Consider the following 576,716-nt stretch of genomic DNA (forward strand, 5'->3'; position numbering starts at 1 on the left):
TGGTTTTATTTAACGTAACAAAAAAATAATTATTTACTTGTTGGTAATATGTTAAATATTCATTTTTTTAATATGTCTAACTCTCAAGCTGGGAATCTGTGGAAACTCTTTTCAATTTTACTGTTCTACAAACAGCACAACTGCTGTAAATTTGCACAGCTTTTCTTCCTTTCCGCTGCTTTTTGGAACCCGGCCAGTGGGTACACCTCTGCTGTGTGTCCTCTACCAGAGGCTATGTAATATTCTTTTGTGCATCGTACAGATTATGAGAACTGGATTTCCTTAAGAGAAAGGAACATATATCATTCTATTAAAAAATATCAATGCTGGAGAACTACACTTACAGGTTGGTACATTTTTACTATCCAGTGTATAATGTTTAAGAGATGTGCATGTCTTTTAGAACACATTGGGGCCTATTACCTAGAAGTGCGTTAGAAAACGCACAATGCACATTCCCATATCGCCGGCTATCGCCGGATTCCATCGCCGTGATAGCGCGCAATTATCTATGCGCATCACGTAGGCAAAATGAAATCCTGCGATAGTCGGCGATATGGCACATTAGCGCATGAAAACAAACGTTGTTTTCATGCGCTAATGTGGGCCTTGATAATATGGGGGGGGTGGATTCAGCTTTATGATCCACTCACCCATGTTATCAATGCCCTAACGCCTGGTCAGAGCAGGTGTTGGGAGACCTGAGATAAACAAGTTTACCGCAGGTCTCCCTCTCCCAACGCCTGCCTTGGTAAAAGGGTGTTCCCACCTCCAACCACATTTCACATGTGGTTGGACGTGGGAACGCCCACTTTGCATGTCATTAGCGATGTTTGTCGCCGACATGCAAAGTGGGCTTGAGCCAGGCGTTGAAATGCCCTTGTGGATAGGACTCTAGAAGTATCGCCGCTTTCTCGGCACAAATCGCCGAAAGAGCGGCAATACTTCCCCTTGCTAATATGCCCCATTATTATTTGTGATCATTTCTTAACTACAACTGGGAGAGAAAGACACACGCCAAAAAGCATAAAGATGGTTACAGCTTGGGAGAGGGACATTGTCCTTACCTCCCAAAAATGTAGATGTTCTGGCCCCAAATCAGTGGCGGCTTAAAAATGTATTATCGTACAATATTTGACATTAAATTACCTGGGAAGGAGTGTGAGGCGGTATTCTAAATTAACTCATTATTATCTAGCCAAATTTTAAATGAGCATTAGTGTCCCAGCACTGTTTCATGATGGTCTGAAAACCTTTCCATATTGTAGCTTTACAGAGCTCATAAAGGCACGCATTGACAAATGGAGCAGTCATAGGTTGTTGTGACCTTTTTGAACATGAATTAACTCTGCATACTGATAGAAGAATTTTACACAGCCTGTCACTCGTTGGCCTCGTTTACAAATTACCTGTCCTTCATTACATTCACAAAGGACACAAAATACTTTTTAGAAAAGCTGTGTTGGCATTCAATGTAGTTTGCTGTTAACTCTTAGTTGTGGACAAAACTGGAAATTGAACAATTTAGTTAATGTGAATGAGGCTGTCCAGCCACTCTTTTGTATTGTATGTTGCTACCCCTGCCTAATACATACATTGATGCATGCTCAAGATCCAATATTGCTATCACTAAGAGGTATGACATTAGGTCCTCCATTTGAAAACCGACTGGATCTATGAGTGGAACAACGCCAAATATAGAAAGACTCACACTTATTTTTCCTAGCAATTTCTGGTGGAAAATAACAATTGAATGCCTGCCTACCAAAGTCCATGCAAACATTTGACTGGCCAAGATGTTCGAGTTTTAGGTCTCCTCCCTCCCTCCCTCCTGCGCATTAAGCCACTATGTGCTCATAACAAAAACATACTCCTCTGGGCTAGTGAAATATAGATCTCTATGTATGCTCTATGTGGATGTCCACAATATCAAGGCCGACCTCAATGGCATCCGACAAAGCCACAAAGTCAGACTTTTGCTAATTTAGGATTATTCTTGTCGTAAGAGCAAATTTCTGAAGTTATTACAATTCATTAAGAATTTACGGACTACTGGGAAGCTGTGGCTTTTGCAGCTTCTCAGGCATATTCATATGTGTAAACACACAATCAAATGGAAAAAGTAAGTGCATTTGCTAACTTTCTACTCCATGGAGGCATTTTTCCATATAAAAACCCTTTTCCTTCCACCCCAACAAAAATATTGTGTTTTTTTGTAGGTGGGAAATTAACTGCAAATGTTTTATAATTGTCCACAAGTGAAGGTTTGTGGGTGTTTACTAACTTTTTGCAAGTACCTCCCCCTCAAACACCAACAACTAGTTGCTGTGAGGAGATATCCTTGCACATAAACTTACACCAAACTGGAGACATTTTATCTGTGAGTATATTTAATACATTTGCATGTACAAACTAACATTTTTTCCATTCATAAATGTTGCTACTAGTGCATCAGCTGTCACTTAGGTACAAAAACTGCTGCATAGAAGAGGATAGAGCATTTTTTTTTCCCACTAACTTGTCTGAGAACATGTCTCTTGTACTTCATGTTGCAAGTTTCTCATGTGTTATGAAAAGTTTAGTATTAGTCTATTGAAAGTCAATAATAGGTATGATAAAGCTGTGTAATGGCTCACCATTCACTTACCAACTAGAGATGGGTCTGTAAATTGCACGGTCTCTGCTTCACTGGCCTTGCTATTGTCGAGCAGAAACTAATTTCAACTCCTAGGAATTGGATGACCTTTGTTACAAATGGAATTGCTTTTTTCACATTGTCCATGTGAAGTTCTGGGAGGGATCGTAGCTATAATTGCATCCCTTTCAAATAAAAGTGTTCTTCTGTTGCTTTTAATCATTTAAATCATCAGTGCTTTGGTTTAATTTGAATGCCAAAATATACATACTGGAGGCCTAGTATGTAAAGGTGTGCTTATTCTTCTGAAACTCTAACATGATCACTATGAGGGACGTTTGCTGAAAATTTGCTTGAAGAAATAATTTTTGGGAATCCTGAGACTTCTTCACAGCGAAGAGCATCTGGACTAGGCCCCTTAGCTCCTTTTATTTATGTGGTACTCTTGGTACGGTGACATTAGTCTTTGTGGTAAACAGAAGCCTTAGATGTTGAAGTAGCCACCATTGATTTGGTTTCAGAACAGTTATACATTTTTGGGAGGTGAGAATGGGGTCCCTCTCCCAAGCCATTGCCATTTTGAAGCTTTTTGGAGTGTGACTTCCAAACTCAAAACTTTGCTTTCTCTCCTGGTTGGTGATAAGAAATTATCACGAATTATAATGTCATCTGGATAAGGATAATAAATGTAGTTATCATGAAGGTCTCCCTGCACCATGTTTTTCTGCCTGCAAAACTTGGATTCCCTACAAAAAGAGTTTTATCTTGGTTGTCTTTGGCATAGTGAAAGAAAATAATTTTAATATAGAGCTCATTGCACAAACTGTCTGGCTTTTTGATTTCAATTATGTTAGTGCTGATTAAACAAAAAGCCGCTAATGAGTCGAACATAACAGTAAAAGGCTTTTGTTCAAGGCATCCATTCTATTAGTTGATAGTACATAACTCACTGCAATGGTATCATTCTCTTGAATGACGAAAAACCATTCATGAGTATGACATCATTCCCATGAAACATAGGGGCATATTATCAAGGGGGGCGATAGGCACTTTTCGCCGGTTTAGCGGCCGTTTTCGGCTAAGCGGCGAAAATTCTATCCCCCTATAATCAACGACAGCTTGAAGGCGATAGCGAGCGGTTTGGGGCCCGCTTTGCATGTCAGCGATATTTATCGCTAATGACATGCAAAGTGGGCGTACCCAACCCGTTAGCGACTGAAAGCAGTCGATAACGTCGCTATCACCTATTCACAAGGCTGGCGTAGCGATGGAAATATTCCCGCTATCGCCAAAAACTAACGCCTGCTCAGACCAGTTCTTAGCCATGTTATCCAATGGGAGGTGGATAACATGGCTAAGAGCATTTCGTCGCTAATGCGAGAATATCGTTATATTCTCAGCGATATTCTCGCATTATGCCGCTACCGCTGGATATTTTAGCGCTATGGAGAAAAACGTTGCTAATAGCATGTTTTCTCCGCTAAAATATCCAGCGATAGGCAGCGATAAAAAAAAAGTCGCTAAGCGCATTTAGCGATACATTTCGCTAGTTGTTGGTAATATGCCCCATAGTTTATAAAACCGCTGCTGTCTGCACAATAACAATAGCCAAACATTGTCATTGTATATAATAACTGAGAATCATGATTCCTGTTAAAGATTAAAAAAAGGTAAAAAAAGTGTTTTTTGAAGTAATGTCAAAAAACACTTAGAAGCTGTCTTTTGTAAATCGTGCTACTGATATGTTATTGAAATTGTGAGTAATGTTGAGAATGTCCCAAATAGCAGCAATCATAATGGCTTCCAACCACTCTGGGAGATTCCCAACCTGGACTATATTCATAGATGTAACTGCATGCATACAATTTTGTATTTTGTTTCAAAATCATTGACACGGACAAACACACAAATCACAATAGCAAAAAGTGCTCCTTTTGGCATTACTACGTAAGCAGGAAGTACAGAACTTCTTTCACAGAAAGAAAACAATTGATCAAACAGCTCTATTTAGTTGTTCCTGCCACTGGCAAAGTACTTCTTAAAATGAAGAATATAGCTGAGAAAACAAAAGCACAGTGACAAGAGCAACATCAAACCAAAGATTCAATGTGGCAAACAATTGGCACACAAATTTAGCTGAACATTTTCAGCTAATGCAAAAGCTAAATACGTGTTAAATGAAAGACTAAAAAGAAACGGTTTTCATCAATCACACAAGAACACTTAGAAGTTTGGTACAGACCCACTTCACAGTGCTAAACTCATGAAGTCTTCCAATCCCAAAAACCTGTCAAGGGTAGTGTTTTTTCATTGACTGTCATCATTTTTGGCAGCTTTTGAGTTACACACATTGGTGGAAAATTCCAAATGACCAGACTGAAAATGTTTTTGGGGGATATAGTTGCTGGTTGTTAGACATCTGAGATTTAATAATCTGCCATGGAGAACATTCCCAAAAAAGTTATTGGCATTGTCTATTGGCTTAGGTTGCTATTTTTCTTAACTTGTACATTTTCTGTTTATTTTCTGTTACATATATCTAGTTCTAGGTCCTGATATAAATATGTCGCAACTGGATCCAGGAAAGCCATTTGTAAGGCATCAAATGGAATTTCCACCAAAGAAATGTGTTGATCTGCTAGTTTCGGACGCATAAGGCAGCAGGATTCCGTCCCCTGTCCCTCAGCCCTGAACACAAAATGGTGATTTGATTAAAGGCATCATGTCAAACCACAGGCCGGTAACAAAATAGATAAGGCTTATATGCAGACAATGCAGCTCTACGCTGCATGCATCAAAGGCATATAGCAAAGTCATATAAATAACATAAACAGCGATGAAATGGTGATACAAAAATATTCTCTTAAATTAAAATATTACTCTCAGCAACACACTGCCTCACAGCAGAGAGTACAGGTAGAACACTGTCTTCTTCAGAAAAGTCTGTAGCGACAGTCCACCTTGCATACAACCGTAGCAACAGTCTTTGTCACCAGAAAGTTCAAATAAAGCACTTCACATGATCACTTCTAGTGATGGGGCTTTCACAGCCTAAGTCACACAATGAAACAGCATGTAAAAATAGAAAGAAATAATGGGTGACAGAGTCCAAGATACTGACATCGTGAAGAAACCCATACCTCCTCAAAAGAGCAGCCATTTTAGACTCAGACTGGAAGTCAGACTGAGTAAAACATACTTACTATAAGATGGCCCCATGTGGTCTTCGGGGAGTTGCCATTCTAGACTAGTAATAGAAGACAGACTGAGTCCATCATACAGTGTGATGACCCCTAAATGACCTCACATGAGCGGTCCTCTTAGACCAGGAAGTCCTGACCAAGATGTGAAAATGCTTTTGAAGTAGCGCGACTCCCTGTTATTATCATTTGTACATAGCTTCAAGTGGGGAAATGCCTCTCTAGAGTATAACTCATATCCCAAGGCTTAGATTGAAGCACAATATAAAAAAATACGTAAAATAAAATCACACCTCAATTTCTCGATGAGTTTTAACTCAAGACTCAGCAAGCACCTTGCCGCTTACCCATAACTTTCCTCCTTTTAAAAATCATTTGCTAAGCTGTAGTTTTTCTCCTTAAAAAAGGCCTGGCAGTTCCGTGGCCTACTCCCATCATGAGCATCTGCCTAAACTTCATCTATCCTAATCGCCAATAAAATTTATCTCTTACTTACAGTTGGCCTGCATCTAGTCTCTTGCAGTATAGAAATTTAATATTCGAGCTCTGTTGTTGCATTACAGCATTATATGTGTGACTCATAGAGCCACTACACGCAGCAAAAGGGAAAATTCTCACCAAAAGGGAAAATGTTTAAAAGTCAAATCTAGCATTGCACCACAAGACCATCTGACATTTTGCATCAACCTTATTTGAAAATCTGCCTAAACAGCTCTTTGAGTAAATCTTTTTTTCACATTTTGTGAAGAACACACGAACAGCATTGTGACTAGATGCCAGTTACACACTCATTAATTGAGGCACAGAATTGTGAAGTGACAAGTCTGAAATCATATGGCATCTCAGTAAAAAGCTGAGTCTATTAACAAGTAACCAAGCTCCAAACTTAGTTATTGCAAGAAAAAGAAACCCTTTAAGTTACATGGCCTTCTAAGAATAAACAAAGCTTGTGAAACTAGTAATACTATTACTACTAAGTGCCTGAGCGTTTTCCCAGGGGCACTTTTAGTGCTTTATCACTGCAGTTAATCAATCACTTTATGTCCTTCCACTTTACATTTTAAAAAGCACCAGAAGAAGGTTAGGGTGACCACTGTAAAATAAATGTTAACAGTACCATTCTTTTGAAATATTCTTAGTCGCACATTTATGTCACAATCCTGCTGACACAGCACTGAGGCAGATTTCCATGACAGAACATAGTCCTTGAGATACCACCATGTTCAAGCTTCTCCTGCCATTGCCAAACCAGTGTATTACTCGACATGATTAATGTGCTTCTAGATGCCGTCAATAAATAAATAACTTCATGGTATAAAAACAAAGTCAGCTGGTGAGCTCCACTGTACCAGCAGAGAGGCACAGCAGTATCGCCTGCGTCTTTGGGTGACATGTAGTCCTTCGACGATGGTCCAAGTATCCTTAAGTGCCCTTAAGTAGAGTCTGGGTGGATATCTGGGTTCTCGAAGGGTCGCAGAGGCTCCCTCCAGTAGGTAAACTGGCTGAAGTTGTCGGAGCATGGGAAGCCAGAGGTACAGCTTCTATTCAGGAACGGAAACACGTGGTCGACCACTTCACAGAGTCTCACGTACCTGTAGGGACAGAAGAAGGACACTGTGTCTACAACCAAAGAGACAAAATGGCTCTGTGTGAAAGAGAAATAAACACCGTCAACACACCCTCAACAACACAACCCACAAATATTATCTGGTTCTATGTGAAGATGTTATCAGACGAATAAGAATCTTCTTGGGGGAAATAATACTGCTATTCAGGGACCTCCAAAGAGCGCTGCGCAAATCTGTGACTTGGACAACTCCCATATGCGTTGAATTCAGGAAACAAAATAAACAGTAAACCAGAGTTTACAGTATAGGGGCGCAGTCACCAAAAGGATTGTAGTGGGGGTGGGGGGTGCATTGCTGTGGAGTCTTTGGCAAACATAATGCAAGCAGGAGTTATACAGGTGCAGGATCATAGTTGGTTTAGTCTGGTAATGATCATTAGGGAAATCACTAGAGAAGTGTTTATTTATTCAGACCCTTATTGTTTTTTTCTCAATCATTTGTAATTTTAAGATTGTAAAGAAGGGTTTCTTTGGGAATTGATAGTCATGTTAGTACAGACAACCACAATCTCTGTGGCACATTTTATATCCTGACTTTGTTTCTCCTGGCCATTCACTCCTAACATACAGGGCCTCATTATGATGGTTGTGGCACTGCCACCAACAGAACGTCGGTGGGGGCCTTGCCGCCAACCACCCTTCGGTCTGACCGTTGCATTACAATGCTGCGGTCGACCCTATTCTGTCAGGGAACAGATGCCCGCCTCCACTCGGATCTCACACCCTGGTGGGGTGGCAGTCAGAATCGGAGTCCCGAAGGGAGGCGATGCCTAGCCAGTCCCGCCATCTGGATTAAAATATCCCTTTCAGACAGCTTGGTCGTGGCAGGAACAGCGCCATGTGGAGGGCGTCAGAAACTGTATTTAGGGGCCCAAACAGGGCCCTCATCCCTCGTGGCCCACTGCACAGTTGCTCTGGGGCACATGTAGTGCCCCCCACTCACATACATGCACTGAGTGCCATGCACCACATGGTGCATTGCACATGGTCCATGGATGTGCAGGAAGTGCTCCGGTTCACTGCAGCTTGTGCTGCGGCCCTTTTCCTGGGCCACAGCAGAAGCCACTATGAAAATAAGCACTTTGTGACTGCCAGCCTGTATCGTAATTTGGCGTTTGGACCACCACGTGCTTGTCAGACGGTCTCCTGACTGTGTTGACAGAGTGCGGCGGTCTGACCGTCGCTATCGGAATAAGGCCCTTAAAGTCTAAAAGTATGAATATGTGATTCCTACACCTTATAACCCTAATTCTCTTATGTAACATTTCCTGTACATAGATTTACACACGTGTACGATTTATAGTGTTTCTGTCTTTGATGTAAAACGCTGTGACACCCTACACTGGGATGGGTATCAATATAAAATAATTAAATGAAAACAAGTAGCAGGTGGCATTTAAATCAATATTTGAATAATTACTCATACAGACTGTCAACGAGAATAAGGACAGTGTTTAAAATGTATGGTCCTGATTGAGATAGGACCAACCCTCACACAACCACAGTGGTGTGGCTTTTCCCATCTAAGGTTAGAGACGTCATCAGTCACCGATACCTTACCTAAAGAATAGGATACCAACTCTGTACTACCACTGTATCGACACTGCTAAGCCTCCCTGCTCATATCAATGGACAAGTAATGAATCATGTGCATGGATGTGAATGACAGTATGGAGTATTTTGATTTAAATTCATGATGGAATCTACTGGAAGTCTTTGTGAATTGAAGTGAGATAGTGTTAATCTATTGTCAAAGGATGTTAGGGTTGGAATGGGGGTGAGTGGACAATCACATCTATTCTGAACCACCCTCATCGGTGTAACTTATATTTAGTTTCCCTGCCAAAACTTTCCCAAAAAAAGGGGAGACGGATGTAATCGTCCCAGTCCACAGAAATCACACAATGTCCTTATTGTGAAGTCTCAAATCACTATTTATACATTGGTCTCACTCTCACAATAATAGCCATACTGCATGTTCGCAAACAAAACCATCACTTCTTCTGTGGTTTTCGGTCAGAGAAGGTCTGCGCGTGGTGAGCAAGGTCAGAAAAGAGGTACGTTTCAAAAACAAAACTCATGTAAGGTTTACACACATCATCACCAGAAGAAGAGAAATCTGAGGGACTGTGAATGAAAATACTTGCATTTTGTTGGTTTCGAAGTGATTCACTACACACGGGAGAAGCCTGGACTTTTCTTAAGACGTGAACAAAGGACTTACTTTTATTATGATAACATTTTCAAGGTGAAATACCTTGCACGTGTGATTTACCCATTAATCAAAAGCCCAGGCTAGAAGGCGTTATTTATTGTGTGTTTTTGTTTTCTGGAGTTGCGGGTTTCATTTCAAAACACGTTGTTATGAACTGTGCCAGTGCTTTAATGAAAAGAGTGTAACGGTTGTTGTAAAAAAAAAAAAAAAAAGGGGGGTATTGATTGTGTGTCTGAATTCTTAAAAATTGATGGGTAGAGTATTTCATTTCAGACTCCCTTTCAGGATTTAACGGGTGCCAAAGGAATCTCTCAAGTGAGAAGGTTGGGTCAAATTCCTGCTCATTACCAATATAGTCTACGCCTTCAGGGCAGAAAAGGGAAGGGTCTTGCACTATTTCTGAAGGTAACAGAAAATCACAATGCATTGCCTTAAGTTAAAACCATCTTCTGTTTTAAAACCTCTATCGAGCATAAACAAGAGGCACATTAAAAATGTTGTGGCCTTGCGAATATTTTTCGCAGTGCCACCACCACAATGGTTTTGCTGTACAGCTGTCAGACTCAGTTGTCTGCTGTTGTGACAGACATTTTCCCCATGAAAGCGCTCCCACATGCATTGTGGGAAGGAGCTGCTTAGGGAGAATAACATGGCAGAAGGTCTGTTAACCTATAGCGGCATGGAAGAACCTCCAGCGCCTATGCGTGTCTAGGTTTCATGTCGTACACAGTTGTGGACAGTCTCTCAGAAACGGACCAGGTGGGGAGACACTTAGAAATGCTTGGTCCCAGGCCTTAATAGATTCACAATATATGGAAAAAAGTTCCTACTTGGCCACATTTCCTAAGACACTGCTCGTCTATCTGTCTGCCCATTTTTACCCTCATAGTGCAGGAGGCGTAAACTCTGTGTAGAATTTTTTGTTGCACTAGTCAGTCGTTAACATAGTCTTACAGCATCTTCCCTCAGTGAAGCCAGGGCTTCTGCCCAGTCTTCGTATTGCAATTCTTCCAAATCTATTTCCCAACATTTTCGAAGGTGGGAGAGAGTGCCTGGGGTGTTATTTATAAGTTTACGGTATGTGAGTGAAATCACCTTGTTGGAGAGGTGTTCCTCCAGCAGTCTGTCCCTCCAGTGGAGTGATTCTGGTAGGGTTTACCTGGAGGTCATGTTGAATTTGTAAATAGCGGAAGGTCTCTGAGGGGGCTAATTCATATATTTTTTGTAACTCAACAAATGGACTCACTCACCCCTCTGGCTGTTCACAAGTCCCCCACAGAAGGGATCGCTATCAAGTCCCATTTATCGAATCCCTGCCTTTTTGCCATAATGCCTAGAAGTTCAGCCTCCTATAAGGGTGTGGTCAACGTAATCATCTTTTCCTACCCCAGTTTTCGCAGGATCGTGTGCCAGAGGGTGACTGTTAAAGCTATCGGCCCCTCCAGTGAAAGATGGCATGGATCAGTGTAAAGCGCACAGTGAAATCCTCCCGTCCGGAGAACTAGGTGATCCTTGCGACAGGCAGGTTCCTCAAGGGGCTGGTGAGCCCAGTAACTTTCTATTTCTAAAAGGGACCCAGTTCTACAATTTGTCCCTGAAAGACCATGTCTGGCACTGATGGCAAGTTTTAAAATATACCTGGTATGCACTGAATACGTGGGGCATAACTTTTATTACAGTGCAAGGTTTTGTGTTTTAATCTAACCAGTAGCAGTATGCAAGCATGGGTACGTAAAGGGAGCCTTACTTTCTTTGAACGACTGGTTTCCTTTAAAAAATAGGAGGCGCAAAAGACTGCTGAAGCAGATGAAAAGAACGTATTTTTAGACACAACTACCGCCAGTGAGTTCTTACATCTACACAGACACACAAGCAATGAGGCACTGCTGCCTTCCTACATGCTGCAAGTTAAGTTTGTATGGCAGCTTTTCACAATGAACACATTCTGCTTCTGACCGACCTATACATTGCAATAACTGCACTAAAAACCACCTCAAATAATTACATAGGTAAATACTGTGATGCTCGGCTGGACAATCCTTCCCATCACGACTACTACAGCACTCAGGACCCCACAATCAAAGTGTATGGAGAATTCTAGGGTATCCTTGTGTATTCATCTGTGTAGCCTCGTGTTTTCTCCATTCTAGAATACCCATTTAACCTAAGGTAGGACCTTGACATGTAAGACTGCAGCAAGAGGCCTATATGTCCTATTCACTGTTACTCTTATGTTGTTTTCATCAGCTGAATTAGAAAGCCGAAGTTAGGCATGCAGCCTAGTGGTGTGGACATGTACCTAAGGGGAAATTCAATGCCTCTCAAACACAAGCGCTACTAAAATAATCAGTGCTGGGGTGGGAAAAGTATCAATGGCTAGAAAAACTTTCTTATCCAGAGTGTAATCTCCGATTTTAATTGAAGCTTTAACAAAAGTATTCTAAAAGAAGATATAGAATATACATCGAAACATTTTTTATCAGCCTCCAGACTGTTGAATTATTTGACAGTGTCAAAGTGGCAATGTCAAGCTGGGAGGGCCAGCCTTAGTTTCAGCAGGAGGCATAAGAAATACTACATGTGGTTTCCTTACTCAGTAAGTAAGTTATTGAACGTATAATAATTTAAAATACATAATTTACTCTTCAGGAGTCATAACTCTAAGTGGGGCAGAGAAATCACTGGCCAATAGGAATGATGTCTTCATTAGAAGGGGTGGGAGAAATAAAGATTCAGATCAGCAGGCTGGCAGAAAAACAATAAAGGACACCACTAATTTAAGGGAGGCAATATTCATAAATACACTAGCTTTCCCACTACTTACCTTGGGTTGGTCCATTTCAACCTTCAAGTGTTTACCACCACACTAACCTCAGCATTGCATCAACCAAGGTCATTACCTGAACATGCTGTTACCAAGACTAGGTTTTAGCACCCACATTGCTAGGCCCCGAGTTAATAAATATGCCCCACTGAAACAAGGACAGGCGACGGTAATGTTAATGCAATAACCAGGTCCAGGTAGTGGTACTCACTGTCATGGGGTTGGGGTGGTGGCATACATCAATTTGATGCACTCATTGCTTGCATATACTAGATAAAAATACTTTAAAAGTGTGTCAGGTGCCGTCTACGAATTAGAAATTACTATGGCCGAGTCTTCACCTTCAGCTGAAATCTTTTCTTAAGATTCACTGCTATCCTAAAGAATAACTGTTCCAGACAAGAACAAATACCGGATAGGGTGGTTTTATCAACTCATGAGGTGACCAGTAACATTGGAAAGCATTGTGCGGTAACAATGCAGTGAGTGTGGCCAATGGAAGCGGAGTGCCTACCCTGAAAAGCAGTGACTTCGCCTGTGTGGTAGCTCAGTCGCTCTGGTCAAGTAGGTGTACAAACAATGTCACTACGCACACTAGTTTAAAGGCAGTTTACATCTGTCCTCACAACCCTCAAAGCACTGTGCCTAGTTACTAAAAATAGGAATATTGAGAGAAGGGCATGTTGGACCAACCACTGCTGGCCCTAACATCTGTATTGTGGAGTTGTTGCATGGTGTGGCAGTCTATACTTAAATGATTAGGTAAACATGGGCACTTTGCCTCACGCATTACCTTCTGAGGTAGAATGAGGAAGGGATCTAGTTGCCGGCATCTTGGAGAAAAGATACACAATAATTTGCATAAAATACCACGTAAGAAAAACATAACTGCAAGAAAAGTGAGGGCAGCTGGACAGCACCTTAAGGAGCCCGGCAAGACACTAAAAGTAGAACTAGAATAACAAGTACTTTAAGCTAAAAAAAGAATTATTTTCCAAGACAAAGACAAGTTTACCAGTAAGTATTTCCAAGTAGGGCAAGCCTATACACTATGTTGGCTGATATAGCCACCAAGCAGGAAAAATGACTGGATTTAGTGCTCCCGGAAAAATAGCATTTTACGAACTGAAACACCGTGCCTGCAATGACAAATGGCCATTTTCTAAGCCATTTTCAGGCATTTGATACCCTCAGGTTGCTGCCTTTACTTGCCTTATGTGAGCGTTGCCCACGCCTGTAGGCCCAGGTCAGTCCTAAAGCCTTGCTTCTACATAGAGTGCATATTTCTTGAACATGTATTCCTAGCTAGTATGACCACACAGGAGACATCCTCAGCCGGTTAAGTAGTGTAACTAGTAGTACGTTCTAACTGCAGGTAAAAGCGCCATCGACGACTGTCTGCTGTGTCATTCTCAGAAACAAAGGGGACACTGAACCCTGCCGAACGCACTAAGAGAGGGGGTCAAACACACTTTGAGGCCACATTGTACAAGTATGGAACAGCACCCAGAGATTGCATATACAAATAGCTTAGGTGGAGGGTCACAAGGTGATATAATTACTTCGACTCGGCCTGGGGGGATGTAGCATCACCTTCTCTAAAAATAGGGAAGGGACTTAAATCTATTCCTAAGTTGTTCTCAGAGTAGGTTCACATTATGTTGCACTTGTGAAGAAAACCTGCGTTCTAAGGCTGTTGCCTAACATCTATACATAATTATGTAAATACAATATTTGCGGAAGCCAAATACAACTTTAGTGATCAGAACACATGCAGTTCTTTTCTGTGACTGTGAAATTCGCTTGCTCCTGCTCAGCTCTGCTGTTTCTTGCGCAACCCATTTTTGTTATTGTTGTTGCCATACTTCGTTTATACAGTGTGCAAATATGGTGGCTGTCCTGTAACCTGAAGATAGTCTACCCCTCAGCATGCATCCTCTGCTGCCTACTGCTCACACCTTTCAGTTCACCCAAGAGAATAGTGTCATTTCTTTGAGCATAAAAAGTTTACTCACGATGAGATGTTGGTCTTTGCATGTTCTTGAATGAGTTCTCCTTTAGGATTGACAGTAAATATCCGGTTTAAGGAAACCCCCACTTCCTTATAGGAGTACACATCCTGTATAAAACAGAAACATACTTGTCAAAGTTGTGAATCATGCATCCTCCCCCTCCAAACAATGCTCCCAGCAGCAAAAAAACATGGTACTAATTTGTATCGTTTGATTTCCTAGCACTGCGTTGAGCTTAATTCACTGTCAAAGGATCACTGAAGCACCCATGCACATCTCAGAATAAAACCATTAGAGTCCAAGATAACTCTATGGCTTTGGGCATTTCATCTTCCAAAGGAAATTTGAACTGATTTTGAAACCAGAAGGAGCGCTGTGTTTGCCTGTGAAGGAGAGGGGATGTTTTGCCTTGATGTCCAAAGGTTCAGTATATAAAGTTTTTATAGTTTATCAGCAAATCTTTAAGCATGCTCAACTTTGTCAGAAAGCGGACTGAGCTCCAGGGAGAATAAAGGATTTTGCCTAGACTTTCACAATATTGGAAAGTGGTGTGAAAACTTAAAGCTTGCCTAGATCATGTTCATATGCTCCTACGTAATACAATATACTAATCACATATATGCCCAGAATGTATCAATATTTCTAACAAATATGGATGTTGTTTTCTAGTAGTTTGAAGCTTCTTGTGGCACTGAAAATGCTTGCTGACAGCCATTGCTTTAGTAAGGCTCACGGTTGCATATTTCCTAGCAGCAAGACCTCGCTATCAAACCTGGCAAGTGGAAGCAGGCTTTCCGAAAAATAATGAGCCTAGTATTGTATTTCCGAATAATATCTTCTCAAGGATGTCCAGCACATTCACGGGGAGAATATCCTGCCACCTGATCAATAGATAAGGTTTCACTGAGAGTAACAAGTTTATGTAATGTGATTAGGCTCCTTTGACATGTATTGCAAAAACACATAGATATTAGTCTAATTTACTTTTAATTTGAGTTCTATCCTCCGACTGACCATCTTCAAGCAAGAGGCCTGGTCAGTGGCCTCAGGTCTTGGGCCACATTGATAAGTAAGGGCATATTCTAGATTGCTCATGCCATACAATAACTTGCCAGTTAAGATCTATATTTAAGAAACTGCCTGGAAAGATCATGCAAGGTTCTAAAGCAAGGATGAAAGAAATTGGGTTGTTGGTTGACTGCGATGTGAGCCCTGGTCAAGAAGCAACCACAATCCTTGTCAGGGAGAGGCACAAGCCAACCCTAAATTCTCCTCAGATCCAATCAGTAAAATGAGATATGCAATTTTAAAGATTTTTGTGAAAAGAGTGCCAAAAAACACAAAGAGCCAACTGTGGATATCTGGTTGCGCCAGGCCAGGATAAAGTCACAACTTCAAGCTGACCTTGATGGAGCGCGCGCCTGCTCCAGGGACCCAGCTAGTCTTGGTGAACAAAGTACCTTAAATGCTAGTTTGAGTAGAATTGCGAGGATCCACATCATCGATAGTAGCTGAGTTGAGGCGATGTGTCTGAGATGAGTTGAGGCTGCGGTGCGAGGTCATAGGTAGCGCCTAGGATCCTGCCACTGAATGCTAGCGGTGCTGTGATGCGAGTCTGTCGTCGAGGCTGTCGTTGACGAGGGATGCGAGGGCCAGCATCATGCAGCGGCGGTTCCGATAGGCTGCGATGCGGGTCTTTGCAACAGGTCTAAACCACGCAGGAGCAGTGATGCATTGGTTCTGCTCAGGTTTGCACCATCAGCACAGGAGATGTGTCAGTTTTGCTGAATCCACAGAGGCTACAGAGCACCATAAACCCACAGGGGTGGCACCACTTGGAAGGGTCGACTCACTGATGGCAGAGTACAGGTGCAGCTGCAGGGTTGTTGGAAGCCTGTTGTTTCCCTGATGTCAGGCAAGGAGGACAGCCAACTGGCCCATGGAGTCACTCTGGGATTCTGGGTGCCAGAGATGTCCCTCTCACACAGGCAAGAGGGTAGCAGGCAAGCAGTCCTTCAGAGCAGCAGTCCAGCAGGGTGGCATTGCTTTCAAAGGCACAGCAGTCCTTCGCCCTGGCAGAGTATCCACAGGTCAAGAAGTATACTGACGAGTTGGTGTCTGAGGTCCAGTATTTAAACCCTGCTGTGCCTTTGAAATGGAGAGAAGCTTCTACAGGCATGCATGTGAAGTACACAGGTGCCCTGCCCTCCCTGGCCTGGCTCCAGACTAACTACAGGGGGTATGCAGCCCTCTGTGTGGAGGCAGGACACTGCCTTTTCAAGTGTAAGTGAGGCTGTACCCAGCTCTTTCCTATCATATCGCAAGTAATGGCCCATCCAGACACACCTAAGTTCCCTGAGTCTGTCTAGGAGGAATACACAAAGCCCAACTGTCAACCATACCCAAATATGTGACCAGAGACAAGCTGCAGGGACCAAATGGCTAAGGCAGGAAAATTACAACTTCCTAAAAGTGGCATTTTAAAAATTGTAATTTAAAATCTGACTTCACCATAAGTTGGGATGTTTCGTTATAATTCCAGAGACACCACACATGAACTGGTTACCTGGTCCCATTCGGAAATGACAGCTTATAAAATGTAATAAGGTAACTCCAGTGTTAACCTATGGGAGAGGTAGGCCTTGCAGTAGTGAAAAACTAATTTAAGAGTTATTCACTACTAGGACATGTTCAACTAAAAATGGCATGTCCTACTTTTTTAAATACATTGCACCCTGCCATCTGGCATGTCCAGGGCCTACCCTAGAGGTGGCATACATGTATTGAAAGGGAAGGTTTTGGGCCTGGCAAAAGGTGTATTTTGCTAGGTCACAATGGTAGTGAAAAAGCACACGCACAGACTGCAGTGGCAGGCCTTAAGCATGTTTAAAGTGCTACTTAAGAGAGCGGTACAATCAGTACTGCAAGCCCACTAATATTATTTAAATTACAGGCTCTGGACACAGGTATTGCCACCTTACTAATGCTTTACAAGTAAATTAAATATGCCAATTGGGTATAAGCCAATCTTACCATGTTTTAAGGAGACAGCACAAGCACTTTCGCACTGGTTAGCAGTGGTAAAGTGCGCAGAGTGCTAAGACCAGCAAAAACAAAGTCAGCAAAACAGGAGGTCTAAAGGCAAAACGTTAGGGGGAAAACAACATCAAGGATGGCAGGTCGGACACCCAAGCAAAATTAAAGTTTTCGATTTGTGCATGTTTTCTTTCTCCTCATTTTTTGGGGCCAATTCTTGCAACCTAGTGCCATCTTGTGCAATGTGTAGTAGTGCTGAAATGCAGCTGCTTGTATTGATCTTAATGTAGAGCTGGCCCTGTGGCTACCAGGTATGAACATTTATCTACCAAGCAGATCAACATAATCTATTAGACATCAAGACATTAGATATCAAAAGAAGAGTGTCATTTTATTGTCTTACGACATCTTTCCTTCCTGTGGTACATGTCAGCTGAAAAGAGCTAGAATGAAGAGAGCATTAGAAGCAAGATTATTTGTGTTTCAGGCTACTAAGGCTCAGACGTTTCCCATTTAGGGCTGATGATGACGATCATGGAAGGGTGGGAGGGGAGGGCAGCAGTAAGCGGTACCCTATATGTACGGTGTCCCGGCTTTCTGGGAGAGGGGAGCTGCCTACCTTTAATTTAGCTTAGATAAAATACTTCAAACATGGTCTTTAGGATGTGCCATCAGCCCCCTTGATGGTGTGTTCTAAAGAATGACATTTCTTGTGATGTCACAATCACTTCAATTTCTGCGCCCCTAACTGGGTCAAAGGTTGTTTCTTTATGTGTATCCCAAATCCACCCGACAATGGATCATTTAGATGCGACACCCACACCTAATAATGTTCACAATTTGAGAAACCAAGTGGATTCATTTGTCCTGCTTTTCTTAATAAGTTATGGCTTCCCTTAACCTTCAAATACGTAGCCGAACCTGTTAGTATTGTGGTTACAATGCCCAATATGGGTATGCTCTGAAACTCGGCTGGTCATCTTACAAATGTAATGAATGGACATGCACATTAAAGAACTGTCATGCCCATGGCCCATGGGGAAAGAATAATATGATCATGAAGGCCATCACTATCTTGTTACACCTGTGCAGTACACAATGTATCCTCAAATAGTATACCTGGTGATAGACTTTGTTTTACATGGCTCAATCTTGTCATGAACTGTCTCTTAGAAGACATAATGGAAGCAGAAATGCTAGACCTACTAAATGCTTATATAATAGCCCTCTTTTGGAGTTAAATTATAAAACTGCTCCTCCACTCTAATGCACAGGTTTGCAGAGATGTATGGAATTCTGAGAATATGTTTTTGAAAACAACTGCAGATTGAACATGAAATGCTGAATATATATGTACTTAAATTTATAGAATGTGATGGGTACTTAGAATAGAAACTTCCAAGTCTGACACTGCAGATCATAGTGATTCATAAGCTCAAACCAATCTTCTATCACAATAGTTCTAAGTAGGTACGCAGTGCTGCTCTAAAGTACCGTAACCAATAACTGCAAAAAGCAGAGAAATAATTAACCATTAAGGCAGGATGACTACCAACAATAGGTCTGGGATGAGGAATAATGTTTGATCCGGCTAACTTTCACTGTAACTATAAAAGAGGGCAAAAAATTAATATTTTCAGATGAAAATCGATGAGACTTAAGCTTAAATTTAGGATTTGAGATATGCAGAATACATACTTATAAAGGGTTTGTATGTAAATATTTCTACTGGTGAAATGACCAGTAAAAAAACAATTTAGCACATGATGCGCTTCTAAAGTAATAAATGATTTATAAACCGACATTTTAATGGAGTCAAATGAGTTGCTCACAAGAGCATCTGTCTACCCTACCAAGATAGAAAGTAATACCTTCCTGGCATCTACTTCATGTACCATTATTTCCCAATATGGATTGGTGAAGACCACAGTTAAAAATATCTATTGATTCAGCTACCACCTACTGCTAATGGAAGAAACCTAGGATGTGGGCATGAAACCACATTGAAAAGGGATGTACTATCGAAAGGATCTACAGAGAGATGTAGAACAACATTTTACTGTCTAAAAGAGTATATATGAATTTATAATATACTTTTCTGCCCAGAACAGTAGAGGGCTAAGATGCCCATTACAGATGTTTGCTACTGAATGGAGTGCACCTACATTTTCTCTGAGTTAGTTACAATTTGCAAAATTCTTGAGTGACAGAAACTAGAAACCAGTAATAGAAATCGAAAAGGGAACCTTTAAAATCTGTTATTAGATCCATCAAGTTTTATCTACTTTGGGGCTTTTTGGGCACACACGAGTTGCTGCAGCGATAAGCAACCTCCAGATCAGTAGCCTGTCTGTCCCAAAGAGGTATTAGTAAAAGATGACTGTTTACCACGTGTGCGCCGCTGCCTAAACGAGCTGACTGGTTTACTGTCTGGTAAAAACATCCACGAGCAAAGGAATCGTTTCTAATCCGGCTTTATACTACTGTGTACAGCACAACAAATGAGTGGCGACCACAGATACAGAATCAAAGCAGATAAAAAAAAAAACTCTACCTAACACTGAAGTGCCATAAAACAATATTTATATAATATGCATGATAAGATGGGTTCAAAACAGGAGGAATATAACTATTACTTACCGATAAAGAATGAAAAAGAGCTTAAGTGGATTACAAGCATGACAATAGAAGTAGAAAGGTACATGAGAAATAGAGCTACATTAACAATTCAGTCAGCAAGCAGTAGAGTCAACATTGCACGGGCAAATCAATGACGAGAGCGTTTCCACAATTATATAACATTGTTTATGTTTATTTTATATATTTTATATTCATTTATTGTTGATTTTTTTTTCCGAGAGGGCTCTGATTCTACTAGCTGACACATTTGACACCTTGAAGAAGTACCCGCTGGAACTTTCTAAAACTGCTCTGAGAATTTAATGAAAAAATTAAGCCTCCTAACCTTCTACAGCGATTGGCAGTTGAAGATGACAGTAACCGAATATTGTGGCAAAATGTGGAGACTGGTGACAGAAAGGGTGTGCAGCATTGCAATGGTTGCTCGAGTTCATTTCCTTGGAATCGAACCCACAGTTTGTGCCTCCCTGCTGTCAGGGAGACACTATCTACCCATCACGGTTTTTATCGTGATGGAAGGAGGGAACTGTTTGCCAATCTATATTATATATCCTTCTTTAATAAATATTAATATTTAATTAGATAATGGATATTCTTGTGCAATATTTCTATGATCGTGTAGTACCAGAAAAGGAAGGTGACAGGATAAACATTATTCCTCAAATATATATCCCTAAATGCCCTTTTGCATCGACCTTAAACGTCATTATAAGCAGGGACATACACACATCTTTGATTGTGACAAACCAAAATAACCAAATCTTAACAAGAAACAAAGGTCCCAAGTCATACTTACGGTTGGTCGGTTTCCAAAAGCAGCATAAAAGGGCTCCAAATTTGGATAGAAGAGATTTTTAATATCTGTCAAACACTGAATTTTAAACGTTTCTGGCTTTTTTTCTATCACTTCCCTGAAATAAGAAAAATACCAATGAAACCTGGAAATTAGAATCGCATAATCTCTACTTTTACTTAATGATATAAATGGGTGTTTTCGAAGGAATATTGACAAATAACATGACACTAATACACAATGATTTTCATCCCCATATTTTACTGCATCTTATACATCACTTTATACTTGCTTGTAGCTATCAGGGGGCATGTGACTGAACGTCCTTGTGCTCAATATAAGTGTTGTAAGGTTATTTCTTCTCTTCATTCTGTACACCAATACTCTCCCTTCTGTTCAGCCTGAATGACTGGAGAATGTTGTATGATGTCACGGAATGTTGGTGTGTGGGCTTGGTGAGAGTGGCAGTTGAAGATTAGATGCTGAACAGACAGGGAGTCTGCTGCTGGTGGGGCTACACTACTATCTTACTTCCATCTTATTTACCATCCTACTATCATCTTACTACATCTATAATTGAAACTTAATAAAGGAACTACTTGGAACCTACAACATGTCTGCATATGGATTTTCATACTACAACAATAAGCTTGACTGCTCCGCGAAGAACTGTCCTCAGGGTGCAACAATGGGCTTAGAACGACACCAAGTATGGAAGTCATGGTTGAGAGCTTGAACAAGTGTTTGGAAGTCTAGAGATTGGAATACCATCTTAGATGTGTTTAACTTTAAGAAGACCTAATTCTACTACCACTTGAACGAAAGGAGTCAGGACCAGATGTACGACCATTCACTATAGAGAGTCACAAATTGGTCGAATTGCGACTCGCTAAAGTGAATGTACAACAATGCTCAGATATTGCTTGAAATTCCCAATGGGGTCACAAATTGCATGTCTCTTCAATATTCATGAGGAAAGCACAATTTGCGACCCCATTTGGAATGGCTAACACTCCCAGGGATGGTGGTTTGCTGAGGTCAGCAGACCACCATGTCTGCGAATGCTTTTTAAATAACGCATTTTTTTTAATGCAGCCCATTTTCCTGAAAGGAAAACGGTATGCATTTAAAAAAGAAAAATTAAACATTTCAGTTTCATTTTATTTCGGGCAGGCAGGGGTCCCTGGGACCACTGCCTGATTTAAAAAAAATATTTTCGCAAACACTCACAATGGGTAAAGTGATCCCCTGGGACCCCTTCTCATTTACGAGTGGTTTACCACCTACTTGAAGTAGGTGGCAAACTGCAAGGGTTTTGCGACTGCAAATGCGATCGCAAAACAATAGTACAAGCCATTTGGACTCACTATTAGGAAAGGATGCCCTTGGCACACCCCTTCCTAATAGCGAGTCGCAAACGCTATTTACCGAGTCAGGGACTCGCAAAATAACGTTCGTACATACCACCACCGTTTTTTGTGGTCGCAAACAGGTTGATTTCCCTTTTGCAACTGCAAAAAACGGTCGTACATCTGGCCCTCAGTCTTTCATTTCTGCCTACTTAATTAGCCCTTCAACTAGAAGTTGGTAAAGGCCTCACAAGTATTCTCGATTTTGTATGAATGATTGGCAGTCTATGGTTTTGGTAAACATACAATGGTCTGTAATCCCAAAAGAGCATTTACTTCCCAGAATAGTCCCACTCCCCCAATTTGAGATTAAGTGTGTCATACCTGTGCAAAGCGGAGAACAAACTGCTCGGGCTCAGCAGCACCGGGCCTTGTGGTAATACTGTGCCTCGCTCATTCACCCAGTGCAGATAGCCTCTGGTCATGTCTGCCATTCCGATGGCACGTGCTGAGCAGTATAAAAACTTATAGCCATTTCTAAGCAAAGGAAACAGAGAGAGCGTATATTTATTGTGCCTAACACCTTCTTGTATGAAAAGCTTATTGTGACTGTATAACAGAGATGTTATAAAGACAAGATAAAATAATCTAGGTAAGATGGCAGATTTGCTAAGAGTGTGAGAAGCTAAAAATTCCTCAAACGAGCTTAAATCTTAAATAGAAAATAAACAAGCAATACCCCAGACTGCGAGGCTTTCTTTCATTCAAGATTCTCTAAGTGTATGGTACCATACACTAAACAATAACTGAATTAAAGGATGTTTAACAGAGACACCGTGAGCTAAATTGTCGCAAATCGCAATTGAAGAGTAACTGTTCCAAATCAAAAATGCTTGCCAAAAGCCATTGTCTTGACTGACTGGCTAATTATTGTGGTGTTTCTTTAACGGCACATATTTATTTAACTATTATTATATGAGATTAGTAGTAAGACCCAATCAGCTTGAATAGGTAAAGCCCCAAGCACACTTAAGCAAAGCAAAGTTGTTGGAATATTTCTACATGGCCTTAGAATGCATTTGATTGTTTACCCCATTTTTCGAAGAGGAAAGAATAACACAAGGTTTCAATTCCCTATGAAATGTAGTTATTTGCAGTGCATACAGACGGACCGAATGTATTAACTCACAAAATGATGTGAAGCCCTAATTGAATGTGCCTCCCCCCTTTCAAGCAACTTTCAGTTCGTCCTTAAGGTTATTACAGAATTTACCTTCACTTCCCTAGGAATAGGGGGCACATGATTCAAGAAGAACTGAAGAGTACAAATAAGAAAATGCACAAAGGATTCTACCTATGTAGTGCAGGCCAGGATTTGCTAGGTACTTACTCGCTGACTTTGTGGTACAATTTAGCAATTCCTTGGTGGGTCCAGTCCTTGCCAAGAGTTGGAAGAATATGGCCTAGGGTATCCGACCTGAGGGGAAAGTGCATAATACAAATATCAAAATGAGCAGTAACAGCTACGGTAATGTAGTAACAGAAAAGGTATTATTCAAATATTACAACGGTACTACCATTATTAAATGTTATAATGCAACATACTTATACAACTATTACTAGTAAAACCAATAAATACGTGTGTTATTATTATTGTACTAAATTAGTATTATCATTATTGGGATTTCCATGATCAAAAGAATGATGCTAAATGCCTCTAATAATAATAACAATCATTTTGTTTTGTCATTGGATTCCCATGCAGTTATTTCAAATATTTCCACAAAGAATTTTTTTAGGTGTACGTGTAATGTAGAGCACAACTTTATTGAGCATGCAAAAAATGTATTGCAGTGGAAAAACAGGAAAACGGTTTATTATGTTTAAAAACAAAAAAGCAGACCAATGGGAATACAGGCCAGCTGTATCGCTCTGGTGTCACAACACAGTCACTATTTCAGCACAGCAACTGGATTGCGACCAGATAATATTTTGTGCAACGATAAATGCACCAATCCTAGTGGAAGCCGCCACAAACAAAGGGTGGTGGCGGGTGGAGGGAACGTGGGAGGAGTTGCGGGGCGTGGTAATGATATATTTAAAAAAATAACTTATCTTAAATCTCTTCTCCTGTTCCTAGCAGCCCCTGGGACAGACCCCCATCCAATCCCAAACTGCAGAGCAGCACGGGGATTGGCCTAAGCGGGCTGGAAAGATGCTCCACTCAGACCAGGGAGTCTGTGCGGTTTCTCCAGCCCAGCTGTTCAATGTAGCCGGGATGGAGAAACCTTAGTACGCATGTGTGTTTTGGCCGGCCTGAGACCGCCGGACAAACATATATGCACACTTAGGGAGTGCACATGACACTCCTCCTCCCCCCTCCCATACCTCGGCCCCGCCCCTATCTAGAGCACTGGCTCAGAGTTGACAAATGAAAAATAAAACGATGCTAGAACATGGTTTTATTTTTCAGTTGCTGGCTCTGAACCAGGCAGTGGGGGACATACCTCCGCCATTGCAGAGGAGCCGCCGCTGACTAATCCGACACACTGCAAAAGAGTCCATTCAGAAGGGTTTGTAGAATTCAGACGATTAATAACTATAAGGCAAGATCCGGTTTGTTTATCCTAGGAAAAGGACTTCGAACTCAGAGTTCCCTTTCCCCCATTCACATCTGCAGACTTGAATTTATCCCGGCCAAGGTCTGTCAAAAGGGCAAGGGCTTCCTTGTAAAAATTGAACTAATTTGAGAAAATCTGGAGGCCCTTACTGTAATGCCCCTCAACTGACCTCCCAAGAGCACATGATTCCCGAGGATTAAAGTGTTAGACTTGTTTTCCCACTAGAGATACAAAAGAGGTCTGGATGGCTAAAAGGATGAGTGGTTAAGACTACTGTTCAGTTTGTGTTATGCAGATTTGAAGATTTGTCAAGGCCACAGGGAAGAGGAAGGTGGAGGTCGAGGGACCTGGGTTTTCCACATTTTTAGATTTAGACAATAGTAGTGAGGTATCGATGGCAATGCTCACCTTGCATTATTCGTTATTTTGCCTATAACTGTCTACTTTAAATCATATAAACTTCAATAAAAACTTCTGCTTGAAAAAAAAACCTGGCATGATGCAAAGGGCATTGTGGGGAACATGCAGTGGTGCCCTGGGCCGCTGCATGCTCCATCAACGCCCAGAGCCCACATTCCCAGAGTGGAATCGGTCTCTCATGAACAGTTGCACTTTGGGAATGGATACCACCCCTTTCTGGGATCTTTATACAAGCAATGGATTGCAACCACAAAGACATTTGTGAACAGTAATCTGTCTTTAGTACACTGCTACTTTGTGATACACAAACTTCATGGCCGCAAAACTCTCTAGTGCATCAAGCCCTAAGTGCTTCAGTTGTACCTCTGTTTTGATTTTGCATTCGGCCTTGTCCATCCCAAAACCAGCTAACAAATGATAAGCAGTTTTTGTTGTGAAATCATTATTGGATTTCAGATTGTTTACCAGATTGTGACAAAAGTAAATGTGTCCTACCTCAAGGTTAGAAAGCATTTCAGAGGGACATATCAAAAAGCGAGAATTCAGAACCTACTTTTCAAATAAAAGGTGAAGGTGGAATTTTGTTACTATCCAGCAAGAAAATTTCCTAAGGTCTGAGTGGTATATGTTATTTGGCTTGCACTATCAACTCAATCCTTTCACTTGAAGCTACCCTTACGATGATAAAGAGACGCTAGGTCAGTGAGACCATTATTACAATGTTTAATTTTTACTGAGATAAAAATTAATTACGCTTTGCATTTTTATGTTAAATCTAGCATTTGTTTAATCAGTAAATTAAAAAACTAAAATTTCAAAAGAACAGATTCCTTTTTAACATAAACTTAACACAGCTAGAAAAAACAATTGGGGCTGGATTACACAAAAAAATCAAGGAGTTCAAAACCCATACAGTTTTACATTAGAAGAGGTCTAATATGCTATAATAATAGTGCATACAGCCATTATGCCTGCAGGTATGAGAATATATCAACTGTGTTACATTGGATTTCCAGAGCAAAATTGCTGGGTAAAATTCTGAGAATAGGGCCATTTGCTCTACATGGATATTTGTGAAATCAGATCCACAGCAGGGCACCCTGCCCACTATAATTTACTCTAATGTGAAGTACAGTATTGGAAGTAAAATGCAGCTCCTTGGATCTCAGTAATGATCACTTGCAAAAGAGAATGTGATCGGCACAAACGACAAAGCAATCACAGAACATTGCGGCGACCGTACCGGGTGATTGTTCCATCAATATCTGAAATGACAATCTTATCATCCCAGTTCCATAAGTATATTGTACCCTCGCAGCGGCACGTCCCTTGGTATTGTGTGGTGACACTGAAGACCACATCATTGGGACCGTTCTTCAGCTTCAGACTTTTCTGAAAATAAAAAAAAAACATACAAACACAGAGGCATTAGTATTGAGCAGGCATTGAAAATCTGAAAACGAAGGATTTATGTAATAATGACAGCCAACTTCATCACTTCTTTCAAATAAAGCAGCGTTTAAACTCTGCTATATTTAAAAAGCTTTAGTTAAGAACCACAAAGTGTAATGTATATGCTGTTTTTAATGCTTTTTTATGTACTTTGCACATGAGGCCCAATTCACAAAGATTAGTGCTTGAGTAGCTTGGTTCACACTTTCATTACTCGTGGCACACTCATGAATTTCAGGAGTAAGCCAGGAGTACTCTTGGCTTTTTCCAGGCTACCTGCCGGAATTCAGAAGTAAGCTACAAGTATGTCGCAACAAAATCTTTGTGAATTGGGCCCATATTTTGGAACATCAGACTTCTGGGGTGTCTTCGAGTTATTTAGAACTTTAATCAAGGAACTATGCTTTCTGAAACTTTGGAGACTAAACACTACTAGACTTTTCTTGTTTACCACCTAAATGCAAGCGTACTGGAAATACAGAGATTGAGCTTTAACACTTTTTACGCCCTATATTCTGATTTGTGTGCTATTAACGCACTCCTTCAAATATTCTCTGCAAAATTAAGTTCAAGAATTAGATGGAGGAGTTGCTCTTGAAAAAGAGGTTTAAAAAGAGGGACATTTTGTGGTAATCAGGTCCAACTCCGTAGACCCCGGCTATCCCTCATTTCAACCTTAGAAACACTGAATTTGGCACTAATTTAACCATCGAGTAAAACCACAAGGTTCAGTATCAGATTCAACCTAAGGCAATATTATTGCACAGTAATTCCCAAGATTGCAATAAGGACCTAATGCTTCGTGTACAAGGGGTCGAATCTGACCTAGTTTTATATCGGTTCTTTGTAAATAAGTAAAACGAGTGAAGTTGTCTCAGCCTAACTCTCATTGAGTGGGCTATGCCTCTCTTGGGATTGGTGTAACCTCTTTCCACATATCAAACACACAACACTTTCTGCACTTCCTGCAGTCCATACACTGTGGCATCCTCTTAGCCCCTCAGCATTAACTAGGAGGTGGCTGGTGGGTTAAGGATAGGACCAGTGGTCCGCCCTGTGTTATCATCTTGGGTGACAGGATGCATGACGTCAAATCTGATACCCCTGGCATTTTGGGGAATCGACATTCATGCTATCTGTGCTGTGCTGTGTTTCCTAGATCTCGCTCATTAGCAGCCTGGGAGCAATGTTGCCATCCCACTGTCCAAGAGTACCCCAAAAAAACTGCTTCATCCATTTGTACCACCACACTGGTCAGCACTATAGCACTCCCAGTCTAGTTCACTAAAACCTATTCTCTTGCGTTTCTAGCAGAAACCTACAAAAACTGAAGAGGGACACAAAAAAGTACACATGGGATTTGGGTGTAGAAATGGGCACGGACAGTCAAATTTGCAAAGTAATATGTATTTGTCCAACCAAGATCACTGCACAGCGCAAAGATTGAAACCAGAGATACTGACCTCAAGTCCATTAAGTGAAACAAGTGGTCAGACCTGCGTCAATTTACATAAGTAGCTGGGCTCACTATAATATGGTGTCCATCAGCGTAGTTAAACAATACATCGTCTTCACTCTAGGCATGAGTTACACAAACATGCGCTCCCTCAGCTTCACGCAGTGTATGAATCTGTTCTCTTTTGAGTAGGCACCTGAGACTAGTACTGAAGATTTTATTAATATTTGTATAGCGCTTGCCATGCCCCTTACAAGTACTAAAGCACTTTTGCATGGACATAGTTCATGGCAATGTGTGTGTGTGTATTACCTACTGGCGGTTGCCAGTAGGTATATATAGTTAGGATTTTTTCTCTATGGGATTTTTGAAAATTCTATGTCTAATAACTTTGGCGTTTGTGGACGGAATTGGCTGAAATTTTCAGGAAAATGGCACATTTTGTTTCTGAGCAGCCCTTGAAAATTTGGGGGGGGGTTCGTCAAGGGGGGGACGAGAAAAAAGGGGGGTCCCAAAACGTGTTTTTAACATTGAGTTTTCCATAGGGCGGTTGGCCTCACTTTTAGCCCGAACGGCTGAATGGATTTGCACGAAACTTGGCAAAATTGTAGGGACTGGTAGCCCGATGTGCCTTTTGTAGGTCTCAATATATGTGCTCCAGTGGATTTTGAGAAATTAACGTTTAAAAAAAGATATATATCTGTAACAGCGGACCGGGCAGCGCTCCAGTACGCGTACTTTTCGCGCAACGGAGCTTTGTGAAGCGAAGCTGATTGGTTCTCCGGCGTCTGTAAACATTCCAAACAGTCCGTAGCGGCCGCCATCTTGTCTCTCGGTAGGATCGAGAGACAAGCGGAGGCCAAACCGAAGGGGCAAATGACCATAAGGGGGCATAGTAGATCCTCCCTGACCGTTTAGGTTTGATGTGGAGGTTTTAAAAGGGCCCCGCGGGGCAAAAAAAAAAAATAATAATAATAATCGAACAGCTGAATGGATTTGCACGAAACTTGGCAAAATTGTAGAGACTGGTAGCCCGATGTGCCTTTGCTAGATCTCAATATATGTGCTCCAGTGGATTTTGAGAAATTAACGTTCAAAAAAAGATATATATCTGTAACAGCGCACCGCTTCGCGTACTTTTCGCGTTACGGAGCTTTGCGAAGCGAAGCTGATTGGCTCTCCGGTGTCTGTAAACATTCCAAACAGTCCGTAGCGGCCGCCATCTTGTCTCTCGGTAGGATCGAGAGACAAGAGGAGGCCAAAGCGAAGGGGCAAATGACCATAAGGGGGCATAGTAGATCCTCCCTGACCGTTTAGGTTTGATGTGGAGGTTTTAAAAGGGCCCCGCGGGGCAAAAAAAAAAAATAATAAAAATATTCGAACAGCTGAATGGATTTGCACGAAACTTGGCAAAATTGTAGGGACTGGTAGCCCGATGTGCCTTTGCTAGATCTCAATATATGTGCTCCAGTGGATTTTGAGAAATTAACGTTCAAAAAAAGATATATATCTGTAACAGCGCACCGCTTCGCGTACTTTTCGCGTTACGGAGCTTTGCGAAGCGAAGCTGATTGGCTCTCCGGTGTCTGTAAACATTCCAAACAGTCCGTAGCGGCCGCCATCTTGTCTCTCGGTAGGATCGAGAGACAAGAGGAGGCCAAAGCGAAGGGGCAAATGACCATAAGGGGGCATAGTAGATCTTCCCTGACCGTTTAGGTTTGATGTGGAGGTTTTAAAAGGGCCCCGCGGGGCAAAAAAAAAAAATAATAATAATAATCGAACGGCTGAATGGATTTGCACGAAACTTGGTAAAATATTAGGGACTGGTAGCCCGATGTGCCTTTGCTAGGTCTCAATATATGTGCTTCAGTGCATTTTGAGAAATTAACGTCCAAAAACAAGATATATATCTGTAACAGCGCTCCGCTTCGCGGAGATAAAATTATATCTGTATTACCTAGCTGTTGCTAACACCAGTTAGCGACGGCTAGTAGGAGATAGCGACCATCTTGGGCCCCACTTTGCATGTGAGTGATATTTATCACTAATGACATGCAAAGTGGGCATGCCAAGATGTTAGCGACTGGAAACAGTCGCTAACATCGCTATCTCCTATTATCAACTTTTGGAAATATTCGAGATAAGCGCGAATATCTCCAAAAGCTAGCACCTGCCCTGAGCAGTTCTAAGCCATGTTATCCAATGGGAGGTGGATAACATGGCTAAGAGCATTAGCTCGGTAATGCATGAATATCGCTGAGTTTTCAGCGATATTAATGCATTGCGGTCGTTTTTTATCGTATTTGCGATAAACCTTGATAATAGCAAGGTTTATCTGCGATAATTTCTGACGGTAAAAAAATCGTTGCTAAGCATCGTAAGGGATAAATATCGCTTAACTTTGGTAATATGCCCCAACGTCTGTTAACGTTCGATTCGAAGGAAATCAGGAAGTGTTGAAAAACATTGTCTGCGCCATCTTGTCTTTTTTCAAATGCCACACTTTTGTCGTGCACGGCAGCCATTTTAGATGCCTTGACCAGACCCACTCTGTGCACGCTGTCGATCCTTAGCATGGCTCCCCACCCTCGCAAGCATCTCCCCCAGGCAGTGGTCACCCCCGCTCTCTGTCTTATGCATGGGTAATAAACCTCCCCCCATCTGCGCTGCTCTTTCCTGAGAATCACACCCTGTGCCCGCCCGACACCTCCCTTTCGCCCTATTCACTACCGCACCCTCTGACACTCCTTTTCCTCTGTGTCCGATTGTCCAGGCTGGTCCTAGGGTATCAGCTAGCCCTGCAGATGTAGTTTATGGCCACAGCTGTAAAGAATCACCCCTCTTCAAAGGAGTTATAGTAGATCAAGGCCCACACTCGATGAGATCCGTCACAGCAGAAGCGTTGCTATTATCTGAAAACCATCCTGTATTGTGATTGGGGAGGGGACCGAGCCTGAAGCGGAAGATTCCAGGGATGACTCTTTGTACATCAAAGTTTTTACAATTATGTGTCACATTAAAAATATATAGCACTCCGACAAAGTAGTAAGATTATAAAACTTTAATAATTTATAAATATATACAAGAAAACAAAAATAGTAATAACATATAAACATTTTTAGGGAAAAACAACGAAGTAGCGGTCGGCTGTGCGAATAGTCCCAACGCAGCACAACGTCCAGATTTCCGGCGTGGGGCGTCGCGGGGGGTGGGTCATCAGTAGCAAACTGTTGTGCGAATAGTTCCAAGGCAGCAGAACGCGTTGAAATCTAGATGACACGAAAGTGATCTCTAGTAAGTTGCCACCCAGCAAATAACGGCGTGGGGCGTCGCGGGGGGTGGGTCATCAGTAGCAAACTGTTGTGCGAATAGTTCCAAGGCAGCAGAACGATGGCACCAAGGTGATGTCCAGTAAGTTGCCGCACTGGTTTTGGTATCCTACAATGCTGCTCCGAATAACGGCGTGGGGCGCCCCGGGGGAGGCGGCGTGAACGGGCCTCTCCAGGTGGAGTGTCATCTGTTGTAGTGGGGCGCCCCTTTACCGTTTCAGTTGCCATTCCGTCCGTTTTTGGTCCACTGTGTCAAAAGCCGCAATTCAGCTGAGTTGCGCCCACTCTTGCGGTGCAGCGATAGGCGGCTGTCACAGGACTCTCAAAATGGCGGCAGGCTGTTTCCTTTTTGGGCCTGGTCCACTGAAATGGCCCTGGGACACCTTGGAAATCGGACGCTTGTCTGCTAGGTCTTGGACCCCATTCTCGAAAGCGTCCCCTCCGCCTTGAGAATTCATCAAAAGTTTTGGGAGCCCCGACTCCCGCAGGCTTCCGGTGGGGAGCGGCTGCCATGATTGCTCGCGGAATGACCACGACGGAGCCACGAGATGGTGGTGCTCTCATGCTGACGCCAGCTTCAGTCTGAAACATCCAGAAACAAGGTGGGGCTTTCATCGTTTGGGAAAAAAAAAAAGTTTTCATCCAATGAAAAGTGTTGTTTTTAGGTCATATGATCAAGCCTTCCATCATTAGGAAACCAAAAGTAAAATGAACCAATGAAAAGTTTTATAAACAAGTCACATGACCTGTTATGCGGCATAGGGTATAAAATGCGGAGAAAATACGTTGGCACGTGAGGCGGCGTCAGTAGCGGACCGATGTGCGAATAGGCCGAAGGCAACACAACGCGCCAAGATCCGGATGGCACCGAGGTGGTGTCCAGCAAGTTGCAGCACTGGTGTGGCCATCCTACAATGCTGAAAGTCGGCATGGGGCGCCCCGTTGGCCTGTGAGTTTGCGTCAGTAGCGGACCGATGTGCGAATAGGCCGAAGGCAGCACAACGCGCCAAGATCCGGATGGCACCGAGGTGGTGTCTAGTAAGTTGCCGCACTGGTGTGGCCATCCAACAATGCTGAAAGTCGGCGTGGTGCGCCCCGTTGGCCTGTGAGTTTGCGTCAGTAGCGGACCGATGTGCGAATAGGCCGAAGGCAGCACAACGCGCCAAGATCCGGATGGCACTGAGGTGGTGTCTAGTAAGTTGCCGCACTGGTGTGGCCATCCTACAATGCTGAAAGTCGGCGTGGGGCGCCCCGTTGGCCTGTGAGATGGCGTCAGTAGCGGACCGATGTGTGAATGGGGCCGAAGGCAGCGCAACAATATTTTCGGAATAGAAGACACCACTAGGCGCTGAGATGCCAAGATCCGGATGGCACCGAGGTGGTGTGTAGCAAGTTGCCGCACTGGTGTGGCCATCCTACAATGCTGAAAGTCGGCGTGGGGCGCCCCGTTGGCCTGTGAGTTTGCGTCAGTAGCGGACCGATGTGCGAATGGGGCCAAAGGCAGCGCAACAATAGTTTCTGACTGACACCACAAGGCGCTGAGATGCCAAGATCCGGATGGCACCGAGGTGGTGTCATAGTTGAGAGTTCTGAGCAGCGGTTGTAACACTGTCTGAAGCTTATTTGCAGCTGCTGCAGCTTCACTACGCGTCAAGATCCGGATGGCACCGAGGTGGTGTCTAGTAAGGTGCACTGGTGTGGCCATCCTACAATGCTGAAAGTCGGCGTGGGGCGCCCCGTTGGCCTGTGAGTTTGCGTCAGTAGCGGACCGATGTGCGAATAGGCCGAAGGCAGCACAACGCGCCAAGATCCGGATGGCACCGAGGTGGTGTCTAGTAAGTTTTCGCACTTCTGTGGCCATCCTACAATGTTGAAAGTCGGCGTGGGGCGCCCCGTTGGCCTGTGAGATGGCGTCAGTAGCGGACCGATGTGCGAATGGGGCCAAAGGCAGCGCAACAATATTTTCTGATTTGAAGACACCACAAGGCGCTGAGATGCCAAGATCCGGATGGCACCGAGGTGGTGTCTAGCAAGTTGTGGCACTGGTGTGGCCATCGTACAATGGTAAAAGTCGGCGTGGGGCGCCCTGTTGGCCTGTGAGATGGTGTCAGTAGCGGACTGATGTGCGAATGGGGCCAAAGGCAGCGCAACAATATTTTCTGACTGACACCACAAGGCGCTGAGATGCCAAGATCCGGATGGCACCGAGGTGATGTCTAAGTTGCGGACTGATGTGCGAATGGGGCCAAAGGCAGCGCAACAACATTTTCTGTATGGAAGATACCACTAGGCGTTGAGATGCCAAGATTCGGATGGCACCGAGGTGATGTCTAGCAAGTTGCTGTACTGGTGTGGTCATCCTACAATGCTGAAACTCGGCGTGGGTCGCCCCATTAGCCTGTGAGATGGCGTCAGTAGCGGACCGATGTGCGAATAGGCCGAAGGCAGCACAACGCGCCAAGATCCGGATGTCACCGTGGTGGTTTCATAGTTGAGAGGCACTTCATCTGCAGTGGGGCGCCGAGATCCGGATGGCACCGAGGTGATGTCTAGCAAGTTGCTGTACTGGTGTGGTCATCCTACAATGCTGAAAGTCGGCGTGGGGCGCCCCATTAGCCTGTGAGATGGCGTCAGTAGCGGACTGATGTGCGAATGGGGCCAAAGGCAGCGCAACAATATTTTCTGAAGAGAAGACACCAAAAGGCGCTGACATTCCAAGATCCGGATGGCACCGAGGTGGTGTCTAGCAAGCTATGCAGTTGAGTTGTGTGCGCACTTGCGGCGAATAGGTCGAAGGCAGCATAACAATGTTTTCTGAATAGAAGACACCACAAGGCGTTGAGATTCGGTTACCACCGAGGTGATGTCTAGCAAGTTGCCGCACTGGTGTGGCCATCCTACAATACTGCTCCGAATAACGGCGTGGGGTGCCCGAAGGGGGGGGGGGGGGAGCCGGCGTGAATGGGCCTTCCTAGGTGGAGGCTCGTCTGCTGTAGTGGGGCGCCCCTTTACCATTTCAGTTGCCATTAAGCTGAGTTTCGGCTGCTCTTGATGCTACAGCGACAGGCGGCTGCAAGAGGACTCTCAAAATGGCGGCCTGTTCTTTGGATTTGGGCCTGGTCCACTAAAATGGCCCTGGGACACCTTAGAACTCGGACGCTCGATTTTTTTTTCCTTTCCTGTACATGCAAAAAAAGGTAAATGCCCGGTACGTTACACGCTTCATCTGCCACGATGAACTCTCCAGAGGAACCGAAAAAAAATATAGTTGTGGTAACTATACCATGCATCGTCATATGGAGAGGTGGCACCAATTAATTATAGTGCTGCATAAAAGAGAGATTTGGAGGAGAACCCCTGACCTGCTAGTACATTCATCAAAGAAGTGGCACTGAGAGCTTCAGAGGCAAGGGAAACGGTCCCAAATATTTAGAAGAACTTTGGAAAGATTAAAATGACATGTTTAGATTGTGGCAAATTAATTTCATGTGGACAGATGAGTGTTACTCTAATAAATACAGCATATGAACATCATCATAGTCGATGGTTGGTAGAGACATTTTGACTATATCCTGGACCTGCCCGTCCTCGCCCAAAATGGCGCCGGAATAAATGGGACTCGTAACTCCTTGTTGTGTACTGGTTGCAGAACCTTGAAATCACGAGATACGTATGCAGTTTTGAAGCACATGGCGGGCGGGGACGAGAATTGATTGAATATTTCGACATCCCTATTGATATTAAGTTCTGATGTGTTATTGATTACTGTACTGTTGAAAGTTCGAATTAACGTCACCCATGGTACTTGCCCGCAAATTTATATCTAGATAATTTTATTGTAACTGGCCCTGTCGTATTTTAATTATAAAATGTACGTCCACCGATTCCGTAACTGTTAGACACCTTAGTTCTTGCAACCTAATGGCCCGCCCGTTATGTTCCTCTACAGTGTAAATGTCTATTCATCATATACGATTACAGTTTGCTCCGTGGCAGGCCCACGTGGTTATAGGCTCGTATTTGTATAATGAAATTTTCACAATAAAGGTTTTTAAAAGAAAACATGGTAGTAGTATATACATTGGTAAAGTTTTTAATAATAGTCACTGTTTTAGAATCATTAAAAGGAAAGTGAAATAAAGCAGACCAATTACATGAAGGGTAAAAGGTATAATACGAAGGAACGCAGTAAAGATAAATGGTCAAGGGCTGTTGTGTTTTCTATTCCTGCAACATAAAGTGATCGATAAGAATCTCATATTCAGGCGTATCGGCGACTAAGACAGCAGGTCGACCCTCTTTTGCTCAACGGCTCCGTCATGGGACGAAGAAACGCTCTTTTTCTCGAAAAAAGAATATATTTTACTTGCAGGACAGTTGTAAAATTTCCGGGAAAGTACATTAGCCTGGAACATTATAACATATATTTAAGAAAAAATAATGTTCGGAAGTAATGAAAAGCGTAATTTTTAGGTCATATGACCAAGCCTTTCATCATTACAATAAGAAAAGTAAAATGAACCAATGAAAAGTTTTATTAACAAGTCACATGACTTGTTATGCTTACGTTACGCGCTGCGCGCCCCGGATGACTTCCGGATGCGCTAACGCGGCGCGTCATATGACGCATTACGCGACAACGCAGGTCCAGAATATAGTCAAAATGTCTCCACCAACCAGCGGTCGGAACACAACCCCTTTCAGCAGGCTAAATAGTTCTGTTAAATGACAACAGAAGGGACAGGCAACAAGAACCATCAGTCAAAGAGGGGAGGGCTAGTTCTTCTCTACCGGGTTACATTGGGGCGCTACCGGAACTGATCGAATTGGTAGTCTACAGTGTTTCTGGATGTTTCAGACTGAAGCTGGGGTTAGCATGAGAGCAGCACCATTTCGTAGCTCCGTCGTGGCCATTCCGCAACCAATCATGGCAGCCGCTCTTTATCGTTATTTTGGGCGGGGTGGGTGGCGGAGCCGAGCTGTTTTGCAGCCATCATTGTGTGGAGTTCAGTTCATCTCACTAGTTTTGTATTTGTCATGAGGGGTTGTTCCTAATGTTTCTATTTTAGCGAGGTCAAAAAGAGATCCCATTAGTGGCCTACTGATTTTGCTCGATTCCTTTTCTTTTTTTTTACACGATTTTTCGTTATCTGCAAAGACTAAACAGAGTATTGCGACTCTGTGTTTGTTTGTAAATAGAGAATGAACCAAAGAGAACTAATTCTAAAACAGTAAATACTTGGATAACAATCAATCAAATGGAGAGAGAAGCAGGCACGACGGATTACAACGGGGGCAAAGGCCTGCGTTAACTACCTTTCACTATCTGCAAAGAGAGAGTACTCCTAATAGAAATGAGGGGGGGGGGCACCATTCAAAGCAGATCAGTGTGCATAAACACGAAAATGTTTTCACTTACCACGTACTTGACATTCGACAGCTTATGATATTTGCTATTAAAAAACCATTGAAATTCACTGAAAAAACCATAGGTTATAGACCATATATAGTTAGGAATTAGCATTTACAAAACCTTGAAAATTCACTGAAAAAACCATAGGTTATAGACCATATATAGTTAGGAATTAGCATTTACAAAACCTTGAAAATTCACTGCAAAAACCATAGGTTAGAGACCATATATAGTTAGCTGGACATTTTATTGACATAAAACCAATGAAATTCCATATATAGTTAGTTGCACTAACTATATATCGCGCACCCGCAATCCACTGCTGATGATGTCACATATTACATCATTCATGACATGGTCAGTGACATCACTGATGACATCACTGATGACATCTCAAATGACATCACTGATGACATCACTGATGACATCTCATTTGACATCAATGACCACATCACTGATGATATCATTCATGTGACAATACAATGCATCTCCTCACATTTTAATATAACCTCTGTTTCACCCAGTGTTAAAAAGAGAGTATAATTTTTGAAACCATTGACACACCAATACTAGTTACTACATATGCACTCACTGATTGCTACGTCTACACACACCTTCACTCATTCACCCATACAATCATTCATACATACAATCACTCATCTTTACAACACTATCATATGCACTCATACACCTATACAGACACTCACAGTCTGCCACTCATCCATGGAGTTACTCACACACCTAGTCAGTCCTGTAAAGAATCAATGACACTTCCATTTTCTTGTCTATACAGTTAAACATAGAGCACCTTACATTTTCAAACATATACTAACACATACTTACCTTCTTATACAATCATTGATACAAGTACAGATTGATCTGCACAGAGTCACACACCTCCCAGCTAGCCACACACACACTCAGTCTCCCATACAAATACTTGGGCAATCAATCAATAACCCATATAGTTACTCATATAGCTACTGATCAACACATGCAGCAGTTTACAGAACAACAGACATAATGATGCACAAATTAAGACAGTTTAGACACTAACCCATGCACTCAGTGAGACACATTTAATCACTCACTCATACAGTCAGTCATGTACCTACTAAATCCTTCGTCCAGACACTTACACATCCACTCATTCTTCAATATGTAAGACATATTTAAACTTTATAGAAACAAAAAATCACTGGATGTTGTTATCAGTGATGTCATCAGTGATGTCATTTGAGATGTCATCAGTGATGTCATCAGTGATGTCACTGACCATGTCATGAATGATGTAATATGTGACATCATCAGCAGTGGATTGCGGGTGCGCGATATATAGTTAGTGCAACTAACTATATATGGAATTTCATTGGTTTTATGTCAATAAAATGTCCAGCTAACTATATATGGTCTCTAACCTATGGTTTTTGCAGTGAATTTTCAAGGTTTTGTAAATGCTAATTCCTAACTATATATGGTCTATAACCTATGGTTTTTTCAGTGAATATATATATATATACGATCTGACTTGCATTATTTATGTAGCTTAAGCATGCACACTTTACTTGTGTACCTAAGATTCATTTCTTAGCTTCACAAAACTCATTTTATTGCATATGTTTCTATATGGACTGGACAGTGTTCTATGTAAGGCACTTCAACTTGGTACGTGCTCGACAAAGATTGTAAATACAACAGACTTACTCCTGCAATCAGAAAGGTTAACAATAAGCAGTAAATGGAACAAGGGAGGTGTCCTAAACAGTTGGTGCTTGCTATGGCCACCAACTGTGCACCACACCATTCACTAGCGAGGAAGTAGTGCAGACAGACTCACGAGCTGGTCCGAGGTGAGCCGTAGGGTCTTTTTGTACGTGACCCCCGAGGATGCCGCGAGGTGGTTCTGGCTGGACGGCATAGGGCCCCCGCTCTGATTGGCTGCCCGGCCCTCTTCGTCGCTGGAGGAAGATTCATCTTTTATCCTGGAACAGCAACACAAGAAAATGCGCGCGCGGTGAGTGCATTTTGCCATCCATTAAAAACACATTACTATTGCACTGAATCACGCGGCTGCTAATTGAATCCAAGTGCGATCTCGGGGGAGGCTCTTTAAAAAGCAGGGCCTGGCGCGAGTCAATGAACTCGCGCCGCCAGCCTCTCATTCATGCAGGCCTCGCCATCATTCACCTTGCTCCAGCAGTCAGTCACCAGCCCATGCGCACTCGTAATCACTGCACACCGAGCTCGCCTGGGTGAACGCAGCGCGCTGACGCACGGCCAGGGGGATCAAGTGATACGGCCGTCTATTGATTAATGTGCCACGGTGCATTATGGGCGCGGCGAGCCTCATTGAGAGCGAGATGGCGCCGCATCCTTTAAAGATGCCCCCCTTCGCCGCATTATGGAAAGCAACGCTGCAGGATGACTCACGCTCCACGCCTGGAGGGGACCGCGCGCGCAGCCGGCGGCCGCACTGCAGCTTTAAAAGCATTTCCAAATAGCAGTTCATCTCCGATTGTATTTAGGACATGTCAGGAAGCATTATCCGCGGGAGGCATCATGTCACACGAAAATCAAACCGTCACAGAAAATAACAGCTAATGGCCTCAGGCATAAAATGGGAACAGATACTATCTATCTTGGTGTTCAAGTAAATGCCACGTTAGCAGGCATTCCTAGCAAAACAGGCGAAAACATATGACAATCTATTGGAATCGAAGATATTATAGCAAGAAAATTCGGTCACCAGTTACAAAGCCATTTCCACACCTATGTTCAGTTTAGGAGCAATTCTCAGTACAAAAGAAGTTCTGTAATTTGATGAAGTTGCATTTGCACTTAGATAGTATACCACATGCACATAATAAGACTGGAGGCTCAAAGATGTGGTTACGGTGGAAAGAGGATGCCACCTTAGGCAGGAACTTAGGGTAGGTTCTGAGTACTGCCTTGCCTTGTGTACTTGAATGAAGGGTTTCTGTAATGTAAGTGCTTGTAATTGGCTAATGCCTCTAAGAGAGGTAATTGCCACTAGAAAATCCACTTTCCAGGAGAGGTTCTGGAGAAGGCAATAGTGGAAGAGCTTAAAAGGGGTCTGCTGAGGACGACACTGAGGTTTCACACCGAGAGCAGGAGATCTCTGGGAGGGTTACCTGTTTGAGACCTTCCATAAAGGCCTTAACCACTGGTATGTGGTAGAAGGAGGGCCCCCTCTTTATCTGGAGGTGGAGCATCGCCCATGCCCTGGGAGTAAGTGCACTTATATGCAGTGTGGACCACCAACTTATCTGGAGTGATCTGTCCCCCTGATGTATGGGGGGTATATTTATTTATCTACCCTAAGTGTGACCACCCTGGCCTTGACTGGCTCTTTGATTGTGTCTGTGGGCGCCTTCAGCATCTCCTTGAGCATGAGCAGAAAATGCACTTTCCGTTTCGATATATAGATAAGGTTTCCACTACAAAATGATCGCTGTCATGGAGAAATTGCACATCTAGTTTGGATGACCTTATGATATGTGGTTGTTTCATCCAGAGGTGACAACCTAGCTGGGTAGTGATCCAAGTCTGAGTCCCCTATGGAATCTACATCATAGTCATCTCATGGATCATTAGTGGCGACCAGATTGGTGTATTAATCGGGGTCACCCGAGTGAAAGGTCAGGCCTATCTCTCTGAGGAGTGAGGGTATCCACCCCCATGAATATAGCAGTAGTGAAGTGTGGGAAGCTGGAGGAGGAGGAAGAGGTGCAGGAGGAGGAGGAGGAGGTGCAGGATGTGAAGAGGAGGAAATGGAGGAGGGGAAAAACGGAATGGGGCTGGTGTCCTTGCACTTCTTGCTTTTGGGCAACGGGGAGGTTCCAAGGCAAGTTTCTAATTTGGAAAAAAGTTTGCACTGGGCAGAAGTGCAACTAATACAATAGTGCTAATAACTATATCATAGGTATGCAAAACAAATAACTTATCTGGACACACAAGGTATACAAAAATATATTCTGTTTATTATTCTTATATTTGTCTCTTTTTTATTTCTTTGGTTTATAGTTGTTATTAAAAAGATTTTTTTGTTTTATATATAAGTAGCAATACATTTGATCAAACAACAATAAAATTGATCAACAAGAAGAGATTTTTTCCAATTGATATATCTATGATATTGATGATGTATAATCATACAAAAGACAACTTAACAATAATTAAAGAGAAAAAAAACAAGGGAAAAACTGTTTGTTGACAATAACACAAATAAATCAGTAGATCCTGGTATGTAAAGTTGTCAATAGTTGTTAATGTTCAAATTTAAATGGGAACACTGGTTGAAAGACAACAATGTCACCAACGCGTTTCAGTCTTGGACCTTCCTCAGGGTGAATCTACCAGTGGCATACTAACAATTCTTGTGTATAGGACACTATCATGCAAAGAATCCCGTAGGTTTAATATTTGTCATCCACTTTCTCAGTTTCGTGTATGCTCAAGGATAAGTGACCTTCATGGTTGTTTGTTGTAATGCTGAAAGTTCAGGCGCAACAGTATTATGTCTGGTAAAAATGCATACAAGCATGAAATGAGAAGAACCTATTATGTTTATTTATTGGATCACCTATTGATGACCGGTGAACTTCAATAATCAAGAAACTCTGGGCAAAAGGAGCTTAGATTGAAGCCAAACGATACATGGAGAGCAGGATAATGCCGATTCCATAGAAGATTAGGACTCTGCCCCTGCGACCCGTGTGGGTGATGCACCAAACGATATGCCACGGCAAGTTTCTCCACAAAGGTAGGCTTTTGCTTGCGAGGCAAAGTCTCTTCGGACGTTGGAGGCAGTCTTGTGGAACTCATGCTGGTATGAGGATGAATAAAGATATGTTTTTTGTCTTGCATAAAGCTGTTGGAGGATAGGTTTCTCTGAATCGTTGGAGCTCTGCACCAAGGGCGTCTTCGATGCCAATAGCTTGAGTACGATGCAGGTCTCAGATCCGGTGGTGCCTTTAACCCCGATGGCATGGGCAACCTTTGTGTTTTTAGATGCTGATATCAGTTTTGAAGTGGAGGTTGGCTTTGGCGCCGGTGTTGAGACGATCTTAAGACTCTGAAGTGATTTTGGGCTTGACTGGGTAGCACCCATATTCAGGGAGCTCCAAGGTTTTTGGTTGATGCCGACTGGTGCAAGAGAGCACTGGGGCCCCAGAGAATGAAGTCTTTGTTGAAAGGCTGGGTGCATGGACCATCTCAAGGACAGTGCTCTGCGTAGACTCAAGGCTTTTTGGTAGGCCTGGTGTGTGATTCAACTTCAGCCATACTCACAATCTGTGTAATGTTCTTGATTCAGGGTCCCGAAGGCTTGGAGCCACTGGGAGACTGGAGGTTTAAAGGCTCAAAGTCTAAGCCTGAACAGAAGATGGCCTTTTGGGTAGGTGATGGTTGGTGGGGCGGAAGGCCCAAGGGCCTGGCCTTTTCAGCTTTTTCAATGCCAGGGGAGGGCTGTTTCCCGAAGATGTCGTTTTGCAGAGTTTTATATAGCGCAAACTAGACCCGAACTGAATCAGGTATTAGAGCGCTTTACAAAGCACCAGTTACGTTACATGAGGACATGCATTAATTTTAGGCACAGGGAGATTAAGTGATTTGCCCAGAATCACAGGAGTTTTTTGGCGTCGTTACCGAGACTCGAACCCAGATCCCCAGGTCCGAGGTCGAGCGCCCTAGCCGTTAGGCCAGCTCCTCTCCCCTAAGTCTTGAGTGTCGTCGTAAGCCTGTCTCTGCATCTTGTGCTGTGCCCACCTTCCTTTCTGCCAATATAAAAGTGTATGCTTCGAACATAAGTACAGCCAGGTCTCTCATGAATTGTTGTCATGGACAGGAGACAGACCAAGTTTATACACATGGTGGTTAACGGTCCAGGGGAACTTCGGATGACACTCAGGATAGATCTGAAAGAGCATCTGTTCCATCACCCTGTGTACATTCTTTGTTGAAAAAGATGCTGAACGTCATTGAGGTCAAGAAGCACGAGGCCCAAGGCTCCTCAGTACACAGTGTCGATGCATGTCAGTCTCTGGAAGTCTTTACGAAATTGGATTCTTTCACGTCGAGGGCCATAGCTCCCACGGCTATTACGACTTAGATTCTACTATCAGGTATAATGTTGCACTCATTATTCTTTTTGCCTCCATATTTGTCTTAAAAGTAGTCTGAGATTTCGAGTGCAGCAAGGTATATACTGCTTTGTTTTTCTCTTATCCTCTTGTTTGTTTTCAACAATAAACGACGTTGTGTCCGGGGGGTTTTAGAATTGATTTGCCTTTTCGAATAAACGACGTTAACAGAATCCATTTAGGTAGAGTGTGGTTTTTTGGGATTTTAAAGGGATGTTTTGGCCGTGTAGGCTATCATTAGACATTAAAGTATGCTTTTTATGTGTCCTTACTCTCTATAGGAGATATTATCTGTCTAGGGAGGACGTTTACACCCCCACTTCGGAATTAAAATTGTGGCTAACCTGAGTAGGAAGCTGCCATCGGGGAAGAGATAAAAACCCTCCCTTGAATATCAAGTTTCTGGTGGGTAATACCCTGGAATTTATTGGCATGAATGACATGCTGGGAGAGTGAAGTGGTATGAATAGGGTTGTTTGAAAGTGTGTGTGAATCACTGTGTATGGACCAATGATGGAACCAAGGGTGTAATATATATATGTAAAATATGTTTAATAAAGTTGGTGGAAATATTTTCTTACACAATAACGAAGTGAAACTGAAACCTAATATGAAATAGAACTGTACATTTTGCATTGAGTCTTTTTTATAATTGTTTTAATTGATTTCTATATTAATGTTTTTTAGATGAATGTATTGGGAGACATTGATCAGTAGTTTTTAAGCCTGAAGAAGGCGGTGAACCCAATCATACCATCGAAACACGTCGCTTTGGTTAAGAATGCACCCAAATAACACCTGGTTATAACGAGAAAAAGAACGTAATTTAACATCAAACCAAGAGCATTAACATCGCTGTATATTTTATTTGGAGTGGCTAGGAAATTCATTCGTTTTATTAGGTTCTTTGATGATTGTATAATCAGATGTATTATCTCATTTGATTGTGTATTAATTGTTTTTAACACTGTGGTTTGACAATACAACTGTTTTTTAATCCTTTTATATATATTTTTGAATTTATGAGAATCCTTTAACAATAAAAATATATAATAGAATTTATATTACGTTTTTGGTTTCAATTGGATGCAGTGATTGGGCCTTGAGTGGATGGTAGCAAGGAGTTTTTGTATGCTTAAAAAAAAAGAGCCCAAATGGATCTTGTCTTTGACAGAAGTCTCTGGAAGTGAACAGTGCTAAAATAAAGCAGCACAGATGTTTTCCTGATATCAGAGTCTGGGAATATACCAGCTGTGCACTGATTCCCCGGCGGGAGCGTCTTCTAGGAGGTTGGCCCAGCTCCTTAAACGGAGAGGACTTCAACAACGTGGTGTCTTAGCGCCGAGGGCAATCGTAACAGCATTCGCTCCAGGAATAGGTGGGTTTCTACATGGCGGAACCAGGCACACATTAGACTGGATGAACATATGAATATCAAGTAGTGTAGATAGTTTTCCCCATTTTGGTCCTGAGGAATTGCTGAGTATCATTTTGAACTAATAAAGCATGAAACATGTCGACCATATAGTTAGAGTAGGTTCTTGCTTCCACGGACTTTAGAGCCTGACTAAGCAACCACTCTCTCTTTAGTTTTGAATTAAGGTGGGTTACTACTTCATTAAAGGTTTTTGTGGACTACCCAATCTTTTTTAATATCACTTTAACACATCTACACCACTCACTTCCACCCCATTGGGCCCTCACCCCCACAGCACCATACGGCAGGAATAAAAGATCCCCGTCAAAGAGAACCTTTATGGGTGCCCTTAGGGTATTGCACCGCCGACCCGACGAGGGGCAAGGCCATATGATGAAGCATGACATGTAGCTTGCTGGGTCTGTGAGGCTTTTAGTTCCGAAGAGGAGGATCCCCCTCCGGTGTGCCTTCACTTATTTTTTGGTTGTCAACTGTCTCATCCAAGTGTTTGGATCCAGGGGAACTGTGCATTCCTTTTTTGATATTAATATACCAGCTGGGCCCAAGCAGAGATTAAGACTCTTGTCGAACTCAGCCCCCCAGTCATGCATATCCGAACCAGATGGAGGAAACAAACAATCTAACATGCAGTCAGTGCTCATGCGTATTGCCAGCTAAGGAAGGAATCACAATATACCTTGTGATTCCAAAGACTTCTTTGAAGAAAAACATCTTGCAAGTGTCCAAGCCCAACACTAGATGACAGGAATATGTAGAGCATGTGTATCTACAGCAACACATGCTACCAACATAAATATTGCCTTCATTCATATACACATGATGCAACAGAGCCACCTGTAAAAGCTCCCAACTGAGCCAGTGAAGTTCAAAATGATCTGCTCCACGCACCGAGCTATGGAACCAGCATTTAGTAGGTCTATAGAAGCTGGCCTTATACTATACACTAATATGCTGCTTTCGGTCAGCCACTTCATGAAGGGTGACAGATAGGCAGAGATATGGAGGTGGGTTCCTTAGAGTCCAAAGCCCTGGAGCCTAGAATGATTTCAAACTAACATTGAGAGCAGAATTTAGTTACGTATTCTTCAGAAAGCACTTGACAGCTGAACAGTGTAAGCAATTGTTCGGGAAGCACAATAATTGGGACCAACAATTCCAAAGTGGGGTTGAAATGATTTCGCTCATCTGTCAATCAACAAAAGCCTACCACCTCCCGCAAAATTCAATTTATAACTGGTTACCCACTGCTAACAAAACTTCAATAACACAGAATCATCAATCTATTTCTAGATTCTGTAAAATGCAATCAAGGAAAAGTTCGACCCTCACAATCTTGCTGGACTGCAACGGCAACTGAGAAGTTGGACAGTGAATGAGAAGGCAGAAACAGCCCTCTAAAAAAGCTGAAAAGAATCAGAATCTTTTATACCCTCTCCCATCTACCTAAACTAACATTTTTGCATCTCGGATCCGACAACAGAAGCCACAAGGGAGTGACCGATTCGAGGACTACATCTTACTGAAAATAAAGTCAGTTTGCTAGTTATTTTTTAATTCACCGCAAACACATTTTACAAGATATACAGCAAACTAAGGGGTAGAAGTGATATGTCATTGCACACACAATACCTAAAATAAATAGATTATATTTATTTATGAAATTCAGTTGAGCCATAATATGGTAGCTTTCTATTCATAGTAGACTGATCACTAATCTCACCTGCCATAAGCACCGGCCTCATATATTCTCTTTTGATCATTTAGGAATGGAACAACTGATGCAAAACTTTATTCAGGTGTAACAATTGAGAGTCTAGTCCATGCTTCATACCTGCTTCCAAGGTCCCTCTGTGACGACGGCTCGCCTGCAGCTGGCCCAATGCCGGGTAATCCCTGTACTGGTTTGGCTTCCTGTACAAGTGGAACGAATAGAATGTTCATAAAAATATAAGACGAACAGACCACGCCCCTCAGAGAATATTTCCGTGTGTTCATAATATATGTGGAGTGCATATGCTCTCCTCATCATCCTTCTGCTGCATTAGATTAGAACTCAGCTGAACACTTGGAAGCGTATCAACACGAGGACAGAACAAATTTGATCTGATTTGGCAAGGGCGCGTAGATAAGTGATTTCAAATGGCAGGATGTAGCACATTGTAAGCTTATAATAAAAGGAAATGAAAAACTCATAAATAACGGGGATCTTTAAACAAAGCCATCCTATGGGAAATGATATTCTACTGAAAAACAGTTCCATGACTTAGTTGATTTACACATTCTAAAAAAGTGGGAGTTAGAAGCAGGTCACACGGTGAGAGAGGACTTAAAAACTGAATGTGGAGCAACATTTGGAAAAATTAAATTCGTAATTAAAACCTGATTTGCCTAATCATTATATATGAGCAGTTTTAGCACAACAACTTGTACTATTTATTGTATCGATAACGAAGGACAAACTAAGAAAACACCAAAAAATCTAAACGGACATAGCTTTCCAGATATCTACTCTGCTAACTATGACAAACAATGAAAACGGGGGTGTTAGCTGTTTAAATAGCAATTTAGTGCTAATTTCTGGGTATTTAAGACAATCGTGGGCTCTTTCTCCGTTTGTTCCATTCCACAGGCACATTTTAAAAATTAAAAACATACACATAAATTACATTTACAATTTGGCAAAAACCACAGAAGAACCAAAACACTAAACTAGATGCCAACACCGCCAGCTATGCCTGACAGAATTTCTGCTTGACCAGTTTCAAATGGTTTCTACTGGGTCCATTCTCTGGGATTTGTGATATCTTCTGGAATGCTCTGGGGAACAGTAATCTTGACTAGGTGCATCTTGACCAGTTGGCCTGGTTATTGTGATATTGGTCTTTCACAGCTAGAATATAACTATTTCTTCTGCTGAACATGTACACGCCAACCTCCAAATACAAACATACTGCAACTAGATTCAAGAGTAACCATTTGCTAGTGGTCAACTGGAAGTTCTACCAGGGAAACAGGGGCCGGGCATTCTCACACAGGTAACAACATTTACATAGACACTAAGGCTGAACAACAGATGATTTGAGCAACTGTGCGCTCATAAAGGCACATGTCACAGGCCCGTCAAGCAATCACTGCATGACGTAACGTCCCAAGCCATTCATCAGAGTATGACTTCGGTTGTCATTAGATGCAAAGGCACAGATTGGACACCGATCCAGCACCCTGAGACACTTGAAGCAAAACCAAATCCTGCTCCTTTTTGCAGACTTACCACTTTGTTAGTGGTGTTCCTTCCTCGCCATGAAAACCACCATCTCCCTCCCTTTTTGGGCATCTTGTCCCTCATTAGCGTTTCCACAGTGACCTGTGACAAATGCATGGTGACATAAATAACATAACTAAAAAAAAAACGAAAGAAACCAAAGTGGTACCTCAAGCATGCAAAACATAAATAGGTAAGCGAGCAAAGGAACGAAAACTCAACGTACGGTCTGTTGGCCATATATCTTAGAAAAACAAAGCATAATGGCATCCAATGCTGCACAGAAATAACTGAAGCATGAATACTTGAAAATATTTTAAGAAAAAGAAAATTAAGGAAAAAAAAGCATAAATATGAGTTAGTATTAATTCTGTAGACTACACACAGTATTAAATAGCGTTAGTTTATATTGTGTTGTTTAATCAATAACATCTTGCCACTTGTGTCTTTTTCACATGTTCGCCACCTGACCTGAGTTGGCTGTTGGTTGCACACTCTGACGCAGTGGTTAATTTGTAAAATAATAAGTGTTGGGGCTCTCAACAGGAGGCAGCTTGCACCAGCCTATTTCTCCTGTTAGCGCCGCCTAAAACCGAGCCAACTACTAACCAAGAAAGTGGGGAGAGGATGTGGCGTAATGGCCAGAGCTGCAGACTTCAGAGCTGGGGGACAAAGTTTGAGTCTCGGCGTCAGCTCAACATCCTGTGATTCTGTGCGAATCACTTAATCTCCCAGCAAATTAATGTGTCCTTAGCTAGTGCTCATGAAAAGCGCCGGAGTTGATGATTAAGTGCTGGTGCTGAGTACCATAATCCACCGGCTCAAATTTAGCACTGCTTTGACGGGTAATCTCACTCTTGACCAGTATCCCCAGTACCATTCATTTCACAGGAATCTCACATTCGAAAACTGTTCTTTTTCTTGATAGCTTACTGTCTAAAATTCTCAAACCCGACTCCCATCAACTCATGGACCATGAGATCTCTCATAACACAAGATATTTTGGCACACTCTTCCGCATAAAACAATTATGCTGGTTCATTGCCAGCATGCTGTTAGCAGTGCCCATTCATGCGAAAGGGTACGACCCATTTTAAGGTTTTTTATTAAACACTCAAGGGGATCTGTAATTAGGGAAATGTTGCAAAATGTCAGGTTGCTCTGCCACAAGTCGTCTAATTGTGTTGATCTTAAATGTAACAAATCAAATGAAAACGTTTATAGTAGGAAACACATTTTTAGACAAAGAAAACACATCTCAAAGATATTAAGTTGTTCTATCGTACAATGACAGAAAGAGATTCTATTAACTATAAATCAAGAGAAAAGAGCTAAAGCTCTTACTTAAGTCACTTACTGTGGGTGGATAACCTTTGCCCACAAAATTGCAGCCATATACAGATGTGACCCTAGGCAGGTGGGTTAAGCAGAGCAAGGAAAGAGAGAAGCCATACACCCGCCCTAGTAGCTCACAAATGCCACAACTTCCATTCAATTGATATAGAAGCTATGGGACAAGATACTGGATCACAAGGTGTACTGGAGTGAATTTTAACCTGGGGTCTCTCCTGTGCATCTCAAAAACATTTTTTAATCACGTTTACAAAAAATGTTAGGAAAGAAAATAAGTATTCGTTTTTAATGAATCTTCACTACTAACCAACATTTAATGTTTGGATCCTGCCTTTTCTGTATTGATGACGTTTCATTTGCTAAATTCTAAGCCCCCTGGTAGGTTCTGTACGCTACTGAAAATTGGTTCTGGTTCTCCTAAGGTCTCTGGTGTCTGCCCTAGGATGATCCACCTATATTTCTAATATATCTGAAATGATTCTCAGGTTCATTTAAATACAAATAATTTCGAACAGCTTCCCATTTTTATGTGCAAAGACACGGCTGCATTTAGAGAAAGAAGACAAGATTTTGTAACTAATTATAATTCATACCTAACTCAAAATTGACATCAAGCATTCTTCCGCATTTTATAAACAGGCCGTTCCACGCGCTTGCTGCCACAAAACTCTATTTCAGAGTGTTCCCTAGATTTTCTTTGAATGTATCTGTGATACGGTTGGCCTTTGCGGTTGAAAGTTGAATGACAAAATTTAGCATTTAGCGCTGGCTGTTGAACAGCTGGGGTGGTAGAGGCATCATTTCCGCCCCACAGGCTGCCCTCTGTTGGGATCTCTTGCGAATGTATGACGTTACAACGCATACATTTACAAATTCAAATTTTTAACGCATACATTTACAACGCATGCCTTTACAATGCAGTTTTTACATCGTAACATCCTTCACAACGCACTCCATTACATTGCATGACACTACATCGCATTTTTAGAAACTACCTTTACAACGCATTCCATTACATCGCATTATACCTTTACAACGCATACCATTACACCACATACCAATACATTGCATTTAAGGTAAGTATTGGATAGTATAGGGCTTATAATCACAGTTCTAACTCCAGGAGGTGCAACAGTAGGGTAAGTGTTGGATTGTGTAGGGGTAAAAATTACTATTCTAATTCCAGGGGGTGAAACAGGAGGGTAAGTGTAGGATAGTGTAGGGGTAAAAATTACTATTCTAACTCCAGGGGGTGCAACAGTAGGGTAAGTTTTGGATAGTGTAGGGGTACTATGTGTTGTAATGGTATGTGTTGTAATGGTATGGGTTGTAATGCCTGCGTTGTAGTGACATGCGATGTAGTGTTATGCAATGTAGTGTCATGCGTTGTAAGTGTAGTGCGATGTAACGGTTGCGTTGTAAAGGATGTTTCCCATCTCTGCCACAGAGGCATGGCACTTTGTGGAATGAACATAGTGACGGAAGGGCGACGACAATGTCCTTTACAGAAGTCAGGCCTCATGGCCAGACAACCATGCCACACACCAGGAAATCTGGTGAAAGCCCACAACTGTCACTTTCTTCACCACCCGAAATTGCTAATGTTCATTAAAGCACATCGCAGTCTTGTCCTTTCTTGGGGACCCCTGCCTGGATGGCAGTGATCCTCTGCCCCTTGGAGAGTGGGGGTGAAGAACCCGCTGCCTCAGTCAGTATGTCAGACTCTCTGCTGATGCCTGTTGCTACGCGAGTTATCAATGCAGCAGTATTATCACAGGGACTGGGCTGCAGGCAGCCTAGTGTATGGACTGCCTACCCGCAGAACCTTTGTAGACATTTGTAAAATGCAGAATTAGAGTGATCTCAGGGCGCGCAGCGTTGACGTCACTGACTCCAGCCCTTCGGCATGCAGGCCGACTGGTAACCTCCACCACAGCACTACCAGTAGCGCATACTCTGGTTTTCTCACAATGATAGTGAGAAATCCCAAATGCATTGACAAGCAGGGTCAGCAGCACACTGGCCCTATTCTCCCCCAGCTCTCTGGGCCCCGCTCGTTAGTATTGCCGGCCAGCAGAGCTCATCAAACAACCACCCAGAAAAAAGCTAGAGAATAAAAAGGTGAGGTAATTAAAAAAAAACTAAGATGAGTTGTAGGAATTGTAAGTAAAGCAACATTAAAGCTAGAGACAGGCTATGCTCTGATTGGGCAGAAATTGGGAGCTTGGACATGTCTGAAAGTCCACACGTGGTCAAATGCACACAGCCTACATGCTGGATTTGCATTTACAAGTTGTTACTTATGTGTGTACACTTATGTGGCGAGCAGATAACACTCTGTCTCATTTCTGTAAACGTGCACTGTTTAGGACATCAATTGGCTGCAGAAATATCTGCATCAGCTCAGTGTACATTTGCAGCCAAGAAACTCCAGTATCTTGCGATAGCTGCTGTCTTACACATGCGAGTCCTGATGAGGTGTGGTCTGTGCCTGAGCTGGATACCTACCAGTGCAGACTTGGTAGAGCCATAAGATTTATCTCACTTAGACTACCAAACCAATCACCAGATGGCAATGGGCCTGAATTAAGGGCATTTCACTTTCCTGGACGTCAAGGACCACGAATGCTCTGTCAATGTCTAGTCTGTGCGGTACTACCACTGCTCCTAGCCACATCAGCATAGATCCCATGCAGCTTGTATCAGAGGTGCAGTTTGATTGAAGATTGGCTCATGCTCATCCTGAAGGACAGACAACCACAGCCTGCATTGTAGCAAAACAAGACAGTGCTTACCTTTGGTAGAGGTTTTTGAAAAGCCTGCATCGCCAGAAGGAGAGGAGCTGCCGTTGGCCAATTATAGTATCTACGAATCAGGAAAAGAAAAAAACAACTCAATTTACAAAGGAAATGGAAAAAGATACTTTTTGGACGGATGTACGACATTACAACGCATGCTTTTACATCGCATGCTTTTACAACGCGAGTTTTACAACGCATACCATTACAACGCATAGCGCTTTGGGGTGCTGGATAGTGAATAGTTTAATTTACTATTCCATCTTCAGTCCCCGTGGACACTAGGGAAGGTGTTGGACAGTAAATTAACTTATTCCCTATCCTAGAGCGCCCCCCAGGGCAATGCATTGTAATGGTTTGCGTTGTAAAAGCTGCGATGTAAAAGCATTGCGTGGTAAAAGTTGCGTTGTAAGTGATGTTTCCCTTTTTGGACTTGTGGTAGTTAACATTTTTCCTATTCAGATCAGACAGATATTTTCAAGATCATTTGGTGGTCATTTGAACCAAGGAAGACTATGCCTCTTCTGTAGACCGTGGCTGTATATTGGCATGCAAGGGCCTACACGAGGCCTCAAACGATGAATTATCGCCTAAACATGCATTGACACGAAGGAGAAACTAGGAAGCATGTTCACACCAGCTACGTGTGCAGCTCTCTTTGCATCCTTGCTTTGATAAGGCAACTTCCTGAGCAGCCCTCGCCACCAAAGCAGTGTAAAATGTCTAAATGATGCAGAAGGCGGGTATGTGGGCAAAGATTACTATTCATTAGTGGTTTTTTGTGAATGCATTAAGTTTGTTTCTGAACTGCAAGTGAATCATCTGGCATTTTGGGAGGCTGGTACATCATGCTATTCTGAGACAAATATAGGTCAACAAAAAACTCAAGATTACGAAAACAAAAATTCACATTCTTTTCCAAATTTCCATGCTGGAAATCCAGCTGCTACATTGACAGCTAATGTATAGCCACGAGAGTCACTTTAACTGCTAGGGTGGCCAGTAATTTTTCAAACTGCTCTCGCCACATACCAGGCCCCATAGCAACCAAGCAAAAGAACTGGGATTTAATGTTTTATTTAGCTAACACAGATGAATTGGTAACAAGACAATTCCAAACGACTGACTTAGTACCACTTTCATTAGAATCCAAAACCTCATCTCCCAAATCTTACAAAGTGAGCAACCCACAAAACATTACTTTGAGCGGTACATACTTGTTTCCAATCTTCACAACAAGGTTGGGGTCATCGATGACAGCTGGGTTGTCCACAAACTGCTGGTATGTTATTATGTGTTCTGCAAATTTCTCTGAGGAAACAAAAAAAAGCACAATATTGTTAGGAAAGTCTCTTCTTGGTCTTAAAATATGTGGTATCAGTTTATTGGTATTATTTTAATTGACCAACTGTGAAGTTTAATGTATGAAGCACTAGGCGGAATAAGTCAAGCAAAGTTTCTCATGCTCAGAGGTACAAATCAGCGCCTGGATACCTTCACAGGTGATTAGCCACGCTCTACAAATTCACATAACATAAAAGAATATAACATAACAATCACTACAGCAAACCTTGATGCTATGTACTAGGAAAAAATCTGACTTCTCAGTATATCAAGCAAATGAGTGAATAACCGAGTCAGAGTGTGCAAGCAAATTTGTGTGTGCACTACAAAATGGGCACTTACATTGCAAACATATATTTAAAAATGTTCAGATGGATGGTAAGAACAAGTCTTAGAAAAAAAGGATTTGAAAGTACCCTTTTTTCAAAGCAAAAAATCAACATGTGCTTATAGAGCATAACTAAAACTGACAAATACTTTAAGGGGAAGGACTGGCTAATTGTAGGTTCTCTTGTGTGATTTACAATGCAAGATTGGCATACAGTGGAAATGATAACACCTATTCTGTTATTTTTTTTCCAGTGGTCATTCGGGTCAGTTGCCTAAAAGAAAACAAGCATTGACAAAGCCAATAGGTCTCATCTATGCAAGAGCTATGGGCTTTGCCAATGTGTGTTATTAATGTTGTACACCAGCGGGGATGCTGTTAAGCATGACTAAAGGTCACTGGCGTTACAGAGAGTGGAGTGGAGTGTCGTAGAGTAGAATGGTGAAAAGTGGAGTACAATGGCATGTATTGGAATGGCATAGAGTGCAGTGACAGTTTGGTGTACAGTAGAATGGCGTAGAGTGGACTGGTGTAGAGTGTATTGACATAGAGTATTCCAGAGTACAATGGCGTAGAATTCAGTGGCGTTTAATGCAGAGTTGTGGAATGCAGTGGCGTAGATTAGAGTGTGCATAGTAAAGTGTAGTGGCATAGAGTGGTGTAGTGCAGGGTGGAATGGTGCAGAGTAGAGTACAGTGACGTAAAGTACAGTGGGGTAGAGTGTAGTCATGCAGAGTAAAGTAGAATAGGGTTTAGTGGCGTAGAGTTGTGCAGAGTAGAGTGGCATAGAGTGGTGCAGAGTAGAATATAGTGCAGTGGTTTAGAGTGGAGTGCTGAAGAGTGCAGTGGCGTAGTGTGGTGTTATGCAGAGTAGAGTGGAGTAGAGTTCAGTGGCACAGAGTGCTGTGTTACAGAGTAGAGTGGAGTAGAGTGCATTGGTGTAGATTGGCGTAGAGTGTCTTGGGGTAGAGTGTAGTGACATAGAGTAAAGTGGTGCAGCGTAGAGTGCAGTGGCATGGAGTGCAGTTGTGTAGAGTGCACTGACATAGAATTCAGTCGTGCAGAGTAGAGTGGCTTAGAGTCCAGCGTTGCAGAGTAGAGTATCGCAGAGTGCAGTGGTGTAGAGTGGTGTTGAGTAGAGTGGCATACAGTAGATTGGCGTAGAGTACAGTGGTGTACAGTACAGTGCAGTGGCATAGAGTAGAGTGCTGCAGAGTAGATTAGCGTAGAGTGTTGCAGAGTATTGTGATATTGAGTACAGTGGTATAGAATTTGGCTGCTTATAATGAAGTAACGTAAAATGCAGTGACGTAGATCAGAGTGGTGGATAGTAGAGTGCAATGATGCAGAGTGGAGGGGTGAAGAGTAGAGTGGCATAGAATGCAGTGGCACACAGTAAAGTGGAGTAGAGCGCAGTGGTGCAGAGTAGAGTGGACCAGAGTTAAGTGGTGGAAAATGCAGTGTTGCAGAGTAGAGTGTTGTAGAGTGCCATAGTGTAGAGTGGTGTAGAGTGCAGTGGCATAGAGAGCAGTGGTTTAGAGTAGAGTGCAGTTGTGTAGAGTGCAGTGGTGAAGAGTGCAGTGTTTTGCATGAGAGTGCAGTGGCATAGAGTGAGGTGACGCAGAGTGGAGTAGCACAGAGTAGATTGTTTCAGAGTACAGTGAAGTGGCGCAGAGTGGAGAGGTGCAGCGTAGAGAGGTGTAGAGCCTAATGGCATAGAGTAAAGTGGTGTGGAGTGCAGTGACAGAGTGCAGTGGTGCAGAGTAGATTCGAGTGGCGTACAGTGGATTGGTGTGGCGTGCAGGGGCATAGTATTGAGAGTTACAGAGTAGAATGCATTGGTGTAGAGTGCATTGGCATAGAGTACACTATTGTAGAGTGGAATTGTGCAGTGTAGACTGTTGTGGTGTGAAGTGCAGCTGAGAAGAGAGCAGTGGTGTTGAGCAGAGTAGAGAAGCGTAGAGCAATGTGCCGTTGAGTGCATTGTGAAGGAGAGTGCAGCTGCGCAGAGTGCAGCAGAGTGGTGTAAAGTGGAGTAGTGAAGAGTAGAGTGCAGTGGTGTGGAGGGGTGCAGAGTGGAGTATGCATGTTTTGTTAGAACACTGCCATTACAGAAAGTGAAATCACCATAACATTTGCACAGACATACAGTTTTACTAATAAAACTATGCAGTGCACAAACGATAATGTGTGAAAATTGCACCACCTAGTGTACTGATTGTTTTGATCATATTAAAGTATTTGTTTCCAACACACTTCAGAATTAACAAAAAATTTGCTTCATTTGTGCGTTCGTAAGTGTGATATATTCTGAAATACCGGTATATTCAATTAAATATGTTGTGTGCTAGAAAACAGTCCATTCATACCCTCAGTATCCAAGATGGTTGTCACATAAATCGTCGCTGTTTGAAGCCAGAGAAAGAAAGATAAGCACCAAGCTCCTTCAAAAGACAGAGCCTAGCATCTGAAATCTGTTTTTGAATGAACAGTAAATTTGGCAACATAAGAACAAGATTTACAAGCCTCTTTCATGAAAGGGGCACTCGTCAAAGGGAAGCATACAAGGGGAGTTACTGTGAAAAGGCTTTGCTCCTTGGGAAGGACAAACTCAACCTGAACAACCTAAAACAAATAAAGTCAGCCTATAGAAAGCCATAAAATGTGAGTTACAAACCACAAAGCCAATAGTAAGCAACGCGTCGAATGCATTCACAGGGAAGCTTTCCGAATGTCCCCAAGATATTGTTAGCAAACCAGACAACTGAGCTGTCTGGTAGGCTTCGACCTAAAAGTATCTAAACTATGTACTACGAGGTAATCTTTTACATTATTACTGACAAGACTGTCTTCAAAGTTGAGGGAACACCAGGCTTACTGCTGTTTGGGAACAAATGTAGTTTGTGGTCCATTTCATTTCTGATTGTTTGAAGGTTGTGATATGTAGGAGACATAGTGGGTAACATTTAGCATGGGACATTTTCCATCAGTACCTACATCCTTATATAAACATATGTTCTCATGTCACTCTGTGTTTCAACAATCCACTCGTATAGACGTCCGCTATCGCAGTCTATATATCTCCGTACTCGGGAATTACACAGGATATGAGGTCCGCAGACCAGTGACTACGGATAACGAGTCTCACGACAAGCCAGAACTCAATGGGAGACATATAGAGTGCGTTAGCGGACGTCTATGAAAACAGAACCCTACTGTGGGTTGGAATTATCATCACGGAAAACGAATAGACATACAGAGAAGAAAGCCTTGATAAAGTCGCGGGACGATTTCCCATGTTAGCGGCGAAACACGTGTCGGCTGTTGGAAGATCCGAGGAATAAAAGAAAAAAGAACAAGAACTGATTTATCTATGTTAAATTTGTGCTCACACTTCGCACTGTGATAATTCTGTTACAACACTATCGTGTGCTGGGGATTTTTCTTCTGTTTATTCAAGTGGCTTTGACCACTGGTTTTGGGGAGATTAGTGGTTCTCCTTACCTTGCAGCACCGAGATCAAGATAGTATTCAAATATTGATTCTAGTGCTACTCTACTGAGTGGCGCCATTTGCCCTAATAACAATACCACTGGTCTTTAGCATTTGCAAAGATGTAGGACATTTCACAGCTGTGGTCCTTGCACGATGGGTCTTAGTAGCATAAATGTGACGCCACTCGGAACAGGGTTTTAAAATGCCCTCCTCTCTAAGAGAGAATAATAGACATGAAAGTAGTAAAGGACACTGCAGAGGACCATGGAGCTACTGTGGGACAGAAAGCACTGTATAGTCTACTGTATATAGCTTATGTATAAAACCATATGCTATTACATTTCCAACCACATTACATCATAGCTTGTTTTCTTTATGCATTAATATATCTTTACATAGTGTAAAGCTCACTATTAAGCAGCACAACACTACAGAGTGAAGTGTAGAAGGGGTGCCGTACTTCGCAGGAGAGTTGAGCTTTTATGGTAAGTAACAGGATAAGGGAGAAGGTAGAAGGAATAGGGGGATCCCAGTTGAGCTTGGAGAGGACGGTAAGGTGTACAGTACTAGTAGCAGTCTAGGGTGGGAGAAAGGTTTCAGCAGTTGAGAAGATAAAGGATGATGTGAAGGAGGATGGGGGCAGCAGTGCAGGTGGAGGGGAGGCAAAGACAGACATTTTTTACATACCGCAGCAATAGGAAGGGTATCTTGTGATGAGATGTTGCTGGTAGAAATGAGTATAGAGTTGTTTCCAGCATGGATAAGGAACGGTGTCCAAGGGATCCGTACCAGGATGGAGTCCCACATTGCAGGTGTGATAGGTGATATAGGGACAGAGGCTACTGTACACTCTGGACTAAGCTGTTAAAGTATCTCAATCAAAAGATAAAGTCAAGTGATTTGCACCATAACCAGTACTGTACCATTGGATTCATGAAAATCACAGATGGAAGAAAAGCATAAATGCTGCCTAAGGGCAACAGGCACTTTGATGGATATGACAGATGAATGGAAGAAAAGAAAGAATTACTTTCTGGGAAATGTTTGGATCAAAACTGAAGCACAATTATTTACATTGCAAATGTTGTGTACCACCACACTGAGTTTGTAGTTTCTGTGTCTAATTCTTGCCAAAGAAGTGAGCATTTCCGACCTTATTCTTAGATGTGTGTAGTTAGGTGAAGTCCACAGTGTGTGGTATATAAATGTTGACCCTCACTCACTTATAATTATAAGGCAAATTATAAGAAACTGAATACACCACAGATGCATTCTAGGATTGTAACTATGGAACAATAGAAGTAGATTAGGAAAGTAGGAGTTACACACAGAGTCATTCAGCTTACAATACACTGATGATGCTTAGAATAGGATGCCCAGCCCCCAAAGTAAAAAGAGAAACAATAGATGATCATTACTCAAAGGATAACCCACAATTTCAAAATATTTCTGAATTACTCATCTTTAAGTCAGGCTAGAGACATATTTAGATGGTCAACTCTTTAAAAAAAAGTATTGTAAAATGTAAAGAGGAAGCGTAGGATTTGGGTCATTCAGAACTGACTTTTATGTTTTTTGTGGTTAACAGCTGCTAGGATGAGCTGTCTAACAAGGCCAGGGCATTTTGAGGCAGTTTACATTGATTCATCTGTTTTTCCCCTACATTTTGGTTATATGCCATCACGTATCCATTTTGTTAGACTGCAGATACAACTTGTAATTGAGACCCAGTGTGAAATTCAAAACCATCGACAGTGTTGTCAAAGTCTGGGGAAAGGTTAAAAAACTACTTGGTCTTGGGCGATTTTCACATTACACACCGGTTTTTCAGAATTCAGATCTCCCAGAAATATTTCATGACTCCTATGTACGGAGCTGGTGTACATTAGGGATAGAGCAACTCGGTTGTTTTTTCTCTACTCAGGGAATGAAATCATTTGATGAATTAAAAAAAGATTATAACATCCCCAACAGGGATTTTTTTAAATTCCTTCAAGTGAGACACTTCCTACTAAAAAAGGGGGGTGGCTGTATTAAATTTCAAAAATGCCAAATCATAGAAAATATACGCAACAATACGCCCCCAAGAATTGGTGAGATCTATGAAAGCTTTAACACCTTACTCCCAGATGATATGGACAAACATGGGGTGGCATGGCAAATTAAACTAGAAGTTCCACCCAGCATTCCCCTTATTGCATATGATTTGTCACTTACTTACTTAATGTCCATTAAACTACAGGCACAGTTCTATAAAACATATTTTTCGCTGTATTATACACCGTATAAAATTGCTAAATGGGGGACAGGTAAGGGCACTACTTGCCCGCGATGTGCACTTCCCGCTGCAGACAGTGTGCATATGTTCGCCACATGTAATACCCTAACAAACGTTAGAAATGAAATATCTAGGTTTCTTTCGGACATTACCTGTGCTGGGATTAACATAACAACTGAAGAGATTATGCTGGGCATCACTAATAAAGAACGTCCTAGACAGGTTCAAGGGGTAATCTTCGTGGCAATGGCAATCTTTCGACTATGTGTCGCATCAGCCTGGCTCGATCCCACTCCACCATCCTTCACCAAATGGAAGGGTAGATTACTTGCGACATGTAGTGTCGAGGTAGCCATTTATAAACAAAAGGGGCGTAATATTCGGCAGAGAGGCATGAAAATTTGGGCACCTTTGCTAGATTGGATACAGGCGCATGGAATATAGGAATTGAAAAAGCCTTGGATAAATGCTAAATCTTCTAATCACCAAATAACGCAACTTAACCTTATTGATAATACTAAATTTTGTCTCATTAAATCATCACAGAAGGAAATGTATGATTAAGAGTGTATTGAGTTTTGATGCTAATTTGTTTTCTTTCTGTTCTCCTTTATTCCCTCCTTAAGGAATTTTCATTTGTGTAATGTAAATATCTATGTATGTAATAATAGAAATACCTGTCCTCATGGGGGGTGGGGGGTGGGAACCAGGGGATATATAAATAATATGCTGTAAAAATCTGAATAAAAAATTGGTTAAAAAAAAAAAAGAGACCCAGTGTGTGTTCTTTGATGTATTTACTTTGCTGATACAATCACATTTTAATTGCTGATTCATGAGTTTCTTGTTTAGGAAATGCAAGCTGTTTGGATGCCTTAGCCAGTCAAAAGGACAGTGCTATTCACTAATCGCCTTTGCATATTCATTTGTTTCACTTTGTTGTCACAATAACATGTTGGTGGATGTATGGCTTTTTCTTTATAAAGTAGTGACATGCATATATGTAGGCATTCCCAAACATGGAAGAAAAATACAGACCATTTGTCAAGTGTATCCGCAAGGTAACAGTTTCCTGTGTATGCGTTTTAAAAATTAACACCGTAGAATGCAGCCTTCATCATCTCAATCTTCTCCATAATACTGTTTTTGAGGGTAGCATTAAACTCTGCGAATGCAGTTGTTCAGAAATGTGGCTCTAAATCAGATAACCTGGATTCAATATTGCTGTAGCCAAGTTGTTATTTTAATATGGCTTTCGTGTTTAGGACAACACAGAGAAACCTGCATAAAGTTGCCCTACTATTACCAAAGCCTTCTCCTAACAAAAAGCCGGATCTATTTGCTTTGCAAATTCCTTTTTCTATGCGAGGATGTTTATACACATACAAAATAAATCAGGAAGGATTATAAAGTGTGCTTTTTAGGTTGAGCCTAGAGTCAGCCTGCATGCGCTGCTCTGCGAGGCATGCTGTATTCTCTCTGTGGAGATAGAACACACCCATCACACGCCCATCGCTTTTCATTGGTTGATTGGACCGCCTTATAAATTCCACAGTTTTCGTTTGTGAATACAGGACATTTGTCCCGCCTTGTGGCTGTTTTGTTCCTGCCCTGACAACTGACCCTGCTACATTGATACTTTTGACGGGGGCCATATGTTTTGTTTGCGTGGACTACTTTCTCTTTCATAACTCTCCTCTCTGTGTGCCCGCTGGCACACGGCGCTGCTTGCAGTTCTCTTGGAGAGATACCCCACTCATTCATTGAGTAATAATCAGTGACCTTAACAAGTCGACAGCAATCCAGCTATATAAATGCCTCCATATCTATTTACCCCCTTCATCACAGCAAATTGATGGAGGGTGGTGCTAATCATGCTGACGCTCTGCCGTCTTAAAAGTAATGGGTGAAGTTATGGGAAGGTCACCTCTGGTGCAGCCAAAGTGACAATGCCTTCAGTCACAACAACAGTCCTACACGCAGGACCACCTTGTCTAGTGGGTATCCTCTGTTTGCTGTGGGTAATTATCCCAGAAGTGGATCGAGCCAGAATAGAATTGCGGCTGGCGAGAAATTCAAGAAGCTGCCTTACTTCAAGGGCAGAAAGCCACACTCTCGGTTTATTCATGCTAGAAGTGCAGAAACTAGAAATATTCACACAGCATTTTCTGTTGCGTTGTTGTATAACAGCACGATAGACGCGGGTGAGCTTTTCAAAGCTTGTCCAGGCTCGCGCCAGATGCCTGACTCAGCTCGGGGTCCTCTGGGACCATCCAGCCCCAAACCAAGCGAGCTCTCCTGTGGCCTCTGCCTGCCACCCACACTATAACCGCAGGTGCTGAGAATTATACAAAACTTTTTAACCTATGATGTACACAGGAAAGCAAAAGATACACTGATCTAGCGGCTGAACGGCACAATATGAAACCAATAAATCTGGGATTTAAACCGGCTTTTCCGATTGACCAAATTATGGGATTTTATGAAACTCATTTATTTCACTGTACTTCCGTTTTCCTCATTTTTGCACTTGAAAGCCGGTAGCAGTATGTGAGTTCATAATGTGTGCTACAAACACTCACTCCCCTTGTGTCTACACTACAATGTTGTTTCATGAAATAATCTCGACCACATATAAAACGCATATAAAACGCACAGACTAACTGACTTGCCTCAATTCAGTAACAGCATTGTCATTTTGGCTCTGTGGGGAGGCAGGGATCTTTTTAAGTTCATAATTAAAAACTGCCACTTCTAGTAAATGCCTCTCGATGCAAGTTCAAGATATTTGCTTTTTTGAATTTTGAACAGTCTTTTCATATTTTGACATGGTTTTTGTTACACCATTTACCTGCCAAACATTTTGAGGTCTAGCTCTTACAGCTCAGCCAGACCCTCGTCGCTCTCTGTTATGCTGTGGCTCGCTCCACTAAAGCACGATGGATAAGGCACTGGTATTGCTGATAATGATTAGCATTACCATGTGTATCAAAGAATGGAACTCTCATGTGCAGTACTCCATAAAATTGTTGATGCCACATTTATTGTTTAGAAAGTAAAAGAATACACATTTTTTAAAACCTGTATATTTCTTGCAACACCATCGTCTTTTGAAAGTTATGTTTTTTTAAATTATTTATGTAAACCGATATAGTACATAATTAAGTGCATATTATCTGTGATCAAAAGAGCCTGCTGCAAAAGGGAGGGGTTGATTCCAAGAGGGCTGGAAAAAGCAGACCCTTGTATAGGTTCGGAATTATAAATTGGGTCGACTTTATTACACCTGGTAATTACCAGATATGAAAAAATCCACAGTCCCTATTAAATGATGGCAGGTCAGAGCTGCAGGAATTACCATAAGAAAAATGCATGGTAACTATCGAACCATATGGAATATGGTCCGGAATGTACTAAAATCTGTGCGTTATGCCCTATGTTTAGGGCAAAATGTCTAACATACACAATAAATCCTTAACTCTATGGTGTCAGATTGTATTGAGTGCGATAAATAGTGAATAACCCTGAGAAGCACTCGTACTACGAGCATAACTAGGGCCTTCTCTTGCTCACTACAGCCAGCTGTAGGCACTACCACTTAAAGTACGACTGGATACGTATCTATAATGCACATTAACATGTTAAATTTATTATGTGTCTGTTTTCAGTATATGCATGCTTTCTTTAGCTTTCTTTAGTGGAACACATTGTTTGGATTTTTTGTTTTAATTTTAATTTAATTTAGCTTTGTTCACCTTATATCATTTCACACATATTTTTGCTCGCCCCCCAAAATACTCAATACAAACGGGCCATTTTCACAACTGATTTTAGTCTCTTTTACAAATTTTCCGACACTCAGCTACTGCCATACATATGTGGCTTTGCAAAGCAGTAAAACTTTGCTTGTTTTAAAAAAAAATGTGGTAGGAGATAAATGTTTACTGTTTTTCTAATTTTCTTAGCCTTCTGCCTACTTTGGTTACATTATATGCACATTTTGTTCAAGGTGAAGCATTGCTTTTAGCCTCCTTTACCAAAAGCAAATTACATACTTTGTTGCAATTCTCGTGTCAAACACAAAGCCCTATCTTCAGAGCTGGATTTTGTTATGTGTTACCAATTTACCCATTAACAGCAGATGCCATGAAACTGCATCTTGGCCCATAATAAGCTGACAATAGAAGCTTGGGCAGCACTTTTACGCCTTTCTGTTGCTTCATGGCTCCGAAGTGACACAGAGGAGGGAAGGTACATGATTTTATATGTTAGCTCATAGTACTTTGCAGTCGCACACAAATATTATAGTGCTGTTCAGGTGCGCTTCTTTCTGTATGTGCATTAAAAACGCCTAGGAATGTGTCTATAAATGTTTCCTAAGGCTAGCATGTATTCCTGAATCACACTGCATGACCCAGTGTGTAGTAATTGTATAGCTCTCCAATAATAGGCAGCACAGCACCCAGGATAAAGTGCTGCATAGCTAAACACTTATAAGGTCCCAAAGGCCAGCCCAATTGCATTGCATATGCTTGTTTAACTGATGGGGGGACTTTAGAATTTAATTTACAGTTAATTTAATTATTAGCAGTTAATTACATATTATCATCAATTTCCACTCTGCAAATACATCTAAGGCAGACTACAGTTTCAAATTTGTTTCTAGGATTTACCTTTTGTTATTTCTTTGTTGTCAATGAGACCTCCACAGAGCGAAATGGCGATGGACGGCAGGTCTCTTATTCCATCCGAGATGCTTTCCACACCGCTGTCGGCCCCTGAACTTCCGACAGACTGGGGAGACTGGTTATTTGATCGGGCTCCATTTTCAGTCCCAATCTTTCCGGGTACAAGATGTTCACCACTGGAAAATAGATTTTCGAAGGTTGCTTTATTCCTTTAACCAATGTGTAGAGATTCAGACATACGAGGAACCATTAAGCTATTTGTTAAAATGTGTCTCAACTGTATAACGTTATTTTAAAATACCTTCTTCAGACACAAATTGACTTAATTTATTTTAGAAGCAATACCCAGCATTGTGCTGGACCTATGAAAGAAGATTCTGCGGAAGTAGCAATTTTCCTATTTCACCAGAGCAACCATTATGGTGAGTGAGTAAGGACTCTTCTTTTGTGCATGAACTTCAGCATCACTCTGTCGTTTATGTGCTATAAATGCACGCTTACAAATCCCTGTGCTCTATTAAGGATTGGTCGTCAATGATCCTCAAGGCTCATGTATTTGAGGTGCCAGGTTTATACATGTCGAGGGATGCAATTCTGACACATCATTCCTTGTCAGTGCTTTTTCACAATGTGTTTTATTTTGACCAATCCCGTTTTTCAAACTGACCCGTATGAAAGTAGGTGATCATTTCGCAGACAGCATGACAACACCCAGAAACACACTCTCAGCTACAATCCCACGGATGTGAAAGAATCCAAAGGCTACAACAGAAATACAGATAAACCAAAATCTGGGGACTCAGCGCCAACGAGTAGGTTTATTTTTATTTTCCTGTCCACTACTTTTTTTTAATAGGAGTATCAGTGTCCAAGGAAGGGCGCTTCCCACTAGTCAAGGGAAAGGGGAGGGTGTGTAGTCATGCATGAATGCATGTTTCAGTGCTTTTCAGTAGTCTGGGGAGACCAGTGCCGGATTAAACCCTGTGCAGTGCCTCCCTTGCAAATTATCTCCTAATACCCAATGCACCGGATATTTTTTTTTCAAACTGACAGCTGCCAGAAGATGAGCTTTTAAGAGACAGTTATGGGAATCTGATGTCTCTGGTTGATGTACTTTAAGTTGTTAATGGGTACATTACATTAATATAGTATTCTCTCTGTAGAGTATTTAATGTAAAGACTTTGGGCCAGATGTAGGTAATCCCAGATTACCGATTCTTAAATACCGAATCATACCGATTCAGTATTTAAGAACAGGCAAATGGGATGTAGGTAATTTTTCTTTAAAAATTACCGAATCGGTAAGTTTCGGTAATTACCGAATCGGTATTTACCGATTCGATAATTGCCATTCATTCCTATGGGCCTGGAGGCCCATAGGAATGAATGTCAATTACCGAATCGGTAAATACCGATTCGGTAATTGGGGGAAACATTGAAGGGTGGCAGGGTGTCACTTTGACACCCTGTTGCACCCCTCAATTCTGTATGGGTGCACATGTTGCAGACATGTATGTCTACAACATGGCACTGTTGGAAAGGCAAAAAAAAATGCTTTTTCAAGGGTTTTCATTATTTACCACCAACTTCTAGTTGGTGGTAAATAACAAATCCTTAACTGAGGAATGCACTAACTTGAGTGCTTCCTACATTCTGGATTCGGTAATTTACCGAATCGGTATGTTAAGAATTCGGTATTTTACCAAATCCTTCAATTACTGATTCCTTAAAAAATGCCACCTACATCTCAAAAACCCAATACCGGTCGGTAGCGGACGAAATTCGGTAATTTCGGCCGTTACCGACCGGTATTGGGCGACCTACATCTGGCCCTTTTTTCTTTGAGTTGATTCATTTTTTTCTATCCTTTGGAAATAATGTTTAAGAAAGCTTGATTGTAATTTTCTTTCAGGATCAAATCAATATTTTTTTGATCTGTTGTCGAGGGGCCCCTAAAAGGAGTGGGGTCCATAGGCCAGTGCCTACTTTGCCTATTTGCTAATCCAGAAATGGGGGAGACCCATGTTAGCCAGTAGCTTTCTCCTCTTTCTACCGTTACCCGCTTCCTTTGCCCATGGCGGGAATTTTAAATTTGAGTGGGAATCTTGTGTCCTACCATACCACCTTCTCCTGGTATCTCTCCTCTCTGTCTCAAGCGTAAAACCCCTGACAATGAAATGATGAATCTGAGACTTGAACGAAGGTTCAGGTCATGACGCGTGATCCAGAAGACAGAGCCTGGGAGTAACACTTTTTTAAAGGTGGCGCGTCCGGGTCCCACAAGTATTAAGCGACTTAGAGGTATCGTTGGGCATCATAGGTATGCTTGAGGCATCTTAGTGTGAAATTTAGGATAACACACAAGTTTAAGAAAAATGCTACATCTCACGACAGACCGTAGGGCAGAATGCCCCACCTTCAGCGGGGGGGGGGGTTGCATCAGGCTCCACTTGACGCAAGGATGAAAAAGCAGAGCTATTTCATAATTGTGCTGCAAAGCTGAAACCTCAAATGTGAAATGCATCGAACTGTTGCTTGGACCCCAAAGGTTCCAGTGCAGCCTGTTAATATTAATGAAACTTCTAAATCACTAATACAGGCATTCCAAAATACAGAGGGTTGATGAATTACGTCAAGATACTCAAAATATGTATTTATTGCCTTTAAAACAATCCACACAGGGCTCCAGCAGCTTACTCGATATCCAGAAATATGCATGCCTGTTATCCATTTCTTCCACTGCTCAGAAAGACATTGTAATGCCCTCTGAGTGTGTCAGAGCCAGCTTCATAATATTTTGCTTATGGGTATATTATGGCTGTATTACTCTGGCTCTGCCGCTGATTTATCACTAATGCACTTCAGAATACTGAGGCGTTTTTAGCATGGATCTGCTCTTATAACATTCGGACATGGGGTGTCACTGTTGTGCAAATTAAAAGTGTCCAGCTAGTGTACTGAAAGGAGAGCCTATGCTTTGGTCAAATCCGATATTGCATTAGAATGTATCCGCACAAGGTTGAGAAAAACTCACAAAACGCATTTATTAAGTCTTTAGTTGCTACTATTTATACTGCGAAAACGAAACAATCGCATCAATATTACAAACACTGGTACATCACAATTCTACATGCAAGAGTGGGGAATGTTTCAGATCCCTTCAGATGGGAAAAATCATGGAACACAGCTAACGGTTTAATAATTTGACAACAGCGCCACCGAGTGTCAGAACTTTATACAAGTAAAAATTACTGATGAGGAAGAACTAGCAAAAGCATTTCCACAAAAAAATCGAATTTGAAGTTCATAGGGCCTAATGTACAAAGAATTCAGTGGTGGTCGCAAATTGCATACTTACTTTTTGCGAATGGAATCGGACTTTCCGAACCGACTTATGTAGTAATAGGTTGATTCGTAAAATAAGGAATCATAGGGGGATATGTTCAATAGAAGTGGCGGAGCGCGGCGTTAGCCGTCCTGGCTTAACGCCTCACTCCGCCACTTCTGAAACGCAAGGCTGCACCATATTTACAACGATATGGTGCAGCCTTGTGTTTCCCCCGCGATGGCGCTACACTTAGCAGTGTACTGCCAAAGCAGGCTCCGTTGTTAATGTGTAGGAAGGTGTCCCTTCCTGCACATACACAATTCTAAAATGCAATTTTGTCCATTTCATGTGTGCTGCTTCATGTAGCATACATGAAAGTGACAAAATTGCCTTTTTTTAAAGTTTTTTTTATGTACAGGAAGGTACACCTTCCTGTACATAAATAAAGCATGGCATTTTGCTTTTTCCATGTGTGCTGCACAAGGCAACACACATGCAAAAAGCAAAAATGAGGATAAATAATGCATTTCTCCTCGTTTTGCCAACTTAAGACCAGGTTTTCCCTGGTCTTAATTTTGGCGCTGCTTCCTATGTACGATGCCCTTGTACATAGGGGGCAGTTTCAAAATCAATGGGTGTTGCGGTGGAGCTCCCACCGCAACACCCACTGCCCACCCCTTTCACGCTACTCATAGCGTAAAAGGGGGCCTTATTTACAAGGCAGCGTTAAGCCACGTTAAGTGGCTTAACGCTGCCTTGTAAATAAGGCGCAGCTCCTATCGCCACCACAATGTTGATAAAAGTGACGCTGTGGTGGCGATAGAGGCTTGTACATATGCTTATAGTGAGTTGCAGACTGTCCTGCCTAATTAATATTTATAAGGAAGGTCACACGTACAACGTTTGGTTACAAGCATAGGGATAGTGGCATGCTAGGGTGAACAGATCACCATTTTCGTGATTGCCTTTAAATAAAATAAACTTTTTAAACTTTGTCTTTAACAGAGCCTGTTTTCCCTAAAAGAAGGGATGCATTTAAAAAGGAGTTAACTTTTTCTTTAATATTGCTTTGAGAGTTGGCAGTGGTTCCCTGGACCTCTGCCTACTCCCCAATAAACGTTTGGGTTACATTCATAAAGGAAGAGTCCCAAATGGTTTCCTTCCCTTATGAGAATGGGTTACCACACCAACTCTGGAGTGGGTACTTTTTCAATGTTCTGTGGTCAGACTAAGGACGCAAAATACTGATACATTACATACCAATTCAAAATTTGGCAGGGATGCCTACAACACACCTTTTCAAAGTTGCAAATGGGATGCATTCGAATCCCATGTTAGGGAGTCAGTAAATGTTTGCAGATTTTCTAAAATGGAATTATTGCATAGTAAAAACTTATTTTGAGCTTACAGCGCATCTATTTTGTGAATCATAGAATTTACGATTGTAAAATAAACTAGTACATCAGGCCCATAGTGCCAAATGCAGAATACACATATAAGTCTCTGGATACATGCACTGGGATTTGAGAGGCTGTATGCAATTTCCAATTCACCATGGGATTTGCCATTATCCTGATTTCCACACATGGTAGTGGAACGTATTCACATAAATCCCTAAAAAACGTCTATTCCCAAACTCTGTTCGTGGAGGAGCAACACTCCAGAAAATATATATGTGTAAGATTAGGAAATATGTAAAATGTTACAAAACCTCTTTGTTAGGTCCGGCTTTAGCCAAAGGCATTTGATTTTCATAATATATATATGTCTATAGATAAAACATACTGGGGCTTTCTCTTCATTAATTTCTTGGCAGTAGTGTTTTACTTCTGCCCACCACAGCATACAGCATGGCTATGGGGCAATAGGTATTCTTACTTTGCAAATTTGCTAAGGGCTTTGCGATTGGCAGCATTCCACTTACTATACAATGTACACATGTACACATCCACAAGCAAAGTAGTCCAATTCAGATCCAGGAACTCCTGGCCTAGAATGTGCATTTCAGTTTGAGAATCAAGGGGCATATTACCAACCAATAGAGATAATTTTTGTCTCTAACTTATTTAGAGACAAAAATTATCGCCGCAAATCGGCGATTTTTATCGCAGATAAACCTTGCTATTAGCAAGGTTTATCGCAAATGCGATAAAAAACGGCCGCAATGCATGAATATCGCTGAAAAGTCAGCGATATTCATGCATTATCGAGCAAATGCTCTTAGCCATGTTATCCACCTCCCATTGGATAACATGGCTAAGAACTGCTCCTGGGCAAGTGTTAGCTTTTGGAGATATTCGCGCTTAGCGCGAATATCTCCAAAAGTTGGTAATAGGAGATAGCGATGTTAGCGACTGTTTTCAGTCGCTAACATCTTGGCACGCCCACTTTGCATGTCATTAGTGATAAATATCACTGACATGCAAAGCGGGGCCCAAGATGGTCACTATCTCCTATTAGCTGTCGCTAACTGGTGTTAGCGACAGCTTGGTAATAGGGAGATAATTTTATCTCCGCTTTCTTGGCTTTTAAAGCCAAAAAAGCAGAGATAAAGCCCCTTGATAATATGCCCCCAAGTTTTTCTCCATTTGTAACGCACAAAATATTTTTTTACGTGGGCCGTCTTTGCCGTTTGCGTACAGCCCACGAACTGATAGTGGCTGCCAGCTTTGAAAATGGCTTCCTAAACCATTCCACGACAACTGCCTGTGTGCGCACTTACAGGTGACCATCTAGGAAGGATTTTAGTTTGACTTTTATTACAAAAATAATTCCAAAATATTAGCCATACGTATGCATGCACACATGTTTTTGATCGCATGAACACCAATCTTTAAATGGCAAAGCAGGAGATCTGGTGTTGGCTGCCGACGTATTCTCTTTACCAATGTTGTTTGTTATGGAAATGTTTTTACAAAACCTTTGCGCACACGTGTGTGTGTGTGTGTGTGTGTGTGTGTGTGTGTGTGTGTATGTGGTCTCCCCTTCTTTCTTACACCAAGTGAAAATGGAGGATTTTAATGCCCATTCTAACACTATCTGCATCAATTACAACTGAGTAAAGTAGGCATCCCTTAGCTGTGAATTCATAAATTGCATCAACTATTTTCCAAAAGTTCCCTAAATTATGGTAGTCTGGTTGTAATCTCCTCATTTGTATTTCAGTTTTCAGTGCACAACACTCCCTAGGGAATGCATGCAGCTACATTTTAGATGTGACTTATGAATGTTGAAAATCTGCAGGTGTAGTGGATTGTATGCCTGCATGGAACTCTTGTCTCTCACCTGCCAGGTTTGTATGCAGTTTCTTTTATCACGTGCAAGTTGTTGTGAATTAGGCCCGTGGCATCTGGAATCTTACAGATTGAAGGAAGCTGCCAGTTCACAACTCTATTTATGTTTTTATTTTAGGAAGATTTTTGTGGTGCTAGATTTTTTTCTGCATTTGTTTCAGAATTTAAACAAATCCTATGGGAGAAAAAGTTGATAACTCTGGGGAAGTAGAATAAAGTTGGACAGAACAGCCATCACGCAAGACTGTGTGCTAGCACACAAGCTGCAAGACTATTCTTCACCACACACCATGACGTGCATTACTGTTATCATGTAATAACAGAGACATAACTGGTCCATTATTTGGAAGTGGTGACTGGGTACACAGAAGACTCTTCATACAAGATTTAACGCTTTTTTTGTGGTGAAGTGCTTGGGAATCAAGGGGCATATTATCAAGGACCGGTGTTAAAATTATCGCCGTTTTATCGGCAGGAAACTGCCGATAAAACGGCGATAATGGGCTTGATAATACGCCCTTGTTAATTCCCATAGAAGCCCATGTTTTGGTGTTAACATGGGAATTAACAAGGGCGTATTATCAAGCCCATTATCGCAGTTTTATCGGCAATTTCCTGACGATAAAACGGCGATAATTTTAACACCGGTCCTTGATAATATGCCCCTTGATTCCCAAGCACTTCACCACAAAAAAAGCGTTAATGATAATTGATAATATGCCCCCAAGTTTATATTTGGTCGATATTAGACTTAGAAAGCCCTGTGACCAAGTCCACCAAGTACCACCACACCTATCAACAGGATGCTTAACAAACCTCAGTGTCTCGCTTCCAACGCCTCCTGTCCAAATTATGGCTGAGTTTTCTAAAGCAGTACTCACTCACACCTGTTGCAAGGAAGGGGGACCATTCTCTTAATTTGTATGGGTCCTGATGAGCTGCTCCATTATATCAGAAACCTCGAATGGCAGGGAGTGGGGCACAATACAAAGGAAATGGCTGCAGCATGATATTGAGGAACTTTTGGTACGTGTAGCCTGTAGCCGACACTGAAATTTTTAGGCACATGCCTCTATGGGTTTTTAGGAAAAGGGGCTCCTGGTCTTTAAATGGAGTCAGAGTACCTCAATGATCCAATACAGGGCTGGCTTTAACACTGGTGAAACTCAGAGCGACAATCAGTTATGCACACTCCCCTATAATCTCCTCCTCGGATTCCTTCTCTACCACTGGGCAAAGGCGCCCATCATCTTTCTATAGCCCCTCTCTCACATACTTTTCATTTGTTTTAAAACACTGGTAAAGCCTGGCTTTACTGATAAGATTGTATATCCACCCAAACAAACCCTCTTAGGCAACATTAGGAATAGATAATGAAGGACTGGGAGGAAAAACATAACGTCCTAACTGTTTTATGCAGTTTGCATGCAGCTCTTTGATGACAGTACGTACCAGTCACTGTTCTATATTAGGGTTGTATCTTATGAATTGCGATAACACAAGGATCTCTGTGACAAAAGCAGTCGTCCACTCAGCTATCCACATAAAATACAGATCTGTGATCTGCACGGTACGCGTTCTTTGCAGCAGGCATATTATCCCTGTGCGCTACTTTATGCCACTAGACAAAACTCCCATCTTTCTCTCTAACAGGAACATTAATCACAAGAGTTATCTTGACATTTGTATTGCTGCCTGAAAGCTGGATGCACAAGGAAATCTGCAGGTATTTTGAAAACATAAGTTACTGCTAAGATCAGCGTCCAGTGCAGCTGCACCAGTCGCACTGCCCTAAAGCCGGCCCTGGTTCAACATCAAGTGAAATGCTACTGTGCTGATCACTCATAAAACTGAGCGAGTCATGCAATCAAATCTCCTTTTAAACAACTACATCTGTCCAAATCTGCCTCCCCAGGAGAACTGTATGTACGTGTTCCCATGCCTTTGTGATGACATGTAGCCTTGTCAAGCATGTACATTGCTCATTCATAATGAGTGTAAAGTGGTGATGCCCTTTCTGCCCATTTAATAGCAATGACCGAGGCACTACTTTAGAATTCAGTGATAAATAACCCATGCCTGCTCCTCATCAGCACATCTTCTGCTGTGGAACACATTTCCATAATACACCATATTAACGCTTACATCAAATCGCGAGGAAGATGCAGAAATGAATAAAATAGCTAAAAGAAAGAAACCCCATAGCTCGAGGCCATCATTTACAGTAATAGAATGTGGAACTGTTGATATTTAGACTGCCAGTAAAACGCAACCTAATGACTAACTGAAATGCACTGAAGCAACAAGAAATCTACCTCTTGGGGAAATAGAGGGCAGCCACTTCTGGGTCCATGGCGGTGAGGTCATCTAAATAGACACCGTCAGCTCCAAGATGTCTGCTCCGTTTGTCTACAAACCGAAATACAGAGGGAATGATCAAAACAAGGCTTTATATAGAACAAAATCAATAGGAACTGGCAGGAAAACGATTTTTGAAGTTATGTTAAGAAGGGGGGGTTTAACTGAATAGTATGACTGATGTTTTATAAAAAGATAAGCATTATATGGCAACTCAAAAGAAATCACTAACAGTAAATTTCCCATTTCTGTTTTCTTGTATAGAGTTAACATTCTTAACTTCACATACTTTTGAAGATATCTTCAGTGTCACAGTACATATATGTGGAGGTAAGTTTAGTAAACCTATACTTATCTATATATGCTTACCTTTAAAATATTTTTGTAGTTATTCTGATTACCACATTTTTGTAGCACGAGATTTAAAACTCGATATGCTGGTGGTAAATAATAATATGTCGGACTTAACATTATGGATTGTACTTTCTTTACTAAACAAACCACACCAAAGTAGATGCCAAAATGTAAAGAGGAGGAGGAGCCCTTTCGGGACTAAACACCAATCAAGGAGCACGAGTGGTCCACCAATAAAGGCAGAGTACGTTGCACGAGACATGCTGGCCATACCAGATATTTCTCTTGCATTACAGCTTACCAAATGACTAGTTGCAAGCAATAACATCTTGTTTCTAACTAATGTTAGATTTACTTAGCCAAATAATCATTCATAGACAAAGAGCTCAATCAGTGACAGGCACTTGTGCTTTTGTAGGGCACGGCCTGTGTCAAGGTTCTTTCATGCTCAAGCCCAGAGGCACGACTAGACCCCAACTTCAGGGGGGGCTAAGCCTCCCAGCCTGGGCTGGCCCTAGCACTGGCGCGCACGGTGCAAGTCTTTTTTTACGCCCCCTCCCCCATTTCCTCCTTCTCCATGAATTCCCTCACTACCACCCGCCAACAATGCACCTCAACTCTCTATAGCCCCTTTCAGACAAACATTTACATTTTTTATAGGGCTACTCGTTGTTTACTTGCACTAAGTTCTGTGATCTGCATGGTACACATTCTTTGTAGCAGGCACATTAACCCTCTGTGCTGTGTGGCTGACAGGAGTGCCCATGTGAGTGCACAGTGAGCGATGCAACAGTGTGAGAGTAGGGTGAGAGGAGTGACAGCAGGGTGAGTGAGGTGGCCATATGAATTTGGGTGCGGATGTAAGTAGAGTGGGACGAATGAATGTATGGTTACTGATGGGCTTGTTTGAGTGAGCAGTAAGGAGGAGGGGTGAGTGAAGTGTCCCATGAGTGCAGGGTGGGTAGTGTGCTCGTGTGCCTGCAGGGTGAGGTACAGGGTGCACAGTGCAAGTGCATTGTGAGTGCAGAGTGATCACTGTAAGTGCAGAGTGAGTGGTGTGCTCATGTGGAAGGAGAACGGTGTGAGTTCATGGCGAGTGGCATAAGTGCAGTGTGGTCATTGTGAGTGCAGGATGAATGGTGTGAGTGCATGGTGATCAGTGTGAGTGCATTGTGATCACTGTGAGTGCAGGGTGAGTGTGAAAGTGAAGGGCAAGAATGAGGAGTGAATTATCTAAATGCAGGGTGCATTGCCAGACACTTGAAGTAACTCAGCATGTTATTGAGGACTGGGGTAGGGTTTCAGATGTAAGTTAAACTATTGCTATTACGGCATTATTCAGGGGTAGGGCCGGGCTGCCCATTGTGGGCCCGGGCATTTTCTCGGTGGGCCTGAAGAGTGGGGGCCAGTTTTGGACTGGTAGGGGCCGTTTTTGGTACTGGGGCAATATCGGCCCCCTGTACCAAAAGCAGATGCAGTGTTTTTCAAGCACACTCCCCTTCCCCACGGCTGGTCCAACTCAATTTCCAAGGCTGGTTTGCGTTCCCAGTCCAGCCCTGTTCAGGGATCGAGGGTGGAGGAAATAAATATTGTGCTCATCCTGCAACAAACTTCCAGTCTTGTGATTAGGGTTGCAAGCTCATTATATTGATGTCCATGACGGTACAAAAATAAGCAGTGACCTAAAGCCTATTTTCAGCACTTATCTGTGCATACTTGGAACAGCAAATATAAATAGAAAGCATTTTTAATTGTGTTCTAGGGCAGCCTGAATGATCCATGACTGATAATTAAAGGGAACAAAGACAGAAAAGTCACATTACAAATAAATACATACTTTTTTATTTATAACCCTATTTAGTCTCAAGACAAGGTATTTGCAGGCTCTTTAAACAACACATGGCTGGTGTTTTTCTTTTGGCAACCCTACTTTATATTCCTTTTCATGAACTGCATTCTCACACTACAGCAGTAAATGTAAAATCCAAATGTAAGGAATAAGCAGAGTGAGGGCCTGGGGGTACTGAAACCCGAAAAAAACTAATCATCGGTAACCAGTTTACAAAGGTATGTAAATATGCAAATGGTCTTTAAAGACCTGTAGAAAAGTCAGGCTCGCTGGAGATAAGACTCCAAACACTACCCAGCTGATCCCACAGCAGCTCGAGCTGCAGCAGCCCGGCCTGAAACACACGACGGGAGGGGTGGGGGGGGGCTGATTCTAGCAGCAAGCACATTTGCAGTTACAGTACTGTGGCAGTTTTCAGATGCAGACGACAGCCATTTTGGCTCGTCACATGCTTCTGCGTCTATTCCACTCATCTTCACGCTTTGTCTAAAGTTATGTTATTTATTAAGTAATAAAAACACTCTATAACCGGTCTAGCAACTCAGACAATTTGTGCTTCTCATTTACCCGCAACAGATGCCCCCTCAATAGAAAACTCAAAATGGCTTCTCAAAGATCGACTTGATGCACACGTGGGCAGTTCTCCTACAATGGACCACGTGCCAAACCTACTACAGATGTTCACTACTGCAGTTTTGGCAGCATCCACACTCTGACAGGGAAAAACCACATACTCCCAGTTCCCCACCTCGTAATGTGTAAACAAATTGTTTCTGGTCACTGAGGATACAGACAGGGCACACCTTGAACAGAACCTGGATAACGTCATAGTTTAGGCAGCCTATCACAAATGAAAGTAGAAGACATTCTTTACTTCCATCTCTTCTGGAATTCTCCTCAATCAATGGTGCCCCATATGATCAGGACACAAAGGTACTCCCATCCCTGAGTCCAGCTTGTCATGGGTCCACAGGGATAATAGCGGGCTCGCAATGACAACCTCTGAGGTAATTTTGTTTTTAAAAGCGGTCATCCTGTTTAAAGTGATCATTGTAATTAGTTTCTTTTAACCATTGATTTTACACCCTTCCCTTAATCATTTGTCCAGCCAAAAAGTGTCTTGAGGCAATTGAGTTCACTGAGCTGCACTATACAAGAATCTTCATTTATTCGTTCATTTCATCAAGGGAAGTTTAATATTCACTAATCTGTCATCTCGCCTCGATAATAGTATGTTTAGCTTGAAGAGCCACTGTTCACTCACTCCAGTCCTCAGACACTGCCATAGCCATATGTTAATCATTTACACTAATATGCTGTGACTATGTTCTTCCATGGTTTATTACTCCAGCTTCCTTCTACCCTTATATATTCGGCACAGAACAGACATTTTAGGAAATATAGCTACTTGGCTAATTTTGCAGAGAAAAAACAGTATTATTCACTCAATATAGCTAGTCCTTTTAGTTTGCTGTATAAAATTATTCCCAGATCCAATGTAATTCCTACTTTTACATGCCCAGAACATATATAAGTAAAGGGGATTGTGTAACTTAGAAGTACAAAGTTCAGCACACAGATTTACCTTTCTTTTTGGAAGGAGAATCTGTTTTGCTCACAGGCTGGTTGATGCAGACCGTGGTGTGGTTCTTCTCTTCCTCCGTGCCCAGCGGGGGTGCGGCCGCTCCTTGAGAGTCGATGTCCGGCACAGTTATAGTTATGGATGTGGATTCAGGTCCCTGATGAACCTCGTGTTCCGGCTCAAGATCATGGACTGTCTCTTCAAGGGCTCTAGCATCCATGTGGTCCTCTGCAGAAAGGGCGGCAAAGCTTCGTGGGAGGTCAGAAGTAGGGGAGTCTTCTTGAATAACCCGGAAGTGGGTGCTTTCAGAAAGATTTACATTTAGGAGATTGGATTCACGCGGCTTGTGCGTGGACATCTATAAAAATATACAGAAAATTAAAACAAATGGAAAATATTAAACCGCCATTGAGAAACTCCTGTTCTTCTTATAGAGCCTTCAAGTAAAATATTTCAATAAAATATGTTGCTGACACATTTACTTCTCCTTCTACTAGAAAGTGAGAAATGATGTGACACTGTATAGATGTCTAAGGTCTCCCTGAAAAGGTGCGACAGGTATTTTAGCTAAATATTGTATTACAATATACTGAGCGCTTTGAACAGTGGCCACATAATCAGTGATTGCTAGCCCCTTGACTACCAGTTCCCACAAAAAAGGAAGAGGAAAAACACAACTGGATGTGGTACTAGGTAATTTCTAAATGCAGAGAAAGAGTAAACACAATCTAGGAGAGCAGGGATATCATTACAGAGATGCTGAAGATACGCCATATAACTCTTACGACATTGTATGATATAGCCGAACTTGACACGTCACTGTGGCACTATTTTTGCAGAGAAAATCTTCAAACCTAGCAGGTCACCCTGTTGCCAAAAGGTGCTGAACCTGATAAATAGCCGTGAGATCCTAAACGTGGCCCATACTTGCCTGCACAGGGACTCTATGAATGTAGTCACCGCTGGGACAACTCTTCGCAGTATCCAGGAGAAGCACCACCCAGCAAGCCTCTCAATGGCATGCAAGACAAAATTCATCTTCAGCAATGATCTCAAGTGAGCAGTCATACCCAGGCTAGCATCCATCAAATCTCCTACCATGGTCACTTCCTTAAAGGGGATCAGCTGATCACAAAAGGTGGAGGCTGTACTACACTTGGAAGAGGCGGAGGAGCAAAGTTGTGCAACTTATGGATCTTTTTTTCTATCTTGGCATCAAGATTCTCTGGCACATAATGTGCAGCTGATCTCGATGTCAACTTGAACAAAAAAAAAGAGTAAAAATGAGAGCTGCAGTGTCATAGAAGTGACTCCAAACATTCACTGTACATGTACAAGAGAAAGAAAGGAAGAACTCTGAGGAACTGTACAGCAAACTGGTACAACATGAAAAACATTTTGTGCAAACTACACTGTTTTCTGAAAGAAAGTAGTAAAGTGGCCCAGCCAAGTCAGGGTTCCCACATGCTCAACATGCATGCTGAAAGTGCCACAGGAGATTGTAATATTCCATCATTTTACAAACAAAGCCAGCAGATCCAGAAAGAAACATGGCGTTATCCAACCAATGAGACGGAGTTCGTCCCGGGCACGACCGTCTGGTGATCTGTGTCCCAGTTTTAAAATATAAACCAGATAATATGGCATGGAAGAGGGCAACCCACTTTTCCGTCATTTGTAATTTCAGTGCCCCTGTTTTTTCAGAGACCTCTAGGGGTCCAGGACTGTGAACTACTATTGCAAAAGGGACATATCTGAAACATAGTATTCATGTTAAAGTGATTAGTTATGGTGGTGAATATATGGAAGGGCAAATAGGGCTCAATAACACGCAGGTCAAACACAAATGCTTGGGGCCAGATTTATCAAGATATGTGCCGCCCAAAAGTCATGCAAAGTTATGCAAAACAACACAAATTCTTAATAAAGTAATTACGGACTGGCAACTGGAACATTTATTTGGAGGTCTTAACAACGGAGGGTTTTCTAGCAATTTTTGCAAGATCACCTTCGTTCAAAAGCTCAACAGACAACCATCAGGCAGTAGTTGAAAGCAGCAACAATATTGTGTGCATGGCCATCCATGGGAAGTGTTGAATCTAACCACACTCCCAAAGTCTAAATCTTCTCCTTATCTAAGTGGCATGCCAATTTCTAGAATTGATTATATATTTACTGTAGTTTAGTTCTGAGTAGCATTACAAATCAAACTGACTTGTTTTGACATGTCAATTTAACTAACAGTGAGATATACACCTCCTAGAGGGGAGTGGTGAGTGAAAGATCCACAGCTGAGGATGGACGTTATCTAAATCCAGGTTTTAATGACAACATATCAGACAGATAGCATGGTCGTGCAGCTCATGGTTATGTGAGCTATATATGCACACTGCTTACATAAAAGAACAAAATATACATTTGCCACAGCTTTCTCATTTTCTCACATAATAGCTACAAAGTTGAAGCTCTTTTATGTAATTAGTTGACTGTTTACAAGCATATCACCTAAATAAAACAAATAGGTGCTCAATTTATATGGATCAGTTTTACAGATTTCCTATAATTAATAAATTAATGTGTTACAAAGACTCAGTATTTTGTACCTCAACTCTATAATCTAGATAAAAATATATGTTCAGTTAATTGTATGACATTTAATGCATTTCTTTATTATTGAAAGTCTCTTGTAAAGGAATTTGAAACGAGAGAAGGTAAAACAATACCTTAATTGACAATAACATTTTAATGAAATGTCTAAACTTGATGCCTTATGTCTCTATACGAGTCATATGGCATACTGCATGCAATGCGCTCGGGAGGGCTCTTCTGGTGAGTGCATGTGTCAGTGACTGGGGAAGTACACCTTTAAAGCACACAAGTCACAGTTATATCTTCTTTGACATATAACACGTTCTAGGTACTAGGTCCAAATGCACGGTGCCTTACACTGAAGAGGGACCTCAGGTGTGAAAGGAGTACATGCACTCTCCTAGGATGTGCTAAAGCCCTCCAATTCTTAATGCTCACCAGACTGTTTGTATATCCTACATCAATAACTAGGACTATTAGCATCTAATTCAAGGTGTGAGACTAAACAAGATCCAGCTGCTATAACTGCGTGTCTGCGCATTAAGCACATAAATACTCTCTTGCGTTAATATCCCTGTAAGAGCAATGAAACATCCTTAAATACACATTGTCAAATTTAATATAAAGGTGACCCAAAAGGAAATTGTAGATATAATAGTATTGTCCAAGAATTCAAGAGCTCCAGGCCATAATGGTAATTCAGTAGAAATTATGAAGCACAGCCCTAGATTCTGGCCAGACAAAACAATCTACTACCCTGCTTTCAGGATATTGTTGACTCAAGGATGATCCCAACATCTGGATGTGGGAGTAGTTTGGACCCAATGTTAAAAAAGATCTAAGAACGAGCAAATACAAATACAGGATGACTGCAAAGAATTTTTTTTATTTTAAGATATTAATGAGGTGCATTAGAAACTGGATTCTTGATAACTCTATCCTTTCCATATGGTAGTTAGTATTCAGATAGCAGGTGTGCACTACTGACAATATCATTACAGTTTCCTGTTTAGCTGCTAAAAACAACTACATTAAAATTGTATTTCCATTTAGTCAGTTATTCAAAAACTTTGATAAAAATCAGTAGAGCAGGATTGTGGGAAAACACACATTGCACTTTGCAAGAAATCAGGTATTTTAGAATTGGTTCAACACATTAGTTTTGGTTGGCTAGTAATGGTGGAGCAGCACCAAAATAGTAAAAACAGCAAATGGCCTTCAACAGGGCTTTATGCTTGCACTGACTCCACCTAATCTAAACCGGGCAGATTTGTCATTATCTCAGAAATCAATAAAGTCCTTCTCTGCAGTCGTTAGTGGTTATCATTTATCATTACTAATGTAAGCTGATTAACTAGTTTTGGCTCAGCAAAGGCCCAAAGGCTTTTAGAGGCTACTAAATAGGCTATTGACCAACATTACTTACTGAATACCTTAAATAAACATAAGGTGTTAAAATATGGCCATAAGAAATCTAATTTCAGAAGGAATATAACTAACACGCACAATTGCTCATGTCGTCCAGGTATTTAGGAATTTTATGGACACCCACACTTAGATTGGAGGGTCATTTAAATATGAATGATGTAAAGGTAGAATCTATAGTAGTAGGACAAAAATTCTTCAACAGCCAAATTGGGGAAACATTCTCTATACCCTGTCTTAAAGGCATGGTGGTGCCCAGTGCGACAATTATTTTTGGCGTCCCCACACCCCATGATCACCTCCTAGGATTCTCTCACTACAACCGGACAAAAGTGCCCCTCATGTCTCCAATCATAAGTTATTGCTAAACACAGTGCCCCCTCCACCCAGCTCCCCAGGTCAGCGCCCAGTGTGGCCACACCAGTCGCACTTCCCTAAAGCCGGCTCTGCTTAAAGGCATTTGACACGAAATTCATTACAATTCTTTCTTATTCAGCAGCAGCATTCATGGGATCTGTGGACACCAGGCTGGATTTAATCGGTTGCAATGCACCAAAGCAATTACTGGGCATATGGAAATCAACTCCACAAGTGCTACTTAAATTAAGATTTATTAAGATATCGATAAGTCCAAATTTCTGCAATGGTAGTAACCACCTATTGACACAAATCGAAATGTGCTAATCCACAAAGATGGGGCATAAAGCCAGATTAAAACACAGGAGGAAATTCTAAGGGCATGTCTGCTTAGTAATAACAAATAAGCTACAAACTTTTCTTTAAAAATCAAACTAAAACTGAAGAAATATGAATTAAGCTTGTTTGATTGTTTCACAAAGATATGAGTAGTTCAAAATAGCCAGATAGTTAACGGAGCCTCTAGTCCTGACAATAAGGTTGGGTTTTTTGAGGTTACGCTTAAATACAATTGTGCTTGTTGTCTTTATAGACACGGTTAAGAATGAATGGTTCATGCTCTTGACACAGAAACTGTTCAACACATTTTATGTATTTGTCCAGGGCTTAGGGATATCAGAGGCAAATATTTAAAGCATACACTTTTTAGGTGTAGGCTAAACAATATGGTGGATGCACTATCTTTCTTTGAAATGGGTGCTAGGAATTTAGAATATGTGCTATTGGCTAGCTATCTTGAAACCCCAATCAAACGTTTAAGTACTCTTCTATAACAAGATCAAGCCCGGAGTGTGTTTGTTTGTTAAAGCTCTTTTTAATTATGACTTACACAGCAGATGCTGGTGACTAACAGTTGGTATATTTGTTTTTTGTATACACGGGCCCAGCATTTCATCCTATTTAAAATATTTACTTAATGTAAATGTAAGCTTTAAAAGTCTCTATTTTCTTTGTACTGCTATAGTAAGTTGTTTTACCCAGCAAAAAAAATACGTTTTTATAAAAATAGAGATAGAATTGTATAAATCTTAAAAAATATTTATTGATAACGCTTGCATCAGTAAATCGTTTTCCTTTCACAGAAATGTGTTCCCATCATTTTTTAATGTATGTCTATTCAGCGTTTCACAGAGCCGTAAATATATCATCTTACGGCATGCAAAACACCTTTTATTTAGAACAGGAAAAACAAATGTAGAGAAAGTTAATAAGACTGAGACATTCAACCAGTGGGGTTGATACTGTGGTCATGAGGTTTTGGGAACTAGGTCACCCCTTGGGGTTAACACAACTGTGGTCCCAGGTGCTGGGAGTTAAGGGATGGAGTGGTTACTATTGAGAGTCGGGAGCTGGATTTTGTGCTGTAGATCTGGGGCTGTTAGAATTCAGCCTGAGTAGTACAAAAAGTTGTTTGTGAGTATCTGGCTGACAAAGTGCTGTTTCTCCACTTAAACAACATTTTCAAAATTATTTCGGAGAACATTTTCAACTACACAGTAAACTCCTGGTGGAAACAGACACTGGTGTTCACAGGAAGAGTAAGGTATGCAATTATTTTTTGTGGCGGTATTTCATTTGAAACTTAGGAGCATATTTACAAGTAAACTATTGGTGCACGGTGTTAAGCCAAAGTTGTTACCACCACGCTACGACAATTTCAAAATGCAGGGATGCGCCTTATTTACAAGAATGCGACGCCTCCCTGCGTTTCCCCTAGCGCTGGTGCTAAATTTAGCACCAATGCAGTAAACCTTACACCATAGTGCAAGGGAACCAGTGTTGAAGGGAATGATTGTTCATGTGTAGGAAGGTGCACCTTCCTGCACATAAGCAATCAATAATGGCGATTTTTAACTTCTATGTGTGCTGCAGAATATAGTACATATAGAAGTTGCAAAACTTCATTTTTTAATGATTGTTTATGTGCAGGAAGGACACCTTCCTGCACATGAACAATCACTAATGGCGATTTGCTGTTTCTAAGTGTGCTACAGAATGCATGACACATAACAACAGCTAAAAAGAGAAGAAATTATTAATTTCCCCTCATTGCGCTTGTTTAAGACAAGGTTTTACTTGGTCTTATTGTTGGCGCTGCCCCATATGTACGTCACCCTTGTAAATAGGTGGCAGCGTCAAAAAGCAATGGGTTATGGGGTGGAACACCCACAGCAACACACCGTGGACTGCTGCGGTAAGGGGAATATTTGCAAGGTGGTGTAAATATCAAGAAGGGCATTGCCCCACGGGAACGTTAATAAAAGTGACGTTCCTGTGGAGCAATTCCCTTGTAAATATGCCCCTTAATTTGGTATCAGTGATAATCACCTTTACACACAGCATTTTTCCAAAATGCATATGACGTAATGATTCACAACATTAAACAGTTCTCACTGTGTCTACATACCCTTGCAGCTTGTGGTAGTTCTCCCCATGCCCAGTGCATCTGTGGGTTATTCTTCAGCATTCCTCTATCCAGGGGTTTACTGACCAACTCCGAGTCACTCTTTGGAGTGGAAGAGCGAGAACCTGGAGGACTGAAGACGAAAGTGTGTATTAGGCTACAACATAAAGTATGCTCAAATCATCAAGATTTCACTGTGTTCTGGAAATCATTCTAGAAGAGCTCTTAATAATACACAGCCTTGGTTGTCACTGCATTCTCATTCTGCATTCCACAATACATTTCAAATTGAGCTCCAAAGTTTATTTTACATGGTTTAAAATCCCAGGTTCTACGCAAGTTGTCCTCAAACCTGGGCTTTTGTTAGACATATGCATGGTGTTTATTACACTTAGGCAAAGTAAGGCAAATTTGGAAGATTTTGACTTACGGTTAGTATATCAAAGTTTTACAATTTTTAGCGACCTTGGGCGTAGTGAAAAACTACAAACCTACCTGGAGATGACCATTTCCTGGCCCAGGATATCTCAGGGACAGACACTCTGACCAGGAAATGGTGTATTACGAGGATGCACCTTCTCATGAATTCATGCACGAGCTGAGGGGTCAGAAGCAGGGAATGAAGCAGCAGGATGTTGATGGGCAGGAAGGTGCTCGTAAATGTCCAGGTGTGGGTGGGGTGGGTGCTGGTGGGCTCAACTAACTGGGAATCTTTGTGCAGTGACCAAGACCAGGGAAAGGGGTGGTTGGCTGATGATGGGTACCGATCTCCCCAGTGTCCGCGAGCAGCTCCCCATAAAGCATTTTATGGAGATACCTTTGTGAAAGATTTAGCCCAAATTTGGGAAACACGGGGAACCATGGTAATATTAAGGTACGTAAATTTTCATTTAAAAGTGGTGCTCTTAGATAGGGTTAACAAAGATAAGGGTCACTAAAAAAAGTTTTTAACTGTATCTGAAAGTAATAAAAAAAGAAAGGGAAGGGAGTAGGGAGGAAACAGGAGGTAAACGTGGGAAGGACTGCAATACATCAATGTTAAAACAGCCTTCATAGTTCAATGTACAGCACTAGATAAAAAGTAAACTGTTTACCATAATCCTACTTACAAATTCGGGAAATGTAGTGAGAGCAAAGGGAGTGGCTGAGTTATTAACCTGAAATCAGCTCAATGCTTCGCCAATGAGTTTAACCCCTCCCATGCTCGTGACGGAACCGTTCTGTCACGAGCCTCGGGTGGGCTGTTCTGGTGACGGAACCGTTCCATCACGGCCCGCTCGCTGCGCTTGCGCGGAGCGAATTCCGCGCCTGCGCTGACATTCTGAAGAGCGGGCGGGGCCGTGACGGAACCGATCCGTCACAAGCACAGCTCACCCGAGGGCCGTGACGGAGCGGTTCTGTCACGAGTACGGGAGCGCCGCGCGGCCCCGCCTCCCCCTTAGCGCTGCGGCGGAATAGCCGCCGCAGCAAAGGGGTTAAGGAAGATTTCCATTTCTGCACGTAGCAATTATTCAGGCCCTCTTTGAGGCACACTCTGGGCTCAAAACTGTTTTTTAAATTTTGAAACATTTTTTGCAATCATGTGCATTCTTGATTACAAATCTACTTATAAAAACTGTTTAGATTCACAAAAACGATGATTTATGAGGGCAAAATACCCATAACTATGAGTAGTGGATCAAGACTTCGCAAACGGGATCTGCTCACATGAATATTCCACTAGTATAGTAAAATGTCTAAGAGAGGAAATTTGCTCCCAGGCGTCAGATTGTGTATGCTTCTGGATAGGTAAACTAGGAGAAGACAGTGTACCACAACAAGCTTACACATCTCATTCAACAACATGTTGCAGTTACTTTATTGCCTGAAATACATTAGTACATTTCAAGCCTGTTACTAGTAAATGCATTTGAGAGGAAATTGGGATAAATCGCCCCAAAAAACTGAAGGCGGTGTTGGGGAATGAAATTCCATACATTTAGAAATCTAGAGGGGTAAAAAGAAAATGTTTCCACATGTAAATACACTTTCCCATCTTCTAGTCCCCGAAATCTGTGACAGTCGCAGAATAACAGGAGTAACTTTTATTGCTTTTTAACACTTCTAAAAAGTTGGAAATACGCTTCAAATATACTTCAAATACGGGTGTAAGTGGTTGTGAATACATTTTTTAACTTTTAAAAGAAACCTTTGTAAATCAGACCATAAGATGGTCCAAGTTAAGATGGTCCACGTGTTTTAAAGTAGATATTTATGTGGAAACCCATCAAAGGAGATGGGTGACATATCATTATGTGTGCAAAATCTGAAAGCTTCCGTGTGGGAGGGCCCAAGCATGGTAGCCTTCACTTTGTCCGCACGCTCCAAGCTCACACAGGGAGGCGGCCATGCGCACAGCCACTCCCACGTATAAGAAGCGCGCGGAGCAGTTCATTGACACTTTTAGCCTACAGATTGCGTGAACAACATACACAAATGCAACTCAATAACTATGTGACAAATTACACTGGACAATGTGGACTAAATATAAGAGAACATTGCTAGTAGAAGTTTCAAGGTTCTATTTATTTGCTGTCTCAGAAGACGTCTGTGATGTTTAAGGATTGGCAGTGGAAAAATATATTAGGAAAATAAATCGATGAGGATGCATTGATGTCAGCCGTAGGCAGAACACTTCACAACATTATTAACAGAGATTTCAGACTGAGAAATGACAAACGCCTCAAGAAACTGAAATTGATTTCTCCCCCACAAAAGCCATCTAATTGTAAAAACATAAGACCAGAAAATATAAATCGGCCATTTGCAAACCGGAAGCTACAATAATCATTGGTTTGTCTGAGATGAAGGACAATAATGTATTTATTAAGAATGTGTGAAGAAATTCACATCTGAGTGCGGCTCGGACGACTTCTAAGACATCACATCCGACCTGTGCTTGAAATGCCTTTAAACAGAGGTGATCAGAAATGAATGTGTTTTATTAAATTAATCCTGTTTTGTGGTTGTTGAGAGGTCGTTTAATGAAAAATTATTGGACATTCCTCCCACCTCTGGTGGCACTACCGACAAAATGGTCTCTGCAGATTATGCCTTAGGTGAGACGGCGGGGTCAAAGGGCACTGACCCTGCACGCGTGTGCCAATCACTGCGTTTAGATGGGGGGAAAACCACGTTTCTTCCTTGCGCGGCCAGTACACTCACGTCAGACTTAAGAGCAATGAAAACATCAAAAAGACAGATTAGCATTAAATATTAAAACCATCGATCGGGCAGTGTTCTGAAACAGTCTCAAGGGATGACTTGAGAATCCTTCTGAAATGTTCCCGCTGCGCCCAGGCATAAATGTACCATTTGCTCAAATGTATTCAAGTTTCCAACTTCATAATCAACTGTGGTGTGGATGCAGGAAGCCAGATGATGAGGGTGTTTATGCAAAGTAGGGTTAAGCTTTGGAGACAACAATTTCTAAGAAGCGGCGACCAAATTGAAATCTGGAACAGGAGAGGTGGGAGAAAAAAGGATTGAATGTCCTGATTAAGGCACACCGACTTGTAATTCAGAGTGTGAAGTCAATGAAACAAGAGGTTTTTTTTTTGTGTTGAAATTTTTTATTGAATGAAACACGAGTTTTCAATATTGCTTTTCTCAAAGTGTTGCTGCATAAGTAGGTGCTCCGATATTATACACCATTTACCTATTCACACATACCTTCTCAATGGAGCCCACCGTCACTCAGTACCACAATGGCTAGAAATGGGCATTTCCCGATTATAGATATGTATACGTGTGTGTAATAATATTCATAATTTCCTTTTGCAACATTACGTAAAATTTCGGAACAATTATGCACAATTAGGTGAACTACAAATCTGGCATTTAGCGCCATATTTTTGCACATATTGCATCCTCATGTTCTGTTCATTCACATTGTTCACATGCTCCCCTTATTAGGAATTTTACCTGAATGGACTTGAAACTACATGACCCGCCTCGTTAGTCTTCCTCGCCACATGACTAACAAAGTGAGCTTCAGCTCCACACCAGAACCCTCCAAAGCAAAAAGTCAGCCTCCCATGCCTCCCATCTCTTCCCAATATGGCCAACCCATTACACACTACACCTCTATAAGAGGAGGGCCGGCCCAACCCTTCAGCCTGTTTTTTTAGTTCTGCGCACGTCTCTCCAGATGCGTCAGGTAAGTGGTGCCTGCTGTAGCGGGTCCGTGGGTCTCGGGTGGAGGTCCTGCTCTAATGGACCCTTGGATCTTAGACTCTTTCTCCCCTCCCCCACCCACCCCTTCCCCCCGGTTTTGAGCGGATTAGGCTCTGCTCTAGCAGGCCAAGGGTTTCCTGGGGGAAGTGGTTGGGTTGCTGTTTGGGTTGGGGGCCGGCGCTGCTTGCCTCCTCTGTTTTTCAGTCCCTTTACTCTGTGCCTGGTTTTCACCACCCGCCTGCCCCTCGTGGTTCTGCGGCGGCTCGGCCTCGTTTTCCCTTGCAATGTGGGGTATGGCCGTCAGCTGCATACATGCTGACTGAGGGCCCATTGCGGCCCGCACCTTGATGCTACTTGTTTGACGGGCTCGCCGCCCGCCTTCCCTTCGGACCACAGCGGGCGGCAGCAGTTGTGCTCAGTTTCAGTATTCCCCGCGTGCACCGCCTGCCCTTAATGCACTGTGGCGGGTGGTGGCTCGGTTTTCTTTTCCCTTCCGATGAGATTGCGACCGTTATGCATATGGGTGTTTTGTGAGGGTACTACTGTTATACAGCGCTCGCCGTTCGCCTTCCTTGCCGCGGGCGGCGGCGGTTGTGCTTTTCATTGTTCCCCACTAGCCTCGATCAGGGACGGCCACGCCGCCCGCCTTCACTTCACTGCTCTCCAGTGAGCGGCGGCGGTTCTCCGAGGTGTGTTCCTCGCTTGCGCTGGACTGCCACTCACTTCCTGCCGGCTAGCTGTATTAGGGGTTGTTCTACTCTTATAACTGCCAGCCTGCCCCTCGGGCGCTGTGGCGGGAGGCAGCTGTGCTGCGCGGCATTCTCCCAGCGCCCTTTGGTTTTCTTTCCCGCCTGCGCCTCGTGGCGGTGCTGTGGGCGGCGTGGCAGGTTCTGAGCTGGGATGGTGCAGTGAGCTAAAAAACGGTGATGGATCAAGCCCTGATCTTTTGACTGGGTAGGAGTGTTCTGCTTAATTCAGATACTCTGTCCATCACCACCCCCTTTATGAATCGTTTTGGCCACCACAAGTGTGGAAGGGTATGCTCAGATGTGAGTCCCTTGCTCACTGCACCATCAGGATTCAAGCAAGCCGGGCCGAAGACGGCTGTAATGCCAGAAACCGGTCCCCGGAAGCTTGTTTCCTTTCCAGTAAAGAATTGGCTTGGTAGTTTGGTCTGCCCTGTTCCCATGATGCACTGGGCCAGGGTCAGACTAATTTGCATGTAGCCAGGTTCTGAGCTGGGATGGTGCAGTGAGCTAAAAAACGGTGATGGGTCAAGCCCTGATCTTTTGACTGGGTAGGAGTGTTCTGCTTAATTCAGATACTCTGTCCATCACCACCCCCTTTATGAATCGTTTTGGCCACCACAAGTGTGGAAGGGTATGCTCAGATGTGAGTCCCTTGCTCACTGCACCATCAGGATTCAAGCAAGCCGGGCCGAAGACGGCTGTAATGCCAGAAACCGGTCCCCGGAAGCTTGTTTCCTTTCCAGTAAAGAATTGGCTTGGTAGTTTGGTCTGTCCTGTTCCCATGATGCACTGGGCCAGGGTCAGACTAATTTGCATGTAGCCAGGTTCTGAGCTGGGATGGTGTAGTGAGCTAAAAAACGGTGATGGATCAAGCCCTGATCTTTTGACAGGGTAGGAGTGTTCTGCTTAATTCAGATACTCTGTCCATCACCACCCCCTTTATGAATCGTTTTGGCCACCACAAGTGTGGAAGGGTATGCTCAGATGTGAGTCCCTTGCTCACTGCACCATCAGGATTCAAGCAAGCCGGGCCGAAGACGGCTGTAATGCCAGAAACCGGTCCCCGGAAGCTTGTTTCCTTTCCAGTAAAGAATTGGCTTGGTAGTTTGGTCTGCCCTGTTCCAATGATGCACTGGGCCAGGGTCAGACTAATTTGCATATAGCCAGGTTCTGAGCTGGGATGGTGCAGTGAGCTAAAAAACGGTGATGGATCAAGCCCTGATCTTTTGACTGGGTAGGAGTGTTCTGCTTAATTCAGATACTCTGTCCATCACCACCCCCTTTATGAATCGTTTTGGCCACCACAAGTGTGGAAGGGTATGCTCAGATGTGAGTCCCTTGCTCACTGTACCATCAGGATTCAAGCAAGCCGGGCCGAAGACGGCTGTAATGCCAGAAACCGGTCCCCGGAAGCTTGTTTCCTTTCCAGTAAAGAATTGGCTTGGTAGTTTGGTCTGCCCTGTTCCCATGATGCACTGGGCCAGGGTCAGACTAATTTGCATGTAGCCAGGTTCTGAGCTGGGATGGTGCAGTGAGCTAAAAAACGGTGATGGATCAAGCCCTGATCTTTTGACTGGGTAGGAGTGTTCTGCTTAATTCAGATACTCTGTCCATCACCACCCCCTTTATGAATCGTTTTGGCCACCACAAGTGTGGAAGGGTATGCTCAGATGTGAGTCCCTTGCTCACTGCACCATCAGGATTCAAGCAAGCCGGGCCGAAGACGGCTGTAATGCCAGAAACCGGTCCCCGGAAGCTTGTTTCCTTTCCAGTAAAGAATTGGCTTGGTAGTTTGGTCTGCCCTGTTCCCATGATGCACTGGGCCAGGGTCAGACTAATTTGCATGTATCCAGGTTCTGAGCTGGGATGGTGCAGTGAGCTAAAAAACGGTGATGGATCAAGCCCTGATCTTTTGACTGGGTAGGAGTGTTCTGCTTAATTCAGATACTCTGTCCATCACCACCCCCTTTATGAATCGTGGGCGGCGGCTGGGCGCCCTTCTGTACACAGCCCGCCTGTCCATCGAACCGCGGCGGCGGTGCTGCGCGGCTGTGTTGGACTTCTGGCTTACCGGGTCTCCACGGAGTACGCGGTCCAGGAGTGTGTGAGGCCTGTTGTCGGACTCGTACTCCTGGGGCGGGGTCGATTGCGCGTTCCCGCGCTGTGAGTGTTTGCAGGTTATTTTTTTCGGCTGCATGGGATTGTGTGTCTGGGTAGGGTTTCTGCGACATGGGGTACAGCCCTCTGTGCTACCTGCATGTTTTCACTTCTATGTTTCTCCTATGTGCTGTGCTTTGCCGCGGGATTTCTTTATGGGGATGTGGCTCATCTTTATGGGGATGTGGCTCAGTGGTAGTGCGCATGCTTTGCATGTATGAGGCCCCGAGTTCGATCCCCGGCTTCTCTGCCGTTTGTCATGTCTGGCATCTGGGATACGTACCCCGTTTTAAACTGTGAGTCGTTTGCCTCGATAAATCCCATGAGATGGGGCTATCTCATTTTATATCCCCTTTCTGCCTGCCCGATTAATCCCATGACCCGTTGCTCCTGGCTGTTGAGTTTGGCTTCGGTTTTTGGCTTTGCAGCTTTCCTCTTATTCTTGCTGTCTTCATGCTGTTCGCGGATCCGGGCTATTTGTTGGCTTCTCCGTGTCTTGTTGTCTTGCAACTGTGTGTACTTACGTTCCTCACGCTGTCCTCTTATGTTTTTGCGGGTGTTCGTGGTATAGGTTCTTTGTTGCTTTGTCCCGCACATCTGCGCTCCATGTTTTCCTCATGCCTTGCTGCCTGCTCTGCTGGTTCCAGCCTCCGCACGGTGTGTGGTATGGTTTTGCTTTGGGCCAGCGGTCCTTCCGTCCTCTGGACTCCGGTTCCTGCCTGCTCTCCGTTGTTAGCGGGGTCTGCCCCGGTCGGTTTCCGTGGGCTGTGGCGTGTCTGCTGGGGCGTGCTGCGGTTGGCGCCTGTCGTTCCGTCACTGGGCTGCGGTGAGGCTTACCATGCTTCTCCTCGCCTCCTGGGGTTCGGGTCTTTGTTGGGGTCTTTTCTGTTACCTCTCTTTTCGCCCTAGTTGGCTCCTTTCCTTGGGTCCTGCCCTCTTCCAGGCCGCTCCGGTTGTCAGTTGTTGGGCTCCCTTGCTCCTGTCCATGGAGCTGTGGCTCTTTGATTGTTCTGCTGCCTTTGGGTGGTGCATTCTTGGTCTGGCCGGGGGTTCGGCGCCCGCCTCTACTGGGGTGTGCGTTCTGGATTTTTATTGCAGGGTCGCTTTTTGGTGGTCTCGCTGGTCCTTCTTGGGCGGGTCCTGTTCTTCGGGTTTCATCTGGCTCCCCAGCTGTTCCAGTTGGAGTTGTCTGCCTTGTTAGGGGCCTTCCACGGGACGTGTTTTGGGTGTTGTTGTCTGGTGGTGTTTCCCCTGTCTGTCTTTTTGCGGATCCTCTGGTTCCTGTTGGTCTCAGATCCTCTGGCCTTTTCCTTGGTTCATTTCTATTGCCCCGTTGACTCCTTTCCCGCCCTGTCTCCTGGTGCGGCCGGTGGTCTGGTGCCTCCTTTCCGGTGTTGGCGGCTTTTGCCGTCCTGGGGGGCGTGCTTGGGTTCCCGTTTTGTGCTGCTTTAGTGGGTTCCCATGATGGCGTGTTTCCCTTCTGGCTTCTGTCTACCGGGGTTTTCCCCTGCTTTGCTGGGTCTTCTTTGTTCCTGTTCTGGGTGGTTTGTCCCCTGCCTCGTGCTCCGGGGTGTTTGTGGGGTTCGCACCTGTGTTTTTTTGACGCTGTGGTGCTGTCCTTGCTGGAGTCACTTGGCTTTGGCCGTCCCGCTCTGCATGCTCATGTTCTCTTCTGGATGGGTCCTGTGGCTCTGTGGGCTGGAAGTTGGCTGCTGGGGCCTGTGTTTGGCCTCGTGGTCACCGGTTGGATTCCCAGTGGGTCCGCTCCGTTTTTCCTCCTGTGGTCTGTGATGGGGTTCCCATTGAGTTGGTTGGTGTCTTACGTCTGTTGTTCTGCTCCAGGATGCCCATGGTGGTACACTTGCACTTTCCAGGTACATGTTTTGTTATATTCTCTCATGCAGTGTTTGTGGGTCGGTCCTTTTTAGTGCCTGGTTGGGAGTTCTCCTGGGTGCATCTGGTCCTGTCCGTTTCCTTTGGCTCCCCGGTATTGGCTCTTTGGCCTTCTCTTCCGGGCTCCCGCTTTACGCTTTCCTGGAGCTTCTGGGCTTGTTTCGCCTGGCCAGGGTTTTTGTCCTGTTGGTGATGCTCGCATGGGTGCGTCTCTGTTGGCGTCTGCTGCTGTGGTGGTTGACTTGGGGACCGTTGCTCTTTGGAACCGGGTCTGGTGGCTTAGTGGACTGATGCATCCACTGCAGGGGCATGTGTTTGGCCTCGTGGTCACAGGTTCAGTTCCCTGTGGGTCCGATCAGTTTTTCTTCCATCTGTGGTCGATATGTTGAGTGCCGTTGGGTGTCTGTATACTTCTGTTGTTCAGCGCCTTGAGACCCACGGGTGATTAGTGTGCTTGCATTTTCACGTGTTATGTTTCATAGCAGAAGTGTGGCATGCGCTTTTTTCCCTTGCTGGTTTTTTGTTTCCAGCGGTGCTGGTGGGTGTCCGTAGTTGCTGGTGCTCCCGGTTCTTGTCGCCCTGGCAGGGACCTGCGCTTCCAGTGTGGTTTTGTATCCTTGGTTTTTGTCCCTGGTCTTGGGGTCCCGGGGCCTGATGGCTCTGGTGGCTTCCTGGGAGTCTTGCCATGGCTCGGGCTCTTTTCGCCCTGCCCTCTGTCCTTCTTGCCATTGGTGTGTTTCTGCCTGTGGTTTTTTCTCCCTGTGCACTTCTGTTGCTGTCGGTTCTTCCTCGTTGGGCCGTGCAGGGCCTGTTTTGTTGGCTTGCTGGCTGTGTGGCCGCCTGGGTGCTCGTTTCGGCGGCTCGCTTCCTCCTTATGGTACTCCCTGGGTGGGTTTGCTTGGTCCCTGTGCGATCCCGGGTCGCCGCGCTGCGTTTCCCTTGGCCAGCTGGGTTCCCTTGTTGGCCGGGTATCTTCAGGGTTGTTTTTGGTGCCTTTTTTTCCTGGGTCCGTTTTGCCTTATGCCTCCCTGGGTTTTCTCCCCTTGGTGTCGCGATCCCTTCCGGGGGGGTCCCTTGTGTGCCTGGGCTCTTGCCAGCCTGTTTAATTGCGTCTGATTCCACTGCCCCGGTTCCTCTGGTGGCTCTGGCTCTCTCGCATTTGGTGGTCCGCCGTGCGGTGTTGCTGTGTTTGTCGGACTGCATCTCTCTGCTGTGGTGGGAATGCCCTCTGTTCCTTCGGTTCCTCTCTCTGGGTTTTTGATCCCCTCTCACTTTTGGCTGTCCCTTGGGCAGTCATGGTGTGTTTGGTCCGGCTTGCTGTTTTCTGTTCTGGGCCCTGTTTGCTGTTGGTTTTGGCTCCGTGCAGTTTGGTTTCCTTGCCTTCTCTGTCCTCCTGAGGCTTTGCTTGGGGCCGATTTTCTGGTTGCGCTTCGTGGCTCTGGGGTCCGGGTTTTTCGGCCTTTTCCCGGTGTCTTTCTGTCCCGGGCGGGTTCTTCCTGCTCATGGTTGCCTCTCTTGGGTGGTCCTTCCGCTCGTCCTGGGCTGTTGGGTTTGCCCTCTTTCGTGGGCGTCCCCTTCTTGTCTGTTGGTTTCTTGTGAGTTTCCATGAAGCCGCTTGGCTTTGGTATGTGCTCACTTTGTTAGTCATGTGGCGAGGAAGACTAACGAGGAGGTAATGCCCTGGTTACTTACCGGTAATCTTCATTACTCCGAGTATAGTCTTCCTCGCCACATGAGTTCCCATCCCTCCCTCCCTGTCTGGCTATCGGCTTTATGTTTGTGCTCGGTAGTTTCAGGCTGATGGGTTGGGCCGGCCCTCCTCTTATAGAGATGTAGTGTGTAATGGGTCGGCAATATTGGGAAGGGATGGGAGGCATGGGAGGCTGACTTTTTGCTTTGGAGGGTTCTGGTGTGGAGCTGAAGCTCACTTTGTTAGTCATGTGGCGAGGAAGACTATACTCGGAGTAATGAAGATTACCGGTAAGTAACGGGGCATGATGTGGCGTACTGGCTTAATTTCAGGAATTATGTGTAAGAAGCATAATGCACATTATCAGAAACTGCACGAGATTATGCCAGCATGACAAACATGTCGGCCGGGCCTAGTCGTGTAATTGCTGAGGAAGGGGGGACCTTTCACATGCCTCCTCTACGACCGAGGGAGCACAGGGAAGGATCATATCACCTGCATCAAGTCAGGCCAGACAAATAGGATGGAGGGAGCTCCTCAAAGATGGGGCCGATTGTATTTCTTCTTCTGAACAAAACTGCATGTTCGCGGTAGAATGCAGAAGGGCACGTTTGCTGGGTGGAAAGAAAGAGCACACCACCTAGAATTAGGTTTTATGAAAAAAGATGGCTGCCTGTACGTGGATATGTTGTCCTATTTTCGTACAGAACATTCGGCCTATTCCTAGGACCTTATGTCAAAGCTAGCATAAGAGATGATTGAGCGTGCAGTCCTTTCATGTACATTTTCCAAAGGGTGGAGTTGCAGTGTCTGTGTGGCCTAATTAGGCTTCTATTGCTGAGATTAGCTGACAGGGAATCCTTAAAATACATTGACATAAATTAAACTTTAAAGACTATAAAAAAACATCTGAAAGTTGTGCAGTTAGGACTGTACGTCCAAATAATTTCTTTTGGTCTTCTCTAAGCACATGCAAATCCGGCAATGAAACTGCCTTTTAGGTTCTGCTTGCCATCGACTGAAAAAAAATGTGACAAGTATGCACTATCCAGCAGTGGTCCACAGACCACCAAGAGATGACCGGCACACATCCTAAGGAGATTATGTGTGGATGCCAGAAATCAATCAGAATGGTGCTACAAATGGAAAGGGAGGAAATTGGGGTCTTTCTGACAGCGGAAACAACGGAGATCGGGATTGGTCAGCATTTTAACCAATCACAAAAGGTTACAGATTTAGGGCCGCTAGAGTCAATCATAATTATTGTGGGTATCCAACGCCACCTGAGTATGCGTTGCGTCGTCCTGCAAGCTTGCTACATATGGGCACCCTGAAGAAAGGCAGTTTCCTATATTCAGGCAGGAAATCTGCCCTATTCTGTAGTTAGACTGTGCAGCGGATCTTTTCACATTTATAAACCAGAGTTCACCTGCAGGTGTACTGAAATAAAAAACTTAAAAATGGATTTTGCCTATTCCACTTTTTGTTTATATATATTTAATTAAGTATTAGCATAAACATGACATTTTGAAAAAAAGCATGATGAAAGTAACATGTAAGAAGATCTCAGGTCTCTTCATTTCTCCCACGTCTTCATCTAGGGCTCAGTGCAACACACTGCAGGTGTGTTTTTCTTCAGCATCTAGTTAGTCAGTATGTGATGTGCAATACTCAGAAACTATTAGTCACCAATTTTACATGTTATCTCCGTGGTCTAATTTTTGCCTTGTTGAGAATAAATACAGCCGGTAGTAATCAACTATGCCATCGAAAATATCAATGCACATGGTAGTACAGCAATTATGTATTACCAAGGGTGGTGTTTCATACTAGTAGGAAAACTACACATCAGCTATTCTCAGTGACATTACTTCTGAAAGCTAAACACAGTACTGTGGCTGCTGGCAGCGTATGCAAGGCGCCCTACAGAGGACAGCCCGTTAGTGCTCCACCGAGGCACTCTCACTATCGCGCCCATCTTTGGGACCACTGTGGAAGTCTCTCCCTTCCGGCGCTCTTCTGCCTCATTTTAGGATTCTGGGGGGGGGGGGGGGGGGGGTGGGGGTCCGAGGTCATGTACTTATACCACCGAACCCTGGTGCAGGCCTCTTTGTTCCCCAGCTGGACACGCTGTTGTGTCGTGGTGTGTCCCAGAAGCCTGTGTCGGGTGTAGGTGATTTTCTGTGGTGAGTACAAGGCCCTCCTTTTTTTGTGGTTTCTCTTGCCTTCCTGCGATGCACTTTAGGGCTGGTTGCTCCAGCCTCCTGGCTGTTCGGGGTCCTTGATTTGGCCATTAGGTCAAGAATTAGTGTAGTGGGGGGGGGGGGCTGTTGCCGTTTGGTGATGCACCATTCCATATCACTGAGCCCTGTGGGGCTTTGTAGTGTGGATGTTTCAGCCCCTAGCTCGGCCCGTGGTAAGCGCATTGGTTTCCGGCACTCCAGAATGGATGATTCGCTTGGCTGATGCGAGGCGGGAAGTCTGTTACAGAAATTGCTTTCCACTGCCCACTCTTTCTAATATGATGATATTGAGTGGGCTATTTGCCATGTCAGGGATCGTACAGGATGAGCGTTGCTTGACTTTTACTCATGCACCAAGCCATTTTCTTGTCGATTTCTGCTAGGAGGAACAATTGAGCGGTCTGGGGATTGTATGTAGGTAGTGTGTGGTACTCGGAGAATTGGCCTTCTGTTGGTATTGTCTTTTCTACAGAAGCTCTTGTGTTTGCTGGTTTAATTTCAAGCTTGCTTACAAGAAGAAACTAATGTAAAGACATACCTTTAGTTCCAGATTCGTAGTGCGCACCATGCTTAACCCGCCATAAGGAAGTGTGTATGGCATGTTGGGTATTTCTGGGCGTAAGGAATCCGGAAAAGAATACATGGGGCTATAGAAAGTGGATGTCAATAGCTTTTCCTTTAACAAAGCTATGCTGCTCATGTTAACTACTGCATAAACGAAACTGCACCGCAGCATAGCATTTGACTATGCCTGACTCCTTCCAAAATGTACGTCCAAAAAGACACCATTGTCAGATAGCCTCAGCTGGGGACTGTCCGTTCTCGGCTACACCAGCCGCACGACATGACTTCTTATATCAAGCAAACTCCAGGGTTATAACTGTTGTTACCAATGACATATGTTTTTGGCCAAAGTTCTCTTTCCCGCTAAGAACACCAGCTGTTGTACCACTGGGCCGGGCTGGCATCCCGCTTATGACAGTGCTTTAAATGGGCCAGTACTCGCCGGTACTGAGTACCGGCACTTTTTATTTTTACCAAGCCGAGTGCCGGGACTTCTCCACTGTCAAGGAGAGTACCGGTACTCAGCTTCTGAATGATAACATGGGCACTGACTGGTGCCCGAGGGCCAGCTGAGTGATGGTTTTTGGCAGCATATTGGCCGTGAAGTCTGTATTATTGTGTTGTGACATCTAGCAGGCTGCCTGGTGGCGCCTTAACAGCCAATTGGAGGCCTGCCGCTGGGTCGTATTGTTAGTGCCTTAGAAGAACGCTGGTACAAAAGGCCATTTTCACCAATTGCCCTCCCAGTGGGGTCTGATTGTCTTTCTCCTCTCTCAGTTTCCCCTGCAAATCCACCTCACCCAGCCCACCTGCTGGGACTTTGAGTCCATAATGGTTGGAGATGTGGAGTTAGGCCACCTGGCGCCCAGGTGAGGTGGGAGGTCAAATGACTTCCCCATGGGAGTCCAGTATTGTTCTTCTCCCTGACCTCTACCCTGCTGGACTCACACGCTCGGGACCCTGCAGTGTTAACTGTCTGCCACTGCAAGCTCTCCGGCCCTGGGGCTTTCTGCCGAGGAAAGAGGAGGGAACATGGGGGTGAGTGAAGGTGAAGAGTGAGGCGGGGAAAGAGCAGAGAGTTTAAAGTAGGAAAAGGTAGAGTGGCGAAGGGGCAAGCGCAGACAGAGATATGTAAGAGATCCAGACCGTTATGGAAAGATGTAGAGAGGAGTAGAGAGGGCAGATTAGAAATAGAAGGAGTAAAATATTTTGAACACGAAAAAAAAGAAATAGAAGGAGTGATGGTAGAGAGTGATAGGATACAATAGGGGACAGAATTAGAGAGGTGAGTGTGGGAGGGATCCCTAGGTTTGAGATGTGAAGACAGATAGTGTGTGTTTGAGAGGAACAGATGTATTTGAAAAGAAATGCGAGGAATGCTTGTTTGTGTGTGTGCACTCTTGTATATATAAGGAGTATGCCAGATGCAAGCAAGTAGGAACATTAGGATTATTATTTAAAGAAGCTGCAAATATTACAAAACAAGGAAATATGAACATTTGGCGTTTGGCCTTCATTTTGTGAAATGAGTTAACACATTTTGTTTAGATTGATATATTTCTCATGTTTTGCTCCGTCCCACAACCAATGTAAGTGCCAGAGTCTCTGTCGCCCTAGAGCACATTGATTATTAGCCTGAAAGTGCTAAAAGTAGTGTTGATGGCTTGGCACATTAAGGGTTTTAGCTATTAATCTGCACATATAGAAAGTTTGAGACCACTATCCAGGAATTGAAAGGGCAAAATGAATACACAATAGAAGTTTTTTTGTATCATGTCTCTCTCCGCCTCCAACCCCACCCAGTAGCCACGCCCCTAGCTCAGTTTAATGAGTACCTGCACTTATTTTTCCCATTTAAAGCACTGGCTTATGACATCTTTCACTGCAATGTAATGTTTCCACTTGCATTCCTCTCATGCACAAAAAAATCAATATAACAAAAAATAAATAAAAAAAACAATGGTGCTTTATTGTCACAAAGCAATAGTAAGTGTCCACGAGGAGCCAACACTATAATCACTCCGCAATGTGAAGGGTGAAGTGTATCTACATTTGAAGAGATAGGCATATTGCTAATTTTGCATTTTAAAATACAAGAGGTGAAATGGTAAGGCTGGTACATTGAATCCCTACAGTGAAGGTTTAGGAGTATCCTTTTGCAGAACTTTAATGTATCAGGATTTGGCGTCAGTCTTAGAAGAGCCCAAAAATAACAAATGGCCAATACCGTACTGATATTCTTACAAGAGGCAGGGACCAGGGGCACTTGAAGGTCTAGTATCAAGCTCCTAAAATTACTTTAATGTACGGAGTAGGGAATGCAGTTCCTTTTTATTTTTTTTAATTTTTTTTTTTTTTATCTAGTCTAACCCCCCCCACCGGTCCAAGATTACGAAAACAAAGAGAAATCATATATTTGCATATGGTTACAGGCTGTACACCAATTACACTTTCAAGTTGCATATTCAAAGTTACATTCTGACTTCAACAGCCAATATAATTTCAGGCAAGAAAAAAAAGATCCTAAAAGTGAGTCCAATCTAACAAAACAGAAGTAGTGTTGATCGGGCTGGTACGCCAGGAAAGATTTGGGGAGCGGAATACAGAGGAAACAGAGGCGGAGCGGAGAACTGAAAATTAATAGAGTGTGGTACCCAGGTCAGTCAAGTCCCAAAGATGCACTGGGGAGCGAGACTCTTTAGGAGCGAGTGCACTCACACACCCAGAAGGGTGTCATCTTTCATCACTAGGCGAGCTCCACGTCCGGAGGCGTTGCAATGCCTGACTGGCCCCCACAAGGCGGCTCTTTACCAGATATCTCTCAAATATGTCATTTTGAACTGTATGAAGCATGGGTGTGGGGTTGCGAGGTGTAGATTGGTGTGAAGTGATTCAGTCAGCTGGGACTATTAGAGAAGTGCAGGTAAAAATTGGTCAGAAGGTCCTCAAAAAAGATATTAATGAGTAAGTCACCAAACCTATATTAAAACAAGGTGTGTGCTAGCACCTGAAATTATGATCTATGATAGCTGGTGGGTCGACATGTTTCTTGCCCTGGTCATTCCACAAGGGATCTGGTGGCATTTTTTCAGGACCAATAAATCCTAATCTACACGAGTGGTTGGAATCGGTAATTATTAAATTACCCGATTTCCAATCACCAGGCAATTGCCTACATCCATATCAATACCTTAAAATTGATGTAAAAAAACGACCTGTAATCAAAAAATGAGAAACATAAATTGTGGCAAATCTTAAGTGTGGCATGCGTGACACTGCAAACCATGCCATTAGGTTGTGTTCATTACACACGATAATGCACATGTATTCCTTTAAAAAAGACAAAACTTGACATACACCATATACAGACTCCAATCACTGGCCCCCCAAAGAGGTTGACAAAGCACCATGCTGTGGTGCGTTGGGGCTTCCTCAAGTTGGCGCTAAGCTACACGCTAATTACGCATGCTGAAAGAAAGATCCCCAAGAATTAAGGATGGCCGAGCCGTTTACCCTCCATCTCATGTGATGCGCACCCATATGTAATGCCTTGGGGGCACCAGTAGACTTGCAGGATCCACAACAAAGGTGTGCGGTACAACCTACCCGGGCTCAGCTCCCTCGGAAGTGAGGGAATTGTACGGGTGACCGTCATTAAGTACCGCGTCCATCATATTGTGATAGGTGAAGCGGATCCGTCCTGCTGAACTTCTCACTGCCATCTGACAAAGCTCTGTTGCGGGTGCCATCTTACTAGTACAGCCTGCACAACTAGAACACTCCTTTCCCCAGTAGGGGACTCCTTACGAGTGCCATTGTAGAGTAATTTTGTATTTGAAATTCGTCTCAGCCTCGGGAGTAAGGGAGCTGGCAGGGGACTCATTGTGGGCGTCATTATTGAGCTGTGATACCGCCACGGATGGGGAGGCATTCTTGGTTGGCAATTCATTTTTATCAAAGGTTTCCTTTCAAGGACCTCAGCCGAGAGTCATCTCAAGTGGGAAAAAAAACTTTTTTAGAAAAACAGTAAAACAAAAAGGTAAATTTCTATGGAACTCTGCACAGACTGATCAGTCAGTGTGAAGGAATGTGCTAGCGTATACAAAAAGTGTACTTCCACAAGAACATTCATATCAGGTGGTTGTCAATCTTTTTGCCTTCCTGATGTCGGTAACAGTATGTCATCCAAGAGACTAGTGGCGTCTCCCACATTAGAGTTGTGTAGTTGGAGTCGGTACGCCAAAACCAGGCATTTGATCTCATGTAGAACAATTAGTGTGTGATCTTACTCCATGGGATCTCACCGTTTAATCCCCTGTAAATGTGTTACCAAGTGGAAAATCCATTTCTATACCCTCCTGAATAGTGTCTTTATGTTCATGTTAAGGTGTGCCTCAAGTATCGTCCAACTTATGTCATCTGGTGTGTGGCCCATGTTGAGATAATGTGTGCTCATTGTGGTACTTACTGCAGCGTATATTGCTACAGTGTTCCTTTATCCTCAATGTGACTGGCCGGGTGGTCAAGCCCACATATCTCAATCCACAAGGGCAGGTAACCATGTAGACACAGTGTTTTGAATTGCAGTTTGTATGTGTCATTTGTGTCCAGATAAAATATGTATCTATCTGGATCTCTTTGGTGATCGTGGTGACTTTGCATACAGAACATGTTCCACAAGGGAAATGACCGCTAACGGGGTAGGTCCCATAAAGATCACTGTTCTGGTTGTTTGAGACCTCGTGTTCTTGTATGGATTAAAATGTCTTTGAGGTGCGCATGAATGCAAATCGGGAGAGTTTGAAAGATAGGTCACCCGCTTGTGAAATGGACCAACTCTTTTTGATGATGTTTCTTATTTTGTTAGATTTAGGAGTATAGGAGTTCACGCATGTCAGTAAGTCCTCCGGTTGTCTACTGCAAGGTTCTAATAGTGCTACTCTGTTTTAGTTTCTCACAAGATTTTGGGCTCTCCTCACACTGTGTGGGGGATACTCTTGTGCCTTGAGATTGGCCGCCAGGGATTTTGACTGAGTGTCATGATCATGTAGTGAGCTGCTGTTGCGGAGCATCCATAAAAATTGCCCAAAGGGTAAGTTAGCCCTAAGGTCCTTCAGATGGTGACTCCCATAAAACAACAGACTATTTCTGTCCATATGTTTTCTGTATGTATTGGTTTGTAGTGTGTCTCCAGTCCATCTGATCATGAGATCAAGGAAAGGGTGCTCCTCTTCAGAAATGTTGTGTGAGAAGCATAGGTAAGGATTTAATGTGTTGACCCACTAGTCAAAGTCCTCGCAAACTGCCCTTTCCAAAATATGAGAATATCATCTATAAATCTGCACCACTGGATGATGTTGGTATTGAAGGGGTTGCTAGTGCTCAGGATGTGTTGACCTTCAAAGTTGGCCATATACAGACATGCCACACTAGGAGCAAATGTACTCACTCCCCATGGAAGTACCCTGGGTTTGATGATATAGCTATTCGGTCCACATTGAAAACCTTTTTCTGTTACGGCTATGGTGGCACATTCCATAATGAACCTGATTGGAGTTGGTAATGTCCATGTCTCTGTACAGAGGGTATTCTTCATAACCTCTAGGGTGGCTTTCTGGGCGATGTTGGTATAAAGAGATTCCACATCCAAGTTCACCAGTAGGTCTATCTGGGAACCATCGGGCATTGCAGCGCCGGCCCAACGTGGAGCTCGCTCGTGTTAGGGCACTTACTACTAAAGAGTCACGCTCCTCAGTGACTCTTTGGGACTTGACTGACCTGGTCACCACACTGTTAATTTTCAGTATAGGAACTGCATACCCTACTTAGTACACAATACCGTACTGAGCAAACGATTAAAGTGCGAATAGTGAAAACATCTGATAAATAACAATAACTGTGCAAAAAATCTCTACTTACTGTGTTTCCATCCAGACATATTTTTATTGATAAGTTTTAAATATATATATTATATTTAATACATATAAATGTGTGTATACATATATATACACACACAGATACACATATATATAAATATATATCTATATTTATATATTAACAGCACAGTGAGTAAAACGTCCTCCTGAATGCTACTTCTCTATGTAAAGGTTAAAATGAAAAAGAGACGCAGACTTTAAATACTGAATATCGTTTTTTACTAACTGGGACGTATGCAAAAAGGGGCACAACTCAATGGACGGAGGAGTCTTCTAGCCTCACTTCAAACACAAAAAACACAACGAAATAAAACACCACAAAACCACAGAAATGTAATAGTGATGACTCTAAAAAGATATTTCTGAGAATGATGTCAGAGCAGGTTAGTATATAGCTTAAAACGTTACACAAAGTTAACATTTCGAGGAGATAGTACAAGTCCAAGAAGGGAAAACAAGGCCTCTACCTGTCTGTAGCGGGGAAGAAAGATGAAGGCTGCGGGCAAGAGTTAGATAGCCCTCCATCAGCTGGGCCAGTCAGATGAGAGAAGGGCCCTTTGCAGTACATAGGTTTACTAGACATAGGGGTACATTTAAAAAGCAAAACAAACGTTACTTGCCATTAATTAAATCACTAAGTGAGCACTTCAATGAGACACACTACATTTGGCACTCATCTTTAGAAATATAAGGACAAAACTGAATAGAGTTAGCAGAAACAGATCACTGACTTTAATGCTAAATGTTGTGTACAAAATGTAGTAAATGCCTTTTAACCCCTCGAAAAGTGAATGATCAAATTGTTCTAAGGTTTAGTCGTCCATATTTCTACATCACCATATGCAAATCTATCAAATTGATTTTTTAACCCCTTGCATGCGGCCGCGATTCTGCGCCTGTGCGGCAAAATCGCAAGTGGGCGGGTTCATGACGACCCCCAGCCGTCATCAGCACACGAGCGCCGTAGTGCATGATGGCTTGGGGCCGTCATCAGCATGCAAGGGGTTAGTATAATAAAAATATGAGTAAAGATTGTCCACGAAAATGTATATAGGTTGTCATAAAACCAAGACTTGTGTACTATCAATCTTTTTACACAAACGCTCCAACTAATATCACAGCACTATTTCTCAATGCTCTTGTCTGAGACACACGTGTGTTTCCACTAAGATGTTATGGCCATGGGGCAATTGTTCATCATATTACACATGCTTCACACTCTTCAAGATACCGCACATACTAGGAAAGGAAAAGGGGGACAAATAAGAATTTGCTCATACAGGAGTATTAACGCTGAAAGGTGGCAGCAGCGCCCGGTGGGCTCCCATGTATAACATCACCACCACTGCAATCGCGGCTCATGGCCAATGCTTAATTTTCTCTACTACTAGTCGCTTGGCAACACGATATTAAATGATTATAGCAAGGAAAAAGTGAGGGGTTACAAACCGGTGGTAACTCTGCACAAGTGAAGTAAAACTTAAGGTAACTATATTACCCAAAGTTATTCCACTCTAATGAGAGGAAGGAACAAGGAAGGCCACACTGGGAAGTTAGAATCAGGGATGCATTTTTGTGCTTCCAGAGCTTCAGTTTTCCCCATCTTGTTGAGTATCTATTAGGGATCCATCACTTTTGTTGGCGACTATATCAACACATCCAGAGTTTGCTGAATCTATTGAAAGAAGTTCGTTTAGTTCCTATTTATTTATTTCTTCATTTTGCAAAGCACCAGCGTGGTATTTTATGTTTACCATAGCGAATAATTATCGCACATATGTCTTTCTACAGCCCTTTCTGTCATCCTTCTAACAAAATACGTACACAAACCTTGCATACGACAGAGTGTTGAGCTTGGCTCGCTCGAGCATCGGATCTCCACTTCACATAGTGCGACTGTCAAGAACGCCTTTCCTTATGGAATCTGTAGAGTCCTCTCAGCTCAGTGAAAAGTAAAGGAATGACCATCAGTGAGTTGGCACTTTCCAATCATTGTCCATGGAGTTCCACAGGTGACTTCTTAGAGGTCCTAGCTTTATGTCACTTGAAATCTCCCCAGCAGACTGATCTCAAGCTACTGGATCCGCTGCTGACTAGCACGGTTTTCTCTACAGAAATACCATATACACACAAGCATATAGATAGTGGTTCAAAAGAGAGCGGGGATTTTTTTTTTTTGCGGTTTTATATAGTGTGAACTTGACCCAAAGGTATTGGAGCACTTTACAAGAGCACCAGTTATTTTCCACAAGGACACGTGCATTTCTGTTAGGCACAGGGAGATTACGTGATTTGCCCAGAATCATAGGATGCTGAACCAACGCCGAGGCTCAAACCTGGTTCCCCAGCTCCAAAGTCAGCAGCTCTGGCCATTAGTCCACTTCCTTCTTTTTCATAGGCACTCTTATCCTGTAATCCCATAAGATTTGTACATAGCGCTAAGAGCCTCATTACCAGTTCCCTGGTTTTCCTTTAATACCCCTCCAACCACCCTGAGTTACTGATACCCAGGTTACTGGTAACTCTGCCCAAAGAACTCTGAATTGACATTAAGTTTTTGCTTAAGTTCTGTCTCGATTACACTGTACATGCTGTCAGATGATGTTGAAAATACACGTGAATTTGCCCTGTGGCCTGAGAGTGTCCAGTTTTACACCTTATCTGTGTGAATCTGCACAACTTCGCATCATTTGGCAATTTTGGAGTGACCTAAGTATCACTACTTTGCTAGGTTTCTGCAATCTATGAATAATCGATCCACTCTTTTTAAAAGCAGTTTTCCTAGCAGACGAGCCAGCAAAGTAGTGCCAACCATTGCTCCTTCCTTGTTACACAAACAGATGCCTGAAATTGAAACTGAAGAGGTTGAAGCCAAAAAGATACATCAAGACCTACTGATTACAGAATTGGTGTAGATGATGCAAAGGGATGAGTGCCAATACCATATGGATCGCAAAGTTATACAAACCACACTGATTTGTCCCTTTACACAATGGAGGAAGAGCAACCAGGCAAGTGTGAACTGACACACTCAATCATCCAGGCACCCAAACATTCCATTCAAGACCATCACACCAACATTCCATGCATCACATTCACACTGGCTGAGCAGCTAGGGAATAGGTAACCAGATATATACAACACAGGTTACTACATTATGTTTAAACTAATTATATGAATATATTTGAGTGCGTCCTGTACATGAGTTCATGGTCTGTTTTTGTCTTGTAAACTGTTTTTGAATTCCTGGAGTACTGAACCAGATGGCCAGTCTAGATCACCTATAATTTAAATTACATCAGCAATGGCCTGACGAATGGCAGTCCTTAAATTCCGACTCGTTATCATAAAATAAGTCCCATGGGGCCATCGTCCTCTATGTCTTACATTGCCCAGGGTGCACGTAGGAAAAATGGGCTGCTGTCTAAAGAATGATAAAGAGAAGCAGGACTCTGCTCAGGGAGGCCCTAGAAGTTCACATAGATCTCAACATACCTCTGATGAGGAGACCATTCTCCATCTGAGTGATGTGGGAAGGCGGGCTGAACAAACGGACCCTCGTGAGAATTGTTTCTTTCCAGTACTTCACCTGCATAGATACCATGCAGAGGCGACCTAAGTGAAAAAAATGATACTTTAAAAAGCAAGGAGAGACATTTCTCTCAATATTCACTCTATATCTAGAAGAAAGCAAGGGAAAGTTAAAGCAAAACAAAAAGAACAGCAACATCAGATCCCAAAATGTCCTGGGTTGATTTATCGTGCCAAGCCGTAAACCTCAGATGAGGAGTACCCCTATTTGACTTCCCTCATCAGTTTAACGGGACCGAGTCTTTCTTCAACTGAAGGGCAGACAGACAGCTGTGTTGCTTAGGGCCACAACCAAAGTCCTGCTCCACAGGCTTACTGTGTTTTCCATATAAGGTGCTCTCTCTCTCTTGGCCAGGATTTGCCAGTGGACCTGATGTGTCCAGCATCTCTGACCCTTTCTAACACAGTTGCAAAGTTTGAATACTAGAGAAGGCAGGAAAGCCTCTGCCTTTTACCGGGCAACAAGCAGTAAACAGGCCTTCTTGTCTTCTCTTGCACTTTCCAACTCCAGTGACATTCTTATTTCTCGCCGGTGGGTGCCATCGGTTTTAGGAGAAACTCAGCAGTGGGTATTGATGCTTCTGAAAACCTATTAATTGCCCTTCGGATTTTATTCCCCATCCTCTTCACACATTGAGCACAAGAAATAGAGTTCTGGTGAAATATTTCGTTCCGAGGGCCTGGTCCCTGGAATGTGCGGGGGTGCAGGATCGTCCTGCTTGCCAGGGGATGAAGTTCCCTGGTAAGTCTTTGTTCTTCTGTGCCTTCTACAGTCCTAATTCAATCTTCTCGAGCCCAGAGCTGTGCATGAAGAGGAACACTACACAGTATTCCTGCAGCCATGTGCCTAGTTGCTTTACCTAGTGAAGCAAGAAAGCACCTTTGAATGATGTTACTGCCGGGGCATGCCAGCCTCATATTTAGCCTATCTCCCTTCTAAACATTAGGGGGCAGATTTACAATAACTGGCGCATCCCCAGGGATGCGCCAGTTATTGTGCGCCGCAGCTACGCCACCCACGGTGCGCCGCATTTACAATGCGGCGCACCATGGGGCAAAAACGGCACAGATGCGTGACGCATCTGTGCTGTAAAGGCGGCGCATTGCTGGAGTTGCGACGCAGCTCCAGCAAGGCTCTGGGGTGCCATATCTGTCCAATGCTGCGTCAAGCCTTACGCCTGCTTCAAGCAGGCGCAGGGTTTTGACGCAGCATTGGCCTAAGAGTGACTGAGTGAAATCTTGTAGATTTCACTCAGCCACTTTTAGGAGGCGTTCCTGCACAGGAACGCCCCCCTGCGCCGGAACGCCTCCTTATGGCGCAGGGCTTTACAACATAACGCATCTCCCAGATGCGTCACGTTGTAAATACCCCGCACCATAGCGCATCTTTTGCGCCGCCGTTGCGCCACAAAAGTGACGCAACGGCGGCGTAAAAAAGGCGCAAGGGGCTTGTAAATCTGCCCCTTGGTATCCAGACCTTGTGCGATGTCAAACATAATGCACAGTGACATAGGAAGTTTTTTTAAGTTTGGCGGTGGCAGGGCATTCTCCAAGAATTGTCGGACGTCCCATCCATCCTATGTAGACGTATACATGGGGAGGGGTGCGGGTTGAGTGTGTGTATAAGTATATACATACATACATACATATAGACACACTTTACTTCGCTTTCACTTGCAGCCACTCAACCCGACAAATAGGATCAGCAGTTCTGTCCACGTCGAATCAGATTCCTCTATTTTTAAAATGTTTGGGTTTGCAAATATCCACAAATCCTCTGCAATTAAAACAGCCATGATATATATAAGTGCAAACCTTTTAAACGGCATCTTTAAACACTTATATCTCAAAACCACTGAGCCGATACACACCAAACCAAGGAAAGCACACTTTATGAGTAAAGTTCTAATGTTATGTCAAGATTAAGCGGTTTTGCCTGTAGGCACAAAGGGCCCGATTCACAGAACTAACTTAAGACAAAATCCTAAACTTACTACTATTTTGGTATTTACAGAAGGCACTTACTCATTTTGGTATTTACAGAAGGCACTTACTCATTTCGGTATTCACAGAAGTTAGGAGTCCTAACTTTAGGACTCTTAAATGCCTTCTGTGAATACCGAAAGTCTTAAAGTTAGGATTTTTCTCAATTTAGTAGTAGTAAAGTTAGGACTCCTAACTTTAGGACTCCTAAATGCCTTCTGTGAATGCCGAAAGTCTTAAAATTAGGATTTCTCTCAATTTAGTAGTAGTAAAGTTAGGACCCCTAACATTTAGACTCCTAAATGCCTTCTGTGAATACCAAAAGTCTTAAAATTAGGGTTTTTCTTAGTTTAGTAGTAGTAAAGTTAGGACTCCTTACTTTAGAACTCCTAAATGGCTGCTGTGAATACCGTCTTAAAATTAGGATTTTTCTCAACTTTACTACTACTAAACTGAGAAAATTCCTAATTTTAAGACTTTCGGTATTCACAGAAGGCATTTAGGAGTCCTAAAGTTAGCAGTCTTAACTTTACTACTCCTAAACTGAGAAAAATCCTAACTTTAGGACTTTCGGTATATAAAGTTAGGACTCCTAACTTCTGTGAATACCAAAATGAGTAAGTGCCTTCTGTGAATACGAAAATGGTAGTAAGTTTAGGATTTTGTCTTAAGTTAGTTCTGTGAATCGGGCCCAAAGAACATGTCCTATTGCTGCTAATATGGGGAGCACATCTTTTTCACCTGCCCCTTAACTTATTTTCCCCTGCACAGAAATCCACAACATTTGGAACCTTAGCTTAGCTATGGACATTTTGTTTCCCAAATTCGTTGAGATCAAAGGTTATATATTTAAAAAGAAATTAAATGCACGGTAGGTGTGAATGCGCTTACTGAATTGTTTCATGAGATTTTTTTCTCCTGTTCGGTGATGATGGTGTAAACTATTGATGTAGGCTAGTGGTCTATTTCTGTTAGCTCCTTCCTCTTTACTCCCCCAACCCAAAAACCAACCACTGCCCTTAAGGGCACCTTGAACTCTTATACTTATTAAAGATGCTTCCTTAAAACGTCACCTTGACATAAAATATTTATAATGTGAGACATATAAAAATATGAGTTGAGCTGCATCATTTCGCGACTAGGCTGGCACCTTGAATTACTACGTGAATAAAGCTGAAAATACTAATCTTTCCATGTGTACTATTTCTGCCTCTACTAAATTTGCCAGCTTCCGCTGTCTAAGGCAAGTCCCGCTCACGCCTGGCCCTCATTGGCATTATGCCTTACTGTTAAAAGATCAATACCCTTGGCAGTCTTCAGCCCCGTGACAATCTCGCCCAGAGCTGCCTAACAGGCCATGAAAGAGAACACCCTTTGGTCCCAACCAGATTGCGGTTGGCAACTGGTTATCCCTGGTTGCCTTCCCTGTTATGAATAATTGTCCTACAAGTATGACCCCCTGTCCCTGTGATGGTGTATCGACATAAAGCACGCAGCACTTTATCTTGTTTTGTGTTTTTTTTTATGAGGGTTTGGGAAAATGATTATTTAAAACCAATGTTTCTCACACAAAATATCAAGGATTTTGTGGAACGTCATATATTTGCAGTTGAGTATCCGTTTGCATATTTTAGTACTGCACTTTATATCTGGGGTGCTATAAATCTTAGGAAAAGCCCTGTATTGTAACATACATTTTTAGGAATGATTTGACTGTTTTAATTTTTGTTATATTTATTGGTGATATATTGTATGATCTTTTGTGCCACCAGTATTTGTGTTGAATAAGGAATATGATTGATTGAATGCCAGGTATGTTAACCTATTCTGTGCGAGAAGAACCACAGTGAGCCACTCCAGTAAATGCACATAGGCTAGATAGAACAAATGCCTTTGGTCAGGTTGTCATCAATATTAGACAAGGAGGTAGGTCCCTTGGGGAGGGAGGGCCTGACTTTAATTTCTTCTTTGGAAATAGCATAGTTTGTGTTTTCTAAAAGTCTTCACACAAATCATTAGGGAGATTGTCAGGCCTCTGTTTAACTGCCCCCACTTTGGGATGGCAGTCATGAAGTCTCCCTGTCATCTGGGTCCACTAGTGTTTTATGCATTCTGCAGCATGATGGTGTAGTAAGAGAGGCACAAGTTTGATGCCCAGTAGCATTTTACAACAATGGACTAAATAGAATGCATTTGTGCCTCTGCATGGGGCCAATTTATAAAGGAAAGATCAACTTACAAGTCATTGGTTTTACCATACAAGCTTTTATCTTTCAGCTCCTATTTTGGTGGGAATACGCAAAATCCCACTGCTTAAGCATTGCCATATGCACAAGATGGGCATTTACAAGTGTGTGATAAATCCTAAAGAGGAAGATTTTCAGCAGTTAAATCCGATAGCTGATGCGTGCCTATGAGGTGGAAATGCAGTGTAATTTCTTTCCATCTGATAAAAAATATCCAGGTTGAGAACAATGGCAGCCGCCACTAACAAAGGGGGGTAGGGCTCGTGGCGGGAGCGCAGGGGGATACGGATAAATAATCATTTGAAAAAACATACCTGATGCCGCCAGCCGCCTTCCCCGTCGTGTCACTCCTGCTGGCCTCTTCCTGGGTCCCAGCAGCCCCTGTTATAGACTTCCAGCCAATCCCTGTGCTACAGAGCAGCGCAGGGATTGGTCTGAGCAGGCTGAAAAGATACCCCACTGACACCACTCCCCTCTTCTGAAATACTTCTTCAAAGTACAGCACTATTCCACTCTTTTGGAATGCCTCAGGGCTGGAGAAACCTAAGTGCGCATGTGTGTTTTGGTCGGCTTCAGACAGCCAGCCAAACACACATGCGCACTTAGGGAGTGCACAAGCACTCCTCCTCCACCCGCCCATGACCCGCCCATCCCTGCACAAGCTGGCAAACAAAAAATAAAACGATGCTAGAGCATTGTTTTATTTTTCCTTTGCTGGCTCTGCGCCAGGCAGTGCGATGACGCTCCTCCGCCATTTGCGGAGGAGCCGCCACTGCATTCCATGTAGAGAGAGGAAACATGGTGGTCCATATAATTTCCAACATGGAAACCCAATTTCTATTTTTAGGAGATAAAGTACAAATGTTTCCCAAGTGGCAATGATTCTGCTAGAGCCGGAGTAGCTGTTGGCCAGTTTTGGCGGTCCAGGGCTGTTGCTGGTGCCGGTCATTTTCTCCAGATGCGAGAGAAAGAGAAAGAATAGAGGGGTGCAAGGGAGACCAAGGGCTAGGAGAGGAAAGGATGTGGCTGGATGAGTATTTTTTCCAGGGCTGCTTTGGTTCCCCAGTCCAGAACTGAGTTCTGCAAGCATTTGGTAATACATAGAAACTTCCTACTTTGTGGAAGTTAAAAGCATTTTGCAGGGTTATTTCTCTCCCTTTCATCAACACTCTCCCGACCTACGCTTTATCCCGGTCCTATCATACAACTGCATAAAACCAAAACCTAATTTGCAAATTGTCGCTACTCACGTATGGTATTTGCAACCAGAACAATCTGCAAATTCTGCTACTGTCAATCCAGATTTGAGATTTCTGGAGAAAAACTCTAGTTTTGAACATCCAACTAACACATATGTGCACACATTTTTTGTTAACCTGGTGCCTTATCCCAAGCACTGCGTGCCTAAGTAGCTCTCAGGGTACAGTTTGCAGTATCCTGTTGAAGCCAAAATGGTTTACACAAAAAACATACACTAGTGGGTCAGGGTGGACTGGCATCATACACTGTGCATAACTCTTTAGGGGCAGCCTAGGGTAACTTGACATGTTGGCCTTGACTTTATTAACAGATAAGAATCCCCTGGCCAGTCTGGCCTGGTGGTGATCATTGCCTATGTTTAATACTACAACTTGGATATCCTCTCTGACAAAAAATGCATAAATGCATAGTGCACAAGTCTAGTCACCGGTATTAAAGATGGCCACCAAGAACCAAAACAAAAATACAGCTTTACAAACAGAGCTGAGCACAGTGCAAACAAGGAAATTTGCGACTGTCTGTGAACATTATTTCCCAATAATGTCATATAAAAGTGCTGTAAAAAAGATCTAGTTGTGGTAATTGCGTCCTGATTTTAAGCCAACAGGACGGCTCCCCACAAATAAAGGGCCAACTTGCTGATAGGAGGTCCTACGTGTTCTCTGCTCTGGGCCAGACTCTCAGCCTCACATTTTATCAGCAGTATCAGCAGTATCAGCAGCATCCCCCTCCTAAACAAACCGGCGGAAAGCGACATTCAAAATCAGACAACACAATAACCTATATTTGCTCTTATTAATGTTCGCTCTTTGGCTAAACATAGGCAAGAAATTGCTGATCTACTTCTAGACAGGAACATTGATATAATGTTCCTGACAGAGACCTGGATGGATAAAACATTGGATCCAGATCTTGTGATAGCCGTTCCAAATGGATTTAAAGCCTATAGACAGGACAGAACAGGCAAAAGAGGAGGTGGGATAGCTATAATAGCCCGGGATACCTTCAAAATTCGCATTACGACAGTACCTACCACGACATGTGAGGCGTTCCAGTTTGATATTTACCTGTCTCCTTCCTATAATTTTAGAGGCATTTTATCATACAGACGACCTGAGATTCGGTTGGGATTTCTTACAGAAATTGCCACCATTTTAGAATCCCTTGCAACCGAGAAGTCGATAACACTGTTAGGAGACTTCAATTTCCATCTAGACTGTAATGGAGATAAAGACACCATGACCCTACAGTCAGAAATGGAGGTCTGCGGCCTATCACAGTTGGTGATGGGACCTACCCATAATGCAGGGCATACTTTAGATGGTATATTTACCAATCTAGAAAATCTGCTAATCACTGACGTCCTCCCAATGACTTGGACTGATCATTACTTAATACTAGGTACTATAAAAATTAGCGAAGCACCCTGTCTTAAAACACCCCCTCCCAGACAGGAACCTTTTAAGGTATGGAAAGATATCAACATTCCTAACCTCAAGGTATCACTAGACAACTCTAAGCCTACCGTGTCTACTGATCCAGAAATAGCTACAAAGCAATACCAAGCTTGGCTGGCCCATGCTACTAATAAATTAGTTCCAGTTAAACGAATTTCCAGGAATAGAAGTTCTCCTTCAGCACCCTGGTATACAGAGGAACTCAGAAAACATAAACAACTTTGTAGAAATAAAGAAAGGCACTGGAGGATAAACTATGATGATGAAAGCAAATATAAGTATAAGGAGCTTCTAACTCAGTACAAACTCTTGATCATGGAGGCCAAAAAAAAGTACTACAGGGAGCAAATTGAGAGTGCAAAAAACTCTAATAAAAAGCTCTATGACATAACCAAACAACTTGCAGGAGGTGCTCCTGACTTGAATCCCCCATTTTCACAAAGTTTCTGTGACTCATTAGCATCCTTCTTTTTCACTAAAGTGAATGATATTTTCTCAGCATTTACCTCCTCTGATAATCAAAGCATTGATGATATAATAACGCCACATACTGACAATATCTTTTCGCAGTTTGTGGAAATTTCAGAAAATCAAACCCAGGATATCATCAAATCCATTAAGTCTGGCTCAGCATTGGATCCTTGCCCCTTGAAAACTCTCCGCCCATTAATGGACACCTTGGTCCCAGTTATAACCCAAATTTGCAATTCAATGTTCCGCACAGGAATCTTCCCCACCCCATTAAAAAAAACCTTACTGAAGCCACTCTTGAAAAAATCCGGCCTAGATAAAACGGAGTTAAAAAACTACAGGCCTATAGCCAACCTCCCGTTTCTAGCCAAAGTAGCAGAAAAAGCCATGAACATTCAACTTGCGGAATTTATCGAGCAACACCATCTGCTCGATGAAACCCAATTTGGATTCCGCAAGTTTCATGGAACAGAAACGGCGCTTATCAAAGCGGCGGATGACATCCGATTAATCAGAGATCAAGGAGGCTCAGCACTGCTGGTGCTTCTAGACCTATCGGCCGCCTTCGACACGGTCGACCACAAGATTTTGGTTGACCGTGTTGAAAGGATGGGCGTGCTAGGCCTAGCTAAGAATCTACTGGCATCTTTTCTGGCGGATAGATCCCAGGCAGTCGTCCTGGGACAATTCGAGTCAGCAGAGTTGTTCTTGCCATGTGGGGTACCTCAAGGTTCATCCCTTAGTCCGACACTATTTAACATCTATGTGTCGGACCTTGCTAAAACCATCAAAGCGCATGGGATGAACCTTACCTCATATGCGGATGACACCCAGTTGATTCTGACCATCAGAAATGATGGGGAAACAGTAGCGGAGAGTTTTAAAGCAGGTATGCTGGCCATCGGACGGTGGATGTCAGCAAACTGCCTAAAACTGAACTCTGAAAAAACCGAGGTGGTAACTTTTGGTCACCTTAGCCCTAGTTGGTCCTCTGTATGGTGGCCTTCATCCTTTGGAGCCTTGCCTATACCTACTCCGAAGGTGAGAAACTTAGGCGTCATCTTCGACGACAACTTGAACTTTGTGGCTCATGCCAACCAGACGGCCTCTACGGCGTTTTACAAACTACGCCTGGTAAAAAAGATCCTTCCATTTCTCCCCAAAACCGTAGGTAAGACATTAGTTAGCGCCCTTGTCCTGTCTGCATTAGACTATTGCAATGGCTTGTTTGCCAATGCCCAAATTAGGGTCATCAAGAAAATGCAGACAGTACAGAACGCAGCGGCCAGACTTCTCTCGGGTGTCCCTAAATTTAAACCTATAACTGATACCTTGAGAAACTTTCACTGGCTCCCTATCAGGAATAGAATTAAATTCAAGACCTTGTGTATCGTTTACAAATCACTGCACCAACAAGCCCCTCAATTCCTGAGAGATCACCTTACGCCATATTATCCTCCTCGGCCACTCCGTTCAGCCAAGCTGAACGATCTGGTAGTACCACGGACTAAACTAGTCAACTGGGGAGACAGACGTTTCCTGGTTGCTGCCCCGAAATTATGGAACATGCTTCCTCAATCCATTAGATCCAGCCCAAATCTCCTGTCATTCAGAAAGCAGCTGAAAACATGGTTGTTTAACCTCTAAGAGCCAGAAGCCAACTATGGGAGAGTGCACAATAGTACAGCGCCGAGACGCCTGCGGGCATTTGTTCGCGCTCTATTAAATGTTAAAAAATAAATAAATAAATAAAGTATCAGGGCTATATCCAGATGCCCCAAGGGCTCCCTCCAAGACCGGTCTGTGTTGATAAAAGCAATAGGAGGTCCCACCCACCCAGTGTAGGCTGGATTGTGCAAACCAATATGTTGCTGTGTGCATACTTTATGTTTAGAGTGGAATAATAACTAACATCAAGCAAGGGCTTTCACGAATATTCAAATATGGGAAAAGGCCGGCTGAACAGTTCCCTGCACATAAAGAGCAAAACGGGCACATTATCATGTGACAAAAGCCTTTCTATAAATACACGTAGGCTTCAGGCAGATCTATTATTAAACCCATTTCACGTTTCAGCATGATGGGGATCGAGTTCAGGCGTACAGCTATATGAGCAAGAGGGGAAACAAAATGTCACCATCCCCACCCCCTTCTGCTGTACCTCTTCAGAATCTCAGCACATTCTGCTTCCCTGGTAACTTCTCCTATTCCTCAAAGTACCACACCATTCCCCTATTCTGGAATAATTCTTCAAAGTACGGCACCATTCCCCTCTTCTGGAATACGTCTTCAAAGTATGGGATAACTCCCCTCTTTTGGAACACCTTTTCAAAGTTCGGCACAATTCCCCTTTTCTGGAATACCTTTTCAAAGTACGGCACCCTTCCCCTTGTCTGGAATACCTTTTCAAAGTACAACACTCCCCTCTTCTTGAATACTTCTTCAAAGTACGGCACCATTCCCCTCTTCTAGAATACTTCTTCAAAGTACGCCACCATTCCCCTCTTCTGGAATACCTCTTCAAACTACGGCACCATTCCCCTCTTCTGGAATACCTCTTCAAAGTACACCACTAGCCTCTTCTGGAATACTTCTTCAAAGTACGGCACCATTCCCCACTTCTGGAATACCTCTTCAAAGTACACCATTCTGCTCTTCTAGAAAACCTCTTCAACGTACACCATTATTTTCTTCTGGAATACCTCTTCAAAGTACACCATTCCGCACTTCTGGAATACCTTTTCAAATTATGGCACTATTCCCCTCTTCTGGAATACCTTTTCAAAGTACAGCACCATTACCCTCTTCTGGAATACCTTTTCAAAGTACAGCACCCTTTCCCTCTTCTGGAATACCTCTTCAAAGTACACCATTCCCCTCTTCTGGAATACCTCTTCAAAGTACAGCACCCTTCCCCTCTTCTGGAATACCTCTTCAAAGTACACCATTTCCCTCTTCTGGGATACCCCTTCAAAGTACGACACCATTCCCCTCTTCTGGAATACCTCTTCAAAGTCCACCATTTCCCTCTTCTGGAATACCTCTTCAAAGTACACCATTTCCTTCTTCTGGAATACTTCTTAAAAGTACACAATTCCCCTCTTCTGGAATACCTTTTCAAATTATGGCACAATTCCCTTCTTCTGGAATACCTTTTCAATGCATGGCACCATTCCCCTCTTCTAGAATACCTTTTCAATGTACAGCACCCTTCCCCTCTTCTGGAATACCTCTTCAAAGTACGCCATTCCCCTCTTCTGGAATACTTTTTCAAAGTACACCATTTCCTTCTTCTGGATTACCTCTTCAAATTACAACACCATTCCCCTCTTCTGGAATACCTTTCAGAGTACAGCACCCGTCCCCTCTTCTGGAATACCTCTTCAAAGTCCACCATTTCCCTCTTCTGGAATACCTCTTCAAAGTACACCATTTCCTTCTTCTGGAATACTTCTTAAAAGTACACAATTCCCCTCTTCTGGAATACCTTTTCAAATTATGGCACAATTCCCTTCTTCTGGAATACCTTTTCAATGCATGGCACCATTCCCCTCTTCTAGAATACCTTTTCAATGTACAGCACCCTTCCCCTCTTCTGGAATACCTCTTCAAAGTACGCCATTCCCCTCTTCTGGAATACTTTTTCAAAGTACACCATTTCCTTCTTCTGGATTACCTCTTCAAATTACAACACCATTCCCCTCTTCTGGAATACCTTTCAGAGTACAGCACCCGTCCCCTCTTCTGGAATACCTCTTCAAAGTACACCATTCTACTCTTCTAGAAAACCTCTTCAACGTACACCATTATTTTCTTCTGGAATACCTCTTCAAAGTACACCATTCCGCACTTCTGGAATACCTTTTCAAATTATGGCACTATTCCCCTCTTCTGGAATACCTTTTCAAAGTACCGCACCATTCCCCTCTTCTGGAATACCTTTTCAAAGTACAGCACCCTTTCCCTCTTCTGGAATACCTCTTCAAAGTACACCATTCCCCTCTTCTGGAATACCTCTTCAAAGTACAGCACCCTTCCCCTCTTCTGGAATACCTCTTCAAAGTACACCATTTCCTTCTTCTGGAATACTTCTTCAAAGTACACAATTCCCCTCTTCTGGAATACCTTTTCAAATGATGGCACAATTTCCTTCTTCTGGAATACCTTTTCAATGCATGGCACCATTCCCCTCTTCTGGAATACCTCTTTAAAGTACACCGTTCCTCTCTTCTGGAATACCTCTTCAAAGTACACCCTTTCCTTCTTCTGGAATACCTCTTCAAAGTACACCATTCCCCTCTTCTGGAATACCTCTTCAAAGTACACCATTTCCTTCTTCTGGATTACCTCTTCAAATTACAACACCATTCCCCTCTTCTGGAATACCTTTCAGAGTACAGCACCCGTCCCCTCTTCTGGAATACCTGTTCAAAGTACACTATTTCCTTCTCTGGATTACCTCTTCATATTACGACACCATTCCCCTCTTCTGGAATACATTTTCAAAGTACAGCACCCTTCCCCTCTTCTGGAATACCTCTTCAAAGTACAGCACCCTTCCCCTCTTCTGGAATACCTCTTCAAAGTACACTATTTCCTTCTTCTGGATTACCTCTTCATATTACAACACCATTCCCCTCTTCTGGAATACCTCATCAAAGTACAGCACTATTTCCGTTTCCAATATACCACTTCAAAGAACGACACCATTCCCCCTTCTTGATGTTCTTCTTCTAAGGCCGGTGCTATTACCTTTTTGCAGCCCACCTCTTCAAAGTAAAGCACCATTTCCCTGTCCTGGCATACCTCTTCAAAGTAAAGCACCATTCCTTCTCCTGGCATACCTCTTCAAACAAGGCACAATTCTTCTGTCCTGGAGCACCTCTTCTAAGTAAAGCACCATTCCCCTTTCCCTGCATACTTCTTTAAATTAGATTTCATAAAATATTTAGCCCACCTAGAATAACTGCTTTGTCATCTACCAAGCTAGAGCGTGTGTCAGCTAAGGCCGAAATTCAGCACCAAGCCTTAAAGGTAGTAGACAGGCTTTCAGCATATTCCACGCTGGACCTTCCCACCCCATGTCAATCCACCCTTTGCCTATGATACATCCGAGCAGCCAGGACACATTACAATCCCTTGAAGACAGAACATCCAATCAGACCTGGACCAGGCAAGTGAAGGCAGACCACAGCACAGACTCGTTGACAAACATTAAAGAGGAACATTGATAAAAAACAGCAGCTGATAGGTCGCTATTTACAAGATCTCCGGGCTATTTATATTTTAAAGGCACTTCTGTGTCTTAGATTTTTACAGTTATCGGAGCTGGCTGTTTGTGCATGTTCTTGTTAATATGGAAAACTATAGTGTAAATATGGGAAACGATACATTCATTGATCAAAACGACATCACGTCCCTATTGATAAAATCGCCTGTTGTGAACCCCACATCAACCATGATTTGCGAATACATAGTCAAGCAAAGTATGAGACCCTGGCCGGGGCTTTTGATTCATTGGTCACAGGTGGGATGGCACATAGGTAGCAAACAACAGCACGCGCAAGAAACCCTAGATCAATCCCAAGAAAAGGCGCAGCGACATTACAATGGCCAAGTATTATACGGCCCCAATAAAGCACACATGGCCAGAGGTGGTATGCACGCTCCTAAAACACCATAAAGTCAGATGCCACATGAGTTAGGAACACATAGCCCATTTTAACACAGTTAAACAAAAAGTGGTTCTGTTGGGTAAGACCACAATCTTTCTTTATTAGTAAACTGTGCGATTACTTAACCCGTTGGCTGCTGCCGTCGGCCATTGGCCGACGGCAGCACTACCTCGCTGGTGCTGCCGTCGGCCAATGGCCGACGCGACCGCACCCGTTTTTTAAAACGGCCGCACTGCCGCAAAAAAGCAGAAGCAGCCAACGGGTTAAAATCATTACAGTATACAATACAATGAACTTCAATAAAATACAGTAAAATACCCCCCCCCCCCGCCTTCTCGGCGAAAACCAGGTAAAACCATTGGTGCAGCAATATTGTCCCAAGACTAACTGTGTTCACTACTATTATACATTATTAAAAGAATAAGGGTTTTGAATTCACCATGAGAGCACGCTTACTAGAGTCTGAGAGACGTATAAAAGTTCAACATCATCAGTCGCACTGCGGACTTCATCAGACCCTTAGTCGACCCGGGTTAAATACCTCAGACCGATGGTACCAGTTTCTTTTCGGCGTCTCCCTGAGTTACCTGTGGGCTGCCAACTTTGGGGCGACGGGGAAAGCGCTAAGCCCACTATCGGGGCCCATCGGAATAGTAGCCTTTAGTTGGGAGTCGAGTGCCATTTTAACTTGGTGGATGAACTTGCCTACCCTGGCTAATGAGCAGGTCGTGGATTCTGAGAAACACCAGTGCATGTTCTATGGCCCAGAATCCGTAATGCCGGACGCAACAATCGCTGTCAGTCACTGGCCAACTTTGTGCAGCAACAAAGCAGGTGTAGCCAGGATTCTCTGCGATAGTTTCAAAGTCGGCAGGCAGTGCCCCGTCCGTGCCCAAATTGGATTGAAGTCCGCAATCCTGAGGGCCAAAAGGCGCATATACAGAATTTTCTGTCTTGCTTCGATTGTTAATGAATCTTGCAGGTATGGTTGGGGTTTACCGGGGATGTAGGACTTGTCCAGGGCCAGCGTTAGTGGATTATGCCGGAGCGAGGAAAGGTCAAACTCAAAGGAAATGGACTGGACTTGGCGCTTAACAGCTTGGGCCCAAGCCGAATATGGAATTTCGTGAAGATGCAGGCTCCTTCCCTCAATCTTCAGAACTTCAATGGCTAGTTCCACCTTGGAGTGCCATGGGGAGCCTGCTTCGCAAAAGATGGTTTTTAGCGAGTGCTTTAAGGTGTTTTCGGGTGCTTTCAGAACTCTAATGTAATATTTTAGCAAGTCCCCCAGTAGTGCCAGCTCAGGACGTTTCAGGCCTATTTCTAGTCTGAGCCTGTTGTTCCGTGCCTGTCTAGGGGCCCGTAGCACAATCTTATATGCTTTCACCTGGGCTGCTTGGACCACTTTCTCAAAAGACCAATTGTTTTGAAAAATGCTTATTAATGCAATCAACAAGCGCTCTATGGTACACATCAAACTTTGAGAAATGAATGCTCAAAATACAAAGTTGTGCGATCAAGAGATTATATTGTATAATGTACAACAGAATTCATTCATTTAATATCTGAATTAGAATTATTCAAGGATAACATTCAATGCATGATATGACCGTCAGGAAAAGTGCAATAGCGTGACTTTTTGGTGAATAGTGCTCAGTGAGTGAAAGAATATACAGTGTAACAAGAATTCCTATGTACAAATATATACAAGTGTTTCATTGGCCAGATGCCGATTTTCAACCAAGGATTCCTAGTGTTCCTATCAGGATCCTGGTGGTTCTGGACCTATGATATGCATCGACATTTCGACCCTCATGCGCCCCAGTAGGTGGTCGCGGCGGGTATTTCTCAAGACAAGGGGATGACAGTTTGAGTTTCAGACCAGCGAGTCTCAGTCTGAATCAAAGCGGCGCAATGGCCAGTCGTATCTGGCTTAGCGAGATCAATCTGCGGATAAGGAGGTGCTTAGTCCCTCCAGTCAGCTGCAAAAGTCCGTAGCTGGCAGCTCGCGGTTATAAGCAGTACGGCTGTGGCGTTGTTGTTGATTGCATTTTTCAAAACAATTGGTCTTACCCAACTGAACCACTTTTTGTTTAACTATAAATACCCAGGTTCTGAGGGACACAGGGTTACCCCTTTTTCTTTAATTACTATCTTAACACAGCACATGCAGTGATCATGTGGTCCCCCATACTGGACATTTGGACATGTTACCCACTGGTCACGTGTACCCACAAGGTCGAGGCCCATCTGTAGTAACCATTTGACCACTAATTTATGACCAGAAGGCATCAAACATTCCTCACAATAAATGGCTCACCAGAGGACTTTACAACCTTATGGGAACTGGATTTAAGAAGAATGCCAGCTGAATATAAATTGAGACAATTGTCAGACCCTGTAACTGTTCTCCGGGCCGCTATGTTTAATTAAACAAACTGTTTCTGTTTTGCCACACGCCTCTTGTTTCTTGTTTTTTAAAGGCATTTCAAATTCAATTAACATTCTCAATTATTAATACTTAGCATGCTACAGCATTCACCTTTCAGTAGAGTTACAGGTCATGTGATGTCACTTCCTGTGATGTCCCTGGAAACACATGCATGTGATGTCAAAGCAGCTAGCACTATGATGTTGGTGAAACCAAGCCACATGATTTATTAAAAGGAAAGAAAAGCATACCAGACATAGTAAATAGGTATTCCCTGAATAGAGGCACTGTTGTTTACCTAGTGCAGTAGATCTACGGTTCTGGTTGTGAATCCTCTGGTATACAAACACACTGAACGCTAATCACCCTTGCCTGAAACAGATGTGCTTTGAGTGGGCTCTGAAAAGCAGTGAAAGGCCACTTTCAGCTGTGCTCCTTGGACAGACTACTTCATAGTTTAAATACCCTGAACTGATGTGTTTTTTGGAACTGAGAAATGACTACAAATATGCAGCATGAATGAAGCATATTTTTTACAAAAGACCGGCACAGTTTTTTTTAACGTTGGGAGAAGAGTGTTGAAGAACTCGCGCATCTTCCAAGCTTCTTTCAGTTTTCTCTGTCAATCCATTAAGAGCCAATTCACTCATTTGGGGACTAGTACAAGTGCAGTGTGTTTTCTTTGTGAATGTTTTGGACGCTCCCTTATTAGATTTGATTTTAATCTGATGTGTAACTTGATTGATTGGTCAAGAAAAAAAGCTATGACTACTAAAGCACTGTGGTGACTAATATAGTATCATCTTATCAACCAGGGCCGAACTGGGAACTAAAACCGGCCCTGGCAAAGTGCTCGGCCGGCCCCTCCTCCCCACTCGGGGGGGGTTGGAGGTGCCGCCGAGCGCTTCGCTAGGGCCGGTTTTTCGGCCGATTTTGTTGCAGGGCCGATTTTGCAGCTATGCTGCAAAAACGGCCCTGTAACAATATCGGCCCCCAGGGGCTCAAAACCAGCCCCCACCCTTGCCGCGCACCGGGGGATTGCCCGGTGCCCGCTATGGCCAGTCCGGGACTGTTATCAAACGAAATAGACAGACAGCTCCTATGGCAAATAGAGAGAGAGAGAGAGAGCGAGAGAGAGAAGAAAGAGAGAAGAGAGAGAGCAAGAGAAGACAGAGAGACAGAGACAGAGACAGAGAGAGAGAGAGAGAGAGAGAGAGAGAGAGAAAGAAACACTGAGCGATCTGAATGCAGGCTCTACAAATACCATTGCCTCAAAGGACATTCCACTCTGCCCTTTTAGACACCAACCAAACACACAAGCAGGAGGGGGAGACGATCATCGTGGACTTAGGATGAGGTGGAACTCATATGCAGCGCATATACACCATCTCCTAATAATGCACTTAAGTAATTATTCATCTGTGGGTTTCTACTGTGCGTACGAGTTGCCAAAGCTTCACAAATGATTGAATAGGATAAGAACTTTAAATAATGTGTAAGACTGTGCATTGGTGACGTTTGCACACAGCTCTAGAACTATAACCACTCAGCCCGTTCTTTGAAGTCTGGAGGAGGGGCAGTCAAGCGGCCAGGATCACAAGCCCCAGCAGCCCTCGCAGCCGTTGCTGTGTCCTCCCTGCACCCGGAGGCGCATAAAGGCAGCAGCTGAGCCCCGCAGCGCGGGAGCCCGTTCTTTGAACTCCGGAGGAAGGGGCAGTCAAGCGGCCAGTACCAGGACCACAAGCCCCAGCAGCCCTCGCGGCTGTTGCCGCATCACCCCTGAGTCCGGAGGCGCATAAAGGCAGCGACTGGGCCCTGTAGAGCAGGACACACAAGGGCGTTCCCAGGCAAAGCGACAGGAAGAGGCGGGCAGGGCCATCCCTCTTGGCCCTTTTAGATGCTGCCGCCAAATTTGTAAGTGACTGCTTCCAACTTTTTGGGGGAATGTCCTTTATATTGACTTTATATCGACTGTAATAGCGACCATGTGTTTTTAAAAATCATCTTGGGCCATCTCCGACCTATAACTGTGAGTTAACAGTACCTCTTCAGCAACTCTGTGGAGGGGGGTGCTCCACTTGGATTTTGAATTAACGTCTCTGGTGCCACTGGTGTCATTGAAAGCGATTAGATACACGCCCAGAGATGGGTAAAAGAAAAGCCTAGGGCCCGGTATCGCACAATAAGAGGCCCTCTAGTGTGGTCTGTCATGAGACAATGGATAAGACTGTAACTATCCTATCCAAATGCCACAACATACCCTGTGCTGCTCCTCCATGCTCCACCTCTCCGTTTGGCAAGTGCCATTAGTCCCACAAGCCCTCCGAATGGCTGAGGCTCTATGATAGGCACCTCTCCCGAACCACCCCCAGCAAAACAATTGGCCAAACTGATACATTTAATGTTCAAAAAGCACAACAAAAGATGCAGTAAGGCTCCAGCCATTGGACCCTCTGAAGCGGAGCCCAGTGTATCTATTATCCCACCCTGTAATGTCTTAAAAAGAGTGTCTAGTATAATACTGTCTGTACATATTGAGTGCCATAATAGATTTGATGCATTTGAAATTGTGGAAACTGGGCTGGCGGTGGTTGGTAGGTACCCCGATGAGTCATGGACAATCCCTGTTGGTGAAATCCGGATACTAAAAGATCAAATTGAGTCTTTATAAGATAAAGTAATTACTCTAAGAAGGAAGGTAGCGAGCTTGCTAGAGGGGGTAAATGGTGAGAACTTGGCCCGGTCAGAAATCACGATATCACCAACTAGCTTGGCCACCAGGGGGATTGAAATAGGTAGCCTGGCCAATGCAAGCCAAACCCAAGATTTCATGCAAACTAGGAGTACTCTTTCATTGACACATACTACTGAGTACGGTAGCACAAAAGATATATTCAGCTCAATAACGAGGAATGCACTAGGATTTGTCCAAAGCAGCAGGATAGACAGAGGAGAGGTAGTTCTAGATGAAAGGAACTTGTCTAAGCGAGACCACGAAAAGGCACTAGATAAGTGAATGGTAAGGGATGGTGTTTACATGGACCAGAGCCCGTGGTGAACAGTGAGCCCTTGCGCCGAGCAGTGAGAGAACCGAAGCAACATAAAGGCCTAACACGGGACAGTCGGCCTGGTGGGGAGAGGGCATCAACGCTGTTCCCAGGGGCCACCTGAACGTGGTGGTGAAGATGGTGCACATAATAGACTACACATGATGTGCTGATCTGGGGGCCGCAATTTTATGCCGAGGTTGCTGTGACTCTTACTCTGGCCCCACCATCTTGTTGGCCTCAACCGTTTCATGCGTGTACAACTAGCCTTCTTTCATTAGTCCGCCAAACCTGCCAATGTTTGCCATCAATGCTGCGGCAGTCCTGGAGAAATGTGTCATGGGAGTTCTTTTGTGTGTGCGTCGTGCGTGTATGAGGAGGTATGTGCGGATGCATGTGTGTGTATGTGCGCCTGTGCGAGTATGAAAGACTATGCTCACATTTCTGTGTGCTTGTGCATGTCTGTGCGTGTGATGGTGTGGACATGTATTTGGGTGTTTTTGTATTAGAGCATGTGATTCTATGGGTGCTTGTGTTTGTGCGAGCAGATGTTTCTGTTTGTGTGCTTATGTCTGTGCGTATGATGGTGTGTGCATATATTTGAGTGTCTTTGTATTAGAACATGGGATTGTATGTGTGCTTGTGTGTGTGTGGATGTTTCTGTATGCGTACTTGTATGCGCCCTCTGTTCACGTATGAGAGTGTGTCCGCACATTTGTGTGTGCTTGTGCATGTCTGTGCATGTGATGGTATGTGTGTGTGCATGTATTTTGCGTGTACATCCTTGGATATTTTTGTTCTGGAGAATGTGATTGCATGTGAGCCTGTGTTTTTGATAGTATCTGTATGTGTGCTTGTGTGTGTGTGCGTGTCCGCGTGTATGTGAATGTGAGCACATTTGTGTGTGATTGTGCATGTCTGTGCATGTGATGATGTTTGCGTGTGAATGTATTTGGGTGTTTTTGTATTAGACCATGGGATTTTATGTGTGCTTGTGTTCTTGGATGTTTTCTGTCTATGTGCTTGTGTGTGTGTGTCTGTGCGCATATGAGTGTTTGCTCACATTTGTGTGTGCTTGTGCATGTCTGTGCATGTGATGGTGTGTGCACTCTGGATTTGTTATTCTCTGGCGGCCGCTGTCCTGGATATTGACTTTAACTGCCAGATGCCTGACCTTGAGATGGCCACCAGTGAACCAGTGTACAGTACAGTCCCTTGCCTGACCCCAAGATGGCTTCCTTAATAGCCCCCTACATGTTGTTTTACTTCCCCGGGACAACAATTGGACATTGACCAGACCTTGAACCTATCCCCTAACCTGCCTACACATCAGTACTTGGAACCTGCGGAACTTACCCCAGACTGTGGAGACCTAGCGATTTGGCTGATGCCTGGTGGAGCTACCATTTTGCTAAAGAGGAGATGGGTTGTGGACTACCCCCTCTTCCCCCCCCCTGCCGTCACCTACCCAGCCGGACCTTGGGCAGATTTTCCCCTCGTCTCTACGTCCTATCTTCCTCCTACCCCTTTACCCTATCCCCCTACCCTTCCTTGCTCCATTCACCTTGTCCCCCTATGTTCTTTAAATGCTTTTCTTGATACTTATGTAACTTTAAACTGATGTAAATTGCAACATTATTGTTCCTCATGTAAGGCGCTCTGATTCCCTCGGATCTAGCCAGCGCTAGATAATACCTCATTAATTAAATTTGTTCCCATTTAGTACTCTTTCTCTCTTTGTCTATCTCCCTAGCTCCTAGCTCCTATCCCCTCTCCCCTGAATCTCGCATCTTGCTTGATAGTCTGCCTAGCCCCCTGTCCTTTGTGCCCTTTGACTAAGCACTCCTTCTCCCCTTGTTGGGGAAAGATCCAAAATGTATACTCTGGAGTCTCAGGGAACCCGCTGAGAGAGTCCACTGCGCCAAGGGAGCCACTCACAGCTGAGGTACGGTATGGCACCCCTTGCCAAAGCACTCCCTCTCCCCTTTTTGGGGAAGGATAAAGAATGTGGGCCTTGGAGTCTCAGAGACCCCTCTGAAAGAGTCCACTGCGTAAAGGGAGCCTCCCGCAACTGAGATAGGGAAGTGATACCACTTCCCCTGTGATCACAGCTTACTGGACGTTGGACGTTGCTGTGACTCGTCTACCGGTTTGTGTTCCCCGTCGCCCTTCCCCTCCTCTTCCCATGTGGTGTCCTTCACCCTCCCCTCCTCTTTCCTGCCTTCATTACCTGTCTACTTCCCCAGCTCCTTCCTCCTCCCCTGAATCTTCCCCCTGCCTGCTTTTCCACTTACGTATTTGTGCTTATTGTTTATCTCGACCATCCAAGTAACTATGTTGCCATGCTCTAATAACTGTGTAACCTTTGTAACGATGTAACCTGTAACTATGATCTGATGCTCACGTAAAGAGCTCTGATACCTCCGGGTCTAGCCAGCGCTATATAAAACCTTTAAAATAAATAAATAACATTTAAAAAAAGACTCACTCAAGAACAAGGTCATCTTCTGGTTCAGGCCTACTTGACACTGCTACTCAATCATCAGATCTTACATAACTCTTTTGACTATCTCAATCTTAGCGCGTATTCCTATTCCTTCCTCTTGGCAAATTGCAGAAGTTGTCCCTATTTATAAAAAGGGGGACAGAGCGAAGCAAGCCAGCTATAGGCCAATAAGCCTTATCAACCTCATATAGAAGATTTTCTGTAAGCAAATCCTAGGGCGAATACAGGATTGGATTCTTGAACCCCGCATTTTAAGTGATTTTCAAGCGGGCTTTCGAGCAAAGATAAGCACCTTGGATCAAGCTTTCTGCCTTCTCTACATATATTGGAAGGGAGTGGCAGCTAAGGGAGGTAAACTTTTTGTGGCATTTGTTGACCTACGCTCTGCTTTTGAACTAGTCCCGCGTGCAAGGCTTTGGAGAATTTTAAAGGAACAGGGTATTCTGATTAATCTTTTAGATGTTTTAATTAGATTACGTTCATCCAACACAGCACAGTTCAGGATGGGGGAGAACAATAAAGTCGCAGATCCCTTGCAGTTTGTTGTGGAGTAAGGCAGGGATGTGTTCTAGCCCCCACACTTTTTACTCTTCATCTGGGTCTTAGGGACCGGGACAGGGCCCATGCAAGCTGGCCATAAAACATCTGCCTTGAAGAGAGATGGATTACCAAGAATCATCAACTCGGTCTTGTCACTGTTTAGTTTTAAGTATGATTGATTCGTCCATTTGACTACCTCTTCTAGGCAGGGACAGAGGCCAATAGAGGCATTATCCGAATGTTTCAGAGCTACGACCAGCTGCAAGATGGCATGCATTATACAATGACGCAATGTAATTATAAAAGTTTTGTTTTCAATTTCTATGCACCTTTGTGTCATGGCTTTTCTTTTCAAATACGTGTAACGTTATTTATTGGCATTGTTGAGTGTAGGCAGGGCCCATGCCTCGTGAGAGGTGAAGTCTGGAAAGGGTCATGATGCCAGTGCTCTCCATCAACAATCATAATAAATATCATACTATATTCTGCACATTTGGGTCATGGCACAGCCTTTTTTACGGTTTTACACAAAAAGATATTTAACCAAAACAAGGATGTAAGGGTTTAAATGTGTGCAGTAGCATAAAATCATCTTTAAAGGCTTGCGATCATTAGAGTAATTGTTGTGTAAAGTAATCGGAATATAAAATGTGTGAATCGGTAAACAGTGTTCATCTTATATCAAGTTCGATCTACTGTCGTAATAAGTTGCAATATGACATTAGTACTGTAGATACAAATGTGTGACCGCCATTTTTAGTAGATTTGCTCCAAATAACGTGTTATTTAACATTTACTTCCATTGTAGCGGCATAAACATACCCGTGTGTGTGCTTGGGTGTGCGTGAGTTTATTTTTATGAACTCATGAGGCTGGATCTTGGCCTGACCAAACGAGATAATGTGCTGTGCTTCTCTTTCTACGTGATTTCTTACTGAAATCGTGTTGTAGATGTGCTTTTTTCCACAAGATGGCACTAAACGACTTCTTGTAAAAGGTACGCACCGTTGGAACTATCTAAATGTAGCTTTCTTATGGGAAACCTTCGGATTTTGTGGAATTCTGATACCATTTTTATGGTACATACAGAATACAGCGATATGGAGAACACATTGTTTCACAATACTCTTCAAATACTGAGCATTCTCGAATTATAAGCAAAACTCCGAGTATGTGAAGGAGAACTGGAAATGTTTGTGAGTTTGAAACAACTGCTAGTTGCAAAACGTTTTCTGCATGTGTTCAAAGCAATTTCAACAAATTGGTGGGCAAGAATTGGAGGTTCGGGCGACTGAATGCGCTGTTCTAAGTCACCTTGCGGGAGCTCACGCAGCTACTTTAGAAGTCAAATGTCACACAAAGGTGCTCTACCTTTATGGTGGCCTGAACTAAACAAAGGCTTACAGCGGGAAAATATACACATAATTTTACTCATGAAAATGAAAAGCTGCAAATAAATCATATTTACAGAAAGAGATACTCAAGATTCACCATTAAAATATATTTAACCTAAGGTTGTCCAAAATTGTAAAAAATGTTCTCACATAATATTTCGAAAACGCATGAAAATTACGCTTTTGAAGTAAAATGTGATTTTCCACTATCTTGTATACTTTAAAAAAATATTTAGCAGGAGACTGGTTTGAGCAGAAAATATCTCTAGGCAAGACATTTTCTATGTGGACCAGTCTCCCGCTGGTATTTCATGTTTTTTTTTTCCCCAAGAGGTGCAAGGTCGGGTAATACAAGTTACACAAAATCCTGTAATGCAAAATGTTGAGAAATGTCATGATTTTCCTGCATTTTGCATGTTTCGTTAACATTTCACTCTGCCTATCTATAACATATGAGTAAGTGTCTCTTTTTGCATGATCGCTCACATTTTTTAAGGAATGATGTTGCTAGATTTTGAACTCTGCACATTGGAATTCAGCTGCCCTATCACTGATGTATGTGCTCTGAACCCTATAACATGGTAAAACTGGCTAATCCCCAAACTGGGCTGTAGGCCGTAGTATATGGAGTAAGAAAATACACTACTGGCATAGAAAGTTAAATGTCACCTATAGACTGCAACGCCTATTGTGCCATCCACGAGGCTGTCAAGGAAAATATAGCTTCAGACCAACATGGGAAGACTGACTCCTAAAGCGTTTAAACCTGCAAGAAGGCTTGTCAAAATAAACCTCTTGACGGAGGGAACCCCTACTTTTAAATATTAAGTAAGTCACCTCTAGGTAAGCCTTGCAGACTAGAAGCTAGAATGCCTGGCATTTTAGTGTGTCACAAATAAAAATGAATTGTTTGCACGTTCCTACACCGATCAGCCTCCAAAACCTATTTTCACTGTTAGGGATGTAGCTGGTTTGATGGAAAAAAAGCTAAAGTACAATTAATGGGTCGATTCTGAATCTTTAGATTGAAGTATGCTACATAGATGTTTTTTGATGTTTTTTCATGTAAATACAAAAAAACACGTTTTTTGATTTTGATTAAAAATCTATGTCAATGGTGAAGTTGGAGTTTTGATAAATATATAGGAAAACTAACTTTTCAAAAGTTATACTTTCCCTGCCTTACGGGCTGGCTCGGGAGGGGAAAGTGACCTATTTTGAAACTAAGCAGGGAAGTTTAGAAGTTTCTAGCAACTTAGCCAACGTAAAAGAGACCAGAGGGAGACTAGTACTCTTATACTTAAGTGATAAGGAAAGTCTAGAGAAGAGGGGTCTTTTGATCCCACAGCATACTTTAGTCGCTTGGCTGTAGTCTCAGTGGAGGCAAAAGCTGGCCCCAGAACCAGTTTAGAGTGGCTGAGTGGGAAGTGACTGCTCATTACCTTACATACACACCGCTAGGTACTCTACAAGCTCTCTCCTGGGAAAGAAAGATTTTGCAATGTTGGGTTTCACTGAGAATGGTGCACTGTGGAACAGTGTGCAGTGAGGCAAACAGGATGTGCTGCAAACGTGGGAAGGTCTGCCCTTAGGAGCTCTTTACCCGTTGGTCAGGGAGTGCACAGGAGTCACCCTCATCCACTAGCTAGTTAATTGAACAAAGGTAGCACCACATTACCAGCTCATCAGCACACTTTCTGGTCTTGTGGAAAAACATAAGACTAGACCTACTGTCTGTAAATTTTGTGGAGACCTGAAACGTAGGCCTTGATTTTTAAAAATTGTATTTATGTTTATGTAAAATAAAAATTTTGAATCAGCTAACATTCCACATCAAAACTTTGCCTGGAGTCGAGATAATATAATATATAATATACCAATGGTGTGCGTTAGAGATATGGCATACAAATCTGAAGTAAGTGCATTTCACAAATTAACTTTTATTTTATCACATGCATGTCAACAGAAGAATAAAACCTCCATTATCCTTCAGGAGCTCTATCTACTGTTCCAGCAAGATGGCTCAGCTATTCAAACGTTTGCTGCTTTACGTCTGATTTGACCTGCATGTCGACAGTTTGTATCCCAGCAAGGACGCGTGGGTCAAACATTGTTACAAAGTAACTAAACTGAGTCCCATTAAAATAGCACTGACCATTAAGAGTGGTGACAGATGAGATGGCAATACTGGTATGAATCACTCTATAAAATACACAATTATTATATGTAGACTAATAAGTGGCGACTCAGGGCCTCATCGTGGTTGGTTCCATTCTGACATCTGTGCCGCCCCTTCCTCCCTTTATTTCCTACCGAGTCAATAAATGTGGCACCTAAAATAACCTCAAAAGAAAGCTGTGCAGTCTTCCAGGCCAAACATGAACAACCCTGCTTTGCCTGACTTTTCATAATCGTTAGGTAAGTAAACAAACAGATTTAGTCCTACTTTCCCACCATTTGAATTCCTAGAGTGGCCTTAAAGTCAAGTCAACCCAGCCGGGGTAACTTATTAATTTTTATAGTTTCTTCTCTAGTGTCAATTTTTCTGCGGAACAAAACAGTTCCCTATATTACAAAAGATGTCTAGCCGCAGTTGTACTCAAGGCTGCCACTCTGTGGAAATCTGGTAATGTCTCTTGCAAAATATTTCCTTTTGGCTGAAACAAACAATATTGTTTCACATGCCTTGGTGCCTCTCACACAATAAATGACATCTGGTGAGTGGTAACTGGATTATGGATATAATACAAGCCTCTTTGCATTATATATTTATGCAATAGAGAGCATAACTCTAAGTGGAGTGGTGTGGCTCACTGGTTAGAGGCGGCAGACCCAGAAGCAGAGAACGGCCCGGGACCAGGGTTCAATTCCCGACGTGGCAGGGTCGTGGACCAGGGTCAGCGGACTCGACAATTCTCACCTCGGTGCCTACTCTAACCAGGGATCACACTTGGCAACTCTGGGCATTAAGCTTGCCTCATCTCTACAACGGCCCCCCACAGATGCCGGGGATGCCTGGTTTCACCTTGGAGACACCCAGAAGGGACCATCTCACAGGGAAAGCCAGGACAGGTTCCCCAGCGGTCTCCAGCGCCGGGACGCTTACGGGCAGCTGTGTGCTTTACAAGTCCAACACATTTACATTTACAGAACATCCTGCATCAAAACAAACATGTTGTACCTTCCATGGTCCAGTGGCTCGTTTTCCTCGTCCGAACTCATCTCGATAGGAAACATATCTTCTTCCTCAGTGGTGTCTCGGTTATCGTCTCTCTTTATATTGTCTAGTTTGGATTTGCGCCGCTTCCGCCGTCTTTTCTTCACAGAGCCACACAGGGCTGAATTCTCTGTTCCGCTCTGGGACATGTATGTGGTGGTGGAGGCTTGCGCAGTCCCAGCAGCATCCAAGTTTCTCACTCTGTCTATGGAGTTCCTTTTCAACTGGGCTTCAATTAAAGTCAGTCCCTCTAAGAGAATGGGGGATGTAGCCAGATGAGAAGGAATGATTTCCTGAGGAAAAACATGAAAAGCACATCAATTAGACTGACATATGCGTATTGATATCCATATTAAAAAATTGAAAAATATCAACTATAAGAGTAACACCTTGAGGACTTCGTATTAGCCAAAGACAAAAAGATAGCAGCCAACCTCGGCCACCAACTCTCTCCAACTCCCAAGATTTGCTTTTCTATCAGGGCCTTGGAAATGTGCGATACTTTAAAAAGGATCATAAACCACTGTTTTTTGCATCGAGACAGAGATGCAATTCCACGAAAGGCTTCCTATTCTGGATCTGGTTTTATAAATATTTTCCAGTGAGTAGCTGTGTCTTACCTCCAGGAATATCTTACTTCTGGAAAGACATGATTAAGCCACACCTATTCCTGAAGTAAGAAATAACTACTCAAATTAGTACATTGGTTATCTATCCTGAAAAATAAGTAACTCACTCCTAAAACAGGACTATGACTCAACTGACAGAGAAAGATTTGTGAATTAGGTCCATGGTTGTTCCTGGTATGCCGCTAGTTGATTTTGCCTTTCCCTGGTGTAGTACTTTCCACAGTGCTGCCGCCATCTATAAAATCACTACTACTTGGTCCTCACCTCTTGCACTCTAGAACATTTCCTTTTTCACTTGTTCTAATCGGCAATATCTGAACAATATCAAACAATGCTCTGACAATTATTGTCTCTACATTTCAGCAACATGTAATTATTTTGTGCACAACCAGTAGTTTTAATAATAAAGAAATGTGCGAGACTGCATGTTTAAGCAAAGCACTACTAGCAGAAATTCCAAAATTGTAAGTCCTAATTCCTACCAATGAGTGCACTGGCACGGCAAAAGGATATGGTCAGATGACCTTGACATGAACTACCCATTATCAGCATTTGTATATGTCGGAATTGCCATGCAGAAAAACAAAAAAGATAAACACAAAAACTAAAAGCAATACATGTGATGCTTAAATAATTCTCCGCCACTTGCTCTTTGGAGTGTTCCATTCCATCATTTTTTGCTCACTGTGCCAACCTATGGGTTTTTGCCCTATTTCCAAAGAGACAGTCCAGGTTGACCTGCTTTGAAACAGAAGCAGTACCAGACATGTTTACGCTTAGTTGTGCCTGATCAGTCAAGTGCTGCTTGTGTCCTACAGCACAGCAAGCTACCAAACCAAGATGTGGACATACCCATCGGTGGACATACCCATAGCACTTGGATCATCTAACGAGAAGAGAAAAATTACCATCCATAACCCTTGCAACTTTATCTCTCTGTCTTTGTCAAACAGAGTGTCTGCTGCTGGTTTTAACGTTTAAAGTGCCCTTTCCTACCCGAAACCTCCAACTCTATCAGCACAGTTCTCATCTGTACAAGAATAAACAATGTCTGCAGCTGCCTTAAAATGTATGGGTCCGGATCTTTTGCTGAACTAATCTCAAACCTGGAAATAATGAGAATTCAGAAAATACTGTGATGCAAGTGTATGTCTCTTTGTGACCAGTATCACAAAGGGACAGACATGAGGTTTGATGAGGTGGGGGGTGGTCTTCATTGAGAAACAGACCCTGCATGCTCAATATGACTTTAGTACATCTGAATAATAGTTTTACCCAGAAAAGTACCAGAAAAGTACCAACAGCACCAAATATTAGATTATTAGATTTGAGCTGGTAGTTATGTTCCCCTTATTAAAGACTGTGACTCGCAGGGCACATCTTGAAGTTTTTAAAGAAAAGATGGTCTGAGTGGCCCAGCACCCAACTACTGTTGACTGCTTCTACTGTTGACTGCATATTTTACCAAACTTTCTCCTTTTCCTTTCAAATTTCCCACATCGCACTTGATAGACAACCCCAACACCGACAAAATAAAAGACTCTTCATAATGAAAACAGCAAGATGAGTATATTCAGGACGTAGAGCCAAAGCTTGTCGCTTGCTTATCAGAGGTGGTGAAATGTGACATTTAGCTGAGCCAGTATAGTCCTGCTCATGGTTTCCCCTACACCAACATCTGGCCTGGAGTTCTTCACTTTCGTCCTGTATGCCTTAGCTCATCGTCAGTGCTTAATTTGTAAAAAAAGAAAGTAAGTGCCAGGGATCTGGTCAGGAGGCCATTGCAGCGTGCACCACGCATTGCCCCTGCCATGCTGCCAATGATGGTAACAGCACTACTACTAACCATCACACTCCTGTAAGTGTGACAATTCGGACTATTTCAGGCATCCAAAGCTATAAGTATGGCTTAGGTGGCAGGTATCTGTAATTTTTAGTGTATATTGAATCAATAATTCTCTGTTGCTGTGGCCATCTGTACAGTTTCCACACAGCGCCACCTTGTGGCAGACTGTCAGAAGCATCAGTGTTGACAATTAAGTGCCGGTGCCAAGCACCGGAAACCCCCAGCTTCAAAAGGTGAAATGAAAAGGTAAGCACTGGCTCAGCTTCAAAAGGTGAAATGAATGTGGCATTTGATTTCCGCATCAGGGACTCAAGTAAATGCCAGGCCACAGACACAATGATCATCAAATGCCAGCATTCTCCTTTGACTGTTCTGTTCAAACCCGTCTTTAGGATAACAAAACATTACCATACATGGCAGCCAGTATTATCTTAAAGACAAAGTAAAGAGATTGGGCGTGCCCTCACAAGAGTAAACAGAGGAAAAGGCAACGTGTTTACAAAGAGCGGAAGAAGCAGGGTCTATATGTGACGAACACATTTTCCGATAGGCCCAGAATGGGAAAAAATTAAATACATCAGACCCCAAGTTCGCAGCCAGCCGCGTCTGTCGGTGTAAATGTGTTCACGACATCCAGCACACGAACCAGTAACACAGACTCCACTGGGATTTGCCTGGATGGAGTTTGAACGAATACGGTCATTTGGGGGTTTGTAGAGCTAACAACATCCAGGTGCTTAAGAACAGAGATCTAAGTACCCAGCACAAAGGAAGGCAGTGTCTTATGGCTGCGGATTACATGAAGCGTAAACCTTGTGCTCTTGGCATGGTTCACGAGCACGTCAATAGGCTCAATTGCATACCGTTGTCACTTAGTTCAGGAAAAAACAGGTTGTCTCAGTATGATGTACATTATTTACTGCATTTGGTAATAATAATTATCCAAACAAACATTGCTGACACAGCAGTTACAGAGTATAATACTGGAAGAAATCTAATTGTTTAATAATATTGCAGTGTGTCACCATTTTTATTTGACATGCAGCCAAACCTGCTACAGGCAGTAATCATGATATACATCATTTAAATAACACGTTTACATGTGCATGTGATTTTTGTTTGTATCATAAGACTAGGTGGGAACACATTGTCTTAGGAGAGCTTGACTCTCTTGGTTAATTAATGCGACTTGGCTATCATGCTCGGTCGGAGCCATGCTTCAGCATGATCTTGCTCAGACTTAGGGAATGTGGAACATATAAGTGTAGAAAGGTATATCTAAAGAGAACAAGAACGCAACTCACACAGTTTGACTCTTAGAACTGTAGAAGGTTTCAATAACGATTTCAATCAGGTTTTCATACTTACCAACACAATAGAGAAAGCAAGCATTGCCAATTATAATCTAAGAACGTACATTAATTTACCTATATACCTACAGACTGATTGTGTACTATGCAAATGCAAATTCACAAATGTGCCTTAGCATGTGCTGCTATATTTTATTAATAAATTATGATTTTGTGTTTTTGCCCGCTTGTAGCCCCCTGAAGCCTTAGCTTTATTCCACACATGCTTGCATGTTAAATGAGTTCTTCTATTGTTATTCCACGTTATTTACCTTACATTTTAGCGGAACCATTCTAGTAAGCTTAGCCTAGTTTTTAAGTTAGCACATCGAAGCGAGGATTTCAAAAAGTAGTAATGTCAGCTCTTACTGGCAATACAGGTTTCTTTTATTTCAATCTTCTGCCATTCTGCCCACTAGAACAGACTGGCAGTTACTCATTAGTGTCTATGGATTGGTTTTGATTCTATCACGTGCTCTTGCTTCCATTCACTTGCATTGAGATTTTTTTTTATAAATGTAGCATCAAAATGTATGTATTTTGGCATCACATGCTCCAATTGATTGAGGGCGAAGCTCTGTTCCAATGAAAAGGAAATTGGCTTGCCTATTTTGAATGCATGCTGGCTATTTTTGCATTAAACACATTTGATTCTACGCGCTATCCCGAATGTCTGTGCTTTCATTTACAAGTCATAATTACAAATATGGAAGGAAGTAATCCAGGATAGAGGTTTGCACATTGCGTACATCCTTGTTGATCGGCATTCATTACAAACCACTTGCATTTCACATGATCAGGCGTACCTCTGGGCTTATTGCCAGCATAGGTACAAAAAAGTAGTGCATGTTGCTGTAATTGGTAAAACATGGGCCTACTTGAACAAAGAAGGGTAACCAAGCAAGAGGCGGAGGCTCCAAAACATAAATTGTATTGCTAACAGAAGGTAAAACAAAACTGTAAATTACACTCCCAGAAAGGGACTGGGGCAGGGATATTTCAAATTGTTTTTGATTGCAATGTACCCCAAATGTAACCAAAAAGAGAAACACAAAAAGAAGTAGAAGTTTTGCAAGAAAATATAGGAATGCATGGTGGCTTTGTTACAAGGGAGCTTGATCAGTTTGCATATGAACCATCTAGCAAATGATGGGTATGACTTTATGGGCCCTTTTCAATGCATGGTAATCTGTCCACAAGATCCTATTTTCTGTCACATTCCTGAAATCCAACTTTACATTAAATGTGAGTCATAGCCCCCACAGATCCAGCAGACATACATGGGAGCCTTTAGTGAGATAGGTTATGGAAATGAAGCTTCCACTAGGTGGAGAGAACCATAGAGCCACCTCAAGAAATGTTGCAATTATTGATAAAAAACCACACTCTCAGAGTTTGGATGTGACTTTTCCTTTAGGATGATAATGTCTCTCTTCAGACATGCCGTGCTCAGGCTGAAGCTGATCACCTCTGCTTTAATTATGGAGAATCACTCTTTTCCTCTAGGCACTTTCGCATTTCTTAGGGGGTTATTGAGATAGAGGCAGAGCAGCGGCACCACTGTATATCAGTGGTGTTCCTGCCCCACAAAACTCATAGTTCTCAACTCCACTCAGAGTTGACGGTGGTGCTGGATTTCCAAAAACTGCCATCAGAAACCTCTGACCAGGCGGCCAACAGGTCATAGAGATGGGTATGTGTCTCTAGCTTGGGCAGAACGGCCATCACTAGATTTGCACTTAGTGCCACAGCAGCAGCTTTAGTGAAGGCAGAGAGATCCCTGCCTGTATGGCAGCTATATCCATCCTAACACAACGAAACAAAGATGCGCCTCTAAAGTGGGCCACAAACTACTGGCCAAATCGACTATCACTGAATATTCAACCTCCAATTTTTCAATCGGTTACACCTGCTCTAAGCATCCCCATATTTTGTAATGGTTACATGGTGTTGGACTTTGCACAGAGAAGTGTAATACGCCTGCCATATTTTGACCACGTATATTACCAGTTCTGATTATGATATCATTCGAGCACAGAGGACCTCGAAGGACCTCCTAGTCAGAATCCTTATCAAAGTGCACGTGATGGAACATACAATTCACACTGAGATGTCTGTGGCTGTGACGAACACCTACCATTTATAGCAGGGTTTGTTGTTTTAGTTGTAGTTTTCTATAATGCGGACTTTGTCGCTGTCAGTGATTTACATTTTTTAACAACTGTGATGCATTTATCTCCAGATGTAAATTTTTACATCTGGAATAATGGTGTGCTGCTTCCTTACTTAGATTCAGAACAGTCAGGGCAACCGAGCTGAGATGATGTAAAAGTTTCCCCTGATTTGGAAGGTAACTCAAGAACTGGAGTGCATTTCCTCTGTCTATCAAGTATGACAGCTACTCCCCCAAGTCTCTTTTCTATGAATAAACTGAATACCTGCCACTAATTAGTGTCTATTGGTGTGTAACTATAATATACTGTGGATGTGGCAACCTTCAATACTGCCCTGAACTTAAGCAGAAGTACGAGTTGGTCTTGTTGTATTTAGTGCATTAATTATTTTATAATAGACGAAACTTTATGTAGTCGAACTTGGGCCTCTAATCACAGCAATCTATGGCTCATTTGGTCTGTATGTCTGCATCGTCTTTTAAATCACCAGTGTAAGCCTAAAGGGTTAATTTAGTAAGTACCCTTTCACCCCTTATTTGAATGCCCACTAAGGTGGGGACCTTGGAAGAATGTTGTAGTATATTCCTGTTCAGATGGTAAAGGAGAAAATATACAAAACGTCCAGTGCATATATCCTTACGGTTTCAAGTCTACAAGACCACCCCTACTTTTTACACTATTTTCCATTAAGACACAGTAAATGCTTTTTTGTTTCATCTACCTCAAATTCAGAGATAATGCCCAACTCTCTGTATTCACTTAATTTCTGAACGTAAGTAAAAGCTACATATGCAAGCTACAGAGGTTCACACGTTACATATGTATTGTAGCTCAACATGAAATGTCCTAGGCAAGACAATGGACCGACATACAGTAAAGAATTATGGTGGCACAAAATCAGCTTTAAATAATCCAGCATGCCGAATTAGACAAAAAAATGCTCTTGTCTAATTGCCAGGTATGTTGCCAGCATTTCAACCCTATATTATCTGCATGGTCATCATCAGGATAGTTGAGAGTGTAAGCATGGAATTTACAAGGGAAAGAAATCTGCATAAATGATGCGGCAAATTGGTGCCTGGTTGCAGGGGCGAGTTGTGTTCCACTCAAGTGCTGGTTATTGGGAATTAGGAATGATGCACAAGCAGCATTCTCTCGGATGATAGGCCAAAAGGAGTTCAGTGAGCCAAAGATGAGATTTGAGCTGATGACACCACCACAACCATCGGTGCCCATGCAGACTGCCATCTGAATGCAAACACCCTCCCAGCTTCCATAATGTTCTAAGTCTTGATGCCACATCTTCTTTTTCACCAATCAGAAACTTGCTTTTCAAGACACATCTTTCATCACGATGTTGGCAAGAGCCCTGCACGCCCGGTCCGTCTCAATACTGTAAGCGTTGTCTCGCCCAGACCATTGCACAATGTGTGAATCACTGGCTTCCCAGTCTCCTATTTGGATGCTCTCCAATCAGTACTTAAACTTCCATCACAAACACAATTATTAAACACCTTTCTCCCACACAATGTCTGCACCCTTCAGTCTGTGCACTACCATTCACTTCCACTTCACCTGCGCACAACTCACATACACTGCAGACGTTCTTAAAGCTTTGTGTGGCAAGTTTGCATCAACTTTGGAAATTACCTATTACCTGCCATGACCCACAGCCAGCTGGTTCTGAATCACTATAATTACTCCATCAGTAGAAACCCTGGAGGGTACAGGAACCGCCTCCACTGCGCCTTTATTATTCCATACGTGTAAAGTGATTCTTCTCCCGCACTGAACCTGAATGTCTTGTGCTGAAAAGTCTCTGAACTGACAGTTAAACTCTCCATTACTTTTGCTGTGACACAATAGCAGCCTTATTCACAGATCCATTTACAACCAAAGCATTGCCTTACTTGGTCATTCTCCGTTTCCTGGACAAAAAAAGCTTCTCCGTTGTCTCCCAGTTTCATGTGCAGATCCACACATTCGCCATTAATCTCGATATCCACCTAAAACGCATACAATTTGAAGAGTAAAAAACAAGTCATTATGTCGGTGTACACGCTCCTTTTGTATTAAAGACATATGGTAATTAATTGAGACCTCGCATGTAGTTTTTTGGCGGTGGCATGCTTTATCATACAGCCTCTCCTTACACTGGTGGCAATGACCACCAATGTGGGCTTCTACACTGAACAAGCAGAGAGGCTCTTGAGCTTGGGAAAGAAGGAGTCTACTTCTGTGGATGTGGCGGCCTCGATATTCTGTGTGGGAGTAATGTGTGGATAGAAATATTAGACATTCAATAGCAAGGTCGCTGGTATCGTTTAGACACTATGGGCCGATTCACAAAGGTTAACGTAAACATTTGGTCTAAACTTAGGCCGTATGTCCAAGCTTACAACTTTGGGAAATCACAAAGTGCATTTACGAGTACTATCCTTATGTCCACACTTACAGCGGAGATGCGCCCCGAGTGCGGACATAAAGATAGTATAATATGTGAAGGCGCTGTGTCACTACACAGGATCAATTTCCCTGCGTTTTTTGGGAAGATAAGTCAATACGTTTACTGTGATTCAGTAGAGGTGTTTGCCCTGCAAAGGCTAGTCGTTGCTTCTTGGTTAAGTCAGAGAATGGATCTGGACTGTGAAGTCAATGGATTCATTTCATCAGGGGTATCCATGATTGTGCTTGGGTAGGAGGACAGTGTTCTTCGTATGGACCACTTACATTCAGAAATCCTTCACATTTTGCCTAGTTCCAACCATTTTCCCTGCAAACATTTCTGCCTGGAGACATTTGAGCTAGGAAAAACCCAAGGCATGCAGACTTTTCCTGCAACTCGAGTCCCAGTTTTTGGACAACACTCAAAATGAGGATCAGCACTGTTGCCTCGCACCCCAATAGATAACATGTCTGTGTCATCAGTATATACACCTAGTTGACACCCACACAAGTGGAAAATCAAATTGGTAAAGGTGACTACGTAGTTTTCATCTTATGAATGTTCCTGTAAACTCTTGGAGTAGAAAAATAGGCTCATTGCACCTGGGTGAGACATAGATTAAATCAGAGGTAAGAATCTTTCTGAGAGACAGGGGCCGGTCTCGAACCAAAGCAGTGTTGATTTGCTGCATCCTGAAGGGATATTGGTGAAAAGGCTTCATATTCTACACTACCTCAAACAAATGAAAGATGGCAAACATCTTCCAACCAAATAAAATTTAGTGGAGTACACAAGTAACACAATATAGAACACATTACAGTAAATATAACAGTTTGGCTTTTGTTTACTTACCACTTTCTCCCTAGAACGTAGAACCCCCATTTTCCCAAAGCGCACATGGAATGGGGAGCACTGCAGATTGCCATTTGGCTGGCGTACGACAATGACATCAATACATCCAGACAAGGTGGCAGGATTCAGTCCTCTGTAAAGTTCTTTTACCGTAACAAATACTTGTCCCGCTAACTGGCCCACGTAATTCATGGTCTGCGTCTGGAAACAAAAGTAAAAGAAAGCGATGAATGCTTACGTCTGATTCAGAGAAGGTGAAGAGCAAAACATATCTCCAGGGTCACCCCCTAACCTTGTGCCTTCACTATCCAGTTTTCTGAACCCGTTTTTGTTGGCTTAAAGACTAAGCACGCTTTACCACCGTTAACCCGTGCGGGAGTGCTTGTGCTCTCTCCTTTAAACATGGTAAAATGGCTTATTCCCAATTGACACATTTAATTTACTTGGAAGTCCCTAGTAAAGTGATACTTCATGTACCCAGGGCCTATAAACTAAATGCTACTAGGGGGCCTGCAGAACTTGTTGTGCCACCTATATATGTAGCCTTTTTCGATATGCCTCAGGCCTGCCATTGGACCCTGTGTGTGCACATTTAAACTGCAATTTCGACCTGGAAAAAAACATTTTGTCAAGCTTAAACCTCCCTTTTTAAAACATACAGGCCCCACCCCTAGGGTAGGTCCCAAACAGCTATTAGTGCAGGGTAATGAGTATTTAAAAAATTGGACATGTAACATTAGGTTACCTTGTTATGTTTAGTAAATGATAACTCTTGATTGGGAGCAGGTAGAAAAGTGATGTTTGGTGGCTGAGGAATTGAAATGTAAAACTCTCTTTAATAGTAAAGTCGGACTTGAAGTCACAATTCTGAATGTGCCACTTTTAGAAAGTTAGTAAACAACAAGTTTGCCTATACCACAATAGTATTTTAAGCCCTCATTATTCTTGCTTATTGGTCAAACACAAACCCTTTTTGTTTGCACCGGTATTTTATTTATACCTTCACGCTGCAAGGACAACCATCTGTGACGCCCAGCCTGCTCTGCGTGCTACAGCGGCACCCATCCGTAACACTTTCCCTGTTCTTTGGGAAGATGCAGTAATTTCTTACTACAAATCTGACCCTTGGTCTCAACTGAAATGTCCCCAGTCACCACAGTGACCATTTGTAGGTTAAGGAGTCATTCTACACACAAGCTCTGTGCTACAGTACCCTCAGTCCTGAGGAACATCAGAAGGCAAGGTTACAAGAAATACTCCACTTAGAATTAACTACTGATGCTGGTGGGATACAAGCTGTTTACTAGGGTTTGCCAAACAGATCAGCCACTGATATTCAAGCTACAACAAACACACCATGAATAAAGGAAAACACTGACCTCGCCCGCTACACAGAAGCTTGCAATATGCAACCAAGCAAACTTCTTCCACCAGAGACTATGTTTTTACCCCGAAAAGTCCTACATCATCTAGGACATGATGCTGCATTAGAGAACACTTTGTTGTCCGCTACACACTGCATGTTGGATGATTTTTGGGATTACCTTAGGTGGCCTCACGCTGCCTTGGAGGCTTCCTTGTTCTAATTTACATAAATCAGTATCATTGCCAAGCTCATTATTGACACACTGCTTACCATGCATTCAAAATACCAACATGCAGATCTTCAATCAGAATAAAGTCTGAAGATGCAACATCACAGTCAAGCTATTTACACAGAAGCGATGGTAACCCTCTGTCTCTGGCTGCCTTAAATCTCCAGCTCCTATCACAGTCTCACAGTATGCCCCAGACTAAGAATCAAGTACATGATGCAAGCTTCTTTCTATATCGCATATGGTGGACAAAGGAAAATAAAGACAAGTGATATATTGTACGATTGAGATTCACAAAGTGTGAGGCAGTGCAGTGGACAAATCCTTGGGATTCAGAGAGGCACAGAAAAAAAAGTTGACATTTGTCTTACAGGGAACAGTACCTAAGTGACCCTTCAGTGGTGGAGAACGCACACTTAAAATAGTGCCCTTATGCAAACGGTTAAATATTGTATGTGAAGTAAAAACAAAAGTATTTCTCCTGTGCCTCTCTTCATCTCACTCATATCTGATGGAATCCTGTCTGTCTTGTATTTCTACTGCTGGCATCTTTCTCTCTCTTACCTCGGTATCCAATGGTTAGGTTGTCGGCTCAACTTTTCTTTCAATTTTCAAGCGCACTTCAATAAACTAGTAGAATCCTGCTCTTTCCAGATCCCCTCACTGAGTATTACAGCATTCCATTCTTCACACAGACCTCCCTTCAACTATGCAAGCTCCGGTGTGGCCAAACGGAATAATGTAGATTCACTACAGGACTCTGTTTAAGCCCTCCTCATCCCCAACTGTGTATCTGATAAGAATAGCTCCAGGACACATCACATTCTAGGGTTATCTGGAGGGTGGATCTACCCTGTTTGTATACTCCAAGGTTCCCAGAACAGATTTTCTCTCTGGAATTATCTATCTATCTCTACTCTGGTTTCTTTTAGGTAAGGATTCTTCCATCTGAATGCTATATTTATCTTCTTATGCGTGAGACTATCTTATCTCTTTTTCCTCTTTATTAGTTTCGTTTATATTGCATTTGTTGTCCTTCTTTGACCTGCTCCTTCACTCGTGCTCACTCCGAAAGCATTCTCAATTTTTTTAATCTGTTAAAATGTATGTTTTATTGTCAATTTATGAAAGAGGCCAATTTAGGTACTTTTTTAGAGTTTGGTGGGCAGAGTACACAGCCAAAAATGTGGTAGACTACCACATTTACCCTTCTATTTAAAGTTGGAGTACCAACATGTTTTCCATGGCAGAATGTATACTGGTTCTACTAGAAGAAAGCATTGGCTGATGGCCCAACTTGCATCGGGTTGTTGGTCTATGGACAGACTGTCCAATCTTTTGTGAAAAGACATTACATCATTGTTTCCTTTCAGGGCTGCCAGGGAAAGCCTGGTGGCCCCACAAAGAAAAGGGTTAACAACACCCTCTCCCTCACCCACAGATTCTCAGAAAAAACTCCCAGCTTGTCAGGGACATTATTTGTTGTTGTTCCCACTCTGGGAATTTGTTGTTGAAATATTAACCGCTTCGCAGCAGCGGACAGTCCGCTGGGTTGCGGAAAAAAATTACGCATGCGCAGTTTGGACGGCCAGCGGCCATCCTCCGCACACGCCCACCATGACGCTGGAGGCCGTGTGACGCATGGAAAAGGTTAACAATTTCACTGTGGTACTGCACTGAACATGGCTCCCACAGCAAAGTTTCAGTGCCTTTAGAGAAGTTACTGGGGTGTCTTCTGAAACACCAGAGCATTCCTCTGCAGGACTGGCAGAATACAGTACAGCCATCCATAATTTAAATATTGCCCTGTGACCCATGCATGATCTGTATGAAATGTGTTTGGCTGTCTCTAACATATGAAACAATAGGTTCACTCAGAGGAAGAAAAAAGAAAAGAAAAAGGCAAGCTAAGATTGCAAAAAGTACAAATGATAAAATAAGCCAATGCCCACAACAAAGAGAATTAATAAATAACTTGAACTTTGTGAGTCAGAATCACAAAGTTGAGTAAATAAATTGAGACTTTGGGACCAGTCAGAATGAATTGCAGCAGCACAGTGCAAAAAGTGTGATGACAGTGAAAAACAGGTGACACTCTGGTCCAAAAACAATAATTAAGAAAAACATGATTACAAAAATATTAGGCTGCATTTAAGGAACAGTAAATGTGAAAGATCTCTCAATCTCCTGTAGCTTTTCAAATAGGTGTTCAATCAACTGAGGCAGTCCATACTAAGAAATACATTGACGTTTCGACCCCAATGGTTTACTTGACCAGGGCCATCGTCAGGACAGATTGGCAAAAGACATTTAGGGGAAAGCACCCTAAAGACTTCTGCTAAAGTGCACAAAACTAAATATAGAGAGATACGTACCGGCCAAAGGCATCGATGAAACCTATTAAAATTAGGACAACGAAGGAGTGATTGAGAATAGGCGAGCCAAAAGGCACACTCAAACCCAAACAGGCAAACAGACCAGGTCTGAAAATAAGCTAACTGAAAACATAGGCAAAGAAATTCATACAAATGACCCTCCGTCAAAGACAGGAAGGTTTATCTAATCAAACAACACAACGTAGAGCAATAGGACAAAGAGAAATCAACAATGCCAAATGAATTAGCTTACACAAAATGGGGGGAAAGGAAAAGGGGGTACAAAAATGGGGAGGGGAAAACTTAGCTCAGCTGAAGAAACTAGCAAGCCATCAGCAATGTTGAGTTTCAGCACAAGAGCAAATCAGTTTGGAGGTGGGGGAATAAATCCACTAGTAACGGACCGCATATAAGGGTATGAAGATCAGGGAGACCGCTAAATGGTCAAATCATTCAAGCGACATGGGGGCATAGAAAAACGCTGCATCCCTAGTAGTTTAAGTCATGCACTGGAGCTGAACCCATCACCACGCTGATAACTCACAAAATGCAGAATCGTAGGAGGGGTCTACAAAAATATGTGCACATGTAATATCACGCATAGCAAGGGGGACTGGGAAATGAAGTCCACTACTTTCAAGGCAACTCTTCGAATGGAGAAGAAATATATTAATCACAAGAGTAGGAAAATGTTTAGTGCAAAAGCAACAATACGACTGCTTATCACACAAAATAATAAGTGTCAACCCATTTCAAAGGGGCTAAATAAAGTAAACCCACATGCAAGCTGAAAAGGCCAAGACAGTGGTGTGTAATCCCCATTAATTGAGGAAGTCAGAAAAACGATTAAATGCAGTGAAGCTCCCTAATGTCAAAACTTACAGCCAGATTCATCAAACTAAAATCGGCTCGCAAAGGGCCAGATTCTGGGAATCTGGCCCTTTGCGAGCGCTATTTTTGCATTTGGGATTCATCATCTCAAATGCAAAAATCGCAATTCTAGAAATCGCTAAATTGCGATTAATTGCATTTAAGGAATCTCAATTTGAGATTCCTTAAATGCAATTCATGAATCATTTTGAAACTGCGAATTCGCAATCTGGGGCCGCTATTTACCACGAAGTCTAACTACGTGGTAAATAGCAAAAACTTTGAAAAATGCACTAAAGTGCATTTTTCAAAGTTTCATGTTGCGCACACACATGCCCTGAGGGGGAGTGTGTGTGCGCAACATATGTGCACACATCAATTTCAGGGGTGCAACAGGGAGTCCTTTGGACACCCCTGCACTCTTGAAATCGCAATCTCAATTTGCGAATCGCTAATTGCGATTAGCAAATTGAGATTGTCTTCCCATTCATTCCTATGGGCCTAGAGGCCCATAGGAATGAATGGGGAGATATTTCTTAATTGCGACTCGCAATTTGCGAGTTGCAATTAAGGAATTATTAGAAATCGCTATTTTGTAAGTGATTTCTTGATGAATAGCATTTTGCTATTCCTTAATAGCGATTCGGTATTTTTCGCTATTAAGGAATAGCAAAATGTGTTCTTGATGAATCTGGGGGTTAGTCTGAATAAGTACCACCACTAACAAAGAGTGCAGTGCACTAAAGGCGACATACAGAGTGAGCAAAGAATTAGCAGTGATATGAAAACATTTAATAAGTACAAACATATCAATGTCTGACTTTAACTACCAGTGACCTGAAGTAGGTTTACTACTTGCTTTTAAAAGGCAGCAGACAGTAATGCAATTATGAAACCAAGGTATATGACAAAGAGTGGTTCAGGAATTTTGTTCTCGTGCAGTGTGGTCGCCTTGTGAAGGCTAGTCCCAATTGGTGATGAATGTACTGAGCGCGCGCGCGCGTGTCACTAATTAGGCAAAGTCCTTTTAGCAACGCATCTTATCTCGTGAGATGAGGACTGTTGCTAAGGAACACTATATATACAAGCCAGTGCTCAGCCTGGCGTCTTAGCAGCCATAATGGAATCTGGGAAGTGTGCAGAGGAAAAGAAAGAATAGCCCTGAAGAAATGCCTACTATCTCCTAGCCTCAGCTGGAAGTCTTTATTAAGGATGCAGTAAATACTGTCATGAAAGAGCCTTAAGACAAAAGGCAGAGGAAATACATGAATTCTCATAAGACTATGGATGAAGGAAATCGGAAAAAGCATGTACAATGTCGCCAATTGCAGACATGTTGTAGGATATCAGAGAAGTGCTGCACTTTCAACAAAAACAAGGGCAGCAATGCCAAGAATTCTATGCTCAGTACACATTGTTACAGATTCAAGCATTACCTTTCCACAATATAATTAACAATATCATACTAAAAGAATGGGAAGACTTAGAGGACGGCGTTTTCCAGGATTGTATCTAAAAGATATTAGTTGCAGGGATTTGAGAAGGAATTCTATTCTAGAAAGTATGGCGTCATCCTAGCATCAGAGGAAGTATCTCAGCCTGATGCAGTGAAGAAAAAGGTGACATCAACTTTTAAAAGGACATATGCATCAGCACAATTTCTTTAAAGACCAGCACTTGAGCTACTTACGTTGCACAAACCTTTTCTTTTTTTTGTGTTAACATTTTTTATTGAGTATTATAATGAATTACATAAAATACACAATAAATGCAAAAGCAATATAACAAGAAAGGGTAAAATTGAAATACAAATGAAAAGTAAATATGCACATAAGAATGAGGTAAAATAAGAAAGCATTTCATGTGTATAAATATGAAGTGAATAAATAGAGTGCAAAATAGATATTAGAACTATTATGTATAAAAAATACATTGTAACTATTCTAATATATGAGTGGATCTAAAGGTGAATAAAATAAAAATAAAAGACAATACCTATACAGAATACATTGATAGTAATAATATTAGAATGGGGAAAACGGAAAGAAAAGAAAAAATGAAGAAAAAAATAAGTACATTTTGAAGAATTAAAGAAGAAAAGAGTGAGAAGAGAGTAGAGCCAGAGTAAAGAATGGGAAGAAGGAAAGGGAAGGGTAAGGAAGAAAGGATAAGAATAAAATAAAAAGGGGGGAAAGGGGAAAGAAAGTAAGAGAAAGTACAGAAAGCTGAATATATAAAGAATAGTAATAAATAATTAGGTGGTTCAGACATTAGTATTAGGAGAAAAAGTGGAAGTGTCAGGCTAATCAATGTCAATTTTTTAAAAAGGGCGACCAACCTTGTAATAAGATATCTACTTGATCCTGAAGATTGTAGATTGTGCGTTCATATAAGGCTGTCTGCATCATTTCCACCAACCATTCTTCTTGAGAAGGTGGAGAGGGAGATTTCCAATGACGTAGAATACAAATTTTGGCTGTGGCTAGTGCTATATGCAAAAGACGAGTTTGTGGTTTTGAGAGTTTGGGAAAAGGGCGGAAGTCATGTAGAAGAATGGTGGCAGATGTAAATGGTAGAGAAAGTGACATTGTAGATTGTAAAGTTTTACCTATAAAGGTCCAATAGGACTTAGTATGTCGACAGTCGCAAATAATATGAGCAATACCGCAACCAGGGATAGAACACCTCCAACAATTAGAGTGTGGGAGTAGTCCAGCTTTATGTAATTTAATCGGTGACCAATGAAGAATTTTAAATATACAAAATGTCAGTCTTGCTTCACGAACTCCTTTATGCAATCCATCTAACGTCTGATCCCACTCGGATGAGGTAGAAGACACAGATAGATGGGATTGACATTTAATTTGAAGGGCATTAGAAAGTGATTGTGAGAACAACGGAGACATAAAGGTTTTATAGAGACCTGAATCACGCCTTTAAATTTCCCCCACAAAGTTAAATAAGACAATATTGGAGATATCTGGGGTAGCAAAGGGGGGAAACCTAAGTCTTTCCTCAAAACATTGTTGAAGTTGAAGAGGTTTGGAAGCGTGTTGAGGAGGAATATTAAACTCTTCACAAAGTTGAGTTTTAAATGTTCCATCATGAAAAAGTTGATCTAGAGAGTGAATGCCAGCGTCATGCCATAAAGGCCAAAAAAGAGCACGACCATTTATTCGAAAAGCCAAATTGTCCCAAAGTGGAGCTTTAACATGAATACGAGCATTCGATGCTAATAAACGATGTCCTCATGGCCAAGATTTGTGCATGGCTGATAAAATTGGGTTTTTGGAATCAAAAGGAATAGTACCACTACCACATAAAAGGGAGAGGCCTGAAGCGTCAGATAAAAGATGACGCTCAATGGAAACCCATTGTGGAATATCCCTAGTGTCTGGTAAGAAATAAGAGGGTTGGGATATGTGTAAAGAAAGGGAATAATGTTCGATGGACGGAAGGCCCATACCACCATATATCTGATGGGCCTTTAATTTTGCCATAGCAAGATGAGGTCTCGCTGAACCCCATATAAAAGCTTTGATTTTATGAATCTATTGATCTAAGGGTGGCTAAAAGAATTTGAAGGGGAAGCATACCTAAAACATAAATAAAACGTGGAAGAGTAACCATTTTGATAGCTCGTATTCTACCCCAAAGAGATAATCCTATAGTTTTCCATTTGTCAAAATCCCTCTGCATTTGGGACAATAAGGGAGGGTATCTCTGGCAAGGTGTAGATTGTAGGTAACCTGGGATTCTTCTGGTTGAGGTATTGGAATTGGAGTTCAGAGAGGAAACCCTGATTGAGGCCATCTTGAGAGAGTTGTCATATTTCAGATGCAGGATATATTTTCTGACGTTGATGACTTTTCATTAGAGACAGGCGTCCCGGTCGAGTCTTCTTAAACAGCGCCTGCTTATCGGGTCCCCTGCTTGAATGCTGACAGCCCTGGCCTTGACAGAGTGATTCCCTATTTTCAGGTATTGCCTCGCTAAATCAGTTTTTATTCCGTTTTGACTGTTGTTACTGCACACATCCAAACTATCACTGTTTGGAGTGTAACTCGTGGCCTATTTTCTTTCAGAGACCGCGGCATCCCTGGCGGCTCTTCATTTTTAAACCGAGAACAATGCCCGTGATCTATTCTACTTTGTAGGTCTGAACCACTTTGTTAACGTGTCCTATTGATTTTTTGAGTAAGTTCTTCAGCCCGTTCTGACACCGTGCCCTTTATTTATTTTTTTCACAGATGAGATTCTGTCTCTTACTCGATGTCATTAACATGGTTCCCATGTAAGTTTCGATTCGTATTGTTCTTGCTGCATTAGTTTACACATCCTTCCGTTTAGTTATACGGTGTACATTATTTGTTCACAGATGACCACCTGGCTGCATGCACTGCCCTGATCTCCGTGTGTGATCACTCCCGCATGGTATTTATTTAATTAATTATCTAGTACATCAATCCTCCTCTTTCCACCTTTTTAGTTCACTATTGACCCCCTAGGGACCGCCATGACTGTGTGTGTTTTTTTATGTCTCTGCTCCAGGAAGCTTGCCCACCACCCCTCCCCGTCCTGATGAAGATCCATCTGTAAGGGCCAACTTGACCTACGCACATCTGGGTCGAAACGTAGACAACCGTCTCTCTTGCCAACTTCTACCCCTAGCACGATTTTTACTGCTTATTCTAGAAGTCTGGTTGTTAGAACTACATGATCATTTAATGTACCTATGTCTGGCTCTCGCTTGAAGCCATTTCTGAAGTGTTTTATTGCTTTTGAATAAGTATGCTTGACTTGTTTCACATTCCTCACCTTGCACTACCTCCTACCACTTTCACTTCCCTCCCCACTACTCGTTGGGCACTGCTATTTGTGAACTTATGAACTCATGCATTGTCCTTGAATATGTGTGTTAGTACTTTGTGATTAAATAACAATGTACTCCTAAGTTGAATACTTCTGTCCTTTATTGTTGATGATTAGTGATTCCTATTGTGCTTTCCCTTTGTTCTGGAACCCCTCTGTCTGTACTGCTACATACCCAGGTCCCAGTGACTTCCTTATGGGTTTACCCTTCTTTTTGTAACGTTATTATAAGGTAGGGTAGCAATAGCTTTAGAAATCTCATCTTTTGTTATTTCTGATTCAAGCAACGCTCTGCCACTGTCAGAAAGACAAGGGAGATTAACCATCGCCAGAAAGGAAGACACCTTATCTCTATCAACTTGATCACTGGGAGTGTATAAGGATTGATAGAAGGAAGCAAATTCATTAACTATCTCTTGAGGCTTTGTGAATAAGTCACCTTGGGTAGAATGGATGGCTGGAATGGCCATTGCAGCTTCTCTCTGACGCAATTGTACAGCCAATAATCTTCCTGCCTTTTCGCCTTGCTCATAGTGCCTTCCTTTCTTTTTTTGAAGAGCATATTCAGCTTTAGACGTAAAAAGATTATTAAGAGGCATGCGTGCTTGTTCCAGAAGTTTCCGATTATGCAGCGTAGGATTTAATGTGTATAAACGAGAGTAGGATTGAATGTCACTTCCTAATTCTGCTTGCTTTGTGGCATTATTCTTATTAGCAAGTGCTGCATCACGCATTAGCTGACCTCTGATAGTGGCCTTAGCTGTCGCCCATCCAGTTCTGTTGGAAGCAACCGAATCTTGATTAAAAGAGAGATAATCCTGAATATGGGACTGTAATTGAAGTTTGCCTTTGGGCGTCCTGTGAAGCTGAATACTCATTCGCCATGGCTTATGTCCTGGTTGAGACAAACCTAGGTCCAGAGAGAGTGGAACAGGGGAATGATCAGACAAAGCAGCTTCTAGAATATGAGATTATGTGACTAGTTGTATTGCCTTGTGCGAAAGCTGAAAATAATCTAATCGGGAAAATGTGCCATGTGATGGAGAGAAGAACGCATATTCTTTGTCCTGCGGAAGGCTAAGACGCCAATTATCAATCAGACCATGGTCGGCTAGTATATCATGAAAAATAGCTCTAGCTGCTGTGTTTGCTTTATCGAGCTGACCTGTTTTGTCAAGATGGGATCCTGCACCAGATTCCAATCTCAGCCAATAAGATATTGCGAGGCGTCAATCTCTGTGAGAAGACAGTTCAATTGTAGGAAAAGGGACTTTTTAGCACCAACTGGGGCATAAACGGATCCTAGGCAAATGGAAGGTTGTCCAATATGCAATTTAGTAAAGACATATCTGCCATTGGGATCCGTCCAAGTCTTGGAAACCGTGACTGGGAGTGATATACGAATGAGAATTGCCACCCCACATTTACGAACAGGAGTATCATCCATAGAGTCATTTTTACGGATGATACTGTGAATAACCTTCCTTGCCTAGTCACTGCAAAGTTTTTCAGATTCTATTTCATCAAGGTGTGTTTCTTGCAATAGAGCTACGTCAACATGCTTGGACTGTAAATATGAAAGTACTTTTTTCCTTTTGATATAATGAGTGAGGCCATGAACATTCCACGTAATAGTGGATAAAGAATGAATATGAGCCATACCTAAGATAAAAAATTTAAATAAATTGGGGTTAAGAAATTAACAGAAGAAGTGACAGCAAGAGAGAAAAGTATGAGATATTAGGGGGAATGCAACAAGAGGAGGGAGGACAAAACAATAGAGAGGGGAAAAGGGGGGGAGAGGTACTCTGGCTAATATGTAGAAAGAAAAATGAAAGAGAATAAAAATGAATGGAAATATTGAGCACTCAAAGCAAAATTGGAAGACTTGCGAACTATATTAGATACGCAATATGTCTCTGACTGTTAACCGCATGTCTGGGTGCACTGGAGTTCCATCTCAGGTAGGAAATCCGCCAAGAGAGAACAATTGTGACCACGGAAAGGGAAAAGTAAGAGAAATTGAAAGGAAGCTGGTTCCAAGACCCAAGGGTACATGAGTGGCATTGAAACTAATGTTGTAGCGATGACATATTTGCATAGTCTCATAAGATAAAATACATTAAGATAAATATATAAATATGTAAATATAAACTCTATATAAAAAGAGATATAACAGTTAAGATAATAGATATAAATACATATTATATAAATTAGTAAAATTTTATATGGAAAATAGTGAACTAAACATTTGATATAAAGTACACTAGTAATTATGAAATATGTATCCACCAAGAATAGATGGGAGTATAAATATAGATGATTTCTAAACAGAAGCAAATAAATATGATACCTACAAGAACAACATTAGTTAGAATCTCGTAATGTTACAAAACTTTAGTTAAACTAAGTGTAAATCTGATATTTCAAACACAATTATTTAAGAAGATATAATAGTAATAAAAGAGAATATATGGATATAGTCAGAAGTAAAATATCAATATATAATAATATGAAAAGGAGTCACTTGAATAATACTTACCTAAACCAGGACCTGAAAATTTTATAAATTACACCAATAAATTGAAACCATCGTACAATACACATCATAGACAAATAAGAAACACTAACCACAATAGAAGTTATGAAATGGTGACAGAAAGTGATAAAAACTTTAAGAGGTGCTTGGCCATCTCAAACCTAGAAAATTCATAAAATTACAATAAAATAAGATAAAACCTTTAATGTATAGGAAAATAACATTATGAAGACCTATTCCCATTCCAAGGTGGACTTTAGAGGAGATCTGGATTTGTCTCTATGATGTTCTTGCGTTATGGTGGATACTGCTTGTAAAGCTGAAGCTTTATTGTAATGTGCCCGGCTCCATCTCGTAAGGTCTCTCCCTCGATGAAGAAATTCACTGAAACTACGGTGGGAATCATCAGAATGCCGTTGGGAAGGTGTATAGTGTGAAGTAGGCTGGTCATGGGAAGTATGCTGCACATCCATATCTTGAAGTGATATGCCCTCCAGAAAGTGTTGCAAATACTCAGGATTGTAAAAATCCTTTGATACTCCATCTTTAGTAACACGAAAACGAGAAGGGTCAAATAAGCAGTATTTTATGTCCATCTGTCTGAGTTTTGGCCTCATTGAAAGAAATGATTTTTGTCTTTCATTGGTTTCTTTTGAAAAGTCAGCAGCCATGTGTATTTCCTGACCATCATAGATGTAGGAGCCCTGCTTGCGGGCCTCAATCAGTATTTGTCTTACTTGATCATGTCGTAAGAAACAAGCAATCAAAGGCCTTGGACGAGTACGCGATCCTTGACATAGTGGACCAATTCTATGGGCACGTTGTATTTCCAGCAGTGGTTCAAAGGTGATACCAAGAAGCTTGGGAAGGACAGTACATAAAAATAGTAGAGCATTGTGTCCTTCAATTTGTTCGGGAAAACCAAAAAATCTTTTATTATTTCTTCTATTTCGGTCTTCCAAATCGATAAGCTTACTGTGGAGAAATGATAAATCTTGATCTTTACATTGCACTGAGTCAAGACATTTTTCAACCACTGTTAATCATTGGTTTAAGTCCTCAACTTTGGAATGTAATTACGTAATTTCTGCCCTCATGGATTTAGTCTCTCACGTGATGGAAATGATGTTGGCACCCATGTCTGTTAGACGGGTATTTATTAATGAGACCTCTTGCAAGATACGACTCAAGGTATTCTCAGAGTCAGTTGAGACGGACAATGAAGGACTAGAAGTGGGTGAGGTTGAACCCTTCATAGGTACATTGCGTGGCTGCTTGAGCATCTCTGCGAAAGTGGGTTGTTTAGAAGTCGTTACCATTTTTTTGTGAAGACATTGTAGTTGAACTAACAGCTGAAAGACTCTATGAATTGTTTGTAACGTTAATATTATTTGAGAGATTCGCTGTAGGGGATATATTATGTGCGTCCCTCTTTGAAATAAAGAGGACATCAGTATATCATGAAGAAAAAATGTCGAATCCTGTCAGAATAGTCAGAACAGCTGGGTTTAGAGTAAAATATACCATAAAAAGGTTTGACTTGTTTCCAATATACAGATGCAGATTAACGCTTTTTTCCCCTCCCGCCACAAAACTCGGAAACGCGATGTCCAAGTCTGAGTATATGAGCAAGAGAGGGGGCGTTATATCTGTACAAGAGGCGATGTTTCACTGCGTCACTGAGGACAAAAGTCAATGCCAGGTGCAACAGGCGTACAAAACAAAAGGAGCTTTAAGATATCTTGAGGAACCTCTCCTCCTTTTATTATAAGATGCCACGCGGTAATACCAAAAGTTATAGCGACTGCATATCAAGGAGGAATGACAATGTCTATCAGCATGGGGCTTCAGTCATGTAGAGAACTAAGGCATTAAAATTGTTGTGGACTGTCAATATGCTTCACAAAATCTCCATTAATAAGATTGGAAAGAGACGTATCGTGGCCAACATTTCCTTACCACAGAAGCAAAGTAATGCGTATTTTCTCCACATAACGCTGAGATGCGCTGCCAAGGTCCGCGCATATGAGCGGGGAAAAGCGGCGTTGTGATTACGCAATAGCCGGTGCTCCTCTGCGCCGCAAAGGCCAATACTCTAGTCTCTCAGTCAGATACTTCGTGGAGATGACAAAGCCCTAAAAGTATCCATTTGGCCCCGAAAAACGGACCATATGAAGTCTCTATATCCTGGAATTCAAATTTTCCACTTTCGTAGTCACATTGGCGCTGAGGGATGTGCCACCTCTGACAGGAGTTCCTCCCGAAGCGGAGCACTCCGATCAGGCGGCCATCTTCCTGCTTGTCCAGACCATGCCCCCCTCCCACAAGCCTTTTCTGAAAGATTTCTAATTGTTAAATGACTGCTTACAGGAACAAAAGGATTTCACAGAGCTATTGAGAAATATGGAGCCTCTGTTTGATTAATTGTGGTCCTCGGCTTCTGCTACTGTTGCAGCAATAGTTGGAAGGATGTTCCTATGGTAAAAACTATGGAAAACAGACCAAGCCCAGAAGTCATTAATACATAAGCTTCCCCTCTTAGGTCCTCAACTCTTTGGTCTACACATGGATGACTTGATGAAAAAATAATCAGAGGAGGAAAATATTTTATATCCTTTTCGAAGACTGTTGGCAAAATTACCATTTATTCAGAAGAAACCAAAGCAAAATGTCCAAGACATATAATGTCCATTTAAAGGCCGGGCTCGGGCCGTGGAGCCACACTGTTTGATAAATCCTGGTCACAAAACGCAACCCAGTAAAATCTGGAGGAGCAGGTGGGAGGCAGAATATCGAACTTCTTCCCACAATGGAAAGAGATAGTCCAAGGCGATTGTGTTTGAAGATAGTGGAAGAAGGATATGCTATATATTTCAAGGTTTTGCTTAGGAAGAATCATTTCATAATGACCCAAATTCCCAAAATGGAATGAAAGTGACAAGCACTGTTCAGGACTTGATTTGCAAGGGAGCAATTATCCTAGTACCTTACTCACAGATAAGATTTTGGTTTTAGTCAATAATCTTCTTTGTTCCAAAACTACAAGGAAAGTTTAGTCAAGTCCTAGACTTAAAAAGACTGAACAAATATGTCTGCTACATTTAATTCATAATGCTATTGCTTCAAATGTTGCCCAAAGGAGATTTTTTGGCAACGTTGGACCTGCAGGATGCCTATTTTCATGTACCAGTCCATCCAGCACCTGAGAACTACCTCAGGTTTGCAGAGGAGAGGATCACTTCCAGTACAAGGCACTGCTGTTCATCCTCTCATCTTCTCAGAGAATTTTTACAAAGGTACTAGTCCCGGTTGTTACCAACCTCCATTTTCAAGATATTCAAATATTTCCAGATTTGGACTCTGGCTTATCTCTGGGTCTTCTTTTTTGAAGCTGCAAACGAAGGAGGAACAAGTGTGTGCAGATTCTATCAGGCTATCCTTTGATGTTGGAAATCTTGCCACGTTGGTTTTGCTCAATTTCTCAGTGGCGTTCGATACCAGCTCTGATTCTGTTCCAATACATCTTCAGCAGATTGGTAACCAGGGTGCTGCATTTGACTGGGGACAAGTGGGTCCCTTAAGGCTCCTCCTTGAGCCCCACACTCTTTAACATCTATGTGTCCCCCCCCCACCAGCTCAATTGATAGAGTCCTGTGGGTTTGAAATACTCTCCTATACTGACGACACTCAACTGGTTATCTCATTTGGGCACGACGTGGAGAAAGTCAAACAGCGATTTGTCGCTTGCATGAGGAAAATAGCCATTTGGATGTCCCGCAACTGTCTTCAATTAAATGTGAGCAGAACTGAGATTCTTTTGTTTGGTAAAGCCCTGATCTATTGGTTGAATGACTGGTGGCCAGCCAAACATGGTCCATCCCCTGTGCCCAGCAGAAGAGCTAGGAATTGGGTATACTTCTGGACGACATTCTGTCCAGGAACCATTAAAGACCAGCTCGCTTCCATCTGCGGTACTTGCTTTGGCATAGATAGGAAAGTCTTCCAGTGGCTCTCTTTGAGTTCCTGGAAGAGACTAATCCAGGCATTAATCATTAACCGCCTGAATTACAGCAATGCTCTGTTCCTTGCCATAAATGAATCTCTGGTAGCCAAAATGTGATTTGTTTAAAACACCGCTGCCAGAATGGTTAACAACCTGCCTCCACATACTCTGTCACCCCCCATACTTAGAGCACTCCATTGGCTCCCCATTAAAAAGAGAGCCCTGTTTAAACTCCTTTGCCTCAGTTATAAATCTAGGTCAGGACTAGGCCTAAAATATCTCCAGGGCAGACTTACCCCATATATTCCTGACAGGAATCTAAGATCAAAAAATCAACTTCTGCTACATCCTCGACGTAGTCGCATGTCTAAATATAGAGGCCAGGCATTTTCTTATCTCGCCACACTTCACCGGAATAAGCTCCCTCTGTTTATTCATGCATGTCCTAGTTTTTCAGGTTTTAAAAACATGGCAAAATGTGTCTGTTTTAACTAGCTGCTCTCTCGATACCCTCTCATCTCCTGCCTGCTAAAGCACCGAGATGTCCCTTTGGGGTCAAGTCGCGCGCTATATCAAAACACAATCAACATAACATAACATATGCATTCAGCAGTTAGGAAAGCTAAAATGAAGCCCATTTGTTTTTCAAATTCTCACGTGTGATGGAAACAAAGATATTAATAGGTCAGAACAAATCATGACACTTTACTTGGTGATGGACAAATAATAAATGTTCACAGAAACCCTATTTCCACACATTACGATTTGCAAATCCTATTATAATCTATAAACTAATGTTTATGTTTAGTGATGACTACTGATGTCTACTAGTATTATTTAACCAGTCAGTTCAGTTCAAAAGCTTTATTCGGTTTGTGAAACAGACCATACAAGCGGAACACACATAAATGGCATATAAACTAACACAACAAAGTCACAAAAAAGGCAACAAGAACACGAGAGTTAAAAGTGATCAGAAGGAAGTCATGGCATATATAATGGGATGGGAATACTTAGAAAGCATGGTTAAACAAATATGGGGATTCAGCAGTACAAAGACATAGATTAAAAGGGGCCCAATTCATTTATAATACATGATATGTGCTTAAACATTCAATGTATGGCACAAGAGTTAGTAGGTAAACTAGCAAAGCTAGATTAATGTACAGGCAGGAAACCATAGTAAGGGGAGCGAGACGCAATCCAGGGTGTCATAACTATGGTTATCCTGGCAGCTGTGCATGATTAAAATGTACAGACAGGGAGCCACGGTGAAAGCGAAACACTATCTCAATTATCAAGAACCATGGCTCTCCTGGCAGCTGTACATTTTAATATAAATGTGGCAACAAAGAAGCAGATATTCATGTCTTCTAGGGAACTAAGTAGCCGTAATGCATTCCTCGTTGAGCAAACCTTATGATTTAAAAAGATGGGCTTCAAATATAACGCCCTGAGGAAATGGTAAAATTTACAAAACAGTAAAAAATGACAGCAGCTTTGGCGGGAGACATTGTCACAAGGGCATACTAAATCCGATCTACGGTTCATCATAGGAAATGCAACAAGATGATGAACGATACCCAGACGTAAGCGTGTCAGGACAAACCGGTGAGAATTTCGGGTGACACCCGAGAGATAAGGTTGGAAGCCATCAAAAAGATTAAAATCCCGGTAGGATATCACGGTTTAACCAGTCAAATTCACTTTGTTTACTTACACTGAAAACAATGTCTCACACCTGAAATTAAACCAGCACAAATAATTTGCAAATAGTTACATCGAATTGTGAGTAGGTGTTTAAATAACAGACAGGACAGTTCAGAAAACAGTACTGCCTTAATTAATCCATATATGCCTTGGTGTTCAGTTCATATTACATCTACTACAGCAGAGCCCTAAAAATACAGCTTACCTTATATATAACAAGACCAGCATCATAACACAAAACAAGTATTTACAAAGTCAAAAGATTTGTGTTTTACATGGTAACAGATTCAGCTTTAGTGCAAGATAGACAGGAGGGAGCCAGCAGGGGAGGACAGGAAGTACTAAAGTTGTAAAGCAGTCCCTCCTGGAATTCAAAGCTAAAACTCGAGTGGGAGCAGAATGATACACCTGAACAGCCAATAGTATTAGGGGCGAGTTAAATCTACTCTAATCGGCTGATCCAATAAGTAATTGACAATGTATCAAGCCACTGGTCAAATAAAGCCAGTGGTTGAACAGAGAAGACTCAAAGCCCACTCACTGTATATTATTAGCAATGTTTCATTGACAGATGCTTTGCCAAAACCCAAGACCTAATGATGCCATCCTCCTCCCACCTCCATAAATTCTGGTCGGAGGCTAAAAGATTCCTGATAGGCAGCCAGCAGCACCAATTATTTGCCCTTATAGTGTTAACAGTAAAACTGTAGATCTGTGCAAAGTTAGTGCTCATTTCAATGGAAAGTGTGATGTCTGTAAATGACAATGCGCTACTAAACAATGTTTAGTTACAATAACAAAATCGCCCTCCTCAAGTCCATTGGAGGTAAGTGGGGCGCGAATTCTTGTTGTTCTAACAAGTGGGTTATGGTTCTAAAAGGTTTGGTAACAGCTAAACTTAATTGATGTAGATAACTTCATGGACAACTCGAGCTTCACTCTCGTTTATCTGCTGTCTTGGTAAAAAAAACAACCCCGCATTCACGGTAACTGTCTATAATTCATAGTGATAAATCACTGAAATGCACAGCTGTGGAATGTGGTCTGTGATACAATTCAAGATGACTCTTCTTACATTGTTGCAGGATTTTCAGAATACATCCAAAACATTATTGAAATGATTGAACACGAAGTAGAATCAAATGAATGTGCTAAAAAGCAGAAATCAAGGCATCATGTCAGACATACTGTAGGTGTTTTTTCTCTTATAGACAGTAAATGAAGCCATCACGTGCTCAAGCTTCTGATTGTGTGCGTCACCCATAACTCATTACAGGAAATAAGGGCACGCAATGAGGTCACCTGCGAGGTTCACCTACAAACTCAGAGGCAACGGGGCTCGTTGCCAAGATGAGCAACATGGCGTATGAAGGTGGAAAAAAACACCATGAGGGTGACTCTGGGGCGACCGGAAGCGATACAACCGTAGCAGTACCTGTGAATCATTAAGCCTTAGGCAACACTGATAAACTCACGTGCCGTGCCAATACGGCATAATTGCATATTGTACTGCTGCCAGGTCCACACCTCCTTGCTCACTACAATGTTATGGAATACATGACGCAGATCTTCACCCCGCCAGACTCTGGCTGACCGAGCCTCGTTCCCGTCAAGCATGAATGAGAGACTAGCATGCACCCAAGTGAACATGTGACAAGGGCACAGATGTACAGACATCTTTGTAAATTAACCCCTTGGGCTCTGTGCCGTGATGTGCCCATCTAACCTCCGGCTCTTTTACAAACCCGGATCACTGTGCTGATGCTTGGAACGTAAATAAACACACAATAGGGATACACAAATAAACAGAGGTGGGCAAGCCACTGAAATCTGGAGCTTGAGGCCTGGCTCTGGCTCACCTGGAGGTCCTGTTGAAACCTCGAACCCATGACGAGCCGAGCTTTCATGTGGAGGCGTCTCCCTGCCTCCCTCTATCTATGATGTGGGGTTAAGACCCAACCTGCCGACCAGGTTCGCGTATCACCTCGGGCTCAACTTCCTCTGTTTCTTGGCATATCACTTTAACCCCCCCTGCCTATAAACAACGAATTTGACCTTGTGTGATGTAACTAACGCTCATGTAAAGCGCCCCAATACCGTCGGGTCGAGTCCCCACTATATCAAAACCACAGAAAAATGCACAGAGGTAAAAAGTAAAGCCTTATCATAAGAAAAAGCAAATGGAAACCCATTTCCTGCCTGATTTGCACAAAGTGAAAGCAGAAACCCGGATACATTGCGACTTCCTGCTTAAATTGTGTGATTTTAGGCAAATATTTTAATTCACCAAAACGATTTCTTCTTTATTATCGCATTTAATAGCCCTTCCAACTATGTGAGTTCAGAATACCAGATGTACAAAGACTATTGTGCTTGGAAATAGACTGTAATGTTGCTTTATAATAATCTGGTTCACCATAGTGTTTATATGACAATGATCTTGCCTCTTAGTGCACTACAGGTTCATGTATAAAACTATCACTTCTCAGTGCGGTGCTGTAATGTGATTTATTAATGTCAAACCTTCACATGCGAGTACGCTTTCTCGAATTTTGAAGCAGCTTTATCACATTTCATGTGATGTCTGTAGTGTGATTTACATAATAAACATTTTCAATGCTCGATACGTGCACCGGCTCTAAGATCGGAGCCAGACCCTCAGCGTGGCTCTCTCTGAAAATGTTTGCTCGCCCACCTCTACAAATAAAGCATGCATGACAAAAATCACATGACAATGATTTTATTATACATATATATATATATATATATATATATATATATATATATATATATATATATATATATATATATATATATATATATATATATATATATATATATATAATTATTATTATTATTATTATTATATATTTTTCTTACAGCAGTAGTTCGGGAGAGACTGACTGCCTGCCCTTCCGCTGCAGCTGAGGTTGAAACACACCTGCACTGGTATCTCGTGATTGCATTTGCATGCCCTTGAAACGCACTATCTCTCACATGATGCCAGCCTTAAGTGCTAAATAGCCCTCCGACGGCTGGGGAGGGTGTATCATCTTGTTCCTTAAAGTGACACTCCCCACACAAGGCGCTGGTGCTCGGCACAGAGCAGCTATCAGTCTTAAGTTTCAGCAGCATCGCCTGCCCCCACGAGCGTGCACTGAAGCACTGTGAGAAAGCCAATGAATCATTCGCAGAAAACACCGTTTACCGGTACTTACAAGAAGAGTTTACTATTTTAACGACAAAAGGTCTCGTGCCCCGCCGCCCGAGTTGACAAGTCAGTCAGGTGTGGAGTAGGAGTCAGCATCCCCAAGCCGAGGCTGCCCCCGGTCCGGCCGCTGGTGCCCTCGCCTCTACATCCTGAGCCAGGGGTGCAGGAGTCCTTCCTCCACATGCAAAGACCCGCACGAGCCCTGCCACTGCCCTCCGCGAGCCCTGCCTCTGCCAGCCAATCAAACCCTGGCCAGGGACACCGCGGCGTCCCCGAAGCCTGCCATTGGACAGTTCTGCATTCTGCGCCCGCCACCTCCCCCGGTAATTACTATAGGGCCGGGAGTCGGGAAACACCGCCAGGGTCCTAACGCCGTTGGCATCAGTGGCAATAAACCTTCCTCAATAGACAGACACCATGGGGCCCTGGTACCTTGTGTGCGTCCCGCGCTTGCGGCACGCAGGATGTGCTGTCAACTAGCAGTGCTGCTACTTCTGCAAAGTGTAACAGTATCCTTTATGGGTTAGGGCTATTTAAAAAAAATTGATATTTAAGGGCACGTGACGTTTCTTCTAAAATTGGCAAGTACTTGAGGAAGCTCTGCTGGAAATTCTAGTTGGCCTCTTACACATGGCTATTCGCAAGCTCCAGTAGCTGGCATTGCGATTTTAGAACACATGGTAATTGCTGGGGAAGCAATCTTATTACCACCCTTAAACTATGCGTCAGGTTTACAAACCCCTTGCACCACTTTTACGCTGCCGTTGCGTCACTTTTGTAACGCAGCGGCGGTGCAAAACCAGCGCCATGCTGTGGGGTATTTACAACGTGACGCATCTGGGGGATGCGTCACATTGTAAAGCCCTGCGCCAGAAGTAAGCGTTCCTGCGCGGGGGGGGCGTTCCGGTGCAGGAACGCCTCTTACAAGTGGCTGAGTGAAATCTACAAGATTTCACTCAGTCACTTTTGAGCACATACTGCATCAAAACCATGTGCCTGCTTGAAGCAGGCGTAAGGATTGACACAGCATTGTATAGATAGGGCACCCCAGAGCCTTGCTGGAGCTGCGTCGCGCTTGTGACGCAACTCCAGCAATGCGCCGCCTTTACGGCACAGATGTGTCACGCATCTGTCCGTTTTTGCCCCATGGTGCGCTGCATTGTAAATGCGGCTCATCCATGGTGGGGGAGCCGTGACGCACAATAACTGGCGCATCTTTGCTGACACACAGGGATGCGCCAGTTATTGTAAATCTGCCCCTATATATTTATGTCTAGTCAGAACAAGCCCTAAATCGGATTGGCCGGGTCAGGGGCCTAGGCGGAAAGAAAATATGATGTTTGTTGTGGGGGCGGGGGTCGTTGCGTTGTGAAGGCAGGAGGTGTGAGGAAGATGGGAAGAGAGGCACTTAGGTACATTAAGGGCTGATTACAAAGTCTTTAACGGTTCCGATTGAGACCAAGTGGAGTGGATGAACTGCTGTGTGCATGACTAAGTCAGGGAGCTCCAACTGCGCCCCTCGGAATATTGCCACCCCGCGGAATATTGCCACCCCGGGCCTGGACCCAGCTGCCCATGCCGAAGGCCCTGTGTCTAGTGATGAGTACTGGCGTTATTTAACCAGTACAATTTCCATAGTTTATTTACACTGGACACAATGTCTCACACCTGAACTGAAACGAGCACATGCTATTTGTAAATAGTTACATTGAATTGTGTGTAGGTGTTTACATAACCGAAAGGACAGTTAAGAAAACAATATGATGCTTAGGAGTTCCGTGGTGTGGTTGGCGCATGTTTCAATGCGGTTTGCCAGGGCGTTTTTTTTTGCGTCTTTGAGTCAGTGGTGGTATTTGTTAAGGACTGACTTAAAGGTAGCTCAGTCTGTTGTGTCTCTGCTGGCGCCCCACCTTCTCTCCAGTTGTTTGCAGCTGTGTTTCAACAGTGTAAGTTACTACAAAAGTGTAAGTTATGACAAAGGTGAAGTTTGTGAATCAGTCCAAGAGAGCTTAATTGAGGAAAGCAGAACTATATCGTATCACATCTATTTTTTTCTATCCGGCGTAATACATTCAAAGGACAAGGTGCAAAACTAACTAACCCTCATTGGAGATAGTGTTTCAGATGGAGCATAATGCCTGTAGGTGCATTTATGAGCAGGTGTTGTGGCCTTAGTGTGGTTATGCATTGTGGCAAGGTCAGCCACGGCCCGTGGAAGGAGTGGGGCAGAAAGGCGGGGCGGGGGAGGGGCAGGGTGGGGGATGCAAAAAACTGGATTATGGATAATTGGAGGTAAGTAAACAATTTAATTAATAAAGCGAATTTCGTAGCGCGAGCTGCATCGCATTTTGCAATGAAGGGCGCACTACGAAATTTGTTTTATTTATTAAATTGTTTACTTACCTCCAATTATCCATATTCCGGTTTTTAGCACCCCCCGCCCCGCCTTTCTGTCCCACCGGAACTCCCTCCACGGGCCGCGGCTGGACAAGGTTAGTCTGGCAGGAGGTATATTTGGAACGTTGTGTTATCACCCTACACATCACAAGAAAGGCCTCATCTGGAGTATAGTGTCCAGTTGAGAGGCCACATTTCCTGAAGGATAAAGACAGGATGTAAACAGATCAGAAAGGAGCTATGAGCCCTATGAAAGCCACATTTTTACAAATATGCAGCACAACTGGAGGAAACGAAAGTGATAACGCAGTGATATTCAAATCCTGAGCCAAAGTAAATATAGCACAAAGCATATTCAGCAGATTATAACTGAACACGTAGGGCCTTGACGTGACTGGAGAGGACGAACGTGACTGCTGTGCAAGCTACACATTTATGGATTTGTTCCTTCAGCCTTAATGATGGATCAGTGACCACCTCCACATAATAAACACTAAAGATAAAGAAGGTGGCTCATAATGTGGGAAAAGGATTATCCTACGCTACTAGCCAAGAAACCTATTAAAGAAACTTTTAGCACATTGTTTCATAATGTATTAAAATGTCAGTGTGGCACTGTACTGAGTTCATCGTTGCTGTAGATCATACTACGGCGCAACACTGCCCTCCCATACAAAGGCAGGGGCGTACAACATTGTTTTGGGAACTATGGGCCACATGCATCAACCTTTTTGCCGGTCGTAAATGGACCGATTCGCAGACTCGGCCCTTTTGCGAATGGAAAAAGGCCTTTTCTGATGCATGAACCCATTCCCATTTGCAAATTATGTAATCACAATTTTTTGCGATTACCTAAATTGCAAATGCATTTAGGGAATCGCAATTTGCCATTCCCTAAAGGCAATGCATCACGCCTTTCCTAAATGTAAACTGTGCATTTAGGAAATGCTAATTATCATCAACTTCAAGTTGATGGGAATTTGCGCATTCTTTTTTTGAAAAATGCACAAAAGTGCATTTTTCAAAGTGATATGTGGCTTACACGCCACATGTGCACACTTACCTTTTTAGGGGTGCATCAGGAGGTGCCTTAGGCCCCTTGGCACTCTTGGAATTGTATTCGCAATTTGCGATTACCAATTTGGTAATCGAAATTTGCAAATACATTTCCATTCATCCCTATGGGCCTGTAGGCCCATAGGGATGATAATAGCGATTCGCAATTGCCGAATCGCTATTAGCTAATGTTTAGGAATCGCAACATTTAATGCGATTCCTACATGCATACGGATTTGCAATTACCAAATAGCGATTCCTTAAAAATCTCTATTTGGTAATCGCAAATCCTGCTTTTGATGCATGTGGCAGTATGACGCATGATGACAACTTGCCCCAAAACAAAAGGAAGAGATGAATATTCGTGAGATAATGCTCTCAATCAACAAAAGCTAATTGGAAGACTAAACTATGAGCTGATAAAAGAAAAATGGTATTCATTACATGCAGTGCCTCTCTGAAGAAAAGACAAACCAGGAAACTGAATGAAAGAAGTCCTGGGACAGAAGCGGAAGGACACTAATATTGGAGGTGTATCAAGAGTAAGCAGACTATAGGGAGAGAGGACTGGCTCAGTACTTCTTATACTGCTATCAAACTATATGCACAGTGTATATTGTAATCAAACACCCTGGGCAAAAAGAGAGAGGGTAAGGCTCTTCACATATGTTTTTTAAGATGAATAAATAACAAACATTGGCAAAACTAATAGGTCTGGCGCTGGCTGTCAGCCATCTTGGTTTTATCAATGAACGTTTTTTCATGTTTTTGTAACACTTGATTATTGGGAGAGCTGCAGGGCCCTCCTAATATTAAACACATTGTCTAAAAACTAAAATATTTCTTGGGTCCCCAAAACACACATTTCCATAATAGGCCCTGGAACTGAAGAGAATTGCTTTGAGTGAGCATGAGGTAATCAAGAAAGAGCAGAATGCCATCAGTCAAGTAACTCAAAGGCTGAAGCGGGATGACCTACTGTCCCATGCAGCTTGGTGGAAGAAAAATGTGAATGGCACAACACAGTCAAATGGATGAAGGGGGCTTGCTGAAAGCCCCTGCAAGTAAGGATATCATATCATTTTAGTAAAACTCGAAAGATCTCAGCTAATATCATACATACGAATGCGACTGGATATGCATGTTTTAAAAGCAGGTGCATGATATCAAACATGGATGGTGGCAACATACACCGTAATGGTGGTGCTCAGAGAACCGACTGGTGGGAAACTAGAGAGAGTAAGACCTTGGTTATGCTCAAATGTACATAGCGTAAACAATGCACCACCAGTTCCTGGTTGGCTGAACACAGTAGGCTGAGCAGCCAATCAGGATCTTCACATAGGAGGACGGGCCCACTGGGGTCGACTCTGCAATAACTGTGCATATTGATGTAAGAGGAAGTTGTGCTTGATGACTGTTTATACATACCATGCAGGGATGATGTTATCCAGGGGCAGATGAGAAGACATTTGAGCGGAACAATAATAGGAGAGAGGAAAATGTTAATCTAGAGGGAACGCGGGGGGATTATGGGTGATATGACATTGTTGGTATTAAGACAACTAGAGGTGAAGATGTAGAGGGTATGGGTCATGTAAGGAGGTCTGAACTGAATACTCAAGGGCTGTGAACCAACCTGCTTGAATAGGGTGAACAGAGTGCAGAAGCGTACCCTATGTACTTTATTCAGTCATGTTAAAACGTACTGTTCCGTGCCAGTCTGAAAAACAACCTAGGTGCCGGCAAATAATGTTAAAACCTGCCCCGCGTTTTACTGGGCAAGTGGTCAAAGTGAGCGAGGCTTCTCTTCTGTAGGTTGTCTTGAGAGGGGGGCTTTCACACCAAAGCACGTTAGAAAAATGGCTCTAAATGGGTCATATTGCACCACCTTTCTTTAGAAAATATAGGCTAAGGACTTTCAGGACTGCTTCATGGCAGACCATCAGCCCTAAAAGCATTTCCAGGGATGGCAGCCTACCAGGAAATTACAGCAGTCCCAAAGTTCCAGCCCAGCCACTGGCACTGTGGGAGCCTGATAAGGCGGCTGCTACAATAATTTTTTGTCGGTAAGTATGCTGAGGTTGTTCAAGGCGAGATGATGTGGCCGAACAGCTAGAGCGGTTGAGCTCTAAGCTGGGGAATAGGATTCGAGCTTCGACAGGGACGCTCAACAGCCTGCGATTCTGGGCAAATCACTTAGGGTCAGATGTACAACCCTTTCATTTAGCACCTCGCAATTTGCGATTCATTGCGAGTCGCAAATTGCGAGGCACTAAATGAAATGTACAACAATGTTATTACACGGTTTTGCGATTCCCAATGGGGTCACAAATTGTGATTCTCATTCATATTAATGAGCCTCTCGCAATTTGCGAGCCCATTGGGAATGCTAGCCCACCCAAGGATGGTGGCAGACCACCATGCCTGGGACTGCTTTTTTAATAAAGCAGTTTTTTTTCCAATGTAGCCCGTTTTCCTTAAAGGAAAACGGGATGCATTTAGTTTTATTTTTTTAAGGGCAGGCAGTGGTCTGTGGGACCACTGCCTGCTCTTAAAAAGTATTTTTCCACACACTCACCAAGGGGAAGGGGTCACCTGGGGACCCCTTCCCCTTTGCGAGTGGTTTACCACCTACTTGAAGTAGGTGGTAAGGGAGGGAGAACCAAAAAGCTGTTGAAAGATAATACATAGAATTGATGTAATAGATGGCTCGAGTTTGTACCTTGTTGTTTATGACTTACAAAACCAATAACAAATATATTTAAAAATAACAAAAACAAAAAACTTCTTTAGTCCTGATCCTCACCACCCCCACACTAACACAGTTCTGGCTAGAGTACATGGCTGGGCAACCAGCCAGCTGAGTTGGGTATGGAGTTGCCTCTAGAAATGTTTTTGGTGTTGAGTTTGTGGCATGAATTCATTTATGCAGTACGATTGTTCCCGATGCAGTTTTGATTATGAAATCGTGTGATCTGATTTTTGTTTAACAGAAACCTCATCTTTCCTGGAGTCTCCTTCCTTCACCAAGGTGTTAGTACTGTATGATTTTTTTCAAAACATTCCTTCCTGCTCCTGCGCAAGCGGTTGGTGGCAAGACAACAACTCTATAATCACTGACACCTCCCCATAGTTTCCAAACTTCAAAGCCCCGCCCTGGCAATGTCTTTGTGATCTTGAGCAAAGATCATTCAGTGTACCTGATTTTGACTAGCCACTCCTGACTCCTCCCTTTCCGATGTTCCCAGGCACAGTGAGAGGCGGCAAACATTACAATAACTGATGCCAGGAAACAAACACTTAGACGCTGCATCACAAATGTGTTGACATCATTTGATTTTAGACACAAATCCGACACCTCCTATTTCTCCAATCACCAAGGAAACTGACAGAAAAACAAACACAACAAAAAAAAGCACCCGCCATTCTTTTAATATGTGGAAACTACCAATGTAATTGTTTTGGTGGCAAATGTAGTTGATCGGATATAAATGGGTTTCACTGGTACATGAAGCATTTTATGTAACGAGCAGCTGAATCCAGTTGTATCTCGAAACTGGTCATTTGTGCCTAATTGTGTCTGGCGACTTCAGTTAGCATATTTATGACCAGTAAACATTTCTATTGTTTTTCACTACAGGACTAATAGCCTAATACCCCAAAAAACTGCATTCCTGACCTGCATCTGCTATGACCCATGTGTCAATTTATCAGCAGGGAAATGAAATCCCAAAGGATATATTTTCAAGCAATGCTATATCTTCTGGCATGCCCACATCAGCCATGCTGTTCCGCATTACATCTTTATACTATATTGCCTTTCTGTAGCATATTATGCAACACTGATAAGGGTCTTTATATCGAAAAGAGTGATCTGCAGCGCAAAGCACAAGCAGTCACCCCATTACGCATCAGAAGAAAAATAAATAGGTCCAGCTTGTACATAGCCTATAGTACATAGTGTGGCTATAATGAAACTATTTTACTAAGTATAACTGGATAGGTATGCGTTGATGGAGTTTATAATGATCGCATGCATATTTATCCAAATACCTCACACGTTGGCACTTCTAGTGTGTACGTGTAGACCACAGACACCCCCCAAACAGCAGATGAATGAAACCTTCTCGGGAGTGCGTTACCCCGCCCCCTTGACAGGCAATTCAGATTTATTGAACAACAGAGATAAGAAATAAAATGCGTCCATATGATGGGCATGTACTCACGTATGTAATGCTCGCCGCACAGGCACGCGCCAGCAGCACACGCAATTCTGTCAGTTCAAGTCAAACACAGGCAGCCTTAATCAAGCAGCCCTGGAGAACTATCCTTGCAGCAGCGGCATCAAGGGGCGGCTTTAGGGCATCTGTAGAATACAATGATGGCCACTGCAGGGGACGCGGGGAGGTTGTTCCGACAAAGTACCAGCGACCGTTCCTCCGAGACGCCCCTGCGGAACCCCATGCTGTCATACAACGAGATGTGCCTTTCGATAGGCGAGGAGGCCGCTCTTACTGTTGTGACATGCCGGGAAGGAGGAGACCTGAGGTGATCCGGCCGTCCAATCAGGAGGCCGCGACGGCTCAACCCAGCCATCAGCTGCCTCGGGAGGAAAGCCCAAAACTGCGTTACTCACAACGTACTCACACCATTGAATGAGGTGGCTCTGTCACATGCTTTATGCTGTCCCTTTTTGTGTTTTTTAAAATATTTTTTACGGTGTCTTTGTTTGGGAGGTTTTTTTTGCAGAACGCAGTGTGGTCAAAGTAAACACACTTCCACTTTTTTTTAAATGTGTATCAGGATGGGGTGGTGGTATTAAGCGATCTGCAACCTGAATCTCCCCTCATTTCGAAACGCGACACAAGCCTTGGGGACTTGACTTAATGTGTACGTAAGTCTTGCTTGCCTTCGTTTCACCACTCTATTACACTTGACAATGATGCCAGACAAGGAAGGTTGCACCATACCGTACCGAGAGAACACTGAATTTTCCAAGGACAAATGTAATTTGATCACACAGCCTATTTATTGGCAAGTGCGAGACGGTATCCAAAAATACATGGTTCCAAGCAATTTACACAACTAAAGAACACGCTGTTTTAAACTGCACATCCCAGATAAGTGTTTATTGGATTTATTTTCAGATTTTAATAACCTGTGTTTATTAATTTACTCCGACAGCCAGGATGCGCAGTGAGTGGGTTCCAATTGCTGAGCAGACTTATCTGAGTTTTCTGACAAACAAGGGTAATGCTTATGGCCTTCAGACGGAACACCAACATTCTAAAGTTTAAGAAGGATTACACAGAGGAAACCAAACCTCTTCCTTCAACGTTTCTTGCCATTTCTGCTGCTATCACACAGATTTGTTGCTATTTTTATTTGGCACTTTCAAATAACACTCTGCTATTAGTACAGCTTCAAAGCACTGTGAAACTCAGAGAATACATTTTTCTTTCAGTTTATTGAAACGGGTGGTCAGTCGAGTAAGGTCGTCTCTCTGTTGGGTAGATTATATGTGTTACTGAGGGCAGTCAGGTAAGATGCAAGATTTATTTATTTATTTATTTATAACACTTATAAAGCGCACTGTTACCAACCGGTGTCCTGGCGCTAAAGTGATAACTCCCTGAAGTACAAGCCTCCCCAATTAAAGAGTAAAAAGCCATGTTTTCAAATTTTTTCTAAATGCCAACAAGTTCATGTTTTGTTTGAGGGCCAAAGGAAGGGAATTCCAGGCCTTCGCTGCTCCCGTGACAAAGCTTCTGCCCCCCCAGTGCACCTTCCTGATACGGGCTGTTTTGACCAGCCCCATACTGGCCGACCTGAGTTGTCTACCAGGTCTGTACCATTGGAAGAGCTCTTCGAGAAACACCGGGCCTTGACCGTGCAGTGCCTTGAAGACAATGCACATGGATTTAAACAAAATCCGCTTCCGCACCGGGAGCCAGTGCAGCTTCTCCAGTTCCCTGGTGACCGATGAGAACTTGGGCAAACCCCCTATAAGGCGGGCAGCCGCATTTTGCAGAACCTGAAGTTTGTTAAGCAAACCCTTTTGGGCCTCGAGCAGAAGGCTGTTACAATAATCGAGGCGGGAAAGCACCAGTGCAGTCACCACCGTCTTTCTGCTTCCGACCAGTAAAAAGGGAAGAACCTTCCTAATGATTTTTAAAGTGCAGTGTATGGAGGAGGTAATCGCCTTAACTTGGGGTTTAAAGGAGAGTTGGTTATCTATAATAACCCCTAAATTCTTCGCCTTCGAAGCAGGAGATGGCGAGGATCCCATGTCCGCCGGCCACCACTTAGAGCTCCAGAGATTTGTATTCGACCCGACGATTAACACCTCGGTCTTGGAAGAATTCAATTTTAGGCAACTCTTTGCCATCCATGAACTAACTGCTGACATGCAGTCCTGAAACCTAGCCGCCACACCTAATTCTTTCCCAGGGAGTACTGAGACCACGATCTGGGTATCGTCTGCATATGATGTTAACTCGAACCCAAAAGATCGATCACCGGGGCAAGAGAGGATACATAGATGTTAAATAAAGTGGGGCTTAGGGAGGATCCCTGAGGCCCCCCCCCCCTGGGAGTTCGAAGGGTCTTGACACGAAGTCTCCCATTGCCACCACTTGAACCCGGTCTTTAAGGAAGGCTTTCAGGATACTTAGTGCTAGTCCCTGGACCCCGCAGTCCTCCAACCGGTCCACCAAGGCAGCATGGTGGACCGTGTCGAAGGCCGCCGACAGATCCAAAAGGACCAGCACCGCCTGGCCCCCAACATCCAGTGCCTTCCTGACCTCCTCTGTGGACTTAATTGGGCGGTCTCAGTGCTGTGTCCTTCCCTGAATCCGTGCTGGGCTAGGTCCAGACCTTTTGAAGTACGCAAAAATGCACACAGCTGGAGGTTCATGGCCTTCTCGAGAAGTTTTGCCGGCAGTGGTAGTCTGGCAATGGGCCTATAACTGTTGTGATCAGTAATATCCAAAGAAGGTTTCTTAAGCAGTGGAGAGGTGGAAGCCCGCTTCCAAGCAGTGGGAAAGTCACCCTTTTCAAACATCAAGTTGAAGAGGTTGGCTAAAGTGTCGGCTATTGTGAAGGCTGCCAATTTTGCCACCGACGTAGGGCAGGGATCGTGGGGAGATCCCGACTTAGTTGCCATCAGCAGTTTTAAAATATCATCGGAGCGTACTGGCTCAAATGCCGAGAATTTAGTCCCCGATAAATTAGCCAGGGGAGCCCTGTGAGACCCCTCCGAGAGGCTCTGAGCCACCTCCGGTTCGAGTGAGGTAAAGATAGCTTGTACCTTGCTCAGGAAGAAATTGGCCAGAGACTCACAGAGTTCGATACTGGGTGGCACAATCACCGGTTTGGGAGTAGTCAGGCTCACCACTGTGTCAAAGAGTTCCCTTGCAGAATTCTTAGCCTTCTCAATGCGGTCCGTAAAATAAGCGCTCTTGGCCTTCCTAATGCTGTCTTTGAAAGCCCTTTGGCTGATTTTCAGTCTCTCTTTATCCAGATCATTGTACTTGCTGCTTTAGCTTCTCTAATCTCGTCCGAGTACCACTGGGCAGATGGAGCCGACCTAATAGGCCGGCATATCTTAGGTGGAGCTAATATGTGACAGGCCCGATCAATCCAGTCCGTAAACTCGGTAGTAGCTCTGTTCACATCTGCTGGCAGAGCTGTCCTCGAGGCCAACAGCAATTCCTTGAAGGCCATACCGTCGAGGTTTTTCCATGCCCTACACGTCCTAGTTATTTTCCCATCATGCCCTGCCTTCTTCACTGGGGGGCTAGAGATGGTAAACCGCAATGCCCAATGATCTGTCCAGGCCACGGGTTCGGCTTTGATGAACTCAAGGTCAGGATTGTTCGAGAATATCCCGTCTAGAGTGTGCCCGGCAAGGTGCGTTGCCCCTGTGACCACCTGAGTCAGTCCTACCCCGTGCATCACCTCAGCTAGGGCCAGTGTGTCCGTGTCAGTTTCACCCTCTAAATAAAAGTTAAAGTCCCCCAAGATCGTAAAGGAGTTTACACACAAGGCTTCCTCTATGATACTGCCCACTGTTTCGAGGAAACAGGACTTCGTCCCGGGAGGTCGGTACTGGAGGCAGCCCTTGAATGATTGATGGTTAGAGAGCAGCAGCTTAAACCCCAAGGCTTCACAGGTCTCAGAGGTCACCGGCTGAAATATTCTTTGGATGTCGGACACAGGCATTATGTAACATAAACCCTGGCCTGGTGCGGCTACAGAGGACAATATCTGGCGATTTTGCATGTAGTTTGTGAGTTGTGAGTCAGTGATGTGCGACAGCATGCGCCCCTCGGGCCGACCAGCAATGAGAGAAGCAGCTTGCGTGGGAAAGGCCCAAGATTGAACAAGTGGGTTTACTGCTTTCCCTCCTTTACGCCTCACCTCCAAATAAGTAATAACTAATTGTCTGTCATATGACTAGATGACTCTGAATGCCCCTCTCGTCAATCATGCTCATTGCATCTCAGACTGAGGTTGTCTATTTTCCAGCAGTAACGACTCCTATAATAGTCACATCAGGGCCACAGGAAGTCCCCCGCCCCCACATGTCCCAAACATGCAAAATAATACACAGACATCGTATTAGTTTGGGAAAAATTTGCTGCAGGTTTATTACATACAACATATGTAATGATGGTGGGTAAACATTACGGGCGATCCCGGGCAGGCTGCATTCTCGCCACCTGCCCGCCTGTTGAGCCAAACAGCACAGTGGCGAACCACCCAACAGCTGTACAATTAAAATATAAATACTGACACGCCCCTTGTGGGGCGTGACTAGGCAAACCCCCGGTTGCACAGGCCCACAAACGCCCGAAGGACTACTGGGGCGCCGACACAAATTCCTGCACCTCCCATGAGGTTACAGGTTAGGCTCTGGCACCCTTATGTGCCCGCTGAAGTACATCGTTTGCACCTCTCTTCTTCCGGATCGCCCAGTAACTCCGCCTGCAACGATAAATGAACACATTAAAACCCTACAACACCCTCATCCATACACTCTGGGATAGAGGAAAGGGAGGGAAAAGAGTGTCCCGAAGACTCGTGACGGCGTCCGGAGCGGCAAAGAGGCCCTCCAACGGGGTGCTGGAACTTATGTACCCCTGGAGGCCCCTCCCCGCCGCCCCGGAAGAGAAACACCGCCAGCCGCCTCCTCCAACCAGTGAGGAGGGGAAGCTGAACATCCTGCTGGGGGCGGGGCAGCCCTCCGCGACTAGTGGCCCGCCCTCTCTATGGCCCCTGCGTGGCCTCGGGCAGGCGCATAGTCACATCAGGGCCACAGGAAGTCCCCCGCCCCCACATGTCCCAAACATGCAAAATAATACACAGACATCGTATTAGTTTGGGAAAAATTTGCTGCAGGTTTATTACATACAACATATGTAATGATGGTGGGTAAACATTACGGGCGATCCCGGGCAGGCTGCATTCTCGCCACCTGCCCGGCTCTTGAGCCAAACAGCACAGTGGCGAACCACCCAACAGCTGTACAATTAAAATATAAATACTGACACGCCCCTTGTGGGGCGTGACTAGGCAAACCCCCGGTTGCACAGGCCCACAAACGCCCGAAGGACTACTGGGGCGCCGACACAAATTCCTGCACCTCCCATGAGGTTACAGGTTAGGCTCTGGCACCCTTATGTGCCCGCTGAAGTACATCGTTTGCACCTCTCTTCTTCCGGATCGCCCAGTAACTCCGCCTGCAACGATAAATGAACACATTAAAACCCTACAACACCCTCATCCATACACTCTGGGATAGAGGAAAGGGAGGGAAAAGAGTGTCCCGAAGACTCGTGACGGCGTCCGGAGCGGCAAAGAGGCCCTCCAACGGGGTGCTGGAACTTATGTACCCCTGGAGGCCCCTCCCCGCCGCCCCGGAAGAGAAAAACCGCCAGCCGCCTCCTCCAACCAGTGAGGAGGGGAAGCTGAACATCCTGCTGGGGGCGGGGCAGCCCTCCGCGACTAGTGGCCCGCCCTCTCTATGGCCCCTGCGTGGCCTCGGGCAGGCGCATAGTCACATCAGGGCCACAGGAAGTCCCCCGCCCCCACATGTCCCAAACATGCAAAATAATACACAGACATCGTATTAGTTTGGGAAAAATTTGCTGCAGGTTTATTACATACAACATATGTAATGATGGTGGGTAAACATTACGGGCGATCCCGGGCAGGCTGCATTCTCGCCACCTGCCCGCCTGTTGAGCCAAACAGCACAGTGGCGAACCACCCAACAGCTGTACAATTAAAATATAAATACTGACTCGCCCCTTGTGGGGCGTGACTAGGCAAACCCCCGGTTGCACAGGCCCACAACCGCCCGAAGGACTACTGGGGCGCCGACACGAATTCCTGCACCTCCCATGAGGTTACAGGTTAGGCTCTGGCACCCTTATGTGCCCGCTGAAGTACATCGTTTGCACCTCTCTTCTTCCGGATCGCCCAGTAACTCCGCCACAGCCTGTGCGGTGGTACCCGCTGCCGCACAGGCCCCCCCACCACTAGAACCTTTACTACCTGCAACCTTTGCTCATGAGTGCTTCTTTCAAGTCCAGCAGGAAGAGGTCTAAGCCTACGGGCGTGAGCTGCACACCATCCTCCTCAAAATAACCCTTCACCTTGTCCTGGATCATGTCATGTTTGATAAAGCCTAGGCCTCTGCGCTGGGTGAACTTTTTCATAGCCGCATTGATCCGCCTCCTAGACCTCTCGATTGCCTCGCAGGACTTAGCACCCCGCCAGGATCTCCTGGGCACTATTTCGGACCACCAGACCTCGCATTCCCGCAAAAGGCCACTGATGATGCCCAAGTCAGTCTTCATTTTAAGTAGGAGGGTGGATTTCCCCAAGTATGTAATGTCATTGCCACCCAGGTGGATTATCAAGTGGAGGGGAGGTGGACCACCCAAGGCCAAGGCCTCCCGGAGCCGGAAGAGTAAGCTATGCCAGCGCATGCCCGGGAAACCCCACCACACACAGTCAATACTTGTGAAGGAGCTGGTCCACTGCCTGACCGCTGCCCAGCGGGCCAATCTGTCGACCATGGAATGCCCCATGACCCATACTCGCGAACCTGTCAAAGAAAGACGCAATATGTTCAAGGGTCTTTATTGAGTAAATCACAAGTAAAACAAATAACGCCACACCAAAACACAGCAAACGAATTACAAAATTGTACCTCCATATAGAGCGTAATCAAGGCCTAATGTAACGTTTATAGCAAGACGATTCCCAGCGCCCTACTGACTGAACTTGAACTGGCTGCATACCAGCGCGGAAGGCCGATGTGGCCGCACCTATGCGGAAGGAATGGCTAGAAAACTTCTTCCCCTGTACTAACAAACCAGCCCTGTCCAGGCAGGCCAGCATGATTTTGTCCATCTGGTATTTAGTCAAGGGGCTGCGGTCAGCATGGACAAAAAGGTAACCCGGCCCCGCAGGCCGCATAGCCAAGAAGGCCCGTAGGACCGACACCGGGCAGAAGCGGGGATCCCCAAGGGGGGAGAGCCTGATAACCGACCCCCTACCCGCCTGATCAGTCTTGGACCGCCTGAGCGTGATGGACAACACATCCCCAGAAGCTATATCCCCCACTCCCAACGCATCCCCAGAGACATCTGTCTTAGAGCAGGCAACCAACTCGCAACTCCGGAAGGCCCCAAAGAATGCTAGAATGAAGGCTGCAGAAAACAAGGCCGCTTCATACTGCGAATGCACAACTGCGCGCAACACTTGTAACATAGCCTGGAGCGATGGAAAATCAATGGGGGACCTGGCGTCAGGGACCCTTGGATCCTCCCGAGCCCAACCTTTCAAAGCGGCCCTAATCACAAAGGATTTGGCTGGATCTCTCCCTCCACACAACCTAGCCTCATGACTAATGGCCGCTAAATGGCCGCAAACCCATGAGTGGGACTTCTTCTGCTTTTTCGCCCACACAACGAATGCCTGAACTCTCTCCTCCAGCGCCAAAGCCGGCAAGCCTAAGTCAGAGATTACTTTCAGGAAGGTAGCACGTTGACTCGCATAGCGTTTCCTTGTACCCAGCGCTAGAGATTTCTCTCCTAATTCTCTCAATTGCTGCTCCACTCCAAGATGTGCCAAAGCCTTGGTGCAAAGGGGGTCATCTCCTCTCTCGCCTGGGGGCAAGCCGCCCGAAAACGGTCCAGCTGTAAACGAGAAAGAGCGTCAGCTGCGACATTAGTGACCCCCGCAATGTGCCTAGCTCTAAACTCCACATTGCAGCGCAAACACCTGCTAGCCAATTCCCTGAGTAGAGACAGCACTAGCGGACAGCTGGCAGATAGACCATTGATTGCCTGCACAACTGCCATATTGTCCGACCAGAACAAAACCTTCCTGTTAGTCAGGGTATCCGGCCAAAGGTGTAGAGAAATCACAATGGGAAAGAGTTCCAGGACAGTAATGTTAGCAGTAATACCACGCCTGCGCCAAGCATTGGGCCATCCCTGCGCGCACCACAGCTCTCCCAAAATGGCACCAAATCCCTCACGACCAGAAGCGTCCGTGTACATGTTCAACTCTGGGCTCTCCACCCACGGGGACCTCCATATCACTGTACCATTAAAATCAGAGAGAAAGTCATCCCACATAAGCAAATCTTTCTTGAGTCCAGAGGTCAACCTAACAAAGTGATACTGTTTGTGGACCTTGGCCGTAGCCCTGGCGAGGCGCCTCGCAAAAACTCTCCCCACCGGAATAACCCTGGCAGCGAAGTTCAACTTTCCCAGAAGGCTCTGAATGACCCCCAGAGGTGCCTTATCCCTACCCAGTAACGCATGGATATCGTTCTTCAGACCCGCAACCTTTTCTGCCGGGAGACGAGACACTCCCCGAACCGTGTCGAGCTCAATCCCCAGGAAGGTCAGCACTTGGGCAGGGCCCTCCGTCTTACCTGGCGCCAGCGGCACACCTAAGCGACTAGCTAGGTCTATAAAACAGTCCAGGCCCTCCTGACACTCCTGCGTGCCCTCCCTCCCAATAAAGAGGAAGTCGTCCAGGTAATGTGACACTGCTGACACTTTGTATTCTTCTGTGAGGGCCCACTGGAGGAAGGTGCTAAAAGCCTCAAAGAAGGCACAAGAGACAGCGCAACCCATTGGCATGCACTTATCAAAGTAGAACCCCCCTTTCCACTTGAAACCCAGCAAATGCTGGCTGTCTGGGTGTACTGGTAACAAGCGGAAGGCTGCCTCAATGTCCGCCTTTGCTAGCCAGGCCCCCTCCCCAGCTCTCCTCACTAAATCGATGGCCATATCTAGGGAACAGTATGAGACAGAACAGGCCGCTTCTGGAAGCCAGGAGTTGACGGAGTTCCCCTCTGGAAAAGACAAGTTATGAATCAGCCTGAAGGCCCCAGGTTCTTTCTTGGGGACTACGCCCAAAGGGCACACCACAAAGTCAGGAAGGGGGGAGGGGAAGGAAAAGGGCCCGCCACCCTCCCTAAGGCCACTTCCTTTCTAATCTTCTTGTCAACCACCTCAGGGAGCTCCCTGACAGATTTCTGGTTCTCTGCATCCCTGCTGACCCGAGGACCCTGATATGGAATTTTGAAACCGTCCAGGAAACCAGAAGTCAGGATCTCCCTATCTTTTTCATTGGGATAAGCTCGCAAAAGGGGCAACAGGCTGTGGATGATGACTGGAGACGGGCCTTTAGAGCTAAGGGGGTGGAGGGCCCCACAGGGCAGTACAGTGAAAGAACCCCCCGCTAGGGCAGTAGAAGCGGAAGGCAAAGCTGAGGGAGGGGACGCAGCAGGGAGGGCAGAGAGGTGGGGTGGGATATCGGGGTCATTATTTATCCTTATTGGCAGCGCTGGCAGAGAAAGATCGCTTCTCGCAGGAGGACTCCGGGTGGGAACCACCGCATTTGTTGCAAGCGTGGGAGAATCTACATGCTTTCCCCCAGGTGCAATTACCTGCATTGAACAACCTGCAAGTGGAAGAGACATTCTTCTTGGCGTACTGTCTGTTGAAACTGTCCTCCCTCACGCCCTCCTCGAAAGGGCTGCCTGAAATTATTTTTCTTCTGAGAGAACAACTTATCATTTTCAGACTTCTTAACATGGACAACACTATCGGTACCACTCTCAGCTTTACCTTTACCCATGTGTACGATCCACAGTCTAACCTCAATCTGGTCCCACTCAAGTTCTGGGCAGACAGACATTTTTTTGCGGAACTCACAATCATATGAGTACCACCCCATCCCGGAAGATGCTTCAGCTTCATTGGTTATGATACTATTATACTGGAATAGACCTTGCGCCTGATCAGGGAAGCGCTCTGTGACCACCGCTGCCAGAATGGCAAATGCCTGACGCCAGTTTTTTATTGTCTTTTCTGGCCATGACTGAAATCGCGCCTTCTTCACCTCATCCTTGGAGCCCATTCTTGTCACATCCGACCCCTGCGCCCCCAACATCAACAGGGAAAAAATGTCTATGAACTCTCTACGCCATATGCCCTCCTTCGCTGCCTGCGGGACCAGCCAGGCTAGGGAACATTTGCCCGACAAGAGGGGCGCCATGGTCATCAATACTGTGGGCGCAGGTAGGGCCACCCCCAAAGTCGAGGAGGCCGCAGAAGTACTGGGTGCCACAGTGGGAGGAACGGCCGGGGAAACAGCCTGTGACAGGGACGTGGGCGCAGCGGGTGTGAGTGTATCCTGGGACACACTTGGGGCCAACGGCAACACTTGGGTAGGAGGCACTGAGGAAACAATCGTTTGGGGCGTACTGACAGGCAGGGAGACAACACCTGACAAGGGACTGGCAATGTCCCCCCCTGGAGCTGAAAGCCCACCCCACACTCGAGCCACGTCCGCCTCCCCAGCGGCAAGAAGTGGCGTCGCAACTGACGGTACAACAGTCTATGAGTGCATTGTATCAGGGGACTGCACAGGGGGAGCGCGCAGACCGGCTCTGATTTCCGACATGAACAAAGCCAGCGAGTCTGTAATCTTACCCAGATCTTCCCGGGTAGCAAATTCCACACTAGGCACCGCCGAGCGAGGGGGCGACGGAGGGCACACCCGGATCGCCGCCGGGCGGGATGCCGGGGCGTGCACAATGACATTCCTGACTGGGTCCGCCGCCCTGATCTTAGTGGGGGGTTCTGCAGGGAAGTCCTTCACTGTCGGCTTCCTAGTGCGCTTAGGCCTCCCTGTGGCCGGGTCCTCTGCCACTTCTATTTCAGTTATCTGAGGGGCGGGGGCCGGCCCGGGGGCTTTAGGGGGGTTGGCCAACAACAGTTCACTGGCCCACGCCACCCCATTAGCTTTTATCATATCCAACAAAACTTTCATCTGTGGGTCCTGGGAAGGTCCTAGACCCGAGTCATCAACCTGGGACGTCTGCGTAAAGAGGGATGGGGACCCCTGACTCTCCATGGTGCCTTCGAGTGTATCCTGAAAAAGAGATAACCATGAGCCACCATTTCCAACATCTTTGTCAAGCAAGCACGCACGCCCCACCCACTGACTGGCCGCCCCCCAGATACACGAGGTACTCTCCAACCGAGGCTTTTAAGGAGAGTGCGGGGGGTTAGGATGGACACTCGGTACCTGTAGAAAACGAGAACGGATATTTGCAAATATCTTAGTACCTCCTTAGTACAGGCCCACTCTTATGCGTACATACCTCTTCTGCTATTCCAACAGAAAGCTAACGAGGTCCGAAACTACGAGGGTGCCCCCGGAATCTGCTCCAACGACTGAGTGCACTTGCGCTAACTCTAGATGCAGTGAGCGAATGCGAGACTGAATCTGCAAAACAAAGTACGACAATGTTACAAAACACCCGCGCCATAGCATTATGGCCTTACACCCCTAAAGAAAAGGATCGTTAGGACAGCGCTGTGCACAACCTGGGAGGTAACCACTCCTCACACTGAAGACAAAATGAGGTCCCGCCTGAGCTTGGACCCACGCACAGTCGATGAGTGGGGCAGGGCTGGCAACTTACCACGCTACCTAAGGCATGTGTCAAGTCAGTGCCTAACCCAGGCGACCGAAGGCGCCCCGAAGCGGTTCCTGAAGGAAAAACGAAACTTTCATAATAAACGTAATTAATTGCATACGCCGCTGACCTTGCGCAGGGGCAGGCGGCAGCCGGACGCAGGAAAAACCATGTGTTAGTCAGAGTGGGGCATTCTCTCCCCTAGTTAGCGGCCACCTCGCCCCAAGCACGGTACCCTTGTGTGGACCCCCGGTGCCTAAACGATGGGGCCACCCCCCCAAGCCCGATCCACCTGCATCGTGCTCGTTGGTTGGCCTCCCAACTCTTACCCTGTGTGTGGATAAGTCCGAGATGGATCGCCCTACAATCCAGGATGCCCGTGGCGGTCGGGGGGGTGGGGCTGGAAGCAAGCGGGTTAGGTTAGCAATAAACCGTTAGCAACAACATTACATCCCGGGCATACCCATAATTGCCAGCATACATCGTTAGGCAGCCGCAGATTATGCCCGGGCACACACCATACTTGCCAGACTACATCGTTAGGCAGCAGCAGCCTATGCGCAACCGCCACCTTGGTAAGCACTACCTGAAGCGCTCGTCGGGTACCTTACCCACATGGACCGGAGATCGCAAATGGACAGGCAAAACTGTAAACATGACTAGGCAACCGCAAACTGAACAGAAAATTATGCACGCACCAAACATAAACTTTCACGTGTTGGAAGTTAGGGGCGATCGCCCAAGCCTGCCCGACCACAAATTTGCAGAAATTGCCGCTCGAAAATCCCCCGCCCGCAATGGCCGCTGGGAGAGCCGGGGGGGGGGGGCTGGGGGTTTGTGGTGAATGAAGATATGTGAATATTCGGCAGCCAGTGCTACGGGGACACAACCCATATTCTAAAACGTGCACCTGGACCCCGCCACCAAGGGATTGCCCCCCTCCCCACCGAAACTAGTTTAAAAAAGCAAGCGTCGTCACTGCGCCGCCATGTGGGAAACCGCGGTAAGATCAGTGATACATGTCGAAAAAGGTAGGACAGAGATAGGCAAAGCTCAGGGTCGCACGGCAAGGGTACACGGCATGGGCACACTCTACAAGCATGGATACACTCTACAAGCACGGCCGCGATAACCGCGGCGGGGCCGACTGATTACAGGCCGGCCCGCTAAACCCCACCCGCCGGCAAGCGGGCGAGGAAACGGAGACCACATCGGGGACCGGACGTCCCCCCCCACAGCAGCCCACGCTAATGGGCCGCCTCGCCAGGTTCACGACTCCGGGGAGGGAGCAGGCGGCGGAAAAAGGGGGGGGAAATAGGCCACGGCCAAGGCCTTGCTCACCTCAAGAGAGTGTCCCGAAAAGAGTGTCCCGAAGACTCGCGACGGCGTCCGGAGCGGCACAGAGGCCTTCCAACGGGGTGCTGGAACTTATGTCCCCCCGGAGGCCCCTCCCCGCCGCCCCGGAAGAGAAACACCGCCAGCCGCCTCCTCCAACCAGTGAGGAGGGGAAGCTGAACATCCTGCTGGGGGCGGGGCAGCCCTCCGCGACTAGTGGCCCGCCCTCTCTATGGCCCCTGCGTGGCCTCGGGCAGGCGCAGAGTTCCACTTCCTCTCCCACCTCTCCCCCAACGCATCTGTCCTATTTCATCAGCATGGAAAGTCCCGATGCTGCGCAGTTCGTCCACGAAGTTGGAATCCTTGATCTCATATACCCCTTCAATAGACAGACCAATTACTGAACACTAAAAAGATCTGTCATTCTCCATTGTGCCTGTCCACACTAGAAAGCCTCTAACAATTGTGTGATGAGCAAACGTGACTCCTGCACATGGTGGGTGTGGTGGCTAAATGGAATAATGTGTCCACTGTAGGGGATTCTGTTTGACTTCAAGGTCACAGGTTTAAATCTCGATGTATCCACTCAGCCTTTCATCCTTCTGAGGTCGATAAAATGAGTACCATAGAGTTGGATAACAATAAACATCTGTTACTCAGTGCCATTATACCGTTGGGTGAACCCAGACCCGTTATATTATGTTATGTTATAGTCTGCATATCAGACACCCCCATTCTACTTTTCCAAATTAAATAAGAGGTAACTTTTACAACTGAGGTCCAATTCATTTTCTAAAGAAACACACCTACCTCCCTTACAGACACCGCACCAGCTACATTTCAGCAAGATACAGAGGCCATTTTAAACTCTTCGCCCTCATCTTCAATGCACTACAAGGGGCCTGAGTTCAATACACTACAGGGGACGTGTATTTCAAGCATTATAACAGCAATTGTTAAAGCTTATGTATGTGTAGATTTACGTTCTTCAGTGTCTTCAGTTAATTTATGGTTGACTTCCTGTGTGGTGTTTTTACTCCTGTTCTCTGGTCCATCACTCTGAAATCTGGTTAGGTGGAGTTTGTTTTTTGTAAGAAGACAAACAAATAAACACAATAAAACAAAATACCTGAGAAACCATGACTCTTTAAAAAGCCCTCTAAAGCTCTAGTCCATGGAATAGATTAAGGCTGGCTATACATATTGTGCAAGGTGGGGGTGTGATGTCTGACCACCTGGATGAAGTAGATGATCAGACTTCTTGAGTGCCAGGATACGTCTTGCCTGGAAGATGGACACATTCATTGAGCAGAGTTAGCATGAGCAGAAAATATGGCACTTAACGTGTTACTGTAGCCAAGCTTCAATAGGTTTAATGTTATATTTCTTCATATTGCCTTCAAAAAGAGCACACTCCGCCCAATTGGTTAGAAGCGAGTTGCATTTAGAACAGCACCCTAGATAGAACATTGCACAGCAGGCGGCACTGAGGAAAGTGCTGCTTGAAAGTGGAATTAGGCAGGTGTTCCTTAGGAGCAGGCTCCTGTAGAGGGTATTGAAGCTTTTCAAAGAGGGGCATTTCCCTGTGAAGATGGAGGACATCGTCTAAGGAATCGCCTGCCTGCCTATATTAGGCTACATGGTCCCCCGACATGCCCCAACGATCACCAGTTACAGCAAGTAGACGAAGGCGTACCTGATATGCCACCACCAATAAAAGTTCTCAATCAATGGTATTCATATATTGTTTATTTCAAACACTGTTTTAAGAAACGCCTTACATTCTATATCCATCTGATGATGTACACTAATTATCTGATTAATGCATCAATTCCGTTCTCAACTTATGTATTCTGTAAATATTAATTATTTCAATTAAAAATCTTTATTTCGATACAAGGTATCATAAAAGATGCAATAAAAAAACTTTTCATACATTAAGACGGAGGAATAAAAAAGTATTAACATTTCATCATTATTACCATTATTACGACCTCCAAGGATATATAACCACTAGGTTTTATCGACACGGATTAGGGCATTAATCATTACTAAAACCATATAAATAATTTAAAAGGCATGTCATTATATAATAAAAATTGGGTTCCCATTGAACTAATATACATCATGTTCCACATAATACAAGTTGAGCAGTACATTTTGTCTCTTCTTAACCTTGCTGTGTTGGATTTTACACCGTTTATACCCCTGACAGTTATAAACAACATATCAATTCTCTGTACAATCCTAAAGCTTCTCACCAGCCTTAGTTCTAATGTAACTTACAGCCAGCAAAAACCGGCTAACTCCGAAAACAATAACCTGGCGGGTATCAGTTTTGAAGATCCTTACGGCTTCTTTATAAGATTTCACGCCCAAGTTTACACATAGAGGTTTAATCCATCTCTTCCTAACAATCGAGTAAGCTGGGCAGAAAAATAAAACATGCGTTAGATCTTCCTTAGCTTCCCCTGTGCACAACGTACATAAGTCGGTACAGGAGTGGTCCCAACTTTTTGTACTTGATTTTAACATCAGAACTCCATATCTGAAATAGTGTATTGTCGCTCCCCTGAGGCGGAAAGCCGGAGGTTCTAGGTTGCTATTGCATTTTTAAAGTTGTTACTTTTAATCTTTTAAATTTGGGTGCATTCTGAAAATGTTGTTGTTTTTTAAATCAATTTCGCCGGCACTGCACCGCGAACCCTGCTCCCCACTTTGAGAAACAGGCGCTGATGCGCTTTCACAGAGGGTAACCGCCATCTTGGGCGGATTACCGGGTAGCGCTCTAGTTGGTCGCTGCCTCCCACCCTCCTCATTCACTATAAAATGAGCATTCGACCTAGGCAGCGCAGCGGACGGGCGCAGCGGGCGCGCCAAAGGCAAGCCCGTCTGCGCCCGTCCGCGCTAAGTCCGCGATAGGCGCAGGACACGCCGCATATTCTGGGCCTACCACCTTAACTTATACGGGAAACGACTTGTATAAGCTTAACACTATTGGTAAGTGTCCTTGCTGTTTTCCTATGGTGCAGATTTGGGGTCCTTTCACCTGTAGAATCTGCAGATGGACCACACCTTGGCCCACCCTTGAGTTCGCTTCCGGGAAAGATACTATTGGAATAGGCTCCACTCAATTTAAGGGAGGGCTGATCAACGCGCGTTTGATGGGCTGCCACAGTCAGGATATTGGGGACTTAATCCTAGGTCGAAACCTGGATGCTCTTTTCATAACAGAAACGTGGCTAAATGACACTAGCACCCAGACTTAGTATCTTCCCTTCTTTCGGGTTTTTCCATTCTGAGGCAGGATAGACAGAGTGGAAGAGGTGGAGGGGTGGCTCTAATCCTTAAAAGCTCTTTGAAGTGCCACACATTTGACCTATGGCCCCTAAAGGAAGCGGAAGGAATGGGTTTTTCCATTATGTTAAACTCATCCTCTTCTTTTTCGGGGGGTCTGGTCTACCGCCCTCCGGGTAAAGTAAAGTCCACATTTGTAAAGCGCACAATCACCCGTAAGGGTCTCTAGGCGCTGGGGGCCTTCGGGAAGATTAAGCGAGCTATTGCCCAGAGTCACATGGTGCTGGGCTAACCTGCCGCCGGAGCCGGGGATCGAACCGTGGTCCCCAGATTCCAGCGTCAGTCGCCCTGGCCGCGGCGCCACACCTCTCCACACCTCTCCCAGGGTAGTGCTTCCACATTCCTAGATTCCCTCAGTGAAAGTTTGGGACAGCTTCTGTTGCGATATCCACAGTTTACACTCCTGGGTGATTTCAACCTTCAGTTGGAATCTAAAACGGACACATTTGCGATCAATTTCCACCAGACTCTGGATATTTTTGGTTTGCATCAACATGTGACGCAACCTACTCACTCTGCTGGGCATACCCTGGATGGGATATGTTCCAATTTTTCTCCATTGAAAACGTATTTCCCTGTACCGCAAATTTGGACAGATCACTGTTTGATCCCTTTCAATGTCTGTGTCTCTTGTCCAGGGAAAAGAACTAGGGTCAGTCAGCAGTCTGTAACCAACCCAAATTGGAGAGGTGTTGCTGATAATATCAAGCTTAATCCACCGCGGCACTCACAGGCGCCTAGTTTGTCCGGTGATGTGTCCCAGGACTCTATAGATTTCCGTTCCTGGATGCAACAAGTCATCACGGATTGCGCCCCTCCCAAACGTCCCCCGAGTAAGGGTAAAAGGGGGGAAAAATGAATGCCCCCTGGTACTCACCAACGCTGGCTGATAAGCATTTATTATGCAAAAAGAGTGAACGTAAATGGAGGAAATCTTATGATCAAACAGCTAAAACTCTGTACATACAGCATAGGAAATCCTATCTTGCCAGTATTAAAATGGCTAAGAAGGATAACTATGTGAACGCTATTAATGAGGCTCAGCAAAAGCAGAGAATGGTATTCTCCATAGTGAAGTCCTTCACCCACCCTAAAATGCTCCAGCAAGAAATCCCACCATCCTTAGGTTTCTGCAATCAAATTGCCGATTTCTTTGAAGAGAAAATCGAGCTTTTACAGAAGGAGTTCCCAACTCCCTCTTTCTCTTCTCTATTTAGTCATCAGGAATGGCTGGAGACTAAGGGTCATACCTTAAGTGCCTTCCAACCTGTCTCCCTCTCTCAAACTCGGGAGGTCACCTTGGCCTGTAAATCAGGAGCACCTACGGATTCCTGTCCTCCCCAAATACTACATCTGATAATCGATGTAGCCAACCCCCTCATCAATGCGATGGTCAATGCTTCACTTAGTCAGGGGGTAGTGCCTCTTGACTGGAAAAAAGCAACTGTTAAACCCTTAATGAAAAAAACTAATAAATCCCCCACCGATCTTTCCAATCTCCGGCCAATTTCTCTTCTTCCGGTTTTGGGGAAGATAACGGAACAGATGGTATATGTAGAATTAAAAAATGTTGTTGAAACTTATAACATCCTTCACCCTCAGCAGTCAGGCTTCCGGCCCAGACACTCAACCGAAACGGCCCTTATGGAACTTACTGACTCCATCAAATTCTTGCAGGATGAGGGTAGGAACGCTGTTTTGATTTTATTGGACCTCACAGCAGCGTTCGATACCATCCCGCATGAAATCTTGATTGAAAGGCTGAGACACATAGGCATGACAGGAACTGCCTTGGCCTGGATAATGTCATTCTTGTTAGACAGATCCCAAACAATTTCACTGGGCCCTTTTCGTTCTAGGGAAAAAAGGGTGTCATCTGGAGTCCCTCAAGGCTCTATTCTGAGTCCATTATTGTTTAACATTTATATGGTCCCCCTTATTGCATTAATAGAGTCATACTGCATACTTGTGACATCGTATGCCGATGACACTCAATTGATTGTCTCCATGGATAAGAACTCCACCAACGCAGAACAAAACTTAAAGAGTTGTTTGACAGAAGTCTTTAAATGAATGGACAATAACCATCTAAAGTGCAATGCCAATAAGACAGAGATCCTACCCCTGGGTAAAGATGTTCATTTTTGCCCTAAGGATTGGTGGCCGGAGGACTCGCCTGTGCCTCCTCACTCAGTGGAAACAGCTAGAAACCTGGGAGTCCTGTTTGACTCCGCTCTTTCTTTTGACCAACATGTAAGGAATGTGGCAGGAAGTTGCTTTAGTATCATTAAATCCCTAAAGAAATTTTTCGATTTCCTGCCCACTGATTCGAGAAAGACGGTGGCAGTGGCTCTCATTCGTTCACATTTGGATTATTGTAACGGCCTTATTGCCGGGATTAAAAAATCCACGATGAAAAAATTGCAGAGTGTGCAACATGCAGCGGCCAGATTGGTACTTAAATTACCAAGAAGGTCCTCTGCCTCGGCTGCACTTAAGATTCTACATTGGCTGCCTTTGCACAAGAGGATTTTATTCAAAATCCTTCTGACAACTTTCAGAGCCCTTAATAAGACAGGACCAAAGTACCTCTCAAGACGCTACACCCGTTATGATCCCCCTAGAAGTCTGAGCTCCTCAGGCGGAAATCTGATTACCATCCCTAGATTCCATTATAAAACGAAGGGGGGAAAGACTCTCTCTGTGTTGGCATCAAAGGCTTGGAATGCCATGCCCAAAGAACTCTGACTCTTAGCCCATGAGAATGCTTTTAGGAAACAACTGAAAACATGGATTTTTAATCTATCCGATGTCTTTGTAATGGCCTCTATCTAGTTTCCATCACTGTATGATACATTATCTCAGCGCCAGGATGCTCCTTTCGGAGCGACAGTATGCGCTTTACAAATACCCAATACAAATACAAATACAAATACTTCAAGTACAGTGATTTCGCCAAGGGAGGGTTCACTTCATTGATAAAGGTTTCAAAACAAGGATAAAGGTTTCAAAACTTATTAATTATTTACAACACTTCTGATAGAAAGGCTAAACGAGGGAAAATAAATAGGAATACATCATATTAAACTGCAAGAGGGTGTTCTCTTGGGCATTCTGGTCACAACATCAATCAGAGGACAGAGTGGGTCGGTACTACTGGCAGCACCTCTGGAGTAAGCACGCTGAGTCATAACTTTAGGTCATGAACGCTATGGGTTGTTCTTTTCACTGGATTACACTCTAGCTGTGTACTTTTGGTAGGTGCTTGGTCTAGGTCTGGCAGCCGACCGGGCACTGGGCCATGATCCTGGCGTAGCAGTCATGGCATTCTGTTCTGTTGTTGACCCATGATCCCATTAGCATGTTCCGCTCTTCCACACAAGGCACAAGAATACAATTAATATTTAGTTACCAAACATACGTTAACTAACATCCAGCCAGGAAATGTCAGGGAATGCCACAAACATATGGCATTATACTGTTGCTCTTGTTGCTGTTAGAACTTATCACATTTTTTCTCCCTCAAAACGTCCCTTCCCTCACAGCGAAAAACAGTACATCAGGTGCTGCAATTCATTCGCTGGTTTCCCATAGAATTCTAAAAGAATCTCTGTATTATTTGTCAGTGGGTGTTAGACCCGTCAGTCTTAGGGTGGCTTTCCCCAAAACCTTTTACCATACTCCTCCATTTTTTGCTTATCTCGTTTTTGCTGGCCATAGGATAGGGCTCTGTGCCACTTTACCACTGCTAACCTGTGCTAGAGTGCGCATGCTCACTCCCTAGACCATGGTAACTTTGGCTTACATCCAATTGGCTAATTTAATTTACTTGTAAGTCCCTAGTAAGGTGGCACTATTTGTGCCCAGCACCTGTAAATAAATGATACTAGTGGGCCTGCAGCACTGGTTGTGCCGCCACTCACTTAAGTGCCACTTTAAACATGTCTCAGGCTTGCCATTGCAGCCTGTGAGTGCAGTTTTCCACTGCTACTTCATCCTGACAAAATCAACATTTATGCTAGGCCCAAACCTTCCTTTTTTATACACATAAGTCCCCCCTAGTGTAGGCCCTGGACAGCCCAAAGGGCAGGCTGCAGTCAATTTTAAAAGTTTTATATGTCCTGGTAGTGAAAAATGCCTACATTTGTTTTTCACTACTGCAAGGCCTACCTCTCCCATAGAATAGCGCTGAAGTTACCTTATTACATTTAATAAGCTGTAATTTTCAAATGGGAGCAGGTAACCAGTTCATGTTTGGTGTTTTTGAAATTGTAATGAAAAATCCTAACTTATGGTGAAGTCTGATTTTAAATAACAATTTTGAAAATGCCACTTTTAAAATGTTTGCATTTTCCTGCCTTAGCTATTTGGTGACTGCAGCCTGTCTCTGGGTCACATGACTGGGTGTAGTTGAAAGTTGGGCTTTGCGTATTGCTCCTGGACAGCCAAAGAGCTTAGGTGTCCCTGGATGGGCCGTCACTGGCAGGATGGGATGGAGGAGTTGGGCCCAGCCCTAGTAACACTTGAATAGGCTGTGTCCTGCCTGCACAGAAAGTGTTGCAAACCTCCAGTAGTTATTCTGGAGGCAAGGCCAACAAGCCAGGGCACATGTGCACCTAAAAGGCCTGCCCCTAGAAGCTCCTCCTCACTTCAAAGGCACAACTGGGTATACATATTGGACCCTTCAGTACACTTATGGACCTGTGGATACTCTGCCAAGAAGGACTACTGTGGTGCTGCTGAAAGGCTGTCACTCTATTGGACTGCTAACTGAAGGACTGCTGTCCTGTTGTGCTGATCTGCTGCCTGCTGCTCTCTTGCTTGGGTGAGAAGGACTAGACCTGAATCTCTTGAACCCAGAACCCCAGGGTGACTCCAAGGGCTAGCTGACTGGCCTGCAGATTGAAAGCCTCAGGGACACAACAGACTTTCAAAAACATGGTGCCTGGACTCTGCCATCTGTGAGTCTACCCTGCCGAGGGGTGCCACCCCAGTCCTGGACCCTTTGAAGTGGGCTCAAGGTGCTCTGGCAGCCTCTGTGGAACCAGCGGAACCGACACATTTCCTCTACTGCGCAGCGCAACTCTGAGCAGAAGTGACACATCCCACTGCTGTCTGGATCGGGCCCATTACGACACCCCGCATCACCTCCGCAGCCTCTTTGGAAATGCTGCTGTGCAGCGCATCCTCAGCGCAGGCCCTTGCATCCCTCATTGACAGCAGCCTTGTCGACAACGCTGGTCTCCGCTTTGCAGCCTAGCAGCTCCTCGGAACCTCGTCTCAACTGCGTGACATATCTTTGACGCTGAATTTCACTTTGCCAGCCCTCATTGATGAGATCTTTGCGGACAACGGAGGACCCCGCATCGCAGCCTCGCTGCACCTAGGAACCGACGCATCACTTCAGCTGTGTGACACATCTCCGACTTGGATCCTCGCAACACTCCTCAAACCAGGATTTAAAGTACTTTGTTCAGCGGGCCTAACTGGGTCCCTGCAGTCGGCCCGTGCTCCATCGAGGGTGGCCTGAACCCGTGAGTTTGTCCCGGTCCAGCGTGACCAGATATCCATAGCTGGCGCATTGTGGTTTTTGGTGCTGTTTTTACTGGAATCTTGATTATATCATGTTCTACTGATTGAATTTCTGTTATTTTAGTCTTGTTTTATTTATTAAAGAAATCTCTATTTTGCTAACTTCATGTTGGATCCTTTTGTGTGTGGTGTTTTCCCCTTTATTACTGCTTGAAGTGTTGCACAAATACTTTACACATCACCTCTAAGCCTCACTGCTCTATGCCAAGCTACCATAGGGTTGAGCACAGGTTAATTTAGGATTGGCTTATGCTTCACCCTGACAAGGATTGTGCTTGCTGCTTAACCAGGGTTTACACCTGTAGGAAGGTGGCTCTGTATATACTATACCAAAAGTTTAGGGTACACAGAGTCCAGTGGAACCCAAAGGTAGGCAGAGGTAAAAGTAGATAGCACCTAATATTCTATTTGTGGTAGTGTGGCGAGCAGTAAGGCTTTAGCAGAGGGTAGTGTTAAGCATTTGTTGTACACACTTAGGCAAGAAATGATGTCACACAATCAAAGACTGAACTCAGACCATTTTCTTTGTATCAAAAATATTATTTAGTTATTTTATTGCTAGAACCAAGCCTGGTGCAGATAACTAAAATAATGCTTTCCATACTCTTATGCAGTGATTTACAATTGAATGCAAGTTCAAATGCAGTTGGTTGAATTACAGGTAAGTCAACAGTTCAAAATTACTTTTCAGTTACTTTACACGTTACTGTGCTCGTTACTTTTTAGATTACTTTTTAAGTTACTTTTTCGAATCAGTGTGTTATGCCTAGATATCAGACTGAGACATTTCTTAGACAAAAGGTAAGTAATTTACTTTTTGTACAGTTGCAGATTTTCAATGTTTCATACAAACCAACTCCACACTTACAAGAGTTTTGAAGGAAAAACAGTCAATACAATCCTATGGAAGGAAGTGAAGTTAACAGTTTGCAGGTAAGTACTTATTGATGGGAGTTGTTACTCTGGGGTTAGAACCAGGGTTCCGCCAAGGTTGAGGATGCACTCACAGAACACCCTCAGCGGCACTAGGGCGGCCAGGTGCAGAGTGCTGAGGCCCAATGTTATCTAATGAAGGACAGAGGGCCTCCGGTTGGTGACTACTCACGAGCAGGCCTCAGGGTTGTGGGAGCAAAGCTCCTGGTGTTAGGCTCAGGGCAAAAGGTGGATCCGAGTTAGCACACAAGGTGGACCCACAGCAGCATGGGGCGGCTGCTTTAAGGGTGCTGTTTTGGCGTCAGGTGCACTGTTGTTTTCAATGGGAGTTGAAGGTTTTGGATTTTGGCTGCAGGCTCGGTCCAGGAAGACTTCCGTGAGGAACCAACAGCTGTGCAGTTAAGTTAGAGGGCTCGGGGACGTAGATGCACCTCAGCTTCTTTTCTTCAGGGCACAGGGTGGCTGGATGCAGGGGTGTCTTTTGATGTCAGATTTCCACCTTACCAGGCCACTGGCGGTTGGGGGGGGGTCTCCGTGTAGAGGCTGCAGGTGACGTCGGGGAGTCCTAGAGGGATCAACCCATGGTGGTCTTGGATTCTTGAGCGCTGTGGGACCTCGCTTGAACCAGTGGGCCACCTGGATTCGGGCCGTAGGCGTCGGGTGCAGTGGTGGTTCCAGTTCTTTGTCATCAGCAGGCTCTGAGTCTTTCTTGGCTGTTTCTTGTGAACAAAGCTGCTGTTCACAGGAGATCCAGTCTTTGTTGAAGGTAGTCAATCCTCCCAAGGGTTCTGGAGATCGCTGGTTGCAGGACAAGGCGACTTTTGGCGCAGGATCTTTGGATACTGCAGACGTGCCGGTAGGGCTGGGGCCAGGTCAGTTGTTCTCTGAAGTCCCCTCTGGGGAGTGTCTTCTTATTTCTGGCTTCTTCTTAAGCTGCTGGAATCTCTCTTCCTGTTTCAGGGCTGTCCCCTAAACACTGTATTTAGTGGGTGTTTTAGGGGTCTCAAGGTAGCCTCAATGGGCTACTGACCTTAGGGTGACTACACCCTTTGGAGTGCTCACCCCACGTGGGGGAGTGGGCACAATCCCTAATCTTGATTGGAGAGTGCCTGCCATCTGCATGAAAAGGGGGCTTCACCACACCTCCCCCCCTGAGGGCTGGGGGTGGCAGAGGTGGGCACACTTTCTGCCTGTCTTCCTGCTGAAAAGGAGGGGAGACAGCAGGGAGGACTGCTCCTGATAGCAGGAGAGGTTCATGTTACAAAGGCAGCAAGTCCTTTGAAGCTCCCTGCCACCGATAGCTCGACCTGGCCTGGGTGAGGTGTGACCACCTATGCCCAGGGAAGGCTTTGTTTCTGGGCTCAGGGAGGGAAGGCTCCCACCCCAGGGGTTCAGAAACATGTCTCATGGTGGCAGGCTGGTGTGTACCAGTCAGGGAACCCACCAGAAGCTGGTCATTTTTCAGGGGCATCTCTAAAATGCCCTCTAAGTGCATTTTTCATTAAATCCCACACTGGCATCAGTATGGGTTTAACGTGAAGTTTGATACAAAACATACCAGTTTTCAGTAAAGCCAATATGGTGCTGTGGAGTTCGTAATGACAACCTCCCAGCACCATATACTCTTAATGTCATTACTGCACTTACAATGTCTAAGAATTGGTATAGACACTGTAGGGGTACAGGGCTCATGCACCTGTACCCTCAACACTAGTATAGTGCACCCAGCTAGAGGGGTGGCTGACCTATGCCAGAGAAGTGGGTTGTAGGCATGGCACACAGGGATGTGTGTCATGTTGACTCTTCACTTTGTTCTGCGCCAAAACACGCGCCCTGCAATTGAAGTGTGTGTGTGTGTAAAGGTACAGGGCCTTTAAGGGAGGCACACTAAGTGCTGCAGTCCTTAGAGGCCTTCCCTGTCCACTGTGCCCTTGGTACCCATGGTACCTTTTACAAGGGATTGAAATGTGGCCAGAGAGGTGCCAATTGGAGGTACAAGGTACAGTTTTGGGAAAGAACACACACAGGGCCATTGAACCTGATTGGCAGGGACCCAGGGCAAATCAGGTGAAAGTGCATCAGTAGTCTGGCAAACAGTGGGGGTGTTACTGCAACAGAAACCCAGCTTCCTACAACACCCCAGTCAACCAACAACCCAATTTCTTTCAAAATCGTTACATGTGTAATTACATATACAGGGAGATACATCTGACATCCTTACAATGCATGCATATCTCTTATATAAAGGAGTGGAACAAAGTTAAAGATCTGCCTCCAAATCAAAGTTTTTCTTAGGTACTTGTGAAATGAAAACAAGCTCTGCACCTTTATTTCCTCCATTGCATTGACATTTATGTGTTAGGCTGCAGATAGATCCCTTTAACAGCACAAGTGCTAATGGCTCTTTAAATCAGACCTTTGTGTTGAGCCCAGCTGGAAGTGAAAATAAGAAAGCCACCTCAATGCCTGCAGGTTGCTGCTCCCAACCAGAAGCCGACAACATGTGGACACTGCTGAATGTGTTCCAGTGTCTGGAAATTACACCATGACAAATTCAGCAAATTTTATTAAGACCAGCTGAGTTCTGGATCCGGATATGGGATACAGCTGGATTCCCCTCATTTACTGCACTGGCTAGGAGAAAACTCAAATTTCCTCCTTCTTTAAAATATCCACTAATGACTTAACTTCTCACATTCCCAGAGCATTTTGAACAGATTCCAAGGTGACTAAAAGCCCCAACTCTGCTTCCAGTATACCAGCATCCAGTTGCCTCAGTCAACACACCAGTAACACAAAGTGGGTGGGGCTGCCAACCCTCTCATAATCCTACTTGAGGGCACATTTTGTGTTCTTCACCACCAGCAATACCAACTGCAATGGGCTCTGCAGTTCTCCAGCCATACATAAGGTGGAAAGTCTCATGGGAGGACACAACCACTGGGACCTCTCTTCTAACCATCCAGATCGGTCACCCCTCCCTTGATTTAGACCAGTATGCAGGACATTGCAATAGTTGACCACAGCGAGTTTGCAGGTCCGACAACCATGGCATGGCATGATCAAGCACAAGCTCACGGATTGGTGTATTTAGACAATATCTCAGCAAAATGGTATAGGTTTACCAGGATCATACCCTTGCCCAGTTACATGCCCGGATCCACCCAAGAACCCGCAGTACTGTGGCACCATCAAGTCAGCAACCTAACTCTATGGACTGGTTGCAGTGCACCAACAGCAGGGAGTGACCCATGATCCCCTAATCAGCACTCATTCAAGTCAAGGCCTGCATTCTTGTCTGATGACGGTACAGCTTCTGCAGAACACCTATACCTGCACTCACCTCCCAAGCTCTACAACTGCCACAACTCAGCCACTGATACCTTCACAGTCCTTACTAGAGATTAACTAAGCAATGCCGACCAATCATTTGCAGTCAGTGACTTTGATGTGATCATTACCAACATCTAGATAAACGGTTTAACTGCTGGGAATGTGGGCATTGCTCTTAGATGTCTCTGCTCCTTTTTTGGAGAATGAACCCCATGTTTTCACTCTTTACCCCGCTTATTAAAATAAAATTCTGCTAGAACCGAGGGGGAAGGTGGGGCACAGCAACATTCATCTAATTGGCCACCAGCATTAGGAATCCTCAGTCTATAGTGGGAACAAAGACCTTTCTCTGTCCCGCGAATGAATTCCACTGTGATTGAAATATAATGCAAAATACCTCAATTAAACAAGCAGTTTTCCTGGATGTACACGTTTATTGTCTTGAACGGCCCACCCAGGATAGATGTATGGTTTGATCAGTTCACTAATTTGCCTTAGCAGCCTGTCTTTATGCTTCTTCATCTGGAGATCTAGCCTCCAGTACTTAGAAAGGTAATCACGGTTGGGGCTGCCTAGCGATGAGGACATTTGTCACTCAAGGGCTGTTTCACAAAAAGAGGCCAGATCCATGTTGGCGTAGGAATACGCCTCCGGTTTACATACATTAATTCATATTATATGCAGCTCTCAAATGTGACAGCAGTACTCCAGAGGAAGTAACTTTTGTAGCTCCCCTGGTGAATGCATGTCAAGCTTGACCTTATGATAGTGGTTATTCACTGAGCTGTAAAGCTGTTGTTGTAGGGTTAGGATGAACACTTTTCCCTCTGTTTTTCGTGACAGGGAGACCAGTTTCTATGTGTATAAAGCCAGTCCCCTTCAGCCTCTGAAGCAATGGTGGTGCTAGTGTAAGTTTCAAACGCTATCATTGCACCACCTTGACTATGAGAGGGGGCAAAGGCATTTCATCTGTTTGTGAATATCTTCTAAATTTCAACATTGCGAATACTCTTTTTCCCACCACCAACTGTACTTTATGACTGTGGATAATCTAACAACCTTGCCAAATTTCTGCACTGCACGTGAGTGACCATAAAAATCCAGACAGGATATTTGAACTTATTGTCCAGGTAGATTTGAAATATATGTGAAAAATATTGAGCAACATGGAAGCAGTGCAAAATGAACGTGGTGCTTCTGTACAACACACAAAGACAAGACGTATTTTGGCGCTGCTCTTTGTAATAATGTAGAAATAATTATTAACAAGGTAACAATCCTTGGCCCATTATAAATGTGTTTACATATGACAGTTACAGTTTCAGGCCAAGGACTTGAGCTAAAAATAAAGACTAGCCAATACAGAAATACCACAGCCGCTTGTACAATGCTGACATTTCGAGCCCTGAGAAGTTCAAATACTCATGATTAGGGACTGTTCATGAGGATCTAAAGCAAAGAAGAACAAGACAGAGGATGTAATTGTGGACTGTGCCAGAAATCACTATTTGACAACTTGAAAAAAATGGAGTGCAGAAGCAGGATTTGGAATTAGGAGAGTGAATGAAAAGCTCACTGTATGCGTCGGGCCAGAAAAGCGGCAAGGTCATCCAGAGGTCAAGCAGAAGGACTGCAGCGACCATCACTGTCAACCCGTACAGCATCAATACACATGGATTTTATCCATAACTTTTGTAGCTTGCCCGGATATGGATTCCATACCTAGAGAATTCCAATAGAAGCCCATGTTCACACCAGAACATGGACTTCTATTGGAATTCTCAAGGGCATATTATCAAGCCCATTATCGCCGCTTTAGCTGCAGTTTTCTGCCGCTAAACCAGCGATAATTTGTAACGCTGTTCTTGATAATATGCCCCTTAGGGTACAATGACAACAATCAATTCTGACAACGTCAAAATTCAAATTCCCTTTGGATTTACAGCTTTCTATAGAACTCACCATTCACACACTTCTATTATTCAAAATATATTCAAGCTAGGAACACCCTCATAGGAATACACAACCACAAATTTAACAAAAAAATACAAAATCTATTTAATATGACAACAAGAAATAAGTGCATTTAGAAATACATCATATGGTTAAAAACAATTCACATAATAAAAAACATTACATATATTCTAGAGGGGAACCAATATTCTAGAGGAGGATTCTGGAGTATTATGCTTCTGGAGCTACTCCTCCTTTTGATATCATATCATAACCAGGAAGTAATCCAGCCCATGCGTCATTCAGTGCCTGAGGAGTTCAAAGGAGGAGGTAGAGCACAGGAGCTGAGCTGAGAGACTTCACCCTCACAATCTAGCCACACCACAGCTATCCAGGATGGACAAGAATGCATCCCAGCCCTCAGACACGCCCAGAAAGAGGAAGAGAAAGTTCTCTGATAGGGAACCGGAGCATTTGATAGAGGGGGTGAGAAGCAAGCATGACAAACTTTTTGGAAAGCTGTCACTCAAGGTGCCCGAAGCAGAGAAGCGCAAGATCTGGCTCTGCATCAAGGAGAGGGTAAATGCGGTAGGAGTCACGCACCGCAGCATTGACGATCTAAAAAAGAGGTGGTATGACCTCAGGAAAAGGGCAAAGGAGCACATTGCGAAAAGGGTGGAGGAAGCAGCTGGCACGGGAGGGGGACCAGCCAGAGTACCTGCCAACACAACCATGGAGGACCTCATTGAGGACACTATTTAGCTAGAGGCAGTCGTGGGAGTCACCCAAATGGCCACTTCCGGCGCAGCGACCATAGAACAAGGTAAAATGCATGCCTGTGCTGATTAGCTGCGTATTCTTTACCTATGCCCATCCCCCCAGGCTAATCACAGTGTTCAGGAAGAAGTACATAACACATACACCCTCACAGAAGTGTTGCATCATGGGAGTTGTAGTCATGTCAGCCAAGTGTGCATGTATGATCACCAATGCGCAAGAAATTAAACCAGCAGCACAGGTCTAACAGTCTCTCGAAATATGTCATTTATCATGTTCAAAATATGTAAAATGCTAAACAGATAAAGTTAAAAATAAAATAACAATGCACTGTTTCACACACAGATGCATCTCCGGTGGACTATGATGACAGCGAACACCTCATCATATCCGAAATACCGGCAGACACCACGCCAGCTCCAACACCAGCACGTGGTCGAGTCAGACAGCGGCGCAGGCCCATGGGTAGACTTGCTGAGGGATCCGAACAGCCTGCACACGTCTACGGTGGGGTAGAGTCCCAGATGCTGCGTGTTCAGCGCCTGCAGGGGAGACATATGGGAACAATGAACCTGAACATCTCTAAATTGGCAAAAAAACATGTGCACAATGACAGACGCTGTGCGTCAACTGACCACAGTTGTAGCAGAGGGGAATCGTGACATCAAGAAGTGCCTACAGGAGCTTACCCGTGCCGTTCTAGCAGGACAACACATCGAGCGCAGGAGGCATCGTAAGAACTTGCTCCGTTCTTCTGCATCGACTAGGGCCATCACCAAGCTCTGCAACGGCACTGCTGTATTGTCACGCAGATCAGTGTCACTGCAGCTAGACCAAGTCATTACTGCGGTGATGGAGCGAAGGCCTTAGGCCAGGTGACCACAGCAGTAGAACATCTGCAGTCTGGCACATTTAGTGCCAGCAACTTGGGATGGGAGGAGGGAAGTAAGGTGGCCTCGAGCGTGAGCAGCGTCTCTGTGCCGGAGACCAGTAACAGGAGGCGCAGTTGCGCAGCTCTACAGCCACGACACACATCAAGGTGATGTAGAGGAGCCACGCGACAGGAGGCTGGGGGTACGTGGAAAGTGCAAATAGACATGTACTACCGGCTATTTGGCCATGGTGATGTAACCATGGCCCACTTACATATCGTGGTCGTACTCCCGTGATGCCAACGGATATGTATCATTCACAATGTGGTGAGTCACCGTCATGTTGACGTATTATTTATATTTACCTTGACAAGTGCTCATGTGAATTCAACATTTCCACTCCAGAATATATTGTGATGGCTCATTCTTACCTGCCTCTGAAATGATGTTGTGTGATGTATGTCCGCCTCCTTTGACCTTCAGCTGTGTTTGGCACGTGTGCCTGTCGGTGTTGTGAGGTTGGTTGTTCATCACGAAAGTTATCATCTCCGTTCACCTCTATTGGTATTCCCCTTCTTGTTGCAATGTTGTGCAGCATGGCACACACTGCTATTATCCTGCAGCAGGTTACAGGGTTATACTGCAATGCACCTCCCGTCTTGTGTAGAATCCTGAAGCAACTTTTAAGGATACCAAATGTTCGCTCTACCACATTCCTGGTACTGATATGTGCTGCGTTGTAGAACTGCTCCAGGGGTGTTGCTGGGTTGAGGTAGGGAGTGAGGGGATATTCACGCAAGGCGTATGCGCTGTCACCTACAGGTGGGAAGGAACGGGTTAGCCTCATAAATACAATTACATATGTGATGATGGCGTAACGAATAGGTATATGTATGTACCAAGTAGGTGTCCCTCTCTGAATTCACCGCTGAGCAGACACCTGTGGATGCCACTGTGTCTGAATATGTAGGAATCGTGTGTGCTCCTGGGAAATTGCGCTACAATGTCCATAAAGATGTGCTTGGCATTGCATACGACCTGCACGTTTATCGAGTAATAGGACTTCCGGTTGCGGAATATGTACTAGTTGGCTAAGGGGGAACAGATGGGGACATGCGTGCAGTCAATGCATCCTATGACATGAGGAAATTGTGCCACCTGGTAGAAGTCCTGTTTGGTCCGGTTCAACTGCTGTGGGGTTGTGGGGAAGGTGATGTGGGTATGTATCATTGTCAGCATGGCATCAATGAATTAGCTGAAGAAGCGTGAAAGTGCGCTTTGTGATACGCCTCCGGCAACCGCTACGACCCCCTGGAAACTTCCAGACGCCAGCAGGTGCAGGCTGCATAGGACCTGTACGTGCGCTGGGATGGCATTGGTCCTACGGGTCTGGTGCTGCAGTAGTGGTTCCAGGTCAGCAATTAGGTGCATGATCATGGTACAATTCAGTCTGTACTTGTCATAGATTTCGTCCTCATTTTGGCCCAGCAATGTGCTGCGCACCCTGAATACCCTCTCCTGGACCCTCCTCCTGCGCTGTGCTGCTGCATTATTTCTCATCCACCTTGCAAGTGCGTAGAGGGCAGCTATTTTGGTTAACATAGGGGGTCTCCAGTGGCATTTTTGAAGGGTTTCTGATTGTATCCACCTGTTTTAATTATTTTTTTTTCCTCTCATCAACTTTACCTCCTGGTTGAGATTCCCCATATTCTGCTCCTGCTAAATAGCGAATTTGGGGATTTTCGGTATTTGCGAAGTTTGATGCATTCCGTTGCGATTATTTAATTGCGATTCGCTATTTCCGGGAGCAATTGCATTTATCGGTATTTTCAAATCGCTATTGGTTGATTTGCGATTCTTTAGTTTATTCGGTAATGGGGTTGGTGCATTGGGAAATGATTTTTTGAGTATGGTAACAGCCTGTTTTACAGATTCACTATTTTACCAAGGGCAATATTGGTTGATGCATGTGCCAGCTACTTAATAGGGGATCATCGGATGACAAAAGGGCGATAGAATCTAACATAGCGGAGAATGAATGGAAGGCATATTTTGAATCCTTATATGTGAGAGAGGGAGATGATGGTGAGCCAGGAGGGATTATATTTTCGCATTATGAGATAATTGCTCCACCTATAGGATCTCACTCTCCAAGGCACCAGGGCTCGACAAGATCCCTGGTGATCTTTTTCGTTCCAACCCCACCATCTGGAACCCCTATTTGTGCTCCCTGTTTAACGCAATTCTATGTGGAAAGTCGATCCCTACCACATGGGCTGGGACCAAAATTATACCCATTTTTAAAAAGGGATCGCCACTTCTCCCTGTCTACTATTGTCCAATTAGCCTTATTGACGTAAGTCAAAAAATATTTGCCTGGGTTCTCCTTGGACGGTTACAAAGCTGGATGGATTAACATAACGTACTTACAGCCTGATTCATCATTCTCCCGTTTTGCGAGCCCCTAATAGCGATTCATAACGAATCGCTATTAAGGACTTGCAAAACGGGATTCATGTAGAAATTGCATAAAGAAATGCGATTCCTACACATTCCTAATCGCAAATAAGGAATAACTCCCCATTCATTCCTATGGGCCAAAAGGCCCATAGGAATGAATGGGGAGTATGGGCCAAAAGGCCCAAAGGAATGAATGGGGAGTATTCCTTATTTGCGATTAGCAATTTGCTAATCGCAAATTAGATAGCGATTTAAAGGGTGCCAGGGGTATCCTACGGACACCCTGTAGCACCCCTTAAATGCAAATTGAAACAGGTGTTGCGCACACACATGTCCAAAGGACATGTGTGTGTGCAACATGCAACTTAGAAAAAAGCTTTTAAAAGCATTTTTCTAAGTTTTCGCTATTTACCACGAGGTTTGACCTCGCGGTAAATAGCGGGCCGAAATTGCGAATTCGCAATTTTTAAATGGATGATGAATTGCATTTAAGGAATCTCAAATAGAGATTCCTTAAATGTAATTCCTCGCAAAATAGCGAAATCGCTATTACCGATTTTTGCATTTGGGATGATGAATCCCAAATGCAAAAATAGCGCTCGCAAAGGGCCAGATTCTGAGAATCTGGCCCTTTGCGAGCCGATTTCGGCTTGATGAATCAGGCTGTTAGTCCCCTCTGAGCTGGGTTTAGAGCTGACCAAATCTTTAGGCTCCAAATGTTATACCGGAAGTCTGTACTTTTAGAGGGTGGCATCCTCTACTAGATCTTTGTGGATCTTAAGTCAGCATTTGATTTGGTCCCGAGGAGGAAATTATGGGCACTGCTATTGGACATGGGTGTACCACCATATCTTTGCCATCAGTTGGAACTTCTCAATCAGGGAAACTACGCCCAAATTCGGCATAGGAAAAATGGCGCACTAACTGCCCCATTGTCAATAGAAAGAGGCGTTCGCGAAGGTTGTGTCCTGGCCCCGACACTTTTTTGTCTCTTTATTAATGGTTTGGTTGAGTCTTTGAACATGGAGATGGATATTGACGCTCCACAACTTGACGGTCGCAAAATTCCTGCGATGATGTTTGCGGATGACATCCTCCTTCTGTCCAAATCACCAATGGGAATACAAAAGGTTCTTAACAGCTTTAGTTTTTTGTAGGAGCTGAGGCTTAGAGATTAATCACCAAAAAACGAAATATATGATTTTTATTGCAATGACTAGCACTAGGCCTAATCCCTGCTTGGATGGTAATCTGTTAGAGAGGGTCTCTATCTTTGAATATCCCGGCATCACTCTTACAGAAAAACTGGACTGGGGTGCCGAAATCTAGAAAGCAAGCCTAAAGATGGTACAATTGATGGGGGCCTAACAAAGGTATACAGGAGATGCACACATAAATCCATAAATCCGGCACTTGAAATTTATAAAGCACAAGTCAGGGGTGCTGCATTATATGGTGCTGAAATTTGGGGCCATTACCCCCTAGGCCTCTTAGCAAACATTGACAATTCTTTTGCAAAGCAACTTTTTGGTCTTCCCCCCAGCTCCACACTCATACAACTTAGAATGGATCTGGGGATTAGGCCAATTTCCGATGAGGCCACTCTTAGACCCCTTCTATTCTGGCGCCGTTTGTGGAGTACCCCTGAACTATCGGCCTATAAACTGAGGGATGTGCTGAGGCAACAGGGTACGGGTAAACTTCCGTGGTTGCCACACATTAAGAACACCTGTGCTGCAATAGGGAGAGGCAGTCTCTGGACTAATGCAGAAGAAATTTGTCCCATTACTTCTAGGAAAGCACTAGTGGAAAGCTACAAGGAATACAAAAGATTCCAGGTTACAGGGAATCCACTAGCTGGTCGTCTATCCCTCGAGTACCTACAAGTTAAAGACCACTATAGGCTAGAATTGGTTTTGGGTGATATCCAACCACTTTTGGCCAAGAAATGATATCTCCAGTTTAGACATGGGGTCCTCCCACTGCGTGCTTTCACCAGGAAATGGGGGACCAATTCGATCGGGGTTGTACAGCCTGTAGTAACTCAGAGGAGACAAACATTCATGTAATTTTTATCTTTCTAGGATACAAAAGGATAAGGATTCGTTGGATTAGCCCGATATGCAGAAATGTGGGCTTTAGACAATGCAGAGAGGCATACAGGTTATTGAAATATGACACCCACCCACCCACTGTGTTTGCCATCTCAAGTTTTTTAGTCTCAATGTGGTGTGCTCGTAGTGCCATTTTAAAGATAATTTGCTAGTATGAGAGAACACATTGTATCATATTGTATCATATTGTCCTGAACGGGCTCTGTTTTTAGTATACATATCCCTTTTAAAACTGAAAGAAGTAAAGTTGGAATTGTTCTATAAACGTTTTCCAACTATAATGTTCAATTAGCAAGTGTTTTCAGTTATTTATCAATGGGCCTTCTATTAATGCAATTTCAAAGATAAGAGACAATGGATCTTGTATAATGCACAAGCACTTTATTATCTGGAAGATTGCTCGTATGATGTATAAGATCTATTTGCTGCTGTCCCCACTGAGGTAACGGCCCATGACAATGCTTGAATTTAAAGACATCGATTTTAGCTGTTTTTAACAATGTGATGTTGTTTCATATTCATGATTTTATGGCCATATTTGGCCGAAATAAAGTTTTTATGATGATGATGATGATGATTTATGTATCAATCAACCATACAAAAGGTTAAGTCCTATAGATATCATCTAGCGTCTACTTGGATGCCCTAACCCTCTTCATAAATTAAAACTTTCATTGTCCTCGAAGCCTCTACAGGAGAATGGCGAATGAGAGGGGTTGGGAGCAGACACAAATTAAGAGTACAGAAGCACCTACGTTAAGAGCCAAAGGACAACAATGTTTAAAAACATAGACAGACTTACAAAGCTCTTAAGGTTTACGACTAGCCGTGTGGGATCATATCAGGTCCTCCAACAATCTTATGTAACCCTCTGGGAGAAATGTGAGATTTGAATCGGGCCTATAACTTTTGACAAATATTAGTGAATTAAGGGGCATATTACCAACAACTAGCGATATTTATCGCTAAATGCGCTTAGCGACTTTTTTTATCGCTGCCTATCGCTGGATATTTTAGCGGGGAAACATGCTATTAGCAACGTTTTTCTCCATAGCGCTAAAATATCCAGCGATAGCGGCGTAATGCGAGAATATCTCTGAGAATATAGCGATATTCTCGCATTAGCGACGAAATGCTCTTAGCCATGTTATCCACCTCCCATTGAATAACATGGCTAAGAACTGGTCAGAGCAGGCGTTAGTTTTTGGCGATAGCGGGAATATTTCCATCGCTACGCCAGCCTTGTGAATAGGCGAATACAACGTTATCGACTGCTTTCAGTCGCTAACGGGTTGGGTAAGCCCACTTTGCATGTCATTAGTAATAAATATCGCTGACATGCAAAGCGGGCCCCAAACCGCTCGCTATCGCCTTCAATCTGTCGCTAACTGCTGTTAGAGACAGCTTGATAATAGGGCGATAAAATTTTCGCCGCTTAGCAGCCGTTATCGCCCCCCTTGATAATATGCCCCTAAGTTCCCTGTGCACTCCATTGCAACCGAGGGTGAATGAACCCTCAAGGATTTTAAAGATAATTTGACGGTCTGATGTAAATTTAAAGCAGTAATTATTGGAACCGTACCACATTCTGCAATCTTTGTTTACGGTTTAACCATTCATAGTATTCAAAACATACCATTTGTATCGGAACTCTGCTTGGTCAAGAACTGAAATCCAACTCGTTGATTTGACTGGTCCGTTATTTCAAGGCTCTGACCCACATTTTTTTAAAATAAAGGCAATTGTTACTCCATTTTGAAAGTCTCTCTTTCAGAGGTGGCCACGTTGGACTTCTGTGAAATGTGGGACTTTTCATGATTCTGTGTATTCTGGGTATTTTTCACCATGTTAGGTACATGGACTATTAAGGGTAGAGTTAAACTGAGTCCCATAAGCATAATTCGTAGTGTCTGCTAAGAAATAGAAGCTGCCATTGAGGGACTCAAGACCAGGCTGTTCCTCAACACCTGGATACCTTTACAAGTGATTAGCCGCGCTTTGCAAGTCATGATTAACTGGCTGATTGATTGAGCCACTGTTCAGGCTTCACATGGGCAGTCTCCTATTGGGCGTACTGTAGTCCAAAAACACCATATTTCTACCTTTTTTCAACCCCATACATTTAAAGATACACATTCAGTCACCTGCCTCAAACCAATATTATGATCTAAGATCCTGACCACAAAATTGATTTTCTCAATTAAACACACTTAAATAACAACAGGTTTTGTTTTTACCAATAACGTCTCAGTACTCGTACATTTATTTTTTATGTATTTATTAAGAGAGCGCAGCGTTTTTTTTATCCAGTAAAGAAAAGTATGATGTAGATCCATAGGGGCATATTACCAAGCAATAGCGATAATTATCGCTATTGCTTGGTTAGAGACAAAACTTTACCGCTGAGCTGCGGTGATTTTTATCGCAAATAAACCTTGGTATTACCAAGGTTTATCGCAAATGCGATAAAAATCGGCCGCGGTGCATGATTATCGCTGAAAAGTCAGCGATATTTAGGAAATACCGAGCTAATGCTCTTAGCCATGTTATCCACCTCCCATTGGATAACATGGCTAAGAACTGCTCAGGGCAGGTGTTAGCTTTTGGAGATATTCGCGCTTAGCGCGAATATCTCCATAAGTTGGTAATAGGAGATAGAGATGTTAGCGACTGTTTCCAGTCGCTAACATCTTGGCACGCCCACTTTGCATGTCATTAGTGATAAATATCACTGACATGCAAAGTGGGGCCCAAGATGGTCGCTATCTCCTACTAGCTGTCGCTAACTGGTGTTAGCGACAGCTAGGTAATAGGGAGATAATTTTATCTCCGCTTTCTTGGCTTTTAAAGAAAAAAAGTGGAGATAAACCCCCTTGATAATATGCCCCATAGTTCGCAGATCTTCATACGTTTATACCCTATGTAGTTTCCCCCAGAAAGTGGCATTATTTCCTCGCTAGTGCTAGTTTGCACTGAAATTGATTTAACCCTTAGAGTTAAAGGAAAGCACCTTCTATTGGTTCTGACCCCACCTCCAAAACGAAACACGTGTAAATTCCCAAAGAGGTAACACGATTTGCTTGCCCGTTGATTGTTATTATTAATCTGTGCATTTGCTCCAGAAAGAAATACGGTTTATGTAAAATTCTATCAACATCCGAACATTTGTAAATGACTCTAGTTACGCAACACTATGAAACTGAGCTGCCTTTGCTATCGAACAGTCCCTGCAGAATATTACCCACCATGCCATTCGTCACGGTGGGGGGCACCTCTGACTTTGGCAGAAGGCGTGAGTCTTCAAAGAGCGTAGCGCCTGTTTAACTCTTCCCATGCTGCAAGGCACCTGCTGCGTTCTTGCAAGGGTTTGAAAGGCTTCCCCGGCTCCGGGCTAAACCGGTTTTTTCAGTCCTCTAATGGTGCACAGCCTCTGTATACTGATCTGTTGTGACTGCCCAGCTCCCCTGACAACATTACCGAACTGCCACTGTTTACCTCACATTGTGAAAGAGACTGGCAGGAGATTCTGGCCTTTGCATGCTGGCTGCTTACACTGCAGTTTGCACACTGACATGCAAATAACCCTTCTGTCAAAGAGCATAGTTTGGACACATCTGCAGTAATGATTGTGCGTGGATTGGAGCTCCCACTGACTTTTGGAAAATTGTGGATTCATAGTTTGAGGTTTCCACGTGTTGAAATAGGTTAACACACTTTGCCTTTCTGTTGCTGTGATTGTTTGAAAGGACACACCAGTGCCACATCAATGAGGCCTGGTGAGAGTTATTGTTGCTACTAAAATTACAATTAAAGCAGCACAATAGTTGGAGAGTTGTTACTGCATAACTGTCTAATTATGAGGTATGAAGCATCGTTATAGGAGAACTATCATTGGAGACGTGTCACCTCAAAACTGTCCAAATATGATGTATGCAACAACAAAGGTGCAAGAAATTGTTATTTTTCCATGTGTAGGAAGGGTAATTCTTGAAAAAATCCTGCATTTTGCATGTATTACTTTTACGTGGACATCTGCATGAGAATCCTAAATGAGGTATGTCTTGTGTACAAGAGCCGCTTGATATGGAAGCTTAAGTATTGTCCGTGCATTTTCAGAGACATTTTAAGGCATGGATCAATCAATCAATCAATCAGGGGTTTATAAAGCGCACTACTCACCCATGAGGGTCTCAAGGCGCTAGGGGGGTAGCAGCTCTGGATCAGTCGAAGAGCTAGCTCTTGAGGTATTTCCTGAACGTGTGCGGGCCAGGGAGCGTCTGATGTTCACAGGGAGCTTGTACCAGGTCTTGGCTGCGATGTAGGAGAAGGCTCTCCCTCCTGTTCAGTTTCTGTGGATGCAGGGGACCTCTGCCAAGGCGAGATCGGAGGAGCGGAGGTTCCTCTTGGGTACGTTGAAGGATACTCTCTTGTTGAGGTATTTGGGTCCGATGTTGTTGAGGGATTTGTAGGCGTGGGTGAGGAGTTTGAAGTTGACCCTCTTCTCGACGGGGAGCCAATGGAGGTCTTGTAGGTGTTGGGTCATGTGTTCGTGACGCAGAGTCCCGAGGACGAGCTGGCAGCAGCGTTCTGGATGGTCTGGAGTTCGTGTAGTAGAGCTCTGTTGATTACGGCAAAAAGGGCCTTGCCGTAGTCCAGTCTGATGGTTATGAGCGCGTGGGTGACGGTCTTTCTGCAGTCGGGGGGGATCCATTTGAAGGTCTTGCAGAGGATGCGCAGGCAGTTGAAACTGGTGGAAGCAACGGCGTTGATCTGGCGGTTCATGGCGAGGGAGGAGTCGAGGATGATGCCCAGGTTTCGTGCATGGTCTGTAGGAGTGGGTGGATTCCCGAGGGCGGAGGGCCACCAGGTGTCGTCCCAGGCGGAGGTGCAAGATCCGAGGATGAGGACCTCGGTCTTCTCTGAGTTGAACTTCAAACAACTGTCCTTCATCCAGGCTGCCACGTTCTTCATTCCTCCCTGGAAGCAGAGTCTGGTGTCTTCGGGATTCTTCATGAGTGAGAGGATGAGCTAGGTGTCATTGGCACAGGATACAGTGTTGAGCCCATGCTGTCTAACGATGGCGACGAGGGGGGCCATGTAAATGTTGAAGAGCGTGGGGCTTAGCAGTGATCCTTGGGGTACTCCGCAGTTGATTTCGGTGGGTTCGGAGAGGAAGGGAGGGAGTCTGATCCTCTGGGTTCTGCCAGAGAGAAAGGTTCAGATCCAGTCGAGGGCGGCTCCTTGTATCCCCGCATCGTGGAGTCTGGCTGCGAGAGTGCGATAAGAAATGTGTCAAAGGCTGCGGGAGGTCTAGAAGGATGAGGGCCGCGGTGTGTCTCAGGTCGAGTAGTATGCGGATGTCATCAGTGGCAGCGAGAAGAGAGGTCTCCGTGCTGTGGTTGCTGCGGAATCCAGACTGGGAGGCATCTAGGATGGAGTTCTCTTAGATGAGGGTGGTCAGCTTGGCGTTCACGAGTCTCTCGGTGACTTTGGCCGCAAAAGGAAGGAGAGAGATGGGCCGGTAGTTTTTCAGGTCAGTTGGGTCGGCCATGGGTTTTTTAAGGAGGGGTTTAACCTCCGCCTGCTTCCAGTCGTCTGGGAAGATGCCGGATATGAAGGAGGCGTTGATGGTCAGTCCTAGTTCGGGTGCGATAGCGGCAGCGGCCCTGTGGAATATGTGCGGTGGGCAGGGGTCCGTTGGGGCTCCTGAGTGGGTTTTCTTAATGGTAGCGGTAATGGGTTAGACGGTGGCGGGATTCCAGGTCATGATGGTTGGCTTATCAGCGGCGTTGGGGGGCGGGGTGATGTCTGGTGTCTGTTCGCTGAAATTGTTGTAGAGGGCCTTGATCTTCAGATGCAAGTATGAGCTGAACTTGTTGCAGAGTTCCTGGGAAGGTGTGACGTCCGTGGCTTCGCTGATTGGTTTTGTGAACTGCTGTATGACGTTGAACAGTTCCTTGGCGTTGGTCGCATTGGTCTGGACTTTATCTCTTATGAAGGTCTGTTTTGTGTCTCTTAAGCGCTGGTGGTATTCCTTCAGGGCGCCCCTATGGTTGTTACGAGTTTCTGTGGTTTTCTGGTTTCGCTAGGTTTTCTCTAGGCATCTGCAGGAGCGTCTGGCTTCATGTAGTTCTGTGGTGAACCAGGCTGCCTTCAGAGGGCATTGTTTGGCGGGGTGAAGGAGGGGTGCGAGCTAGTTGGCGCAGCGGGAGATCTAGCGGTGAAATTCTGTGGCTGCGGAGTTGGTGTCGGTCGTGGCGCTGGGGGGTTCTTGGAGGAGGGTGGTAATGAGGTGTTCCTCTGTGACCTTGCTCTAGCTCCTTCGTGGCGGTCGCGGGCGGGCTTGGGTGCGGTGGTGGTGTTGAAGGTGGAGTGGACGCAGTGGTGCTCCGTCCAGAGGGGCTGTGTGGTGTGGCTAAAGCGTATGTTTGTTCCTTCCGCGAAGATAGGGTCGAAGGTGTGTCCCGCTCTGTGTGTGGGTGTATTGACCAGCTGCATCAGTCCGAGGTTGCCGATGTTGTCGAGGAGAGTGATGGAGTCGGGGTCGTTGCAGTAGTCGAGGTGGAAGTTAAGGTCCCCGAGTAGAATGTAGTCCGTGGAGGTGATTGCAAGGGGTATTTGGATAAAGTGGGCAATTGCCCAGGACTCCCACCTTCTAAGGGGCTCACTGGGAAACTGAACTTTCTATCTATTTGACCTCTTTCTATTCAAATTCTCCATCTAACCCTCTACCCCTTGCTGCCTACCAATGCCTCTAACTTTGTCTCTCAAAACCAGTGCCATGTTAAGGATTTTAGGAAACCCAGGCAAGACATATTTCAGCTGTTTTTGTAAAATATTGATTAAATTTAACATATAATTTAGTAGTCAGTAGCATCATGTGGGCTTGAAATGGGCAATACAATTCAAATTTATTCTGTACAGGGGCCCTCAAAATATCTTTTGCCTGGTGCCCCCAACATCCTTGAGATGAAACTGGGTGAACATTGCCAGCGCAGCACATGCAGCCACAGCACACGTCCAGTTTCACAGTTCAAACACATTTTTTGTTCAAACCCATAATATTGCAAGCAAGACTTACGCAATAAGTGTACTTGAATTTAAAACAGAATTTGTGTGAAATATCAGTAAACCAGTATTTCTGGAGATTACACTTTTGTTGAACAAATTCTACTGATTGATATTTGCCTCAATGAGTTGCCGATGCTATTCTTCAATGCGTCCTTGTGTTATACTTGTGTGACTTTATAACCACTTACCGCTGGATTGTTCAACTGTCGCTCTTATGAATCCCCTCATGTACCTCTTGTAAACGTTATCACATATCATGTAAAGCGCTCTGATACCTTCGGGTCTAGCTAGCGCTATATAAAACTCAAAATAATAATAATAATTGTCAGGTATTTATTCGAGGTTGAAAGTGAAAATGACCATCACCAGTTTAGCATTCTATATATTAGGTTTTCTGTGCTACTTGTGGTGAAGCACTTAAAGCGGCAATAAAAGTGCTGTATCGAAAAAGTTGCCACGAAACAGAAATATTGAAATCAGGCAACATCCTATTTAAAAAATAATGAATAGGGAAAACAGATAGGTGGCATTTGTAAATATATTGTACTGATCAAAAGAAGGGCAATATCAAAGTGTTGAAGCCCTTGAAGAATGGCCACTGATGCTTGTAGTGCAGAGGTACGGGGGACTATGCAAAAAAACAAGCACTGCCAAGTTCAATAGGTTTGCAGTTGCAGCATTCGTTGTGCCACTGTTTGGTGTTTATTTTGCTATCAAATATGGCCACCTGCGGCATGACAGTTTTGGCTTCCTCAATTCTTGTACAATTGTGGTGCAAGCATTGGCAAAGTTACAATGCTGCCGGTGGCCATTTGAAATGGCATTCCGTTCTTTATTATTATTGTACAAAATAAAGCCATGCTGCATGTAAACATGTCATTTAGGTGCAAACTGAAGCCTTCTTGGAATGGTAGATCAACAATAAAGTACAAAATACTATTCCAAGAAAGCCATGTAGAGAGAAAGAGAGAACGCTGGAAGTGGATTTGGGAGAGCGGTCAGCTGGGAGAAAAGAGCAACCACGAGCAGACAAGGGTAGGAAACAACACAGTGATGGTTCATTGACAGCCCTGGTGTCTGAAGGTGGAGTGTGTGTACAGTCTGCACTCTGATTGGTCCATCCATGGGACTATGTGGGATCACATGCACTGCAGGTAGCAGGTCAGAACCGTGTCTGTACCACGAACAGCGGGTCAGTTCAAATGCTGGCAGAAGGATTCTTACCAGTACCAGTTGACAGTGTAAAAGCCGGCTGAGTGATTGATTGTTTTTTTGACATAAAATGCAGTAGAAACATTTTGTTTGCGCCCGCATTAAAATTGTACTTGCACTTTGTTTTCTTTTTCAACTGCTTGGAGTTGCCAAGTTATTCCAGAGAAACACATCTACATTATTTTGCCATTCAATGTACGACTTTAGGGTCAAACCTAAAAGTGTGCTGCACACCATTGTGGTCTAGCATAGCAAATATGTTGCCCTTAATGGACCTGGCAAATTGGAGCTGAACCTGAAAGTCATGGGATATCACCAAATGATATTGAGATCCCGGGGCGGAACCACTGCTCCGGGATTTCAGGTAGGCTGCAGCGTAACACTGCAGATTTTAATGAGAGTGAACCATTGTTTAGAGGATGGTGACACTGAAGTCAGTGGGGGGGTACCATTGATGGGATTGTGGTGAAGAATTAAAGCTCCATGAGGCAATTCAGTTTGTGGTGTGGGATGCATAAATAGTAACTGTCTAATATTTTGCAGGCAATTTTAATGGCTTTACTGCGCCCTTCAGATCAGGGCTATACAGCACCCTAAAGATGTTGTGTAGTTTTAACTAAATTCCTTGTAATTATGGGAGTGGCAGGAAAGTTCTGAGGTTCCGCTCGTCGTCAGACAGAATTGGCAGCAGGCAAGCACAGGCCTGAATTAAGGTATCCAGCCAGCATGGACTCACTTCTTTGCAGCATTCTCCACTCTGCCACTTGTAGTTCTCTTTCCCCATGATAAATGTGGGGCTTCAAATACCATTTTGCAAATCGACATGATTTGAAAGCATTGCTGGTTGAAATCTTCCCAGAGAGCGCAGCTTGCCCCATGTCAGGTGCACAATGCCAAGCTGTCCCTCTTGTTATTTGCATAAGGATACTTGCAATTTTGTTTGTCTTGTTGAAAACTCAGGACCATAATGATCAGGCTGCAAATCAATGTGAGCTGGAAAGGGTCCAGTGACTATGGATGAGAGGAGATTGTAATTTAACAGTGGCAGGAAGCAGTCCCTCCTCCCACCCCAATTGCCAAGATTTTTGTTACTTTTCTCCTACGGAACGATCAGTCTCGCTTTCCAGCATCAGGGATCAGGGGGTCCCCTGAACCCAAGAACCGGGACCTTTGTTCCTTTTCTTTTTTGGATTACTGAGCCTCTCCTCACCCCCAAATTGGGGACTTCGGTTCCTTTTCTCCTCAGCAGGAACGAGTCCCCCCTCCCGGCAACAGAGGGTTTTCTCTCCACCAGTTTCCTGCACACTCAAGTTTCCTGCAACTACCATATGTATACTCGCAAAAATGAAAATACTCAAGTAGTAATGTGTGAATTATTCCTTCAGGGCCAAACACATTTTAAACTCATGGTTAGGTGATTTTGTGTTTTTACAACAGCTACACATTAAAAGTAAGTACAACAAATATTTGCTATTCACTTTCTGCAGGTTGTATTGGTAAAACATCAACAAGAAGTGGTTCTTCATTTGTTTCTAAGAAGGCGTTTGAATTACACAAACGTAAGCCCTAGAGTTATCCCTCATCAGACCCTATCCTCCTCTCCTCAGGTGGAGATGTCTGCTCACAGGCTTCAGAAGGTGTCTGCTCACCGGTATGAAATTCCAGCTGTGAGCTGGAGAAGGCAGAACGGATCACACCTGGGTTGGGTGTGATGCAGAAAGTGTCTCCAGGACCAGGAGCTAGCCACGGGAAGGGCGCGAACATCAGTGGTGGGATGACTTTGTTTTCATGCAATGCTGGCTGGAGGATTTCCTTTAGTATGCAAGCTTTGGTTTCCCTGACAACAGTCTGGAGCAGCCGTTGTCAGAGGCAGCTCCTCCGCTAAGGCGGAGAAGCATCGCCCCACTGCTTTTTGCAGAGTAAAAAAAAGGAAAAATAAAATGATAATAACCTGAGGTTATTATTGTTTTAGTTTCCCCCGTTGCCGCGTCTTTGTGGGAAGGGGCTACTCTCAGAGCACGGGGAGGAGTGGTTTGCACTCCCTATTTGAGCATGAGTGCTTGGCCGGCACTCTTGGGCTGCCCAAAACACTCATGCGCACATACCGTGTTCTCCATGCAGGCTGCATTATAGCCTGCATGGAGAACATGTCCACCCCTCCATGTCACTGCGCTCAGACCAATTACAACACTGCATTGCAGCGTTGTGATTTGCTGCAGGGAACCTGGGAGCCCTGGTGCTTCCTGCATCCTGTAACCCCAAGAAGCCAGGAAGAGGATGCAGGAGAGGCGGCGGCGGCTGGCCAGCCAGCTGGGCGGGAGGGAGGACAGTGATTTTCTTTGACCTATTCCCCCGCCCCATTGCTGCTAACAGTTAGCAGCCGCCGTTGGCCGTTCTACTTTCCGGTGGTTAATTTATTGATAACACGAACATAAGTACTTGTTGTTAATGGTTCCTCATGCAATTATTGGCAAATATGTCAAACCTCATCAGCCCCCATACCTGATAATTAACCATCACAATGCACTAGGGACAGACAGACATCCCCTTCTTCAGGCAGCTGTTTTTTAGAACTTCAGATAAATGGTGAATGAAGCTCTGTTTAATTCAGAAGAAGGTCCTTTGACAGGAACAGGACCCCAGGTGAAAAAAAGGCAATTAATATTGGCTACACAAAAAGGGACACGCCCCATAGATTGGTGGCTGAATCAAATGACAACCTCCACAGAAGCCTCATGCGATCTCACAAGCTAGGGAAGAGAGTGATTAAGATAAACCTCCAGCATTTCCATATTTCCTCCAGCAAAAAAGTATTAATTTACTAGGCGGTTCCAAAAACACCTGAAGCGACTTCCCCAAACCACAGTCTTAACACTGGCTCATACCCACTTGACGTGGGGAAAGCAATGGGCGAAAATTCACAACAATTGATTTTACAACAGTTTTTCTGGCCAGCTAATTATGCTCATGTTACAAAGTACCGCCAGAACTGTTTTATGTGACACATGATAAATCCACCCCGCAGTGAGAAATGCGCCACTCCAATCCATGCCCATTTTTACAAAACAAGACAAGATATCCAGAGACGTTTCCAATTAGAGGTATCACAGCTGCTTATGTAGCCGTTGTCCTTTTGCCTTTTGCCCAGGTCAGGTGTGGCAATGGCAAACAGTGGAACAGGGAGTCAGCCCTTTCATCCCTTCAAGATGGATACACTTGAAATAAAACTAATTACAGCAGACCCCTCCAAATTTTTTCCTAATTCCAGTATCTTCTCCAGGAACATGAGAGAATTTTCCTTATCATGGGGAAAGGGCTACTAGCCTCTTGATCCAATCTCAGGAGCAAGAGATGGAATGAGAAAAATGTGGCAGCACAGGGAGTTGGGCTTCTTAGGCCAGTAAAACTTTAAAAGAGCACGCACAGAGAAGAAGGGAGTGCCTGGCAGGAGCAGCGAGGAAGAGATTGATGTACCATCTCTTTCTCTACAGTCAGGTCAGGGGAAATCCTCAAGCTGACAGAAGGTAGGATATGCACATCATTTACCTGATATGGAGGGGACAGACTGGAGCAGCCAGGAGACCGACGTCACCTTCTTCTCTACAGGGAGGATGGAACCCTACTTATGATCCGCATCTAAAGCAGTCGGTTAACAGATGTCTCTGGGGTAATGATACACTGAATAAACACAAGATATAGTGAACCCACAGAACATAAAGAAATACTCCTGATGCCAACAATCTCCATGCTGAGTTTTAGAGGTCAACCATATTCTGGATATGTCTCTAAGTGGTTTTAAGTCTTATCACAGTTTGGAGTCTGCTATCTTGGCTGTAATGGAGACACTCTGTAGAGCAGCACACGGATGTGGCTCCTCTGCCCTTATTCTTCTGGACTTAAATGGTGTCTTCGATACTGTATCGCATAAGGTGCTTCTGCAATAAAGGCATTAGCGGCACAACCTCTCTTGGTTTGCCTCCTTGCTTAGCAATTGCTTATTCAGGTTATTTCTCTATCTTTTTCCTCCTCACACAGACCATTGGAGCACGGGTCCCAAAGGGCTCCTCGTTGAGCCCTATTCTTTCTAATATATATCTCAGGCCTCTGGCAGAGATTCTTAAGCCCTTTTGGATTTCCATAGTCTCGTACATGGATGATACTCAACATATTGTCTCATTCTCTGCTGATGCTTCCAAAGACATTGTTAATTTTCAGGAGTGTATGATGGCAGTGGTCAGCTGAATGGAAAATAACTGGCTATAAAGATCCAGTTGTTTGGAAAGCACACCCAGATTTGAGGAGACCATTGGCGGTTGGAAATTTCTGGGGCCCCCTCCATCATCTAAATCATCTATAACAACTTTGGTAAATGATTGAATGACACCTTTACCTTTGAGACCCATGTGAGAACTCTTGCAGGCACTTGTTTTGGCCTTGTAAGGGAATTCAAACCCATTATCAGGTTTTTTTCAACCTCACTTTTAGCATTCGATCATTCAATCTCTTGTCCTGTCACTCCTGGATTATTGCAACATCTTGTATCTAAGTGGTAAGAAATCGGTTTTACAGAAGCTGCAGTTAGTCCAAAATGCAGCTGCTGGATTAATGTTCTCCCTTCCTAAGTTCTTCCCCAACTCCAGGCTCCTTCAGAAACTCTATTGGCTGTTCATTGAGAAGCGCCTAGAATTTAAAGTTCTCAGAACTGCGCACATTATGAATGCTTCAGGAACCCCATTCTTCAGGGTTCTTGCAACCCTATCATCCAACCAGAACACTTTATTTAGTCGATTTAAACTTGATAGTGATTCCACAGTTCAAAAGAAAGGGATTCGGAGGTCGCTCCTTTTGGGTTTTGGCCCCAGCCCTTTGGAACAGTTTGCCTTCCAAATTAAGGAATATACCGAATCATCTTTGCTTCAGGAAACAGCTTAAAACTGGTCTCTTTGCAATATAGGCACTTCTTTGCCCCCTCTTGCCTCACCATGGTGCATGATGCCTCTTCTGCTGTGGGAAGCACTGGGAAGCCCCGTTGCTGGTGCAGCTATGCGCTCTATACATTCTATTAAGATAACATATATGATTTGTTGCTACCTTTCAATAATTGGAGCATTCGTACAGAAAGGAGATTTAAAACTCTTAGTAAATTTAGAAATTAGAGATGTTATGTCCTCCAAAGTACTTTACCGGGTCAAACCTACAGTCTGTACATGACCTGACTTTCACCAGCCAGCCACCATGAGTGTCTTAAGTCCATATCAACCATATCTTGTTCACTCACATTGTAGTTTTGCTTCCACTACTTTCTATATTCATTTTTTGAGATTTTCTTTAAAAGTTCCTACATGACTACTGAGCTCTTTAATTGATTTTTGTCATTTTGATGTTATTTAAGTAATTAAGGGGCTGATTCCGAGTTTGGCGAAGAGAGTATTCTGTCACAATCCTGACTGAGACAAACTAAAGTTCCAGCCACTTGATTTTCAGTCAAATGGAGCTTAAGTATGCCAGGTGATGGAGACGACTCCATCTTCCTTGCTGATATACTCATTTGACAGCCTTTAGTCTGTTGGGTTATCAGAAGTTTGGTCATTGGACGGGCCACCAGATTTAGAGTGGGTGGTCAAATGGCCAGGTTTTACTCTTCCTTACCGCTGTGAAAAACCTGACAGTAAAACTAGTTAAAGGACCCCCATACCATGGGAGAAAACGCATTTGTTTTTATTCATTCAAAAACAAAATTCCGCTTAGAAGTTTTGTTCTTGGAAAAACAAATTTCGAATGTTGGTGGATGGTTTCGTCTTTTGACAGTATTGCTCATCAAACCTTTAACTCATTCATAGGAACTGTAGTGTCTGGTACACATCTCTAGCATCTCTTGGTGCTCCAAACTTTAAATCGGGCCCTAAATATTAATTCTTTTTAATAATTTTATGTGGAAATGTTTGTGTTTTATTTCTTAACTTTGATTTTGGGTTCATTACTGCTAAAATATTTTAAAAGCATTTTCTGTGAGAGAAGTTCTGTTGCTGGAACTAAAGCTGCCAGGGCTAAACCCGAGATTCCTCATTAATTTGGCTTTTACTCTAAACTTAACTTGTAGGAGATTATTCACTGTTCTCCCTCTTTGCTAACAATCAAGTTTCCTGTAATTACCATAAGTATACTCACTAAAAAGAAAATGCCTCAAGTAGTAATGTGTGAATTATTCCTTCAGGGCCAAGCACGTGTTGAACTGATGGTTTATGTGATTTTGTTTTTCTGCAATAGCTACACATTAATAGTAAGTAAGACAAATATTTGCTATTCAGTGTCTGCAGGATGTATTCATAAAACATCAAGAGGAAGTGTTGCTTAAATGTTTTCCAAGAAAACCTTTGAATTATACAAACATAAGCCCTAGAGTTATCCCTCATCAAATAAAGTGGGAATCTGCACATCACTGGCTATTGTCTCCTTAAAACCCATATGGCCTGATTCACAACACTTATTGTGCATGTTAGCTGAACTTAGAATTTCAACTGTTTCTTCTACTGGTGCCATTGGCAGATCTTGATTCAGGGGATTTGGAACTCTGGACATTTACTCCAGTGCTTATGGAAAATCACAAGTGTAGCAGATGTTCATCGGTCATACATGTAAGGTTTGGGCTGGGAATAATGGCATACTGTGACAGAGTATGGCCATGAAGAAGGTATTGAACACCCATAAAGTTGTGATTCTGTGGAAATTTACCAACCTTTCAAATATTTTGCCACTTGTAATTTGCGTATCAACATGGTAAATTGGGTGTAAACAGTACCCACACTACACTCAATTTTCTAGGGATGCAGAAGAAGGAATATTTTCACCTGGAAATCCATTTTCAAATGGAGGAAAAAGGGAAAGAAAAAGGATTTGCATTATAATTCTAACCTTAAAATGGTAGATTCTCTATTAACAGTGAATTAGCTGGTTTAGGTCTATTCACGTACACTTACGGCCATATTTATCAAACAATTGTGTTGCCCTTGCATCATGCAGGGCCACCAAGGGCACAGCAATCCATAGGTCAGATTTACCAAGCCAAGCAAGGCCACCTTGTGTGTCCTGCGTGGCTTGGTAAATTTGTAGTAACGGAAGGGTGCACAAGCTGCTGCCTCGACTTACTTTGCGCTGGGAAGGCATTACATTGGTGGGGAGTGGGTGTTCCCATGCATCCAACCATGTATTTTGACACATTCCCTGATTTACTAAGATAAGATAATGAAGGAATGGGTCAAAAATATAAGCCTTCCCGATATATGTTTATTTCTCCTAACTTTTTCCTCTTTCTACCTGTGCTACATTCTGCAAAACACTTAGAAAGAGGACACCACCTATAAGGGAGCTGGACTTCAGAGGACTGCTGACTAGACCACTACCCAAAAAATGGTGGTTCTAGTCAAGAAATGCAGCAAGCGGCTCTGAACACAGCCACAGTAATCAAAGTGTGCAAAATGCGGTAAGTTAAAACGGTCCCTGCTCCCGCTTTCCACAAGTAAACTTTAAACTAGGTTAAGAGCTTTTTTTTAAAAACCACGAGGGTTCTGATTAGCAGCAAGATGAGAGGTAAAGTAAAAGAATAATGAGCGCTAGTTTAAGGGTGTGTGTCTGCGCATCCACGCCCCAAAGTGCCTTATGCAGAGGGGCCGGACTTCAGAGGACCGCCGACTAGACTGCTATCCCCAAAATGGCGATTCTAGTCAATAATTGTGGGGAGTGGCTCTGAAAATGGCCACAGTAATCACAGTGTGCAAAATCAGACAAGTAAAAATGGCCCTTGCCCCGCCCTTCACAAGTAAATTTAAAAATGGGTTCAAAGTTTTTTTAAACACCACAAGGGTTCTGATTAGCATCAAGACGAGAGGTATAGTAAAAGAATAATGAACGCTGGTTTACCGGGGTGTGTCTCTGCGCATCTGTATTCTTGAGTGCCTTGTGTAGCTTGGCTGGACTTCAGAGGACTGCCTCTAGACCTCTACTGCCAAAATGGTGGTTCTAGTCGAGAAATGCGGCCAGTGGCTCTGAACACATCCACAGTAATCACAGGGAGCAAAATCCGGTAAATAAAAATGTCCCCTGCTCGCTCCCTACACAAGTAAACTTTAAAATAGGTTAAAAGGTTTTGTTTTTTTAAATCCAAGGGTTCTGATTAGCAGCAAGATGAGAGGAAAAGTAAAAGGATAACAAGTGCTAGTTTACTGGTGTGTGTCTCTGCGCCCCGGAGTGCCTTATGTAGCTGGGTCGGACTTCAGAGGACTGCCAACTAAACCACTACTCCCAAAATGGCGGTTCTAGTCATAAAATGTGGGAAGTGACTCTGAGCACGGCCACGGTAATAATAGTAATCAAAGTGTGCAAAATGCGGCAAGTAAAAGCAGCCCTTGCCCCCTCCTTCTACAAGTAAACTTTAAAATGTGTTTACATTTTTTTAAATCCCCCCAAGGGTTCTAATTAGCAGCAAGACCCAGTAGTGTCAACAATGAATTTACTACCTAAAATACATAAACCAGGCTTCCCTTCAAAAGGTAGGTCCATTATTGCTGGAATTGACTCAATTTGCTTACGACTAGGAGAATTTATTGATGGGGAATTGCAACCATTTATGAAAGACTAACCCTCCTATATCAGAGGACATTTTGGTGAAATCGAATAACATGGACTGGCATGCAGACTCTGTGCTAGCAACTACAGATGTCATCAGTCTGTATATATCTATTACATCTATTCAACGCAAAGATGTACTTGATGCAGTCAAAAAAAGCATTGCTCAAAAGATCAGCACACCTTCTGGTAAGACATATCATGATTATTTCTTCCTATTCAATGGGAATAGCTACTTACAATGACAAGGGGCTGTAGTGGGAGCACGATTTGCTTCCTTGTATGCCTGCCTCTTCATAGGCAAAGTTGAAAATGCTGGCTTTGGAATGACAGGTGTGGGGACTACACTAATAACATTATTTTCAGGGGCAGGTACATTGACGATTTTTTACTCATATAGTAGGGATCACCAATGGAACAAAAAAAATATATTGATCAGTTCTTGGCTAATGCATGGGAAATTACAGTAACATCAACAATTTCCCAACAAGAAATAGAATTCCTGGATTTAGCTCTCTAGAACCGATTATGATGAGGGTCAGGAAGCCTCCGACCACAGGTTGGAGGCTTTCCGAGCCTCATCATGTTTTCAGTTTCGACCACCGCATCACAATGCAGGTGGTCAAAACTGAAACCGGGCGGTCATTCTGGCTGGATTCCGTCGGCGAGTCAGAGACTGTGCCGGCATGTAATCCCTATGGACGGTGTTTCCACCGTAGGGATTACGATGTTGGTTTCCGACAGTCTTTCCATGTCGGGCTTTCCGACATGGAAAGCCTGTCGGAAAGCGACATTGGGGGCTCCTAGCTGGACCTCCTTTATCCTATGGCCTCCAGCTAGGGGCCGAGGGAGCACCTATGGTGCCCCCCTGTCAATCCCTGCACTGTGTGGCAGGCACCCTGCGGGGCCTGCCATGCAGTGCAGGAATTAACGTATTCTTCCATTTCTCTATGGCAGCTTGTGCTATGGCCGGTTTACCGCCGCAGCACAAGCTCCATAGGGAAATGGAAACAGTACCATGTGCGGTCGCACCGTAATAAGGTATGGAGAACCGCAGACCCACAGTCTGGCGGTTCCCATACGGATACGGTGTCTCAACATCATAATAAGGCCCTATATATTGAAGACTCAAAACTGCATAGTAAAAGCCATCGAAAACTGACAGCAGCTAATTCAATCTTGCATGCAACTAATTGTCACCCACAGACCATTATCCTGAACATTCCAAAAGGGGAATATCGGTGAGCAAAAAGGAATTGCAGCAATCATAAGGATCTTGTAATAAAATCAAATGAGATTACTCAAAGGCTAGAAGTAAGAGGATATAAAAAATTAAATCTACAGAAATCTTTAAATAAAATTGGAAAATTGGATAGAGGACTCATTCAAGACAAACTGAAACCTATAAAAAAAAAAGAACAGATATACGGTTTATTACATGTTATCACAATGGACACCAACATATCAGGAAAATACAGCGTAAACATCGGTCACTATTGACGAATATCCCAACTATCGAGACAAAGATTAATTCTTTTAACCACTTTAAGAGAGCCCCAAATCAAACAAAAATGATGTCCATCTTTTTTTTCAAGACCAAAGGAAGGACAAAATGACCTTTTTAGACAAGCCAACAGACTTCTTTACCTTCAGAAATTGTTCTATTTGCATATTAGAAATACATAAAACAACACAAGTTCAAATAAATGGTCAAGAACACAAAATGTATCAGTGGATCAACTGTGCTAGTACTTACATTAGATGCACTAACACCTGTCCATGCAACATGAACTACATTAGGAGTACCATCAGACCGCTTGCCTTAAACAAAGGATACAGTAAAATTTTTGTAATATTCGTAAGTCTGACAAGAAATTATCACTGGTTGAACATTATGAAGTAAATAACCCTAACCAACGCACATTTGCTTTTTGTGGATTACAGAAATTGAAACAACACCAGAGAGGGGGTAATTTAGAACCGAACCTATGGAAACGTGAAAGCGAACTTATTCTAAAAGTCAACACTGTCAATCAAAGACTATATAATGATACGGAGCTCCAATTTTGGCTCTCTTGAAAGCATTGTGAACATTAATTGGTAGTAATTGTCCGATCATCACTTAGGGCAATTCTATTAAAACAACTCTTTATTTTCCAGGACCCAGGAACAAAGTAATATGTCATATATATGTATTAAATGTTTTGTACCTACTGTAATATTCAACTGTTGTGTAGGATGTGCATGCTACTTTATATGTGTAAGACATATATTGAATGAATGGAATACTATCGTGTTAGTTGAAACAACTGTAATCTGGGCATATTTGCAAAAGAAAAAATCTTTAATTGCGGTATAAGTATAAAACTACTCCATGATGAATGGTAACGATATTGAACATCACTCAAACAATTATTAAAAGGAAGAATTTGGACTCAACTGACCAATGGAATAAATCTATAAATAATAAAGATAGGAGGTATCACATAATCAAATATTTTTGGAATAGGTGTAGAACTACATTACTGTGGGATGAGCCATAGGTAAAAAAAACATTAATTAAATAACTTAATTAAGGGAAAAAATATCCAACCATCAACATAAAAGAAAGACTCTTTCCCTGATGAGTAATTGGGGTAAGAATGAAATAGAAAAAATGTAAAATGATCAATATCATAAAAGGAATGCTCAAAAGGTGGCTTGAACTCGTATCACAATAACCCACTAAACACAATTAATTCTACTGAACTTTAATTAACAAAATTAAACTCACCATGAAAACATGCCAATAGTGAACAGGACTCATGCCAATTGGTCGGACCGCAATGACTGAGATTAGGATTCAACCAAGGAAAAGTCAGGTAAATGATCCAGATCCTCTGAACCCTCTGGTTTCTTTAACAAATTACTTCTTAGACTAGAGTAGGTGCTTAAATATTCTAGCGTTGTTGGTAACTAAGGGGCATATTATCAAGGGGGTTTATCTCCTCTTTTTTGGCTTTAAAAGCCAAGAAAGCGGAGATAAAATTATCTCCCTATTACCTAGCTGTCGCTAACACCAGTTAGCGACAGCTAGTAGGAGATAGCGACCATCTTGGGCCCCACTTTGCATGTCAGTGATATTTATCACTAATGACATGCAAAGTGGGCGTGCCAAGATGTTAGCGACTGGAAACAGTCGCTAACATCGCTATCTCCTATTACCAACTTTTGGAGATATTCGCGCTAAGCGCGAATATCTCCAAAAGCTAACACCTGCCCTGAGCAGTTCTTAGCCATGTTATTCAATGGGAGGTGGATAACATGGCTAAGAGCATTAGCTCGGTAATGCATGAATATCGCTGACTTTTCTGCGATATTCATGCATTGCGGCCGTTTTTTATCGCATTTGCGATAAACCTTGGTAATACCAAGGTTTATCTGCGATAACAATCGGCGCAGCTCAGCGGTAAATTTTTGTCTCTATCCAAGCAATAGCGATAATTATCGCTATTGCTTGGTAATATGCCCCTAAGTTATCTTTGGCTCACATTCTGTGGAGCATTACTGGGCTCCCACGCCCATTATGAATACGATAAATAATGTTTAGGTAATAATGATATGACTATTGCTGGACAATGACAATAGACTGCTTTAAAAACAGGTCAGTCCTCATGAAAAGAAGACTATCTTTGACCTCCACAGTCAACAAAGGCAACTGCATATACAATAAAAACTATTAAATCTGACTAATCTTTCTCATTTAAGCGACATGCACATTAATGTATGACAAGAAACATTTCTTTAAAGATATTATCATAAAAACTGCTCAGAGCATGCCAGTGCACTAATGGTAATGACCTTAAAGTAATAGCATGCAAAATTAACTTCTTTGTCATCTATTAATATAATAGTATGAGTAATATCGGTGCTCAGAATCACCTTTTTTTAACCTTAAAACCCACCAGGTAAAGGGAAACACATGGTGAAACTTACTTTAGTTCATTTTTGGTTCATCATGAGGGGATCTCAAATTAAGATATTATATGAAATTGAACCGCTATGCGACAATTTTTTTTGTTTGAAATAAAAACCTTGAAAAAGCCCCAGGTGAGCCAGCCGTTAAAGGGGCAAAACACGTTGGCTGATTTTCAAAATAGGAGAAGTTGTGAATCACCTAATAACATCATTTCCAATCACAATCAATCATTGGATAACTTTGGTAGTCAACAAAAAAGAGACTGTATTAAAAATCACTCATAAAAGGATGAGCAATTAACATACTGGGCATGGGTGCTATGCCTTGAATTGAGTACATTTTGGGAGACATGATATTGGAGTTTACCCAAAAGAGGAAAAAAAGCATACCAAACTCTGATCTTACAAGGTGCTAATTATAACGTTTTTGAAGTCTGTGAGGAAATGTTAACTGAACATGAAAATATGTAAAAAATAAATGAAAGTTTGATGTAAAGGGACACGGTGCATTCTTAAACATATAACAAATATTGTTGGCCCTATCCTCAAAAGTGTATGACTCCCCGTACTTAGAGAGAAGTTTCAAATAGGGTAATAGGTAGCAGGTGAGAGTGTTGGACCTTCTATTCTGTTTTGACAGATGAGTAGGACCTGAAAGTGTAGAGTACTGTCAGACAGAAAGTTTTATCAAACAGATAAGAAGAAAAACAGTTGTTTGCTTTGTGATGCTTATCAATCAATCATAGCATTTGTATAGCGCGCTACTCACCCGGAAGGGTCTCAAGGCGCTTGGGGGAGGGGTCCGCTACTGCTCGAACAGCCAGGTCTTGAGTTGTTTCCTGAAGGCGAGATGGTCCTGTGTCAGCCGGAGGTGGATGGGGAGGGAGCTCCATGTCTTGGCTGCCAGGTAGGAGAAGGATCTTCCTCCGGCGGTGGCTCTTCGGATGCGTGGTACGGCGGCGAGGGCGAGGCTTGTAGAACGTAGCTGGCGGGTGGGCGTGTAGAAGGTCAGGCGGTTGTTGAGGTACTTGGGGCCCAGGTCGTGGAGAGACTTGTGTGCGTGGGTAAGGAGCCTGAACGTGATCCTTTTGCTGACGGGGAGCCAGTGCAGGTCCCTCAGGTGGCCGGAGATGTGGCTGCGTCGGAGGATGTCCAAGATGAGTCGGGCGGAGGCGTTCTGTATGCGCTGGAGTCTTTTCTGTAGTTTAGCTGTGGTTCCCGCGTAGAGGGTGTTCCCGTAGTGCAGTCGGCTTAGAGTATGATTAAGCGCATGACGTACAACGTAGGGGTTTGCGTGGACGAGGACGGCGAGGAGGAGGAGGCGACAGAGAGACCATGGCAAGGAGGAGGCAGCCCGGAAACGCAACAGCAGGTAAGTGCCTTTTTTACATAATTTATTTAGGGAGGGTGAAGGGGCCGGCTAACTCCGCTCCACCACAGAGTCTGAGTTTTGCCTGAACTTCGTGTTCTCAATGTAGCGTAGAGTGGGCAAAACTCCGCTGGTGGAGCGGATTTCTCTGCCCGGGGTTACTTGACATCACATTATTTCAGCTGATCAGAACTGATAGTGCTTCCCCTTTACTGGAGGTGGGCAGATGAGAGAGGGCTCACAGGTGAAACTGTGCTTCTGAAATGGAAAAATAGAAGTGCAGATAGCCTATACCACAGTACCTACATGCTTCTGAGAAGTGCTGTTACTTACCAATGAATGTTATTTAATCAAAAAGAGACTAGCTCATGTTTATTTTAGATTACAAAAAAGGAGAAGACTCTGGTATGTTTCGTCACGGAGTTGGAACACCTGGTGAGTGTGTTCAGAAAGCCCTCACCCACCAACCTAGTTGGTGGCATGCTTCATCATCGGGCCCACCCAGTGGCACCTAGCGTGCCCCGGGTGTGCTTCGACGCCTGATTACAGCGGAGCTGGTATTTTGCTGAGTGTGCAGTGAAGACAGTTAAGAAAGTGATGTTAAAACGGCTAGGCGGGGGTCCCAGTACCCGAGGGTGAAATTAGACTTTAATACCTGGGCCTCCGTCAGCGGTTAAAATAAGGCAGGGGGATGTAAGAGGCGAGTTACGACCTCTCACATCTAATGGGTCAACATGTTTCAGCCAGTGCCTTATGACTAAGCTGGCTTTCTTCAGGACCTAAGTAAAAGGGGTGAGTGTAAATAAACTAGTGGGAGTGTGGTTTAGACTATGTGTCTACACGCCCTAAAGTGTATCTATGTGTGAGAGGGGGATTCCCTTCTCAAGACCACCTGTACATATAACATTTATGGACAAGGACAAAACATACAAGGAGAAGGAAGAGTCATTTAGGATGTACAGGGTTACGCACATCTGATTGCCGTCACTATAGCGGGTTCATGTGGGCTATAGGCGGCTAGAGTGTGATGGTATTGGTGGTACCATCACGGTGAGAATCGCACTTGTAACTCGAGGGTGAAGTGATTAAAAGACGGAGAAAAACATTGTGCATAAGTGTGGAGCGACGCAAGGTTGCACTCTTACGCTAGTTTTTGCTCAGTCTGACCTCAAGGTTGGGAGGTGGCAAGGGATTGACCCTGGGGGGACAAACATTTACCATACTGATTAGGGAGACCTGTGTGGGAGAAAAAGAGAGCGCTTACCAGGAGTCGTGGTGGTTGTTTCTCATACTCACAGCATTTCTGGGCAGAGCCTGCTCTGGACCTGTAGTGCCTCCTTCGCATACCGGTGAAGAGTGGTCGTTTTCCCGGTTCTTAAATAGTCCGGTTAATTGGATAATTAATTACACCTGCAGGTAGGGAAGCAATGGTAGAGAGACTCGAATCTCCGAGTCATGTTGCCTGGCGAGGGTGTGGGCGCATTAGGAGCGCGTGCGCATTAGCGTTCTGTCGCGCTAGAGCTTGCAGAGCTGTGGGCGTATCCCAGGTGGGGAGCCGCCTTAGAAGCTAGCGCGCGGTGTTCGCGCATGCGCGTTAGGCCGAGTACGGTCTGCGCATGTGCGAGGAAGTAGTGACTTCGGCCGCGCATGCGCGGTGTATTGTGAATCGGGCAAATGGTCCCTACAGTCCCAAAATTTAGGCAAGGGACACATGGGGTGTCAACATGATGTTGTGAGGTTAATAGGGAAGGGGGTGTGGGACAATCTATATCAATTTCAGGGGCAAACAGCAGTATGTTATCCTGGTGATATACCAGAGGAGCAAGACACAATATGTTATCCTGGTGATGTACCAGAGAGGCAAGGCACATGTAGATCATTTGGGGGCATGGGGGTCTGTCACTGATGGGTCAGCGAGTTCCACGGGATGGCATCGTTCAATCCCTGGGTGGCTGTGGATAGGCGGTAGACCCACCGTTGTTCTGCATGTAGTAGTTTTTTATCATTGTCCACGGTGCCTTCTGGGACCTGTTCTATGACCGTCCAAGTCAGGTCATTTGGTGTGTGGCCTTGAGTGATGAAGTGGTTGGTCATTTTGCTTATGTTCTTTTTGCATCTTATGGTGCTTCGATGTTCCGTTATTCGTGTCTTTATTTTACGTGTGGTCATTCCTATATACCGGAGTCCACATGTGCACGTGATAAGGTAGACAAGGTTGCGAGAGTTGCAGTTTGTGTGGCTACGTTGGGTCCACACCTTGTTTGGTTCCAGGTTCAAAGTTTTGGTATGGGAGGTGAGGTGACACACACTGCAATCATTACAGGGGTAATGTCCGCTGACCTTGGGAAGGCCCCATATATTTAGAAGGGTGTTGGTAGCAGGTGGGGGTGGTGGTCTGGGGCGGGTATTAACCAGACGGTCTTTGAGATTGGTGCTTCGCTTGTATGCGAATCTGGGAGTGTCCCATTTCCTCTGTCCTGAATTGATTATTTTCCAGTGTTTTTTTATGATTTTTGACACTTCGTTTGATGCTGTGTTATAGGTCGTGACACAGGTGATGGGTTGAGTGTCTTGGTCCTTGGTGACGGTCTCAAGGAGAGCGTCTCGGTTCTGGTTTCTCGCCCTCTTCTGGGTTTTGTTGATGATGGCCTTGGGGTAACCACGTTGTGTCAGTTTGGTAGCCAGTTCCGCAGACTGTTTTTTGTAGTCAGAGATGTTCGTGCAGTTTCTGCGTATGCGCAGGAATTGTCCGTAAGGCAGGTTCTCTCTGAGTGGACGCGGGTGGATCCTGGTGAAGTCGAGCAATGAATTTCTCGCTGTAGGCTTATAGTAAGTTGTCGTGATCAGGGTGCCGTCCTTGACTGTAATGTCCAGGTCTAGGAAAGGGAGGTGGCTGTTACTGGCCGTGCTGGTGAACTTGAGGTAGGGGTCCCTTTTGTTAAGCCAGGTCATGAATTTGTCCAGGTCAGAGTGGGAGCCCTGCCAGACCACTAGGATATCATCTATATACCTGCGCCAGCTCAGGATATGGTTGATGTAGGGGTTGGTCTCTGTCGCTATGTGGCACTCTTCAAAATGGTGGACGTATAGCCCCGCTACACTGGGAGCGAAAACACTGCCCATAGACGTCCCATTAGTTTGTAGGTAGAGGGTGCCATCAAACTCAAAGTAGTTTTCTTTGAGTGCCAGGGTGGCGCATGCCAGTACGAAGGCCCTGGGGGTGTGGTATTCCCAGTTTGTTGCCATAAGGATGTCATGAAGTACTTTGAGAGTGGCATCCTGTGGGAGGCTGGTATACAGACTCTCCACGTCCAGGCCTACCAGTAGTTGTGTGGCAGGGTCGAATGCTTTGTTATTTAAGACTTGTAGGAGGTGCTTGGTGTCTTTGATATACGTCGGTGTCGACTGTACTAGGGGGTTCAAGAAAAAGTCACAGTAGCGTGACAGTGGTTCCAGTAAGGAATTGATGCCTGACACAATGGGTCTTCCAGGGGGGGGGTTGACCCCCTTGTGTACTTTCGGGACGGTGTAAAAATACGGAATTCTGGTGTTCTGGGGGCAGAGGTAGTCTGCTTCCTGTTTGGAAATATGTTCAGCATCCGCTGCTCTTTTGACTAACGTGTGGATCGTAGTCCTTAATTCATTAGTTGGGTCTTGTTCCAGTCGTCGATAATTCCTGTTATCGCTCAGTAATCTGCGACACTCCGTGTCGTAGTCTTGTTTGTCTTGAAGGACGATGCCTCCTCCCTTGTCTGCCGGTTTGATAATGATCCACACGTTAGTCAAAAGAGCAGCGGATGCTGAACAACCCCCCCCTGGAAGACCCATTGTGTCAGGCATCAATTCCTTACTGGAACCACTGTCACGCTACTGTGACTTTTTCTTGAACCCCCTAGTACAGTCGACACCGACGTATATCAAAGACACCAAGCACCTCCTACAAGTCTTAAATAACAAAGCATTCGACCCTGCCACACAACTACTGGTAGGCCTGGACGTGGAGAGTCTGTATACCAGCCTCCCACAGGATGCCACTCTCAAAGTACTTCATGACATCCTTATGGCAACAAACTGGGAATACCACACCCCCAGGGCCTTCGTACTGGCATGCGCCACCCTAGCACTCAAAGAAAACTACTTTGAGTTTGATGGCACCCTCTACCTACAAACTAATGGGACGTCTATGGGCAGTGTTTTCGCTCCCAGTGTAGCGGGGCTATACGTCCACCATTTTGAAGAGTGCCACATAGCGACAGAGACCAACCCCTACATCAACCATATCCTGAGCTGGCGCAGGTATATAGATGATATCCTAGTGGTCTGGCAGGGCTCCCACTCTGACCTGGACAAATTCATGACCTGGCTTAACAAAAGGGACCCCTACCTCAAGTTCACCAGCACGGCCAGTAACAGCCACCTCCCTTTCCTAGACCTGGACATTACAGTCAAGGACGGCACCCTGATCACGACAACTTACTATAAGCCTACAGCGAGAAATTCATTGCTCGACTTCACCAGCTTCCACCCGCGTCCACTCAGAGAGAACCTGCCTTACGGACAATTCCTGCGCATACGCAGAAACTGCACGAACATCTCTGACTACAAAAAACAGTCTGCGGAACTGGCTACCAAACTGACACAACGTGGTTACCCCAAGGCCATCATCAACAAAACCCAGAAGAGGGCGAGAAACCAGAACCGAGACGCTCTCCTTGAGACCGTCACCAAGGACCAAGACACTCAACCCATCACCTGTGTCACGACCTATAACACAGCATCAAACGAAGTGTCAAAAATCATAAAAAAACACTGGAAAATAATCAATTCAGGACAGAGGAAATGGGACACTCCCAGATTCGCATACAAGCGAAGCACCAATCTCAAAGACCGTCTGGTTAATACCCGCCCCAGACCACCACCCCCACCTGCTACCAACACCCTTCTAAATATATGGGGCCTTCCCAAGGTCAGAGGACATTACCCCTGTAATGATTGCAGTGTGTGTCACCTCACCTCCCATACCAAAACTTTGAACCTGGAACCAAACAAGGTGTGGACCCAACGTAGCCACACAAACTGCAACTCTCGCAACCTTGTCTACCTTATCACGTGCACATGTGGATTCCGGTATATAGGAATGACCACACGTAAAATAAAGACACGAATAACGGAACATCGTAGCACCATAAGATGCAAAAAGAACATAAGCAAAATGACCAACCACTTCATCACTCAAGGCCACACACCAAATGACCTGACTTGGACGGTCATAGAGCAGGTCCCAGAAGGCACCGTGGACAATGATAAAAAACTACTACATGCAGAACAACGGTGGGTCTACCGCCTATCCACAGCCACCCAGGGATTGAACGATGCCATCCCGTGGAACTCGCTGACCCATCAGTGACAGACCCCCATGCCCCCAAATGATCTACATGTGCCTTGCCTCTCTGGTACATCACCAGGATAACATATTGTGTCTTGCTCCTCTGGTATATCACCAGGATAACATACTGCCGTTTGCCCCTGAAATTGATATAGATTGTCCCACACCCCCTTCCCTATTAACCTCACAACATCATGTTGACACCCCATGTGTCCCTTGCCTAAATTTTGGGACTGTAGGGACCATTTGCCCGATTCACAATGCACCGCGCATGCGCGGCCGAAGTCACTACTTCCTCGCACATGCGCAGACCGTACTCGGCCTAACGCGCATGCGCGAACACCGCGCGCTAGCTTCTAAGGCGGCTCCCCGCCTGGGATACGCCCACAGCTCTGCAAGCTCCCTAGCCCGACAGAACGCTAATGCGCACGCGCTCCTAATGCGCCCACACCCTCGCCAGGCAACATGACTCGGAGATTCGAGTCTCTCTACCATTGCTTCCCTACCTGCAGGTGTAATTAATTATCCAATTAACCGGACTATTTAAGAACCGGGAAAACGACCACTCTTCACCGGTATGCGAAGGAGGCACTACAGGTCCAGAGCAGGCTCTGCCCAGAAATGCTGTGAGTATGAGAAACAACCACCACGACTCCTGGTAAGCGCTCTCTTTTTCTCCCACACAGGTCTCCCTAATCAGTATGGTAAATGTTTGTCCCCCCAGGGTCAAGCCCTTGCCACCTCCCAACCTTGAGGTCAGACTGAGCAAAAACTAGCGTAAGAGTGCAACCTTGCGTCTCTCCACACTTATGCACCATGTTTTTCTCCGTCTTTTAATCACTTCACCCTCGAGTTACAAGTGCGATTCTCACCGTGATGGTACCACCAATACCATCACACTCTAGCCGCCTATAGCCCACATGAACCCGCTATAGTGACGGCAATCAGATGTGCGTAACCCTGTACATCCTAAATGACTCTTCCTTCTCCTTGTATGTTTTGTCCTTGTCCATAAATGTTATATGTACAGGTGGTCTTGAGAAGGGAATCCCCCTCTCACACATAGATACACTTTAGGGCGTGTAGACACATAGTCTAAACCACACTCCCACTAGTTTATTTACACTCACCCCTTTTACTTAGGTCCTGAAGAAAGCCAGCTTAGTCATAAGGCACTGGCTGAAACATGTTGACCCATTAGATGTGAGAGGTCGTAACTCGCCTCTTACACCCCCCTGCCTTATTTTAACCGCTGACGGAGGCCCAGGTATTAAAGTCTAATTTAACCCTCGGGTACTGGGACCCCCGCCTAGCCGTTTTAACATCACTTTCTTAACTGTCTTCACTGAACACTCCGCAAAATACCAGCTCCGCTGTAATCAGGCTTCGAAGCACACCCGGGGCACGCTAGGTGCCACTGGGTGGGCCCGATGATGAAGCATGCCACCAACTAGGTTGGTGGGTGAGGGCTTTCTGAACACACTCACCAGGTGTTCCAACTCCGTGACGAAACATACCAGAGTCTTCTCCTTTTTTGTAATCTAAAATAAACATGAGCTAGTCTCTTTTTGATTAAATAACATATTACCCCGGGGACAAGGACTAGCTTTCTGGTCCTACCTCTCTCTCTTGATTACGCAGCACTTACCAATGAATAGCATTGCACATCTGCTAAGAAGTGCATGTACTCTCTCACTCACTCAAGATAAAAAAAAAGTGCAGATACTCAGTACCTGACAGTGCCGGCACATTTAAAGCACTGATGTGAAAGTGTTTTTTTTCAACTCAAGCTGATCTAGGGAGGCACAACAACCTAGACTTCTTCAATGATAAGGCTCTACAATTCTGATGTGATCAATGTATGCAAGAGGCCTACATTTCACAATAGGAAATGGTTGTGGAGATTACCATTCATCAAAGTGCAGAATTGAACCATGTTCAGTTTTGCAAAATGATCAAATCTGTGCTACTTGATGGATATATGATTAAAAGTGTGCCACAGATCCTTATGAAGCCATGAGAGTTTCGTTTATTTATCCCTCGGGCATCAAAATGTTGCTCACTGACTGACAGCTTCTTGGAGCCAAGTCTATTAATGCTTTAGGCTTCTGAACGCTGTCAAAAGGTTGTAAATTATATTCCAACACGTGCTGTGAACTTTGTCCTTGCATATATTTACAGATATGTTGGCACGGGCAGGAGAACGGCCCAATATGTAAACAGTACTTCCTTTTACTTCATACTTTCTAGAGAAAGTTGGAGCATTTGAAAGCTGAAAATTGAGATGTGCTGGTTTGCAAACATTCTTGTAGTAGACTTAATTCAAAAAAACATTTCAATGGCCTCAGGAAACACAAAAAATGCAGTGTCATTTCATATGAGCTCTGACGTGAGCTCACTTGAATGCTCCACCCCCTGACACAGTGGCAGATAACAGTGAGTTGTATACTTTAGTTTTTTGTTTGCTAGAGCATATATTTATACAGCATTTCGGTTTTTTCAACTCTTGAGCATTTTTGACCTGACATGTTTTTCCTCATCTGACATGTGAGCGTAATTTTTCCAGGAGTCGAGGCATTCTAATTTTAAAGGTGCCTCCAAACGTGGATCCTTCTTGATTCAGCCGCTCTCCAACAAACCATCATCAATGTGAATGTGTGCCAGGTGTGGACTTGCACCAGGATCAGGATGCCCCTAACCTGAAATTGGGAGATTTACATCTGTTTCTAGACTCAAGTCTATTTAGGAAGTCCTAGCAAGGGGACCATAAGTGTGCCATAAGCTGCTCGATTTAGCATGCCAGTGCCAACCAGGGTCCATAGAACACTAGTCTAGTGGGACTCTTTTCAGGGGGTAACCGTAGTATATCATTTAACGTTACCCAAGCTCAGTTTGCACCTGCATATGTCAATCAATAAGAGAGTCAATTTCAGTTATAATCAATACAATCATGCCTCTTTTATGAACATTTGATCACACGTATTCTCTTTGTATACACTTTGGGGCATATTACCAACGTTAAGCGATATTTATCGCTAACTATGCTTAGCAACGAATTTTTTAACTCTAAGCATCGTCAGAAATTATCGCAGATAAACCTTGCTATTATCAAGGATTATCGCAAATGCGATAAAAAACGGCCGCAATGCATGAATATCGCTGAAAAGTCAGCGATATTCATGCATTACCGAGCTAATGCTCTTAGCCATGTTATCCACCTCCCATTGGATAACATGGCTATGAACTGCTCAGGGCAGGTGTTAGTTTTAGCGCGAATATCTCCAAAAGTTGGTAATAGGAGATAGCGATGTTAGCGACTGTTTCCAGTCGCTAACATCTTGGCACGCCCACTTTGCATGTCATTAGTGATAAATATCACTGACATGCAAAGCGGGGCCCAAGATGGTCGCTATCTCCTACTAGCTGTCGCTAACTGGTGTTAGCGACAGCTAGGTAATAGGGAGATAATTTTATCTCCGCTTTCTTGGCTTTTAAAGCCAAAAAACGGAGATAAACCCCCTTGATAATATGCCCCTTTATTTTATGGATCACAACACAATAAACGTGTTTGTGACAATAGTGCAGACATCGCAGTGTGTGACAACGGTGAATAGGTGACTTATTTGCAAATAAAATCACAACTCTACAGAAAACTCCTGGTGTATACCATTGTAATTGTCAGCACCTTTTATTGTTTCACAGGCATTCAACATGGGCTACAAGTCCTTATAAGCAAAGGGATATATTGGTGATATTTTGACCCCATTTTAATTAAGTGCAAAAGATCAAGAGACATGGTTGATGATGCTAGTCATGCTCCACTGCTCTTTGCATTTAAACACAACAAGAACACAAGGTACCACATGGTGCGGGCACTAAAGGGGGTCCCCCACACAACAGGCACTTCGATATCGCTGGAACATACCTGAAACAGTTTAGGAGTATACTAAAGAGTGGGTCAGAGTGTCCCATTTTCATACCTTGTGTCCCCTCTGAAGTGGGAGAAGCTTCTGGAGTTTTCCCCTACAGTGGTGTCTAGACTTTGATGCATCCCTGCCCTGGTCCCAGTCAGTCTGGGGGAACAATAGTCTAGTGTTAACTTCTTAGTGTGTGTTCTGACCCACTGCCTTTGAAATGGAAGTGTGGTCGGTCACTACCCCCCCCCCCCACCCACTAAGTCAGGATGGCCAATCCTGCCAACACCCAATCCCTCTAATGTGATACTATCTGGGAGGAATACACAAAGACCAACTGCCAACTACACCTAGTCAGGTGGCCCAGGATACAGGTTGCAGGCACCAAATGGTTAGGACAAAAAATGCCAACTTTCTAAAAGTGGCATTTTCAGAATTGTGATTTAACATCCAACTTTACCATTAAAGAGAGTTTTGAATTACAATTCCACAGACACAAAACGTGGCATTCCTACCTGCTCCCAAGCAAAATGTATGACTTATTAAATGTAATGAGGTAACCCAACGTTATCCTACGGGAGAGGTAGGCCTCAAAGTAGTGCAATACCAACTGAGAGCTTTTCACTATCAGGACATGTAAAACTTAAGAGTACATGTCCAACTTTATATATGTTTAGGGCCTACCCTAGGGGTGACATATGTATCAGAAAGGAATATTTAGGCCTGGCAAAAGGTTTATTTTGTCAGGTTTTAATGGCAGTTTGAAACTGCAAGCACAGGCTGTAATGACAGCCCTGAGATATGTTTAAAAATGGTCCTTAACTGGGTGGCTCAATAGGTGTTACAGGCCCACTGCTATCACAAAAAATGGTTTTGTCGGATTTTCTTTTTGATAAGCACATTTTTATTGATTTTAAAAACATAGAAAAACAAATCAGCCAATGCACGGAAATCACAGATTAGAGTTCATTCAGATCGTCGCTGTACTCCCCAATCACGGACTCACTTTGAATTTATAAATACAAAATTCCAATTTTGTTTTCAAAAGACACACAAAAGTAAAAGGTCACACATGGCAATTTATGAAACATTTATATTGATACTATTTACAATGACTTCGAAAAAGGTGCTCCATGATTAGAGCAAAAGTGCTTGTGCAGCATAGGAACAGTGTATAAGACACAGGTAAAAGAAATACCTGAACAACGTCAATAATGGTTTTGAATGAATGAATGAATGATACATCTTATAAAGTGCACAAATACCCGAAGGCGTCTTGGCGCTGAAGAGGTTTTGTAGAACAGCCTGGTCATGGCAAAAAAGTTCAATAAAGTCTCTACAGTTGGGTCGTATCTATTTGATTTTCCAAAAATGTGTTGGCCCAATATGATCTTTTTGATACAGGTATGGATAAGGTTTCTGTCCACGTTTCAACCCTTTAAGAAAATGTGTCCGTGGTACATTAAAGAGGGATTTTTTTCAGGACAATAAAAAGGAATACTCTGCATATGAAATGAACAGTTGTCAATCTTTTGTCTGTGACAAAAAACAATTACCGCCATCATTGGAAGGAAAGAACAAGCAACTCACCTAGTCATCTTGATATATAGAAGTTTGTTTTCTCTGTGTTTATAATTAAATCAGGGAGACATACTGCCAAGGATATATTAATTAAAAACCTAGAGGTAAGATTTGCCAGTAGGTAAATTCACATAAGAGGGAAAGAAAAAAGTCTCACTGAGTTTTCTTATCTTGTAAGACCACTGAATGCAAAACACTTTATGTACAACCCAGTGCTAAACATCCAGGCTAAACCTTGGAGGTGAAGCAAAAAACCTAAATGAATAAAGTCAGCCCAAGGCTGATCAATCAATCAAATGTTATTATATTCTGTATAAAACGTGGAGAGACAGAAAGCCGCACTCACCAGAGGGATGCGCAATAATAGCTCAGGAGAAATTCATTAGTAGTTTTGTTGAGATAGAGTGCTAAAGGTAATAAGTAAAATGCACAATTTCACTAACCAAGGGGAAATCTTTCACAAACGTGAAATGAATAACAAGGGGCAATAGATGCCTAATACCAACAGTTTCTCTGTCTCTACCACAGCGTTTTGGAAAGTGTGTTGATGGGCTGTAAATAGATAAGCAAAGGCCAAGGGTGAAACGCACACCACTAGACCAAGTATCTGAAACCAACGCAGATCCACACAAATGAGCATACGGAGACGGGGAGCCAAAAACATACTCCCAAGAGGGCCGACGCAATGCAATGCTCTGAGCCACAGGAAAGGAACAAAAAATTGCAAGTGTATAAGGTACAAGCTGAGATGCCAAAGTAGGTTTTGATAATTGAAAAAGTGATCCCAGTGACAGAATAAGCAACAAAGTTTATGATAATGAAGACACACAAAGATAAGCTGGTGTTGGCAACTGGTTTACTGGTTGAGGGGGGTGAAACCCTACTAAAGCAATAACCACAATTTTTGTCAGGGTGAAAACAAGTAAATCCTAAATTAACCTGTGCTCAATCCCCTGATAGCTTGACACAAAATCAGTCAGGCTTACGTTAGAGGCAATGTCAGGGTCAGATTCAGATTGTGCCCCTCCACACATTATGGCAGAATTGGCCACGGTCTTAGCTACCTCACTGGTGTAAGTCTGTAATATCTCCCTAGACACCGCCATTTTCCCGAATAGGTGGAAGAAAGCATCGATCAAACCTCTCCTGAAGAAAGCCTCTGCAGATGCAGCAGAGATGAAAAACTATAGACCAATTTCCCTTCTACCTTGTTGTTCAAAAGTTATGGAGAAGTTGATTAACCAACAACTCACAGATTATCTGGAACATAACCAATTGCTAGACCCTGCTCAATCGGGCTTTCGAGCAGGCTATAGCACGGAGGCAGCCCTGATCGAAGTCACAGACATCATCAGAATGTCTTTAGACAGAGGGACCCCCACTATGCTGGTGCTCCTTGATCTTTCTGCGGCCTTCGACACCATCTCGCATAACATCCTGCTTTACAGGATATTGGTGTCGGAGGTCTAACACTGGCCTGGTTACAAAGCTTTCTAGCTAATAGAACACAATGTGTCAAGCTAGATGCCTACAGGTCAGCAACCACTCTACTTGAGAAAGGGATTCCTCAAGGCTCCATCCTAAGTCCCACGCTGTTCAACATATATGTGGCCCCGCTATCCGCCATCATAAGAGCGAGTGGATTTGAGGCAATTTCTTATGCAGATGACACGCAGGTGATCATTCTGTTAGAATTTGACCCGCTGTCACCAAGGCCAAGTTTAACACCTGCATGCTGAACATAGCTGCCTGGATGGGAGACAACTTCCTCCAGCTCAAGTCCAATAAAACGGAGATTCTCCTGTCCGGGAAGGCGAGGAACTGTGGACACCAGATTGGTGGCCAACGGAACTGGGGGAATCCCCTTCCCCTACAAAGCAGGCCAGGAACTTGGGAATCCTAAAAGATAACAAATTATCATCTCAAGAACACGTTAAAACTCTCTCTGGCACCTGCTTTGGAATTCTGAAAATGTTAACTAAGGTCCTCCCCTGGATTCCCTTGGATGCAAGAAGAACTCTGATCCATGCGCTTATTGTCAGCAGGCTGGATTATGGCAATGCATTATTGGTAGGAGCTAGAGAAGATTTATTATCGAGGCTTCAAGTCCTGCAAAACATGGCAGCAAGAATGGTCCTGAACAAGCCTAGATGCTCTCCATCACGTCCCCTGCTGCAAGCCCTACACTGGTTGCCCATTAGAAAAAGAGCAGTTTTTAAACTCCTCATACCAGTGTTCAAGGCAAAACAAGGCCTCGGACCATCATATTTAGGGAGGAAGATCAGGCCCTATATCCCTGGTCGCCATCTGAGGTCAAGCAACAAAAACCTCCTAGTACCGTACAAAATTAATAAATCAAGAATGGGAGGTCACGCCTTCACCTATCTGGACCACTTTCACTGGAACAAACTACCTGAAGAGATACGTTCCTGTACCTCGTTCGGTCTTTTAAAAAAATGCCTAAAACGTGGCTGTTCTAGGGGATTTGGAGGTGTCTGGTACCTGCTATTATCATGCCATTGCACCTAGAGATCCCCTTGGTGATGATTTGTGGCGCCCTATAAATACCAAATAAAACAAATAAAATGTGTAAAGTATTTATGCAGCACTTCAAATAGTAATAAAGTAAAAACACTATACAAAGGAAATCCCAAACCAATTTTTCAAAAATAGAGTAAAATGTGATAAATTATTTGACACCAAAATGACAATAACTCAAATTAGTAAAACAGGACCTATGCAATTTTAAACATCTGAGTAAATTTAGAGCTTAAAAGCACAAAGCGCAAACTGTGGTTATCTAGTCGCACTACACAGTGACAAAGTCACAAGTTCAGGGCAACAGCGATAGAGTGCGGGCTGGATACAGGGACCAAGTTAGGCCATCTGAACATCGTACATTAACTACTGGATGGGGGGGAGGTTGCAAGATCCAGTGTACAGGATGCATCGCACAGCAGTGGTTCCAATGAGCTGCGGGCAGTGGTGCGAGGTCCTACATCGAGGATGTGCTGCGCTGTGACAGTTCCTAGGAGCTGCGATGTGAGGTCCTGCATTGAGGATGAAATGCACAGTGGCAGTTCCAGTTCCAAGGAGCTGCAGGGCTATGATGTGAGGTCCTGTGTTGAGGAGGTGTTGCGCAGCGGTAGTTCCGAAGAGCTGCAAAATCCTGTGTCAGAGATGCATCGCACAGCAGCGGTACTGATGCAGAGCTGCGATGAGATGTGTTGCGCTGCATCGTTTCTGCCCAAAAGGCCACAGCTGGGCAGGCAGAGCAGCTTCAGTTTCCCTTCCAAGTGTCCAGGACTGGGGTGACACCACTTGGCTGGCAAGACTCATAGCAGGTAGAGTCCAGGTGCATGGTTCAAGGTGATTGGAGCCTTTTCTGTCCCTGAGGCTGATCAGAAGGCCAGCCAACTAGCCCTTAAATTCACTCTGGTGGTCCTGGATTCAAGATGCAGGTTCTGTGCTTCTCACTCAGGCAGCAGGACAGCAGTCCTTCCCGCACCAGAGCAGTACAGCCGTCCTTCTTCTGAGTTTTAAAGAGGTTCGGATGTGTACTGAAGAGTTGGGTCTGAGAGTCCACTATTTATACTTGGTGCCTACTTTGAAGTGGAAGAATCTTCTAGAGTCCTCCTACCATGGCCCCAGCTTGTCTGGTGGTACAAAAGACAGACTAGAATATTAGTGTGAAACCCTTTGTGAGTGTGCTGAGGCAAAGTCTGTGTGATGTACAAGTATGGTAGGTGACAGCTTGGTTCCCCTATCAAGTCACAGATAGCCCATTCTGCAAATACCTATTCACATTTGTCTCGCTGTCTGGTAGTACTACACAAAGACCAACTGCTCTATGCTTAGTCATGTGACCCAGGATTCAGGCTGCAGGCATCAAATGGTTAGGACAAGAATATGGCAACATTGTAAAAGTGGAATTTTCCGAATTGTGACTTAAAATCCAACTGTTAAACCAAACTCGGCATTCCTACTTGCTCCCAAGTGAAAGCTATCACTTATTAAAGGTAATGAGGTAACCCAATCTTATTCTATGTGAGTGGTAGGCCTTGCAGTAGTGAAAAACAAATGTAAGAGTTTTGCACTACCAGGAAATGTAAAAGTTAAAAGTCAATGTCCAACTTTTTAAATATACTGCACCCTGCCCTATTGGCTCTTTAGCGCCTACCCTAGGGGTAACTTATATGTATGAAAAAGGCAGGATTAGGCCATGCCCAAGTCTTTTTTTTGCAAAGTCGGAATGGCAGTTTAAAACTGCAGACACAAGCTGCAATGGCAAACCTGAGACATGTTCAAAGAGCTACTTAAGTGGGTGGCACAATAAGTGCTGCCGGTCCACTAGTAGGATTTAATTTACCGTCCCTGTGTACATGTAGTTCCACTTTACTAGGGGTTTAACAGTAAATTAAATATGCCAGTTGGGTTTAAGTCACTTTTACCATGTTTAAAGTAGAGAGCACAAGCACTTTAGTACTGGTTAGCAGTGGTAAAGTATGCAGAGTCCTAAGGCAAACAAAAATGAATTCACCAAAAATAGGAGGAGTAAGGCAAAACATCTGGGAAGAACACCCTTAGGTTGACAGGTCTAACTGCTGGGTTCCCAAAACAGGTTCTGACAATGGAAAAATGTAACCCAGTAACAAACTAAACAAAAAAAGTTAATAAAATCACACAAGGATGAAGTCAAAACAAATTCTAAAAATGGAGAAAGAGATCTCAGTGACAATGTCAACCACAAGAATAGCAGAAATAATATTATTCATGAACAGTATTGGTTACTACACATAATTCATCAAAAAGAAGAATTCTTCGGCAGGTATAGCAATTTTACAATTTTACAAAAAAGAAAGTTTTTACAAAAAGGAGGGAAGGAAAACATGACATCCAGTGTCATAAATGATAATGTACTACTTATGAAGACCTTCCTTTGTTTTTATGTGTGGAGACTCTACAGTCGTAAAGATACTATTAGTAAAATACCTTTGTGACTAGCAAACAATCTTAAAGTTACACAATAGTGTTAGTTTATCTTTGTGAATCAGGCCCAGATTTTATTTATTTATTTAGATGTCTTATAAAGCGCCTGAATCACCCCGAATGGGGTATCTCCGCGCTGAGAACTAGAGAGAAATGAGACCATAGTATTTAGAACAGGAATGTCTTCCGATTCTTTCTAAAGCTGAGGTAGTTGTGCGTGAGGAGGAGTGCCGCAGGTAGCTGATTCCACATTTTGGGCGCCAGGTGAGAGAAAGCTTTTCCTCCCCACATGGTTTTCCTAAAGCGGGGAATGGCCAGAAGGCTTTGCCTTCTGAACGGAGCCTGCGCAAGGGAGTATATGTGATCAATTTGTTAGCCAAATATGTTGGGCCAAGCTGATGTAGGCCCTTGAAGACCATACAGCAGATTTTGAAATGAATTCTTTTACGGATGGGGAGCCAGTGAAGTTTGTGCAGGAGAGGAAGGGACAGGGTACGATAGGGGACATTAGTGACCAGGCAGGCTGCTGTATTCTGTACCACTTGTAGGGTCTGCAGGGCAGATTCTTTAGCGGACATGAGGAGAGCATTACTGAAGTCCAGGCGACTAAGTACCAAAGCATGAATGAGAGTCTTGCGGGTAGAGGGGGGGAGAAAATGAAAAACTTTCCGCAGAAGACTGAGGGCATGGGAGCAAGAGCGTTTGGTGGATGCTATGTGCTCGTCCATGTTTAGCTTATTGTCTACCAGTCCCCCTAAGTTCTTTACCACTAGTTTGGGAGAGGGTGCCGTACCCAGTTCTTCCGGCCACCAACTCGGGGACCAGCTGGTGACTGCCTCCGTGAATAGCATAATTTCCATTTTACCAGTGTTGAGCTGAAGGAAATTCTGACTCATCCACGCAGTAATCTTAAGCATACCTTCAGAGAAGATTTCTTGGATATTGGGCGAATCAGTGTCGTAGGCCAAGAGCAGTTGTGTGTCGTCTGCGTAGGAAATCGGGATAAACACGATCTTCCTAAGCAGCCAAGGGGGCGATGTAAATATTGAAAAGAGTAGGGCTAAGACATGAGCCCTGTGGGACTCCTTTGATGACAGAAGTAGTTTTGGCTTTAAAGGAGCCCAGATTAACAGTTTGGGTTCTGTCCTTAAGGAAGCCTGTCTGCCTTCCATGGCCGTACCCTGTATACCTATGGTGTTTAATCTGCCTAGGAGGATATGGTGTGAGATGGTATCAAAGGCGGCGGATAGGTCGAGCAGTATGAGAATTACTGCCTGACCCGCATCCGCCTGCATTCTAATATCATCTGGGACATTAACCAAAGCAGATTCCGTGCTGTGACGGGGGCGAAAGCCCGACTGGGAATGATCCAAACAGTTGGAAGTCTCAACAAAAGTTGAGAGATGTTTATTAATATGTTTTTCCAGCAGTTTGCTGTATAAAGGAATGACTAATATGACAGGTAATAGCCTTCCACTTTATTGAGTTGGCTACACTTTGAGACTCTGCTTTTCTGTTAAAAATGTCTAAGCAAAACACCTAGCACTTCCAGTCGGCTCACAGATTGCCAAGTTAACTAGGAGGGAAAAATCAATTTAGTGCACATAAAGTTGAACCAGCGCTAAGTGGCATATTTTCTCAGTCATGTTAACGAGATCCAATATGTCCAAGGTCAATCAGATCATATATACATTGCTTACAAAAGAGAGATTGTAAAACTGTGTGATATAAATCTACAAAAGCCTTTTTTTACCATACTATCTCAAGAAAACACCATGCATGAAACAGAACTTAAGTTTCACCCAAGATACTTGATCCTGGGGCATTCTCTCTTGAGGAAACACACATCCTGACCTGAAAAACCAAAAGGGCAATGGTGAGGCAGGAAGGCCTGGGAATGCCATTGTAGAGTCCGCAGATGTGGCATCCACAGTGAATAAATTGCAGACCCTGAAACCAGAAGATCTGGGAGTTCCTTGTTTGGCTAGATCTCATGATCCAAAGAAAATCATTTTATGGTGTCTCCTTGTCTTATGTGAAAATAATTAGGAGCAAGTTGACACAAATCATTTTGCAGTAAACTCTGTCAAGAGAATTACATGCTTCCACCCTCTCTAAATTACATGAGTAGTCTCTAGAACAATAACATAATTCAGCAACTATGTAAGTAGGAACTTACCTTGTTTTTTTTAAACCAGTTCAGTATTGAAGTGGACAGTGTAGGAAGCTGGCTTTCTATATAGTGTACTAAAAGAAAGTACACTGTGTAGAGTCCAGTGGGTACCCAATTGGCTTACAGAGACTAAAGTAGATAATACTAACGCTCTCTTTTGTGGTAGTGTGGGCGAGCAGTTAGGCTTATCTGAGGCTAGTGCTAAGCAGTTGTACTCACAGAGGCAATAAATGACACACACACTCAAAGAAGAAATCCAAGACCACATTAGAAAAATAACACTTCTCTTTATTTATGTTTCAAAACCAAAAACGTTGTTAGAAATTTTCACAGGTGAGTAAAAAGTTTAAAGCTGAGCACTTTTACGCACAATGAAATACTATGGGAAAAAAGTCAGAGATGCATAAAGGTAGGTACAGTCAGTTTCAGGGGTTCACCTTCAGGGTTCGAAATTGTAGTGGGGCAAAGGCCAAAGTAGTACCAGCACTTCTTTGGGAACTGCCAGGTTTTACCGGGAACAGGTTGCTGATGAGGTTGTAGGTGGGAATGCTACAGTGAAGGGGGGCTGAAAACAGGCTGCACAGGGTACTTGGAACATGCCTGAGAGCTCCCATACAGGGGCTTAGGTCGCTAGGGTTCTTTGGAGCAAGGGGGCACAGCCGGTTCTTCGGTACCCAGGCTGGGCGGCTCAGGTGCATATTGGTTAGGGCAGCAGGGCTGGTGCACAAAGATGCTCCTTGCGGTTCGAGGCATACAGTTGGGAGGGGCAAATTCAGGACAGCTAGGCCACTCACAAAGGGGGTCTCAGTGATGCTGATGTCCTTTGATGGCTGCTCTGTCGTGGTGCAGTTGGAGTCCGGACTAGACTCTCACTGTTGGTGTTTAGTGTAGGGAGTCCAGTGCCCCGGGGTGGTGCTGCAAAGCTCCTGTTGGTTCTGGTGTCTTCACAGTCAGTGGGGGGACAGATCTGACCTTCCAGAGCATAAGTACCTTCTCCTGGTTGTCTGCGGCATCGGTCGGGCCATGGAGCTGCAAGGTGGCTGACCAGACTCTGCTTGTCAGTGTCTGTGGACTGCAGGGGAGTAGCGCCTCTACTCCAAAGGAGACTCTATGTGATTTTCGAAGTGCTGGCAGGCTTCCCAAAGCTTTGATAGTTCTCCAGCTTGGAGGATCAGTCACTCTGTCACAACTGTCGAGAGAGTTGCGAGCAGGCAGGGTTTCGCGCCAAAAGTACTCAACTCTACTGCTGTTCTCACCAGGCAGTGACTCTTCTTTGTCCTTCTTCTCTTGATCCACCAAATCTAAGTTCTTGAGTTCAGGGGTGCCACCTACATACTCAATTTAGGGGCGTTAAGTGGATTGATAGGTAGTAGCCAATGGGATGCCTACCTTTAGGGTGGCTACACCCTCTATATGACCACTTGCTGTGGGAAGTGGGCATAACCCTGATTTAGAATGCTAATTCTGTCCAAACAAGATGGAGGATTCTGAAAAGTGTGGTTCACATCAGCTAGTCCACCGTAGGGGTTGTGCTGACTTGAGGTGCGCACACCTCCTAATCTTACACATTTCCCATCTGTCTTGCTGCCAAATAAATGGGGTCAGTACAGGGAGGTGGGCACCACCTCCACTATCTGGAATGCAATTCCTGCTTGGAGGAGGTGTGGACACTTATGCTCAGAACAGGCTTTGTTCCTGACCTCCTAGATCAAAGGCTCTCACCTCAGGGGGTCAGAAACTTGTCTAGGAATCAGTAGGGCTTCAGGGAGCGTCTATAATGTGCTCTCTCTCGGTGCATTTATTGATATTGGGTTTATCAAAAGGAGCTGTTTGGTACCCAACACTTTAGAGGCACAGTGAAGCCAGCATGTAGCTGGGAAACTCGTAATGACAAGTAGCCAGTCCTTATACTCGATATGGTTTCCCTGTGCACTTGTGGTATCTAAGGGTGAATGTAGGTATCACAGGGACACATCCACTCCTGCAGATATGCCCATTCATGGGTATAGTCACTTGTCTTAGGGCTGTAAGGCCTGCTGTAGAGGTGATATACCTATACCACATGCAGTGGTTTGTAGGCATGGCACACAGGGGTGTGCACCATGTCGACTCTTCATTTTTCTCTACGCCAAGACAAGCAGGCTGCAATGGCAGTTTGCATGAGATTGGTGAGGGGGCTCATAGGGTATCACAATTCGTGCTGCAGCCCTTAGGGACCCTCTTTAGTTCCAAGGCCCTAGGTACCAGAGACACCACTTACTAGGGATTTATATGGATCCTAAAGGGGTGCCAATTGTGGACCTATGGTACAGTTGAGGGAAAGAACACTGGTACTGGGGACCTGTTTAGCAGGAACCCAGTACACTTTCAGTCAAACTTGCATCAGATACCAGGCAAAAGGTGGGGGGGGGACACTGCAACAAAAAACCCTGTTTTCTACAGACGGCATTAAAGACAACAATTTGTTTTTGTCAGCGAAAGTAACTGCACATTCTTTCAATTTTTGTCCCTGAGGTTGCCCATATATTTTTGTATTTGCTTGAGAAGATTGCAACATAGCAATGCCCAAACTGACATTATTGTCCTTTTACATAACCCTCCCTTGGTGGCTTATGAGACAGAGGATACCGTAAAATCATTTCCTATTCCTTAGAACTTTTGAGTAATTACTTCTTTTAACATCGCAATTCTAGGGCCAGATCACTGAAAGATTACGGTTCATTGTTGGATTACTGATGCACATTGGGAGGTTATCGGAAGACATATAAGATGCTAAATATTGAAATGCAAAAATATCATCCAAAGAACATTGAGTACAAAACTATTGTCTGCCTATACTGTGTATGTAATGGACAAAATATTGCCTACAAAAATATAGAATACTAAAATGTTGTCACAAAATAGGTAAATGTATTGAAATTGAAATAATCTGCAGTATATGAACTTTCAGAAATATATGTATTTTTATTTATATTTATTTATATTACATCTAAAGACATAATACAAAGCATATTTAACATAAAACTAAAATATTAATTGATAAATTAAAATAATAGTAATAATAATAAACAATATTAATAGAGCATATGAATTCAATTAAATGTAAAAAATAAACACACTGTATAAATAATTAAAATGAAACATAATCTTTAATAATAACATAAAAATACTAACAATAATTAACAATAATTAAAACCCCATATACACATAGTTAAATATATACATATAAAATAAAAAATACAAAATCATATATTAAATATTGTATTGTTTAAAAATACATAATTACAAATAAATAAAAATGCCTTTTAATATTAAATCACAAAAAATAAAACTTCAAGAAATTAAAAACAAATGATTCACATACAAAATTGTAGTAATTAAAATGACTATTCCCACTCCAAATTATTCAACAGTAAGAAAAGTATTAGACTTTGTACGAGTTAGATTTACTATTTCACACTACAATGTAAGCAACAGTAGAGAAAGTGTTGGACTAGGGAGGGGTTAGACATACTATTCCCACTCAACCCTGAACAACAGCAGGGAAAGTGTTGGTCTGGTTTCTATTTCCACGCCTTAGTAGGCAACAGTAGGGAAAGTGTTGGCCTTTGGGGATCAACTTTATGATTCCCACTCCAACTTGGGCAAGAGGAGGGAAACTATTGGACTCTGGAGGGGATTCCCACTCCAACATAAGAAACAGCAGCAAAAGTGTTGGACTTGAAGGGTTCAGATTTACTATTCTCACTCTAATGTAAGCAACAGTAGGGAAAGTGTTGGACTTTGAAGGGTTCATTTTCAGTCCAATGTAAGCAACAATAGGTAAAGTGTTGGACTACGCAGGAGTCAGGTTTCCTATTCCCACTCCAACATAAACAACAGACAGAAAAGTGGTGGACCCTGGAGGGGGTCAGATTTACTATTCCCACTACAACCTGAGCAAAAGAAGGGAAAGGGTTGGGCTTTGGAAGGAGCCATAATTACTATCCCTAGCCCAACGTAAGCAAAAGTAAGGAAAGTGTTCAAATCTAGAGGTTTCAAATTTATCATTCCCATTCCAAAATAAGTAGGGCTATTGTTGAAGACTGAAACACGTATATATACTCAAAACTATTACAATAAAATAAATATTTAAAATATATGATTTTTCAACATCACACACATTATATAAAAATAACAGAAAATAAACTGAAAACAATATTTACCTACATAACAAATATTAAATATTATATAAATATTTAAAACAATCCCCTACAAACTACCCTAAAAATTCAACACCCACAAAAATAAATCAAAATAATACTTCAAATGAATTAACAATACACATTAATTCAGTTAATATTACTAAAACATAAAAAACTAATTACAATCAATTAATACACACAAAACTAAAATCAATTAATATGTTAAGGAAATCAACTCTGTGAATAATCAGTTTAAAATGACAACAATTAATTACCATGTTTATTACAATTATCTATGTATTAGATAATGCAGTGTTTAAATAATTTACATAATTACTAATCAGATTAACAAATAAAAAACATTATAAATATTTTAAATGTAATATTAAAAACTTCTTACCCTATTCCCAATAAACCAAACAACCTACCAATAGATACATTCAAATAATGATCCAATGATATTTGTGTCTCCCAATATTTCAAACCCTGACTCTGAGATCCCTTTTTGGTTTGGTACCCATGAAAGTTTTTAGAAGAATGACTGTAATCACATTTGGTGCATCTGTTTTTAGGGTCACCGAATATGATCCCAAGTATCATTGTGTACAAGCTGAGCATATGAAGGCTAATGGGTGTTGCCAGCAGAAAATGCAACAACCACTCTACAGAAGTTCCTTACTTTGACTTTCAGTCCTTTTACAATTAATCTTATGATAATTAACCTAAATGTATCGAGCATTCTAAGGCAAAGTCCTACCATAACAACAATCCAAGTTACACTAGTGCTCCCTGACTACTGTGATCCCTCAAGTTTGTACACATCCATATTAGGGAATGTAGATACAAGAGACTTGCCAAGTTCAGTTACGGAATAATAGAGCTAAACACATGCCATACAAATTCTGTTATTGTAAAATGAATCGTCTTTTCTCTAAACAGCTAAAAGTACTGCAAAGTACATAGGGTGTCACTTGAAGTTTGGCAGCTGTTGGTCATTTGTCAAGAAACAAAGAATACATCATTGACCAGTCTTCTTGTGACCCAGCCCCATTCGTAGGTGGGGAAACCACAGGGTTCCCGAAGACAGAGAACTGTCCTGGGTCAGCCATCATAAACCTCTGACCTGGTGGCCAATCTACCTCTGGCACCATCAGGTCAAAGTGACTGTCGCCTCATTCTATTTGGGGAGGGGCAACTATGTATGGCAGCCCTCGGCATGTAAATCAATTAATGGTCCCAGCAGGCAGGAATCCATTGATTTTTTGTTTCAAAAAGGCCTGGTTACGAGTGCGGCAGTCGCAGTGGCACAGCAGTGGAGGTCCACCGTCTACCAGATTATGACTTTCAAAGTTGTACCGACGGTGGACCGTGGCCTGCTCCAGGGAACTGCCGTTCCTTGCCCTGGCGCAGAGGAGGCCCAAGGTAACATGCTGAGCGGGAGTGGCGCAGTCCTGCTGAGCATATAATGAGTTACTCCACCGCCAGCCATTTCTTGGCAGGCTCACCGTCATGATAAGTCTAGCAGTGGAGGAACAAAGGGAGCTCATATACAACCCGCCCGCCATGGAGATGCATTTAGGGGGGAGAAAAATGTGCTCCTGTAATGATGAAACTTCCAGAATGATAATAAGAACTCTTGCTCCAGTTACCTCATTACATTCTAAGCCAAAGGCTTAAGCATTACACATTACCCGTCTGTATTATCACCCGCAGTTCCAGCATGGAACATTTTTGCCATTCCCTGTGTGGTGCCTGTTTTTCTTGCACTGCCATGAGAATGACAAAAGCACAGTCCTCCTGTACGAAAAAAACTCCTAATCAGGCAGACAGTCCTTGCGGGTCTTTGGCAGTGCTGGGTTGGTGGAGAGCCAGCACAGCACCGCCAAAGTCGTTATTAGGCGAAAAACTCTTCCAGGCAAGCATGATAAACACAGTATCTGTACAGAAATGTTCTCTGCCCTCGGTTCAACCACCAGACCAGTGGCTGCACAGGGATCTCTAAACTAGCCTCCAGCAGGCAATTGGAGGCCATTGTATCAGCTGATCTGGCAGGCTGACAGGCTGTTGGCCCAAACTTAAATGATCCCCATGAACTTCAGAAGGAGAGCACTCTGCACTCAACCATCTTCACACTATAATCGCTCCTACAATCATCACAAGAGGTCAGTTCCAGTTGCACCACAGAAGCACACCATATAGATAAACATCCCCAGAGATCAGTTTCAGTTGCAGCTTTGAAGGACACCTTATAAGTAAATATAAGATAACATGATACCAAGGCAGCTAGGAGTTAATGCTCAACAACATAAACTGTATCCATAACATGAAAGACATGTGTAGCAAGCAGAGCACTCACATTGAGGTTAAATGTCCATATGTTTCGGATCCAACCATGATTCCTCACCGTTGGAATCTAAGAGTCAAAGGAAATTGTGAAAATAAAAGGTCTTTCCCAATCATAAAGAACTACCGTAACGGTATCACAACGTCTAGTTATAGAAATATTCAACAGTAAGATCCCATTAAACATGCAATTGTACTGGCTATAATAGATGTTTGTGTCTATTGTGCTGGTTGCCCAACAAGGTAAGTTAAAGTGAGGTTTAGCTCTAACTTCAGCTGGAGATATTTTACATAAGTATTTAGACCAGTAAATAACTGGAGTAAATCCATTCTGTAACACTTTTCTTACTCGTGTAATAACGATTATGTGGTGGTACTCTAATAAAAGAGAGGTAGATGTAGTTGAGCTAATAATATAAGTTTACTCCTTAGAGAGCTCCATCCACAGCTCCACCTCCAACTGTGTCCCAACATCAACTGCCCCAGAAACATTCCACTAACTATAAATCAACAACGAGTAGAATCTACAAGATTCCACATTCTACTGTTCCATCCTAAAATAACACACATATCCCTTCATACACCAAATATAAAAATAATTTACAATCCAAAATAACATGAGTAGACACTAAACAATTAATTTATAAATAACAACATTTTGAATCTTTCAGGACTCTTCCGGTTACTATTCCATCCTCTTTGTTGCTTCCGCCTTCTTTCTTCCACAATTACTTCACGTATTTTTGCAACTACATTAAAGTTCCTAATACAACCATCTTCTGTTTTCACTGCATTTTAAAATACTTTGATGACCTTCAGATGCTTGCTGAACTTGGAATTCTGTTTATGAGTAAAAGGAGCCCTGACCTTCACAACATCAACATCTTCAACACGCACAGCCTTAACTGCTTTCCTCTCGCCCGTCATCCTTTTCCTTTCTTCCATTTTCCTCTTCACTTTGCTCATCCATGCTTCATCTTAAACACACACCTCGTTACCCTTACATTCATTTGTCCAAGACGGCGACAACATGGAAATAGCTCTCCTCCCTCTGAGAAGTAAGCCTGTAAGCTTCCAAGTTCCTTTTTCCAGTATTTTCCAGCACGCATTTCTACCTGTATAGCCCCTTTAATTGTTTGGTTTAGTCTTTCCACCATGCCATTAGTTTCTGGGTGATAAACAGCATACTTCTTGTATTTATGAAAAGTACTCTCTCGATACAACCTGTACTCCATTATCTGTTAAGACAGACCCTGGCAAACCTTCTCTTGTAAAGACTTCAGAAAATAACTCAGCCACTTTCTCAGAGCTGACAACATTCACTACTTTTACTTCTGGCCATCTTGAAAACAGATCTACCAGCACAGTAATGAACTTTCCTTGTGCCACTCCACTCAATGGTCCCATTATATCCACAGCAATCTCACCTCACACTCTCTTAGGTAGTTATTAAATTACCATGGGCTGTTCTCTAGTCTTACATACTTTATCCCTCCAACAATATTCCATGTACTCTCTTACTACTCACTCTATCTCGTAATCCATCGCCAGCCTCCAGTTACTCAAACATAACTGGTTCTTAGTTCTGGAAATGCCTTGATGACCCTCATGAGCCTTACAAACCAATTTCTTCTGTATTGATTCTAGAGGAATCAACCTAGTTTCTCTGAACACGATCACTTTATTCAATAACAACTCATCCTTAATACGCCAAAAAGGCTACACCTCCTCTTCTATCACCTTCTTCTCTCCCCAACCGTTTTCCATATTCATCATCACATTTTGCAACATCCTATCTTCACAGACTTCTTTTTCTACTCCTCCCTCTCCACAGCTCCTTCACCTACTACACATCATTAATCATCTACTTCCTCATCCTCTTCCACATCACCTTCACTGACCATCCTAGACAAGCAATATGCAACTCCATTACTTTTCCCAGGCACATAAACAACCTGAAAATCAAATTATTGTAGTGCTTTACCCACTTCACAAATCTACTAGAAATATGTACCACTCCTTTTCTCACGAATACCTCTATTAAAGGCCTATGGTCCATTTATAGTGTTAACTCCTTGCCCCAAACAATTTTTTCAAATGTCTTCACTGCCCAGAAGACCGCAAGCGCTTCCCTTTCAATAACTGAGCACCAAATCTAAAAAGGTTTAAGGGCACGTGAAATAAAAGTCACAGTCAACTCCACCTCATCTCTGAAAGAAAGTAGGACTCAGCTCTTTCATGCTTGCATCCATATATTTCACATTTTCAACTACTGGACAATAACTTTAAATCACCTACATTCTGTAGTTCTCCTTTCAACCACAAAAATGTATATCCACACTTCTTATACCACTTTAATTCAACATTCTTTCTTAACAAACTCCTCATCACAAATGTCTTTACTGAAAACGTCTCAATAAATTTACTATAGAATTCCACTAATCCCATGAAAGATGCCAACTCTTCCTTGTTTTGAGGAACAGGTATTAAACTGATGCTTTGAACAAGCTCCTAATTGGGTCTCAATCCTTCCGTGGTCAACATTGAACACACTAGATCTATCTAGTGTTTGCCATCAGATCAATCAATCATTTGTAGAGCGCATCAACTGTCACGCCTAGGGGTATATGGGAGATGGGCTGTTGAAAAGGCAAGTTTTGAGCCCCTTTTTGAAGTACCCTTAGGAGGGGGCTATTTGAAAGTGTAGGGGCAGGTCATTCCAGGTCTTGGCAGCGATGTAGGAGAAGGAGCAGCCCCCGCTGCGGCTATAACAGATGCGGGTGGTGTGTGCAAGGGCAAGTCAATCAATCAATCAATCAAAGCATTTGTATAGCGCACTACTCACCCGGAGGGTCTCAAGGCGCTGGGGGGAGGGGGTCCGCTACTGCTCGAACAGCCAGGTCTTGAGCTGCTTCCTGAAGGCGAGGTGGTCTTGGGTCAGGCGGAAGTGGGTCGGAAGGGAGTTCCAGGTCTTGGCGGCCAGGTAGGAGAAGGACCTTCCTCCTGTGGTGGCTCTTCGGATGCGGGGGACGGCGGCGAGGGCGTGGCTGGTCGATCGAAGCTGGCGTTTGGGAGCGTAGAAGTTGAGGCGGCTGTTGAGGTATCCTGGGCCTTGGTTGTGTAGGGCTTTGTGTGCGTGGGTGAGGAGCCGGAAGGTGATTCTCTTGTTGACCGGGAGCCAGTGCAGGTCTCTCAGGTGTCCGGAGATGTGGCTTCGGCGGGGGATGTCCAGGATGAGTCGTGCTGAGGTGTTCTGGATCCGCTGGAGTCTCTTCTGGAGTTTGGCGGTGGTTCCGGCGTAGAGGGGGTTGCCGTAGTCCAGACGGCTGGTGACGAGGGCCTGGGTGACCGTCTTCCTGGTCTCGGTGGGGATCCATCGGAAGATCTTACGTAGCATGCGCAGGATGTTGAAGCACGGCGAGGAGACGGCGTTGACTTGTCTGGTCATGGAGAGGGAGGAGTCCAGGATGAAGCCCAGGTTGCGTGCGTGGTCTGTTGGTTTGGGTGCGCTGCCCAGTGCGGGGGGCCACCAGGAGTCGTCCCAGGCGGAGGGTGAGGATCCCAGGATGAGGACTTCCGTCTTGTCCGAGTTCAGTTTCAGGCGGCTGTTCGACATCCATTTGGCTACGTCTGTCATCCCTTCGTGCAGGTTGGCTCTGGCGGTGGTGGGGTCGTTGGTGAGGGAGAGGATCAGCTGGGTGTCGTCGACGTAGGAGATGATGTTGAGGTTGTGCTGGCGTGCGATGGCTGCGAGGGGGCTCATGTATACGTTGAAGAGTGTTGGGCTGAGCGAGGAGCCTTGAGGAACGCCGCAGATGACTTCGGTGGCCTCCGATCTGAACGGGGGGAGGCGGACTCTCTGTGTCCTTCCGGCGAGGAAGGAGATGATCCACTCCAGTGCCTTCTCCTGGATTCCGGCGTTGCTGAGGCGCTGTACTAGGGTACGGTGGGAGACAGTGTCGAAGGCCGCGGAGAGGTCCAGGAGGATGAGGGCCGCTGTTTCTCCGTTGTCGAGCAGGGCTCGGATGTCATCGGTAGCTGAGATCAGGGCGGTCTCGGTGCTGTGGTTGGCCCGGAAGCCAGACTGCGAGAGGTCGAGGGAACCGTTCGTCTCGAGGAAGGCGGCCAGTTGCTTGTTGACGATCTTCTCGATGACTTTTGCCGGAAACGGGAGTAGCGAGATGGGGCGGTAGTTCTTGAGGTCGGAGGGGTCGGCTGATGGTTTCTTGAGTAGAGCGCTGAGTTCGGCGTGCTTCCAGCTCTCCGGGAAGGTGGCGATGTCGAAGTGAGGAGGAACACAGGGGTCTTGTGGGTAAATGGAGGCTCAGTCCGATTTAGGCTGGTCCTTGATTGTGTATGGCTTTGTAGGTGAATGTGAGGATCTTGGACTGGCATCTCTTCTGAATAGGGAGTCAGTGGAGGTTTAAAAGGTGGGGGTGATGGGGGCTGTTTGGAGAGGTCCAGGATGAGTCTTGCAGTCTATGGTCTTGTGAGGAGCTGAGTAGAGATGCCGTCATAGAGTGTGTTGCTGTAGTCGAACCGGCTAGTGACAAGATCCTGAGTGACAGTCTTTCTGGTGTTGACTGAGAACCATCAAAAGATTCTCCATAGCGTGCGGAAGGTGTGGAAGCAGGAAGAGGTGACTATGTTGACTTGTTGTTTCATGGTCAGTTTGCTGTCGAGGATGATGTCAAGGCTGCATGCATGGTCTGTTGGCACGGGAGTGGGTCCGAGTTATGCTGGCCTCCAGCTGTGGTCCCACATGGAAGTGTTTTTCCTGAAGACCAGTACTTCTGTCTTGTTGGAGTTAAGTTTAAGGCAGTTGGTTCGCATCAAGTTGGCTATGTTGGTCATGGCGTATCTGAAGTTTGTTCTGGTGGTTGAGAGATCCTGGGTCAGCAGGAGGATGAGTTGCGTGTCATGTGCATAGGAGATTATGTAGAGGCCTTAGGGGTCATGTAGGTGTTGAACAGAGTGGGGCTGAGAGATGATCCTTCGGTTACGCCGCATATGATGTCTTTGGGTTTGGAGTTGAAGGGAGCAGTGGCGGCTGGTGACATTTGAAAGTGGTGTGCCGTAAAATTAGTGGTGGAGGACACCGCGGTGAGCGAGTGTGGCGAGCGACCTGAACAACCTAAGGAGGGTTCGGGGGTTTTCCCACCTGAGAAAATTTGGAACAATGAGTGGGCAAATGGTGCATTTTCAAGCCAGTGCCTATGTGAAATAAAGTTGCATTCAAGATGGCCCAACAGAGTCAAATGCCTACTTTTTCCACATAGAATATCATTACTGCCAGTGCTTCCAGCAATCACTGGCATAACTGCAACCACCCTCCAGTATTACCACCACACCCTCCAGCAACACTTCATGTGTCTTTACCATCAGTGTTAACACCTGCAGTGCCATCGTGGCTACCAAAAGCATCAAGTCCACACCCCACTGAAAATGATCTCACTGCCAGTTCCGTGCTGACTGCCATTACTGTTGCATAAAATGTCACAGCATCTCTGCCAGTGCTGCTGATACTCCCACCAGCAGGCATCATTTCCACCATAATGCCAGCTGAAGCTGTGCTTTCTTCACCCTGTGTCCCAGCCATCATGGACACTTTGATCATTGGCTATTGCTACCGATGCCACTGCCACCGTCAGCACAGGCAGCATTGGCATCCCAATGGAACTGAGGTCTTCTCCATCATTCATGCCAGGTCGCCATCAACTGCTCTGCTGGTGACACTGGCCATGCCTCTGTTAGGCTCACCATTACACGGGCCCTCTTTAACCTGCACTATCATTCACAATCCCACTGACTTGAACACAAATGTAATTGTCGCCATAATCAGTGGTAATGGCACAATTAATCATGGCACAAGCGCAATGTTTTCCAGTGGTCTCATCTTCACTGACAACCGATCATTTACGCGACATCACCAAAACCACCTTCATCCAGACCTGTGCTGATGTCCATATCCTCTCCACACCACACCGTGAAATTGGTACGATTGCTATTCCAGTGGCGATATATTCCATCCCATTCATCAACTGGGTACCAATCCATGGTCACAGATGTAACTCATGATCGGCAGAAGCACCTGCCTTTGACAATCGTGATATGCGAAAGCACCTAACATTGGCAATTGGGGTAGGCAACAGCACCTGATAGGGAACATCACCTGCCACATGATAGGTAACAGCACCTTCCATTTACACTGTTGATAGGCAACAGCACCTGCCATTGACACCCATGATATTCAACAGCACCTACCATTGACACTCTTGATAAGTAACAGCACCTTCCATTGTCACTCATACTTTATCTGTGGTAGGACTCGTGCACAAAGATCAGCACCGCAAGAATCAGCCTATCCTCCTACAACAAACAAGATTTACTTGGTGTGCCTAATATTGCATTTTTAATTATTCACATACCCTAAGGTGAGTATGAAAATCATTAAAAAAAGAATATTCTGCCAACCATGCCCCAACAGAATCCTCCCTCTTCAAGCCACTCCCAAAATGATTGCAGCTCCCACCCATAATACCCACCTGTGGTGTCCCCAATAATGGGTTGCACTTATACTCAAATGGATGTTCTGTTATCACTGCCAGTATGCCCAGCTGGTGCACAGTGACCCACGCCTCCATCATGCTTTCACTGCTGTAATTACTTATATTTGCCATTACATGGCCAAACAAAACAAAAAAACACAGATGCTCCTGTTGCCAGCATTCTTCCAAACATGACCTGCTCATACACCAGATGCCTGCACTGAATCTCAAATTATTTCCTGCAACACCACCTGTTGTGGGTCCCACTCACTTATGCTCTTAGAGGTCACTCACTACTCCAATGTCCAGCAGTATTCTTAATGCCTCCTGTATGATCAGTGCAGGCTTTTGAGCAGTAATTATATCTACAATCAATCACTGCCTTCACTGTTATCGTTATTATAACCCGCACAACCAATTTGGCTGCCACTGAGTGTAAAACACATTCAATACAGCTGTACATGCTACCACACTACATCAATAAGAAAAAAAACTGGAATGGTATCCGCCAGTGTCGAACTCTGACTGCCACATCTACCACTTAATTCCTATCCCTGCGAGCATATTGCATACTGCCCATGTCGTTACTCTACCTGTTCCACATTTGCCATCAACCATGCCAGATAGCCTTGGCAGCAGAACACCACCAGCAGAAATGTACTCCAACAGCCCTTTACCAACACCCACCACAGTCGGTGACAAGTAGTGACCCACAACACTCGGGCCCCCGCCGCGACATTGAATGCCATCTGCACTTCTGATTTAGTCCCAAAATGTATTACATGGTGGCTGCCCACCTGGTATGACGGTTGAAATCTGGAAACACCCCAATGCAATGCTTCAGGCATAGAATGGATTTTTTTTTTTATTGAAAGATTATTACCGGAATTATTTTAAAAAGCAAACAGGTCACCTAAAACAGAGGAGTGGTTTATTCCAGCTTGTAGGACAGCCAAGTAAGCACTCTTGGCTGCTATAAAACAAGGAGACACAGTTAATATCAGGGAATCCTGAGCTCTTTAGAGGGACGATTTACGATATAACAAATTAGATTGGGAAGATTTTCTTGAGGCTACTAAAAACAAAGATTCAAAATCCTTTTGGCAGATCTTCAGCCAGGGTGGGAAACATCCAGCCAAGACAGCCAAGGTACATCTCCAGCTGAGCACTGGAGGCCCCCGCGATAATGTGATCAGGGGGCCGATTGTCAGGAGTGGAAGCACTACTTTAAAAAATGCCCGCCTGGGCCTTACCTGCCATCTGAGCTGCTGGTGAACTGCTGTGCGCAGTGGCAAAGTTCCGGCTCCTTGCTTTCAGAAAGTTCCACCGTGACCAGTACCAGAGAGTGCAGACACGTGCAGGAAGGGTCGAGTCTGTGCAGAAGAGTGACTCGAATCCTCTGCTTCCCACCTGCCACACCCCTTTCTCAACTCGTCACAGTGTGGGGTGGGTCTCACCACGCCCTGTAAAGAGTTGGGGAAGCTCTCCACTCCCTGATTGTCGTGGAGAGTTAGCGATCCGGGCTTGGAGTTAAAATGCCCGGAGCTAACTTTGCCGCCACTCCATCAGGGGGTGGAGACTGGGCCCTGAAGCTAGGTTTTTGCCGAGATGATGACATCACAGCCATCAGGGCTGTGAGGTTCTCAGCCGGCAAACACTTAGGCTTCTTTGGGTCCGCAAGGGGGAGCATATAAGAAAGAGTCACGTGACATGCCTCCAGCGAAGAACAGTCACTGTCACGGCGCCGGCGGCAATACTATGTAGATTATCATCGCAGTACTGGAACATTGAAGAATACATATAACGTTTTTAAAAAAAGACAGTTTTCTTTTATTAAAAAATAAAATATGGTGAGCATTGTGCGGGGGCGGAGCCCCGACGCCCTCGGGGAGAAACCGCCACTGGAAGGGAGGCAGTCAGATGCTCTGTGTGAGTCCTGAAAGGACGGAGGCGACCCACTTGAGGGCGTTTTGTTGTATGCTGATGCTGTGGAGTCTGTTGATGAAGGTGTGGTGGGATACAGTGTCAACCATAGCAGAGAGGTCGAGGAGGATTACAGCCACAGACTCCCTACAGTCGAGGAGGGTTCTGGTGTTGTGGGTGCTGTGGGTAGCATGGAATCGTGATTGGGAGGCATCAAGCAGGTGGTTTTGTTCCAGGTATTAAGTGAGCTGTTGGTTGATGGCATTCTCAAGTGCATTGGGAGGGTAAGGGAGCAGGAAGATTGGGCAGTAATTTTGGAGTTCGCTGGGGTCGGAGGAGGGTTTCTTTAGGAGGGGTCTGACCTCTGCATGTTCCCATCTGTCTGGGAAGGCTGCTCTGATGATTGAGGTGTAGATGATGCTGGTGAGCTCTTTGCTGATTCAAGTGTTACCAAAGTTAACAAGCACTGGCGTTGCCAATAGGTCTCGCATTAATTAAGTTTGAGCTATTGGCATTGCTAAATACAGAGGCTAGCCCCTAACAGAGATGCAACTCCAATGTAAAGCATAAAAACTCTGTTTTTGGTATTTTATTGAAAAAGGACACTTTCACTTCTCTGAACCGTGCGCAATGTAACGCCAGGCTCGCACATTATAAACGCACCGTTTCAAGTTATAAATATCCATTTATTTCTCTGGTTCTTTTATTCAGCGCTATCCGTTCCTAGGCAGCTTCAGAGCGCTGCTCGGTTAATTCGCCAAATATTTCCCTCCCGATAGCAATGCAATTTTAGGTGAGCTGCTGAGGGTTGTGTTTTTTTTTTCCTCTAATGTACAAATGTAAGGCGATCTCCTGGTGCGTGCTTATTTATCAATGGTGGATATGTTTGATATGTTCTCTAGTTTGTTTCTATCGCACGACTCCTTTACAGTGAAGGGACCATGTCTCCTCGGAGGGGGCTCGTACTGAAAGCTTGTGTGTGCTTTCGTGGCTCCAGCATAGCTCACGCTGCCTCTTCTGCGCTGAATAAGTTCATTTCGCGTTGCACCCTGGCCTCGCTTAATTTAAAGTCCAAACAGGTCAACCAACAAACTTGTTCTCCTGAAAATCCATGCTCAAAACTGCAGAGGGTGCAATCGGCTGTGGTTGGTTGCACCCTCCACCCCCAGCACCTTGGACCCAGCTCTTCGGAACAGCTGTGGAGCACTCTCCATACCGGGGCTTGTCTCCTGTTCGAATTTTCATAGCTCCTAGAGGCAGAACTGATTGTATTACTAGCTAAATAAATAATAAATGCAAACAGACCAAAGAATCGCCTCCTTTCTTTTACTGGGCTTGACTTTAACATGGGTACATAAAAAATAAAAACAAGAACTGGAAGGACCCCGTAATAACATAAGAAATGTGAGCGCACTGGAAGTCTGTTAGTTTGGGGTCTTCTGGGAGCTGGGTACTGCAGGGAACGACTCCGGGGCCAGCTGCATAGGCGGGGTGCGTCCTTGGCAAGCCTCAGAGAAGCAAGAAGCCAGTAAGGGGCTATCCTACCATGTGGGTGTAGCCACATTGGCTTAATAGAGCTGCCTGAATAGAGCTGTTTTGACTGTGCCAGCCACTGTTTTGATGACTGATTCCAATTTTTCGTACCTATGCACTTCTCTTATGTGTGCTACAAACAAAAGAACGTGGTCAAGTTTTCAGCCCTGGGTCAGTCCTTGGATATCACATATCAATATAAAGATCCACGTGGAAGGGAGCGGAGTTAGGACTAATGTTGGAAAAATATTTGAGACTTCAAAGAAAAAAGTGGTCTTTTGTAGTACAAGTTTCCTAAGCCTAGAAATGAGCCCTCTGCGCAACCCGGTCGTAAATGACTGGAATGCAGAGATTTCGTGAGCGCCCTTCACGTGCCCCCGTTACTTCCGCCAGGTGTCAGTTACTCTTAAGGAAGGCAGAACGTTTGTGTACAAGATAAACAAACGTAACTTGATCTCGTATGTCAGGTGTTACTTGCCAGAAATAAGGCCCCGGTTTATACTTTTAATTACTGCTCTAAACCGCGTCATGGCAGTTTTAAAAAATAGAAAATGGTAAAATAAGAAAGAAAGAAAAAGAAGAGAAATGCATAGAAGCATAAAAAGACAAAAGAGAAAAATATATGAGAAGATAAGAGAAATAAAAGAAAATTAAGGAACAAAAAAAGACATTAAATAGTGAGAGCAAAAAAGGACAAGGAAATGACGAGCAACGTGATGAGAAAGGGAGGGGGAAAACAAGAAAACGATGGGAAGCGAGCAAAGCCATTAAAAAACACATGATACAAACGGTGCGAGGAGGTGGCTCAACATCTAACGCTGCTGCCTTTGGTGCAGGAAAACAGGGTTCAATCCTCGGGGTGGGCTGCATCATTCCAGTGCCTTTTCATAATGAATAAACTAAACGTAAATAAGTAAACAGCGTCGGGTAAGGGCAAGAAGCTGCCAAATGTGGAAATGCAAGCCGGGAAACTGAAAGTACGGCCGGCCACCGGCCAGCCATGAATAATTAGGGGAGGAGAAGCCGCACAGCACACGCTGGGCGAAGCCCTTTGATGTGCTGTGCGGCCGTTAAAAAAAATGCAATTAGGAGGGAGGGAGGCTGATTCGCGTGCTTGTTTGCTCACGTGATTCACGTGAACTTAATGAAAACCGCAGCGCAAGAAGCCCTTGGTTTGACGAGAATTTTGAGCACTTGAATTCTCGCTCCGCTCGATGCGCTTGCGCGCATCGATAGGTCGCGAGACCTAAAAAGACGGTGGGGGCAGGGGTTGGTTGGATGCCCCGAATGAATAATGGCCGAGGTACTCTGCATGGTGAGTGGTGACCATAAGGTGATCATTCGGCTGGTGTGAGCTGGTTGGCTGAGGCTGTTGCGGTTTAGGGCAATGGGTTAGGGGTAAAAGTTGTTATAGATCGTGGCAATCTTGCTGTGAAAGTAGTCCAAGAGGGTGTTGCAGAGTTCTAGGGAGTGGTGGATTGTGTTTTCTGTGGCTTCGGTGTTGGAGAATTCCTTGATTATCTTGAAAAGTTCTTTGTTGCGGTTGGCTGCAGTATCGATGGGGGCCGTGAAGACTGCTTTCTTGGCTTCCTGGATGCGTAGGTGGTCATTGCTGAGGGCTGCTTTGTGAGCAGCTCTGTCGGTGGGGTTCTTGTGGATCGCCAGCGTTTCTCGAGCATCCTGATTCAAGGCACTTGACGTCTTTCGTGACACCGCTAGGGGCATCCACTGTTTTTCAATTAATCATGCAGGGCGTAATTCAAGGGATATCTAATATAATGGCCTTCCAAGATGTGTTAATTTGGATTGTGAAAAAAGTGAGACATGATGCAACACTAGTGTGTGTTAGAAAAGATGGAACACACTGGACTGACCACTGAGTTGGAAAAGTGCAAATTTTTGTGAGAAAGAATTGAAATATTTGGGTCATGCTTTCCCTTATGAGGGAGTGAAATCTAAATATAGTTTGGTGGAGGTCATCGAAACCCACCTTCACCTAAGGATAAGGACTAGTTACTTTCCTTCTTAAATTTAGCAGATTATCACTCCAAGTTCATAGATAATTTTTCTGAGAAGGTTCATGTATTATGTGTCTTGTTCAATAAAGCAGTAACATTGTTGTGGTCCAAATCCTGTCAACAAGCCTTTAAATTAGTAAAGAGTCCATTGTCAATGTTGTGGTTTTAAAGCCATTTGATCCCAGTGATGATACCATTGTTGTAACTGATGCAAGCAACTATGACTTGGGAGCTGTGCTGATATAAGTGCGAGAGGGGCATGAAAGAGTGGTGGCCTTCGCGTCACGTACCTTGAAGGGAGCAGAAAGCACTTATTACACAATCAAAAAGAAGAAGGCAGCCTGCAGGTGGTGTGTGCAACATTTTAGAACTTTTGATCGGGGCACACGCTTTCAGTTCTGCACTGATCATTGATCATTTATAGACTTACAGCTAGATTCATGAAGCCAAATTGCGATCGCAATAGCTGCGAATTAGCAATTGCTATCGCAATTCGAATAAAAGGAATTCATGATAGTGAAATCTCAAAAAAAGCGAATTCTCTAAAGAAAAATTGCGAGTTCGCAAATAAATTCGCAGAATCCTGGAAGAAGCCTATTAGCGAATCGGAAATTGCGAGAAACCATGGTATCTGCGAATTTATTTGCGACATTGCAAAACAATCGCAATCGCTATTCAAGAAAAAACGCAAAAATGCAAAAAACCCGAAATTCGCTATTTGCGACGGGCAATTTAAGGAGAACCCAAACCAGGTGGTAACCAGTAAGGAAAAAATAAAAATTTCAAAAAAACTTTAACAAACTACCAACAGGTGCAGGCCTGACCAAACACACTTAAGGATATGCAGCTGGAGCATGAGGACTCTCACAATGCCAGGACTCTACATGGTGGTCAGGCGGCGAAGGCTACAGCGAGCAGCACGCAACAGACGTAGGATCCAGGAGCGGATATTCCACCAGCGGGTCACCCTTCTGGGCCAAACCAGGGAGCAAATTTACGCTAAGTACCGCCTGAATGGGGCAATGATCATCAAGCTGATCCGGGACCTAGATCCCCTGATGCAGCACCCAACAAGGAGGACCAATGCCGTGCCCACACATGTCCAGGTATTGTGCAGCCTGCACCTTCTGGCCTCCAGAAGCTTCCAGGGGATAGTCGCTGTTGCAGGGGGAATATCCCAGCCCACCATGTCCCGCTGCCTAAGGAGTTTCCTGGAGGCTCTGCTGACCCGGCTACACCACTACATCTCATTGCCCACCAGCCAACAGGACTTGAATGAGACCAAGCTTCAATTTTATAACGTTGCACAATTTCCACATGTAATAGGATGCATTGACTGTACCCACATCCACATCTGCCCACCAGCACAAACGGAATACATGTACCGCAACCGCAAGTCCTACCACTCCCTCAATATCCAGATGGTGTGCAATGCTAAGACATTCATCATGGACATAGTGGCACAGTACCCGGGGAGCACACATGACTCCTTCATATTCCGGCACAGCGGCATCCACACACGACTGGCCAGGGGAGACTTTGGGAAAGGACACCTACTAGGTAAGTACACATGCCCCAAAATAGTACACTGTGATCATGTAGCTGCGCAGAACAGGCACTCACCCTCTGCTCCTTTCATTCAGGTGACAGCGGCTACGCTCTCCGTGAGTACCTCCTCACCCCATACCTCACCCCTGCAACACCACAGCAACGGTGTTACAATGCTGCACACATACGCACAAGAAATTGCATTGAGAGGACATTTGGCCTTTTGAAGAGCAGATTCCGCATACTTCACAAGACTGGTGGGGCCATCAAATACGAGCCTGAGGTCTGCTGCCGCATCGTGGCCGTGTGTGCTATCCTCCACAACATTGCTACCAAGCGCAGGATACCTGTAGAGATCTCTGGCAGTGAGTCGGAAGGGGACAACCGACCACCTGCGCATGTGCGTCATGCACGCGGGGAGAATCCTGCAGAAGGACACAGGTGCCGTAACCAAATCAGCATGAACTGTTTCTAGTGCACCCACTCCCCACACCCAAGACTTCACTCATGCATGACAATAGTAATAATGACATGAGTCAGATTGAGTTTAACAGAATATTTCTTATTGTTTTATGCACAATAAAGTGGGAATTCCCCAAACTGTAACATGATTGCCATATTGCGTCATATGTCCCATGTTCTTGAGGAGGGCATGCTTGTAGCAGCAGCATGGCCCTTCATGGTACCAATCAAATGTTCAATGCTGCCTCCGGGCAGATGCTCCCAACCTTCTTTCCAACTCTTCCTCCTGATTTTGCCATGAGGCCGCAGAGGGCCTGGTGCTGCGGCGGGGTGTTACCACCAGTGGCACGGATTGGCTACTATGGCTGGAATTAGCCTCACTAGTATCGTCCCCCCCGCCCCGGCTGGCCATGGCCAGTTGCCTGCATACCCTGAACTGCAGTTGTTACTTGCTCCAGAGCTCTCGCTACGTCCTGACAGCACTGGACCATTTGCACCTGCATGGCCAAGGAGCGTCGTGAGAGCTGGGAGGTCGCGTTGCCAATGATATAATTTGACCGCGTGTATGCAGACAGGCGGGTCAGCAGCTGCCGGTGTCTGCGCCGGTTGATGTCCCGCTGGCTACACATGGCCTGGGTGTTGGCCTCCACAGCAGCGGTCATCCTCTCCATACGGTCTGTCAGCTGTCCAACATTCCTAGCGGTCTTGTTGAGCTGGAGATGTATGGCAGCGAGATGACGGGCTTGTGTCTGGTGGATGTGGAGCATACGCCGCTCAATAGAGAGCCCAGGTTCCCGCACGTTCACCCCCCTGCCAGCGCGTGATGCGGTATTGCGCGGCTCCCTCACCAGTCCGCTGGACTGGCTCCTCACAGCCGCAGGGCGGCGGGTTTGTCTGCGTGCTGCTGCTGGTGTTATCAGCCCCACTGGTGTTTGAGTCACTCGCTGTGGTACTGCTGCGCCTGTTGGCGCTGAGGTGGCACTGTATTAACATAAGAATGGGACCCCCTCTATGTTTACTACAATGGTCAGGGAAAGAGAGGAGAAGCAAAAAACACTATAAGAAATATTCCCCCTCGACCTCTACAGTTCTGGCGGTAACACCTCCAACACTTTGACTTTTATACTTTAACACATAATGGCAACATCAAAATTTTTGGATTTATAGTTTTATTATTTTTTTAGTTATATTTTATAGTACAAAATTATCATTTATCAATTTATCATCTCAACTTGTACATTTTCAGAAGCTCATTACATAAAACACATAGTACTACATTAAAGACAATAAAAAAAAAAAAACATTCCATGCAGAGAAAACAATGTGAAAAAAGAAAACATTCTTACAATTGCATACACCAAACTCTCATCATACATACTACATTCACTCTTAATTCTGCGTCTGAGGGATCGCAGGTTGAGGTGCGAATTTATACGCAAGGTCTTTATACGCAAGGTCGACGCGTTTCGGCGGTGTAAAACCACCTTCCTCAGGACCTTTCTTGCAGAATACTCAGATATTCAAAGAAATATTTTATAACCCCTGCATGGTCGGGTATCTGTAACGATAAATGACATACATTTGCATCTTTTATAATCATTAATTTCTTCAACTTCATTATACTTCGACATCAATTCAATAAATTGAGTTGCCCTATGTACACCAAGAGAACCTGCTTATTTGCACATTTTATTATTTAATTATTTCACATCTTGTAAAGCCGGACCTGAACCAACAGGGCCGCATCACTGCTCAACTCTCGTCATGGACCAAAAACATTTTATCGACTGAAAAAGCAAATATTTAACTAAATGTGAGAGGTTTCTGTAATTTTATACAAAAGCCCATCAACTAAATCATTCTCAAAGATGGCTTCTGAGATAAAAAATATATATATATACATTTCCACATTTCCATTTATAGAAGCTAACACCTAGAGAAAGTTGCTGATGGGGTTTAGCAAAGCAATTAAAAGAGTCTTAACATGTAATATACCTTAGATTTGTCAGTGGACTGGAACCCTGCTTCAATCGCAAGTTCAAAACCTTTTCAGATTTAACTTTTAGGCGTTCCTATGTCGGATCAGAAACAACTTATATCACTTGTCTGTTAAGCTGGAGATTTTTAAAAAAGGTCTATGTTCACATTCATTCTGAGCGCTTACCAATTATGTCAGATAGCTATTCTTCGGGTCGTTACTGATACGAGGGTTTGTTATCTTCCTTCAATAAAATAAGGATTCATCTGAAAAGACCAATAGTGAGACCCAGTCTAAGCGACATATGACGCTATTAAGTGCTTCGATATTTTTCGTGCACTAACGATATTATTACTGACCTTCTTTGGGTTCTTTAAAGCCCTCCAAGGAAGGGACTTCTGCCGTCGAATAATTTAAAAGAAATGAATCGCACCTGCCTCCCGTAATGTTTTGTTTCGGAGTGGTTTGGTGTAGTTTATCGTGAGCTGAAACAAACGATATAAGATTTACGTCAACATGAGAGTTCAGTTTTTTAATTATATGATAAGCTACTCTCTTTAATTTAACCAAACTAGTTGCGCAGTTACGGCCCCACCCAGACTTTACTCACTTTTTCATCTTCACAGTAGATTTTGTACGTATCCCGTCAGTATACCTTCGTAACGCCCCGGTAGCCTGAAGTACTACTGATCTCGTTCGGCTATATATGAAGTGTTTTAGCGCCAAGAAGATGGTCACATGATCCAAACCATGGCAGCCATTACTAAGTGGTGTTGGATTGTTTTTTCCATTCTTCTGTCGGCTACATGTCGTCACTAAATAGCGCCTCGGTAATGGTCCCGTGATCACGAACAAGGCAGCCATTACTAAGTGATGTTATTATAGATATTTTTTCATTAATCTCCTTTTTGGTATATTATATATACCTCTCTTGTTGTGTCTTAGTTTACAATGACCAAGAATTGCAATCTTATTAAGGAATCTATTTTAGTGCTAGTAGCAGGTTTAAAAAGGGAGACATACGAAAATAAAAATATATCCTGCTTAGTATTCGGATTGCCATGAAGTAAGTCACTGAAATTTGATATCGTTAAAATACCCTTAATGGAAGGTGTGTAATCAAATGTATTTGAGTACCATATACTTACAAAGGGGACCGAATATCAATATTTCGTCAAGAGTGCAAAGTCTCCTGCATATCCTCTGTATAATGTAATTTAAGCATAATAATCGTTATTTCTTAATACTTGTCTAGGTACGCTTTTCCGAGTTTTTACTCTGCAAGTTGAAATTATTCTGTCACATACCAAGATATATTTTCGTTAAGGCCCTTTCTGACACTATCAAAATAAAAAATCCAAAAACATTCTCGCTTTTTCCTAGTTCTTTCCGGTAGTTCACCTTTCCTGCATTGAATTCTTTCAAGAATACACCACTTTAATTCTGACTCATCATGGTTTTGATCTATACAGTGTTGAGTCAGAGGTGCTGTCAACTTGTTCGTTCTTATTGACGATTTATGTTCGCTTAATCTCTGCCTAAATTCGCATCCTGTCTCACCTATGTATGCCAGCCCACATGGGCATACAATATAATAGACAATATTTTTACTGCGACAATTTGTGAATGAACTTAAGGTAATCGTTTTATCATTATGTTGGAGATTATTGCCTATAATCGCGGAATCACAGGCATGACAATTGCCACATCTGTGATTACCACGAATCGTGTCTCCATTCGTCAAAGTTGTTTGTTTCTCTACTGAGACAGTTTTGCGTCTGGTGTGGACCAGCCGGTCTCTTAGATTCTGGTTGCGTCGGTATGTCACTAAAGGTTTCTCTAAATTCATTTCATTTTCAACTTCAAGAATTCTCCAGTTTTTGTTGATTATGTTTTTAATCTTGTAATTGAGTGTGGAATGATTTATAACACACACAATTTTGTCTTGACTCTTATTTCTCTTATTTTTAAGCAAAACATCTCTGTCGTAATATCTCGCCCTCTTAAACGCTTGGCGAACCAAGCGATGGGGGTAACCCCTTTCTATTAGTCGTTCTCGTAGAGATTTGCTGTGGTTGTCATAGTCTGTGAGGGATGTGCAATTTCGTCGAATCCGAAGGAACTCCCCAAAGGGGATGGAGTCCTTCTGACAATGGGGGTGAAAGCTCTCAAACTGGAGAATATTGTTCTTTGCAGTTGGCTTGCGAAAGAGGCTTACTTTCGGTACCCCATCCTTCCCTTCAATCGCAATGTCTAAATACTCGACTCTTTCCTGACTATAATTAGAAGTAAATTTAAGATTTACATCGCTAGCATTGAGCCAGAGAATAAACTCTTCTAATTGTGTAGTCTCACCATGCCAGATAAAAAAAATATCATCGATAAACCGTCTCCAAAGGGAGACGTTATCGAAAAAGGGGGCATTTGGGTTAAAAATGTTCTTCCTCTCCCACTCACCCATGTAGGTGTTCGCCACAGACGGCGCACAAGATGCGCCCATACTTACTAGCGTTACAAGCAGTGACTGCATTACTGCAGAGATATCCTCAAAATAGACCAGATGAATTTATTATTCAATGTTTGGAAATTGTGCTCCTGAATAACTTTTTTGAGTTTGAAGGAAACCTATTCAAGCAAATAAAGGGTACAAGTATGGGCGCATCTTGTGCGCCGTCTGTGGCGAACACCTACATGGGTGAGTGGGAGAGGAAGAACATTTTTAACCCAAATGCCCCCTTTTTCGATAACGTCTCCCTTTGGAGACGGTTTATCGATGATATTTTTTTTATCTGGCATGGTGAGACTACACAATTAGAAGAGTTTATTCTCTGGCTCAATGCTAGCGATGTAAATCTTAAATTTACTTCTAATTATAGTCAGGAAAGAGTCGAGTATTTAGACATTGCGATTGAAGGGAAGGATGGGGTACTGAAAGTAAGCCTCTTTCGCAAGCCAACTGCAAAGAACACTATTCTCCAGTTTGTGAGCTTTCACCCCCATTGTCAGAAGGACTCCATCCCCTTTGGGGAGTTCCTTCGGATTCGACGAAATTGCACATCCCTCACAGGCTATGACAACCACAGCAAATCTCTATGAGAACGACTAATAGAAAGGGGTTACCCCCATCGCTTGGTTCGCCAAGCGTTTAAGAGGGCGAGATATTACGACAGAGATGTTTTGCTGAGAAATAAGAGTCAAGACAAAATTGTGCGTGTTATAAATCATTCCACACTCAATTACAAGATTAAAAACATAATCAACAAAAACTGGAGAATTCTTGAAGTTGAAAATGAAATGAATTTAGAGAAACCTTTAGTGACATACCGACGCAACCAGAATCTAAGAGACCGGCTGGTCCACACCAGACGCAAAACTGTCTCAGTAGAGAAACAAACAACTTTGACGAATGGAGACACGATTCGTGGTAATCACAGATGTGGCAATTGTCATGCCTGTGATTCCGCGATTATAGGCAATAATCTCCAACATAATGATAAAACGATTACCTTAAGATCATTCACAAATTGTCGCAGTAAAAATATTGTCTATTATATTGTATGCCCATGTGGGCTGGCATACATAGGTGAGACAGGACGGGAATTTAGGCAGAGATTTAGCGAACATAAATCGTCAATAAGAACGAACAAGTTGACAGCACCTCTGACTCAACACTGTATAGATCAAAACCATGATGAGTCAGAATTAAAGTGGTGTATTCTTGAAAGAATTCAATGCAGGAAAGGTGAACTACCGGAAAGAACTAGGAAAAAGCGAGAATGTTTTTGGATTTTTTATTTTGATAGTGTCAGAAAGGGCCTTAACGAAAATATATCTTGGTATGTGACAGAATAATTTCAACTTGCAGAGTAAAAACTCGGAAAAGCGTACCTAGACAAGTATTAAGAAATAACGATTATTATGCTTAAATTACATTATACAGAGGATATGCAGGAGACTTTGCACTCTTGACGAAATATTGATATTCGGTCCCCTTTGTAAGTATATGGTACTCAAATACATTTGATTACACACCTTCCATTAAGGGTATTTTAACGATATCAAATTTCAGTGACTTACTTCATGGCAATCCGAATACTAAGCAGGATATATTTTTATTTTCGTATGTCTCCCTTTTTAAACCTGCTACTAGCACTAAAATAGATTCCTTAATAAGATTGCAATTCTTGGTCATTGTAAACTAAGACACAACAAGAGAGGTATATATAATATACCAAAAAGGAGATTAATGAAAAAATATCTATAATAACATCACTTAGTAATGGCTGCCTTGTTCGTGATCACGGGACCATTACCGAGGCGCTATTTAGTGACGACATGTAGCCGACAGAAGAATGGAAAAAACAATCCAACACCACTTAGTAATGGCTGCCATGGTTTGGATCATGTGACCATCTTCTTGGCGCTAAAACACTTCATATATAGCCGAACGAGATCAGTAGTACTTCAGGCTACCGGGGCGTTACGAAGGTATACTGACGGGATACGTACAAAATCTACTGTGAAGATGAAAAAGTGAGTAAAGTCTGGGTGGGGCCGTAACTGCGCAACTAGTTTGGTTAAATTAAAGAGAGTAGCTTATCATATAATTAAAAAACTGAACTCTCATGTTGACGTAAATCTTATATCGTTTGTTTCAGCTCACGATAAACTACACCAAACCACTCCGAAACAAAACATTACGGGAGGCGGGTGCGATTCATTTCTTTTAAATTATTCGACGGCAGAAGTCCCTTCCTTGGAGGGCTTTAAAGAACCCAAAGAAGGTCAGTAATAATATCGTTAGTGCACGAAAAATATCGAAGCACTTAATAGCGTCATATGTCGCTTAGACTGGGTCTCACTATTGGTCTTTTCAGATGAATCCTTATTTTATTGAAGGAAGATAACAAACCCTCGTATCAGTAACGACCCGAAGAATAGCTATCTGACATAATTGGTAAGCGCTCAGAATGAATGTGAACATAGACCTTTTTTAAAAATCTCCAGCTTAACAGACAAGTGATATAAGTTGTTTCTGATCCGACATAGGAACGCCTAAAAGTTAAATCTGAAAAGGTTTTGAACTTGCGATTGAAGCAGGGTTCCAGTCCACTGACAAATCTAAGGTATATTACATGTTAAGACTCTTTTAATTGCTTTGCAAAACCCCACCAGCAACTTTCTCTAGGTGTTAGCTTCTATAAATGGAAATGTGGAAATGTATATATATATATTTTTTATCTCAGAAGCCATCTTTGAGAATGATTTAGTTGATGGGCTTATGTATAAAATTACAGAAACCTCTCACATTTAGTTAAATATTTGCTTTTTCAGTCGATAAAATGTTTTTGGTCCATGACGAGAGTTGAGCAGTGATGCGGCCCTGTTGGTTCAGGTCCGGCTTTACAAGATGTGAAATAATTAAATAATAAAATGTGCAAATAAGCAGGTTCTCTTGGTGTACATAGGGCAACTCAATTTATTGAATTGATGTCGAAGTATAATGAAGTTGAAGAAATTAATGATTATAAAAGATGCAAATGTATGTCATTTATCGTTACAGATACCCGACCATGCAGGGGTTATAAAATATTTCTTTGAATATCTGAGTATTCTGCAAGAAAGGTCCTGAGGAAGGTGGTTTTACACCGCCGAAACGCGTCGACCTTGCGTATAAAGACCTTGCGTATAAATTCGCACCTCAACCTGCGATCCCTCAGACGCAGAATTAAGAGTGAATGTAGTATGTATGATGAGAGTTTGGTGTATGCAATTGTAAGAATGTTTTCTTTTTTTCACATTGTTTTCTCTGCATGGAATGGTTTTTTATTGTCTTTAATGTAGTACTATGTGTTTTATGTAATGAGCTTCTGAAAATGTACAAGTTGAGATGATAAATTGATAAATGATAATTTTGTACTATAAAATATAACTAAAAAAATAATAAAACTATAAATCAAAAAATTTTGATGTTGCCATTATGTGTTAAAGTATAAAAGTCAAAGTGTTGGAGGTGTTACCGCCAGAACTGTAGAGGTCGAGGGGGAATATTTCTTATAGTGTTTTTTGCTGAGGTGGCACTGTCCACAGGGGCAGGTGGTGTTATGACCGCTGGTGCGGCAGCTTGCCCTGATGGTCCTGGCTGTGGGGATGGATGTACGTCTCCCTCAGTGTGCTCTGTTATTTCTTCAATTTACAGGGCATCGCTATCCGTACTGGGTACTTCAGCGCCACCTGTGATGTAAAGTGGACGTTGATTAGTGACATGTTACTTACACATTGGAGCTTCCTACATGCATGCAGGCTACCATTCCCTGACTCGCTGCAGGATTGCCTCTCACTGAACAGGTCTGGCTGTATGGGGCTAGATGGTAATTGTGGTCAGACGTAGCACTCGGTCTAAACCTCCGGAGAGGAATACATTGGTGTGTGTGGGCTAATCGCAGAATCGTTCACTGGGCACTCTCAGAATGTTTGTAGTGTACCCATCAGAAATCCAACCTGTACCGCCCTGCATCATTTGGAAAAACGTCACAATGCACACCGGAAGTGGCCCAATGTGCGATACGGCACAATAGTGCCCTGGTTGTTCTTTGTATCCCAATGTATCTAGTCATTAAATGGGTATCAGGAGGTTTCTAATCAGCAGTGCTAAATAGTGAAATAAACAAATTATATCAAAACGTGGTGGTGTCATTAAAATGGGGTAAAGGAAGGAAAATAGGTTTAATGACGACCCTCCTTTCCCACTATTAAAAACAATGAAAGAAGGTAGTGTTAACAAATAACTACCTTGACAGTTATTATGGTCATGGTCGACATGTTTCTGCAGTTTTACCTTGGGCCCAAGGGTCACCTACTGCTTCATCAGGACCTTCTTTTACTACTGCTTACTATGAGTGAATGAACATAGGGGAAAAGTGTAAAAAATATCACCTTAAGTTCTCCTGGACGTCGAATCCCCGGATTTAACAAAGTGACACAAACACCAATATGCAATAAAGAAAAAGAAAAGAGCAAATTTAGCTAATTTCTCACGTTCAGCCAAGGTGATATAAAGCACTACACAATAGCTGATACTTAAAATAAACACAACACTCACTTATCACGTTCCCGCAATGCGAGTCACATGAGAGCAGAGTGACCTCTAGTCAAATACACTCACCCAATATTATGGAGAATATCGCCCCACCTCACCCGGCATTAGCGCAGGTATGACGGAGCCCCGCTCTGTGTAAACAAACAAAGGCAGAAGGTAGGGGGTTAGGGGAGGCACTTTATGGCAGGGACCAACCACTGTATCCTGTTATATTATTTGCAAGCGGTCTACACAGATTGTTTTCACTCCTGCTGTTGTCGTGCAATATTGAACTATAGTTTATGTTTTTAGCGCTTATGTTAATAGCGCGTCAAAGGGCTATCATTCTACTTCAGAAACGATTTGTTGGAAACAAAAACGGTTCGCTTGGCCCTTTATTATTGATGGGAGTCCAACAATGGGACAGGCGACCCAAGAGCGCACTTTTGATTCATTGCGTGTCAACCATAAAGCTGGCCACTCAGTGGGTCCCGTCTCTCAGCTGGCCGTAAAACAGTTTACTAGCTGTTCGTTCGAATTACTCACCTGCCCGTCGGTACTCCAGACGTCCTTCTGGGCTGTCTGTGGGAGGTACCGATCGGGCAGGTCAGCTGGTATTTACAAGTTCCGGTTTGTTATGGGATCGATAGGCGCGGTGCTCTGACGTCACAGCGCGGCGCCCACGCTCATGGGTAATGTAGTTTTGTGTACTGCCAGTGCGGCAAAGACCGAGATTGATCATCAATTAATATCACTTAAACTGGGTCCCTCTGCTCGCTACTTTAGAAGTACGAAGGCATAAAATTTATGAGTGTTAGAGTGATTACTTATGTAATGTTTCATGGTCTCGGTGTAAAACGATGGAACCAGCGCTCAAATGGCAGTGCATCACACCATGGCTTATGGGAAATGTAGTTCCTGCCTTTTCAAGACCCGGAAGAGGTCTTGATTCAATCAAAATAATTGTTCATAAACCATTCGTGTCTATTATCTATGGTCTAAGTCAACTAGACACGTGGTCTTTATTCATTTCAGTCTCTCTCATCCAGAGGAGACATCATCCTCTCGAAGACAAAGTGTGGACTCCATGTGACTTCATAATGACATCCAAGGAATATCTTCATTCAGTCCCTGTTTGTCCGTCTGGAGTTTGTGTACCCATTTCTGTTCGCGCCTAAATAAAAACCTCTTTGTATCAGTAATGTGTGTGGGTATCAGAGGTTGCTCTAACACAGTCCAGTGCAAATCAGTGGGAGTATGCCTTGCTAGTAGGAAATTATTTGTGAGTCTAGTTGATTGTCTAGAACACCGAATGGAACTTTTATGTTCCGTGATGCGTGTCTTAACCTTTCGGGTTGTCATGCCCACATATCTTTTTTGGCACGGGCATGTGATCAAGTAGACTAGGTTGGAACTGTTGCAATTAGTGAATCTGCGCTGTTCCCACGGGCGACCAGTGCCAATGTCTATCGTGTGGGATTTGGTGGTGTTGGAACACACTGCACAACTCCCACAGGGATGATGTCCAGTGGCTGCCGGCATGTCCCATAAGATGCCCAATGCTCTCGGTATTTCACTCTTAGGCCGGGTGTGGACTAACTTGTCCTTCAGATTTTGCCCTCTCTTGAACGCGAACAACGGAGCTTGTATACAGTCTGTTCCCGTATTCAATATACTCCAATGTTTCTTCACTATTCTTTGAATACGATTGGATTGTGTTGTGAATGTACTCACAAGGGTCACACGTTCTTGTTTAGGTTTTGGCGGCAAGATCTCCAGTAAGCTTTCGCGATTATTATTTGAGGCTCGCTTTTTTGATCTATGAACTAGATATTTCGGATATTCTTTCTGCAAGAGATCTAGTTCAAGACCTCCTGCATGATGTTCAAAGCTGCTTCTAGTGGAGCAGTTCCTCTGAATCCGCAAAAATTGCCCGTAGGGCAAGTTGTCCCTAAGGGCCTTCGGGTGACAACTATTGTAATTCAATAACGAGTTCCACGCCATTGGTTTGCGGTAGAGTTCAGATGCCAAACCTGTGGACGTGGAGGTTATGAGAAGATCAAGGAAGGCCAAGTGTGTCCTACTATGTTCTATTGTGAACCTCAGGAACTGATTCCTTTCATTCAGCCACTCGTGAAATTTAATGAGTTCAGCTTCACTCCCCCTCCATATCACTAGGATATCATCTATATAACGCTTCCACAGACGCACATTGTCTGTGAAAGGATTAGTCTCAGAGAAAATGTGATTCATTTCAAACCTGTGGACATATAGATTAGCTAGGGACGGGGCAAAAATACTGCCCATACTTGTCCCACTCACTTGTAAATAGAGGGAGTCTTCATACTGAAAAAAGTTCTCAGTCATTGCTAAGTTAGCCAGAGTCATTATCATTCTTACTGGAGTGATAGAGTCCAATTCTCTTTCTGATAGGAGTGCCTCAACTACCTCTAGTGTTTCTACCTGTGGGATCGAGGTGTAAAGACTCTCCACGTCAAATGACACCAAAATGTCCGTCCTCCTGTGGTAAATAAATAAATATTACCGGTACTATTTTTCTATGCATAAACGGAAAAAGGATAGCTCAATAAATGAGAGGCAGAGTCCGTGGTATCTGAGTCATACGGGCTTTAATTAAGTGGCTCGAGCCAATGGACATCGGGTTCCATCACCTGCTAAGGCTCAGGAAGGGACAATCTCGACCTCGATCTCAACATTTCATTAACATCATACAGTATATATAGTAAAACAGTACAGTTGCATTGAATACAGTAGGCGTAACAAGTGAAAAGAAGAAGATAAGAACATATGGGCGTGAAAAGAATGCGTGCACAGGGCGTGCACGGAGGTGTGTGATGTAGACGTCACAGAAGTGTCATAAGTGGGTGGACACATGGAGGGGGCTTCATGGGCAGCTGGAACCTTTAACCTACTGGTGCGCGCAAAACGAGTCATGACGTGTAACTGGGGAGCTGGGGGCCGCTGACTTCTAGCACTAGAAGAGGAGACTGAAGTCTGGGATGTCAGAACGACCTGTACCTATAGCGTATCTGATATCTTGTGTTTAGAGTACATGTTGCTTGATTCTAAAAGTCATCAGGGCAAAGGCTGCTTGTCACTAAAGCTAGTGTATGCATATATTTCTTCATGTATTGCGTGAACTATGGATCTTCTATGGATACTAATTCAGGAAATCACTTGCATGGAGACAGAAAGACTAGACTGTAGATGGATATGTTTATGCTGTTCGTTAGCTAGGAATGTGAAGCCGGGGAGCTGAACAGATAACTGTAGGCATAACATATTCTTGGCAGGCAGGCCAGGCCGAGCCGGGCACCGCGCTGCTTGGCAGGAAGTAAGTGAAGGGTCAGGGATGCGGGCGGGGCTGCATCTCTCGGAGTGATTCAGGAGACTTGAGGCCTGGATCTCGTGTCCGGGCCCTGCAGAGCCCTCGAAACGGGTGCAACTCGATGATTTAACGTGCACAATGTAAAGACGTTGGCAACATAGGCCTAAAAGCCTAATTCACGTTGCTCTCAGGAGGACTGGATAACTGACATACTAACGTTGGACGCAACTGTAAATGCGTCTTTATATTCGGCCATGGAGAGAAAATGCATATTACTCATGCACATATATTACATGTTGGGGAATACGTAGGGACACATAACAGGGCAAAATTCAATTTTCCTCATTCCCTCCTTGTTCCCTACGTTCCCTTCAGGAAACGTCAATATTCATGAGACCATCTATCTGTTCATACAGCATCATTTGCTCGTCTTTTTTCTTCTGGGCATGGGATTTTGGACGTGGAATACAAGATGTAGCGCACAAGCCGCAAATCGCTGGGCCACATTGTAAACAAAGACAACAACTGAATATGATCATTACTACTACTCCCAGGAATGACAGTATTTTCCATCCCCAGGCAGATATTACACTCCAGAGCCAGCCGGACCAAGTCCAGGTGCCTGGATTCTGGTGTAGCTGATGAGCTATTTTATGAAGTCTAGTTATTGCTGAATACACGGACGGTGCGTTATTAGGAATGAAAATGCAACAACTAGATCCGATGACTCTACAAGCTCCGCCCCTATCGGCCAGGATGACGTCAAGAACAAGGCGGTTCTGAAGAACAACAAATCTCATAGCAGACTGCTCTTCTGTTAAGTTACCTAGGGCGGAAGTAGTCTCATTCACGACTGCTTCAAGGGTTCTGGTTAACCTACGTATTAATTTACTATTCTGGACGGGACCTATGAAGAAAAAAAAACCTTTATTGAAATCCGTATACTGTTCCAATGCAGTTTCAGTCTGATCGACAATTGGGGACTCGATCTCCCTTCTATGTCTGACGTGTACTAGATGGGTATTTCGGTGATAATCGGATGGGGCCAGGAAAACTGGTGGCAGTAGGAAGGCAATGTAACAGGTTCCATCCCAATCTAGGGGCAAACGTACATAAGCGGTCTGACCACATATAAAATAAGAATGACGTGAAGCTTTGAAAGTAGATTTCCCACTGTCACTGTACTCGACCACAGTAGTACAATCACTGTGTCCTAGGTGTACTGAACCATTCTTTCTAACACATAATTCGCCTTTCACTGGTAGAACTGTTATAAAAGGCAAGTCTGAATTAGTCTCGGACTGAACATTCAAAACCATGAGGTTGGAGGAAAAATTACCTAGATCATATACTTCATTTTCTAGATCTAACCCAGTCCTGTGTGTAAGACCGTCCTTGTCTGGGAAACAGGTTCTATTCAGAAGGGACTTATCGTCTAAAGATGACGTTAATGTAAACCATGCTCCACACGAACCATTGTGTGAAAACGGATAGGGAAAGAGTGGCAGAGCTCCCTTCACTGTCTGGTAAGGGGGGAGTCAACCACATACCCAACAATTAGTGGCATTGCTGGTCTGGTGTGAATAGTGTAACATACGAATAAAAGTATTGTTGCGCATTGCAAGGCGATAGGATAACTCATGAGGGGGTAGTTCACTAAATGTGTGCTCTACTGTATTATTAGAGGAAAGGTGTACATGTGAACCAAGAGGAGGAAAAAATACATGTAATAAACAACTTATACATGTGATCGTAAGACTCAGAAAAAACATAAACAATAACGTAACGATGCATCTACTTCGGAGATTTTTACAATATTTCATTTTCTTGAAGTTTCGTCTATCTCTCTCGCTATGTGGGTCTATCTTATACATGTCAGAAACCTGTCTAACCGCTTCACCCGAGGGGGACTTAAACAATTAAATGCTGTGTGACTTACTAGACCTTAATTTAAGTTTATACTCCTGCTGCGGAGTTTCCTCTAACAGGGGAAGTTTAGAGTCAGTATCGGGGCAGTCCTTGAAAAAAGTCTTTGGACGCAGTCCATGGAAACGCTTGATGTGACTGGAATGGAGCCAGCCTTTTCTTCCTTCTAGCTTTACGGCGGTCCTTGTGGTCATCAGAACGAGTTTTGGCTCCTTCCAGCGGGGCTCCAGAGGACTTGAGCGATCGAAGTTCCGAACCAATACTAGATCTCCTGGAACGACCTCGTGTGGTTTCACCTGGGTGTTGTCCGGGAAGGCAGCCGCGACCTGTGAACGACAAGAGAGTAGTGCAGACATCAAGGAAGCTAGGTAATCTGTCAGCATGTTACTGTCAACATCGGTGATTTTACGAGGCATAGGTGTACCCCACATGTTTGGGGGACGACCGAAGACAACTTCGTAGGGTGACAAACCAGATCTGGAGTGAGCGACCATTCGCATATAGAAGAGGGCAACCGGCAGGGCTACCATCCAATCTACACCTTTTTCTGCACAAACCTTCGCTAATCGTGTTTTCAGAGTTTGATTGTGTCGTTCGACGAGGCCAGCTGCCTCGGGGTGTCGTACACAGTGGAACTTCCACTGGTACCCTAACAGAAGTGATACCTGTTTCATGAGTTCGGACGAGAATGGCTGTCCGTTATCTGAATACACGACCCGGGGCAAACCATATCGAGGGAAGAACTCACGAACCAACTGCTTGGCAGTGGTCGCGGCAGTATAATCTGGGACTGGATATGCTTCTGTCCATCTGGACAAAGCGCATACAACTACGTTGGCATACTTGAATCCTCAACATCGATCCATCTGGATATAATCCATCTGGAGGACTTCAAAAGGGTGGTCAGGAGGATGAAATCCACCTTGTTCCACGGGGACACCTTTACCTGGATTGAACTGACAACAGATCATGCAGGTACGCACTTTCTGCTTCGCTGCTGTTCGTAAATGCTTGTTAAACCAGAGGTTCTGGATGCTGTCTAACATGGCTTTTTCTCCTAAGTGTGCTGGACTGTGTGCTGTATTAATGATGGCTTGAACCATAGAGTCGGGGAGAAACCATGTGGCTTTTCCCTTCGTCAACCATCCCTGATCTGTCTGGACCCCTCCTTGTTCAGACCATTTCTTGATTTCGTCTGGAGTAGCGTGTGTCTGTATGTCTAGTACGTCTTGGGTAGGGTCTTTAACTGTCATGCAAGTCGTCAGGACTGGAACATCTGTCTTTGTTGTGTCAGCTGGAATGTCTGGAGTCTGAGCTGTAAGCTTGGCTGTTCGATCTGCCAGGTCATTACCCTGGGAAATGGTGTCAGTGACTTTCGTATGTGCTTTGCACTTCCTAATGGCTATAGCTGTAGGTAAATGTATTGCTTCTAACAGGGCTTGAATGAGGGGGCCATGTTGAATCTTGGCTCCATGAGAGGTCATGAAACCTCTTTCTTGCCAGAGGACTCCAAAGTCGTGAACGACTCCGAATGCATAACGTGAATCTGTATATATGTTTACTTTCAGGTTCTTGGCTCGTATGCAGGCTTGGGTCAGAGCGATGAGCTCTGCTGCTTGAGCAGACAGGGTGTCAATATGATGTGTTTCTATAACTTCAGTTTCAGTAGTTACTGCATATGCTGCTACTAACTCTCCTGTACTTGTTCTCATACATGAACCATCCACATAAAGTGTCAGGTCTGGGTCAGGGAATGCAATGTCCGTCAAGTCTTGTCTTGGCTTCGTCACGGTGTTAATAACTTCCACACAGTCATGTGTTGCAGGGTTTGAGGTACTCGAGGGTAACAGTGTAGCAGGATTTAATATGTTGCAGCGTCTGATCTCTATGTGTGGCTGAAACAGTGTCAGTTCATATCCTGTCAATCGTGCTATAGTCAAGTGCTGAGTCTGTGTTCGGTTTAAAAGAACTTCCACGGAGTGTGGAACTTGTACTGTCAGGGAGTGTCCTAACACTATGGAATCACTTTGTCTGATAGCTAAAGCTGTGGCTGCAACTGATTTGAGGCACGCAGGCAAAGCCTGGGCTACTGGATCTAATGTGCTAGAAAAATAAGCACAAGGCTTGTGTTGTCCTGCTTGATCTTGTGTGAGAACTGATAATGCTGTACCATCACGTTCAGTGACAAAAAGTGTAAAAGGTTTACTGTAGTTTGGTGTCGCTAAAACAGGTGCTTGGCATAAAGCTTTCTTTAATTCATTGAAAACAAGTGTATGTTCCTGGGTCCAAGGGAGGACAGTCGATGTCGCTGCCTCCTGTGTTGTCAACTGTATCAGTGGATTGGCTAGATATGCGTACTGAGGGATCCATTGTCTGCAGTAAGAAGTGAGGCCGATAAAAGCTCGTACCTCCTTCTGTGTCTTGGGCTGTGGAAGATGTGCAATTAACTGGATACGGTCAGGTGTCAACTGTCTACCCCACTTGGACAGCAAGTGTCCAAGGTATACCACTTGCTGGACACAGAATTGCAGTTTCGAAGGGGACACCTTGTGCCCCATTTCTGCCAGAAAATACAAGACTGTCAGTGACGCACGTTCGCAGTCACGTTCTGTACGGGCTGTGATCAATAGATCATCAACATACTGGAGCAGGGCAGTGTCAGTTGGCATGTGAATACTGTCTAGTTGTCGTTTCAGTGCTTGACTGTAAATACTAGGACTTTCTGTGAACCCTTGAGGTGCACGTGTAAATTTATAGCTTCTTCCATTTAAACAGAATCCGAAAAGGAACTGGCTGTCTGGATGGATGGGGACACTAAAGAAGGCGTTCTTGAGATCGATAACAGTAAAGAACGTTGCTTCGGAATCAATGGCAGTCAATAGGGAAGAGATATCTGGAACCACTGGGTACTGGGGTATGATACATTTATTAAGTTCTCGAAGGTCAATTACTAGTCGATAAACTGGAGGTGCATTTGGGTCTGTACGTTTAAGGATCGGAATGATCGGGGAATTGCATACATTGGAGTCAGTTTCTACAACCACTCCTTGAGCAATGAGCTCGTCAATAATTTTAGATAAGGCCGCTACAGCCTCAGGTGGCAACTTGTATTGTCGGATTCGAGGTAGTACAATTCCTTGTTTCAGAGTGACACGATATGGTGTAATGTGCATATAACCTACATCAGTTGGACCTTGCGCCCATAAATGCTGTGGTACATTCAGTAATCTTGGATCAAAATCTCTTAACACATAATGTCCTTTAAAATCACGTAAAAACAATCTCACTCCTTCCGGAGAACAACAAATTACTGCACCCAATTCTTTCAATGTTTTAATACCAAGTAAGTTTTCTGGACATGATTTTGTAAGTAACAAGTCTGTAGTTCGGGACAATGGACCAACTTCTAGGGAAACTGGCTTCGATATTTCATTAACAATAGGCTTTCCTGAAAATCCCAGGGAAACATTTCTTGAGCCTGAGAGAGGAGCCCCTGGAACCTCGTCATGACTGATGGTAGTCCTACTTGCCCCTGTATCAATCAGAAATTTTCTGTCTTTCCCTAATACTTGACTGTGTACATAGGGACCCTCTTGATCTACAGGAACCTCGATGAGAGGCAAGCCAACCTCCCTCTCTAGGCTGTTTCATGAATACTGCTGATAATCTGGATATTCTGACTGTTCGTACTGGTACATCTGCTGTGTAACGTGTTGTGTGGCAGCTATAGGCTGCCGTACTGTAACTGTCTGTTGTGCGTTCTGCGGTGGTTGCGTGTTTTGCGGAACATGTTCCTGTCTAGGAGGACGCGGTCTCTCTTTCGTCTTACCAGTAGCTATGTTGTGTTTCAGAACTGCACATTCGTTTATATAGTGACCTGGCTGTTTACAGTAATTGCATGTCCCTTTAACGGGAGCTGCAGAATGACTGGTCTGAGTCGTACCCCTCTTCTGACTATCTACCGGAACAGACTGTGCAACTAGTACTTTCATTTTCGTGTCCTTCATACGTCTCTTTTCGTGTTCTTGCTCTTCTCTGATTCGGTTCTGGTGGTACTGTAACATTTGTAACATTTGGGACGGGGTATTAGCTTGCCAAGTACTCTCGACTTTCAATACTCGATTCTTAACTTGTGGTAAAGAATTCTCTACTAGTTTGGTAACAAAAAGATGTGGATACGACTCACTACTTGTTTTCAAGCCGCTATTAATAATAAAACATTTCTCAAATCTGGAATAAAAATCACTAGTGTCTTCGTCTTGTTTCTGTTTACAGGCTGAGATGGCATCCCAGTCTTCCTTTTTCGTGGTTAGTAATCTTGGCAAGACTTGTATTAACAATTCGGGCAATTCTTTGGCTTTGTCCCCTAGACCAGTACCAGGAACTCTTGTTTTATCTTCGTTCTCTAATTCGGCCCAGTCAATCTTTTTCTCTCCCACCTCCCATTCTTTTTCTTTAAGTTTTTCATATATGCCCGCAGGCAACAGGACCTTTAACATTTTAATGATATCGGGATACGTGTATTCTCCCATACGGAGCATGTCTTTTAATTCACGGTGGAACCCTGCTGGATCTTTATCGTGACAGGGTACTAACTTTTTCATTTCCAGTAGTTCTATTTTCGTTAAAGGGGTGTAAACAAATACTCGTTCGAGCGCAGCTCCCCCTGTCCGAACAGGATGGACTTCTCGCAAGGGATTCTGTCTGTCTATGTAAAATGTCTTTCTTACTGGGGGTGGAACTGGAACGAAATGTGGAGTCAGGAACGTTCTGTATTTGTGACGTTGTTCTAAAATGACATTAACCAAATCGGTACCTAGACCTTTCCATCGGTTTAGGAGTAACTCGTCCAATACGTTATATAGGGGACCTGGATCAGAATGCTGATTTTCGTACAGTGTGATGAGGTACTGGATCATGTACATACCCACCAGTCGTTGTTCGTCTGGAGAAAGATTCAGAAACGTATGGGCCACTACTTCGTCTTTAAATGCGCTAGAATCACTAGTCCATTGAACTGCTGATCGGGCTAGTTCCTGTTCATGCATGGTACTAAGCTCACTGTAACCTATTCGTTGTCTCAGGACTCTATCGGTAGCTTGGAATAAATGCTCAAGAGAACACTGTTCTGGTACGGGAGGAAGAAAAGTTTTCTTATATTCTAGGCGTGTGGATCTGTCAAAAGGTCTCGTCCTACCTACGTACGCTATTCTTTCTAGGTTGTCTGTGTCTACATCTTCGTCTGAAGGGTCATTCTCTTTCTCGGGTTCTCTCGTTGCTTTTGCCCTTTCGTGTATGCTTAGAATTTCTTTACGAATCTTTCTATACATGGTTTCTATACAACTTTGTTTACTGTGTTTTCCGTCTGCTATGTTGTCACTCCATCTTGTCAGGGTTTTCATCTCATCTTTGTCTTTACCAGGCTGGTCTTGTTCTCTTATTAAACAATTTATCAAAAACTGCAAGAGCATATTTTGAGTCTCGACTTTCCTTTGGGCCATAGCCTCGTGAATACTTTCTGGTCCTTCCCCTGTTCGGATGAAATGATATATTCTGTCTAGATGTTCCCCCATTTCTGGTATGATGGTCAAATAGCTTGCAACTCGTCGCAGACGCACGGAATATAATATCATGTGATCTTCGCCTGGTACTGGATCATATCTACAATCAGTAAGGTACTTTTTGAGGGCTGCGTAAGTAGCCACTTTTGGCGTGCGCTGTAATGCTATGTCTCTTAGCGTCATTCGTTTTGCTTGAGGCGGGGTGATAGGGATACCTCCCCCTGCTCCTCCTGAACTAGAATCGTCAACTAATACTGGATGTGCGGTCGCTGGTAATGTGACTGGTAAAGTAGGCATACGTAATGTGGGTTGGTCCTGGGTTACTGGCGAATTAAAAGGATTCCCGGGGCCAGTGGCTGGAGGAACAGTAATTGCGTTATCAACAGGGTTTTGAGGTTGAGCAGGCGGAGGAGGACGCGGATTTGTATATTCTGGGACAGTGTCGTCTAAATAGGAAGAAAGGAAAATTTCAGCTGCGGTCGGTTTATGACGTAGCTTAGTCGGGATCAATGGTGGCGGTAAATTACAGGGTACTTCCGGGGTCGCCTTAGGCAGGCCCTCGGCGAGAAGGGGATACATACCTTTAATAAGGGCATTTCTTTGTCTATCTAACTGTTCTGCTCTTACTCGTTCACCTTCTTCTAGTAATTCCCTTTCTTGGGCTTTTTCTGATGATTCCCTACTTAGTTCTGCTTTTCTGATTTCTTTTTCTGTTCTTTTATGCGATTCTTTAAGCCACAATTCTATGGCATCTTTCTGAGATTGTCTGGCTTTCTTTTTCCATAATGCTTCCTCTACTCTCATGATGCACTCAGCATCCCACGTTCCTGAAACAGGCCATCTATATTTCTCTTCCAGATTCTTAGTATAATCTACCCATAAGTCTAAGTACAGTATGGCATCTAAGCCATGTTTATGATACATGAAATGTCCGGGACTGTCCCTCGGTGGGACAGGAACTGATTCTTCGAGTATCCCTTTTCTGGTTCCTATCTGACGTAACTTTGAAAACAGAGGCATATTTGAACGTACTCGAACTTGAACACAATACACAATGAACACAGTAATGAATAGCAAAACAAATCATTCATACCACGACATCAAAATACATTAAAAACAGTTCGAACAGATACTACCTAGTACATTGAAAGCATAATACTGGAAATCTCGAGAGACAATACTAGAAAACAGAATTACTGGATGCACTGCTAAAACAGTACAGAACATACCGGTCTCATAAAGAGACACGTCATACCGTATCCACCTAGGTGAACACGTCGGACCGGATCTGTGTACCCAAACCCGTCTGGACCGGGCACAAATTAATGAACCCGTCTAGATGCGTCCCCAGCAACGGTACTCACCGGGAAGCAAAACTGAAGGCCTCGGAAACTCGACTGGACTGGACTGCTACGACGTCTGGTTACTGCTACGCACTACGCATGCGCTTCGGAAACAGGTGGGCCTCCGGATACCTCGGACCTTGCTTTCTCGGCTTGGGCTCTGGTCGGGACTCTCCGCCTTCCTCACCGCCTCGTCTGGATGCTGGACCGCAGTCTCCGTCTCCTCCGTGGGCCTGAGGGAGTTTTAGCAGGAAAACCTGCAGGTGCACAGTAGGGGTCCGTCACGGCTGTAGAAGGGGTCAGGGGGCCTGCGTTACATCGCCGGCGCGTGGGGAAGGGGCTCTTCCCTATTCGGGCGCCATTATGTGGTAAATAAATAAATATTACCGGTACTATTTTTCTATGCATAAACGGAAAAAGGATAGCTCAATAAATGAGAGGCAGAGTCCGTGGTATCTGAGTCATACGGGCTTTAATTAAGTGGCTCGAGCCAATGGACATCGGGTTCCATCACCTGCTAAGGCTCAGGAAGGGACAATCTCGACCTCGATCTCAACATTTCATTAACATCATACAGTATATATAGTAAAACAGTACAGTTGCATTGAATACAGTAGGCGTAACAAGTGAAAAGAAGAAGATAAGAACATATGGGCGTGAAAAGAAGGCGTGCACAGGGCGTGCATGGAGGTGTGTGATGTAGACGTCACAGAAGTGTCATAAGTGGGTGGACACATGGAGGGGGCTTCATGGGCAGCTGGAACCTTTAACCTACTGGTGCGCGCAAAACGAGTCATGACGTGTAACTGGGGAGCTGGGGGCCGCTGACTTCTAGCACTAGAAGAGGAGACTGAAGTCTGGGATGTCAGAACGACCTGTACCTATAGCGTATCTGATATCTTGTGTTTAGAGTACATGTTGCTTGATTCTAAAAGTCATCAGGGCAAAGGCTGCTTGTCACTAAAGCTAGTGTATGCATATATTTCTTCATGTATTGCGTGAACTATGGATCTTCTATGGATACTAATTCAGGAAATCACTTGCATGGAGACAGAAAGACTAGACTGTAGATGGATATGTTTATGCTGTTCGTTAGCTAGGAATGTGAAGCCGGGGAGCTGAACAGATAACTGTAGGCATAACATATTCTTGGCAGGCAGGCCAGGCCGAGCCGGGCACCGCGCTGCTTGGCAGGAAGTAAGTGAAGGGTCAGGGATGCGGGCGGGGCTGCATCTCTCGGAGTGATTCAGGAGACTTGAGGCCTGGATCTCGTGTCCGGGCCCTGCAGAGCCCTAGAAACGGGTGCAACTCGATGATTTAACGTGCACAATGTAAAGACGTTGGCAACATAGGCCTAAAAGCCTAATTCACGTTGCTCTCAGGAGGACTGGATAACTGACATACTAACGTTGGACGCAACTGTAAATGCGTCTTTATATTCGGCCATGGAGAGAAAATGCATATTACTCATGCACATATATTACATGTTGGGGAATACGTAGGGACACATAACAGGGCAAAATTCAATTTTCCTCACTCCTATCAAAATCAGTGTCCGGAAGGAGTCTCAGTACATCTTTGGTGTCTTTGAGGTAAGTGGGCATTTCGCTCACCATTGGTTTCAGAAAAACATCAACGAAAGTTGACAAAGGTTCTAATACCGAGCCGATCCCTGAGATAATAGGGCGGCCCGGGGGTGGACGTTGCGGTTTGTGTATTTTTGGCAAGTGGTAGAAATAGGGAATTCTGGGATTCACCGTGCACAGATATTGCCCTTCTTTTGCTGTTATCCAACCCTCAGTCAGGGCTTCTTCTACGATCTGACTTATTTCTTTAGTGAGTCTCTCAGTGGGGTCTACTGATAGTTTCCGGTATGCTCTGGTGTTATTAAGTTGACGGAGGCACTCCATTCGATTGGCCTCTGAGTCAAGCAACACAATCGCCCCGCCTTTATCCGCCGGTTTAATCACCACGGATTGATTGTTTGCCAGGTTTGTGATTGCGTCCTGTTCCTTTCGCGAGAGATTGTTGAAAGGTTTATGATCTTCGCGAAAAAGTTCTTTCAAATCCGCGTCCACAGCTTCTTCAAAAGTCAGAACTTTCGCTAGGAGTCCTATAGTGGTGGGATTGAAAGTTGATGGTCTTTTAAGACCCGTGTTTACCACTCTGGTTGTTATCTCATCTGGAGTATGTAGTTTATTGGCAAATAAGTAATGAAGTCTTATTTTCCTATAGAACTTCCCCATTTCTATCTGGGTGACAAAAGGGTCACTTCTATTAGTGGAAACGAATCCAAGGCCTTTGTTCAGTACCTGTTCTTCCATCTCAGTCAGCTGATGAGAGCTGAGATTGATCACAATGCTGGACCGGTCGACGTCTCTGCTTGGTCCTGACCGATGATTCTCCCGCTCCTCAAACCCATCGTTTGGGGGGGTAAGTTCCAACGTACCTGGCCTTGTTGTGCCGTCCGTTGGCGGCCCCGTGTCCTCCGGCCCGGTCCTAAAAAAGGCTGTTGGTTGTTGGCTTGAAAGGATTGCTGTGGGTCGTAAAACCCCATCATAGGGGGGTACTGGGGGTACGCTGGAGGTCCCCATGGAGAGGGTTGCCACCAGGGTGGGGGCCCCGTTGGTGGCCCGAATTGTTGGCCATAGCCTTTCCAAATCCTCCTGTTGTTACCTCTACCTCTCTGTTGCATAGGAGTCCCTCCTTGGTTGGAAGTATCCGAGTCACTCGAGCCATTATCTGAGCTCGAGGTGCCAAAATTAGAACCTCCTTTTTGAGTGTTCATATTGTATATTGGTGGAGAATAGTCATCACTTGTATATGGGTAAACCTTAGTCATACTAAAGTTTGCTAGATCTTTTTTAAACTTCTCTAATTTGGTGAACAAGATGGAATCACGAAATTCCTTACTAGTCTTGTTCCCTTCGTCCTGTTTCTTAGAGAATACCTTACTGGTGGAGATCGTTGTCTTAATCTGCCCTTCTAAGGTTTGGATCTCTACAAGAATCTTATCAGCTGTTAAGATTCTTGTAGAGATCCAAACCTTAGGAGGGCAGATTAAGACAACGATCTCCACCAGTAAGGTATTCTCTAAGAAACAGGACGAAGGGAACAAGACTAGTAAGGAATTTCGTGATTCCATCTTGTTCACCAAATTAGAGAAGTTAAAAAAAGATCTTGCAAACTTTAGTATGACTTCCAAACTTTAATATACTTCCAACCAAGGAGGGACTCCTATGCAACAGAGAGGTAGAGGTAACAACAGGAGGAATTGGAGAGGCTATGGCCAACAATTCGGGCCACCAACGGGGCCCCCACCCTGGTGGCAACCCTCTCCATGGGGACCTCCAGCGTACCCCCAGTACCCCCCTATGATGGGGTTTTACGACCCACAGCAATCCTTTCAAGCCTACAACAAACAGCCTTTTTAAGGACCGGGCCGGAGGACACAGGGCCGCCAACGGACGGCACAACAAGGCCAGGTACGTTGGAACTTACCCCCCCAAACAATGGGTTTGAGGAGCGGGAGAATCATCGGTCAGGACCAAGCAGAGACGTCGACCGGTCCAGCATTGTGATCAATCTCAGCTCTCATCAGCTGACTGAGATGGAAGAACAGGTACTGAACAAAGGCCTTGGATTCGTTTCCACTAATAGAAGTGACCCTTTTGTCACCCAGATAGAAATGGGGAAGTTCTATAGGAAAATAAGACTTCATTACTTATTTGCCAATAAACTACATACTCCAGATGAGATAACAACCAGAGTGGTAAACACGGGTCTTAAAAGACCATCAACTTTCAATCCCACCACTATAGGACTCCCAGCGAAAGTTCTGACTTTTGAAGAAGCTGTGGGCGCGGATTTGAAAGAACTTTTTCGCGAAGATCATAAACCTTTCAACAATCTCTCGCGAAAGGAACAGGACGCAATCACAAACCTGGCAAACAATCAATCCGTGGTCATTAAACCGGCGGATAAAGGTGGGGCGATTGTGTTGCTTGACTCAGAGGCCTATCGAATGGAGTGCCTCCGTCAACTTAATAACACCAGAGCATACCGGAAACTATCAGTAGACCCCACTGAGAGACTCACTAAAGAAATAAGTCAGATCGTAGAAGAAGCCCTGAGTGAGGGTTGGATAACAGCAAAAGAAGGGCAATATCTGTGCACGGTGAATCCCAGAATTCCCTATTTCTACCACTTGCCAAAAATACACAAACCGCAACGTCCACCCCCGGGCCGCCCTATTATCTCAGGGTTCGGCTCGTTATTAGAACCTTTGTCAACTTTCGTTGATGTTTTTCTGAAACCAATGGTGAGCGAAATGCCCACTTACCTCAAAGACACCAAAGATGTACTGAGACTCCTTCCGGACACTGATTTTGATAGGAGGACGGACATTTTGGTGTCATTTGACGTGGAGAGTCTTTACACCTCGATCCCACAGGTAGAAACACTAGAGGTAGTTGAGACACTCCTATCAGAAAGAGAATTGGACTCTATCACTCCAGTAAGAATGATAATGACTCTGGCTACCTTAGCAATGACTGAGAACTTTTTTCAGTATGAAGACTCCCTCTATTTACAAGTGAGTGGGACAAGTATGGGCAGTATTTTTGCCCCGTCCCTAGCTAATCTATATGTTCACAGGTTTGAAATAGATCACATTTTCTCTGAGACTAATCCTTTCACAGACAATGTGCGTCTGTGGAAGCGTTATATAGATGATATCCTAGTGATATGGAGGGGGAGTGAAGCTGAACTCATTAAATTTCACGAGTGGCTGAATGAAAGGAATCAGTTCCTGAGGTTCACAATAGAACATAGTAGGACACACTTGGCCTTCCTTGATCTTCTCATAACCTCCACGTCCACAGGTTTGGCATCTGAACTCTACCGCAAACCAATGGCGCGGAACTCGTTATTGAATTACAATAGTTGTCACCCGAAGGCCCTTAGGGACAACTTGCCCTACGGGCAATTTTTGCGGATTCAGAGGAACTGCTCCACTAGAAGCAGCTTCGAACATCATGCAGGAGGTCTTGAACTACATCTTTTGCAGAAAGAATATCCGAAATATCTAGTTCATAGATAAAAAAAGTGAGCCTCAAATAATAATCGCGAAAGCTTACTGGAGATCTTGCCGCCAAAACCTAAACAAGAACGTGTGACCCTTGTGAGTACATTCACAACACAATCCAATCGTATTCAAAGAATAGTGAAGAAACATTGGAGTATATTGAATACGGGAACAGACTGCATACAAGCTCCGTTGTTCGCGTTCAAGAGAGGGCAAAATCTGAAGGACAAGTTAGTCCACACCCGGCCTAAGAGTGAAATACCGAGAGCATTGGGCATCCTATGGGACATGCCGGCAGCCACTGGACATCATCTCTGTGGGAGTTGTGCAGTGTGTTCCAACACCACCAAATCCCACACGATAGACATTGGCACTGGTCGCCCGTGGGAACAGCGCAGATTCACTAATTGCAACAGTTCCAACCTAGTCTACTTGATCACATGCCCATGCCAAAAAAGATATGTGGGCATGACAACCTGAAAGGTTAAGACACGCATCACGGAACATAAAAGTTCCATTCGGTGTTCTAGACAATCAACTAGACTCACAAATCATTTCCTACAAGCAAGGCATACTCCCACTGATTTGCACTGGACTGTGTTAGAGCAACCTCTGATACCCACACACATTACTGATACAAAGAGGTTTTTATTTAGGCGCGAACAGAAATGGGTACACAAACTCCAGACGGTCAAACAGGGACTGAATGAAGATATTCCTTGGATGTCATTATGAAGTCACATGGAGTCCACACTTTGTCTTCGAGAGGATGATGTCTCCTCTGGATGAGAGAGACTGAAATGAATAAAGACCACGTGTCTAGTTGACTTAGACCATAGATAATAGACACGAATGGTTTATGAACAATTATTTTGATTGAATCAAGACCTCTACCGGGTCTTGAAAAGGCAGGAACTACATTTCCCATAAGCCATGGTGTGATGCACTGCCATTTGAGCGCTGGTTCCATCGTTTTACACCGAGACCATGAAACATTACATAAGTAATCACTCTAACACTCATAAATTTTATGCCTTCGTACTTCTAATGTAGCGAGCAGAGGGACCCAATTTAAGTGATATTAATTGATGATCAATCTCGGTCTTTGCCGCACTGGCAGTACACAAAACTACATTACCCATGAGCCTGGGCGCCGCGCTGTGATGTCAGAGCGCCGCGCCTATCGCTCCCGTAACAAACCGGAACTTGTAAATACCAGCTGACCTGCCCGATCGGTACCTCCCACAGACAGCCCAGAAGGACGTCTGGAGTACCGACGGGCAGGTGAGTAATTCGAACGAACAGCTAGTAAACTGTTTTACGGCCAGCTGAGAGACGGGACCCACTGAGTGGCCAGCTTTATGGTTGACACGCGATGAATCAAAAGTGCGCTCTTGGGTCGCCTGTCCCATTGTTGGACTCCCATCAATAATAAAGGGCCAAGCGAACCGTTTTTGTTTCCAACAAATCGTTTCTGAAGTAGAATGATAGCCCTTTGACGCGCTATTAACATAAGCGCTAAAAACATAAACTATAGTTCAATATTGCACGACAACAGCAGGAGTGAAAACAATCTGTGTAGACCGCTTGAGAATAATATAACAGGATACAGTGGTTGGTCCCTGCCATAAAGTGCCTCCCCTAACACCTTACCTTCTGCCTTTGTTTGTTTACACAGAGTGGGGCTCCGTCATACCTGCGCTAATGCTGGGTGAGGTGGGGCAATATTCTCCATAATATTGGGTGAGTGTATTTGACTAGAGGTCACTCTGCTCTCATGTGACTCGCATTGCGGGAACGTGATATGTGAGTGTTGTGTTTATTTTAAGTATCAGCTATTGTGTAGTGCTTTATATCACCTTGGCTGAACGTGAGAAATTAGCTAAATGTGCTCTTTTCTTTTTCTTTATTGCATATTGGTGTTTGTGTCACTTTGTTAAATCCGGGGATTCGACGTACAGGAGAACTTAAGGTGATATTTTTTACACTTTTCCCCTATGTTCATTCACTCATAGTAAGCAGTAGTAAAAGAAGGTCCTGATGAAGCAGTAGGTGACCCTTTGGCCCAAGGTAAAACTGCAGAAACATGTCGACCATGACCATAATAACTGTCAAGGTAGTTATTTGTTAACACTACCTTCTTTCACTGTTTTTAATAGTGGGAAAGGAGGGTTGTCATTAAACCTATTTTCCTTCCTTTACCCCATTTTAATGACACCACCACGTTTTGATATAATTTGTTTATTTCACTATTTAGCACTGCTGATTAGAAACCTCCTGATACCCATTTAATGACTAGATACATTGGGATACAAAGAACAACCAGGGCACTATTGAGCCGTATCGCACATTGGGCCACTTCCGGTGTGCATTGTGACGTTTTCCCAAATGATGCAGGGCGGTACAGGTTGGATTTCTGATGGGTACACTACAAACATTCTGAGAGTGCCCAGTGAACGATTCTGCGATTAGCCCACACACACCAATGTATTCCTCTCCGGAGGTTTAGACCGAGTGCTACCTTTGAGTTGGTTTTCGAGAGTTAATAGGGTTGTAGCATTGTGGTCGTTAAACATTCCCTTAGACCCCCTGTGAGTTAGTATAATTGTGGTCAGACTACATGTCCCACAATGCAATAGGGCTTTTGTGGTATGCTTTGGCTGCATGACAGGGGTTTGTAATGGGATGATCTGGGGGCATGGCCATTGTTAGGGGACAGGGTCGCAGTCGCATGGCACTTACCTTGTGTATCTTGGGTGGGTCGGGAGGAGTCTAGCTGGATTACCCCCACGCATGCCTGCGGGTTCAGGGTGTTCTCGACTCGGTCCTCAAGTGGGGTGTTGGGTGGGACAGTGGGCTCCCCTCCTCCTGTCGCAACACGTTCCCCCAGCCTCTCTGCGATCTTCTCCTTGGCCCGCCCTCTGAGGTCGTACCAGCGTTTTTTCAAGTCATCCACAGAGCGCTGGGTAACCCCCACAGAATTCACTTTTGCGCAGATGCGCATCCAAATCCTCCTTTTGTCGGCCTCAGGCACCCTTCTCGAGTCCTTCCCGAAGAGGCGGTTGTGGTCCTTGGACACTCCCTCTATCAGATGTTCTAACTCTTGTTCTGAAAACTTAATTTTCCTTTTCCTTCCTGTGGAAGTTTCACCTGCAGCTTCCTGTGACATGTTGTGCACTGGGGTGTCTCCTGGATTTCACCTGTAGATACTCTGGAGGGAGCTCTGGCAATGCTGCTTCCACTTCAGGCTCACAATGCTGAATGAGGGTGGAACCTGCCTACTTCCTGGTTGTGATGTCATCACTGTGCTCAGAATGCGACTTCCCGTTTTTGCGATCTCGCAATTAGCGAGATTGCAATTTGCGATTTCGGTAATTGCGAGATCGCTATTTAAACAAGGGAATCGGCCGATTCTGCGAAACTCGCAATCCTTGATTGCGGCCGATTGCGATTCGCTTTTTTTTCGCATTTTTTCATGAATGCCGTTCTGCAATTTCTAAATTACGGTTTGCTTTTTCTCGCAATTTAGGAATCGCAGAATTTGACATTGATGAATCTAGCTGGTATTTACCACCAATGGAGCTGGGAGGGCTACATGACACATTGCAAAGTGGCTGTATTGGCTGCAAAAATTTACATTTACTATTAAGTACATCCCAGGTGCCGCAAATAGCAATGCTGATTGTTTATCATGATTACCATTGCACAACGATACCTTTAAGAATGATGATTTGACTGAGGTGCTCAAGACCTGTAAGGATGCTATTAGTGAAAGGGATTGGTAAAAGGCAGTATTAAAGGCCAGCTAGGAAGCGTTTCTAGGAGGGACGGTTGCCGCTATGTGGTGGTATCAGATAATGGTCAATAATCCACTTTGGTCTATCAAATATCACAGGTCAGCTGTGTACCATAATCGTGAGAATGTCTTGATCAAACGTTCAATCGTGTATTGGGGTAAAATGTTCAGTAGGCGGTGTGTGGTAATTTGTGTTGCAGACTGCAAATGAAAAACTTGTTGTCGAGTTATACGACTGTCACTGACAACATGACATTTTAGTGGTGAAAGGGAGGGTACCCTGCACTGATGTTGTACCTGCTTGGATGGAAAGGACTTAGGGGCCCATTATGATTGTAGGCGGATTGCCTGCCCGCCAAATGTCCCGTGTTCTCCCCCGCCATATTAGTATGGCGGGGGCACCGTGGTGGACGGAAAGACCGTCTGCCGCTTTTCCGCCGGTCGACTTGTCGACCGGGCGGAAAAGGCCTTCAATATGGTGACGCTGCCTTGCAGTTTTCAGTGTAGCTGTTATGGTGCTGTGGAGTTCGTAATGACAAACTCTCAGCACCATATACTTTAATGGCAGCACTGCACTTAAAATGTCTAATAATGGACTTAGACACTGTAGGGGGACAGGGTTCATGCACCTGTACCATCACCACTGGTATAATGCACCCAGCTAGAGGGGTCACTGATCTACACCAGAGCAGTGTGCCAAGTCGACTCTTCACTTTGTTCTGCACCAAGACACGCAGCCTGCAAAGGCAGTGTGTGAGTGTCATCGTACAGGACCTCTAAGGGTGGCACAATAAGTGCTGCAGCCGTTAGAGGCCTTCTCTGGTCACAGTGCCCTGGGTACCTGTGGTACCATTTACCACGGGCTGACCTGTGGCCTCAGATGCCCATTGGGTATAGGCTTCAATGCAGTTTTTGGGAAAGAACATAGGCCCTGGGTACCTGATTAGCAGGAGCCCAGGGCACACTCAGTCAAAGTACATCAGCTATTCAGCAAAAAGTGGGGCAACCATGCAGAAAGAGGGCACTTTCTCACAGACCTTCCACTAGTTTGTGTTGTTATTGTGTCACTGATGTAAAATAGGTAAAGAGGTAATGATGCTGGTAATAGTATTAATGTTGGAGGGAAAAGTAACAATGGTAATGACAAACACTTGAGCCCTGACAAAAGCCTTTAAAAAGTTTATTGTATAAAAGAAAACACAAAAAGTGATTGGTTTGTGTTTAACCTAAATGTATAATAATTCACTGTATTTTTCTCATCTAAAAAGCCCCTCCTGCTTGCAATGTAAGCAGTCCAGAGATGGAATGATGCACAAAACCGCCCAATGTGATTGAAGACAGAATCTCCACTCATGCATAGCAAAGAACTCTTCAACATCATCAAGGAGTTCGCTCAACGCACCAGCGAGTCCACCAAATTCCCTCCCTCACAAGACCTGTGCGACAAACTCAGCACCTTTTTCCACCACAAAATCAAGAGCATCCTTGACAACTTCGACAAAGACAACCAACACACTGAACCCTCACCAACCACCCCAGACACCCTGAAGCCAGCGATAGACAACTGGACAACCCTCACCACCAAAGATACACTGAAGACGATGAAGTCAATCCACTCCGGGGCCCCCACAGACCCCTGCCCCCACAACATTTTCAACAGAGCCGCCGACACCATCGCACCCATGCTCTCCCACACCATCAACCGCTCCCTGGCAACCGCCTTGTTCCCTGATGACTGGAAACACGCTGAGATCACCCCCCTCCTGAAGAAACCCTCGACAGACCCCACCGAACTCAAAAACTACAGACCCATCTCCCTGCTCTCTTTCCCAGCGAAAGTCATCGAAGAAGCCATCAACAGCCAACTCGCCACTTTCTTCGAAGAGCACAACATCTTCGACTCTCCCAATCCGGCTTCAGAAAAAAACACAGGACGGAAAACGCCTTCCTCGCCGCAATAGACAACAGCCGTACCTTACTGGACAAAGGAGAAACAGCAGCCCTTATCCTCCTCGACCTCTCAGCAGAGTTTGACACTGTCTCTCTGCGCACCCTAAAACGCAGACTCCACAACGCAGGGATCCAAGACAAGGCCCTCAACTGGAACTGCTCCTTCCTCTGTGGCAGAACGCGGGGGTCAGACTCCCCCTTTCTTCTAGGACCCTACCACCTGCGGAGTCCCCCAGGGGTCCTCCCTCAGCCCTACCCTCTTCAACGTCTACATGGCTCCGCTCGCCCCCATCGTCAGAACCTACAGACTCAACATTGTGTCATACGTAGACGACACCCAACTCATCCTCTCCCTATCCAATGAATCCAACACTGCCAGACACAACTTTTGAGAAGGCATGGAAGCTGTCGCCAAATTGATGAAAAACACCAACAAAACGGAAAGTACTCATCATGGGCCCAAACCACGATGCCTGCAACGACACCTGGTGGCCCCCGCCCTCGGAAGCCTGCCCACCCCCACGGACCACTCATGCAACCTGGGATTCATCTTGGACTCAGTGCTCAAAATGGACCACCAGATCAACTCCGTCTTGCCCTCCTGCTTCCACGCCCTCCGCCTCCTCCGTAAGACCTTCAAATGGATCCCCCTCGAACACAGAAAGACCGTCACTCACGCCCTGGTCACCTGCAGGCTCCACTCCGGTAACGTACTCTATGCCGGATTAAACAAAACCCTCACCCGCAAGCCACTGAACATCCAAAACGCCGCCGCAAGACTGGTCCTCAACCTGTCAAGACACTGCCACATCTTCCAGCACCTGCCCACACTCCACTGGCTCCCCATCGCAGCTAGAGTCACCTTCAAGATGCTAACCCACGCTCACAAGGCCCTCCATGACACCAGACCAGCATACCTGAACAGCCGACTCAAATTCCACGCACCCCAAAGGACACTACGATCAGCCCAGCTCTCCTACGCTGTGGTCCCCCGCACCAGAAAGACCAGATCGGGAGGCCACTTCTTCTCCTTCCGCGCAGCCAGAGCCCGGAGCGACCTTCCGCTCCACCTCAGACAGATAACATTGCTCCCCATCTTCGCAAGAAACCTCAATACCTGGCTCTTCAACAGACCCCCTGCTTGACGGACTGGAACATCCGACCCCACCCCCACCCCCCAGCGCCTTGAGACCCTTACGGGTGAGTAGTCGCGCTTAACAAACACCTGATTGATTGACACCATAATAGCACGATGTGAGAGTGTAAAACGGCTCTGAGGGGAGGTATAGCCAGCTCCATTTATATTTTTATTGAACTGATCACAATATATCAGTCACTCATCTTGTCCCTAATGTTGATATTGAAAAAGGACCGTTTGATTTTCCTTTTTTTGCTTTTCCCCTTTTTTTCTGATTCCCCTTTGTTAGAAAACCAGGACACTGGTCCGTCTGACACCCAGTTCACTCCATATGAAAGGCAACAGTTTGCTGGCTGTCATCGCCAGCCTTCTCTATGGCAGTGGTCCAGCCATCCCTCATCGCCCATTCCCAAATGCCACATCTCCTGTTACCTAGAACACATCAGTACACCAGCGCTGTTGTTATTGAAGACAGTCCTTTCAGGCATGTGCCCACCCACGTCTTTATCACCAGGCCTGCGGTGAGAGGGGCTGAGTGAAGAAATTATGAAACTGTTCACACTTGCTCACCAGACAAGCCTGCTTCTCATCAGCTGTTTGCCTGGCTCGCGCTCTCCATCAGTGCAGTTGTGAAAATGGACAGTCTCATTGTCACTAAAGTGCCTGCTGACCACGTCCTGGAAACAGGTGGAAAGCACTAAGGCACAACAGGCCATATTATCAAGAATGGTGATAACATTATCGCCGCTTTAGCGGTAGGAAACTGCCGCTAAAACGGCGATAAGGGGCTTGATAATATGCCCTTAAAAATTCCCATAGAAGCCGAGGTTCTGGTGTGAAGGACATCAAACCTCGGCTGCTATGGGAATTCTCAAGGGCATATTATCAAGCCCCTTATCGCCGCTTTAGCGGCAGTTTCCTGCAACTAAAGCAGCAATAATGTTATGCCGTTCTTGATCATATGGCCCATTGTATCTTTTTTATTTATTTATTTTATTTTATTTAATGCGATTTTATATAGCGCAAACATTACCCGAAGGTGTCAGAGTGCTTTACAAAAGAACCAGTTGCGTTACATAAGGACTTTGGATTACATGAGTCACAATAAAAGATACAAACAGAAAAAAATTTCAAATGTACGAGTTGTATAGTCACTCAAGGAAGAGATACAAACAAAAAAAAATTGCAAATGTACAAGTTGTAAAGTCACTCAAGGAAGAGATACAAACTAATAAACTCTAAAATCACATAGGAATGGTAGTAAGTACAAAGGTCTACTACATATACTAGTGGTTAGAGTTATATATATACAAATAGTAAATTCACTTAGGATTACATTTTTACAGTACTGAGTGTAGCAAGGGTGCCATCGGCCTGAATGGCAAAAAAGTCTCCCTGGCCCTCACACTGGCAGTAAAAGGCAGTCATAACAGGGGTGCAGAGGGGCCCTGGGCCCTAGTGCCACTGCACCAGTGGTAATGCGGACACAGCATTTTCCTGCTTAGGGGCCCTGTATAGATTCTACTGAAAAGTACAGATTGTGTAGTCTTGTTGCCTACAACTTATCTCAATGCTACGTAAATGACATTACTCAATTGCGTGTAGTAAAGTCCGATTCGAAAAATGAAAACAATGAGATAGTCACAGCGCTGAACAACAACATCTCATAGAACGGGCAGAAAACTATTACGAGCTGACGAGCACGTGCTGCCCGGGAGCCCGGCCAAACTCTCGAAGACACTGGACATTATTCAAGGGGCTTCTCCCATCCCATGGCCATGGGAACACTAGCACAGAAAGGCCTGGCTGTGCTTGGCCTACTGATGTCCCGAAGAAAAACAAAACAAGCTGCAAAAACAAGTTCCCGCGCAGCTAGCAAGGCACTTTTTAAACCAAGCACGTTTCAAGAAAGCTAGAGAAGCTCTGAAATGAAAACAAATTCGTACAGCGATCGACTGTGTAGTTTCTGAAAAAAAGCACCTCCGTGCAAAGATCGTGTCCGTTCCTCTAGGTTCTATAGTGCAATTAGGTCCCAGACAGTAACTAACTGAAAGCGCAGTGAACATGGTTCTCGTTATTTTAAAATTGTATTACACAAGGCATAAGAAAAGCAAAATGATCTGGGGGCATATTATCAAGAACGGCGTTAAAAAGTATCGCCGGTTTAGCGGCAGAAAACTGTTGCTAAAGCGGCGATAATGGGCTTGATAATATGCCCTTGAGAATTCCAATAGAAGTCCATCTTCTGGTGTGAACCTGGGCTTCTATTGGAATTCTCCAGGGCATATTATCAAGCCCATTATCGCCGCTTTAGCTGCAGTTTTCTGCCGCTAAACCGGCTATAATTTTAACACTGTTCTTGATGATATGCCACTTAGGGCTAGATGTAGGTAATTCTAATTTACCGACTCATAAATACCGAATTTTACCGATTCGGTATTTATGAATCGGTAAATTAGAAGGAGGGAGATGCAGGTGAATTTAATTTTTTGAAATACCGATTCAGTAAAAATCGGTATTTACCGAATCGGTAAATACCGATTCGGTATTGCCCATTGATGGGCAATACCGATTCGGCATTTACCGATTCGGTAAATACCGAATCCTGCAAGGGTGCAGGGGGTGTCACTTTGACACCCTCTAGCACCCCGAATACAGGCACCTGTAACATGTGGCACACATACATGCCCTAAGGGCATGTCTGTGTGTCACATTGCACAGGTGTGCATGCACAGATGTGCATGCACACCTGTATTCGGTATTTTACCACCCAATAGGATTGGGTGGTAAAATACCGACTCTTAAGGGACTGTGGCACTCTTTGAAGTGCCACCTACATCTCATTTACAGAATCTGTAAATTTACAGATTCGGTATTTTACCGATTCTGTATATTTACCGAATTGGTAAATTTACCGATTCTGTAAATGACATGCCCCCGACATGCCCAATCCTAAATACCGGTCGGTAACGGCCGAAATCGGCCGTTACTGACCGTTATTTGGGCTCCTACATCTGGCCCTAAGTGTTTAAGATAAAAACAAGTGTTTTCAAAGTATTTAAGTAATACTAATCAGACTGTATACCTAGTGGCAACTTTTTATGCATCCATTAAACGGATGCAATGCAGAACTAAGCTAATAACACCCTTACATTACATCTCAAAAAGAATACATCTTAGTCACCATGAAGTTTTCTGTGACTTCCATTAATTATTAAAGCCTATAGTGGCTCCCAAGCAGCCTTTAGATTTGGTGAGAGGCAAACTGAACTTCAGTTATGTCTGTTTACATCCTACCCTGCTTGCATGAGGACCTGTGCACCCTAGTTGTACCAGTGTTACTTTAGACCTCGGTGCAATGGCATAAAGGAGGGGAAAATTGAAGCAGCACAAATTGACTTTAGCACACTCGCTCCGAGCTCTGCCTATCTTAAGCAGTGGTGGAAGTGGGCGGGGACGGAAGGGCACGGCGTGCCCCTACTTCTAAAAATAATTTCAGTCCGTTCCCCTACTTCTTACTTAAAAAAAAAAAGCATCCCGGGATGGCAAGAATAGTCCTACTTAAAACGATAACTTTTTTCATTCAGCTTCCAGGGGCTGCTCGCACTTCTCTGTTGAACTCCAGAGGCTGCAGCAGCCCCCCCCCCCCCCCCCCGAGCGCACACAGACCGAGGGCAGGCCCATTGTCATTCCGATTGAGGTCGACTATCTCCTTTCAAATGACAATGCACCGCCCTCTGCCTTTAGCAAATCAAGTGCCAGTGAGATCGGAGTTGGTGATTACACAGGAGCTTTCCCCAAACAGAGTGCTGTGGGGAACTTGACACCTTATTTAATTTGTCAATGTTGTACACAGAGTGAACTGGGTAGGAGAAGTGACTGGACAGAAGAGACGACAGGAAAGGAGAGGTCCTAGGGCAGGAGAGGTGACCGGGCAGGAGAAGTAACAGGCAGGAGAAGTGACGGGCAGGAGAAGTGACGGGCAGGAGAAGTGACGGGGCAGGAGAGTTGACGTGTCAGGAGCAGTGACTGGCCAGGAGAGGTGACAGGAAAAGAGAGGTGACGGGGCAGGAGAACTGTTGGGGCAGGAGAAGTGAAGGGGCAGGAGCGGTTATTAGGCATGGGCAGGAGCGGTAACCGGCAGGAACAGTGATAGGGGCAGTGAATGGATAAGAGCAGTGAACGGGGCAGGAGAAGTGGTGGGACAGGAGAAGTGATGGGGTTAGAGCGGTGATCGGGAAGGTGTGCTGAACGGACAGGAGCAGTGAAGGGGCAGGAGCAGTGAACGGACAGGAGCGGTGACGGGGTAGGAAAAGTGACGGGTACGAAATGTGATGAGGCAGGAAAAGTGACGGGCTAGGAGCAGTGACGGGGCAGGAGAGGCAGCAGGAAAGGAGAGGTGACTGGGCAGGAGAGGTAATTGGGCAGGAGAGGTGACGGGGCAGGAGAAGTGACGGGGCAGGAGAAGTGACGGAGCAGGAGAGGTGATGGGGCAGGAGAGGTGACGGGGCAGGAGAGGTGACGAAGCAGTAGAAGTAATGGGGCAGGAGCGGTGATTAGGCATGAGCAGGAGTGGTAACCGGGCAGGAGCGGTGAACGGGGCAGGAGCAGTGAACAGGGCAGGAGCAGTGAACGGGGCAGGAGCAGTGAACAGGGCAGGAGCAGTGAACGGGGCAGGAGCAGTGAATGGGGCAGGAGAAGTGACGGGCCAGGAGAAGTGACGGGCCAGGAGAAGTGACGGGCCAGGAGAAGGGAGGGGGCAGGGGAATTGACGAACCAGGAGTGTTGATCGAGCATGAGCAGGAGCAGTGGAAGGGCAGGAGCAGGCATTTCACAGGGCGACTGGAAGGGTAGGGGGCCAGTTTAGTTTGGGGTACTGGTTTTGTACAAGTGAAGGAGTTTTAAAAACACTGCAAAGTTCTTCGTATATTCAGCATGTTTCGGTTAACAATACAAGTGCCAAGATAACTTTGGTGATCAATGTACCTGCTGGAGAGAGATGGGAGCATGTTTTGTCTAGTGGCTGTTTTACTCATCTAAGGTAGCGCAGAGGGGTAATATGCCTGCTGCAAGAACATGTACCATGCATATCAAAGAGCAATATGTTATGTGCATAGTTCAATGGGTACTAGTTTGTGTTCACATCCCGAATGAAAGGACACCTGAATACATATGGCCTCGCAGTACGGGCTGGACTGTTCACATTGGGCGCAGGATCAAGACTGATTTGCATATGGCTGGGTCCAAACTGGAATGGCATAGAGAGCCAAAAACAATGGATTTAGGCCTAGATCTCTGTACTGGGGTGAATGTATGACATTGTTCTGCATTCTGTCCATCAATTGTTCTTTTTGCATTTGTCCCCCTGAATGGGACAGGTATGCTCAGACATGAGTCCCGTGCTCTCCATGCCACTGGAATCAAGCTAGCCTGGCTGAAGAGGGGTGAAACCCCGAAACCGGTCCTAGGATGCTTGTTTCCAGTCCAGGGAGGACCTGGCCTGGCAGTTCGGGCTGGACTGTTCCCATTTTGCGCAGGGTCAAGACTGATTTGCATATGGCTGGGTCCAAACTGGAATGGCATGGTGAGCAAAGAAAAAATGGATTTAGGCCTAGATCTCTGTACTCGGGTGAATGTATGATATTGTTCTGTATTCTGTCCACCAGTTGTTCTTTTTGCTACATTAAGATTGAGCAGCTAGCTGGCTGTCATGAATATGAAGGAGCCTTTGTGGGTTTCCGTGAGTCTAGATTCTCCTGAAGAGTCCCTTTCTCTTCTGAGCCCTGATTAACACATGTGTACAGGAGGAGCCCTGTATTCATGCCCTCAATGTTGGATACAAAAAATAATCATGGATTTCTGATCAATGAGAGTAAAAGCATTAAGGTAACATGTTGTTCCTGCTTATATTTCACACGCTTTACATAAACCTGTATTCCCTATAAGTGTTTGCTTTTTCCTGAATTAAACCGCAAATAAACATGTTTATCCATTGTTTTAATTAAATAACGTTATAAGCTGTAACTGGTCAGTGAAATGCTAAACGTACTAAAAATTGGTATGTTTTGCTATTTCTAGCCACACCCCTGACTCCGCCCACTGATTCAATCTTTGGTTAATCCCGCCCCCTGATTCTCCACCCACAGTTCCCCTACTTTTTTTTCCCACTTCGACCACCGATCTTAAGGGTCCAATACTACCCATCACTGGGTAAGCCTGAACCAACTCCTCTCTCTAGAATGATATTGGAGCAGCGGGTGTTTGAGGGAATTTAAGGATAGCATTTCACAGAGCCACGTGTTCGCTTTATGTTCTGCAGACAGATGAATCTGCAGCTCAAACATTTGGACATTGATTTTTTTTGGGGGGGGGCCCTTGTGGACTATGATTTATTGATCATCGAGGCTACTCCTAAGTTCCTTTGGTGGAAGGATAAGGTGGATCCCTGCATTTTAGGCTGCCTGAACTTTTGTTTTGGGTGGAGGAGGAGGGGGTGGCATAGAGTCAGAAAAAAGGGGATGCTACTCCATAGGCAGGGTTCACAACAGCAATATACAGGAAAAACAAGCAGGCCATCTGGTGTTTTGGCTACTTCTCAGCATGTTTGTCAGTTGGGAGCTCCAGTACTAGAGATGGTGGCATAGGGATGTTCATGTCCACTTCTGACCTTTCCCTCTTGTGGGTTGGCAAAGCTCTTTTTTTTGGGCTCACACATCACATTACCCATCTCATTCAACATCCATTTTGAATGCTTGCCAACCTTTCCGGAAGCACATTCTATTTAAACACAGGCAGGCACATCAACCACATCAAGTTGACAATGAAGCCAATCCATTCTGTGCTTCACTTCTTTCGTGGATAAAGTATTTGAAAAAGGTTCCAGTGGGAATTTTTTCAGAGGGTGTTGGGTGAAATGGTTGCATGTTATTTAGATGCGGGATCTTTTGATTGTTATCTGTTGCAGGAATTGAGTTGGCCATTAGTACTTCGGCTGGAGAATTGACTTCAGTGGATTTGTGTGATTTAGGGGACATGAGGGAGTTAATGGTGTATGCATGAGATCCTGAAGGACAGACTGTTGTAGTTGTAGCACAACATTCGATTCAGACTGAAATGTTTTCCATTTCCAATTGTTAATTTCTATTAGTCAAGTCAAGTCAAGTCAGAGAATTTATATAGCGCACTACATACCCAGAGGGTCTCAAGGCGCTTAGTGAGGGGAAGAGGATTATTTGTCAAATATCCACGTTTTAAGTTGCTTTCTGAATGCTAGGTGGTTCTGTGTAAGGCGAAGGTAAGTGGGGAGTGAGTTCCATGTTTTAGCAGCCAGGTATGAGAAGGATCTGCCTCCCATGGTTGTCTTGTTGATGCGAGGTACAGTGGCGAGGGCTTGGTTGGAAGAACGCAGTTGGCGGGAGGGGGTGTAGAAGGACAGTCGTGAGTTGAGGCATTCTGGTCCGATGTCGTAGAGTGATTTGTGAGCGTGGGTTAGCAGTCGGAAAGTGATCCTCTTGTTGACGGGTAGCCAGTGGAGGTCTCTTAGGTGACCAGAGATGTGTTCGTTACGCGGGATGTCTAATATGATCCTGGCTGAGGCGTTTTGGATTCGTTGGAGTTTCTTCTGGAGTTTAGCGGTAGTTCCTGCATAGAGGGTGTTTCCGTAGTCCAGTCGGCTCGTGACCAGAGCATGGGTGACTGTTTTTCTGGTCTCGGTGGGGATCCAACTAAATGTTTTTTTGAGCATGCGAAGAATGTTGAAGCAGGATGAGGATACGGCGCTGACTTGTCTGTTCATTGAAAGTGAAGCATCCAGGATAACGCCTAGGTTCCGTGCGTGGTCTGTCGGGATGGGTGCTTTTCCAAGGGCTTCCGGCCACCAAGAGTCGTCCCATGCAGAGGGGGATGTACCTAAGATGAGGACTTCAGTTTTATCTGAATTCAGTTTCAGACGGCTGTGTTTCATCCATTCGGCCACTTCTTTCATTCCTTCGTGTAGGTTAGTTTTGGCGGTGTTGGGGTCATTGGTGAGAGAAAGGATCAGTTGAGTGTCATCCGCGTAAGAGATGATGTTGAGGTTGTGTTGGCGTGCGATGGCCGCGAGGGGGCTCATGTATACGTTGAAGAGGGTGGGACTGAGTGAGGATCCTTGTGGTACTCCACAGATGACTTCAGAGGCCTCGGACTTGAATGGTGGAAGGCGGACTTTCTGGGTTCTTCCGGTGAGGAACGAGGTGATCCATTCAAGTGCTTTTCCTTGTATTCCGATGTTTCTGAGGCGTTGTAGAAGGGTGCTATGGAAGACTGTGTCGAAGGCAGCGGAGAGGCCGAGGAGGATGAGGGCGACTGTGTCTCCATTGTCCAGTAGAGTTCGAATGTCGTCTGTTGCTGCGATGAGGGCGGTCTCAGTGCTGTGTTTTGCTCGGAAGCCAGATTGTGAGGAGTCGAGGGATTTGTTGGCTTCGAGGAAAGCGGCGAGCTGGTTGTTGACGGCTTTCTCGATGACTTTGGCCGGGAAAGGGAGGAGTGATATGGGGCGGTAATTTTTGAGTTCGGTGGGGTCCTCTGTGGGTTTTTTCAGAAGGGCGGTGAGTTCGGCGTGTTTCCAGCTTTCCGGGAAGGTGGCGGAGTTGAAGGAGCTGTTGATGACATCTCGGAGGTGTGGTGCTATGATGGAGTCTGCTTTGTTGAAGATGTGGTGAGGACATGGGTCTGCTATTAAGCTGCTATTGCTTCGAATAGACCCCAGTAAGCCGGGGGACTGTCCTAGATGTCGGGCACCGTTGTCACTTTCCTGCATCTGAAGCAGAAATGTCCAATGGTAAATGCTTTCTGGTTAAATGTGTTAGCACGTGTGAGACCTGCTGTGTGGATGCCTGTGGATGACACACCAGTGGTATGTCTGCTGCCCGAGGTCACAACATGGCATTTAAGTTCTTACTCTTGACACTGCTTCTTGCGAAACAGCGACGGCAATTGCATGGATGGGCCCCTTGAACCCCAGCGAGGATCGCTGGGGAGCGGATGTGGTAGAAGGGGCAGTGGCTGAAGAGGTGTGCCTGAGGGTTGAAGAGGACCTGGGTACCTGGACGTGCTTAGTGAGCGACTTCGTACACCCAGAACCTGCAAGTGAGCGCTCTTCTTCGGATGTAGAGAGTATTGAGGACAATGTCGTGGAATGACTTGAACTGCGTGAGGATCTTTGCCCTCCCCATACCATTTCCCAAGATGCTTCTATCCTCTGTGTTTTTTTTACACTGTTTTGTTGACTACATGTGGCCCCATTATGTCAAGCTTTTCCATTTCACCTGTATCTGCCTGCCTAAACTATCTGCGATTTGGTTGGGGATGGTTAATTTTTATGTAATTGTTTCTTAATATGTATTACTTGGCAAATGCTAATAAATATCTTTAAAACATAGAGGCAGATTTACGTTGCCTGACGCATCTCTGCAAATCGGCAGAGATGCGCCAGGAAAGATACGACACGCAAGTTCATCCTTGCGCCACCCATGATGCGCCGCATTTACAATGCGGCGCATCATGGCGCAGGAATGAACAGATGCGTGTCGCATCTTGGGCGTAAAGTTGGCACAGTGCTGAAGTTGTGTTGCGAGCGGCACGCAACTCCAGCACTGTTCCAACTTGCCCTATCTTTAACTTGGTGCGTCAAGCCTTACGCCTGCTTCAAGCAGGCGCAGGGTTTTGACGCATCAGCGTTGGGAAAGTGACTCAGTGAAATCTTGTAGATTTCACTGCGTCACTTTTCTGGGGCGTTCCTGCGACGGAACGCCCCCCCTGCACCGGAACGCCTACATGAAACCTGACGCAGGTTTCATGTGGCGCAGGGCCTTACACCGTGACGCATCTCCATAGATGCATCACGTTGTAAATGCCTCGTAGGGATGCACAACGTTTACGCCGCCTTGTGTGACGCAACAACGGCGTAAATGTGGCGCATGGGGCTTGTAAATCTGCCCCAAAGTCTATTAAGCTGGATTTACACATTTCAAGAACAGTTTACAGTCACCTTCTCTAGTTTCTGCTAATGAATTGCCACCCTACCTGGAAAATCTGGTACTAACCTCAGGCTTCCTGGAACTATTTATCAGGGCCTACATCTTTCGATGTGCATATGGCAATTGCTCATGATGATGTTATGGAATTATGAGAACATTCACAGCTGTAGCCAATTAGGCTGGGAGGATGGTTCTTCTACACTGTCAAAAGAAAAATAATCTGTATTTGACCACAGAAAGAAGAGGTGAGTGAGGGGCAGGATAGCCTCAAATAAAACATGCCACCGCTCTATTGAGTTAATATGTACCTAACAACCATGCCTTTGGAACTTTCATTATGCTGGAAGTGGTATGAAGCCCTCCTTCTGCAAATGTTGCTGCTTATGTTTATTTCACACTTTCTTAATTTACTCTATTTGACCATTTTTAGCAAAGTGTGTGTGTGTGGTATTGAGGACACATGATCTCTCTATTTGGATCTCTGACTGGCCATTGTTTAGCAAGCCTTTTCATCTCGCATTTAATTTCTGTTTGTCACTTGCTTTCAATCATCCTACACTTCCCTTCAAGTTTCTGAAGTGTCTCACTACACGCAAAGCAAACACAAACTGAGGAGATGTATTCTGTATTATTAACTAGATGATGCAGCAGGGCACACCAGGTCTGATTATTACATTGTATTGTGTGATTCTAGAGACACACATATGACCCTCCTACATTATGAAGAGTGACCCTAAAGCAGCTGTCCTTATAGTTACAATTTATAAAGGGAAAACAGTTGAGAGAAATCTCTTATGACTTACAAAGGCAGATATTCAAGCAGCGGAGACATTCTTCCCTCTAAACCTCTGAAGTGAGTCATGAGGCGTGTGGTGGTCGGCAGAGTGAACTCAGATTGTATACAGAGACTTACTCTTGTGGGCAGTCCATGAGATAGATACTAGAGGGTTATAGTGTGTTACATCGGCTATCAGAGTTCCCAGCCAGTTCGAGGTGAAGTGTTGATACCCTTCCAACAAACCCTACAATTATGATAATCGATTATTTCCCGTACTCTTGTTGAAGCACTTCTACGCTCTTTCTCGTGGTTCATTACATTATATAAATCATTTACAAAAACGTCTCTCATTGTGCAAGCGTATGATTGTGAACAATCATAGTGACACCACAGCACCTCTGCTTTGCTGAACTCATAGTAGTGTTGGTCAGTAGACCGTTCCAAGCTAGTGACAGGCCTGGGTGTGCAGACTAGCCATCACAACACATTAATAGAATTATATAGCCACTGTAAAACATGAAATTATGCTCCTTTATAATTGCAAAACACCTTGAATAAAATTGCCTGCATAGCTCTACTTGAACAGCATAATTGTCTTCACATCAGTATGAATATTTCCTATGTCTTTATGAAACTGTCCACATATACTCAATGAATGTATTTCTTATTACCAATTACAACGCCATAACAAGCATTAAACAGAATCTGTATGCAACATGACACCTCCCCCTCCCGCATGAACAGTAACAGTTTCTATGAACCAGGCCAGGCCCTGCAGCCAATACCACACTGTGCATGTCTGATGGTCACACAGTGTGGGGGGTTGGCTGCCTACGGGGGGGAGAGGGGGGTTTGGTACCCACGGTCATCTAGACGCAGGGCCTGCTCAACAGGTTAGGTGTTATAGATCTTTCATAGGGCATTGGACTCTTTGATTTCACTTTATTCCATGGAGCTCTTGTTGCCTTTGGGGTAAATGCTGATACTATCACCTTTAGGTTTATTTGAACTAAGGATCCATAGTTTGTTGTTTTGTGTCATGGGCGGGAACTTGGAACTTGGATGCCAACAGAGTCAGCCTTGGTTTGGCGAATTATCCTGTGAGAAGTATGTGGCAAAATGACAAAGAGTTTGATTTATATATTGGTGGAGAGATACTACATTGCAACGGCGATGAAGTTTCCTCCTTGCCAATATAGTGGTCCACCCACCACCTTTATATGCAGGCAGACCTTGGGGTTAATCATGATGGGGACTACTTTGTTTCCGCCGTGATTAATTCCCGATGGCCATTACTCCCAGGGGCTGTCGAAGAAATGGCTGAATGTCCGTCCACCCAATTTGGGTGGGTGGACATGTAGTCATTGATTACTGTTTCTCACTGACATGTAAAACCTGGTGGTAAGGAACAGTAAAATCCTTGTAATTCTCCTGAAGCTATGGGAGCAGAATGGGAGAAGACTCCCATGGCGAGAGGATCATTATATTTTTTCTTATCAAAAAGGAAATCCAGTTTTTTTTATCCTTTTGAAACGAAAAATAAAATACTCTTTGCTACAGGGCTGCATCGTGCTGATGAAGCCCGGTAGAAGAGAGTAAAATGTATTGACAAGAACTTCCATCACAGTGGTTCCTGGCAAAGCTTTTTTAAATGACTGCCTACCTGCCATTCTTTTAAAAATCTCTGGTGGGAAGTCCTTCCTCCATGGCAATAGAATAATTTACTCTCTATTAATAAAGTGCAAATAGGGAAGTTATTTCTATTTGTAATAAATACATATGAATATTAACTGAATGTTTCAATTTTAATCACAATCAAATGTTTTGGGGTCAATTCGACAGGGCATTTTTAGGAATACTTAAAAGAATTCTACAGGGATACTACTTTCCATACCGCAAACTACCTTTTTGAATAGTCTAAAACAATGTAAGTTTTAGGACCTCTCTTTACCCTGCCCCACCCACGTAGCATCCATAAAATTACTAATCAATTGATCCATCAAATTACTAATATCATCTAAAATCCACCACAATGTCCATATCAGATAAATCAATCCTAGTAGAAATAGCATCTATTTAGGCATTTATTTAAGGGTGTTTGAACATGACAGAACCAGTAATTTACTGTGCAGAGTTTGTATAACATTCTGTAAATGACTTGCTGTTACTGTGTTGTTAGAGACTGAGACACTGTTTGTCTTTCCTTAAAAACACATTGCCTTACAAAAGTACATTTGTACATAATCCTGTCTTTGTCCAGTTTCTCAAACTGATAAATGTTTGACTTGATTGCCCTGCTCCATATGCTTTTTGCCAAAGATGTATGCAATATTCTCTAAGAGTAGAACTGTGTCAATTAATGTTCCTGATTTGTTTTATATCTTAAATAAAATATATATTCCCAAGAGAATGGTAACACTCTGTTTCACTCTTGAAAAAACCTTTTTCGAGGATCAAAAAAGAAACAAAGATTATATGTTTATAGTTGTTTCTGTTATGTTGCGTACAACAAAAGGTGCAAAGAAAGTCTAAGAAGACGAAAATATAGACCTCTTCCTACATTTATGGACAAAAAAGAAAAAGGAAGAAAAGAAAATTGTTCTGGTTTAGTTCTAGTATTCATACCTCAGCAAGAAGCAGTGTCGAAAATCCTAACATGAAATGGATGGTGTTTTACAAAACAAATTAATTTACAATTATCCATCAATGAAGTTCCTAGGGTACAAATTCCAGTTTAATTAAAGCTGATGCACAGAGAAACTGCTTGCAGGTAAACATTAAGTGGTATCGTTAGTGCAGTATGTCTTAGGTTTAGATGCATGAGAGTTCTATTAGTAGCAGATGATATCTCAATATGTTTTAAGACACAACATTTTACTTTAGTTACTGACTGGAAATAACTGTAAACAAAATCAAGGCTCTTCAAATCCTCAAAAAGCATGACATTATTTGCATGGGTCATTTAGTGATTGTCAAACAAATGTTCGAACATTCCTCCTTTCAGCGAATTTGTAATTATCATCAATCAGTGAGATGCAACAGAAATATAAAACCAATTCTCTTTGTTTATTTTTTTTAAAGCCTTTGAAAATATGCTTCCAAGAGAGAAACACATGTTGGGTTGGCCTAGGAAAAATATGTTTCAAACCAATTCCAGGATAATTAATTGACACAGTCCTACCTCCAATAATATTTTCTAAATATCTGGAAAGCGACAAATGGGGAGAATAACTCATATGACAGATTGGATATAAATATACAGGATGCTGATGAATTTTGATTTGATGAATCGGAAACGTATTTTTCGAGTTTGAAGCAATCATGAGTGGCAATGTACCAGGATCAAAATAACAATTTAAAAACGCACCGAATATTGGGGCATATTATCAAGAACCGGTGTTAAAATTATTGCCCTTTTATCGGCAGGAAAATGCCGATAAAACGGCGATAATGGGCTTGATAATACGCCCTTGTTAATTCCCATAGAAGCCCATGTTAACACAAGAACATGGGCTTCTATGGAAATTCACAAGGGCGTATTATCAAGCCCATTATCGCCGTTGCATCGGCAGTTTCCTGCCGATAAAACGGCGATAATTTTAACACCGGCCCTTGATAATATGCCCCATTATTCGTACATCAGCAGTAATTTCTGAGTGGACGCCTCTCCTTTCGTCACTAGGTAAAATGTTTACTTACCTTCAAAAATGGGCTTGTTTATCGTGAAGAGCAGAGCTAATAAAGACTGAACTCAACGTCATCCGGAAGTGTTGAAACATTGTTGTTGACGATAATCCTGGCGGCAATACTCAGAATACAAAACACACCACACATAGCGTCATTCATAGGTTCCCCGGGGCAGAACAGTTGGACAATGTAATTATAGACTGAACTCATCAAGTAAGAAACTCCTGTATTAGGCAACATGCTCCTTCCAGTCTGTTGTAACTCTTGAGCCATGAATGCTCTCACAGACTATCTCTAGCAAATAGGAAGTTCTGCCAGTCACAGTCATCACCCTGTGGCAAAATAAATGTGTTGCTTATCTGCACAATCCACAAAGATGGTACAGGCAAGCCGGCATAAATGCCATGACGAAAAGAAAAAAGACATTTGCAGACTTCACTGCTGAAAGAATATGGGCTCTTAATTTTCCATGTGGATATAGTTTTGCTACATCAGAAACAACGTGAAATAAAGGAAACTACACACTATTTGATTTCAAGTATTAACTGTGTTGTCGAATAAACTAACTGTATTTAAACGCAAGTAACTTATTGAGATCCAGGTTAGCTAGGAAGGGGATGAAATATGCTGCACACCCATTTGACCATTGATCAGCCACAAGGTGTTGGCTGATTCCAGACCGATGGTACTAGAGGCTCATGTTAGATGAAGCGACGCCAACTATCCTAAAGGAATAATGAGTGTTGTCCCATTTCTCCTAGGGTACCGCCTCAAACACTTCTATGGTAACACACTGCAGCCCTCTCATACCCATTACAGAGGTTTTGCCACCCCTAGATGCTTTAGGATCTACAAAGCCTTGCACTACTGGCTAACAAAAGGAGGCAGTACCAACAAAAGCATTCTTGTGCCATAAGTTCACAAATAATGAATGAGAGGAGTGGTAATGCGGGTTCCACTGATCAAAGTAATGAAAAAAAGTCCAGCTTCTTGCACGCTGGCCCTTTGACCCCAGAAAGCCATGCCCCCGGAAATGATGTAGTTTATAAGGGTGTTGAGGACAACTCTACCCTAAGAAACTAGAGATGGGCTACTAGGCCCTGGCAAGCAGCGCCCTCTAATGTTGACATGAATATGATATGTTCGATAGATGAAGCATCTGGTATACTTAGGTTAGGCATTCAAATTATTATATCATGTTTAATGTCAATTTGATATGGAATGTAGTGACTAGGATCTAAATAAATCTTGCTTTAGGTTATCCAAATTACATACTTTCAGTTTTTTAAGGTTAACTGTTAAACCATTTGAATCAATGTAATCAATTTCCTGGTTTAACTCTTGCTGAATTTTACGGGTTCAACTGTCGATGAACTTTACTGGTTTAACTGTCGCTGAAGGCCTATTTCGGTCCAGGACGAAATGACTGAATCATCTGCGCCCAGCCCCCATCCAAGGAGCAGATGTTATCGGTATGGCTTGCTGTCTTTGGAAACCGCAGGTTCTAATCTAGGCTCACTGTGAATTGGTGGTTGCCAGAGATCACAGGTCACCTCAGGTTCCTCTACTTTGGCAGAGGTGCAGTTCAGGGCCTCAATTTTATAGTCTGCTCAGGCTCGTTTGGGGCAAGTGCCACAGGCTAACAGCATTCAGGTTCAGTGTCGTAGTCTTGGGGCAAGTGCTAAGGGCTACCTGCTTTTGAGTTAATTTTGGCTAACTTCAGGCAAGTGTTACGAGCTTGCAACTTCAATGATAGTGACTAGGTCAGGGTTGCGAGCATACCAGTCATGTTTTTTGGAGTCTCTTGTGCATAGTCTCTGGGATCAGCTTCCTCTTGTCCATGCTGGCAACTGGCTCCTCTTGCATGGTTGACTGGTTCCTTTACTCTTTTTCACATGCAGGAGACTTCCATGTGTTTCAGGACAGGAAGACAGTTCTTCCTTTCACATTAGACTCCAGGTGATGTCCCCTCACCTCTGGCAGGCTAGTCATCAGCAGACACCTGCTCTGGAGGCACAGTAGTCCTCTGGTTACTCTGTGGAGCACCTCCACCTTGGTCAAAGAGAACTTGCAACCATAACAACGAATTGATAAGCAGTTCCCCTTATATACAGATATGACACGGAGGGGATGTTTATTCTTTGTCTTGTGGGATTGGGCACAGTAGACCACAGTCTTCTTGTATAAAATGAGCAAGGCCTCAACTCAGGTATGATATTATATTGCAAAAACCTGGGACCAAGTTGAGTTGAGTTCATGATGAGGGGAATAGGAAAGAACAGAGAAAATTGTCACATTATTCCCGTACAGCATTAATCCTGCAAACACTAGGGGGGAATACTGCCTTTCCTATGCCAGAGGTAGCAATCTCTTTTATGTTTTTAGTTTGTTTTTGTAAGTGTTAGTACAGGTTGGTTACAGAGACCCAGTGAGGCCTGATGAACAAAAGTACCGTAATCCTTGTTGCGACAAAGAAGATGTGGGGCGCAGCTGAGCGATGCATCGGTGTCGATTCCGCAGTCAAGGTGATGCAGCTGTTTTTTCCATGCAACAGCGATGATGCATCAGTTCTGAAGGCGATGAACTGGTTATGAGATGTGGCAGTTTTGAAGGCGACGCGCAGTAGAGGTAATGCGTCAATCTTCTCCACGCAGTGGAGGGGATGCATTGGTTCCGAAGCGGCAGTTCCGAAGGTGATGCACTGGTTCTGAAGGTAATGCACCTGTCCTGTTCCTGCAACAGCGGTGGTGCATCAATTCTGCCCTTGCAGCAGAGGATGTGTTGGTTCCACTGGAGCAGGCACCTTAGGCCTACTTGCAATGGTACAGGAGCAGGGTGGTTGGAAGTCGTTCATGCCCTTGAGACTTCAAATTAGGAGGCTAGTCAGCTAGCCCTTGGAGTCAATCTGGGTTCAAGTGATGTAGCTCCAATCTTTATCACCCAGGCAAGAGAGAGCAGCAGGCAGCAGGGCAACACAGCAGAGCAGATGTTCTTCCAGAGCAGCAATCCAGCAGAGTGCAGTCCTTCAGCACAGCGGTTCTTCTTCCTGCAGAGTGGTTACAGGTCTAAAAGTGTACTGAAGTAGTGGTATCAGAGGTCCAGTACTTATAACCCATTGTGCCTTTGAAGTCGGAGAGACTTCAAAGAAGGGTCTTTGAAGTTTAAAGAGGTCCTCCCTTCCTGCCATGACTCCAGACTCACTATGGAGGGTATGCAGCCCTTTGTGTGGGGACAGGGCACAGCCTATTCAGGTGTAAGTGTGAAGCTGTGCCCAGCTGCTCCCTCCCAGCAGCCACTAAATGGCTAAGAGCAAGAAAATGCTTAACTTTCTAAAAGTGTAATTTTCAAAATAGTAGCAATACATCAGACTTTGTTTAAAGAGGATTTATCATTATCATTCCATAGGTACTAAACATGATAGAGCTACCTCCTCTCAGTTAGGAATTGCAGCTTATTAAATGTAATAAGGAATCCCCAATGTTATCCTATGAGATGAGTAGGCCTCACAGAAGTGAAAAACGAGTCTGGGAGTTTTTAATTAACATGGCCTTTAAAAGCACATGTCCTAACTTTCAGTTAAATAGCTCCCTGCTCTATGAACTGCTTGGGGCCTACCTTAGAGGTGACTAGCATATAATAAAAGGGGAGTTAAAGTATGGCAAGGGGTTTTAAATGCCAAGTTGACATGGAAGTGTAACACTGCATTCAGGCTGCAATGGCAGGCCTGGGACAAGTTTTAAAGGGCTACTAGGGGGGTGTCATAAACAGTACTGTAGACCCACTGGTAGCATTTAATTTACTGGCCCTGTATATATAGTATACCACTCTATAAGGGACTTGCAAGTAAATAAAATCTGCCAATTAGGTATATATCATGTATATATAATGAAGGATAATGGAGTAATGGAGATTTTTTGCTATTCACAGTTGCAACTGAAAAAGAGCTTGTAAAGCTCGTAATGCATTGGGTTTTAAAAAAAATAAAGAATACTGCTGCTGATGATTCATCCGTTTCCATCGTGTTCTTGAGAAGAGGCCTGGATGGGACACCTTGAACATTTGAAGTCAGGAAATAGCATGACACCTTACATGTGGATTTAATGATGACGAAGCATTGTTAAAAAACAACAGGAGTAAAACGAGTACAACGACATAAGCATTATTTAACAGTACTGTAATTCTGCAATTCAGCTGTGCGACTAGGTTGGGGGTGACATTCCGCCCCCTTCAGCAAGGTTATTCATCAGTGTGCCACTGGGGCAAGGCACAATGCCCAGTGAGCGCGCACTTTTTGACTATTTTGGATAAAGTGGATCAATTAGGAGTATACAGTGTGCATCCCGTCACTAATAGATGTTAATATCAGGGGGCACCACATTGGTCCTGTAGGAATTCTGTCCTGAGATGATATCCCAATCATCCCAATCAGCAGGGCGGTAGGGGAGCACTGGGTTATATTGTGCGGCGTACTGCAGTCCCACCTCAAAGATCGGACTGTAGGTTTTATTCTATCTCCTCACTTTGGTACCCTGCAATCCGTAGAGCTGTAGTGAGGGTGTGCATAAACCATCAACCTGCCCATTGGCTTGTGACCATTGCGGCGTGATTTTCCTGTGTTTGATCCTGAGGTTGCTTAGGCTTTTACTGAACTCAGCGTCATAGAACAGTAGTTTGTTGGGGTAAAATACTGGCAGAAAGATTTGCCACAATTCTGATCCCACTGGTGCACCCAGACCAATGTGGTTTTGTTCCAAACCGCAACACGTCACAGAATATACGCAGATTATTTCATATTCAGGACACAACGGGGGAGCGGTTTCCCAATGCGGCATGCCTAATTCTATATCTCGAAAAAGCATTTGACACCCTGTTATGGCCCTATTTATTTGAGGTGCTCCGGAGAAACAATGTCGGCCCGGGTATAATAGCATACACAAAGCTTCTTTACACACGTCTCACCTCTAGAGTCCGGATGGGTAAATACATCTCCCCAGCGTTCGACGTGGAACGGGGTACCAGGCAGGGATGCCCTTTGTCACCCCTCCTGTTCGCCCTAGCGGTAGAACCCCATGCGATACGCCTAAGACGGGAGGGAGCACATTGGGGTATCCCCCCAGCGGGTACCATGCACTGTGTGTCCCTGTATGCGGACGACCTACTCATATTTGTCCGGACGCCACTAAAGATCTAATGGTCATCTGGAAGGCTTTGGGAGACTTTGCGGAGGTCTCAGGCCTCAAGGTAAACTGAGAGAAATCCTCGATCTACCCGCTAAGCCCCCACTTGGCCCTATTCGAGGCCCGAATTGGTGCCCAGTTGCTCATATGGAACGCAGAAGCTTCTAGATACCTGGGAGTGCGGCTATACCACACCCCAGAGGATCTGTATGAGGGGAACCATCGCAAGGCGTTGGCAGGACTCAGATCGGCAGTGGGTTTTTGGAAAACGTTACCGCTAGCCCCTATAGGCCGGGTAGCACTGGCAAAGATGATAATGGTCCCCCGACTCCTGTACCATTTCACTAACCTCCCCGTGATTCCACCGAGATCATGTTTTAAAGAGTTATATAGCCTGCTCACCGAGCTCATATAGGGTGGGGGGGGCGCCGGGTTGCGTTGTCCACGCTTTATCTACCCACAACGGAAGGGGACTTGGGGGCACCAGCGTTCGTAGCTTATTTCTTAGCGGCACAACTCCAGTGGCTATCGTATTGGATGGCGGGGCACCACATAGGAGAGACTATCACAAGGGAAGGTCTTATGCCGCAACCGGCAGTTCACAGACTGCTGCTGCCAGGTAATAAACCCATACGCACACGGCCACTGCAATTGTCCATAGCCCGCACCTGTACGCTGCGAATACATAGGATGTCTAAAACGAGACCGCCGAACTCGCCCCTACTACCGCTGGTAGGATTTCCTAAAGGGGACACATACTACACAGCGGGGGCCCTCCAAGTATGGACCGACCTGGCAGTTACAGAGATGGAATCCTTTTTCGAAGAGGGACAGTTGAAGACATATGATCAGATGATGGAGCAGTATGACTTCCCACCTGGGCAATTCCTATTGCACAGCCAGCTATTGGATAGCAGCCGAAGGCACTGGAATCCGAACACAGGGGAGCCTCCAACACGCCCAGTGATCCACGTGATTCTCCACATGGCAGGGGGGCGGCATTTGGTCTCCTGGCTTTATAGAGCAATATGTGAGCTGATCCTCCCGTCTCTTCAACCCTTACGCCAAAAGTGGGAAATGGACATAGGCCAGGTAGTCCATGACAAGGAATGGAGCACAGCTCTGGAGTACCCCAAGAAAGGCTTTAGAAATGCGCGATTCAGGAACATACAGTTTAATATCCTCCACAGGGCCTACCTAACGCCACACCGCCTCCACCAATTCTTCCCTGATACGCATTTTGAGTGCCCCCGCTGCCAAACCCCTGCAGCTGAATTCAGACACATGTTTTGGGACTTACTGGGTTCTGGGACAGGGTTCATCGGACACTCACAGCAGTCACCAGTCTCACAACCATGTCCACATGGGAGGCATGTGCGCTTGGGATCTTCCGCAGACAGAAGACCGAGAAAACACAATACAGATTCATGTCCCTCGCCCTCCTCTTGGCGAAAAGGGGAATAGCTATGTACTGGAGGTCCCCTACAGGACCCCCGGAAGCAGCCTGGATAGGCGCCATGACCAAATGGGGTAAGGCAGAGGAAGAGACACTCCGGGAGGAAGAATTGAGGGGAATCCGCAAACACCCCATTTCCTTGGAATGGGCACAATTGATGCATGATTTCGCACAGGCAACCAACCCCCCCGAGACACCCACAGGCTCACAACCCATGACCCAACCGTCCGACCCGACCCCAGGTACCTCCGAAACACCACAATGAAACCAATCACCCTGGGCCCCCACGAGAACGGTACCTCCATAGAGAGGTTACCCCCCCTGTCGGAGTAAGGACCACCACAGAGACCTGAGCCAGGCGGTCCCCTACACCCCGCGCATGCGACCAGACATCCACACTCGATTGAAACAAGTATCCAGGGATATGAGCAATCCCACTTAAACACAGTTGGAAACTTTCCACTCCCCTATAGTTCCTTCCCTCCTCTGGTTCGCTCCAACGGTTACATACAGTTTACTAGTTCACACTGGAGGGGTACCCCCACCAGAGAATATTTGGGAATGCATTTCTATAAAGATGATACGGCAACATCAAGGGACGCACGTTATGACACCCCCGTCAGGTACACCCGCAGAGGCGGACAATACATAGAGTCGAGACGCAGGGTCACCGTTGCGCTACGAAGGGGATGTGGCTCTGCAGTATGATGTGCACGACACAGACATTGCAGCAACATGTAATGTGTATGCACGGACCAATCACCTCAATAACAGTCGGACAGTACAATACATCTGTATGGAATTGTGAATTAGGTACTGCTTGTTGATGTATCCTTCGTAACATTACACTACTGCACGGACCTAACAATGTTGTAACGAATGCTAAAACCCAAAAAAATATTCAAACAAAAAAAAGAACAATAGTTCGTTGTTCGTTTTGGTTTCAGTAAGCAGCCCAAAGGTGGCAAATGACCTCTCTAGCAGCGGGCATATCTTGCCCAAGGCTGTTAACTCTTTGAGCTCTACTACTGGAAACTATGAATGTCCGTCAATTAGCACTAGTGTTAGTCGTCCATCTGGAAAGCTACCAAAGTCCATGCTGTCTTTTGCCCATAGTGTCCTAAAGGATTCTTCTGTTATCACTGGAGCTGGGCGGATTGTCTCACTCATTTGCTGACAGGCTTGCCATGATTTTATTTGTTCTTCTACCTCCTCCTCCATCCATGGGAAGCACAACTTCTCCTTCAGTTTTGATTGCAATTTTGTGATACCCTGGTGATGTTGGTGCACCAGTCAATGCAGTGCTCGTGGTAGCATTGTGTTGTCCCCCCACATAGAAACAGCCCTCTCTCAGGGGTAATCAGGGCTTCCCTCTCTCTCCACAGCTGCGTGAACATCCTCTTGTCAGCTGGGTTCCAGGGATAGGTATGTCACAGAAAATCTTTCCACTTATGCTTTTGCATGAAGTGCTCTGCCTTTTGGATGCATTTGTCTTCACTGGAGGCATCTGCAAATTCCTCTGCTGCCATGTCCTGGAGAAGCCCTTTTTCCACCAAGTGGATAGAATCTTCTGCTTCATTGCTGGTTGCAGCTACCCCTAACCTGGGCGGTAGCAGATGTCTTAACAAGTAGCCAGACTGGTTCCGAACCCCTGGCTAGTATGTCACTGCGAAAGTGTACTGCTGAATTTGGAACACCCATCTCTCATTTCTTGGCAAGGGATGTTGTGAAGTCCCCGAAAACAGGTTAAAAAGTGGCTTATGGTCTTTAACCAGCCAGAACTACCTTCCCTATACATTTAGGTGGATGTGCTGACATACCCATTTGATGGCCACCGTTTTTGTTCTATCTTGGCATATCTGGTCTCTTGTCCGTCAGTCCTCTGCTGGTATAAGCAATGTGTGTCCATCCATCTCAGATTTGTTGTGGTACAAGGACATCTCCCAAACCTACCCTGTTAGAATCTACCACAAGTTCAGTCCTTTTCCCAGGGTGAAAGTGGGCCATTGTGGTGTCAAAGAGTAACACTTTCTCAGTTCTAGTGAATGCTTCTTCAGCCTGCTTCCCTCATTCCCAACGGAAGTTACCTTTCGTCATGTCTTCAAAGGTTCAGACAGAGTAGTCGAATTCGGCACAAACCTTCTGCAATAAAAGCTCTTTATTTCTGTTGCGTTTGCCAGAGCAGGGACATTACAGATCATCTCTGATTTGTGGGGGTCCACCTCCATGCCTTGTTTAGAAGAGATATATCCGAAAAACGTAATCTGGTCCTCAGTCTCATTCTTGAAAAAAAAACATTTGCATTTAAGGAGGGTCAAGCCTTGTTCTTTCAGTCTTTGGATTGTCACTCTTAATCTGTGAGGGTGTTCATTCAGGATTATGTAATAAATGAGAGTATAATCTCTGATGTTAATAATGCCTTCTAGGCTTGATATTGGCTCCCTGGTGGCATTTTGAAACACTTCAGCTGTCAATCGTATCCAAAAGTGACGACGTTTATACCTCCTTAAGCCAAGATGTGTAGAAAATGCTGTGATATATAAACTAGCTCGGTCTACAAGTAGCTGGTAATAACCAGCATTAAGACTGAGTTTGCAAACCACTGTGCCCAGTTAACGTCCACAATGATATTGCCTATTGCAGTGTAATGTGCCCCCCATGTATTCGCACTGCTCCAGGTTGTTTCGACTTTGTTGTGATAACCATGGGTAATACCCAAGGTGTGGGCCCACTTACTTTTTCAATGATGTCTAACTGTTCCAGAAGTGCTAGCTCTTTTTCTACCTGGGGCTGCAGGGTCAAGTGTCTATGGGCTTTGAGCTTCACTGATTTGTCAACGTGTGGCTTGTTATAAGTGCATTTTAAGCATCCCAATCCCTGAAACAGGCTTTGAAAGTCTTTGATAATGTCTTATACCTGACACTCGCTGGGCGAAAAAGACGAGGCCTAACAACTTAACCAGGTTCCGCCTCCCTCAGACGTTACTTCAAATCCGACCTCAATCAAGTACTACGGTTCTGTATTGTTGCTTATATTGTGCCTTGCAAGGGCCTACCATATGCATAGATTTGAGTAGTTGTCATACCTAACGGTGGTTGAGGCAAGAGTGCTTGACATTGGTCTATGTTCTTCTCATTGACATGTGCCTATGTCAATCAGATCTTTCTCTGTGGCGTTCTTGATGTCACAATTGCCTTGTCTCATGAATACACCAAGATGTTATCATCTTCATCTTCGTATTGACGCTGTCAGTAAGGTGTCATCGAGTGGGTGTTGACTGAGGTTCCTCTCCTATGACACAGTGTCTGGTTGGTTAAGAACTGCAGTTGGGGTCTTTTCCGCCCTCTTTCCGCTCCTGCACACTTGTGCAAAATGGTGGCCTTGCCACATTTTGAATATGTCTTCCCCTGTGCTGGGCCGGCGGGTGCATGAGTCTCCAGGCCGCAGATACCGAACATCAATATTGTGTTTCTTGGGGCCCTGTTCGTTGTCAGGGCAGTGGTCTATCTCTTATTACGCCCACCACCTCTTCTTTCACTTTCACCATTCCAGTATGGCTGAGATGTGTTAGTGTTCTAGCAATGGCCATTTCAATTATTTCCTCTCTGCTGTTGGATAGTTCATGTGACCCTGCAAGTATTAGGCTACCTTCAAGCTTTACCCCTGGTTGATGCATGATCATCTGTCTCAACACTTACAGCTTGCACCCCTGAATAATTTGAGCTCCGACCTCCTTGTGCTGGTCGTCATCTGTACAGGTGCTGGCCATTTCCCTCAGTCTCTCAAAGTCGGGTTTAGCTGTGGATCAAAGTGTGCATTGAGAGTAGCAATAGCTGGATTATAGTGATGGCTAGCCCTGTGCCTAGAAGGTTTGTGATGAGTTTATAGAGTTCTTCACCACCAAATGTAACAGGAGCGATCTCTTCACCGTCCCATCCACTGTTGTAAAAGCGTAAAAGTAATTATGACAGCAGTCACAGTGTGGCGCACTTCTCACTTGCTGCGAAGGATCGTGCTTCCCTGTGGTTCCCTTCAGAGGGGTGCAGTGCCACCACAGACCCTACCAAAAAGGAGAGCAGCTCCGCAGTTGGGAGATGAGGTTGATGTGTTCCAGTATCTGAGCAGGCCCAAGAGATTGATGAGCTAAAGGTCTCCTCCCAGATGATGCCGATGGAGCTTCCAGCATCTTTCCAGGTCCAGGGGTCATGCAGGCAGTGCCTGTCCACAGGTGAGGTTCAGAGAAGATGGATTGCTCCACTGGTAGGTGCTGGTGGAAGGCAATCACAGGGAATATGGTTCATGATGGTTTGTGAAAGAGATTGATCCTCTGTCGCCAATGTAGAGTGCTACGCCAGCATAAAGTGAGGACCACTGACAAGCTAGTCTCTGTTAGGAAGCAGCTCTCTTTATTTATCACCTTGGCTTTGCTCAGCCATAGTGGTGTGTACATGCCCATTCAAGTGGAGCCGAGTGGCTCATACACAAGCGAGTAAAAGTCAGTGTTATAAAAAAAGGAAAATTACTGACAATAACTGCTGCAAACATGTGTGGAATTTGCTTTTTCTTCAACTCTACTGGACGTGGCTCATCTTGGCTTAACTCAACCCTCAGTTATAGACACACCACAAGTCGCACTGGAGACGCCTTTACTTCAGCACAGCCACACTGGCTGTCCCACTTCTCAGTGCTCCCCAGATTCCATGACGATGGAGAGAAAGCTGTGAGTATCAATGAGATCACTAGATAATGGCAAGCACAGAGGCGTCAGAGCGCATTCAGCAACTTCTGAGGTAACAAAATGTCACCATACGTTAAGGGGGAGGAGCATTTATTCATAATGGTGCACTTTCGTAATTTTGCAAAGTCCCCTTGGCTAATTCAAGAAGTGGGAATACAATTTAATAAACATTTACTGAACATTATGTGTCAGAGGAAAAATCGTATCAACTTTGGGTTTCTCACTTTTTTCCTGTAGATTGGATCTTTTAAAATGTGTTGTTCTTGGGAAATAATGAGGAACAATTCAACCAGGTCTTGGTACCTCAGTGGAGCAAAAATGAGATCTTAATTGGGTGAGGAAGAGGGGAATGGGTACACTCCTGTGACCAGCACAGTTAGAAAAAAGCTTGTGATCTGGTTCAATTGGGACCTTTCTTTTGAGCAGCAGCTTGCACCATCAACATCACCAAAGACAGTGAACAATGTTGCAAACGAGCCTGACCTTTACTTTTCACCTTTACTTTTACTAACATTTACTTTCCTGCAATTACTTTAACTGCACTTTCAATTTGTGCATTTTCTGAATTCTACCATTACTCAAAGCACCAGAAAAAATGACTTTTCAGGTTGCTAAAATTGGATGTTAAAATTATTTTTTTAAATTCAGGGTAAGTGTTTACAATAATGTAAATAAATACTTTAATAGAACTAATTAAGAAATAGTGTTAAAATAACATTATTGTGCTTAATATATTTTCTTTGACATAAATCAATAACATTTACTAATAGGGCTTATCTTTGTATTGAAATCATAAAAATAAATAAAAATAACTGTACTTTATTAAACATAAATTTAGGGTAAGCATTAGGGTTAGAATACGGCTTATAATTATTGCACTGTGATTTGATTTAATTTAACAATTAGTTTAATTTAAGTTAATTTAATTTGAATCAGTTATTGTAATTACATTATTTGTAGCGCTTGAGTTAGCATTAGGACGGCAAAACGGTTATGTTTGTGAATAAATACAATATGGGAAACACGGTTAGGGTACAGTTAGTGTAAATTATAATAAAACATAATGTAATTTAATTTAGAGATGAGGTTAGGGTTAGTGTTAGAATGAAGTAAATGATTATTTCAAATTGAAAATAGAATTTACATTTAGGGTTAGGATAAATATTAATGCAACAGAATGTAATGCATTAGAAATAAGGTTATTGAAATGGTTCGAATTATGTTACAGTTTACAAATAGTAAACACAGTGAATATAGTGGACAGTAAAGGGCACAAAGTAAATACAGTTTTAATGTTATTGACAGGCGTTAAAAGTAAAAATAGGGCAAAGTAAAAGTGAGGCAGTAATAGAAGTAGTAGAAGTGAAAATGTACAAACAAGGGAGGAGTTCTTTTTCTCTTCCATAGAAAGCATTGAAATGAGCTCAGCTCCCTACTCATTCTCTCCTGGCTGGACTAGTGCTTGGATGAAAGAGATTCAGATACTCAAAAGGATCCAAAATCAAACTGTGTGACTGTCTGAACTTAATGGAATCACATCATATCTCCTGGGCTGCAAACGGGCTACACAGGCTTACTTTAGAGCAAAGAATTACATTCATGATTCTATGCATTGAATTCTAAGAGGATATCAAAGAGGGACCACAATACTTGCTAAAACATGCCCACCACTATGTTTGGAGCAATCCTTAGGATCATGTAACTCAAAGAGAGTAATCCAATTGTCTTTCGACTGCAAGAGAAAGTTTTGGAAAACTATCAGGGTAGTAGGACCTGGATTTTCAAACAATTGTACTTTTCTGAAGAGCTTACATCATTTTCCAGGACTTAGAAAAGCATTAAAGACACATCTTTTCAACAAGGCCTTCAACACTGCCTACGTCACCATCAGGGTCAAGCGCCCCCAGGTACTACCTGGCCCTTTCAACCCTCACACCCCATCATTTGGTCAAGAGTTGTAAACGATCTGTTCACCTATTCCTCTGCAGAAAATTATGTTTCTTGAACCGCATTGTCTTAAACAAGAAAGCTGCAAAGTGACCAAAAGGCACTATGTGGGTTATAATACCAACAAAAAATCAATCATTACAATAGTCACTGAATGAATATTTTCATATATGTCCCAATCTGTTACAATTCCAAAGGTATTGTTCACTCAGCCAAACTCATTAAGTCACCAGTAAACCAACACATGAATTGATGTTATGTGAAACAAACTATTTGAATATTCGTTTTTTGCTATCCTCTAAAATATTAACTTATTCAAAAAGTAGATTGCTAGACAGATATCATCAGAAGCTAACAGAGTTATTTTTTACTTCAAATATTTATTGGTTTCCTACTTATGCATTTGCAATCCAGGTTTGATGTTTTTTAACAGACTGTGAATACTATGTTGCATACAGAAATACACGTTTCTGAAGAGAAGGCTCTTAGCTGTGCATATTCCGCAGGTGGAGATCATATTGATATAAACTGCTGATATCAGTAGTTTCAAAAGGTACCTGGAGAATTTCCAAATGCATGGACTGCAATACCTTTGGAAATCATTTATTATGAGCATGCAAGGATGTGTTACAAATCCTTTGTTAAAAAATATAATGGGGACAATTCATAAAAGCATTTGTATGAGCACTTATGTGGTGTTGCAGGGGTACTCTTTTATGTACTCCTACATGCCTTTATGAATCTGCCCCAAAACATTCAACTCCCTTTTAGTAAAAGTGCAAAGAGGGTATAGTCCTTTCTTGTTTACTAAATACATATTTCCAGAATATTCCCTTTTTAGTTGCTTTGGGGCTAATTCATAAAGAAAAGCTTGTAAAATTATGTAAAACAGTATGACAGGATGACTGCTTTGCGTAGTCGTACATGCCTGTAGGAATTGGCCACAATGTGTTTAAATACAAAAAGATTTTACTTTTTCCCTTGAGATATGTTGCACACTATATCAGCAGGAACATACCTCAGTCGCCCGATATTCTCTTTATTCTCCCAAGCATTAATAGCTTCCAAGTCTAGATTAGAAGGGTATGATTTGTCAGCCCCTACTTGTTAGGTAAGAAGCCAGGGTTGGTTTCATGATGTCACCCACGACACGGACCACTTGATAAGTGTGCCCTATAAGTGTACTTTGTTGCCATATAGTCCTTTTATTCATATAATTTGCACATGCCTGTATAAGTAATACACCATATGCAAATCTGCATAGATAGAGAATAAAAATTACAAAATAAGCTGGTCACAAAAGCACATTCATACATATATGCGTTTACACAGGAGTACAATTCTTAATATCTGTTGGTAATAATAGTAAATAAAAGCTAACTAAACATAGTGTAAGAGAGTATAATACATGTGCAAAAAGGTACATTGAGACTGGTAATGCAAAAGTGAGAGAACAGTAGGCAACGGCATAATATGTAAGTTGCAGTTACAACCACAACGTGGTATACTTTTGAAAATGTATAAACATTTGGGAAAAACTAGCAATTCTAATCCATTTGTCGATCTTGTTCCAATTTTAAGAAATGGTAATCTGGAAGGATGGCACAACCAAAAACACTTAGATAAGCATGGAAGTGGAAAAGGCCATTTTGATAGAACACATCTACAATGAAGCTATATGCAACTCCTTTGGCATCAGCCTTACAGCACAATCATTGTTTCACTAGACCAGGGGTCTCCAACCTTTTGTGTAGTCAGAGCTACTTCTGGCCAGTGAAAATCGCAGTGAGCTACTGAACCCGAAGCAACTCGCGCATTTTTCAGAGAGACCCCCCACGCCTAGTTTCTTTGACTTAAAGCCTAATTTCATCAGAGCCCATACTGTGGTTTGAACAAAATACCCAAGACAGGCCTGACTTAAGAGTTCCCTAGAACACCAAAAGGAATGACTTTGGATTTGTGACGCTTCAAGACATTTCAATTAATAGGTCCAAAATTAAGGTCAAAGATTTCATAGACACTGCTAACGAGTACAAATTACAAAACGATAAAGTAGTACTATCACAAAATTAGCTGCAATACACCATATCATTTGTCTTTTTTGCTGCATGATTTTGTCAAACTTGCTGCATAATTTGGTCCCCCAGTGCCACATAATACCAGTGGCCCTGAACAATGACTTAACAGTCATGCCCCCTCAATCCCATGCCCCCCATACCCCTCTACTCCCCCCCCTGCCTCATCATGAGCTTGGCCTTGACTACTGGACACAGATAACTGCAGAGATGTAAGAGGCAGTGGTACCCAAGGGCTTGTGGAAAGTGAGCAATCAGACAGCAGCACGAAAATCCTACTGCTGATCCTGGCTGTGTCTATTTTTACCTGCCTGCCAAGTAACGGTAACCTATACACGTGCCTTTCAACGTTGTATTGCTTTTATTGTATTGCCTGTATTATCATTGTTGTGTCTGTGACTGCTGTTGTCTGTCTTCCCCTGCTGCCTGTACGTGGTCCGTGCCCCTTTTTCTTCCCTCTGTTCCCCTCGCTGTCCTCGTGCTCTCTCTGCCCGGTCTTTCCTTCTGTACCCCTCGCTGCCCCGTGTCTCTGCCCGTTCTGCCTTCTGTTCTTAGCTGCCCCTATATTTTTGTATTCTGTATTTTGCCTCTGTGCCTTTCGTTTTTTGTGCCCGTCTGCCCTCTGTGCCACTCATTTTCCTTGTTTTCTGTGCCCTTCTGCCCTCTGTTCCACTTGTTTTCCCTTTGTTTTTTGTGCCTTTCTGCCCTCTGTTCCACTCGTTTTTTGTGCCTTTCTGCCCTCTGTTCCACTCGTTTTTGCTTCGTTTTTTGTGCCCTTCTGCCCTCTGTTCCACTCGTTTTCCCCTTGTTTTTTGTGCCTTTCTGCCCTCCATTCCACTTGTTTTTTGTGCCTTTCTGCCCTCCATTCCACTCGTTTTTTGTGACCTTCTGCCCTCTGTTCCACTCGTTTTTTGTGCCTTTTTGTGCCCTTCTGCCCTCTGTTCGACTCGTTTTTTTGTGCCTTTCTGCCCTCTGTTCCACTTGTTTTTGCTTCGTTTTTTGTGCCCTTCTGCCCTCTGTTCCACTTGTTTTTTGTACCTTTATGCCCTCTGTTCCACTCGTTTTTGCTTGGTTTTTTGTGCCCTTCTGCCCTCTGTTCCACTCGTTTTCCCCTTGTTTTTTGTGCCTTTCTGCCCTCCATTCCACTTGTTTTTTGTGCCCTTCTGCCCTCTGTTCGACTCGTTTTTTGTGCCTTTCTGCCCTCTGTTCCACTCGTTTTCCTTCGTTTTTGTGCCCTTCTGCCCTCTGTTCGACTCGTTTTTTGTGCCTTTCTGCCCTCTGTTCCACTTTTTTTTCCTTCGTTTTTTTTCTTCCCTTCTGCCCTCTGTTCCACTTGTTTTTTGTGCCTTTCTGCCCTCTGTTCCACTCATTTTTGCTTAGTTTTTTGTGCCCCTTCTGCCCTCTGTTCCACTCGTTTTCCCCTTGTTTTTTTGTGCCCCTTCTGCCCTCTGTTCCACTAGTTTTTCCTTCCTAACCGGCGCTCTCTGACGCCTTGTCAGCCATCCCTCTCACGGGATCCCTAATTCCACCATTGAGCTTACCTGCGGTGGAAGGCACGTCTCCTACTGCTCCGATCTGGCACCCTACGATGATGCCACAAGAGTCAGACTCTCACCAGAGGAGTCTGCAGCTCCAGGAGAGGAGCGTCATCCTCTTCGCCCGCCCCCACCCCAGCTTAGCTCCAATCCGAGCGTCTGGTTTGGGTGAGGGCGGGCAAATGGAGCCGGAAAGGCTGAAGGGCTACACAAGCTACTCCCGGGGTCTAAAAGATGAAGCCAATAAAAAGAACTTCGCTTCCCATCCTCCATCTGCACAGGGAGCGACATCATTGGACTTCCCATCTTCCTTCTGCACTGGAAGTGACATTGCAGGTTTCCCACCAAAATCTTCTTTAAAAGAAGCCACTAAAGAGGATTTCATTTCCCATCATTTATTTGCACAGAAAGTGACACCACTGGACTTCCCATGATAGATCTGAATAGGAAGTGACATTGCTGGTTCTCCGCCACAGTCATCTGTAAAAGAAGAAGCCAAGCAAAAGGACTTCATTTCCCATTATCCATATGCCAAGAACTGACAATGCTGTATTTCCCACCAGTCATCTGCGGGGGGCTTGACATCAATGGTTTTTCACCAAAACCATCTTTAAAAAATAGAAGTCAAGCAAAATGACTTCATTTCCAATTATCCACCTGCACATGAATTCACATCACTAGATCCCCATGGATTCCTCATCATCCATCTGCACAGGAAGTGACATCACTAGCTTTGCATCATCCTTCTGCACATGAAGTGACAGCACTAGTGGCAATACACCATGTACGAGACATCGAAGACGTCTGGTACGAAGCTTGACACCCTCTTCATCCTAGAAGCATGGTTCAAAGACTTCTCAACAGGCAACCTAAGAATTGAACTGATCTCCGACCCTATCAAATCTATATCCGACATCAGCACCCTTCTAAACAACGTCAACAGTTTTTGGGGAAAACTATATAAATACCCATGTCCCAATTGAAGCATGTAAATGCAGAAACTCTCAGAACCCTAGTATGTGAAAGATCTTGCTGACAATAAATGCTGCTTTCAAAGACAGGAAAAAAAACTGGAAGAAAAACAGAACTCTCGATGACCTTATAATACTGAAGTCTCTCCACATAACCCATTAACAGCTCATCACATCGTTCCAAGAAAAGTACTATACCAACACATTCAATGAAGACACCAAATGATTGAGATTTTTTTTAAGTCAATCAACCATGGCATGAACCCCTGCCTGGCCCATCTCTTCCTCACTCCGCAAAAAAGTGCAATGCTATCAACTTCTTCCACAGTGAAAAAATACAGAATGTCCGACAACAAGCAAGCTTCATCTCTTAAACCCACCCATTCCCTTAGAATCCAGCAAAGGCCAGCATTCAGGGCTCTATCTCTGGCAAATCTCACTGACATTGAAGACCCTTAAATCCACGTCTTCTGAATATAATGTCTTACCCTCCAGCAAAACTCTCTCTGGCCTCTCAGCCCCACTTACCACTGTCAATGCCTCCCTCACTGAAGGCATCTTCTCAGATATTCTTAAGACAAAATAGATTATCCCACTCCTAAAGAAAACCACAATAGACCCTGAGGCCCTCACCAACTACCTGCCCATCACTCGCATACCATTTATCTGAAACTTTATTGATAAAGCAGCCTATGTTAACCTCCAAGATCACATCAATAATACTCATGTCCTGCATGGCTACCAGTTGTGCTTCATATGACCCTGCAGCACGGACATCGCCATCTTGCACATCGTAGACAATCACCGCTTCTCCAAAGAGGAAGAGTACTCCTGGCTCCTCATATTGTTGGACCTCTCAACTACAATTGACAGAGTTGATCATCCCTCCCTCATACGCACCCTGTGGTCTCAAATGGGATTCACCAGCAATGTCCTTTACTCGTTCTCCACCTACCTTTCCAATCAACAACAGTTTATTCATTTGGGCATCTCTAGGTCTCAAAAGATTCATATCACTTGCGAAATCTACCAGGGTTCCATGTTGCCTCCTGTCACCTTCAACTACTACTCTGATCTGCTCTGTGCTCTACTCGCAGATAACTTTTTTTTTACAAAAAAGGGGGGTTTGGCCCTAAACTACACCCACACTGGGCCTCTTCAATAGTTACAAACAGCAAAGTGTATGGGTGTGACACCCATACACTTTGCTGTTTGTAACTACTCGCAGATAACAGCATAAATAGTCACCAATATGGCAATGATACGCAACTCTACTTGAAAGTCTCCTCTGCTTCAGACATCTAACACTTCACACAATACCTGAACATCATTCAATCATGGATGCCCAGCACCGACCTGAAGCTCAGCATACTCAAGACAGAATTTCAGTTATTCGCTAAGAAAAGCAAACAATAAACAGTACAAGCCTCACTAAATGACAATACCCTTGATGGCTTTGAACCCCAATCATTAAAACAAGCCATTTGTATTCCTCCTGGACACCAACTTCACCCTCAAGGAACAAGTCGACAAAAACACAAAGACATCCTGGAACCAGATCTTGTTTTTGAAGCATGTGACACAGTTTCTTCCAGAAAGCAATTTTAGAACTGCTGTTCAAGCCCTCGTACACTTGCATCTGGTTGATGGTAACCACCTGCTCCATGGCTTTCCACACTTCACACTGGCACCACTTAAAGGCATCCTACATGTGGCAACACATCTCCTGCAGGCCTGGAAGAAATATGACCAAGTCATCGGCATCCTGAAGGAACTCCAGTGGCTACACTTGCCAGCCCGCACCATCTTCAAAACTAGCTGCATCACTTACAAAGCCATCATAACCTGCACTCCAACTTATTTGGCAGACAAGTTCACCATCTTTTAGCCAGGACACCATCAGACTGCTGACTTAGAAATGTAAAAAACAAAAACCAAAGCTGCAGGTCTTTTCCATCTATGCATTCGAGATCTGGACCAACAAACTCTTCTGCATCAGGTCCGCCAATCCTGCGCCAAGTTAGGAAGGAGATAAGGTGTCACCTCTCCACACACCTACCTCACAATGCATTAAACATCCATAACCCTATATGCTTGTCTTTGAGCCTGCACAGAGCTCTGCTACCTCTTGGCTAGGTTTATGCTATAGAAATACTACATACATACGTACATATATACATGCATTTAATAATCCCCCACATGACTTTCACCCTACCAACCAGAGTAAGCCAAAGGTGTTCCTGCCCTACTCCTCACCCTTTGTACCCAAAACCAATTTTTCCAGACCCCAACATACTAAATCCATAACTTCTCACCCAATGCTTTAGTTTAGTGAAGCTCCATCAGATATAATTATTTGGCCAAAAAGGAGACAGGTGCTCTCCTTCAGGCACTTGTTTTAAAACCCTAACTTCTCACCCAATACTTCCGCTATTGACAAGTAAAGCTCAGTCAGTTAATGTTCATTCTCCCAAAAAAAGACAGGTGCGCTCAGTGCTGTCTAAACAAGTTCTCATCTTCATGTACGATATTCACATGCTTCAAAACACTAAAACGCAGCCCTGTAGCTTCAGTTGCAGCTCCCATCCTAAAGGAGTGTGTATACCATAATCCTCTACCGCAATGCCCAGCTTGATTAACAACATGCGCAAATCATTCAACACTTGAAACTGAGCCAGCTTCACCCCATTCTGATAAAGAAATATCTGCCCCCTCAAGGCCAAAAACGTATGCCATTCTCTCACCGAGCTGTACACTTCCTCACTGTTTCAATAAAGGACACCTTCCTACCCCTACCTACCTAATCCGTTCTTTATTTCCGTTTAGCTATATCCTTACCCTGTTCAGCCATTCATCATCAACACTCTGCAAGCTCATCTCTCCTCATCCACATAGCAACTCTAAAATTCATAATGCTCAAAAAGAGCACCATAGCAGACATAATGCAAATAACAAAGTCTTCCTACTCAAGAAACAAATCTCTTGTAAGCAAACAACTAGCCTTCCCAAAATAGCATGTAATGGGCCTTCTCTTATCACCCACACTCTCTTTCTCCGTGATGCGTACAGAACATTAAAAACACAATGTCCCATAAAAAGGGCAACCCATCTTCATGCGAAATGTAGGTGCTCCAAAGAAGCTCTCACTTCCCTCAACGTAAGCTTCTTGGCCACTAAGACCTCCTCCAGCAATGCCAATAACTTCATAAGTTTGTTCTGAGACAAACACACATCCATCTTCATCTTGCCTAACTCTACCCCCAATAAAGTGAGTGACATGGACGGGCCCTCTGTTTTCTTAAAAGCCAAGGGTACACAGACATCCTACATTGATTCCTGAAAATCGAGCAATGCCAAAATACATTCAGTAGATGACTCTGCCCACAACAATAAATCATCTAAATCAAGGGTCTCCAACCAGTAGCTTGTGAGCCTATGGCAAGCCCAGTTTATTAAATTAGAAAGCTTTTCCTTGGTTGAAATAATACACATATAAAAAAAATGGAGATTATACAACACTAATAATATTAGTAGCTCTCAAATCGTTTCATCGAAAATAAATAGCTCTCAGTACAGAAAAGGCTGGAGACCCATGATTAAATAGTGGGTTACCTGTTACATATCAGCCCAGAAACTAAAGAACCAGTGTAAAAACCCTGTTAAACATTTCAAAGAGGGTGCATAAAACAGAAACCCCACCCCACTGTTTGTCCAGAGTCATCTCTAATCTAGCTACAAACTCATCATTATACAGTAGCAATGCCACTCACGAAGTCCAACTTGGCTCTCTGCTCAATGTCCATGTACTTGAAGAACATAGTGCATCATTCTGGATGGCGTTCGCAGTACACGCTATTTTAGATCAAAAAGCGGACATCCATTTTTCTATGCTCAAAAGAACCCTTACCTCCTCACCACTTTCCACGCCTCTGCCTTATCACCTTCCTTGGCCTGAATCTCATGCTTAAGCAACTTGAAAACATCCACAAACTCCACAATACATATCTTATCTTTGGTTGCTTGCGACAAGAGTGACCTCCAAAGACTTCATAATAGCCATATAAGACAACCTTTTTTCTTTCACCTTTCTCACCCTCTTCTCCTGTCTTACCGTCCTTTGAAACCTCTGGTTTCAAACCAACTCTTTCGTCACTGAAACCATTTTGATCACCTTTTCGCCTGCTGTTCTACCTCAAGAGATTTTTGTGCAACTCAATTTTTCACAGTTTCCTTCACCATAGTCTGATACTAATGCATCTGTTGCCTATTGTATTCCCTCTCTTACTTTGTCGTCACTGAAACCATTTTGATCACCTTTTCGCCTGTTGTTCTTGCCACTAAACGATCCCTACTATTTTTCCTATCTGCTCCCAGACAGCCAGTTTCGTTGTCTTTCCTAGCCGGATAGCCATTGATGCTTCTCTAAAGCTGTTCTGTTCCAATGCTTTCCTTTTTCTGTCATCATCCCGACTCTAAAAACACTAGTGCTTCCTCTCACATTAACACCTTAACTTACATGCCTGTGCGCCACCAAATAGTGACCTCTTCCGAAACATTCACCTCTTGCACCATAATCTCTCCTTTCTCCATCTCCGCATCACTCTCCTCAGGAATTATCCAGCTGTTCCTTCACTCAACCCAGCGTCAAGCCCACCAACACAGCCATCACCTACAATGACATCCTTGCTCATGCTAGGCACCACTCCATCATCCACACCAACGTCATTCACACAAAGCCATTTTATGTTTGACATTGCTATTAGGGAGGTCACCTAGGACCTCTTTCTCACTTCAGACCAGCACCCACAAGCTGTACAAAACTTTGTTGGGGACTGCAGGCCGTTACGGGACTCCTTCTGTATCACTGAGCCAACTGGCCTTCCAATGCCACCCGACATGGAAGGGTCACCTCATCCTGAAACCCCACTAGACCTTTCTTGCTCTAGATCTTCTTCCCCTTTCTCCTCTAACCAAACCCATATATTTTTTAATCTTCTCGCCTATTAATGCAGCCTTATCTTCCGTTCCTCCTTAAATTTGCTCTGTCTCACCTGCCTTGCCCATCAAATGCTCCTCAATCTCTGCACCAGCACCCAATCTCATCAACCTTTGGGACCTAGTTCCTGGCTTGCCCAACATCTCAACTGGCCTGCCAAATGCACTGCAGTGCCCCCTTCCTCTGTGCGCCTTTATCACTATGACGTGCCTCTAAACCGTTTCTGTTTCTCCTACCCTCCTCCTCCCTGCCACTTACTATGTTGCAAAGAGTGCTACCATCTTTGTTGATATTTTTGCGGTGCTGCAATCTTTGTTGATATTTTTGCAGTCACGCACCACACTTTTGCATTGTGTGCCAATGGAACCAACTAGTCTGAAACAGGTTTTGGGTTGTTTGAATTCCGGTTCAGACTGGACCTGGCTTGGCAGTTGAGGCTAGAATGTTAGTATTTGAGTAGGACCAAGGCTGATTTACATATGGCTGGGTCTAATCTGAGGTGGCATGATGGGCAAAAAAATTATGGACTGATATGCAGCCAAAGTAATTACCAGTGGCTGGGATTAATTCACCTCCCCTTCGGCTTAGGATTCGCTTGGGGTACCGACGGAGAGAGCGGGGCCTCATCACCTGAGCAGTTGCCAGGCGAGGTGAGGCATACTCCCACAACAATTTGAGAAAAAATCCTTTACTGAGAACTTACACCCTTCACATCGGATACTTATGAATGGTAGGATGTATCGTATCCAGCATTATATACTTATTATTTAATTTTATTAGAGTTTTTGCAGTAGTGAAGTTGTGGTCCTGACGAAAGCCAGTGGGTTACCATTTCCCACTAGGGCTGAAACATGTAGACCCTATTCTCCAACTGACAACAGTTATTCATTCAAACTGTTCACACTTGTTTTTAACTTTTGACACCATGATATCTCTTTAATAAACGTATTTCTAATATCCTGGTAGTCAATTTTAAATTACACTCCTTTTTTCTCACATTTGTTTTTTCACTGCAAACTCAGAAGCTCACCACAAAGCATATACTATATGGTATGATCTGTCACTGGTGGTTTATGACCAAGGCAACACACGATTACATGAGGTGGGTTTCCTGAGTGTAGATCAATCTCTTCATAAATCCCAGATGATGAAGCTCTGCCATTGGGTGGATGATGGGATTCATTTCATGTTTTTCCTGACACATTCAGATTCACCGCAGACGTTTTTTGCTCATATGGTATTGCACTGATAGACTAGTAGTATCCCTTTTGTTGTGATATATTGTAAGTGGGGGTTCGATACTACTTTGTCTTAAAAAAACTTTCCCCTAAGACCCTTGTTTAAACGTTGTTTTTTTATTAATTCAGGCATTCCACCCATCACTTTGTTGTAGTTATGCTTCATATGGGAGACATGAATGCCTTGAAGGTGGTCTCATGCTCACTGTTTCATTGGAACCAAAATACACCTGACTAAAGAGTCTCAAATAGGCTGAAACAGGTCTCGGTCACAGGTGCTCTTACTCAGAGCTGTTTTGGCAGTGCAGGCTGGACTGTTCCAGTTAGAGCAGAAACAATGCTAATTTGAGTTGGCCTGGTGGGAAAAGCAATATTGGCCTAGGATAAGGCTCTAAGTAATTACCAATAGCTGAAGTTAATAAAACATTCCATTAATTCGTTTTTTTGTAATTTTCTTGTGTCATTGCCTCTGGTGCCCCCAGGCCGTTGGCAGAGCATACTGCAGTCTTCCCACCATGCAGCCCACCATCAACATGATGAAGGCTGCTTTCTGCAGATGGTCCACCTCTTATTCCAGCACACTCCACCACAACTCACACTGCGGTTGCCCATGAGGACACACTCATCCGTGTAGCCTTGAGTGGCCCAGAAAGTGCTTTCACCTAACCACATGCAGGTAAGGATCCTGCCAGAAACCCCTCTGACGCTCCCTGTGATGTTTGCTACCTCCATTTCTCCCAGAACCTCTTCAACCTTGCTCTTACCACCGCTCACATCGCCCTCTCTTGTTGAACTTAACCTGCATGGCGAGCAAGTGATCTCACCTGTACAGCCTCTCTCATGTGTTGTTTTAGTCTGACCCATGGCTATTCCAAACCCCCAGGTTTAATCAGGTCCTCCCTGCCAGCGGCCTACAAAACCTTTAATGCTTCAACTACCCTGCTAGCCATCGTTCTCTACTGCCTACCAAACACTATGCCACCAAACGCTTCCTTACCCTACCACTACCTATGGCCCTCACTAACCTCACCTACAATTCCCCACCCGCTTGTCCAAAACACAAACAGCTTCTCCTGACCTTTCTCGAGGGGTGGTAACAGTTGAAGAGAATGCCTCCACCCAGAAGTACCCAGATAACCTATCCTAGCCCTACCCAAATATAGCCAATCAGATTATCGCCTAAGAGGCCTGAACCACCCTACCAAAATTCCTGGGGAGGGGAGACTTTGTCACTCTCAACGCCCGCTGGCATAGGTGCTGGCAGTAGGAGTGCTAGAGGTGCTGCAGCCCCCACCCCCAGAAATATTTATGCTGGAACCCAAAAGGTGAATGAGCAATTAAAAAGTCTTTAAATTGCCTGTTTATTTCCTCACATTTGCTGTACGCTCAAAGGCAAGGTCAAACATTAGGCTATATCTCCTGACAAATTGCTCCTTATTCGAAACCTGAGTGTACTTCTATTTCTCTGATTGTAAAGTGAGAGGATTTTGTAACAGTGATCTAGTTGACAATCCTGCTGGGGTAGAGGAAACGAAAGGAAAGGATGTAGCATGTCAGGTTATTTCGACCACACAACATTTAAGGGTCACTTAGTGAAATATACACATTTATCAAATTATTTCAGCAATTAGGAAAGCGCAAATGAAGCACTTTTTGTAATTCTGAAGTGTGATGGAAACAATGATTTTGATAGGAGCAAAACAAATCAAGTCAAATGTACCAGTTTTTAAAACATCATACGGTATACAGAGTTTTCTTTAGACACTTGCACTGCCCTCACGCCCAAGTGCCCACCTGAAAATAATGAGAACCACTTTACGTATTAATATGCCCCTATTTATACTGAGGAGGCCTCCACTACCTCAGGTTTCCAGGACAGGGAGGTCGACTTAGGAGCATTCACCAAGGCACTCTTTCAGACCAAGTAAGTGTGCAGTATGTTTTACACACAGTGGCTCCAAAATAGGGTGGAAACATTTGGTGGTTTAAAAGCAGGCACCTGCCCGGTCTGCGGCAGCACTGAACTAATGTGGTGATTAATGATGTTTACATATCTATCTATCTACTTATAGACTGGCACAAGACCCTCGCCTCACCCCACTCCTATGAGGCAAATTCCTTGCATACAATGAGGTATTTATAAAAACAGAAAACACTTTTGAAAATTAGACACCTAACCTCAGTTAGCCATTAAGGACACCTCTATCCGACCTGTTCCTACAAACTGAACCTAAAAAAGAGGAGCAACGGTGATCCAATGGTGGGTAACATTCAGTATTCAATATGCCTTACCACGCGCAAAATAATGGAGTCCCCAGACCTACCTCATCCTTCCTACCAGTCCTAGACTTGCTTTTATCCCCATTTGCATGTACCAATCACAGCGTTTTACGGTTAATAAACTTCTCACATCCAGAATACGGAGAAAAGTGCATGCAACCCCAGACTGCGGTCACAGTGTTACCTGCACTCACCAGAAGTAGTTGCATGATAACAAGTATAGCCTTACATTGGGAATACAGTCACAGATATCACAAAATGTTTGCACATAATTCTTATATTCGGACTCCTTTCCTTTTTCTCCAAGTAACAGGCTCAAAACACACCTGTAAAAAAGACTTTGTTATACAGAAATAACGAAGATGCGTGATGAAAGTGTACTTATGGAAATATTGAAGAACAACCACATAAGGAATCTGACAACTAAGGTCCTGATGAAGGCCAAGGACCCATAAGGGCAACAAAGGCCGAAACATGTCAACCACCTAAGTGTGATGCTAAGGAATGTTAGTACGTCCAAACATCACCACTTTCACCTGTTTAATCTTACCTCTATACATCATGTCCACATTAAAATACACTTTTTAAGGTGTAGAAGGAAAGTTTATATTTCACTGCACAGATCCCACGAGTTTCTCCCTCCGGATGGAGGCATTACTCAACTGGTTAAGCGAGTACCCAGGTGTGGGAACCTAATGATGACTCTACCCAATAAACACAGTAGTGGCAATCTCTTACACGGCTGGCAGTAATTACAGGTTCAGGGAAAATACTCAAGGGACTCTGATACCAAGACCAGTACAGTTCACTCTCGTTTGATTTATGACAGTTTCTCATAATCCAAATCAATGAACTAGCTCAAGTAATATATTTGGCTTGTGTTTTCGATTATGTAGAATACCGCTGTCGTATTTTGATTGCAATGAAGATTTTAAAAATATATACAAAGAATTGGCTGTGTCCTAATGCAATACATTTCTTTTTAAGTCAGAATCGAATGAGTTGCCATTTAATACAAAATTCAGAAACTGCCCGTGGTATTGTTTTGGCCCTGTTTTGAAAATAAGGACAATAAGTCGAACTGTTGTTTAAGGCTAGCATACGTTTGCACTCTGTAAACCGCTATATTTCACTTTTTTTTGCAAAACAACTTAGCCATAAGTGTTAGGCGTGTGGCGCTCCGCCAAATTACAGAAAAATCCGGTTGTTGTGAATAGCTCCTCACAACCTGACACGCCCCCACCCAGCTAGCCACTGATTTCTTTCTAAGAAAGCGCGCAAGAAGCATTCGGTTTCCTAGAAATACAGAGTAGCCCCAAGAAGACTCCAGTTAGGGGGCGGTGGGCTCTCTTAGCCAATCAGAATGTTCGAGGTTTGCTGACGAAAGGAAATCAAAAACAAGACCGAACAACCCGGCTGACCTCCCGTGGAAATACGCCTTCTAAGCACAAACCTGCAGCTCGAGTTGGAATGCTGCAGGGGCCCTGCTGGTGTTTTCTTCAGCGTGTCTGAAGTTTATACAAAATCGAGTGTAGCTGGTAATCGAGGAAATCGGTGCGCGCCACATCAACTCTGCAGCTAGTGCAGTTGGGCGAGCCAACAAAGTAACAGCGAGAGCCGAGCCAGAGCCGAAACGAGGGTCTGGCTAACTTCTAGGAGCTGAGTTGAAAATAAATGGAAGGTAAACTGCAAGAAACACCATGTGGAAAAAGACTCGAAAAGGTGTATAACATACAGAAGCGTCTTAATTTAGTACATCCGAGTATATCACTGCATTGAGGCTTGTGTTAAATGTGACAGTTTTAAAAAAATGAACTTAAAAATATCCATGGCCCCATATCACCGCCTTAAGAAGGTCTTTGGTGAATTAAGAGACAAGTCAGTTGCCAAGTGCACCCTCTATGTGCCCCAGATTCTTAGATAGAGCAACTTTATTGTAATTGTATGTATATAGTGCTTACTACCCCTGATGAGGCGTTAACGTGCTTTATGGCAAGTAGCACACTACTCGGGTATAGTCAAGGGGTTGGAATGGAGTGGGGTGAATTGGATTGGAGTGGAGTAGTTTGGTTTGCAATGGGGTGGGGTGGATTGGAGTGGGTAGATTGAATTGGTTGGGGTGGATTGGTTTAGAGTGGGGTGATTGGATTGGGGTGAGGTGGTTTGGAATGGCCTGGGGGGGGGGGGTGAATTGTTTTAGATTGGAGTGGGGAGGATTGTTTTGGTTTGGAGTGGGGCACATTCATTAGGATTGGAGTGGAGCATATTGTTATGGATTGGAGTGGGCAGTTTTTTTTGGATTGGAGTGGGGCAGATTGTTTTGGATTGGAGTGGGGCAGATCTTTTGGATTGAGTGGGGTGGATTGAAGTGGGACAGATTGTTTTGGACTGGAGTAGGACAGATTTTTGGGGATTGGGGTAGGGCATTGTTTTGGATTGGAGTGTGGCAGATTGCAATGGGGCAGGCTGTTTTGGAGTAGAGTGGGGCTGATTGTTTTGAATTGAGTGGGGTAGATACTTTTGGATTGGAGTGGGCAGATTCTTTTGGATTGTACTGGGGCAGGTTGTTTTAGATTGGAATGGGGCAGGTTGTTTTAGATTTGAGTGGGGCAGGTTGGGAGTATTGGAGTGTGGTGGATTGGGGTGAGTGATTTGGACTGGTCTGGGGTGGATTGGATTGAGTGGGGCGAATTCGAGTGGGGCAGATTGGAGTGGGGTGTACTGCACGAAAATCATTACAGAAACTACACATAAGCAAGAAACAATGTTGTTGAGCAATAACATAATCCTCATCTTTTGAGAACAGTGCCCACGAGCAAAAACAAAAGAAAACATGATTGCAAAGTGAAAAAAGAAGACATGGCAAAATAAAAGGAAGTTAACTACATAATATACATCTTTGCAATTTTGTTTGTGTTGCTGGGCACTTTTTTTTTCCAGTAAACAAAATACGCCTTACCTAAATTCAATACATCCAACTTTATAGACCAACATGGATAGTCTGATGCACCATCTAGATCATCCTAAGTGTGTTAAATAACACTAATCTTGTGGGTCAAGGATGTGGTTTTAAGACAAGGAAAATAGATACAGGTTCCCACAACCACCAGAAAAGTGTGTGAAAACACAGAGAGTGCCTCACGGACGTAACTCCCGAGGGGGTTCCTGGTTAACAATGCCCAGTATACCCACTTCTCATCATCGGTCACTCTCTCCGTGTGCAGTGTGTGGAAATGACCAAAAATTAACAACAATAAAGTGTATAAGTAATAATGGTGGTATGTAAAAATTAGCTAATACCAGAATGCACAAAAGAGTATACCAGTGCACCTCTGACCTCAACAGAAATCAATAAATCAGTTTATAAAGTGCAACCAAAGGCAGTTAAAAACGATTTGTGGTAAGGGTTGCTAGCTCTCACTCTTTATTCTGGTGCTGCAAACCTTCCAGATTAAAAATTGATTATCGTATACCATGAAAATTCAAAGTGCCGACATGTTTCATTGCTCTTATCTCAGCAATTTCATCAGGGCAATCTGGGGTTCTTGGTTCATAATCATCACACTTATGTATGTATTGGACCTGTATCAAAAATAAAACAGAACACAGAGGTAAAATTAAGAGCACCCCGGCACGGGGGTTCATGATAGCAGTCACTCATATCCAACCCATCAATGTTGGGGACACAGCTTTACCTTATGATTGCCACATCCGGACGTACCGGCAACCATACACGGACCCCGTGTCCTCCGATCACGTGTCCTACGGTAGCTTGGTATGACAACCGAAGCCCGCTAAGAGAAATAAGTATATATAAAAAATAAATATATGAGACGGGGCAGAGTAGTCATAATTTTAGCCAGAAGTTACTCATAATACTTCAGCACACATACCCCTGCGTCAAACGTACAGAACATCCCATTGCACACAGCGTATTTACTTTGTGCCGTGTGTTTATAAAGGTACCGATTAAAGAACTGCCCAGTACTTGTGGAAAACGATTTGCAAGAACGGTGTCGGACTCGAAAAGACAAACCTCGAGCCTACCTGTACCAATGTGTTTCCAGCCACGTGGGGGGGGGGGTGTGGGGGGGGGAGCTTGCCTCGACTAACCGTGGCCCGTCAAGAAAAAGCTGACTAGCTCATGCAAAGCACAGATGACAATGAGTATCTCACACAAGCTTCTAGCCCCCAGATTTCATACAAGATCCTTACTTAAGCCGCGTCCCTCCGGCACTTCCGACGGTCCCACCGTCATCTGGCCGTCTCAATTGGGACGGGTAGGCTCGAGGTTTGTCTTTTTCGAGTCCGACACCGTTCTTGCAAATCGTTTTCCACAAGTACTGGGCAGTTCTTTAATCGGTACCTTTATAAATACACGGCACAAGAAGAAATATGTTTAGGAGACCAGGTATCCAAAAGATGACGCACTTTAATTAAAGTTTGAGCCTCATTGTAAGCCACCGTGTCATAAAGAGTACTACAAAACCAAATCCCCAAATATTTAAGATGTTTAGATTGCCATTTAAAACCTTCTGTACCCATATGTGCTTGGAAATAATAAGCATTTAGAGGAAACATTTCCGTCTTATCCCTGTTAAGGGTATAACCAGAAACACTAGAAAAAAGGGCAATAGTATCTGTAATCGTGGGAATGGCTAACACAATATCGTCCGAAAAGATGAGAACATCATCCGCATAGGCAGCGGTCTTTATGCGATGCGATCCAAAAGTAAACCCCTTGATATCAGAGTGAAGATCAATTAGTCTAAGGAGCGGATCAATAGATAATAAAAACAAAAGTGGAGACAAAGGACACCCTTGTCGAGTACCTTGACGAAGACTAGAAAATTCAGACGTAGCACCGTTGACTAATGTTTGCTCTAGGATGAGCATATACAGACATAACCATATTAACAAAAGAGTCACCAAGATTATGTGCACGAAGAACAGCGTGTAGAAAGGGCCAGGAGACCTTATCAAAAGCCTTCTCAGCATCTAGAGCCAGAGCAGCTGCTGGCAGATTAGACCGCTTGGCTGTACCCAAAATATGGCAAAAGGTACGGATATTGTCCCTAGCAAGTCTATCTTTGACAAGCCCGTCTGGAATGGATGGACCACAGTAGGAATATAGGATTCCAGCCGCCTAGCAAGAATCTTGGCAGAAATGTTAGCTTCCATGTTAAGGAGGGAAATAGGGAATCGTTTTTGGGATCTGAGTGATCTTTACCTTCCTTTGGAATCACCACAATAGTAGCGTCAGCCGCGGAACCCGAAACTGAGCCATTTTGAATAAAAGCGTCAAAAACAACCTTAAGACGAGGAACCACAGAGGGGAGGACATTTTTATAAAACATAATGGGAAATGCGTCCGGACCCGGAGCTTTACCTGATCGTGTAGCCTTAATTGCCTGAATAATTTCCTCAGACGTAATCGAACCCCCTAATTTCTCACCATCTTCCTTCGACACAGACTGGAGAGGAATTGTTTTCAAAAAGTCCTGACAATGCTCAAAAGACGAATTATTAGTGGGGGTATAAAGTGTACTATAAAAGTCACGAAAAACCTCAAGAATCTCTTTAGTCTGAAATTATTTAACACCAGAACTATCATTAATAGACACGCATCATCAAGGACCCAGTCTTTCCTCTACAACAGAGCTTCCTTATAAGATACTTTCGTTTCCTGTAAAAGTACCAAATCCGAGGACAAAGATTTACTATAATCCAACACTTTAGCCCTCTTCACCGGATGATTCAGCCCCCTAACATTAAGGGAGACAACATTCAAACCAGGCATACTCCTACAAGAAAATAAATCAGAATAACAGTAATGATAAAGGCAGCAAGCAAAAACAAAGACAACCAACCAAAAACCCAACAATAGACAGGACAAAAGGGGAGCACCAACAGAAGATCCGGGAAAAGGAAGAAAAAGATAAGAAGGAAAGAGTAGAAGAAAAAAAAAAAGAAAAAACAAAGCACAAGAGGGAACAGAAAGACCATAGAGAAAAGATCCACCAGGGGAGGTCTATAAAGGACCACATTCATACCAGGAGGAACATGGAGAGGCAAGCACGGGGACCGCCAGGAAATACCTAGTACATGAAGGATCAACCTCATATTAGATAATCATACAGATAAAAGGCATAAAAAGAGATAACGTGAATTAACCAAACAGGCTTATAATAGAAGAAAGAAACTGTCAAAAATCTACCAGTTAGCCAGAAACAGGGAAAAAGCACAATATACAATATAATCAATCAATCATGACATTTGTATAGCGCGCTACTCACCCGGAAGGGTCTCAAGGCGCTGGGGGTGGGGGGGTGGGGGAGGAATGTTACTGCGCGAACAACCAGGTCTTGAGTTGCTTCCTGAAGGAAAGATGGTCCTGGGTCAGATGAAGGTGGATGGGGAGGAAGTTCCATGTCTTGGCTGTCAGGTAGGAGAAGGATCTTCCTCCGGCGGTGGCTCTGCGGATGCTTGGTATGGTGGCGAGGGCGAGGCTGGTTGATCGTAGCTGGCGGGTGGGCGTGTAGAAGGTCAGGCGGTCGTTGAGGTACTTGGGGCCCAGGTCGTGGAGAGCCTTGTGTGCGTGGGTGAGGAGCCTGAACGTGATCCTCTTGTTGATGGGGAGCCAGTGCAGGTCTCTCAGGTGGCCGGAGATGTGGCTGTGTCGGGGGATGTCCAGGATGAGTCGTGCGGAGGCGTTCTGGATGCGTTGGAGTCATTTCTGTAGTTTTGCTGTGGTTCCGGCGTAGAGGGTGTTCCCGTAGTCCAGTCGGCTGGTGACGAGTGCCTGGGTGACCGTCTTCCTGGTCTCGGTGGGGATCCAGCGGAAGATCTTGCGGAGCATGCGCAGGGTACTGAAGCACGATGAGGAGACGGCGTTGACCTGTCTGGTCATCGAGAGGGAGGAGTCCAGGATGAAGCCCAGGTTGCGTGCGTGGTCCGTTGGCTTGGGAGTGGAGCCCAGGGCAGGGGGCCACCAGGAATCGTCCCAGGCAGAGGGCGATGATCCCAGGATGAGGACTTCCGTCTTGTCTGAGTTCAGTTTCAGGCGGCTGTTCTTCATCCATTCGGCGACGTCTTTCATCCCTTCGTGTAGGCTGGTTCTGGTGGTGGCGGGGTCGTTGGTGAGGGAGAGGATCAGCTGCGTGTCGTCGGCGTAGGAGATGATGTTGAGGTTGTGTTGGCGTGCGATGGTTGCGAGAGGGCTCATGTAGACGTTGAAGAGGGTTGGGCTGAGTGATGATCCTTGTGGTACGCCGCAGATGACTTCGGTGGCCTCGGATCTGAACGGGGGGAGGCGGACTCTCTGGGTTCTCCCGGCGAGGAACGAGATGATCCACTCTAGTGCCTTCTCTTGGATTCCGATGTTGCTGAGGCGCTGTACTAGGGTGCGGTGGCAGACAGTATCGAACGCTGCGGAGAGGTCCAGAAGGATGAGGGCTGCTGTTTCCCCGTTGTCGAGCAGGGATCTGATGTCATCGGTGGCTGCGATCAGGGCGGTCTCGGTGCTGTGGTTGGCTCGGAAGCCGGACTGCGAGGGGTCGAGGGATCCATTCGTCTCGAGGAAGGCGGCGAGCTGTCTGTTGACGGTCTTCTCGATGACTTTGGCAGGAAAAGGGAAGAGCGAGATGGGGCGGAAGTTCTTGAGGTCGGTGGGGTCCGCTGTTGGTTTCTTCAGGAGGGCGCTGAGCTCGGCGTGCTTCCAGCTCTCCGGGAAGGTGGCGGTGTGGAAGGAGGTGTTGATGATGTCCTGTAGATGGGGTGCGATTATGGAGTTGGCCTTGTTGAAGACGTGGTGGGGGCAAGGGTCGGTAGGTGATCTGGAGTGGATGGTGTTCATCATAATTGTAATAAAAACACCTTGAAAAGTACAGGCAAGAAATAGTAATAAATATAATTCATCACAAAGAATAAAATTTACGACTATATATATATTACATAAATATGAGCTGTATACTAATCATGCATGAAAAAATAACAGGAATTAATTATACAAGCAGAATAACTGCATAAAAACAAGAACAAAATACATCAGGTCTAAGAATAAAATTATAACTAAGATCATCAAGCACGAGCTATCTAAAAAGACAGACTAAAAGACTATAAATCACAACAGAAAAGCATGACAAAAAGGAAAGAAAAATACAAACAAAAGATAACACAGTATAACAAACAAATACAGACAAAAGATGACACAGCCGAATATACAATGAGCAAAACTGAAAAACTACAACCAATGGCATTGAGGACCAACAACATATGACCTGAAATTCAAAAGTAAAAAAAAAAGAATCAACGATACCGAAAAGAGAACACAAGAGATAGAAACGAAGACAAAACCAGAATTGAGAAGAAAACACCTAAAAACACATAGAAGAGAAAAACAGATCAAAATGAGAAACAGATATCCTAACAATAACAAAAGCAAGTTAATAAAAACTCTAAGGAAGAACATCTCTATACTTAGAAAGAGAAACAATTGAACAAGTAACTTCGAAACAAATCATGCAGCTAAACATAGCGAAGCAAAATTTCCAAAAAATTTAAACTAAATCAAGAACCAGAAGGGCCGGGAGCAGGAGAGGAGTCCATTTGAGATTCAATCTGATTATCCAGAAAGGAAGAAAGATCAGAAGGTTCATCAAAAATTCTCGAGCAGCCCTTAAAGGTGATACGAAATTTTGAAGGACCAGCAAATGAAAAAGGGATGTTCATGTCCAACAAACGTTTGCGCAAGTTGAGAAAACCCTTCCGTCGTATGACAGTGTCTCTAGCAAAGTCTTGCGATATGGAGATTTGATGGCCTTCCCAATTCACTATCTTGATTTTCCTCATATGAGCAATGCTGAATGCTGATGACGAAGCGGTTTAAAAATTACCGTCCTAGGATGTGCAGAGGATTTGGGTCTAAAAGTCGCCACCCGTAGAGCCATTTCGATTTCAAAATCCTTCTGAAATTAAAGTTGTAGAGTAGATGGAAGCCATTGGTATAGGAAATCTATCATAGATGAGGCTGATTTCTCCGCTTCTTCCGGTAAACCAAAAATTCGCAAATTGCTTCTCCGATTGCGATCCTCCTGATCTGTGAGGTCTCTCCGCAATACCGCCATTGAGCGCTCCATCTGTTGTAGCGACTTAGATTGTCGTTGCGCAGTGTCCTCCACCCCACTAATACGTGACTCAGCATCAGTAACACAGAGAGATAATGCTTTGTAATCATTCATAATAATAGCCACCTCAACTTGTAATAAATCAGTATTTGTTTTAGTAGATTGCGCAATATCATTTACTGCATTCAGGCGAGACAAAATGGTGTCCAATGTGGAACTAGTGTCTTTTGGAGATGACTCCGGGGTGAGGGATGTTTGTTTAGATCTCTTCAAAGCACCCTTTGAGTCCTTAGTATTAGAAGAAGGACCCATGGTATCAGCCATGAGGTATAGCACAAGAAAAATACAAAATACACACAGGAAAACCTGTATGAACACAATCTGAAGAAAATGACCAAAAAATGCCAAAGGCAAAAACGGTAGCGCACAGAGATATAGAAAAGCCTTTATATAATCGACAACAGGAAGGCAGAATCAATACCATATGGCATTAGGGTGCAAAATGGCGGTCGCTGACAAGAAGAGTGAAGATAACCATATTAAAGGTTGAAAGAGCGTTGAAAAAAGAAAAACTTAAGAACCACTCAATGGAAAGTATAGTCAGTTAAACATCTCATTCTGCAGTCTTGTGCAATATGCAGTGGTATGGCGTCGAAGTGAGGCAGAGACATCAGACAGAGCGCCAAAAAATGTAAAAGCCTCATGAAATCAACCATTGAACAGACCAATGCATCTAAAAAGCCTAGGGATACATAAATGTGCTTAACATCACCTATTCCCAGCATAAATCGTAGGTTCCGGTGGTTTGGCACAGGTTGCTGAAGAGAAAACGCGAGCGATCCAGTGAGCCAGGCGTCAGAGCAACAAAAAGACAGGTTCCAAACGTCGTGGAATAAAGAAAAGCTTAGCAGGCTGCTCACGGCATATTCCAAAGTCGAAAATGCCGATTTCCGTATAAAGACGCCGTCTCTGGGGAGCCAAAACTCGTCCCGACAGCCGCTGTTGCCCCGGAGTTCAAGCGCGATCCGCCATCTCGCAGCGGCGCGCAAGCCACGCCAAGGTAGTTCATTCATAAGAGAGTGAAAAGAGAGTGCTGAATTGAAAAGAGGAGACTACTACACCTTCCATAGACCCCAGTATTTTTTAATTCACAAATTTGCAATATTAGGAATTTAAGTATTTTCAGTATTAATTATTTACAACAAAATCATGTATCTTAAACCAGTTAACAACCCCTACAAGACCATTGGTCCTGGCTGGTTTTAGGGGTATGGAAGTCGTTGTGTTATACTATTTTGATACAATAACAGAAAGCTCAGCGAGGAACCAAAATACTGTCAGGTGGCACACAATGAGAAAAGAAACTTAGTTTATCTGTGTAACCCATGTCCTCAATAAAGAGGCCTGGTCTCTTGTAGAGACCCCCGAGTGTCTTAAAGCCTGGATGTATTGTTTTGTTAGATTGGAGCCTGCATAGCGTGTAATTGCAGTGACCGATGAATGACAGACATATTTGTTTAGGAATACATTATTAAACGGTAAGGATGTGTTGATGCCCTTGCTTTATTATCCTAATTTATTTTCTATAACAGGGCATACCACATATCAGCCGTTTCTAAACGCTGCAAAGTGCCCCTGTTCCTTAATTTACTGACTTCGAGAGTGGGACTGGGATTACAAACTGTGGCATCCAGACCACAGGTGTCCTCAAAGAGTGCATTATTTACTGAGCCATTTTGCCAGCTTAATCTTATATTATAGGGATCAAGGCACAGGGGCTCCAATTCCGATTTAGTAATGCACACCTCAACAGCACGCCTTCTTCGCCCAATTACCTCTACTTAGGAAGCAGCATTGTTGGGACTCCAGTTCATTATATTTATGATAAATGTCTATGTTGTTTAAACCTACATAGTAACCAATGACACCTCAAGCGACATAAAGGTGTACTTCATAACTTCATTTCAGTCTAAAGTAACAGGGATTGTAGTGTTGCACATGCATGACACCAGCAAGTAGGAACCTCGTTGTTTCCCATCTTCTATTGGTAAACTCATGTTACAGTTTGTCTTTAATAAATATGCGGATAAGTGTGGTATGTCTGAAGGGGTTACCTCAACGGTCCTCCTATAGGAAGCAATGGATCTAAGAGGAGGGGTTTTGTTCTGGAGTGTTAGTGGTGGAAGTTCAGCTTGGCTTGAGCTGAAAGAAAATGTACCTGATAGGCTGCAATAAGCCTGCTTTCCAAACAAACAGTCTGCACAACTCCACCTTAAAAGTAATCATAGCCTTTGCAAAGAAAGCTAAATAATCTAAAAAGGTGTGCTAAGGCAGCCTTAAAAAATACTCATCACAGACAAATATAACTTCTACTGTTTGCAGGGTTACCTCTAACCATCCATCGAAGACCGTGTCAAATGGTATACAAATTAACTACAAAAATATTCCAGTCAGACCTACAGATAACGTCGGAGAAAAATAAACGAGCCAGCCGTTACAGGTGTGGAAGTAAAGATCACCTCACCAGAGACAAAAAACTGTCATGCAAGCAAATTTATATATTCGTAGAGTGGAATTGTTGCTCAATTCTCAAAGATGCGTACAACAAAAAACAATAATTTAAAATGGATTGGTGAATAATCAGACTCAGAATACCCGAATTGTGATGAGCCTGTTCGTGCAGACAGAGTACTAATTATTGGATGTGATGTATTAAACTTAAGAACCAGTTTAGGAACAAACTGGTTTGTCAACTGAGAATAGGTAGCGTAGACATATAAATTGCAGCTGATTCTGGATCTCCGTTTACCATTGTTGACGAATTGGTTTGGGTGAAAAAGTGAATCAACGTATTGGGAAGAGAATTACTTTCTTCAGGTGTACACCATGAAAGCTTTACAGACGATAGCGTTCCCAAGATACAGAACCTTAATGTATGAATTCAAAAATAGAAAAAGGTAAAATGTATGTTTCATAGGAAGGCCCTTCAGTTCTAGGATGGATCATTCAGAGGGCCTTGAGGTTAACCTTGGATCCCAATACTGACAAGTATTATTGGTGAGTAATGATAAGGTGAGGGTTGGAGCGTTTGTTACGCTATTATGGTTCTCATATATGCCTGTTTTCACACCTGTCAAGTACTTATTCGCTTTAGTTCCTACATTATCTTTGTATATTTTGTCGTTTTGTTATGCAGTCAATGGTCATTGAGTTAGGGGAGAGAAGTATGGTATGTTGTGGACTCCAAGTAGATAGGTTATGTTTTGGAGTGTTAGGGTGGAAGTTCGGTTACTGTTGGGCTGAGGCTGAAGTAAGGTCTATCTTAATATGCGGCAATAAACCTGCTTCCTGACCTGACAGTCTCAATGACTTCTTCACAATAATCCGTTGCCTCCACACTCTGAGGGGCACACTCATACCATATTCTGTGTTGGTTAATCTTGTAGCAGAGGGGTCTTCAGTGCCCCATTGGCAACAAAGTAGTTGTGACCCGATATTTGCGCCTTCTACCTGAGTTGACACACGCCACACCATAGCTGGATGAGGCACTTACTCTGTGTATACCTGGCCAGTTGACGTCATACCTGCATCATGCAATTTGGCTGTTGTTGTTGCTGCTAAGCCCTGCCTAGTGTCAAGGATGAGTTTACATGCTAGTGAGGAGTGCAGTGGAGGCTGACACCTCCCCACCGCTCTTTGCACAAGCCAGAACCAAGCTCTGGTGTCGTGCATGGCTCCAGAGTGAATTTGGCTCGCATATGGGCCACTGCAAAATAGGTTATTCTGCTGCCACATCCATTGGGCCTCCACCTGTGTCTAAATTGTAAAAATATAAAAAGCAAGGCCAAGATATTCCTCAGGAGGCCACTGCAGCTTGCATTACCTACAGGCTCTTTTAAAGCTGCCAAATACCAGTATTAATTATACCAACTCACCATCACACTCCTACAAATGTGACAATTTGAACTATACCAGGTGAGCTAAAGGTATAAGAATGGCCTAGGCAGCCTGGTATTATTATTTGTAATGGTATATCAGATAGTGAAACACTCTGGTCCAGCACGCTTTTAAAAATAGACTGACAGCACCATCATGTTGTGGGCTTTCATAAATACGTGCTGGTGTTAAGAATTAAGTGCCAGTACCGAGCACCAGCAGAAACGGGCACAAATTAAGCACTGGCCACCTTACTAGGATGACACAGAAGTGACTTTGCTACATTACAGATGAGAAACACATGGCTTGTGACTAGCCTCTTTACCAAGCAGTGTATTCAAGATGAGAGTGAGATGATGTTTTGAGCAGATACAATATGTGGTGCTGTTATTGGAAGCTCTGCACACCGTCATGACAGCTAATCACCCTCTCTGCCAAGTGGTGGCTACGCATAGCCACCAGCTGTTGTTCGCTCTAACCATGGAGTTCTATCACTCCCTGCATCCTGTCTGCTGCAGTACACCGAGGAAGAAAAATGTTGGCCATTTCAGTCATAACACCATTTAAAATCTCCGGATCACCATAATCTCCATCCCCCAGATGGAGGCTTTAGATTGAATGTCTTGAGATCTGCTTCACCGCCACCGAGGTGGCTGATTGAAAAAAAAAAAGCAGATATCTCTACACCTAGCACGTGACGGAGTCTTCAAACACAGAAACTCGTTTGCTGAAGCAGAGCCACCATTCACCCATGCCACAACAATTGCAGCACTCAACATTTAGCTCCACTAGCAAAACCAGACTACGAGAGATTCCTGAGGTGCCAGGCCAAATAAGGGTTTTTCTGTCTGTAAAAGCATTACATGCCAACCCGAAGGAACTCGCCAGCATGTGCACCTTATCCAGAGGAAATATGAGTGCAATTCAACCAAGGGTGTGCCTCTGCTAAATTGCAACACAGACTCTGAGGGAATCAGGTAAGTCCCTACCAGACATTTTATCACTGGCCCAGTCACTGGAACTCTATAGTTCCCGGACATTGCATGTGGTCAAGCAAGTAAAAGCAGAGCCAGTAAACTAGGCCACAAAATCCTCTACGCATCCCAAATCAGCACCACACACAGCATACAAAATAATCTATAGGCACTACAGAGGCATGTACCAATATTCATTTGAGTGACTATCCCGAGAGAAGACATGTCGGCCTGAAGGAAATTCAATCATTTTGCCCACGTCTGTCCATTCTCGTGCTTTTCAAAAAGGATGGCGAGCAAGACACTGAACGACGGCATGGTTGACAATGAAAAAAGTGTCTTCATAGCACAGTAATAGCAACACGTGTGCTCAACCAAAATGTCAAATCCAGGTTGAAGTGAATGCCAGGGCCTCTATAAATGCCATGTCCAGGTCACAATTTGACTCCTTGGTTTCGAGACCCCTAGTTAAAGCCCACAAAGTTCAAGATCTGTGTATACAACATACAACAATAATTTGTCCCCACCACCATGGGATGTATTCATCACAGAACTGAAACATGAAAACTGCACCACCACCACAAAAGTAAAGGTAACTCAAATGGGAGCTGGGACACTTCTAAACTGTCAGAGGGCTGAAAAACTGTGCCTGATTCAGTTTGTATACAGTATACACTCCATGTCTGACTGAGAAATTTTGATGGACTGTTCAATGAAATAAGATGCCTTAAATGAAAGTCTATGAAACTGCAGAATTACCTCACCAATCAATCAATGTGGCATTGTGACATTGACTGGTGGCTGTGTGTCTGCCCCCTCAAAAGTAGAGACACAGCCAAGCAAACTGGAAGAGGCTGACATAATTGTGCATGAAGAACAGCCCTCGCTGTGGGTTTCACTTATCGTAGCTGCTCATAACCCAAATCTACCTGATGAGGTGTGCATCAGTGGCGATACAATTAGTTACCATGCAAGAATTCCATAATAGTGGATGATCTCATAGCAGAGATAAATGGAGGCTGTTGGTTTTCCACGGTTGATCTCAACTCTAGATACTATCAGGTCTTGCTGGAATCATAGTACAGATATCACACAACCTTTTGCATTCACCTTGGACTCTGCAGGTACAAACAACTTATATTTTCGAATCTCCAGTGAGGGTGAAGTATTTCAGAACATCATTTTAGAAGTTCTTGCGGGACTCACCAGCAGTGGTTCTTCCTTAGGAGCCCCCCCCCCCCCCCCCCCCCAACCAACACACACACTGCTGCAGAAAGAGTGGGAAATAAAATAGTAACAAATGATTTTATTTCCATTTTAGTTTTTTACTCTCCGCCGAACGGCGTGTGGGGGCGAGGCCAGTACATAATTGCTGCTGATTTGCAGCAATGAGGAGTGGTCACTTCAGTTTGAAGTGCACATCTAGGTTTGGCCGGCTATCTTGCTATGGCCAGCCCAATATGCTCAATTTAAACCTCTCCCACCCAGATATCTTAGACAGGGTTGCAGAGCAGGCACATGCCTTCAGTGCCTTTCGGAGCGCTGAGTCAGCCAGCTCCAGCCAATCCAGCCGCTTCACTCATGCTGCTTAACATTGTTAACAGCATGAGAGCAACGTCTGGACTAGCTCCAGACTCGTGCTCAGAGGAGTCTGGAGCCAGGGACTGGAGAGCATCGAGGACGTGCTACAGGATAAGATAAGTGAACCTTTTATTTTTTTTCTCTTGTAATTTTTAATGTAATGTATTTATATAATGTATGTTTGTTTGTATTAATGTACGTAGCGCCCTACCGTTTTTATTATGTCACCAACTGCCACTGGGGCTCACAGGAGTCATAAATGACAATGATAACATTTATGTGCATTCCAAGACCAAGCGAACGCCACTCCAGACTCCAACATGTTTTGTCCAACTTAGAGACTGGGGCTTCACTTTCAGTCTCAGGAAATGTGAATTAGCCAAATTCTGCTTCTTAAGATGTTGGTTCAGCCAAATAGGTAGCCCATGACCCACTAAAGTTGATGATATAAAGTCTGCATCACCACCTACATCTTTGTCAGAAGTTAGAAATTTAGTTAACATACTGTGGGATGGTTATCAAAAATCTAATGTGCTGAACACCAATGTGCCATTGAAACTGAAGAGTATGTCTCGGTGGTAGAGAAATGCTCATGTCCACTCCCTATGTTGGTTGCTAAAGGACAGTTTGAAACACAGTGAACAGTGGAGGTTGTCTGTGTTAAACGCTTCTACCTGCAGCCCTGAAGCTTATCAGGTTCTCTAATCTCTTGTACTAAAAGACATACAATTAGCCAATGCAGGGCATTAAGGGATTGCCAAGATCAAAAGTTGACTCTAAAATAAGACTTGGTTTCCTAGGCTGGATGAGATAGTACGAAATACATCGAAGAAATAGTCTCAGTGTCAAGCTTTTGGCTTGCTGTACCCACTAGCACCCATTGTTATGAAAGACATTCCTCCATATTCCAGAATTAGAGCGAGTTTTGGAAGTCTAAGGGACGGACAACATCCGCTAGTGATAATCTGCGATCATTCAAAATATCTAGAAGTGGAGAAAAGTCAGCTGATAAATGTGAGAAGTTGGCCTGGCATATGTTGTCCACTATTCTAGTGGGCACCTTGCACCAGTCTAAACGACCCTTATTGTGATGGTTGTAAAGTCAACCTTGAGAGAGCGCAAACTGACCTAAATGTATGAGTACATCACACTTACCTGTAGTAAGCACAAATCATGAGGAGAAATGCCATGAGTGCTAGTAGTATCTGCAATTATATTCTGAATGTATAGCTAATGTAGAGATTTAAGTAGAAGTGGAACTAATACAGAAATGTGTGACACTATATGATTTTATTAGATGTGATTATTCCTGAATCCATGTCGTGTAGCTGTTAAAATGTAAGATGGCATGTGGTTAAACGCAGAATGTGGTAGGCCTCAGGGCCAGAGCTAGAAGGGAAGGGGAAGGTGTTTCTTTTCACGACATAGATGAACTAATGTTTTGGTCATTGCATTAATGGGCCATGATTTATAGATGTGTTTACTGAATAATAGAATAAGAGTATTAACATGCTTTAATTAATGAAGAAGTTGAATGCTATAATCATTATGAGAAATGTTGTAGGCCTGAAATGTTTTAACATTGATTTACACGTACATGTCTGGGCCGAGAAATGTTGCAAACCTTTTTGGAAGTCTATGAGAGTTGGGTTCTTGGCTGCAGATGTCTGTCTGCAAGAGAAAGGGAGGATCCGATTATAAATAATATGAATAGAGGTCTGTTCAGTAGACGGCCCAGACATGGAGGAGGGTTCTGGAATGTTTAAGGGGTATCAGCGGGCCGGAGAAGAGTCTGAGAAGCAAGGTCAACTCCAACGTATGAGGCCCAATACAAAGCAGCATGGAAAAAGCCAGAAGCTACACCACGTGAGGGGCGTCTCACGAGGGGCGTCTCAAATGTTGTTGACTGTTTTGTATTAGGGACAGTACCCCTGGGTGGAGTTAGAGCAGATACCTGAGGACCCTTTAGAGAGCGGATGGGTAGGCAGAGAGGGGTCATGACTGGAGAACTATAGGTTTTCACCAAGAGACTAAGAGTGAGTGACTTCCCTTGGGGGTCATTCACTGCTGACACCTTTGTTAGGTTGGGATTTGGTTAAGTAGGGATACCATCTAGAGCAGGGTAGGGACAGCCTAACCTGTGTGTTTTCCTCCAACTTAAATGAAGGAGAGATATGCGTCAATGCTGATAGCTTTATTATTCTTAGAACTTGTGTTAGTAATTTCCGTTGCTCGTCTGAGGGCTTTCAGAGAGCACATGTATGTAGTTGGACCTGTGTATCTCGTGAATCTCATTCTGAGATGCCTGTATTTGCAGCTTATCCTATCCTTACAATAAACTTTTGAAAGCTAGAAGTTGTTTGTGATCTTTTGGAGCGGGGTCCTTTATTGGGTGAACTAACTTGGGGAGAGAGGCACTTTCTTCCTTCAATGACAGGCAACAAAGGTTCAGTCGACCAGATCGGGGTTTAGATCAATAGTGATAAGGTATCGATCAAAATCTCGCCCTTCCAGTTGGTAGCTATAGAGGATGGTTGCCTTCTTGAGGACGGTGACCTAGGCCAGGTTAGCTTACCCCAAGGCCCCTAGAAATCGATGATCGGAAGAACCGCCCGCTGAAGAACATCCGGATGACGTGAGACAGAAAAAGCAGCAGTATCGGTCGAGAGTGAGTATAAAGGGTCATGCGTGTTAGATTGCGGTGTTTTTGTATTGTATCTATGTTGTAATGTCTGGCGGAGTTGGAATGTCTGTAGAGTGACTGTGGAACAGGTTGTGAGCGCGCGCAACCGGTGGAAATCTTAAGTTCAAGGAGAGCTTAAGTGGTTCGGGTGTATCGGACACCCAGAGTAATTGTCAAATAGTGTGAAGGGGGTCATGAGGTACCATTGATCACCCGAAAGACCGAGATAGGGGGAACGTAAGAGTGAGTGCGTGAGTAACGGACGCTGGTCGGAGGTTACTGTGTGTGTAAGCAACCTATCAGAGAGACGATAGACATTTCGTCAGTTGTGTTGACAATTACATATAGACTGTGGACGTACAGTCGAGGGAAGTGACCGCTTGGTCGGAAGTAGTCATTTTTCGGTGTATGAATGGGACGCATGCATGACCGGGAGACGAGTTGAGAAAGGAGGGGTGCTGCTGCGAAGCGGAGAAAAGTGACGTCAGGAAGTGTCGCGACGTGATTGGCCGGCAGGAGAAAGACCGCGCTGTGATAGGCCAGCTAGCAAAGACGTCAGAAAGTGTCGCGACGTGATTGGCCGACCGGAGAAAGACCGCGCTGCGATAGGCCAAGTTAGAAAAGCCGCGACAGGATTGGTGGATTGTCATCAGGAAGTAAACAGAGTAGCGAGGCTGGATATTGTGCGCATAATTATGAAGTGTTTTAAATGGCTGAGAGCGGTGTTTAAAAAAGAGAAGCGGGGATCGGAAGAAGGGGAAGAAGCCCCGCCGGAGGGTACGCCAGCTCGTTACATGGCAGTGAATGTTGGGTTGCATACGATCCTTTGGATATCAGAGTGGAGTAAGATTACTGAAGGAAATGAGGAACTGACGTTCCCGAAGTACGGGACGTTCAGATTAGAGGTGTTACATCGATTAAAATCAGTCATGACCTCAATGAGACCCTTGCCTAGACCGACCCAGTTTGAAGCCCTTGATGCATGGATTAGGGCAGCGCATGAAAAAAATATGAACAGACGACAAGAAAGGGTGAAACGATCGGTAAGGGCAGTGCAGGATGCCAGGTGGGATGCGGATGCTAAAAGATGGAGAGTGCATAACATGGAAGTAAATAAACTGTACCCAGTGTTAGAGGTGCCCGGTAATAAAAGCCCCCTAGAAGAAGATGATGAGAGCGAAACAGAGGACAGCCTGATAAACAGATTACTGACAGACAGGCCACCCCCGTATAATAGAGCAGGGGGAGAGGTCGAGCATAGTGAAAGAGAAAAGGGGGGCAATGCAGGAGAGCATGGACCGCTTCCCAGTTCAGAGTGGGATCCTGAGGCAAAGAAAGAGCTGTCCCAGCCTAGTCAGGTGCAACAGGTAGTCGGGAGGTTTGTGGTACAAAGAGCGCCGGAAACGGAGTGCGCCACATCCTACGGATTACCAGCTGCACTACAGGTACCTGTTACCATAGGTCCTATAGTATCGATATATGACCCAGAGAGAGCAAGAGGGGAAGAACGGGTACGGAAGGACAGAGAAAGAGCAGGGACGGCAAGGAGGAACGATACGATCAATTCCCCAAGTCAGATGCCGATACCCAGAGAGTGGAGCACCCCGATGCACACAGCAGGGGATCCAGGAGGGGACCCTGGGGGCCCTAGATGGCCAGTGGATCTGAGGGGATCTGGACGAAAATCCTTTCAAGAGCTAAATGAGTACATGAAGAAGTGGGATGAGGCAGTGGAGGCTCACAAGAGCATCATAGCTGCAGAAGCTGAAAGGGAAAGTCAGGACAGCAGAGCTCGGACTCACTGCGGGGCTGGGGAGAGCAGCCCGGAGTGGGACTGTAGAGAGAGAGATAGTAGGGGAGTCACCCATTGGGCCCGGAGTGGAGATAGAACAGACCTGGAAAACGGGGGCCCCGGGAGTGGAGGGGTGGCGTGCCCAATACTCAGTGAAGGGGAGAGGAGAGCGCAAGAGTACAGAAACAGCTTTAAGTGTCCACACTGTGTGCCCGGCACCAGAGAACAGAATGGGAGTTGTGAGAGGTCGCACCATAGTCCCTGTGATGACGGAAATGAGCGCAGCCCAGGGAATATGGGGAACCAGGAAGGATCGTATCGGATACTGAGCGATACTAGGCAAAGGGAGAGTAGCGACCAGAGGGAAAATAACAGAGAGGCGTACGGTGAAAGGAGAGAAGAAGAAGAGAGTGGGCAGAGCAAGAGTGGGGGTAACAGGCCCGTGTTCCATCACCTTCCAAGATCGGATGGCCGAGCATGGGACCTGGAGAGATGGGAGCAAGGGAGAGCACTCATTAACTCTCCCGAGCCCAAACGTAGAGCTCGGAGTTGGGATGGTAGGGAGACCAGTGAGCCCCCTTCGAAAGACATATTGCGAGCTGAGATAAAAGCTAAGAGACTCGATGTCGCCAGCTTAAGGTCAGACCTGGATGACATGATAGATGGTACCCTGCCTTTAGAAAGAATGGAAATGTATGAGCAGGATGAAATACTGTATATGGCAAAGGACATCACTCGAAAGGCGAGAGCAATCCATGAGAAGTTAGTCGAACTAGCAGGCAAATATATGGTGGACCTGTCAAGAACCAAAGCATTACAGGGTAACCACAGGCTACATTACACAGATCGAGACCTAGATGAGAGGAGAACGATTGGGCTGAAAACGCACATAAGGGAACTGATCACTGGAATAAGGACATGGAGGGCACTAGATAAGTGGGAAGAGAGGTGGTCCAAGAAAGGGACCGTCAGGAGAAGCACGCTTGGTATGACACCAGGAAGGCTGCAGGGAATAGAAGCATACCCTTTGCGTGAAGTCGCCAATGGGAACTATGTGCATGTCCCTTGGAGTAGGGGAGATTTAGCTGCTTTTACCACCTCCTTCCCCAAATTGCGGGAAAACCCAGTGGAGTGGTACAAGCAAGTCGAGAGATTTGTAAAAATCTCAAAGGTCCTATGGATAGATCTGAACACGCTGTTCGACATTGTAGTACCAGGAGATCTGTGGACAGCATGCAAGGTTAGCGCTGAGTGGCCCACAACGGAGCCGGAGAGAGATGCTAAGACTAATGGGCCGTCCGAGATTGTGATGGCAAAATTCGAGAGAGTGATGACTTGGCTGAAAGAGAAAGTGCCAATGCAAGACATAGATTGGGTCAGAATAGACCGAACCAGACAGGAACCCAAAGAGACCGTCCACGAATATTACGAGAGATTGCTGAAGGCGTTTAAACAGTATAGCGGCCTGGATGTAATGGATCCAAAAGACATAGGGCAATTCGTGTCCAAGTTCGTCCTGGGACTGAGACCGGATATTAGTTTAATGATTCAGCAACACTCGATTTGTTGGCAAAGTAAACCCCTAGACGAAATACTGAGGTATGCCAGGTACTGCTGTGATGAGATAGACTCCAAGGCTAAGAAACTAAAAGAAAAGTTGATGGTGGTACAGATGCAGGCAGCAGGAAAGGGGGGACAGCAGCAACAGCAGCAAGGAATAGGTACAGGAGGAAAGAAGCAGTACAGTCAGAACAAGGGCAATGAGGAGAGTTCCACCTTTAGACCCAGATTAGACATAGCTGCCTTGAAGAAAACGACTAGGTGCCACCAGTGTAACGAGGTGGGGCATTGGAAACGCGAGTGTCCCTACAATGTAGAGATAGGAGAACAAGAGATAGAGGAGGAAGAGGTCCAGAGCGCGCCTACAAGAGGGGTGACGCCATACCAGGGAAAGGTGCTCAAAGGGGGGGGGGCTCCTCCCCGAGCCCAGTTCCCGCAACCTCCTCGAGTAGGGTCTATGGGTAAGACCTATAGACAGATGCCCCTGTTTGTAGAAGGAGAAGAGTGCTATTATGTGGACCCATTAACCGGACAGAGAGTGGAAAGAGAAGACTGCACCCTCGGGGCAGCCTTGGAGGTGGACCAGAGGGGACCCTATGTCGAAGCAGAAGTAGCAGGGTGCCCCACGACATTTCTGGTGGACACAGGAGCCACTAGATCCACGATCAGATCAGCTGCAGTTCCAGACCTGCCCATGTCTGGAGAGACCATACAAGTGGTGGGGGTCGCAAACAGGAGAATAACCAGCCAATTGACAGAACCGGTACAGGTGAAAATAGGGAAGTACAGCGATGAGCACCAGTTTGTGGTTTGCGATTCAAGTCCTGTGTGTCTGCTAGGCAGAGACCTGTTGTGTAAATTGAATTGTACAATATACTGTACACCTCAGGGAGTGGAGGTATTGACCAATGATGATGACGCAGACTTCAAAGTTGCAAACTCAAGAATATGCGTGGAGCTGTACCCTACTTTAACAGTAGATGAGCTCCCCTGGGACTTGAGAGAGACAGTGGCACCAGAAGTATGGGACTTCACTGGGGAAGAGATTGGATTGGTCAAAGGGGTGGACCCAGTGAAAATTGTAGTGAAACCGCATGCTGAGTTCCCAAGAACACCCCAATATAAATTGACTCCAGAAACGATTGCAGGCATAAAACCCGTGATCGAGTCCATGATTAAACAGGGAATACTGAAAGAAATCGTGGGTAGTCCATGCAACTCCCCGATTATGGGTCTGCAGAAACCAAATGGGAAATTCCGGATAGTACAGGACCTTCGAAAGATTAATAACATAGTCGTTTCGTGTTGTCCAGTGGTACCGAATCCATCAGTGATACTGTTTCAGATTCCATTCCAAGCTGAGTGGTTCACTGTGATTGATCTTTGTCAGGCTTTCTTTTCGATCCCTCTGGACGAAGAAAGCCATTTTCTTTTCGCATTTAAGCTGGAAGGTCGCGTCCTAACATGGTGTCGTATTCCTCAGGGGTATACAGAGAGCCCATCGATCTTTAACCAGCTTTTGAAGAAAAATCTTGAAAGTCTAGTGCTGCCCCAGAAGTCAGTTCTGGTCCAGTACATAGACGACCTCCTCGTGGCGTCAGAAACAGAAGAAGCTTGCAGGGAGGACTCCATTGCTTTGTTAAATCACCTAGCTGCCAATGGGCACAAGGTGTCCCCGGGAAAGTTGCAGTACTGCCTGACAGAAGTGCAGTACTTGGGACACAGAATAGAGAAAGGCAAACGAAAGGTGTCACCAGACAGGATAGAGGCGATCATGAAAATGAATGCGCCTAAGACACAGAGAGAGGTCAGGATGTTCCTAGGGATGGTGGGTTATTGCCGACAGTGGATCGCGAACTTTTCACTGAAAGCAAAGCCCTTGCAAAAACTGACGCATAAGGAGGTGAGCGATCCGGTACCATGGGACAAAGACTGTTTGATGGCATTCTTACAGCTGCGAGAGGACCTGTGTCGTGCTCCGGCATTGGGAATGCCTGATTACAATAAACCATTTTTGCTTTACTGTTGTGAGAGAGAAGGTTGCGCGTTGTCTGTGTTAGTCCAAATCCATGGGAATGCCCGTAGACCAGTTGCTTATTTCTCGGCTACTTTAGACCCAGTAGCCGCAGCGTTGCCCGGATGTCTCAAATCCGTTGCTGCAACGGGTGTCAGCATTGAGAGATGTGAAAATATCGTCATGGGGCACCCGTTAGAGGTGTGCGTGCCCCATTCTGTTGAACTGTTGATGACCAGGACCAAAACACAGCATCTGACCAACAGCAGGCTCACGCGCTATGAGCAAGTTATTCTTGCTGCAGAGAATGTGACCCTCAAGAGATGCTCTGTTTTGAACCCTGCCACCTTGATGCCACTCCCAAATGATATCGAGGATGATGATGAATGTACAGACCATGACTGCCTCGATGTGACTGAACTATGCACCAAACCCAGACCCGACATCGTAGATGAGCCACTGACCGACCCAGATGAAATTTTCTTTGTCGATGGCTCATGTGTAAGAGACGAAGTTGGGCAGTTGAGAGCAGCTTATGCTGTTTGTACAATTACTGGAGTTGTGGAAGCTGGGTGCCTGGAAGGAGTACACTCCGCTCAGGTAGCCGAGATTATTGCCTTGACACGTGCTTGCTTGGCAAGCAATCAAATTCGAGTCACCATATACACCGACAGCCAATATGGTTATGGGGTGGTTCATGATTACGGGCAGTTATGGTCTCAAAGAGGGTTCATGACCTCTTCAGGCTCTCCCATTCGCAATGGAGAGTTTGTGCGCCTGTTGTTAGAGGCGTTGCAATGCCCAGCAGGTATCGCAGTTGTAAAGTGCACCGCACATACCAGAAATGAGGACTTCGTTTCGAAAGGCAATAGATATGCTGATGAAGTTGCGCGGTATTGCGCGGAGCAAGGGTACTCTTTCACAGAGGTGGAAGTGGGTGGAATAAATGTAAGGACTGAATTAGCCATGATATTGGAAACTGTTGATACTTGGGATGAACTGTCAAACATGCAAGAAAATGCTCCTGATTTTGAAAAAGAAACATGGGAAAAGGCAGGATGTGTAATGGGTGAGTCCCATTTTTGGGTCTCAGCAGACGGCAGAGCAGTGTTGCCCAATGAGATGGTGAGTCCAATGGCCAGACTCATACATGGTCCCGTACACCTAGGGAGAGACGCTATGCTGAGAGTGTTTAGACAGACTTGGTACAATCCTAAGTTTAGAATAGCAGCAGAAGCAGTGTGCCAGCGTTGTGTGACCTGTCAGCAGCTGAACGTAGGGAAAAGAACACCAGTTGCACTGAGTCACATAGGAAGGTCTGGAGGTCCATTCAATCGAATGCAGATAGATTTCATTGAAATGCCGAGATGCAACCGCCTCCGCTATGTCCTGGTGGTTGTTTGTGTGTTCTCCAGATGGGTTGAGGCATACCCTACACGTAGGTGCGACACCCTCACAGTGGCCAAGTTACTGCTTAGGGAACTCATTCCGCGCTTCGGGGTGCCGGCCTCTTTGGAATCAGATAGGGGAACGCATTTCAACAGCGAGCTTGTGAAGATGATTTGTGCAGCTCTGAATATCGATCAGAAGTTGCATTGTAGTTACCGACCAGAAGCCTCAGGAATTGTGGAGCAGATCAATGGCACGATCAAAGCCCGAATTGCAAAGGTGTGCTCCTCAACGACCCTGAGTTGGCCTGACGCCCTGCCATTGGTCCTCATGAGCCTTCGTAGTACCCCAGACAGAAGAACGGGGTTGTCACCACATGAGGTGTTAATGGGGAGAGCAATGAGGCTGCCATCTGTCCCAACTACTGCACTGTTAAATATCACAGATGATATGATCCTGGACTATTGTAAGGGGCTGTCTGACGCCATTCATTCTGTGTCCCTTCAGGTGCAGGCTGCCGAGGTTCCATCGTGCCAGGGCCCGTGCCATGACCTGTATCCTGGGGACTGGGTCCTGGTGAAAAAACATGTGAGAAGAAGCTGCTTGGATGTTCGTTGGCGTGGGCCCTTCCAGATCATCCTGATCGCGAATACGGCTGTGAAGGTGGGAGGCCTGCCCAATTGGATCCACGCGTCACATACGCGAAGGGTTCCAGCACCTCGGGAAGAAACAGCTCCTCTCTCGGATAGACGTCCAGCAGAGGACCGAGAAGCCATAGAGGGGGCTAGCCAAGCTGTAGAGGTGCCAGCGGAAGCAGGGAACGAGTCTGACCAAGCTGAGGACGGTCAGTACAACAGCGAAACAGACGACGCTACAGAAGGAGAAAGTAGCTGGGAGTACGAGTCAGACACTGACAGGTCTGACAGGGAGCGAGAACAGACAAGAAGGAGAAGGAGTAGAAGGGCACGTGGAGAAGCTAATTGGCCGCAAAGAAGGAGCTCTAGCCTGAGGTCAACTCCAGAGGTAACCCTTCCTCCGATATCAGAAGACTCAGACCCGGAAGAAGGTGCTCAGGGCGCTGAAGCACCGGACCGAAGAAGGTCAAGAAGAGTGCGTGTGCCTAACAGAAGATACTCCACACCTGAGTGGACATATCTGGCGACAAATGTCTTTGAAACAGGAGACAGGGAGGATTCGAGCGGTGGTGGTGTCCAGTTCTGAGCCCATCGTCACCGTGGAAATACGACTGTTGGTACCCGGAGTCGAACAAGAAGGGTCACTAACATTCATGCTCCCCAGACCTCCCCGCCTCAGCAAGTTAAAACACATGTTTCTCTCAGAATTGCAATTCCCCGACTTTGGTACAACGATAACAGCCCATGAAGAGCACAATCTTCGTTTGGAAATACTGAACTTTGCTATCGAAGCTGCAGGTACAAACTTGATAGTAGATGCTTAAAGGACTTTGTAAATAAAGCGAGCAGAAAAGGAAGATTACCTAGCGCCCAGGAAGCAGAGAATATTAGGGAACTTCCCTTGAGTTGATGGAGAAGGGCTAGGGTTGTCTTTATTGAACTGTTAAAGGACTTTTGCGAAGAAGGTTGTCAGCTTCCAGTTGTGTGGATTCTAAAGACAAAAGGATTAAAAAGAGACTGTAAAGGAACGAGAAGAAAAGAACTTTTTGCTAAGATAAGAGAGAGCCATATTGTCTGACGAAATGGAAGCCGGCACCCAGAACCGCAGAGCTAAATGTATAATAGGTACACTAATAGTAGGAGTGATAATATTAATAGCTTTAGTGGTAACAATTTCTTATGTACAGGGACATGAGGAAGAGGCGAAGGTAACTGATGTGAAATCTGTAGAAACGCTTACACCCACTGTTGCTGGTGAGAAAAGGGAAAACACTCAAGAGAAAGCGTTATTAGCTGCAGAAGCCCGCAGGTTATACGTAGATGAGTCCCAAGGAGACTTTAGGTCAAATGCTTATGCCAAACTCTTATATGAATACGTGGATGCCATGGAGGTTAAGGACTGTTACGTCTGCATGCAGTTGCCGGCGTCTGTAGATGAAGGCATTAGATATCATCACCTCCCGCTGACATATGGCATTACATGTAGCTTATTGCTTAGTATATTTTATGAGAGAGATAGTTTTGAATACTATTTCTCCAACTATGATTCAGTGTTGCCAGAAGTCCCAAATTATAAGCAGATGAACAAATGGGACTACTGGAAGAGTGAAGACAGATTGGCCAAGTTCTTCATTCCTTGGATTACCTTAGATACTTCACATGCCCGTAGAAATAACCTGACATGCAAAGTGTCAGAAGTCGAGAAGAAGTTCATAGGGCAGGTGGATGATCGTTACAGGAGACAAAAGATTTTGAAAAAATCAGGACAATGGAAAACAGATTGGACCGAGGAAGAGAAGGCACACAAGAGAAAGGGTAGTAGTGGTCCAATAGCTTTAGATAAGACGCAGAGAGGAAAGCTATGTCTTCACCGAGCCAAAACGTATTATGAAAATGTATACGTGGGAGAAGTCGACTGTGAACATGCTTTCAATATAGAGTACTATACTAAAGATTTCCTGAAGGGAATGCAAGTGATTCCAAATGTGTATTTTGTATGTGGAAGGAATGCCTACGTGAGACTACCTGACAACTGGTATGGATCATGTTACCTAGCAATTGTCTTCCCCAAAATATATCATGCACAAGACTTAGAGATCATCGAGGGCAAGACATCATCGAGGGGAAGGAGAAATATAGGAGATGCAGAAATGGTTGGAGATGTCTTTGGAGCTATGTTCCCTCTTTTGGGTCTAATCCTTAATGATGTTAAAATTAGACGACTGGCAACAGTCGTCGACAGGTTGTCTGCCAGCACTGCTCAGTCCTTAATGCTGGTAGAAGGAGAGATGCAATCGATAAGGGCTATGGTTCTTCAGAACCGTCTTGCGTTAGATGTCCTACTAGCAAAAGAGGGCGGAGTCTGTAAGGCTTTGAAGGTCCAGGAATGTTGTACTTACATTCCAGACAATTCGAAGCCCCTTGAGAAAGTTATTAGGAACATAACTGATATTCACAAGGAGATCGAAGACTTGAGTAGAGAAAATGTCTGGGAAAAGGTGGGCCACGGAATGAGTGAAGTTGGAGGGTGGATCTCCACCTTAGGCAAAAGCTTTGTGTGGTATATACTAAAACCTATCATCATAATATTGATCTGTGGGATCATATTGTGGGGATTGGTGAGGGTGTTCAAATGGTACAGAGCAAGAAGGTCAGAAAGAGCCCAAAGAGAGCAGCTGCAGAGATTGGCTGCCATACAAGATAATCAGTACAGGAGTCTGAGGGCTCTGGAAGCACAGAGACAAGTTATGCTAGCAATAACTGCAGTTTAAATGTTAGTGATGACCCCGAGAGGTCATCAAAGGGGGGAACTGAGAGAGCGCAAACTGACCTAAATGTATGAGTACATCACACTTACCTGTAGTAAGCACAAATCATGAGGAGAAATGCCATGAGTGCTAGTAGTATCTGCAATTATATTCTGAATGTATAGCTAATGTAGAGATTTAAGTAGAAGTGGAACTAATACAGAAATGTGTGACACTATATGATTTTATTAGATGTGATTATTCCTGAATCCATGTCGTGTAGCTGTTAAAATGTAAGATGGCATGTGGTTAAACGCAGAATGTGGTAGGCCTCAGGGCCAGAGCTAGAAGGGAAGGGGAAGGTGTTTCTTTTCACGACATAGATGAACTAATGTTTTGGTCATTGCATTAATGGGCCATGATTTATAGATGTGTTTACTGAATAATAGAATAAGAGTATTAACATGCTTTAATTAATGAAGAAGTTGAATGCTATAATCATTATGAGAAATGTTGTAGGCCTGAAATGTTTTAACATTGATTTACACGTACATGTCTGGGCCGAGAAATGTTGCAAACCTTTTTGGAAGTCTATGAGAGTTGGGTTCTTGGCTGCAGATGTCTGTCTGCAAGAGAAAGGGAGGATCCGATTATAAATAATATGAATAGAGGTCTGTTCAGTAGACGGCCCAGACATGGAGGAGGGTTCTGGAATGTTTAAGGGGTATCAGCGGGCCGGAGAAGAGTCTGAGAAGCAAGGTCAACTCCAACGTATGAGGCCCAATACAAAGCAGCATGGAAAAAGCCAGAAGCTACACCACGTGAGGGGCGTCTCACGAGGGGCGTCTCAAATGTTGTTGACTGTTTTGTATTAGGGACAGTACCCCTGGGTGGAGTTAGAGCAGATACCTGAGGACCCTTTAGAGAGCGGATGGGTAGGCAGAGAGGGGTCATGACTGGAGAACTATAGGTTTTCACCAAGAGACTAAGAGTGAGTGACTTCCCTTGGGGGTCATTCACTGCTGACACCTTTGTTAGGTTGGGATTTGGTTAAGTAGGGATACCATCTAGAGCAGGGTAGGGACAGCCTAACCTGTGTGTTTTCCTCCAACTTAAATGAAGGAGAGATATGCGTCAATGCTGATAGCTTTATTATTCTTAGAACTTGTGTTAGTAATTTCCGTTGCTCGTCTGAGGGCTTTCAGAGAGCACATGTATGTAGTTGGACCTGTGTATCTCGTGAATCTCATTCTGAGATGCCTGTATTTGCAGCTTATCCTATCCTTACAATAAACTTTTGAAAGCTAGAAGTTGTTTGTGATCTTTTGGAGCGGGGTCCTTTATTGGGTGAACTAACTTGGGGAGAGAGGCACTTTCTTCCTTCAATGACAGGCAACAAAGGTTCAGTCGACCAGATCGGGGTTTAGATCAATAGTGATAAGGTATCGATCAAAATCTCGCCCTTCCAACCTTATAGACCAGCTATCCTAGTGGTAGCATGGACAAGCAGTCTTACGCTAAAACTTCAGAGAGCATGTGAAGCCAGCTGTTTTACCATATATAATCCCTTGAATACCAAATGAAAGGACACCACCCAAGGTATATATCAAATATATATGTATTTTTTACTAACACAACCCCTCTGCACTCTTTATGAGATCAGAGTTCGAGATACGTTACAAGTTACTCATTATGCATACTATAAGTTGCACAAATACAATGCTGCCCTAGGGGCCTCACGAACCATATACTAAGTAAGTGGTATAAGAGCCACTTCAGGAAAAGTGAATAGGCCTAGGGCCTTGGGAATCGCTGGGGCTACACTACAGGACCAAAGGTTTGGAAGTAGGAGACCCACGGGAGACGCGTGCAGTGTGGGAACACAGACGCAAGTTACCATTGACTTACAATGAAGAACGAAGAAGTCACAAAGTTACTGATTAAGGACACTTCCGGGTGGACTACGGTGAAACTCCTTTAAAATAGGACACTTGGATAGTCAATACCCACGGGAGCACCGGAGTACTCGAGTTACCTCACCCAGGAAAGCCGGGTGCATAGTTGCCTTTTCGTGTCAGGTTTCGTCGATGCTTTCAATGGAGACCTGCAATAGACGTGCTGCAGGCGGCCGAAGGAAGAGTGTCCGGGTGGATCCAAGGGTGGATCAAGGAGCTGAAGAACCTGAAAGCAGAGGGGACAGAGTCTGGGTCACTAGCCAGTGACCAGGATGGAACCAGGTGATGTTGCGATGCAAACAGGTGAAGAGGTGAAGCTTGTCTCTGCAGTCACGAGGACCAGGAGGCGTCGACGATGACTAGAAGCTGGAGTCGAGCTGTCCCACGAAAGCTCTAGTTGACCGCGGTGTCAGTATCCGGATTGGACCCAACAAGCCTTGGTAACCGCAACCCACGCAGGAAGTGAAGATTCGCTTCAGTTCAGACCAGCAAGGTCTGAGGAGCTCCACTTTTGGAAGGAAGCTGGAGCAAGCCCAGAGCAACCCGGCAAGCATTGAAAATTAAAAGAATCGTCTTCAGGGGGCTCACTAGCCAATGGGCTAGCAACCAGGAAGACGCATCAAGCTGAAATGCAGGAGCAGGCCCCACGCGGCACTCGTGGAGTGTGGAGGGCTGAGCTCTTGTGCAGATGTTGCTCGGGTCTGGGGCTTCTCGTGCACCAATCCACAACTGCGGGTTACCTCAGGAGTCGATGCAGCTAGCAATTCGCAGGATGTCCATGAAGTCTGGTCCCACGTCTCTCGTGTCCACCACGGGTCTCAGCTTTGCTGTGGATGTGGGTCGGAGTCCAAGAAGTCTGGAAGTCCAGTCCTGAGTAGCTGAGTCGTCGGGTTCCGTCGGGAGCGTTGACAAAGCAAACCGACAAGTTACTGGTGGTGCCTGTTTGAACAGGGTGGTCACTCCTTGACTACAAGGGAGATCTTCTTTAGTCTTCTAGTCAGCATAGAATGTCGAAGTCCAAGAGTTCTTATTCGTAGTTTCTTTCCAGGGTAATCTGATGTTTCTAGACACAGCTCCTAACTTTATACCAAACTAAGGGGCTGGATTACCTGCTAGGTCCCTCCTATGGGTGGACCCTGAGAAGGGGGTGGTTACACCCCTTTCTCTTTGTCCAGTTTCGCGCCAGAGCTGGGGCTGGAGTGCCCCAGCAACTGGTTTGAACCGGGCTATGCATGGAGCACCTTGTGTGCCCCAGGCAGTGTCTCATTTTGCAGCCCTCCCTGCCCCAATACACTAAAAGCCTGTCTGGGGGGGTGCTAGCACCTCTCAAGGCAGGAAACCTATTGTCCAGGCCTCCCCTGCCGGAGTTTCGTCCAGCAGCAGGAGGTCAGACTCGTGTCTGTGGCAGCAGCATCCATTTTGTGATGCTGAGGCTCTGTTTAACTTTAACCGGGTAAAGCAGTAACTACAAGTCTTCTCCCTCTAGAAGGGTGGAATGCTACCCCCGCCGCCAGAACTGGCGGGGGGGGGGGGTAGTATTCCAAAGTGTTTGTTTACACCTTACACGACATGTTTTGCTAAAGCCAAACCAAAGTTAGCATTAACCGCGAGGATTATAATGCACTTAAGAGTATATGGTATGGCTATATCATAGAACATCTATAAAGACATGGTTCCGAAAGCTGCAGAGGGGCTCAGCTCATGCTAGGGCACCTTCTCACATAAAACCAAGCACTCTGCCTCCAGGATTGTTAAGGCCTGCCATAGGAGTGACTTATAGGTATAAATGTATCTATATTTAAGGGTAGATACAGGTATACTATATCTAAGCAAGGGGTGATTACACCACCTTGCCCAGGCTGAGTGATCAGCCTGTGGTGTCAGTTTGGATGGCCAGCCAGGGGTGGCATAATACATGCTGCAGCCCCTGGTAGGCCTTGGATGCACCTATGCCCTGGGTACCTATGGTACTATACAAGCACCTGAGCATGAAAGGTCACATCAGCAATGTATGCAAAGGAGCCAACCACTTGATGAGAACGCTAAGAAATATCAAACCTTTCCTTCCCCCAAATGATTTTAAGCATGTGGTTCAAGCGCTTGTCTTGCCGAGGTTAGACTACGGCAGTGCTACTCTCTGTGGCCTTCCCAAATACGTTCCGGCTCCACTAAGGGCTGCACTCAACTCAGCTCCTAGACTGGTTACAGATTCTAAGTGAAAAGATCATATATCACCAGTCCTTAAATCCCTCAATTGGCTGCCCTCCGAAGCACGAATTCAGTTAAAGATTGAGGTTCTCACACACAAAGCCCTTCACCTAAATACTCCTACGTACCTTGTAGAAAAACTGACCTTATCTTGTGGCGTAAGAGCCTCAAGAAGTGCCTCCTCCCTCCTCCAGAAACATCGTATCCTTAAGAAAAAGAGAAGTTGCCACCGAGCTTTCTCCGGAGCCACCCCTAAGATTTGGAACTCTCTCCCACCGGAAATTTGCAGAATTTCCTCATTGACGACGTTCAAAGTGGAAGCCAAAAGATTCCTAATGAACAAATTCATACCCTAATAGGGTTAGTCGCACAGGCCCGTCGACATTCCTCCTGCTGACTTTGTTCTTATTTTGTTACAACTCCCCCCTGAACATTGTGCTACACTTTTGTTACCCCTTACACTTGTCTTATTGTATTACCCTCCTATTTGTATTCTGTAATGTATTCTCTTTCTCTCCCTTACTCTTTCTGGATATTGCCTCTGATATTTTTTGTCTTCCTCCCTTCATATTGTAAAGCGCTCTGTTATCCCTCGGGATCTTGTTCGCGCTATAAAAAACGTTATAAATAAATAAATTAAATAAATAAGATTAAATGCTATACATTGTTTTAGAAAACTGATTTCTAAATAGTGCCACTGAAATCCGCATCCGTTCTATTACAGGCTCATATTTTGGTAATATGGCGTGCATTCCTGCCCACACACCAGGCCGGACATGTACTTGACCCGATCTGCACCAATTTTCCCATCCAAGTGGGGGAGCCTAGTCTGGTGACGTGGTCGGATCATTATATAACCTACTTCTCTTGAGTTGTGTCTAAGGCTATGCCCGTAGCATGTCCAAGTTATAAATCACCTTTTGGGAAAATTGAGCCGTCCTTACTTAACACAGTGTTGGTAGCCTCTAAACCAAGCTTGGTGGGAGAACTCGACTTTCAGGTGGCAGTGTTCTCTAGCTGGGTCTCGTCGGCTGTAGCGACGACGGCCCCTCCCTATGTAAACAGACGGGCTAGAGAATCACCGTCGAAACCCTAGTTCAACTCTGTGCTAAAAGGCCTGAAACATGACTGTAAAATCCTTGAACGGAGATGGAGGAGGGGTGGTAACTGCTTAGCAGACAAGAGGAAGCTCAGAGACAAGCAGAACTTTTATTATGCTTCGTTTAAACATGCCAAAGGGGAATTCTATTCTACCCGTATCAAAGTTGCTAACAATAACGCTAGAGAAATCTATGGGATTGTCCAGAGTTTTATGTCTCCTGTGGCCCAAGCCAGTGTAATGCCATCTTCATCCTCTTGGTGTGACACCCTTTCTCAAGCCTTTAGAGATAAGATGCTAGCAATTCAAGCAACCTTTAGTCCTCGCACTACCCACGCCAAGGATGCTCTGGCTTTCCCTTTAGGAGGCACCGGATGTCTACTGTCTGAATTTAGGCCTGTTGCCCCGCAAGAATGTCTCAAAATTCTGAAAGCTTTCAAATCAGGCTCTCCGGCTGACCCGTGTCCGGCTAGGATGCTGGCAGCGGTCGCTGAGGTTGTTCACTTAGAAGTGACTGCTATTATCAATCTTTTCCTGCAGGAAGCCGTGGTTCACTTGTTTTGGAAGGAGGCAAAGATTCGCCCTCTTCTTAAAAAGCAATCACTAGACCCCCTCTGCCCTGGGAACTATCGGCCTATTTCTCTCCTCCCTGCATTAGAAAAGGTATGCGAAAAGGTTGTAAATAAACAGCTAACCGACTTTGTGGAGGAGGAGGCGCATTTACATCCAGCGCAGTATGGGTTCCGGTCTGCACACAGCACGGAAACAGTGCTGGTTGAGGTGGCAGAGGCCATTCGAGACTGTCTGGATGCGGGCGGAAGGGCGGCGCTTATCTTGCTCGGCCTTTCGGGCGTGTTCGATACGGTCCCGCATCCATTGCTTTTGTCACGTCTGACCAGCATTGGGCTGTCAGGTGCGGTTTGGGAATGGCTCTGAACCTTTTTGGAAGCTCGGACTGAGCAGATTTGGATTCCACCTTTTTCCTCCTCTCCCCAGGAGGTGTCAACGGGTGTCCCGCAGGGGTCCGCCCTTAGCCCGCTTCTATTCAACATCTATATGGAGAAGTGTGGCACAATGGTTAGAGCGGCAGACCCTGATGCAGAGGCTGGCCCTGGACCAGGGTTCAATTCCCGCCTCGGCGGGTCTTGGGCTCAATTTCCTCGGACCTGATAATTCTCGCCTCGGTGCCTATTCTAATCATGGGTCCCACTCTGCAACTCTGGGCAATAGCTTGCTTAATCTCCACAACGACCCCAACAGTGCTAGGATGCTTGGCTACACCTTGGGGGTGCCCAGGAGTGGGCGCCTCACAGGGAAAAAGCCAGGAAAGGTTCCACAGCGGTATACGTACAAGCGCCGGAGAGACCCCATGTGGGGTGATTCGGGCGCTATACAAGTACTACAACATTTACAACATTTATATGACTCCTCTGATTTATCTAGCAGAGGAGCTGGGGGCTAAGGTGATGGCATATGCGGATGACACCCAGATGCTCTTTACCTGGGATAAAGGGGTGGGCTCTGTATCTCTGGCCCAACATTGCCTAGCCTCAGTTTTTAACTGGATGGCGGATGCACAGCTCAAATGCAATGAAGGGAAAGCGGAGATTCTGCTATTTGGCACTTTCCCCCCGAATTTCTCAGAGCAGATTTGGCCTCCTGATTACCCATGTCCGACCTCCACGGGGAAACCGGCAAAAAATCTTGGGGTCTGGTTTGATGAACAGCTTTCTTTCGCGGCACACATTAAGAAGGTGGCTGGTGTCTGTTACGGCTTGCTTAAACTTTTAGAAGCTTCTTTCCCCTTCTACCAGATGCGGCGAGACAATTACATGTGCACTAATTATGTCCCGGCGGGACTATGCCAATGCCCTTTTTTCTGGCATCCCGAGCTATCTAGTGAAAAAGCTACAGGTGGTCCAGAACACCACAGCTAGACGGCTGTCTGGGTTGTCAGCCAGGGACAGTGTACAGAATCAGCTGTGTATATACCACTGGCTGCCGTTAGTAGCCAGATTGAAGTTTAAACTATTGATGATGGCTCATCGCGCGCTTCATGGATGCGGGCCTCTTTATCTACAGAGGCGGGTGTCTTTTTATGCACCTACGCACCCTTTGTGCTCTGGATCCCTATTCCTGGCCCGTGTCCCACGCTTTAAGCGGCAGAGGATGGGTGGTGGCTCCTTCTCAGTGAGGTCAACTATTGCCTGGAATGCTCTACCGCTGGCTCTGCGCACTATCCATGATCCAGTGGTTTTTAAAAGAACGCTGAAAACCCATCTTTTTATCTGAAGCTCACCATGTTACCCCTTTAGACACGTGCCGGGACACTCCTGAGTAGCCGTGTGCGCAATAAATGTATGTAACATAACATAGCGATACAAAAGGGGATGATGGACAGAGCGTTTGAGCAAATCAAACACTCACCCCCAGTCAACTGATCTGGGTTTAATCCATCACCATTCTTTAGCTCACTCGGCCACCCCAGTTCAGACATGGCCATATGCAAATCAGTCTGACCCTGTGCCTCATGGGAACAGTCCAGCACGAACTGCCAAGCCATGTCTTCCCTGGACCGGAAACAAGCATCCTGGGACCGGTTTCCGATTCATAATACTCATCAGCCAGGCTATCTTGAATCCAGTGGCCAAGTGAGCAAGGGACTCACGTCTGAGCATACCCTGCCACACTAAGGGCGAACAAAGCGATACAAAAGGGGATGATGGACGGAGCGTTTGAGCAAATCAAACACTCACCCCCAGTCAACTGATCTGGGTTTAATCCATCACCATTCTTTAGCTCACTCGGCCAACCCATTTCAGACATGGCCATATGCAAATCAGTCTGACCCTGTGCCTCATGGGAACAGTCCAGCACGAACTGCCAAGCCATGTCTTCCCTGGACCGGAAACAAGCATCCTGGGACCGGTTTCGGATTCATAATCCTCATCAGCCAGGCTATCTTGAATCCAGTGGCAAAGTGAGCAAGGGACTCACGTCTGAGCATACCCTGCCACACTTAGGGCAAACAAAGTGATACAAAAGGGGATGATGGACGGAGCGTTTGAGCAAATCAAACACTCACCCCCAGTCAACTGATCTGGGTTTAATCCATCACCATTCTTTAGCTCACTCGGCCACCCCAGTTCAGACATGGCCATATGCAAATCAGTCTGACCCTGTGCCTCATGGGAACAGTCCAGCACGAACTGCCAAGCCATGTCTTCCCTGGACCGGAAACAAGCATCCTGGGACCGGTTTCGGATTCATAATCCTCATCAGCCAGGCTATCTTGAATCCAGTGGCCAAGTGAGCAAGGGACTCACGTCTGAGCATACCCTGCCACACTTAGGGCAAACAAAGTGATACAAAAGGGGATGATGGACGGAGCGTTTGAGCAAATCAAACACTCACCCCCAGTCAACTGATCTGGGTTTAATCCATCACCATTCTTTAGCTCACTCGGCCACCCCAGTTCAGACATGGCCATATGCAAATCAGTCTGACCCTGTGCCTCATGGGAACAGTCCAGCACGATTATGAATCCGAAACCGATACCAGGATGCTTGTTTTCGGTCCAGGGAAGACATGGCTTGGCAGTTCGGACTGGACTGTTCCCATGAGGCACAGGGTCAGACTGATTTGCATATTGCCATGTCTGAACTGGGGTGGCCGAGTGAGCTAAAGAATGGTGATGGATTAAACCCAGATCAGTTGACTGGGGGTGAGTGTTTGATTTGCTCAAATGCTCCGTCCATCATCCCCTTTTGTATCGCTTTGTAACATAACATAACATAACATAACATAAAGTGCAAATGTCCAATGAGTGGCTTTTTAGTGATCATTAATTTTCCTTTGAGGCCTTTTATGTGTTTAGCCTTGGGGTCCCCAACAGTAACAATCCCACAGTTCTGACAGAAAGCTTTCTGAGATTGTCCCAAGAATAATTTAAACAAAAGAAGGAGTACCCACTAGGGATACTTAATACCTGTATAATTATTACGGTATTATGGGTTGCATGCCCTGCGACCCAGTATGGGACAATCCTTTGTCCTTTGAAGACCCCTCACTCACCAACCTAGTTGGTGACATGCTTCATCATCGGGGTCCCACCCGGACGGCCGAGTGCCATCCTGGTGGGACCCCGATGATGAAGCATGTCACCAACTAGGTTGGTGAGTGAGGGGTCTTCAAAGGACAAAGGATTGTCCCATACTGGGTCGCAGGGCATGCAACCCATAATACCGTAATAATTATACAGGTATTAAGTACCCCTTGTGGTTACTCCTTCTTTTGTTTAAATTCATATACCCAAGGGGACCAGGAGTTCCTACTTGACCTACAGGTCGAACCACCCTTACTCTCCCCTCTGTTTATATATATTGTCCCAAGAATGCCAGGCCAGAAGTAATGTGTTATTGTAATTAAAAGTTCCAAGGTCTTTCTGTGAAATGAGTTGAGACTCATGTTATGGAAACATTCTCATGGCCTTCTTCCAAGTAGCTGCAGGAAATAGTCAATAGAGCAGAGGTCAACATTTAATGGGCTTCCCAAAGCTTTTGTGTCCTTGTTCTCAAAAGTCTGCGCAGTTGCAGAATCAGAGCAGCAGCTGGCACAGAAGCATTTCTGCACGCCCTCATCAAGCATTGTTTGCAACACCTTAGGTCAGCCTCAGTATGAGCCAGCGAGCTGCAGGGTCTGTATTGTGGGTACGAGACTACCAGGGCTTTCATTAAGGACAGAGATAACCAAAAGACCCAGGGGCATATTACCAAGGAATAGCGATATTCATCACAAAATGCTCTTAGTGCATTTTTTTTATCGCTGCCTATCTCTGGATATGTTAGCGGAGAAACATGCTATTAGCAACGTTTTTCTCCATTGTGCTAAAATATCCAGCGATAGCGGCGAAATGCGTGAATATCGCTGAGAATACAGCGATATTCACGCATTAGCGACGAAATGCTCTTAGCCATGTTATCCACTTCCCATTGGATAACATGGCTAAGAACTGGTCTGGGCAGGTGTTAGTATTTTGAGATATTCTCGCTTAGCGCGAATATTTCCATCTCTACGCCTGCCTTGCTAATAGGCGATAGCGACGTTAGCGACTGCTTTCAGTCGCTAACTGGTTGGGTACGCCCACTTTGCATGTCATTAGCGATAAACATCGCTGACAGGCAAAGCGGGCCCCAAACCGCTCGCTATCGCCTAAAAGCTGTCGCTAACATCAGTTAGCGACAGCTTGCTAATAGGGCGATAGAATTATCGCCGCTTAGCGGCTGAAAACGGCCGCTAAAGCGGCGATAATTGCCTATCGCCCTGCTTGATAATATGCCCCCTAGAGATTCACACCAGGGATCAGACAGAGCACCTTAGCCAGATTAGTGGGGCCAGAAGTGGAGTACACAGTAAATGCACCATGTTTTTGTTCATCACCTTTCTGCTCTGGCACGTGGACTTGTTGGTCCTCCCAGGAGGCGTGAGGGGATTGCACTTTGGTGAATTTATAATCTAATTAGTACAAATAGACGGGGCTGTGCCCTTTTTACACTTTTAGTAAGATGGACACACAGTAAATGCACCATGTTTTTGTTCCTCACCTTTCTGCTCTGGCGCTTGACCTTAAGGGTCCTCGTAAGAGGCGTGAGAGCATTGTACTTTGGTGAATATTCATATCCAGTTAGTTCAAGTAGACAGGACGGTGCCCTCTTTACACTTTTAGCAAGATGGATACACAGTAAATGCACCATTGTTTTTGTTCCTCACCTTTCTGCTCTGGCACGTGGACTTGTTGGTCCTCTCGGGAGGCTCGAGGGGATTGCACTTTGGTGAATATTCATATCCAGTTAGTTCAAGTAGACAGGACGGTGCCCTCTTTACACTTTTACTAAGATGAATTGGATGTTTCAGGACCAATTCACAAAGACATGTGTAAAAGAGTACGCCTGCAGTACTACTTCCTGTACTCATAAATGCGTTTTTGAGTTTGCAAAACAGTGTTTGGTAAGTATTTCAATGACATTTGCATTAACTTCATAAGGGGGATGTGAGCGTATTTACAGTTACAGATTATTTAAAATGTAGGTATGTAAGTGCATGGACTTTATTTATCACTTTTAAAAGCAGTTGTTGATTTTTGTATTTTATATAGATTGAAAGTAATTGTGGGATTTATTTAGGTACGATTGGGAGGTCATTGTTAAAAATGCTTAGCCCCAAAAGCAGATAGTGATGAATAAATCACTGAGGCTCGCTTGGGACATGTTATCTTCCCCCAAGGGGAATCTGTGTGGCATGTTGCATTCAAAAGAAAGGCCTCCATAGTTAATGTTTGGAACGTATTCAAGATGTTATGTCTAAATTCATAATTTATAGTTTAGAACAGGAAATGTTTGGATTGCAGATGAAGTTTGGATTGTGTATGAGACTGATGTGTTCCTGCTGCTCTCAGTTTATAAATGGCCTTATGCACCCTCGCACTACAAGCTAAAAATAAGTCTTGAGGTCCAGTAAACATGTTGGTACAAGGAGAGCCTCTGGCAAGCTTTGCTTTGTTGCCATCTATGGCTGTTACAGTTACACAAAGTATTCCTTTTGTACTGCCAGGGACTTGGCTAGGCAACGGTAGCAACCCAGGCCGGGCTCTGCCTCACCCCAGAGTGAGTTCAATGCCATCGTCACCGATCACGTGCTGTCCTACGCTGGTGAGTTGACTCACTCCTTGGGAGAGCCTCTGACTGTTACAGAGGCATCACAGCTCCATGAAAGTCAGGGGCAGGCGGGGGTAGAAGATGCTACCCCTGGCTCACTGTATCAAAGAAACCCCTTTCACGTCCCTTGCCACCCATTGTCTTAGAGAATGGCTGTGGCTGCCACAGCAGAAAGTAAATTGAGCAACAACGGCCCCCACCCTTTTCCCCGACAAAGAGTGTCTGTCAAGCTGCACAAAGGTCAGCCTGACAGAAACTTATTTCTTGTTCCGGTTAAGCAGCCAGGAGCTAGACATGCACTAAATGAGAAGGCTTCTGGCTGCCTGAGCTGAACTTGGCCTGGCTGAGGATTTCACAGCCCTGTGGGTGTGACGTCCACAGCAAAAGTGCCTCGAGGCCCTCCTGACACAAGGGTCAGGAGCGTCAATGATTGCCTCGGACTTGGACGTTCCTTTTTAAGCCCTGTGGTGGCCAGGGCAGAGTGTCGGTCATTGACACCTCATCACAGAGTGGTGTGGGGTCAGCAGTCTCACTGAACCCATCCCACTCTGTGAAGGGTGAGGGACTGCTGCCTTCCTTAATTAGCTGACCTAAGGTAAGCCAATGGCGGAAGGAAGCAGTACCAGCCCCACGGGGCCGCCAAGGCTACCCTCCCGGACATCTTGTTAATTTTATGTTTTTTGATGTTTGGTGCGGGCCTGTGTGTATGTATTTATGTATATATGTGTATTTGTGAGTGAGTGTTGTGAATGGGTGTGAGTGAGTGTGTGTTTGTGTGTGTTATTGTGCCCCTCGCACCGCTTCCTGCTAAAATTACCGGTCGCCACCGAAATTGGGATATAATGTCTATGTATATTTTTTTAGGTTGTACTCATGCCAGGGTCATCTTAAGAATTGTGAGGGCCAGGCCAAGACATACTTTAATAGCCCCTGTCTAGAAAAACATTTTCATTTTATTACCCATTTTCTGCTCATTCAAGAGCCATGATGCCAACCAATGTTGAATGTTAAAGGTTGAGATGAACAAGTAGATGCGAGGTAGTTAGAAAGGTTATTTTCCTTGGGGCCCTTGGCAATTTCCTGTACCTTAAAACCCATCTTCTCCATACCCGTCTCCTCAGGAGCAAACAAGAGGGCTGCTTATTGGCTAAGGTCAGGACAGTGGGTGAACCCTGTGATGTCATCTGTGATCACAGGATGCATGATATCCCTTCCACTACCCGTAGCATTGTGGTGCGTCATTGTCCGTATGCAGGCATACATTGCTAGTCTAGTGTCATCTTCTCTAGGGGGTATTAAGGTGCTGGCATGGGAGATATGTAGGGTACGAATGGATGATATAGGTGGTCAACATGTAGGAAACATTCCAATTTGTAAATGAGAGACAATGGCAGCCCAGGTTTTTCAGACAGGTACAGAAGAAGAAACTCTCAGTTTTTGGTCTTTAAATCTGTGATGTCCCAAAAGGCAATTGTGAATGGTGTCTGAGCATCTCTGGTAAGATCGCTCATTAGACGGCGCTCCTACTGATGCAATTTGTGTGGAGACTCTAGGCCCCCAATTCTCAAAGGTATTTACATTTGTACGTTCAACATCATTCAACAAATATTAATTAATAAATGTAGTTTGTGAATCAGGCCCTTAACTGTTTCCGTTGTCATTGTTAAGTGTTCTAATACCCACGAACACGTCTATACTATATAAAACTGGATAAATGTTGCATTATATGCTATATTATATTCAGTTATGGCTTTAGGGTATAGTGTCTGCAGCCATGTAGATGTCTGCAGATTCATTACTGCACATTTGAAGTGGAATATATTACCCATCCAGGGGAGCACTATATAGGAACAAGCAATTCCAAAGCCAATTGGTCTGGCATAGGCCACCAGCATTTGACATTTTGTCAATGCTTTTTTTGTCATGGGTTTTGCAAAACTTTGTTGTTGGGGAAGCTACTGAGTCCTCATCAACGTAAAAAAAAAAAGCAATGGCTAAAAGCAAAAATATTTTTGGGGTTTCAGAAAGCACATATTGCCATGGTAGACCCTGGTACCTAAGGGAACAATACATTGCGTGGACGTGCCCACGTGGGAAAGGACAAAATGATATCACTCACAGTGAAGTTAACCATTAGCTGAAGTGGGCTGACCCACCTGCCCCATGTTGTATGCCAAAGTAGGTGGAAGAAAAATATGAATCACACAATAATGGACCGATGGATGAAGAGGACTGGCTCAAAGCCCCTACTGAGTTTGTATATTATACATATACCACCAGACCTGAAGAGGGGTGCATGAAACTCAGTGAAAAGCCATACACACGTCAGATTGAATTGAATATGACGGGCGAGTTCCCATGAATCTCCCTAGACTGTGCTACCTTCACATTCAGAAGAAATACATAGCACCTGAAGAGGGACACTGTCGGATCCAGTAAGACTCATCCTTTTTGGTACTGGGCAAAGACGGCATAATTCTACCCCTGCAGGCCACTGGTTTGTAAATCTGTTACATTTTACAGGCCCTGCACCTACGGTTTTGTAGGAGTATCTCATTATTCAACAGTCCTCCTCTGCTAATGCATTGACAGTGCTGAGAGGAACACAGCATGTCTGAAATGGTTGGTAATAAAGAGTTATCAAGTTACCACACTGGAGACTGCTTGGATAAAACCAGCACTGGCAAACAAAATACATTTCACCTATAATAATTAGATGTTTTTGTACGGTTTAGGTTGGTGAGCAGTTGTGCAATATAAGTTAAAGAAACTCTGTAAAAGTGTTATAACTTGTTTTTTGAGAAAGGCAATATATTGTGCAGTATCTAGTGGTAATATAAAGCACTCCAATACCTTCGGGTGCTATTGGCGCTACATAAAACTCATCCTAAAATAAGTATGTGAAAAGCAGGTTTAAATGTGGAGATGATTACTTACCTGTGTTCCTATATGAAGTTACTGGTGGTAATCAATGATTCCTCTAATTATTTTTCCCTGTGTGCGGCAGTGAATGGTCTCTGTGCACTGCAGTCAAGAGCATGAGCATCAAAGACATGTGACAGCTCACTAACCAAGTGAGTGCACTACCAGATTCAGTGGTAATAGTCAGAAGTGAGATCACTCTCCCTTTAACCCAAGATGACAGACACCTTAGGACAAATCCCTTGTCTGACTCTCAGCCCTTCAGCTGACCTCTATTAATAAGTAGGTCTGGTTGGTAAATTCCGTTCCGCTTGTGGAATTTGGGTTATTTTGCGTTCTGCGGAGAACGCGGAATTGCCAAAAATTACTCAATCTGTGGCTTTGCGGAATTTTTTGCTTGTTCGCGCTTTCAAAATGCGTGTCCGTGAGATATTTCTCCCCGAGCACGCAATCAGCTTTTGCGAACAGGAAAAAAGCATCAAGAACGGACGGAACAAGCAATCCTGCACGTTCGCAGAACTTTTGACTGCTCGCAGAGATTTCTTACCATTTCGCGGAGCTTTGCGTAGCGCGACTACGCAAATTCCACACACCCCTATTAATAAATTGATAAGGGATGGAGTGGACACTATGGAAAGTTAACAGATCGTTTATTGAGTATTTTATTGCAATTGCATTTGTATAGCGCTTATTAGTCCTAACAAGGTATTGAAGTGCTTTATGCCAACCAGCACTTTGCTTGGGAACAAAGGTAACTGGTTAATTCAGCTGTTATTTTTGTAAAGGGTTTAGTCTAGTTCTCACAAGGAGACCATTCCATGTCCCCATGTCCTTTCCAGTGTGTTTGAGATGGATTAAAATATTATCAGTTAGTTATGATCATTAGTGAGGGTGGGTGTAGGAGTTCATGTAGATGGTGGGTGGGATTAATAGATGAGCTAGAGCAGATTAGGTATTGCTAGGTTGCACAGTCTGATTTACCAAGAAGTACAGGGTGCAAGCGTTGAGATAAGATGTGGGCAATTTGCACAAATTCAATAACATTCTTATGCCACCCCAGTGGAGGCTTAAGGGAGGCCCAACGAGGAGAAATTACTTTGTTTCCCCTCGATTTTCCTTTTTCCATGTATGGTGCAGTATGCAGCACACATAGAAAGTGGAAAACACCTCTTGTGATTATTTTTGTGCAGGAAGGTACACCGTCCTGCACAAAAAAAGCCTGTGTTGGCACATGGCAGCCCATTGTGCGCCAGCGCAGGGGAAAAGGTCAGGAATGCGCTGTGTCCTGTCGATACAGTGCATTCCTGCCCTTTTCTTTTGACGCATGGCAGAGCAGCAGGAAGGCTTGCCGCACTGCTGCATCGTACCCTAGGGATCCTCCCTCAGCCCAACGCAGTTCAACATTTACATGGCCCCGATCGCACACGTAGCCAGACAGCACGACCTCAACATAATCTCCTACGCCGACGACACTCAGCTGATCCTCTCCCTCACCAAGGACCCCATCACCACCAAAGCCAACCTCCACGAATCAATGAAGGACATCGCCGACTGGATGAAGGCCAGCCATCTGAAACTGAACTCGGACAAGACAGAGGTCCTCATCCTCGGCTCCAACCCTTCAGCCTGGGACGACTCCTGGTTGCTGACGGCACTGGGGGCAGCCCCGACACCCACCGACCAGGTACGCAACCTGGGAATCATCCTCGACTCAACGCTCTCAATGACCAAGAAAGTCAACGCCGTCTCCTCCTCTTGCTTCATAATCCTCTGCATGCTCCGCAAGATCTACAGATGGATCCCGACAGATACAAGAAAGACAGTAACCCAGGCCCTCGTCAGCAGCAGACTCGACTACGGAAACGCCTTCTATGTGGGAGCCCCGACCAAGCTCATCAAAGGACTACAATGCATCCAAAACGCCTCTGCACGACTGATCCTCGACATACCACGCCATGGCCACATCACCCCCACCTGAGAAACCTGCACTGGCTCCCCCTCAACAAGAAGATATCCTTCAAGCTCCTCACCCATGCACACAAGGCACTCCACAAGACCGGCCCAGCCTACCTCAACAGACGGCTCTCCTTCTACATCCCCAACTGCCAGCTCTGCTCTGCCGACCTCTCACTCGCCACCGTCCTGCGCATACAAAGAACAAGAAGAACAACCACCAGTGGGAGATCCTTCTCCCACCTCGCCGCCAAGACAAGGAACACCCTCCCACTGAGCCTACGACAGACCCAAGACCTTCTGACCTTCAGGAGGATACTCAAGACCTGGCTGTTCGATCAGTAGCGCCCCCTTCCCCCCCACGCCTTGAGACCCTCGTGGGTATGTAGTGCGCCTTACAAATGATTGATTGATTGACTGCTGTGCGTCCAAATATTGTAAATGAGGCCCATCGTTTTGTGATGTATACCCTGTAGGTGGCCCAGATTGTTAAAGAGCAACATTATAGTATATTAAATCACACACAATAGGTTTTTGTGCAACTGGTATTCTGAACTCACATTTTTGAAAGTGCTTTCATATGCAACAATGAAGAAAAAGGAGTTTTGGTAAAATAAAATATTTGCCTAAGATCGCACAAGTTAGGCAGGGAAGCTATGATTTTAGCAGGTTTTACTTTGTACAAATCAGCCACTAAAGTGCATCTATTTGTCTTTACTCTTTTATGCCAATGCTTTGATTTTACTGTGTTGTGCAATTTTCTGCTGTTTTTATTTAGGTCAAGCCATTGGAACATTTTACATGAGCACAGGTTACATTGTTTTTGTAAACCTGGGAAGATTAAGTGATCTGTCCAAAATCACACGATGTGGAGCGCTGCTGAGAATCGACCATGGTCCATCAGCTCCAAAGTCCGCCACTCTGACCATAAGGCCACAGAAGCTACAAGGAATCAGGTTTAAAAGGGCTTCTAAAGATCTAACTGCATTCTACATAAGAATGCACTTCACACCAGCAGGACAGCAGACGGTTTTGGCAACAGTTGCCTCCGAAGTCATACTTTCCCATCAGAACAGCTATTGAAAGCAGGTTTACTGCTCCTATGACAGCACACACCAAGAGAAAGCTTCCTTCAGAGTTAATGATTTAAAATGCTTGTGAAATCATTCTCTTGATGCGTGCTCCAGCAGTGGCCCTGCTCACCTGCAAACAGTAGGGTGGACGCACACGCACATCTTACAGGCAACATAGGTGGTAATATAAAGCTCTCCTGTACCTACTGGTAATGTTGGCGCTATATAAAACTGACCCCAAAATAAAATTGTGAAAAGCAGGTTTGAATGTGAAGGGGATTTGGGTGTGTAGGGGATCTATGCGACTGTGTCAGTGGGTCTCCCTTCCATTTTTGCTGTTGCCTCATGTGTTTTTGTTGGTGTTAGATGCTTTGGGCACTCTGTCCAGTGCCACAGTGCAAGTGCTCCCTACTGTACATTGATGTATTGATTAGTGGTTCCATGATTGGATGTTTGGTTTACTTGTCAGACCCTAGTACAGTGCACTTAGTGTCCCCAGGGCGTGTAAATCCAAATGCTGCTAGTGGGCTTGCAGCACTGGTTGTGCCACCCAAAGAAGCGGCCTTGTAAAACGTGTCTACGGTATGCCATTGCAGAGCCTGTGTGCAGTCTGGTACTGTCATGCTGACTGGGCAAGTGCACCCACTTGCCAGTCCCTAAACCTTCCCTTTTCTTCATATTAGTCACCCCTATGGTAGGCCCACGGGCAGGGTGCATTGTAAGTATAAGGTAGGACAAGCCCTGATGTGTGTGGCATGTCCTAATAGTGAATTACAGCCATTTTCGTTTTTCACTATTGCAAGGCTACCTGGTCTCCATAGGCCAGAATGGGCTGCTAGAATTGTTACACTTTATAATCCTAGCCGACTCAGAGAACATGGTAGAAATTCGAGTTTAGTATGCCTGGACTCAGAATAATAAAATACATCTTTTAGCAAAGTTTATTTTAATATTCTGTGTTTGCAAATACCACTTTTAGAAAGTAGGTATTTGCTTGCCTAACCATTTGAGTCTGCCTTTGCGAGGTTGTGTTTTCGTTGTCTGGGTTTGTGAGTGACAGGACTGGGGAATTCCAGGAGACAGGCTGGGGCAGCCCGGTGGTGAATAGGGAGATCTGCATCTAGATGGGAGGGAGGAGTTGCACCTGGGACCTGAATAGGGCTGGGCCTTCCCTCTACAATGCTGGCTCCACCCCCTGTGGTGTGTCTGATGTCTCTGCCCTGCACACTGAAAGAAGAGATGGAAGACTGTCAACAAAATGCTCCTGGACTGTACTTGCCTTCCACAATTCTGGCTCCACCTCCCGTGGGGCGTCTGATGTGCCTGCCCTTTGCTGTGAAAGGGAAGGCGAAGTCTGGTAAACAGAGTGCTTCAGAACTGGCTTGACCACCGCTTCATCTCCTCCTGGCTGGCTTCCAGATTCGCCTCAGCGAGTTGCCTGAAACGCCTAGTCTGGTTCCTGAAGGCCAGCATGTAGCTATATTTATCCTGGGGAGGTTTCCTGGGAGAGTGCTCCCAGCCTTCCTTGACCAGACTCAGAGGTCCTCTGACTGGGTGCCCATAGAGAAGCTCAAAGGGACTGAACCCTAGAGATTTCTGTGGCACCTCCCGGTATGCAAACAACAGGGAATAGTAAGAGGACGTCTCACTTATGCCTCATGGGCTCCTCAAGACCCATAATCATGCCCTTCAGGGTTCGGTTGAACCTTTCAACCAACCCATTTCCTTGGGGGTGGTAAGGAGTGGTGAACTTGTAAGTTATCCCACACTCCTGCCACAGGGACTTCATGTACTTAGAAATGAAGTTGGTAACCCGGTCAGACACAACCTCTCGAGGGAATCCTACTCGGGAGAAAATTCCCATCAGTGCTCGTCCCACCACGGGGGCCGTCACTGTCCTCAGAGGTATGGCTTCTGGGTACCGGGTGGCATGGTCCACCAAGACCAGGATGAACTTGTTGCCCATGGCTGTCTTGGGGTCCAGTGGCCCCACAATGTCAATCCCCACCCGCTATGCTGACCACAGAGAATGGCTGGAGAGGAGCCTTCTGCTTCCTCCCACTCTTTCCACTTGCCTGGCAAGTCTGACAGGTCCTGCAATGAGTGTCTGAACTCTTGCGCATTTGGGGCCAATGAAGTGGGTGACAAGCCTCTCAAAGGTCTTGTCCTGCCCCAAATGTCCTGCCAATGGCACATCATGAGCCAGCCCCAGTAGGAAGGCTCTGGCGCGCTGGGGTACCACCAGCACACGGGCTGACCCAGGCTCAGCAACCTTAGGCTCGCTATACAAGAGACCATTCTCCCAATAGATCCAATGTGCCCCAGACTGATCACCTGCTGCCTGGCTTGCAGCCTGCTGCCGCAAGCCCTCAAGAGAAGGGCATTCTCTCTGCTCCCTGCAGAATTCTTCCCTGGAGGGGCCTTCTTCTTGCTGCCACTGGGTCAGCTCAGGCAGGTCCCCCAGTTCAGCTACTTGTTCCCCGGTAAGCTCCAGGGCATCCCCCTCAGGGTCTACCTCCTCCTGGGCCGTGGGATCTTCAGGAGCCGTTTTCCCGCACCCCCTGCCACTTCTCTCCTGGGCCTCCCTCTCAGGCTTCAGGTCCTCTTGAGCACCCCTACTGGCTGCCATTGACCGGTTGGTCACGCACGCCCAGTCAGGCAGACCCACCATCCTCAGGTGAGTACGCTTTTCCACCTTCTCCCAAGGTGAGCTCTCCAAATCGTTCCCCAACAAACAGTCAACAGGCATGGCGGGCCTAACATCTACCTGAAGATTACCAGAGAGCCCCCACTCAAAGGGAACCTGAGCCATTGGACAATGACTCTCCGTGTTGTCGGCGTTAACAACTCGGCAGAATGCATGTGGGACAACCTGCTCTTGAGACACCAGGTGACACCTGACAGCTGTCACACTGGCTCCTATGTCTCTAAGAGCCTCCACCTTTTGGCCATTGATGGTCACCCACTGCCCATATTTCTTAGTGTTGTTGGGCAGTTGGTTCTCTGGGACCACCTCACAGTCTCCTAAAGAGACAAGGGACATCTCTGCAGTACCCCACCCACCTTGGACTTCCACCTCCTCCCCAAAGGCTACACTAGCCATCTGCCGGGGCAGAGTACCAGTGGGTGCTGGTTTACCAAACAGGCGGCACCTGGTATCAGTCGCCTTATGACCCAGGTCCACACATCTGTAACATTTCAGGGGTCCCTGTGGAACAGGATAACCTGTCGGGACCACTGGCTTCTTCTCTTCTTTTTGGTTCCCTTGGGAATTACTTTGGGGTCCTCTGCGGAACTCCCTCTCTTTACCCCTGTCCCCCCCCACTCTTCTGCTGAGGACCCTGCCCACCTTTGGCTGAGTCTCCCACGTGACCCTTTTGGACACTGGTAGTGACCGAGCGGTCCGCCTCCTCAGCAAACTTCCTAGGGTTAGTCAGCTTGCTATCAATCTGATGCTGGCGCAGCTCTGGAAAACAATTATCAGACATGTGCTCCCATGCAATCAAATCCAAGAGACCTTGAAAATCATTAACTTTGCTGCCCTTTACCCAACCATCCAATGCTCTGCAACAGAAAGTGACATACTCTACCCAGGTACTATTTTCTATCTTTTTGCACTTCCTGAACCTCTGCCTATAGAGTTCAGGGGTCAAACCATACCTAGTCATGAGTGCCTCTTTCATGCGGCTATAGGAATTATGCACTTCAGAAGGCAAATCCAACAGTGTGTCCCGCCCCTCACTAAGGAACCTTCCCCACCACCCCGCTCCCCAATCTCTCTCAGGGACCTGGTGGGAAGACATGGCTACCTCATAGGCTCTGAACCACTGCCCAATATCATCATTCTTAAAAAACTCCTATACCACATATTTGGGGATGTACACTCTACCTTCCCCAGGTGCTGACAGTGTGCTGCTTCCAGAGGGAGTAATCTCTAGGCTCCTGGCTTTCAGATTCATCTCCCTCAAAACTTTGTCATGCTCCAATTGCAATCTCTTTTCCTCTAGAGCCATCTTCTTGCTTTATAGCTCCAGTTGCCCATTCAATTTGAGCTTGGCCATCTCCATTTCATGCATCCTGATTTCTTTTCTGTCTGCCAACTCTTCTTGGGACAGACCTCGGGCAGAAACACTGCTACCCACTGGGAAGGGCGCACCCCTCCTCTCAGGACCCAGTGGCCCACCAAGCTGCTCTTCTGTATCCTCATAATTCAGTAACTCACCTGGGGCATTCCTTGCTTCCACCCAGGCCCTCAGCGCCTTGTGGTATTGCTCCTTTTTGGTGATTCCAGCTACTGAAATTTTAAACTTTTTGCAGAAGCTCTTGAGCTGGGTGTTGGTGTAGCTTTCTAGTATCTCTTTCTCCCAATCACAGTCAACAGATGCAATGGATGCTGCCTTTTCCATTCTGACTGAACCAGGCATGACTTTAAAAATGGAGCTCTCTGGCAAAAACAAGTATCAGAAGTACCTGGTTGCGTTATGGTCTGCGCTCACTAAGTAGTGTTTACTAATTACTGTACATGAGTCACAAGTGCAAATTCGGAATCCTTTCCACTTGACTTCCAATGTTAGAATTGGGGGTCTCTGGTTGGCACAGGCAGGTACTTGTGACAAGCAGGGACCCTCTCCTCTAGTCAGGGCAAGGGAATTACCCTCTTAAAATATCCCCTGCTCACCCTCTAGGCGGTGTGGCGCAAGCAGTCAAGGCTTATTTCAGAGGCAATGTAAGTTAAGCATTTGTGACCACATACAGTAACCCAGTGACAACACTACAAATGGACACCACACCAGGTTTTATATAAAAAATAAGTATACTTTATATAGAGTTATCACAAGACCAATAAACGACAAAAAGAATCCACAGTACTATTAACTTTCAAGAGTTCAGGTTAAAAAGGCTTAATTCAAGGTTCTTTGCGAGTCGGTAGCCTCGTCCGGCTACAGCGCTCTTGAAAGGAGCAGTGCAGGCTACGGCTCATTGACGGCGTCGGGACGGAGTCAGTGAGCTCAAGGCTTGCGTTGTTCGAGGCGGACGTTTCTCGGTGCGGTGCTTCCAGCTTTACGGTGCGGCGACAGAGCCGGAGTTCGGGAGGATGGACTCAGAGAACAAAGGATTTTGGGGTATAAGTATTGGGACCCTGATCCCATGAAATTAGATCACTTCTGGACTTACAAGACGAAACCTCTGCTGAGGAGAAGATTGGGGGATTGGCCTGCAGTGGTTGCCTGACTGCCAAAGAGAGGAGAAAAGACTTTGTGGACTGTACCTTTACTTTCAACTTGTGCAAAAATCTCCAAGGGCTTGGAAGAGAGCTTGCCCCCTGACCGAAGTCCCAGGACCAGTGGACTTCACCAGCCTTTGTGAATTGCTGCTGTTCCAGTGGCTACAGAGGCAGGGAGCTGTGACCGACTCTCACGACCGGCCTGGTGTCCTGTAGGCACCGCATTGAGCAACGTCCGCCTTGAACAACGCAAGCTCTGCGCTCACCGACTCCGTCTTGACGCCGTCAATGAGCCGTAGCCTGCACCACGACTGGAAGGACACCGCGACGTGCAACGCCTCGCTACACCGAATCGAAATGGTCTGACCAACGCGGTCACTGCTGCTGACTTCGAGTCCTGTGACCGCACCGGAGTTGGGCACCGCCTTGCACGCTTTGCGACGCACCACCCGATTCGCACTGCTGTCCGGACTGACCGATGTCAGCTCCCGAACTCCGGCTCTGTCGCCGCACCGCAACGAGCAACGTCCGCCTCGAACAACGCAAACTCTGAGCTCACCGACTCCGTCTCGACACCGTCAACGAGCCGTAGCCTGCACCGTGACCGGAAGGACACCGTGACCTGCAACGCTTTCTTTTTCTACACCGTGACGAACCCCGGAACTGGCTCGCACATCCGTGCCGCCCGCCTCAAGGAAAAGGTAATGTGACTGAGTCTGTCGACATCTGAGTGGGCCCATACCGCCGCGGTCCGCTGGATTTGTTAGACTCTGTGCTCCTTTCAGCAGCGATGTAGCCGGACGAGGCTACCGACTCACACAGAACCTTGAATTAAGCCTTGTTAGACCCGGCCTTGTGGCGTGGCCCTCGCTGACCCTTAGCCACACCCTTCCGAGCTGTAACCCACAACAGACCCCTGAGTCCCCCGGCCTAGCCAGCCCTTCCCTCCATGTTACCCACACCCGTCCCCGGACTGCCCCGTCCGTGCCTCCATCTTCCCGGCCAGTAGGCCCTGTGTGCCCACTTCCCGGCACCTAAGATGGCCGCCCGATCCAGCGCGGCCCAGGCCGAGAGGCGCCACCCTGGCTGGAGGACAGCGCGCTCCCCTTGAGTGAGAGAGGGAGGAGCAGTTTCTCTCACACCTCCGACCTCCCCTCGAGAGATGGGGTTCGATCACCCCTCCGGCCACCCTGAGGGCTGGCTCCACGCCTGCTGTGTGTCTGGGACTCCTCCCGAACCTGACATGAATGGATCAAAGGGTCGCGTGGCAGGAAACCTCAGCAAGCGCCCCCCAGGTGCTAAGACCCCCGCATACCAGAACTCCGGAGATCAAAGAGGAGCAGCCCTATAACTGGGGATGCTCCGGGACTATCGATAGATTCGACTCTGGAACGACGAGAGCCCTGCTGACGTGGTCGCGGCTCGCTTGGCAGAGAAGGACTTCTGCTGGAACCACCTGAGCCCTGCTGAGTGACTCGCCGCTCCCCTGCAACTTTGGAACCACCTGAGCCCTGCTGAGTGACTCGCAGCTCCCCTGCAACTTTGGAAGCACCTGAGCCCTGCTGAGTGACTCGCGGCTCCCCTGCAACTTTGGAACACCTGAGCCCTGCTGAGTGACTCGCGGCTCCCCTGTAACTTTGAAACCTCTGAGCCTGGCTGAGTGACTCGCGGCTCCCCTGAAGATCGTAAGACCTCCGACATCTTGCTTGAGCCCTGCTGAGTGACTCGCGGCTCCCTGACTCTCCTGGTCCGGCTGCACCCCAAAGATCGCATCGTATCCCCCGGCTCGAGGATTGAGAGCTGTGCGCCGGGTACGCACCGATATTGACACTAAACCATAAGACTGTCCCGCTACCCCTACCCTGACCGAGACTCTTTGAGCCCTGGCTCTATTTGTAACTACCTGCCCTTGCCGATCATAAAGATCCTTTGAATCACGAGATAAAGAAACGTTCTTAAGAGGCTACGGTGTGGTGTCTCTTTTTCGTGTGGTGCTGGTATAGTGTGTACGATCCTAGATTCGAGACTCTCCCCCTGAGAAGTCTCCCCCCAGTGCTCGTCTTTGTACGTAGGAAGGTGGGCCCCAGGGTGGTCAGGTGCACTTCCTGCTCGCCCCTGAGGTCGCCGTTCAACATTGGTGGCAAGCGACGGGATACGAGCCACAATCTAGAGATCGTACAGTACACGACTAACGCACTACCGAGCAAAGACGACAGAAGAAACTTCCATGAGTACCATTGAAGTCGACGCGAGTACCGCATTCCGTGTAGAACAACTGGAGGAGTACTCGCACAAAGAACTAAAGGAATTTTGCAAAGAACTGGGAATCGCTACCACTGGCCTCTAAACAAAGGAAGACATGCAGAAAGCATTGAAAGCTTGGGTGGAGTCCGGAGTCCCCCGCACAGAAGGAGCGGGGGCGCAGCCAGACGAACCAGGACTCCCCCAGACAGAAAGCAGCAGCCAGGTACGAAGCATCGTGCCGGACGGGGGCCTATCCCCGGAAACGCTCGCGGACCGAGAAAGAAGTCGCCACCACGAGCTTGAGATGGCCAAACTGAAGATCGAAGGCGAAATAAAATTGGCAGAAAAGAAACTTGCGATCGAGCAGATGAAAGTACAAGGAGAATTGGAGGAGAAGAAACTCCAGCGGGAGCATGAAGGGAAGAGACTTCAGCTGGAGCACGAGCGAAGCTTGGAGGAGCTCGAGCTCAAGGCAAGGAACGAAGAGAACCGGCCCCCGGGGAACCGAGAGATCGGACCCCCGGCAGAGCCGAAGGTCCACATCCCCAAAGATGTGGTCAAAGAATATTACAAAAATGGCGACATCCAGCAATGGTTCAAGGCCTACGAAGTTGCCATGACCTCCCACTGAGTCCCACAGAAAGATTGGGGGGACGGATTGTGGGGTCGATTCCTGAGCGAAGGGAGAGACACCCTGCTCGATCTCCCGTCCTCCGTGCAGACTTCCTACAGCCACATGAAGGAGGATGTTGGAGATGTCAAAAGCCCGGGCACTACGCCAGTGATACCCAGTGCCCTATGACCCCTACAGCCACATGAAGGAGGCCCTCCTGACGAGATACAGCCTCACCCCAGAAATGTACCGCCAGCGGTTCCGGGATTGCAAAAAGATTCCTGGCACCACCTGGGTGACCACCATGGAAGAATTAACTGACCTCATGCTGTGGGAACATTTTTCCACGAATTGTTTTGTGGAGTTACGCCAGCATCTGCTCGACAGCAAGCTCGCAGATCCGAGGAAGCTGGCCGTCGAGGCCGATCGCTGGGTGAACAACCGGGTCGCCCGGGGCCCCTAGGTGACTGCCCCCGCAACAGTCAAGGACCACCCCGCCAGAGAGGGGGGGAAACCCGGGAGGACCCAGGGACGCCCAGTCCGGTCCCCAGCGAAGCCCCCCGAGAAACCCCCGCCAATTTTCCCCACACCTCCACCAGCTGCTGCCGGTCCCCCAGGTAGACAGCACCGAGTGACCATCACATGTTGGAGATGTCAAAAGCCCGGGCACTACGCCAGCGATCCCCAGTGCCCTATGACCCCACGTATCCCGACCACAACTCCCCCGGCTAGGCAGATAGCGAATGTAGCTCTAGGGGAGGAATTTGAGGACACCGAGGGATGGGAACCTACTGCCATGACCCTAGTATCCCTGGGAGATAGGGAGATGGTCACCGGGAACGCCCTGCCTACCAACACCAAGAAGTACCGCCAGTTAGTAACAGTGAATGGCCACCGAGTGGAGGCCCTCCGTGACACCGGAGCCAGCATCACAGGTGTCCTTAGCCATTTAGTACCAGAAGACCAGATCCTCCCCAATGTCCTGTGCCCTGTAATTTCAGCAGATAACGTTGAGAGCTTATGTAAGGTAGCCCTGATATCATTCGAGTGGGAAGGAGTAGCCGGTAAATTGAAAGTAGCAGTACGGACCTCCCAGCCGGTCGACTGCCTCCTGGGGAACGACCTGGAAAGTTCTCCATGGAAGCAGGTCGAGCGCCGAACCCACCTCGGGATGATGGGTCTCCCCGAGTGGGTGTGCGCCACCACCCGATCTATGGCAGCCCGACTGCCCCCCGACGGGGAAGTCGAGGACGAAACTGCCAGCCTCCCCCCTGTGGATGACGACAGGGCCGATCCAGCCGAGACCTCCGACCTCTCCCCACGAGGAAAAGATGTCGCTGACAGCGAACCAATACACCCCGACCCCGCACCGATCACCGAGCTGGTTGATCTGCCCGAATTGGCGCAGTGGCGCCACGAGGGGGGCCCCTCCCGAGAGGAGTTCTGCAGGGAGCAAGCTACCTGTCCTTCCCTGGTCGGACCCCGGCTACAGGCCCAAGCCCAGGCCGCGGGCGACCAATCCGGAACGCATTGGCTGTACTGGGAGAATGACCTCCTTTACAGCGAACAGAAGTCGGCGGAGCTAGGGTGAGCCCGGGTGCTGGTGGTACCCCTACGCTTCCGAGACTTCCTCCTGGGCTTGGCCCACGATGTACCCCTAGCAGGCCACTTGGGCCAGGACAAGACGTATAGCCGTCTGGTCACGCACTTCTATTGGCCCAAAATGAAAGCGAACGTAGAGTCCCACTGCAAGTCCTGTCCCACATGCCAGGTGAGTGGGAAAAGCAGAGGAAAGCGCAAGGCTCCCCTCCAACCATTCCCCGTCGTAAGTACCCCCTTTGAGAGGGTGGGAATTGACATTGTGGGGCCACTGGACCCCAAGACCTCTCAAGGTCACCGCTTCATCCTCGTCCTAGTGGACCATGCCACTCGATATCCTGAGCCATCCCCCTACGCACCGTCACGGCCCCCGTGGGGGGCCGGGCGCTGATGGGAATCTTTTCACGTGTAGGATTTCCCCGAGAAGTTGTGAGCGACCGCGGGACGAACTTTATCTCCCGGTACATGACGTCCCTTTGGCAGCAATGCGGAGTGTCCTATCGGTTCACCACTCCGTACCACCCCCAAGGAAATGGCCTAGTAGAGCGGTTTAACCGGACTCTAAAGGGGGTGATCATGGGCCTAGAGGAGCCCCTCCGGCGTAAGTGGGACGTCTTGCTCCCCTGCCTCTTGTTCGCCTACCGGGAAGTCCCCCAGAAATCCTTGGGGTTCAGCCCGTTTGAATTACTGTACGGACACCCTGTCCCGGGGCCCCTCAGCCTGGTCAGAGAAGGTTGGGAGACGGCACCCCGAGACCCCCCTCAGGAGGTGTTCCGGTACATTCTGACCCTCCGAAACCAGACTCGGAAGTTCCGGGAGCTGGCCGAGGCCAACCTGGAGGCGAGCCAGGAAGAAATGAAGCGCTGGTACGACCAGAATGCCACTCTGGTTGAGTTCCAGCCGGGCCAGCAGGTATGGGTCATGGCCCCAGTAAAACCTTGCACCTTCCAAGATAAGTGGACGGGGCCCTTCAAGGTGATCGAGCGGAAAAGCCAAGTCACGTACTTGGTGGACGTCCAGTCCCCCCGGAACCCCCTGCGGGTCCTACACGTGAACCGCCTCAAACCTCACTTCGTGCGGACGGAGCTGAGTTTACTGTTGGCCACAGATGATGGGGCGGAAGAGGAAACGGAGCCTCTCCCTGACCTCCTGTGCACCAAAGAGAAAGATGGCTCCGTGGACGGAGTGAACCGCTCTCCCTCTCTCACCCTCCGCCAACGCGAAGACTGCCGCCAGCTCTTGGGGCAGTTCTCTGACCTGTTTTCCCTCATCCCCAAAGTCACGACGTGGACACGGGAGACAGCCAACCGGTGCGACACCGAGCCTACCGAGTCCCCGATCGAGTCCGGTCCTGCATCCAGGCCGAGGTCTCGAAGATGTTGTCCTTGGGGGTGGTCGAACCCTCAAGACAGCCCCTGGGCCAGCCCATTGGTGCTGGTCCCGAAAGCCGCTGCCCCGGGTGTCGCCCCTGAACTGAGGTTCTGTGTCGACTACCGGGGGCTCAATGCCATCACCCGAGCCGACGCTCACCCTATCCCCCGCGCCGATGAGCTCATTGACCGTCTCGGGTATGCTCATTTCCTCAGCACCTTTGACCTGACCTGCGGATATTGGCAAATTGCGCTCACAGAGGGAGCCAAGGAGCAGTCCGCCTTCTCCACCCCGGATAGGCACTATCGCTTTCGCGTGATGCCCTTCGGGATGAAAAATGCCCCGGCCACCTTTCAGAGACTGGTAAACAGAGTCCTGGCCGGGCTGGAAGAGTTCAGCGCCGCATATCTGGACGATATCGCGGTTTTCAGTTCCGAATGGAGTGAGCACCTCCGGCACCTCCGGAAGGTGCTGATGGCCCTGCGCCAGGCAGGCCTCACAGTGAAAGCTAGCAAATGCCAGATTGGGCAGGGACCGGTGGTCTACCTGGGACACCAGGTCGGGAGCGGGCAGGTCGCCCCCTTACAGCCTAAGATCGACGCCATCTTAGCCTGGGAACCACCAACCACCCAAACAGAGGTACGAGCCTTCCTGGGCCTCACCGGCTACTACCGGAGGTTCATCAGGAGTTACGGCAGCCTCGTAGGTCCCCTCACAGAACTAACGTCCAAAAAGCAGCCCAAGAAGGTGCAGTGGAACCCAGCCTGCCAGGGTGCGTTCGACGCCCTCAAGAAAGCCATGTGTTCTGCCCCCGTGCTACGAGCCCCTGACTACTCAAAAGAGTTTGTGGTACAGACTGATGCTTCGGAACACGGCATTGGGGCCGTACTATCCCAAATGAATGAGGAAGGTCTAGACCACCCTGTAGCCTTCATTAGCCGGAGGCTACTCCCCAGAGAGCAGAGGTGGAGCACCATCGAACGAGAAGCGTTCGCAGTCGTCTAGGCCCTAAAGAAGTTACGGCCCTACTTGTTCGGAACCTATTTCCGAGTCCAGACGGATCCTCGACCATTGCGGTGGCTGATGCAGATGAGGGGCGAGAACCCCAAACTGCTGCGGTGGTCGATATCCCTCCAGGGGATGGATTTCACTGTAGAGCATCGCCCGGGTACCAACCACGCAAACGCTGACGGCCTCTCCAGGTTTTTCCGCCTCAGCGAAGAGAACCCCCAAGAGGATGGGTAGTTCTCCCCGACTTTCAGCTGGGGGGGGACGCAGGTTAGACCCGGCCTTGTGGCGTGGCCCTCGCTGACCCTTACCCACACCCTTCCGAGTTGTAACCCACAACAGACCCCTGAGTCCCCCGGCCTAGCCAGCCCTTCCCTCCATGTTACCCACACCCGTCCCCGGACTGCCCCGTCCGTGCCTCCATCTTCCCGGCCCGTAGGCCCTGTGTGCCCACTTCCCGGCACCTAAGATGGCCGCCCGATCCAGCGCGGCCTAGGCCGAGAGGCGCCACCGTGGCTGGAGGACAGCGCGCTCCCCTTGAGTGAGAGAGAGAGGAGCAGTTTCTCTCACACCTCCGACCTCCCCTCGAGCGATGGGGTTCGATCGCCCCTCTGGCCACCCTGGGGGCTGGCTCCACGCCTGCTGTGTGTCTGGGACTCCTCCCGAACCTGACATGAATGATCAAAGGGTCGCGTGGCAGGAAACCTCAACAAGCGGCCCCCAGGTGCTAAGACCCCCGCATACCAGAACTCCGGAGATCACAGAGGAGCAGCCCTATAACTGGGGATGCTCCGGGACTATCAATAGATTCGACTCTGGAACGACGAGAGCCCTGCTGACGTGGTCGGGGCTCGCTTGGCAGAGAAGGACTTCTGCTGGAACCACCTGAGCCCTGCTGAGTGACTCGCGGCTCCCCTGCAACTTTGGAACCACCTGAGCCCTGCTGAGTGACTCGCGGCTCCCCTGCAACTTTGGAACCACCTGAGCCCTGCTGAGTGACTCGCGGCTCCCCTGCAACTTTGGAACACCTGAGCCCTGCTGAGTGACTCGCGGCTCCCCTGTAACTTTGGAACCTCTGAGCCTGGCTGAGTGACTCGCGGCTCCCCTGAAGATCGTAAGACCTCCGACATCTTGCTTGAGCCCTGCTGAGTAACTCGCGGCTCCCTGACTCTCCTGGTCCGCTGGACCCCAAAGATCGCATCGTATCCCCCGGCTCGAGGATTGAGAGCTGTGCGCCGTGTACGCACCGATATTGACACTAAACCATAAGACTGTCCAGCTACCCCTACCCTGACCGAGACTCTTTGAGCCATGGCTCTATTTGTAACTACCTGCCCTTGCCGATCATAAAGATCCCTTGAATCACGAGATAAAGAAACGTTCTTAAGAAGCTACGGTGTGGTGTCTCTTTCTCGTGTGGTGCTGGTATAGTGTGTACGATCCTAGATTCGAGACTCTCCCCCTGAGAAGTCTCCCCCCAGTGCTCGTCTTTGTACGTAGGAAGGTGGGCCCCAGGGTGGTCAGGTGCACTTCCTGCTCGCCCCTGAGGTCGCCGTAAAACAAGCCTTTTTAACCTGAACTCTTGAAAGTTAATAGTACTGTGGATTCTTTTTGTCGTTTATTGGTCTTGTGATAACTCTATATAAAGTATACTTATATTTTATATAAAACCTTGTGTGGTGTCCATTTGTAGTGTTGTGACTGGGCTACTGTATGTGGTCACAAATGCTTAACTTACATCTCCTCTGAAATAAGCCTTGACTGCTCTTGCCACGCCGCCTAGAGTGTGAGCAGGGGTTATTTTAAGAGGGTAATTCCCTTGCCCTGACTAGAGGAGAGGGTCCCTGCTTGTCACAAGTACCTACCTGTGCCAACCAAAGACCCCCAATTCTAACATAAATTATAAGTAGATTTTGAAAGGTTATGTGTTAAAAATATTTTTGGGTGGAAGATACTTTTTAGTAACTGATTATGGCATACTGAAAGTGTTTTAGATGTGTGCTGTGAAGACTGTCTATTGTACCCTAGTTGTGGGGTGAGTTTTGGACTTATGTGATGTTTGTAGCACAACCATAGTCAATTGTAAGGCAAGTCATAAGTTTCTGGGTCACTGGGCAGTTAGATGTTTGTGTGAGTGAGTGATATCTTCTATTCCACGATGTCACAAACTGACCTACTTATGGCAGAATATTATGTTCCGTATGTAGATGTTATAATAAGTGTATGTGCAAGAGAGTGCCTAGGTGGATTCTCCTATCTCGTCCCTCTTTGATGGTGTCTGCACTTCGACTTGTGCCAGCTGACTTTCGCTGATAAGTACATATACATGAGGGGCCCACCAACTCTCAATCCTTACCTTCCACTGCAACCCCATAAAGCATATTATTGCAGAGGTATATACATCTTGTAACTACAGGGCTAGCAGAGCATTATATGGTGCTAAGCTTTTTTAGGACAAACAAACAGTCACTCATGCTTTGTCACTGACATAAGGCACTAACGAGAAGTTGTCAGTAACTTAACCACTATCGCAAACCTCATGTTCGACACATTTTTCTTCTACGGCCCTTATTCCTCGCTAAACAAAAAATTGTCAATAAAATCTGGCAAACAGAAAAAATTAAAGCATTAGATTGACTTGTTGCAAGTAAATACCCCCTCAGATATACATTAAAAAAAACTAAGAACACTTAATTTGTGAAATAGTAATAAGCCAAATCTAAATTTAAGCTTTATTTTGTTATTCCATGGTTGAAATCTTTGTTTGGTCACAATCTGCAATGGTATTCTTAAATGTGTGTTTCTGACTATGAAAGATAGCCCATGTTCAGACTGCCATGCAGTGAGTCACTCCAGTCAAGAATGTTCCTATAGCAAACAGTGTCATTTCAACTAGAGCTCATGTTTCCATTTTTTTATTTTTTTGTTTATTGAGATAATTGATGTCATACAAAAGAGAGATATATACAAATTCATTATATCCTTATTCCAATTAGACCTCAAAAAGAAGTTCGTGCTACAGGTTAATAACAATTCTATAATAAATATATGTTATCAATAAACTGTGCTATTAAAATATTCTGACAGTAGTTCAATAAACAATAGATAATCGGGATACAATTTAAAACCGTGTTTAGGCACTCAAACTTCTCCACCTAGCAAGTGGTGCCCAGATATTTCGTCCTAGTTCTCTATATTTTTTGCCTTTTAACTCATAGAGGCACGCCTCAATATTATGCAGTCCTAGCAACCTTGCGATCCACATTTGAAAGGTGGGGGGGGAGGAATCTTTCCAACCCGCTGAAATAAGGATGCGAAGTACAGCAGTAGATATAAAAACCAGAGCTTCAGCAGCACTTCCCAACTTCAATTTCTTATCGACACCTAATAACATTACTGAAGGGGATAGAACAATCCTACATTCTAGCAGCCCCTCCAAAAAGTTTTCAATTTCCCTTACTATCAAAGATAGCTGATCACATTGATGGAACATGTGGATTAAATCGTCTGGGCCCTTATCGCATCTAGAGCACTTATCGTTCTCCACCAGGCCCCAGGCACGCAGCTTCGCGGGAGTATGATACAAATTAAACAGCGTTTTGTAGTGCTGAGCCTGTAAGTTAGAGGATCGAAAAAGTCTCTTGTCTAATGCAAGTGCTAGATCTAAATCAATATCTGGATCGCCTAACTTCACCGCAATTGCAGATTCAATTTTTTCCAAATCATCCTGGATGCCCACCATTAAATGATTATAAACTAGTTTAATTTTATTACCTCCATTCCATAAATAATCAATTAGGGGGATACGATTCAACATTGAAATCCTTGGCCTAAATACCATCACTGTTTGAGCCAGTTGTCTATATAGAAACCAGTGATTTGAGGGGATCCCAAACTTGTGCTGAATCACTTCAAACCTAAGTACCCCCCCTCCCGCCATAATGTCCCCTATGGTCCTTATTCCATGTTCTTTCCAGAACTGGCAATTCCTGTCCAAACCCAAATAGGGGAACACGTTGGAGTTCCAAAGGAGATGATGAGCATTGATCTTAGGGATTTCCAGCATTTTTTGGGTAGCTTTCCATGTCCCCCAAACCCCATCCAGAATCTTATACCGGGCCTTCTTATAGTATCTCCGGTCTCCCTCACTCAAAAGTAAACCAACAGCCTTCTTCCCTAGTAAAAGCTCAAAAATGGAAGGGGGATCCTGCCTATCCCCCCGAACCTCTTGCGGGATTGGGGCCGATTGAAACAGTATAGACATTTGAGCCAGAAGGCAAGACAGATGATATAAACGAAGGTTTGGTAATGCCATGCCCCCCCTTTCAAACGGGAGCGACATAAGCTTCATGGAACGCCTAGTCTTCCCATATTGCCAGATAAACTTGTTAAAGATTAATTCCAGATTTTTTATTAGTTTTTCATCCAGCAGTAATGGGATTGCTCGAAACAGGTATAGGACCTTGGGAAATATTGACATTTTGAGGACATTAACCCTCCCTACCAAAGAGAGGTGTAGTACATCCAGCCTTTTTAATTCTGTTTCAATCGATCCCATAAGGGGGCAATGGTTATCAGTGATGATCTTATCCACTGAGGCATTAATTCTTACCCCCAAATAAACTGCTGAGTCTGTGTATCTGCTGTCTGACTTAAGGATGTTCTGGGTGCAAATGATCTGGGGTTTCCCCTCATTTAGCAGATACCCAGACCTACTTCCAAAATCCTTAGCCAACTCAGCAAGTACCGGCATCGCCTGCTGTGGATCAGTGGTAAAAAACGCCAAATCGTCAGCATATGCTAGCAGTTTATTTGTGAACCCATTCAGCATCACAGGATTAATCTGTGGGCATCCCAAGATGTTTTGGATCAGGGGATCTATATATAATGAGAAGAGGATCGGAGTACAGGGGCATCCCTGGCGAGTTCCCCTCTTGATCACAATTTTCTCCGAGCTCTCTCCCATTACTGACACCCGTGCCACCGGATCTTTATACATCGCTCTGAGAGCTCTAATGGCCTTAGGGCCAAAACCCCTACCTAACTGGATTCCCCACAAGTATTCCCAGACCACGCGGTCAAATGCTTTCTCCGCGTCGAGGAGGATCATGGCCATCCCTCCCCCCCTGGCGGCAAGGGCATCAAACAGCGTTATAGCTCGTCGAGTATGGCCGGTCGTGCCTCGACCCGGCACGAACCCATGCTGCCAAGGAGAGACGAGACCGCCAATGATCCTCCCCAACCTTTTGGCTCAGATTTTCGAGTATAGCTTGGTATCCGCATTAATAAGCGAAATGGGGCGGTAAGAGCCCGGGTTCTCCTTGGGTTTGCCCTTCTTGTGAAAGATAATGATATTGGTCTCTTTCCAAGAATCGGGGATGTCCCAATCTAACAGAGTTGTTTGTGTTTTACGAGCTGCGTCATTGACTCTGTTAGATTAGAGCTCATGTTTCCAATCTAACAGAGTCAATGACGCAGCTCGTAAAACACAAACAGCAATGCTAAACATTCAAGCTTTGAAATAACAAGTACTGGATTTACTGCAGTCATCAATTGTCCCTATAACAGCTGCCAGAGAGAAAAAATGTCCATGGAAAAGAAAGCAGCCATAATAAACAAGAGTTTACTGCCCCGAGCAGGTGGGGTCAGATGCTGTTGCATGCTTCTGGTGCCTGTATGAGAGGCAGAAAGGAGTAATATGTGGAGCCGTGAAGAAGAGCACGTTGGTGTGGCATTATTTGTGCTGAAATAAAGGGTGCATATGGGGGAGAATCCTTCCATACACGCGTGCGAGTACACCAACCAGGGGAAGAAGGGAATGCCCTGGTGGCGGGCTGCAGCGAAGCTCAATGAACTTCATGGAAAAGGATTTGCATGGAAGCATGAATGCTCCTTAACGTGAGAAGCAGAAGTTCATACTGGGTAGAGCTCTGTGCCTACGATTTTGTAATGAAAACTGGGGATGGGGCAAACTAGGGGCGGGGCTCAGGGCTGAAAGCGAGGTTTGGAGAACGATAAGTTCCTAGCCCGGTGGAAGAAATGGAAGGCGCAGATGCGGCCTATGGTGCGGAGTGAAACAGAACGCAAGAGAACAAGGCTCCTCACTGGAGAGAAGCACACTAGAACACTGACCTTTGTAGGCAACAAGACAGCCACATGGAAATTAGATAAAGAGCGTAAGACAAAGAAAACAAGCACAGCGAAAGCATTGTGCAGGCAAAACATTTTTTAAAGTTCCACGAAAGCAGAGTAAAACAGTACTTTGGCCATGGGAGAAACACACGAGGAACAACAGAGAATAGTACGATACAGCCAATAGAAATGGAGGAAAAGTAAGTGGTAAGTACACAAACCAATGAACAGTAAGGGCGGGATGTAATCCCCTTTTAAGGTTTATATTAAATACAACAGATTTCACAAGCCACTGTGCAGGCAAAACCTAAAAAGAATACTACAATGCAAGTTGCTTGAGGTTCTTTGATTCATTATGACCGCTCACTACTAACATAGTCAACCACTTCAATCAATCAATCAATCAGAAGGTCTTGTATAATGCAGCTTGTTTCCCCGGTCGGTCTCGAGGTGCTGGTGGGCTGTGTGAGCCTCCATATAAGAGCCAGGTCTTGAGCTGTTTCCTGAATTCCTTCAGGGAAGGTAGTTCCAGGACCTGTTGGCAAGGTAGGAGAAGGAGCATCCTCCACATTGGCTGTGATGAATACGGGGGATGTGGGCCAAAGCGAGGGTGAGGGATCGGAGATTCATAGTAGGTCGGTAGAATGTTAGGTGGTCATTGATGTAGGCGGGTCCGGACTTGTGGAGGGCTTTGTAGGCATTAGTTAGGAGTTTGAAGCGGCATCTTTCTTGGAAGGGCAGCCAGCTGAGGGTTCTAATGTTGGGGGTGATGCTGGTCCTTCTGGGGAGGTCGAGGATGACTCATGCTACGGAGTTCTGGATGGTCTGGCGGCGGTTCAGGAGTTTTTTTGGGGTTCAGGCATAGAGTGTGTTACCGTAGTTGAGTCGGCTGGTGATGAGGTCTGGGTGACTGTCTTCCTGGAAGAGACAGGGATCCATCGGAAGATCTTGCGGGGTGAAGAAGCAGGAGGAGGTGATGGTGTTAATCTGTTGCTTCATGGTCAGGTGGGAGTCCAGGATGATTCAGAGGTTGCGAGCTTGGCTGGTGGGAGTGGGTGTGGGGCAGAGTGCGTCAGGCCACCATGTGTCATCCCATAGGGAGGTCTTCTTTCAGAAGGTGTTGACCTCTGTCTTATCTGAGTTGAGCTTGAGGCAGTTGGTCTCCTGCCAGGTGGTGATGTTTCTCATGGTGTGTTGGAAGTTGGCCCTTGTGGAGTCAGTGTCTTCTGTGAGGGATAGGAAGAGCTGGGTGTCATCAGCGTAGGAGATGATGTTGAGTCCGTGGATGCAGGCAATGTCTGCATGAGGTGTCATGTAGGCATTGAAGAGGGTGGGGCTGAGGGACGTTCTAGGGTTAAGCTGCATAAGATGTCTTTGGGTGAGGAGGAGAAGGGTGGTAAGTAGATCCTCTGGTTTTGGCCGGAAGGAAGAGATCCACTTGAGTGCGTTGCCCTGGATGCTTCTGTGGTGGAGTCTGGTGATCAAAGTGTGGTGGGAGATTGTGTTGAAGGCTGCTTAAAGGTCGAGGAGGATGAGGGCTGCTGTTCCGCATTGGTCGAGAAAGCCTCTAATGTCATCAGTAGCTGTGATCAGGGCGGTCTCAGTGCTGTGGTTTGGTCGGAAGCCATATTGAGATGGGTCGAGCAGGTTGTTGGTCTCAATGTAGTCCGTGAGTTGGCGGTTGATGGCTTTCTCCAAAATAATTGGCGAGGAAGGGGAGGAGTGAGATTAGGCAGTAGTTTTTGTGTTTATTGGGGTTGGCAGAGGATTTCTTCAAGAGGGGCTTGACCTCTGCGTGCTTCCAGACGTGTGGTACGGGACCTGTGGTGATGAAAGGGTTGAGGAGTAAGGTGAGAGGGCATGCGATGACTTCTCTTCCTAGCCTGTAGATGTGGTGTGGGTAGAGGTCAGTGGGAGATCTGCAGTGTATGGAGTTCATGCTAGAGATGGTGTCTCACTTGGAGAGCTGATTCCAGTTGGTGGTCGTGGGGTGGTGGGAGGGGCAGACAAGTGTGCTGAGGTGGTGAAGTCCGGTGGGTTGGGGGTCGAGGTTGCAGTAGATGTCAGCGATTTTGCAGTGAAAGTAGTCTGGCAGTCGTCCCTGAGTGTTTGAAAGGGGCAGATCGTGTTCTTGGTGGTGGAAGGACAGGAAAATTATCTGACAATGCTGAACAGTTCCTTGGTGCGGTTGGCGCTTGCCTCGATGCAGGTGTTGAGGGCTTCTTTCTTGGTCTCTCTGAGATGGTGGTGGTAGTTGTAGAGGATGGATCTGTAGAATTAGAGGTTGGTGGAGGTCTTGTTGGAACGCCAGTGTCTCTCTAATATCTTGCAGTGTCGCTTGAGGGTCAGTAGCTCCGGGTTGAACCAGCTGGCCAGTTTGAGGAGTCTGTTTTTGATGGTATTCTTCAGGGAGGCGATGGTGTCGGCAGCGGAGGAGATCCAGCTGGAGAAATTCTGGATGTCGTGTTCGGGAGTCTCATCAGAGGATGTTGTTGATCGTCGATAGTGAAGTGGATGATGCTGTTGTCCGTCCAGGTCAGTGCGGTGGTATGGGAGAATTTAGCTCTGTTGACGGTGGAGAAGATGATATCCAGGATGTGACTCTGTGCAAGGGACTGGTGACCAGTTGAGATTGCCTGATGATGCTCATGTTTTCGAGGAGTGTGGTGGAGTTTGAGTCGTTTGGGTATTCTGTGTGAAAGTTCTGGTCAACCAGGAAGAATTAGTGGTTGGAATCGATGGGAACAGGGGCTATGAAGTCTGGGATGGAGTTGCAGAAGCTGGGCCAGGGTCCAAGAGGTCTGTAGGTGAGGGTTCCTCTGATGGTGATGTTGGTGGCGAGTCTGATCTGGACGTTGAGGTGTTCCATGATGAGTGTTGTGTCGTCATTGGAGGCGGTGCAGTTGAGGGAGTCCTTGTGGATGATGGCGATGCCTTCGCCGAGTCTGTCGGCGCTGTCTGCCTCAACTTCTTACTCAACATGCTGCCCCTAAGATGATCTGAGTGACAGTCCTCTCCACTTCCTGTGCTGTCTGACCTGCCAGAAAATGATTCAGGATGGTGGGTGCTACTGCATCTTGTGACGGCAAGGCATTGGCAAAAGGGACTCGTGCAGTGGGAGGCTGAGTCAATAACATTGCGGAAAGGAGAGGAATATGCTGATGGATGTGTCCATTCTGAGATTGTGTTTTTGACTGTGCTAATGAATGGCATATGTGCACCAGTGGGAGAGTGGACAGTGGGTTGTGCTGTGTCATATTGTGATAACCTCCTGTACAAAATGAGAGCAAGGGCAATTTACATGAGACTGGGACTGCTTCTCCACATTTATTTTTCAAGCCAAGTTAAAACCACCCACTACCATTTAAGCAAATTTTCTTTACCTAGTGCCAGAACCCAAAGTTAGCCAAGCGCCGTCTGCAAAGTAATGTGGAGGTTTTTAGATGAAAAGTTAGGGTAGACAAAAGTGAAGACCAGAGAGTTTGTAAAACATGTCTACAAATCATCACACCATACCCTCTGAGGTGCTGCTGGAAATCTGCTCCAATGTATGCCTTTTTTATAGAGTAAAGGCTACCCTTGTGGTAGTGCTGTAAGAAGCACAAATGGTATTTGTGTCAGTTTTGGTCCTAGATCCTCTAAGGACTGAGTGCAAATTGTTGTCGCGTTTATTTAACCCAAACTAGCTTTTAGCTGGTGATTACTTGCCATGCAGAAAGTGCACACACAGAATGGGCGAAAAAATGAGATTACGTTTTACCTAAAAGTGCAATTACATTCCTAGTACCGGATGGAGATGTCATTTGCACTGTGGGGGTTTTGGGCGTGCACTTTACTCCAGCGTTTAAAAGACCTCTTAAATGGAGATAGTGCACACACAGGAACATTCTGGCTCTGCAGCCCGATACCAGTGCCTTAAGTGCAGAGAACAAGAAGGCCCTGTACTACTAAAAGGTTCTAATTAATGTGCCTCCCAGCGAGCTTCATTCGGGTACTTTGAAAACAAGTCGGTGCTGGTGGATTATGGAAAATGTCCATTAACACAGTTACAAAGTGACGCACACATTTTAATCTTTTATGGAAAAAAGCCGTGATTTGATTTCGAAGTGCAGTGGTGCTTACAGCAAGACGCGTGGGCTTACTGTTCTTTTTCCCCTAATTGCTGTTCTGCATCCGCCGAGGCACGTCAGACAGAAATGTGATCCCGTCTTGTTTTTGCATTCACTGAGTGGCTTCTTATGCACGCCAAACATCTATTAATAAACCGCGTTTTCTCTCACTGCCACAGAATGCAAATCTCACGTTACACATCTCCGTTGAACTGTTCAAGTGCATCAGGCTGATCTCAGCACAACATGGGGCCCCTGTGGAGGCCTCTGTGTGGAACCACCCCCAGTTAAATACAGAACAAGTCGTGTTGACTAGAAAGAAGCAGAGATTGCAAGCAAAGGAAAAGTTTTCACACGCTGATTTTTTTAGGTCTGTCTAGAAGATAGCTTGAGCTGTGCAGCCTGACCTTATGTTACCACGTCACACCACATCACATACACACAGGGCCAGTCCTAGAATATTTGGGCCCCAGGAGAAAAAGGTAAATGCCAGGACTCTATCGTGCATGCGATGACGTGACTAGACCGTTCATCCTCTTTGGTAACACTGAAGCAGCTTTACAAGAAGTATCTTACCTGGTGATCAGCAAAATGTTTAGCAGCATAAACAAAATGTTAATAAATAAAATGCCTAATTAAAAGAAATACCTATATCTCCTATCTCGATTAAAGGGATATGCACTGCATTAATCCCACTTGTTAGAAATGCTACCCTTGGGATCTTTTTCAGAAAAGCCAGTAGGACAAGGACAAAGTTGTTAGTCACATGCAAGGCCAGTTCCTAAAGGGTGGTTGCAGTAGGAAAGGCTAATAGTAACTTAGGGGCATATCATCAAGGGGCCGCAATAGAATTATCGCTGCTTTAGCGTCCATTTTTGGGCAAAAAGCGGCGACAATTATATTGCATTATCAGCAAGGTCAAGCTAGCGCGTGAATCCATGCCTTAGCGCCCATGTTCTTTGAGCCTCACCTCGCATCGCTAATGAGATGCGAGGTAGGCGTTCCCGACTGAAATTCAGCAAAAATTGTCGCTAACACAGCTTCTCACTATCAACAAGGATATCGCTAACCCGCCTAGCAACATAAGAAGTTGTGCTAACACCTACTAATTTTCTGACTTACCTATATGTATGGGAGGTGGATCGTCAAGCTAAGTCCACATCTCCCTATCAACAATGATTTCCCTATCGCTGTTCTTTATCACTGGAAATCAAGCGATAATCCCGATTTTCGCAGCTATTGCCGGGATTTCTATCGCCTCGGCAATGCGCGTTGTTAATAGCACGCTAAACGGGCGATAGAATCCGGCGATAGACGGAGATAGAAATGTGCACGCTAAACGCGGCCAGCGATAATTATCGCTGCCGCTTGGTGATATGCCCCTTAGTAACTTGTTTTTATCTAAATACAAACAAAAATACTTCTAACATTTCAAAACCAAGTAGATAAAATATGCTGCTATTAGAAGGACTGAAGGGTGAGCCTGTCAGGCGGAATTCAAACTCATAACCACCAGAACACAGCAGAGACCCTTCCACCGACTAAACCATCCTGCTGACACAAGGCATAAGTCAGGCACAAGTCTGACATCTGACGGACTCGTCTACTGACCCACTTGACATTTTGTGGGATGCAAAACTAAAAGGGACCAGTAGACCAGCCTTCCCAACTTCTCTCACTGCCTCTCCACCCAAATCCAGCAGTGGCTCCTCCGCTAAAGTGGAGGAGCGTCACCCCACTGCTCTCGGAGCATTTAAAAAAGGAACAATAAAATGTCAATCGCACAATGTTATTATCATTTTATTTTTCTGTACTGGCTCTGTGGCTCAATTGGTTTCCATTCTTGGTGTTGGGCAGGGCTGGGCTGTGCAGAGCAGGACAAAAAAAACTAGACTGTATAGGTAAAGTTTCAGATTTACTATATGAACAACTGAAAGACCCATTTATGGTCACATGCTAATATAACATAATATAATAATTGACCGCTAGGAAACAAATAATCTCAATTTTTATAACAATAACAATGATTGGCTTTCATTCATCTTGGGCGTCATAGGTAAAACAATCCTACTAAAAGTAGCAACGCAGCCAAAAAAAGAAACTAGGCTGCATATGTAAACTTTCAGAATTACTACATGAACAACTAAAAGACACATTTATGGTCACATGATTATGTAAACCGATAAACAAATACAAAACAAATACAATAGATAACAACAAAGATTGCCACTCTGTAGTTAGTTAGTATTCCCAAAGAGAGGAATTCTTCAGATATAAGCTACCTAATTACTTTCCACACGTTTTACGAACACCACAAAACCTTCCAGACCTATAGCATTTTCTACATTTTGAGATGATGTAAATTTTTGTGGTGAATCATTAAGGGGGTGCAAAGATAAAAGGGGTCCCAAAACTCGTTTTCCCACCAATACATTTTGACGTAGCACGAAAACGGATGAATAGATTTACATACCATTTAACAGGAATATATATTATGAAGCAAAAATGATGGGTTTTGTGTACTGCAGTCAAGGCAGGTAAGTATGTTTTAAACTATAAGGCATTTAAACTAAATGATATCTGTCACCAATTTTATGAAACTACCACAGTACATGTTTGTAAACTGATTTGAAAATATATTAAAAAATGTAAATAAATGTGCCTTCCTATTACCACTTTAACAAAGTGGTAGTAGGTAGAGATCTACTACTTACCTTTATCTAACGTCCTAACACTGAATATAGCCAGAGTGTAGTAAAAACATATGGCTGCTGATTGATTGATTAATTGATTGATTGACTGTGTGCCACTCCAATGTATGCTACTCCACTCTGCGCCACTCCAGTGTATGGCACTCCCCTCTACGCCACTTCATTCTTTGCTTTTCCATTAGACCCCACTCCAATGTATGCCACTCCACTGTATGCTATTACACCATATGCAACTCCACTCCACACCTCTTCAGTGTACACCACTCTTCTGTATACCACTCAGCCATATGCTACTTCAGTAGTTGCTATTCCACTCTATGCCATTCCATTCTATGCCACTCCATTTTATGCTATTCTGCTGCATGCCACTCCACTGTTTTTACTCCTCTCTATACCACTCCAGTGTATGGCACTCCACTCTACCCAAATTCATTCTAGGCTATTCGATTGGACCCCACTCCAATGTACGGTTCAATGCGGTTCAAGCTCTTGTGTTGCCCAGATTAGACTACGGTTGTGCCACTCTATGTGGCCTACCTAGATACAAACTGGCCCCTCTAAGAGCCTCCCTCAATGCAGCCGCTAGACTTGTCTCCAGTACAAAACGAAACAAACACATCTCCCCTAAAATCCCTGAACTGACTCCCTTATGAGGCAAGAATTCAACTAAAGATAGCATGCATTACACACAAAGCCCGACACTTCAACACTCCCAGATATTTTGCCCCAAAACGTTCAAAATCGGGGTGTTGCAGACAATCGCGAAGTGTGAGATCCCTGCTACTGAAACCACAGCGGTTCCATAAAAAGAAAACTGGATACAGAGGTTTCTCGGGTGTAGCACCAAAAATATGGAACTCTCTGCCAACGGATGTTCGCCTAATTTCATCCACTGCATCGTTAAAAAAAAAGCAAAATCATTCCTGATGAACAAGTTTTTACCCTAAGCTATCTCCTTTACGTTTACTGATTGTATCCATACCTGTGACTCTTTTATGATTCTTGGCCTTTTCTTGATGACTATCTTTGAGAACAAGCGTAGTAAATTATGTATGTGCAAGGCTTTTTACTTCCATTTATTTAGGTGATCATGTTAGATGCTCAATTGTACTCATGTAAAGCACTCTGATACCCAATAGGGTCACGTCCGTGCTATACAAAACTCTATAAATAAAATAAATAAATAAAAAATAAAATAATGTACACGACTCCACTGTATGCTATTGCACTCTGCCCCACTCCATTGTACGCCACTCCAGTTTACACCACTCCAATTTCCGCCACTTCACTGTACACTACTCCACTATACACTATTATACTCGACAGCACTCCAGTATATGCTATTCCACTGTACCACTTTTCCACTGCACTGTACACTCCTTCACTATACACTCTACGCCACTCCGCTATAAGCTACTCCAGTATATGCTATTCCACTGCATACCACTCCCCTGTATGCTACTCCCCTCTACACCACTCCAGTATATGGCACTCCACTCTAAACCACTGCACTATTCGATTGTCCCCACTCCAATGTATGCCACATCACTGTATGCTATTACACTCTACCCCACGATTCCGTACTCCACTCTAGTCTACACTACTCCATTATACGTCACTACACTGTACACTACTCCACTCTGAGCGACTCCACTGTATGATACTCCACTCTACACTATTACACTGTCCAAAACTCCACTCTACACTATTACACTGTATGCTACTCCACTCAATGCCTCTTTGGTGTACGCCATTCCACTGTACGCTACTTCAGTATATGCTATTCCACTCTACACCATTCCACTGTATTAAACCCCAGTACATGCTATTCCACTCTATGCCATTCCAGTGTATGCCACTCCACTCTACCTCACTCCATTCTAGACTATTCCATTGGATGCCACTCCACTGTATGCTATTACATTCTACCCCCATTCCAGTGTATGCCACTCCAGTCTACACCACTTCACTGTGTGCTAATCCACTATCAGTTATTCCAATCTACACCACTGTACTGTACACCACTCCACTCTATGCTATTCCACTGTCTACTACTCCACTATATGCTTCTCCATTCTACGCCGCTACAGGGTACACCACTCCACTCTACGCTAGTCCATTGAATGCCACTTCACTCTAAGCCACTCCACTATATGTTATTTCACTCTACTCCCTCGATTGTACACAGCTCCAGTCTATACCACCCCACTCTATGCTACTCTAGTCTAAGCTTTTCCACTCTATGGTATTCCACTTTACGCTATTCTAAGCTATGCCACTCCACTGTACTCCACTTTATGCTGTTCCACTGTACACCACTCCGCTCTACACCACTGTACTCAACTTCAGTCTTTGCCCCACTACTGAATGGTATTCCACTCTACTGTATGCTGCTCCAATGTCTGCTATTACACTCTACCCCATCCACAATACTCCACTCCAGTCTAAAACACTTCATTGTATGCTACTCCACTCTAGGCTACTACACTATATGCTATTACACTTTACGCCACTACACTGTGCGCTACTTCACTCTACGCCACTCCTCTGCTCTATATAATTCCACTTGACAAAACTTTACTACACTCTGTCACTCTACGCGACTCAACTCCACTCTAGCCACGTACACTCCACTGTTCAAATTTGCACTCAACTTTATGCGTGTACACTCTATTGTACAACACTCTACTCCACTCTACGACAGTTTCCAACACTGTACCACATAGAACTCCTATCTACTGTATGAGCTGTTACTCAAATTTATAACAGTTTTCTCGACTACTCTACACAACGGTAATGTATTCTACCACACTCGACGCTAATCCCTTGTACTCTACTTCACTCTATGCCACTACACTGTACACCACTCCACTCCTCGCTATTCCACTCTATGCTAGTCCACTCTTCTACCCAACTCTTTGTATGCCACTGCACCCCACTTTAATCCATTCTACCACACTCGACAACAGTGTACTGTACACCACTCCACATTATAAAAAACATCTGGACTGTATGCCACTCTACTCTACTGTAGCCACACTACTCTCCTGTAGTCTGCATCACTTTCCAGTACTGTCCAACACACCACTCTACTCTACTATACAACATAGTACTCCAGTTTATGACACTTTATCCAACTGTATGCTGCACCACTCCACTCAACTGCACTCCACACCACAACAGTGTATGACACTTTACTCCACTCTCTGACACTTTACTCCACTGTACACTATCCTACTCCAGTGTACTCCACTCCTCTTTACTTGACTCTACTACACTTTATCCCACTCTACGCCACTGTACTATACTCTGATCTGCACCACTCCACTGTCCAACACCGTACTCCACTGTATTCAGCCGAACCCCCACATTATCTGCATTCTGTTTAGAGTAGGAACCTGCAGGCAGCTGGGGGGCTTTCTTATTTTTACATCCTGCTGGACCATAACAGAGGCCTGATTTACAGGGCCCTCAACCCTCCTTTTGTTCAAATATCATCCTGCTGGGAGACACCTGGAGCCTAACACCTAGACCCCAATACAATGGAAGGTTTCAAAGGAGCACAGCTTATTATCACTTTACAACTAATTATAGAGGCAAGATTGATCTGTCTGCAGAGTAATTACAAAAATATTGATTTAAGTGGCATCTACTAATTGTTTTAATTTATTTCTTTTATAAAAGTACTCATAGGGTGTCAGAGTGCTTTATGTCACACAGAGAGGCACAACAAATCATACAAGTGTGTAAATCAATGTACAGGAATTTAGGGGGTCCTGGAGTAAGTTTCTACCAATTCCAGCTCTGGTCGTACACCTAGAGGTTGTCTTGTGGAATGTGAAAAAGAGAAGCAGACTTCAAATCTTGAAATCTAATGGAGAAAATCTGGTTACACAATAAATCAGTTTTTTGGTCAAGAGAGTATCTTCACATATTGTTGAACATTGCGTTCATGTTCAAAGAATGAGCCAGCAAGGGGATTTATTTAAAATTCTGAGTTGTTGCCACTGTGGGACTTAAATGAATGAGTTATCCACACTACTATCAGTTAGTGGCTAAGTGTAATTTGTGCTAAGACAAATCAATATTGTTACCACACTAACGAAAATGAAGAAATACAAAAACCAGGTTTTTATAGTCAAAAGATTATTATTTTTTACAACAAATGTAGAAAGGGAACTGTAAAATGCATTTGGGATATACAAGGAGCGTCCTATATACTCCTACAATACATCTCCAGATAAGTCTATACTGCTAGAGAGTGAAGACACAGTGATTTCAAATCAACAAGATAAATGAAAATCAATGATGATTGGTAAATATCAAGCAGAATTAGACTTCGTAGTCGTTCATGCGTTCATGCAGGTAAGGGTTGGACAAGTTACTGATAAATTTATCGCTGGCATGCCCACTATACTAAAGGGAAAAAAGAACACATTTTAATTGTAAAAGACTGAATCATCTACAGACCTGCCAACTCACACAATGCCACCGTGTGTTACACAATAACAACTTCTTTTCACACGGTCCCTGGTGAGGAGGCTATATCACACGGTGGCAGGAAAGATGAGCTGGAAACCAATTAAAAGAGTGGATTTCCAGCTTGTTTTTTGTTTTTTTAGGCTTTTAAAAGCAGACAACCATTACAGGGTGTGAACACTCCCCAGGATATCGACTTCAGCCTCAGCAGACTTGTTTTTAGGAGGAGGGGGATTGGTGGAGAAGAGCGCAGAAGTGCCTCTTAGGTTGTTTTGGGCACAAGGCCCCACCCCTCCTCACATGGTGAATATTTTCTTAAGGTTGTCAGATCTGCATCTAATATTCACCTCTGAGAGATGGTAGTAGGTGACTCAATGGCAGTCCTCTCATCTCTCACCGTGTCACCGTATGACACACAATATTGGCTCCCTTCACACTGTGAGGAGTAAAAATCACATGCTGGAAAGGAAAACAAGTTGAAAACCACTGTGAACAGTGGATTTGCAGCTCATTTTCGTAGGCTTTGAACTGCTGATATCCATTAAGGGGCGTGAAAACACGCCAGGACATCCGCAAGTTTTCTTTCCTTTTTTCTAGCAGGGTGTTATGGGGCAAAAGTGCCTCTTAGGTACTTCTCAGCAGGCCCCAATCCCTTCCAAGACCCAACCGCTTCTCACACAGTTGAATTTTTTTATTTAAGTGGCAGGTCTGCAATGACAAAGCTATGACAAATTGTATCTGGTAAATAGATTTTTGTATGTAATTTTAAATAAGTGCTATACTAATTATATAATGAACATAAACGTATGTAGGATTTATTATTGTTTGTTTATTGTGATGTATTAGATTACAGTGTTGGACCTGACCCTTTTTGCAGAATTATCCACAAATGCTTTGCCTTCTTCCTCCTATTTTCTCTGACAAGTTGGTTTTTGGACTCTGGTCAATTTACCACTGATAACCAGTGCGGAAGTGTATATGTTCTCTGTCTAAATTGCATTGGTGAATGGTTTATCCATGATTGGCATTTCTGATTTACTAATAGGTCCCAAGTAAAGGGCACCAGGTGTGCCCATGGTCTGTAAATCAAATGCTACTAGTGGGCCTGGAGCACTGATTGTGCCATCCACATGAGTAGCCCTTCAAACATGTCTCAGACCTGCCACAGCAGTGTCTGTGAGTACAGTTTTAAACTGCCGCTTCGACCTGAAAAGTGCACCCACTTGCCAGACACAACATTCACTTTTACTATATGTACGTGACCCCTAAGGTAGGCCCATTGCAGCTCCAGGGGCAGAGTGCAGTGTATTTAAAACGTAGGACATGTACTGGTGTGTTTTACATGTCCTAAAAGTGAAATACTGCTAATTTAATTTTTCACTATTGAAAAGGCCTCTATCTCCCATAGGGAACATGGGAATTGTCTTATAATATCATTTAAGTGTAATTTCCCATTCAGAGCAGATAGAGATATAGGGGCACATGCATCATTCTTACATTTTGCATTTCTTAATTTGCGAAAATTACCGATTCTCAAATTAAGAATTGCAAAATGCTATGCATCAATTTTTTCGGTATTTATTTGTGATTCGGTAAAAATCGCAATTTTTACCGAATTGCAAATAAATACCGAATTCCTAACTGCTTCTTCGCAAATCCCATTGATTCCTATGGGCCGAAAGCCCCATAGGAATCAATGGGAAGGCATTTACGAATTCGCAATTTGTTGATGCATTCCAAGGGTGCAGGGGAGGGTCCAGAGGACCCCCCCCTGCACCCCTGAAATGTATTTGAAAGTGCATGTTTCAAACACACATGTCCTAAGGACATGTGTGTCTGTAACATGACAGTGTAAAAGATGAATTTTTTTGCATTTTGAAAGATTTTCGCAAATTAACACGAGGGTCAACCTCGTGTTAATTTGCACTTCCAATTTCAAAATTCAAATTTTTTTTTAAATTGATGCATTGCATTTAAGGAATCGCACAAATGCGATTCCTTAAATGTATTTGCATTTTTAAGAAATGCAAAAAAATGTGAATATTGAAATAGAGTTTGATGCATTCCAAAAACGTATTTAGGAAGTGCAAACGGCCGAATTTACCGATTCGCACCGTTTGCACTTCCTAAATAGGTTGATGCATGTGGGCCATAGAGTCTGGGGTCTCTAAAATCACAATTTAAAAATAAATCTTTTGGTGAAGTTGATTTTTAAATTGCGTGTTTGAAAATGCCACTTTTATTAAGTGCGCATTTGCTTTCTTAACCATTCTCTTGCGCTGCCTGTCTGTAAAATACACATCTGGGTTTGCTGACATTTGGGCTATTGTGCATTCACTCTAGACAGTCACACAAAGGGAGCTGAGGTGTACCCTTACATATCCTGATGGCCAATCACCAGTCTCATGGGCCTTCCTGAGCAAGAGTGGTGGGAGGAATTGTCACTGACACCTGAATTGGGCTGTGCCTGTCCCCACACAAAGCTTTTCTCCAGCCCCCTGTAGTGTGTCTGGAGCCAGGTCAGGGGAAGGCAGGGTCTTGTGCACTACAAATCTTCCTTTAAAGTTTGCCTATTTCAAAGGCAGAAAGGGGTATTAATAGTAGACCTCTAACACCCCAAAATCAGAACACTACTGGACTAAGAACATTCTACCAGGAATAAGAGCTGGATGCTGTAGGAGGCACTGCTACTCTGCCTGTTGCGTTCTGGCCTGCTGCTTCTGTCCTTGGAGGGAAAGGATTAGACTTTGGATTCTAAATCCTGCTCCAAGGTTCTCCAAGGGCTTGTGTGTGCTTGCCTCTTGTTAAGAAGTCTCAGGGCCAGTAAAGACTTTACCTACCAGTGCCTGGGCTCTTCTGCTGAGAGTCCTGACTTGTCAAGTGGGGCCAAATCCAGTTCCTGGGCCCTTGGAAGTGTAACCTGGCGATGATTTTAAAGAGAAAATCCATGCATTGCCTCCAGCGCTTGTTTTCTGGACGTATTGCTGCAAAAGACTGATACATCACTGCTGCCTGCACTGAAGCAAGGTTCCCGCTTGAAGCATTAACCACGCCTTTCACCGCAGACTCCAACTCGCCGTTGCAGCACATCAGAAAACTGACCCCAGAATGAATCCTGAGCACTGTGCCACCGACGTCGGTGGCACCCGCTCCAACTCCCACGCAGCATCTGCTGAAGAATAGATGCAGCGCGTGCCTCACATCTGTGAAATTGGCACAGCGCCTGCATCACCGCTGTCGCATTGATGCAGCGCATCTGGATTTTTGACGAATTGTTCCTAGACACCGACTCTTCATTGACACTGCACCACAGTAAGGAACCCAGGCCGCGTATACAGAAAAACAACGCATCACCTCCTCTGCCAGTAAGGAACCGATGCATCACCTCCCATGCCTAGCAGTAAGGAACCAATGCATCACCTCCCCTGCTAGTAAGGGGAGTATGTAAGCCTACTTACTTGATCAGAGGCAGGGTTCATGAGCCCCCGCCCCAGTTTGATGCAGACAGGAGCAGACAGTGTTGCCTTAGGTTTGCCCTCTGCGCACCTCCACACAGTGGGTCTCATTTTATACAGAGGAACCAGAGAAACTGGAGTGCTATCCAAAATGGCTTCTCCAAATCACTCAATGTGCAAAAGCAGAAAACACTAAAAGGGTGGCTTAGGCTAAAACAATTACATTTTGACAGAGTGCAATTCAATTTTATAAGCAGCAAATTGAGTGCAATTCAATTTAAAACAATATCGTATCGCAAATTCCCCTTTCCCGAATGACAGAAAAGAATAGTTTTGTGCAGGATTGTGATGTATTTCCTATGGGTACTGTATCGATCCCCCTATTCCTGACCCTTGTCTGGTTAATAAGTAACTAGCAGCCATCTAACGGCGCAAAAACCTGTTATCTGATTAAGCCACACCACGGCACAGAAGCGCGTTATCTGATTAAGTCATAACGCATGCCATCTAATTAGGCAAGCGATATTCCTCCAGCCCCCTGATAGGCATACGGAGTTCTCAAAACAAATCAAACCTACAGCAACCTGGGAAATCCCCGCAGCCATTGTTTTGATTTCACCGAGAACTTCAGTAAAGAATGTGCTAACGATCAGTTCGTATGACATCCTTATTGACGTATTTATGTCCATCCTACGTCAATCTCGGCACCTTTCAGGTATAAATATTACCGACATTGCCTTAAGCAAACACACGCGGTGGTGACGAGATTGGAGCAGCGAGACTTGCCGAGGGGCCCAGCTGAGAGCGAAGCCCACAGACGCTGCCCCTCCTTCCTGACGCGCTGAGAGAGAGACGCTGCTTTTCTCCTGCCGAGAAATCCAGCTCCGGCGCTTCCAAGCCGCCCTCGCAGGCAGCTGGAATATCAAGACCTGGGATAAGAGATACCAGCCCTCAAACCTTCTAATTCCCAGGTACTGAACTGAATAACCCCTTGCAGAGAATTCTTGAGTCAGACCCTTGGCAAAACAAACTTAACTTAAACTGCTACTTATCTACTCCCGCCCACGTATTAGGCTTAGGTCAGGTACACTGGGGTAGGCGTGGTTAGAAGCACCAGTTGAGTACGATTAGTCAAATGTATAGATGTATGTATCTATTTTATCCATTTTAAAGTATCATATGGCTCAGAAACCATATCAATGCTTTTACAGTATTATTTTATAATTTTGTCTTTACTGTATGCACTTTACTTAACTATAAGTATTGCAATAATAGCGATTCATTTCTCTTGTACGAGAAAAGAGACTGATCAATAAATAACATCTTTTGTTGAACACGCCCATCTCTTCCTTTCTCTACAAACTGGTGAAACTAAGAATGCACTGAACTGACTGAGTAAAATAAGTTGTCTTTTGTTTTTACACGATTCTAGAGATACACTCTTGATTAGGGGAGAGCAAAGTTGTCATGTTCTATGGTTGTCAGAAACGAAATCCCTTCTTGTCTATCCAGGGAGGTTCAGATCCTCCTTGCATATTCGAGAAAGTTTCTAGTGAACTCTGAGCTAGCTGGCAAACACAAAACTTTAAGTCTAATATCGTCGGTAGAAGACCTAGTTAACCTCTGCCCTAGGTCTATACTATTGAAGATATTATTCCAATGCGCAGAGCCTATTGGGATAATAGGAACTACACTACAGGATAACCCCACATCCACACAGCGGTTCTCATTTCATAGAGAGGACCCAGAGAGACTGGAGCGCTAACCAAAATGGCATCTCCAAATGTCCCAATGTGCAAACGCAGAAAACACTAAAAGGGTGGCTTAGACTAAAACAATTCAATTTTGATAGAGTGCAATTCGATTTTAAAAGCAGCAATGTGAGTGCAATTCAATTTGAAACAATATTGTATCGTAAATTCCCTTTCCCCCAAATGATAAAAAGAATAGTTCTGTGCGACTCTATTCCTCCTTTGTTCACCCCAAATCTCATTTTAATACTATGATCTCCCAAACAACCCTTCTAAATCCTTCCCTCACCTTTTCCAACCTTTGATTCATCCCAAAACTAATTTTACTACTATGATCTCCCTAATCTTTTGCTAGAGATTCAGGGTCGAAGGAGCGACCTTTGACCCTGTCCTCAGGTAGGTCGCCCCCCAGCCGCCACACTGTCCTCCTGTGACGCTGCCCCCGCAATCTGCTGTCGCCTTGCCCCTGCCGCTGCCTGTTGCTGCGTGAGTGTCCTCTGGTCTTGCCCCTCGTTTTTCACTTGTTGCCTTGTATTTTTTACTCCCCACCTGACATCTGCTGTGCCCATCTGTGCCCCCTTCCCCCGTATTGCCTCTGTGTCCTTCTCCCGTTTTTTTCCCCAGTTTCCTTCTGTTCCCCGGTTTCACTTGTTGCCTTTGGATTTTGTTTCTGTATTTTGTACTCCCCATTTGAAATCTGCTGTGCCCTTTTGTACCCCCTTTCCCCCCTTTTTGCCTTCTGTGCCCCCTTTCCCCGTATTGCCTTCTGTGTCCTCTCCCCGCTTTCCCCGGCTTCCCTCTGTTCCACCTTTCCCGCCGCTGCGTCCCTGCGGCCCGCCCCCGCTGTTCCCATTCACCGCCCCACTCCCGCCTCCCAGCTGCTCCTCCCTCCCACAGCCCCATCATATGGAGGCCGCGCAGCGGTGAAGGGAGCGACCTTTGACCCTGTCCTCAGGTAGGTCGCCCGCCAGCCGCCACACGGACCTCCTGTGACGCTGCCCCCGCAATCTGCTATCGCCTTGCCCCTGCCGCTGCCTGTTGCTGCGTGAGTCTCCTCTGGTCTTGCCCCTCGTTTTTCACTTGTTGCCTTGGATTTTGTTTTTTGTATTTTGTACTCCCCACCTGACATCTGCTGTGCCCTTCTGTGCCTCCTTCCCCCGTATTGCCTCTGTGTCCTTCTCCCGTTTTTTTCCCCGGTTTCCTTCTGTTCCCCGGTTTCACTTGTTGCCTTTGGATTTTGTTTCTGTATTTTGTACTCCCCATTTGACATCTGATGTGCCCTTTTGTACCCCCTTTCCCCCCTTTTTGCCTTCTGTGTCCCCTTTCCCCCGTATTGCCTTCTGTGTCCTCTCCCCGCTTTCGCCGGTTTCACTCTGTGCCACCTTTCCCGTCCCTGCGGCCCCGCCCCCCGCTGTTCCCATTCGCCGCCCCACTCCCGCCTCCCAGCTGCTCCTCCCTCCCACAGCCCCTCATATGGAGGCCGCACAGCGGCCGCGCGCAGCGGCCGTGCCGCTGGCGCTCCAAAGGCAAGACCGTCTGCGCCCGTCCGCGCCTGGACCGCGCCCAGCGCCAGAACCCCTGGCCCCCGCAGGAGCCAGGTCACACGACTTAGATACAACACCGCCACCCTCAACGCCGGACGCTCACCCGCCTGCTGCCGAGCTGCCCCGAAACGAACCCACGGACCCTTCGCCTGCCAAACTTGCAAATTCACATGTCTCCGAACCTGCACCCCGCCCACCGAACAAAGCAACAACAACAACAACAACAACCTCAAGTGCATCCTCCTCAACGCCCGCTCTGTCCGCAAACACGCCATCGAACTCTGGGACCTCCTCGACACTACAGCACCTGACGTCGGCTTCCTCACGGAAACCTGGATGAACGCCTCCTCGGCCCCCGACATCGCCATAGCCGTCCCGGACAGCTACAAAATCACCCGGAAGGACCGTGTCAACCAAAACGGAGGAGGAATCGCCATGACCTACAGGAACACCATCAGCGTCACAACCAACGGCGAAGACACAATCTCCGCCACCTACACTTCCAGATCCACACCAACCCCAAGACCACACTCATAGGAACCCTCATCTAAAGACCCCCGGGCCCGCGCACACAATTCAGCGAAACCCTCGCCGACTTCATCAGCCCGCACGCCCTAGCATCGTCCGAATACATCCCCCTAGGGGACCTGAACTTCCACCTGGAGAACAACAACGACAGCAACACCACCACCCTGCTCGACAACCTCGCCAACCTCGGACTCAAGCAACTGGTAACACCCCCACCCACTACGTCGGCCACAAGCTCGACCCCATCTTCTCCGAAAGCAACTACGTCTCCTTCAGCCACACCACCGGACTACACTGGACAGACCACAGCTGCATCCACTTCACTTTCAAGAAGATTACATCCCACCACCACATGCAATAGATCCCCCGCAGATGCTGGAGCAAAGTCACCACAGACCAGCTTACCACATCACTGAGCCAGAACCCACCAGTCGACACCCCTGACACCAACAACGCAGCCCAGAATCTCGAACAATGGATCACCAACTGCGCTGACGACCTCGCTCCTCTCAAGAACCCCCCAGGCAAGACCAGCAACAAGAAAACCACGTGGTTCACCGACGCCCTCAAAGCCTCTAAAAAATCCTGCAGAACCCTCGAAAAAACCTGGCGCCACAAACGGACAACAGAAAACATGACAGCCCTGAAGAACGCCACTCGCGAACACCACCAGCTGATCCGCACCACCAAAAGGACATCGTTCAAAGACCGGCTGGACAACAACACCCACAACAACAAGGAACTCTTCAACATCGTAAAAGAACTCTCCAACCCCAGGGCCAGCAACAACGACATCGCACCGTCGCAAGACCTCTGCAACTCCCTCGCCACGTTCTTCTACCGCAAGATCGCAGAAATACACGACAGCTTCAGCACCCAAAGCACGCCTCCAGCCACAGAACCAACTATTATACCCACCACCCTCAGCGCCTGGACTCCCATCAGCACTGAAGACACCACCCACGTCATGAACACTATCCACTCCGGCTCTCCCTCTGACCCATGCCCTCACCACATCTTCAACAAAGCCGACGCCATCATCGCACCCCACCTCCGGAACATCATAAACAACTCCTTCGCGTCAGCCACCTTCCCAGAAAGCTGGAAGCACGCAGAGATCAACGCCCTTCTGAAGAAACCCTCAGCAGACCCAAAAGACCTCAAGAACTTTCGCCCCATCTCTCTCCTTCCCTTCCCGGCTAAAGTCATCAAGAAGACCGTCAACAAACAACTGACTGCATTCCTCGAAGCAAACAAAACTCGCTCGACCCATCCCAGTCCGGATTCCGAGCCAACCGTAGCACCGAGACCGCCCTCATCGCAGCCACCGACGACATCAGGACCCTGATGGACAACGGGGACACAACCGCTCTCATCCTCCTAGACCTCTCGGCCGCCTTCGATACAGTCTGCCACCGCACCCTAATAACCCGCCTCCACAACACTGGGATCCAAGGAAAAGCCCTGGACTGGATCACCTCGTTCCTCTCCGACAGAACCCAGAGAGTCTGCCTCCCTCCCTTCCGCTCCACGGCCACCAAGATCATCTGCGGCGTACCCCAAGGCTCCTCGCTCAGCCCAACCCTCTTCAATATCTACATGAGCCACCTCGCCTCCATCGCTCGCAATCACAACCTCAACATCATCTCCTACCCTGACGACACCCAGCTGATACTCTCCCTCACCAAAGACCCAGCCACCGCCCAAACCAACCTCCAGGAAGGAATGAAAGACGTTGCGGATTGGATGAAGCTCAGCGGTCTGAAACTCAACTCAGACAAGAAGGAGGTCCTCATCCTCGAACAATCCCCATCCACCTGGGACGACTCCTGGTGGTCCACGGCTCTGGGCACCGCACCGACACCCACGGACCACGCTCGCAACCTGGGATTCATCCTGGACTCCTCCCTCACGATGACCAAACAAGACACGCCACTCATCTTCATGCTTCAACATCCTGCGCATGCTCCGAAAGATCTTCCGGTGGATCCCCACAGAAACCAGAAAGACAGTCACTCAGGCCCTCGTCACCAGCCGACTGGACTACGGGAACGCACTGTACGCAGGAACCACAGCCAAACTTCAGAAACGACTTCAGCACATACAGAACGCCTCCGCCATCCCTCGCCGCAGCCACGTAACACCCCACCTGAGAAACCTGCACTGGCTCCCCGTCAGCAAGAGGATCACGTTCAGGCTCCTCACCCACGCACACAAAACGCTCCACGACATGGGCCCCGAATACCTCAACAACTGCCTCTCGTTCTACACTCCCACTCGCCAGCTCCGCTCCGCCAACCTCGCCCTCGCCATCGTCCCACGGATCCGCAGAACCACAACCGGAGGAAGTTCATTCTCCTACCTGGCCGCCAAGACATGGAACTCCCTCCCCGCACACCTACGACTGACCCAGGACCATCTCATCTTCAGGAAGCACCTCAAGACCTGGCTATTCGAGCAGTAACAGCACCCCCTCCCTTCAGCGCCTTGAGACCCTCACGGGTGAGTAGCGCGCTCTATAAATGTATTGATTGATTGATAGAGATTCTTCCCTCCTCCGTCTCTCCTTACACTTATCCCAAACTTCATCTTAATACAATGATCTCCCAATAAACAGACTTTTTCCTCTTCTATCCCCCCCATTATCCTTTTCAATCCAACTAATAAACTTACATGTTCACCACTCAAATTAACTCAAATTTCACTATACTAATCCACCACTAATTCTTTTTGGGTTCAGTAGTATTGTACTACTCGCCGAAAAGCGATTTGCCACCTCGTCAGGAGTAGTAAGCACTATAAAAATTACAGTTGCAATGATAATTACAATCATTGTGTAACCAATGCCAACTAGCTATGAGAAAGGTGTGAGGAATCACTAATGTGGTCTGATGCAGGGCTTCCAAGACACTCCATCACCAGCAGTTTGTCACTCCGCTGTTGCATCACAACTGCATGTCTGTGTCTATGAAGACATATGGCTGCTAAGTAGCTGAACAACACCTACCATGTTTATGTCCACATTGCTCATCACAATCAGTACATAGTAGGACACAGTGAAAGACATGTTTAATGTGGCATACAAACCTTATAATGTGCAACACACTTATAGAAATGGAGATCTTCTTCACACAGGTGATTCTGCCTGTCCTCTTTCTCCACATACCCCTATTCCATTCCATTGCCAATCACACTACCCCCTCTGAGTAACAACAAAGCACACACACAACCATGATGCATGATTGAGCATACATTTGGTCTGTTGAAGTCATGCTTCAGATGCTCTGCAAGCAGAGTGTGCTTGTTTCACACTCGGAGTGTGCTCCTTTACTCCCTATAAGTGGTGTTGAAGATTGTCATGGTCAGCTGTGTGTTGCACAATATTCCACTGCATCAGGCTATGCATATTGATGCTCAACTCTGGGTTGTGTGCTAATCTTGCTAGGGTAAGTTTAATGGTAAAAGGATGAAATATAAGAGATTGTGCTCAAATAATTTTTCACCGAAGTCCCTAATGATGTAGTTCTGCACTCATCTGCCAGTATTGTGTCGATGAGGACATTACACCCTGGATCACACCCTGGGACATGACTGCGTTCGATTTGTGGTGCACCTCTAAAGGCTGAACAATTCTTGTTATGAGCAAGTGCATCAACCACATAATCTGGATTTAAAAGTGTGCATGTTTCTATTCCACTCTTGTATTACACTTAAGATGTTCTTTTCAAATCAAATAAGAACATACCATAGGCATGTACCCATATGCCTCGTACAAACTTTCTGTCAAATGTGGCTATAATAATTTGGGAGGTCACCAAGTTTTCTATGTAAAAGCATATCAAATACAGCAGCGGCTCCTCCGCTAAGGCAGAGTAGCTTCGCGCCACTGCTCTCCGAGCACTTCAAAAGGAAAAATATAATGATAATAACGCAACATTATTATCATTTAATTTTTTTCTACTGCAGTGGCTCAGTTTCATGCGGGCGTGGCTGGCCAGAGCAGGAGGGAGGACTGCTGGTACTCTCTAAGTGCGCATGGCGGTTTGGCCGTGTTGTACAGCCTGGGTGGAAAACATGCACAGGCGCCCAGGCACCGTCTGAATGCAGTCATGATGACAGCAGCTTTGTGATTGGCTTAGGGGAGCCTGGGTGTTTCCTGCTGCCAGGACTCGAGACAGGAAGAAGATGAAGAGGATGGAAGAGAGGTGGTAGTTGGCTTTTCCCCTACATGACCCCTCCCCTCTCCTCGCCACAACCCCCTTCTGGTAGCAGCCGCTACTGGTCAAATATACTTCTATTTTAATGAAAAGTATATTTTCCACACATATATGTACACAAATCTTAAAATCCTTCATGTATTTATTGTTTGGAAACCCTGACCAAAACCATTTATGATTGTAAACTATGTAAATATATCAACTTTGGCAAAGTACAATTCAGAATGATCTCAAATTACATTCTTTCCAAGGCCATGAATAGGTCACGTGCAATGAGTTTTCAGACCTTTATTTTGTTTCTAAGTGAAAACATAAGTTGTAAAAGAGCCTCCAAAATGCAGACCCAAACCTATATAAATATTTATATACAAAAATGCATTCCTAAATTCAATCAAACTCACTGCGTATATATTTCGGACAGTGTTCATTTTCTATTCTAACTCTAGTCCTAGACTATTTCGGGGCAAGTCATTAACAGTGGGATTGGGTGGAGGTGATATTAATTTGAAGTGTTTGTACCGGTCGGCCCTAGCCATAAATAGGCAATGGTGAGCTTCACAGAAAGCTGTAAAGTTACCAAATGAGACTGTGAAGATTTCACCAGAAAGACCTAAGTTGCCAGGAAGCATTGATGGGCCTCCTTCACTGGTTCAGAATTAAGAAGGGGGACATAGTGGGTAGCTTTAACCAGATGAAGAGGGAGTGTGTTCCCATCTCACCACTTTGCAGAAGACAATGTTAGTGGAACTGCACAGTCGAGGAAGCAGGAATATGCAGACATTGCAACACCGAGGCTGCAAAGCAAGACGGAAAATGAGTGCATAAACTATTGCCAGTGGTGCCAAGGACAAGTGCATATGAGCTGCATAGGTTACACCTGCCTGCACAGAACGCATGGAAACAAGGTTGACATGGCCTGACGTGGAGAGAAGAGTGGGTCTAACAGGGGGACTGTGTGAGTGATAGCATGACACAGACACACCTATCTGGCCCTCACAGTAGTTGACTGTATGCACAGATGAGGCACACCCACTAGCAATGACAGCTGTGATTTGTTGACATAGCAAGAATGGAGATGAAAAGTAAGATGGGAAAGACAATGTCCAGTGTTGAGAGTAGTGTTGAGCACTCACACATGTGTGAATTATAGAATTTGCATGGCGTTGTAAGGACCACCAATAGACGGAAAAGGTAAGTGGTGGAGTCCTTTATTCAGAGCAAGCAGGTACCAACCTTCCCTAACAGTAACTGCTCCCAACTGGCCACACTTCCCACATTCCAGATTCTCCCCCACAACCCTGTGGCATCCTGTTACCTAGGTACCGGTAACCGAGATACCACATCTCCCTTCTTTACACAACATTTTTAAATATCATTACATTTCCTTCAGCACATAACCCTCAGAATAGAGTGCAGCAGTTGATGAAAGTTGGAAGACATATATATCAGGATTACACAGCAAGTGTACTTACACAATGTTACAGATACAATTAGAGCATAACTACGACAAGATATTCTTTAAGGGAATCTAAAACATAGTTACAATGTTGAGACTTATTAAAGGAAATAAAGTAAACGTTTACCTGGCTGAAGAATGCTGTGGTTACAGCCCTATCCTCTTCCTCACACCACTTGCTTAACAAAACTCCTAAATTTCATAGGTAAGGTTATCGGTCTGCCTATGCGTGTTTTAGTTACCTCTCTGGAATGACCAGAGAGGTAACTCTGGCTGGACAAGGGAATGTGGCTGATGTGGCTGACTATTACTGGTAACACTTTCACTTGAAGCAGAAACCGGTATAGGGGCATCATTTAGATTAGTATGTGCCACCTCACCCCACATCCATTTCATAGCAGATGATATGCCAACTTTACTACCATTTAGCACCTTACAATCAGGAATTTTATTACTATTAGCCATTCTGCTGTGATACCATACCTGGTTGTCACTTAATTTCGCTGACCTAGAATACGCTTCAATTACTTGCAAAGGTGCAGAGAATGTGTTCTTCCCTTTCCTCATTGTAGATCCTAATTTAACTTTTACCCAATGTCCTGGTTTCAGCTTTGCATCTTTCGTACCTTGGTTTTTGTCAAAATATGTTTTGTATGCATCATGCATTTTCCTCAAGTGTGACCTCACCACAGGAGGTGACCATTTGCCACATACTCTCATTTTATTCCATGCCACATTGTCTTTAGTGAAAGGTTCTCCGCCTCTCAGAATTCTAAACGGGATATAACCAGTACCTGTGGGAGTAATTATATGTGAGCAAATGGTGCTATGAAGTTCTTTTACCCAATCTTTCCCGGCATTCAAAGATGCCTGAACACTCCCTTGGATACCTCTCTTAAAGCCTTCCGCAAATCACCACAAAGTAAATTACAGGTGTACCTGTCACTGTGTGCATCCTCTTATTTTTTATCGTTATTTTAATGCCCAGGTGTGCGCATCACCAAACGCTCATAAATTTAATGAATTATGCATGTAGACAAGCTGATAGTTACCAACCAAAGGTGTACACATCACCGCAATGAAAACCGGAAACCAGAATACAAAATGGCGTCCTGTTACGTTGCGTGCGTGATGGCACATTTCTGGCTTGGTGTAACGACTGCTAAATAGATGCACATGAAAAAAATATTTTTGGCATATTACCAACAACTAGCGATATTTATCGCTAAATGGGCTTAGCGAGTTTTTTTTTATCATCAAGCATCGCTGGATATTATCGCAGAGGTAACGTGCTATTAGCAACGTTTATCTCTGAAGCGATAACATATCCGGCGATAGCGGCGAAATGCGTGAATATCAATGAGAATACAGTGATATTCACGCATTAACGCCAATAGGGTCTTAGCCATAATATCCACTTCCCATTGGATATAATGGCTAAGAACTGGTCTGAGCAGGCATTAGCTTTTGGAGATATTCGCGCTTAGCGCGAATATTTCCATCGCTACGCCTGTGTTGATAATAGGCGATAGCGATGTTAGCGACTGTTTTTAGTCGCTAACAGGTTGGGTACTCCCACTTTGCATGTCATTAGTGATAAATATCGCTGACATGCAAAGTGGGCCCCAAACCGCTCGCTATCGCCTACAAGCTGTCGCTAACTGCTGTTAGCGACAGCTTGCTAATAGGGCGATAGAATTATCGCCGCTTAGCGGCCGAAAACGGCCGCTAAAGCGGCGATATTCTCTTATCGCCCACCTTGTTAATATGCCCCCTAGTCTTATGACCTCTAGAGATTCTATTTGACCACAGTGTAATATATAGTATAGCTCACCCCTGCTCAGACACAAGTATAACCCTGTATATGTTAAGAAGGTTGGACTTCTGTGCATCACTGCATAGTTAGTATACTAATAAAATTCATCCTTTAGAAAATAATTTCTGGCAATGTCCGTGATATAGTGTTATGGTTTAAAAATAAAATGACATCAATGACCAGGTATTTTGAGCTATTACAGAGAAATTTACAGTGAGTTTTTATTTCTTAGGTTTATACTCAACTGAGGCACATGTTACAAATTGGCGCAGACAGCATGTTGTTTTCAGCCTTGATATGTCAAGGTTGGGCGAGGCAGGGGTGAGCTCTGGAACAGCTGAGGGACCAGTCATGTGAATTCCAGCTGATGAGCAACACAAGCAGGCTGGACATGATTAGATTACATCAGAGACCAAATGAATGGGGTGCAGTGAGAGGGCGCGCGACCGCCTAGAAAACGCCTTTTTGCCCCACAGGCAGCTACATGGTTCACAGAGGGCAAAGAATGCCACAGTCCTTTAGTTGCTGGTTTTAGGGAAAAGGTTCACATCATGACAGCTAGACATACCTTCCAGTTGCTAATGAAAGAAAAAATATTGTTTAAGGTGAGCTGTCTGGTTTTCAAGTGCATCCATATTAGAGTACCTCCTATTCAACCAGCTTAGAAGCCTTTTAGGGATCCTGGAAGGTTCACAACAGATACTGGTGGACAAACCAAGGGGCATATTTACAAGGAAATGGTGGAGATGCCGCAAAATTATCAGCGCCGCGCTTCTCCATTTCCGAAACGCAGGGCTGATCCATATTTACAACAATTCGGTGCACCCCTGTGTTTTCCCTGGTGCTAAACATAGATGCCCAGCACAACACAGACACCCCTGCGCCATAGTGCAAGGATGCCTGCGTTGCAGGGATTGCTTGTTTATGTGTAGGAAGGTGTCCCTTCCTGCACATAAACAGTCAATAATGATGATTTGTTACTTATATGTGTGCTGCATTCTGCATATATGTATGCTGCATTCTGCAGCACACAGAGACATAGCAAATAATAATTATTTAATGATTGTTTATATGCAGGAAGGATCACCTTCCTGCACATAAACAGTCAATAATGATGATTTGTTACTTATATGTGTGTTGCATTCTGCAGCACACAGACATAGCAAATAATCATTATTTAATGATTGTTTATATGCAGGAAGGGACAGCTTCCTGCCCATAAACAATCATCAATGGTGTTTTGCTCGTTCTATGTGCACAGAAAAAGCAAACAAAGGAGAAATAAAAATATTTCTTCTTGTTGCTCCATTCTAACATCTGCATGGTGTTTGTTTTTGGTGCTGCCACAGTTTTACACATCCTTGTAAATCTGAGGCAGAGTCAAAAAGCAATGGGTGTTGCGGTGGAACGCCCACAGCAACACCCACTGCACGCCCCTTTCATGCAGATTTCTGTGTGAAAGGGAACCATATTTAAAAAGCGGCCACAAAAATTGGCTTAAAGCCACTTTATAGATATGGCGCAGGACATACTGCCACCGGAACGTTGGTAAAAGTGGCTTTCATGTGGTGCAATCTCCTTGTACATATGCTCCCAAGTTTTTAATGATTATTAATAGGACATAAAGCCATCTTATTTAAACCCCTGTTTGCTGGCAGGCACTTCACCTTACAGCAATTAGATTCTCTGATGTTAGTCACAAAAAAACTATGGGGCATATTACCAAGCAATAGCGATAATTATCGCTATTGCTTGGTTAGAGACAAAAATTTTCCGTTGAGCTGCGGCGATTTTTATCGCAGATAAACCTTGGTATTACCAAGGTTTATCGCAAATGCGATAAAAAACGGTCGCAATGCATGAATATCGCTGAAAAGTCCGCGATATTCATGCATTACCGAGCTAATGCTCTTAGCCATGTTATCCACCTCCTATTGGATAACATGGCTAAGAACTGCTCAGGGCAGGTGTTAGCTTTTGGAGATATTCGCGCTTAGCGCGAATATCTCCAAAAGTTGGTAATAGGAGATAGCGATGTTAGCGACTGTTTCCAGTCGCTAACATCTTGGCACGCCCACTTTGCATGTCATTAGTGATAAATATCACTGACATGCAAAGTGGGGCCCAAGATGGTCGCTATCTCCTACTAGCTGTTGCTAACTGGTGTTAGCGACAGCTAGGTAATAGGGAGATAATTTTATCTCCGCTTTCTTGGCTTTTAAAGCCAAAAAAGCGGAGATAAACCCCCTTGATAATATGCCCCTATCTTTTCTACACTGCCAGGTCAGCTGGCATATGTAAAACCAGCAATAAGAGACCTGTAAGCATGGTCTGCACAGAACAAATGTAATGAGTCTCTCAGAAGGATCCTACATGATCTCTTTTATAGAGCTCAGGTGACTGACTCATTATTCAAACAAAAGTTATCATGAGTTGAAACGATACATAGAACCAACGTGGAGAAAATATGTTGTGAAACATTCAAAAGAGATATTAAACACAAGGCAAGCATTTGCAAAGCCAACAGGTGTAGCCCTTACATTTTTTCTATTTGTTTATTTAAAACATGTGCCATAGGCATTAAAAGTGTAAATGTAATAAAATAAGTTAAAATGCTACAATCTAAAGGTGGCACGCAAATAGTTTCAAAAAGAAAAACTGTTACATACAGACCCATTACAAACGTAAATAAAAAAAATATGAAATCAAAGTAGACATGACAAAAAAATTGGCCTACCAGCCCTGGTATTGCAGTGGACTTCTAGGCAGATGTGCACATGTGAAAAAGCAATATGCCATCTTTGATAGTGAAGACAGCCAATGGCTTAACTGGGCTTAAATGGGCTGGGCTGATCTATTGCCCCATGTTGAAGGCTGTAGTGGGCAGAAGCAGAATGTAAATGACACTTGAATAGAGTAACGGATAAAGGGAGCATATCGAAACTCCCTTTGTATTTTCATTATTAGTATTTGTTCTCAGAAAACAACATGCTGGTGAGACATCTAAAGCTGTCTCCGGACACACCTATAAAGCAATTTGACTTCATTGATACAGAGTTCGGGATTATTTCACTGAAATGTCTGGAATACTTCCACTGACATTGGGCTAAAATGCCTGGCATTTCTATTCGTCCTCTATGCTGCAGTCTAAAGTTTAATAAGAGTGGGGTTGGCCAGCACGACGAGACGTGCAAATTGCCTTATTGATATGTGTGAGATGTGGTGGAGATACTTTATGGTTATAATGAATACATATCACATGCATTGTAGTAATCATCTGGGATTCCATTTATCTAACTTTACATGTTCTACAAACAATATCTTTACTACACTTAAGCGCTTCATATCTTGTACTATGGTCCACTCATCTTGATTCAGGGACCACAAGTGCACACGCAGATTCATCCATACCTACAGTAGGAGAAACCTGCAAGCACATAGATATTGTCCAGTGTGTAGCACTGTAGACATAATATTCTACAGATTGCAATGTCCTTCGTCAGTGTCTAGCATGGGGGAGCTCGGTTGTCCCATCCTTCAATAAAGACAATGGTTAATTTGAAATTGATTGTGTTACGTTATTTTAATTTATTACGTACTTGAATCACCCCTGAAGGAATATCTTGGCGTGGGACCAGGACAATACGGACATACTGAAAGTGACCCTAAAATAGGTGGGTCTTAAGCGCCTTCCTGAAAAGGGAATGCTTTTCACAGAAGAGTAATTGCGTAGGCAGATTATTCCAGAAATGAGGGGCAAGGAAAGAGAAAGATGAGCAGCCTGCTCTGGCCTTCTTAAACCTAGGGACTTGAGCAAGGCCTTATCGCATGATCTAGGAATTCTCGAAGGAGTGTAGAACAGAAGCTTGCAGGCTAGGTAAGAGGTCCCTTAACCATGGAGAGCACGGTGGGTTAGACAGCATAGTTTAAAAATGATTCTCTTTCTCAACGGTAGCCAATGTAGAGACTGAAGAAGTGCGGCTGTGGCTGAGCCCGGGGGGAGGTTGCATGCGAGAAGAGCGGCAGTGTTCTGGACAACCTGAAGTTTAGAGAGCGAATTCTCATTTATGGAGGCCAAGAGTGAGTTGCTGTAATCAAGGGTTTGACCAGAGCTTGGACAAGGCTTTTCCTTGAGGAGAGTGGTAAAAGAGGGAAAACTCCTCTCAACAGACCTAGCATACGAAAACAAGAGCCGGTAATGGCAAAGGCATGTTCTTTCATAGAGAGGGTTTGGTCTAGGTGGATTCCCATGTTTTTTTTATCACCTGTTTGGGTACAGGGCCATGGCCCAGCTCTGCTGGCCACCAGTCAGGAGCCCAAAGAATTTGGGCATGTCCAAATAACATGATTTATGTTTTAGAAGGGATGAGCAGCAGTCTGTTTTCCAACATCCAGGTTGCTATGGCTTTCATCCCGTTATAAATACATGTATATATTTCCTTTAGTTGTATCAGAGTGAAAGTTTTGTAATCATATTTTAATCCCTAAACCAACTGGACACACATTTGTCTAGCCTGCAGTTTCTAAACTGATCTTTTTACATGACACCCATGTTTTCTTAATGTTTGAGGGTGGGCGAGCTGTCTTGATGGCAATAGTGGGTCTCACATATACTCAGAAGAAAGGCAAATTCATTCTGTGCCTCTTAGGCGTGGCCCTCTTGTCTATTTAATGCCCCCTGCATTCCTAATTTGATACCTACTCTCTTTTTTTCTCCTTTGCTTTTTGCTGGATTTTCCTTTTTTGCAGAGCAGGGCATTTTCTCTTTACCACGCTGCACCTGTCACTCACCTCGATTTCAGGATGAATAGCAGCAACCTTTTATGTTTCACCTGCCATCATATACTTCCTGGGCTAAAAATGATGCCCTCTCTTTTTTAACTCCTATCATTTTGTTTCTGTATTTGCAATTTTGATCTCTCCAATGTGGTCATGTATGCCCTCTGAGCAACCAATGAAGTAACCTGAGGGCCTATACCTCTTGGTTTCAATTTGGATCACAACCCGAAGGGCATAAACGAGATCTACATAGAAGGCCAAAATATATACATATATTGTTGGCGCAGTAGCATACGTGGCACAGGGTACCAGTAAGTTAAAAAAAATGATAAAAATTCAAATAAAGGATAAAGGGAGCGGTGAAACCACTGAATTATCTAAAATAATACCTCTTGATCCTCAGACCTGAGTTCTAAAGGCTATGGTGTGATAAAGTCTGTGATCCTTAAGGACCAGAAAACTAAAAACTTGCAAGGAGAGTAGCACGGATTCTGAGAGGGAGTGTCTCCTCAGCTTGTCAGACAGAACTTTGCACTACTTTCCAGGCTACCATGAGGGTTGTTCTTTGATGCTGCTTCTTTTCCGGGCATGTTTCATAATTGGGTATATGATTTGGATATAAGTATCAGTCCACTCCTAATAATTTAAATCTATTACTCTTGTATCAAATGTTGATGGTGTGCTTGTGGGTTGTCACCTGCTGACCTTAAGTGCAAAACAGTAATCGTCAAGTAGCACTTGTCCTGAACCTGGATAGTGTCTCCCCTCTAGTACAACCTAATGTCCTGGTGGGTTTCCTCGTTTAATCCTTTACTTCAAACACCTTTCCTCTTGATAAACAATTCATAATCAGCGGAATAAACTTAGTTCCATCTTGTTATTCCATGTTTTTATTCTCATACATTAATTTTATCTTTAGTAAACATATCCAAAAGTGAATTGCAGATCCCTCAACTCAACCCTTGTATAATGTTTTCTGTGGCATATGGTAAAAATTCATGATGGGTACACTGGACACACATGGTATACTAGTGCACTTCTATGACATAATGCTGTCTCTGGCATAAAAGTGGTAAAAGTGGACGACACTCAGTTGGTGTTTTCTTTCAGGGACCACTCTGACTCCGCATTCACCAACTTCCGCCAATGTCTCACCAACATCAGTATCTGGATGACCGCCAATCACCTCAGACTGAATGCAGACAAAACGGAGGTACTGTTTTTCAATCAGAGAGCCTCCATCCCCTCCTCTTGGTGGTGGCCCACGGCGCTTGATCCTGCCCCATCCCCCGTTCACTCGGCTCGGAATCTGGGTTTCCAGTTTGACGACTCCCTGTCATGTAAAACTCAGGTTACTAAAGTTACCTCTGCCTGTTTCCTGAAGTTGCGCATGATCAGAAAAATCCTCCCCTATCTCCCCCTGGATTCCCGCCACACTGTTTGCCAAGCCCTCATCACGTCCCACCTGGACTATGCAAACAGCCTCTATGCAGGTGCCCCCCAGTACTTGGTAGACCGGCTGCAAATTATCCAGAATGCTGCAGCCAGACTGATTGGCAACATCCCCTTCCGCCAATCTGTCTCTGCCTATCGGAGGAAACTCCACTGGCTTCCAGTGGCCAGCCGCATTCAGTTCAAAGTCCTCACCCTCACCTATCGAGCCGTTAACGACTGCGGACCTAACTATCTGAAGAAACGTGTCTCGATATCCCGCTCCACTAGATCCTTGAGATCCAATGACCTCCGCCTCCTGATCTCGCCCCGTTTTAAATTATCTAGAATGGGTGGCAGAGGGTTCAGTGTCATTGCTGCCAAGCTGTGGAACTCCCTACCAATTGAGCTGAGATTCTGCTCTTCCGAATCCCTCTTCCGAGCCAAACTCAAAACCTGGCTCTTTTCCAGACTCTGAATCGCTCTCCTGCTCTTCTTGCTCTTCTCTACCTATTCCACCTGGGAGGCTCAGGATTTTAGCGCCGGGACACCCCTTCGGGGGTAGCTGCGCGCTCTACAAACTACATAAAATAAATAAAATAAAAAAATAAAACTTTTGTAATGTTATGGACACCCATGGCATGAAGGTGCTCACTCTTTACATAATGTTGTTGGAAAATCTTGATGCATGATGGTCATTCCTTACATGCATTGACACTATATGGAATGCTCATAACCACCACATACATACCTGTTCCCCTAAACCCTAGGTGTTCATGTTTCATTACTTCCAAACTTCACCAACCACCACCAATCAAGGCCGCTCATTATATCACACCACTGAGTGGTGCACCCTTAAAGGAGAGTTTTGTCCCCCATAAACTTCTTTCTAATCCCATCTGCAACCAATACATTTTTCACTACTTATTTAACTTTTTGGACACTCTTCTTTTTTGTAGTATACATTTTAACTTTTCCACTTTTTTGTTGCTCTATCTTTTTTCCTAACTTTTACTGTTTACTTGTAGTTGTTAATATTGGGAAGGTGTACTGGCTAATTGGAAAAGCCTTGTGTAACTATTATTGACTTCAGTTAGAATGGTCTTCAGGCTGGCTTTGAGCCATTTGTTCCTGGAAAAAAATCAGACTAATAACTGCAACAACTTCATAGCACCTTTATATTGAATGTGTGCATATTGTAGTCCGACAATCTTTACCAGAGTCCAGGCTGGATGAGAATGAACAGCCTCACGAGGATGGATTCAGGCAAAATATTTCTTGATTAGTTCAGATTTAAGCACTCAGGTTTTAGCCGCTTTTATGTGCATTATGGGATCTGGCGGGTACAAACTCTTGGTTTTGTAGGATATGGTCAGACACTGCTGTCAAATTACCAGCTAAACAGACTACTCAGAAAATATCTGGGGCCATATTTAATGCAGGCAGGACTGCATTTCAACGCTGTTTTAGCATAGATGGAAGACATGCAGAAGAGAGGAAATCTCTATTACTATAGTCAAATGCATAAAGTTCTGGTGTTGCTGCTCCTGTCACTGAAAGAGACAGGGGTTGCAGTACATCGAATGGAGAATGCAACAGCCCTTGGAACCACTATCTGCTCCCCTGAAACCCACACCTGCCACTTGAACAGTGGAAGTTGTCCCTCGTGGATATAGAAAGGGAGCCGGTAAACTTAAATGCTCTGGAATGCATTAGCAGTCACAAACCTTTTTTACATTTTCATGCTAATCTGAAAAGAAGAGGAACACAACTTTGTTTTCCCCAAATGATGACATTGTGAGTTCCACAAAGACTTGCTGTGTATCTTTGACATATTTTGTTAATCTATTACCCCTACAAAGCTTTCCACCTTTTTACAACTTTACCATGGTGAAAACGATTAAATACGTTAGCCACACAGTCATTAATTGGCACATTTTCATGTCGATTTTTATGTCATAGCAGAGCAAGTGCAGTAGGAGTATTTCCCACCTGGAAGTATTGGATTTCCTACTCGTATTGTATGGATTCTATCCAAAAATGGTTATGCACAGAAGATGATCTAAAACAGAGATTCCTAGCCTTTTGTATAATGTGGACCCCCACTTAGCCATTATTGGAATCCGGGGACCCTCACTGTAACAGTATTGGGATCCGGGAACCCACAAGTGAGTCATCATTAGAATCCAGAGACTCTGGCCTAAGAAATGTCAATGTTTGAACGTCAGAAGTATAACAAAATTGCAGAAATAAGCATTCATCAAACATATAAATATTTTATTTAATTTACAAACAAATGTAAAAAATATAAAAATGTTAATTTTAATGGGAAGGTTGGCGCATTTCTAAATTCAATTGAGGCAACCCTTATCCATGCTATTTTCTGTTTAATGCACTTGCACTGCTCCCACAAATTAATCTGTGGCTACCAACTTAATTTTTAACCATTTTCACATTCCTTTACATTTACAGAAAGTTTTAACATTTTCAATTTTGCATCTTCATCCATGTACACTGTATTAATCTGTTAACAATATTTTCATTTCTAAGCAGTGGGCAACCCCCTGAGTAGGCATCACGAACACCCAGGGGTCCATGGATCACACGTTAAGAATCATTTCTCTAAAAGATGTCCACAATACTTGTCTTAAGCTTGTTTTGCAAGTAGGTGACACAGACATTATCAAGAGCCATATAGGCATGCTTGAAACTGTTGCTTAAGTTTGAATTACTGTTGCTATAGCTGCAGTGTTGGGTTTTGATAGAAATGTTGAAGAAAAAACACCAATAGCAAGCAACCAGCTTGAAGGCGGCAATATTATCCCATCAAAAATGGTGTCAGAGAGAGAATCAGTAAATAAACTGGTTTGACAACACAGAGTTAACAGAAGCCAGCAGCAGTTGCTGCAAAAATAGTGCAAATTGTGCAGGCCTTCATCTCCCCTTCCTTAAGGGTCCTAGATTGGTTACTGGTTGCCAGAGGATCCACTTTCATGCTGTTTTATATCACCCACAAACCAATACATGGAACAGGGCCGCTTTTCATGGGGAAGAAAATCACAAAATACATGCAACAAAGAAACCTCTGCTCCAGATTGTCACACCGTCCTACAATGCCAGCAAACAAGAACAAAGCCATAGGTGGTATATATTTTTGTGTTCAAGCGGCCAAACTATGACATTCATGACCTCAAAATCCACAGATAACCATCTTTTCTTCAGAAGATTACTCACAAGCAGGCTCTTCCCTACATGACCATCATATTCAAATACAAATGTACAGCAGTAGTCTGTACAGGACATCAATGGTGCATATATATATAAAAAAAAAATGTCAATTGATACTTGTATAGCGCACTACTCACCCGCGAGGGTCTCAAGGCGCTTGTACGAATACCGCTGTGGAACCCATCCTGGCTTTCCCTGTGAGGTTTCCACTCCTGGGCACCCCCAAGGTGGAGGCCAGGCATCCTAAGCGTTGTGGAGATTAAGCAAGCTATTGCCCAGCGTTGCAGAGTGGGACTCCATGATTGGAATAGGCACCGAGGCGAGAATTATCAGGTCCGTGGAATTTTTTAGCCCAAGACCCACCGAGGCAGGGAATTGAACCCTGGTCCCGGGCTAGATCTCTGCATCAGGGTCTGCCGCTCTAACCATTGAGCCACACTTCTCCAGTCTGTCTTTGTAACCATGTATACTTTGATTATAAGTATGTATTTAGATCTGTGAATTTTTGTACAGAAACTCATATTACTTAGGAATAAAAATATATATACTTTCTTTTATTTATGCTTAACAAATGTATATATTACTAATAGTTAAAAAATATACATTCTGTATATGTATGCTTAAAATTTATATAGGTCATTAAATAAATACCATATAGGTATTGACTACATGCTTATGGGTCTCTAGTTATTATGCTCATTCCTATCACAACAGATAAACATGATTACACAGAAAGTATGTGTTAGTGTTTACTATGCAAAACAGTTATTGCCAAAAAAATATATATAAATACAAAAATAAAAAATAATCAAATAAAAACAAATAATAATTAAAGGGGAAAAACTAAAATATTGATATGGATCTCTCGATATATATTTTTATACTTACTAGAGGAATGATAAATAATTATATAAAAAACAAAGAAATAAAAAAATATTATATATGTACTTACATATATGTATAACTTTATTATTAGATCCATATCTTATTAGATCAATAACATATAAGATGATGAGTGTATGCGTAAGGGTTTATTCTCCTGTATTAACACATATTTGTCACAATGTGTAAATATGAATATAGCAATTGTTTCTATAATTTCTTCACTATTGAAATATTGAAACAAATATAAATAAAAAAAATAATAAATGAAGAATAAAAAATAAAATGAACTTAATTTGCAGCAAAAATGGAAATCCTGAGTTTGTAAATATGTATCCATGCATGTACATAAGAATTTATCTTGTACAATTTTATATCTCCTGATTATTTGTCATATGTGTATCATCTTAAAATATTTGTGTATGTATACCTCTTATGTGTGGTTATGTATCTACATATTTATATAGTTTCCTCCCACTGCAGAGAAAAAAAACAAAAAAAGGTAACTAACCCCCTCCAAATGTCTCCTACCCACAACTATTACTCATCCTATTCCTCTCCCAAAAAATCCCCTACCGCCCCTCTCTGACTCATCCCAGACCTCTTTACTACTATGAACGCCCAAATGACCACTTCCAAACTCTTCCCCCCTCTATCCATCCTTTATCCTGTTCATCCAATTACTAGGCCCTCTGACTCCTCCCAAACCTCTTTTACTACTATGATCTCCTAAATAATCCTTCTGAACTCCTCCTTCCCTTATCCAACCTTTATTATCCTCTTCAACCAACTAACAGCCTTGCATGTCTACCACGCCCACCACTCCTAGTAACAATTTATATTTCCCTTTACTAATTCACCACTAATCTATCTTTGGGTTACGGAGTGATGTGCCATGCGCCGAAAAGTGCTTCAATGCCTCATAAGGGGTAGTACGCATCATATAAATTCAATTGCAATGCAAAATGTTTCTCAACCTTGCTCCCTAAACCACTCAGCTCCTTTCCCCCTAAACTCATTAGCTGCACAGCTTCAGCTTGCAAGCCTGGAAACATGACTTGGAGTGTGGAACAGGCAGATAATCCTGTTATAGCTGTTATTTCTTTTTGCTTTTGAAAATATCTATTGCAGCCCAGAGATTGCTTCCGCGTGCCTTCTAAGTGAGGCGGAAAGTTTTTCAAGGGGATCAAAAAGATTATTAGCTGACAGTAGGACAACAATAGCGCCATTAGGTAAATGGAGCTGGGACTGTCAGCTGCGTGCCACAGAAAGAAAGGTAAATTTACAAGCAGCAATCAATCAGCAAGTAGATTTAGGCCTATGCCCGCCGGTAAATATCGGCCTAAATGTACCAATTATCTCCACCAAATGTAACTGTACAAACCTACTCTATGTAGAGCAATAAACTGAAAGGAACAGGGAAACAGGTATCATGTGAATACAATAACCAGACTTTGTGTGTATGTTTTTGTGCGCGCGTGTGTTTATATAGTACATGTGATTTGTTACAGCATATCTGAGTGTTTGTAGAGTTATACTGGCTGTGAAATGTAAAGGTTTTTTTTAAATAATTCATTAACAATGTTATTTTATTTGTATTATTCTATGTAGGTGCATCTGTTATGTTTACATTTCTGAGTTTTGATGTATGTGGGAGTTTGAGATGTCTATATATGTTCATTTTTTCTCTTTCATTCATTTATTTAATTGTTTTGAGATATAGGACTGCATGCTGGTAGTGTTATTCCATGCGTTCATTGATTTGTGTATGATTCCCTTGCAATAACTATGACTTACTCCCAGGATAATGAACTTTCGTGACCGTGATGCCGCTCTGCGGGCTGCACGAGAGATGGGGGCGGTGCGGTGGCAGGGGAGTACGTTGTCCTTTTTTCCGGACTATACTGTGATAGTGCAAGAGGCTCGGAGGAAATACACCAGCGTCAAGGCGGCACTTCGTAATCTCGGCCTGAAGTACAGCATGCTCTACCCCGCCCGTCTGAAAGTGGACGTTCATGGCAGATTCCGCTTCTTCGACTCTCCAGCTGAAGCCCAAGACTTCTGCCACACATACAAAAGAGGGCCGGGCTCGGCCTCCGGCTCCAGATCTAACTCTCCTCAGCAGCCTGACACACAAGCCAGTGCTGACTTGTTCACAGACGCTGGTCTGGGCTGATTGTCCACAACGCCCCGGACATGGTTTACTTTCTACTTGCAGGGGTGGCTCTGCGTACCTGGGTTCCTCTTCGTTAATTCCACTCTCCTCGCACTGTTGGGTTGCCCGCTCGGGGGCTAGCGTTGCTTCCCCCCATGGCACGGGCCGATATGTTTTGCTTCTTTCCCTGGGGTTTGTTAGATTTAGTTATGCAGCTACTTTCATGTGCTTTGACTACTTGGCTATCATCATTCTGCATTGTTGTTCCTAACCTAGTGGGGTTCTGCCTCTCATGGGGTGCCGGGAGGCTGGGTGGTGGGTGGGGGTGGGGCTGTTTGTATTTTTCTTGGTTAATTTTTTTTTGGTGTATGATTGCGTGACACATGGTACTGGTTTGTTCAATGACCACTTCTTGCCCACAATTCTTGATTTGACGCTATGGCCCGTATAGGATTACGGACTGGTCCTTCGAGTCTCACTTTGATGACATGGAATGTCCGTGGCTTGAATTCCACCCGAAAGCGGAAACAAGTAGTACAGTATGCAGAGAGACATAATGTTGATGTACTTGTTCTATAGGAGACGCACATGGTTCAAAACGACACAGCTTCCTTTGCACGGGGTTGGGGCGCTCACAGAGTGTTTTCATGCTTCAGTAGATACGCGCGAGGGGTGGCGATTTTAATACACAAGCGGATACCCTTCGTCTTGACAAGTAGCAAAGTTGATGGGGAGGGTAGATATGTGATACTCCATGGGCTGTTGTTTGGTTATAAAATTGCCATTGTGGGGGTGTATGGTCCTAATGTTGATTCCCTGGCCTGCTTCGAGGCGCTATACTTGTCCCTATTGCACTCAGACATTGACTTACTGGCGATTGGGGGCGATTTCAATTTACTAATGAACGCCGGTAGGGACAGCACATCCCCTTCCCCTGATCGCAAGCCACTTACCCGTGCTGCGGTAGCGGCCATATGCTCGCACTTTTCACTTTTGGACATAGAAGCCACGCGACTGTTAGGACCCGGAGTTCTTAAGGGCATGTTCTGAGTGTGTTGTTAGGTGATTTTTGCCCTACCGGAGACTACAAGTCCCAGAATGCCGTGAGGCACTCTGCAGGAGTCTATGATCCTCCTGCACCAATCAGATTCGATGAGGAGGTTCTTATGTCTTCCTTCCCCTATCGACGATGCTTGGTTTTCAGTTTGAATCCTGCCTGTATCCCGACCTTTGGATCACCGTCGCTGTTGTTGCTCATTGAACTGGTTCGTGATTACTTTTTCCTTGCTGCAGTTGCAGAAGCCTCGCGCGGCCGCGCTGGCTTGTGCTGCCTCTCATTCTACTTCCCGCATCCCTGCACTGTGTAAACCCCCCCACCGCAGTGCTCTTCGGAGTTGTTCGCCTCCATTTCTTTTCCGCTGAATGCGGATCACCGCTGTTGACATTTCTGGCCATAACCCCGACCCGTAAGCCCCCGCTGGGTCCCTACGACTGCTTACCTGAGGCTGGAGTATCCGTTGTGATTTCTCGGCGGGTCTGTGGCCCGAAAGGAATTTAACGAAGAATTAAGCTTTTCCTTTCTCCGGATTGAAGGACGCCGAGTGTTCGCGTCTGGCAGCTGTTTCTCGGAGGGACACGCCCGAGAGCGGCTCCTTTGGGGTTAACGTTGTTTTGTTTTCCTTTGCGAACTGCGTGAGAATTATCACGACCTTGAAAGAACTTTATTTTTGGACTCTTCGTATTGGAACAAGAAAGAGAGACTGTGTTTGGACTCTTCTGTTCTTCCGTGGATTACTTCCCTGGTAAAGAGAGACCTACGTATCCACCCTGCCTTTTTTTGGTTCGTATGTTATTATTTTGTGGATACCTTTTGGGTGCGTTATACAAGGTGGGCAGGTAAGATCCTTGCAGCACACTCATTACAGAAAAAACGTAGGTGTCCTTGTTCTTTTATATTAGTGTTCTAAGAACCCTGTTGTGTGTCTGTTTTCTTCTCTCCCCTGCAGGCTGCTGCTTCCTATTGGGCGTACCTTGTCTAAAGTACCCTGTCTTCATACAAGGAGACCTAAGGGTGTTAGGTCTCTCTCTTTTCTGGTGTCACCGCCCACCCTGTGTGTATTTACGAGCCGCAGGTGGGGTTGTGTCGTAGGAACAGAGGGAGGCACTGTCTACTCTTCTGAGGAGCTGGTTTCTGCTTCAAGCCTGTTGCTCGCCCGACAGAAAACCAAGCCCACGTTTATTCCTCCTCCCGAGAGTAGACAGTCATGGACGAAGCGGTCATGCAGGGAGAGACAGACGAGATAACCCTCAGAGAGCTAGCCAACACAGTTGTGAATCTACAAACTGAACTGAAACTGATGAGGAATGAGAATCAGAGGTTAGCGGCAGAAAACACTAGATTGTTTGAAGCAAGTAAAGCTCATGAAGTACAAGCTAGGCATAGGAGAAGCTATATACACCCTTCACATTTTCAGGTACCTAGTGGTAGTACTCCTGAGGTCCCTCCTACCCCTGTCTCATCTGCCTCTCCTGTTCAGGTTACAGTAGTCACACCATCTCAAACACCATTAGCAATGCCAGAACGATTTAGCGGAGACAGCCAGAAATTTAAGGTATTCTTGAACCAATGTCACCTGATGTTTTTGTGTAAAGCCTCCTCATTCCCTGATGACGCAGCTAAGATCGCGTTTATAATTTCTTATTTGAGTGGGAACGCCGCATCATGGGCGGTTGCACTGGTCGAGAACGATGATCCCGTGTTATACAATCTCACCCTGTTTAAGGAGCGTATGAAAAGCCTTTTTTCTAGGCATACTTATATGCAGGCGAGCGACAATGAACTCCTTAATCTGCGACAGGGCTCGAAAGATTTGCTGTCCTATATCACCGCCTTCAACCGCCTGGTGACAGAGACACACTGGCCTGACGATAAACGGACTTCGTTGTTTTACAGAGGGCTGAAAGATGAGCTCAAAGACATCTTATCCCAAATAGTAGATCCTCCTGAAAATTGTGCTGAATTTATTGATCTTGTGGTCAAATTAGACCACCGACTGGCTGAGAGAAAGGGTGAAAAAACTCGCGGAGATTTCCCCAAGTTTTTGCTACCTAAACCTGAAAAACGAGATCTCAAAGATACTAGTGAACCAATGCAGATAGGAGGAATAAGGGGCCCTTTAACACCAGAAGAAAAAGAGAAAAGACGAAAGTTAAATCTCTGTTTATACTGCGGAAAGGCTGGCCATTTTGCCCGCGAATGTCCAGTGAAACCAAAAGGAATGCCTAAATACACCAAACCCATGCCTTCGGGAAACTAGCTGACTTGGGGAGTATTGAGGTCGCTCTTCCAAGTCCTTCGTTATCCCTGACCTCCAAACAAGTGGCCAACGTCTATTCCGCCATTCCCAAACCCTTTACCATCTCGGTGGTGTTAGTGTTCCCTTCACAAGGAAGACATACCATGTCAATTCTTTTGGATTCAGGTGCCACGGGTAATTTCCTGGATATTACCCTCGCCAAGTCTTTGGGTATCCAGTTCATCAAGAAAGATAGCCCTGAAAACATCAGGGCTGTGGATGGGTCTTCCCTGTCTTCGGGAATGTTAAAATACCACACCCCTGAGATCATTGTGTTGTGTGATAATGGACACAGCGAATGCATGTCGTTTGACCTGATTGACACACCCAACTTCGGTGCGATACTAGGGGTGCCCTGGCTACAGACCCATAACCCCCATATCGATTGGGTGGCTAGGACTGTTACCCTACGCTCCGCCCACTGTCTTACCCATTGTTACCGAGACATCAACCACTGGCACACTCCTGTGTATTGTTCCGCTACCACAATAGATGGGGCTACGTTGCCTCCTGAATACCTGCAATATGCTGATGTATTCGACGATGTGAAAGCTGTAGCCTTACCGCCTCATCGTTCCTACGACTGTAGGATAGATCTTATACCTGGTGCGGAATTGCCTGTTAGCCGCATTTATGCGCTTACGGAGACAGAGACCAAATATCTGCAAGAGTATCTGCAGGATATGTTGGCAAAGGGGTTTATCAGTCACTCTACCTCTCCAGTATCCTCCCCTATTTTTTTTATACCCAAAAGGGAAGGGGGATTAAGGGCCTGCCTGGACTACAGGGTATTGAACAAAGCCACTATCAAGAACAAATACCCGCTCCCCCTCATTTCCACACTACTCGATCAGGTTAGGAAGGCTACCATCTTTACCAAACTCGATCTAAGAGGAGCCTACCACCTGATCAGAGTCAAAAGAGGGGACGAGTGGAAAACAGCCTTTAGGACAAAATTTGGGCTTTATGAGTATAATGTGATGCCCTTCGGGCTATGTAATGCTCCCGCAGCATTTCAATTATTTATAAATGAGATACTGCGGGAATATTTGGATATCTTCGTCATCGTGTATATCGATGATATACTGATATACTCCTCCAATGAAACTGACCATGTGTCCCATGTACAAGCCATACTGAGGAAACTACACGAACATCACTTGTTCGCTAAACTCGATAAGTGCATCTTTCACACTCACAGTGTAGCCTTTTTAGGGTTCATCATCTCTCCTAAAGGGATACACATGGATCCGGCCAAAATATCTGCTATCCTAGAATGGGCATGTCCTAAGTCGGTGAAGGACATTCAGTCTTTCCTGGGATTCGCAAATTTTTACAGGAGGTTTGTGGACCACTTCTCAGACATGGTAGCACCCATCACTCGCTTGCTCAAGAAGGGGGTTGATTTCCATTGGGACAAGGAAGCAGAAAAGGCCTTTCAGGCCCTTAAGGCACGTTTCACTTCTGCTCCCATCATGAAACACGCTGACGAAACACAACCCTACTTCCTAGAGGTGGACGCTTCGCAATATGCGGTGGGAGGCGTGTTATCACAAAGAGATCCAATCAAAGGCACTCTCCATCCTGTGGCGTACTTCTACAAAACCTTGACCCAATCTGAGCAAAATTACACCATCGGAGAAAGAGAACTCCTTGCCATCAAACGGGCCTTCCAGGAGTGGCGTCACTACCTGTTAGGATCCTCCCACGTGATCACTGTCTATTCTGATCATCAAAATCTGCAATATTTTCGCACTGCTAAAGCCCTTACACCTAGACAACTACGGTGGGTTGCCTTTTTTGGAGAATATGATTTCCTGATACACTTTAGACCCGGAATACCTCAGGGTAAGGCAGACGCTTTGTCCAGGCTAGGAGAAGAGAACAAGTGTGTTCAGGAGAAACCCTTGCCTCTTATTCCCGAGAATAGGATAGTGGCTTTAGGAGTACAGATTCCTGATTCCCAGACCTTCATGGACCTTTTAGAACAGGCATATGCACCTCTAGATCAGGCCACTTGGTTACGAGATCCAAACAACACCATTGTTGACAATCTGTGGTATCATGAGAATAAGATCTTTTTGCCTAACAACGAATTACACCGCCTTGTCCTGCAATGGTGTCATAACATGCCCTTAGCCGGTCATCCCGGGGAAAACAAGACTAAAAGCCTTTGCCAACGATGGTTTTGGTGGCCAAGACTATCTCATGATGTTAAGCAACACGTCAAGGCCTGTTCTACTTGTGCCCGTCAGAAGGCTTCTCATGCTGTACCTGCTGGGTTATTGCAACCACTTCCCGTTCCTAACAGCCCCTGGACTACCCTTAGTATGGACTTCATCACCGACTTGCCTAACGTTCATGGGTATACCACAATCATGGTGGTTGTTGATCTGCTATCCAAGATGGCCCATTTCGTTCCCCTGAAAAAGATCCCCTCAGCTGTGGATTTAGCAGGCATATTCATCAAAGAAATAGTCCGATTGCATGGATTGCCTTCTGTTTTGGTATCGGATCGAGGTCCCCAGTTCATCTCCAGATTTTGGCAAGGATTGTGTAAAACCCTCTACATTGAACACAGGTTGTCTTCCGCTTACCATCCCCAGACCGATGGCCAAACCGAAAGGACAAACCAAACATTAGAGCAATACCTCAGGTGTCTGATATCTACTACATGTCAGGATTGGGTCCAAGCTTTGCCCCTTGCAGAATTTGCATACAACAATTCTACCCATGCCTCCTCCAAGATCTCTCCGTTCTTTTTCACCACTGGTTATCATCCCAAAATAATTCCTCTTGAAGTACTCCCTACTGACACACTGAATCCTGCGGTTCTTGACCATCACCAAGCACTGTCACAGATATGGGAATTGGCGACAAAGGAACTGTCACAAGCCAAAGAGACAATGAAGGCCCAAGCAGACAAACATCGTAGACCCGCTCCCGTTTATGCTGTGGGCGACAGAGTTTGGTTATCGTCAAAGAACTTAAGAATAGAAGGGCCACGTAAGTTACAACCTCGCTATCTAGGTCCTTTTGAAGTACAGAAAGTCATCTCTCCAGTAGCCATCAAACTGGAGCTGCCCCCCGAGATGCAAATACATCCTGTTTTTTATACGTCCCTTCTGAAACCCTATGTGACCCCAATACTTCCCGAACCCCCTCCTCCTCCTGTTATGGTAGAAGGTGAAAGTGAATTTGAAGTGAGAAGAGTGTTAGACTCACGCAGACACAGAGGCAGACTCCAGTATCTTATTGATTGGGTGGGTTATCCGCCAGAGGATAGGACTTGGGAACCTGCTGAAAACATTCATGCCCCTAGACTGGTGCGTAGATTCCATGCGCTCAATCCCTCCAAGCCCAGACCAGTGAGAAGACCTTTAGGGGGGGGTACTGTTAGGACCCGGAGTTCTTAAGGGCATGTTCTGAGTGTGTTGTTAGGTGATTTTTGCCCTACCGGAGACTACAAGTCCCAGAATGCCGTGAGGCACTCTGCAGGAGTCTATGATCCTCCTGCACCAATCAGATTCGATGAGGAGGTTCTTATGTCTTCCTTCCCCTATCGACGATGCTTGGTTTTCAGTTTGAATCCTGCCTGTATCCCGACCTTTGGATCACCGTCGCTGTTGTTGCTCATTGAACTGGTTCGTGATTACTTTTTCCTTGCTGCAGTTGCAGAAGCCTCGCGCGGCCGCGCTGGCTTGTGCTGCCTCTCATTCTACTTCCCGCATCCCTGCACTGTGTAAACCCCCCCACCGCAGTGCTCTTCGGAGTTGTTCGCCTCCATTTCTTTTCCGCTGAATGCGGATCACCGGTGTTGACATTTCTGGCCATAACCCCGACCCGTAAGCCCCCGCTGGGTCCCTACGACTGCTTACCTGAGGCTGGAGTATCCGTTGTGATTTCTCGGCGGGTCTGTGGCCCGAAAGGAATTTAACGAAGAATTAAGCTTTTCCTTTCTCCGGATTGAAGGACGCCGAGTGTTCGCGTCTGGCAGCTGTTTCTCGGAGGGACACGCCCGAGAGCGGCTCCTTTGGGGTTAACGTTGTTTTGTTTTCCTTTGCGAACTGCGTGAGAATTATCACGACCTTGAAAGAACTTTATTTTTGGACTCTTGGTATTGGAACAAGAAAGAGAGACTGTGTTTGGACTCTTCTGTTCTTCCGTGGATTACTTCCCTGGTAAAGAGAGACCTACGTATCCACCCTGCCTTTTTTTGGTTCGTATGTTATTATTTTGTGGATACCTTTTGGGTGCGTTATACAAGGTGGGCAGGTAAGATCCTTGCAGCACACTCATTACAGAAAAAACGTAGGTGTCCTTGTTCTTTTATATTAGTGCTCTAAGAACCCTGTTGTGTGTCTGTTTTCTTCTCTCCCCTGCAGGCTGCTGCTTCCTATTGGGCGTACCTTGTCTAAAGTACCCTGTCTTCAGACAAGGAGACCTAAGGGTGTTAGGTCTCTCTCTTTTCTGGCGTCACCGCCCACCCTGTGTGTATTTACGAGCCGCAGGTGGGGTTGTGTCGTAGGAACAGAGGGAGGCACTGTCTACTCTTCTGAGGAGCTGGTTTCTGCTTCAAGCCTGTTGCTCGCCCGACAGCGACACATTGCTTTCCCTGCCTTTACGCATCACTCCGGCTACCACAATACGAGTACCAGAATAGACTACTGGCTCCTTTCTCCAGGCTTAGCGGGTTGGGTCACGGATCTTCGCACCCTTCCTCGCACCCTCTCTGATCACTCACCGGTAGTCCTGGCTCTTGCGGTCCCTAGACTAGGTGGGTATGAGAGGCAGTGGCGATTTCCTGGGCGGGCACTTGCGGACCCGGTCTTCACTGAGGAGATTTGCACCGCAATCGAAGACTATTTCGAACTTAACACCGGCTCGGTGACCACATGGGCCACGTTGTGGGAGGGATTCAAGGCTACCATAAGGGGGGTGTGCATCACCAAGCATGTTGGAGCGCTGCGCGACATACGCGCCACCCTGTCCCGCTTAGAATCCGACCTATTAGCTGTTGAGTCCAAGATCCTTGCTGACCCCTCCCCGATCAATGAAGCGCGACGCATTGAGCTCCTTTTGGAGTTCAGAGATGCGGCGGACAATGAACTGAGGTATCTGGGCAAATATCATACGGCGCGCAGGTATGGCGAGGGGGATAGGCCGGGCAGGCTGCTGGCCCAATTGCTGCGCCCACCTCGGCAGGCTGCATACATTACACAAATAGCCGATGCCGATGGTGCAACTCACTACTCCACTCCCGCCATTTGCAACACCTTCTTGACTTACTACAGACATCTGTACAAGTCCGCCCTTGTTGAGGAGCGTCGCAACCCGGGTCCGTACATTAACGAAATTGCTATGGTCTTCTTAGAGAAATATATGCAAGATTTCTTGGCACATCCCATCACGCCCGAATTGATCGTCGAGGCAATCGACTCCCTAAAAGGGTCCTCGGCTCCGGGCCTGGATGGCTTCACGGACGATTTTTATCAGGAGTACAAGGAGGAATTGGTCCCCATCCTTGTCGAGGTATATGCCGAAGCCCTCGAGTCCGGTATTCTCCCTCCTACGCTCCGTGAAGCGGTTATAGTGTTGTTGCCCAAACCTGGTCGTGACCCTACAGTTTGCAGTTCCTACCGCCCGTTGTCACTTCTAAACCTGGACTATAAGATCCTGGCCAAAGTGCTTGCACTGCGGCCTGCGCTACTGGTGAACTCCATTATTTCGCCAGTGCAATCTGGCTTTGTCCCTCATAGGTCGACGTCCCTGAACCTTCGCACGGTTTTTTCGGTCCTGCACAGAATTGATCCCGCCACCCCGGCTGCTGCGGTCTTCCTGGACACCGAAAAAGCCTTTGACACTCTGGAGTGGCCCTTTTTCTTGGACGTGATGCGCAGGATGGGCATGCCTGCTATGTTTGTAGCGACTGTGGAGTTATTATACACTGAACCCACGGCCCGCATTCGCCTTAATGGCACCATCACCGACAGGTTCACTCTCTCCAGAGGTACACGGCAAGGGTGCCCCCTATCTCCCTTACTTTTTATTTTGGCAATGGACCCCCTGGTCCGACACTTCCAAGAGAAACATCTCCAAAGGGGGCTCCAGTTCCGCACCGGACCTCTCCTGGTATCGCTCTACGCGGACGACATGGTTTTGTACGTCCGCACTCCTGAGACCAATCTACAACCCCTGCTGTCTGAAATTACGCGCTTTGGCGAGTACTCGGGCCTCAGGGTTAATTGGCACAAATCACAACTGTTTCCCCTCACCCTCGCCACTGTGCGGCGGCCTTGCTCCCTCCCATTGGAGTGGTGCGAGGACTCCGTTAAATACCTTGGGATTCATGTCCATCTTGATACCGTATCCATCATTCGCCTGAATTATGGACACGTCCTTGACTTTTTAGAAGACAACACTGAACGATGGCTCCGCCTCCCTTTGTCAATGGCCGGGCGCATTGCTATAGTTAAAATGGTGGTTCTGCCCCGGTTTTTATACCTCTTCAACAACATTCCAATCCCTCTCACCAAAGTTTTTTTCACCCAATTACGCACGGCCCTGCTGAGGTTGGTGTGGGGGGGGAAGCGCCCTCGCCTAGCCTGGCGTACGCTGACACTACCTTACGAGAGGGGCGGCTTTGGGGTCCCAGACTTCTACCTTTATTACCTGGTCGCTCAATGCTCGTATGCCCACCCTTGGTACCATCCTGATGCCAGGATCCAGCATTTGAAACCCGAAGCCGACGCGGCGCTCCCAGTGTCTCTGGCCACCATTCTCCCCAAAGGCCTCCCCCGCGACCCACTGGACATACTCCCCCTCACCACGACATCTTGGGCCTGGGACAAACTTAGACGCTTACTGCGCGTTGACACTTTGTACTCTCCTGCCCTCCCACTGCCCAATCCTCACTGGCTCCCCATAACAGGCGAAACGGTGATTGGTCGTACACTCTCGAAATTCCACTTGAACACGATCGGCGATTTATTCCCCGACGGCCACGCTATCACTATAACCGAAGACCCCCGCTTCGCCGAGCGTACCTTTCTGGACGCCTTTGTGTTCGCGAGATTAAGGGCACTGATGCGGGCTACATTTCCCACCTTCCCGTTGCCACCCGACGACACTCCGGCACTTACATCCATCATTCAAAACACTTCGGGGGCGCACGTTGTGTCCAAACTCTACAAGCTGTGCTTGTCCTCTCTCCCATCGTCTGATGAGACGGTTCGCACTGCATGGGAACAGGATTTAGGCACACAGATATCTGACGACCAATGGGAGGCGTGTTGTGCCATGACCAGGGAGGTTTCCATGAATAGCAGGCACAAACTCCTACATTTTAAATTCCTTCGAAGGCTATATCACACACCAGCGTTGGCCCACAGGATTGACCCTGCACGTCCCCACACCTGCCACAAATGTAATGCCCCTCAGGCCGACTTTGCTCATCTTTCCTGGACTTGCCCGAAACTGCACACTTACTGGGTTGAGGTACACGACACTTTGGGTGCTATATTGGGCCTGTCGCTGTCTGTCCTACCGGAGATTGCCCTGCTAGGTTATGTGTCCAATTTTCCCCGCAAAATTCGCAAGTTATCGTCACTTTGTTTACTGCTGGCCAAGAGAGAGGTCGCATTGCACTAGTGCTCGAGGCGTGCTCCCACGGTCACTGCGTGGCTAAGGAGTGTGGCGTACTGCAGTGTAACCAGTGTGGAGTATTCTGGCCTACTCCCGGCCTCTTCCCGCCCTACTGACATCTGGGGTCCGTACCGCCAATACATTGCAGGGAAGGCGTTGGAGGCGCCCTCTCAGTCCCTACATCCCAAAACACCGACTGGGGTGGGTTAGACCGTGGGACTCCCCTTCCATACACCCACTCAGGCGATGATTTTGATACAGCATGCTGCCGCCTCTTAGGTGTCGGGGCGGGGACTTGGTGGGTCAGGGTCACACCGACATCCCAGGCTTCAGGGGCCTCGTGCCCGTGGTGGAAGGCTTTCACACATGGTGCGGTTCAATTTTTGGACCTTCACGTCTACTCCGGTTTGAGCTAACTCCAGCTCATTGTAGGGTGGGATGGTTCATTGTTTGATTTTACTGTGAGGTGGTTGTTGTCAATGGTGCCACTTAACGTCATACGACCTGATTTACTGTGCTGGTCTCGCAATCTGGTTTTATCGATTTTTGTCCCCTTTTAGCCTTTCTTTACTTTTTGTGCTATTGGTTATGTTTACTTTGTATTTCAGTTGCCTTATCAAAAAGTTCCTATTGTAACATTTACAGTGTTCTATGGTGCAACCCTACAATACGCCTAACTGTACTCATTGCTGTGCTGCTTGAGATGCTTGCTGTCCATAAGTGCATGACTTGTCTCAGTTTTTTACTACTGTGGATTGCCTCATCAGCCCTAATAAAGTGTTTAAAAAAAAACTATGACTTACTTTGCTGGAGTGTGTCACTGGATTGGATGCAAGTGTAACTTTGGTGAGAATTGATTTAGCGTTTTAAAGGTGTGTTTTTGTACTTTAGTGTACTTCCCTATGTCCTCCTTGAAATTCTAGTAGAGGTTCCCCATTTTCTACCAACTCTTCCTTGCCACTGCCACATTTACACCTACAACCTAGCACTATGTCAATAGAGTTCTCGGTTTTCTCAGCAGAACTCTGCACATAAGAGGGTGAAGTGGTGCAGGTGTTTATATGCCACTGAATAAACTGTGAGTTTATTCTCAGTGGCCGAAATTATGAATCTGATTGGCTGGTATGGCACTAACAAGTTAGTAAGATGGGAGAATGCTTGTGCATAAAGAGTATTAGGCTCAGGGCATGACAACTTGGATTATATTTTTTATCTGATCAGGAGTCAACAGCGAAACATGAGGGCTGCGGGGATATGCAGTAGCGACCTGCATGGCTCGCAGGTGGGTGGTGGACGGGGGAATCATAATTAAAAAAAAATAAAAACCTACCATTCCGCCAGGTCCCACGTCTTCGCTGCTGCTGCCCTGCTGCTTCCAACAGGAACAGGAAGCAGGCAGCCAGGCTTCCTCCCCTAAGCCAATCACAACGCTGCAAGCAGAGTTGTGATTGGTTGGGTCGGGGTCCAGCCAGGGGCCAAGGGGGCAGCTATTTTCCTCAAGCAGGCTGCAATGCAGCCTGCATGGAGAATGCCAGAGTGCGCATGACTGATATGGGCAGCCCAAGAGTGCCGACCAAACAGTCTTTGCATACTCAGGAGTGGGAAAACCACTCATCCACTGCCCTGCTCAAAGAGCAGAGCAGCCCTGCCCACCCTCCCACCTGCAATGTGCAAAGCAAACATGAAATGTTAATAACTGGAAGTCATTACCATTTTATGTTTTGTCTTTCTCACACTGCGAGAAAACAGTGAGACGACGCTCCTCCGCCGTAGTGGAGGAGCTGCCCCTGGGGATATGGCCAATGCACTGTATGCTTACACTGAGGAGTGTGTAGTTTTGGGTTCCTAGGAGTCTGTCTGGAAACTCTGCCGGACGGCCCACTCATGTCCGCATATATTCTGCTGTAGTAATCAATTCTGGAGCTCATGACACTAGCAGAAAGGATGTCCTTTGGATTAGAATCAATAGGGCCCTTATTCCTTTCCTATTTGACTCTGATCATCTGTGGAATGCATAGGTTGAGGGCATTGGGAAAAAGCAGATGGTGATGGATCGGGGGTGGAAATCTAATGGAGAAACTGCAAGGTTTCTAGATCCGTAGACCAGTATGAGTTTTGGAGGCATTACGAGTGAGCCACTTCTAATGTATCAAATTGAGTAGATTTTTTGTGCAATCCATGAATTTTCGTCAATCATTAGAGAATCATTAGAGTCTGTGGTGTATATTTGTGGGCTTCTGTTTAGACATGGGACAGCATTTTCTTATCTGTCCATGGCAGAGGACAGTAGCGGCTCCTGGTGGGAGTACTACCGGGCGGTGACGTAGGGCGGGGGGAGGGGCAGGGTGAGGGGTAGTAAACACCGGAATAGGGATGAATGCAGGTAAGTTGATAATTAAATCAATGAAACACATTTTGTTGTGTGCGCTGCATCGCATTTGGCGATGCAGCGCCCGCAACGGAATTCGTTTTATTGATTTAATCGTCAACTTACCTGCATTCATCCGGATTCCGGTGTTTACTACCCTCCACCCTACCCGCCCCACGTCACCGCCCAGTAGCACTCCCACCAGGAGCCGCTACTGGCAGAGTACTAGTAAGAGGCCAATTTAATCTTGTTAAATTGTTAAAAAGGAAAGAGATGAACCAACCACTGAAAGAATCATCAACACAAAACTAGCTTTGCCCCATTGGCCGCTCAGCCAAGCACATACAAAACTAGAATGAATAAGGAAATGTAAACTAAGGTATTTCAAGTGACTACATAGCTGTGCTGGAGGTAGCTGGTGATGTGCATTCGGCAACAATGTGCAACACAGTTGACAAGCATAGACCTGCTAAATTAACAGAGGGAACACAGACCTATGCACTACCCTTTACTTATGCAGAATAATCCTTAATGGCATCTCTTCACGAGACTTTTAGATTTGATTGTCTTTAGAGGAGCCTAAAAATTATTCTGCATAGTTACCCCACAGAAGCCAACCAGCTTTCTTCAGTACATCACCAAATGAGACTGAACATTGGAAGGGGGGTGTTAATAAGCAGCATATTCAATGTACCAAAAGGTGAACATTCAATTTAAGGCTAACATGATCGTGAACACACGCATGTTTGTGATTTGTCTGGTGCACAGGTTCGTCCATTTAGTAATCAGTTAGTAACAGAGTATATGAACCAGCTAAAAGTTAATATTCATGTAGTAAAAAGTGTAGTTCTTTTAGTGTCAATGAAAATGCTCTCCTCCAAAAATGGCAGTTGCAGAATGAATGTTTAGAACATGTAAGAAATCAGCAAATTTAACGTTGGCAACCTTTGTAAAAGTACAAAATATTGGTTTTGCGAGAAACAAAACCTAAGGAACATTTCTCCCACAAAAATGTTAATGTTTTGCTGGAAAAATCTCCCACAAAAATGTGTTTTTGCAAACATTTAGACCGTAGGTTCAGTATTGTGAAGTCTAACTGCTAGAGCGGTCGACCTCGAAGCTGGGAAACAGGGTTCGAGTCTCGGATGGGACCTCAACATCCTGTGATTTTGGGCAGATCACTTACTCTACCTAACAAAATGAATGTATCCATCTGTAGCGCAAAGGGTGCTCATCATGTAAAATGCTCTGATACCTTTGGGTTGAGTTTGCGCTATATAAAACTCCCCAAAAATATATTAATGCTCTGTGGGAATCTCGTATCATTAGCTAGGAGAGGGTAAAGCAGGATTCATTGGAATCCTGAACCCATCTAACTAGGCACTGGGAGAAAAGTTATCCAACTGAAGCAGACATGGCGTAGCAGCAGGTCCTCAGCAATGGGTTCACGAGGAACTCAAGACAACAGCAGATGTGCCCAGAGATCTCTGATCTCCCAGGGGTTTCAAGTGCATGCACATGTATGTAGTTTGTCTAATAAAGTGCTGTTCAGCATATGAGGGGTGTGGTGGCAAGGGAAGGATGTTTGTCAGCTAAAGTGGGATTTCTCCTATACTGCAGAGCCAATATTTTATAAGCAGCTGATTATGTCAGTCACTAAGATTTGGATACGGCTGAGGGTGGAAAAGTTCATCTGACGGCAGCATACAGCTGACTGGACACAGCTTGGATTACACAACCTGTAGTACTCACTGGGCGACCTTGCATTTGTCAGTGCTGGCAAAACAGCACTTAGTCATATTTTTACCCACTTGCTGTCAAGATCAGTCTGGTGTTTTTCCAGAGCCATCTTAAGGAGTCATAGGATCCTAGGCACAGGAATATGTTAAGGCCCCTATTGTGAAATTTCGATTTAGTAGGCTATGGATATACAGATATTCGATAAATTGCAATCTAAATTCACAAACATTGAAAAAGAGATTAGAGTATTTAATTTCTGCACAACAAATTGTATATTTCAGCTTATGTGAACTTTACATTTTATAACCTTTTGGAATACTATATATATTTTTTCAGGCAGAATTGTTCATGTTTATTTATTGATACTTAATAGCTCTTGGAAATTAATTGCTGTAGAGGCATATTGGTTAGAGTCGTGCTCATAGTCCATGCACATGTACATTGTGATTCAGCTTCCAGTTTGTTATTGCATACAAAAAATACACACGATTACACATACTCTGGTTTGCATTTTGTACAGTGTCTGCAGGACAGACATCGGTGCTCCAGATTGTGAAGCAGTACTTCTAAAAGTTGAGAGTAAAATGATTTCCCATGGAGTAAAAATTATACTCTGATTCCAGACTGGAGTATTTTTAAGCAGGCAAACTATCATCTTAAGAGAAGGAACTAGACAGCTCCAAGGACACATAGGGCAGAAATAAGCAGTCAGGATCCAGAGCAACCAGGGGCACATAACCCACCTCATCCAACATCATAGATGTTTTCCCTCTACGTGGATTAGGACAGAAAAACTGCAATAATGCTACTTGACCTCTCTGCAGCATATGGCATTATGGAGCACAGAATACTCTTGGAAAGGGTGAAGACCTGTACTAGAAAATAAAAATCGGTTCAGTGGACTAATCTTTGACTGGTGCCATGTGGTATAGCCCAGAGACCACCACTGATTGTTGAATATTTGTATACACCCTATGGCACAGCTTATCAAGCAATATTACCATGCAAGGTTCCAAATGTACACCAATGTGTCCAACTCCACTTCAAGCTGTAGGACTACCCAGACAGGAGGACACTAGAATCATTGTATACTTGGATCACATTGTTGAATCAATGAAGGCGGGTTTGTTATGCATGAATGAAGACTAGATCGAAATCCTAGTAATGAAAGGGGTTAAAACTGATTCTTTGCCCTTCGTTTGAACTCCTCGGTTTGAAACACCTCCAATAACGTCAGGAAAAGGTAAGCAAGCTAGGAATTGCATTTCATGCTCAACTCTCTTTCACACTGCAATTCAACCCAGTGTTCAGAGGAGTTAATTACCTACTTTCAATCCTCTGCAAAAATGTTCTTCAAGTCCAGACCGAGCACCATGTGGAGCTCATAAGAGAACTAGTCATGGGGCCCCTTGGCTACTGCAAATCCATCTACTCATGGCTCTCAAAGAACCAACTTGATAGGCTCCTAAGACCAAAAAAGCAGGTTGCCAGAAGTTTCCCTGAACCCTTGCAAATGTGAACAAAGCACTTCACTGGCATCTGATGAATGCAGGTTTATGGCCCTATATAGGGCCTCATTTAAAATATTTTGCAATAGCGCAGTGCAGCAAGCCTTCCTGCTGCACTGTCCTATGGCAAAAGAAAAGGGCAGGAATGCACCATAACTATCTGATGCTGCACATTCCTAATCCTCTTTCCCTGCCTGGTGCTCAATCGGCTGCCATGCGCCAATGCAGGCACCATTGTACTATGGTGCAAGGGTGTCTGCATTATAGATATGAATGTTGTTGTGCAGGAAGGGACACCTTCCTGCACAAAAACAATTAATAGAGGGGAGTTCCTCTTTGTAGAAGGCAGCACACATAGAAAGAGGAAAAACAAGGAGAAATAATGTCATTTCTCCTCGTTGCGCCTCTTCTACACCACCCCTGGGGAGGCGTAGGCTTTTGATGCATTGCCAGATTTATAGCTTGGTATAAATCTGGGAATGTGTCAAATGCCATGGGAGTTACATGGGAAGACCCACTGTAACGCCCATGACACGCCTCCCCATCGTAGTGTGAGGCAATGTTGCGACTTGCACTGCGTTCCCACACTCCATATCTACAAGGCCATGAAATGCCATGCATGGTGGCTTTACGTGGCCTTGTAGATATGGCTAAGCTCTGTGTGCCACCAGAACATCACAAAAAGCCCCACCCCCTCCAGCGTCTATTCCCACCTTCTAGCTGTCCAGCCCTCCCCTTCACACTACTTATGGCAGCGGCTGCGCAGTGAAAGGAGCAATCTCATCAACCTTGTCAGTGAAGTGCTTCACTTCACTTCACTTCACTTCCCGCGCAGGCCCTCCTCCACCCGGAAGCACTTACCTGCGCCTCATCCCTGGTGGTCCAGTGCGGAGCTTATCTGCTCTACCGCTGCTCTGCTCTCTGTCTCTCTGCCTTCTTTTTTTTTTTGAGTTCAAAATAAGTTTATTAATTGTATTGCAAGGTAGGAATACATAATATAATTGAAGAGTTGTGAGGAAAAACAGTAGGGGGAAGGGAAAGGAAGGGAAATCATAAGAATGATAGTCAAAATACATTGCAGTATGAAATGAGCAATAAGAAACGCAATAAACTAATCATGGGTATCGGAAAATTAAAAAGAAAGGGTACAATAATTATATAATTAAATCAAAGCAAATGCAAGTATAATGTCTCTCTGCCTTCTGATCTCTTTTTCCTTCTCTTTTTCGTTTTTTTCACTTTTTTCTCATTTTCGGCTCTTCTGCTTTTGCTCTCTTGCCTCTTTATGGTGCCTTTTTTCCCATGTCCCTGCTGCTGCTTGCCCCTGCAGGCCCGCTCCCCTAAAGCACCAATTCCTGCTTCCCCTTTCCCACATCCCAGCTGTCCAGCCCTCTCCCTCACACTACATATGGCGGCCGCTGCACAGCCGACGTGCCACTGGTGCGCCAAAGGCAAGCCCGGCTACACCCATCCGTGTCTGGACTGCACCCAGCTCCAGGGACTGGTTCTCGACGCCAGCGCCCTCTACGCTATCAACACTGGATGCCACACTGCCTGCCGCTGGGCATCGCCAATGGACACCCAAGGCCCTTTTTCCTGCTGGAACTGCTGCCGCACTTTCGCCTGCCATTGCACACCAGCCTCACCCACTGCACAACTGACAAAACCCGGATGCCTCAACTGCGTCCTGCTACCGTCGCAAACACGGCTTGGAGATCTGGGATTGCTCCACTCCATCAACCCCGACATCGCCTTCCTCACTGAAACCTAGATGAACTCCACCTCTGCCCCGGACATCGCCACTGCTATCCCGGACGGCTACAAGATCATCCACAAGGACAGCATCCACAAACAGGAGGGAGTCATCGCCATCATACACAAAAGCACCCTCTGCATCACCACCCACACGGACGACATGGAGAACATCCACTTCCAGGTCCATACCAACTTGAACACCACCCTCCGTGACACTTATCTATAGACTCCCCGGACCCTACCCACCCTTCAGCGATTCCATCATCAACTTCATCGCACCCCATGCTCTCGCCTCCACAGACTATATCCTCTTCGTCGACCTCAACTTTCACCAGGACAACTCCTTTGACAAAAACACTTTGTCCCTGCTGGAGAACCTTGTCACCTTCGCACTCAAACAACTGGTCACCTCCCCAACCCACTCAGTAGGACATATGCTCGACCCCATCTTCTGCACCATGACAACATCACCTTCAGCCACACAACCGAGCTCCAATGAACCGACCACCGGTGCATCCACTTCACCTTCACCAAACCCACCGCACACCACCATGCCCACAACTACCCTCGTAGAAGCTAGAACAAGGTCTCCGAAGAGCAGCTCTCCACCGCCCTCAGCAAAACCCCTCCATTGACATCCACAGATACCAACACCACAGCACACAATCTCCACCGATGGATTGCCGACTGCACACTCAACAAAGAACTTTTCGTCATGGTCCAAAAATTTGCCAGACCCAGCACAGAGACAGCAGACATCCCCACTCCCAAGACCTTAGCAACAACCTTGGCACCTGCTGCCACCGCAAGATCAAGGAGATATTCAACAGTTTTGACAGCCTTGATACCCAAGACCCTCCCACCCCACCTGCAACCACCGCACCCTACGATGCCAGCCCCCAACTGGCCCTAATCAGCTGGACCACTCTACAGAGGACAATACCCTCAAGATCATGAAGAGCATCCACTCTGGAGCACTCTCTGACCCCTGCCCGCATCACATCTTCAACAGAGCAGGCACCACCATTGCCCCCCACCACACCATCAACTGCTCCATCAACTCCACCTCCTTCCCAGAAGACTGGAAACACGTAGAGATCAACCCCCTGCTGAAGAAAACCTCTGCCGACCGACAGACCTCAAGAACTTCAGACCCATCTCTCTTCTCCCTTCCCAGCCAAGGTCAACAAGAAGGCCATCAACGCCCAACTTTATGAGTTCAATGAAGGGAACCACATCCTGGACCTCTCCCAATCTGGCTTCCAAAGCAACCAAAGCACTGAGACCGCTCTCCTTGCTGCCACAAATGGCGTCCGTGGCCTCCTCAACCTAGGCAAACTTGCAGCCCTCATCCTCCTGGACCTCTAGGTCGCCTTTGATACCGTCTCTCACTGCACCCTATGCACAAGACTCCATGACACCGGCATCTACAACAAAGCCCTGGAATGGATCTGCTCCTTCCTCACAATCCGAACACAGAGAGTCAGACAACCGCTGTTCCGTTTGGAACCCACAGAGATCAACTGCAGAGTGGGGATCCTCCCTGAGCCCCACTCTGTGCAGAAAGGTCCCCATTCCTGCACATAAACAATCGTAACCCCTTCCATGCTGGTGACGAACCCCAGCCGTCACGCTCCACGGTGCTCGTGTGCTGATGACGGCTGGGGTTCGTCACGGTCCCGCCCTGTTCGTTCCGCGGCCGCACACAGGGGGAATCGCGCCCGCACGGAAGGGGTTAAAATGCAGTTGTGTAACTTCAATGTGTGCTGCTTCATGCAGCACACAGAAGTAGCACAATTGCATTTTTTTAAATGATTGTTTCTGTGCAGAAAGGAGGACCTTCCTGCACATAAACAATCAGTAGAGTTTTGCTGTTTCGATGTGTGACGCACAACGCAGCACACATTGAAACAGCAAAAACGGGGAAAAATAAACCATTTCTCCTCATTTCCCCTGTTTAAGAGCAGGGGTTTCCTCGTCTTAATTTTGGCGCAGCCTCGTATTTACGCTGCTCTTGTAAATTGGGGGCAGTGTCAAAATCAATAGGTGTTGCGTGAAACGCCAACCATAACACCCATTGCCCTTCCCTTTCAAGCTAAGTACAGCGTGAAAGGGGGCCTTATTTACAAGGCAGGGTTAAGCCATGTTAAGTGGCTTAATGCTGCCTTGTAAATAAGGCAAAGATCCTATCGCCACCACACCGTCACTTAAAGTGACATTGTAGTGGCAATAGGGGCTTGTAGATATGCCCCCTAGTGTGAATGTGATTGACAGCACATGGCTTGAATGGACACTGCTCTGTCAAACACAGAATGATGGTGAACACCTGAGCATTATGCAAATGAGCCCATTGTGGATACTTCTGCTTAGCCCAGGGCTATGAAAGCGCCTTCACAGGTTCCAGAGGATAGTTTCCACTCTGACCGCCTTGTGCTCACCAGCACAAGCAGCCAATAAGTCTACCTTTCTGTAAGAATGGACCTATTGCTTTGGTGGTGACTAGCAAAATGACGTGCCACGGGGTAGTTGCCGTCATTATTACTAATCGCCCTCTGATGCTTCAATATGCGTACCTTGGCTGGATGAATAGTACTCCCCACTTATCGCAGTCCACATGGATAGACCAGACAGTATACAGTATATGATGTATTACAATTCATACATTCTGTTATCTTCTTTCCTTCAGCCAGGCCTTTGATGTTATAGAAACTCACTTTTTTACTCTTGGCACAGGCCTTGCATCTTCCACAAGGGAAAAAGCCTGAATGAAACTACAAATGTGAAGGCTGTTTTTTAGCCGGTAAATGGCTCTCCACTATCTGGTCTCTTATTGATCAGGATTTCCTGAATGTCAACTGCAGGTGTGGTGGCAGATCTCAACCTATTATATGGTCTGATTTCAAAATTCTCCAATTTCTTTGCAATATATTTCTCACCTTACTTGCGGCATTTGAGTAGCTCGTGATTATTTTAAAATGATTGGTCAACTTACTATCGACTTTGCTCGATTCGTCCTGCAGTAGTACTGCCCTTGCTTTTTCCTCAACTCTCTTCTGTGCCTCTTTCAAGACTCCCTTTGGATAACCTCTCACCTTGAACTGTGGAATACTCTCTCTGCTGCCTGCTAAAAATAGCTATCGCTTGAGTTATTTCTCTTGATTCCCAATAGCTCTCCATATGGAATGCTCTTTATTAGATATGGCGGGTGACTACTGCTAGCAAGCAGCACTGAATTTCCAGCTGTTGTTCTTCTGTAAAGTGCAGTTTGGATCTTGGTAGCGCCTACAAATACCTTTAGATCTAGAAAATTCATCTTAAAGGCACTTATCTCGCTGGTGAACTTGAGGTTCAAACTGTTCTCTTTCAGGCGAGTAAAATATTGTTTAACAGATTCCTCTGTCCCTCTCCATTTAATAATGAGATCATCAATATATCTCCTCCAGCATACAATCTGATCTACCCATTTGTCCATAGTGACAGTCCAGGCCACCTGCTTCTCCCACCAGCCTATGAACAAGTTTGCGTAGCTGGGGGCGAAGCAGGGGCCCATGGCTGTACCCCGTGTCTGTGTGTACCTTCGATCCTGAAAAACAAAGATGTTATTATTCAGAGAGAAAGTCACCAACTCTAACAGCATTTCGCGGTGCTCCAGGAACTTTAGGGGTCGCCCTCTCAGAAAGTACTTGACTACTTCCAATCCGTCTCTGTGCCTTATACTGGTGTACCAATTTGATAAATTGAGTGTAATCATTAGGAAATCCTGTTCCTGTTTCACTCCTTGTATATGTCTTAGAAAGTCTTTTGTGTCTCTTGCCAGTTGGGACACATATTGGTACAGGAAATGGTCCACATATGTGGACATGTTCTCTGTAAGACTCCCCATCAATGAGACGATCGGTGGTCCTGTTGGATTCATCTTGTCTTTATGAACCTTGGGTAGGTGGTAAAGAGTTGGTATCCTTGGGTGCTTGTTCTGCAGATAGTAAAGTTCCTCTGTGGAGAGTATTCCTTTTCTATTCCATTTCAGAATACATTCTCCAAATGCCTGTATACTCTTCATATACTACGCCTCGGTAGTGGGGGCATAGTTGTTCCTATTGTTCTATGATGTTGATGACGTGTAATTGACATGAAAAACATTGACAGTGAGGCGGCCGCTGACACTGGCGAAGGCTCAAAACCGAAATGTGTTTGTTTGTAGTGTGCGAATGAGTCCAATACGAGGATTTAATCTCTAACACGAGCACCACCTCCCTGGGACTTAACACAAATAATTTGTGGGAGCTACGGGACTCATCGTGCCCAAGGACCACCACCTCCTCAGGGGCCAGCATTTAAAATATATGTGGGTGGGGGCTGCACAGCCCCCCTCCAAGGCATATGTGGCCCCACCTCCCCTTACTGGGGCCATTATTAGTCCTGGGGACCACCATCCCCTAGGGGCTGGCCCCTGCTATGTCCCGGGGTGCTCATCACTGGGACATAGCTGTTTGCCTTTGCTAGACGGGAGCTGACAGCTCTGACCAAGCAATAGCAAACACTTCGGTTCCAGCGGGTGGGAGCAATCAAAGTGGTCCTGCCCACTGGAAGCAGAGGTTTCATCTCTTTCCCTGCCTGCAGACATGGTGGCAGGCAAAGAGTGAAACTATTACTCATGCATACAGGGAGCTGTATTTTCAACAGCTTTCTGTGTGCAGCAACAATGCCGGCTACCGCAGGAGGAAGGGAGCCGGCTGGGACTGCTGGGGCCTTGAGGCTTCCCCCGCAGTCCCTATTCTTCACATTGTGGGCCCTGGATGAGACCAGGGCACCCAGGGACACTTGGCCGTGCCCCGGGGAGTGAGATCCCTGGGACCAAAATAGGCCCGGGGGAGGCCACGTGGCCCCCTCTCCCTATTAAGTCATGGCCGGTCTTGGGGGGTGTGGTCCCTAGGGTTGTTCTTGCCCTGATGCTAATTTCACAAAAATTAAACCTCAACAGTAAACACGAAGGTAAAGCATGTTTTCTCTGCAATTCCATATTGAAAAACAATCTGAAATTGTTCGTGGAGGTGACTCCATCGTTGATCTATTGGAGTGCAACCTGTATGGGACTGTGACGAGTGGGTTCTTTCTTATCCTCTCCTGGTGAAAGCAGAGTCCATGGTTCACCCTTTAAATTGGTAGGAATATGGAAATGTGCAAATCACTTGGAAGATTTGTGGCTGAATCTCTCATACAACTACTGCCACACCCACACAGACAATCGGAATCTCACACACCCACTGACAGACTCTCTCAAACACTGATGCACCCACTCAAACAATCACTCACCCACTCACACACCAAGTGAGACACTTATGCAGCTAATCCCAGACCCAGACAGGCACTCACACACCCACTCACACACCCATTGAGACACTCACGCACTCACTCACACACCCACTGAGACACTCATGCACTCACTCACTCACAAGTATTACAGGTTACAGTTAGGAAATTAAAAAAAGGAAACCTTAGCAATTCTCTTAAAAAAACAAAGGCTACAGGGATGTTATAGTTAAGAAACACCATTAAAAAAACTTTAGAAAATCACTGAAAAAAAACAAGGCTTACAGGGACCAACAAAAACCATTGAAATTCAGCAGTTATAGTTACCTAAGCTACCTATAACTTAATCCCCCACAATGCACTGCTTATAACCTCACATATTACATCACTCATGACGTGTTCAGTGACATCACTGACAACATCAACATTTGGTGTAATTCTGTTCAGCTGTTTGGGATATAGCTGTGTTTAATTTTCCTATGGGAAAAACATGTTTTGGAACTCTCCCTTTTTCTCGGGTCTCCCTTGAAGAATCACCCCGAACCTTTCCAGCTGTGGTGTAAGAATATTCTTTTTGAAACGTTTTGTGAAGATTCATCAAACAGTGTCAAAGTTCTATGGCAACATGGTACTAACTATAACCACCAACTGGCGACTACTATTGGGTAATATATATATATATATATATCTTTGGTGTTTCAAAGAAGATGCAGGCACTTGGTATATCTTGCTACTCAGTTTGTGATTTATGGTTCCAATGAAAATCACCTGACGTGTTTCAGCTTATATGAAAGACTTGGTCATGGTTGCACCTGTTACCTGTTGTATCGTTTTTTTATTACATTTTGTTTTTGAGGCAGTTATCTTGAACAAGGTGTTTTTATCCAAATTGCACCTAACAATTTGCATTGACTGCAATTACAATATTTAGGTTAACTTTCCATGAATAAATTGTTGATGATAGAATGAACATTGATTATGGCCAGAAGATTCATGCAATTCTGTGGCTGCAGCATTTGCCACATAAGTATAGATTTCCTTCATTTGCCAGATCACTTCATGCATACATTCTAAAATTTGCAGATTTCTCAAAAAAAATACTGTTCCTACCCAAAATTTCCTGAATCCAGCTAAAATTGCTGAAAACAATACTCACAGAAAATGTGCAGCATAATTTGCAATTTTTGTTGCATGAACCTGTAAACCTTGCTGCATAACTTTGTTCGCTATGCCACATAATCCTAGTAGCCTTCACAGTGGCAAAGCTATGCAGAGTGGCTTGGAAAGTATCAATGTCGATGGTAGCTATATTGCACATGGAACCGTGAAAAATGTCCCATATTTCACAATTCCCCTGAGTCATTATGGGTGGCTTTTTACACCACTGCATTTTGTGAAATAGTAGCACCCAAATATGTCATATATATATATTTATACACAATATATATATATTTTTTTAAGAGTTTTATATACCTTATAGGGAGCTATATAGCCAGCTGCAAGTATTTAATCAGGGTCAGGCCTCAGAATACATTCAACTGTTGTAAATTAATCTAGGACCCCAGTGTAATTTTCCCAATTCATGCCCTTATATAGGTATAGATTATTCGATCCTTATATAGGCATAGAAATCATCTCCATATTTAGTCTGAGCCTATGCAGCCCAAATACGGCATGTCTACTTCCCCTAGGTTCCAAGAATCTACAACGATTTCTTAGAGAAACCCGCCTTCAGCAGCTCGGGACTTCCCCTTGCCTGTATGCTAATTTATCTAGGAAACCAAGGAGTTTTCTAGGGATTGAGTCCCTATATGACGTCATTAAGTCCAATCACACGTCAATCTCGGCACCTTCATAGTATAAATATGCCAAGATTTGCCGAGACAAACACACGGTGGTTTGGAGCAGATCGACTTACTACTTGCCCGACGCCCTGCAGCAGCAAGTGCCGAAGGAAGCCGACCCTCCAGCTGATACACAGTGTTTCCGGTTTACCCTTGCGGGTTGCTGGGAAATCGAGTTCCAAGAGAGAGATACAAGACCTCCTTCATTCTTAACCAAAGGTACGGAGCTGATTAAACTCTTAGAGAATTCCTTATCAGACTCTTGGCAGAGAATTACTAAACTTAAGCTACTCCTTACTTACTCCCTCCCTTGTACTAGACTTAGGTTAGGTACTCCGGGGTAGGCGTATTTTAGAAGCACCAGTTGAGTACTTTTAGCCATCTTTTATCATTGTATGTATTTTATACGTTTTAAGCAACTTATGGCTTAGAAACCATATCATGCTTTTACAGTACTACTTTATAATACTGTTCGTATTATACGCCCTGTAATTTATAACCAGTATTACGATTGTAGCAGTTTATTTCTTATGCTTGAGAGATAAGACTGTTCAATAAATACTTTTATTGAAAACGCCCGTCTTTTCCTTTTCTCAGCAACTCTGGTGAAACGAAGCATGCATGAATGACTGAGTGAAATAACTATCTATTGTTTCCGCGACTCTAGAGATACGTTTCATTCTGGGGAAACAAAGTTGTCATGTTATATGGTTGTCAGAAACTTATCCCTTCTTGTTTATTCGAGAAAGTTTCTAGTGACCTCTGAGCTAGCTGGAACTCACAATTAAGTTTAATAGACTCGGTAGAGACCTAGTTGACCTCAGTCCTACGTCTAATCTACAGGGTTTATTATTCCAATGCGCAGAGCCTATTGGGAATATAGGAACTACACTACATGGCGCCCAACGTTTGGTAAGGCGATAATTTAACGCTAGATACAAGAGTAACTCAGTCGTGCTTTTCACACAGACCCCTTTTTCCGTAAAAACTCCAAAAGACGTCTGGAGTGGGTTAAAGGATAATATCCGCTAAAACTAAATAGGATGAGAATCCTATATATTAGTTTTTAGTTTATTCAACGTTAAAGGATACAGTATTCCAAAATAATGTGCACCTAATCTTTGTTTCCTTGAAACTTGTTCTGCAAAATCTTCAGTCGGTAAAATAAAAATGACTGACGAAGAATTAGCTGAAGCTACAGCTCAAGCACTCTTAGAGGCGAGAAATCGCATACAGAATGACCCGGATACCATAATGATCCCGGTAAATGTAAGAAAAATAATAACTTACAAACTCATTAATAATGGAGTTCCATCAACTGGTGGTAAAGTAATATTTGTTATAGAGGCACATGAATATCGGCAGACAGAGGTATTCTATTCATGGATTAATTTTCCCCCAGCAGATAGTGTTACACATGAATTTCACTACTACAAGATAGAGGAACATCCACTGGAATATGTTCCTTATGAGGCCATTGAAATTCCATTAACTTACCAAGAGCATGCGCTCTGGTTTAAAGGCGCCCTAAAACATCAAAATCACATTACCAGACTCGGTCCACTAGGTAGACCAGGAGCCACATGGCCGGTATTAGCAAGCTATACACCTCATCCTGACATAGAACATATGTCAGACCGAGAACTATTAGAACAGTTAAACCAACTGATTAAGATTCACAGGCAGTTGGTACAATATGTCATGAGGACTTTAACAGTCCAACCAACTGTAAGAATCACACAGCACACCCCTCATCAGGGGAACACAAACAAAATCACACCAGACTATACAATCAGTCATCGGTAAATTGCCCGCTAAAAGGGAACAAATTCTGTTTAGGTTAGCACAATAAATTACTCAAATAGAGGCAGTATTTCCTGATGCTACACCTCATGAGAAACACAGAATTCTGACAATCTGTTTACCAATGGGGATAGCACCACATGTGGAGGACTGCGACACTTGGGGTACAGTCTTTGCTTCAATCTACACAAAAACACATGGTGTCCCGTCTATGGCGGTAATACCAGAAGTTCTGGGTCAGATTCAAAATGAATACGGTCCAGAACCGGCCTTAAATCTGGGTATGAAATTACTAAAAGATTTCAAACAGGTCTCGGCTATACTATTAGCCAACATTAGGGGTGAAGCAGCATCGGTGGCTATCCGTCAGAGGTTAAGAGAAACAGATATAGCAGACCAGCCATTTGAGCTAGCGAGAATTATTGAAAAATCTTATGAAGAACTAGGTAGAGATAGTTTGGGTGGGAAACCAGTAAAAACACAACTAACCGAAAAACCTGAAAAAGTTTTTATAAAAAATAATCTCACCACTCCTAAAAAGAAGTGGGAAACTACTAAAAAGACACTTCCTAAAGAGAAGTATTCTCAATCTAGAGGAATATCTCCCCAACAAGGAGATAGGTCTCCCCGACGGGAGCGCTCTGAGAAAAGATATAATCTTAGAAATAGGGATAACTTAAGAAAACCTGATAGATATCAAGACACTGATACACGCTCCTCTCGTCCCTTTCAGACTTCCTCGCAGAAATCAGAAAGAAGAGGACGATCAGAACAAAAAGAAGAACGCGTGAAATCTAAAGACGAAGAGCACGTTCCAAAAAATAAGAAAACTCAATTTTCCAAAAAGAAGGTAGCGAGTGTAAGAATCAAACATGCCGAGGATCTTGAGGACACAACTCAAGAACGGGGAGTGGGCCCAGACAGTGCTAGACAGCGCAGCAGAAGTAGCCATAATTCGCAGGATCCTCATGGATCATCTGGAGACAGTGGACTAGAATGACTGCATTCAAGTTGAAACTGCCGACACCAGGGTTAGTGTACCTCACAAGTTATATGAAGTAACACTCCGGATGGAGGGGGACATAACTAGGAAAATAAAGGCACTCTTTTGGGAGAAGCTTTCAAAGGGTTATGACATTCTTCTAGCTGAACAAGACTGGCCACCTGAGTTTGTCAGGGAGTGCCCACATGGCGAAGAAATAATTATGCCAGCCTTCTCAAATCATATTCCTATTCACAAAAAATACACATATGCCAGAAAATGGGCAGTGGCCCAAGCACCAGCATTATATAAAAACCATGTGGGATGGGATGAGGACTCTCCTCACCATAAAATCCAGTTAAAAAATCAACTTACTGCACAAAGACAGGATCCAGTTAAGCAAGAAGCAACAAAACAGGTCAGGGAGATTTTAAATCCATTTGAATACCAGGGGGTGATTGGAACATGCACCTCGTCAATGAACAATCCTTTGTTTCCTGTCTCCAAACCAGACAATAGATATCGTCTAGTTTTGGATTACAGACACTTAAATTCTTGTTGCAAAACTTTTGCAGTACAAAATGCGCACAGCGCAGCACTAATGAATAGCATTGTGCGTAAAAAATATAAAACCACATTAGATATTTCAAATGTTTTTTTTCTGTCAAAACATTGCACCTGAAAGCAGGCACCTGACCGCTTTCTCAATAATGGGGACACAAAGACACTTCTGTTGTTTACCCCAAGGATTCAAGAATAGTCCAGGGTTATTTTCAGCAAGGGTAACAGAGTTACTACAAATGTACGATGATGAGGCATTATCATATGTCGATGACATCTATCTTACAGATGATGATTTGGACGTGCACTTGAATACTAGGGTTCGCTTCAGAAGGGTACAAATTCAGGGGCATATTATCAAGGGGGTTTATCTCCGCTTTTTTGGCTTTAAAAGCCAAGAAAGCGGAGATAACATTATCTCCCTATTACCTAGCTGTCGCTAACACCAGTTAGCGACAGCTAGTAGGAGATAGCGACCATCATGGGCCCCACTTTGCATGTCAGTGATATTTATCACTAATGACATGCAAAGTGGGCGTGCCAAGATGTTAGCGACTGGAAACAGTCGCTAACATCGCTATCTCCTATTACCAACTTTTGGAGATATTCGCGCTAAGCGCGAATATCTCCAAAAGCTAACACCTGCCCTGAGCAGTTCTTAGCCATGTTATCCAATGGGAGGTGGATAACATGGCTAAGAGCATTAGCTCGGTAATGCATGAATATCGCTGACTTTTCAGCGATATTCATGCATTGCGGCCGTTTTTTATCGCATTTGCGATAAACCTTGGTAATACCAAGGTTTATCTGCGATAAAAATCGCCGCAGCTCAGCGGTAAATATTTTGTCTCTAACCAAGCAATAGCGATATTTATCGCTATTGCTTGGTAATATGCCCCTCAATTTTAAGAAATCACGAATTGCCCACCTCAACGTCCTATTCTTAGGATACGAATTATCAAGTGAAGGCAAAAGCCTTGTGGCAAACTTTCAAGAGAAATGTGCGCTGCTCCAAGCTCCAAAAACGCTGAACTTAGTCTATTCTAGGTTTCCTGAACTTTGGAAGAATGTATGTTCTAAATTACGCAGAAAGGGTTAAACCTCTCTACAAACTGATCAAACCTGATTTCAAACCAACAAATTGGACTAAGAAACACACAGAAATTTTGCGTTCAGTGCAAACAGATATGTTAGCAAAAACACACTTAGAAACACGCTTCAATGCGCGCAATCTTGTAATCCGAATCCTCCCTGGGAGATGCGGATACACGTACCTAACCTTTAATGAAGGTGAGGCGGTACCAATAGCTTACAAATCACACTTGTACACACAAGCTGAAATAAAATTCACTTCTACAGAAAAAATTCTAACAGCGGTTCAAACTGCAGTAGCAAAAGAGAGAGCTCTCGCACAGGGTAAGCGCATAATTATCGTTACACCTGTACCTGCATTAGAGGCAGTGACAAAAGCAAGCATTCCAAATGCTAAAGCTTTACATCCAAGATGGATACAATGGGTTAACTCTCTTGCTGCGACAGACGTTGAATACGTCATTGACCCAAGTTTAAAAACACAAGAATTCCTACAATACGAATACGAATGTCCTCTGCAGATCGAACTTCTACCTCTAGAACATTACGGATGTATAATATACAGACGGTTCAGCACAGCCCGCCATCGGGGGTAAGCAAGCTTACAGTGCTGAGTGCGCGATTGTTAAAGGTCGCTAGCGCGAAGGTAAATTCATACCTATAGTCACTAAAACTCAATCACTAGGAGACTGTACAGCTCAGCGAGCTGAACTTCAGGCTTTCAAGATGGCGCTTGAGAATGCCGATCGCGAATTCCCCACACTAATAGTGTGCGATTTGTATTACTGCGTACAATCTTACAACGAGTATCTGCAGAACTGGGTTCAAAACGGTTTCAACGATGCAAAAGGGGGCACAATTAAGCATTAAACGCTTTGGGAAAAAGTAGTTCTATTACAGAAAGAACTACAAAAGACTCACGTGATTCATACACTGAGTCATCAACGGGATGGCGTTCACGTTGCAGGGAATTCATTGGCTGATGAAGCCGCAAAGGCAGCTGTGCAAACGGCTTCCGTAGCTGCAATTACTAGGTCAAAAACAAAAATAGACAGCGAAATAATGCAAGCTGTCGCTGCTTCAATAAAAGAGGGTGGTAAGACACTCCCGAAGGGCTTTCCAGTAAAGTACTCATATATAACTGATGCAAATAATGGTCTGTTTGCTCGAATCCCTGGAGTGGGGGATAGGGCAATCCCAAACATGGAACATAGGTTAGGACTGATCTTAGCAGCACACGAGGGACTGGCGTCTACTCATGCAGGTATTTCAGCAACAGTATAGCTATTAAAACAAAGATATTGGTGGCCGCGTATGAGGAAGCAAACTAGAAACTATGTTCTAGAATGTGAAATATGCCAGAAAAAAAAAGTTTCAACAGTTAAACGACCTGCACAGACGCCACTCCTGATTTCAGATAAACCACTAACGTGTGTTTACCTGGACCACTGTGGTCCCTTACACCGGGACGGTAACTATAAATATATCATGGTCGCAGTGGATTCCTGCCCAAGATTCATCTGGATGTGGCCACAGCGCTCGGCTGACGCCAGAACTGTTATAAAGGATTTGCCAGTCTTTATCGGCACATACGCAATCGGCACGCTACATTCTGACCAGGGTCCTGCGTTTAGCTCTCGAACTTACGAAGAAGCCATGGCTAGTTTGGGCGTTGCATTGCGGTATTCTAGTCCCTTCCATCCTGAGGGTAATGCGGAAGTGGAAAGAAAAAAACGTGACATAAAGTAATCCATAACAGCTAAGGTATTAGGTTCGGGTGACGGGTGGGTAAATTATCTAATAAGTGTCCAACGTAGTCTTAACAATCTGCCAAGAAATTCTCTGGGTGGAATCACTCCGTATGAATTAATGTTTGGTACTAGAATGATAATCGAAGACCTCGATTGTCAAACTTCAGTGGAAGAACAAAAACTCTTTGATGTCAAAGATCGTTTGGCTGTTTTACAGGACTTAAATGAAACAGGAAGAAGTCTGAGTAACAAAACACAGAAACAAACAACCACTGAAGAAAAACCACCTGTCCCAGCAAGGCCTGTCTGGATTCCAAATATTGGGGATCTGGTCAGAGAAAAGATCGCGGTAAAGAAGGAATTTGGGCCTTCATACAGAAAAGCAGTACCTGTCTTGGCAATACAAGGAACGAGATCAGTAGTACTACCGCCCCTTGCTGGAAAAAGGGAGAACAGAGTTGTATCCATCGACCTGGTCAAACCACAACATGTGGCCAATAATAAGTAGTAGGCCCAGTGGACTCCCAAGATGCAGCAGACAGCCAAATCTTGCTCCAATTCAAGAGGTTCAAACTGAAAGACTTATCACCTTTGATAAACCTGCAGTACGAGAAAAAGGACTATGCAACAAAGCCATGGAACTTGTGCCTCTAGAAACCTAAATAACGGTTTGTCAAGAAACACCGGTCTACAATGATGTAGCCTCGGACTATACAAACATGACTAAGGAAGAAGCAACTCTAGTGATTTCAAAAAATCCGGATGCAATCCCAAGTATTGACAGAACTGCCTCTGGCAATTTTATCAATTTTGATGATTTTTCTGAGGATCCAAGTGAATCGGAAACAATGCCAGCTAAAAAACTTTTCAAAGTAAAATTAACAGAGCTCTTTCATTATCTTGAGAAAAAATATCTAGTTTCGCCCTGGGTTGAATTTTGGATTGTGTTAGGTGTACTTTTTCTTCTGCTCTGGCTCATTCTTGTGTTAAGTTTGGGACAAATGATAAATGGAAAATATAGTAAGATGGACACTGCAAGTACCAACGTCAACTTACTCCTGCAACCTCACAGTTCATCTCATCGCGAACGAAGAGACCTGTCATTAGTGAACATCACAGCAGTTCCTATACCTGGTGGTATAGCATGGGATAGAACTGATTATGACATTTATGGCCCTGTGGAGTAGTTGAAGATTCCACACCAGTTCAAGGTTTCTTTGAGTGACTTTGTTTCAACTAGCACATTTTCTGATGATTGGGACTTTGAAACTGTTAACAATATGATGACAGATTTAGAAATGTCAGCAAAATTCACAGAACATGAATATTTAGAAGGTTCATCTGATTATGAACAGATGTATTGTTTTAACCACAATGGTCACCATTATTTGCATAAATCTGCACACCCTAGGAATGTTTTTACTTATAATCAATGGGAACATTGTCCAACTCCCCCATGGAGTAGCTCAAAAACATTTTTTGAAAAATGTCAGTACTTCTCAGGGTTCAATGTTACAAATGCAGAAACCTTTTATTACAAAAATGTGAATAAGACAGGAATGAAAACTATCTTGACCAATACCAAACAAATTTACTCTGCAAACTTTTGTGCCCAACTGTCTACATTAGGGGTTAACTTTTGGAAAGACAACATTGAGACGAAAACAGTCTGGGGCACGGAAGAATGTCAGGTGCAAGGTTTAGAAGCCCTGTTCAGAGCCTGCATTATACCAGAACAAATAATGTTTTTGAATGACACTATTCAACAGACTTCATGTCTTGGCCTGGCTAAGATAAAAGATTTAAACAAACCGTCTATACCTAAACCCATACCTGAAAGTAATGACACTTCTGATGACGGAATAGACGTAACCTATATTTTAAAACAAAACAGAACTGATCCTAATTGGAAAAAAATGTTAATCTGGCCTACAGACACAAATAATTGTCAAGATAGATTCCTGAACAAAACACAAGGACTCACAGTGAATAAGCCAGATCCGAGATACTCCCAGAGACATCATCCAGGGATAGTAACAACAGACAGTGTAGGGAAACTCTGCCTTGAATGGCTTCAGACATCTACACTTACCCAAATCAAACAACACTTAGCTTTACTTAAAGAAAGCAATGATTTGCGAGATTTCTTGAAGGGGCCTCGCAAACCACGCCAGAAATGTTTCATATACGCCGGTATATACGCTGCTTACAACGAAGCTTGGAAAGTGACGCAAATAGAAACTGCAGAAAGAATACGAGAAATTGATCGTATTAATTTAGAGAAAACACTCTCTGTAGTGGACAATGGGTTAACGACTCTGTCCTCCAGAATTTATTCTTTGGACAGCATCGTGTCATCTGCAATTGACATAATAGAACAGGACTTGCTAATGTTACACCATGACCAGTCACAACTACGTTCTATCATGCTGCTAGGCTGGACGTTGCAAAATCTCCATTCAGGCTACGTGCCATGGCGTTTTATCAATACCACGTCATTGTTTTCTGTGTTTAACCTTGCAGATAAACAAATCTCGTTGGCACAAAAAGGAGCAGACTATACGGTGCTTAGCATTGAAAAACTGGAAAGATTACCATTAACAGTTTCTGAGAAACCTGTCATAGAATGGATAATACATGGTACCATTACGATACCAGTGACGTTATTCCAATTTCGGTATTGTCTGCAGCATATACCAGCAGGCATGTATGAAAAGTTGGGTAAAGAATACATAAAGTCATCTTGGAATTTACCATACACACACACTTGTTGGAGTGGGGGGGAGAAAGTATTCCTTAGTGGAACTAACTGTAAGACCTCACTTAGTGGAACACTGTTGTGTCAGGGTATTCATTTGCACGGAGCCTGTGACGGTTCTGCAAATAACCTTTCATGCCACCTGCACGGTGCTCCTTCCACAAAAATAGAACCCATTTTCAGACAACTATCAAATGGCAGTTACGTTCTGCTCAATGATCAGAGCTGTTGTGGCATGTTACCAGGAAAAAGTTATCTAGTTAGTGTGTCGTCCAAGGTTACAAGACAGACAGAGGGACGGCTTTATGGCCTTCACTGAATATCTCTTCTATTCGAATTAATACTTTAAGAAGAATGAAAGCCATTCTTTTACAAAAAAATGTGCCACTGACCTCGTCCAGAGAAAAGTATGATCTGCAGGTTTCAAGGACAGCCGCTGAGATACATACATTATTATCAACGAACTGCCCAGTACATTTCGTAGAAATAAGTCAAATCTTAAACATGTCTGATACCAGTGGCATTGCACATGTATTTAAGACAATTTTTTCGGGACTGTTAGCACTGTTTGAAGCAGTCCTCTGCATATTCCCAAACTTCGTACACTCTGTGTTCGGCGGCCTGCCTCTCATCTTGGGACTCGTAGCAGGGATACTATTTTTATTTCTTCTGCTCTGATATGGCTAGTCCAGGAACCAGCGATACCCAGAACACCATGGAACAATGCCTCCTTGCCATAAGGTATCGTGAGAGAATATCACAGATTCTTGGCTTGGCTCGTCTAAGAGATCTGAACACAACTTGGTTTCTATCGTTCAGACCAATCTGGCAAGATTGCATCTTACCTGTTCTACGATGCCTGCTTTGCTTACAAGAATGTGTGTTGGACATTTGTCTTTCACTTCCATCAGTCCTGCCTGCGGATGTTGATGCTTTGCTAGGTCCAGTAACGACTCATGCATCGTGTTGTCCCCAACGGCTGCCAATCCTGATGACGGCATTTATTGAGGTCTCACCGTCAAGTCTAACTGAGGGTGAGGTACGGGTAACTACAGGCACACAGGTACCATCTGTTTCGGACGTTGCTAATGCATCCAACGCTGACGGCAATGATCCACACTTCTGCACTTTCGACCTACTAAGCGAAGTGGTTCCACTTTCACCGACTATGGTAGAAGGTTTCTTTGACAGCCTAGACGAACTGATGTTTTCTCCTGAAACCGCAAATGACTTTTGACTAAATTACACAGCCTTCCCTCAACTCTGAAATTCGGCCTTCATTTTTCAAAAACAACTGCTCTACCAATTTGAACTTTTTCAAAATAGAACTCGTTGGCACAAGGTAATCTGCTTAAAGTGGAACTATTCTTAGAGAACTGGATTTCTGTTGAAACTCCTAAGACAGACAATATTTGGCCTAGTTTTGAAACAAAACCATTTATATTATATGTTATGGAATGCTCTCGAACTTTTCCTTTCTGTATCATTAAGAGACATTTCATGAATGTAATTTCATTTAACATTTTATGCTTGAATGTATTCTCTCATACTATGATTCATATTAGTTGAGACCTATGATTCTTCATATCACTTTCTCGCTCATTTCTTCAAGTGTACAAACCTTTTGAAATGCAAAATTGTATTTTGGTGGGGATGTAAACACTAGCCTTATAGACATGTTCAGTGCTTATAGGTTTAGTTTAATCGAACTTAAGATCGTGGAGTGGGTGTTGTAAATCAATCTAGGACCCTAGTGTAATTTTCCCGATTCATGCCCTTCTATAGGTATAGATTATTCGATCCTTATATAGGCATAGAAATCATCTCCATATTTAGTCTGAGCCTATGCAGCCCAAATACGGCATGGCTACTTCCCCTAGGTTCCAAGAATCTACAACAATTCTCTGAGCTAGCTGGCACTCACAATTAATTTTTAATAGACTCGGTAGAGACCTAGTTGACCTCAGGCCTACGTCTAATCTACAGGGTTTATTATTCCAATGTGCAGAGCCTATTGGGAATATAGGAACTACACTACACAACAGTATCACCTACCCTTTCTTAGTGAGGATCAGGCCAACGATTTAAAGGTAGAAATGTCTGTGCTGGAAATTGAGGCAGCATTAATGGCCCTACCTTCCGGCAAGGCTGTCGGTGAGGACTACCTATCTGTTGAATTTTGTAAGACTTTTAAATAGCTACTTATTGCAGAGTTCTGTACGGTCGTCCAATTTATTCAGGCGAGCGGTGAGGGGTAGTCCAGAAACTTGGAATACAACTAACATTGTTTCTTTTTAAAAAGAGATAAAAAGGCTGAAGAATTTGGATCATATAGACCGATTTCTTTGATAAATACTAATGCTAAATGGTTCGCCAAAATCTTAGCCAGTCGCCTGGCTCCGGTAATTTCGGTTTTAGTATCTCCATAACAACACAGATTTGTCCCCGGCAGAGATACTACAGCACATACTAATACGGCAATTGCAGCATTTAATATTGCTGAAAAGTATATCAATATGGGTATGAGCCTATTAGATGCAGAGAAGGCATTTGACCGTGTTGCTTGGGGCTGTTTATGGGCCACCCTGTGTGCCTTTGGTATAAGGGATTTTTTTATCAAAATGATACAGGCATGATATAAGAACTCATGTGCTAGGGTTTCCCATGCCGGGAGTTATTTGAATTTTTTCTGAATCTATCGAGGTACACGACAGAGATGCCCACTTTCCCCCTTACTATTCGCCCTATATAGAGAGCTGTATCTACAGTCTCTCTTTAGGAATACATTAATTAAATCCTTGGTCTTCGGTGATCAACAACTGAAATTGATTGCATGTGCCGGCGATGTGGCGATTTTCTCTTCTAATCCAGTAACAGCAATTAGCCAGATCAACCATGAGCCTTGTATTTTTGGAAGTTTTTCTGGCTCAGGCTGAATTTATCTGAAACTCAGGCTCTCTTAAATTTCAAGCCCAACTTTCCTACCCTAGGGCTTACTTCTTCAGCAGTCTATTTTGGTGTTAGGCTATTCCCCGAAGTTTGTAATATAAATAAACGGAACTATGTACCGTTGCTATCTACAATAATCCTTAAATTAAAATCATGAAATAAGCTACCGCTCTCCATTATCGGGCGAGTAAACATTATTAAAATGAATATTCTTCCTAAATTTCTCTACCTGTTCAGGGCAATTCCATTGAGAGTCCTGTATCTTTCTTTGGACGCCTAGAGAGCACTATTAGAAGTTTTATTTGGGACTACTGATGTGCAAGGCGAGCCATTCTTTTTCGGAAACTTCCCTATACGAAAGGAGGGCTTCCACTCCCAAATTTCAAACTTTATTTTTGGGGCGCTTTCACGCGACGTTTGCGTAGATTATCTACCTTAGAGGAGCCAGACCCAACATCATTTTGTTATCAGCTTGCTCTTGGGGCAGAGGTGAGGCTCTACCTTTACCGACTAGGGAATCCCAATTATGACAAAAGGGTACGGTTTAAGGTACTAAAAGATACTATCTATATCTGGAGGGGGATTTGTAAAAAATACTCTATTGGCTTTATTAATAAAGATACTCCGATATGGGACAATCCTGCGTTTCCCCCTATCTTCCGGGATCCAACTTTCAAGGTTTGAGCACACTGAGGGATTATAACAATGGGCCAACTATTTGATCCTAACGGATTTCGTTCTTTCTCTGATCTACAAGATATTAATGGTCTTCCTCGCTACTCTTTCTTTAAATATCTGCAAGTTACGGACTTTATTTCGGACTAGCTACGAATATGTGTATAGCATTAAGAGCCTAACGCCTTCCTCATACTATTTTAAACCCAGTATCAAACCCTCCATTGGTACGATGTGTCAGGCGCTTTCACAGTCTGTTGCTGAAGACATCCCGCTAATAGCAGCAAAGTGGAGCAGGCTTCTCTCATCTGAGGTTGTTTCTCACGAGATTCAGATGTCTTTAGATCTGCTAGATCGCTCTGTACACTCTGTTAATCTTAAATTACAACAATTGCATACGATGTGTCTTTTATATTATACATATAAAATGGGGAGCAACGGACTCCACAAATAGAACTAAATGCTTTAAGTATAATCTTTTTGCATGCAGAAGTCTTACATATGTTTGCACTTTGTCTGTGTTTACAAACATTTTGGGAAGGGGCGACAAAATATATGTCCTTAAGTCTGGGATACCCAGCACATTTGTCTATTAAAGAGAGAATGGCTGGTCTTAAATATGATCTCGGGGAGGTATTAAGAGAATAATAATAATTATGTTGGTATCTGTCCGGCTCTGCATCACCAGGGCATGAGTCCCGGTGTACCCCCCCCCTAAAGATACTGAATAGTGTACCCATATATATCAAATATATTGATCAGTGCTCGCTCTGGCCAAAGCAATGGGGTCTCTCTTCCCTGTTAAAGTTTGAGAAGATTTGGAATAATTTTCACTGGGATTTTATTAATGCTAATGATGAGTAATCATATATGGAAATGTATTATGAATCATTAAATGCATTTAACGATGCTCAGTCAATCTGTATGAATTGTTGACATATACCTATTTTACATTGTGACCTGGAAAAAATAAAAAAGAATTAAAAGAAATTTAAAATGAGTTTTATATAGCGTGAACTTGACCCTCACAGGTATCAGAGCACTTTACAATTGTTATGCAATGATACATAAACATTATTTATTTATACATATATATATCCCTTATAGTTAGTTAATTTACTCTGTAGTCTCTAGATTTATGACATCATTAATCCAACAACATCATGTTCTTCTATGAAATCTATGAACTATTATGCAAATAGCTAAATTGTTACGGTCTGATGGAGACGAAAATAAATAAAAATACTGGCAACCCAAGCATTACTGCACAGAATATCAGCACCATTCAGAGACAGTTTCAGTGTGTTCTTCACTTTATACATCATTGTACTTTTGTTAAACAGAATTTCTTTTAGTTCCTTTCTGAAAACGCATAGGCCAACGTAACATGAAATATGTTTGCCGAATAAGACTGTACGATAAAAGTGCATGGCCACTATTGAAAAAACATACAATTCTATATTTTATCATTAAACCAGGGGTGTGCTCGTCATCTCCTGTGACCAAAAACTATCCAAACAACGGTGCAGTCCTTTCTTCCGGAAATTGCTGCAAATGCATTTCAGATGTTTAAAAAAACAAAAAAGCACAAAAGCCGGTCTATGTTTAACGAGCGCTGCACTCATAGGCGGCTTCAGTCCTTACCCAAGACCAAGGTGAATCTATGGAAATGCCGGCATGTCTCCTGAGCCCGGCGTCCTCGGCTGTTTCCTCCTCTTGCAGTTGAACTTGGCTGGTTGCATCCATTACCAGGACACTTGCAGTCCCAGTGTGGTCGCGCCCGGCGAGCGCTTCATCGTACACTACAATCCTGCACTCAAAACACGGATTTTCACAATGAGGAGCAAACGCGTCGCCCGGGCACATGTTTGCCTGCTAATTTTACCTGCCCGAGTTCTTGGAATGGCAGCCAAGGCAGAAACTTGAGACAGACGCATGTACGCACTTCGGAACTGACTCCTCGGGTATTCCAGTCGAGTCTCAGATGCGAAGTGCAGGGGCCGCGCAGAACAGCCCTAGGAAGTGGGCGCCTGCCACGCGCTGCTATTACAACTGTGCTTTTGTGGGTTTCCTTGCAGACAACATGCATGCAGGGCTCGATGTAAAATTGCGCCTGCGAATTGGCAAATACATTTTGCACTCTAATTAAAAATGTTTCTTGCTATTCTTTACCACATGTTCTCACAACTGTGGGAATAGGAAGAGCTGAATGTTTATTGAGAGTCTCAGTAGGCATAAACACCAAAAGAATGTGACTGCCCCGTGACCTCTAGGTATGGCTCCCAATAATGCTTTAACTGAATCAAGGAGGTTCAACTGGGAAACAAAATAAAAATGCACAAATTCAGATTTATCGCGTGCTGTTTGGGGGCTGGAGGTGTGCCCTCCAGTGTTAGAGGTACGAGCAGGCGGCCGCTACCACCACTCTGGATTACAGACTTCTGCCTGCAGGGCTGTACCCTGGACAGATAACAACACTAATGTGACCCCTGGCTTCACGGAGGCTCCTTAAAGTACTAGGCCTCAGGAGGAACCTGACCATGAACCGTGAAACATGGACGACTGACTACTTGTCTCTGCAAGGTGAGGTAGGCCAGTGAGATCATCACCAGGAACTTTTCTGAGAAACTTCTGGAAGAGGGGAAGCTTATGCACCGTGAGAGGAAGATAAGGTTTGGTGAACCGTCCCTGATTGGAGGCGATAGACGTTTTAAGGCATGGGCAAAGTGGGCTCAGACACAAGGCCCCAGCCTTTCATGGGCCCCCTGATAGAGCCAGCTCTGTTCTGCAGAGTCTTGCCTTGATGACCTTGAATACGTTTTAAAAAGAATGTTGAAAAAGCCTTTTGATATCTTTAATTTTTAATGTGTGAGTGTCTACAGACATTTTACAGACAAAATGTGTTTATGTTTCATACAAAATCCATATAAAAAGTTTCTTTTAGATCAAAACAGGACCTCACGTATGAGAAATGTTAGGGTGGCACAGATATTATTTACAGTAATATTAGTGAGCTGCTGCTGTGTTACAATACTGAAAACACACATCACTATCCCTGAATATCTGATGTACCCACATTTAGAATTTAGAATTTGACCAAAGGAGGCATGAAAGAGCTGAAACTGGATCATAAAATCAAAGCTTTTCCGAACAGGGGCCCCCAAAATACATTTGTCACAGGGCCCCCAAAATCCTTAAAACATTGATTGTGAGTGACCTCTATAGCACAGAAGAAATGTAAGGTGCTGCAAGGAGGAGCATCTGTTCTTCAGTGGCTGGCCAGCGAAGAAGAAAGAGCAGGGATCTACTGCTGCATGTGTGGAGTGAGGCTAGGAGAGGGCTACCTTTGTGAGCTGACCCTACACATCACCACCTGAATTTATGAGGATGTGGACAATGCATTCTCCACCTCATGATAATCATCATTTGGCCATAAAAAACCTGCATCCCCCAGCTGCTCTTCAGCACCTTTATTCTCATTTTCTCACTTCAGCCAAAGCTCTCCACATCCCCAATGTCACAATAGGTGTACCTCAACAAGTCTGAATCTCTGGGGAGTACACTCCTGGTATGGGTACCATGCATATAGGGCTTTAAGTGGGATGAAAAAACTGGGGTGGGGGCGTCTCTCAAAGGGGCGCGTCCGATGTAATTAAGTCGTGGCTTAATAACACCTACACTAAAAATCTTTGTTCAGTATAGTGAGCTGCCCGACTGGTATTGTGCTGCTTCTGTCATTGTATCCAGATATATCATACAACCAATAACATTACACCTACAACAAGCCAGGACTATTAGCTCAGTCAGTGGTTGTTAGATGCCTAAGATAAATAAGCAACAACTATGGCTTTGTTGTATATAGTATTGAAAATGCTTTGGTTCTGAAATGAGCCTGTGAAAGAACTATAAGGAGTCTCTTTGAAGTTACATCACAGGCAGTGAAGGGTTGTACTGCTGCAGTTAAGATATTTTTTTTGGGGTGAGAGCCAAAATGGAGAGCCCAATAGGGACCCATTTCAGCACCTGCTTTTTAGAACTGCTGGTGCTCGACACCGGCAGGGCCCGGCCCACTTAAAGATCTGCATGCATGAATGACTTGAGTTAGTCATTGGTCTATCTACATAGCTTCATTATTGCTTATTTCTCATGTCTACTGATTCTTTTTTCTCCTTTCTAGAAGGAATATAACAGATCACCAGTTCGTGTTATCTGCTTGATGGTCCTATCTGCAGAAAAGTGTATGTTGCTTATGGCTCTTGTCCTTCAGGGCACCATCTTCACAGCATGAATACAGCTCATATGACGTCACAGGCCCTACTTATTGATGCTTGTTGAGATATACAGTTGCCATTCATTATGCAATAGGTTGGGTAACCCTGAACAATATCCCCCTGGAAGCACCTTACTTCATCACTTGTCCAGTTTCACTGCAAGTTCAAGATACAAATCCCTTGCTTGAGTCCTGTACTTTCATCCAGGAGCAAGGCGAGGCAGAGAGAGGTCCATGTTTACCAGCATATACGCCCCTTACTGCACATCTGTTTTGCATCTATCTCACCCACAGACCTGTCATTTAGAGGCACTGCTGAGACTTTGCCTGTAGTAGCTGAGGTTTTTATTTTTCTTAGCCTCTCTCATGTGAACGCTGCCTTTTTGTGGTCAACTTGTGTTTTCTCTGTATAGAAACTAGATGGATAACCTGCATGTTGTATCCTGTATTGGGGCAAAAGAGGAAAAACCTAATAGCAGAAGGAGATATCCTACCTTACACTTCAAACACAGACTTGGTAAAAGAGCTTAACATATTAGACAACACTCTGAAGTCCGTAATACAGTGCTCGTTCCACTTAGGAAACAACACAAAGACTGAGTGGTACTCAGGTCTTGCATGCTGATTGTAATTGATCCTGTCACTTTGACCAGTTCAATAATGCTAGAAAATCTGAAGGAGGCCTCCTGGGCTGGGCCTTACCTCCCTAATGTACCGACTGACAGTGACACAAGGCCGAAGCATGGGGATTGGGCGACCAACAAGGGTTGGGAGGTGAAGACATGAGAAGCAGCTGTACCATGAGAAGGTTTTGAGGCTGAAAATATAATATCTGAATAAGTAGCTCATACACCGGGTGACATGGAAGGTATATCCATTATTTGTGTGTTTTCCGAGGCACATCCACTTCACTAAGGAGAATACATTTTTTGTGTCTGGCCAAGTACACCAGCTGGATGGAGAGTAGACCTGCAATGCTAGTGAAAAGAAATTTTGGATTGTAGAGTCCCTGAAAGGCCCTATGACAAAGTCCTGAAGAAATTGCACAGAAGTTCTCGCCACACTCCATGGGCATGGGAAAAAGTAATCACCTAATTTGTGACCAGCAGACAGAGAAAAGGAGAACAAACTCTCAGATTTCATTATAGCCATTGAAGAAGTACTGATGCTATCCCTTCACCAAAGGATGGCATGTATAGGTATGCTTGGATGCCATGCATGAGGATTTGATGCTCTGCCGGGCATCAGATGGCCTATTGTTGGTTCTCAGACTCCGGTTAAAGGAACACAGGAGCAGTTCTGTCAGCTTTCGTCATCTCCTTTGATTATTCAGAAGAAATGACACAGCGAGCCCATAAGCCGACAGGTTGATGTTGGTTGGATCAAACAAGGCAGTAGCAAATCCCCACAGCCGTAAGTAGAACAATTTAGCTGGAGAACAAAGTAACAGCCCTGCCTGAAAGTCGGCCACCCCTTAACCCTGCAAACACAAGACCAAAGGGCAGAAAAGTCACATAATACCAGAATTGTCCACAGGTATCCCAGTAGATATGAGATGAGAACGTTTTTTTGAATGCCTGAAAAAAGCAGGGCATTTTCCATTCTTTTTTGCGAAGAAGGACACTTCACCTGTACGTGTCGTAACCCAACCACTCCGACAGAGGTGTCAAAGAGATGTAAAATACACTTCTATCTGGAGCCTTTGGAACTCTGAAAGAGAACATTGCCACACCATTTGACACTCAAGAAACTGGCTGCAACCCTGCAGAGAATTACCACTGCCAAGCTGGGTACACTGGAGAGATTCAGTACTAGCAAGTGTTGCATTTATAGCCTTGAAATGGATGCTCCACGTCTTCTTTACCTCTGCCTCCTGATGCTGCTAATCCTGTCAACTGCCTTCGACACAGTCAACCTTCCCACCTTCATATGCACTCTCGAGTCTTAAATGGGATTCACTGGAAGTGTCCTTCACTGGCTCTCCTCCCACCTTTCCAACCAACACCAGTTTGTTCACATTAACACCTACAGGTCACAGAAGATTCTGGTCACTTGTAGAGTCCTCTAGGTTTCCATACTATCTTCTGTCATCTTACAACTTTATATGGATGCTTGATTCTATCGTCACAGATAACAGCATCAAGATTCACCAATTTACAATGATACACACCCCTACTTGAAAGTCACCACTGCTTCAGACATCTAATTACTCAAACACTGCTTGTGCATCATCCAGTCCTGGATATCCAGCACCTATCTGAAGCTCAACCCAACCAAGACAGAATACCTTTATTTGCCAAGAACAGCAACCAGGTACAGTACACATCTGGCTCACTTACATCAACCTTGATGGCTTCAAAAACCCACTTTCACCAAATGCCAAGTTTCTGGGACTCAACCTCACTCTCAAGTAACACAATGCTAAAAAAATAAAGACAGCCTGGTACCAGCTTTCTCCTCTAAAGAGAGTCAAACCATTTATTTCAGAAAGTGACTTCAGAACTGCTGTTCAAACCCTCTTGCATCTGGATGGTGGTAATGTCGTACTCCATGACCTCATAGATTCCACACTGGCACAGTTTAGGGGCATTCTACACACCACAGCCTTTCTCATTCAGGACCTGAAGAAATATGATCACATCAGTCTCATCTTCATTGAACTTCATTGGCTCCACTTCTGCATCCTTTACAAAGCTAACACAACCAGCACCCTTGCTTATCTTGCAGACAGGCGCACCATCTCTAGTGGCTTCCACGCACCCGCCACTTGAAAGTCTAACATGACTAGCCCTCAATGAACAGGGAGTGAGCTCCTGCCTCTACACGGAGTACATCTATTTGCAAGTGTGTAAGACAAAAGCAGATTACTGGGATACATGAAAATCTGCTCCCTTTTGCACTGGTATGCAAATTTGAACGACGTGTAGAAAATAGACAAGTGTCTCCTTGGAATTGATCTGAGCCACCTTTGGATGCTCTCGCCATATTGTGTTGAGGCAGGGCTGGATCAGGAGATGCTTTGAGTTAAATTGGCTATAATGGTGAGCATAGCTTTTGGTGGAGAAAGCTATAAAAGTCCTACAGCAGGACTTGTGGGAGATATTACTTTTCCCAGCCGAGTACCAATGACCATGACTGCAGGAGGATGGTAAATGGTCTTAGCAGATGCCTCTGTGGTGTTAGTTGCTTGTCAGTGATCAGTTGTGGTGGAAATTCCTGAAGAATGTGTTCTGTATGATCAGATTCTTTGTTCCTTGGGGCCACCACCTACAGTTAATGCTGGCAGTGCCAGTCTAAAATCATATGCAGCATACATAGCTCAGACCTACTCGCAAGCCACAGTATCACCAACCACTGTCTTAATATAAAAGAAGAAGCATACTTCCAACCCCAAGCTCCTTAATTTAGGAGACTTCTGGTACTCTAGAGAAAGCTTGTGATACAAGCTGATAACATACTTTCTCCCCATTTGGGACGAACTACAGAATAAATCCCACTGGTGAGATAGCAAACCCTTTAGAGGGAAGTCCGATGTGTTGCACTTGCAAACATGGAAGATGTGGGAAGATAATAGGAGGACCTTACTGCAGCTGGAATCATCCAGGAGTTTCCAAGTTCCTGTGCTTCCCTGATCCTAGGTGCCTGTACAAAGAACTGCAAGATGCATATTTCATAGACTTACATTCACGTAATAATCACACCATGTCTAATCAGTATACATTGGAGAAAGTGGATGACACCCTTAACAACCTTGCTGGGAGCCAGGGCTAGCTTTAGCACTGGTGGTGCCTGGTGCAACAATCTTTGTTTGGCGCCCCTCCCACGACTTCCTCATTGGATTCCTTCACGACCACCCGATAAAATGTGCCCTTCATCTCTCCATAGCCAATCCCTATTACATACATTTAATTTGTTTTAATGTGCTGGTAAAGGCTGGCTTTACTAATCCACACAGATCTGTTCTTTGCAGCAGGCACATTAACTCTCTGTGCTACTTTATGGCGAGTCAAAACTGCCACTAGGCAAAACTCCAATCTCTCTTTCTAGCAGAAATATTAATCATAAGAGTTATCTTGACAATGTTATTGCTGCCTGAAAGTTGGACGCACAAGGAACTCTGCAGCAGGTGCTTTTAAATCGTGTTATTGCTAAACAAGGTGGCCCCACAGTGGTCAGTGCCCCCACTCCAGGTCAGTGCCTGGTGCAGCTGCACCGGTTGCACTGCCCTAAAGCTGGCCCTGCAGGGAGTCACTGGTTCTCTGTACTGAATCTTAGCAAAGGCACTACCTAATTCTCACGTGCAGTGCCAACTGTGTGAAGTATTTATCTGCTCACTGGGGGGGCGCTAGAGGGCGCACAAGCGGAATGGCTGCTTAGGCACGCAGCTCCCGCTCCTTGGTCAGTAATCCTTCCTATATCCTTCGCCAGAGGGTGTCGACTCGCCCGATTTTCCTCTTCCATGCTGTAAGAAGCTACGATCCACACTCGATCCAAGTCTGGGGCCGCTGCGAGGTCCGGTGCTGGAGATATTGATTCCTGAAGATTCACCGGTGATTGCTCTGGAGCCTGCGAGCAGAGGAGGCCGGCTGCAACAACCCACGCAACCCCGAGGATGTCCACGAGGCGGTAGGCCGCAGGACCGGGTGCCGCCCGGAGTCGAAACAACTGCCGTTCGGAGACTCGGAGCAGGGACGCTTGGCTGTCGCCCCCGTCCATGCGCAGCTTCCCCCCTCCCTGTTTCGGATCCTGACTGCCGGCGCAACAGGTGAGCTGCTACTCGCATCCGGAGGAGCGCCGTGAGGCAGGACGACCTCGGGGCGCTCGGCACGGCCCTCATCACGCCGGCACCCTCGGCGACAGGGGGGGCGGATCGTGGGGTGCCTGCGCCTGGTGGCGGGAGACGCGCCTAGGACCCGCCGCGGGAGGGGCCGCTGTGCCTAAGCCATACCCCTGAGACAACTGACCACTGGCCTGCTACCAACGGTGCTATTGCCAACATCTGCACCTCCGAGCTTGCACTGTGCGGGGTCCAGCCCCTTGACCTGCCTGGTCTTGCCACTCCTCCTGTTGCCACACTGCGTGACTGGGCATCGGGCTGCACCTGCTCGCGGGGGACCCCCGACGGTGCCTTGCCCATATTGGACCCTGCTTCTCTCTGGGCCTAGTGCTCGTGGATCACAAACTGCACGCAGCCTCGCGTGAAGGCCTCCACAACCTGCCTGTCCCGCGAGGGGGAGTAATAGCGCCACTGACGTCTAGGCGTTATTGGCCCCCTGTCACAGGGCCTCCTGGGGGGCACGTGGAGTGCCTAAGGCCCCCCGCTGGACGCCTACAGATCCACTACGGCGTCATCTTTTCTGGCAATTGCTGCGATTCACCCTGCCTGCGTGGGCTACACGTACGACCTGCCTTAGCGCTAATCTACATCACCCCTGCAATCACAGCGCTGACAAGCCACGCAATACTCAGGCGCCGCGACCTGTTGTGCCACGATGCGGCCTGATAACCGCCAATCGAAGCTCAGTTTCGATGGCGCCAAAAAAGGCGCGAAATCGGTGCCCACGGATCCTGGGCCTAGCGCAGCCACCCCTGACGGCTGCTGCGTCTCCCGCCAAAGACATTGACCTACACAGCCTGTTTCAGGAGATGAGGCAAGGGCTTGCCACTGTCGTCGAGAAGGTAGATGGGGTCACTGCCCGACTGGATGCCTTGGTGCATAAGGTGGATCGCCACGAGGAGAGGCTCACGGCTGCAGAACAACGCATTTCTGACAACACAGACGCCACTTCGACTCATACGACGCAACTGGCTAGGATGGACAACCTGCTCAGGGTTATAGCGGCTAAAAACGAAGACTTGGAAGCCCGTAGCCGCCGGAACAACATACGGGTCACCAATGTGCCGGAATCCACAGACACTGGCAGGATGGAACTATATATCGAAAAGTTGCTTAAAGGCTCGATCGGAGAGGACGCGTTCTCTCCCAAATTCATCGTGGAAAGAGCACACCGATCCTTGGCGCCTGTGCCTAAACCTGGACTCCCACCGCGGCCAATTATTGCTAAACTATTGAACTATCGGGACCGCGACACTGCCTTGCGGGCGGCCCGGTCTCAAAGGACATTGCAGTACAATGGCATATCCTTCTCCATATACCCGGACTTCACACCGCTGGTGCAGGAAGAACGACGCAAGTTCCTCCCAGTAAAGAAGAAGCTGCGTGAAGCCCAAGTGGACTATGCGCTTTTGTACCCGGCAAAGCTGCGGATCACGCACCAGGGGAAGCAACGATTTTTCACAAACCCGCAGAAAGTGGAGGATTTTCTGAAAACACTCCGGAGAGCACGCAGGGCGGATCGCGATGCCGCTGAGGAACAGGAGGTCGAGGGCCTGCCTCCGGCGCTACACGAGTAATGATTGCTTGCTCCAACTACACTCGGCACATCATCTGAGCTGCTTGAACCTTCTTTATCGCTCAGAGCATGGACGGAGCGCTGACTACGAATGCTGCCCCTGCACGGACTTCGCACTCCTGTGGTAACGTAAACCAAGGACCACTCGCTTGGCCCTAGCCTCCACCGAGGGCGGTACAGTACTGGAGCTATGGACCGGGAAGTGGCTGCGCGTACTCTATGCTATACCCCTGTTGGGTGTTCCCCTTAAGACTGCTGATGTTTCTGTTGTTGTTACTAAGGTTGGGAGGGATGGGGTGGAGGGAGGGTGCTGGAAGGGATCCACTGGCTGCTGGCATGATTGGGATGCTGGGGTGGGCGGGGGGGTGGGATGCTCTATGAAGAGGCTTTCTTCGACTGGACTATTTGTGTTGCATTTATTCTGGTGTGTGCGCCGCTGTTGGCGGGGCAGAACGGACCCTATACCATTGCCCTGGCCGGGACTATGGTGCTTACTGTTGGGCTATCTATGGCTACTCTGAATACTAATGCACACTTGATTTGCTTGTCCTGGAATATACGGGGCTTGAATGATGCTAAAAAATGTCGTAATGTCCTTGCCTATCTTGATAGACATCACGTCCAGGTTGCCATGCTGCAGGAAACCCATTTATCGCCACAGGGTGGGTCCACCTATGCGAGCAGATGGGCCGGGGATCGCGTCTTCTCCTCATATTCCACCTATGCGAGGGGGGTTGCCATTCTTGTAGCCCGCAATGTACCGTTTCAGAGATACGGGGAGCTGATTGATAGGGAGGGGCGCTATGCACTGTTGTGGGGCAGGCTGGGACGCGACACCTACACATTTGTTGTCACATATGCACCAAACGTAGATACTCCTGAATTCTTCACTACTCTGTGGGGCAAGATTATGACTGTTGGATCACGACACATTATCTGGGGCGGGGATTTCAACCTGGCGCTGGTACCACGGCTAGATAGAGCGGACGGAGTCTGCTCCTACAAACCTAGAGCACGGGAGGCACTAGAGGGTGTGATTGCGGAAGGCGAGCTGCTTGATGCCTGGAGACACTTGCACCCACATGGGAGGGAGGGCACACATTTCACCTCACACACGGGTACTTGGGCGCGCCTGGACTACTTTTTGATCACCAGCGGTATAGCCGTGGAAACGGTGGGGGTAGCGCACCTGCCGAGAACATACTCTGATCACAGCCCCGTCCTGCTTCACTTCCGTACACCGGGATGGGATAGCCCAAGACCTCACTGGAGACTCCGCCCTGACATACTATTGGACAATCTATTCCGCACTGAACTGGGAGAGGAAATAGCAGCCTTCTTTCCCAGGAATAAGGGGTCGGTAGACTCGGTGGAACACATATGGGAGGCATTCAAGGTCACCGTTAGGGGGTTTTGCATCTCTAAGAGCTGTGGGGTTTTGCGGGACATCCTTAACACGATAAGTACATTAGAAAAAGAACTGCGTGCTTTAGAACTCCGTATGGTCACTGAGACTGGACCCGATTTGCATGCTGCTTTCAGGGAGACATTATCGAAGTATGAGGAGGAGGCTACCAGGGAGGCCAAGTTCAGAGGTAAACATTGGCTAGCCCGAAAATATTGTGAAGGAGATAGGCCTGGGAAGGTACTCGCCACACTCACACAACCCTCACGTGCACACAATGTAATACTCGAACTCGCAGATGATCACGGTGCCACAGTCAGGAACTCAGATGAGATACTCAATATATTCACGGCACATTATCACTCACTTTACACTTCCACCACGGGGCCTGACACGTCCTATGCTGATTACTTGAAGGATGTGGCGCTCTGCTGGCTCAGCGAGGGGGATAGGGCGTTTCTGGCGGCGCCTTTCGAGCTAGATGAGGTCCGTGAAGCCATTATGTCCCTCAAGAACGGCAAAGCCCCGGGTCTTGACGGCCTTCCTGCCGAGTTTTATAAAGCCTACATCGATATCATGGCGCCTGTTCTTCGCGAGGTCTATTCGGAATCGCTCGGTGACGGTATACTCCCTTGCTCCATGCGCGAGGTAGCGATCACCTCACTTCTGAAGCCCGACAAGGAGCCCGGCTCTTGCAATTCCTACCGCCCACTCTCCCTCCTGAACTGCGATGTCAAAATACTCGCTAAAGTACTGGCCACCCGCTTGTCGCTGCTGATGACCAGGATTGTGTTGCCCGATCAGTCGGGTTTTGTGGCTGGACGGTCCACCTCTCACAACCTTCGCACTCTATTCTCTCTGCTTCGCACAGTTCATCCCGATATGCCTGTCGCAGCTGTCTTCCTCGACGCATCTAAAGCTTTCGACTCAGTTGAGTGGCCTTACCTGTTCTCGGTGCTGGCTAGCATGGGGTTCCCCAAATTGTTTATATCCTGGGTTCGCTTACATTATACTCGCCCCACGGCGAGGGTGTTAATTAACGGTCGCCTGTCACAACCTATTGCAATAACCAGGGGCACACGCCAGGGCTGTCCACTCTCTCCCCTGCTTTTCGCCATAGCAGTTGAACCTCTTGCCTGTCGCCTACGTCAACTACACCGAGATGGGGCGGTGCAATGCCTACAACGTCAAATAGATGTGTCTCTATACGCAGACGACATCACGCTGTACGTTAAGCACCCCGAAGTACACCTCAATCCCTTGCTCAGGGAGTTTGTTGCATTTGGTGGGTTGTCAGGTGTACATATTAACTGGTCCAAGTCGCAGTTTTTCCCCTTAACGGATGTGATAGCTGACTTTCCTCTCGACTATCCACTGGAGTGGTGTAGGACCGATCTCCGGTACCTGGGGATCCGCATATCCCGGGACAAGGGCGAGACATTACGGTCAAATTATGGAGTGGCAATAACCAAGCTGACCGCTTCTGTGGATCGCTGGATCACCCTGCCGCTTTCCATGGCTGGAAGGGCATCCCTCATTAAAATGGTAATCCTCCCCCGATTTCTCTACCTCTTCCTTAATATTCCTTATTTCCCAGGTGCCTTTTTCTTCAAAACCCTGAAGATGGAGTTGCGCAGGCTGTTCTGGGGTGGCAAGAGCCCCCGCCTCAAATGGTCCACGCTCACTCTCCCCTATGACAGGGGAGGTTTTGATGTCCCCGATTTCGAGGCATATTATCAGTGCGCGCAAGCACACTTCGCCTACCACTGGATGGCTCCTATGCCTTTCATGCCACACATCGCGGCGGAAGACTGGATAGTGCACCCTCTCCCGCTCAATGGGTTGCTACACTGCCCTGAAACGTCCATACTCACGCCGAATACTTCGGTCTCCTGCACATTGGACGCGTGGCGCCATATAGCCAAGAGATTGTCATGTCCCCTGCCCTACTCGCCCAGACTGCCGCTCAACTATCATCCTACTCTTACCCTGTTGTTGGAGCAAGGTTTCCGCAACCTTTGTGCAAGGATTCATATCACCTGCTGGGGTGACTTGTTTTCTAATGGTCATTTTAAGTCGGCGGAACTTTTTTTTGCGACGCATAGCCACACCCCTCTAGAGTTCTTTTACTATATACGCCTGCGGGCGGGGATGAGAGACATCCTGCCCGACTTCCCTGATGAACCCGAGGTTCTGTCTCCACTTCATTTCCTGCTCTGCTCACATGATGGGGCTCATCTGGTCTCCGGCCTTTACCGTCAGCACAGGGACGCAGCCCCGACGCCGGATTCTAGTGCTCGGGCGCACTGGACTACGGAATTAGCCACTGACATTACCAACGAGCAATGGCATTATTGCTGTGCGCTCACCTCACGCATCTCTGCTAGTAGCAGATTGAAAATCATACATTATAAATTCCTTCAGCGGGTGTATTATACGCCAGCGAGGAAACGCAGATTCGGCCTGGCGGATGATGATCGCTGCGAGCGCTGTCGCGCCGAGCATGCAGACTTTCTGCATTTGGCATGGGGATGCCTCCAAGTGGAGTGCTACTGGCAGCAGGTAACAGGGGCCCTTACTGAGATGACGGGGGAAGCGGTACCCATGGATCCACTGGTGACACTTCTCGGGTATACTTGGCAGATCCCTAGATCTTGCCGGAAATTTCTCGATATTGCACTGCTCTTGGCCAAGAGGCGTGTGGCGTGCCGCTGGGGTCGAGGCAGAGCACCCAAATTTAAGGAATGGCTGGCGGACCTGACCTATTGTCAAGATCAACACAATACATTCGCTGAGTTACTGCCCATCTCGAGTCGGCCCAGCGACATCTGGGGTCCACTAGTGAGCTATTTGCTCGCACGCTCAGATGCCGCAGATCCACTTGATGACCCCCCTGTTACTGTTTAAAATCCTAGCTTGGACTCTGGACCCGACCACTGATCCCATTCATGTACCCGTGGTCCCTACTGGATGGTCCGTGCCGGGGCCTCTCACCCTCTCACCGTACCTGACTAGACCTACTCCTCGGGTCCCACGCAATCCCCAGCGTGGTGGATCTCCCTTCTTCCATTTGTCTATCACCCCCCTATGCCACTCGGGGATTCCGTACGCCATGCCCAGCACACACCGATACTCTTTCTATTACTTAACACTCCAGGATGCCACATGCATTGCTTCTTATGGTGCTGATGGATAGCTGTTGGGTTTGGTGGGACGCAGCTGTAGTGCCGTGCCCACCTCTGCCTTGCCTGGATTGCCACACCAGCGTATTGCCTATTCTCTTTCTGAACGGACGTGAATTGCCTCTTAGTTTTTGCACTGTTGGGGGTTTCTGTTTACTGTTACGGGTATGAATAACACACACAAAAAACAAAAGAAAAAACTGTTCTGCTGCTGTTTATCCTTCATTGCCCTTCGACACCGGCTGTGTTATCATCCTCATTCACGTATTGCTTTGCCACCGGGCCTCAGGGATGCCGGCCACGTGGCTGTGTTATGGCTACCTTCCTATGCAGCCGGCCTCCGGGTTGTAGGCGCAAAAAGCTGTGTATTGTGATTCCTCTTATACAATAAGGCAGTTTTTGAACTCCCAAAAAAAAAAAAAAAAAAAAAAGTATTTATCTGCTCACTGGGGTCCTCATTTATGAGGCCTTGCGTCAGTTTTGTGCTTCCGATGCGTCACTTTTTGTGACGCATCGGCGGCATAAAACATGCCTCCTGTTGCGCACTGTTTACACAGTTGACGCATCTAAGCAGATGCGTCACTTTGTAAACCCCTGTAATACATTATACCTGTGTCAGGTATAATGTATGCAGGGGGGCATTCCCCTCGCAAAAAGCCTCGTAAAAGTGACGAAGTGAAATCTATGAGATTTCACTGCTCGTAGAAGTGACGCAGTGAAATCTATGAGATTTCACTGCGTCACTTCTAGGGCGCCGTTGCATCAAAATCTTGCGCCTGCCTCACAGCAGGCGTAAGACTGACGCAGGCCCTTTCACATGGGGCTTGCCCCATGTGAAAGGACGCTTTGCTGGAGTTTGCGTCACTTTTGTGACACACTCCAGCAATGCGTCACTTTTGCGCTTACATATATGTCAGAAATACTGACGTATCTGTAACTACTTGCGACATGATGCGTCATACATTAAATATGACGCATCAGGTATGTCGCAAGGAGTCCTGAAAGAATTCTGGACTCGCTTGCCTTGAAAGCAGGAACTCAGAAATGACTCCAAGGGTCAGTTGGCTGACCAATTTGAGCTACAGGGACACAATGAGCTTCGAGAGGCATCTCTCCTTAAAAATTGATACTTGTATAGCGCACTACTCACCCGCAAGAGTCTCAAGGCGCTTGTACGAATACCGCTGTGGAACCCATCCTGACTTTCCCTGTGAGGTGTCCACTCCTGGGCACCCCCAAGGTGGAGGCCAGGCATCCTTAGCATTGTGGGGGTCGTTGTGGAGATTAAGCAAGCTATTGCCCAGAGTTGCAGAGTGGGACTCCATGATTGGAATAGGCACCGAGGCAAGAATTATCAGGTCCGTGGAATTTTTGAGCCCAAGACCCACCGAGGCGGAGAATTGAACCCTGGTCCCGGGCTAGACCTCTGCATCAGGGTCTGCCGCTCTAACCATTGAGCCACACTTCTCCACTAACCATTGAGCCACACTTCTCCACTCCTTACAACTGCCTGGCTGATCAGTATCAACTGGACCTGTCCTTTACTCTGCTACTGGTCTCTATTGGAGTGAGTCCTAAATCCCCAAGTGATGACTCCCAGGTCCTGGACCCCTGGCTGGTATAGTGTACTCCTCCTGTCCCTAAACTATAAGATTTTGGACTTAAAATTGTTTTGCCAACTTTCTGCCTGTAGAACCGAAACAGACCACAATCGCTTTCGATACGGCAGCCGTCATTGTCAAATCGCTAGTTGTCCTCAGCTTCCTGGTTTGCCCTGCTGAAAGAGATCTAACATCCAGAAACGTTTAGAATTCCAAACGTAGAAGACTTCATAGGGAACAATGCCACACTGTGATTATTATTGGTGTTGGGTTCTCAACCCCTTCAATTAATTCTCCAATTTCTTACATCAATCATCAGCATTGTTTATAACACATTATGCTGAATAATATGTACCCAAGAGTCATATTTCTACATTTACACTGCTGCCAAAGCAACCACAGGACCCAGCCACACCCCAGAGCCTGTGTGCAAAAATGGGAATTCTAGGAGCCCTTTAAGTGCAATGGGAACCTCTCATGGGGACTTAAAAGCACCCCCCTGAGAGACGTAGGGCAAAGTCTGGTGTAATGCCGTTGGGGGGCAGCTGCACTCCCTGCAGCCCCTCAAACACACTCTAACACCATTGTTGGTGCCCCTGCCCTTTCAGGTGCACCATAAAAGAGAAGTTATTCTAATTCTATCTCTTTGCAAGGGCCTGTGGGATGCTTCTAAAGCCAAACTGATCAGGCCTGTAAATATTTTATTAGCAGCTTTGATATGTGGCCTCACACTGCATTTCGATTTCCTTTTAGAGGCCGAGTGCCTCTGCGCTTCAATGGGGCACCCTGCATGTGCTTTTAGGTAGGGGCAGTGCGAACAGCCCACTCTCGCATCACCTGGCCTGCTACCCACCTGGCTGACACTATGCTCTGTCAGCACAGCACCCGGTATATTTCTTTTATCCCACCTGCATGAAGTGCAGGAAGAAATGGCTCAAGGGTGTATACACCTTCTCCAGATGTGAACATGGGGGATCACCAGCTTTGTTCCTCTGTCCCTGGGAGATAAAAATGGATGTAGGAAGAGAGCCCCAATAATGCCCCCACCCAATCAAAAATATTTGTAGAAGGTTGGGCTGACTCCAGGGGGCTTTCCCTTCTCCAGGGAAATATTCCTTCCTGGGGATCAAGCATCAGTGGCAGTTTTCTCAGGCATTGTAGGGCCGATTTTGCTGATCTTGGTTTAATTTTGCTCCTGAGGACCAGAGCTAGCCCCCAGGAGCATTTTTTTCAGGCCTTAATTTAAAACATAATGTAACATTAAATTTAGGTTTAAAAAACCTAGTAATTTTAACTTATTATATTATTATTTTTAATATTTAATAATGAACATAAAACAATATTTTTCAGGTGAGAATTTATTTTTTTTACATTTATTTTAGATGTATAGAACAATTAGAATTAATTAAAATTGATGTAACTATACTTAATAAAATTACATTTTACATATTGGTATAACATGATAAAAATATGAGCCCTCACCCCATGCATCCAAAGAAGCAGGAGCTAGGGCCGAGCCTTCTCCCACGTGGCCGCTAAACACTGGAACGACCTCCCTCTTCAACTCCGATCAACACCCACCCTCCAAGAGTTCAGAAAGAAATATAAAACCTGGATGTTCAACAGATAGCTTGCAGCAGCATCATGCACCCCCAGCGCATGGATACCCTTGCAGGTTATAAGCTACAGTTCATAAGACAGTTGAACAATGAGGAATATTAGGCAACGTCTCACTAATTATTTATCACATATTATATCATTCCCCCGCCCCACCCAAGACAAAACAACCTCTGGACTCATTTGTTGTGATCATCTAAGAGTGGTGATGATTTGGGATAAAAAAAATAGGCCAGTTGAAATGTTAATGGGGATGAATCAGTGTAATAGGGGTAAGATAGAGATTGGTTTCCTTGAGTGTTAATATATATAATGTGACATATGTTTTATGAGATGGTGTGAAGCAAATCCACTTATAAGATATTGTAGCTAAATGAAATATATTATGCTATGTATTTTGATAATATTAAATAAAAGTTGTCATACAGAATATGTGTGACACAAAGTACACTTTAACCGTGGAAAGTAGATTTATGGGTTAGTGGATGTGGTTTTTGTTGGTTAAAATAGATTATCCTAGGCCCCCATGCATTTTAATTAATTTTGGTGTAACCTCTTGTTTGTTTATTTTTTATATGAAAGATTTACATACATGTATTTATTAAAGGGTCTACAGAAACACAGAAATATATACATCGATGACAATGAAGGACTTCTTGTCCCATGGAGCACACTCCTTTCCTGTCTGCATGCTCTTGACACCCAGATCTTGCACGGTCTTGGGATAAATCTTTCTTTTCTCATTACCATTATCACTATGAGTTCGTCCAAACTAAGTTACATACCTTGGGCTGAGTTTCCTCCGTCTCCTTCTACTTGCAATTTGTATAGTACATGCAATACCAATGTCACATATAAATATTTTCCGCAGTTGCTCCTCAGTCCTTCCTGCATGGTCACCAAAACACTAATCGCTTTCAGTGCTTTGTGCCCTTTAGCTTTCAAATCATCCTCTGATCATTTCTGGTAATTTCTGGTAAAAGTTTGGCTATCTCTAGTGTATCTTCCATTCACTTCCTTTGATTAGGTTCATAAATATACTCAGGTTGTTTTGTATATAGCTCAGTCATACCATTTGGCTGATTAGCACATTTCCAGATAGTGTCTTACATTTTTGATGGCAAGGTTTCTGGAAATAAATCCATTAAAGCCTTAGAGCCCACCGTGGTGGGCTCTACCGGCCAATGAAGGCCTGGTCTAGCGTTCGGCAAGGGCCATTAACAAGGGAGCAGGCCTTTAAAGGTCGGGAGAGCCTGCTACGATGGGTTCTAAGGCTATAAGAAAATTCCGCCACTAGAGGGCAGAATGTTCTAATTTGTAAAACAAAGGGGCATATTATCAAGGACGGTCGATACATTATCGCCGCTTTTATCGGCAGGAAACTGCCGATAAAGCGGCGATGATGGGCTTGATAATATGCTCTATGAATTCCTATCGAAGCCCATGTTAGATGTGAAAACATCTAACATGGGCTTCGATAGGAATTCATAGAGCAAATTATCAAGCCCATTATCGCCGCTTTATCGGCAGTTTCCTGCCGATAAAAGCGGCGATAATGTAGTGCTCGTCCTTGATAATATGCCCCAAAGACCTTACGGAGCCCGAGGGGATCGAAATCCCCTTGGGCTCCGAAAGGCCTTTGTTCACAGCTACAGCTGTGAACAAACATTGGAATGTTGGAGCTCTGGGCTTCTACCAGCCGTTAGAAGCCTGGAGCACTTTATTTTTTCAATGGAGCTCCCAACATTCCAATGTTCTAATACTTCATATGCTATCAAATGCACCTAATGGTATTTCTGTGCATCAAAAAATTCCTATTTCACTCTTCATGGTCTGGTTACATTGTTCCACTGCATTAAGTCAACTGATATGATAACCCTGAGATAAAGATCATTTCAAGGATCTACTTGTTACGTTTAAAGAGCACACGCATCACTGGAGTACACTTCTCTTGCCTTTACTAGACAAGGCACCTCTTTACAAAATGACATTGCTGACAAGGTTTCTTTATTTCTTACAGAACTAATTTTATAAGATCTGCTACATTATGAGGACTACATTAAGAAGGTAGATGCCGCTATTTGTAATATGTTGTTTGACTCACAAGTTTGAAGAATTCCTCTTATCAAGTTTTGTCAACCAGTACGTAGTGGAGGTATTGCCTTGCCCTATTTAAGAAGGTATTACTAGGCTTCACCAGTCACTGGTAAAGATGCACATTTGGGCTCAGCATTGGCGCACCCCTTGATTTGGTTGGATAGATTGGATGATAGTGAACTAAACATTTTTACATTTTATGTAGTGAAACACTGGAATTCATTCTGAACGGTTATTACTCTTGGAGGTAAGCAGCTAGGTAAGTATTCTGGGAAAAAAGATAAATAGAGGCCCTCCTCTATGGTTAGGCAGAAAGGAAATATTGAGACTACAGTTGTATCATTGATAGTTTCTTGTTGAAATCTCAAAGCTAGGGGATTTGATGCAAAGAGGCAAATTAAAGAGTGTTACTAAGCTCCAGGGTAACTCTGGGCTGATAGACTCTGAATGTGTTCAACATGCTTCAAGAAGTCAGAGGCTGAATTGGAATACCACACAGGACCATGCTCCACAAGGAGAATGGAAAGTTGGTGGAGAAGACCACATCTACAACTGGCAACAGCTTTATTTATAATATGAGCGATGTGTTGGGAAATTTGAGAAAGACATTGATGGATGATATTGGTCCCTTTGATGATCCTGAATGGGAGGAACCAATTGCTCATTCAGGGGACGTGACCATCCAATCCACTTTACTTTCGGACCAAATTACTATATTATACAGGAGGTGTTTTCATACATCTAACCTGTATCAAATGGACCTGACTGGGGATCCTACATGTATTCGATGTAAACCAATAAAACGTACCTTTTACCACACAGTTTGAGATTGTACTGCTGTACAAGGTCTTTTGAGGGAGGTACATGCAGAACTGGTGATGGTTCATGGAATATAATTTGACCTCAGGTCTTGTATCACCATATTTAGTATGTGGTTGGAGATTTGCAAATATTCTAAAAAGTATTGTGTACTATGGGACTAATGGGAGCAAGGCAGGACGTTGCGAAGAGGAATGGAGTGGTACTTGTGAATTTACGAAACGCTGTGTATAAGGGAATGAGTTGTCCAAGGAAATGGGAAATGGCTGGAGCCCTTGGAGGGATGACCAAAGATAGCTGCAAGTTATGAACTTTGGACACAAATGATCACAGATATTGGGAACTGATGTGAGAAATATTGTGATGAGTCTGCCTTTGGAGAAAGAATGATGAGTTCCTATGAGGGTCAACGACTCAACTTGTGAACTCAGATAGAAGGAGAAATGTTTGATGATTCTGTATGATTACACATGCTGATGGAAGATCCATGATGACATTTTGATATAATTGTGCTGTAACTTGTATTGTATTACTTTAGAAACTTAAATAAAAAGTTTAAAAAATACAGAAAGTAACCCAAAATACACACATATGTTTAGTTAAGAGTCGGTATTAGCGATAGCATCTTCATAGAAACTTACAGTGCAGTTTGATAGTTACCTGTTTTACTGAGTAAAAGAAAAAAAAATGTTCAGCACCAGTTGTGTAGCTGAAGATAGTGTAATGTTTGTGTTCAACATCATAAAGTAAATGTAGCAAAGGGTCTATGGAAACCACACCAAAGCAGTATACAGTAAATTAGACCCCATAGCAGAGCTGGTAATGAAAAGGAATATATTAGAGACTGTGGGCCTACTCAGAAAACAATTTATGAGCTTTAAAAGTAGAACGCCAGCAGTACTTTTTTATGTTCTCTTAGATACCTTTGTGAATTGGCCATGAACTATTCGACTATCCATAAGTAAAATTGAAAGGCAGGCACATTCTCTTCTATTTGTAAGTGTATATGAATATTGCCTGAATATTCAAACACACAAAAACTGATGTGGTGATGGTTGGCAATAGTTTAAACCACTGGCAATCTATCTGGGTAGCATTCCAACCCATTGTCATTGAACCCCCCTAGATAGAGACCCGCTTTGTACAAATTAAGTTTTGACCTGCATCTCCTGGGAAGCGCATATCCTGATTTGCAAGTTGAGAACTCCTCCAAGAACACAAGAAACCCCAGACCTGTTCTAGTCTTGTTAGGCCTCGTCAGGGATCTTGGAATCTGATGCACAGAAAAGAAGGGCTGCACGTATGGGGATACCATAAATATTCCTATTTGTTTGTCTCATTTTAGATGATTTTGAGCATTTCACAAAGGCAGGTAAGAGCACTGAAAACATTACTATGATCCTTTACATACTCCAAAATGCCTTTGTGAATAGGCCCCCATGACCTCTGCCTTCAAATCTAACACCTTATTTGTCAGCTGTCCTCGAAGCAGCTCGAGTTTTAATGAAATGAAACAAATGTTCTAAAACCCAAAGGCAGACTACCAGTCACATTTCAAAACACACTGGGCCATATTTAGAAAGAATTTGCTCTGAGTAGGTGTAACTTACTCTTGTAGAACTCATTGCTCGTACATGATTTACAGACGTTTACTGGGACAACTCTTGGTATACTCCTGGAAAGCAGGAGTAAAACAGGTCACAGACAATTCTTCCTCCATCGGACCCTTTTAGTAAGTGTACAGTAAAACAACCTGTAGTGTAGTTCCTTTCCCTAATAGGGTCTGCGCATTGGAAAAATATACAGTACAGATTTGACATAGGTCTGAGGTCAGTATGTCTCTTTCGAGTATTTTAAACTTAATTATGTGTGCCTGCTAACTCAGAGGTCACTAGAAACGTTCTCGAATAAACAAGAAGGGCTTAGTCTCTGACAACCGCATAAACATGACAACTTTGTTTCCCTTAGAGTCGGAATAATATCTTCAGAGTCGTGGAAATAATAGATAACTGTTTTACTCAGTCAATCGTGCATGTTTCGTTTCTACAGAGTTGCATAGAAATAGAGAGACCGGTGTTTCAATAAAAAGGGATTATAGTTAGGGCAGAGCTGAGAGAGACTCACAAAGGAACAAGAAACAAGAGAGGCTTTTCTATATCATTAATAATAATGATTAATAAGAAAAGGTGGCTTTGTTCTTTGGTATTTAGCAACATAAAATTCATAGCTGCCCAGTTTCCCGGGTCCACTCGTAACTCGCTGCTCCAGTAGATGATTTTTATTTGCAATCTGGGACTTGTATTCTTGTGTTTTTTATCATAATGTAGTAAACCAGGCCTAGCTGTATCATCGTTCCTATTTGCGATTTCTTAATAGCGATTTTTACTGAATCGCTATTTAGAAATCGCAAAATGGGATGTATGTTTAAAATCGCTATTTTTTTGCGATTCCTTATTATTCTTTATTTGCGAATTCGCAAGTTGCGAATTCGCAAATAAGGAATAATTTCCCATTCATTTCTATGGGCCAAGAGGAATGATTGCGAAATAATTCTCAAATTGCGAATTCACAATTTGCTAATCGCAATTTGAGAATTATTTCAAGGGTGCAGGGGTGTCTCATGCACCCCTGAAACTTACATGTGTGTGCATATGGCGCACATACATGCCCTATGGTCATGTCACATGCCACCTTCAAAATTGCTAAATTGTGAATTTTGAAAGGAATTCGCAAATTAACACCAACCTAAAGTTGGTGTTAATTTGCGATTTCTTAACCAGAATTCGCAATTTGAAAAAGCTTCATACATGGCATTTAAGGAATCGCAAAATTTCGATTCCTTAAATGCTTAAGCAAAATAAGGAATCGCAATTTTTTGTGATTCCTTATTTTGCTAATTTCTCATACATCCCAAAAGATGCAAAATGTCCATTTGCGATTCGTTAAGGCCGAAATTCTGCGAATTTCGGCCTTAACGAATCGCAAAAGGCTTGATACATCTAGGCCCCAGTCTACAAGCCCTGCATGCAAATTAGAAACGAGGACAGAAGCAGCAAGTCTCCTAAGGAACTTGGGGGCTTATTACCAAGGGCCTTATCGCCGCTTTAGCGGGAATTTTTCCCGCTAAAGCGGCGATAATTTTATCGCCCTATTACCTAGCTGTCGCTAACACCAGTTAGCGACAACTAATAGGCGATAGCAGGCATTTAGGGGCCCACTATGCATGTCAGCGATAATTATCGCTAATGACATGCAAAGTGGGCATGCCAAGAAGTTAGCGACTGGAAACAGTCGCTAACATCGCTATCACCTATTACCAACTTTTGGAAATAATCGCGCTAAGCGCGATTATCTCCAAAAGCTAACGCCTGCCCAGAGCAGTTCTTAGCCATGTTATCCAATGGAAGGTGGATAACATGGCTAAGAGCATTGTCATGATAATGCATGAATATTGCTTATTTTACAGCGATATTCATGCATTTCCCATGATTTTTACCGCTTTTGAGATAAACCTTGATAATATCAAGGTATCTCAGCGGTAAAAATCGTCGGAGCACGGCGATATTTTAATACCCGCTAACCAAGCTTAGAGATAATTATTGCTATAGCTTGGTAATATGCCCCTAGGAAACTTGGCCGGGCTAAATAATTTGTAAGATAAAAACAAGTTAAAAACTTCCGCAGCTGCATCAGACAGAGGTTACTTGTAAATAGAAAAACTATCACAGTGCGGTCAAAACTAATACTTCCATGCTGTACGTTTAAAAATGCAGTGTGGGGGTGTTTGTCTGTGATGTCTGTCCGTGTAACTGGAACACGACCGTGTTAAAGAACCCTTTGTGGAAACCACAAAACCTTTCTCCTGGATTTCCACCCTCTTGCTCTTCACATGAAGGCGGCTCGCCCCAGACCCCAGAACATCTAGTGGCGAGTGGAATTAATAAGTAAACAACAGTGAGTTGCAAAATGTCTTTTCAAAAGAAAAGTAAAATCGATATTTTTTTTGAAGAGCCACACGTTTATAGCAATCCTCAATTCAGTATAATTATCTGGATTTTATCAAGTGTCCCGGAAACGGATGCTAAACTTTGGAGTAGCCCCAGAGGTCTCCACCTTACCCTCTGCTTCTCTTTAACAGCAGCTGAATACGAGGAAACTGACTGACCCAGGAAGGAAATCTGTTCTGAAGGATCGAATTCTGCACTCTGTCCTCCCATTCAATAATGAGTCACGAGGGGCTGGAGTAGACCTCAGGAAGCAAAAGTCATATACGCCTGTCTACTGTAACTTGCCAATTGGATGAGACGCCATCTTCAACAAGCATCAATAGGTCTCGCATTTACGCGAGTTTGAGCTATTGACATTGTAAATGACAATGCCAGTTTTTTTTAATGTTTTGGTTTTTAAAACATAAATAAAAGGCATAGTCAATTCAATTCAGTTAACTTTATTCGGCCTCAACAATAAGGTCATAAAAGTATGAAGAGACAAACATACAATCAAGTAAAATATCTCAGTTTCATAATAAATCCTCAATGATTACAGATAAAAAAAGCAATGCAATCATCAATTTGGGGCACTTTAAAGACTAATTGATCTCCGCTTTGCTAAGGACATACGTAAAAAAGACGCAAGGGAAAAACATACAAAAAGGTCAGGCAACATTTGAAGGAAATACAGGGCTGGGCGGCATTGAGCGAACTTATATTTCTGGAAAATGGGACAAATATACTTTTTATGCTCGAGTGTATAAAATTTGTTAAAAAATATAAAATGGAGGTTTGACTGAGGGGAAATACAATCACACGGACAAACTGGCAGTTCACTAATTGTAATTTAGAATGATAATAGCTTAAACTCTTGCTAATGCGAGGCCTATTGCATTCTAAGGGGCATATTTACGAGGACTGCCGCATCTCTGCAAATCAGCAGGGATGCGCCAGAATAGATGCGGCACGCAATTCTCCCCTTACGCCACCATGGGTGCGTTGCATTTGCAGTGTGGCGCACCGTGGCGCAAGGATAGGCAGATGCGTGTCGCATCTTGTAGCGTAAGGCCACACATTGCTGCATACCTCAAAAGACGACTCACCTACACCCCCAACCGCCAGCTCCGCTCCGCCAACCTCACCCTCGCCACCGTCCCCCGCATCCAAAGAGCAACCTCCAGCGGCAGATCATTCTCTCACCTCACCACCAAGACCTGGAACACCCTCTCCATCCTACTACGGCAGACCCAGAACCTGCTAACCTTCAGAAGACTCCTCAAGACCTGGCTATTCGAGCAGTAGCAGCTTCTCCCCCCCTCCAGCGCCTTGAGACCCCCACGGGTGAGTAGTGCGCTTTACAAATGTTCTGAATGATTGATTGCTGGAGTTGTGTCACAAGCACAACGCAACACCAGCATTGTTCAGAGGCCTCCCATACTTAAGGTGGTGTGTCACTCCTTACGCCTGCTTCAGTTTTGACGCAGCGTCGTCGTAAAACTGACACAGTGAAATCTTGTAGATTTCACTGGGTCACTTTTACTAGGCTTTCGTGCGACGGAATGCCCACCCTGCGACGGAACGCCCAGATGAAACCTGACGCAGGTTTCATGTGGCAAAGTGCTTTTACAACGTGACGCATCTACCTAGATGTATCATGTTGTAATAGGTCGCAAAATGGCGCATGGTTTACGCTGCCGCTGCGTCATAGAAGTGACGCAGCGGTGGAGCAAATGTGTCTCAAGGGGCTTGTAAATCTGCCACTAAATGTTTGAATGCTGCGCTGAGTTGCCCCTTCTGTCTCCCATGGCCCCTGAAGGGCTCTCGTTTGCTACGAGTTAAATAAACAAACTGGTGGTCACAACTGCGCACAAGTGACCCTCCTGCAGCAAGAGAAACTCATAAAAAAATAGTGATTACAGACTAAAGAAGGCGTACCGTGTAACAACCGAAGTAAAAGGGTCAGTCCTCATGGGAGGTTACAAATGAAGAAAAGGCTGCACTAAGACGAGGCTAGCAAGCCTAATAATGAATCAGAAGCCAGCATTTACAAAGGAAAATGACACAAGTCAATGACCGATATGGGCGGAGAGTGGGTAAGGCTTCAAGTACGTACTCCAATACAGCATGGCTCGCTAAGCAGCTCATGCGCTGCCCAGGCACAACCTAAATAGGATCTCAGAAGCCATTTTGATTGGATGGAAAACAACTGCTGACATTCATAGTGCCGACCATGAACCTTTTCAGGTTTGGAGTGATGTCACAGTGTAATAAAAGGGGTTTGACATATAAACACTATTGTTCCCTTTTAGGCTTAAAGTGACTATGGGCCTGAATTGGATCTCCTCACAACAGTGTCGGATATCCCGTCGGCTGAAATATATATCCCATTATGTCCTCTGGGATTTATATTTCGGCTGACGGGATATCCGTCACTGTTGTGATGGAGAAACCCATCCGCCAAGATCTAAATCAGGCCCAATATCGATGCAAAGCCTATACTATTTGCAAGTGCGCCATGTTCGAGCAGCCTTGCATTGCTGCAACAAGGACTGCACAAGGCCTGCCGCTACACACAGAGAACCACACTAGATCTTTCTCTGAAAATAAACTAATTTAACTTACCAGACTTTTGTCAGAAGAAAGGAAGTAGAGTCAAACCATCAGTCAAAAGATGTGACCATCACAGCTTCATTACCAGTTTCTCTCACTCAAAGTGTTTCTGGGACTGTAAACCATTAACAGAGTCAGATTGGGAATGCAGGCAGTAGTGCATTGGGCGATAGGCCAGTGCTTCAGGGTCATCTATGGGCTGTTTTTTAGGGCCTCGGTAAACCGGCCTACAGAAACATAATGTCTACCCCGGTCACCGCACGACCACTGTAGAGTGTTTCCAGTATCACGGACACTTACCTGCTATGCTGTCAAACTGAGGCTGGGAGCCAGGTGTTGCTCTTGCCCTTAAGGCATTCTCACTTGGGCCCCCTTCTTGATCTGGCCAGCCCTACCCAGAAGAAGTGTCATTTCAGGCCATTGCGTGTATGGGGAGGTTGGGAGGTGGGAGTATGCTGGGGCCTCGCTGTGCATAGGCTTCGCTGTGAGTTCACCTTTCCCAGAGCAGAAAAACATAGGATTTAGCGTTATGGTCTCAGACTGCTGACTTTTGAACTGGTAACGTACGTTTGAGTTCTGGCGTCAGCTCCACATCCACTGATTCTGGGAAAATCCCTAAAATAAAAAATTAATTTGATATTTTGCAATGTAGCTGGTGCGCATGGTAATTGCTCCAATGCCTTTGGACCAAGTTCACACTATATAAAGCTAAAAAACTGACAGCTTCATTCAAAGGTAATTTTTCGAACAGAGTGCTATGTCTCGGTTATGGCCACCAAAGACATCTTGTGCCCAATTCAAGATGAAAAGACCATTATTTGGCGTAATCATTTTTCGAGATTTTTTGTCACAATCCCGTTGACTTTAATATTAAACTGGCATTACTCTAAACTTCGACTAAGGCATTACTGCAATCATGTTATACAGTACCATACAAAACAGAACTGTATTATTTAACATGGATCAACAGGAAAATTAAAAAAAATAGAAATTTTGAAATTTGTCATTTTAAAAAATCTAGTCCTTTTTTGTTTGTTATCTTGTATCGTGATAGAGATTGCATGTGTTAAATCTGCTCTGTTAAATCACATCTGGCTGAACGAAGCCTTGGACTACTGTTGGAAGGCTAACTGTTACTTCAGTGGATAATTTGTCTCACCTTTGTCTTTAATCCTTTGAATTTGGGATTGTGTTAGCTCAGTAAGGTGTATCAAAGACAGAGGCATGATTCACAACTCAGCTTTGCACAATGGAGAATAATATGCTAAGCATATGTCAGCAGCCTGCACCAGTCAGTTCTTTTTACCTTTACAAAACACCATTTGGAAACGTGTGGAGCAGGAGCAAGTACACCACATCAGTGGAATATTCCCTAGTCAAAACATAATACAGGGTCTTTCATCTTTGATATCTCAAAAAATTAAATCTGATTTACTTTGGTTACCCTTCACTACTTTTCTGTCTTCGCACTCATCTTTATCCTAACTCCTATAGTTTTATCTTTATCTTTTCTTTTTCCTCTATTTCTTCTCTCTATTTTGCTTTCTTTATTTTGTATGTAGTTAAAAAGGAAAAAATAGAAGGAAGTATTCCTTGTTTGTGAGAAAGTGGCTCTATATATACTGGACCAGAATTCGGTACAGTGTGTATAGAGTCCACAAACCCCAGAGGTATAACAGAGGTTAAAGTCTGGTGTGACCTTACTCTCTAAAGTGGTAGCTTGGTCGCGCAGTAAGGCAGTACCAGAGGACAGTGTAAAGCATTTGTTGTATACACTCAGTCAGCAAAAGGTTTCACACACTCAAAGACTGAACTCCAGGCCAATTATTTTTATATCAAAGATATAGTTGTTTTATTTCTAGAACCAACAGGTATCAAAAATATACTGTTCTCAATATGAGAGGTCTCAGGTGAGTACTTTGCAGAAAGGCAATAAACTTTGTAAACACAATAGGTACAGAGGTTGCAGTAGGCAACACAATTCTACACATAAGTTAGCATTGAGTTCAATGGATTTTCTTGTATAAAGACTGTTGATTACTTTGTAGATTACTTTGGTAATTCCAGGACTGGCTCCTACATTCAGTCCTGGGGTCTAAGCTGAAAACAGTTTACCAAAAACAATTTAGGTAGTGCAGTGATTCTTCAGGAATAAAAAGCTATTTTAAAAGTTCACACTTTTAAACTTTTCAACAGAAATCTGGCAATGTTATCCAATAGGAGAAAATTCAGGTTGCAGGTAAAGTACGTTCTCGTTACTTTTGTAATCCAGTACTGGGCTCCTGCGGCCAGCACTGGGGTCTCAACTTAAAACAGGTAAGTAATTACGTTTCAGTATTTCGTATGATTTTTAAAGAATATTTCTAGTTTTCAAAAGTAGACAGAAGAAATTTCATAGAAAAGCAGACAACGAATTCCTATGGAAAAAATACAAGTCACTAGTAAACCCGCTAGAGATTACTTTTGCCGTTCAGCACTGGGCTACAAGGTACAGTACTGGCTCCTCTCCTGATCACAGGTGAGTATTTCTAAATTCGGAATTCGGATGATTTAATATGAATATTTTACGTTTTCAAAAGTAGAAACTTAGAAGACTTTTCGAGTCAAACCAGTCAATGTTATTCAATGGCAGGTAAGTGAGTTACCGCTTTCCTAGTGAGTACTCGACTGGTGAAGTTGTGGTTCTGGACATAGACTCAGGGGTACCCCAGGGTCAGGTAGGTTCACCCTCAGCGGCGCAGGGGCGGCCGGGTGCAGAGGTAGTTAGGCCCAATGTTCTCCATTGGGGGACAGGGGGCTCCGGTAGGTGGCTGCTGGCTAGCAGGCCACGCGGCTGTGGGAGCTGGGTTCCTGGTCACTTGCTCAGGGCAAAGGGGGAAGCAGGATAGGATAAAGGTGGCACAGCCAGCGGTACTCGGGCGGCTAGGTGCAGGGTGCTTTTGAGCCGTCGGGCGCTCAATGTTATCCAAAGGCAAAGGTAAAAGGGAACAAAGGCTGCAGGCTCGAGGGCGGAGACTCTCCAGGGGCAACCAGCATGTCGAGAGGTAAGTTGGGATCTTGGATCACAGGTATGTACCCCAAAGGAATGCACAGGGGGCTGTAGGGCGCCGGGTGCAGGGGTGTCTTTGGTTGTCGGAAAAGCTTACCCTCAGCTAGTCGTGATTGGGGGGGGCCCTGTTTCTGAGTCTGCAGGCGTCGTTTGGTTCATCGAGGAGGGTCTTTGGGCACTGGACTTCGGGTCCCAGTTGCCAGGGGGACGTCCTCGTGGTCTTGGATCACTCGGGCACGGGCCGGGCTCAGAGGGTGCTGAGTGGGCTGGTCTGGGGCATCCTGGCTGGCACCAGGGGGGTTGTTGCAGCAGAACCTCTGAACCTCTGCTGATGGGAGTCCCAGTCTTTAAGAGGGCCAAGGCAGGCAGGTCAGGTCCTCTGGGTGTCCCAAGGTTGCTGTCCGCAGGAGTCGCCGGGATTTAGGCAGGAACAGGTTCCAGGATTGAGAGGCCGGTAGGGCTGGGGCCAAGTCAGTTGTTGTCGTCCTGTTGTTAGCAGCTGCACGTCTTCTTCTTGATCTTCTTTCTTCTTTAGGTATCGGGATCGGGATCTGAGGAAGGAAAGTTCAGGGAGCCCCTAAATACTGAATTTAGTGGTGTTACAGGTAGGGCAAGGGCTGGGACCAATAGGTGCACACCCGCAAGCCTGCTCCTCTCCTGTGGGAGGGGGGCAGGATCCTAGCTATGAACTTCAAGATGGCCGGGGCCGTGCTTCACCTCATCTCCCCCTCCCGAGGGGTGGGGTTGGCACAGGCTGGCACACCCCCCTTCCTGATGTAGTTTTTCCTGCCAGTCATTCCCACCAGAGTGGGGGTCAGGACTGGTGGGGCCAGTTGCTGGGTACAGCAAATGGTCTGGAGAAGCTCACAGAGGCGGCATGACTTTGAAGCTTCCCCCTGCCCATCCTGGGGGAGGAGACCTAGCACCTCCCCCAGAATGTGCATTGTTGCAGGCCCAGGAGAGCAGGGGTCCAGCAACATGTCTGCTGTGTGGCAGCCTCTGCAGCCACCCAGCCCAGATGTGGATTGTAGGTTAGGTTTTCTGGGGGCATCTCTAAGATGCCCTCTGGTGCATTTTACATTAAATCCCACACTGGCATCAGTGCGGGCTTAATGCGCTGAGAAGTTTGGGTATCAAACCTGTTAGTCTTCAGTGTAGCCATTATGGTGCTGTGGAGTTCATAACGACAACCTCCCAGCACCATATACTCTTAATGGTATCAATGCACTTACAGTGCCCAGGAATGGCCCTGGGTACTGTAGGGGCACATGGCTCCTGCACCTGTGCCCACACCGCTGGCATAGGACACCCAGCTAGAGGGGTGACTGAAGTATGCCAGGGCAGTGGGTTCTGTGGGCATGGCACACAGGAATGTGTTCCATGTCGACTCTTTATTTAGGTCTCTACTTAGACACTCAGCCTGCAAAGGCAGTGGGTGGGTGTGAGGGTACAGGGCCCCTGAGGGTGGCACAATAAGTGCTGCAGTCCTCAGGGGTCTTCTCTGGTCACCATGCCCTTGGTAGCTAGGGTACCATTTACTAGGGGCTGACAGGTGGCCAGAGATGCCAATTGGGTTTTAGTTTCAACACAGCTTTTAGGGAAGGAACACAGGTCCTGGGTACCTGGTTGGCAGGAACACAGGGCACACTCAGTCAAAGCACATCAGCAGTTCAGGAAAAAGTGGGGGCATACCAGTGCAAGAAAGATGGCACTTTCTCACATTGTTCATTTTACTCTATTCTACCATTAGATTTGTACATCATAATTTCTTAATGTCTAGGGTATTGCTTGACTAATAGTTACTCTGCTCTGTAATATATCTATTTGTTATATTCTTTTTGACTGTACTGTTTAATACTCTTAAACTTAATAAAAACATTTTTTTTAAAAAGCATACTACAGAGGTCTACATGTGGTGTGTTCAAAAGATTTGGCACAAAATAGGGGACATCCCCAAACTGTGGCTGTGGCAAGAGGAAATGAAGGAAACACACTAAGAAGCAGTGCAAATCCAGTGACACACCTGCAGAAATGTGAGAGGTTGAAGGAAGGGCAGGTCATCAAAGGAAACGCCTACTGCTGCTCAAGTAGTTCTACCAGCCAAGCAGGATCAAACATACATCCACCCAGCCTTGACGTAAGTCACACACCACAAACAGGCCTCTCATAGGAACTTCAATCAAATGTCACACAAACCAATGGGCACAGAGAAATACAACACCCTAATACAGGATATAAGAACAAGTAAAGCACAAGGTAAATGGAACAAACCAGACCCAGCCAGTGTCCCTGTACAAAAGAGGTTCCACATACTAATGAAGCTCTTGTGAAAGACATTTCACAAGCAGAATAAATTGCCCCTAAGATTATGATGTACAGTGTAAATCACATCAAAATACATGTAGCTGGCCATATGCAGAGAGAAAACAGAAATGCTGCATCAATACACATGGAAAAGCTGTGAAATGCAAACACATAATACCGATTCGCTGCAAACTATGCACATGAATAATAAATGAAATATATGAAATGATATAATGAAGAATCCAAGAAGGGAAGAACTTATGAAGAACACTAGCGCCAGCCCCATTCCAGCTGCAATTAAGGAACCCAATAGCCAATCACACACATCTCAAGGTCATAAGTAAGTCATACACTTTATTGGCGCGAGAAGAATGCGATTGAAACCTAAAAGATTTGTAAAATATGTTTTATTTGTGTACTATTTCTAAACTGATAAGAGCTAGCTGGGAAAGAAATGGAATGTGAATTGAAGGTCATTTCGTACTGCTATTCAGGTAGGCAAAGAGTTGTGTGAAGCTGTGTGAAGGTAAAGGAGTATATCAGCTTGAAGAACTGAAGATTACTGTTCAACTTGGCTTTTTCAGCGGTTTTAATCCAAGACATTTTGCTTTTTGACCTCTTGTTTTTGACCTATTTTACATTGGTTTTAGGACTCTGAGCACATTACCATTGCTATTGAGTGCTAACGTGCATATGCTCTCCATGTAAATTGTGTTATAATTGGTTTTCCATGATTGGGATATTTGATTTACTAGCAAGTCCCTAGTACACTGCACTGTGTTTGTCCAGGGTCTGTAAATCAAATCCTACTAGTGGGCTTGCAGCCCTGGTGTGACACCCACACAAGTAGCCTTTCAAATGGTTCTGCAGTGGCTGTGGGCAGTTTTTACTGCCATGTTGACCTGGCAAGTGTATCCACTTGCCAGCCCCAAACCTTCTCTTTTCTAACATGTAAGTCACCTTTCAGGTAGGCCCAAGGTAACCCCATGGGCAGGATGCAGTGTATGTGAAAGGTAGGACGTACTGGTGTGTTTTACATGTCCTGATAGTGAAATACTGTGTATTGAAAAGCTGTCTGTCCAATGGGCCAGTCAGTCAGAATACTTTATTTCGATAATTCAATATCATAAAAAGACAACGGTACAATGCAAAATCTGCCATTATTTACAAAAATAGAGTAAAAACACATAAAATCCCAACTGCCTGTTTAAATACCCTCACTGTTAATTTTACATAGTAAACTAGCATCATTTCAGTTTACAAGATCCAAGTTAAGTACAGTTAATCCTTTTCCTGGTCCGAGCAGCACCAAGTAAAAAACTAGCAACATGAAAAATGATACGATGGCTGTTTAGTAGTTGTAGATACAACAGTGCAGGCTTAACTTGCAGGAATCCTGCCTATTTAAGTATAGGAACCAGAAATGTCATCCTTAATTCCGTGTAATGTCCACAGAACATCAAGAAATGCATGGTGTTCTGAGTGGAAAAGTTGTCGCAGCTACAGGGCATGGCGTTTTCTGGGGTACTCCAGTTAGGAAAATAGCCTAAGTTCAGGTGGATCAGATTAAAATGAAAACGGGTTAGGAGGAACCTGTGATATGGACGGTTCACCGTGTAAAGGTAAAGTTCGGGTCCTGGAGGGTTAGCTACAATAAAGTTAGCCCTTACAGTGGGTTTTTTAAGTTCTAAGTCCTCTCTCTCTAGTGCCAACATATGCCGCATAACACCCTTAATTTGTATAATATCCTTAGGTGTTATTGACTCTGGTGAGGAGAAGAGCTCAGGTCTCTCTAGTTTATAAAAACTATTTTTAATGTATGTCAACCACCGGATCTTACTAACATTTTCTAGTAGGAAGCAGTCTTTCATGATAATGTGGTTCAAGGAGATTTCCAGGTTCAGCCAGGTCTTCATCCAGCATATTAATGGAGCCACTTTTATCATGTCAGAAATAGCTCCTGCCCCCAGCTCAGAATGGATGGTATATAAGGGAGTGGACTGTGGCACTGTAAGGACAGATCTCATAAATTTATTTTCAGTCAACTGTAAACAATCTGGGGGACTGTATCCCCATATTGCGCTACCATATGTGGCAACTGCAAGGCACTTCGCTTTATATATCTTCATTAATGCTTCTATAGGCCTTGCCCCAAGTTTTTTTGTGAAGCCCTGAAGAGCAGAGGTTGTTCTTGCAAAGGCAGTATTTCTATTTTTAAGTTGCGGGCCCCAACTCCCTCTTTCATCAAAGGTAATCTCCAGGTAAGGAAATATTGGCCCTCTGCAGAGTTCTTCCTCACCGCAAAAAAAGGTTTTAACTGGTTTCTTCCTGGAACTCCTCCCCATGATCATCACTTGTGACTTTTTCGCATTAATTTTAAGATCCAAGGACCTCATAAAATTCCCAAAGGCATCAAGCAGCCGTTGAACCCCCCCCCCCCGTCCGTGAAAGAAGGACAGTGTCATCCGCGTAGAGGAGAACTGGGATACCAAGTTCCCCTATACGCGATATATCAGGAGTGGCCTTCTTTAACGCCGGCTCTAAGGCGACTGTAAAAAGAAGGGGGGCCAGGATGCATCCTTGCCTGACCCCTCGCTCTGATTTAAAATGGCTAGAGCAGCGCCCTTCAGCAGTGACCCGAACCGAAGCCGATAGGCCAGAGTGTAAATCCGCCAGAAGGTTGACCAAGGCCTGATCAAATCCCATATTAAGCAGGATTTGCCATAACTTTGTCCGATTTACAAGATCAAATGCCGAGGAGAGGTCCATGAATCCCAGGTACATCGACCCTTCCTTTGCCTTTGTGTATTTGTCGATTAGTAATTGTAAATTAAGACATTGGTCTAACGTGCTCCTTTTGGATCTAAAGCCATATTGTACATTCGACAGGACCCCTCTGTCGTCTAACCAATCCTTTATTTTATGCAGAATAACCCGACCCAGGATTTTAACCGATGAATCTATTAGGGAGATAGGTCTGTAACAGGAGGGGTCCTGCCTATCTCCCTTTTTAAAGACTGGGATGATGATGGATTTCTTCCATGACACCGGTATATTATTCTGGTTCAGAGCATTAAAAACACTACACAAGTTCTTAGCCCAAAATTTTGGTGCGCATTTGAATATGTCTGCAGGAACCCCGTCAGGGCCTGGTGCCTTATTTTTTAGGGTCTGTTCAATTGCTCTTTCCACTTCTATGACCTCAAATATTACAAGGGGACCCTCAGTTCTGGGAGCAACGGTATTCGTGCGATTCTCAGAATCTGGGGTAGAGTATATTTTCCCAAAATGCGCTATCCAACCCTCGTCTGGGATGTTGGACTCAAGGGGCGAGTTATCGTCACCCGAAAACAGCGGTTAATTTATAATTTTCCAAAACTGCCCACTATTTTTTAAAACCTCAGGAGCAAGTAATTGTGTCCAGGCCTCTTCTTTCAGCTCTATTTTCCTATCCTGAATGGCTTTTTTGTAAGCAGTCCTTGAGCTCGCTATTAGTGGTCTATCTTTCGGGGTGGCCTTCAAAGCTTTAAGTAGAGCTGCATGCGCTCTTGAGCATTTTTTATTGAACCATCTCTTATCGAAATGACTAGTCTGTCTAGTTCCTACGAGTAAACTATGGTTGATTTGTCTGCAAATATTATCAAAAGCGATAACCGCATTTCTACTTTGGGCTTGCTTCTCTAGGCATATGGCTACGTCATCCTCAACCCTGTACAGTACTTCCTGCAAGAAGGTTTTGGGAACTATTTTTGACCATTTTAGCCTACGGCCTTTATCTTTCGCAGTCACATTTAAGCCGCCCTTATGTGTCACAGTTTTGAGGGTCAACAGATCCGCAGATAACATCTCTATTAAAACTGGATTGTGGTCACTAAAAACCAAGACCTCAGTCTTATACCTTTAAATGTGGGGGTCCTTGAACCACATTCCCCGCAACCTGACTCATAAAGATTCCATGTCGCCAAAAAATTTTCAAGGGCCTCACCCCGTTTTGAGTGTTCAAGATGTATGGGTAAGGAATATAGGGGGCCCTCATCTTCTATATTGGCACACGGTTGATTGCAGGGATGAATATTAAAGTCTCCCATAAATATTATTTCAAAGACATTTACAGTAGAACTGTATTCTGACAGAAATTTCTCCAGAAAATCCAGATTAAATTTAGTTCTCTCACTGGCACAAGAATTATAAAAAATGATAAATAACATTTTGGAAGTATCAGGGGGGATAATTCAGCAATTAAGCAGTTTTGACATCCTGAATTACACTGAGTTAACATACCCTTTAGATCGAGTTTAAATAAACTAAGTAAGCCTCCCTTGGCTCTTCCTGCCACACCATTAGTTGCTGGAATACAGAAATGTCTATAACCATCCAAAGAGAAACTGTTTATCGGATCCCAATTCTCCTGGAGGGCCATAATATCAAAAGTTTTTAATGAGTTAACCCAAGTATCATTTCCTGATTTGGCCTTGATGCCAGCTATATTCCAGGTCATAATCCTACAAGTAGGGTGCGAATGCTGAACTACAGTCCTCGAATTTTGCGTTAGTCAGTCATTTTCCTCCATTGATGATAAAGGGGTATATCGATTGGCCAATGGCAAGTCTTGATCAACTACTCTATCAGGCCTGAGGGTCCTACATTGTGGATCCATGCTATTTATAGTTTGAATTCTGTTTTGCAATGGTGTAGCGAGGCCAGGCCTAGGGAGAGATGAAGAAATCGTGGGCTGATTAATGTATGTGTGTGGTATGTTACTAAGGTGACTGTAAAAAAAACCAAGAGGGCATGCACATACAGTGTTATCGGCAGTTGGTAAAGAAGCCGCTCTAAGCAGGACTGTAGCAACATGCTGGAGGTGCTTAAAATTAACAATAATACAGTCCCCCCTGCTATTCTTTCTAGAGTTACCTATCCAACTAACTCTTCGGGTAGATAATATGTCATTTGAGAAGGCAACTGGGAACCCACCATTTTTATTCAACTATGATACTGCTTTATTTTTCAGGGAGTCATGGGTTTCTTGCCGAGACTCAGTAAGATGGGAATCCACCCCAGGTACATTGGTTAGTACAACCACGTAAGGAGCGCAGTCTGGGGGGAGATTAGCAGGACGTCTTCTCCTTACTTCATTCCACCCCTCCTTGTTCTCCACTACTGTGGTTAGTTGGTTGCTAACACTCACTGAGGGTGGTTGAGTTGCAGGAGCTGTTTGAATTGTCCTAATTCCCCCATTAGAAGATACTGCTGCCTCTGTGTTTGCCTTAGCGCCCGCTTGTGTAACCTTATTTGTTTTGGCCAGGACAATATGAGAGTTCAAGAGGACACCCAATCTAGTTACTTCTTTAGATACCTGATCTAATTTGGCCACTAGGGGTTTAATCATAAATTCCAGTTTAGTTTCAACGATACTGGCCAACAAGTCAAATTGGTCCGGGGACAAACTTATCAACTCACCCTTATTCGGGGTCTCCGTAACTCCCTCAGAACTTTTGGGTGGTGAACCAGCTCTTTTAGCTTTCCTGTTGCCCCCCCCCCCGCTTAGTCGGTAACTTCCTACAGGCTCTTACTATTCTGCGTACCGGAGACGGTGCCGGGGAAGGGGCCGGGGTAGGGGCCGGCGAAGATGCCGGGGATGCCGGAAAAGGTTGTTGTAGAATATCCAAGGGGTCATCCAGCACCACCTGGCTGCGCACTGGAGAGCCAGCTATTCCATTATTAGTTATTGTTTGACCCCCTTCAATGCGGCTATGATCTAGAACAGAAGGTACTGTGGGAGCAGACAGGCTTGTAGGTGAGGCCGGAGGACTTACCCGGCTTAATGAAAGGTGCCGGTCTTTGTTAATCTTACTTACTACTTTTACCAAGTACTTATCCATCGTTATGGGCGCTGAGGAGGTCTTAGGATATCATGTTAGCTGCACTGTAACATTTTACCAGCTTAACTTTCTATTGGGACAAGATCGAGAAATGGAGTTCATGTTTCCTGAACTAAAAATTTATAAATACAACTTTTATAAAAGATTATTTTTACATTGTGTGCTTGAAAATGCCACTTTTAGAAAGTGGGTATGTTCTTGCTTAACCAGCCTGTATGCCACTGCCATTTTTGTATTCACCGTCTGGTTTTGGAGTGTGAGGACCTGGGATGTGCATTCACACTAGACAGACACAAGGGGAGGAGGTTTGAGATGTGTCCTGCCTTTCCTGGGTGACTCATAGCTAGGTTGAATAGACCTGGCTGCCTTTAGAGTAGTGGAGGGAGTTGTCGCTTGCACCGGAATGGACTGAGGCTGCCTTCTAAAAAGCTGTTTCCACCTCCTGTAGTGAGCCCGCCTGTGCCAGAGGAACTTTGTACCAACTTCACAGAAAAATGTAGTATAAATATTATGGCCCTGACCCCAGAACTTTAGATTACTGACTAAGGAACCTGCCAGGAGGGAGAGCTGAGGAGCTGCCAAGAGGAGTACTGCCCCATTGCTGTTGTTGCTTTGTTGGGTTAGCCTGCAGTTGCTGCTTCTGTCTTGGGCAGGGAAACAACTGAGCTGTGCTTTCTGCATCCTAAGTATCTCCAAGGGCTTGATCTTGAGCTTGCCTCCTGTTGGATGTCTCAGGTAAATCAAAACCTTCAACATTTTCTGGGTACAGGCTTCCGGAACTGGATGCCTCTCCTGCCACAGAGGAAAAAGGTAACCCTATGCCATCAACAATGCTGCTGCCAGCTCCGTGACCTGAAGGCACAGCAGAGGGCACTGAATACTTCACACTGCAACCCTGGGCTCACCGATGCCGCCATCCAACGCCGCCACCAAACCACTGCTTGCACCGTGACCTGTGGGCACCACACTCCACACCGCCTCGCTTTACACCACCGCCCTGGTATCCCAGAGGATGCTGCAGCGCCTTCACTGACGCCACTGCTTGCACCGTGACCTGTGAACACCGCTTGTGGAGAACACGGACACCGTCCCACTTCGCACCACAACCCGATCTCACCTTCGACTCCGCTCCAAGCCGACATTGACACCCCTGCCTGCACTGTTGGGGCACCACTCTTCAGCTACATGACGCGCTGCCCTGTCCCACTCCCTAGCCTTGCCCCACCCATGCCCACGCTATTGACTCCAGTTGATCAACCGACGCTGCTGCCTGCACCGTGACCTGTGGGGTCCTGACACCGCTTGGGTCTACCGACGACAATGCTACGGCAACAATGATGCCGCTGACTGCAACATGACCTGTCAGCACTGTAACACGCACTGCCCCACCTTACAAGGCAGCCCTGGTCTCACCAATGCCGCTGGACAACCATCACTGAGCCACTGTCTGCACCACAACCTGAAGGTACTGTTTCGCTTCACACGCTCCGAAGCTGACGTTGCCGGCGCTCCTGACTTAAAACTCAGGGAGTTCTACCTGCAACGCTTATGACTTAAAGGGCCTGATGACTCATGCACCGACTTCCGTAACTGATGCCTGATTACGCCTCTCCTCCAGAGCACGCCGCAAGGTCCGACGCCCTGCATCTCCAAAGGTACTGTTTTAGGGGTCTCCCCGACACCATAGCTGGCCTGCGACATCAGAATCGTCTTGAACTGTTGGATTTGTTTGTTCATGATGCAGTAATAGTCCCGGATGGAGCTATCGACTTCAAGGAACTGTATATAAAGTCTATTTTTGCATTACTCCTAGTTTAATCACTGTATGTTGAGTTTTTATCCTTTTGGTCATGTTTTGCACAGATAAATATTGGATATTTTTCTAAAACTGGTGTGGTGTCCTTTTGTAGTGTTTTCACGGTATTACGATTGTTATGTGCAAATGCTGTGCACATTGCCTCTGAGATAAGCCTGACTGCTCGTGTCAAGCTACCAAGGGAGTGAGCAGGGGTTATTTTAGACGTGTAATCCCCTTATCCTGACTAGATTGGTGGATTCTGCCTGGCATAGGTGGATACCCTAGTCAACCAAAAAACCAATTTCTAACAATTGCTGACAAGTAGAAAAGGACAATTCTTATTTCTGTTCCTATAGATGTGTTTCTCCCAAGTGGGACTAGTGCGTAATTTGAGCCAGTGGTTTCCGGTGCTCGCTACAAGTGCTTAATTGTCAACACCAGCGCTTGTGACAGTCTGCCATAAGGTGGCCCTGTCTAGCTAATTTTGAGAGGACCACAACAACAGTTAACTATTAATTCAATATACATTATGAATAGGGGTGGGCGGAATTCACTGAGTTGCACTCCACGGAATTCAGTGGAGTAAGCTAAAAACTCTGCGCGTTTCCACGGAGTTTGGTGCATCGCACTACCCGTGCGGATTTTTAGCACTGGGAGCTTGACCGGCATTGTAAAATCAGAGTAAAAGGCACCAGGCAACGCGCCAGAGGACCTTGCTTCTTTCAGATGCTCATGTAGATTTTCTTCTGGAGCTTCAGCTTTTTCATCACGAGTGGTAGTGACCTGCCACGACCACCCACGTTGAGAAATCTTGCCGAGAGGCGGTCAAGCGCTCAATTTTCTCACTCGCCAACTTAATGTTGCTGTGAGGGGCATGCGAGAAAAATCTCCATAATCTTCACTCTTGGCGAAGTTTTTTCATCGAAGGCAAAACTCAGCGAACTCTACAAGAGGAGCAGAGTTTACCGCCCAGCCTTAATTATAAATGACTATTACCTGACTCCCAAGCCAATATTTTAGCTTTGGTGGACTAAAATAGTCCGAATTGTCACACTTGTAGGAATGTGATGGTTAGTAGTTATGTTGTTACTATCACTGGCAGCATAGCAGGGGCAATGTGTGATGCAAGCTGCAGTGGCATTGTGACGAGAGCTCTGAAACTTATTTTTTTTACAAATTAAGCACTGAGTGGGACTTAAAATTGAGTTGATTCATACCCTGCAACCCCAATCTTGCTATGTTTTGAGAGACAGATTTTTTTTATTCCCTTGTAAAAATGAAGCAAACATTGAATTGAAAATAGTTAGGCTATCTGCTTGTTCTTACTGTGTGGAAGTGATTTTTAACATTTGTTGATAATATGACAAAACTCAGAAATAATGATGTGCTTTGAAAATGAAATGTATGTGTAATTATTGATAGATAGCAACGTACTCCCAAAGCTGAACCTGTTAAAAAAGGAGGGTAGATGTTTCTTAACCGTGATCCATTAGCAGGAGATGAGACTGGGCAGCTTCATTAACAACCAACCATAAGCTAGTTTTTTGTGTGAGTGTTAATTCAGTCGCTCACCTAGGAAGAATAGATCACAGCTTCTTTAGACCACTTAAATTGTTTTTACATAGCTTTCTGGCTGGGGAGTGGGAGAAATAGCTATCCTGCAAGTAACAGGCTTCAGAGCGATTGCAACCAACCTTAGAATGTTGACTCTGGCTGGTCAGGCAGGATGTACCAGTATGGTAGAATGCCTTGTAAATGAGGCACTGCTTTTAAAATTAATCATTTGCTCCATAGGCTGCCAGTTAAGATGTGTACATGCAGAGGATACATGGTAATGTTTGCTAAGGAGTCAAATCAACCAAATTGCTGTCTTTTTTTTCTCGCCATTTGACATTTAAGACAAAGGGGCACGGTAGGGCCGCTGAAATAATCCAATTTTGATGACAAAGTAAAAAACAAGGGGCCTCATTTATGAGGCTGTGCGTCACTTTTACGCCGCCGGTGCGTCACTTTTTGTGACGCACCAGTGGCGTAAAAAATGCACCTTGTTGCGCCATATTTACAAAGTGACGCATCTAGGTAGATGCGTCACTTTGTAAACTCCTGCGCCACATTATACCTGCGCCAGGTATAATGTATGCAAGGGGGCGTATTGACGCAAGGAAGGGTTGTAGAAGTGACGCAGTGAAATCTATGAGATTTCACTGCGTCACTTTAAGGACACTGTTGCGTCAAAATCTTGCACCTGCCTCACAGCAGGCGTAAGACTGACGCAGGCCCTTTCACATGGGGCTTGCCCCATGTGAAAGGACGCATTGCTGGAGTTGCATCACTTTTGTGACACACTCCAGCAATGTGTCACTTTTGCGCTTACAGATACGTCAGAAATACTGACGTATCTGTAACTCCTTGCGAAATGATGCGTCATTCATTAAATATGACGCATCAGGAATGTCGCAAGGAGTGCGCACTGAGAAGTGACGCATCGCTGCTTTCATGCAGCAATGCGTCATTTCTCATAAATGAGGCCCAAGAATTGAATGCATATGTTCAGGAATGCTAAGGAGGTGTGAGAACAAATGTAAAACTCTTGGCTGTATTATGCTATTGTAACTCCTTGCGAAATGATGCGTCATTCATTAAATATGACGCATCAGGAATGTCGCAAGGAGTGCGCACTGAGAAGTGACGCATCGCTGCTTTCATGCAGCAATGCGTCATTTCTCATAAATGAGGCCCAAGAATTGAATGCATATGTTCAGGAATGCTAAGGAGGTGTGAGAACAAATGTAAAACTCTTGGCTGTATTATGCTATTGTAACTCCTTGCGAAATGATGCGTCATTCATTAAATATGACGCATCAGGAATGTCGCAAGGAGTGCGCACTGAGAAGTGACGCATCGCTGCTTTCATGCAGCAATGCGTCATTTCTCATAAATGAGGCCCAAGAATTGAATGCATATGTTCAGGAATGCTAAGGAGGTGTGAGAACAAATGTAAAACTCTTGGCTGTATTATGCTAATGTACTTTCAAATAATGTTGTGCTAATACTTGGAGACATAGCCCTGAATATCGAATCAAATATAGATGTTATTTTACATTTGAGCTTGAGACTGCAAGAGCTTGGGCTCACTTACACTTTTATCTCCAATCTGATGGTCTTGGTAGCAGCTTGAGAGGTAAGAGGGAGAAAACAATCACATTTGAATCTCAATATAGTGTAACCAATTCGGTCACACAATAATCCACTCGACAACTAAATCTGAGATTAGTAAGATTTAATTATAAATTTAGAAACATATCGATATAGACCTGCCTCAACACTATCATATAGAAATACTGAACGAACAAAATGAATCTGAATCTCCTAAAGAGATTCACCTTATATAACACAAAGCAGAGAACTAGCACTATAACGGCAAAGCAAATAATCAGGAAAAAGAATTGAGGATTGAACTGCATCAAATGATTCTCCAAGGTAAGCATGCCAAAACTATCTCTCCCTACACTGCCTTAAAGGGACAATCCTAAATAAGAAGCATTGAATAAAGGTGAAATTAGAAAGGTGTCAGCTGTCATAGTCTTCAATAGAAGGCACTCCAACCATGGGTCACTTAGCGTAAAGGCACACAGGCAGATGCATAGATCTGAAGTGAAGTCCTAAAATGTCTCTCCTGTCCCTCACTAAATTACAGCATAAAATATCAACTGAATTCAAGGTAGACAATCCTACGTGACTTTTGCTAATACTTTTTTATGATTCTGGCTCAACTGGATACTTGCACCACCGTTCCCACACGAAAAGTTGCAACTTCATTTGTACTTGGTCATTGTTTTCCTCATCAATGAGAACTTGCCTCCTTGCTCATTGCTGCATTTCTCCTTGCCAAAGTTCACCTTCTCATACCTTGCTATCTAATAAAAACAAAACCTTTCTATTCTAACTAATGAGGGTTTGTCCACACCTGCAGTGGAAACAAAAATACAAACAAATACATTCTACGTTGAAGTTTAATATGAATTGCATGTTAGACATTAAACGTGAGCTCAAACTAAACGGTTTCTCGAGGTTTACTCTTATGTCAATTTAGCAGTGCACAGGGTTACAGAATACATGCACATTCCTACACATATAATACATGCAAATTCTTAACACATGAATACATTTTAAAGAATTATGAAGATGTAATTCCAAATGCACCTCTATGGAAATAATTCTTGTTACGTGTATACATGTTTAAACAGTAGTCTATACATGCATGATCTATTTTATTAATCTCCCAATGAGACACATTGTAACCGTTAACTTCTCCTGTCACATTCATAGGTAAATGTTACATAGACCTTTTTTAGTCATGTTCTATACAGATAAATCTTCATGTGGAGCGCTTTAAATATGCAATACTCCATTTTTCCCAGTATGATTAATCACGGAGAATATATTTGAGTGCTGACTACCAGTGTCGGCTCCTCCATGCGAGGAGCAGAAACATAAAATGGTAAAACTACCATTTTATGTTTCTGCTTCTCACATTGAGAGAAAGCAGAAGTGCCTGGTTGGGGGCGGGCGGGTGAGCGGTCCTGCTCGGGGCAAGGGGGAGTGGGAGGGCCAATGTTATGGGCCCTGACTGTTTGTTCGGCCCCAGGGCTAACCAAAGCAGTCATGCCCACTGTACATTTTCTTTATGTGGGCTGTATGCAGCGTACATGGAGAAAATGGCCTCCTCCTAGGTGCCCGGCGGGGCGATCTCCGCTGCACCACACCAATCACAACACTGCCATTGCAGCGTTATGATTGGCTTAGGGTAGGGGAGGGAGGCTACCTGCTGGCTGCTTCCTGTTCTTGCAGGAACACGCAGGAGCGGCGGGACCCGGCTGCACCTTTACCAGGAGCGGAGGCGGCGCGGTACCCAGTGGTAAGGTAGGTAACATTTTATTTGTTTATTTTTATCCCCCACCCGCGCCCCCTCCCTCCCACGAGCATGCCAGCCGTGGATGCCAGTGACATCAGTGGACCTTTGGGGAGACACAATGGTTGCCTATGTTCCCACATGCGTGTTTATTTTATTGCAGAATTAATGTTAAAAGGCATTGTGACTGAAATCTGGTAATCATGTGCTTCAGTGCGAAGCTTCTGGTGACTTCTTCATTCCACAGAACAAGGCTGCAAGTACAGCTCCACACATATTAGAATGAGGAGTAGAAACGAATGAATCTTTGTACTGCTTCATTTAAGATTGTGGTGTTTACAAAGTTACGGGGTTGATTGACTTCAAGCTCTTGAGTAGTTACATAGGAGCATAGTTCCAACAGCGATGAAAGGTCCAGGGATCTCAGGCCTATATCTTTGTTCGTAATTATTGAGGAAATGAAGGAGCCATACTCGAAGCCCCGGATCCTAGGGAGCTTCAAAAATACAATTTGAGTTTAGGAGCGAATATGCATTCCTTTCCTTTGAATAAATAGGTGATACGGGTAAAGCCTTCCTTACTTACTCACGCTTGCCAGCTGAGTGGTCGCTCCCTCTGACTGTGGTATCCCTGATTAGCGCTTCCTGCTTACATCTGTGTCATTTCAATCGCCTGCTGTGCGCTTTGGCTGTGGTATCGTTGATTAGCGCTTCTTGCTTAAAACTGTATAATTTCAATTGCCTGCTGTACGCTTTGGCTGTGGTATAGTTAATTAGCGCTTATAGCTTAAAACTGTGTCATTTCTATTGCCTGCCGTGCGCTTTGTGCTCCGCTTTGATTGTTGCACTGCTCTGATTCCCAACGCGACTTTCCGACCTGTAAATTGTATTCCCCCCAAGCGCCCTCCATTTTGTTGTTGTTGTGCTCCTACCTAGCCCGCCCCGCCTCCCAGCTGAGACGCCCTCGCCCCTCCCCCCCACTATCCATATATGACAGTAGCTCCCACGCGCAGCGTCCACGCGCAGCGTCCGCGCCCAATCCGCGCCGAAGGTGCGCCAAAGGTAAGCCCGTCCGCGCCCGGACCGCGTCCAGCGCCAGTCCCCCTGCCCCTCGCGCTGCCCAGCCCCCCCGCGTTACCTACGATGCCGCCACCCTCCTAGCCCTTAACCCCGGTCGCGCCCCCACCTGCGTCCAAGCCGCTCCTGGACGCACCCATGGACCGTTCTCCTGCCTCTCCTGCAAATTTAGCGGCACCGACAACATCTCCGCTGCGACCACAACACAGATTCCCGACCCCAACCACCTAGAATGCATCCTTCTCAACACCCGCTCGGTCCACAGGCACGCCATTGACCTTTGGAACCTACTAGACACCATCTCTCCTGACGTCGCCTTCCTAACGGAAACATGGATGAACGCTTCCTCCGCCCCTGACATCGCCATCGCTATCCCTGATGACTATAAGATCACACGCAAGGACCGCACCGACCATACAGGAGGAGGAATCGCTATCGTCCATAAAAAATCAATCCGCATCTCAACCAGCTCTGACGCTAACCTCGCTAACTCCGAACACCTTCACTTCCAGATCCACATCGACCCCAAAACCACACTCCGAGGCACCCTCCTCTACAGACCACCAGGACCCCGCGCAAAATTCAGTGAAGACATCACGGACTTCATCACCCCACACGCGCTCCCCTCCAAAGACTACATCCTTCTGGGAGACCTCAACTTCCACCTTGAAAAGATCAACGACCGCAACACCGCCACCCTCTTGGACAACCTCGCCAACCTCGGACTTAAACAACTGGTCACTTCCCCCACCCACATCGCAGGTCACACACTTGACCCCATCTTCACCTCCAGCAACCATGTCTCCTTCAGCCACACTACGAATCTCCTCTGGACTGACCACAGCTGCGTTCACTTCACCTACAACAAGCCGAAACCCATCATCCACCTCCAACCAACTCTACAAAGAAACTGGAACAAAATCACCACGGAGCAAATCTCCACATCGCTCCTTCAAACCTCCCCAGCCCTCTCTTCTAACGCCAACGAAGCCGCCTCCAACCTCACCCTTTGGTTATCCAACACCGCCGACACCTTAGCACCACTGAAAAAACGTCAACACAAACTTGGCATCAAGAAGGCCTCATGGTTCAACGATGACCTGAAGAAGTCCAAGAAACTGTGCCGCTCCCTTGAAAAGGCCTGGAAAAAAGACCCATCCACCAGCACCAAGGACGCCTTCAAAAGCGCCATCCGTACTCACCACCAACTAATCCGAAAAGCCAAGAAAACAGCATTCAAGGATCGACTTGACAACAACGCCCACAACAGCAAGGAACTTTTCAACATCGTCAAGGAATTTTCCAACCCCTCGGCCAACTCCAACGACATCACCCCCTCTCAAACCCTCTGCGACTCCCTAGCCTCTTTTTTCCACAACAAGATTGCTGACATCCACAACAGCTTTGACAAACAACCCGGAAGCCAACCCACCCTACCACCAGCTGACCATCTTCCCCTCGTTAACACCCTTAACGCCTGGAACCCAATCTCCACGGAGGACACCATACGCCTGATGAATTCCATCCACTCTGGATCCCCCACAGACCCATGCCCTCACCACATCTTCAACAAAGCAGACTCCATCATAGCTCCGCACCTCCGAGACGTCATCAACTGCTCCTTCAACTCCGCTACCTTCCCAGAAGACTGGAAACACGCTGAACTCACCGCCCTTCTGAAAAAACCAACAGCAGACCCCACCGAACTCAAAAACTACCGCCCCATCTCGCTTCTTCCATTCCCGGCCAAAGTCATCGAGAAAGCTGTCAACAACCAGCTCGCCGCCTTCCTCGAAGCCAACAAATCACTTGACCCCTCACAATCTGGCTTCCGAGCCAAACACAGCACTGAGACCGCCCTCATCGCAGCAACAGACGACATTCGAACTCTACTGGACAATGGAGACACAGTCGCCCTCATCCTCCTCGACCTCTCTGCAGCCTTCGACACAGTCTGCCACAGCACCCTTTTACAACGCCTCAGAAACATCGGAATCCAAGGAAAGGCACTGGAATGGATCACCTCGTTCCTCACCGGAAGAACCCAGAGAGTCCGCCTCCCACCATTCAAGTCCGAGGCCTCTGAAATCATCTGCGGCGTACCACAAGGATCCTCACTCAGTCCCACCCTCTTCAACGTATACATGAGCCCCCTCGCGGCCATCGCCCGCCAACACAACCTCAACATCATCTCTTACGCGGATGACACTCAACTGATCCTATCTCTCACCAAGGACCCCAGCACCGCCAAAACTAACCTACACGAAGGAATGAAAGAAGTCGCCGAATGGATGAAACAAAGCCGTCTGAAACTGAACTCAGACAAAACAGAAGTCCTCATCTTAGGCAAATCCCCCTCTGCATGGGACGACTCCTGGTGGCCGGAAGCCCTCGGAAATGCACCCATCCCGACAGACCACGCACGGAACCTTGGCGTCATCCTGGATTCTTCACTCTCAATGAACAGACAAGTCAGCGCCGTATCCTCTTCCTGCTTTAACATTCTTCGCATGCTCAGAAAAACATTTCGCTGGATCCCCTCCGAAACAAGGAAAACAGTCACCCACGCTCTAGTCACGAGCCGACTGGACTACGGAAACACCCTCTACGCAGGTACCACCGCTAAACTCCAGAAGAAACTACAACGAATCCAAAACGCCTCAGCCAGGCTCATATTAGACATCCCACGCAACGAACACATCTCTGGTCACCTTAAAGACCTCCACTGGCTACCCGTCAATAAGAGGATTACTTTCCGTCTGCTTACCCACGCACACAAATCACTCTACGACATCGGACCAGATTGCCTCAACTCTCGACTGTCCTTCTACACCCCCTCCCGCCAACTTCGCTCTTCCAGCCTAGCCTTCGCCACTGTACCTCGCATCAACAAGACCACCATGGGAGGCAGATCCTTCTCATACCTGGCTGCCAAAACATGGAACTCACTCCCCGCTTACCTTCGCCTCACCCAGAATCACCTAGCGTTCAGAAAGCAGCTTAAAACGTGGATATTTGACAAATAATCCTCCTCCCCTTCCTAAGCGCCTTGAAACCCTCTGGGTATGTAGTGCGCTATATAAATTTTATGACTTGACTTGACTTGACTTATGTTTGGTCTTAGCAAAGGCCGTAGCCATGTCCATTCGGCTCTTTAATAATTTAATTCTTTTTCGTTAGGTTTATCCAAATTTTATTTATTAAACAAAGAGGAAAAACAGCCGACGTGTTTCACCCTATGTGGCAGGCAGCACCAGGGCTTTCTCAAGGCTAAATGAATTGGTTTACATTGTTCTCTAATTTTTTTCAGTTTTTCTGATACACGACAGTCTTTTGTATCACATTCAATTTTTTAATAGAGATGAGTCGTCAGGTGTTCCTAGGTCCTCCGGATAATCCGGTGTGCAGCACACCGGATTATCCGGAGGACCTAGGAACACCTGACGAATCATCTTTATTAAAAAATTGAATGTGATACAGCGCCAGGGCTTTCTCAAGGCTAAATGAATTGCTTTACATTTTTCTTTAATTTTTTCAGTTTTTCTGATACACGACAGTGTTTTGTATTACATTCAATTTTTTTATAGAGATGGTCCTCGGGTGTTCCTAGGTCCTCCGGATAATCCGGTGTGCGGCACACCGGATTATCCGGAGGACCTAGGAACACCTGACGACTCATCTTTATTCAAAAATTGAATGTGTTACAAAACACTGTCGTGTATCAGAATTTAATTATTAAAGAGCCGAATGGACATGGCTCTGGCCTTTGCAAAGACCAAACAAAAGTAAGGAAGGATTTACCCTTATCACCCATTTATTCAAAGGAAAGGAATACATACTCACTCCTAAACTCAACATAGAAGCATAGTGATTCTCATGCCATCTTGAACACAGGCGGTTTGTCCCTGGAATTTATTTGTTTGTTTTAAGGGTGACCAATATTAAAAATTAGGGCAGGGGGAATCATGGTATCTTGTGGAAAGAAAGGCAGACGACTATCCGGCTAGCAGCCTTCAGAATAAGAAATGAGCTGAGAGACATAGCGAATTAAGTAAATCCGGTTATTACGAGGACTACACCTTCCCAAAAATGTACTTTTTATGCTAATGCATCCCAGGGCTGCACCAGACCTTGCCATATTTGGGAGGGTTATGAGGGAGTTGTTATGGTACAGAGTGTTTGTTCTGTGTGGGGCGGGTCTCTCTGGTATCTCTTCTGACTCACTGCCCTCACGGCCATAGCAATGCTACTTCACCATTATAAGGCAATTTCACTTTCTGTTCGGAATTTCCACTTTTCGCCTCTTTCTGGCATCTTTCACTCAGAGACAGTCCTAAACATGCACCTCGCATTCAAAACTGAAAAGTACTAATGGTATTTATGAGCAAGTCAATCCCGTTCATTCAAAGCGCTGATGCGTTTTTCCATTCAATCTGATACCGCACTAACCTTAGGTAAAGGGTTTCCTCAAGTAGGACATTATATGTCGTGGCATTTGAAATCCTCCTGCAGCTAGCCAATGTGTGGTGCAGAAACATGCCTTTCAACACACATTAATATGGGAGACCCAAACCCACCAGGGCACACACGTTGGAGCATCACACATTTCAAAAGCTCAGCCCTGCCGAAGAGCAGCCTGCCAGGTCTGTGGCAGGGCAAACAGTTCCTATTTCACAACCACAAGTGCACACGCACGAGTCCACCACACAACCAGTGCCGTTCCCTAGGCACATCTATCACACACTTACTTTAACTGACACTATTGTTACTTGCAGACAGAAACTCACACAAACTCCCACATCATGCCACAATACCAAAGCGCCACATTAGCACAAAACACAACATGTCTTGGGAACCTGGTACTATTAGAAGCAAATAACAAGCCACACGTGAAGGCACTGTGAATTTGGGAGAGATAAGACATGGGGATTTGCAAAAGCTGCTCTTGGTATTTGCAGTTACACATTGTTATTTTAGCCACCTGCAATAATTGTTTGCCAACTGCGCAGCCTCCAGTAGCTTTTCTTATGCAGTGACGGATCTATGTTTATTAGGCCCAGCACTAATTGCTTAATTAACCTTCCTGCTTCCTCAAATTTGCTTAAAAATGCACCGTTTGTCCACTCTTTTTTCAAAATGTTCTTGGGGGGAGAAGCTCCCAAAACCCCATAGGTTGTTCGGGCTCGCTCGCTGCAGTGCGACAATAATGTTACGCCCACCACTTTCAAATGTCACCAGCCACCACTGCTGACTACGCATGATTATGATGCACTCCTACAGTATCTCAGGATGTGATCAAAATTACACTACTCCAAGGCTTTCTGTAACACTAAGCGTGCTTGCTAATTTTCTAGACACTTGTAAGCTCAGAAGCCATAGAGCTTTCGGTGGTACCCTGCACTTTTCCTAAAAGCGTAACCTTTCTTTCAAACCTGACAATGTGGGGGCAGGATTTTGTAAGAACAATGAGGCTTGTATTGTAAATGTGCATAATACCTTCCTCTCAAGGGTGTTCAGTGCTTTGTCCAGGTATTATGCTGCCACCTGCACATTAGATACGTTTTTGCTGAGAGTAACATGTTCCTGTCTTATGTATAAGATTCATTGACGTGTAAAGAGAGGAAACACATATATATACACTAGATTAATTTTCTGTGAATTTTAGCTCTTTGCTCCAACTGACAATTTTCTTCCAAGAGCCTTGGTCAGTCGAAATGACAACATTCTTTGATCTTTCTCTTTACTACTTGCTATTTTGTATCAAACACTGGTTGGACTTTAGGCTTTTCAACTTGCTGAGTTTTATTTTTAACAAAGGGAATATTCCAAAACTATTTGTTTCTCTTTTTAGTGTTAGAAATGCGTGGAGATAGGGATGAGTTTCAAAATGGTCTGTTGCAAGATATTGAGTCTTGCTCTATGCATGCTTGGAGTGCGTGGTGTGTTGGAAAGGGAATCCCTGGGCATTCCCTTTTGCAACCTAGGAATGGTTATCCTTGGGATTACCATCATGCATCAATGTGCAGGAGTAGGAGCTAACCCCCACTCCTCAGGGCATAGGGGATCCCTAGTGATTCCCTCAGTTTACTAGGTGTGTGTGGGAGTGGCAGGAGGGGGCATGTTTCAGGATGAACCCTGAGAAACAGGAGATGGGGGAACCACTGGCTTTGAGCTGGTGGGCCCCATTTACACACCACCACCAGTCTCTACTCTGTCAGGCCATATCCATGGTTTGGTGGGCCATTGGTGATGACAAAGGTGTGAGTGCCACCACCTCAGCTACAGCCTTAAAATTGGTGACTAGTCACCAATTACAATATCTTGGCCGAATGAGCCTACTGTCAAATAATATGAATAAATGCCTAATTGTGGTCTTGTTGCATTCTGCCCACCAGCCCTTATTTTCCAGTACTCTTCGTCAAGATTATAGTATGCAGTACTCCTCCTTCTATAGATGCAACTATCATCCGCACACAACAGGAATTGTGTGTATTAGTTTGTGGGTATTGCTACTTGCATATCAATCATAGCATTTGTAAAGCGCACTACATACCTGTGAGGGTCTCAAGGCACGGGGGGGAAGGGGATGCTGCTACTGTTCGAAAGCCAGGTCTTGAGGAGTCTCCTGAAGGTTAGAAGGTCTTCAGTCTGCCGTAGGCGGATGGGAAGGGTGTTCCATGTCTTGGCGGCGAGTTGGGAGAATGATCTGCTGCCGGTGGTCACTCTTCAGATGCAGGGGATGGTGGCGAGGGCGTGGTCTGCGGAGCGGAGCTGGCGGGCGGGGGTGTAGAGGCTGAGTCGTCTGTTGAGGTACGCTGGTCCGGTGTCGTGGAGTGCCTTGTGTGCGTGGGTGAGGAGCTTGAAGGTTATTCTTTGCATTGTGCAAAACTGACTGGAAAACAGCAGAGCACTGAACATTGGCTCAACCCATGAAATACGATGCAAGATCATTTACACACAGGTAGGTTATACTGTGTCAGGAGCTAGTGCACGTCGAAGATATTTAGAGTATACTTAGAAGGGGATATCGCTAGCAGAACGTCACTTTTATCGACTCTCTGCTGGAGATTTGCCCATCTCCATATTTACAAAGCAGTGTTAAGCCACTTTTTGTGGCTTAACACTGCCTTATAAATATGGCCCCTTTACATGCATCACTTAGCGTGAAAGGGGTGTGCAGTGGGTGATGCTTTGGGCATTCCACGGCAACACTCATTGCTGTTGATGCTGCCCCAGATTTACAAGGAGGTGTATGCAAGAGCAGGTGTTAGAATGGCAAAATGAGGAGAAATACTTTAATGCAGAATGCAGCACACGTAGAAGAAGCAAAATGCCATTAATGATTGTTTATGTGCAGGAAGGTATTCCTTCCTGCACATAAACAATAATTAAATATTGACGATGTTCTACTTCTATATGTGCTGCATCCTGCAGCAAACATAGAAGTAACAAATCAAAATTAGTGATTGTTTATGTGCAGGAAGGGACATATTCCTGCACATAAACAATCATTCCCTGCAAAGCAGGCACCCTTGCACTATGGTGCAAGGGTGCCTGCACTGCCACTAGGCAGATACATTTAGGGTCAGCACTAGGGAAAACACAGGTGTGCGCTGTAGTCTTGTTATTATTGCACATCCCTACATTTTGAAAATGTCAGAGTGCAGTAAAATGCCTTAATTGTTGCAGCTCCACGCTCTGACAATTTTCTCGTTAATATGCCCCTTAGTTTTCAATTCCTGACCGAACCTCAGGAGGGTACTGATTATGCTGATGTTAATGGTGATGTTCCTGGCCCTGGCTGCCTGGAATGAGTAAAGCCTGTCTTCTAGTGTTTTCCTTCTTGCATTTCTTTCTCTTCAGTCTGGCGATGTCTTGTTCCATGTTTGGAATTCTCCATCTGAGGTTGTTAGTTTCTATGATACAGGTGTGTAGGGGGAGCCCATGTAGTTTCTTCAGTGTTGAACATGCCATGGTCATAAGCCTTCAAGCCCTTGATGAGCTAGGCCGCAGCTTATAAGATGTTTTTCAGAGGTGTTGGGGAGGACTTTGAGCATCGAGTTGCCTCCTTCCAGGTAAGAGAGGAGCATGATTTGCACTGGTCAACTAACGTTCATTTTAGGCTGGTAGGGTTACTTTTTATTCAGTACAGTACAGACAACATTTAATTTCTGAGCCAGTGGGCATGAAAGTTGTGGCCTGAAGTTGCTATATCAATGAAGGCAAGTCATCAATAGAAAGTTTAAACTGTAGCTAAAATTGTTTCCTTATCTGAACCCCTGTTCCTGTTTGAAGGACTTAGGGCCATATTATCAAGAAAGGGCGATACATTATCGCCGCTTTTATCAGCAGGAAACTGCCACTAAAGCGGCAATAATGGGCTTGATAATATGTCCTTGTGAATTCCCATAGAAGCCCAAGTTCTGGTGTTTCCTGCCGATAAAAGCAGCGATAATGTATCGCCCTTTCTTGATAATATGGCCCTGAGTGTGCAGTTTGTTTTTCTTTGCCTTACAGTTGATTGAAGTATATATCTGAAAGGATTATACATGAAAGAAGAAAGGCATACATGAAAACATGGGATTCTTTTCCAGAAGGCCTTGAAAACGCACCTGTGTTCACTGTTTGTTCATGTTTGAGATGCCCCTCTCTTACATTTGACACTGCTGGCGTGAGTTTCCATTCCATGTTATTTCCACTCAGCGATTGTGTTTGGGTAAATGTCAGTGGCCTGCCATTCAGGTTCTTAATCTGAGCTGGGATAAGTATCCTTCTTTGGCAAGTTGTTGCTTTATTGTATGCCATGTATCAGGCATTCATCACTTGCTTTATGTTTCTGTAATGGGTGTGCAGTTGCACCTTTCCTTGGAGTATCACATGAGTCCTATTCTTAAATTTAGAGGTGCAAGTTTCATGGGTCCTGTGTTGGATTGGTGGCCTCACAAGGTCTCAATCCAGAAAAGTTTCTTCCAGTAGGGTAGCTAGTATTTCAACCCTCGTTAGTTGAGATTTACGTGTTCATACAGTCACCCTTTCATTGATTTTGCGATAATGTATAATGTGCATGTCTTGTATACCTGTGAATGGCGTTGGGATTCAATGGCTGATGGTGCGTTCACAGTGAGGGGTGTGTTGGTGCTTTGGCAACAAGCATAGATAGCTATCTTTTGACTGGAACCTGAGTATCACAGGCTCTTCCATTTCTTCATCACTTTAGTTCAGTAACTGCAAATGATTGGTTTCACCACCATGAAAAACATCCCTCATTTAACCAATGACCAACAAACATCTGAAGGTTATATCAAGTCCTAAACTTGTTCCCTTACTCCCAACTGGTCTATTCCCATCACTTTCAGAGCTTAATCGCTCACCTCCAGTTCCTCCATCCCAGAACTGGCTCATCCAAACAGGAACATAACCCTTTTCTCATCCCTCAATCTATCCCTAAATCTCTTCATTCCTTTTAGATGTCTTATCAAACCTCCTTCTAGAGATGTGTTCTTACAGCAGCAACTTATTGTAGGAAGCTGGCTCTGTGTATACTATACCAAAATGAGGTATAGTGTGCACAGAGTCCAGTGGGACCCCAAAGGTAGGCAGAGGTAAAAGTAGATAGCACCATTCTCTCTATTTGTGGTAGTGTGAGCGAGCAGTGAGGCTTTATCAGAAGGTAGTGTTAAGTATTTGTTGTAAGCAAATCAAAAGGGAGAGAGAGGACTAGGTAAGCCAGTCCGGGTCCCCTGGTTATATGTAGAGATATCAATATAGGACTAGCTATGTTGTGTTAGAGGAAACTCAGAAGGTATGTCTGTAGGCAAACCCTTAGGTTTGGACATGAAGCCCTCACACACCAACCTAGTTGGTGTCATGCTTCATCATCGGGCCCACCACAGTGACACCGAATGTGTCCCGGGTGTGCTGCGACTCCAGATTACTGAGGAGCAGGTATTCTTACTGAGTGTGCAGTGCTGGTGAGAATGAAGGTGAAAGGTTTAAAAGCTATCCAGGTGGTCCCAGTTCCCGAGGGTAAGAGGTAAATTTAATACCTGGGCCCCTGTTAGCAAGATAAAAAGGCTGTGGACGTTGTGGAGTATATTAGGGGCTCCTACGTCCTTGTGGTCTACATGTTTCAGCCAGGCCTTTTGATTAAAACTGGCTTTCCTCAGGACCAAATGAGTATGTGTGAGTGATAATAAACTATATTAAGTGAAAGTGTATGGTAAACTTGCTACTTGCTGTTAAAGCCTCATGGGTCACTTGGCAGGGAAGGAAAGGAGACCGGTATTTCCGATCAGCGGTTCCTGCGACCTATCGTCCTGCTCCAGTGTCTCCTTTCCTTCCCTGCCAAGTGACCCATGAGGCTTTAACAGCAAGTAGCAAGTTAAAGCAGAGGGAATCCCCCTCTTACACGTACGGCACCTTAGCGAGTGCAACACTTTTTTACCATACACTTTCACTTAATATAGTTTATTATCACATTCGGTGTCACTGTGGTGGGCCCGATGATGAAGCATGACACCAACTAGGTTGGTGTGTGAGGGCTTCATGTCCAAACCTAAGGGTTTGCCTACAGACATACCTTCTGAGTTTCCTCTAACACAACATAGCTAGTCCTATATTGATATCTCTAAGTATTTGTTGTACACACTCAGGCAAGAAAGGATGCCACACACTCAAAGACTGAACTCAGACCAATGTATTTGTATATAAATATTATTTCGTTATTTTATTTTTAAAACCAAGACAGGCCTGGTGCAATTAAGTGAAATAATACTTTGCAATACTTATGCAATTAATGTGCAGGAATGTGTCCCTACTTGCACTTATGCAATTAATTACAGTTGAATGCAAGCTCAAATGCAATTGGTTGATTTACAGGTTAGTCAATAATCAGAATTACTTTTCAGTTACTTTGTAGATTACTTTGCCCGTTACTTTACAGATTACTTTTTAAGTTACTTTAATACTCAGTGTGATATGCCAAGATCTAACACTGGGAAATTTCCTAAAGAAAAGTTAAGTATTTCAGTTTTTGTATGTTTGCAGTTTCTCAGGTTTTCATCCAAACCAACTCCACACTTAGAAGAATTTTCAAGGAAAAGCAGTCAATGCAATCCTATGGAAGGAAATGAAGTATCGGTTTACAGGTAAGTAGTTATTTGTGGGAGTTGGTATTTTGTAGTTAGAACCAGGGTTGAGGATGCACTCTCAGAATACCCTCAGCGGAACTAGGGCGACCGGGTGCAGAGTGCTGAGACCAAATATTATCCAAGGGGGGGATGGGGGCATCCGGTTGGTGGCTGCTCACGAGCAGTCCACAAGATTGTGGGAGCAAAGCTCCTGGTGTTAGGCTCAGGGCAAAGAGGGATCCGAATTAGCACACAAGGTGCACCCACAGCGGCACAGGGGCGGCTGGGTGCAGGGTGCTGTTTTGGCGTCAGGTGCCCTGTTGTTTTCAATGGGAGTTGCCGGTTTTGGATTTTTACTGCAGGCTCGGTTCAGGAAGACTTCCGGGAGGAACCAAAAGCTGGGCTGGTAAGTTGGAGGGCTCAGTGACATAGGTGCACCTCGGGTTCTCTTCTCCAGGGCGCAGGGAGGCTGGATGCAGGAGTGTCATGTGAGGTTGGATTTAATCTTACCAGGCCACTCGCACTTAGGGGAGTCTCGGTGCAGAGGCTGCAGGCGACATAGGGGAATCCTGAAGGGGTCAACCACGGTGGACTCGGACTCTGGAGCGCTGAGGGACCTGGCTGGGAATGTTGGTCCACCAGGATTCAGGCCATAGGTATCGGGTGCAGTTGTGGTTACAGGTGTCGGGTTTCTTTGTACTCAGCAGGCTCAGAGTCTGTCTTGGGAGTTTCTTTTGAACAGAGCTGCTGTTCACAGGAGATCCGGTCTTTGTTGAAGTCAGTCAGTCCTCACAGGGTTCTGGAGGTCGCTGGCTGCAGGCAAGGCGACTTTTGGCGCAGGATCTCTGGAAACTGCAGAAGGCCAGTAGGGCTGGGCCAAGTCAGCTCTTCTCTGAAGTCTCCTCTACTGGGCATCTTCTTTCATCCTTCTTCGTAGGTTGTGGGAATCTGTCTTCTTGATTCAGGGTTGCCCCCTAAATACTGTATTTAAGGGGTGTTTAAGGGGTCTCGAGGTCAGTAACCAATGAGCTAATGACCTTAGGGTGACTACACCCTTGGTGTGCTCACCCCACATGGGAGAGTGGGCACAATCCCTAATCCTGATTGAAGAGTGTCTGCCATCTGCAAGATGGCGGGCACTGCTAGAGTGGGCTTCACCTCGCCTCCCCCATCTGAGGGGTGGGGTTGGCAGAGGTGGGCACACCGTCTGGGCTATACTAATTTTTCCCGCCTTTCTTCCTGCCGAAAAGAAGGGGAAACAGGATGGGGGCCTGCTCCTGATAGCAGGAGAGGCTTGGGGTCGTGTTACAAAAGCGGCAAGGCATTTGAAGCTCCCCTGCCACAGATGGCTCTTTCCGGCCTGGGGGAGGTGTGATCACCTCCGCCCAGGAAAAGCTTTATTTATGGGCTCAGGGAGCAAAGGCTTCCACCCCAGGGGTCCAGAAACATGTCTTGGGGTGGCAGGTTGGTGTGTACCAGTCAGGGAACCCACCAGAGGCTGGTTGTTTTTCAGGGGGCATCTCTAAGATGCCCTCTGAGTGCATTTTTCATTAAATCCCACACTAGCATCAGTGTGGGTTTAATGTGCTGAGAAGTTTGATACCAATTTTCACTAACGCCCTTATGGTGCTGTGGGGTTCATAATGACAAACTCCCAGCACCATATACTCTTAATGGCATTACTGCACTTACAATTTCTAAGAATTGGTTTAGACACTGTAGGGGTACAGGGGTCATGCCCCTGTACCCTGTCCACTGGAATAGTGCACTTAGCTGGAGGGGTGGCTGACCTTTGCCAGGGCTGTGTGTTGTAGGCATGGCACCCAGAGAAGTGTGCCATGTCGACTCTTCACTTTGTTCTGCACCAAAACATGCAGCCTGCAATGGCAGTGTGTGTGTGTAAAGGTACAGGGCCTCTAAGGGTGGCACAAAAAGTGCTGCAACCCTTAGAGGCCTTCCCACGCCACAGTGCCCTTGGTATCCATGGCACCTTTTACAAGGTACTGACATGTGGCCAGAGAGGTGCCAATTGGGGGTACAAGGTACAGTTTTGGGAAAGAAAACAGGCCCTAGGAACCTGATTAGCAGGGACCCAGGGCACATCAAGTCAAAGTGCACCAGTAATCTGGCAAAAAGTGAGGGAGTTACGGCAAAAGAAACTCAGCTTCTTACACTTATATACAACAACGCTGTCAAAGCCAGTCACGAATAAGATGGTCTCACAAATTCCCTTTACACTCCCATTTATCCTACCCTTATACATCTTCATTCAGCCCTAATTACAGGGAGGGATGACAGTCGCTTTCACTTAGTCACTTGCGAGAAAGAGCAAGTTCTTCCTTGCACATCCACTCCTAAGCCTCCCAAGGCCCCGTCCACCACAACCTAGACCAATTGGCATCCTAGACCATGTAGACCTGGGTCAAACATTGCACCTTGCCAAACGTGGCCATGGTGAGAATAGGGTAGTCAACCCCCATCAGGCCCTTATTCTGAAAGATGAGCAGGCTTTTTTATCCAGGAACCAAGCCAACCATTCAGTTAACCATCAAACTCCCTAATTTCACAAACCAAGAAACCTCTGACATGGACATTTCCTACCCAACCCCCCTCCCCTATTTTCAACCTCTGTACTCTGCTTGTTAAACTTTACCCTCTAAACTCCAAATTGTTCCCCTTTGCCTCCAACCTCCTAATCTTTCCCCTAGCACGCTTTCTTACTCAGATACAACAGATATAGGACCTGATTTGGAGTATGGTGGACAGATACTCGGGACAAACATGGTGGCTAGCGCGTTCAGAATATTACAATCACATTAGTATATAATGCACTAATAAGGCAAACAGGCTATCCGTCACATCTGTGTTGGAGTACATGCCCAGCAAACTCTAAATCAGGCTGATAGTTCATTATGCATAAACAGGTGTACGCTGCCCTTGATGAAAAGCTCATAGTCATCAACAACTTGATGCCTTTGTCCCCAGTCTTGCTTGTGGCTTCTCGTTGCTGGTGACTCATTCTTTGATCAAAAGCCCCAAAGCCCCTGTCAATGCCACTGAACGTCTTGCCAATTTAACATGGAACATTTCACTGTGCACACTGTGTTCCGAACAGTTACTGTCCCATACCTCTGATGTATGATGAGATTAAAAAAATACGTATTCATTTCAGTCTTGAAATAAACTTTGGAAAACAGCGATCTAATGGTGTAGGGCCGGAGTTTGTAAACCACTGAAAATAGCTGACGTAAAGGGAATTGCATTCCACAGGAAATGTGGTTGATTTGTGGAAATCATGACAATTTGTAACACCCAATCCTTTAAAGCTCTAAAACATAAGGGATAAAGTACCCCCTGCTGTACATTATAAGCATATTGCAAGTCACCGAGGAGTTCCATAGCAATATAGAGGAATGAGACCGAAGGCCAAGCTCCTTCATAAGGTTATGGAACTCTGAGATGACTTGGAATATCCTTATCATACACGTCAGGAGGGACTTTATCCCGTCTGATTACTGGTCACATCATCACCTTTCCCACAAACCATGTAAAACCATGGGGCCTCATTTATGAGGCCGTGCGTCACTTTTACGCAGCCGGTGCGTCACTTTTTGTGACGCATCGGCAGCGTAAAACATGCCTCATGTTGCGCACTATTTACAAAGTGACGCATCTAGGTAGATGCGTCACTTTGTAAACCCCTGCGCTACATTATACCTGTGCCAGGTATATTGTATGCAGAGGGGGCGTTCACCCGCAAAAAGCCTCGTAATAGTGACGCAGTGAAATCTATGAGATTTCACTGCGTCACTTTTAGGACGCTGTTGCGTCAAAATCTTGCGCCTGCCTCACAGCAGGTGTAAGACTGACGCAAGCCCTTTCACATGGGGATTTCCCCATGTGCAAGGACGCATTGCTGGAGTTGAGTCACTGTTGTGACACACTCCAGCAATGCGTCACTTTTGCGCTTACAGATACGTCAGAAATACTGACGTTTCTGTAAGTCCTTGCGCAATGATGCGTCATATTGTAAATATGACGCATCATTGGGGTCGCAAGGAGGGCGCAGTGAAAAGTGACGCATCGCTGTTTTCTCGCAGTGATGCGTCACTTTTCATAAATGAGGCCCCTTGTGCATACATCTTTCATGAATTATTAGTTAATGAAGAGATGCAGAGTATTAACACTGATATTAAAATTCATGATCCCGAATTGGTGAATTTGGGATCTTTACGGTAATTGGTGGATAAAGCTTTGAAAAAGCGCTGGATTATCTTAAAAGTGGTATATACGGTCTTTTTTTATAATTAGCGCATTTTGGAAGGATTAATGTGATGGTGGAACTAAAATAGATCATTTACAGTTTATTGAAGAATATTCCTGTGGTATTAGCTCTGAGGAGATTTGATTAAAGCCTGAAGAAGCAGCAGTTCACTTTATGCACGTGTTGGTTGTAAAACATCAAAGAAACCAATTATTGCAATTGATATGAATGGAAAGTGACTCTATTGAAATTTGAAATTGTTGGATTGTCCTACATCAATAACATTTAAATTAGCAACACTGAATTTTGGAAGTAATCGTATGTATTACGTGAAGCTACGAACTTGCATTGAGATTTTCAACATAAAGTGTAATTGTTCTTTAATTCAAACAGTGTTATTATGTTTTCCATTTTAGGACTCTCTACCAAATTGTAATATTTATTGTTACAGTAGTTCATGAAATTTTAGCACTAGGGTTCTGTTTCCAGGGTATGTCCAGCAGGGCCGTTATTAGCCCAAACAACCCTGGTTTAGATATTAGAAACAATTTAATACAGGTAGGTTTCCAGAAAATAAGCTGCAGTAGCTCGGAATGTGTAGAAACAAGCTAATAGATTCTAGCTTTTCTTTAAGGATTGCAAAAAAAAACCATGGGGCATATTATCAAGCAGGGCGATAGGCAATTATCGCCGCTTTAGCGGCCGTTTTTGGCCGCTAAGCGGCGATAATTCAATCGCCCTATTAGCAAGCTGTCGTTAACTGATGTTAGCAACAGCTTTTAGGCGATAGCGAGCGGTTTGGGGCCCGCTTTGCATGTCAGCGATGTTTATCGCTAATGACATGCAAAGTGGGGGTACCCTACCAGTTAGCGACTGAAAGCAGTCGCTAACGTCGCTAACGCCTATTAGTAAGGCAGGCGTAGCGATGGAAATATTCGCGCTAAGCGCGAATATCTCCAAATACTAACACCTGCTAAGAGCATTTCGTAGCTAATGCGTGAATATAGCTGTATTCTCAGCGATATTCCAGCATTTCGCCGCTATCGCTGGATATTTTAGCACAATGGAGAAAAACGTTGCTAATAGCATGTTTTCTCCGGTAACATATCCAGCGATAGGCAGCGATAATAAAAAATGCGCTAAGCGCATTTTGCGATAAATATCGCTATTCCTTGGTAATATGCCCCCATATTCTTTCTGCTTGTCATTGTAAGCTAATAAAATAGAGCAGAAGAAAGAAAAGCAACGTTTCATTTGTCGCTTCAAACAACTGTAATAACTTATAATAGACGAGTTCTGACGTCTTTTCTTAATAATGAGCGACTTGGTGCATTACAAGTCGCCGATTATAAAGAAATTAGAGACTGCTGTTTATACTTGAAGTACAGAATCCCATGTCTTATAAGAAAGCCTAAACACCTCTAAGCACGCCGGACCTTTCTGTTTATGCCTTAGTCCTTCATTACAAGTGCCTCTGTAATGCAATGGATTACAAGTAGTGTGGTGTTACTGTACACAGTATTTTTGGAGGGCCTTGGTCCTTGGTAAAGTGTCAGGAATTATAGGTTTGCATGCAAGAATTGTTGTAGAAAAACGGCTTCTCTAACACAGGGATGCAGTAATATTGATACTCCCACTATTCGTAATATCTTTTTTACTGCCCCATAACACTGGGCCACTCATAATGATGGCCTATATCATAATGTATGCTTAAGTGAGGAAATCACTGAACTTCTCTTCCCAAACTAACATAATGTATGACTGCTGCAATAGTCTTATGCGAGTGTGATATACTGAAAATAGATATTTGCATCTGTTTTTCTAACCATATGTTTACACATATTTTAAGCCTAGAGTAAAATACACCAGTTTAGTTTAAGAAAATGTAGCCCACTTTTTACGTAAACTTTAGAAATCCTTCATTTTTTCACTTTTGTCACTAATCTATCCATTATTCGCTGATGCCCCATGTGAAAAACTGATTTATGTTACCTGCACACATTCTAAGCCGTTACATTGTAACATTCATTTCCAAGCAACTTAAGTGTGCAGATACCTCTGGGAAATGCACTTATAAATGTTGTTTTTCCATTGTCTCAACTTTCTTGATGTGCCATCACCTTACATTGTTCAATGGAAAAAAAAATCTGATATCCATACATTGTTTATTACTGATTTGCACCAGGCAACAATAGGTTTTTATGTGAAATGCACATGAATAGTCATGCGCATGTCTGCAAGAGTGTAGTGAGTAATGGTATGCAAGCACTGTGGGGTATATTATCAAGGGGTTTTATCTCCGCTTTTTTGGCTTTAAAAGCCAAGAAAGCGGAGATAAAATTATCTCCCTATTACCAAGCTGTCGCTAACACCAGTTAGCGACAGCTAATAGGAGATAGCGACCATCATGGGCCCCACTTTGCATGTCAGTGATATTTATCACTAATGATATGCAAAGTGGGAGTGCCAAGATGTTAGCGACTGGAAACAGTCGCTAACATCGCTATCTCCTATTACCAACTTTTGGAGATATTTGCGCTAAGCGCGAATATCTCCAAAAGCTAACACCTGCCCTGAGCAGTTCTTAGCCATGTTATCCAATGGAAAGTGGATAACATGGCTAAGAGCATTTGCTCGATAATGCATGAATATCGCTGACTTTTCAGCGATATTCATGCATTGCGGGCGTTTTTTATCGCATTTGCGATAAACCTTGCTAATAGCAAGGTTTATCTGCGATAAAAATCGCCGATGTGCGGCGATAATTTTTGTCTCTAAACAAGTTAGAGACAAAAATTATCGCTAGTTGTTGGTAATATGCCCCTAGCTTCCTTGTTCTTTGCCATACTTTGGTAGGTTGGCACCTCGGTTGCAAAATGGCCAACTGTAGCATGCCCACCCATCATGTCAGGGCAGCACAATCTCTGAGCCACGCTCATGGCTACATGTGTGCCTGAACCTCACCACTGGATACATCATTGCAATGTGTCTGACATTCCAGTGTGTACTCGTGGAACAGCCCACAGGGCATGTGAGATGCCACAAGTGGTTCAAATGTGAAAAGGAGAGGGCAGATAAGGAATTACCAGTTTTGGTATGGTGTTGGGACGGGAATTTCTCCTGCATGCTGCTGCATGCTGGACAATTGTGCTCCTCTGAGTGTATCTGGTGACCAGGGGGCATATTACCAACAACTAGCGATAATTTTTGTCTCTAACTTCTTTAGAGACAAAAATTATCGCCGCACATCGGCGATTTTTATCGCAGATAAACCTTGCTATTAGCAAGGTTTATCGCAAATGCGATAAAAAACGGCCGCAATGCATGAATATCGCTGAAAAGTCAGCGATATTCATGCATTATCGAGCAAATGCTCTTAGCCATGTTATCCACCTCCCATTGGATAACATGGCTAAGAACTGCTCAGGGCAGGTGTTAGCTTTTGGAGATATTCGCACTTAGCGCGAATATCTCCAAAAGTTGGTAATAGGAGATAGCGATGTTAGCGACTGTTTCCAGTCGCTAACATCTTGGCACGCCCACTTTGCATGTCATTAGTGATAAATATCACTGACATGCAAAGCGGGGCCCAAGATGGTCACTATCTCCTATTAGCTGTCGCTAACTGGTGTTAGCGACAGCTTGGTAATAGGGAGATAATTTTATCTCCGCTTTCTTGGCTTTTAAAGCCAAAAAAGCGGAGATAAAACCCCTTGATAATATGCCCCCAGGTTTTTGATTGTGGCCCTGGTGCCAGGCTAATTTCTGTCCCAGCGCTTAGATGCCTCAGGGTAGTAATGCACTTTATAAGCTTAAATAACTTAACATTAGATAACATAACAATATTAGAGGTTCACTAGCTTACTCGTGCATAGTTCTGCTTCTGTGCCCTTACATGATTCCTAGGGGCATATTACCAAGCAATAGCGATAATTATCGCTATTGCTTGGTTAGAGACAAAAATTTACCGCTGAGCTGCGGCGATTTTTATCGCAGATAAACCTTGGTATTACCAAGGTTTATCGCAAATGCGATAAAAAACGGCCGCAATGCATGAATATCGCTGAAAAGTCAGCGATATTCATGCATTACCGAGCTAATGCTCTTAGCCATGTTATCCACCTACCATTGGATAACATGGCTTAGAACTGCTCAGGGCAGGTGTTAGCTTTTGGAGATATTCGTGCTTAGCGCGAATATCTCCAAAAGTTGGTAATAGGAGATAGCGATGCTAGCGACTGTTTCCAGTCGCTAACATCTTGGCACGCCCACTTTGCATGTCATTAGTGATAAATATCACTGACATGCAAAGTGGGGCCCAAGATGGTCGCTATCTCCTACTAGCTGTCGCTAAATGGTGTTAGCGACAGCTAGGTAATAGGGAGATAATTTTATCTCCGCTTTCTTGGCTTTTAAAGCCAAAAAAGCGGAGATAAACCCCCTTGATAATATGCCCCCTAGTGCTAACATCCCCAGTGTATGTTGCGTATATTAGAGTGCATGGTACATGTATGCTGTGTGTGAGCGAACCAGAATAATGGACACTTGTGGCATCCATTTTGCATTAAAGAATGTTTCTCTTTTGAAAGTGAAGCACTAGCTTGGACATTCATTTATTACGCTGCTGTGTGGCTCTTGAGCTCCAGCACCCCAACCTCCCTAAGAAGCCTGTGACTGCTCGACCATCACTACCAATGAGGCAGTCAGAGGCAAATAACCCCCAGGGTTGAAGTCCACTGGCCCTTGCTTGTCCCATGTGCCCCAGAATGGGGTCTGACATATGAGTTTGGCTCATTGAAATCCTAACCACCTCTGGATGACCACAATGCCTGTCAGTCAAGACTTTTGAAATCACTCTGCAGGATGAATGACAAACAATATTCTCTCATCTTGGCTATTTAGACAAGCATATGGCTAACGTTCTGGCTAGATGTTGCTTCTCTCTACCCCAGTGCCAAGAAACCTTTTTGGTATTCGTGCGCTATACAAATACGGTATAACATAACATCTCAACCATAACCTACCTTAAGTAAAACAATGATCTAAGTAGAGCAAAGCACTAGAATTTTGTTTACTAGTGACTTTGAAATCCTATAGAAAATATGGTGTGCTGATATTGGGAGTTTGTTATATTTAAAACCATAAACTGTAGCATTTTTCAGTGATTTCCTGCCATGTCTCTAAAACCTTTTCACTGCAAACAATAATAACCGATGAGTAAGAAGGATCTTTCAATGATATGTTTCTAGTTTGAACTCTACACATACAAGCACTGAAGCCCTCGCATTTGAACCCTCCAGTCATTTTGTTTGTTATTTTGAGATGCTCATCTCTGTATGAGCTATTCATCTGTGGAGAGCGAGGCCTCGAGAAATCCATTTTAGAACAGTTATTTTTATCTAAACCTTTCAACAGAGAATAATACAAATGAAGAATATTCTAGAAGGCTTTCTACTTAAGTATTCAATTAGTTTGCATTCTAACCTAACTTTAGTTTGGAAGACCCTGGGGCATCTACATTGTCAGTCTACTCCTTGCTCTTGGTACTTTGTTAACATTTTCTGCCGAAATACTTTTGGACACTATTTCCAACCTTCTATTGAGATATTTACTGCTAATCATCCACTTTCCTTGTACCATTGAATGTGAAAGCCAGCAGCTTTCTAACAACCCCTTCACGAATATTTAAACTGCTTTCTAGCACATCAATATAATTATATCATTAACAGCTTGATTAGTAATAGTAGTAAAAACAGCACTAGTATATTTTTGGCATTTGGCACAACCTGAATTTTGAATTCAGGTTGTGCATGTAGACACTAAGGGGCATGGTTACTAAGAAGTGGCAGAGTGCTGTGTTAGCCTTCCTGGCTCCACGCTGCGCTCCACCACTTCTGAAAGGCAGGGCTGCACCATATTTACAACAATATGGTGCAGCCCTTCGTTTCCCCCTGCGCTGGTGCTAAATTTAGCAGCCTAGCGCCAATGCTGACACCGGGTAGATTGTTTATGTGCAGGAAGGTCTGCCTTCCTGCACATAAACAATCTTTAAATTGCATTTTGTAACTTCTATATATACTGCTTAATGCAGTACACATAGAAATTGCAAAACGTCATTTTGTTAAATGGTTGTTTATGTGCAGGAAGGGTTACCTTCCTGCACATAAACAATCAATGACGTTTTGCTGTTTCTATGTGTGTTACAAAACACATCACACATGGAAACAGCAAAAACAAGGAGAAAGTAAACATTTCTCCTCTTTTGCCAGGTTAAGACCAGGTTTTCCCTGGTCTTAATTCTTGTGCCGGCCACCTATGTACGCCTCCCTTGTAAATAGGGGACAGCATCAAAAGCAATGGGTGTTGCGGTGGAACACCCACCTCAACACCCGTTGCCCTCCTCTTTCACTCTAAGTATAGCATGAAAGGGTGCCCTATTTACAAGGCAGTGTTAAACCATGTCAAGTGGCTTAACGACACCTTGTAAATAAGGTATAGCACATATTACCACAGGAATGTCACTAAAAGTGACATTCCTGTGGCAATAGGGGCTTGTAAATATGACCATAAGTGCCTCATTTATGGCATTTTGGCATAGGGCAGTGCAGGAAGGCAACTTGCTGCGCTGCCCTACGCCAAAGTGGAAGGGCACGAATGCACAGTATTTAAGCAATGTGGTGCATTCCTGTCCTTTCTGCCTGCACTGGCGCCGTTTCTGCAGCCTAGTGCCAACGTAGGCACCTTTGCACCACAAGGGTGCCTGCTTTGAAGGCAGGATTGTTTTTGTACAGGAAGGGGCACCTTCCATCATACAAACACTCCTATGAGACGCTTTCCTCTTTCTATGTTTGCTGCACATGGGAAGACAAAAAACAAGCAGAAATAAACATATTTCTCCTTGTTGCGCCTCACCTCAGGAGGCATACGAATTTGGTGCTTCCTCAGGTTTTAACCACTTTGTAAATCTGGGGAAGCATCGCATTCCATGGATGTTGCATGGGAAAACCCACTGCTACGCTCATGGAATGTCTCCCGGGCGCAGAGTAAGGCGATGCAGCGAGTTGCGCTGTTTTGGCTCACTCATGATGTATGAGGCCATTCAAGTGGCTTCATAATTCTTTATTAGAGCCCCGTGTCACACAAGTACCACATTATGTGGTGCAAAAGTGATGCAGGCAGTGCTTAATTTGAGCCAGTGGTTTCTGGTGCTGAGCAACGGCACTTAATCATCAGCACCTGTGCTTTTCATGAGAGCCAGTTAAGGACACATTCATTTATGGTAGGCACCCATAGGTACTTGCCCAGAATCACAGGATGTTGAGCCCATGCCGAGACTGAAACTGGTTCGCCAGCTCGGAGGTCGGCATTTCTGGCCATTACACCGCATCCTCTCCCCACTTTCATGGCTAGTAGTTGGTTCTGTTTTAGAAGGCGCTAACCGGAGACAACTGGTGCAAACTGCCTCCCATGACGGGGGTCCGGCACTTATGTTTTTACAAATTAACCAATGAATGCAGGGCTCTCATAAATAAGCCCCTATGTTTTTCGTTATTAAAGATTGGTTCAGGCAACAGAGAGAACCAAATTAAACATTATGGACCTCATTTATGGCATTGTGGCATCGGGAAGTGCAGTAAGGCCCCTTGCTGCACTGCCATTTGTCAAAGTGAAAGGCAAGAATGCACCGTATTTAAGCAATACGGTGCATTCTAATTCTTTCTGCCTGCGCTGGCACAGTGTCAGCAGCCTACCGCCAACGTAGGCACCCTTGCACCATGATTCAACGGTGATGCCATTGCAGGCAGGATTGTTTTTGTGCAGGAAGGGGCACCTTCATGTACAAAAACAATCTAAAGAGGTGTTTTCCTCTTCCTATGTATGCTGCAGAATACAGCACACGTGGAAAGATGAAAAAACGAGGAGTAATGAAGTTATTTCTCCTCGTTATGCCTCAACTCGGGAGGGTATTGGATTTGGAGCTTCCCCAGATATCCATTACTTTGTAAATAAGGACCAGCATCAAATTTCATGGGTGTTGTGTGGGCGCAGAGTAAGGTGGCACAGTGATTTGTGTTGCGTCATCTTACTCATGCTTTATGAGGCCACTCAAAGTCACCCAGGGTGACTTTGCGTGGCTTAAAAAATCTTTATGAGAGCCCTGCGTCATGCAAGTACCACTTTATGTGGTGCAAAAGCAACGCAGGGCTCTCCAAAATAAGCCTTTATTTTTGTAGCTCTCAGAAATAATGGGGGCAAGGGATTCTTTGTTGTTAGATACACGCTAAAAGGGATGTCTTCGACAGTTAGGGGATTTGGCAATGAAATATAGAATAAAAAACAGCGGGCCTCTTTTATGAGCCCTTGCGTCAGTTTTGCGCTTCCGATGCGTCACTTTTTGTGACTCATAGGCGGCGTAAAACATGCCTCCTGTTGCGCACTATTTACAAAGTGACGCAACACCCCTGTGCTACATTATACCTGCGTCAGGTATAATATATGCAGAGGGGGCGTTCCCCCGCAAAAAGCCTCGTAATAGTGACGTAGTGAAATCTATGAGATTTCACTGTGTCACTTTTAGGACGCTGTTGCGTCAAAATCTTGCGCCTGCCTCACAGTAGGCGTAAGACTGACACAAGCCCTTTCACATGGGGCTTTCCCCATGTGAAAGGACGCATTGCTGGAGTTGCGTCACCTTTGTGACACACTCCAGCAATGCGTGACTTTTGCGCTTACAGATATGTCAGAAATACTGACGTATCTGTAACTCCTTGCGACATGATGCGTCATACTGTAAATATGATGCATCATTGGTGTCGCAAGGAGGACGCAGTGAAAAGTGACGCATCGCTGTTTTCACGCAGCGATGCGTCACTTTTCATAAATGAGGCCCAGCATGTTTTGAATGCTGAAGTGTTTACCCAGATCCTCTAGGCGCATATTACAGAAAATGTGCACAGTTACCATAAAACAGAGTAAATCAATGTTCCACATTTGTGTTGCTTGGTGTCATCGGGAATGGGGAAATTTTTTTGGGGCACCTGAGGAAAACACGCTCAAAGGAAAATACAATCTGTTTTGAATTAGTTATAAAATAAGGCACTGAGAACGTGCATATTCACCAACATTCAGTTCCACCGTTATCAGATAAGCAGCTAAATGAATGCAAAATCAATTTGCTTCAATTTTTTTAAATGCAAAGTTTAATCACTCTCAGATAATGCTATTTAGGGAACAATTTGTGCTATACGTTTAGCAATAATCCCTCAATCCATTTTCTCCGTTTCAGGTGCAGGACATTTTCTGCAATCTAAAAGGGTCAATTGGGTTTCTCCGTTGTGTATTACACAAGCTGCAAAATAGAGCAAAACATCAAGAGCCTTCAGCCATTGGCTTAAGACATTGTCAATTACATCTTGTGACATGCCACAGGAGTATTTAAGTCTCCCCATCCTTCTTTTGAAAAGAGCACTCTGTCATCACACATTCAGGGCCCGATTTAGAGTTTGGCACACAGGGTACTCTATCAAAAAAATGATAGAGTGCCCTGCCTGTCAAACCCTCGGTCTCCCTGCTCAGTTCTGAGTCCGCAGACCCTCAGTTTTCTGACAACAGTCAGAAAACGTACTCGAATGCCCAGTGGAGTAGGAGCCATCAGAGCAAAGCCCTCAGCCGGTCCACCCTAATTACTTGGGGTTGCACCACAGTCCTTTATTGCTTTCCCACCGTGCCACTCCAGGCAGAGACTAGCATGTTCAAAACAAACTTGGGTCCTTCCAATGCCCAAATGCTGGTCAAATGCTGGCTGAGCGATAGAAACGAGGCAGCAACACAGTGGGTGGGGAGGCCCAAATAGGGTTGCTTGTGCACTTGTTCAGAGGGATTGTGACTTGAGTACAGGATGGTCTATTCCTTTTGGACGTGGAACAACCAGCGCTTAATTTGTGCTGGTGGCTTCCGGTGCTCGGCACCTAAACGTCAACACCGGCGCTTACAGCGGTAACTCGAACCAAAGGTTTCGGAGGTCTTTTCATGTTAAGGACACATTCATTAAATGTTTTGTAGACAAGGTGAGATTAAATGATGTGCCCAGTGCTTAAAATGGAAAATAGAAGTGCAGGTACTTCGTAACAAATTAAAAGTATCTCTTGAGAAGTCCCGGTACTCTCCCTCTCAAAATAAAAAAGTGCAGGTACTCCGTACTGGACAATTTTCAATGGTAACAGTTAGTATGAGCGCTCAGCACAGTAAAGGTACAAGTAAAGTCTAGAATCAAAGTAAATGTGGTGCTCCAAAGATGAGGGGGCTGGTTACCACAACCCCAAAGATAACCACAAGGGTACAGACTGTAAATTGTCCATCCGAGCACTCGTTCCGTATCACAAAAAGTCTTTTATGGTTTTCACCAGTCCATTTAATATCCAATTTCTTCAGTTGTATCACAAATCATAAGTTCCAATCGAATTCCAAATCAAAATCCAACATATGAAACGATGCAGCCAACACGTGTTTCGTCTGGTCAGTAGGACCTTTGACTTCCTCAGGGCTGCAACCCAAAATATCCACAATAAGTAACATTATCTATATACAATCTTTACAATATAACCAAAGATTTTACTACTCTCTAATAAATTCCATAGAGAGAGAAAAGATACATCCACAAACCGTAAGATGCTTAATAGTATGTGCAGAAAGAGAGGACATGTAAACCAAAGTCGTGTTTTCATCAATGTTGCCTTGTATTCAGACATAATAAAGAATTAATTATAGACAACTAACGTTATGTCATGTTCGAAGTAACCTAAATAAGGGTCCCTGGTGATGCCACAGACGCTAGGTCCACGCCCAATGAGACTGAATATTTCTAAATAATAAGTCCTCGCCCTAATTTAACGCAACCACATGGCAATTCGAACCTCAGCTAAAGCCATAAATTTGGGGACTCTCACCTCCAAATTCAGGTTTCCAGCACCGTATTCCAAACTGTATTCCAGATATCTATTCACGTAACATCCTGCAAGTATATCCAAAATTGTATATGTGTTTGTCTCAAATATGCATATTGTAATACTCTCACATAACACTATATCATATTTATGTGCAAAGTTGATTATAACTTTAATAGTATCTGTAAGACTACATAACCTCACAGAAACTTCAATTCTTACCTCCTAGTCATTCAATATACTCCTTATATTTTTCTCCTGTCTTTATTCACCACACGTGTTCGTGTCTGTAAGTGAAATGAACCATAATAAGATATATACTCTTCTGTCCTTAATACTATGATAACAGCCCCTGTATTTGGCTTACCGTTCGTAATATTCCTCTCGCGTGTCAAATGGCGTTCTGCGCCAGCGCCATCTTGTAATGGCTTTTTATACTCCATTACTCCACACGTCCTATCTCGCTGTTCATAATTATTTATACCTGTAATTGCTATCCGTTTTTATTTAGACCGTATTTTAACAGAATACTAATAAATTTAGTTCAAAGTGATTCTCCGTTACTGTGCTATGTAACTGTGCTCGTAATCTGAAAATCAACTCCGCACTCGTAAATTCAAATTCATATATCTAACACTTTAAGATATTTAAATTCCGCGTCGTAGTGCACCCCATTCGTTTGTTACGCCACATTGACTTAGTATTATATCAATATTCGATTAAACACCAAGTATACAATTCTACTGTTATGTCGCAAACGTGCGCCATCTTAGGTCAGGCAAAATGTCTCACCTACTATATTGATTCTCATTCCTGTCATCAATATGTAATATATACTCATAAAGAGTCTCCATAGAATTACAATGTTCCAATTGTGTATTATTCTTATCACATCTTAGTAGCAAGATGTCAGTACTCATTGTTCGTGTGTCCCAGGCATCCACGGTACCCTCAGTCCCTCATTCCTTATGCAGTTGTTGAGCAAAAGATTCGCACAACAGAAAGAAAAAGGCTCGGAGAGGTAGTTTAGAGTAGCAATTGATAAAAGCTATGTACATCCTCATTTCTTCATAACATATAGTAAAGCTTTCTAAGTGATCCAGTAAAAATCAATTCTTAACATGAGCTGTTCTTGTAGTGAGACAAGATAGTTGTAGTATTACTACATCATTCTATTAATGACTGAGATAATTGTAGTAAGTATTATAGGCGGGGATCATAGTAGTCATACATCAGTACTATCAAAAGTATATACATATTGATACTTAGTTATTACTTCAGTCCTGTCTGACATATACATATACCTACTGTCCCAGATAAAACTCAAACTCATGATCGACATTGAGCCCGCATTCCACAGCTTTCAATTTAATCAGCCATAGAACCTCCCTTCTTCTCAGTGTTAGAAGTCTGTTACCCCCTCGGGGATCAGGCTTGATGTGATCAATTCCATGGTATGAAAAGTTGTGTTGTTCTCGATTGTCATGATTCTGTACTATGTGTGATGCGATCGGATAACGCGTATCTCCGTTTTTGAGGGCTCTAAAGTGCTCTGCCATTCGATCTCTCAGCCTCCTGATCGTGCTCCCCACATATATCTTACCGCAAGTACAAGTAATAACATAAACCACGAATGTAGTATCACAATTGATAAACATACCAATCGTGTAATCACCGGAGTCATTATAGTTGAATTTCTGAACTTTCTTTTTTGCCCATCTACATGAAACACATCTCCCACATTTATAAAAACCTTTGTAGCTGTTTAGCCAATCAGTTTTAGTTGTTTTGTCAGGGTAGCTGGGACTTAACAAGTTCTTCAGAGTGTTTCCCCTCTTGAAGGTCAGGCTTGGTCTTTCATAAATATATGGTCTCAGGTCCTGATCCATATATAGAAGGTGCCAATGTTTATCAAGAATGGAAAAGAGTCTAGAGCTACCTAGACCATAGTTAGTTATTAGTCTGACCTTCTGATCTTTTACTCTTGATTCTTTGCTCTGTCTAATTAGTGTGGATCTCCTTTTCACTTTCTTTGCTCTGGATACTGCAGTCTTAACTACATCCTGTCTATACCCACGATTCAAAAATCTATTTGTCATGTCTGATATATTTTTCTCAAAATCCAAATCAAGAGCACAATTTCGTCGAGCCCTGACCAGTTCACCATAAGGTATGGCATTCTTCTGGCTGCTAGGGTGGCAACTCCCAGCATGCAGAATCGCATTGCAACTGGTTGGCTTCCTATACATCCTACTCTTGATCTTGTCTCCCTCTATAAACAGCTCCACATCCAAAAAAGTAATACTATGTCTGTCATGAGCCGTAGTAAATCTCAAATTATATGCATTGTCGTTCAAATAATCAAAGAAACCCATCAGTCTCTCCACTGAGCCTGTCCAGATTAACAGGCAGTCGTCTATAAATTGACCCCAATAGTGGATATACTGTATCCACTCACTCCCATCTTGGCCCCAGATTCGCTCCGCCTCGAACCAACCCATAAATAGGTTGGCGAAAGACGGAGCGAATCTTGAACCCATAGCTGTACCAAGGCGCTGCCTGAACCAGTGTCCATCAAATAAAAAAACATTGTTCTTCAATACCAGTTCAGTCATTCTCAAAATCATTTGGGTGTGATCGTACAATTCAGCTGCTCTTTGGCTAAGGAAATGATCCAAAGCACGTAAACCAAGAGAGTGGTCAATGATAGTATACAAAGATACCACGTCTAAAGTCACTAATATCATACCATCCTCCCAAGCAATATCTTCCAACAGATTTAACACATGCTTAGTATCCTCAATAAAGGATGGCAGATTGTAAACATATTGTCTGAGAAAACAGTCAATGAACTCAGAAAGATGTTCCGTTGGTCCACCTATGCCGGAAACAATAGGCCGACCCGGCGGTTTGTCCCGGCATTTGTGGACCTTGGGAAGAGTGTACAAACAAGGTGATCTTGGTGTATTCAAAGTTAGGTATAGATATTCGTCATGATCAAGAAGTGACTGTTCATACCACACTTTGATTTCATTATTAATCTTAGCAATCAAATCATTCATTGGATTAGAGACCAGTCTCTCATAGAATCCTGTATCATTGAGTTGAGAGTAGATCTCATCGTTGTAATCCTTTGTATTTAAAACCACTACGTTTCCTCCTTTGTCTGCACTACGTATGGTTATGGACTTGTTATTGATGAGTTCTTTCAGAGCCTCCCTTTCACCATAAGTTAGATTATCTTGTCGTCTCCCAATGCTCTTGGCTCGAGACATATCAATTTCTTTGTCTATATCTGCATTGACCATCTTAAAGAACACATCAATAGTGTTACCAGGTATAAGTTGAGGTGTCCACTTGGACTTTATCCTGAGTCCACTACTCTCACTCTGAAATCTCTCAATTTCTAGATCATCCAATAATCTCAACATCGTTACAGGATCATCTTCTTTTTCAGTTAGTGATAAAAGAAGTTGCGTGTCTCTCAATTCTTGAATCGATACCTCACTCAGTGTTTTATTTACTTGTGGTTTCTCTTTGTCTGGCACATTCGCAAAAAACTTTTTCAACTTAAGATTCCTAACAAACTTATAAAGATCTATTTTCGTCATACACCAATCATGTTTTGTTACTGGACAAAAGTTTAAGCCTTTCTTGAGTACGGAAATCATATCAACAGACAATACACAAGCAGATAAATTGATCACCTCAATATCACATGCATTGGATTCATCCCTACTCATCATTGTTTCCAAGACCTTAGGCTCCTTTTCCTTGCATCTGGATCTCCTACCCCTACTCCCTCTCCTTGTCTTTTTGTACTTAAATCGCGGTTCCTCATCTCTGAGTCCCGATTGCCCCTCCTCAATCTCTGTACTTCCTCTAAAAAATGATTCCCATTTACCGGGACCACCTCGGGAGTATCCTCATTTTCACTACTAGATATTAGTGAAGAAGCATCAGTATCGCTCACCAGTGGGGTGCTGCCACTAATTTTAGTAGAAGAACTCTTCTTAATTAAGTAGTCAAACCTCTTGGCAAATGTGTAAACCCTGCCGTACGACAGGGTTTACACATTTGCCAAGAGGTTTGACTACTTAATTAAGAAGAGTTCTTCTACTAAAATTAGTGGCAGCACCCCACTGGTGAGCGATACTGATGCTTCTTCACTAATATCTAGTAGTGAAAATGAGGATACTCCCGAGGTGGTCCCGGTAAATGGGAATCATTTTTTAGAGGAAGTACAGAGATTGAGGAGGGGCAATCGGGACTCAGAGATGAGGAACCGCGATTTAAGTACAAAAAGACAAGGAGAGGGAGTAGGGGTAGGAGATCCAGATGCAAGGAAAAGGAGCCTAAGGTCTTGGAAACAATGATGAGTAGGGATGAATCCAATGCATGTGATATTGAGGTGATCAATTTATCTGCTTGTGTATTGTCTGTTGATATGATTTCCGTACTCAAGAAAGGCTTAAACTTTTGTCCAGTAACAAAACATGATTGGTGTATGACGAAAATAGATCTTTATAAGTTTGTTAGGAATCTTAAGTTGAAAAAGTTTTTTGCGAATGTGCCAGACAAAGAGAAACCACAAGTAAATAAAACACTGAGTGAGGTATCGATTCAAGAATTGAGAGACACGCAACTTCTTTTATCACTAACTGAAAAAGAAGATGATCCTGTAACGATGTTGAGATTATTGGATGATCTAGAAATTGAGAGATTTCAGAGTGAGAGTAGTGGACTCAGGATAAAGTCCAAGTGGACACCTCAACTTATACCTGGTAACACTATTGATGTGTTCTTTAAGATGGTCAATGCAGATATAGACAAAGAAATTGATATGTCTCGAGCCAAGAGCATTGGGAGACGACAAGATAATCTAACTTATGGTGAAAGGGAGGCTCTGAAAGAACTCATCAATAACAAGTCCATAACCATACGTAGTGCAGACAAAGGAGGAAACGTAGTGGTTTTAAATACAAAGGATTACAACGATGAGATCTACTCTCAACTCAATGATACAGGATTCTATGAGAGACTGGTCTCTAATCCAATGAATGATTTGATTGCTAAGATTAATAATGAAATCAAAGTGTGGTATGAACAGTCACTTCTTGATCATGACGAATATCTATACCTAACTTTGAATACACCAAGATCACCTTGTTTGTACACTCTTCCCAAGGTCCACAAATGCCGGGACAAACCGCCGGGTCGGCCTATTGTTTCCGGCATAGGTGGACCAACGGAACATCTTTCTGAGTTCATTGACTGTTTTCTCAGACAATATGTTTACAATCTGCCATCCTTTATTGAGGATACTAAGCATGTGTTAAATCTGTTGGAAGATATTGCTTGGGAGGATGGTATGATATTAGTGACTTTAGACGTGGTATCTTTGTATACTATCATTGACCACTCTCTTGGTTTACGTGCTTTGGATCATTTCCTTAGCCAAAGAGCAGCTGAATTGTACGATCACACCCAAATGATTTTGAGAATGACTGAACTGGTATTGAAGAACAATGTTTTTTTATTTGATGGACACTGGTTCAGGCAGCGCCTTGGTACAGCTATGGGTTCAAGATTCGCTCCGTCTTTCGCCAACCTATTTATGGGTTGGTTCGAGGCGGAGCGAATCTGGGGCCAAGATGGGAGTGAGTGGATACAGTATATCCACTATTGGGGTCGATTTATAGACGACTGCCTGTTAATCTGGACAGGCTCAGTGGAGAGACTGATGGGTTTCTTTGATTATTTGAACGACAATGCATATAATTTGAGATTTACTACGGCTCATGACAGACATAGTATTACTTTTTTGGATGTGGAGCTGTTTATAGAGGGAGACAAGATCAAGAGTAGGATGTATAGGAAGCCAACCAGTTGCAATGCGATTCTGCATGCTGGGAGTTGCCACCCTAGCAGCCAGAAGAATGCCATACCTTATGGTGAACTGGTCAGGGCTCGACGAAATTGTGCTCTTGATTTGGATTTTGAGAAAAATATATCAGACATGACAAATAGATTTTTGAATCGTGGGTATAGACAGGATGTAGTTAAGACTGCAGTATCCAGAGCAAAGAAAGTGAAAAGGAGATCCACACTAATTAGACAGAGCAAAGAATCAAGAGTAAAAGATCAGAAGGTCAGACTAATAACTAACTATGGTCTAGGTAGCTCTAGACTCTTTTCCATTCTTGATAAACATTGGCACCTTCTATATATGGATCAGGACCTGAGACCATATATTTATGAAAGACCAAGCCTGACCTTCAAGAGGGGAAACACTCTGAAGAACTTGTTAAGTCCCAGCTACCCTGACAAAACAACTAAAACTGATTGGCTAAACAGCTACAAAGGTTTTTATAAATGTGGGAGATGTGTTTCATGTAGATGGGCAAAAAAGAAAGTTCAGAAATTCAACTATAATGACTCAGGTGATTACACGATTGGTATGTTTATCAATTGTGATACTACATTCGTGGTTTATGTTATTACTTGTACTTGCGGTAAGATATATGTGGGGAGCACGATCAGGAGGCTGAGAGATCGAATGGCAGAGCACTTTAGAGCCCTCAAAAACGGAGATACGCGTTATCCGATCGCATCACACATAGTACAGAATCATGACAATCGAGAACAACACAACTTTTCATACCATGGAATTGATCACATCAAGCCTGATCCCCGAGGGGGTAACAGACTTCTAACACTGAGAAGAAGGGAGGTTCTATGGCTGATTAAATTGAAAGCTGTGGAATGCGGGCTCAATGTCGATCATGAGTTTGAGTTTTATCTGGGACAGTAGGTATATGTATATGTCAGACAGGACTGAAGTAATAACTAAGTATCAATATGTATATACTTTTGATAGTACTGATGTATGACTACTATGATCCCCGCCTATAATACTTACTACAATTATCTCAGTCATTAATAGAATGATGTAGTAATACTACAACTATCTTGTCTCACTACAAGAACAGCTCATGTTAAGAATTGATTTTTACTGGATCACTTAGAAAGCTTTACTATATGTTATGAAGAAATGAGGATGTACATAGCTTTTATCAATTGCTACTCTAAACTACCTCTCCGAGCCTTTTTCTTTCTGTTGTGCGAATCTTTTGCTCAACAACTGCATAAGGAATGAGGGACTGAGGGTACCGTGGATGCCTGGGACACACGAACAATGAGTACTGACATCTTGCTACTAAGATGTGATAAGAATAATACACAATTGGAACATTGTAATTCTATGGAGACTCTTTATGAGTATATATTACATATTGATGACAGGAATGAGAATCAATATAGTAGGTGAGACATTTTGCCTGACCTAAGATGGCGCACGTTTGCGACATAACAGTAGAATTGTATACTTGGTGTTTAATCGAATATTGATATAATACTAAGTCAATGTGGCGTAACAAACGAATGGGGTGCACTACGACGCGGAATTTAAATATCTTAAAGTGTTAGATATATGAATTTGAATTTACGAGTGCGGAGTTGATTTTCAGATTACGAGCACAGTTACATAGCACAGTAACGGAGAATCACTTTGAACTAAATTTATTAGTATTCTGTTAAAATACGGTCTAAATAAAAACGGATAGCAATTACAGGTATAAATAATTATGAACAGCGAGATAGGACGTGTGGAGTAATGGAGTATAAAAAGCCATTACAAGATGGCGCTGGCGCAGAACGCCATTTGACACGCGAGAGGAATATTACGAACGGTAAGCCAAATACAGGGGCTGTTATCATAGTATTAAGGACAGAAGAGTATATATCTTATTATGGTTCATTTCACTTACAGACACGAACACGTGTTGTGAATAAAGACAGGAGAAAAATATAAGGAGTATATTGAATGACTAGGAGGTAAGAATTGAAGTTTCTGTGAGGTTATGTAGTCTTACAGATACTATTAAAGTTATAATCAACTTTGCACATAAATATGATATAGTGTTATGTGAGAGTATTACAATATGCATATTTGAGACAAACACATATACAATTTTGGATATACTTGCAGGATGTTACGTGAATAGATATCTGGAATACAGTTTGGAATACGGTGCTGGAAACCTGAATTTGGAGGTGAGAGTCCCCAAATTTATGGCTTTAGCTGAGGTTCGAATTGCCATGTGGTTGCGTTAAATTAGGGCGAGGACTTATTATTTAGAAATATTCAGTCTCATTGGGCGTGGACCTAGCGTCTGTGGCATCACCAGGGACCCTTATTTAGGTTACTTCGAACATGACATAACGTTAGTTGTCTATAATTAATTCTTTATTATGTCTGAATACAAGGCAACATTGATGAAAACACGACTTTGGTTTACATGTCCTCTCTTTCTGCACATACTATTAAGCATCTTACGGTTTGTGGATGTATCTTTTCTCTCTCTATGGAATTTATTAGAGAGTAGTAAAATCTTTGGTTATATTGTAAAGATTGTATATAGATAATGTTACTTATTGTGGATATTTTGGGTTGCAGCCCTGAGGAAGTCAAAGGTCCTACTGACCAGACGAAACACGTGTTGGCTGCATCGTTTCATATGTTGGATTTTGATTTGGAATTCGATTGGAACTTATGATTTGTGATACAACTGAAGAAATTGGATATTAAATGGACTGGTGAAAACCATAAAAGACTTTTTGTGATACGGAACGAGTGCTCGGATGGACAATTTATACTCCGTACTGGACATTACTGTCCCATTTAAAGCACTGGATTTGCCCAGAATCACAGGATGGTGAGCCTAGGCCAAGACTCGAACCTGGTTACCCAACTCGAGGGTCTGCAGCTCTGGCCGTTAGGGCACATCCTCTGCCCCTTTGTGGAGGTTCCATGGTTAGTAGTTAGCTCTGGTACAGGTGGGGCTACCAGAAGAAATGGGCTGGCGCAAACTGACTCCTGACGAGAGCCCCCGCGTTTATTTTTTCACAAATTAACCACTGAGTCCAATGCCTATTTGCATATGGAGTAGCACAGTAGGAAAAAAGCAATGGCCAATGGACTGACTTCGTGGGGGGGCGTGGCTGAGCACGCAATGGCGGCAGATGTGCCTGGGTAGAGCTCCGTGCGAAGCTCCCCTACCACAGGCCATTTCTCCGATACAATTACTTGATTTTGGCAGTAAACTTCAGCGAGGGGGCCCGAAGCACTCTTTGCTATGCCGGAGAAATTTGGGACCAGCCGCTTGCTCCTGACTGCTCCGCCGGGGTAGAAGACTGAACACCCCGCCGATAGGTACTTCCGGCCGGCGCTTGTGATCACCCGAGGTCGGGGTTCGCCCACTAGGCCCTGCAACTGTGGACTGCGGAGTGGGGCACTCGGTGCTTCGGAACTGTCGACACTGCCCAGACTACTGCTGTGACCGCACCGGAGCGGTAACTGAGCCCCCTGACGCTGCTGAGTCACGACGAGACCTGCGAGCTGCGCCGAGGGAGCCTACGCTGGGCGCATTTGTAGTCGGCCCCCCTCCGACTGCCGCGTGGACTGTTTCGCGGCCGGAGCTGGATTCAGGCCGGTGGAGCTGACGGCAGGTCACCCGCGACGCGGGAGCCGGGGATCTTCTCACCTCGCCCTGACCCTTGCCCCTTGCTGGTGTTGGCGTTCCTTGGGGTGGCCTTATACACTCGGGCCCCTCTTGGTTGATGAGTGGGTGCTGGTGGCCTGCTCCACCTGAGTCGCGAGGACTCACCTTCTATGCCGCCCCCACTAGTGCATGGCCCTGCTGGCGTGGACACGGCTGTGGACCTCCTGAAGTGACCTACCGCCGGCACTCTCCCTTGCGAACTACTGACTTGAGTGCTGAAATGGAGATCCCCCTGGGGCACTGGCGGAGCGACTGGCTCCCCATATCTGGTCCACGGCGGTTTCGGTAACGACCGCGGATAAGAGCTGCCCACTGCCGAAGTGCCCTTGAGTTCACACGCGACTGCTGCTTGGCTCCAGCACCGGACGAGCTGATCGGGAGTATGTCCGGAGCTGGCTACCACACAGGATCTCTGGGCATAGGTGCCGGAGCGCAGAGGGGACTACTACCTCCTTAGGGGCACTAGCGAATAAGAAGTGGAGCGGGGGGGTGTGGTGCGACTGCCGCCGCCCTAGCTTGCGTATTGAGGTGGCCGACTACAATCACACGAGCAATTGACGGAGAGGGCCACTTTTGTCGAGTTGAGCCCCCCAGGTTAGCTCACTAAACCGGAAGCCTGCCTGCCACCTAGATGCACCGATAGCCGCTAACCACGGCTGCTCCGCTCTGGCGCCCCCCCGGACGAGACCAGTCTTCCTGGTGGGTGACTACCGCGTGGCTTGAGGGAGTGGACAACCTACGTTCCCCTACAGCTGGACCGTATCGCCCTCGTGACACGCTATTCCCTGCCTCACGCCCCGGAGGACCCTTCAGGCCGCACTGCTACCCGGACTCTACTGCGACTCCCATGTCTGGGGGACCCACGACAAGAGCTGGTGCTGGCGGCGCGCAGGTGAAGGGGAAGATGGCGAAACTGGCTGAACCGGACCACACTGCCTCCAAACTGGACGCGATGCTGGCAGCAAGGGAGAGGCTGGAGGAGTCGATGCAGCTGACCCGCACATCTTTAGAGACTAAAATTGACAGTGTGGCCATTGACCTGACGCACCTTCGGGCTGACCACAAAAAACTCTCTGAACGGACGGCCACCCTAGAAACCACTATGACGGATATGGCGCCCAAGATCACACAGATGGACAGGCATGTCCAGGATCTTCTTAACAGAGTGGAATTCCTGGAAGATCGTGCGGAGGATGCGGAAGGACGGGCGAGGAGAAACAACGTCCGCATAGTGGGTCTGCCGGAGAGATGCGAGGGAAGAGAGCCAGCGGAGCATGTGGTACGTTGGCTCATGGACCTACTACCGGAAAGTACCCTCTCGCAGCACTTTGTAGTGGAGCGGGCCCACCGCGTGCCGACACGTCCTCCCCCTGCAGGCTCTAACCCGAGACCCATGCTCATTCGCGTCTTGAACTACCGAGACTGCGATGCCATACTGCACGAGGCTAGGAAATTGTCCGACATCAGAGTTGAGAATGCCAAAATCATGTTCTTCCCTGATTACACTGTGCAAGTACAACGCCAGCGCCACTCTTTTCTAGCGGTGAAACAACGTCTCCGCCGCCTGGCTCTGAAATATTCCTTGCTCTTTCCAGCCCCCTGCGTGTGGTGGCTCAGGATAAGACACACTTTTTCAATACCCCTGAGGCAGCTGCTAGCCCTGAAGCCCTTGTGAGCGACGATGAATACATTTACGTATTACCAGACTCCCAAGTTTCAATGGATCTTCCGGATGTTACACCGCAGACCGCTGATATAGTCCAGTGAACACATCACAGAGCACTCGACCTGCTATTCAGACACTGAGGACGTCTGCAGCTAACGAACTACTGGTTCCATGAGACACTGATGTGTAGCTGGCGATGCCGTTCTGGCTCCAAAGAGACATCCGGCCCTGATTGCTATGGTTGTTATGTTATGTTATGTTAGTGCTATTTGTATTGCGCACGGCTGCTCCAGCGAAGGAGCGTCCCGGCCCACACGGTTGTGTGGGCCGAATCCATTGCTTGTGAAATGTCATGGACGTGCCCGCTGTTGGTGAGTCGCGGGGCTGCATCAGAGGGATGGACGAACCCCCCAGAGGTGAGTGACTAGCTGCGGCCTGCTCTGTGTTGCTGCCGGGCAGCTGGTCTCTGGACTTAAAGGAGCAGGCACACCATGTAACGAGAACTCTCACTGGAACTGGGCTAAATGTCATTAGCTGCCTGTGGTGGGGGGCAGCACCCTCTCCCTGATTGCATGAAACCCCTGGAAAGACAGAGCCAAGGGCTCAGTGACCCCCCCTTTGAACTTGTGGACTCTTAGTGCTCGCTAGAGCGTTTGGACGACAACATGTTCTGCTGTCGACCTTTTGGTATTGTGTTTCTGTTTCCCTTGTTTATAAGACTGGTGGTTTTTTCCTTTTCCCCTGATGTGTGTTTGCGGGGCAGCGGACGAGTGCAAACGATTTGCAGTGATTTAAGTGGGTGTCTGTTCTGCTGTGTGGCTGGGCTGTGTGCTGGGGGTGGATGGGTGGGGGAGGACACGGGAGAATGGGCGTGCAATGGCTACGGTTAAATTCTGTACCTGGAACGTGCATGGTATGCATACGCCTTCACGCTGTTACCAGGTTTATTCATATCTTAGGCGACACCAGGTACAAGTAGCATTGTTGCAAGAGACCCATTTGACTGACCCAGAGGTGCTCACGCTGAGCCGCAGGTGGAGAGGGCAACTGTACGCCATGGGCTTCTCGGCTTTTGCGTGAGGGACTTTGGTTTGGATACGCCCTGGGGTCCCCTTTGCACTCACTCACAGTAGAGTAGACGCTGAGGGCAGGTATGTGATTCTTCAGGGTAAACTGGATGGACAACAGGTGGTTATAGCTTCTATCTATGCTCCTAACACTGAACAAGGACGATTCCTTTCACGGTTGTCGTTGGTGATAGCGCCATGGCCGGGTGTACCACTTTTGCTCGGAGGCGACTATAACTGTGTACTGGATGTTACAATAGATCGGTCACTCCCCCCCTTGGCCAATGCGCCGGCGAGTGGAGCATCGAAGGCGCTCACAGACTGGGCAACACAGTGGGACCTTCATGATGTCTGGCGCAACCGTAATCCTAACGCGAGAATCTATTCGTACTATTCGGGTGCCCACGCGCTACATTTCCGACTAGACAGGTTTATGTTATCGAGCGATTTACTTCCCCATGTCACAGACACCTGTTATCTGGGTCGCACTCACTCTGACCACAACCCTCACACCCTGGACTTTGCCTGGGAACGCCCCCACCTGTCGGTGCCTACGTGGCGACTCCAACCGGATGTCTTATTGGATGCCCCATATAGGGAGGCGCTTTCGATCCGCATTTTGCAGTATTTTGAGGACAATAACGACACTGCATCTGCCCCACAGGTTGAGTGGGATGCGTTTAAGGTTGTTACATGGGGTCACTGCCTGGGCATGCAGGCGGCAATGCGGCGCCAGGTGGAAAGAGACTTGACGCGAGTAGAATCCACCTTACTCACTGGAGAGTGGGAGGCAGCTGAGGGAGTCGACACGAGGTTGGTGACGGCCCGAGAACAGCACACTCAGCTTCTAGATAGGTTGAAGAACCTAAATTATGCTGCCCATTCGGAGCGCTCACACCACATTGGAGACAAGCCGGGCAAGCTGTTATCTTGGCTGATACGACGGGACACCCAAACTGCGCCTGTGCTGTCCGTTCGTACCACTCAGGACACCACTGTCTACACACAGAGGGCTATACACGAGGCCTTCACGAAACATTATGAGGGTCTCTATTGCTCCAGTTTGCGAGTCACTGAAGATGACATCTCAGAGTACCTATCAGCGTTACCCCTGCCAGCGGTTACCAATGCGCAGCGGGAGGAGTTAGGCGCGCCGCTCGTGGCGGAAGATATCCGAACAGTCATCTTTTCCCTTTCCAATGGTAAGACCCCAGGACCGGATGGAATACCTGCGGAGTTCGATAAGGCCTACTCTACCATCCTTATACCCGAGCTATTGCGGATGTATAGGGCGGCAATTGAGGATTCTGCTCTCCCGCCAACCCTGAATGAGGCAAATGTAATATCTCTCTTGAAGCCGGGCAGAGATGAACTTAATATGGGATCATACAGGCTGCTTGCCCTCCTCAATACGGACTATAAGATCCTGGCGTCCGCGCTAGCCCAGAGATGGCGCCCCTGGTACCTACTCTGGTACACGCTGACCAGAACGGTTTTGTGCCAACCCGCAGTACGTCTTATAACATCAGATGCCTGTTTAGGGTGCAAAGCCTGGCTACGTCCCGATGGCCTCGCTCGGGGTGCTTGGTTCTCGATCTTGAGAAAGCATTCGACTCCGTGGAGTGGCCCTACCTGGTGCAGGTGCTGGAGAAGTTTGGCTTGGGCGATGCCTACCTTCAGATGGTGGAACTTCTATACCGGGTCCCCATGGTGCGTGTTCGCACGGGCGGGCTCCTTTCAGACTTGGTCCGAGTCCGTAGAGGCACTAGGCAAGGGTGCCCCCTCTCCCCCTTAATCTTTGCTCTCATGATGGAACCCTTGGTGACACAGCTCCGTGCCTCCGGCGCAGATTGGGGTATCCCTTTGGCTGACGGACTACACTTGGTGTCACTGTATGCGGATGATTTACTTATCTACATCAGAGACCTGACTTGTTTCCCGTGCGCGCTCACTGACATATTCCGCAACTTCGGTGACGTGTCGGGACTCCGAGTTAACTGGGCGAAATCAGGAGTGTATTCTTTTGCTGCAGACACGCAAGACTGCGATATTGTGGTAATGGGCGAACAACTCCTCTGGTATCCAACCGTCTTCCGCTATTTAGGAATATATATTTATCGTGATCCTGCTGACCTGCCGGAGGGTAACCTCACAAGGGCAATTTCGTCACTCACTGCACAGGTGACTTTTTGGAACTCTGTCCCAAGTCGAATTACGCTTACAAAAATGATAGCGCTGCCTAAATTGTTGTACTTTTATGCTAATCTTCTGGTGTATATCCCGACCCGAACTTTCCGGGAGCTGGAAACTCTGACCAGGTGATTGATCTGGAATGCGGGTCGGCCCAGAGTCGCGTTAAAGACACTGTATGCTGCAACGGAAAATGGGGGGTTATCTATTCCTAATCAGGAGCTCTATTACCTAGCGGCGCAACTGCAGTGGGTTGCCTACAGGTTGAGTGGAAAGAACCTGGGTGATACTGCCACGGGCGACACCGTCCTGACAGTTGCGCAGATACATGCGCTGTTTCCCCCCTTAGCTAGGGCCCGCTGCCCTGATCAACTGCACCTTGCGGTGGCAAGGAAGTGCTATACAAGAAGCCTAAAGCTTACAAGCTCTACCAAACCATATGCCCCTAATCTACCACTGTTGGGGACGCCTTGAGAGGGAGGCACACTTACGGAGACTGCACTAGGTAGTTGGACAAACGTTGATTTAGAGAGCTTGGGAGACCTGTTTGCAGAGGGCACTTTACTTTCATTTGAGACCGAGGCAGCCAACACGGGACTACCGGCTGGGCAATTCCTAACACACTCATCCGCTTACTAACACAAGCCTGGGGTGACCTAACAGAGGAGCTGCCAGCTCACCTGCTGATTCAGTACTTGCACGTGATGGGAAACGGCTCCCACATAGTGCACTGGCTAGCCCAGGCACTACACACACACACGCAATTTTCCTCACAGCGCCTGCAAGATAAATGGACTGTAGATAGGGGTCAGGCCTGGACCGATAAAGAATGGGCGTTGGTGCTGGCCGGTGTGCTGAATGTTCCGCGCAACTTCCGTTTTAAGATCATCCAATATTATATTGTGCGCCGTGCGTATTTATCCCTGGATAAAATCAACCGCTATTTTGGTCTTGACTCATCAGCATGCCCCAGATGCGGACTTGTGGATGCACAGCTTCTGCACGTGCTCTGGATGTGCCCTCTTCTACGCGATTACTGGAAATCAGTGTCGGCCTCTTTGGCAGCAGCGACAGGGGGTAACTTGCCACACACATGGGAGGCTTGTCTATTGGGCTTATTTAAGCGGACGAAACAACGAAGGTCCAGGCTTGGTTTTGGGACCTGGGACTGATAACTGCGAAACGCCTCATCACCAAGTGCTGGAAGAATAGTGCACCCCCTCAGGCGATACACTGGCATAATTCTTTTGACAATTGGGCGAGGGCGGAGAGTGTAGCCTTACACAGAGAGGAGACGGCGGGACTCCGCATGTATCCCATAGCACAACACTGGGACAACGCCTTGGCTGCTTATCATCAGGTGTGCCTGCAAAGGGGTATTACTTAGACTCTCTTGCCCTATTGAGTAGTAATCCGGCCTTTCCCACCCCCTCAATCCCCACTTCCCCCCTCCCTTTCCCCCCCCCCTCCCTCTCCCCCCCCTGCCCGCGCGCCTCTCTCCCCCGCAGGCCCTGGGTCGGGTTTCTATATTGGCTTTCCCATCCTTTCCTCCTCCCCCTCCCCTTTCTTCCCCCTCCCCCCTCGTTGCGTCTATGGCTTGTCATGCCGGACGACCCCCACTAATGGCGCAGTCCAACATATGCCCGCCCCTGCCTGCCCCGTCCGCACCACACATTCATTGATTTGACATCATCCAGTCCCTCCTTAGAAGGGGAGGAATCTACATCTCTGGAGATGTTCCATAACTGCCTGCGTGTCACGTCTCGGTGGCTAAAGGACAACTCCCTCTAATTTAATGCAGGGAAGACGGAGGGGCTCTTTAGCGCCGGAACTAAGATCTCCCGGCCATTTCCAGACAACTTTTGGCCCCCGGAAAGTAGGTCCATAGTACGACCGGTGAAATCAGTCCGCAATCTTGGGGTCATGATGGATCAAAGGCTCAGTATGGAGACGCACGTGCAAAAGACGTCCGCCTGCTGCTTTGCCATTCTTCGTTCCTTGAGGAGAGTCTTGCCTCTTCTACCTATCCATGCTCGTGCCCAAGTGGTTAGGTGTACCATCCTCAGCAGGTTGGACTATTGTAATGCCCTTCTGCTTGGCTCTCCTGGGTTCTTGCTGGACAGACTCCAGAGGGTCCAATCTGCGGCGGCCAAGTTGGCCTTAGGGCTTCCGAGAAGATCTCATGGACCGTCTGCCATGGGCAAACTTCACTGGCTGCCGATCAGACAGAGGATACAATTCAAGGCCCTCTGCATAGTTTTCAGGGCTCTCCATGGATCTGGCCCAGCCCCTTTGCAATCAAAGTTTGCCTGGTATTCTCCAACCAGACGACTTCGATCCTCAGATGCTAAGCTGGTAGTGGTCCCCAGATTCAGGAAGGTCCGAGCTGGAGGTAGATCCTTTGAAGTGGCAGCCGCCATACTTTGGAATACTCTCCCGGTTGAGATTAGACACATCACTGAACTCCTTCCTTTTAGAAAAATGATTAAAACCTGGTTATTCCCCAAGGTAACTGCCTGAAGCTCGCACTCCTTGTGTTCCTTTTTCCGCCTCATCAGACCTTATCAGCGCCAGGATGCCTGCAATGGTGACAGCCGCGCTTTATAAGTTTGTTAAATAAATAAATTAATTAATTAATCCCTGCATTCTCAGGTTGTTATTAACAGTTATTTGTTCCGAATAAATGATTTGAATATACACTGCATTGCAGACACGCTTGATTTTGCCTTGATCCATCGATATTGTATTGCAGATGCCCCAAACCAAACATTTCACGGGTGAGATGTGAGGAACAGTTGGTTTATTTTGCGAACTGTTGTTGTTAATTTATATTTTTTTACACGACTATAGCCAATGACCCTGTCATGCTGTTCTCGCTATTTTGTTCTTTATTGTCACTTCTCTTATTTATATTCATTAATCTGTATGTACAATTGATACGACATGTAATGTATATCCTGCACTACGGCTATGTTATTTGCTCTTATGTGTTTCCATGCCAAAAAATGCAATAAAAGATATTCCAAAAAAAGAAAATAAATGGACTGACTTCGAGAGTGACTGACTTTTTGCAAGCATTCCACCCCTCAGCTTTTGTTGGCTTGGTTTTTATTGAATATCTGTCAGTGGTTAATAGTAGGTTGTTGCGGATAAATGCTGACAATGGCAGTTGTTGACACATGGTTGAGAAGAAGGTTGTGGATGAATGGTGAATGAATGAATATGGTAAAATGAGGAGAGGCAGAGAAGAGGACGGGCGCACGACATAATTGGTGAGGATGGTCACCACTCAGAGGTAAAATGGGGAACATAAAACAAATTAAACGTATCTACTGTAGTGTAAGCAAGCAGTATCTCCACGATGTTTGTGGAGTCGGCGTGCCTCGTAGAGTATAATCACATATATCTCTGGGTTATAACTAGAAACTCAAAGCAATCCTCACCCGCCTTTAAAGGGACCAATGAGGTTAATTTAGTATTTGGAGGCAGTGTACAGTAGAAGCACACCGACCGGCTCCCCGCAGACGGAATGCCAACATAGTCTGAAAGAAAAGAAAGGAAGCATACATCCCCTTTCCCTTACAGCCCCCACCCTGCGGATGCAAGCATCTACGCTTAAATGAATGAATTACTGTATGTATGAAGAGCACATTCATGAGACCGAAAGATATCTTTTTGTGTATTTAGCGCCCTCTAATGGCCAACTATATTATGTTTCTAGAACTGAAGTCGATTTGGCTGTAAACTACAAGCCCATTTGGAGTTTCCACAGAATTACGGCTATCTGCAGGAATTTTCTTAGGAGATTCCCGCAGTTCAGTTAGACTATGAAATGGGGAACAACACTGCAGGCCGGATTTTTCCTGAAGGCATTGTCTCGACGCTCCACCTGTGCCGTGAAAGAGGGCCGGTCACCGCCTGAGAAACAGGTCAGGGTTGGGATTGGAAGCAGTTTTTTCAAAGTGATTTTACTGGCTCGAATTTCTTGGCGGTAAAATGGAGACCAGTGTTCACGCGGGAAATCCTGGTATGAGAACACCATCGCACTTATAATTGAGTAGTTTGGAATCCCACGTGGGAACTGCTCTCCACAGTCCTTGTAATCAGGACCTTTGTTGGAAAAGTGGAATAAATGGACACAACGTGGAAGCAGATGTAAGATAAGAAATTGACGCATGTGTCCTAGAAGTGGCGCAGTGAAATCTTATAGATTTCACTGTGTCACTTCTATGACCCTTTCTTGCGTCAGAACGCCCCCCCTGCATACATTATAGCTGGCGTAGGTATAATGTAGCGCAGGGGTTTACAAAGTGACGCATCTACCTAGATGCGTCACTTTGTAAATATGGTGCAACATGGCACATTTTTTACGCTGCTGATGTGTCACAAAAAGTGACGCACCGGCGGCGTAAAAGTGACGCACAGCCTCATAAATGAGGCCCTCTATATTTAGAGTCTAAGATCACCAATAACTCCTTGTGAATCTACCTTCAAGCCGCTTCACCACACAGGATGTGCTAATTCTGACTCAAAAATGGAAAGCTTTTAGTCCCTGATTAAGTAACCATTTATGCAATTCACACAACGCAACGCTGCAAAGGAACTTGCTGTGCTGCATTGTGTGAAAGGGAGATAGCTGAAATATGGCATATTTACTAAGATATGGTGCACGTCTGCGCTGTCCTTGCACTGCCGCACTCGTGGCAGCAGCCTTGAGCCGATATAGGTGCCCTTGCGCCACGATACAAGGGTGCCTTTGTTGTGGTCAGAATAGTTTTTGTGCAGGCAGGGATACCTTCCTGCTCACAACTATTCTAAATATGCTTCATATATATTGCCATCTTGCTACCAACCTTTCCTGCAATAAAGACCAACCTGTGAATTGTGAGCTGTGGTCCGTCTCCTGTTTGCTTCGCTAGTCCTGGGTTGCGCTGGGATTGGAAGTGGCGTTCCTTGGAATCTGTGCACACATATATATATATATATATATATATATATATATATATATATATATATATATATATATATTACCTACTGGCGGTCGCCAGTAGGTATATATAGTTAGGATTTTTTCTCTATGGGATTTTTGAAAATTCTATGTCTAATAACTTTGGCGTTTGTGGACGGAATTGGCTGAAATTTTCAGGAAAATGGCACATTTTGTTTCTGAGCAGCCCTTGAAAATTTGGGGGGGTTCGTCAAGGGGGGGCCGAGAAAAAAGGGGGGTCCCAAAACGTGTTTTTAACATTGAGTTTTCCATAGGGCGGTTGGCCTCACTTTTAGCCCGAACGGCTGAATGGATTTGCACGAAACTTGGCAAAATTGTAGGGACTGGTAGCCCGATGTGCCTTTTGTAGGTCTCAATATATGTGCTCCAGTGGATTTTGAGAAATTAACGTTCAAAAAAAGATATATATCTGTAACAGCGGACCGGGCAGCGCTCCGGTTCGCGGACTTTTCGCGTTACGGAGCTTTGTGAAGCGAAGCTGATTGGTTCTCCGGCGTCTGTAAACATTCCAAACAGTCCGTAGCGGCCGCCATCTTGTCTCTCGGTAGGATCGAGAGACAAGAGGAGGCCAAAGCGAAGGGGCAAATGACCATAAGGGGGCATAGTAGATCCTCCCTGACCCCCTAGGTTTGATGTGGAGGTTTTAAAAGGGCCCCGCGGGGCAAAAAAAAATAAAAATAATAATAATCGAACGTCTGAATGGATTTGCACGAAACTTGGGGAAATTGTAGGTACTGGTAGCCCGATGTGCCTTTGCTAGGTCTCAATATATGTGCTCCAGTGGATTTTGAGAAATTAACGTTCAAAAAAAGATATATATCTGTAACAGCGCTCCGGTTCGCGGACTTTTCGCGTTACGGAGCTTTGTGAAGCGAAGCTGATTGGTTCTCCGGCGTCTGTAAACATTCCAAACAGTCCGTAGCGGCCGCCATCTTGTCTCTCGGTAGGATCGAGAGACAAGAGGAGGCCAAAGCGAAGGGGCAAATGACCATAAGGGGGCATAGTAGATCCTCCCTGACCCCCTAGGTTTGATGTGGAGGCTTTAAAAGGGCCTCGCAGGGCAAAAAAAAAATTATCGTTTTTTTAGTTCTTTTGCGTGGGGAGCGCCCGGTTCGCGAACCGGGAAGCGTTCTGGGGAGCGTACTTTCTTGAAAATTAGTGAAAAAAGTTAGAGTAAAATAATAATTGTGAGTGATCAGATGTAGGGTAGCTCTGAGAAGAGCTTTTGGGTTTATGGTACATTTAGGTACTTATAAGTAGGTACCAATGCACAGTCTTAAATTCAGAATGAAAATTCTGTTGCCCTCATCTGAGAAGTGAACTCCATCTCCTCTGTAGATATCTTGCATGTAGTAACTCAAGTTATTGTTGTACAAGGAGCCCATTCCATGGTCTCTCATGTAAGCTGAAACAGATTTGTTTACATGCTTCCTCGACTTCTCAATTTGTGGACAAAATTGGTTCGACCACCTCCATTTCTGTCTTTGGCATATATTTGAATATACCAAGGCAGTCTGAGGAAAAAGTGCCATCAATTGCTCAAAGGTGTCCTTTAAAAGCATTTCCAGACCTACCCCAGTCAAAGTGCCCAAGTCATTACCTCCACAGTGCACAATTAACAGGTCAGGTTTTGGCAAATGCATAAAGGTTTTCACCAATGGTATCAATTGGTGACATTTTAATCCTCTGTGGCCAAACCACTTAATTTCCACATCTTGTAAATTGAGGTTAGGTAAATTCCTGTTTTCAGCGTACCTCTGAGCCCAATAGATGTAACTATGTCCAACAATCCAGACAGAAAACATGGCGAGAGAAGGTTCTGCTGCAGTCAGATGAAGTGTGGCAATGAAATGGCATTTGAAAAAATAAGAGTTTAAAATGAAAAAAACTGTGGAGTTTCTGTGTTAATGAAGCAGTAACAGTGATTGGTGGATTTTGATTGCTGAAAACAGAAAGTTAGGGTGCATGGATGAGTTCG

At 44.7% G+C, this 576,716-nt stretch overlaps 1 protein-coding gene across 5 annotated transcripts; it reads right to left on the reverse strand.

The window, feature by feature from the left end:
• Positions 1-5,146: 5,146 nt before the first annotated feature.
• Positions 5,147-483,568, reverse strand: LPIN1 (lipin 1). Of its 5 annotated transcripts, XM_078647786.1 has the most exons (22): positions 483,469-483,568; positions 252,520-252,576; positions 142,328-142,528; positions 140,940-141,035; positions 132,996-133,324; positions 106,709-106,828; positions 103,681-103,788; positions 83,770-83,899; positions 76,935-77,289; positions 73,104-73,197; positions 64,153-64,343; positions 53,252-53,345; positions 52,032-52,101; positions 47,893-47,985; positions 46,453-46,532; positions 38,860-39,004; positions 26,616-26,764; positions 23,722-23,808; positions 22,716-22,868; positions 20,986-21,100; positions 14,517-14,620; positions 5,147-7,427 (listed from the first exon to the last, which is right to left on the reverse strand). In XM_078647786.1, exons 3-22 carry the CDS (start codon positions 142,517-142,519, stop codon positions 7,268-7,270), a joined length of 2,865 nt encoding a protein of 954 aa, XP_078503912.1. In that variant the 5' UTR covers positions 142,520-142,528; positions 252,520-252,576; positions 483,469-483,568; the 3' UTR covers positions 5,147-7,267. The 5 variants fall into 5 exon arrangements, with proteins under 5 accessions (XP_078503912.1, XP_078503914.1, XP_078503913.1 ...); XM_078647788.1 differs by lacking the exons at positions 252,520-252,576; positions 483,469-483,568 and adding an exon at positions 171,185-171,312; XM_078647787.1 differs by lacking the exons at positions 252,520-252,576; positions 483,469-483,568 and adding an exon at positions 163,510-163,712.
• Between the last annotated feature and the right edge of the window lie 93,148 nt (positions 483,569-576,716).

This window comes from Lissotriton helveticus, chromosome 6, assembly GCF_964261635.1.
Source record: "Lissotriton helveticus chromosome 6, aLisHel1.1, whole genome shotgun sequence".
NCBI lineage: Eukaryota > Metazoa > Chordata > Amphibia > Caudata > Salamandridae > Lissotriton > Lissotriton helveticus.

Coding starts and splice junctions, on each gene's coding strand:
- LPIN1 (XM_078647786.1), bottom strand. CDS start 142,519: ATGAATTACGTGGGCCAGTTAGCGGGACAAGTATTTGTTACGGTAAAA. Junction 21,101..22,715: donor TTGTTCTCCGCTTTGCACAG/GTATGACACACT, acceptor TTCTTATTTCAG/GGAAGTGATAGAAAAAAAGC. Junction 7,428..14,516: donor GCAAAGACCAACATCTCATC/GTGAGTAAACTT, acceptor CTGTCCCTACAG/GTACGTGAGACTCTGTGAAG.